Source organism: Hippopotamus amphibius, chromosome 17 (genome assembly GCF_030028045.1).
Source record: "Hippopotamus amphibius kiboko isolate mHipAmp2 chromosome 17, mHipAmp2.hap2, whole genome shotgun sequence".
Lineage (NCBI taxonomy): Eukaryota > Metazoa > Chordata > Mammalia > Artiodactyla > Hippopotamidae > Hippopotamus > Hippopotamus amphibius.
In genome coordinates, this window is record NC_080202.1 from 18,162,523 (window position 1) to 18,642,935 (window position 480,413).

A 480,413-nucleotide genomic window follows, 5' to 3' on the forward strand; every position below is an offset into this window, starting at 1 on the left:
CCAGATCTCACCACATTAGAGCAAATGTTAATGTAGAGCCCTGTGGAAAGTGGGAAGATGGTGTGTATGTGTGGTATGTATGCGTATACACTACACATTTGACAGAATAAAAGAGATTGGGTATTACAGACTTATCAGTATGGGTGGATTACTAACTTTCAGGCAGCCAGACTGAAATTGTGTCACATAGTAAAGTTAGTATATTGAACTGTAGTTTTGGAATGATTATTTTGAGTTTAATTTTATCCTTACTGAACGATATTTGATGCAGTATGCATATGTGAAAAGCATCCGTGTTTGTTTCCAACTAAAAATTGCTCATATTTGGTGGAAAAAGTTGTGTTCATGTGTGTATGTTTTAGGGGGCAAGAGAAGGGGAAACTAGAAGAGAGGCCAGAACATTACTGGGATTGCCTTTGTTTCTTCCCGTGTTAAAGCCATCATTCCTTGCAGATAGCATTTTCCTCTGAACAGTAACAGTTAACATATAGTACAATGTTTAGCAAACCCAGATTTGTGTTTCTATGTGGTTTTAATTCTTGGAAGTATAAGGAAGAAATAAGCATTAAAAGAATTCCAAATTTTCACCTCTGTAATTGAAACATACGCTTTTCTCTGTAACTGAATCATGGAAAAAAGATTTTAATGTTTGGAAAAAGAATTGTGTTACAACAAAAAAATTCCATTGGGATATTTTACTGTCTGATCAATAACTGCACATTTTAAGAGTCCTTAGTTGGAGATGTTTTCTGTTGCATCCACCATTCACCAGTATACTGAAATATTCAAGAGTGAAGTTGCTTGTTCTAATTCTAATAGTCATCATTGAAATAATTATAATTGAAATACCCTCTTACACTACATGCTCGAGTACTGGAGTGAGAAGGATTTTCTAAGGGTGACATAATTTGTTGAAGGTGTGATATAGGTATCTAAGATGTAGGTTCTTTGATCTTTGTAGTTCTGTAATTCAGACAAACAATTTTGAGAAGTACTTAACTTCCAGGTATCTTATGTCCACTGGTGAAGCTTGGTAAATTACTGAAAGGAAATGTTGAAGTCACTTTCTTTACTGAGATAAAATTCTCTTTAGGGAAACTGATGCTTGTGTTGGTGAGGGGAGTTTTTAAAAAGTAGTAAACATGTTCCCTAAAATTTTTTGTAAATCAGGTATGTCTTTTTTTAAAGGTGGTATTTACCTTATTGAATAACCTTTGTATGTTATTCCAAAATGAAACTGGTTCTCTATTCTTACTCTTACTTTTATGGAAGTCTTCTAAAAGAAGGGATTCATTATAAGACTATTGACTATAAGGCAGAGTTTTGTCAGTAAACATCTTCCCAGTTATACTTCTTGCCTATCTCATGATTTTAATATTAGTGTAAGTTACTCCTTTTTTTTTCTTTTTAAGCCTTTCTCAGTGTTTTGTTTTCTGTCCTCTGAATCATTTTAATAACGTTTTCTTTTTATAGCATAGAAATCATCTAATGTGTGATATTTCTCGGCAAAAGAAGCAGCTACTTTAATGATGTTACATATAGTCATGCATATAGTGGATATTCACAACTTTATAATTAATGTTGAATTTTCAGAACTATGCTTTTAATATCTTGGCTCTTAGGCATCCCCGAGTATGAATCTAATTCAAAATAATACATAGCAAATGGGGAAAGCAGGACCTCAGTTTGAGCTCCCTAATACTTTAAATATCTCTAACATTTTCAAGTGTTTTCATGTTCTTACTTGGCATTTTTGTTGGAAGATCAGTTTGAAAGCAGCATTTTTTAAAAAACTAGGTTTCTTCAGTAAGGCTCAGAGGAGAATTGCTTTTTATAAATATTGTTTTTCTTGCTTTGGGCTTCATACATTTTTGCATAATAATTTGGCCATAAAAGGAAGAGCTTTTCATTTTCTTCCCAACTCTGGAAAAACAATAGTTCAAAACTATATTTGAAGTTTTTGAACCATCTCTCTTTAAATCTATTCAATTAATCTCATATATTCTCAGGGGAAATTCTGTTTTACTAGTCAGGGTATAGAAATGATAATAAGGCAGAAATTGCAGGCCCAAAGGAGATCTTCACTGAAGCTAATTTGAACTATTTCTGTTTGAAGCAAATTGAACACTATTATAAATGAAGACTGGTTCGTGGTTAGATTCTGTAGGAGGCAAATAATCACCAGCTTTATCATGAGAATATGTTTGTGTATATGTTGTAAGTTTGATCAGATTAACTACAGAGAAGATACATGTGAGTAAACCTTTAACAATTGATTACTTGGACCCCAGCCATTAATTATAAATGCTGTAATGGTGTGTAAGGTTGTGATACCTCACATCTTTAGTAATGTACTGTGTGTTTGGTCAGCGGTTTCTGTAATGCTTTGTTTGTAAAAAGGAAAGTCCTTTATTGGAATTCTCTAGGCTTTTTGGCATTCTTACTGTGTCTGGGTTTTTTTTTTTTAAGCATTATTATAGTTAAGAATCGTATGCCATAAGTTTTGGTTAAATATAAGGAATTGGCAGTGAAATTCATTGATGCCCAACTTGGATAAAAATAAAGAATGTTGCTTGCCCAGCTTACTACACATGGAGAAGTAGTGATTTTTTGGGACAGAGGCCATTGTATAGCGTTGTTAGACTTTTAAGAATCTTAAATATAATGAAAGACAACAGCATTCTGGCCTTGGTTTACTAACATTTGTTAAGCAAGTTTTCACCAAATCATTTATTATAATGTATCTCATGCTTAACATTTTATTCATAAATAGTTTGGCAGTCAAAGCTGAAAATAAACAAGATTTGCAGCAGCATTTTCCAGTTTCTACTAATAAAACAAGGCTGCTTAACTACCCAAGTGGACCAAGGGAAGAGTTATTAAAGTTTCTATAAGTTGAGTTAGAAAAATATGGGACATTTAGTTATTGAGCAGAGCTGCCCTTTTTAGCTTGTTAGTGAACTTCTAGGGGAAGCAATAGAATGTACTTTTCAGCCCATGTTTTTAAAATTGAAAATCTTTAATATGAGGAAATGAAGTCAAGTATTACAGAAATTGAATTTAAAATGTTAAAAATTGCTTGTTTCTGTGGGATGTGTCTACATGTACTTAAACTAGATATTATCATGCAGAGATCTTTTTCCCTAGATATTATCATGCAGAGATCTTTTTCCCTAGATATATGTGCCCCCCCTCTCCTTTTAGAGTAACCCATATTTTTGTAGTACACATACTGGAATACATAGTTTATTAAAATTGAGATGTGTCCAAGAGATAAACAGTATTAACTCATTCTCATAAGGTCACTCTAAATTTAATAGGCAATATAAGGTATTTTTTTGTAAGACTTAGGGAAATTTTTTTAAGTGTATTAATGTCAGGCTCTGAGGAAATTTTATGCACATTGACTTTTTAAACTATGACTTGAACTCCTCAGTTTAATACAATTTGTGTTTTTGTTAACTAGCAGCAGAATTTCAGCATTTGCTACTTACTGGTAGAGAAGAAAAATCCCACAGCCCTGCCAGTACAGGTTAGTTTAATCTGTAAGTACCTGATGTTCCTATTTTTTTCAAACATATCCATATAACCCACACAAGGAAGAAAGCTGTGCAGTTACTTAAATGTGAGTATGACTAATAATAGATCCGTTGGACACTTTCAGACACTCAGTACTTGGGCCAAAGTAGCTCTAGGTTTGCTCACCTTAGTTGTAAAAAAGGTGTAGTACTGCTTATTTATTATCTGGTTGTGGTTGAACCTAAATAGGTACATTGTACATAGAAGGAAGACAGTGAAAGTTTCAATTGGCTATATGCTCATGTTTGGTACATGGAGTGCAGGGGTTTGGGTCCAGGGTCTCCTACTTAAGCCACTCCTGTGGTGGTACTCATACTTACCTTTTTAACTTTTTGCAGTATGAATGAACAGACAGACCTCACTTCTAGCAGTGATAAATGGTGTGCAGTCATAAGCTAGAAAATGTTTTTATACTGCTTTTTTGTTCCTAAGTGTTCTTAGTAACTCGTTGCAAATAAGTACTAATTTTATCTTTTTTGTAAACTATAACTATAACCTGTTGGTGCACCACCACTGTGGGTTCATTTTACTTTGAACTAAGAATAACTTTACTTTTTAATATTCAAATGAAAGCTGATTACCCCTCAAGAAGTCTAGACAGGTTCTTTGTGTATTCCTTTTGAGGGGCAGTGAGGACATAACAGATTATGAAAGTTATGTTGAAGTTTTTATTACTTTAATTGGTTCTACCAGGGTTCATCGTTGTCTTGAACCATCCTTCAGAAATTTCTTTTAACCTTTAAATATTGTGCTCTTATGTTGATAAAAATTTTAAACACCAAGGAGGGAAGAAGAAAGTGTACAGTTTAGTTTATACAAGGCTGCCTGAACCATTCTTCCATTCTGTATGGCTTCCTCTTCACCTTAAGTGTAACATTGTATAATATGAGACAGTCTGTCTGTAAAACCATTGATCTTTTACTCCTGTTAAACTGGGATGGTGATGAGCCACTGAAAACAGATCATCTAAATGTTATTTTATGTGAAAGTCATGCTTTCAGTTAAGTTTTTTAAAGACCTTGATTTGTCAACTGATAATAAAATATCTTTTATAAGATATCCACTTGTTTTTTTATATATATAAAATTGCCTAAGGGCTTAAGTTTCATTGCCTTTCACAGTTTAATCTGTATAAGAAATGGCGTAGATACAGTGGAAATGGTTTTCCTTAAAACCATCTCTTTAAAGCCGCTTTTCTGGTGAGTACTATTTTATACTTTTATATATCACTATTTTTCCATTTAAATTTAACTTAGGTTGGACACTGTGATCAAAGTGTCTGAGTGTCTACACTCTTATCTGTTACCTGAATTGAGAATGTTAAGAGGGTGATTGTTTTACCTCCTGACGTTTCCCTAATAATTGGGGCTTACTTTTTTCTGATCTTCATTTAATAGACTGTAACTGCAAAAACTTTAATATGTATGTTATTTCCTTTTGGTGAGATAGGAAAAATGTTTTTACCCAAAACTATCTAGAGTTAAAAAAAAATTTTTGTTTAACTTAAAATTTTTTTTGTTAACAGGCAAAAGTGGTTTTTTTCCCCTCAATGCTTTTGGTTGCCATGTTGCATAGGTATAAAATTTAAAGACCAGAATTTCTGTCTATCCAGTGATTCTTTAGCTGTTAAGCTGAGAGTAGAGTTGAAGGAAAGTTTGCCCCAAATGGTCATGCAGACTAATTGCTTACAGGAGTCTCTGAGTAAAGCTTGAAAATTTCAGATGTATTCTTAAATCATTCTAACCTTGCGTGAAAAGCTCAGGTTGGAATACTCATTTCTGGGACCGTGTATACCAGTGAAAATTAGCTTGAGTATGTTTCTAATTACTTGATGCCCTGTTTAATCCCTTCCCTCATTGTAACACATGGATTTTTTCCCTTCTAGCTTTTAGCCACATCCTAGCTAACATCAATACATGCTAAGGATGTTTTCACATTGTATTATCTTTGTAAGCTAATAATAAACAGTCAACTCATGCTTTTTAGTATGAACAGTGGTAGTCTTCTAAAACAAATCTGAAAATTGATAATCTGAGTATGTGATAATGGTAATGTATTCTTCTAGATAAGCACTAAACAAAGCGTGGACCCTCAATTTATGTCTTTAAGATTTAAAGTGAAGTAAATTTCTAAGGAACTCTGTCCTTTCCTAGCAAGGATAAGCAGACACTGAGAATTTGGTAAGTATGTAACTTTAAATGCATGTAATAGTGATGAGAATAAGTAGCCAGATTTCCATGGTTTAAAATAATATTTAGACGTGAACAAGAATTCTTGAATCATCTTTGCGACTTAATGTACGTGTCTAGCATTTTTTACAAATTTGTGTGCACACTGATTAAATTGAAACATACCTTACTCCTTTGTCTGGTTTGTTTTCTTTTTATTTTGTATGGTGCTTTACTAATTTCATTTTCCAAGCTTTTTTCAGGGTAGAAATAAGTGGCGGGTAAAGAAAATATCTTCAAGAAGAATTATTTAAATGTCCCTATCTTAAAACTCAGTGACTTTCAGTTTATGTATAAGCCTTCTGTTTTTCAGCTCCAGTTAAAGTTGACAATAGGCAACTGATCAAAAATGGGAAAGAAGTCTTTGTGCTCTTTCTGGAATATTGTAGGAATCATCATATAATAGTAAAATGTTACTTAAGCCAATGCTGGATTTTCATGGAAGCAGTTCTTTTTTAAATTAAGAGAAAAAGGTGGTGAGATTTTGGCATCTCTCCCTGGGACACCATTACTGTTAATAAGAAGAGAGTAAATAAAGGTTAAAGTGAAAACATTTAATTGCTACAGCAGGGAAGGTGATTTATATCTGAGTGATATGTCTGCTTTCCAAACAGGTATAGCATTATTTTGTGAAGTGGTACAAGATCTTAAAAGGCTGGGACCTGGGGTGTGGGGTGGGGGCTGCGGGGTGCCTTCCCTTCATTCAGTCAGTCTCCAGGCTTCATTCCAGCATTGTACTGGCAAGGAGGGAAGTGAAGAGCTAGTCATACGAGGGGTATGATGGTAAGGAGGACCTGAACAAAACAAACAAGGGAGGGTAAATGCTAGTCCATGTGTATGATTAAATGGTCTAGCTAAACAAAAAAATTTTGACTAGTAGCATAATTTTTAATGTCAGTAAATGAACTCGTTGACTTAAAAGTTGTAATTAAATACTAGCTTTAAATTTTTACCAACTTTAAAACTCTAGCCAAAGAAAGTCATGAGGGAATTCCCTGGTATCCCAGTGGTTAGGAATCAGTGCTTTCAATACCAAGTGCCTGGGTTTGATCCCGGGTCGGGGAACTAAGATCCCGCAAGCCATGGCATGCCATCCCTCCCCCAAAACAGACAAGCAAACAAGCAAACAAAACCAAACCCCAAACAAACCAAAAACTCTGGCAGTTAATACTTGGAATTTTGTTGAGGGGGGTGGCAGGGTATTTTAAATTAAAGTTTTCTTGCACAAGTACTAGTGCATTTGGTCACTTTGACGTGTCACCTGGAAGTTAGTGCATAAGAAAAATGAAATGGATGACTGCATTTATAGTATTTATATTAAATTTTAGCCTGTTGGTAGGGTTTGGGTGGAAGAGACCTTCCTAGATGTTCCTTAGTGTATGGGGTCATATAATAGAGTTCACGGAAGGCATTGGGTGTTTTGTTTTTGTTCATTTGTTTGTTTTCTTTCTCTTCTGAGGTCATCTGAGAGTGTTTGCTAGGCCTTAAGAAAGCCCAAACTGCCATTTGAGAAATGGTGCTTTATTTTCGTAGTTGAAGCAATTTTCGACTTCTGTTTTCTTTTAAAGGATTTTTGCTTCTGCATTATTAAAAGCAAGCCTGTTTTTGTTCCAAGGTAATGGTTGACCATTAATAAACACTTGAGTGCCTGTTATTTATAAAGATGAATAAAATTTTTCATTTATTATTTATGATACTTGTCTGAGCCCATTTTATTAAGCTGTATCCAGAAAAAATTGTATTGACACTGAATTATAATGATAACACATCAGCTGTCCTGAACTGTTTTTGGTGTGCCTTGGGGAATAGAAACAAAGTTATTTTTTATTAAATATGAAATGTGTATTGGGAGAAAGTGTTTAAAGGGTAAGTGAGGAGGTTTAGACTGTGGGTATGGGGTAATTGTGACTAGATGTTAAGGTTGAACAAGTAGATGGAGCCAGAAGTAGCGTAGTGGTTTAGACTATAAGCATAAAATTAGACCTTGCAATCAGATCCTTCTCCATCATTTAGTAGTTTTATGACCTGGAACAGTAACTTCTCTAAAATGATGCTAATACTTTTCCTAGACTTGTGAGGAAAAGTTACACAGAGTAACAGAACTTAGCTTTGTCTGTTAGATCATTGGAAATGGCAGGGCCAGGGTTGTGGTGTAGGCAGTTACTGAAAACCTAAAAATTTTATTTAGTAAATGCATATGAATGCCTACTGCATGCTTGGATACTCTCCGGTGTATAGGTAGACAGGAAATTCATCTCAAAAGGGACCTTGGAGCTGAGGATTTAAGAAGCCAGCCCTTGCAAAAAGTCTTGTTGGGTAACAGTATTGCAGAAGGAATAGTAGGTGCAGAAACTGAGATGGGAAAGCATAGCATCTTGGAGGAACAAAAAAAAGTATGAGTAGTGGATTGGGAGGGTGTTTATGGAGATTGAAAAGATAGGTCAAATCACAGGTCATGGTTTGAATTTTATTCTAACGGAAGTCATTGAAGGACTTTGAGCTGGTGAGTAATACATACCATTTTTAAAAGCTCATTCTAAGTTGTGTGGGGGTGTTGGTGGGCACTATAGGGACTAGTTAGAAGGCAAGAACCTGGCTCTAAAACAGAACTCAAGACTACCATGTTATGCATTGCTATGGCTTAGATGATCATTGGAGAAGTTAGATGAACCCCAACCTCAGCACAGGAAAAAGTCAGAAAGATTTGAAAGTTAAACTTAACACATTTAGCCTACGCCTGGCCTTTCATTTAGGAAATGTTTATTGAGGATCTAGTAGGGCATTGAGAAAACTTCAGTCTTCTTAGTGTGAAGGATAATTGCTAACGCAAGAAAGTGAAAATGTCCTCTGAGGAAGTTTGGAGGATGGTAATTCCACCTGCCTTGTGTCGGGAAAAGGTGGCATTTGAAGAACTGTTAGGATTTGGACAAATTATTAAAGAGTGTTAAGGGAATGACTGGAAAACCCAAAACAGAGAAGTATGTGCGTGAAGGTTGTAGAGAATGCAAAGATAATTTAAGGTATGCATATAAAGATCCTTGAACACCACATTAGGAATATACATTTCCTCTAGGAATTTGCAGTATGAGAGCTTGGTTTTGGACTCCACATGTCTTCAGAAGCATCCAAAGTCTACTCCCAGATCAGCAGACGCTGCCACAATTTCCTCATTGCCACTAATTGTCCTGGTGATGTGGAGTGGTAGGATTCAGGAACTGTAATTAGGCCTGACAGCTATTGACTTAGTCAAGTTAAAACTAGAATTCCTCCTGTTCACCAGGGCCAGCTTAAAACGTTTTGGCAACCCTCTGTATGTCAGACCTTTATTTGGCCACCTTCTTTTAATACCTAGATTTTTCTTCTGTCACGTTCAATGGTCTGACATTGCTCCTCTGCCTCAAAAACTCTTAGGCCCGTGTAAGTTTCATGACAATTTCATGTAACTGAACTCTTCATGAAACCTTCCCCAAAACTGCTTTTCCACAAAGGTACAGTGTCTAATAATTGTCAGAAGTGAGAGTGCTGTTCATCCAGATGATTTGTACATGGAGTTTTGAGAGGATCAGTGAGCTGCTCATTACCTGAAACAAAAACATTTATAAATATATTTGTTCCATTTGGCCTCATGACATTTACCCTTCTTTAATTTATTGACTCCTGAAAGTTAGCTTTTATTGAAGTCTGGCACAGTTCTTATGTAGTAGGAGTTCAATGGTTTTGGGGGGGTTTTTTGTTTTGTTTTTGAGTGAGTGATTAACATTTCTTTGAAGAATATTGGTTGTAGTGAAGCTACTAAAGGCAATCACACAACTTTGCAAGTTGGTGTGTAATAGTGTATAATCATACACTGTAGATGTACAACATAAGCGTTTCAACCTTTGCTGGGCCTGTGATGCTGCAAAGCAATTCTTTGTAAGGGTATAGTCGCCTTTTCCACTCATTTGTTCCATAGCTCTTCAAATCCTTGTCTGCTTTCTTCACCTGTCACCACACATGCACTTGACTCATGGCTTTGCTTCCTAATTCATGAAGGTAATAAAAAGTCAAAGCTTCTGTTATATACCATATCTATGGAATAACCTATATTTACACCATTTATTGTTTTGGACTCAGTATCCAGTTCTTTTTATGGCTAACCCCTTTTACTATGCTCTGAAATTTCACCAACTGCCTTTTAGTTTTTATTTAGAGCAGGTTTAGGTTTACAACAAAATTGAGAGGAAGGAAGGTTACAGGGGTTTCTCATACACCTGACACCCTCACATACGTAGCCTCTCCCATTATCAACATCGTTCACCAGAATGGTACTTTTTTTTTTTTTAATATAGCATGGATGAATGTACACTGACTGATATAATTGCCCAAAGTCTGTAGTTTAGCATAAGGTTCACTCTAGATGTACTTTCTATGGGTTTGAATAAAAGTATAATGACATATCCATCGTTATATATACAGAGCGTTTTCACTGCTTTAAAAATTCTCTGTGCTCTGCCTATTCATCTCCCCCACTCCTACCCCTAGCAATCACTGATCTTTTTTTGTTTTCATAGTTTTACTTCTTCCAGAATGTCATACAGTTGGGATCATACAGTATATAGGCTCAGATAAGCTTCTTTCAGTAATATGTGTAAGATTCTTCCTGTGTTTATGGTTATCTAATTTTTTTTTTTTAAGATTTATTTTATTTTTGGCTGCTTTGGGTCCTTGTTGCTGCACACGGGCTTTCTCTAGTTGCGGCGAGTGGGGGTCACTGTTGCAGTGTGCGGGCTTCTCATTGTGGTGGCTTCTCTTGTGGACACAGGCTCTAGGTGCTCGGGCTTCAGTAGTTGCAGCAGGCACGCTCAGTAGTTGTGGCTCAGAGGCTCTAGAGCTCAGGTTCAGTAGTTGTGGTGCACGGGCTTAGTTCTCCGCGTCATGTGGGATCTTCCCAGCCCAGGGGTCGAACCTGGTGTCCCCTACGTTGGCAGGCAGATTCTTAACCACTGTGTCATCAGGGGAGCCCCCAGCTCGTTTCTTTTTAGTGCTGAATAATATTCCATTGGATGTACCACAGTTTATCCTTTCACCTGCTGAAGGACATCTTGTTTACTTCCAGGTTTTGACAAGTATCTGTAAAGCTGCTATAGACATCCCTATGTAGGTTTTTGTGTTGACATAAGTTTTCAGCTCCTTTGGAATGTGTGAAGAAGTGTAATTGCTGGATTGTATGGTAAAAATATGTTTAGTTTTATAAGAAACTGCCAAACTGTGTGCCAAAGTGGCTGTGCCATTTTGCATACCAGCCAGCAACGTATGCAGGCTCCTCTTGCTCTGCATCCTTGCTAGCATTTGGTGGTGTTAGTGTTCTAATAGGTGTGTAGTGGTATCTCATTTAACTTTGCATTTCCCTCATACAATGTGGAGCATCTTTTCATATGCATATGTCTGCTTTAGTAAGGTTTCTGTTAAGGTCTTTGGCCCATTTTTAAATTGGGTTGGTTCTTTATTGAGTTTTGTGTGTGAGTGTGTGTGTTTTAATAGAATAAAATTTTACATTATCTTAATTAAAGAAAAAGAAGAAAGCATATTAAAAAGAAAGGTGTGGGGACTTGCTGGTGGTCCAGTGGTTAAAACTCTGAGTTTCCACTGCAGGGGGAATGGGTCCAGGAACTAAGATCCCAGGTGTTGCTGGGACTTCCCTGGTGGTCCAGTGGGTAAGACTCCATGCTCCCAATGCAAGGGGCCCAGGTTTGATCGCAGGTAGGGAAACGAGATCCTTCGTGCATGCCACAGCTAAAGATCCTGCATGCAGCAAATAAGACCTTTCGCAACCTGGTTTCAGGAGTTAAGCTCAGGTTCTTCATGTCTCATTGCAGAAAGAATTCAGTGAGAGACAGAGTGATAGGTAGAAATTGGATATATTCAGAGACAAACAGTCCACAGACAGTGTGGGCCATCTCAGAAGCTGAGAAAAGGCCCTTATTGAGTTTTAAAGAGTTCTGTTTTTTAAATATATTTTGGGTACAAAGTCCTTTATCAGATATATCTTTTGCAAATATATTCTCCCCGTCCATGCTTGTCTTCTGTGCTTGTCTTGATAATGACTTTCACAGAGCAATTCCTGCCATCTTAGTGTTCTCGAGATTATTCCTTTTGGTGCTTCTTCAGCCCGTTTTCCTGTTTCTCATTTAATGACTCCTCTTTTCCTTCAGGATGAAACTTGAATGATTGGAAGTGGCATAAACGGTAGGAGTCAAGAGTGATGCTCAAGTTTTACTTCTCTGTTTGGCTTGGAAGACCTTTCATAATGTGAACCCTGCATATCTTCCTAGTTTCACTTCTTTCCATTCCCCCTTGGTACTCAGTTCACACTCTCAGATCTCTCAGTCTGAGCAACGTATCTGCTCCCATTACCTCTGTCTTGATCGACGTCCTCATCTTTTTATTTTTTCAATTTAATCAAATGAATAATTTTTGTTGCTTCATCAAGGTCATGATAAAGTGAAACTGGCTTTCATTGGGTACATCCTCATCTTTACACTTACCAAATTTTAGTTTAGAGGTTATTTCCTCTTGTAAATCCCCGAGCCTTCACGATGATCTTCATATATTGCTTTCATTACACCAAGTACTCAACTGTTAATGTTGCCTATTTGGACTGGACTGAAACCTCCTTGAACGCGGGTGTGTGTCTTGTTCATTATATTTCTAAAACCTAGAATGCTGCTACGTGGTATTATACTTAAAGAGGGGTACTTAATAATTGCTGAATTCAACTAACTTGCCAACAGTGGGTTGACTTCATCAGAGCAGACTAGCAGTCCAGGTAGACATGCCTTTATTTAAGCATTGTGCAATTTAAATCTGACCAACGCATGCTGTTCTTTTGAGCAGGATTTTTTTTTTTAAAGCAGGATTTTAGAAAATGTTTATTGATTGGGTAAAGAATAAACCGTTTCCAGCAGTAAAGGTCTCTGGGACAAAACTGTTCTGAGAAACAGTGTAATTTGTGTTTTTCCAGAAAGATTAGAAGGATTTTTGAGAAGTAACTTTTCTTATAGGATGTCTGCCACAATAAAAAGTTCCTTTTTCCTACACGGTGAAAGATTAGTTCTAGTTTAGAATAGAGGTAGGCTGGACTAGGGATTGCAAACTATTAATAAAGTACCTAAAAGAACCAGATGGAGAAATGAGTGGAACGAGCCCATTGGAGAGTGGTAAACTCACGACCCTTGCACGTGAGGTTCATGCCATGTGTAATGTTTGGTCAGGGTTGCCAGATTTCATTTTCTGAGAAAAGTTAGAAATCTTTTTGAATTTTGCAAAAAAGTAGTTCTGTTTTAAAAATTAAAGACTATAAGCCAAACACGTGCAGACCAGTTCTCCTGTGAGTCACCAGTGTGGGACTTCTTGGATGGAAGCCAGTGTTTGTGGGAATGTATCTAGGAGCTGCCAGTAGCAGGAAACCCAGAGAGTCCTTCCAGAGAGGAAGGTTTGGTAACGGACAAGCAAATGATCTGTCAGCAGGATGGAGCGTGATGTCAGGGAGAGCAAGAGTGGTGCAGTTGAACCAGTAATTGGCCACTGTGACCCAGCTACAGGTTGCAGGTGGGAATAAGTACAGAAATTAGTGTTTGGCATCAGGATGTCAGTTCTTAGAAGGGTTTTGGGGGGCAGTGTAGTATTCTAAGAGGGTTGAGATCACGAAAGTAAAACTTAAGAACAACCAATGAATGTGTTTGGGTGGGGGACCTATCCTGGAAACAGTTATATTAGGTGACCAAGTTTATGACCCTGGTGTTTGAAAGAAGTTATTCTGCTTCTGGTTCACAGTGCCTGGCACATAGTATGCAATAAATGTTTGTTACATTGAGTAGGTTCATCTCTATGATCTCATTCTCAAATCAAAAAAGCTGTGATAACTGTCAGAATATTGACAAGCGTACCTCAGGCCTCTGTTTCTCAATCAGCAAACAAGTAGTGGTGAGACCAAAAAAAACAAAAAGAATTTCGCTCCAGAAGTTCATAATTACTAAGAGCACATACTCTTTTACCTGGTCCCTGGAAATTTGTACAGAGTTCATGCTGTTCCTTTTTTAAACAGTAAATTTTTGTTTAAAGTATTGCATATCACTTTTAAAAATCTAATGTGGATCAAATAAAAAAGCAATAGGGGACTTTCCTGTCTGTCCAGTGGTTTGGACTCGGCGATTTCACTGCCGTGGGCCTGGGTTCAATCCCTGATTGGGGAACTAAGAGCCTGCAAGCTGCGCTGCATGGCCAAAAAAAGAAAACAAAAAAAAAACAAAAAAGGCAATAGTTCCCTGCCCCACCTCCAGTCACAGTCCCAAGGAAGAACTATTTTTAATAGTATTTCATTTGGCTTCCTCTCAGTATGTGTAAATAGCATGCTTCTGTTATTGACTTATAAATATTAACGTTGATTTCCACTATCTTAAGTAATGATTTAGCTCATTTGTTCCATCTCTACCGGACCTTCCTTTATGCAATTATATCACTTTTTTTTGTTCCACTATTTGTTACTTCTATAACATATCTTTTTTCCTTGTTCCATCAATTAAAGGCAGTATCTCAACTCTGCTTAATAACGTAAAGATACCATCATTTATTCTTCAATTCTCTTTCTACCTTTCACTTTTTACTTTGCACATCTATACTTTCTGCAGTGTCAAGGCTCGGACATTTGCATTTTGTCCTATAAACACAATATGTTTTGTATATAGGTTGATTTTAAAATTGGAAATCGACAGATTTCTTATGATTGTAAATATTACTCAAAACACCATGAAGTGTAATGTGATTACATTTCCTTTCCAGTAAAGTTCTTTTGTTTTACCTGGAGTCAATCAGTCTGTCTCTCTGTGTCTCTCTTTCTCTCCCTTACTTTGCCTATTTTATTACATCCTTTAGTTCTTCCAGTTTTTTTAAGACAGTGTCCATCTCTGGAATCCCTCCCGCCCCCCCCTTTTTTTTTTTTAAGTTGTATGCCTTTTATAAGAAAAATCCATCATGTAGTATTTTGGAAATTTGTTTGCAAATCCTGGATGCTTTCTGAAAGATGTCTTCATATTCAGAGCTGAGAATTATGTTCCCAGCTTCCTCTCAAGTGACAGATGTTGTAAAACCATGTTAACCTCCTTGTCTGACAGATAAGAAAACTGAAATTAGCCCACAACAGAAAGGTTAAGTCAGAAGTATTCTGCAATGTATATATATATATCCAGAATATTTAAAGCTTTTAGTTGACAAGAAAATTATAATCCAGTGGAAAAATGGGCAAAGGGTATCAACTGACACTTCACAAAAAAGAAGACTAGAATGACCAATAAATGTGAAAAGATGACTCAGCTTCACTAGCAGTCATAAAAATGCAAGTTTAAAACAGTAGAATACAGGTGCAGGGGCGGGCACGGCAAAGGGGAAGCTGGGACGAAGTGAGAGCAGCATTGACATATACACTACCAAATGTAAAATAGCTAGTGGGAAACTGCTGCATAGCACAGAGAGATCAACTCGATGATGGGTGATGACTTAGAGGCCCAGGATAGGGAGGGTGGGAAGGAGTCGCGGGAGGGAGGAGAGATGGGGATATGTGTGTAGATGCAGCTGATTCACTTTGTTGTACAACAAAAACTGGCCCAACAGTGTAAAGCAATTATATTCCAATAAAGGGCTTAAAAAAAAACAGTAGAATACCATTTCAAAGGCCTATATCAATTTGGCAGAAACTAAGGTCTGATGATAAAAGTGTTGACAAAGATGTGGAACAACATACGCTCTCATGCACTGCCAATGGGGGTGTGTTTTGTTAGGATACACATTCTGGCTGTTGTAAAAAAAAAAAAAAAAAAGCTGACTATAACGTGGTTTAGTAAAGTGAAAGTTTTTCTCTCGTAACAGTCCAAGCACAGAGCTGATAAGAGTGTTTGTGACACAGGCTCCTTCTCTAATTTTTTGATCTGTCAACTTTAGTAGGCACCTTCATTCTTTGGTTTCATGATAGCTACTCCAGCTATGGTCATCATATCCACATAGCAATTAGTAAGAAGGGGGAGGGTCCATCTCATCTTTTAAGGGTATCACCTAGAAGTGGCCCAGCTTCTTCTGCTTACATGCCGTTGGCCAGAACTTAGGCACATGGCCACAGATAGTTACAAAAAATGATGAGAAATGATATTATATATTCTAGTTGGCTATGCACCCACCTAAAATTTGGAGAATCTGTTATCAAAGGAAGAAGGAGAGAATATTTTGGACCTCTTAGCAGATATTGCCGCATAGAGTATAGTCACTTTGGAGAGCCATTTGGCAAGATTATCAATAAAGTTAGAGATGTACATATTCCTAGATCCACCAGCTCCACTTCTGGATATATGTCTTATAGAAACCAGACATGTACACAAGGAGATGTACAAAAATACTTATTGTGATATTATTTGTAACTGAAAATTTTGAAACAACGGAAATGTTCATCAATAGAGGAACTGATAAATATGTATAAGTAAATGCAAAAAAGTACAGCGGTTAAAATGAACTATCAACATGGGTAAATATCAAGTAAGCTGTGATAAAAGCAGGTTGCGTGAAGGTTTGTACAATATTATGGCATTTAAATGTTGGAAACATGCAACACTATATTATTTTTACCTACAGATATATGTAATAAAAGTATGGAGACCTGCATAAGAATGGTAAATACCAAATATAGGGTGTAAGTTACCTCTTGTTGGGGGTGGAGTTAAACGAAGTGCTTCAGCTGTTATCTGTCATGTTTTATTTCTTAAATACAGCAAAATGCTAAAGCTAGCTGGTGAATATGTAGATATACTTATATATATTTGCAATATTTTATAATTAAGAAAATAGCACATGTTCTCATAGAGCATACAGTCCAGTGGAAGGAACAGACAGTGGTTTTAGCGATGTAAAATGTGGTGTAATATTGTGTGGTGTGCAAACGGCTGTAAAAATAAAAATGGAGTACTTAAGTAAAAATAGAAGTGGAGTGCTTAACCCAGCCCGGTGGTGGTTGGTTGAAGAGGGAAGACGGTACAGAAGTGATACCTGAGTCTTGAAGGATGTTGGGCAGACAGTGAATGGAGTGGGAGAAAGGTAATCCATTGCAGAGAGAACAGCATGTAATAAAGGTCACTGTTTGCATGGCAAACATTTATCCCATGTCCAGACTGATCTAAGTTGCAGTTCTCTGTCCCTTAGGTAATCCAACCACTATTTACTATGAAAAGTGCACTGAGAGAAAGTTATAAAATTTCAGAGGCGGGGCTCTTCCTTTTATAGAAAGCACTGGGCAAACATCAACCAAAATTAACTGTTAGATACAGGATCCTATGGAAATTTAGCCGAGAGTATCAAATCTAAGAGTAAAGGGTACAGACGTCACACAATTCTTATCCAGTCTGCTTTTGCAAGAGTGAGGAGTGTTTAAGTGTAGCTGATCCACATAACTAGAGAGATCAGATTGGCCTGTAGGTGTAGCTTCTGGTTATGTTTCCTAATTAGAACACCAGTAGGCCACTCAGGGACTGTGCATTCTTTTTTTATTTTTTATTTTTTTGGTTGTGCCAGGTCTTAGTTGCGGCAGGCGGGCTCCTTAGTTGTGGCATGGGAACTCTTAGTTGCAGGTGGGCTCCTTAGTTGTGGCAGGGGAACTCTTAGTTGCAGCATGCATGTGGGATCTAGTTCCCTGGCTGGGGGGAGGGTTGAACCTGGTTCCCCTGCATTGGGAGCACGAAGTCTTAACCACTGCGCCACCAGGGAAGTCCTCAAGGACTTCTTGATTAGCACCTGGCTTGTAGCTTAACCTAAATAATCCATTTTCCCACACTGCAAATAGTGAAGTATTTTGAAATAAATTACAGATACTTTCTTCTTGACCTCATTTGGGCATCCTCAACTTTTTTAAAGTATAGGGTAGTAAAGGCACCAATACCTGGGTGTTCTCTGGTGTATTTCAATACTCAAGTGCTTCCTTGAGGAATTCATTTCGGTAAATTTAGTGAATGGATAGAGTATTGGTACTTGTCTCCTTACTCTTCTTATATCTTCTGTTTTTTTTTAATCATTAAAAACTTGACTGAGTTTTTGCTGGAAAGTGTTCTTTTTAAATTTTTTTTTTCTATTTTTTCTCTTTGGAAAGTCGTCTTTTTTATGAAACATGAGACAGTCTTACTCTGGGGTTAATACTCAGTGGCTGAAAAAGGTTATGTAATAAATGATCCAAAAAGAAACACGTACCATAATGTTCATTGCAGCACTATTTACAATAGCCAGGACATGGAAAGCAACCTAAATGCCCATCAACAGATGAATGGATAAAGAAGATGTGGCATACATATATAATGGAATATTACTCAGCCATAAAAAGGAATGAAATGGAGCTATATGTAATGAGGTGGATAGACCTAGAGTCTGTCATACAGAGTGAAGGAAGCCAGAAAGAGAAAAACAAATACTGTATGCTAACTCACATATATGGAATCTAAAAAACCCAGGGACAAGGCAAGAGTAAGGCTGCAGATGCAGAGAATGGACTGGAGGACACGGGGTTGGGGGGTGGGTGGAGCGAAGGGGAAGCTGGGACGAAGTGAGAGAGTAGCATAGACATATATACACTACCAACTGTAAAATAGATAGCTAGTGGGAAGTTGCTGTATCACAAAGGGAGATCAACTCGATGATGGGTGATGCCTTAGAGGGCCAGGGCAGGGAGGGGGGGAGGGAGTTGCGGGAGGGAGGGGATATGGGGATATATGTATAAATACAGCTGATTGACTTTGGTGTACCTCAAAAGCTGGTACAAGAGTGTAAAGCAATTATATTCCAATAAGAGCTTAAAAAAGAAAAAGATTATGTAATAAATGATAATTTATTACATTAGTTATTATGCAAATGGTGAAGCTTTGCTCTGTGATACTTGATACTTTTCAAATTTAGAATTTTATTTTCAGTGTACATACTTATTACCAGAAGCACTTCACAATTTGAAAATGAAATATATTGTGTATGTAGGACTTTTGTAATACGCCTAATCAAATTGGTGGTATAGAAAGATACTTCCCCTTGTAGTAGATACTGTGTATCATCTTATTCATATAAATTTCACCAAACTAATTATGCTTTTAGATAAAAATAAATACAAGTTCTAGACCAATGTATTCTTGACCAAGTACCTTCAGGCCTTTTGCAATACTAGAAAAAAAATTTTAAAAATCTCTATTTAGGGATAGAGACAGAATTCCAATTTTCATCCAGAAATATTTATGAACCCCCTTTGTACAGTTAACTAATTTTGAGGTGTTTTGTTTTCACCTATAAAAACTTAGAAAAAATGGGTAGGAAGTAGTTAAAAGGGATACAAATATTAGGAGATTTAATATCCACAAAATGAAGTCTTTGTTAGAGAGTTTACTTGGATATTTATCCATACTGCCTCTATTCTGCTGTTGTTCTCCCTGACCCTCTTCACATATGACCTCTTTCAATTGCTTCTCTGACTCAGCCTTGGTATTTTCTCTCTTAAATAAGGCACTATTAAAAAACACTCCAGTGGTGGGAAAACCCTAGTCCTGGGAAACCCAAGACGCCTGAATTGGTTCTTCCCGGCTCCCCACCAGGAAAGGGAGATAACGCATAGCTTGTACTTTAGTTTAAGCCTAGCAGTTAAAAGTTTTACATTTGGGATCAGAACTACTGTATCTGGTTTGAAGATTGGAATTTTTTTTATTATCCTGCTTAAAAGTACTGTCTTTATTGAACCATAAGATGTTAGAATTAGAAAGCACCTTGAAGATGTCATCTAACCTCATTTTACAGAGATGGACTGCTTGAAGCAGCTATTTGAAGCAGATGTAGGAATGGGCAAATTAGAACCTGTAATCCATACAAATTAGTAGCAAGTGCTTATTCTTTAAAATATAATATTTTAGGCTACTATTTCTTTAATATGATTTTTTATTGCTGATTTTTAAATATAGTTATATGTGTTTCTCACTTTTGGGTCTTGTTTAATAGAAATTCTTTTTAGAAGTGAAGGAGAGAGGGTTCCCATGGTGATATGACATTTTTCATCTTTAAATTGGGAATTTATAATGCAAATTTCTAAAATATTTAGTCATCACAAAACCCCATTTTATTCTAGAAGTTTTCCTTAAAATTTTTTGCATTCACATTTTATCAAGAATTTCCTACCTTCCTGAAAAGGCACCAATTGATTATACTTCACACGCCTTCAATTCTTTCACTAATTAAGCTTATGTGCAACCAAATGACATCTAGTAATTTCCTTTCTTCTCTCCAACTTAAATAGTGCTGAACTTTTGAATTTAAGATTTGTAAAGGGTACCAGATACCAGTTTTAAAACTTATTTGAGCCTAACAGTACATTTGCCTTCATTTTATTGCTGACAGACTACATCAAAATGTGAAAGAAAAAAAAAAGTGGTGCATAACTTCAGAAACTTAGATTGTATTGAAATAAGTTTAATTGTTCCAGTTTGCTCCTAACCAGGACATTTTTATAATCTTTGACCCTCTGGGGCTGAGACAGGTGCTCTCTTCTCTATATTCTTTTTTTTTTTTTTAATAAATTCATTTATTTATTTATTGGCTTGTTGGGTCTTCATTGCTGCACACGGGCTTTCTCTAGCTGTGGCAAGTGGGGGCTACTCTTCATTGTGGTGTGCGGGCCCCTCATTGCAGTGGCTTCTCCTGTTGCTGTGCACAGGCTCTAGGTGCAGGGGCTTCAGTACTTGTGGCACATGGGCTCAATTGTTGTGGCTCGCAGGCTCTAGAGCACAGACTCAGTAGTTGCGGCACATGGGCTTAGTGGCTCCATGGCATGTGGGACCTTCCTGGACCAGGGATCGAACCCATGTCCCCTGCATTTGCAGGCAGATTCTTAACCACTGTGCCACCAGGGAAGCCCCTCTTCTCTATATTCTTATAGAACTTTCTAGTACTCCCATGAGTGGGGATAATAATGACTTACCCCATAAGATCATGATGAAGATTAAATGGAACCCTTTATATGAAGTGTTTGAAACTGTTCCTAGCTCCATAAAAATTAGCTGTTTTTTAAAACATTAATTAACTAATTAAATTTGTTTATTGGCTGCGTTGGTTCTTTGTTGCTGTGCACAGGCTTTTGGCTTTCTCTAGTTGCCGCGAGCAAGGGCTACTCTTTGTGGTGCATGGGCTTCACATTGTGGTGGCTTCTTTTGTTGTACAGCATGGGCTCTACAAGCATGGGCTTCAGTAGCTGTGGCACATGGGCTCAATAGTTGTGGCTCACGGGCTTAGTTGCTCCACAGCATGTGGGATCTTCCTGGACCAGGGCTTGAACCCGTGTCCCCTGCATTGGCAGGCAGATCCCTAACCACTGCACCACCAGGGAAGCCCCAAGTTAGCTGTTTTTATTAATAGTGCTTCAGTTATGTATCACCTATCGTTCATTGAGCAAATAGGTATTTATTGAAGACCTACTCTGCTATAGATAGGAAATATGGTTGTAAAATATGGTTAGCTTTAAGTCAGAGCCCTCATGTAATTTTTTTAAAGTTTTTCTTTTTTGGAACTAATACAATATTTTTTTTAAAAATTCATTGTTTGTAACCAAAATCCCTAGGAGTGTAGTATTCGTATTTGAATGATAGATATGGTCAGCTCCAAAGTGAGGTCCAATTGTTTTCTTATTTAACTTTTTTTTTTAACATAATAGCTGACACATACAAAAGAATATATGAAACAGGTTTATCATATTTTTGCTTTTGTTTTAGTTTGATTATACATCTACTTGTATCTAAACAACAAATTATTTAATTCTGTTTCTAAGCTTTATAAAATTGGAATCATGGGAATTATGCTAAATCCTACTAAGATTCATCCATGTTGTTTTGTGCAGCTGCAGTACATTCGTATCCACTTTTGTCTGAGGTACCAGAATTTATTCATTTTCCTTTTGATGGCTGTTTAGGAGTCCAGTTCTTTTGCCTCTACAGTGTTCCTGTGAACATTATAACCTGTGACTCTTGATGCATATATATGAAGAGGTTTCTCCAGGAGTGGAATTGCTAGGCAATAGGATATGCAAATGATAAACTTTATAAAAATGTCACATTGTTTTCCAAAGTAGTTGAATCTATTTATACTCCACCAGTGACGTATGAGTTCCCATTGATCCATATCCTTTCCAACATTTAAGGTTTGCACAATTTTACATTTTTTTTTTACCAGTTAAGTGTGTATAAAATGATATCCTAGTATGGTCTTACCTTTCACTCTTTTAATTAACTTAATTCTCTCTGCTTTTATTTCTTTCATTTCTCAAATGCAAATAACTTTATTTTTTGTAGCTAATCTTTTTTTTTTCTTTTTTCTTTTGGTATCCCAATCTCCCAATTCATTCCCCCCAAACCCTCCCTGCTTTCCCCACTTGGTGTCCATATGTTTGTTCTCTACATCTGTGTCTCTATTTCTGCCTTGCATTTCCTCTTTCATAGTTGTTAGCACTTGCCTTATGTATTGAGGTGCTCCTATATTGGGGGCATATATATTTATAATTGTTACCTCCTCTTCTTGGATGGATCCCTTGATCTTTATGTAATGTCCTTTCTTGTCTCTTGTAACATTTTTTATTTTAAAGTCTATTTTATCTGATATGAGTATTGCTACTCCTGCTTTCTTTTGATTTCCATTTACATGGAATATCTTTTTCCATCCCCTCACTTTCTGTCTGTGTTCCTAGGTCTGAAGTGGGTCTCTTGTAGACAGCATATATATGGGTCTTGTTTTTGTATCCATTTAGCCAGTCTGTGTCTTTTGGTTGGTGCATTTAATCCATTTACATTCAAAGTAATTATCGATATGTATGTTCCTATTGCCATTTTCTTAATTGTTTTGTTTTTGTTTTTGTAGGTCCTTTTCTTCTGTTTCCTGCTTAGAGAAGTTCCTTTAGCCTTTGTTGGAGGACTGGTTTGGTGGTGCTGAATTCTCTTAGCTGTTGCTTGTCTGTAAAGCTTTTGATTTCTCCATCGAATCTGAATGAGATCCTTGCTGGGTAGAGTATTCTTGGTTGTAGGTTCTTCCCTTTCATCACTTGAAATATATTGTGCCACTCTCTTCTGGCTTGCAGAGTTTCTGCTGAGAAATCAGCTGTTAACCTTATGGGAGTTCCCTTGTATGTTATTTGTCATGTTTCCCTTGTTGCTTTTAATAGCTTTGCTCTGTCTTTAATTTTTGTCAATTTGACTACTATATGTCTTGGCGTGTTTCTCCTTGGGTTTATCCTGCCTGGAACTCTCTGTGCTTCCTGGACTTGGGTAGCTACTTCCTTTCCCATGTTAGAGAAGTTTTCAACTATAATCTCTTCCAATATTTTCTCAGGTCCTTTCTCTCTCTCTTCTCCTTCTGGGACCCCTATAATGCGAATGTTGGTGCGTTTCACATTGTCCCAGAGGTCTCTTAGGCTGTCTTCAGTTCTTTTCATTCTTTTTTCTTTATTCTTTTCTGCATCAGTGATTATCACCATTCTGTCTTCCAGGTCACTTATTTGCCCTTCTGCCTCAGTTAATCTGCTATTGGTTCCTTCTAGTGTATTTTTCATTTCAGTTATGGTGTTGCATATCTCAGTTTGTTTGCTCTTTAGTTCTTCTAAGTCTTTGGTAAACTTTTCGATCTTTGTATCCAGTCTTTTTTCAAAGTCCTGGATCATCTTCACCATCAGTATTCTGAGTTCTTTTTCTGTAAGGGTGCCTATCTCCTCTTCATTTAGTTGTTTTTCTGGGGTTTTATCCTGTCCCTTCATCTGGTACAAAGTCTTTTGCCTTTTCATTTTCTCTATCTTTCTGTGGCTGTGGTTTTCAGTTCCACAAGATGAAATACTGCTGATACAGCTTGATACTGCTGTCTGTCCTCTTGTGGAGGAAGCTGTCTAGGAGGCTTGTGCGTGCTTCCTGATGGGAGGGACTGATAGTAGCTAATCTTTTTTTATATTTATTTTTGGCTGCATTGGGTCTTTGTTGTGGGCTTTCTCTAGCTGTGGCAAGTGGGGGCTACTCTTCATTGCGGTGCGTGGGCTTCTCATCATGGTGGCTTCTCTTGTTGTGGAACACAGGCTCTAGGCACGCGGGCTTCAGTAGTTGTGGCTCATGGGCTCTAGGGCGAAGCCTCAGTAGTTGTGGTGCAGGGGCTTAGCTGCTCCAAGGCATGTGGGATCTTCCCGGACCAGAGGTTGAACCTGTGTCCCCAGCATGGGCAGGCGGATTCCTAACCACTGCACCACCAGGGAAGTCCGTCAAATGTAAATAACTTTACTTTTTGTTCTGATTACAAAATTGACATGCATATTCATTTTTCAACAAATAATATGTGCCAAGGTATTGAAGCAGCTTCAAGTCCTAGGGGGAAGTTACAGCATTGAAACAGAAGGGACAAGCCTCTCCGCTCTTGGATCTTCCATTCTAGTGTGGGAGATGAGCAATATTCAAAGAAAAAATAAGATAATTTTTAATTTCAGATACTGATAAAGTACAATGAACACAATAAGACTAAAATAATAGTGATATGTGGGCATGGGACTGCTCTAGGTTGGATGATCAAGGAATGCCCTTCTGAAGAAATAAATCATATGTGAGCTGTATCTAAGTAATGAGAGAGCCCGGCAGAGATGGACTTAGCCATGTGAAGAAGATAGGTTAAGAGTTTATAATCTATTTTAGATTAGTACAAGGTATCTAATATAATTCCCTGTGCTGTACAGTGTATCGTTGTTGCTTTCTCTGTTTTTATTATGGTTACTTTTTTGTATCTTTAAGTAATATTCATATATATTTCTTGACTCATCAAGAATAAAATTTGTTGGTTCACTCTGTGCAATGTGAGGAAATGATCATACTTATATTTCTTCTCATCCTCCTACTTATTTAGCTTTAAAAGTTCAACTATTAACTGTTAGTCCTTTCATATCACACATTCCAAATCAAAAGCATGTTCTTTTTTTTTCAGTAGTTGATTGGCTGGATGATATCTTCAGGTACATTTTTGAGAAGAAGTGCATATAGCTGGTGTATTTCTTGACTCTTTGCATATTCAAGGACATTTTTCTGTTGCCTTCAAACATGATCAAGTTAGTCTGGATAAAGAATTCCATCAATATTCTGTAAGTTTTATACCTACTGGCATATTAATGTAGCTAAGGAGACCAAAGCCAGCATTCCCCCCACACCCGTCCTTTATAGATAAATTGACTTTTGTCTGTACTTTTATATGATTTATTTTTAATCCTTCAAGTTCACTACCTTAACCAGGAATTACATTCCTGTTTGCCTTTCTCTCCTCCTTGGTATAAGATGAACCTGTGACATACTTAAACACAAAAGGAAGTTGGAACTATCAGAGTTCCTGTCCAATCCTTGGAGTACTTTTTAGCCAGGTTGAAGAGGTAGGTCCTGCTCCTGAGGCTAAAGAGTAGGGAGATGGAAAAATCTCTGCCATTAGTAGGGTCTGCTGGCTTCCTGAAGGGCTATGAGAAGTATTGAGGATTATTTTGAAGCCAACTAGACTTATTGGGAAAGAGTATTGTGATTGGTTAGTGATGTCTGCCTCAGGTGAAGGAGAAGATAGTAGTATCTAATATGTCAGGTAACTGACATCCCTGCTCTCCCTAAGAGCTATCTTAGATTGTCCTCATAAGAAAATTAGGGACATTTTTGGAGACCAGTGAGGGCCCTTTATATCCAATGATGCCAGCCAAAGGCAGCAGAAATCCCAAGGCTGCTAAGACTCCAGATTCCAGAGAGCTGGTGCTGCTCTCACTATTTTCCTTCGCTCAGAAGCTACACATAACCTCCTGTGGCCTACAGCATGGTGTCCAAACCCCTCCTTAGCCTATCAAGGCCTTCATGCTCCTTCATGCTGTCTTTGACAAATCCCATGTGCATTTACCCCAAACTAATTTTTATTCCCTGTACATTTCTATAATCTTTTCTTAGCATTTGTCTACTTTGCCAAGTTATATGAAATGCACTTAAAGAAGTAGAATGTTAAAGTTGAAAGAAATATTAGATATCCTATCAGTGACTCCCAGTCCTGGGTACACATCAGAGTCTCTTGGAAAGCTTTTAAGAACACATATTTTCAAGTCTCATCTCTAGAGTTTTTTACTTCAAGAGGTCTGGGGAACAGATTTGGCATATGTATTTTTATTTTTCAAATTTTATTTCTGTATATTATGCTTTAGTTTCTGCTCATATGTATGTTTGTAGTAGTGCAAAAGTTTTTATAATTTGCTGTTTGTTACACTTTTGCATGTTGCTACAGTATCCACAATTATTGTCAGAAAGGCTGCATAGTAATTTGAGTTATTTACCCATTTCTTGATTGTTGGTAAGTTGTTTCCTAGATTTTATTTTTTTAAATGACTCTACTATGGCTATCTTCTTGCATATAGCATATGTATCTTTTTTTTAATGAACCAAACTGGACATTTTACATAAGAATAACCTGAAGCCTGGAGAGGTAAGTGGCTTGCTTCTTGCACACAATTAAGGAAGAGTAAAGCTTGAACCTGATCTTCTGATTCCTGGTACAAACCACCTTCCACCACCCATACTTTTTACACTTTGTCCTTCATATCCTTACTCTGTTCAACCAGATCCTATCCATCCGACAAAAATTTGTGTAAATATCACTTACTTCACAAAGCCATTCCTTGCTCACCCGCTTGGAAGAAATTTGTCTTCTTGAATGTCCTTAATTATCTACAGTTCTTTTTTCCTTTTTCACTTTTGACCTCATATGATAATTACGCTCTTTATTTTTATCTCCCTTACCAGAGGCAATATGCATTAATGGTTAGGTTTTGGGGCTCTGGAACAGATTGGAGTTCTAATTACAGCACCAGATCCTAGCTCTGTGAACTTGGGCAAGTTACTCAACCTCTAAGTCTGAGTTTTCTCACTTTTAAAATGGGATTAAGTGAAATACTAAATGTAAAACACCTAGTACAATATCTGGCACATAGCACACAATTTATTTTAATTTTTTTGTTAATATTATTGCTTTTATTAATAATATAATTCATGGCAAGCTCCTTGAAAACCAGATCTAGTGCTTAATACAGGGTTTGGGTCCGTAGTATGGACTCCATAAATATTTGATGGATAAACAATAAAATTAATATTGAAGGTATGTCACCTCCCCAGGTACTTAAAGAGGCCCTGGGTAAATGTTTAATACGACACTGCTGGCACCCTTCCAGGCAATAATTAAAACTCGCCTTGCCAGCAGCCATCCTGACTAGCTAGTACCTTGTCCACAGTGCTTAACCGCTCAGAACTCAGCACCTTGGGATTATGTCTGTTGTAATTGGGCATTTCTGATCCAGACACAACCTTTGTGAGGCCAACTCATGAAAATTTAATTTTTTGGAATTGGCAGGAAGAAACTTTTATTTATAAGTTGAGATTATTAAATATGGATTTGTTTTTGTAATTTAGTGATGTCTCAATTTTACTTGATCAAGAAATTTGGATCTGAAGTAGGTTTTTTTTGGCTGTTTTTTGAAAGAGTTAATAGTACCGTTAAGTCTGGGGTACATTGTTTTCAAGTTTTACTACGTTAAGGTAATTGACAGCTACAAGAAAAGGGAATGAACTTGTCTTTAATATCTTGAATTTATATTCATATCTTTTTATGCAACTTGCTTTTTTCTTGAGGAGTTAGGCAGGTTCCTATAGTTTGCTGTTTGTGAATTAACGTCCACTTACACTAGTAAAGTATAGAACTAGAGCAAACACTAAAATATCTAAAGTTTAACTTCATGTATCTTCATGTAGGTGCTAGGGTCTAATGCTCTGAATGTATGAGCTTACATATACAGCTCCTTGTTTGACCTGGGTCCTTTATCTCCACTGCTGGGGCCACTCAGTTAACCACAAACCCAGCTAAACCTCAGGCTTGGGACTGACTTCCTTCCTGCTCCCGTTTGTTGAACTCATTCTGACTTTAGTAGTTTTGGTATCAGAGCACATGTCTTATCTCCACCTTCTCTGCCATAGTCCGGTTTTCAGAACTGACCCCCTTTCTTGGCCTACCTGACATCAAGTTCACTGGGGACTGCTTTGCTCTCACCGCTGCTGGGAGCCCCCAGCCCATGATGCTTCCCTACCTGTTGCCAGTCTTTTGTATGTTTCTTAATAAGCTGCTAAACTTCCCCAGTTTCCATGTATAACAAGGGACAGAGCAGACCAGAGACACACAGATGAAGCAAACAAAGTCGATATTTGTGCCCCCCCGCCCCACACAGGACAGGCTCCACGGCGCTACTGCAGGGAAACAGCTTCCATTTCATCTCTGATGAGACGCTTATACCAAGTATTGCGTCATTCATCTTTTCTAACAGGTTCATTAGATGTGACTAAGTATTTGTTTCCCTTCTTCCCTTCTGGTTCCAGTGAATCCAGAGACCATGTTAGGATACTGACAAACAACTGGCTGACATGCGAAGCTTTTTCCAGTTCCCATCATCAGAACTTGGCTCTTTCTCCTCTTTGCATCCATAACTCCATTTTTCATTTGCCTCTGTTATAGTAAATTTATAGTAAAGAGAGAAAACGTTAAAAAAATTGTTAAAGCTTTTTTTTTTCTGATTACAAAATACATTCTCATTTTTAAAAATGTGTAAATAAGTTATCACCTCTGAGATAATAAAGTGAGTTCATGCTTCTACACAACTCCTTTGCCTCAAACACTTAGCAATATCAGGTAAAATGGTTAACATAAAAGCAAATATATTTATGTGACTAAAAATGGAAGAGAAAGCCCTCACGATGAGTGGGAACTCAAGCCCTGGGTCTAGAACCAGGGTGACCAAGACCTTGACCTCTGTTGGTAGAACAGATCTCTTTGAGAGCTCCATGACCGAGGCAGAAGAGGAATAATGATCGAAGCCAGGGCCTGGGATGGGTGTTAGTTTGTGAAAGCAGGCTGGTAAAACTGTTGACTTTTGGTCTGGGACTGTTGTTTTATAAAAAGTTGGGCCCAGGGGCTTCCTAGGTGGCGCAGTGGTTAAGAATCTGCCTGCTAGTGCAGGGGACACGGGTTTGATCCCTGCTCCAGGAAGATCCCACGTGCCGCGGAGCAACTAAGCTCGTGCGCCGGAAAAAAAAAAAAAAAAAAAAAAAAAGCTGGGCCCAATGAGAGAAAATGACAAAAACATGGCTTTTGGGGGTTTTTTTTTTAAACCAAAACCAGCCAAGTAGCCTGTTGGCTCAGTTACTGGATCTGTGATTTAAGGGTATCAAAGTAGGCTCAAAACATTATTTAAGACCTAATTCTTGATTGAAGACTCTAGAGGAACAGAGTGGGATAAGAGAAAGAAGAGGCAGAGATTTTAAAAACAAGCAGACAAAATCTTTAAGTAAAACCTTTCATTCAAAGATATTGAGAAACTTAAGGCTAAGGACTTCCAAAAATAATAATTCAGAACATTTACACCAGTTGAAAATAATTTTTAGGACAACATGATAAACGCTTAAAGAGATAGGTGAAAGAAGAACATCTGTTTAAAAAGAAAAAAAGCTATGAAGCAAAACAGGCAGCAATAAAATAAACGCTTAAAAAGAGTGTATCAGGAGTTTTGGATATAGGAAATGTGATTGTTGAAATAAAACATAGAAACTATAACATGGACATATTGAAAAGAGAATCAGTGAATTGGTAGATACAGAAGAATTTTCCTAGTCTGCAGCAGTGTGGATAGATAAGAATTATAAAGCATTAGAGGATTAATTGAAAGAGTCTGGCAGGTATCTAATGGGAGTTCTAGAGCAGGGTTTCTGAGCCTCAATACCTTTGAGATTAAAAAAATTATTTATTTATTTAGCTGCGTTGGGTCTTTGTTGCTGTGCGCACAAGCTTTCTCTAGTCTCAGTGAGCGGGGGCTACTCTTCGTTGTGGTACGCAGACTCTAGGCACATGGGCTTCAGTAATTGTGGCATGTGGGCTCAATAGTGTGGTACACAGGTTTAGTTGCTCCATGGCATGTGGGATCTTCCGGGACCAGGGATCAAATCCTTGTCCCCTGCATTGGCAGGTAGATTTTTAACCACTGTGCCACCAGGGAAGTCCCACCTTTGACATTTTGAGCCAAATAATTCTTTGTTGTGGGGACCTGTCCTGTGCATTAGAGGATGTTTAGCTACATCCCTGGCTGTTTCCTTCTCGGATGCTAGTTGGATACCCACCCCCTGCTCCCAGTTGTGACAACCAAAAATGTCTCCAGACACTGCCAGATCATACCTGGTTGACTACCACTGTTCTAGAAGAGTAGAGTCAGGGGATGGCAGACAAGTAATATTTGAGAAGGCAACCACTGAACATTCTCTAGAATTCGAAAAAAAAAAAAACGCACGCGTGTTCAGATTAGGTGTGTATCCTGAGGACCAGGCAGGATAAAAGACACATCCATTCCCAGACTCATCATTGTGAATCTGTGGGAACTCCAGATAAAGGTAACAAGAGAAAAGAGAATACTGTATCTTCAAAGGGCCACCAACTATGCTGTCAGCTGACTTCACATCAGCAACAACAGAGGCCAGGAAACTGTCTCAAATGCTGAGGGCATATATGTCGGCTTAGAACTTTTTCCACAGCTAAACTAACATTCAAGAATGACTACAAATTATAAACATTTTTAGACATGAGTTTAGTACAGAATCTCACTTAAAATTATTAAGAATACATTTCTGCAAGAAGAAAAGTGAATCCAGAGAGAAGATGTGTGAGTTAAGAAGCAAAGGTAGTTTCTGCAGTAGGAGAGATGGTGGCTAAAAAAATAATCTGTACATAGAGACTGATTTAACAAGTCAGCACATTTAAATCAATTATTGACTGTAAAGTAGACACTTTTTTTGTTATAAAAAGCTAAAATAAACATTTAAACCAACAGTTCCTGAATGTGTTGGTCTTAGGATTCCTTTATACTCTTAAAAATTTAGCAGGCCCAAACAGCTTTTGTTACATGGGTTGTGTCAATGTTTACCATGTTAGAAATTAAAACTAATATTTAAAAAGTACTATTTGATTTACAAATAATAAATCCATTACGCATTACCATTATTATGAAAAATATTTCCCAAGATAGAAATTTAATGAGTGGCATTATTTGTACATTTTTGCCAATGTCTTTAATGTTTGGCTTAGAAGACAACTAGGTTCTTATATATGAATCAGGTATTCACCTTCATATATGTTATTATGATGAATCCCATTATTCATAAATTCTTATTTCTGAATTGAAATACCTGTAGAAAATTCAGCCTCATGCAGACATGTACTTGGAAAAGGGGATGTATTTCAAGCCTTTTTGCTTGAAAGCTTAAATTTTTTTTCATTGCAACAAATACCGAGTTGTTTTCCTTGAAGTGACGAGTTCATTTTCGAGGAAATGTCTGTCACATACCCACGTCTGTAGAACCACGGTTTGTCTGTCAGTCGTCCTTTCAAATAAAAATGATGTTCTGTGAAAAAAGTGGCTTGTTAAACTGAATCACACCAGTGCTTCTCCAGGAGACAACCTTGTCCTTCTGAGTGCACCAGAAGTGCTTTATGCATGTTTCCAATATCATCACCCAGATTTTTAAAAAGATGTATTTGTGGGTCAAAATTTAATAAAATCAGTTTTTACTGCTTCATCAAGGGCATTCTTAAGCATAACTGGCTTCCCCCTCCCCCCCCCGTGAGTGCATGGCAATGAAGAATACTACCATGACTCCTGGGACAGTTTGGTACCACTGCCTTGATTCATGCTAAGGCACCAGCTGTTTTACCCATCATTGCTTTTGTATCATCAGTGCAAATGTCAACAGAATGCGGAAAAAGCTACACCTTAGTTATATTATAAAATAGCTTTAACCTTGCAGATTTTTGGATGGGTCTTGGGAAACACACTCGAAGAACTGCTGCTCTAATAACAAGAGAGGACCTGTTCACTAAGAAGCTCTTCATGTCCAGGAGGAAGGCAAACACAGCTGAAGAATATTTAGAATAAAGGTAAAGTTAAGTGTGTCCTTTAAAAGTAAGAGTAGGTACTTACCTGGCGGTCTAGAGGTAGACTCCACGCTCCCAACACAGAGGGCATGGGTTTGATCCCAGGTCGGGGAACTAAGATCCTGAATGCAGCACAACTCGGCCTAAAAAAAAAAAAAGAAGAAGAAGAAAAAAAATAATACTACAAGAGTAACTACTGAAAGAAAAAGAAAACATCTATAATTTCCAAACAAGCAGAATTACACAAGGGACTATAGAAATCTATCAACTCAAAGAAGGCAGGAAAAAAAGAATCAGAAGGATGACAGGAAATATATTAAAAACTATATAAAATAGGGAAATAAATCCAGCTACATCAGTAGTCACAATAAGTGAGTCAACTCTTCCGTAAAAGATTAGTTTGTCATTTGTATTTTTTTTAATTTATTTTATTTTATTTATTGGCTGCATTGGGTCTTTGTTGCTGTGCACGGGCTTTCTCTAGTTGCGGTGAGCAGGAGCTACTCTTTATTGAGGTGCACAGGCTTCTCATTGCAGTGGCTTCTTTTGTTGCAGAGCACGGGCTCTAGGCACACAGGCTTCAGTAGTTGCGGCACTCGGGCTCAATAGTTGTGGCTTGTGAGCTCTAGAGCTCAGGCTCAGTAGTTGTGTAGCACAGGCTTAGTTGCTCTGTGGCATGTGGGATCTTCCCGGACCAGGGCTTGAAGCTATGTCCCCTGCATTGGCAGGCAGATTCTTAACCACTGCACTATGAGGGAAGTCCCTGTCATATTGATTTTAAAAAATTCATCTATGTGTTGCTTAAAAGAGACACAGCTAAAACCTAATTTTTGAAAAGTGTTGAAAATAAAAGAGAAAACAATTCAGGTAAATACTAAAAGAAAGCTTGTGCAGCAATATTATTATTAGGCAAAATAACATTTAAGACAAAAACCATTCATTAGGATAAGGAGGGACAATACCTAGTGGTAAAAGAAATGATCTAAGAAGATATTAAAATAAAAAACTATGTACCTTCCAATGTATTCGCTGACAACTGCAAGAAGAAATTGACAGACTCCTTGGTCATGGTGGAAAATTGTGGTGCAGCTCAATCAGAAATTAGTATAGCAGACTAAAGAAAAAAGATTCAGCTTACAAAAAACAAAAGCATTCTTATACATGCATTACAGTTAGTGCATGTAATGGAAAAAAAAACTGTGATAACAACCAACTCATTCTATGATGCTTGTTGCAAGATTACAATCTTAATATAAGGATGCACAAGGGTGTCCAAGAAAGAACATTAGAAACCAATCTCATGAGTGTAGATTAAAGAAAAACAACATTCTCACAAATTTAGCAGTACACTAAAATAATACATAATGGGCAAAGAGGATGTATTCTAGAAGTGCAAGAATTTTAAAATTCTTTTAAAATATAAGTCATATTGATCACTCCTCCACTCAAAATTCTCCAGTGGCAAAATGAAAAGTTCTGCCTTGAGGACCTTTGCACCTGTGGTTCCTTCAGCCTACTGTGGACTTTCTTTGATCTTCCCTCAAATGTCACTCCAGTGAGCCCGTCCCTGACCATCCTAGTTAAATTTCATTTTCTGGCTAGCACTCCTTACACTCCTGCTCTGCTTTGTTTTTCTCCAGAGCACTTATGACTTGTACTGTATTTTATTTTATTGTTTATTATGTCTTCCCAAATAGAATTTAAGCTTTATGAAGGCAGGGATTTTTGCCTTTTTTTCCCTGCTGTTTTCCCAGTGTCTAAAACAGTGCCTGGAACATCACAGGCACTCAAAAAATATTTGTTGAATGAATAAATGAATAGTTCAACATCAGAAAATCTACCAACAGGTTATAAGAGAAAAATCATATGATAAACTCATATGCAGAAGAAGAATTTGATAAAATTATTCACTCATGATAAGAACTGTTAGCAAACAATAAATAGAACATCTTTAACTTGCTAATGATAAAAAATTTAGAGTTAATGGCATACTTGATGGTGAAACTTTAGGAACAGTTCTATCAAAGACAGACCCAAGGCAAGGAAGTTCCTGCTCTCACCTATTCAATTTTGTGCAAGGACAAGAAGAAGTACTAAGGGATATAAAATCAAAAAGTAAAAACAAAGCTGTCCTAATTGCAGATGTCTACACTAAATATTCAAGAGAATCTACAAACTATTAAAACTACTAGAAAGTTCAGGGACTTCCCTGGTGGTGCAGTGGTTAAAAAATCTGCCTGCCAATGCAGGGGACACGGATTTGAGCCCTGGTCGGGGAAGATCCCACACGCTGCGGAGCAACTAAGCCTGTGTGCCATGACTACTGAGCCTGCACTCTAGAGCCCACGAGCCACAACTTCTGAAACCCATACGCCTAGAACCTGTGCTGCACAACAAGGGAAGCTGCTGCAATGAGAAGCCCGCACAACACAACAAAGAGTAGCCCCTGCTTGCAGCAACTAGAGAAGGCCCATGTGCAGCAATGAAGACCCAACGCAGCTAATAAATAAATAAATAAATAAATAAATAAATAAACTATTAGAAAGTTCAGTGAGGTGACTATTTTATAAAGATTAGCATCCTTACAAGTAACAATTAGTATATGTAATAGAAAAATGGTCCAATTAGTAATAGTGACAAACTATAAGCTACTTAGAAATTGATGTAATGGAAAATTTATGGAAAAATTGCAAAATATTATTAGGGAACAAAAAAGTCCTGACTTCATGGAGGTATATTCATAGATGGGAAGACATAATATCAGAAGAATATTAATTCTCTCCAAATCTGTAAATTAAACGATATGCCTAATGATTTTCCCTGGAACTTGACAAGCTTAATCTAAAATTTATACGAGGGACTTCCCTGGTGGTTCAGTGGCCAAAATTCTGTGCTCCCAATAGAGGCGGCCCGGGTTTGATCCCTGGTCAGAGAACTAGACCCTGCATGCTGCAGCTGAGACCCAATTCAGCCAAATAAATAAAATAAGTATTTAAAGCAATTTAAAATAAATAAAATTTATATGAAAAAGTAAGAAACCTGGAATGGTAAGACAACTTGAAAGAAGAATGATGTGAAGGACATACCCTAGTAGATATCAAGACTAATTATAAAGCCATAGTTGCTCTTGAGTCTGGTATAGTGCCTGACACACAGTCTTCAATGAATGTTTGCTAGGTAGATGGATGGTGAGTGGATGAATGGGCTTGGGGTTGGGCAAGACGCACAGATGTGCAGGGTAGCCCTGGGTGTTACCTCTTGTCTGAGATTAGGATTAACTGGAACTGGTAGGAGTGGGGGAGGGTTGAACCTGTAATTTAGGGTGACTCAGATTGCAAGGAAGTTGGCTCTGACAAAAGGTGGCACAGAGAGCGAGTTTGTTTCATTTGTCTGCAGATACTTTGGTACCCTTAAAAAAATTTCCATGATATGGAAACTATGAAAACATTCCATTGTATTGTTAATCGCATCATTTTTTGAATTATGTTTTATTGTTACAGATTGTTTGTATAGAGAGTGTTTTTGCAAAAGCGTAGATGTATTTATGATTAGGAAATAATTTTGCAAATACTTATGACATTTTATTTGTAATTATTGATTTTGTTTTAGGTTTAATTATTTTGATGTCATGATTGAAACGGTAGTATTTGAAATTAGGGACGTTTGATTGTTTGAGAAAGATATTGTTTATAAATGCCAGGTGAGGAATAAGAATGATGGAATTAAATTTGGCCATATGTGATACGGGCCTCTTAGGTGTGCCATTAACATGCCTTACAGAGGTGTCAGCCAGTAGTAAGATGCAGTTCTCTCTGGTAGCATTCTGGTAATCAACTCTTGTATTGCACATAGTGGTTTCCAAAGTACTTTCTTATTTTTAAAAATTCTTAAATTTTTTTTGTTGTAGTGAAATAAACTACATAAAATATTTACCATCTTAACCATTTTTAAGTGTACAGTGGTATTAAATACATTCATAGTGTGCAACTTTCACCTCCATCCATTCACAGAGCTTTTTTCATCTTGTGAAGCTGAAACTCTTTATCCATTAAACAATATCGCCCCCCCCCATTTCTGCCACCCTCCCACCCCTTGGCAACCACATTTCTGCTTTCTGTCTATGATTTTGAGCAATTATTTCATTTAAGTGGAATCATACAGTATTTGTCCTTTTGTGACTGGCTCGTTTTACTTAGCATAATGTCCGCAAGCTTCATCCTTGTTGAAGCATATGGAAAGCAGAATTTCTTTCCTTTGTAAGGCTGAATAATATCCATTGTATGCATGACCACATTTTACTTATCTATTCATCCTTCCATGGACACTTGGGTTGGCTCTTGTGAATAATGCTGCCATGTACATTAGTGTAACAAAAGTCTGTTTGAGACACTGCTTTAAATTCTTCTGGTTATATACCTAGAAGTGGAATTATTAGATCCTGTAGAAATTCTATTTTTAATTTTTTGATGCACCTCCATACTATTTCCACAACAGATGGACCAGCTTACATTCCCAACAACAGTTCATGTTTGTCATTTCTGGGTTTTTTTGATAGTGGCCATTCTAACAGGTATGAAGTGTTGTCTCATTGTAGTTTTGATTTGCATTTCCCTAATGATTAGTGTCTTTTCATGTGCTTCCTCAGTATTTCTAGATCTTCTTTGGAGAAAGGTCTATTCAAGTCCTTTGTCCATTTTTGAATCACATTATTTTTTTTGTTGTTGAGTTTCAGGAATTCTCTACATATCCTGGATATTAATCCCTTATCAGATATGTGATTTGCAAATATTTTCCCCCATTCTTTGGGTTGCCTTTTTACTCTTTTGATAGTGTCTTTTGATGCACAAAATTAAAAAATTTTTAATGAGGTCCAGTTTATCTATTTTTTCATATCCAAGAAATCACTGACAAATCCAATGTTATTTCCAAAGTACTTTTGCATATCTTATTTCACTTGTGCCTCAAAGATACATAAAGCAGTTTTATTTCCATTCAGTGATCATTTATAGAGTAGGTTTTGTGCCAGGTTTTTTTTTTTTTTTTTTTCTTGGGCACACGGGCTTAGTTGCTCTGCGGCATGTGGGATCTTCTTGGAGCTAGGATCGAACCCGTGACCTCTGCATTGGCAGGCGGACTCTTAACCACTGCTCCACCTAGGAAGCCCTGTGCCAGGTTTTATACTAGATCTTGGAGAACCAAAGATAAGACAGGGACTCTGACCTCAAGTAACATTGACAGACAACATTGAAATATACAGTCAGAAGTGTTTATATGGGGACTTCCTCGGTGGCATAGTGGTAAAGAATCTGCCTGCCAATGCAGGGGACACGGGTGCAAGCCCTGCCCTGGGAAGATTCCACATGCCACGGAGCAACTAAGCCCGTGCGCCACAACTGTTGAGCCTGTGCTCTAGAGCCCGTGAGCCACAACTATTGAGCCCATGTGCCGCAACTATTGAAGCCCATGCGCCTAGGGCCCGTGCTCCACAACAAGAGAAGCCACTGCAATGAGGAGCCTGAGCACCACAATGAAGAGTAGCCCCTGCTCACAACAACTAGAGAAAGCCCATGTGCAGCAATAAAGACCCAATGCAGCCAATAAATAAATAAAATAAATAAAAATAAATTAAAAAAAGAAGTGTTTATATGAAAACAGTGATTAGGGGAGAGACACAGATTATTGGGATAATGTTAACGGTAGATAGTGACGGCATTCACACTCTGTCTTTGTTGTATATTTTTGCCTTTTCTTTTTTTCCCCAGCTTTATTGAGATAAAAATAATTGATATGTAACATTGTGTAAGTTAAGGTGTACAGTGTGTTGATCTGACATTTTGTTTCAAGGAAGAATTGGTGTTTTTTACACCATTTTGAAATTATGTTTCACAATTTATATAGCTGATTCGATATACTTTGAAAATTGTACTTACCACAGTTATAATTTTTTTCCTCTGAAAAATCTGAGTGGTATATTAGAACATTCAACCTAGGCCACCCTCCTAGATATTGTGTTTGTGGAAGGAGTGATTAATCGACGTACATAATTTGGCCCCTTGCATCCAAAATGCAATTTTGTTTATTAGAAAGATTTTAGATAATGAATGCTTTGTAGGTTTGTGTTGTTATTTTTAGATGTGAAAAAGACGGAGAGAAATAAAACGTGACAAATCTAGTGCTTGAAGTACATGGGAAGAATCAAACTTCAACAAGAACAAAAGCCCCTGCAATGAAGAACAGAAAATCTGTGATTATTATCATTATTAGCTCCACAGGGGTGTTGAAGTGACCAGCATATCAATAAAATAAAGTAGAAATGTATTTTTAAACTCTAAGAAAGAGAGAAATCATTCCTCTAGGGTATGTTTCTTATATACTCAGAAAAATTTGCTTTTTTTTTTTTTCAGTTAGGCATCAGTGATGAATAAATAGTCCATTCATTTTAAATACGCTTGTGCTGCTTCAGGAGCACATGGACATATGAATTACGCTGATAGAGATCTATACACCAAGGAAAAATACACAAATCTATTGCAGATTCTTTTCTGTGTTGTGTAGAGTTCTTACTTCATGTGAAAGTGACCCTGTGAACACCATAACAAAAGCTCTGTTAGGAGCTGGTTTTCTTTTGGGATGGGATCCCTTTATTCTGATAATTTATTCCAATAGGAGACCTCTACCCAAAGCAATAATGGAATTGTTTTGAGCAGTGCTACCATCAAATCAGAGGATGCTAGCCTTGAGGGAGATCCTCTGGCTCTGCTAGTCTCCTTACCCAGGCCAAGTCAACATTTCCCAGCAGGACTGGCCTTTGGATGACAGGTTTGCAATATCTGGTAGGAGGCATGTGTTAACATTGCCTAGTAATCTCGGGTTGCTTGCGTGGAATTCAGCTGCAGATTCGATTAGTGACTAACCATCATCCCACATGTGGGACGTTGTGAGATACTTGATAATTTTGGGAAAATCTCATGGTGGTTCTGTAATTTGACCTCCTCTTCTGTGCAGGATTTGGGGATGAAGGTGGCGTTCTGTAATTGAAAGAACAGAAGTTTTGTCATCAGAGTGATTCGGGCTCAAATTAAGAATGTTTGGGTTCAAATCCTGACTCTGACTAGCACTGTGACTCTGGGTAAGTGACTTAACTTCTCTGAATCACGATTTCTTCATTTGTAAAAAAAAAAAAGCACTAGTATAACCTTATAGGGTCTTAATGGAAATTAAATAAAACCTTACCACAGTGCTTAGCATATGGTAAGTACAATTGTTCTACTATCAATGATACAAACATCTGGAACAGTATTGGCACAGTTTATTTGTACCTCAAAGGTAAACTCAGTAAAGAGAAGTTCCCTTCTAACATTAATTTACCATTGTTAATACAAAGAAGTTTTTGTGAAAATGTTACTGTACCACTTATTGAAATTGTGTATTGTTAACATTTGATCATGAAAGGAAATGCATTCTGCTTTTTAGTTTTGTTGTTAGACCTCTTTATCCAGTTGATCATACTCTTAAATAAACACATCCTATGTCTATTACTTTTAGCTTTTAGACTAGGAATAGCTGTTGAGGAGGAATAGACACCAGGCCACATTTATAAGGGCTCTGAAAGAAATCTTGTGAAGTATAAACCAAGAGCAGGCACTGTTAGGTAGATGTAAATGAATCAGAATGCATGGGATAAGTAGAATTCAGAGTGCTGTTAAAAAGTCTTGTGCCTCAGAGTTAATAGGCTATTTTTTAAAAATTTATTTATTGACTATGTTGGGTCTTCGTTGCTGCATGTGGGCTTTCTCTAGTTGTGGTGAGTGGGGACAACTCTTCATTGTGGTGCACGGGCTTCTCATTGCAGTGGCTTCTCTTGTTGCAGAGCATGGACTCTAGGCACGCGGGCTTCAGTAGTTGTGGCACATGGGCTCAATAGTTGTGGCTCACTGGCTTAGTTGCTCTGCAACATGTGGGATCTTCCCAGACCAGGGATTGAACTCGTGTCCCCTGCATTGGCAGGTGGATTCTTAACTACTGCGCCACCTAGGACGTCCCAATAGGCTATTTTTAAATGATGATAGCCCTAAGTGTCTTGAAAAAAAATTATAAAGGAAAGTTTGATTTGGTGTGGTGCTCAGGGAGTATTTGCAGATGGAATGGAGAGAACTCTGAAGATGAGCAGGAATTCGAAGTACTGAGCAATTTTCAGAGTGATGAGATTATGAGAGACAGTCCCTGTGAATCTGCATGGCGAATTTACTTGACAGCTATATTTTCAGGACCTGTTGACATTTTATCCATCCTTATAGGCCTCTCTTAATTGCTATTTTCTCCCGAAGTCTTCTCCAGTCTTTCTACCTGCTAACAAGAATCCTTTCTCTTTATTGTAAATAAAAGGAATCATGAGTTTGGGGGATCATTTTATTTATACTTCTCCTATGAGAAATTATATTACAGTTGTGTCACGTTGTTACATAAATGTGTCTACTTCTTAAATCATGGTGTAGTAGGAAGAACATGAGTTGGAAATACCTGGATTTGAATACTAGCTTTGATCTTTTATAGCAATGTGCTTTTTTGTAGTTGTTACATAATATCTATTTCCATAGGGTTATTGGGAGGATTAAATGGAATAATATAGAGAGAGTACTTTTTACCTCCTGCTGATCTGCAGGCTACTATCTAATGGCATAGAATTTCTGTTCTTTGCTCTCTGATAAAGATCCTAAGGAAGTGATTTGAAAAGGCAATTTTATAGATACTAGATGGAATTGAAAACCAGGTATGTGAGGAGTCATACATAAGATCTGTCTTTTAATTGGACTGATTAAAGTGATGAACAAAAAGAAACTGTGTGCTATCAGGAAAAGCTGTTACTAGTCACTCAGATTGTAAATATTGAATACGTTTATTTCTAAAAAAAATATTCATTTATTTATTTGGTTGCGGCAGGTCTTAGTTGCGGCAGGTGGGCTCCTTAGTTGTGGAATGCATGTGGAATCTAGTTCCCTGACCAGGGATGGAACCTGGGCCCCCTGCATTGGGAGTGAGGAGTCTTAATCACTGCACCATCAGGGAAGTCCCTGAATACCTTTACTTTAAACATTACATAATGGAAATGCTAACACCTTGTACTAGAAACAATTTCTACTAGGAAAATTCATTCCGACAGCACAAAATTCTTGTTTAAATGTGGACAGATATCTGTATTATTGAATTCGCCAAGTGAGAGGAGAAACATTCTAAAAATGTAGCTTGTGATTTACCAACTTAATGCAGACGGCTTATTTGTCTAGTAACCACGCAGCTCTGTCAAGATTTTGCACATAATATGTCAGAATCACCTACATAAGATGCAGTGTAGACGAATTAATGCAAAGTGAACCTGGGCTAGAAGTCAGAAGAACTGGAGGTGAGTCCTGATGTCATCTGAGACCAGGCTTCTGTTACATAGGTCTTGTTACTGCGGCAAAACAGTGGTAAAATATAGGCGGATCAGAGAAGCATTGATCAGGATGAAATCTTGCAACTGTGTGTATCAGTGTGTGTGTGTGGTGGGGGCAGGGGGAAGGAAGGGGGAGGGGCGGTTGTGAGTTACTAAAGTTGGCTAAAACTGCCGGAAGCCGTAACCTCTAATCTATGGAAAACAGCAGACTCCCTGTAATGCCTAAAAATAAACGTGAGTTTGAAAGACCCCTTCCTGAGATACACAAAACCCTGACTAGGCTTCACAGATCTGATGACGTGCTGGTGGTTCTGTGCTGCCATATCTTGAAGAAATGTTCACCAGGTCCTGAGAAGCAAAGTCAGGGAAGAGGTCCTTGAATTTACTAGCTTGCTCCAGGCCATCAGGTAAAGGTGCGACAATTATTTGGCTTAGCATATTCTTCAAAAAGGGACAGTGAAATGCTCTCGAGACAATCCAGGTTAAAAAAAAGGCCAGGAAAAATTGTCTCTGAAAAAAGAAGCGAGGCGAAATGGGGACTTCCAGAGGAAAGCTACCAAATGCCTGTGTATCAAAAAAATGCCTGCCAAGAACACAGGCATTGAATAGTGACCTCTGAGTGGCTTTGTTTGTTGGAGTTATCCTCAGGTGAGGTAAGTTTATGTCTTCTCAGTCTCCGTGATCTTTGTATAATTCCCTGGTGCTTTACACTGACTCCACAACTTCCTAATTGTGGGCTCTGGGCAAGTTCCTTAGCTTCTCTAAACCAGCCTCCGTTTCCTTATCTGTAAAACACAGATCTGTAGTACTTGCTACTAAAGGTGGTTTTAAGAATTAAGTGAAGTAATATATGTGAGAGTTTCACTATCAGATACTTGATAAGCTCCCCCCTGCCAAGGAGCCCCTTAGCTCCATAGACAGAGCATGATGTCACTTCACTGCACGCCTCTGGCTACGATAACACAAGCACTTAGAGTCCTGTTCCGACTTGTGATCCTCACTTTTAATCATTTCACTTCTACCCAGTGGAGGAAACACAAATGGAGCATGTTGTAGATGCTATAAAGCCCTTTATAAATGGTTGTGAGGCTAGTATTGCTCTAGTTCTTGCATGGGATGGGTTTCCAAACAAGCCTCCCTAGTACAGAGTGTAATTTCAGAGGCCCAAGGAGAAGTCTGAGTACTCCTCACAGAGGCAGAGTGTAAGCAAACAGTGCCTTCTTTAAAAAAAACACAAAAAGCAAAAGCCAAAAAATCGTTGAGATATAATTCACACACCATACAATTGACCTATTTAAAGTGTAAAATTCAGTAGTGTTTAGTATATTTAGAGAATTGTGCAGCTATCACCACAGTCAATTTTAGAACACTTACAGCATTCCGAAAAGGAACCCCATCACCATCGGCAGTCACTCCACATTTTCCTCCAGCGCCCCCAGCCTTAGACAACAATGAATCTACTTCTCTAGACATTTCATATAAATGGAATCATACAACACGTGGTCTTCTGTGACTGGTTTCTTTCATTGAATGTAATGTCTTCAAGGTTCATCCATGTTACAGCACATATCAGTACTTCATTTTCATTGAGGAATAATATTCCATGGTATTGACAGACTACATTTTATTTATCCATTCTTCAGTTGCTCGTCACTGGACTGCCAGGGAAGGCCCTGAACCACTTCCTTCTAAACTCCCTTTTGCATTTGGTTTTCACAGAGAAAGAACTTTTAGAAGAGTGACTTGACTGCACTTATAATTCAACTGTGAAAGCCTTTATATAGGTGTTGCCTGTGTGTACATGATTTAATCCATTTCATTACCTAAGCCAAAATATGAAGACTCGAACCATTCCTGTTTGAAGATAGCAGTACTCCTCAACTCTTTTAGTATATGGAATAGTACTGTCGGACTATTTACTGGTGATTCCCAATTTTGGATTAATCACCTTTTGAACATTTCCTTACAGTTATAATAAAAATAAAAAACACTTGAGGGACTTCCTAGGTGGCACAGTGGTTGAGAATCCGTCTGCCAATGCAGGGGACATGGGTTCGATCCCTGCTCCAGGAAGATCCCACGTGCCGTGGAGCAGCTAAGCCTGTGGGCCACAACTATTGAGCCCGTGTGCCATAACTGCTGAAGCCCATGTGCCTAGAGCCCATGCTCTGCAACAAGAGAAGCCACCGCAATGAGGAGCCTGTCCACCACAATGAAGAGTAGCCCCTGCTCTCGGCAACTAGAGAAAGCCCGTGTGCAGCAATGAAGACCCAATGCAGCCAATAAATAAATGAATAAATAAATAAATAAATTTATAAAAACAAAAAACCACTTGAAATTGGGAAATGCACATAGGCAAAATTAAAAATGACCTGTAATCTCAACACTCAAAGACAAGTAACATTAACATGCTTTGAGAATAAATTTATCTGTAAAATGATATATTTGATTATAAATTCAGAAAAAAGTTAAAAAAAAAAGTAAATAATTTTAAATCCCACCACCCAGAAATAACTATCTTAATATTATATTAAGTTAAAAGCATTCCGGATACCAGGCATTTCTCCATTTGTGTGTATATAGACTGAAGGACAGATGGATGGCTGAATGAACAGAGAGAATAAACATATAAATGAAATATTATAATGGTTTTAAACAAAAACAATATTTACTTGAGTTTTATGGAAGAGTTTCAGGTCCAAGATGGTGAACTGAGCACATCATGCAGTTTCAAGTCCTTTTCCCCAAACTCTAGAAATAATAGGGAAAAACACGTGTTTAATGTATTCACAGATGTGCTCGGAAACAAGACGAATTCTCAGAGATTGTGAGAAAGTCCCAACTAAAATCGGATGGAATTGAGTTGAAGAGGGTAATGGCAGTGCAGGGTGCGTGTGGGATGCAGTGTATGGTACTGCCACAGGAAGTGGGAACTCCATTCTCAGATAGGAGATGGTGGAAGCTGGGAGGAGAGCAGGAGGAAGCCTGGCAACAGGAGCTGGGCAGTACAGGTGTAGCCTCCAGGCCTATTTTCCCTGTATCCTGTTCCATCCTCTTCTGTAGGTCATGCAGCTGCAGCCGTAATCCCCAGATAGGAGCAATGTCTCAGAGATAAGGCAGTGTCTCAAGTGGCTGGCAACAGCAGGGAGAAATGAGGAACACTTAAGCCCAGAAACTAGCGGTTGAGGCCTCTTTCCTTGTAGCATGTTCTACCCCTCTTCCAATCTCACTGAAAGCTGCATTGGAGCCTTAGCTCCAAGAATCACACCTGCTCCTCCCTCAGCTACATCCCTGACTCCAAAGTCAGCTGCTAAAGTAGAAAACATTTCAATCTAGTAGGAATTTCAGTGGAAAAACTGGATCTTGGATAAATAATCCCCAGATACTTGAGTAGCAACTCAGAATTAAAGAGAACTTCACTTGAGGAAACAAAGCTAATAGAATTGAAACAAACCTTGAGAATAAATATAATTAATACCATCAGAGAGATGCAAGGATATTGGGTGCATGAAGCACGAACAGGCATTACAACAATGAACTCAACTGGAGTTCTTAACAATGAAAAACAGACTTGAAATAAAACGACAGGTGGGTTGAATGGCAGAGTGGATACACAGAAGAGTGAATAGTGTGCTGGAAGATTGGATGGAGAAATTCGCTCAGAACACAGTAGAGAAAGAAAGTAGATGGAAGAATGAAAGACACGGAGGGGGGAGGTAGATGAAAGTGCTAACATCTGTCTAATAGAAGTGACAGGAGAAAGTGCAGAAAACGGAGGGCGGATAAATGGCAACGTGTTTTGTTAATCCTGCAACTGCCGTTCTCTAACCCTTCTTCCCTGCGGGCCAGGCTGCCTCCCACCATAGATGCTGAGCATGCCACCAATTGCTTTTCCAGCCACGCTTGCAGCTGGGGCACAGATGTGTGACCCAGTCCTGACCAGTGGGACCGGGCAGGAGTTCTGCTAGGAGACTTCTATGAATATTTCTCCACAATACCAAGAGATGCACAAGGAACATGTGCTTCCTGTGTTTGGATGCAATTGTGTGAGGATACACTGTCTGGAGCTGTAGTGGTCATCTGGCAACTGCATGGGGACAAAAGCAGTGCTGAGAATGGCTGAACAGAAAGATGGACCTTGAGTTCTTGTATGCTTTAGATATTAATCCCCTATATGTTTTAGATGTTGCAAATTCCTCCTTGTATTCTGTTACCTATTAACTTTATGTGGTGTCTTTCATGGGTAGAAATAATTTTGACATAATCAAATTCTTGATTGTTTGTTTTCCTGTATTGGTTTGTGCTTTTGACGTTTAAAGTTCTTCCCTGTCTCTGGGTCACAGAGTTCATCCTACATTTTATTCAGTTGGATTGATGGTTTTACTTTCACATTTAGTTCCTTAACTCATCTGGAGTACACCCGTACAGGTGATGTTAGGTAGCGATCCAGTTTTCTTTTTCTCCAAGTAGTGGGCAAGTTTTTCCAGCTCCACCTAATAAATGATCTCTTCTTTCCCCATTGATTTGTGATGCCTCCTTTATTGTATATTAAATTCCCATCATAAATGGGTCCTTCTTAGAGTTCTCTACCTTGCTCCTTTGTCTGTTGCACTGATACCCACCTATTATGGTCTTGCAATATGTCTTAATATCTGGTAGAGCAAACCTCCCTTCCCCCATTTTCTCTTCTTTTTTAAGGTTGTCTCAGCTATTTGTGGACCTTTCTCATTTATATAAATTTTACAGTATTTTTATTGTTTTTCTTTAAAGAAAAACAATTTGAATTTTATTTGTGATTTATAGATGTGGAGATAATTGCTGGACAGAGTAAATGAGAAAAAGCCTGTACAGAGGCTTTTTATAAATGGTATGTAATAATGACATGACATACCCGTAGGGTATGTTTAGAGTGATTAAAATGTCATGTAATAATGACATTTTAGAGCATCAAAAAATAAAAGAACATCCTTAAAGTTATCAGAGAGAAAAAGCAGATTTCTGAGAAAAGAATAAGAATCAGATTAGCATCTGACTTTTCTTCAGCAACATCAGACACAAAAATGCAGTGGAGCTTGTGGGAAAAACAGAACTTCTTGCTGTGTTCTTTTTTTTCAGAAGACTTCATGATGTACCTTTAAACTCAAGCTTGATAGCACGGGGAGGCCAGGAAACTGAACTGCTCTCTCCGCCCAGAAGTTTTACAAATTATCTATACACTGGAGGGAAAATGCATACATAAAAGAATGGAGATAATTTATAATTTAAATGATTAATAATAGGCAATATTATTATGGACCAATATTTCTTACATTTGATATTTTGATTTTATGCAATTCTTTAAAACATGGTTTATGAGCTTTGGAGTGTACCCAAACAGTGGAGGGAGGAGATTTTATTTCACATGTTAAAAGAAAAGGTTTGGCGACTTCCCTGGTGGCACGGTGGTTAAGACTCCATGTTCTCAATGTAGGGGGCCCAGGTTTGATCCCTGGTCAGGGAACTAGATCCCACATGCATGCCGCAACTAAGAGTTCGAGTGCCACAACTAAGGAGCCCAAGAGCCGCAACTAAGACACAGCACAACCAAATAAATAATTTTTTAAAAAGATTTGACATAAAACAATTTATAGCTCAAGGAGATACTATCTCTGCCAAGAAGCACAGCAAAGAAGGTTGTAACATGATAGAAAACAGAGCATGTCAAAATTTAACTTGAGACCTTTTACTCTCCTTGATCAAGGCTCTTTCTTTAGTTGGATGGATTGTAAATATTTTGTATCTTTGTATTTGTTATTGGCATAGAGAATGTCAAGTGGCACGTTGCAAGTCTTGTGTAAAGAAAGTATGTTTAAGTCCACAAGATTGCAACCAAGAGACTCATATTTTTTCATGTCACATTTAAGTCAGAATTATACCTGTCCATTTCACAAACAATTTCTTCAGAATGCTGAAAGGAAAATAAATGTTGCAATTAGGAATTATATTCCAGCCAAACCACCACACAAATTTGAGGAGAAAATATAAATAGAGGCACAAAAGGGGCTTAGAAAATGTGCCACCCATAAATTCACTCTGAAATAACTACCTTTAGTTATTTTAGTTAGATTTTCTGTGGCCTTGCACCCAGGTTCAGTTTTATCCAGAAGTAAAACACCTGCTTTACCCTAGGGGTGCTCCAACCTAGGTGCACACACGAGATACCCCTACGGGTAAGCCATTTCTCCCGTCAGTTTCTTTGACAAGAGATGTGCTCTGCAAGGAAAAGAATGAGGTACAAGAAGAAATAGTGAGCAAATAAATGAGCAGCACTTATTGTCTCAATATTAATTGGATGAAAAAGCTGTAAAGTAGTTATGAGCCAAAATTCCAGTCATAGCAACGTGGTAGGTATGTTATATTGGGACACGGAAGCACTCAGCAAAAGGAAGTGAAACCATGCCAAGGATCTTGGAATCCCATCTTTTCAAGGGGGAGATATAGGTATTGTTTGCTCTAGATGTTATTAGAAAAATAATGTTTAATTATCGGTGTAACAGTTTAAAGGTAACCACTTAGAAGATTAAGGGTTGAGTAGAAAAAAACTGTGAAGAAATGATCAACCCAGTGGAAGTCAGGAATGTGTCAATGGGGAGATAAAAAGGAGAAAATACATTAGATAGAACACAAAATTTATTTTATAAATTACCATAAAGAAAATAGGTTAAATACACTACTGTTTAAAAAGCTCAGCTTGAATTAAAATCACACACATATACCAAAATCTAGCCATATGATATTTATAGGAAACACATATAAAACAACATAGAAAACCTAAATATTAAATAGAAAAGGGTATAGCAGGCAAATAGTAGCCAGAAGACATCTAGAGTAGCAATTTAATACCAGTCAAAATGTTATGTAAAGAGGAAAAATTTTTTAAGAGGAAATTTCAGTTTTTAAAAGGAAGACTCCATCTGCCGTCATGCAAATAAGCTCACCACTATTAGTATTAGGCAAATACAAAATAGCAAGATACTGTTTCACTTAGATGGCCCAAAATGTCAAGTACTGGCGAAGATAGGGAGAAAATGGTATTCTGTCACACTACTTGAGATGCGTGTATTTTTTTTTTTTTGAGGGTTGGGTGTATTGATACGTAGTCATTTGGAAGAGCAATTTGGCAGTATCTAATAAAACTGAAAATGTGCCTATTTTTATAATCCAACGATTATACTTCTAGCTATACTGAGAGACTTTCACACTTGTGCAAGGATGTTCATAGGATCATTGTTTGTAACAGCAAATAATAAATAAATAAATCCAAGGGTAGCAATCTAAGTGTTCATTAACAGTGGAATGCATGAATAAATGTGGAATAGTCATACAGTGGAATTTATGCTGTTAATAGGAATAAACTAGCTCTTATATGCAGCCCATTGAATAATGAATGAAAAAGCAAGATGCAGAAAATATATTTAATATGCTACCATTATATAAATAAAAAATGTTCACACAAGACAATACTATATATCAGTTACTTATATCTGTCTATCTGTTTATCTATCTGTCTACCTATCTATATAAACTGAATGGAAAAGTTTTTGCTCTGCATAGAAGAGATGGGACTAAGAATGGAGCTTAAAAGGGACATTAGCTGTCTCTCTCTAATGTTTTATTTCCTAAGACGATACATCACATTTGATACATTTATAATTATTAATTCTGAGTGGTAGGAATGTGGGAGTTTGTTTTATAATTCCTACTGCTTTTCTCTACTTAATTTTTTTCCTCAGAAATTAACAACAGCAAAAAGAAAGTAAAATTCAAGAAATGCTAAATATTTCTTCATTGGAAGAGCTATTATTTCCCAGACTCTTCAAAGTTAAGAGAAGGGACATTAAAAACATTAAATAATCAAAATCATTGTATCTTTTAGCCGCAGGTTTTATTTTTGGATAGTTGCTTAACATCTTACTATGGGTAGATGAAGAAATTGAAGTTAACACTGATAAACTTTGTCTTCTCTCCCCACCTATTGTATTTGATGTTATTATTTGTCGAGGTTTATAAAATTTACTTTTTGTCCTGTTTAGCCTCAGTTCTATATTTAAATGGAATTAGTGCTTACTATCAGCAATGCTTTCCCATTATTGCGTTCCTTGTTTTAATCCATAGATCATCAAGTTTTTTTTTCCTTAGAAAAACACTTTGTCCTGTATTCCCTGATTTCTTTTCATGTTGAGAATATCTATCTGTTTCTCTTATATTTAACAATATCTTGACTGAGTGTAATATTCTTAGACCACATTTTTCTTTGTTTCTTAAATTTGTGGCAGTATTTCATTGTTATCTGGCATTGAATCTTGCCTTAGAGACACCTGAGACAACCCTGATTCCAACTCCACTTCACCCCTTGTAGTTGACTTGCTTTGTCTGTCTGGTTATTCAAAGAATTCTTTGATGTTTAGCAACTCAACTGGGATAGAGATTGGCGTCACCATTCTGTGTCAGTTTTTTTTTTTTCCCTTCCAAGTACATGGTTTGTTATTTCCATCTGTAACTAATTTCTTCATTTGTAAATGAGAAATTTTCAAAAATTTTTTCTTTGAATAATTTTCCCATTTTATTTGTTAGATTCCTTACCTCAGGGGCATCAGTTATCTTTTCGGTAGGTGCCTTTGTTCTTCATGTCTTTTATTTTTAATATCTGTATAGTGTAGGAATTCCCCAAAGTCTGTAAACTAACATAAATGACAGTTATGGAACAGTGATATCAGGACAGATTGGCAGAAGCAGACTCAACCCAGGTCTCCTAGGAATAAGGAAGATAAAACCCTGCTGAAGATGAGCTCGCAATCCAAAATCACAAGCACAAGGGAAAACAATCCTCCAGGAGGGAGAGTCAGCAGACACAACAAGAACATCAAATAATTATCAGATACAGATTGTAGACTTTGGCTTAAATGATTAAGAATATGAAAGAAGGAACCCAAAGCATAATGCAATATTTTGAAAAAGGGACAGTTTTGAAAAGTGACCAAATAAATCTTGTAGAAATGGAAATATATATTTCAAATTTCATTAAAATTAAAGCTTAGTGGATGGACTAAATAGCAGCTGATGATATAATCAGTGAACTATTAAGTAACTTTTTACAAATTACCTAGAATGTAGCACAGAGAGATAAGGGGATGGAAGAGATGAGAAATATGGTGAAAAGGAGCAGATACTCCAACAGGCTGCCCAATAGAAATATAATGTGAGGTAAGTATATAGTTTAAAAATTCGTAGTACCAACATTAAAGAAAGTAAAAAGAAACAGGTGAGATTAATCTGAAATATTATTTTGACATATAATCAATATAAAAATTATGAATGAGATATATTACTTTTTTTCATACTGTCTTTAAAATCCAGTGTGTATTTTGCATTTATACCACAATTCAGATTGGACTAGCCATACTTCAAGTGCCCAATAGCCACACGTGGCTAGTGACTGCTGTATCAGACAATGTGGATCTAACTTATGTCTAAAAAGATTTCCAGAGAGAAGAGAGGTAGAGGAGGCAGTATCAGAAGAGATGATGGTTGAGAAATGTCCAGGATTCATGTACGGCACAAATCCTCAGACTCAGAAAGTCTTCATCAGAGTGTAAATATTTTGTAGTGAAGCTTTAGAGAGCCTAGGACAGAAAAGATTAAAATTAACCAAAGAGAAAAGACAGATTACCTATGAAGGAACTTCCGTTAGGCTGCAAAGAGTCATCTTTAATATCTTTGAAATGCTGAGTAAAAATGTGTCAGTGTAGGAACTTTGTACCCACTGGAACGATCAATTAAGGATGAGAGTAAAATAAAGACATTTTCAGTCAACGACAGTTTACCACTGCCAGACTTTCACTGAAGGAGAACCATGAGAAAACACAAATACAGTAAAGGATCTGGAGGTCTGGGGAGAGGCAGCAGTGTGAGAGAGATGAAAAGATGATAGTGACATACCTTGTGTACTGTTTAGTTTCTTTCTTTTCTTCTCTCTCTAGCTCCAATGGCAGGGAGTGTGTAGAGTTGAGGGATCAGTACTGCTGAGAATTGCTTACCTTAGCTCCCTGTCTGTCTGCTGCACAGAGTATAGGCATAGAAGAAAGAGCAGGAGTATGTACATTTGTATTAGCAGAATAGTACATTATAGCATCTCCTATTTGCTCAACTGTGGGATACAAAGAAAGCTCGGTGAAAAATTAACACGTATATAGAGGAAAGAACGAACTTTGGACTCTAGGGTGGCATGAGGGGAGATGAGGGCTTGGTAGCATGTTTGGGAGTTGTCTTGGGACAGAAAGGGAAAAGAGGCAAGACCGAGGGTGAGGAAGTCTAAGATGGGAAACAGAAGGGACAGTCGATTGCCCCTTTATTGCTATAAAAATCACCAATTAGATTTGTTTAGCCCTCCAGGTGGGGCTCCCTGAGGAAGGGGAGTATTGGGTGTTACAGATAATTCAATCAAAGTGAAAATTATTTTAATAGCTGGCATTTAATGAGTACTTATATGTGTCAGTCATAGTGGTGAAGTGTTCTACTGTCTTTGAAAATGTAATCTTCAGATATTTCTATGAAGTGGATTTTTTATTGTGATAAAATATACATAATAAGTTTATAATTTTAACCATTTTAAGTGCACAGTTCTGTGATATGAAGCACATTCACATTGTTGTGCAACCATCAAGTGAAGTAGATTTTTAAAATAATTTTACTGATGACCAAACTCAGTCTCAGAGAGTTTAAGTAATTTGACTGCTAGTTGGTAATAAAGATTTATGCTCCATGTCTCTCTGGCTTCACATTCCATACTCTTTTTCTATAGCATGTAGTGCCTTTGTCAGGAGTAACTTGCAAGTCATCTTTAAAGATTATAAATCTAGGGCAGGAACCTGAAGGACTAACTGGGTCTTCCAATTAGAGATGTGGTTTTGGAATAAAAAGAATGATAAGGAAAGGTAGATGGTTGGCTACACAGTGATATTAAAACCAGGATTTGGTTTTCTAGCCCAAATAATCATTTGCTTTATTGTACATAATCCTGACCTTTTCCATGTCCATATCTATTGCTATTTAAACTGACCCACTTTGTTTTTGATTGTAACTTTATGTCTCTACCTTCAATAGAAAACCAGTATTATTGGCCATAACTAGAATGTATCCATAAAAATAAAAACAAGGAAACCTACACTCTATCTAGATACTGTTGCCTCCTTTCACTTTGTTAGAAAGAAAGATAAAGGAATATTAGAGAGCCAGTAAAAACATAGTGATACCTCACTGGACCTTTATTCTTCCCATAATGAGAAGGATTGGAACATATTTGGAAAGGAAACATGTCACACGATTCCAAGAATGGGGAATAGGTATGGGTGGACCTCATGGGAGATCTGGAAAGCAGAGAGTTGTTAGGAAGTGAGGTGGCCTCCTATGGAGGTATTTTAGATTCCCTTCCATGATATTCCTGCTTCTTTCCACTTACCTGCTGAGTTTTCTCTCTACCAACTTGGCTCTAGTTGGTTCCAAGGGACAGATTTTGATTTCCATTCCCTTGGCTAACTGGGCCTCACTTCCCCAGTTCCTGAGGGAGGAATTGAATTAGTCCAGCTAACCTTTTCAGGCCAGGCCCTATATGCCCTAGGCCACTGGTTAATCTGTAACAGCCCCTTCACTCTCACCCCGATCCAGTTGGCAATGGCTCAAGTGAATAGTCACATAGTGTAGGACTCAGACATTTAGGACAACAGAAGGTTGTGGCAGGACAGATTCTAGCACTCATGTCATCATCTAACAGATATTTATTAAGCAGTTGCCCTGTGTGCAAGCCGCTGTTGTAGGGGTTGGGACTGTAACTGGATAAGATTGATGAGGTCCCTGAAACTTTGTGGGTGGAGATGAGCTTTAAATAGGTGAAATAATAAAATCACAGACTGTGTTAAGTCCTAGGTAGAAAATAAACAGAGCGCTATGATGGTTACTGGATTGAAAGTATAGGTGCTGATTCTCTCTCGTCGGAAGGATTTGTGGGTTCTTTAGCGGCTCCCCTGGCAGATCTCACGATCCCTGTTCAGTGACTGCTTCCTGAAGTCCATCCTTCCAGCCATTTACTATAGGTCTCTTCACTCTGGCAGATGGCCCTGTTGAGTAGGTCCTTTCAAGATGGTCCTGGGTAATCTACCTTTGCACTTGGCCCATACCAAACACAGGTAGTGGAGGCTGCCTCATTGCTGCGCTTTCTCCTTGTCCTATTATGGGGTGTATCAACCAGCTTCACTGATTCAGAATTCTGCAGGCCCAAAGTGCGTAACTCTCTTCATGAATGTGCATGAAGGCCCCAAACTCCTGGAGAAACATATCGGGTTCGCCTCCAACTCTCACAGTGGTGATTGCACAAAGGTGAGCTTAAAAGTTCCCGCAGTCAGCAAGACACACCAGCTTGGGAGAGAGGTTTGGCAAACACCCCTAGTCTTTTGTAGTACCCCCTTTTTGTAGTGAGGTAAGCACTTTCTCCTCTTCTCTGATTTCTTCTAATGAATTCCCTTTGAATTTTTATGTCTCCCTGCTGTAGGCTGGGAGTGAAGGTTTCGGTACTGGCCTAGTCACTTTTCAGCAAATTCTTTGGGGATGTAACTGGTAACTCTTGTTTAGAAGGTAGGGATACGTATGGCCTGTTGTTCTCAGCTTTGGCATTTTACAGCCCATTAACAGTCTGGTACAATACTAATTGCGTGCCAAATTGAGAAGGGAGGAATGCCCTTTTCGAGCAAAAAAAGGCTCAGCTTTAAGAAACATTTAGAAGCCATTTTATCCAATTCCCCAATCCATGTCATGAATCCCGTTTACAACGACTGACGAGATGTTATCCCGTTTTCATTTGAGCACATCCTGGAACTAGGAACACATTCCTTAACTCTCAGACCTGAGTGCTGTCAATTACCATACAAGTTCACCAAATCACTTAAACGCCCCTGTTTCCTCATCTATAAAAGGAGTGTAAATAATATCTTCTTACAGAACATTGCTGGTAAGATAAAGGGAAATAGACATATAAATTGCCTAACTCAGACACAGAGGAGTGCAATGTTGGTTCCCTTAGGGGACAGCATATTGCTTTTTTCTTTTTTTGGCCCCATGGCATGCAAGATCTTAGTTTCCCGACCAAGGATTGAACCCATGCCCCCATGCATTGGAAGCCTGGAGGCCTGACCACTGGACCACAAGGGAATTCCCAGCATGCTGCCTTTTTGGATTGTCTTCACTCGCAGAAAGATCTTTCTCATACTGAACTGCCTCTATATGTTTTTAGTACCTCCTTTAAGTTCAACCCTCAGTGGGCACATAGAATGTCTTTTTTTTTCCCTTCCACCTGACAGCTTTTCAGATATCTGTGATTTTAGTTCAAGGCACTGGAGACATTGGAAAGAAAAATCTGTTTGTTCTTTATTGGGTTGGAGTAGCTGTTAGATTTCTATGTGACCCCTCAAGAGGGATTAATTGAGCGAATGGGGCAAAGATGACATTTCACTTTCTAACACCAGTTTTCTCCAGCACCGGTGCATTTAATCACAGGCTAGCCAGGATTCTGTAGGAGTCTAGCCTGGAAAGTAAGTGTGTGTGTGTGTGTGTGTGTGTGTGTGTGTGTGTGTGTGTGTGTGTGTGTGTGTGTGTGTGTGTGTGTGTGTGTGTGTGTGTGTGTGTGTGTGTGTGTGTGTGTGTGTTTCCCACGTGTTGCCGGACACTTGCACGCATTTGAATGGTGCTGGCTGTTCTTTGCCACCATAGTGAGCCCTTTATAAGATCTTTTATTGCCCTGAATGAATAGTTGAATGTGGAAGCTACAAAGAAAGCCAAACAGCTTTCACTGAACACCCAGCCCGGTGCTCAAATACTCCTCTCAAGGGCGAGTGAGGCGGGTCGAGGTTAAGAGGCCTCTTTTGGGGTGAGTGGGGATTAGCCTCGGGCTCCTATTGTTAGGCACCACCTCTTTTATTCGTGGGTAGCCGCTAGGCGGTGCTGGAGAGCCTCGCTGGTGGGCGGCAAGCTCCCCAACCCAGCTTTCATCCTCAGCCCACAGCCCATCTCCCCGGCCCCGCAGAGAGACTACAACTCCCGTGGTGCTCTGGGAGTGGAGGAGGCGGGGCACATGGAGGGAGCGACGCGAGGGCGGGCCTTCCGGGCGTGTGCTTCCGGCGTCGGCGGCCGTGGCCGGGGACGGTGTGAGAGCGGTAAGATGGCGGCAGCGGCGGTGGTGGAGTTCCAGAGAGCCCAGTCTCTACTCAGCACCGACCGGGAGGCCTCCATCGACATCCTCCACTCCATCGGTAAAGGTCGCCGCGCCCCCTCTCCGGCTCCGCTGGCCCAGCTCGGCCTGTGTCGGTCCTCGGCGGCGGAGCGGGGCCGGGCTAGCCGGCTCTGGTGCTGCTGACTCACTGTGTGTGTGTGTGTGAGGGGGGCCGGGCCGGGGGCCCAGGCCGCTCGGAGCTCCCTGGAGCCCCCTGGCCGCCCCCGCGGTGGGGAGCGCCGAGGCCACCCCGGCGTCCACTCGCCGGCTGCTGACTCACGGTGGGCTCGGCGCGGGGTGGGAGAGTGGGCCGAGCCGGGGCCCCACCGCTCCCCAGCCTCGTCTCCCGCTCTGTTCCGTGCGGGCTGGCCCGGGACCGCGAGCGGTGCTGGCCGGCGGACTCGTCGCGAGCTGGGCTGCGAGCCTCGAGTTGAGGGCCCTGGCGAAACCCGCCCTGGACAGGCATTTCCCGCCGTTGTTACCAGCCCAGCCTGCTCGGGTGGGAGCGCGGGCGCTCGCTCTTCTCTTGGAGTTTCCTTCCCCGGGACGCTGGGCGCTGCTACTTCTGCCAGCCCCGTCGCGGGGGGCTCCCCTCCGGGGGGGCTCTTGCTCAGTGCGGTTTGAAACATCCAGGGGAAGCACACCTCAGACTGGCATTTGGTTTGGGGAGGTGACCGAGACGTTCCTCGGCCCCCCCCCCGGTGTCGGGTGTGAGAGCGAGATGTCGGGGTGGGACCGCCCGGCCAGAGGAGGTGACTAACCGCCCTCGTCTCCGCTGTAGAGGTTGGAAGAGGGTACGGGGAGTTAGTTGTTAGCCGCGGAGCTCTGGGAACTCTTTGGAACTGGCCGGCTCTCCGTTGCTGGAGAAAAATCAAAGAAAAATGTCTTAGCACTGTAGTATGATTGTCTGACGCCTTGCACACAACTGGGAAATTGAAATGGGAGCCCGAGCGGGTTGCTTCCGACAGTTTTCTACTGGGATTCAGGTGTGAACAGAAATAAATTTATGATGACAGAGAGGGCGTCTAATGGTTAGCCGTCAAGGGTTCAGTCAGGGCACGGGCTGGCTCTTGGCCGCACAGGTAGCAGCGTGATCTTTTTAATGTAGCTTGAGAAGATTCGGATGGAATCAACAAGTAGTTTGCACGTGTATGTGGGACCTCCAGACCGTTGGCTTTTATGTTGACTCATGAGTCCGTTGAATTTTGGTACTCCTGACTTTCATGGAGGAAGACAGTGACAGGGCCTTGATGTCTTTATCTTTGGGGTGACTAGAAAAAGGGAGGAAGTGGAGGTTAAGATGCATCAATGAGTGGATGACATTGGCAAATAAAGGGTGTTTCATTTTGAAGTTCTGGTCTTGGCTTAAGTCAGTTACAATTACAGAACCAGAGTCATCTCGATGTGTATTTTTATCCTTGAATACACACTAATATTTAGAGCTAATGTGAGAAGCATGGATTTTATTTTTTGCACCTAGTGCCTACTGTGTTGTCTTCTATAAACTGGGAATTATGGTAAACATTATAATTAGAGTATTTCTTGCTTGCCCACTATATTAGGAGAGCGTTCCCTGAGAGCCTCCCTGTTAGAGCAAGCTTGAGTCACGATGGTTGACAGCCTTACTTTTTCCGGACTCCATCATGGAGTATCAAAATCTTGGTTTTTGTCAAGTCATGATGCTTTGTAAGAGAAGTGATAACTAGTGATGATTAGTAAAATTATCACTACAGATTTGAAGATTCTGTCCAGTGTTCAAGTGGTAGAATAGTTATTAACAGTTGGAAATGGGACAGATAACACAAAGTTATTTTAACAGGTCCTGAATCCCTTAAAGTAGTATTCTCTCCTAAGGATCACACTGGAGCTTTGACAGGGTTATTTTTCCTGAATGGCATAGTAGACCTGTTTATCCCTAACACACCCGTCAGCTGAGGCTCTCCATAGGCCTGAAGTTTATTGAAAGACTTTTGACTTTATAGTTACCAGTAACTTGGTCATTTGATTTTAGTTGGGCACAGACAAGTACGTTTAGTATTTTCACATAACGTAGCTCCTGGCATGGGGCTTAGCACCACAAGTGTGAATAACTTGTTTTGTTTGAATTTTGCATTAACCAAGTGACTTCAACAGAAATCTCAGTGTATGTGGGTAAAGGGAATTCTAATTAGTAGAATGAAAAGCCACATTTGGAATCAAAAGAGAGGAATCTGTTCTCATGGTATACATGGGACATGTTCTACGTGATCATTTTACTTTTTCTTGTTTATTTTTTTTTTAAAGCTCTCTAGAATTTGTCTTTGCTAACTGAGTTTGTAGTTGGTCTTATGAGGGTGAAATTTCTCTTAGTCTTCATTTTTTGTCAGAATTTTAAGAGGATTTGCATTTTTCTCTCCCAGTGAAGCGTGACATTCAGGAGAATGATGAGGAGGCAGTGCAGGTCAAAGAGCAGAGCATCCTGGAACTGGGGTCTCTCCTGGCAAAGACTGGACAAGCTGCAGGTAAGTGCTGCAAGTGGATTGCTTTCTCTTACCTGAATGCTGCCTGAGGTTTCACTTTGTTGCTAGAGTGAGGGAACATAGGAATGCATCCACACAGTTTATTGGTAATGTAGTTCAATTTTATGGCCAACTTGTTGAGCTTTAGTTTTCTGTCAGGAAGTTAAGAGGCCTTTAAACTCACTTCTTTCATTGACCTTTGTTCTGCAGGCGAGGGAAACATCTATTGGGATATAGTGTTTCTATTGGGATATAGTGACCTATGGTATGTTTCTGGTTTGGATTTTCACTGCATTCCCTTACATGTGGGCAGTAGCAGTCTTCGGTGATTTCATGGAGCTGCCTGATGTATTTAAGGTGGATAGTGACTCTAGGCCCCTGCCTTCAAAATGACTAGGGATTTTGTGTCCAAGGAAGTGGCTTGCTGTCCTTTTTTCCTGATACCCAATGAGTAAGACATTAAATGGAGAGAACCTTCCCAGGATTTCTCCATTGGTACCTAGGGCTTTGTGCCTTTTGTTGCCCAGACATTCTAGTTGTAATGGAACAATTGACTTTCTAGGTGCAAGATGATATTCTGATGATGGGTATGTCCTTGGAATGAGAGAGTCCAGTTGACCAGGAAGAGCCTTTGACCAGTAAAGTGGCAGTAGTATTTAGAGAGTAGCCTGCTTAAACTTGAAATGGATGATTTTTGCCAACTTTAGAGGGAATTTAGAGCTTATCTGATTAGAATGGATTAAGCATGGTTGATCTTGTGAGTTACTTTGCCCCAAATTATGTTGTTATCCAAGAGGATTATAGGTGTAAGTTAGCAAAACTTCATGAACTTGAGAACAAAGATCTTTCCCAGTTAAGGATGGTAACTTATTATTAGGCTCAATCAATAGAAAGTTGAATAAAGTTGTATGAAAGTGGGAGGATGTGTTTATATGGATCTTGTATCTTATTTAAAATATCATTAAAAATATCTGTAACAAGAAAAACAGTTTTTGAGTGCTTTCTATGAACAAGTTATTGTTTTAAGCCCAAACAGGATTTGGCTTATTGAAGCCTTGAAATAACTTGATAAGGTAGATACTATTACCCATTTTATACCTGAGGAAACTAAGCACAGAAAAGTTAAATATCTTATTTAAGGGCATTCAGCTAGTATGGGAAACTCAGGATTTGAATCCATATAGGTCCTACTTCAGCGCTCATGACGTTGAAGTATTTGCTTCCCATAGTTATCCACTTAGGAGTTATCAGTGGTAGGTGGTGATTTTTTCATTTTAGGCTGACTTCTCTCCTATTTATCATGTTTATGGATTCCTTTTGCCTGTCAGTTAATGTGAGCTTGGGGGTTGCAAAATAGTTCTGATAATTAGTGTACACGAAATATAATTAATAAGGTAATTTTCCTGAAAGAATTAGAAAGCCAGGTGAAGTGATTTTTTGGTGGAGGGGGGGCCTCGCTGTGCAACTTGTGAGATCTTAGTTTACCAAACAGGGATTGAACCTGGGTCCTTGGCAGTAAGAGTGTGGAATAACCACTGGACTGCCAGGGAGTTCCCTGAAACAATTTTTCTGTTGTTTCTCAAGTAGAATGGATAATTAAAAACAGCATGTAGTATAGTCAGTGTTTCAGAAAATTTGTCCAAAAATGTTACTGTTTTGCTTGAAAATACTATTTCTTGCTTTTACTCTCTCCTTATTCCTTGCCCTCCCTCTTATTCCTGCCCTGCCCTCTTTTCTAAGAAAGACTTTGACGAGTACTGTAAGAAAGTTTCAGGGCTTACGTTCAGCTATTAATAATTGATCGGTTTGTGTTGTTTCCTTTGATTTTTGGGTTCCCTAGAACAGAAAATATGTCTGTTCCATTTATTTTCACTTTTGTTATGTATTTACCATATGGCTATACTGTGCTGAGCAGTTATTCGGGAATTCGTGAAGGAGGCAGTGTCTGTTGCATAGTAGTGATGGAGAGTGGTGGTGTCCGTCATCAGACATGATGCCTGGGCTCCGGATCTGCAGATTGCACAGCCTGGGATGCTTAAAAGGAGTGTGTTGCGTTCTTTGAGGTTCTGAAAAGGAAGTTCTGGTCATGCAGTTGCAAATAATTTCAGTAAGACTAGAAGGAAGAAGTCAATATGATTCTGTAAGAAATAAAAAACAAATCAGTATGTGTGAAAATGGAAAGAAACAGAATATAACCAAGAATGAATAAGAAACAGTAAGAGATTAAAATGAAAAATAAACTGAGTCTTTTGGCAACTAAGAGGTCATTTGTGTTTCTGTTAGAGTAAGAAGAATAACTTGGAGAAGATACTGTAGTGCTAGCAAGTGCTAGAGAGGAAGGCAGACTCCTTAGCTCATGTTTCACTTCTGCCTTTTCCAGGAAGGAAAATGATTTTCAAAAAGAAAAAGATAGAAATAGTATCAGAAAGAGAGAATTAAAGTCAAGGTAGGTGAGAGAAGAGAGAGCAGATAGTCTTTTTAAGTCGGTTAAAGTTTCTAGGCTCTGACAACTTCTGTCTTTTAATATCAAAAGAATGGTTGTAGCAGATACATTTATAGAGCCACTATTATTCTGGGAAAAATCATGGAGGAGAGAGAGGTATAAGGAGACTGAGGACGGGCAAACATTGTTCCACTTTTCAAAAAGATAATGAAAAGAATAAATTCTAGACCCTATAAACTGATAATCATCAGTGAAGTTCTGGGACAGATTATTTGATAAGTAGGTTTTAATCACATAAAGCAGTGGGTTTATCAAGAAAAGCTTATTCCAGACTCACCTTATTTCTCTTTGGTTAGCCTTATCAGACAGCAGCTCTGCAGGGTTCCACAGACAATGGCTTGCCAGCTGGTTTTGTAAATAAAGTTTTGTTGGAACATAGCCATGCCCCTTTGTTTACATACTGCCCGTGACTGCTTCTGCACTACAGTGGCTGAGTTCAGTGCCTGCCGCTGAGACCGCATAACCCACAAAGCCAGAAATATTTACTATCTGGTCCTTCACAGAAAATGTTTGCCAACCCCTGTGTTAGGAAGAATGATATAGACAACATATCTGATGTAAGCAGGGTCTTTGAACATTTGCCATGACAAATGGGTCCTTTGTTGACCTGGAGGGAAGTCTCTAGCATCATGTCATAGGGATCTGTCCTTGTTCTTCTGGTCCGTATCTGGCATTATACCTAAAGCCATATCAGAAAATGTGCTTATTTTTGTAGATGATTCAGTATAGTAGAGAACAGAATTAAGATTTAGAGTTATTGCCAAAGCCAGCAAGATTAAATTCCGTGTGGAAAGTATAAAATTATATACTTAAACTATTTATCAAAACAGAGGAACGTGGGGAATTACCTGTCTGTGCAAAAAGACCTTATGGACTAAGTCTAAACAAAGAGTGCTTTTAGCAAAAGCAAAACATACTTCTTGTGTTATATGTAGCAATCTGATCAGGAGAATTAAGCCATGACTCTACTGGTCTGACTCTATGTGGAACATTGATTTCAGTTCTGGGTACCACAGGTGGTACATTTGTAAACTAGAGTTTATTCAGAGGAGGGCAACTAAGGTGACAAGGAATCTAGAAGGCAGGACATTGGAGGAATAGTGGAGATAGCTAAAGCGGTTTGGCTTGGAGAAAGGGAAAGTCAGGGAGATATGAGTGATAGTTATCTTCAAATATTTGAAGCCATGTGAAAGGAGGGTATAGACTCATGCTTCAGAAAAGAACAATTTAGTTTAACCAACATTGGAATTGTCTACTTTCTGAATACTTCTGTCACTAGAGATTGTTCAGAATTGTTCAAGCATAGTAGGAATTGCTGTTTCAGAAAGGACTTTGCACTAGACTACTTTTATTTTTTATTTTTTTATTTTATTTTTTATAAATTTATTAGCTGCATTGGGTCTTCGTTGCTGCGCACAGGCTTTCTCTGGTTGCGGAGAGCGGGGGCTACTCTTTATTGAGGTGCGCGGGCTTCTCATTACAGTGGCTTCTCTTGTTGCAGAGGATGGGCTCTAGAGAGCAGGCTTCAGTAGTTGCGGCACGTGGGCTTAGTTGCTCCGCGGCATGTGGGATCTTCCCGGACCAGGAATCGAACTCGTGTCCCCTATATTGGCAGGCGGATTCTTAACCACTGCACCACCAGGGAAGCCCTAGACTACTTTTAAAAAGCTATGATTATATAACATAATTGAAGTTTGCATAAATGCGAAAGGAATTTGAGGGAGAGTGTAGCCTGGCACTGGCATGGAAGACTCAATAGGACTTTAGCTGAACCTAAAAGGATATCCAAGATCTACATAGGTTGAGGTGGTGGGGAGGGATTCCAGGTGGAAATGCAGCATGAGTGAGACATGAAAGCAGGCATGTGTGTAGTGAGTACAGGGATGAATGAAGTGGCAGAATGGGAAAAAAACCTTAGATGGTAGGAATCACAGGTCAGTACTGGGAAGTGAAGGGAGAGATGAACTTTTCCACTCTGCGTAAAGTTCCTTTTATACCTGACACAGTCTCATGTATCCTGTGACTGTGCAGGCAGATGAGGACACAAGGCCCGGAATTAGCATTCTCTGGAGAGGGGAGGTTTGCTTGCCCTGAATTCGAGTTCTCAGGAGGATGAGTCTACAATTGGAGGCAGTGGCACTAAAGTAATTTTAACCTACATTCCATTCCTTAGTTGTTGAGTTGAAATATTCTCTAATTTTCACCTTTGTTTCTAAAGATGCTCGCTTAGAATTACTGTACCACCCTCTTTTCTTGCACAAGGGGTGGGGGAAACCTCTGTGGTGGACACCTTTTTTGTCATAGTTTAAGACTTAAGTTTTGCAGATTAATGAGGAATTTTAAAAGGGTGTAGTATAACTTTAAGGGACAAACACCCTTTTAGGTGAAAAGTTGATTCGAAAGAGTGCTGTGGAAATTATATTGGTAAAAGGCTCAACTGGGCATTACTTCAGGAAGGGAGGTAAAAGGAACCTGGAATTGAAAATCTCTGTTTAAGGGGAACTGCTAAGACAGACTTGGTTGGAAATTAGGGGGAAAAAATTAACTCCTGTAACCTGATAAATTTGTTCGTTGTGGGGAAGTAGTTTTGTCTGAGGTGGTAGAGGCATAGCGTATTTCACGTTCTAGAAAACTGCTTTCTGAGAGTGTGAGTACTTTGCTGTACTCATGAGGCAGAGACATGAGCTTTTCCCAGGACCCTCACAGTAAGCCAGTGGCTGGGTGGGGAGTGGAATACAGATTAGGTATGTGTTAACTTTTTTGCTACTCTGTTACCTGCTAAGAATGCTTTAAATTCCTCGTAAGTTTCATTTTGACTGATTCCAGACATCAGTACTGATTTTATGACCTCGGGGTCATTTTTTTAATGGGTGTTTTGTGCCTGATATTGATGTGTACTTTTTCCTGTCTGAATTGCCTTCTACACAGAGCTTGGAGGACTCCTGAAATATGTTCGACCCTTCTTGAATTCCATCAGCAAGGCTAAAGCAGCTCGTCTGGTCCGATCTCTTCTTGATCTGTTTCTTGATATGGAAGCAGCTACAGGACAGGAGGTAAGCTACCTTAATGACAGAAGGTAGACAGTATGGAGCAAAGTATTGTTTCAGTGAAAGGAATGCCTGCCTGCACTGTGGTACTAATGTGGAAGGGACAGCTGGGAGGACAGCGCAGGACTTATCATGTCAGTTTCTCTTTGTTACAGGGCATTTAATACTTTGGGTCTGTTCCATGCTTTGCTTTGTAAGTGGAGATTGTCAGTGGTCCTTGGAATCCTCATTACATCAGGGTCACAAACTGATTCTTGTCTTTGAGGTATTGTATTGCCACACCTTTGTAATGTTTTCTGTGTCTGTGGTACCTTTCATTCTGTGTCACAGAGCTCCCTGTGAGCACTAATTAAGTCCTGTGGCATCCTTTCTTGGCTTGTCTTGTACTGCATTTATGCCTTTATTGAGGGGTGAGCATCCATCTGTTTGTGTCTCATGTGTGCAGAAGTGACTGGTGTACCTGTACACGTCCTCTATGTGTTCAGACTAGACCCTGAGCTGCGCTGAGGAGTGCCTCTTTGGAATCACTGAGCCTGTTCCCATTCCTTTCAAAGATAACTGTATTGTCTGCAATTCAGGAGAAGGAGACACTACCAAAGTTAAAATTCATTCTGTAAAAAGTGGCAGATTCAAGCAGGGTATATGGTGGTTGCTTGAATCTGTTTGTAGGAACAATATAGTTGTTGTCTTTTCTGTAAGTTTATTGATCAGCACTCATTGAGTGCCTGCTGTGTGTTAGGCACTGTTACAGGTACTGGGGATTCATTTGTAACAGCATACAGTTACTGTTTCATGAGGATTATATTTTAATGAGGAGGGCAGGTAATAAACAAATATATAAAATGTCAGATGGTATAAAGGCAGGGCTAGGAATTGGTAGTTGGTTATATGTCTCATTGTTTGCCATAGGCTCTGTGGGTATAAAAGATACGAAGGGGCTTAGTGACGTATTGAGTAAATAATGGGGAACTTCAGAAACCTAGGACATAGGGATCTCATTTTGAAATCATGTCTTTCGTAAAATCTGGTTTCTTGCCTTAATGATGCTTTGAAACCTAGTTTAAACACAGAAACTAACTTCATTGTAGAAATTCATTTGTAGTGAAGTCTTCAAATTCTTTTGTTTCTGGCAGACCTGTGTTTCATGATAGTAGATCAAAAATAGATATGTAGATGGCTGTCTTTTGAACCAAAGCATTAGAATTATTTTTATGAATAATTTAAAAGAAAGTGATTTTTCTAAGGGGTACTACTCTTATATAACCCTAACTTAAAAAAAAATTGTATTTATTCTCGTGAAAAAGTGACACCCCATCTTTTGTTTGCATTAGGATGCCTTATTCTCTCTCTTTTTTTTTTTTTTGGCCATGCAGCATGTGGGATCTTAGTTCCTCAACCAGGGATCGAACCCCTGCCCCCTGCATTGGAAGCACGGAGTCTTAACCACTGGACCGCCAGGGAAGTCCCCTAGGTTGCCTTAGAATGGGCTGACCAACAAATGTTAGCTTGAAACGGACTAATAAATGTTACTTGGAACATTTTAGACAGAAAAAATTAATTATACAAACTGCTTCTTTGACACTGAAGTCTTGGAATTTGTCCCTTCCCATAGCATGGTACTGACTCAGTGGATAGAACTGTGTTTGTTTAATGGTCAGTTCTCCTACTTCTTTATCCAAATTATCCCATCATAATGTAGTGCTCTCCTGTAATTGGCTAGTGGGATTTACTGGCTTTTGTCATGTATTCCGTGCCTGCTTAGGCCCTCCCTTTAACTGTGTGTGCACATTGCTATTTTTCGTTGCACATTACTATTTTGTCAACTAGAAACCTTTCTTCCTTATCCTAGGGTGAAAGGAAACACTCTTAGGTATTGTGTCTTTTTTTTTTTTTGTCAGTGTCTTCTTAGTGCTAAGTAAGAACTGTTTTTTGTTTGTTTGTTTGTTTGTATTCAGTGATTAGTAGTTTAGCTTTTTATGAAGAGCCAGAGTCTTAATCCACTTAGCAGGTCTTCTTTCAGTAATTTTTGTGGATTATAGGTTATTTGCTTGTTTTGGATTAAATTATGAATCAGCCAGATGGTTCTACCTGCACCTCAAACTCAACATAGCAACATCAACATCCAACCATTTATTAAATTCTGTCAGTGCAACTTTCTTCAATCTATTCTCCACCTCTTTATATTTGTTCTCTATGTACAACTGCCATCTGGTTTGGGTTCTAATTATTTCTTCTTTTTTTTTTGAGGTATTGTTGATGTACAGTGGGTTCTAATTATTTCTTAGACTACTGCAAAAGCCTCATGCCACCGTTTTGAGAGCTACCCTACCAGTAACCCTCTGAACATTTTATTCCTCTCTCTGTTCACCCCTGACTTGAGCCTTCAGTGGCTCTCCCGTTGCCTGCAGAATTAGGTATTTCATATTTTTCCACGGTACAGCTTAGCTTGACAGTCAGATCTACTGGTACTCTATGAAGTGTAGCAAACATACCAGCCTTGTTGGATACTTACTGAATGAATCCTGTGCACTCTTCATGACATACCTCTCCCTCCTGTGGTTCCATGTCAAGTACTGCCTCCTCTGAAATCTTTCCTTGTCGACATCACTGTGATGTTAACGCTTTAGTGATCCACATTATATTTTGTATATGTTATATTTCTGATTATTTTGTCTTGTATTATGATTACTTGAACATTTTCTTTATTTTCTCTACCGTAATACAGTCTCATTCAGATGAAGCCCTGTATACCTTGTAGTACCGCAGTGCCTTTCTCATTCCTAATCATGGCTGTTCCTTAAACGTGGCTACCTCTGATCTCACCCACCATATTATTCTTTCTTTTACTTTCTTTACAGCTGTAACACTGGCCTTTTTGTCTTAGCTTTAAACTGTTCTAGCTTTGGGGCATTTGTATACATCTGAATTTTTTTTTTTTTTGGCTGTGCTGCATGGCTTGTGGGATCTTAGTTCCCTCACCAGGGATTGAACCTGTGCCCCCTGCAATGAAAGTACTGAGTTGTAACCACTGGACCACCAGGGAAGTCCCACTCAGCCTGATCTTAACATGGCTTTTTTCTTCACATCATTTCAAGTCTTTGCTTGCATCTCATTTCCTCAGAGACCTTCCTTTATCACCTTATCTAAAATACCGGATTTCTGCTTTCTTCATATTTATTTTACTTATTAACATCTGTTTCCTGCTTAGAATATAAGTTTCATGAGGGTAGCTACTGTGTCCTATTCACTGCTGTATCCTCTGCACTTCCAGGGGTTTGGCCTAGAGAAGCTACATAACTAGTATTTGTTGAAGGAATGTATGGGTTATACCTTCTCTGTGGTAGATGCTCGGGAGGTACTTTGTTGAATTAAAACTTAAGTTTATTGACTTGAGATATAAGCACGGGGTAGTATTAACTACATTTGTCTGTGTGACTCAAGGCCTCTGACTTGGGGAAATTGGATATAGTCTTCATCTTGGAAAATTCTATTCTTTTACAATCCTTTGATTGACTGATGAGAAAGGATAGAGGAGCAAGTCATAGGTGAATCACTGTCACAGTACTATGGAGTCCTGAGGCAAAATATGAAGGTTTTGGACACTGTTAAGAGAGCTAGGAGTTTTGGGGAGTTTGGTACCAAGAGCTAGGAGTGTTGGAGAGTTTCACACCAAGAGTATGGGGGAGGGGATTTTCCTTGCCTTTTTGTATTTGGGAACTAACTGTAAGTCAGATCTACAGAACAATCTTCAGCTCGCTATATTCCAAAAGCTGATATGATTCAGGTTAGGTTCTGGTCATTTGCAGTACTAAGGTTTAGTTAGAGCCTAGGAAGTAAGGCTATATGGGTGGGGTGGGGGACTGAGGATTGGGGCGGTTGGCAAGAGGAGGGGAGTAGAGAATTGGGGTGAAGAGGGGAGAAAGAAGACTGAAAGATCCTTGCCAAATAGTGAACTGAAATTCCAGAATTAGTTTTACCTTCCAGGGATCTGTAGGCAGTTTCTGTGGGAAGCCATTTTTTGGTATAGTCTATCCCAGGGGTCCCCAACCGGTCAGTGGCCTGTCAGGAACCAGGCCGCACAGCAGGAGGTGAGTGGTGGGCGAGCAAGGGAAGCTTCATCCGTATTTACAGGCACTCCCCATCACTCGCTGATATTACCGCCTGAGCTCTGCCTCCTGTCAGATCAGCCGTGACATTAGATTCTCATAGGAGCACGAACCCTGCTGTGAACTGCATGCTAGGGATCTAGGTTTCACGCTCCTAATGAGAATCTAATGCCTGATGGCCTGATGATCCGAGGTGGAGCTGAGGCAGTCCCATCATCCCCAGGTGGGACCATCGAGTTGCAGGAAAACAAGCTCAGGGCTTGCACTGATTCTGCATTATGGTGACTTGTATGATTATTTCATTATATATTAGGAATAAAGTGCACAATAAATGTAATGCTCTTGAATCATCCTGAAACTGTCCCCCACTCCCACCCCAACCCCCGTCCGTGGAAGAATTGCTTTCCATGAAACTGGTCCCTGGTGCCAAAAAGCTTGGGGACCGCTGGTCTATCCAACTGAAACACAATAGCACATTTTAAGAAGCCTTACATCAAAAATCCTGTTAATGAAACAGTTATTTCAATGGAAAAAAAGGGAGTTTGTGCTAGAGAATTTCAGACTTAGAAAAGTAGTTAATTCTTCCCCTTAGGAATTTAGTTAATAAAGGCATATAAAAATGGTTAAGTGCATTTATTTAAAAAATACCTAATTTTGACCATGTCAAGCTTTTGTGCTCAAGCAAGGGCTTCCTCCAGAAGCGTGGGCTTCTTGTGTATCCTTATCCCCTTTGTTAGCATTAACAAAGCACAGAGCCTCTCAAACAAAACAGCTATGTAGCAAGGGCAGTGGCCTTTAACATTTTTTCTTAGAACTGAAGCACTGGTTTCACCAGTTACAGTCTTAGATATTGCAAATCATGTACCCTGTAATTGATAACAGATAAGTAGTTCATGTTTTAAAAATTCCCTGCTTTAGGAGAAATGTCTGTATTGACCTGAATTTATTAAGGCTGGGTTGAAGTAGGGTCAAGTTCAGGTCCCAACAGCTGATATGTGACCTTGGATGCGTCACTTAACATCTGGACTGTCAGGGAAATAAGGACAGGTGAAATGCTAGAGCAGAACTCAGTGTTTCTTAATTAGGGATGTACATCAGAGTGGCCAACCTTTTATTCCAGACTGCTGAATCAGGAACCGAGGCTTTCATTTCTTCATTGCTTGAAAAAGCTTACTGGGTAAAGCTGATGGTAAGCATTTCTTAGCTGCTGAAGACACTTAGGACTAAAGATTTTTATTCTTGTTGCTAAAGATATTCAGCAAAATATTTTAAGTTCCATTCATGTCATGAACAGAGATCTTACTTTGAGTTTGGCTTTTTAGAGCAAAACTCAAAACTCTGGAATTGTGATTGGCTTGCTTTTATATTAAGTTTTGTAGAATTTACTGCTTGAGGGTGGTTGAGTTTAGAGTTGGGGATTAAGTAGCCACTAGGGGGTGCCAGTGAGTTATAAAGATTTCACTGACTCTTACTGGTGAATCCTCCAGATACCATGTAATGTCATCCATTTATCTTCTGAGCTTGGACTTAGGATCTAAAGGCAGAAGGTCTGTCAACTTGGATTATGTCCCTTTACTTTTCCCTCCTTATAACATCTCTTAAGAGAAATTTGGATTTATATAAAAACCTGTTGTTTTAGCAATCAGTTCTCTGGAAAGCTCAGTTTCTTTTTATCTTATGCTCTGATTATGAATCTATATAAAACTCAGTAACAGAAGTGATACAAGATATGCAGCATTTGGGACTTCCCTGGTGGCGCAGTGGCTAAGAATCCACCTGCCAGTGCAGGGGACGTGGGTTCAGTCCCTGGCCCAGGAAGATCCCACATGCCGTGGAGCAACTAAGCTCTAGAGCCTGCGAGCCACAACTACTGAGCCAGCGTGCCGCAACTTCTGAAGTCCGTGCGCTTAGAGCCTGTGCTCCACAACAAGAGAAGCCACTGCAATGAGAACCCCACGCACCACAACAAAGAATAGGCTCCCCGCTCGCTGCAACTAGAGAAAGCCTGCATGCAGCAATGAAGACCCAGTGCAGCCAATAAATAAATCAATTAATTAAAAACAAGATATGCAGCACTTAATATGTACTTGTTAGAGCTACTATGGCAAGGGCACCTATGGCATGTAGACCATCTAGCATAGAACACTACTTTAAGTTAGTTACTTTGCATGCTACATTACTGCTTGGGTAGCAGGTGGAACTGGGGTTCAGAGTGCCTTTAAAGAAAGCTTAAAAGCCCCTTAAAGTGTTAGGTTAATTCTAATTTGTTTTTACTCCCTTTAGGACGAGCTAAGTTTGCTGTATTGTGATGAGAATTGTTAGTTGCACTTCCTAGAATCTGGAAGGGAAGAGCCAGCTGGACCTTTTGAGTCTTAGAAGCAACTGTTCAGCGTAAGACCCTTGGGCCTAGGCTGAGAATTTCTCCCCTTTATGACCAATATATTCACATGAACACATTATTGTTACTATTCAGGGGGGAATTTCTGCTTTAAAAATTTCTCAGCCATTATAGAAATCTACATTCTAGGGCTGCGTATGTAGCCTGAGTCCCCCCTGAGAAGGTAGAAGAGGAATCTTGAAGATGAGGCTCTTTTCCAAGGGAATACAGTCTAAACACAAAGATACTTTGTGTGTAAAAAGCCAAGTTGATTTTCCATTATGATACAACCATTACATATTGAGATACTGGGGATCAAGGCATGCCGCTGAGGTAGTAACCATGGGTATGTAAGAAGGAGATGAAAGCTGTTCTCCAGAGCAAGGCTTGTGGGAAGAATGTGAGGACGTAATGTTGCATGTACTGTCTCTGCCTGTTGCAGGTCGAGTTGTGTTTAGAGTGCATCGAATGGGCCAAATCAGAGAAGAGAACGTTCTTACGCCAAGCTTTGGAGGTATGTGCCTACGTTAGTACTCATTTCAGATCTCTAGGCATTTGAAGGACTGTGCATATAAGTAACACCGTCCTGATCAAAAGTATTTTTAGCAACTTTGTATTATCCAGGCACTCAAGATTATTGGTAGTAGTCCTACTCATGAGAATTGCTCTGGTTGAAGTTTTGAGACAGACCTTCTGCTTGGCTCAGAAAAGTAAGCAGCAACATGGTTTAGTCAGTCACTGGCTATAATAGGAGATAATATCACGGGCTAGATGATTTTTTTAGGCTGAATTTGATGCTTTCATCAGGACTTGAATATTCAACAGTAACAGTTCTGTAACTGTCAATCTTTGATTTCTTTCTTTGGCTTTTTTCTTCCCCTTTTCATCAGTCAATGCCTTTTCTCTTTCCTAGGCAAGACTGGTGTCTTTGTACTTTGATACCAAGAGGTACCAGGAAGCATTGCATTTGGGTAAGTAAGCTGGTGGAAGCTAGTAAGACATCTTAGCTGGCTAAATGAGTGTATTCCAAACCTGGCTACTCTTACTAATAAGTTACATATTAATAATTTATATTCTGTGTATTTCTAAAAAGGATTTAAGGTGGCTTACATTTACTGATTCTGTCATGGAAAAATGCCATTTAGAAGTTCTAACTATCTGTCAACTTTAGAGAACAAAAGGGTCAAATTGCAAGTATTTACTGACTATCACATCTATATCTGTTTATAATTATCCTTAAAATCTATTTTAAAAATCAAGAAATTAACTGGGTGCAGATACATAGGAAACCTGAAGTGGGCCAACTAAAGGCTTTTCCTTTTGGCGTTTAAACACCCTGAAATCTTCGCCTGCTGCTTTTTTTTGTTTTTAATTAGTGGATATATCTGGACTTTTATTAGTGGATATATTTTCCCCAGGTGGAGGAACACCACTTTCATGATCTATTAAGTTGAAAGAAATTGCCAATATTCAATTCTTAGCCTGCAAAATGGTAATTTCATATGGTTCAAACAAATAGTAGCATTAAAAAAAAATGTTTTAATGAGATATTCACAGACCATAAAATTCACCCTTTAAAAGTATACAATCAGTAATTTGTAGTATATTCACGGAGCTGTGCAACTGTCACTACTATCTGATTTCAGAACATTTTCATCACTCCAGAAAGCAACCTTGTATCCATTAGTTGTCACTTCCCATTAATTCTCCATCCATTGTCTCTGCTTGCCCACCTTCACAGGCAATCACTAACTACTTTTTGCCTTTGTAGATTTGCCTATTCTGGACATTTCACATAAATAAAATCATACAATATGTGGTCTTTTGTGATTGGCTTCTTTCTCTTAGCATAATGTTTTCAAGGTTCATCTGTCTTGTAATGTATAGCAGTGCTTTTATTGCTGATAATATTCCATTGCATGGTTGTACCACATTTTATTCACCTATTCATCAGTTGGTGGACATTTAGATTGTTTCCACTATTTGGCTATTACGAATACTGTTCTGAACAGGTTTTATGTGGACATGTTTTTCTTTTGGGTATGTACCCAGGAGTAGAATTACTGGGTCATGTGGTAGCTCTTTTGAGGAACTGTCAAATTGTTTTCCAAAGTGGCTGCACCATTTTACATTCTTACCAGCAATGTATGAGGAGAGTTCCAGTTTCTCCATATCCTCACCAACATTTGTTAATATTGTCAGTCTTTTTAATTTTAGCCATCTTAGTGGGTGTGAAGTGGTCTTGATTTACATTTCCCTAATGACTAAACTAATGATGTTGGGCATGGGGTAGAAGGTGTGTTTCTCTTTTAGAAGATAGCACGTGAGCAGAAAATTTAAGTCTTGCAAATAGATAACTTCTTTTTGAGTTCAGGCAGTTTCTTTATCCTGAGTTTTCTTATGAGGGTAATGTTAATACTGTAATATTACAGTATTAAAATATAAAGATTATGGCTAACAAAGGGATGTGTATTTTTTCTTTCTTCAGGTTCTCAGTTGCTTCGGGAGTTGAAAAAGATGGATGACAAAGCCCTTTTGGTGGAAGTACAGCTTTTAGAAAGCAAAACATACCATGCCCTGAGCAACCTGCCAAAAGCCCGAGCTGCCTTAACCTCTGCTCGAACCACAGCAAATGCCATTTACTGCCCCCCTAAATTGCAGGCCACTTTGGATATGCAGTCAGGTAACACCGTTATTTACTTATGGGATGTTTTCTTAAAACTCCTCTTACCTCACAGGTGGCAGGAATGGGGGTTGGGGCTGGAGAATAAAATTGGCTTTTTCAGCTCAGGCTTCCTCAGAGAAATCCATTGGAAGGTTACCTCTCTAACTAGCTGCCCCTCTCCTGTTCACTTGTTATTACTGCCAAAAATATATTAAGAACAAGCTTAATCTGTGGTTGACCAGGCAAACTGATTGTTAGAGCCAGCACCCTAGAGAGGCCTCACTTAGGTTTAAAAAGCTCTCCCTTATCGTCCATCTTAGTCGCTTACTCAGGATGGTAGCACCTCTCCAGGATTAGAGTCTCTTGTCACTTGGAGACCTTTGTAAAGCATGTTGAACTTTTCTAAAGGGGCTCAGATCGAGCCTGAGGAAAGTCACCCCTTGTGGCCCCCATTTCAGTCGAGGGTAGTGGATCACTTTCTGATGGAGTGTGTGAATTAGGGGGCTAGGAGGCCATGGATTGGCAGTAGAATACTTTTTCTTATAGTCAGCAGCTTTTTTTTTTTTTTTTTTGGCACATGGGCTTAGTTGTTCCGCGGCATGTGGGATCTTCCTGGAGCTGGGATCGAACCCATGACCTCTGCATTGGCAGGCGGATTCTTAACCACTGCGCCACCTAGGAAGCCCAGCAGCTTTCATTAGTTATAATTGATTATCATTATTGAAGGAGCATTGGGATTGGAGGCAGAGGACTAGTTTAAAGCCCTGGTGTTACCTCTTTGCAATCTTTGTTTCCATGTAAAACTGTAAGAGGGAGATCATAGCTGCCGTACTTGCCTCTCAGGTATTGTAAGTATCAAATGGCATGTTATGTCATTCAGGTTAAAAGCAGAAGGTCTAGAAAAAGACTTTTCTAGGTTGAAATTTTGATTCTGCAAATTTCTAGTTGTGTGACTGGGCAAGTTACTTACATTTACCTTTAGCGCATCTGAAAAATGGTGGTAGTAATTGTACCTCCTCGTAGGATGGGAGTGAGGATTAAATGAGCTGATGAATGTAAGCTCTTACCACAGTACCTTGCTTTGACCAAATACTGGAACCTTCTTTAAGCCACTACTCTTCATTATGCTCTTCCTTCACAGTCAGGAGATAACTTGCATCTTATTTCTCAGAGCAAATAGAGGCCATTTTTATGTGAACCTTCTTTATTTCTCTTTCCTTTCCAGAATTGGTATCACTGTCCATTTTTACCCATTATCAAGCATGATCCTTCTGTCTGTCCTTAATTTGTCTTTAGTTTTTCAATTCTAAGTCTGGTTTCTTATCTCCGCTTGGATACTCCTCTCGGTCTTTGAATTGCCCCAGCTGAAAAAGCACAGTCCTTTGTCCTTTTTAAATTGCTGTCTTCTCCTTTTCTGTCAAGCTTCTTGGAAAAGTTGAAAGAATATCATTACTTTGGTGTCTCTGTTGACTCCTTGAAAGACAGTAACTCCGCTCTAACGTCTGGCTTTTGGGGGATTTGACACTGTTGAACACTCCTTGCTTCTTTGACAGCACTGTCTTCTTGATTCTCCTCCCTTGACTAATCCTCAGTTAACTCTTCCGTCTGATGTCTCTTAAGGGTTGGTTTTCCTCAGTTTTCTGGGTTCTTTTTTCTTCCCGGTCTCCCTTCTTCCTGTCTCATCCCATACTCTCCCATGGCTTTAGCTGCCATGTGATACACGAATAGTCTCCTCATCTAGTTTTCCAGTAGCTTCTCTCCTAAATTCCATAGCTAAATGTCCAATCTCAACACATCCAAGACCAAAATTATTATCTCACCTTTCCCCCCTCACACTGTTCTTTTTACATTTCCTACTTTAGTTAGTGGTATCATTACTGACTCAGTTGCTCAAGCTATTGTCTCTGGAGTAATTTTGACTCCCTTCCTCTCCTTCACCCCTCATATCCAATCAGTTGCCAGATCTGTCTCCAAATCTGCCCTTTGTTTTCCATCTCTGTAGTCACTGCTCTAATTAATGCCACTGGACCACTAGAGCAGTCTTTTACCGATCTGTCCCTGGTCACTTTTCCCAATCTGTCTTGCTTAGTAGTCCTAAAGTCATTTTTTGAAAAACAAATCTGATCATGTAACTCCAGTGGTTCCCCGTTATCCCCAGGCTATTTTACTTTAACAGGACATTCAAAAGGAAGGCACTCTTTCCTTTTCCTGCTTATCTCTGGCTTTCAGTCCTGGTTACCAAATGACTTCATGTGTTCCTGCTCCTGTGCCTTTATGTATTTTGTCTTCTCTGCTTGGAATTCCCCTTTCCATCTTGTCCCCTTGGCAAACGCCTGTGCATATCCTTCCAGATCAAGCTCACGTTTCTTTCATAAACCCTCTTCAATGCCTTCTTTACTTTGGGCTTCTCTGTGAGAGGTGTGTTCTTTGGTACATATTATGGTACTAATCTTGTTTCCGTTTTGGTGACTAGTGTGAAACTGTGAGCTCCTTCAGGGCCTTATTCATGTTTATTTCCTCTGTAATAGTTATATCAGTGCTTGGCATACGGTAGGCCCTTGTTAGTATTTGTGTTGAATGAGTAATAGTCTGGTTTTTCGTTTTTTAAATAATAAATGTCCTGTGCCAGCTGTGATGCTTGTAGTCCTATTGTGGTTTCTGTTTGCTGATGTGTTTTGGAAAGCAGTATACCAGTTCTTTTTTCTTTTTTTTTAACCAGTCTTATTTTTTGTCTAGTCTATTCTCTTTTAACTCTGGACTGGGAAGAATTGGAAAATGGGCATTTGTCTCATTTAATTTGGCAGCGTTGTCTCATTTAATTTGGCAGTGTTCATAGTTAATTGGGTATCTTTGAGGGAGGTCTCCCCGGCTACAGGGAGGGGGTGGGTTTTCTCCAGGTCTCTGTAGTTAAGAACATTAGTAGGAGAAGGACCTGATTCCTTCAGCCTCTAAACGGGAGGCTTTTTGGGTAGGGTAGAAGTACTAGGTGTGGTACATGTCCCTCAGTAGTGGTTATTAAGTCATAAGTCCCCAACTGGCGTGCCAGGCACACAGGTATGTGACAGGCAGTCTGAAACAGTGGTCCCCTGGGGGCACGTGTAAGCAGTTTCATCCTTTTACTCCAGTGTGCTGAATACTTCCTTGGTGTACCTGGATGTGAAAAAGTTGGGAAGCTCTGTGGTAAACAAGTGGATGTGGCTGAGGCAGGGTTAGAACTGATTTACAGAATCTTAGGGCTTAGTTGCCTTCCAAGCTAGAAAGAACTAATTTTCATGTCATCCCAAGTGACAGCATAAGTTAGAAGTAATAGCAGGTTCAGTCAAAGTTGGGTTCATTGGGAGCAACCCAGCTTCTAAACAGTAGAGAGCTGGTTAGGTGAAGTGTGGCGTGTCAGCCTAAGGAAATGCTGCTTGTCTGGGTACAGTTCAGTCCGTGGGTCTGGCTGTACATGAAACCCGGGTACTGACTGCCTCGAGGCAGAAGTACATCTATAAATGACCAGTGTCTGAAATGAGGCTGTAAGAGGCTGGATTTTTTTTTCTCTCCCATGAAAGCTGCTTACATATAAAAACTGTCAAGCTTAGAAAAGCTATCTTAAAGAAATGATTGATATTATTAAAACCAGTAATTTGGACACACCAGGGAGGGATGTTTGTATCACCTTTCTGGCCTGTGATGGTAGTGTCATGGAGGGTAAACATGGCCTTTTCTAGTGGTTCTGCAGGGTAGCAGGATGGCTGTGGTGCTGCGAAGTGTGAGAAAAGACGCTACTGTGTGTGGTTTTTAGGATCCCCTTTATTTGGGTCTCTTAACTCCTTTGGAATTAACATTGGCAAGATGACATTGAACTGGGAGGCCAAAGACTGGGTTCTAACCGAGCTTTGCCACTAGATGGCAGTGACTTTGGGCAGGTCCTTCCTTCTTTCCTGACCTCAACAGTAAGTAGATGAGGTTGGGATAGATTTTTGAGGCCCTTCACAGCTGTGATGTTCTGTGGTTCTGTTATTTCACATAGTTCTTACTCTTTTCTTTTCAATGCCCAGGTATTATCCACGCAGCAGAGGAGAAGGACTGGAAAACTGCGTATTCATATTTCTACGAGGCATTTGAGGGTTATGACTCCATTGACAGCCCCAAGGCCATCACGGCTCTGAAGTACATGTTGCTGTGCAAGATCATGCTCAACACGTAGGTGCACGTTCACGCTGGGCTGTGAGCGCTTAGGCCGCTCATCTGAGATCTTGCGCGTGGCACGGATGGCTGGGGCAGGGAGTTGGCCAGTTGCACAAGTAGCCACCTTGTGCGGCCGGTTGAGGTGGAATGGGAGGATCGAAGGTAATCCAGAGCACTTTTGCTCGCCAGTCTTTCAGAATTGGGGAGACAGATCTAGAAATCTCTTTCCCAGCCCCTCAGAGTGTTCTCCTCATCCTGCAGTTCTGAGCATAGGACAGAGGGCCAGGAAATGGCTCGCAGCCCAACACCAGCCATTGGGCCACCCAGAATGGGGGTGGTTAAAGGAGAGGTTAGGGAGAGGTTTGAAAAAGGCGGCAACGGCTAGTATGATGGCTGGATCTTTTCCTAAAGAATTCTACAGAATTTTTCCATGTTCTCTTTTGGGGATAAATGAGACACTGACTGGGATTCTTTTTTGGATCTTGGGATTCAACAGGGCTTATGTTTTTAAAAGATCTGTTGTATTAGGATTTAATTTCTATGTATCATTCATTTTGGCTGTTGGGTCTATTGCTTTTGGTAGGTTCAGCATGGCTTTCTTTTTTTTTCTTTTTCTCTTGGCCATGCTGTAGGCCTTGCGGGATATTAGTTTCCTGATGAGGGATTGAACCTCGGGCCATGGCAGTGAAAGCACCAAGTCCTAACCACTGAACTGCCAGGGAAGTCCCAGCGTGGCTTTCTTTTTAATGTTGAGTTTCTCTGCTTTTCAGCACTGAGCCCAGAGTGGAGAAAGCCTAGCTTCTGTGGTGTGAGGGGCCTATGCCTTTAGGGATGGGGGCTGATTACCTCTGTGGGCAGAATCTTTTCAGAAAAAAAGAAATTTGCTTAAACATATATGTAGAAGCATAGTATCCTGGAGCGATTGACCAAGTATGTCTTTTTTTCTAGCCCAGAAGATGTCCAGGCTTTGGTGAGCGGGAAGCTTGCACTTCGGTATGCGGGGAGGCAGGTAGGGGATGCCGCGACGGCAGTTCTGATCTCTGCTCACTCTGAGGCAGCGTGTTGTCAGACGTGGTGTTCAGTGAGACCATGCTCTTCAGGTCTCCATTCTGCTCATTCTTTTTTTACCCCCTTCTTTTCATTAAGCTCATTCAGTGTATTTCCTGCAGTGCTCATTCTTAGCCTGAAAAGGCAGTGTTTGGTGCTCTTGTGGATATCAGGTGGTTTGAGGGACTTACAGAGCTCAGAATTGAACTGTAGCGTTTACAGTGAGGTGGGTTGCATTTAGCTTTGACCGGAAAGTGTATCTACTATGATCTTGGCTTGAAAATTTAATGTGCAGAATATGAAATTTTGGATCCTCCAAGAGTGTGGAGCCAGGTAAGGTCTGGCGCACATGTGCTTTTGAGAGGTTGGATTGCTTGGTACAGAAACTAGGTTTTGATGACTCATTAGAGTGCTTCTCGTATCAGTACCTTCCCACTCGTGTCCTGAGTTTGGGTGTGGTCAAGAAGAGGCCTTTGATGGCTGGTAGCCCTATTTGTGATGCTTTTTGTGCCCGACTAGGTAGGAGTGTGGCCTCTGTGGAGATGCCGCCTTGTGTGTCCACGCCGTTGGCTCTCTGCACTTTGCCTGATTATCACCAGTGAAGGAAAAGTGATCTTCCCAGGTTTCAATTCAGTTGTTGCTAAACAGCAGACATGTTGGCTCTCTCACTGTATCTTTGGCAGAATGTCCATAATAGATGGTTTCTTCCTTCTATACAAATGGCCCTAATTGGCTTTTCATCAGAAGAAGTTTCAGGTCAGCTCCTAGTTTTGACCAAAAGGATATTAGTTATTACTGTTGCTGTCACATCTAGAATTAGAAAGACTCAGTGTCGTATCTAGAATTAGAGTTGAGAAGATGGGCTAAGAGAGGCCAAGTGTCCAGAACAAGGTCAGGTAACTAGTAATGGTGAAGCCAGACTCGGAACTTGGGTAACCTGCCTGGCTCTCAGTTTCAGGCTCTTCGCATTATGACATTTTTCTGTCTATAGGACAAATGCTGGAGACAAACTTTAAAGTCTGCTGTATAAGACACTACCTTCCTTGTTGAAGTACATAGGTTGGTACAAGAGGAGCTCCTTCTGGTCCTTTGTACCTTGATGATAGCTTTCAAGCAGGAGTTAGGCACTTAGGAAGATGAATGTTGTAGATTTCTTGCTGAGTAGGGACTTAAGAGCTGGTCAGGTACCTTTTATAACCAGGCCTTTGATGTACTTTCATCACTCTAGGGTTTTAACATTTAGTATAATATGTAGAATTTTGATGCCTCAAACCTAATGAAAGTAAACCTTGGTCAGTGCCCTGGACTAAACGCAGCAGAATGAGTTTTGATAAAGCACAAGGTATGATCAAGTCTAAGGGCAGGAAGGCATCTGGGGGTATAGGGCTAGGGAGTCTTGGAGGAGGGGGAAAGAAATCACACTTCTCTGGCCATTTTCCCTTTTAGCTTGTTGTCTTTGGAGAATGCTTTATCAAAGTCTTTTTTTTGGAAAACTTTCTATTTCCTAATATCTCTAAGTCACTTCAGCTTACAAAGGGAAACTGGTTGGCACACAGTGGTGTTTCTCTAGCTTTTCTTCCCAGGCTTCTGAAGAAGAACAGTGGTGGGGCAGGTTCTTCCTTGCAGCCAGAAGTTGAGTGGACATAACATGTTTCTTATGAGACTTGTTGGGATGTGAGTGTGTGGAATAGATCACTTTAACTATTTTTCTCTTTATTCTTAGACAGAAGCATTAAAATGTGTGGCTCAGGCTAGCAAGAACAGATCACTGGCAGATTTTGAAAAGGTAAGTATGGTATTGGGTTGGTAGGGAACTGGTGGAGGGGAGGGGCATTGAAGTACTTAACAGATTTTTTTTTTTATCTTGAAATGATTATAGTTTCACAAGAAGTTGCAAAGATAGTACAGAGTGTTCCTATATACCATTCACCCAGTTTTCCCCAATGGTTACATCTTAACTTTAGTACAGTGTCAAAATCAGGAAGTAGTTAAACACTTCTGTATAATGAAACTTGATGAGTTGTAATACCTCATTTATATACAGTACCTTTCAGTTTCAAAAAAGTTTTGTCACCCTTCTTTCACTTGATTTTTCACAATAAACCTATTACCTGCATGTTATGCTTGGGGAAGCTGGGATTTAAAGAGGAAGCCTGGGCCGCACAGCTAACGTGTGTCAGGGTCTGGTACAGGCAGCATGCGGCAGGGCCTTAGATGTTCCTTCAGCTCCAGAAATGCCATGTCTGCTTCTCTGTGGACAGCAGAGAAGTTTTGATGTGTGCATCTGGGCTGAAAGACACTTCCTTAGGATGAAGTTCTAGGCTGGCTTTGCCTCCTGTGCCTTTCACTCAGTGTTTGTGAAGGTTTGGAAAGGGAGAAAAACTTGTTTAAGCAATGGGGTGAGACTTGTACTTTTCTGAGCCTCTCTGCTCTTAGTCTGAGTATAATGACCAACTTAATAAAAACAAACGTAGATCCAGGAAGGAAAATAGTGTGGACAGAAACTAGACCATATGGCTTTCTGGCTGTCCCCAAGGTTCATCATCTTCCGCGAGGTTTCTGGCCAGTTTCATTTCCTTATTTGGCATGATTTGCTTGCTTCCCTTAACACCTTATAGCACAGCTGGCATGAGGCTGGGATACTGAGAACATTACCAAAGGTAAATAAATCATATACATGAATAAACAGAGTGTAGATCATTTTATCCCCAAATTTGGATGGAACACTTCTAGGTGGGATTAAAAAAAAGGTCTGTAATCAGATATTTGGGAAACACTAGGGCTAAATAAAATTACAAAGGTACTTTGTTTTCTGGTAACTGCAACTATACTGTGCTGCTGTTCCTTTTAAAACCCTAAGAACTAGCTGTGGAATTGAACATTTCCCATTATTTAACCTCAGAATCCCCCCCGCACCCCCATGAAGGCTGTATTTGTTCTGTGGAATACATATTGAGAACTGCTTTTGCAGTGAATTTGGCTTTCAAGCTGAGCTGCTTTTGGGGCTTCCATGGTTTGAGCTGTCAGTGTGAGGCTTTTGGACAGGAAGATGGTGCCTAGGGTTAGTTAGGCTCCATCTTTACTTCTTTTCCTTGTCTTCTGCCTTCAGTCATGGCTGTTCTTTTGTATTCCCAAATCCTGCAGAACTTCAGTCAACCATGTAGTTACAAGGGCCAGCACACTACTTAAGAAACTGCGAGTAGCGTGCCTTTCAGGTCCTTTTCTCTGCCAATCTCGGCTCTTTTGGCAGGCTCTGACAGATTACCGGGCAGAGCTCCGGGATGACCCAATCATCAGCACACACTTGGCCAAGTTGTATGATAACTTACTGGAACAGAATCTGATCCGAGTCATTGAGCCTTTTTCCCGAGTACAGGTAAGAACCCTCCTGGGGACTCTAGCTCTTCTCTGGTGGGAGAGGCTTTCTGGCTAGGCATCTACACTGTAGCCCCCTCTGTTCCCACAACCATCCAAAATAGGAACTCCCTTCCAAGGTGTGCCTGGAGGGCAGGAGACCCCCAAGATCTTGGGATTTTCTTGACAGGAAATGAGAGTTGAGGAGAGGGATGCCATGGGGTAGAGGCTGATGAGGTTGCCTCTGCTTGTTTTCAGTGCAGTCTCCTCCTTGCTTCTGTAGTCACTGGGCATGTGGTAGACACTTTCTGTTCTGGGTGTGTGGGACAGGAGTGTGTTCGTTGTCTGTAGTGATGCAGGGTAGGCGGATGGACCAGCACAAGAGCCCTGAGCATGGCCAGAGAATCTGGCCCTGTAGAGACATTTAGCAGAATTTCAAGATACAGCACCACCCTCATCCCAATATTAGAGGCACAAGTACAACTTTCAGTATTGGTGTCTTTTTACCTTTCCTTTTAGATTGAACACATATCTAGCCTCATCAAACTCTCCAAGGTAAGGAGTCCTGAGCTCGTCTCGAGGGTGGGGATGGGGAAGGGGCATGGGGAGGGGCTGGCATTTACACCCACTGGGCCTTATTGCAGAGCTCCCAGGCTTCTCTGTGGGGACTGGGGACCGTGGGCTCAGAGCTGCAGTTGCATTGTTGCTGCTTTATTTTCAATCCATTTACCCTAAGACCCTTTCGTACAAGGCTTTCATGTCATTGTGATCTCTGGCTAGTGGATGCTGGTCCCTTTAATCATGTGCTTTGATTTTAGGCCGACGTGGAAAGGAAATTATCACAGATGATTCTTGACAAGAAATTTCATGGTGAGTAACAGTCTTCAAGGCAAGGGGGCTGGTGGAGGTGATGAAATGAAGAGGCACCATGCTCTTGTTTATCTTGAAAGAAGATGCTCCATTGTTTCACCTGGTGGTTCCCTGGGCTCCTTGCCCCTCTTTTGCCTGTGATGAGAGTGTATAATAAACGTGCACAAATGGAACAGGAAGATGACTTCTATTTCGCCTCCTTTCTGGAGAAAGTGAGGCAGCTAGGGAGTGGGCTGCTTCTCAAATGCTCGTGTGTCTAATCCTTTCTTCTACCTGGGTTTGCTTTTGTTTTCTGCAGGGATCTTGGACCAGGGGGAGGGTGTCTTGATTATTTTTGATGAACCCCCAGTAGATAAAACTTACGAAGCTGCTCTGGAAACAATTCAGAACATGAGTAAAGTAGTGGATTCCCTCTACAACAAAGCCAAGAAACTGACATAGGTGAGTGCTGGCTCCGGGACCTGGGCCCGGGCAGCGCTGTCTTCTGCCTGTCGAGACTGAAAGCCTCCTGGTGGCCTCGCGGCTTCCCCGATTGACACTGCTCTGTCTTCTCTTGCAGAGTTGGATCTGTAGCGGTCCTTTGGAGAGTGTGTGTGGCGGGAGAGTGAAACCTTTGGGGAAAATGCTAGGAGATTCTTTTTTTCTTTCTGTTCTACTTTTCGCTCGGAAAGTTTTTAAATCCTCATTTGGTGCATCTGTATTCCAGCTGATAGGTGTGCCAGTTTTCATGTAATCTTTACTGGCCCAACTTGGGAGTGGGGAAATTGCTTAAAAAAAAAAGAAAAAGATAAAAAAAAGGTTATTCTAAATAAAAGGAAAAAGGCTTACACTACCTAAAGCTGTGCTCTCTGCCTCCTGGGAGAGGGCCGCCAAGCCAGGCGCTCCACCAGCCACTGGGGCTCCTCACCCACCCGCTGGGTGTCATCTCGCCTCCTCTTCAGAATTGGGTGTTTGCCTGACCATCAAAGCAACGACTTTTTATTCTGTTTGTACTGAACCAAAACAAACAACTGTGTATAGACTGCTATTTTCTTTTTTATTTGAAATGAGGTGTTTGGTGTCCTTTCCCCCGCCATACGGCCCGTTCACCCGCCCTTCCCCCAGCAATGGCTCCAGCAGACTGGCCGAAGGTCCCACCGCCACCACCGCAGCAGCAGCAGCACCTGCACGGCTCCGCTGCAGCCTGGGAAGGAATGGGGACACGGCCAGGAGCTAGTGTCCACCGTGGCCACACGGGGAGCAGTGTGGGCCCTCAGGGGGCCTGCTGTGCATGTGGCTCTTTTTAACACAGGAAACTAGATTAGACATCCGTGTTTTAATTGCCCCCCTCCTCTGCTCTTTTCTCTCTCCCTCTCTTTCCCCTTCTCTCAACCAGGAGACCATCCCATGTCTCTCTTCCTTCTTCCTTCCCCCCTCCAGGGGAGTCAAGCTGTCTGAAATCCTTCAGCTTCTCTCCCAGTCACCCTGCTCCTCTCCTGCTGTCAGATGGATTTACTCCTTTTTTAAACAGTGAACATTGGAAATGAGACTGTGGGGTGTGGATTTTTTTTCTCCCAATTTTCGTTGTTGGGTTTCTGAGCAACCTCATGTCCCCCTCCCAGGGAGCTTCTTTTATTTACCTCTTAGAAACGGAACGGATGGGAGGTAGAGCACTGTACTCCAGCATGCTTTGTTTTATGATGAGATTACACAACAAGGCTTTAATGCCATTTGGGCAGGTAAGCTTCTGCACCTCTGTTGTGCTCACCTATATTTTCTTCTTCCTCTCATTCCTCTCTGTCTTCTCTTTTTTCCTCTCCCCCTCCTCCTGCCTCCTTCCTGCTGGCCTCCTTTTATCTTTCTTTCCCTTTCTCAGATTATCCTGCCAGGTTTTCGTAATAAATTTATATTTTGTAAAAGGATTTTGTTGTACCAGGTTTTGCATCCTCACTGAATCTGACTGGCTTTTATTTTCCTCTCCAAAATCAGGTTTTTGTTCTCAACGTCTTTCCCCATCATGTCCATTCACTGTTTTGGTTTTGGCACCATCAATATCAAATGTACAAACGGTTCTTGCTAACCAACACCAGGTATATCTGATGTTCAGATGAGTTCCAATAAAAACAATTTTTTTTTCAAAAAGTGTCCTTTCTTGAAAGCTGGAGGGCTTCTGATCAAGTCCAGACAGCTCTGTGTAGCCCTCTAGACTGGACAAAGCTCTGCTGTCTCATTTGCTTCATGGGAGACCTTTAGATCTGGGGTCAAGTGGAGAGCTTTGGGTGAGAAGGTTGGTCTGTGAGGTCTGAAATGGGAAATGGGGCTCCGTTATCTTTGTTTTTCCAAGGCATCATGGTCCAGTGAGGACATGGGGTTTGGGTTGTAATATCCTCTCAGCCTGTTTCCTCACTATGTGACAAGGATGCCGCTTCCTTGGCAGGTGATTGTGGTGGGAGGGTTACATGAAGTCATGGAAGTGCAGGTGCCTGGAGAGCCCTGGCATTCAGTTGTGGTTTAGTTTTAGTTTTTTGGAATCTTGTTCAAAAGCTTTGATTTTCATACTACCCCTCAGACCCTGGGAGAGACCTGTCCTGTGGGGCTCTGGGGCCACTGGGAGGGAGAGGTGGGCTCTAGCCACCGGCTCCACTTCAGTCTGAGCCACTCTCTGTTCTCGTTCAATATCGTGTCTTTGTGTATAGTTTTACTTAAGGAAGAGTTGTGCTTCAATAAAGGACTTTAACAATATTCCCAAGGGCTGCAGAGCCAGAGCAGGGGAGGGGAGGGCAGTCCCAGGAGCTCAGTGGGGCAGCAGCCCTCTCCTCTGCTCCCTTGGCAGGTCTGCTGACTTCCTTTAGACCCGTGCTGTCCAGTGTGTGGCCACGAGCCCCATGGGGCTGTTGAGCCCTTGAAATGTGGCTAGTTCAAACTGTGGTGCCCTGCAAATGTAAATAGGCCAGACTTTGAAGAATGTGAAAAAACAATGAAAAATTGCTCAACTTTTTTATATATGTTGAAATATTTTGAGCATTTATTGGGTTAAATAAAATATACTATTAAAATACACCTGTTTCTTTAACTTTTTTTTTAAATAAATTAATTTTATTTATTTATTGGCTGTGTTGGGTCTTCGTTGCTGCACATGGGCTTTCTCTAGTTGCTGCGAGTGGGGGCTACTCTTCATTGTGCGCAGGCTCCTCATTGTAGTGGCTTCTCTTGTTGTGGAGCACAGGCTCTAGGTGCGTGGGCTTCAATAGTTGCAGCACATGGGCTCAACAGTTGTGGCGCACGGGCCTAGTTGCTCCACGGCATGTGGAATCTTCCCAGAGCGAGGCTCGAACCCACGTCCCTTGCATTGGCAGGTGGATTCTTAACCATGGCGCTACCTAGGAAGTCCTCTTTAACTTTTTAAAATATGGTTGCTAGAAAATATTTAGTTATCTATGTGGGTTGCATTTATGGCTCATGGGCTTTTTTTGGACAGCGCTGCTCCAGACCTTGAAGGACGGCCTCCCCTCCCAGGCCTCGATAAGCTGCGTGTAGGTGTCACAGAGAGGGTGTGGTGGCCCATGGGCTAACCTGGGCCTGGCTCCCTCACTTATGGGCCCTTCCAGGTACCAGGCTTCCCGGTGCCAGGGCTTCCTTGTGTGCTAATGAGATACCGATGGCGTTGGGAGCGGCGGCTGAGGCCCTTGGCTCTGGAGCCCTGCTGCATGCTAGAGTTATGTAATCTGTGCTGCCCAGAAGTGCCACTAGATGCTGCTCTGTGATGCCCGAGAGAACAAAGCATGACTTCCTCAGGAGCCAGGGCTCAGCCATGCTTTATTTGGAACCCTTTCTGGGAGCGGGCTGACTGGGGCCTTGACCTCCCCTCCTCGGAGTGGCATGGGAAGGGGGCATGCAGAGGATGGATAGCCCAGCCCAGCAGCGCACGTAACAAGCGGGCTGGCCTTTCCGGCAGCTAGAGATAGACTATAGGATAAAGAGGCTGATTGATGGGGGTGGGATCTGGAGCGCTTCCCTGGTGAAGATTGGGAAGGAAACAGCTGTGCCTCATTCAGCTGGGTCTGCCTCCTGGGTCCTTGATTCTGCCATTTTTGGCACGTTGTTGCTCTTCCTTGCTTCGCTGTTGGAGAAGTGCTGGGAGCTTGAGGGGGGTGGTGTTGGTGGGTTGAGCGGGGAGAGGAGTGGTGTGGTGCCTCGAAACGGGCAGAGCAGGCACGACACGGGTGGACAGGGTTCTAGGGTTCTTCGGTCACAACTGCCAGTGTGCTGGCAGCGCCATCCCATTCATGCTCTGCTGCACACACGACTTCACCTTTGACAAGTGCAAGGAGGTTGGGGTAGTTCTGCCAAGAGTTCTTTTTGAAGGGAATAGGGGAGGGCTGGCTGGACAAAGGCAAGAGAGGACATGAGAGTGCTGGAAAAGGCCCAGGCCAATGCGAGCTTCCATGGTTTGGGAAATGGGGTGGGTGAAGTGGAGCTTGGTACTGCCCACCATGAATTGGAATAGTTAGAGTTGAAATTTGTAGGTACAGGTAAGTACAGGGTGGGTCCAGGTAGTTCTAAGGGGTGGATAACAGGCTTAGAAATCTAAGCATATGTTGGGAAGTGGAAAGAATTTAACCCCTGCTCAACACCAGAATCTGAAGGGAACCATGAGACAGGAAAGCCAATGTGGACATGGGCCAACTCGCGAGCTGGGCCTCACTAAGGGCAGGATGAAAAAAGGCTGAGGGTCAAAACTACCTTAGGAAGAGTCATTGGGCCAGCGGACCTGGAGGAGATTGATTCTTTGAGCTTCTTCCTATAGAGGACAGCTCCATTTGAAGAGCAGGTGGAGGCTGTACGCTGAGGAACTTTGAGAGGGAGGGGCACACCGGGCTAAGGGCCTGCCCTTATCTTCTAAGTTATGATGACGGCTGCTGTGGAGGTTTCTGAAGGACTCTACAAGAAGTAGCCTTCTGGGTACAGAGCAATGCATCTTCCACTCTATGGTTACCAAGGCCCCTAAAGCTTTCAGTTAACCACTATTGACAGAAATCTCTGGGTAGTACTTCAGCAAATTCTAGTGCTTTCTGATGGTAGTAGCAGTGTTTGAACGATAGCAGATTTCTGTACGGCTTAGGGCAGTAGCAGAGCTGGCACGGTTGCGTGCTGCAGTGGCCTGGGAGTCAGGGGATGGGGTATTCTCTGGATTGCCACTGCCTCAGGTCCAGAGGTGGTAATTTGGATTAAGATAGGGTTTTAGTCTCTTGCTTCCTAGGTCTGTGGTCAAATTTGAGTCAATCTCCAGAACCAAACTAAAAGAATAACAAATGAAGGATAGCCTTTTTTTGTGAAGGATCTGGATTCTTGTTCCTTGTGAGAGGAAAAGTTCTTGTTAGAACCAGAATTTTACTCAGAATTTAATAATTTCATGGGCACCGCGTCTTCAAATTATACATGCTTAGCATGAAAAATGTTTAAATCAGCAGATCAGAGGCTGGTTGGAGAAGCAGTTGCTTCAGTTGTACTGTAACATAAGAGGGCCAAGGGAAATACTGAGGTCACATTTGTGATGGGCTCAGTACTGGCCCTTCTCTGGGGCAGCGACCGAGCCAGGAGCTTCAGGGCCCTGTCCCAGGTGTGGTGTGGGAAGGCCAGTCGCTCTGTGGAACGTCCCAGACCTGCCTACGCCTCTGGCTTGCATTTCGGAGGCCGTGGCATTTACCTGGGGTGGGGCAACGGAGGTCCCAGAGGGAAAGGCACTCAAACTGATGGGACAGTCGCCTCGGGATGCGCCGGGCACTCAGGCGGCCTCAGCAAAGGCTCTCCCCACCTTCCTCCTTGAGCTCCCTAGCTTCCTTCCCCGGGGACGAGAACGTTCAACGCAAAGAGGCTGCTCGGGGTACCGGCCTCGGTGGATGGCTTCCCAGGCGGCCAGGGCGGGGACGCGGCCGAGAGCGCCCCCGGGGCCCGCAGCTGCGGGCGCCGCGGCGGGAACAAAGGCAGCACGTGTCTGGGCGGGGCGACGGGCGGGGTCGGTCCTCGGCTCCGCCCCGCCCGGAGCTTCCCCCTCCGCCGCAGCTCTGCTGCGCGGTGCGCCCGCGACTCTCACGCGGCCGCGCTGCTGCTGGCGCGGCGGCGCCGAGCGGGCGGCGAGCAGTGCGGGAGGGGGCGGCCCCGCGAGGCGGGGCGGGGCGGGGCGGGGCGGGGCCGCGAATACCCGCCGCCGGAGTCGGGGTCCTGGATGGGGCGCGGCGAGTAGCGAGGCGCCTGGGGCTCGCGGCCGCGTCGCTGCCCGCACCGCGCGCAGCTCGTGCTGAGCACGGCGGCGGCCCCGGCTCCCGGACCAGACCAGGCCCGGCCGGCGCGCGGGCCGCGCGCGCGCCCGAGAGGGAGGCCGCGGAGGTGCGCGCCGGGGCGGGCGCGGGCGCGGCGGCGGCGAAGGCGGCCGAGCGGGGGGCGGGGCCGCGGCGCCTGCAGAACCTTGGACAGAAGCTCCGGAGCCGCCGCCGCCGCCGCCGCCGAGCGCGAGCCCCGCCGAGCCCCGCCGAGCCCCGCCGAGCGCCGGGGCCGCAGCGCCGAGCCGCGGCGCGCACTGCGGAGGGAGCGGAGCGCCGGGGCCAGCCGCTCGGTGAGCCTGCGCCTCGGGCCGCCCGCCGCCCCCGGGGAGCCGGGCCGGGGTCGCGGCCGCGCGCGGTGTCGAGGCGGAGTCCCCAGCCGCCTCCGCCAGCGCCCGGGCCCGCGCTCTGCCCGGATCCGGGCCGCGGCGGGCGCGGGTGCCGGTGCCGCAGTGGAGCGGCCGGGGTGCGGCGCGGGGCCGCGGGCGGGGCCGTGTCGGCCGGGGAAGGCCCCGGGCGCGGGGCCGGGGCGGAGGAGCGCGGCGCGAGCCCCGCCTGGTGCTGAGAACCATCTTGTTTTCCACACAGATCCGAAGGGGCGGCCCGCGACCCCCGGAGCGCCCCCGCCTGCCCCTGGCCGCCGCGGGCTCGGTGAGCGGCTTCCTCCCTCCGGCCGGCAGGCTGGGCGCGCCCGGCGCGCAGCGGCACCATGGGCACGGTGCTGTCCCTGTCCCCCAGCTACCGGAAGGCCACGCTGTTTGAGGATGGCGCGGCCACGGTGGGCCACTACACGGCCGTGCAGAACAGCAAGAACGCCAAGGACAAGAACCTGAAGCGGCACTCCATCATCTCCGTGCTGCCCTGGAAGAGGATCGTGGCCGTGTCGGCCAAGAAGAAGAACTCCAAGAAGGTGCAGCCCAACAGCAGCTACCAGAACAACATCACGCACCTCAACAATGAGAACCTGAAGAAGTCGCTGTCGTGCGCCAACCTGTCCACGTTCGCCCAGCCCCCACCGACCCAGCCGCCCGCAGCCCCTGCCAGCCAGCTCTCGGGCTCCCAGACCGGGGTCTCCTCCTCCGTCAAGAAGGCCCCGCACCCCGCCGTCCCCTCCGCAGGGACGCCCAAACGGGTCATCGTCCAGGCGTCCACCAGCGAGCTGCTGCGCTGCCTGGGTGAGTTTCTCTGTCGCCGGTGCTACCGCCTGAAGCACCTGTCCCCCACGGACCCTGTGCTCTGGCTGCGGAGCGTGGACCGCTCGCTGCTCCTGCAGGGCTGGCAGGACCAGGGCTTCATCACGCCGGCCAACGTGGTCTTCCTCTACATGCTCTGCCGGGATGTCATCTCCTCCGAGGTGGGCTCCGACCACGAGCTCCAGGCTGTCCTGCTGACCTGCCTGTACCTCTCCTACTCCTACATGGGCAACGAGATCTCCTACCCCCTCAAGCCCTTCCTGGTGGAGAGCTGCAAGGAGGCCTTTTGGGACCGCTGCCTCTCCGTCATCAACCTCATGAGCTCCAAGATGCTGCAGATCAACGCCGACCCCCACTACTTCACACAGGTGTTCTCCGACCTGAAGAACGAGAGTGGCCAGGAGGACAAGAAGCGGCTCCTCCTAGGGCTGGACCGATGAGCCCGCTAGCCTGCATCATGGCTCAAGGATTCAATTCATTTTTAAAAATTTATTATTAAATCAGATTTTGTGTACAGTATGTGTCTAGCAAAGCCACCAAGGGCCTCTCCCTTCCCACCTTCTCTCCTCCGGGTCTTCTTCAGCCCTGCCAAGAACTCTGGGCGCTTCTGAACTCCCGAACCTCGTGCGAAACTCAGAAGATGTATTCAGAGCCACCCTGGCCCCGACCTCTCACTTTGGGGAATTCAAAGGACGGACCTGCCTCTGCCGCCTGGGCTTTTGCTGGACCGAGGCAGGGGAGGCTGTCTGCTGCTCCTTGCAGCCAGGCAGCCCAGGGAGGAGTCGGAGTTTCTGGTTGGAGGCCCCCTTCTGGCTCCCGTTTTGGGTCATCCATTTGCCCAGAGGCTCCCGAAGCCGGCCACCCTGACTGAGCTGCACGTGGGGTTGTGGGGCAAGATGCCCGTGGGCCGGGGACAGCCTCTTCAATCGAGGGGAAGCCGGCCTGGTGCAAACGTTGTGTCCTGTCGTTTGACCGTGCACGACCCTGGTTTGCTCTTTTTTCTTTTTTAGGGAGAAGGGCTTTCCTTTCCTGGAGACGGGGAGCTCTCCCCCTCCCCCCTCGTCCCCTGCTCCCAGCCGTGTTGGTAGTGTTGGTTAACGAGCTGGTTTGACTCATTACCTTCTTTCCTTTCGGGTCCCAGCTCTAAAGGGGTGGGGGGAAGCTGGGGAGAGCTCCTTTTTCTGGGTGAGTTTTTCTTTCGAATCACGCAGCTTAGTCACCCTGTGGCAAAGGCCAGGACAGCGGCAGGTGCCCACTGTCAACAGCCTGCCTTCTGGGCAGGTGGGGTTGCCGTGCCTGGGACTGAGCCGGTGCCCAGCTAAGGGCTAAGGCCTCTTGCTGGTGCACGTGACACGCGTCCTGCAGAGCTGCAGGGGGCTGGGAGGGGGGTGATGTGGTAATGATGGACCCCGCCCCCACCCCTGTTGATTTCAAGCTGTTCCCAAACAGTTCAGTTTCTTCTGAAGACGAAGCCTTGTCCCGAAAGGCCCATTGAGACAGCTGGATCTTGGAGACAATTATGAGCCGGGAGCAGAGCTCCTGACCGCCTGCTGATTCTACACCTGATCATTTGCAGCTGCTGGTTTTGGTGTCCACCTTCCCCTGGTTGATGGCTGTAAAAACACACGATGTGTACTTAATCAATTTTCTTTCTAATTCTCCCAGATCGGTGGCTTGGGGCTTGGGAGAGGACCAAGAGAAGGGAGCAAGTCTTCCTCTATCCCTCCGGCTTTGGGGAACAAAGACTGATGTGAAGACGCTACAGAGAATTCTCTCTTCCAGCCCCAATCCCCCAGGGGGTGCTGGAAGGGGAGGCTGGGGGTGGGGAGGCAGGGGGCTGTTTTACATAGGATTAGCTTCCAGGTGGCTGCCGATTTCAGCACGAGCACTACTGAAATTCACATAAGAAAGAGAAAGCTGTGAAATTGAGGTCCCGATTTAATAGGCCCGGAGCCCAGCCTGTGGGCCTGTGGTGCTCCCGGGGAGGAGAGCCTGCCCGAGCGGGAGCGCATTGGCCGCAGCTGCGCCCCGAGGCCCACGCTGAGCCGGCCCCGGCGCCGCCAGCCGGATAACCTGCCGCGGGGCTGGAAGGAACCCGCGGCCGCTGGCACGGACCTCGCCGCAGCGCCTCTTCTCCGCTGGAGCTGTCGCCCAGCCTGTCTGTGCAGATCCTGCTGCCATGTGTGAGCTGAGGTAGGAGGCCCGTGGGGGCAGCGGGCCCTGGCGGCACGCGAGAGGGGGGTCCGGGTGCCGAGTCTCAAGAGCAGGGGCGCGGGTCTGTAGTCGCCCCTTCTCGGGCTGCGCTGGGCCTGGAACTGCGGGAAGGCGCAGCCGCGCGGGATTCCAGTTTTGTGTGTTTCCTTCTCTCTCCCCATATTTATTTTTTTAATTTTTGGAGGCGGTGCAAGTTTCAGGAGCGGTTGGGGACTAAGGAAAGAACTCTCTAGTTCCAGCAATGTGAAGCCCTGGCAGGGTCTCCTCCCTCCCTTGCACTGGTCATCAGTATTGTGAAAAGGAACTGATATACTTGAGTGTGCAAGCAATGAACCCATTTGACATGCTGCTATGAAGACTACTTTTAGAACAATTAAAAAAAAAAAAAACTAACCTACAAAAAAAAATCCCTTTATTCTTTAATTGTTGCTTTTACAGTGATATTGTGCATGCAAACCAGGAGCATTTTGTGTCTTAAGAAAAATAATCTTAGAACAGATGGCTGTGAAAATTACACCGTGCACAGAACAAGTCACAGGAATAATAGTTCAGGATTTGGTTTTGCTCTTTTTCTTGTAAACCTGAGGGGGTGATGTATTCTTTCCACGCAGTTACTAGAACTTAGTTTTGTTCCAGCAGTTGTTAAACTTGCAGTGAAAAGCAAACATGCCATTTTTTTTCACTTGGAATTATTCATGGCTGTATATTTGAAACTGCTAATTACATATGTGTGATGTATGTTGGTTTTTTAGTGCAATTTCTTCTGTAGCTATCCTTTGACCAAACTGTGGGTATTGTTAATATTAATTTATATTTGTCTCATTTTGTACGTATGCGTAGCGTGTTTGTAAGTATGTGTGGTTTATAATCTGACAAGGTCATGAAGCTCAGTTTGGCTGTAATTTAATTCCCTTCCCCTTATTTTTATTTATTTTTGTACTGTGCTGATTAAATAAAACGCACTGACCATCCATGACATAGACCTTTTTTGTGGGCACATCCTTCACAAGCAGGCTGGGGGTCCCTTTTATAAATGATGCCTGTGCGCAGAACGTAATTGGATTGCGGTGTGGGGGAGGGGAGTGTGGGAGGAGGGAGGAGGGCAGGGATAGGGGAGCGGGCTTAACAAGCGTGTCCACGTTAAGGTGATTAAGAAAGAAGCACAGGTTAAGTCAACTCTGGTTTACCGCCGGGGCAGGGCTTGCTCCCCAAAGGCTCCTTTGGCTTGGCAGAGCTGGGTGACCGGGACCTCTGGCCAGGGAGGGTTGGCCCAGGCGTGGCCTGGCAAGGGCTGGCTCGGCGGGTCCTGCAGGGCACTGAGCTTGGCACTCCGGCTGCTGCCCCAGGTATTCTGGGCCCAGCTCGGCTCATAGTTCACGGCCTGGAGGCTCCCGGGCCAGCAGGAGCAGACTGGGGTCCACGTGGCTCAGCCCCGCCAGCCTAGCTCTGTGCAGGTTTCTGAAAGTGGGAACTCCAGCCCTGGGGCTCCCAGATAAACAGCCACCCCAGCTCCTCATTGTCGCAAGGATGGGGCCCCCTACTGGTTGTACTGCCAGTGGTCTGTGTCCATTCATGCCAGCAGCCTGAGCCGTGGGGACCTGGCGATTTGGACTGCCCTGCCGGCTGGAGCTGCCCTGGGTCCCAGGCAGGAGAAAGGGGTGTGCGTCGCATCTGCTCAGGTTGCACCTTGGAAGCTGTCAGCTCTGTGACCAGAGCACCTCCTCTGTCTGAGTCAGGAGCTGTCGCTGCACACTCTGTCCCACCAGTGACCAGGGGCTGGGTGGCATGCCCTGTCTCCCTGCGGGGCCTTGCTGGCCTGCAGCTCCCCCACCCCAGCCTGAGGGCTCCGGGAGCGGCTGACCCGCCACGACTCGCTCAGGCCTCTCCCTGAGCTGCAGCCCTGGGGATCTGCGCCTTGACGTCATACATGCTGTGATTTCAGTAAACGTGAAAGCAACGAGCTGGTGCACAGGCCTCAAAATGGTGGACGAGTGTTTGGATTTAACTCACCTGCCTGTCCTCCTCCTGGCTCCTCCCTACGGCTTTCTTCTCATGATTTAATATTTTTTAGCAAAAGTCCCACGTAAACCATCACCCATTTTTACCTTATGTGCGCTTAATGCCCCCTTCTATCCTCTGGGATAACAGTTGACTTTATGGAAGCCAACATTTCACAACTGTAGATAGTTTCCAATAAGCAGAACACCTTTAAAAATAAGATTTAATGCTTTATTGCTCTTGATGATAAATCAAAATATGCTTTAGAAATAAAGTTAATTTAATGGAAAATAGGAATATACGCACCAAACCATAAAACCGCATTTAATTAAATCAAGAGAAACACTTCATCGCATACAATCACTGTGTCCTCCTGCTTTCCCCTCTGCACTGTGATCACACCCGGAACTCTTCCTTCAGTTGTCACACCCTGTGACTTCTCGTAGGACATCGTGAGAAAGTGCTTGTGGACGGCGGTGGCGCTCTGGCCCTCAGCCGGGAGGTGCTGGGCTCAGGGACCAGAGGCGACACTGAAAGGCGGGAGGCGGGACTCCAGACCCCGGTCCTCTCCGGCCTCTGAAAGGCACTCTTTTGGCATGTTCTGTTTTGGTGTGTCTAAAACATCCGTTTGCATGTATCTAGTAAAGCAACAGGTTTGGGGGAGTAAGTGGAAAACAGAGGTGCTGTTCCAGTTAAGATGGACCTATAGTGTCAAAGCGACGGGCGAAGCTACGGGTGGTGTTGAACGGGGCCACGTGTGGGCAGCGGACCAGGCTTGGAGGACGAGTGGGTCCGCGAGGCCAGGATGCCGCCAGGAATGTTACGAGTTTTACGGGGCGAGAATGTGCTCGAGCCCTGGGAAGCAGGAGGCGGGGAGCAGCTGTGAGGCCGGCCAGGGGGCCGTGGCAGGCCCTGGGCGAGGCGCAGGAGGTGGCGTTTGGCGTGCTTTGCGGTGTTGGGGCCGCAGGGGGGGAGCACGGGATGGGGCAGCGGGGAGCCTCTGTGGCAGAAAGTGAGGGAAACGCTGGCACGGCCCTCTCTGACGCCCTGCCTGGCTCCTCCCGCGGCGTGGGCTCGCCCTCAGCCCCTCACCCCAGGGGGCGCCTGAGTCTCTGAGGCTCCCGGCTGGGAGGCCCGGGCTGCCCAGGGCCGCCCGGCGTCCTCCCCGGCGGAGGCCCGGAGGAGGGTGGTCCCCGGAGCGTCTGGAGCACACGTGCTCTCTCCTGGGCAGGGGCTGGCAAGGCGGCGGCGCCCGTGGCCTGGGTGGGCATCCTGGCCTGGCCTGCAGTGCCAGGACCCCCGCTCTGTTTCTGTCGCTCCACGTCCCCAAGTTCCTGTGTGCTCCGACCCTCCCGCCCCAGTCCTGGTTCTCCGCGGGAGTGTGAGGCCGAGGCGTTTGGCGGGGAAACTTCCGAACCCCTGCGTGCTCCCCTGCCACGCCCCTCCGTTCCATTTTCTTTATTATTGTTCCTGACACGCGTGTGGGCACCGCAGACACGATGTCTGATTCGTAACCCTGCACACAGCACAAATGCGTGTCAGGCAACCACGGCCCAGGCCGTGTGGTTAAGTAAGAGGATGCCTGGAGCCTGCCCCGCGCTGTGCTCTCCGGGCAGGTGGCCGCGGGGTCCGGCTCCGGGCGGGACAGCCTGCCGCCTGGGCCAGGTGGTTCTGCCGGCCAGTGGCTTCCTGGGCTGAGGGGCTGGCCCGGCAGGTGAACCTGCTCACCTGGTGGCCTTGGCTGGCTGCTGGGAGAAGAGGGTCCACAAGGAGCTCTGAGAAGCTCCCCGAACTAGGGCACGGGGCTGCTGGCACCTTGGGGAGGAGGCAGCTGGGTCCTGGGAGAAACAGGGCTACCTCCTCAGCTCAACTCCCCCGAACCTCCCCCAAGCTGGAGGCATGGCTTTGGTGAGAGACTGCATCTGGGGTCCCCACCCCTCCCCTTGCAGGGCCGGCCTCTGATCACGGGGTCAGGCAGGCTGACCTGACCTGGCATCGGGATGGCCTTCACTGACGGGAGGGGAGCTGCGGTCGGGGGGTCCCTGAGGACCGGGCAGGACGCGGGGTCTTTGGTTTATTGAGGGGGCCGTGGACAGCTGGGACAGAGGAAGACGGAGACCAAGGCAGAAAGCTAGTGGTGGACCTCGGGGAGGGGCCACAGGGGAGGCAGGGGGGCCCCTCCCGGCGTGGACCCTGACCGGCAGGCTTCTGGCGGAGGCCCTCACCTCCCCACGCGTCAGTTGCCGGGCACGCTGAGGATGAAGCCCGAGCGGTGCTTGGTGAAGTCGGGCTGTGGCTGGTTGAGCCGCGTCTCCACGGAGACGGTGCACTTCTTCCCGTGCAGGCTGCACTGCACAGGGTTGGTGACGTTGACTTGAAGGTGGCGCTTCTCACTGGAAGAACCGAAAAGAAGACAGGTGGTTAGCAGGGTGCCCCGGGGAGGGAGTCTCCCCGGCAGCTGCCCCCGCCTCACAGGCTCCCCTAGGCCGGGGCACAGAGAGGGTGAAGATGGGAGAGATGCTGGTGGGCTGCAGCCCCGAACCAAAGCCACCCGGGAGTGAGGGCCTGAGGTTTGGGCACTGCCCGGCTCCCGATAAACTGCACGTAGGGCAGGACAGAGCAGGGAGCCGCGGTGGAGCCACGGCCACCACCCTCTGGCCTGAGGCTGAGGACCAGTCACTGGGCTTTAGATGTCAGCAGCAGGGGGATGTAACGGCACGGGGCTCTGATGCGACTACTTATCAGTTCTCTGATGGCAACAGGGAGCCTGGGGGGCGCTGCGTCCAGTAATAAATGGTACCCAACGTCCCCGCACATGGTACCCGACTACGAAGACGAGAGACATGTCTTCTGTGAGCCCTGGCTCGGGCCTGCCTGTCACGGGTCCAGCTGTTAGAACCAGTCCGCTGCCAGCGTCCTGGAGGCCGAGGGGGCTGCTCTCGCACTGGGTGGCTTTGTGGCCGGGACGGTGGGAGGGAGGGTCAGTGGTGCTTCTACCTGTGTGGCCGGCAGCGTGCATGGCAAGAGCGTGTTCCCCTGCCCGGGAGCCACGTGGCCCTGCTGGCCCAGCCAGGCTTCTTCCCTCACAGAGAGTCCTCCTCTGAGTAGTTGGAGGGCCCGGAGTGCCGGGCGGGGATGCTGTGCACCTGCTGGGTAGGAGTAGTGCCCGCCCTCCGGTGCCTCGCCACGCACTGAACACACTTCAGATGCCACTTATGTAAGAGCCGGGAGACTTGGCGGCCGGCACAGTCCGGCACTGCGCCTTGTGCCTCATCGGCTTTCTCTGCACTGGGAGGTGAGAGGAGAAGGCCCTGCTCCCTGTGCCCCAAACACCATTTCACCCAGGGCGGCATTGGGTGTGGTCAGGCTGGGCTCCCTGGATGGCTGCTGCTCTTGGCATTGGACAAGGATACCAAGTGTCAGACTGCAGGGGAGGCCAGGCTGAGGCCGGCACCACTGCGCTTCTGCCCAGCCTGGCCCTGGGGGAGAGGGAGGCTATTTCCAGGCACTGGCTGGCCTGGGCAGCACCACCACTCAGACACTTCATTTGCAGGCAGGGGGCCTGCAGGCAGTGCCGTTCTTGGCCTCTGAGTGCCCAGAACACTGGGCTGGGCTTTGCTGGAGTGCCCAGTGGCAGTGATGGAGGTGTTCTTAGGGGCTTTCCTCATGGCTGTTTCCTACCTGCTTTCTTGTTAAACATGCTGTAGAAACAGAAAATGAACCCAGGAAGAGACCCGTGGTCATCTCTCGTGGGCATTAGGTATCTGATGCTTAATGTCTTGTCAGCTGCAGCTAAAACCTTGGCTTAGACGGCTATTTTTATCCAGACTTGGACATAAAAATAGCAGAGCCCACTGGAGGCAGTGACTCGGGCACCTCTCCATCTCTGCAGGAGCCAGGGTACTCTGTGGGTAGATGCATAGCCCATGGTCTGGGGGAGGGGTCCTTTGATCCTCATCCTGGCCCTCTTGCTGGCCTGGAGCAAGCAAAACCCCAGCCCTGCAGCCCTGCTTGCAGCTGGAGGTGCCTTGGGACAGCCCTGAGTGGCCCTGCCCTGATTCCCCGCCTGTCTTCATGGGGCTGCTGTGGGGTTTGGACAGAAGAGGGGGCTTGAGTGGTTGCATGTGTTGAGGGCAGGAAGAGGAACCAGCTTTCTGGTCTGAAGAGCTAGGCAGCTAAGCAACCCCTGGCTGGTGCCGTCCACACTGCCATCAACAGACAACAAAGTAAGATGTGGATTGAGTTTGCTTCCTCAGTAAGTCAAACACAGAATTACCACACCCAGCAATTCCACTCCTGGATATACACCCAAAAGAAGTGAAAACAGGTGTTCAAACAAAAAACTTGTACAGGAATGTTTATAGCAGCTTTATTTACAATAATGAAGAAAAAGCTTTTGATAAAATTCAACATCTACTTATGATAAAAACTCTTCAGAAAATGGGCATGGAGGGGATATACCTTAACATAATAAAGGCCATGACAAACCCACAGCTAACATCATACTTGACGGTGAAAAGCTGAAAGCATTTTCTCTAAGATCAGGAACAAGACAAGGATGCCCACTCTCACCACTTTTATTCAACATAGTTTTAGAAGTCCTAGCACAGCAATTAGAGAAGAAAAAGAAATAAAAGGAACCCAAATTGGAAAAGAAGTAAAACTGTCACTGCAGATGACATGATACTATACACAGAAAATCCTAAAGATGCTACCAGAAAACTACTAGAGCTCATCAATGAATTCAGTAAAGTTGCTGGATACAAAATTAATATACAGAAATCTGTTGTATTTCTATACACTAACAATGAAATTCAGAAAGAGAAATTGAGCAAACAATCCCACTTACTGTTGCATCAAAAAGAAATAAATACCTACGAATAAACTTACCTAAGGAGGCAAAAGACCTGTACTCTGAAATGTATAAGACACTGATGAAAGAAACTGAAGACCACAAAAACAAATGGGAAGATATACTATGTTCTTGGATTGGAAGAATCAATATTGTTAAAATGACTATACTACCTAAGACAATCTACAGACTCAATGCAATCCTAGAACAAAAAACTTTAAAATTGGTATGGAAACACAAAAAACTCTGAATAACCAAAGCAATCTTGAGAAAGAAGAGTGGAGCTGGAGGAATCATGTGCTCTGACTTCAGACTATACTACAAAGCTACAGTAATCAAAACAGTATGGTACTATCACAAACACATCCATACAGATCAACGGAACAGGATAGAAAGCCCAGAAATAAACCCATGCACTTATGGTCAATTTAATCTACGACAAAAGAGATGAGAATATACAATGGAGAAAAGACAGTCTCTTCAATAAATGGTGCTGGGAAAACTGAACAGCTACATGTAAAAGAATGAAATTAGAACATTCTCTAACACCATATACAAAAATAACTTGTAATGGGTTAAAGACCAAAATGTAAGACTGGATACTATAAAACTCCTAATATATGCCCAGGAGTGGGACTGCATGATCATATGGTAGCTCAATTTTTAGTTTTTAAAGGAACCTCCACACTGTTCTCCATGGTGGCTGCACCAGTTTACATTCCCAACAACAAATGTCTCCACACCCTCTCCAGCATTTATTATTTGTAGACTTTTTGAAGATGTCCATTCTGACTGGTGTGAGGTGATACCTCATTATAGTTTTGATTTGCATTTCTCTAATAATTAGCGATATTGAGCATCTTTTCTTGTGCCTTTGGCCATCTGTATGTCTTCTTTGGAGAAATGTATTTAGGTCTTCTACCCATCTTTTGATTGGGTTGTTTCTTTTTTTGTTATTAAGCTCTATGAGCTGTTTGTATGCTTTGGAGATTAATCCCTTGTTGGTAGCATCTTTTGCAAATATTTTCTCCCATTCTGTAGGTTCTTTTATTTTGTTTATGTCTTCCTTTGTTGTGCAAAACCTTTTAAGTTTAACTAGTTCCCATTTGTTTATTTTTGTTTTTATTTCCATTACTCTAGGAGACAGATCCAAAAAGATATTGCTATGATTTATGTCAAAGAGTGTTCTGCCTATGTTTTCCTCTAGAAGTTTTATAGTATCATCCCACTCCTGAGCATATATCCCGAGAAAACCATAATTCAAAAAGATACATGTACCCCAGTGTTCACTGCAGCACTCTTTACATGGAAGCAACCTAAATGTCCATTGACGGATGGATAAAGAAGATGTGGTTCATGTATATGATGGAATACCACCCGGCCATAAAAAGAATGAAATAATGCCATTTGCAGCAACATCGATGGACCTAGAGGTTATCATATTAAGTGAAGGAAGCTAGACAGAGAAAGACAAATATCATATGATATCACTTATATGTGTAATCTAAAAAATCATATAAATGAACTTATTTACAAAACAGAAATAGACTTGCAGACATAGAAAACAAACTTATGGTTCCGAAAGGGGACAGAGGAACAGGGGAGAGACAAATTAGGAGTTTGGGATTAACATATACACACTACTATATATAAAAGAAGTAAACAACAAGGACCTACTGTACAGCACAGGGAACTATACTCAATCTCTTGTAATAACCTATAATGGAAAAGAATCTGAAAAATAACATATATATAGCTGAATCACTTTGCTGTACATTTGAAACTAACACAACATTGTAAAGTAACTATACTTCAAAAAAAAAAAAAGTAGAAATAACCCAAATATTGATTATCAACTGATGAAGGGACAAACAAAATGTGGTCTATCCATCCAATGAAATATTATTCAGCCATAAAAAGGAATGAAGTAACGAAACCTGCTACAACATGGATGAACCTTGAAAACATTATGGTAAGAGAAAGAAGCCAGACAGAAAAAGGCACATACTGTGTAATTCCACTTACATGAAATATCCAGAATAGGCAAATCCACAGAGACAGAAGACAGAGGAGTCAGGGTGTTTCCTTTTGGGGTGATGAAAATATTCTGGAACTAGACAGTGGGGACCGTTGCACAACACTGAGAATGTACTGATTGTGACTAATGGTAAATTTGAAGTTATGGATATTTTACCATAATAATTTTTTTAAAGTGGGTTGACCTAAAGGAAAAATAAGAACTTGCCCTCAAACCATGTTTTTTTCCTCCCCATTTTAAGTTCCAACCAAAATGGTTTTAAGGCCAGTGAGGGGCCTACTTCTTGTGCCTCTTTCGGAGACAGAGCACTGGCAGGCCCCGAGCAGCACACAGGCAGCGGACCCTCTGGGGGGTGTGGGGGGAGGGTCAAGTGTGCCGGAGCTTCCCCACACTGGGAGTCTTTATAAAACCAGAGCACCCTCCTTATTTCTTAAAGAAAAGAAAGCAGATTTTATAGCTGCCGGTGACAGCTGCAACGGAGGCTGGCTGGCTGCAGGGGCAGGGGCTTTCCTCCCCACCTTCTGTTACAGGGTTTAATGGCTCAGCAAACGGTGGAATTCGGGGACTTTCATCTTGTTTCATCTGTTCCAAGCTAGCACTGCAGGCAAGTGGCCTTGATCGAGTTACGCTGCTTCTGTTCCCTCCGCTCATCAGAGAGATCCGTGGGTCCGTGCAAGGCCGGGTCCGCGGGCGCCCCTGTGCAGCCACCGCGTGTTGAAAAGCCCTGCATGAGGTGGGGCATCGCAAGTCTCTCCAGGGGCTGAATCAGCCCAGAACATGTCCCCTCCTGTCCAGACCCCTGGGCAGCAGAAGACTCTCACCCCCTGGGCTGCCCGGGACTTGAGCCACCCTCTCTTCCCGATGGCCTTCCAATGGCGTTTCCTACTGGAGCTCGAACACGTGAAAGGGATGGGAGTGAGGTGAAGGGCCCGGTGCACGGATCGGATCCTCTGGGGGCGTGGCCAGCAGTTCCAGAGACTTCGGGGTAACGCAACGGTTCTCTGTGCTTGGTCACAGGATGTGGTGGGAGGAAGCTCGCCTTGCACCAAGCACAGGCAGGTTGTAACTAGATGCTTTGCACAGTGGTGCTACACGGAGAAGTGTTTCAGATAAACCCTAGAGTCATCAGGACAGGCGGCCCTCCACCAGGACGCCGCCGGGACACAAGGGCATGGTGTCCAGCTCTCCCTGGGGACAATGGCCCGCTCATGTCAGCAGCCGTTCCCTGTGTGTTTTGCCTCCTTCAAGGAGGAAGTCCCTCTGCTCATGTCAAACCACAGAGGGCAGCTCTTTCAAAATCCTGCTTTGGGAAATGCTACTTCTGTTTTTGTCAGGGTCTAATGGACACTGACCACGGTCACCTCTAGAGTGAGTCTAAGAGTCCAGAGGTCCTAAGTGGGGGTGTCACATCTCCCGGCCTCCTGAGTCCTCTCTGGGTTTGTAGCTGGTGAGGGATGGGGGCGACACCCTTTTTATGTAGAAAATAAAACTTCTCCAGTCACTAAACAGTTCTGGGCAGGCAGCACGGCCTGAGGCCCCCGCACAGCCTGGCGCCTGCCTCCACTGCGCCACCTAACCATCAGGCTCCCGGTCAGGTGGACAGAACCCCCGCTGACCCGGCCTGTGGCCCTGACACCGCCCCCGGCTCTCCGGGCGGGGACACCCTTCCCCCAGGGCTCTCCTCTCTTGGGCCCCCATCACCCATCCTTCCCCTCCCCACTCTCCTTCACTTGGTGGGTACTTACTGAGTGCCCACGATGGGCCGGGCTCTCTCTAGAGAAAGTGAACACAAAATGGGTGGGACGCAGGCGCCGACCTCCAGGCGCCCGTGCTTGACAGGAAGATGGGCAAATGTTAACACCCGAGATACACACATGGGGCCCCCTAAGTGCGGGCGGCTCACGTGGGCTTCCAGAGGGGGTGACGTCAGACCCACACCTCAAGCAGCGGCAGGAATCCTGCAGGAGTAGGTTTTTGTTTCCTCACTCCCCACATATTGTTTTACCTTTGGTCCTTTTCATCTCATACGTTCTCCCACTGTGTGTCACGCATGCTGTGGTTTCAGTGACAGGCAGTTACCCAATCGGTGTCCCCGGTCCCAGCAGGAGGTCCAAGCCACCGGCTAGACAAATCCCCAAATGTTCCGCAGGCAGCTGAGTCTTCCTGTGTCCAACACCGAGCTCATCCTCTTGGCCCCCTCCCCAAACTGCTTCCCTCCTCCTGTCAAGCCTGTCACAGGGAGAGGTGGCATCACCTACCCATCACAGAGGCCAGAAAGCCCGGATCCCTCCTCTGCCCGGGTCAGGGCACCAAGTTCTATTCATTTTACTTTCTCGGTCTCTCTCCACTGCCACCACCACTGCCCAGAACCTCAGCTCCTTCTTCCTGGTTACAAATGTAGCCCCCTAACCCATTCCTCTGTCTTTGCTTTGCAACGTGCTTCAAACGCGTCCTCCACATTGTCAGCAGAGAGATATTTAAAGGCACAAAAAGATCCTGTCATTCCCCTGCTGAAAGTTCTTCAGCCATTCCCCAGAGCTTTCGAGAACCGCCTGCCTCCCACCCCCACCCCCAGGCTGAGCTGAGAGTTCATCTGTGTCTCCAGTTCTCTCAAAGCTCTGAGCAGGCAACAGTGCTGTGCTGCTTCCAATAGCACAATCGGAGCTGACAAGCTTTCCCGACCGCTTACAAGCGTCTCCAACGTGAATACAATTCCTGAGAAAGAATACTGAAAATTAAAGTGGAGGTTCTAGGAAAGGAAGGGTAACCTCCGGGAGTCGGGAGGAAGAAGGGGATGGGAGGCCAGCGTGAGAGGAAAGGGCCAGCAGATGCAACGCCCAGGGTGTGCTGGCCTGAGCAGGGTCATGGCCGGCTGGCCGCCTGCAAGGGTACCAGCCTGTGGTCAGCATGAGGCTGCCTGGTCCAGGAAAGCCCACCAGGAGCCTGCCTCCCAGCCTGGCAGCTGTGTGCGAAGATACAAGGAACTTTTCAGTAAAAACCTGGAAACCTCAAGCTTTCTTCTCGCAACATATAGATCTACTGCGGGTCACCAAAGGCACAGCAAACCCGAAGAACACCCAGAGTGAAAAGAGACATTGCTTGCCGAGGAATAATAGGCTTTCTCATCATATATGAGAAAAAAAAAATGAAAACACAGACTCATCAAAGGGTTTAAGGAAAATAAGCGTCAACCTACAATTCTATCCCCAACCCATCACCTGAGCGTGAGGGCGACAGGAACTTTCTCAGACAACGAGGGTGAGCCTGGGGGAGTCGGGGAAGCTCAGCTCTCGGGTAAAGAAGAACCCGTCATCCGTCAGGAAAGACACAGTCCAGAGGAAAAAAGCGGTGTGGGGGGTGCACGGGGAGCCGATGAACAGGCCAACATGCAGGTCGGTCTAAGTGAGCACGCACAGTAAACACAGCACTAAGGAAGATGACTGTTTGGGGGTTAAACCAACGCTGAACAACATCCTGGAGAAGAACAACATAAGAGATGGGGCGTGGCCCCAGGAAATTGTCCCAAGGTCCCTGTCTCATCTGGGGTGAACTTCAGGCTCCACAGACAAGCACGGGAGTGAAGGTGATTGATGGTACATGAGACGGCGAGACCACAGTGTACATGAACCAGAGAAGCAGAAGAAAGGGGGAGGAGAAAGTCTGTTTCATTTAATGGAAGGAGGAAAGGGGAACAAAAGGAACGAAGGAGAAACATGGGGACAAGAAAACACAAACTGACGTGGATGTGAACCCCTGTTAAAAAAGTGTTCTCAGACTGAATTGAGAAATGCAGCTACAGGCCTGTTTGCAAGAGACCCATCTAGATCCCAATGACAAAGAAAAGTTAAGACAATGGAACAAGATACACAAGGCAAATGTGAATCACAGGAAAGCTGGCAAGCAGCGCTGCTGGGGAAAGAACTCGTGAGGTAACCGTCTCCTTTATTAACGAGTCATTCAGCGGGAAGATACTCTCCAGAAAATAAAAGGTAATGTGTGTGTGTGAGATGGAGTGACATCTGCAAAGACACAATGACACGTCCGCAAGTAGTCAACGATCTTAATATACTTTCCCCCAAAATGTATAGATCTGCAGACAATATTAAAAGAACATATATTTGAACCCAGTTAATAACAGAGATTTGAACCCAGTTAATAAGTGTGTGTGCTCAGCTACGCGCGATCATTAGAGAATACACGTTATTTTAAAGTATATCTGGAATGGGAACCAGACCCTAAAAGGAAGTTCAGTAAATACTTAAGAATTAGCATCACACTGAAACTATCTTCTCTGCCTATAATTCAATACAAATAGAAAATAACAGTCGTAAGTAGTGTATGCTTTCTGGCCAAGTGCTTTACAAATAGCGACTCATGAAATCCTCCTGACAGCACGAGGTAAGTTCCATTTTCAGAAGAGGACGTGAGGCCCAGTGAGGCTAAGTACCTGCTCAGGTCACCCAGCAGAGCCAGATTTGAACCCAGACACCTGGACTAGAGACCAAGTCTTAACCTCTGTGCACATCACCGCTAAAATAGTCGTTAGGATATCATTGTTAGCTGAGCTCCCTATTTACTAAGCGCTTCTGAGCAGCCTTCATCCCCCGATCAAGAGCTCCTAGGGCACCATCTGATATAGAATAGGAATTCTATAACTGTCTGCAGAAAGAATGCATTTTTTAAAGAGCCATAATTAAGAAAGCAGCTGGGGCTCACTTCAACATCAGACACTAACCAGAAGACCCGAGGGCAGCATCAAGCATCTTCACAGCGGGGTTGTTGAGAAGCGAGCTGGAGCCGTGGTGAGCAGCGACTGGGCTTCGGGGCGCAGGTGCCCTCCTGGCACTGGGCTCTGGGCAAGGGTGTGTTGAGGTGTAGAGTGTGATTAAGGCAGAGGAAGAGGCCTCAGGGATGCTCACTATTCCAGGGATGCTTTTCGGGAGCCGAAGAATCCTTCTGCAAAGTGAATCATTCCTTTGCTTTGAAAATCCAAACTCTCGCATATTAGGTGTTCCCTCCCTATCGCTAATGAAGTTCTCAGGGAAACAGCAACGTTCGTAGGATGACAAACACTTGGACTGATGGATTTTGGAAACAGACATGCAAGGCTGGAGTTCCAGGAATTACATCAGTGAACATGTTGTCATCTTTGTTTGTTTGAGGTTGAATGGAGATGAGCAGACGCTGGTTCCGTGCGTGTTTCTCAGTAATACCTGAAGCAGCGTGAACAGATACTCCCCGTGACCACGTAGCTGTCTGCTGGCTACGGCTGGTCCTACCTAGCAGCTCGTCTTGTGCAGCTGTAAAAGGGGTCTTGGGGGAGGGGAGCTTGACGGTCATCCTCCTCCACTTATGGAGAACTTACCATGCACTAGGCACTACGTTAGATGTTTTACACGCATCATCTCATTTAATCCTTGCCGACATCTTACGAGGCACTGCCATCAGGCCCACGCCATAGATGAGGGCACAGAAGCTTAGCAAGTTCAAGGCGTTCTGCGCAGCTGGAAAGTGGTGTCTGTCTGTTGAGTGACACGTTGAAGCCCCATTCCATTTAGTCCTCAGACGGACGTATTTGTCTAGCTGTAGTGTGGGGGCCTCGCCTCTGCTCCATGCCAGTTCTTTAATACTTGGTGCTTACGAGTCAGGAAATGGCATTTGGAATCTGCTGTTGCGTCGCTAAGCTTGGGGCACCCTGACTCACAACCATGACCCCGTCACCACGTGTCTTTCGCTTCCTGGGCATTTACAACATTTTACATTGATGTTTCCAGGCCTGACTGATTCCAGGCTGTCAAAGAAGGGGGTGCTCTCACACTGCTTGGAGAATTCATCTACTTTTTTAAACTATTCCCTGGCACACGCTGGCATCTTGACTTTCCAGCTGGAGTCCCCGAGGAGGACTGTTGCTCTGTGGAGGCTCCTGGCTTCTGGTTTTGTCAACCAGAAGGTTCCTATTCTTTGTGCGGCGGCGGCCCTCCCCTGGCAGGGTGGACCTGGGCCCGGCCTCCGCCTGCTGGACGTGGCCGGCTGAGCCCATCCTGAGAGGCCCAGCGATTGCCGCTTGGCCCTTGGGTTTGTTTCCCTTCTACTAACGTCAGAGGCCGAGGCGGTGAGGATGCTCCGCTTTGCTTTATATATTTGGAATCTGGACTCTCTGCAGGCTCATTCCTCCGTCCCTCCCAGAATGTCCAAATTGATGCTTTATTCTGGGGATAATGAAACCTTTCAAAACCGAACTAAAAGAACAAAACTGTACCCACTGCTCCCTCAGATATGAGGAAAGAACAGAAAACAAGCAACAAAACACCACCAAACCAAACAAAACCTCTACCACAAAACAAGCGGGATGGCAGCTGTGGACAGAGCGGCACTGTGGGCTGGTACCCTCTCGGCAGTCGTCCAGGCCGCCCCATCACCTCTAACAAGGGGGCGTCGGCTCTGCAGCCTGATCAGCTCAGGTCCTCTGTGTCCACCCCACCTTCCCTGACCTCCTCTCTCTTCCCACCTCTCCCTTCTTCTTTCTCTTTGTCTCCCTTCTTCTTTCTCTTTGTCTCCCTTCAATTTCTCATCTCAGTGATTTGCTCTAATGTCTTTAGGGCTTTCTTTTATCAAAAAATATCTGTTTGAGGGGCTTCCTAGGTGGCGCAGTGGTTAAGAATCCGCCTGCCAATGCAGAGGTCACGGGTTCGATCCCAGCTCTAGGAAGATCCCACATGCCGCGGAGCAACTAAGCCCGTGTGCCCAAAAAAAAAAAAAATATCTGTTTGAGAGATTTTTTTCGCTTTGCTGTGTGAAGCTTTTTTTTTTTTTTTTGGTGCATCTTTGCTGTTTCCTGCTTACATTTCTGCTTCTCCTATCCTGACACTTCTGTTAACAGCACCTCCAAAGTTAGCTCTGTCTGTGAACATTGGTGTTTATTTTCTATTCACGTCACTAATGAAGGTGCTAAATAAGACTGGGTTGAACACGAACCGGGACCCACATCTTCCTTTGAACAGATGATTTTTAGTGGTTTGTCAGAATACCATTCTATATCTGCCTATTCGATTCACCATCAAGAAGCATCTGAGCTTCTATTTGTGTGGGGCTGTGGCTCACTGCACAGGGGCGTTCGCGGGACCCCAGTCTCTGCTGTCTGAGAACTGGACATGTCAGGTGGTTTGCGGTTACACACACACACACGCACACTGGGGACATATATACTAAAAAAAAAAAAGAGTCATCAAAGAATGCATACATAAGATGAATGATTTCCTTTGGGTTCAGGGTGGTAGGATGGCACTTGTGAACAGGGAACTAAGAAGAAGTCTTGCCCTGAGCTCAGGAACTCCTTGGCATTATCTTGAAATATGTCCTACATCAAATATCTGACTCTAGGGCTCTGGGATGCAAGATAAATAATAAAACAGCCTCCGTTCTCAAGAAGCTCAGAGTCTCAGGAGGGAGGCCGACTCATCGTCGACAAATATAGTATACGGCGCGAAAGCTGGCACCACTAAAGGTCTGCGGGGTGCGCTCAGGAAGCACGGGGTGCGCTCAGGAAGCACGGGGTGGGGGGCGCGGAGGATTCTGCCTGCTCTCTGCCAGGGTGCAGCCTCTTGGGCTGTGGAGCTGGAGGCTTTGATGTGCACACGGATGGTGGGAATACACTGGGCTCTCGGCACCCTGGTCCAGAACGTGACCTGATTTCTCTTCTCCTCACGGAGGAAGGCAGAGCCGCGGGGCCGGGTGCTGAGTTCCCGGGAAGCAGGTGCACCCTCAGCCCAGCGGCCTCGCCCAGCCTGGCCGGCATCTCTCCTCCCTCTGATGACGTCCCTCGAGCTCTAGTTGCCCTTCCTCCCTGGGCCTCCCCAGCCCTGATCTCCAAACCCCAAAGACAGGAGGTGACGAACTGCTCCTTGGAGGGCGGGGAGGACTTGGGTGAACAGAGATGACCTTGAACTCTAAAAGTGAAATTTAGAGACTATGCAGGGAACAGCAAGTGTGGGGCTGTAGTTCAGGTTGCAACTGTGTTTGAAGACTGTGGTATGAGAGAGGCTGGGGTAGCTAATAGGTGAGGAGTTTAGGCTTAATCTTGTAGGCAATGGGGATGCCCTTAAGGATCCTTGAGTGGAGAAGACAGATAATACTTTGTTTTCGTCAGTGCATTTACCACTGTCTGGAACTGACCTATATGATTCTTGGCTTGTTTACTGTCTGTCTTCCTGTGGCTCCCCCCCCCCCCCGCCCAAAGGTAAGCTCCATGGGAATGGGACCTCCTCCTATCGTTGTGCCCAAGGTTGTCTGGCATCAAGGAGGAGCTTATTTAATAAAAGAGCGAATACATGAAATTGATAGGAAACAGGTGATGTGGAGGATAGATTGATGGGGGCATTTTAAAGCAGGCAGACCAGGTGGGAAGCTGTAAATCAAGGAAGAAAGGGCTGTGGTTGTTAAGAGGGCAGAGACGGGTCAAGTTTGGGAGATGCTTCAGAGCAAGCATTCGGTGACCAACCGAACGAAGATGGTGAAAGGGAGGTTCTACCACGTCCCTAGGTTGTCAGCCTGGGTGATGGAGGAGATAGAGAGTTTGGTTTTGGATAATGTTGCATTTCACTTCCTCTGGAAAATGATCCAAAGGGTTTCGCTACATGTTATTGAAAACTCACTGGGGAACATACACCTCATTGCTCTCCCTCCCTTAAAGTAATGTGTGATCTAATGAGAGAGACTGTATATCGAAATTGTTTCCCCAAACCTGCTTTGTAAGCAAATTCTATTATAAAATAAGTATTTATAGTATTATCATGGTGCTGTGCTATATTAAGCAAACAAGCCTCAAATCTGACAAGTCAGTTTAAATAGCAAGTGAGCAGCCTGACTGCCATTCTCGTCCACTCCTCAATGTTTCTGACTTCTTATTCAATGGTCTTCCTCCTTTTTTTTTTTTTTTACCTCCCCCGGCCGTGTCCCGCAGCATTTGGTATCTTAGTTCCCCAACCAGGGTCTGAACCCAAGCCCCCTGCAGTGGAAGCGTGGAGTCTTAACCACTGGACTGCCAGGGAAGTCCCAATGGTCTTCTTTTTGATACTTTTCCCACCATTCTTTCCAGCAGTTTTTTTCTAAAAATGTCCAAACTTCAAAAGCAGTATTCCTAGGAGCAATAGTGCAAATTTTAAAGGTGGGGGAGAGGGGAGGAAAAGAAAGGCTTCCTTCTTGCTTTGCAAATAGAAGGTCACATTCTCTAGAACTGTGGTGACCTATGGGAAACCGGAAACTGGTCACTGTCCAACGACAATCAGCACATTACAAGTCCCCATGTAGGGGCGGTTTGCATATCAAGCCACTTGGCGAGCCTGCAAAAAGTGATTTCTCGCGGATACTAACCAGTCCTTTGGAACTCTGGCTGTAACACGCCCAGAAGTCAGACATTCCAGCCGGCGGCAGCAGAAGGGAAGAGACGTGTATTTCTAGGAATATTGCTCAATCAAGACAGGAGACAGTGGGGCCTGGTAGCGAGAACAGGCCTCTGGAATCAGCCAGTCTAGGGTGTGCATCCAGCTGCATGGCTGGGTCATCCCTTATCCTTTGAAGCCTGGTTTCCTGAACTGGGATAATTAACAGTGGGAATGCTTTCTTCCAGAGGGTTTTGGTGAGAGTTAAAGGAGAAAATATACATCGACACGGTGGCTAGGGCAATGCCTGGCTTGGAGGAAGTGTCCCTTGAACGTTAATGGAGTCGAGTGCTTTAATGAAGGAAGTCTTATGTTACAATGTTGGTTCAACAATTGATACAGGGGCTGAAGGGACCCTTGCCCTTGTGTCTCAAGGCATCTTTGCTTGACCACAGATAGCCCCTTAAGAAACAACTATGCCACCTCTTCGGGCCATATTGGTGAAAAGGCTTGTCAATTCCAGATGGCCCTTTTAACTTGTTCTTGAGTACTTTAAAATCCCATCTAAGCTGACAAAAGATGATGCTTTCTTCTTGGGGGTGGGGGGGGGGCGACACAGTGCCTTTTATGCATTTTCCATCTCACTCTCACTAAACCTTGCTGCCCATCCAGGCAACTGCAATCCAAGGCGCGGAATATCTGATTAGGTACAAGTAACGGGGGATTTCTGTTCTAAGGGGAGCTCAACAAGGTTAATACAGAAGCAACTATCTCAGGAACCAAACCAGAACACTGACATGAAAAGAAACAAAGTGCCCACTTTCTACCACCTGTTTGAGAACAGAAGGATTTGAACTCAGTTACCTTAGCTAAAAAATGTACCCCTGTCTTGTGGTGGTACAGAAGCCTTTACCACACACATGCTTTTGATGGAAAATCCCCACCCCCCACCCCCTCCCCCGGCCTGGATACACCCTTTCATGCTGGTAATAACAGAGGCAACACAGGCCTCTCCATCAATATGTTCTGCACACTTCTTAGCAGCTCTGCTTTTCCTAGTCTGCATTTGCTATTTTAAGCGAGTACATAATGCATCAATTTTCAGACTCTTACTCAGTGCCGCTGCTATAGAACCGGGAACTCAGTAATCTTGTCAGGCGGGCGCAGAACAATATTCCAACAGATGAAACATTCCATGCAGCCTTACTTCCCCTTTCCTGGGATGGGGCATCTATTTCTGGCCCTATAATGAGAGAGGAACCAGTGGCGGTGGTCCAGGCCCCCTTGCCTGGGAATCCCACATCACAGAAACCATTCGCCATGTTGCTGCTGCTAGCAGACACATCAAAGGCCCCGTGGAGGGAACTGAGACCATTCAACCGCTCTCTTAGTTTTTATTTTAAGTTCCCAGAAATGGGTTGCTTGGATCCAGGCTGGAGCTTGCCGGCTGGGAAAGACGGTGTGGGTTCGCCCAGGCCACACTGGTGCTTTTGCTGCCTGTCCTAAAGAGTTCCTATTCTCTCCACATCACTAACTTGATTAAAGAGCCCAAGACTAACCTTTATTTCCCTGCCCTCAGGTTCCTAAGAGATTTCAACGTGAGGTGTCCCTATGTGGCTTCTTGCCAAGTTTGCCTTGACCTTGCATGCAGATACAATTCTAGTGGAAAGTCAATTGCATTTGATATCTTATTGAGCAGTTTAGGCAGATTTCCCTGCTATGTGTGTTTACAGCTTTCGTGGCTTCTAATACAGGCCTTATTTACTGCCTGCAGGGTTACCTGGGAGAGAAAGCAGAGTAGTCTGTTGGCTCGTAAATGGGTTAGTTAACTTTTTCCAGAGATCTACTCCTTATACCTGGATGGCATAAATGGGCTGGGCCACGCCCAGCAAACCCTCCAGGTTCTGCTCATTTTAGCTCATATCAATTAAAAATGGCACAACAAATTAGATCGAGTGCTTAAGTGATGCTATTGAAAAGTGAGTAACTCAGTAATAACTCTACACCACTGTGTTCGGTCTCAAGAACTAATTCATAGCATTGAATGATTCAGCCATCACGATGGGGACCTTGAATTACTGGTTCAACCTCATCAGCATAAAAACAACCAAACCAAATACACTCTTCCTCTGGGGCTGGAAGTCAGACACCCTTAGTAATATTTAGGTCACTGCTGCTTGGGCAAGTCTGAAAAATGGTTCGTGCTCTGATTAGACAGTTACAGATTCGTTTTAAACGACTGTCAAAGGAGGGGACCCACAGGCTTTTTAAGGCTAAGAGAGGTTCTGTGAGCAGTGCTGAAACAACCTAAAGTGGGCTGAAGCCAGTCATCTCTTTGTTCAGCCTAAAGGGTATCAGCATCAGTTTTATAGCTGAAATCGAGTCTCTGGGTTTGGTGAGTGTAAGTGTCCCTGCTTCCTCTTGCCTCCATTTCTGGGAGCCCACAGAGCAACATTCTCAACCTTGACTGAGATCCGAATCGTCGGAGGAGCATCTGAAAAGCAGTGGTCAGGCCTTACTTTGGGAGACACGGATCAGCCGGTCTGCACGTGGGCCCTTGGATGTTGGTGTTTTAAAGCCCTGGGTGGTTTTCCTGGGTGCCCCTGCCTCAGAGCACCAAAGCATCACCTTCCCTGGGAAGGACCAGGAGAAGGGCTGCCTTGCCTTGGGGAAGTGCTCCAGTCAGCTGCTCAGGAACTGGCTTGGCAAATGACAGAATCCCCCTTATTTACAATTTAACTGATTCATCAAGCTTTTTATTATGATGAGTTTCAGACACAGTCTAGTTACACAAGAATTATTTACAACAACTTTATAGAGGTACTTTGTACAGGAAGGGTGGAGTCCCTGGGGGGTCCCTAAGCTCACAAGAGGACCGTGGAGATGGGGGCCCCTCCTGGCACCCCTGCTCATCCTTTGGATAGACACCAGGCCCCATCGCTCTGTCAGCACCCTCTTTCTTGTCCGCTTCTCATCTCTTTATTCAACAGATACATAGTAAGTCCTGAATGTGTGCTGGCCCGTGAAGATACCGGCGCATAAAAGACAAGTGTTGCTCCTGCCCTCACCAAGCTTATAGTCTGGTGTGGAGACGTACGTAAACGTGAATTACACATTCGTCACTGTTTATCCCTAATTCTGGGAAGAGCTCTGGATGTAAAAAGTGCAGAATGCTTTGGAAGCTCACGGTGGGGAATCTCATCGAGTCTCACCTACTCTTGGGGAAAGTGTTCCCTAGAGGCAATCACAGTTCCACTTCCTGTGCATCAGTGCAGGCACTGTTCTGTGTCAATGCAGCCGGCACATACATACCTATACACACATGTACATTCACTGGGGGGTGAGTTTCATGTCAAACCCCAACCTTTAACCATCTTAAAGGTGTATACCTTTCATTTCAGATGTAGGAACGATAGTGATGGGGCCACGGAATCTTGTGGAAGCAAGATGGTACTACTGCACACCTGCCGACTCACGACCATGGTGACAGTGGCCCCAGGTTTCTGGCTGTTGATCAGTGTTTCATTATTTAAATATTAGATGTGACCTTCAGAACATGGAAGAAGTCATTTTAAAACTTACTGTTAAATCAAACACCTAACTATGTGTTGGATATGGTTGGTGTCTGGAAAATGCTTTTTATTTTTTAAATTAAGTTAGACCGTGGTGTGTCCTTTTTACAGACACTCCAACAGAGTGGCACAAATATGTTTTCTTTTTGTCTTTTTAAAAAAAAATTTCTCAAAGATGAGGGCATCAGCGAGACCATGAGCCAATCTGACATTTTAAGCCAGTGCCATTAGAGCCGCTATGTTGCCGCAGGACAAAGATGGATGACACAAGGGTTATGGGTTTGGGGGTCATTACTGTGGCCTCAGCGCCCTTCATCACCAGCTTCCGTGGATGCTAACTGCAGTACAGAACCCCCCCATCGCCCCGCAAGAGTTGAGGCCTTGGAAGCCCTGCTCTAGGGGCAGCAACCCCATCTACACCAGGAACTCCCGGTAGCTGCTGAGTTCTCGGAGGCTGGATGAGGCAAGTGCATTTCCATGACCGTGACTGTTAGCTCCAGTCACTCTGGGGAGCAGCGGGGGGTGGGGGCGGGAAGCGCGCGGCCAGCGGGGGCCTCGGCCGGTCCTCTCTCGCCAGGGTGACCGTGGCGGGCCACGGGCCAGAGAGACAGACCATGTGCCGAAGGGCAGCGGTCCAGGTGCGGGAAGAACAATAGTTGCTGTTCTCTTAATCCTCTTTTTAAAAGACTGGTTTCAAGGGAGGCATTAAGGTCCCCAAGAATAACAAACGGGTCTCCCGGCCTGTCTATGCCGCCGAGTGAGGGGAGCGGGCCGCCGGCTCCGGCACCTGCTGCGGCGGGAGCTGACCCGGGGTCCAGGACCCGCAGCAGCTCTGGAAGGGCTGGTGCCCGAAGCGTGGGGGCGGGGGCGACGAAGGAGAGGGAGGAGGGGGAGGGGAGGGAGGATGGAAGGGGGATGAAAAAGGGAAGAGGGGGAGAGAAGGAGAGGGAGGATGCGGGCAGCGAGCAGGACAAAGGGAATCTGCCCCGCCCCGGTGGGCTGCGGCGGGGGAGGCGGCGCCGGGCCCAGGCAGCCGCTTTTAGCGCCGCCGCTCCCACGGTCGCCATGGCAACGCGAGCATTAGCGATTCCATCTGACATTAAAATGCCGCCGCCGCCGGCGGCCCGGAGCGGGGGTGCCGCGGCAGGCGGGTGGAAGATGTGCGCTCACACACACGCACGCCCACCGAGGGGCCGGGCGGCGCGCGGGCCCCTTTTAGGCTGTAGTTTTGTGCATCATTTATAGTGTTTCCCCCCTCCCCCCTCCAATCCGCCCTCCCTCCTTCCGGCTGTTTTTGTTTGTTTGTCTTTCTAGAGAAGGTGATGATTTGGGGCTTAGATCATCCGCTGGTATATTGATGAGCTCACTGGGTTGCTGAAAGGGAGTGGGGATGTGGATGCCGGTTAGCTGGGGGCTGTGACTGGGTTAGCTGGGGGCTGCGACTGGGTTAAGACAAAAACATCAAGAAACGGAATATTTGGGCAAATAGGCTTTCTTTTTTTCTTCCCGCCACCGCCCTTCTCTCTTTCTTTCTTTTTTTTTTTAACCAGAGCTATGAATTAGCCAGAAATAGTTAAAAGGAAAGGGAGGAGAAAGGGCTACCCAGCAGACATGTGAAGCAGGATTAGCGGAAACCCTGAAGCCCAAGGCCCACAGGAACCATCCTGCATCAGTGTACCCCACGTGAGGATTCTCCTGCTCAGAGTCCTGCTCTGGAAAAAGAAAATCAATCTGTGCACCTTTTTTTTTTCTTTTTTGTACCTGAAGCCCCATCCCATGGTATTCTCTCTCAAACTGTATTTCAGCACAAACAGGGAAAAGCTCATGAAACCGTACTCTAAGGTCAGAAACTGGCCTTAATCATCTCTGCAGCTGCTGAGCCCATGATGGGACACGCCACATGCCAGGGCAAGGGCGATGGCTGGCCATGGTGCACACGTGAAATCTGCAGAGAGGGCTTCCCGAGACCAGCCTCCGGAGAGTAAGAGGGACAGGGCCCAGAAACATCCTGGGAGCACAATGCCTGAGGCCTCGCCATGAAGGCAAACAAAGACCAACGGGTGTGGCTGGGGAGTTTTAGAGAACTCAGCAGAGCATGGGCAGGAACAGATGGCTTCTTATCCGCCAGGTGAAGTCTCCCCCGTGTGACACATCTCGCAGGTCTGGAGCGTCACACTTGGTAAGAAAATAAAGAGGGATGTGGATGAATGCTAGGCGTGTGACAGGGCGGTGTGGGTTGGTGGGAGCTGGCTCCCAACGGCTCTGCGAGCTGTGGGATTCCCAGGAATGAGAGGGCACCATCTCCAACTGAACGGAGCGCCCTTCCTGACCGATAGAACTGGGTCTATGTATCTGGACACGCACTGTGTCTACTCCAAGAGTCCTGAGTACTTGGTGATGATCTGGGAAGCCACTCTGGCATCCCAGGGTATGGGAGGAGTCTTCTCAACCAGACCTTGCTGCAGCCAGTGACAGAAAAACCATAAAAATAATAAATGCAAACCACGATTACTCCTGCATCCCAGAATTCTGACCTGACCATAGTCAAAGATGACTGGCAAAGCTCATCTTCCTGGCAGCTGGAGAATAAACAGGGAGTGGAAGGACTAAGATGCTGAGAACATGGGGCGGGGAATGAGCCCCCTCTGTTCAGCAAGGCCTATAGACGACACACTGTCTTTCAAAGGATTGACCGAAAAGACCAAACCGCAATTCTGGAAGCTGAGAATTCTAGAACTGGGCCTTGAGAGAGGCTCTGACCTTGAGGGCTGCTTTAAGCAGGGAAATATCTAGAACATTCTGGCCAGCAGGCTATTTCCTCCAGACCCCTCCCTTAGGGACAGATGGGCTGTGCCTCCCCCTAGTGTTGCTGCATCCTGATGGTGGAGAAGTTCTCCCAAACCATCACAACCAACCTACTCCTTAGAAACACACCTAAAATAGGGATGAGAAGGCCCCGGCGGTGCATGCCGTTTCTGCAGTCTAAAAGGAGTGTTCTGATGGTGAACGTTAGAGCAAGCTCCCTTTAGAGGCCTGTTTTGTGTGATAAAGGCCCACAGATTTCCACACAATCATCAACGAACTGGAAACAATCACCCACAAACTGGAAAGAACTTGAGGAAGATAAAGGAAGGGGAATTTTTGTGGCCTCATATAAGTTGCTCCTTTGCTTAGTAGCTGGTGCTTCAAGGAATATTTAAATACAGATACTAGTGAAATGAATGCCCAGTTGGGAAAACCTTAATTGGATGAGACATGGCTGGGGATTGCTTCTTCATCCATGGAACCATAAACAGCCAACCCGGATTAAATAAATCTCAGTATCCCTGAACTATTTCAAATATTCATGTCTAATAAAATGTACATATTCTTCAGGAGCAAATTTTTTTTTTTCTGTAGTTAAAAGAAAAATGAAAAATGATAAAGGTATCAAATAAATTCTCTTCCTGGGGTATCTCCTGACTTGCCATCCCGACTCCCATCTCACCACAGGAGGCCTGATGCTGTCTCCTAGTCATGAGTGGAAAGCACTAGATTCAGGGCTGGAAAGCCTTTGTACCAAAAGTAGGTCCCTGGTTGGTGGTCAGAATGAAAGAATTCCATCCCAAACCACCATAATTTCTTGAAGGCCTTCTTAATTTTTAGATGCTTCTTAAGACGCGTTAAAGCATTATAGTGCTTGGAGGGATTGCTGAGCGAACATATGAGGAAGATGAGACATACTGTCTCCTAAACAGGCAGCAGAGTCGTGAGATACAGAACAAGTACCATATGATGCTCAGACGGGGCGCAATAGGAGGATGGGATGACCTGGTACAGAGAGGACTGGGATATGAAGCCAAGGGGTAGTACGAGGACACTAATGATGGAGACCAAAGAAGAGCACGGGCAGAGATAGCGAGTCCCAAAGCCAAGAGTGATTTATCCTACACTTTTGAGGAAGGCCAGCTCCGCCATGCCTTCTACTGAACTACATCACACTGCTTGTCCACTTCCTTACTCTCCGTGTCCCCAAGCCTCTTGACAACAGTGCGCCCTCACATGGCGTCCCCTGCCTGCCTGCCATGTATAAGACAGGTGACCAGAGATGCAGAGGACGGAGGGCCTGAGGGCTTGCTAGTGGCCAGGAGGAGAAGAAAGAGCGATGGGGAGATGGGAGGACAGGAGGCGTGGGAGGAAAGAGAAAGCGGGTATTCAGCACAGGAGTCGACCTTTGTTAGAATCCTACAGCTTTGCTTCCTGGAGAAGGGACTGGGCCCAAAGAGGCTATGAACCGGGCCAGATCACTTAAGTAGGTAGCGGCGGAAGTGAAACTGTCACCCAGACCTCAGATTTCCTACTCAGAGTCCATTCATCTAGTTTGTAAGAGGAAAGGAAAGGGTAGACGTACCAAGTGTCACCAATAATGAAAGATCAAAATGCAAATGAAAAACAGAAAAACTCTTCACAGGAAATCGAGAAAATTCAAAAATCAGTCCATTTAGTCTTTGTGACAAAATAATAGAACCCGAGGCAGTGACCTAAAGGGCCTGCCGTGAGTCTGATCAGAGCAAATTGTGACGTCCCTACTGACAGGCAGTGCACGTGGGGGCAAATTTCTAAACCTGTCCAGGCCTCAGTTTCCTCAGTCATGAAATGGGGATAATACTAGTATTACCCCTTGTACGGATTTTGGGAAGATCAAAAAATCGTGACCCATGGCAAAGAGCTTTCTCAACAGCGCCTGGAGCATAAACGCTTAATAAGCGTTTGTGGTTACTCTTCTTCTGATTACTACAGAACTACTATAGCCAGGGAAAACTTCGTTTTTCTTACTGGAAAAATGCGGTAAAAAATATTTATTGGTGGTTTCTCTGCACGGGAAAGCATATCTATTTCTTTTGGGGGTGGAGGGGTGCTAAATGAGTTTTTGAATTTCCCACAATAAAAAAAGCATCCTTTTGCTTTTGTCTTTGGTGAAGCACGCTTCCTTCTGACGTCACCTTACTCCTTCCTCCACTGGTGAGAAAGTCCCAGTCTCAGTTTCACAACTAAAAAAAGGGTTGCTTCTTAGCAGAGTGGCACAAGCTCTGTCCACGCTACCGGGGCCGGGGTGTAGGATGGAAACAACGAGGAGGTTATTTATTTCTACGTTTCATTACTTCTGTGTTCCGTAGGAAGTCGACTGGATGTGGGTTAGAGCTGAGACGAGGAATCCCCAGAGCTCAGGTGGAGCCATACGTTTTTCACCATCTGTAAAATGGGTACCACAGCGTTGAACCGATTAATATGAACGGGGGACCGTAGGCTCCTGAGGTCCAGCAGTGTTATTTCTTCGACCACTCAGGTGATACGCCTCTGACCACTGATCCAGTGGCCCAAAGACAGACCTCCCCTCTCTCCTTCCCCTTCCCCATGTGGATTTCTTGGGCTATCTCATTTAGAGACCTGACTCCTGAAGGGTTTTACATTCCTGGGTATTTTTAGCCTCATTTAGTCAAACTGTTCAAATGCGGTCACCACATGGCATGCAGCTGTGGAGAGCAGCTGCTGTGGTCTGATTTTCGGTCGGTATTACTTGACATTTCTTGTCAGGTGATTTCTAAAATTCCCTGTGTTTTTTTTTTCAGGTGATCTCAAGAAGTTTTTCCTCCTGGAGTCTTAGGTGTGACGCTTGAGCTGTGCATCTGATAACCTGCTCCAGATTAGGGATGAATCCAGAACGCTGCTAGAAAGGAAGATGTATTTCAGCTTCTGGGACCCAAATTTCTCTGCCTCAGAACGATCAGGTCTGGGATGAGAGACAGTGCGGTGGGCTCTGGTTCTGACAGCTTCCTTAAGGCCCGCCCTCTAGCTTTCCAATTAGAGAAAGGGGACCACTGTCTCTTGGGGTCTCGGGAAGAAAGCAGAGAGGATGAAATAGCCTTCTGGCCCACGGGGAGCCTACCTTCAGTGACAACAGCTAAAATGTGCAACACGCTGGGTTACTCGGTTAGGGAGAGAGCTGGGCTGGCCTGCATGCTTCTTCCTGCTTCTCACCATCTTTTCTTCCCCGAGACACTTACCTCCCTGTCTCTCTGGGTCACACACATACACCCGTCTGCCATGATGCTTTTGCCTTCGGGCATTTTTCGCACACGCCATTCCTGCCTGGAAGGCTCTTGGTCCCTTTTCTAGATCATCTTCTATTTGTCATTTGAGTTTCAACATCAGCATCACTTTTAGGAGCCTCTTCTGATTCAAGACAGGGTTAACTGTCTCTTCATTGCACTTATTAACACACTGGATTGTAATCTCCTGTTTACTCATCCAGTAACCCCCTCCCCCCCCCGCCCCTTCCCCGCCCCACGAGACTGTAAACTCCCGGGTAGGGTCAGGGTACGGTTCACTGTTGTCTTTTCCACTTCCTGGCCCACTGTCTGGCCCAGCACATAGTAGGTGCTCTGTATGTATTTGAAAAATGTTTCAGACTCAACAAGAACCCCCTTTTTTCCCCTCCCATATATATTTTTTAGACCATATCCAACTCTTTGTTCTGCAAATCAATTCTCTCAGCCCTCTATTTTATCACTGTATCTGTTCAGAGGAAGTCCTCTGGTGGTTCTGAGTTTGAAAAAAATCTTCAGTTGTGTTTATAGGTATGAAAAGGTGATGCTGTAAATGCCTGGAAAGTGGGAACATGGGCTGGGTAACTGGAGGGAACTAGAGACTTTTCCTGGGTTTCTTGGTCATTCTCCTTCATGAGGCCTTCTTTTTTGTGGGCTGGTAAGTCTGCAGCCCTATTCTGAAGGCATAGGTCTTCTTGACAAGGAGATAGCACAGGTTTCCAACCAAGAAAAATCTTCCACTGATCATCTGGAACTGTTTTCCATTTCCTTTCCAGAGAACTCCTCTTACAGAGGAGAGGAAGTGTTCCATCACATACAGTCCCCATGAAGGTCCCTTCTCCCCACCCCAACCTTCTGCTCCCGGCAGATAGGGGCTGATGCCAGGGGCAGCAGTTATCAGCAGTGCCACACAGCACCACCGCTGGTTTCTCCACGATGACTTTTCATAGGACTATTTTTCAACCGTTCACAATGGGTGTCTTTCCCCAGCCCTCACCATCAAATGGTATTTTTAGGCAGCAGTATATGTGGTGTTTATGAGGACAGCACACGTCTCTCATAACCGCAATGCAGTATTTGACATGGGATTCAACTTTTGGCCTGAAAAAAGGCCACAGGAACAAGACCTCCATCCAAATGCAGGGCTTCAGTATGGTACTAATGGCATCTGAAGCCGTGTCTGGTGCTGCCAGATCTGCCCGGTATGCTGGTGAGATAACTGGCTGGTGGTGGCCCACCACAGTGGGGCAGGTCCGCATGGCTGTCCGAGGGGTGTGGGCACGATGCGTGGTGACTGGGTGTCTAGTCTGTTGAGGTACTGCCAGGTACCGTGGACCGGGAGGCAAGGATCTGTTTTCTGCCCTCGCTGACTTGACATCCTAGAGATGCCCTGACAGGCAGGCAGAGGCAACATGTTCCCTGCACGAGTCAAATCTAAACAAAAGCAGGACAACTTGATTCTCATGGCATCAAAACTGGCCTAGCTGAGGTCTACCCAGTTTAAGGCTTGTGCCTGTCCTGCCCCAGCAGCCAGTGGTTTGGGGGAAGAAGGTGGCCTGACTGGAGGAAATGTTTAACATCCTCTGCCCTCTGGAGGGCTGACTGCAAGACAGGCAGGACTCCGTGGCTACTGCAGGTGGCAGAAAGTGAGAAGATGGAAAGCACGAGGGTTTGTGTGTGGGAATTAGGGGGATGGATAGTAGGGTGGGCTGAAGAATGTCCCCGTGAAAGATATCCACATCCCGGCCCCTGGGACCTGTGACTGTTACATTATATTGCAAAAAAAGGACATTGCAGATGTGATTATGTAGGGCGCCTGAGATGGGGAGAGCACCCTGAATTCCCAGGTGGACCCTAAGTGCAATCACGTGTCCTTATAAGAGGGAGGCAGAAGAAGATTAGACATGGACAGGAGAGGAGGCAATGTGAGCAGGGAGGCAGAGACTGGAAGGATGTGGCTGCAAACCAGGGATGCCAGCGGCCCCAGAAGCTGGAGGAGGCAAGGAGTGGACTCTCCCTTAGAGCCTCTGGAAGGTGCGCGGTCCTGCTGACCCTCTGACTTTGGGCCAAAATCAAATCAGTGATACTGATTTTGGACTGCTGGACTGCAGAGCTGTGAGAAAACAAATTTCTGTTGTTTAAGCCACCAATTCTCTGGTTATTTGTTACAGCAACAATGACAAACTAAGCTACAGTATAGGTAGATGTGCCAGTTGATAAGACTTCCGACTCTCTTCCAACAAGCACCATAGGCTGGGGCCAATCAGAAGAACCAGCATTTCACAGTATTATATTCACTACGTGGAGCCGGTATCAAAATTCTGAACACACACACAGAGACACACACGCACTCCTCTCCTGGATTTGAATCAGCAACTGCTCTTATCTGGCTTTGCAGTGTTAGGCTGTCTCTAGAGTAATTCGCTGCAAATTGGAATAGGCAGCTGTGAATTGAAAGAAAGACGTGTGAGACCATCTCCCCCAGCTTAGTCGGGGAGGGTCCTGGAAGGCATCACAGATGCATGACGCAGACAACAGGGGAGGCAGAGGACGATGAGAGGCTTCCCTCTGAGGTGCGAGCAGCCTGGACAGGGGGGAGAGGAACACACGCCCTGCGACAGGGGAAAGGGAAGGACCTGCCTGCAGCTCTAAGAAGCTGCTCCCTCAGGAAGAGTACGGGGTAAAGGAAGGCCTGACCCTTTTTCTGTTTCATCTTAAAACTCTTCCCTAGGGATAAGTGTTACCCTCCCGGGTGGGTGATTTATTTTTACAAAGAGGGCTCCAGGGGCATCCGACTGCTGGGTGTGCTCTGCGGATGCCGCCAACACGGGCGGCGGGGGTGCCGCTGGGTGGGTGGGATCTTTGGGCTCCTGCCGCACCTGGGGTGGGGTGGGTGCCATGTAGCATAAGGAACAGCTACTGGTTGAGGAGGCTAAGATGTTTCTATGGTCTCTCCGAGGGAAGATGAAGGGGCACAGGAGGTGAGAAATCCCCAAAGGGAGAGAAGATCGTTCTCTCCATGGTCCAGGCAGCAACACCAGAGGCTCTCCAGACACAGGCTCCCAGCTGCGGAGGAGGCCCTGTGCTGACTTCTCGCGGGTCAGCAGACGTGGGGACCAGTCTCCTCACTGTGGCTAGCCCCATAGCCCCCAGCTCCCGGCTGTACCGACACTTGAATGATGACGTCTTAGACCCTCAATTCATTACCAGGCAGCGCCACTTACTAAACATGCACAGCACCCGCAGCACTAGAGGAGGTTGTGTGGGGCTTTGCAGGAAAAGTACAGTGGACCCTTGAGCATCATGGGTTTGAACCACACCGTGGGTCCACTTACATGTGGATTAGTTTCAATGGTAACTACAGCAGTACTGCACCATCCGAGGTTGGCTGAATCTGTGGGTACAGAGGAACGAGGTATACGGAGGGCTGACTATAAGTTACATCTACCTGGATTTTTGACTGTGGGGAGCGTTGCACCCCTAACCCCCATGTTGTTCAAGGGCCAGCTGCAGAGGGCACAGTCTCCCTTCTCCATGGAGAAACAAAGACCCAAACCAAACAGAAACACAGGTGACAGATGTCTTAAGGCACCGAATCCAAGAAGAACTAGCAAAGGAGCCAGAAGATGTGTCCCTATCAAGCCCCCAGTTCTTCTGCCTCTGTGGTCTTGGGTTTTAAGTCTTTTTGTCCGTAAAATAGGGTTAATATAATTACAGATGGCTTGGATTATGAAAGAAAAATTGAATGAGATAATGTATGTGACAGCACTTTTAAAGTTTTAGTCATTGTGTTTCAACATATGATATAATAATGTACAGCATAAGGAAATATAAAACATTCCACTGATGGGGGTAGGAAAAAAATACAGACTGTTAGCTTAATTCCAAGAATATAATAATTTCATTGTGACTCATCAGGACACTCCGGGACAACAACGAGAGACATCACTCGAGAGAAAAGAACATCTTGATATTAGGCACAGGCGACACTGGTTTTGGTCTGCCTCCTTTTAGAGAACGGACGCACCCCGACCCCAGCCACCGGCAGTGCTGCCCATGCCAGGCCCACACTCCCCAGACTCAGGGCTTGAGCCTGGGTGGAGGTTGTCTGATCCAGAGTGGACCCATCAGAGACTTTCCTTGAGATTCATAGATGTTGAAGTAGGAAAGATTTTCTCTTTCCTGTAAGTTGCTATGCTGGCATAATACAAGCCTGGAGCTGCCCGTGGCCACGATTTCCCCTGTGGAGAAGCCTGTAGCGAGACAAAATGAGGCCAACACGCAGAGACTGGGAGGAGTGGAGCCAAGAGTCTGGTTAGGGGAAGAAAAAGCGTCTTGCTTCTAGCGAATTAAGCCTCTAGGGTCCACAACTCTGAGTTCCTTCCAGGATATTCGATTTTGGGTTTAAACTGGCCGCTTCATCGGAAAGGGTTCTGATTTATAGAGCGAGCTGACTCTGCAATACTAAATAAACCTTGGTGAAGGGCAAATATGAATGTTGTTGGAAAAAGGTCCTTGTTTTTCCTGAAAAACATGGGATCAGCTCAGCATTTGGAGGTATCAATCCCCAATTTTCTAAACCTGGCTCAGCACTCACAACCTTCTGTGTCAATCAAACAAAAAGGCCACGTGTGTGCATCACGATGCGTACCAGAAGCCAGATGATTCCAACACCTGACAAGCATGCCCAGCACGGGGAAGTGAATCCAAAATGCACACAGAAAACAATGCTGAAAAGTGGACAAGAGTGACTGGGACAACACTTCAGCATCTAGAATATTAAGCGCCAGTTGTTATTTTTCATGCTGTTTGCTTACTGAACAGGAAAAATTCATGTTTCAATAGTAGCATCAGGAATCACAACATGGTCCTGTCTTAGCGGTCACTGCACTTCAAGCTTACACTCACTCATAATGGCTACAGCATCACGTGGCTGCAAACTGCCATCACCAAAGAGCCGATCTGCTGTGCTGTGGTATCTAATCCATCGTGCTCCTGTACTAAGAAGACTCTCAAGGCCCTGCCCTGCACCATCCCTCGCTCCATTACAGGGACTGAGAATTTCCTTGACAACTTCCAGTTTAAGAAGGCAGTTCTCTGAAACAGAGACAAAGGAATGACGAGAATGTGAATCTTTCTCTGAATCCTTTTCTGATCTCCATCTTTTTTTTTCTCTTTTAACCAGACAGGATCTGCCTTCGTTGGAACCTCTACACAAGTTTATATCTGCTACTAATTGGTCCTAGTCAATGACACAAAGTCGGAAATTAAGAAACTGTAGCAGATGAAACAGTATAAGTGCCAACCCCTCGTGGTGACCCATGGCCTTAAAGGAGATGCCTATGGTGGGGTTATCTGGATTAATCTAAGAAGCATAAATGGGGGATTATTCAAAGTTCAAGAGAACCAGTATTGGGTAGACGGATCTCACTAAAAATTCTATGTGTGTCTTAGAGTCTGTTGAGACTGCTATGCCCATTCTGTCACAGCAGAGCTGAGGCCCTCTGCTGCCATTACTGGGTGTAAAATAATTCTATTTCCTTTATCCACACTAAGGTTATCTTGCCTGGTGGTACCAAATGAATGAGGGAGATCCTCTTGAAGAAGCCAGCCTTCATCATGATGCCTTGCTTCCCTGGGTTTTCCAGGTCAGTTCAGTCAATATTTGGTTTTCTACCTTCGTTCCTGTCCCTGGATGTCCCTGAAGTGCCTGACGTGGTGGCTTTAGAACACTTTCTCACGTGGCCTCTGTGGTACAGCGTGTTCTCGTCTTCCTGGTCTTTAACCTTCTTGGCCCCAACTCTCCCCTCTTCCTCCCTGTGGATGGCTTCATTTCTGTATGCTGGTGACTCCCAGATCAATACCTTTTAGCCCATTTGAATCCCCAGCCTTAGATTCAGCTGCTTCCCGGGCACCTTGCCTTGGCCGGGAGGCAGTGGGTTTATTGTACCACCACCCACCTGAGAAACCTGCAGATGCTCTTAGAATCTACCCTCTCTCGCCATGTCCTGTAGATTTTACCTGTTTAATTTCTTTCAAATCCACCTTCTCTCCTTTCATTCTTAGTACCACTCCACTACCCACACGTTCATCGAATCTCACCCAAATCACTGTAACGGCTTCCTTTCTGGTCTCCCTGCCTCCTCTCCACTCTTCAGGCTGCAACCAGAATGATCTCACAAAGACATAAACGTGTAAGTTACAAATCTGATCTCTTGCTTGAAATGCTCCTTGAGCTCCTCACTGCCCTCAGAGACAAGTCCAAACTGTTCCCAGTGTCTCTGTGATCTGCTAACCTCTCCTGTGGCGGGCTCCTCACTCCCCTCTGAGCTTCCTGGGCTCCAGCCCTACTCATCAATTTCCAGACCCTCGGCCGCCCTGCTCGCTGTTCCTGGCTTTCACTGGCTTTCCCCTTTGCTGGCACACTCTTTCCTTGTCACCCTTTCCCTATTCCAAGTTTATCCTGAGGAAATAATCGGAAATGCCAACATGTGTTTATTATAGGATACTCAGCACAGCACAAATTACAATAAAAAACCCTAAAAACTACCAAAATGCCGACAAACACAATTTTTAAATGACTGTTTGAAGTTTTGCGTTACTGGGAAATTGCTCATAGTATATTAAATGAGAAAACCAAATTATGAAACTTGCTTTCCATCACAACTTCATGGATACTAAAATAGCAGCAAGTAGTTACTTCTGGTGGCAAAATTACTGGTGGTTTAAATGTTCTTCTTTAGACTTTTCTATGTTTTTTCACAATTTTCCCACGAACATGCAGGAATTACTTTCATAATTAGGAAAAAACACCATTAATTTTTTCTTTTTTTGTCTTTTTAAAGAGGAACATCCCTGAACCAGGTCAATGAGGGTAGATGCAGACAGACCGTGAAGATTCTATGTCTCACGGCAGGAGTGCTTTGTATGCAAAGTTTAAATCCTAAACTGGTGTGATATCTAGAAGCTTGTCAGTGAGTTCTATAATAATCTGTTAACAAAGGGTGAAGTTAAAAAACAGCTGAAGAGGGCGGGGGAGGTTTCTGCTGATGCTGCGGTGACAAATGCTAGGGCTAATATTAACTCCCCGTTTTGGGGATGTGTGTTTCCACCACTGAATTAAATCCCTCTGTCCTTTCCTCTTAACCCCCTGTCGATATGGGCATATGCTTTGGTGTTGCTGAACCAGCTGGAGGGCTCCGAGAATTGAGAGCAAAATATGGTTAACGCTCAGACCCCCGCCCAGCTGCTGTGCTTCAGTCAGCAGGGAGCAACAGGTGGCATCCTCTCCAATCTGTGTGTCCAGCTACGAGCAGAGAACGGAAAGTTAACACACAAACGTTTTGTTCTCCAGAAAAATGAAAATCATCCGGCTAAGTCCATACAGCTGTATCCAGTGGCCATTTGTGATACGTTAGTCTTTGCAAAGTAACAGGAGACATTGAGTGCGGGCTTGAGAACATTACATATAAACGGAGTTTCCCGCCCAATCAAGCACATACGCTGTTTCCATTAAAGGTTCTTTTCTGTCTTAATTAAAGCTTGATTAAAGTTTGATCCATAAGCCATGTTGGAAGAGAATGGTGTGCTTTCGGGAAAATGAGACGAAACTTTTAGCTTGCTTGAAAACGTCATCTTAAAGCATAAAATTGAAAATACAGCATCTTTTGCTCACTTGAGTATAATCGCTGATTAAGTTTTCACTTTATGACCTAGCACAGAGCATTTGTTGCAAAGCATGTATTAAATAACGAAATAATCAAGTAAATAAATGAAAAACATACTTTTGAAACCTAGAATCAATCCTTTGGAAGAGAGTGAAACAATATTGTACTTACATAATATTTATAGAAAATCACCAAACATTTAGATAAAACCTTTGAGAATCTGAGTGTTTTCCCTGCAGATACAAGACTGTAGCATCGAGAGGGAGAATGGCCAATTTCTTATGTATCACCCTGTTCCTGAGAAGAGTGTCTGTCCTCAAAGACATGAGAGGCAGAGGACGGTAAGAGAGAAGGGAGCAGAGGAGAGTTACACGTCTCTCAGCCACAGACGCTGATTCTGGTATTTTCTAGATCTGGAAAAAGGAAACCAGCCTGAAATCACAAGTCAAGTCTTGATGAGGGACAACAAAAGCAGATTCTATTGTGTCAGGTCATTTAAAACTCCAAATTGACTTTCATTGTTACAGCTGGATAAAATGAATGAGTTCTTATTGGTTTAGATATTAAAATGAACCATAAATATGGCTGTTTGGGTTAAGTGAGTGATGAACCTTATGTTCTGGCTTAATTTCCCAGATTTTCAAATGGATAATTCTAAAGGCAATGCCAATTTATTATTTCCTCAGAATTAGATTTGAGTTGGAAACAAAAGATAGTATGAATAAGAAAATATTACGCAGTATACATTTCATTTTGAAGTCTGAATTATTTCTTGGAATCACACCTGTGTCTGATCTGTAGAATTTTCCACTTGCCAGTCTTAAATATTGGCAATATCCCAACAATTGTTACTGACTCCTTTTAAGCTTCATTACCCAGGATTTCATTTTGGTGGTTTGAAGAAAAAAAAAAAAAGTCTCATGAATCGCATCCTTTCACAGTTAGAGATCGAAGGGTTCACACTTCTTGTCAGCAGGAAGTGGAGGTTGGGAAGAATTCTATTTTTGGAGTTAAAAGGCCACCTTTGACCCAGAAATGTGTGGTTGGATGAAAGACGTTTCTCTGTTCTGTCTTACTTGATTTACCCAAGGAATGGGGAAATGTTAACTTCAGCTGACTTGGTTCCTCCTAGCACCCTAACATTACCCATATTGACCATGTCTTAAGAATTTTAGATTTTCAGGTGTTTATTTTGGTCTTATGTGATCCACGTCACAATCATTTAAATTTATATTATTCAAAACCTTCCCCGTTGAAATCTTGACTCTTGTCCCAAGATATGAGGATCAGAATTTCTTATCCTAGATCAGGGGATGGGAAATGAACAGTTTGCACCAAAGTTTGGCCATTAAGTAGCAAAGGATCCTGGAGAAAGAAATGAATCCTCAGAGAAAGAAATGTATCCTAGTATACTTCTTGGCTCTGAAGGAAACTACATTTAAGAAACTATAGTAATACAACTGTAAAATAGCCAGTGGGAAGTTGTTGTATAACAAAGGGAGTTCAACTGGAGGATGGAAGATGCCTTAGAGGACTGGGACGGGGAGGGTGGGGGGGACTCGAGGGAGGGTGGGGGGGGGGAGTCAAGGGAGGGAGGGAATACGGGGATATGTGTATAAAAACAGATGACTGAACTTGGTGTACCCCCCAAAAAATAATAAATAAAGTTAATTAAAAACAAACAAACAAAAAAAACTATAGTAATATAAAGGCTAGTTACTGGTTTTCAGCTTTAGAGTCAATCACCAAAGGGTGAGATGATGTAAATATTAGTATTTTTTTAAAAGTTTATTTATTTATTGGCTGCATTGGGTCTTCGTTGCTGCACGTGGGCTTTCTCTAGTTGCGGTGAGTGGGGGCTACTCTTCATTGCGGTGTGCAGGCTTCTCATTGCAGTGGCTTCTCTTGTTGCGGAGCACGGGCTCTAGGCACTTGGGCTTCAGTAGTTGTGGCTCATGGGCTCTAGAACATAGGCTCAGTAGTTGTGGTGCAGGGGCTTAGTTGCTCTGCCAATGTGGGATCTTCCCCGCCCAGGGATGGAACCCGTGTCCCCTGCATTGTCAGGCAGACTCTTAACCACTGTGCCACCAGGGAAGCCCAAATATTAACAATGTAAAAGTAAAGCTCTAGGTGCCAGAAGTTCACACTTATATCTTCATTCCACATGGTGGTGAGTTAAGAGATGGTCAGGTCTGAAGTTGATAGAGCATGAAAGAGATTCTTGTACATTTTTGTATTTCACAGATTCTAAAAGCTCACATCTTTTCAACCATTAATATATTTGAAACTGGGATACTCCTTACTCTTGAGGATACCTTAAAAGTATGACTGGCAGGGTTGTTTCCCTTGGTGGAATATAAAATAATGGTGCATCTTATAACAGATGGCATCTTAGATTTGATAACGCAGTATTTTGAGTTGTAAAAGTAACTAATAGTAAACTAAAGATAATGAAAAAACTAACAATAATTGGGAAGGAGTGACCAAAAGCAGCTGAATAAACCATCATCTCTAAGAGTCAAAGGTCAATAATGTCTAAACATGGATACATTTTTAAAAAATGACAGCATAAGCATGTTGTTTATATCTTTTCATTTTAAACCCTTCCACTATTTGATTTTTAAAAAAACCACACTGTAGGGCTTCTCTGGTGGTGCAGTGGTTGGGAATTCGCCTGCCAATGCAGGGGACACGGATTCGAGCCCTGGTCCGGGACGATCCCACGTGCTGCAGAGCAGCTAGGCCTTGTGCCACAACTACTGAGCCTGTGCTCTAGAGCCCATGAGCCACAACTATTGAGCCCACGTGCCGCAGCTGCTGAGGCCCGTGCGCCTGGAGCCTGTGCTCCACAAGAGAGGCCACTGCAATGAGAAGCCTGTGCACCACAGCGAAGAGTAGCCCCCACGCAGCAACGAAGACCCAACACAGCCAATAAATAAATTTATGAAAACAACAACAACAACAAAAACCCACACTGTATGTTTCTTGTGGTTGCTGTAACAAATTACCACAATCTTGGTGGTTTAGAAAAGAAATTTATTCTCTTCTGGTTCTGGAGGCCAGAAGTCTGAAATCAAGATGTTTCCAAGGCCACAGTCCTTCAGCGGTTCAAGGGTTCTTTGCCTCTTTCAGCTTCTGGCGCCTGCCAGCATTCCCTGCCTTGTGGCTGCATCATGTCAATCTCTGCCTGTGTCTTCACATCACCTTCTGTGTGTGTGTGTCAAATCTCCCTCTGCCTTTCTCTTATAAACACACTTATGGTAGCACTTAGGACCCACCTGGATAATCTAGGATAATCTCCCAACTTCAAGATCCTTAACTTAATTCCATCTGCAAAGACCTTTTTATCCAAATAAGTGACATTCACTGGTTCCACGTATTACAACATGGACATATCTTTGGGAGCCATTATCAGCCTACTTATGCATCAGTTTGATTCAAAACAAACAAACAAACAAACAAACAACAAACCTTAAGTCATTCTACAACTTGAAGTCTTTCAGTGGCTACCCATAACTTCCAAGCTACCCAATAACCACGCAAGTTCAAATGATGTATTGGTTAAAAATAGTCTCTAAACCAGAAACGAAAGAAAAAGAGATACATTGGGTTTCAAGATTAAAAACTTGTGTGTGTCAAAGGATACCATCAAAAAGTGAAGAGAACTCACAGAATGAGAGAAACAATTTGCAAATAATATAAATGATAAGGAGCTTGTATCGAGAATATACAAAGAGCTCTTAGAACTTAACTTTAAAGAGACAAACAGGGACTTGCCTGGTGGTGCAGTGGTTAAGAATCTACCTGCCAATGCAGAGGACGTGGGTTCGAGCCCTGAGACGGGAAGATCCCACATGCCGTGGAGCAACTAAGCCCATGTGCCACAACTACTGAGCCTACGCTCTAGAGCCCGTGAGCCAAAACTACTGAAGCCCGCATGCCTAGAGCCCATGCTCTGCAACAAGAGAAGCCACTGCAGTGAGTTGCCCGTGCACCGCAAGAGAAGCCCCTGCTCTCCACAACTAGAGAAAGCCTGCATGCAGCAACGAAAACCCTATGCAGCCAAAAATAAATTAACTCAAAAAAGACAAATAACAATTTAAAAATGAGCAAAGGATCTAATAGACATTTCTTTAAAGAAGATATGAAACACCCAAAAAACCGACTAACCAAACAAAAAAACACGAAAAGATGCTCTACATCACTAGGCATCAGGGAAATGCAAATCAAAGCCACAGGGAAATACCACTTCATCCTGACTAGTATGGTGATAATAAAAAAGACATAATAACAAGTATTGGCAAGGAACAGAGAAACTGGAACCCTCATACACTGTTAGTGGAAATATAAAATGGTCCACTGCTTTGGAAAATAATCTGGCAGTTCCTCAAAACGTTAAACACGGAGTTACCCATGTGACCTAGTAATATTTTCACTCCTAGGTATATACCCAAGGAAAATGAAAACAAATCCACACAACAACTTCTATAGGAATGTTCACAAATAGCCGAAAAGTGGGAACATCTCAAATGTTCAACTGGCAAATGGATACACAAAATGCAGTCTATCCATATGATGGAATATTATTTGGCAATAATATTGGAATGAGGAATGAGGAAGTGATAGGATACACTGCTACCACAGTGATGACCCTTGAAAACACTACACTAAGTGAAAGAAGCCAGTCACAAAGGACCACCTATTATATGATTCCATTATATGAAACATGTAGAGTAGGCAAATCTATAGTGATAGAAAGCAGATTAATGGTTGCCAGGGGTTGGGTTAGGGGTTTATAGGGAATGGGGGGGGGGGCGTGGATGACTGCCAATGGGTATGGAATTTCTATTTGAGGTGATGAAAATGTTCTAAGTTGATTGTGGTGATGGTCACACAACTCTGAATATACGAAAAACCATTGAATTGTATGCTTTAAATGAATGAAGTATATGGTATGTGAATTATATCAGTAAAGCTCTTGATAGATGAAAGATAGATAGATAGATAGATAGACAGACAGACAGACAGATGGGTAGATAGTCCACAGAATCACAGTCTTTGGTCCAGTCTCAGCTCCAGGAGAATGTGGGATGGATAAGACAGAACACGCATGGAGGGCCTCAGCACAGTCCATGGTAGATATCCTACACGTGACCACTGCTGTTATCTACCTGGCATTTGAAGCTTTACGGGACTTGGCCCTTGCCCACCTCTGGCCCCTTTTCATCCCTTTAACCCTCTTTCAGGGCAGTCTCCACCCCACCTCCCCCCACTCCCAGCTATACTACACCTTAGAGTCCCCTGAAACAGGCACAGCACACCCTGCTTTTACTGGAATACTCTCTCTCCCCTGCCTTCACTTGGCTAATGCCTCTCTTCCTCCCCTTCTGTGTTTCCTCAGGCGTATATCTCCCAGAAAGCGTCCCCTACAGGCTTTGAAGACCGTCTGCCCTTGCTGCCAGGTCAGCTGTGGCCCCCACATCTCTGGGCACACAATCTCTCACAGCACTCACCGTGCTCCAGGGCACCTGTCTGTCTGCTGTGTCTTATTCATCTTTACACGCTCAGTGCCAAGCAGAGGGACAGAGAGTGAGACGTGAACATGCTAAATGACCACTGGGCCTAAAGAGAATTACTGTGGCACCGGCAGTAGAGCAAAAATCTCTCCTGGGAAAAAGAAAAGGCTTCCCCCTTGCTCTCCAGACTGAAGCACAGCTCCGTTTCTCTGGGGCTGGGAGCCCAGCACGACTGCTCTTGTGCCTTGTCTTACATGCATACATGTGCAAACCTGCGCACCACATGCTTCCCATGGAGTGACGGGGGGGAGGGACTCACGGCCTCTCCTGGGACCCTGGTCTGGTCCCATTTCAGCTGTGGCCCCCTCGGTTTATTAGCACTTTACTGAGGCACGTGTTCAGACCCGTGTACTTAATGGAAGGGACAGCTAAAGAGCGCAGTCAGCGTGATGGTCACACCTTGTAGCCTAGGGAACATGCATTTGCAAACCCTGTAGGAGGTAGTGCTCAAAAAAAGCCCACAGTCTGGGGACGAGAAGGAATGATCACTTTCTAAATATTCCCTGTATCATAAGCACAGTCAGTGACAAGTCCGGGGAGGCCGGTGTGAAACGCCTTGTAACCCTCGGAGGTAGCGAGGGCCCTAACCCAGAGGCACCCACGCCAGGGCGGATGACGTGGGGAGTGAGGAAGCGCTGGCTTCAGGGATCCTTAGCTCCACTCCAGTGGTTGTAATCAGTGAGGCACGGATCTGGGTGTCTGGCGAGAGCTGTCTGGAATATGAGGGCTGCCACACTGCATAACTCCAGGGTGCCCTTCGTATCACAAGCTAGGTGAGAGGCAAACCCCCCCCCCCCCCCCACGAAGTGCTGCCCTGCAGGGACGCTGTCGTCATAGTGAGCGGCCTGGCTAAATCTTGATTAGAGAACCTTGTGTCTGTTAAAGCAATAAGGGCTTGCTTAGTTTCACGTGACACTGGCCTTTTTTTTTAAAGCTCTTTATTGGCATATAATTGCTTAACACTGTTGTGCCAGTTTCTGCTGTACAACAAAGTGGATCAGCTGTATTTATACATATATCCCCATATCCCCTCCCTCCCGCGACTCCTTCCCACCCTCCCTAGCCCAGCCCTCTAAGGCATCACCCATCCTCGAGCTGATCTCCTTGTGTTATGCAGCAGCTTCCCACGAGCTATCTATGTTACATTTGGTGGTGTATGTATGTCAATGCTACTCTCTCACTTGGTCCCAGCTTCCCCTTTGCCCTCCACCCCGTGTCCTCAAGTCTGTTCTCTACATCTGCATCTTTACTCTTCTCCTGTCCCTGGGTTCATCAGTACCATTTTTTTTAGATTCCATACATATGAGTTAGCATACGGTATTTTTCTCTTTCTGGCTTACTTTGCTCTGTATGACAGACTCTAGGTCCGTCCACCTCACTACAGATAACTCCATTTCTTTTTATGGCTGAGTAATATTCCATTGTATATATGTGGCATTTTTTAAAAACACTGTCAAAATTGTACACGTGACTTAATGAAATGGTGATATCTTTTAAAGGAACCTCCAAACACTGAGGAGAGCTGAGCTGGTAAAAAGTTTCATCACTGGCCACATCTTGGGGCAGTACTCTTAGCAAACACTAGCAACCTCGCTTGGCTGGTTAGGGTTAGAAAAACAACGAAAGGCCAATAGCTCTTAGGGATCCTGGGAAAATATGCAGATGTCATGTCTGAAATCAGTACGTTCACCTATAGACAAATGAGACTCAACTACGCATTCCTCATGGGTGTCCTGTCAGTCAGGCTTTTCCTCCTCTTTATTAAAACAGAAAAGGACCAGCATTTGTATTTGCATACACGTGTACACAGGCCCACGCCCTTTATTTCCCTCCTATGCTACTCTAATGTATATGTAAACATATATATAAATCAGTCAAATTTCCTACCTTATTTGCTGATTTGGTAAAATATTGGATGGAAGATAAAAGAAGTAGTTTTAGTTCGCTGTGGTTTTTCCTTCTCTAAATTTCCTCTCCCTTGTAACTGAGCACAGCCCTGGCCCACCCGCCTTACTGCACCAACACGGAGTCACTGCTTCATGCAGGGGGAGGGAGGGAGGGAGGGAGGAGCAATCTGGTCACCTTCCAAGGTCCCATCAGGCATCCCCTCCTTTCTGACCTCTCCCCGCTTCACGCCGTGGCCCCGAGCCTGCACCTCTCTTTAGGGAGAGCGGGTGAGAACATGGGCCGCGGAGGCAGTGAGCACTGAGCCGAAATCCTCACCCTGCTGCTTACTGGCCGTGGCTGCTTCTGGCGAGTGACGCAGCCTCCTGGGCCTCAGCTGTCTCAACTGAAAAATGGGCGCGACACCCATCCCATTTGAGGTTACGAGAAGCTTAAGGAGAAAAACGTACGTAAAGCACATGGCTCAGTGGTAGCACCCAGCCAGCGGTCCCCAAACGGCAGCATCTCCTCTTCCTCTATGGTGCTTCCTTCTGAATTGATTCTGCCCCCATGATTCGACGGTGAACATTTTGAGGGATCAAACATTTACTGAACGAGTGGGGAAATGGATGTGAGAGTGATGGAAAACCACTGCACATCCTACTAACAAGGTGCTCCTGAAGAATCACCACCACTCCCTTACTCTGCCCCACTCTGGCTCCTAGTTAATTGATCGGACTAAGATTATATTGCTTTACCAGCCAGATGGTTGATTTTCACCAGCAAAGACAGCAAGGTATGAAAGGTTAATTATGATACATTCTTACTGTAATACATTACCTCTCTGCTCAAATTTCATATGCAATTGACCACAGGAGTGACAGCCCTGATTTCTGAAGGTATCCAGATGATGTTTTTGTTCCCTATTAACTGTGTCTCTCTCTCTGTACTATACCGTAGGACAGAAAGAGGCTGACCTGCTTTCCTCCTTTGCTTCTGTTTGTAGTCTGTTTTTCTTTTCTCGGCTTTTTTCTCCAAAAGGGCTTGGGATGCTTGAGGGTATACATCTGAAGCCCTGGGCTAGATTCCTGTGATCATTTATTTCATCAGGTTTGAACAGGGCAAGCTCAGAATGGAGACTCACGTGATTCTTTCACACTCCTAGGCTAACAGGCACTGAGGCCTTCACAGACCACGCGGCTGCAGATTCAGTCCTGGATTCCCTCCCCTTGGTACACCCGCCTTGGAGGCCCCAGGCTGCTTGTATACCGGCCCTGAGCGGGTATCCATTCTGATGCTGCACGGGAAGAAACAGCTCTCCCACGATGGATTTAGGCACTTCGAGGGCTGAAAAGTAGCTCGTCCACTCTCTAGTTTTCCTTTGGAATCCAGTAACGAACTCATTAAATCACCAATTTGTTGTGACAGGAAGGCATTCAGATGCTGACGCTATTGCCATGGAAACCATCCCCTCCACTTGGAGCTCTGTCTGTCTCTGCTGAGGAGCACCCCAGCTCCATAATTACTGTCGTTCCCCAAATAACACAGAGCCATCACTGCTCTGAGCAAATCCAGAAGCAGGGCATGCAGTTTCTATTCTGCTTTCAGACGGATCCTTGTTGGTCTTGGTATTTTTAGCACACATTTCTGTTCTGTACCAGTTGTCTTTTAAATTCCTACATGCTGGCTCCTTTCTAGCACCTTTCCTAGAGAAGCAGACAAAGGATTTTGGGGGGATAGCTGTTAGGGACACTGTTCAAAGAGAAACCACTGCTTCCCCAAATCTTTGTGCTTCCAAAGATTTGGAAAAATGAGTTCTGTCTTTTGAGACCCCGAGAAACAAATCCTAAATTCTATTACAGTTCACCTCCTATAAAACCTAAACGTTTATGGACAGATCAGTAATGCCCACATGCACGTTCAGAGATGCAACTCAAAGTACAAAGTGATGTTTGCTTTATTTTGTTTGCACTATCCAGGCCATTGCTGAGTGCCGACACCAATGGCTGACCAAGTCACAGAAAAGGGAGAACATTCTTATTCAGGGCAGCACTCAAGCCTTTTTGAATATGCTACGGCACCTGGTATGCGGGGAAATTTAAACATAACCATCGCTTAGCAAATGAAAGACACTGTACCAGGCATTTTACATTCTGTTTCATGATTTAAATTTATCTGCATGAAAATCCCACGAGGCAGCTATTTTTATCCCAATTTTACAGCTCAGGAATGCGCAGCTCAGCGCAATTAGGTAAATTAAATAAATGCCATGCTCTTCCATACTGCATAGGTGTTACCACATCACACATGCAGTGCCCACAGGCATACAGGTGACTTCTGCTGCCTTAGAATCAAAGATGCCTGGATTAGGAAAAGCCTTTCATGATTCTCTTTTCCAACCAACCAACCAACACCTTCTAGGACATCCCAGCTGATGGTCTGCTCTCAGCGTGGGTACACCCAGTGATGGAGAATTTGCTAAGAACAGCCTGTATCTGGACGGCAGTCTTGGCCTGTTTCTCACATGAGCGAAGAGCAACCATCGTTGGAGCTTCTACCGAGTGCTAAACTGAGGAAGCTTGGTTCTGGCTCAAAGTTTGCCCTCTAGAATATTCGGGTATGGATGGGAGGAAGAGGGAAATGAGAAGGAGCTAGGTTAGGACCTGTTGGAGCTCAACAAGAGGGTCTCAGCAGATCACTGACTGACCATTTGCCCCGCGGGGGGAAGAAACCTGTGCCCCAGTGCCAGTGGGAAGCTGTGTTTTGGATGAGACTCAAATTATACACACACACAGACACACACTCTCCACAAAATGTATAACCATTTGTTCCAAATAGAAACACCAACATTTAAAGAAGGGCAGTGAGCAGTGATCCACCTTCTGAAAAGGTTTCAGCAAGGTCAGAGGAGGAACGCAACACTGACCTTGCAACTTCATGAAGCTCTGTGTTTAGTGCTGTTAAGATAATTTCTTTCTGCTCATGTGAGTGAGATTTACTCTCATAAATGCTCGCTTGCTTCTGCCTTAGACTCTAAACTCTTTGGCGGCAAGATCTGCGATCTCTGCGGATGTCTACCTGTATGACCTGTGACAGGCCTCTTTAACACAAGCTCCTCCCTTTCCTCTTCTGTAACGTGAAGGATACTGTTTATTATACTATCTACCTTATGGGTAGATGTTACAAGGTTGAACTGCAACGTGCAAAAGAACCCTGAGAAAAGTATCAATTCAACAAAAAGGTGCCTAACTCAGTATTCTATGATGGTGGATACTTAATTATAAACAACTATAAGCTTAGTATTTATAATATTTTAGATCAGATCGCTTTACATTTACCAGGAAAAACAAAATGATTTTCAAAGCTTTGAGAAACGATTTAAGTAATATTCAATACAAAAACTGTGATAGTACAGAGCTGTGATTTGTGTGCGTGTGTGTTCACTGTCTCATGATCTAACCTGTTGTAAAGATTAAAGCAAAATTTTCCACAGTCAATCACAGAGGATTAGTAAGGCCTCTATAATTCTACATCATTAAAAACAAGCAGATCACACACTGGAGTCCAACGTTTTTAGTCTTTGTTGATTTGTTTTCTGAGTAATTTAAAAAGGTACTTGTGAATATACTCCGCCTACTTCTAAAAAGTATTTGGGGACAGCCTACAATAAAAGGAACAGAAATAATAAAAGTGAAGTAATTTAAAAATAATCTTTTCATCCAATTCACAGCCATTTCTTCTTAATAATATCTATGAAACGGAATTAATCTAGAGTTACAAATGGGATCTTCTATAGTTTCTTACACCGAAAGTATTTTATTCACCGTAACTAAACACGGGGCTGGTAATAAATGACTTCTGGGGGGTGGGGTGAAATGGACTAAACTCTAGGACTCAAAGAGAATGAACATTAATATAATTATGAAGTGGATTAAATCAAGATGTAGCACATGCCCAGATCACATGTTTTATTTCCCTTTGGATGTAACAGCTAGTTTTATGCAGAATATGCTAAGACAACCACACAAAAGGGAAATGAGTCACTTACTAAATACCAGAAAAGCTTAGGCCAACTGGCTAGACGGAGACTCAACCATGTCTTTTTCTGCCTCTGGTCCACTTCTATATCCTGAAAGCACCACCTTGTCTGAATCACAGGAGAGAAATCTTTTTGGCAAATATACATTGGACACGTTCAGCCTTACTCTTTCTCCATGCCTCTCTCTCTCACACACACCCATATCCAGGAGGCTCTGGAATGCATGTGGTTTTGTTTCCAGCAGTCTTACCTCCATAATTATGTCTGACCTAGACTAACAAAACATTCTGCTCTTCCCAAGAAAGCAGCAATCAGTGTGAGGTTCTGTCTTCTCCTGGATGACAGCCCATCATCCTTTCTCTCTCTCTCCCCTGTATTCCCACCAGGATAAAAGCCCTGTCTTGCTTACTCTCTGGTCCAGTGCCTGGAATTTTGTTGGTACTCAATAAACATCTCTTGGGTGAGGTGTAGAAATGTTTTCAGTCTCTCCTCCACTGGCTATCTGCTTTTTCCTCAGCCTAAAAGCATGCACAAGCCTCCCCATTAAATAAAAGACCAAAAAGCTCACCATTCTTTTCTCCCCACAAGCTATGAAATGCCCCAGATTAAATTATCCATCATGCCAGTGCCCTTCTAGCTATTGTTTTCTTTCTCATCACACCTTACAGTAAAGCTTCTTAAGAGAGTAGTTTATATACATTATCTTTACTTCTGTACTGTTTATTCTTTAACCATATCCTTTTGCAATCCATCCATCTATCCATCTACCCATCCATTCCCTACTTCCCTCCCATCCATCTGTCCACCTACCCTTTTCCTCCCTTATTTCCTTTGATCCATTCATCTGTCTTCCATCCCCTTCCTCCCTCTCTCCTTCCCTGGCTTCTGTAAATATACATCAATGCCTGTGATGTACTAGGTACCACACTGGGAATATGGTATTGAAGAAGACACAATCTCTGTAGTGGAAGTGTTCTTGATCTGGTGGGAGATATGGGTGCGTAACCTTGAGATTCTTAAACTGGGGTACAATTCCCCTGGCTACTCAGGAGTGTACTATAGTAAGTGAAGCCCCGGAACAAATACAGAGAATCTTCCAGGAGGATCAGCTTTACTCCATGTAAATAACTGGAAACACTTAACGCTCAAATTAAAGCCAGTGTTTAAAAAGACAGAATGAAAAATAGCATGAAAAGTAGCATAAATGGTTACAATAAAACACAGGACTTTAAAAGAAACATGCCATAGGCTGTTTTAGGACGTGACCCCAGTGAATGTTTAGTGTACTCTTTTGTTGCTAGGGGTATTTCCTTAGAAAATTCTGCAAAGCACTGAGAAGTAGGTAACTGCCACACAAGGTGACACATCAGCCTAGAGGTAGGAATGCGAATTCTGAGCATGAATGGGACGATTTTGGGGAGGGGAGGGGTGGATTACCTTTACAGAGGAGGTGACATCTGAGGTAGCTGCTGGAAGATGAGTGGTTTACCATGTGGAAAAGGAGGGGACAGTCCCTGTGGGCAGAGGAAGCAGGATGTGCAGCTATAAGGAGTTGGAAATGGGTCTGATACATGGGAAGCACAAGGAGGGGTCTAGCAAGTAGCTGAAAAAGGAGGCAGGTTTTGACTGTACAGGGAAGAGCCCAGGTATTGTGCTAGAAAGTGCCAGTGCTGGAGACCATTCTCTATCCTTGAAACTCTTTCTCTTGGGATCAGTGTATCCTGGTTCTCCTACTTCCTTGACAATTTCTTCTTAGTTCCTTTTGCTTGTCTTCCCTCTTCAACATGCCTCCCCCAACCCTTGAATTTCAGCATTCCCCAGAGTTCCTTCTTGGGCATGTTTTCCTTCTTATTCTCTCCACATGGATGCTTTCATTGGCTCCCTCTGCTTCAACTTCCTTTAAGCACCTGGCTTCCAAATCTACATTCCCCACTGCAGCCCTCTGGGCTCTAGACACCCATTTCTCATTGCATGGTTATTTCCACCTAGACTGATCTATAGCCTTTCAAAATGAATAAGTCCTCAGACATCCCTGGTGGTTCAGTGGCTACAAATCCACCTGCTAATGCAGGGCACATGGGTTTGAGCCCTGATCCGGGAAGATCCCACATGCTTCAGAGCAACTAAGCCCATGCGCCACAACTACTGAGCCCATGTGCCGCAACTACTGAAGCCTGTGTGCCTAGAGCCCGTGCTCCACAACAAAAGAAGCCACTGCAACGAGAAGCCCGTGCACTGCAGCAAAGAGTAGGCCCTGCTCTCTGCAACTAGAGAAAGCTTGTGTGCAGCAATGAAGACCCAATGCAGCCAAAAATAAATACATTAACCAAACAAACAACAAAGCAAAAATGAATAAGTCCTAAGCTGTCTCTATCACCTTTCATGCTCCTCCCCTCCCTTCTAAGGCTGTGCCTGCCAGTCTCTACAGTCTAGGTTAATGCAACCACGATCCACCCAATCACCCATATAAAAACTTCAGGGTCACCAGTTACTTTGCTCATTACCTACAGCACCTATCAGCACCTCTCCTAAACCTCTGTTAAATATCTCCTTTCCTTTAAACCTCCACCAGGGATTCCCAACTGAGCTGGGAGTTCTCCCACTCCCTTCCCCTCAGTTGAGCGTCACTGCATGTGATGAGATTTTACTGGTGGGCACAGGCTGTGCAGTTGGACTGGGGGGGTGGGGCAGGAGGGGCAGAAAAAGGTTAGATTCACTGGCATGACCACATCCATCTTGGCCAACGAGTTAACTGGCCCCCTGATAGTCTCCTCCACAATTCTCCAGTTGTTTTTTTTTTTTAACACAGAAGTCTGATTAAAAATGACAATTTACTGAAATATACAAAACTACTGCAGAATAAGAAGGAAATATAAGTGAATCTTTATCCAACCTTTGGATGGGTAAGACTTTTTAAAGCTAAAGGAAAAGGTGGATCTGACTACATAAAAATGCAGAACTTCTGTAGAAAAAAAAAATAATGCAATTAAAAAAAGATAGATTGGGAAAATACTCGTACCATATGAGGGTTAACACTCCTAATATACAAAGAGCTCTTACAAACTAGTAACTAATGATGAGAAGCACCAAAAGATACAAAGAGGCAAAGGATATGAACAAGTCACAGCACACGTACAGATGACAAGTAGACCCATGGGAGACACTGTTCCATTTCATGTATAAAATGTAGATGAAAACAATGGATATACAAAAGCTTTTCCCCTGTCAAACTGGCAAATGAAATCCAGTGCTGAGTAATTCGGTACGTGAGGCATGCTGATAGTTGGCTGGTGGGAACATAAAATGGCACAGGCTTTAGAAAGCTGATCTAGAAACAGTGTCAGAAGCCTTGAAGAATATATACCCTTTGACCCCACAATTCCACTTCTAGGAATTCCTAAGGAAACATCATGGATATAAATAAATACATCCCTCTAAGGACTTACAGTACTAAGACACTGGAAACATTCTAGATGTTCAACTATAAGGGCTGACAATGAAACAATATGAATAAATACACTATAGTTCATTTTTAGCATGAAATACCACATAGGTATGCAAAGTTGGGCCGGAAAAGAATACTGGGTGACATACAAAGACGTTTGCAGAATGTTTGCTCTACACTGTTAAGTGAAATAGCAATTACAAAATAGGTTCTATTAAAAAAAAATCTCATTTTTGGGAAACTATGTCGGTATGCAAAAGAAGATACAAAAATGTTACCAATGGTTTGCATATGTGCTTCCAGATTTTTTTCTTCAGGGTCCTCATGTACATTTCCCCAAATCTCCACGTGTAGAGTTACTTTTGTTATCAGAAAAAATCTTTTTAACTGGAGACACAACAATTCCCCTGTTTTGGCTGCCTGTTGTCTACTGGATGAAACTCAAATCCCTTTGCCTGATACTCGAGGCCTGTCACAATCTGGCTCCTCCTTGGCGTCCCAGCCTGCTCTTCCTGCTGTATCATATGCGTGACACCAACAAGCCTTGTTCTAAACCTTTGCCTGCACAGCCACACCCCTCCTTCCTCTCCACTGTGCTCACAGGATTGGTTAACTCCTCATCCTTCTAAACGGTCTGCCTCTCCAATTCCTGGTCTTTTCTCAACTCTACAAGCCCACCACATTCTTTTCTGCCTCAGGGTCTTTGCACCTACCATTTTCCTGCCTGGCTCTGTCTTTACAAGACCAGCTCCTTTTTTGTCTTTCAAACTTTAAGTTAAATGTCACCTCTGCACTTGGCCTTCTCTGACCACTCCATCCAAAGAGGTCATTCCTTTAATTCTCTGTCTCAGAACCTGTTTATTCCTCCTTAGCACTTGCTACATTAGAGAACTATTTTTATTCATTTGTTTACTTTTTTTTTTTTTTGTTACAAGTAGGGTTTGCCCTACTTGAGTGTAAGCTCCAGGAGGACCAGGGCTATGATCTGTCTAACCTGAGGCCTCACACCTGGTAGAACATCGTTCTTTATGAAATGGACAGACAATGGAAAGGTCAGCTGTTCTGTAATGCATTCCTGTTTTCCCATGGGGCTCTGTATGCTCATCTCCACCAACCTTTATCTATTTTTATTTTTATTTATTTATTTTTTTGGCTGCACAACTCAGCTTGTGGATCTTAGTTCCCGACCAGGGATTGAACCCAGGCCCACAGCAGTGAAAGTGTGGAGTCCTAACCACTGGACCGCCAGGGAGGTCCCTCTCTATTGTATTTTTAAAAATACTAATGCAGTTATTTCTTTACAGCTGTCTCCTGAAATGGACTGTAGATGCTCTGGGATGGAGACTGGGTACAAGGTCAAGCCCTGGTGCACTGCAGGTGCTCAACAAGCAGGAGCTCCAGATGAATGGAGGAGGGGCTTCTGAGGGGCTCCCAGTGGGTGGGGGAAACCATTCTGGGACCGAGCAGCTGCTACACCTCATACATGTGACGAAATGCTGCGCTGCTCACGTAAGTCCATAACACTTTGGGCAGACACGGGGTTTGCAGCAACAAAAAGTTTTAGCTGCATTTTAAAACGAATTTTTCGCAACTAGTTAACAATTAATTCCTGAGCTTCAAATAAAAAGTGAACAAAAGCAAATCTAACATTAAGACCACAGAGTTAAAAGAAAAGAGGAACATCATAGTGCCTGTGGGTCTGTCCGAAAGTGAATTGTGCTACATTCCTTAAGGAATTACAGGCTCCTTGCCTGGAACCTGTAAATTGACGTTTGTTTCTTTTACAAGGTGCTCCCAGAGACCTCAAATATTTTACAGACAAATAACGCAGGGCACTCACCCCAATGAAGGTAGCTTATGAGAGACACAGTCTAGTTTTAGTATGCTGACCGCAGAGATGGTCGGTGGCTTGCGGGACAAAGTGTCAGCTCCAACCGAGGTTTCCGCAGTGCAGTTATTACTCAGCAAAATAACATAAGCCTTTCGACTTGGGAGCCTTAGCCTAGCTTTGTAAAAGTGGCCAAACTGGATGGGGCTTGAGATGCTGCATTGCTAGTCAGGGGTCGCCAAACTTTCTCTCTGAAGGGCCAGACAGTCAATATTTCAGTTCTGCGGACCATACAATCTGTGCTGCAACCATTCAACTTGGCCATTGCTGTGCAGAAGTAACTGGGCCGGCCTGGCTGTGTTCCCATGCAGTTTCATTTGTGGACAATGGATTTGAATTGTATGTAATTTTCGGTTGTCGTGAAACATTATCCTTCTTTTGATTTTTTCTGCTAACCATTTAAAAATGCAAAACCACCTTGGTGGTGGGCCAGATTTGGCCTGTGGGCCACAGTCGGCTGACCTCTGGGCTAGTTTATGACAGTTTCTCTGTATGGGCAGCAGTGGCACAGTGAAAAGACAGGCTCTCAGAGGCAGAGCCCTTAACTTTGAAGAGTAAGTTCCAACACCTGAGATGGGACCCAACCGAAACAACTTATTTCTGAGCACCACCAGACCAGAAAACAATGTAGGGCACCGGAGGGTTAACAGTTAATTTAAGACGGGGCAACCGAGGGAAGAAGACTTTGCTCTCGGAAGTGAAGAGTGTCCTTTGAAGTTTGGTTAAAAGTGTTTGGTTCACACTTTATGGAAGCATATTATAGCAGTGCCTTTTCACTGCAGGATAATCGGAAAACAAGGAACACGCAGCGATCCTCATGTGGTCGCACCTGAGGCTTGAAACGGCAAACAAACCGCTCTCCATTCAAGGCTTGCCGTCAGATGACACAACTGCTGACAATAAAAGAGACCAGAAACATCCTTTTCATGAGAAAACGGCTCCCTCCACTATTCTCACTGGTTTGGCTATAGAATGCATTCCCAGGGAGATGAGAGGAAATAGAGGTCATTTCCAAGGTCTCCTCTGCCCCTCTCATTTTCTGTTTTAAAGTGTGCTTCCGTTCTAAATATTCCGCTCCTTCCGCTTTGAAGAGTACAGGTGCCTTACACAGGAGGGGCAGCAGCGTCTAGGGTACAAGATGCCGGGGTGCTTGTCTGTTACTAATTAGCTGTGATCCTGAGCAAGTTACTGTGCTCTGTGCCTCAGTTTCTTCAGCTATAAAATGAGGGTAACAGTAGCACCCACCTTCTCAAGGTGTGAGGCTTACGTGTGTTCCTGCACGTACGCTGCTTTAATAGAGCCTAGCACAGAGTAAGGACTGGATGAGTGTTAACTAATTTTACTATTATCTTCGTGTGCTTCCCAAGTACCCCAGAATGTGTGCTCATGTGTGTGTTCTCTCTCTCTCACACACACACATAATTCCACACACTAAACTGAGGTTTAGTGACTTAAAGCCACTCAGCTATGAATCTTCTTTTGATTATGCACCAAATTGTCCTTCAAGGGCTTTTAAATTACTGAATGTGATCTTGAATTTCCTGCCCATTGCCTGATGTGGAAGTTCCTTAAAGAAAAGGTTGTATCAGAAAAAAAGTCTAAAAAAAAAATCCACGTATTTGTAATCCACAGGCAATCGGGATCTTGACTGCTTGAAGTTAAGTTTATTTTTCTCATAGGCTTTAGGACCATTACCTTTTTATCATGTTTTATTATTTCCATCCCTAATACTCCTCCTACTCTCTTAAATGTCTCTTTTATTGATCACCTATCATCGAGTTCTTGAAACATAAATAAACTATGTCCATTCCCAGCCACAGAACTTTAAATGAAGTATTTCTTGACCTTTCAGCTTCACTTTCTGTATTTATCAGTGCTGTGCATGTAATAACGGGGTAGTTATCCTATAGCAACCCTTATTCGATTGCAGAAGGGTGTATGTAGCAAAATGAATATGTTTGTTGTTAAAATATTAAACTATCCTGGGAAAAACCTAATCCCTCCTCATGCATAAATACGGTAACTGATTCACATGGCCATGGAAGGTCACCAGAGATACAGCTTCTGGTTTATAAGAACTGCTGAGACAAAGCCAACCCAGATAAGTAGTATTCCTGGAAACTTGCTGGGAGAAAAAAATGTATGTTACGGAGCCTGTGAATTAAAAAGAAAATTTAATACCCTGAGACAACTAAATGATCCATGATACAGAACTTCCACACCGGAAGTTGACATTCTGACTCTCAAGATTAGTTGGTGAATCATTCAGAGAAAGCCGTGTTTTTGAAGATTTTTACCAGCAAACTAACATTTATTACCATCACTAACTCAGTCCTATTGTATGTTCTGTGCTTTTTTTGCTTTCATTTTTTTCCAACTTTTTTCTTTTTTTCTAGTTCTAAAATTCATCCATGATCACTGTAGTAAATGGGAAAAATGGAGGAAAGTATAAAGCAGGAGAAACAGACTTTTACCCGTAATATTGGGTTGGCCAAAAAGTTCATTCACTTTTTCAAACCTGAACGAACTTTTTGGCCAACCCAATACTATCTCATCATCTTGGGAGAGAACCTTGGTTAATATTTTGACATATTTACATAGTAACACTGATATTTTATATATCCTTCCAGTGATTAAATTTTGCCGTAAAAATTAAAATAATTTTTTCTTACAATCTTCCCTTGATTGTCATTGAAACAAAGCTAGAAAGCACAGAAAAATTGTAAGAAGAACAAAAGCACTTAGCATTAACCATTTTGGTATATTTTCCTCTACTCCTTTTTATGCCTATATTCTTTTCAAAGTTGTGACCGCAATTTGGATATAATATTTTGTACTTTAAAAACTTATTATATCATAAGCACTTTCTTTTGACATCAAAAAGTTTATAAAGGTAAGTTTTAGTGGCTGTAAAAAATTTCAACATATGGCTGTAGGAGTATTTGTTCAGATATTCTTTCAATGTTTCGGTTGTTTATAGTTTTCACTATTTACAGATAACTGCTATATGCATCTTTACATATACATTTTTGTCCACATTTCTAATTACTTTCTTTTTTTTAATATACTTTTAAAAAATTTGTTTATTTTTGGCTGTATTGGGTCTTAGTTGCTGTTCGTGGGCTTTCTCTAGTTGTGGCAAGTGAGGGCTACTCTGTTGTGGTGCGAGGGCTTCTCATTGTAGTGGCTTCTCTTGCTGTGGAGCATGGGCTCTAGGCACGTGTGTGCTTCAGTAGTTGTAGCATGTAGGCTCAGTAGTTGTGGCTGGTGGGCTCTAGAGCACAGGCTCTGTAGTTGTGGTGCATGGGCTTAAGTTGCTCCACAGCATGTGGGATCTTCCCGGACCAGGGCTGGAACCCGTGTCCCCTGCATTGGCAGGTAGATTCTTAACCACTGCACCACCAGGGAAGCCCTCTAATTACTTTGTGACAACAAATATCTTTAAAGGAGATTGTCAGGACAGAGTGTGAGCATTACAAAATTGGTAATATTATTTTTTCCTCTGACTTTAAGTGTACAACATAACCCTGAAGTAAACACTATTATATTAAATATTAAATTCTATTAAATATATTTCCTTTCATTCTTTTTAAGGGCAGGAAGATTTTCAAGTCTTTTGATTCATACTTGCAAATGGTTTTCCAGATCAGTATCAATTACCTCTCTCACTAGCAATAAACCAATGCAGAATCTTCCTGCATTCTCACTAATGTAGAGTATTATCATTAAAATAAACTACCCTGACTTGAAGGGGAAAGCAATACCATATTATTTTGTTAACATACTGTTGATTATTAATGAAGCTGAAATGTTTTCAAATGTGTATCACTTTTGCTATCTTTTCTGGGGTGGATTTTCTTTGTTAACATAGGTACTTCTAATTACATAGTGATTAGTGGAGGATGAGGTTAATCTAAGGCTCATAAGTATGTACCTTAGCCCACGCATCTGGGTACCAGTGGGAACGATTTCAAGCTGAGTAAGAATCAGGAAAGTAAAGGGCCGCTTCACCCACGAAAAGCCAAAAAATCATGCGGCTCTCTGTCCTCCCCCACCCCCTCCACCGCACGCCTAACAGTCAATCCCGCCTTCAACTACTGTGTCTTGGTTTCAGGTGAGCTACTAAGTATTTGATTTAATGTATTTGGTTTTTTAAACCCTTTCCGGTATGATGTTATTTTGGTTTACTACCATTCTGGCTGGGCCAAAAAGGCTACGTGGGAATATAAAAGTAGCGAGAGTGAGTGAGATGTATCAACCATTGATTAAAATCTGCTTTGCTTAACTTTATGTCAGAACCTGGAAGTCAGTTAGCAGATCGCCTGTAGGAGCACTTTCTCCCGTAACCACACCAGTTTCCAGCGACCGCGTGGGGTCCTGGCCGCTGTGGGCGCTGCGGCTCTGGCGGGGGAGGCTGTGAGCGGAGCCCAGGCACAAAAGAGGTGGAACCCCACACCTCTGCATTTCTTTCCCTTCGAGACTGGGTCACAATGGGCTGGGAAGAGGGCTGTCAATTAGCAGGTAGATTTTTTTTCTTATGCGTGCTCTGACGTTTCTAATTACTCACACAAATCTGGATCTGACATCAGCTTCCTTCAGAGTCACTTAGGAAAATTTCGGTCAGCACGTGGGTCCCTTTCCTTTCTAAGCCGACACCCTACACTTAGCAATGCTTGTTCAGCGGCTCTACAGTCAGGGCTGCAGTGCCGCGTACAACCCAGGGTGAATTCCTCTGACCAGAGCCTACCTGCCTCTTTCCTTCTCTCCTGTGATGTGCTGGGGCAATGGATGGCTCAGACATACACACGACACATCCCCTGTTCTTAGGGAGCTTACAGTTTAATGGGGGAGACAGACCGAGAGTATGGATAACTAGAAAACAAAGGGAAGCTAATAGTGACCACAGAGGTAACAAATGGAGGCACGGAGCCCCTCCACGCAGTTCCACTTCACTCTCAGGAGTCATCCGAGACGCAAGGCCGCGTGACTTTTAAGGGGGAGGGTACAAAAGTGGATCCCAGCAAGGCCCGTCTGCCTTTTGTTGTCACTGTTACAAAGGGAATATGTGATCCTTCCAGAGACAACATACTCCCAGCCTCACAATTACACAAACAGTCCGGCACCCTTGATGGCAGTGCTTGCTGTTGCATAATGTGTAGAACTAAAAATGATGTCATCATCTAGGAAACACTGTCATGTGCTGAACCTGTCCCTTAAAGATTCTTCTCTGTAGCAACAGCAGGCATCCTGGCGGCACCCACTTTCACAGTGCAGTTCCCACCTGTGTCCCTGCTGAACCTCACCCACTGGACCCTGGAGCCCTGACTACAGGGAGCGGCTGCTCAGATTTTGGAATCTATTCAACCCTGAGCTCTTGGTCATCTACTCTGCCCTCTGCCCCTGAGAGCGGCCGCTCCTCATCTGGCCGGCAAGGGGTCTGGTGGTTGAGGACACATCTATTCGGGACCAAGCTGAGCTACAGTGTGGCCATCACTACACACTGGCAAGGAAGGACTGTGCTACCACCAGTGGCCTCTGAACAGGGAGTCCAGCACTGAAGGTCAATTCCATGCACTTGTTTCAAAGTTTCTCTTTACGCTCAGACACATTCAGTGATGAGAAATCCACACCTGGCTTCCTAAATCAATATTCATCCAGTACATAGCTTTTGAGCATCTAGACTGGTCCACAGACACAGTCCTCCCCTGCGGAACTCCTCACAACTTCCTGAAAGTGACAGATGCTAAATTAACACGTGCCCACAAATTAATTATAGTTGTGGTGTTATGAGGGAAAAAACAGGGTGTTATTAGTTGACACGAACACAAGGATTTAGTCTTGTCTGGGGATGGGGTCATTTAAACTGAAACCTGAAAGATGCGTGGGGGTGAGTTCCCAGCAGAAGGTCCAGTACTTGAGACATCTCTGAGGTAGGCAGTGTGGGCTGCTTGCTTGAGGAAGTACAGATCTTCCTTAATTTACATCCCGATAAACCCATCGTAAGCTGAAAATATCAGAAGCCAAAAATACAAGTACTACGCCTAACCTACTGACATCACGGCTGAACCTAGCCCACCTTCAATGTGCTCAGAACACGTACATTAGCCTACAGTTGGGCAAAATCATCCAACACGACGTGTGTTTTCTCATGAAGCACTGGGTATCTCATGTACTTGGTTGAATACTGTGCTGAAAGTGAACGACAGAGTGGTCCTCTGGGTACAGAGTGCTCATACATGTGTCAGTGGCTCACCTGCATGATGGCGTGGCTGCCCGGCGTCATGAGAGAGGCAGGGATGCACATCACTAGCCTGGAAAAAGGTCACAATTCAAAACGCGAAGTACAGTTTCTACTGAATGTATATCACGTTCACACCATCACATGGCCCAAAAATCATAAGTCGAACAACTGTAAGTCAGGGACTGGCTGTGAAGGGAAGTGGGTGTGGCCCTGCAGGTGCTGGCTTTTTGGGGGTGTTAATGGGGTAAAACTGTTGAGGAGACAGGAGTTTCTTTTCTTTAAATGTTTATTTTTCATTTTATTCTTTATTTTTAAAATTTTTGGCCGTGCCACACAGCATATGGGATCTTAGTTCCCTGACCAGGGATTGAACCTGCACCCCCTGCATTGGAAGTGTGGAGTCTTAACCACTGGACTGCCAGGGAAGTCCCGAGGAAACAGGAGTTTCTGGCTGAGGGTAAGGGGACACTGGGAAAGGGTAACAAGGGGCAGTGGGGGCGGAAGTTGATAAATCAGGAAGTGAATGAAGAAGACAGACAACAAGGGCCTACTGTACAGCACAGGGAACTATATTCAACATCCTGTGATGAACCATAATGCAAAAGAATATGAAAAAAATATTAAAAAATTACATACAATAAAACATGTTATAAACAACTAAAAACAAGTGAATGAAGAAAGAAGAGGTGATTTAGGGTGTCTGTCTCAGCATCCTGAGGACAGAAGCCTTGTTTATTTTGCTCATTCACGGCTGTAGCCCTGGGGCAGAGGACACTGCTCAGGCAGTAATATGTGCTCAAAAAGTACTTGCTGGATGAATGACTGTATTGGGACAACCAATTCTGTAATTATCATGAGAACAACAGGAATAAACTCAGCCACCATCATGTACCACCTACTATGTGCCACAGCTGTGCTTGGTGTGTGGCAAGACTAACCCCATTCCACCAATGGGCAGAGCAGGCACTGTTATTCCCATTCACGGATGAGGAATCATAAGGTAGCCAGAGGTTTAGGAAAACACCTAAGGTGTCTCATCCACAGATGCACTGAAACGCAGGCCAGCTTCAGTCCAAAGCCTGGGCTCTTTCTGCCACATCACGCAGCTTCTCAAGCACGAACATGTTAGTGAGTTGGGCTCCAGGCCCTTCCAGATGAATTGGCTGCTGCAGGGTCTCAGGCTGTCACCGTGCTTAGTCACCCCGTCCAAGCAGCCCCATAGGAAGGAAGCATATGTGCCCCAGATGTGGGTGAAAACAGGCATCCACCTACAAGGTGCATTTACTGAAAGTGCCTTGTGCAATGAGGCTGTGCTGGGTTAGTGCAGGGGCGCTAATGAGGCCACGGTGCCAGGTTGGTCTCCAGGTCCGATGAACTCAGCTCCGTGGCTGAGAGACACACCTCAGTCCAAGTCATCCGTCTCAGAGAAAACACCTGAGAAGTGTGGGTGGCTTGGTAAAACCTGTTTGCAAGACTAGGAAAGCCATTCGAAGGCGTGTCATGAGCAGCTTCCTATAAAAAAAAAGATCATGCAACCTTCTAACCCAAACTTGTGCAATCAGAGCTCCTCTACCTTACAGAGACCTTTTCTCCAAAAAAGTCTCAAGATGCTTTCCCCCCAAGAATTTCTCAGAATCTTCTTTGCCTGTGATATTGTTTTTTTTTTAAAAAAAGGCAGGTTGGTAGACACACAGCTAATATAATTTCTGAAAATTACTAAGAATTTAAAAGACCGAGACGTACAGAACATCTATGTAGCTTCTATGTTGTTCAAAAAATCACAGCTGTAGACAGAATGTTCTTATAACCAACACATAAGCAACCTTGTGTTTGGAATGGTTAAGACAGAGTTAGTTTTCAAGGCAAGTGGTATCTAATTCTACTTCTCTGTCTGCTTCTCGTCTCTTCCCTCTGCAAATTGTCCTCCTCACGGCTGCTGGAGTTATCTTCCCAGGACACAAATCTGATTAGTTCGCTGCGTTACATGACCCACTAAGCCCGCTTGCAGACTGTATACGTCAGGTGGCCGTGTGAATGAGCATCTGTCTGGGGCACTCCTGAGAGTTAAAAGAGGCAGCTCTCTTAATTATTACGTTGGGGCAACAGCCATAACGCACGACAGTCCCTGGCAAGCTGGGACCTACGGTCATCTCACATAGAAGGCGCCTGGCAATTTGTCCCACCCAGATCAGCCTCTGAGAGGTACCTGCTTTTCCTGTGCTTTCTGGCATCGTACCTCAGCCCTTCCCTGCTTTTCTGCTGGACAGGCGCTTCCAGACCAGCTGGAAAAACAGAGTTGGGGCTCTGGCTTCTATGCTTTCACACACCTTTAACACAGGCTTCACTGGAGCGTCGGCACTCGTTCTGGTGCGTGTTGCATCTCTAGACCATGAGCTCCGCAAGGTCGGGGGCTGAAGGATGCGTGTGGTTACCTGCAACGTATAGAAGGGTGCCTCCTGTGTCTTAAGTGCTCAGGAAATGTTCATTGCTAATAAATCAATTCCAGGACTAGGGAATCTGATAGCTTTTCAATAAATACATTGAGGTCTGTGTTGTCAAACTGTTCATGAGTATAGCATTTTATTACAGAGCTACTGACTGTCCTGGTATCATAGAAAAATAAAATGAGTAATTTGTTTTCTCAGTGGTGGAGACCCTAAAAGGCACATTTCACTTCCATTGTGCACCGGGGATGGTGTTGCCCTAGGCCAAAATGTTGAACCTGAGAAGGGTGACTAATCTCTGGAGAGTTCTGAGCTGTCTCGGGCCCAGGGGCGGTCAGGCCTCTTGGACTGTAACTTGTGTGTGGTGCTCTCAGGCCTGCCGACAGACTCTGTGTCGTTGGTGTCTGTGACAGCGAAGACACCTGTGACATTCCGGCGCGGCCCCACCCGATCTAACCCATCTCCTACAATGGGGAACGCCCAAGGGAAGTGAAAGGAAATTTCTCAGACCGAGACTGAAAAATGCCACCTCCCTCTGGGTGAGCCATGGCGTGCACGCCCAGGAGGGTGAATTTCCCATCTCCCAAAGCATGAGTCTGGGAGTGGTGAGCAGTGATGGGTCAATGACTGGTAATATCGACTTCAGTCTGAATTTCCAGTGACTTTATAGAGGAAGTAGACACAACTCAGTAGTCATCCCACTATGACTACTTTCCCACTGTTGTTGATCTTGGGCACGTATAATCTGAATATATTAAAGAGCCAGATAATAAGACCCAAGAATAAAGGAGATAAAAGGTCAGATGAGTATGTGAAGGTATCATAAGCTGAGTCACTAGATGGTGACAACTGTTCCCACAGTCCCTCAGAACGAGAAGAAACCAAAGCATAGGAAACTTCGATTTAGGAAGAAGACCAAATTTCCTGAGCAGGATATTTGAGATCATTAAATCAGTCACCAAAGGAGCTATGGAATAGATTTGTCTGGAGGTCTTTAAAAACAGAGCAGGGCCTTCCCTGGTAGCCCAGTGGTTAAGAATCCGCCTGCCATTGCAGGGGACACAGGTTCAACTTCCTGGTCTGGGAAGATCCCACGTGCCGTGGAGCAACAAAGCCTGTGCTCCACAACTACTGAGCCTGCACTCTAGAGCCCGCAATCCACAACTATGGAGCCCGTGTGCTGCAACTACTGAAGCCCATGCACCTAGGGCTCCTGCTCCACAACAAGAGAAGCCACTGCAACGAGAAGCCCGCATACTGCAAGGAAGCGTAGTCCCCGCTCGCCATGACTAGAGAAAGCCCGTGTGCAGCAACAAAGACCAACGCAGCCAATAAACAAACAAACAAACAAAATTTAAAAAATAATATACTTAAAAAAATAAAAACAGAGCAATTATTAAGCAGTCAGTTCTGTTAAAATCTGACCATTGCCTGGAACTGGCTGGAATCTTTAAGCTCTTTCCAACCTACAGTCTCAAGATACTACATCGATTGCCCGTGAAAGATGAGGAGAACCCAGAAGCAGAGGGGCCTTGGAAGTTACCCCACCTGCCCCTGGGCAACAATATAAGACCTCTGTTTTTAGGCATCGCTAAGGACAGAAACGGTAACATCTGCAGCCTCCCATCATTTCAACAGGATCTGACAGTCAAAACCCCGTCCCGATGCTTAATCAAACTTTGTTGGTTGTGAGGTGGGAAGAGACAGTTTCCTCCTACCAGTGCACATACACAGTAAGCTAAGGTTATCACACTGTTTAAGGGTCTCCTGACACTCCTCATGCTTTCAAAGCTTCTGTTATAAAGTTCCAGAAAATCTACAAGACTGGGTGAAGTCCAAGTTTGATGTGATGACTCTGTGCACAGATGGATATTATAATGCCACTGTTTGGAGTCTGAGGCATTAAATTAAATATTAAGGGGTGAGGGATGGAACCTGGATGGGATTTTAACAGAACATTCCTCTTCCTAAAACACATGCATCCTAAGGGCGTCCATCAACGCTGTAACGAATCTTCCATGGATATAAACCACCCAGTGTGTGTGTCTGCTGGGGAGAAGGAGGTGAGGGAAAGAACTGACAGATGAGTGCTGAGCCCAGGCTATGGAATCGGTGGCTCCAGGGATGAATGGGCCTGGGAGGGAGACTGTGGGGCAAAAGAAGAACCAGGAGTCACAGCAACAAACAGCTTAGAGGGTGGAGGGAAAAGTAAATAAAAACACACAGAAGAGAGTTTCTCCTGATAGTAACTTAGAACATCACTCAGAAGAGGCCTTAAGAGGGTCTTTTCCCCGTTTATGCTAGGGCAGGTGAGTCAGTGGCAGGTGTGTCCTCAGCTTGCTGGGCTGGAGGGAGAAGCAGGAGAGATGAGGCAGGTGGGTGGGTAAAGATACTTTTGTTAATAGGTAAGTGGCCGATGAACTGACTACAAATCTCCCGCTAAGATATATACTTGCAACCCCCCATGTAGTCCTCCCCTCCACCATAACTTTTTTTTTGGAGGGGGGCGGGGGGCTCGCAGTGCGGCATGCGGGATCTTAGTTCCCCGACCAGGGATCAAATCCACACCCCCTGCATTGGAAGCGCAGAGTCTTAACCACTGGACCGCCAGGGAAGTTCCCATGGTCACTTTTTAAGTGTCTGTTTCTGTTGCTGCCTTTCTGCTCCTTTGCACTGCTTCCTGTCTCAAGCCTTTCTTCCTTTCCTGGGACTCTCCATTTCATTGCTGGCCAAATGGCCCAGAAAAACTGTAAATTCGGATAGGGTTTGAATGGTTCTCTAGAAGGTGGTAGAGGGCACAGAACATGATTTAAATTAGAATTAAATTAAATTAGAATTGTTGAAACTCCTACAGGTCAAGAAAGGAACAACCAACCAACCATTTTATTTATTTATTTATTTATTTATTTATTTATTTATTTATTGGCTGTGTTGGGTCTTCATTGCTGCGCGGGCTTTCTCTAGTTGCGGAGAGTGGGGTTACTCTTCCTTTCAGTGCATGGGCTTCTCATTGCGGTGGCTTCTCTTGTTGCAGAGCATGCGCTCTAGGCACATGGGCTTCAGTAGTTGTGGCACACAGGCTCAGTAGTTGTGGCTTGCGGGCTCTACAGCACAGGCTCAGTAGTTGTGGCACACAGGCTTAGTTGCTCTGCAGCATGTAGAATCTTCCCAGACCAGGGACTGAATCCACGTCCCTTGCATTAGCAGGAGGATTCTTAACCACTGCGCCACCAGGGAAGTCCCCAACCTTTTTTTTTTGACACCTGGTAGCACATCCACCTTCTGGCATGTTTTAAAGTGGAAGATTCTTGCTATTACTTTTGAGAAATATGACTTTTTCATTTTTTTAAATAAATTTATTTATTGGCTGCATTGGGTCTTTGTTGCTGCACACGAGCTTTCTCTAGTTGCGGTGAGCAGGGGCTATTTCTCATTGTGGTGCGCAGGCTCCTCACTGCAGTGGCTTTTCTTGTTGCAGAGCACAGGTTCTAGGCGTGTGGGCTTCAGTAATTGTGGCACATGGGCTCAACAGTTGTGGCTCACAGGCTCTAAAGCACAGGCTCAGCAGTTGTGGCATACGGGCTTAGTTGCTCCGCAGCATGTGGGATCTTCCTGGAGCAGGGATCGAACCCACGTCCCCTGCATTGGCAGGCAGATTCTTAACCACTGCGCCACCTAGGAAGTCCCTGAGAAATAAGACTTTTAATACCTCCCCTCCCTCCCCACCATTCAATTAGTCTGGGGAAAGCAAAAAGTACTTCCATGCCATGTGCAGAAAATCTGATTTTGTTGAGGCCATTAAAAGCATTACCCTTTCATTCTTCAATAAAATAACCTATGCTTTTTTTCAGAGGACTGAAAAAAAAGTAAATAAAAGCAACAGTCCCTTGACCCACTGTTCTCTTCTTTCATGCTTATTTTTTAAATTGCTTCTATTTTTAGTTCTTTTGATGGTTAGTTCCACTCACTTAATAATATGCTCATACAGTTCTTTCTCAATTTACCAATTTTAGATATTATCCATTGACTTCTCTTTATGACAGATCTGCATTTATATCACTAATAACCTCCTCTTGCTTCTTGCCTGTAACAATATAGTTGTATTGCTTTGGCTTCTCTTTATTACATGAAATAATATAGGTACTCTTTGCTTTGTTTCATCAACAAGAAACCATATTTTTACTTAGTTCCACTGCTCACTGTACAAGGTGAGGATCTTGGCATCTCTGTCCTTTTAGCACTTCTGCTTCCCTCCCAAATACCTGTACATCCTCGAGGTTGAGAATATTTCTTTTGTAACATCTCCAACAATGACCTTTTTTCTTTTTTTTTTTAATATTTATTTATTTATTTGGTTGCACCAGATCTTAGTTGCAGCTAGCTGGCTCCTTAGTTGTGGCATGTGTGCTACTTAGTTGTGGCATGTGAACTCTCAGTTGCGGCATGCATGTGAGATCTAGTTCCCTGGCCAGGCATCAAACGTGGGCCCCCTGTATTGGGAGCTTAGAGTGTTAACCACTGTGCCACCAGGAAAGTCCCTCCAACAATGAACTCTTTTTTTTTTTTTTTTTAACTCTTGATTTTACCTCCAAAAGATGCTCCTATTCCAAATATCCCGCTCTCAGTCAACGCTACCCCATCTACCAGGTGCTCCAGCCAGAAATGAATCCTTTCCTGCTCTTTCACCCCACGTAAGTCCTGCCATTGCTGCCTCCAAAACATATTCTCTCCATCCCCACTGCTAAAAAGCTACTGCAAATCATCACCTTCTCTCTCCAGGACCAGCTGCTCTTATCTCGCTATAATCTGTCCTCTACAAAAAAGCCAACATGATTTTTCTGAAATATAAATCAGATTGTATCACAGCACTCCTCTTGCTATCACATCACTCCTCTTGCTAAAAAGTGGTCTCTCATTACAACCCCCTCACCACTGCCCATAAGACCTTCAATGATCTGGCCTGGGCTATCTCTAACATCCAGGCTCTTATACTGCCCCTCTCATTCACTCTGCTCCAGCTAATCTGGCCCTTACCTTTTGGTTATCACAAGCTAATCCCTGTTTTAGGGCCTTTGTTCTTCTGCTCGGTAACACCCCAGATCTTTTCCTTCTTTTCATCCTTCAAATCCTAACTGAAGCATCACTCCTTCTGAGAGGTCTTCCTGTGTGAGCAGAGGCAACCTCTTACCCCTAGCTATGTGAGCTCATGTTATCCTGCTTATCTGCATGCTAGTCTAGACACTGTCTTACTTATTTGTATGTGTTTACTGTTTACCCCCCCGCCCCCTGCTTCGAGAATGTAAGCATTAAGAGCTCTTTTGTTCACTGTATCCCCCTCATGTAGAACAGTGCCTGTAGCATAGAAGGCATTAAAAAAGTATTGACTGTTATCAACTCACTGTTCTGTAACATTGCTAAGGCTTCCATGCTTAGCAATTACTTTGACTCAGATTAATTCCAAAAGTTGGAAATCAAGCAGGGTTTTATTACTGCAACCATGTAATTATTATTCACTACTTAAGTGATGTCCCCAAATATATTTTCTCGAGTGTTTTTTCCCCTTGGAATTTATAATTGCCTTTTGTAGTCATAGTCTAGCTTTTTAAGGATAAAACAGAAATCCATGAGTGCCCCCTTTCCGAGGGACCATTCACTGCTGCCCTCTCTCTGCTCGTTCTCATCTGGATGGACGGCTCCGCCAAGTCTAAACCACAGCTGCCTCGCGGCTTGGTTTCCTTCCTGATCTGGATCTGCTACCTCTTGGCTCTCATGTCTTCCTCTTTCTTGTTTTATTACCTTAGTTTTCAGGAATATATCCTTGGAAAATTTCCTGTGAAAGGGTGTGTGAAAAGCCTCTGCTTGTCTGACCATGTTTTTCCCCTCGTTCATTTGTTTTGGTTTTTAAATTTCACACTTGATTAATACTCTGGCTGGGTAAAGAATTATAGGTTGACAATACTTTCCTCTCGATGAGTTAAAGACAATTTCCCATTGTCTTTTAGCAGCTGGTAGAAGTGAAGAGAATGCACACATGTACACACTTTTAGATATAATCTCAGTCCCAACTAAGACTTGCCCTAAAAACTGTTTACAGGAGACAAAGGAAACAATTGTATCAGTAATTGACAAAGACTATTGAGGGTGATGCATACAAGATAAAATTCTGCAAAGCTAGCTAGTTTAAATTAGGTTGAATTATAGGTCACTGAGTAAAGAAATTCAATTTTATTTCTTCCAAAAATAGGCAGTTCTCCACAAATTCTTCTCATGATTAAATACTTTCCTGCTTTCCTAATTTTTAAAAAAAATGTTTTTAGCAACCTCTTATTCACAGCACTCCTTAGTTCACCTGCATGGTTCTCAGCACAATTGTAATTGCTTTTTGTTATCTATTTGTAAACTCAGTGCGGGAAGGAAGGATGTCTTGCTGTATCTCTGGCATCTAACTGATCTACAGAAAGTCGGTATTTTTGAGTCAGGGCTCACTCTACGGGTTGAGGAAATGAGAACAAAGCCATACAAGGTGCGGTACAGCTAAAGCTCTCTGAAAGTCAAGACGCATGTCCCTGGAGAGATTTTTAGGCTCCTGGTCTTCAAACGAAGACAGTGGCTTTCAGAGATCATGAGTTTTGCAGTCAGGGAACTTGGGTTTGACTCTGACTCTGCTCTGCTACTTATTAGGTATTCGACCTTGGGCCAATCATTTATATGCTCTGAATCTATTTCTTTACCTGTAAAATGGGGACAAGGATGTCTACCCTGCAGTAGAACAAGTTTGAAGATTAAATCCTATAAATTATGTAAATAAATGGACATAATAGTAGGGCCTTAAGAAGTAGTTACTACTATTATTTTCAATAATAGAAGAAATAAAAGGTTGATACATATAAATCAAACCTAAAGCATTCATTTTGATGAAAAAAAATCCAGAATTTATATACTGTTTTACATAATACTGAGCATGATGATAATACTCTAGAGCAAAACTGAAATAACTAACAAGTTTCTAAATATGAGGCTCCTTCTGGTCCAGGCCCAATGTCCTTCACACCTCCTGCAGTTCCACCCCTGCCACCTCTGACCTACCTTGTCTGCACAGCTCAACCCATTAAAAAATCGTTAGTCAGGAGCCTCAAGCTACAAAGTCTTACATTTGATTTCTTGTTTTTTTTTAAGCTCTTTATTGGCATATAATTGCTTTACACTGTTGTGCCAGTTTCTGCTGTACAACAAAGTGGATCAGCTGTATTTATACATATATCCCCTCCCTCCTGCGACTCCTTCCCACCCTCCCTATTCCATCCCTCTAAGTCATCACCCATCATGGAGCTGATCTCCCTGTGTTATGCAGCAGCCTCCCACTAGCCATCTATTTTACATTTGGTGGTGTATACATGTCAGAGCTACTCTTTCACTTCGTCTGGGCTTCCCCTTTGCACCCTCCTGCCCTGTCCTCAAGTGCATTCTCTACATCTGCATCTTTACTCTGTGTTTGATTTCTTTTGCATCCTTTTCCTTACTGATGGAAATCTGGAATGAGTAAAATAGAAATAAGTGAGGGTGCATTATAAGTCTTATGTTTACAATAACTTTTGTTTGGTTAAACAAATATACATGTGGTGTGATGACATACGACTGGAAAAGGGATTTTGGGGGGTGACTTAAGGATATCGATCTTATTATTTCAGTCCTATTAGATTAGATGCACTGAGTTCTCTGTTTGCTCTGCAGGTCCCTTCTTTCCATCATCTGCCCTGGCCTTCATTCACCATTCCCTCTGGGGAGGGCTTCTCCTGACATTGTTTTCCATCCATTATCCTACAAGGATTCCTATTTCTTTCTTTGGAGTGTGTCTGGATGACTGCTCTTCGGAGAAATGATAGCGAGATTGAGGAGTGAGGAATAAGTGCATCACACAGACTCCAGAATTCCCAAGATGATTATCTGCTCAACTACCTCTAGTAGCCATCAATCCAGTGTTCAGCATACCCACAGCATCGGGAAAGAAAACAGGACTTCTTAAAAGCTAGGTTCCAATTATGCTTATCAGCAAAGGGGCATCTTTTTGTTTTGGTTTGTGGTCAATCAATGTCCTTGTCTGAGAGATCTGACAACAGCAGAGATGCAGAAACAAGGCGGACAGGAATCTCAAAGCCACAAAAAGCCTTCTATTTGATTCCTTTTTTACCTACTAAAGGGAATCTGCTAATAGAATCCGAGAACAAAACTGCAATAAATTTAGCTCATTGCTAGGTAGATCAGGGGATAGTCAGGGAGGAGGAAGAGGAAGCATGTCAAAAAAAAATGTGTTTTCCCAAATGTGCAAGACAAAGAACACTGTAGAACTGGCAAGTGTGCTACGCTGCCCTATTTGCTATTTAGGTTCGAAGCACTATAACCGATGGCAAGTTTTTAGACCACAAGGTTTTATATTTAAGGGAACCTGGGTCTCCTGACCTTATGCCTCTACCCAGGATGGAAGCTAGAAAGGACAGTACATTCAGGCATCTGCATTTAGTCACCTGCTAAGGCTTCCTGGGTTCGACTGTGATTGTCTAACTCTAATCTTTTATGCGACAAGGCTGAAAAAGTTTTCTAAACAGTATAAAGCCCTAAAGAAAATTCTGTAATACATATCAAAAGCTGCTCACACACCGTTCAGGACATCAAAACCACTCAACTGGACTACATGATATGATGGTAGGCCGGGGGCTAAGAAATGTGCTTCTGGGAGTTAATATTCATATTCTCTCAATCTGATAAACACCAGCTTTGATTTATTACTGCCTTTCTTCTAGCAAGGCTAAGTGACTTAGAACAAGAATAATGTGTAATATCTAACAATTAAGGTTTGTCAGGTGTGGAGATGTTTATTTTTACACCTTTCCTTTTGCTAAAGGTATACTTCAGGTTTGAGTTCTGCTCTTCTGAACAGATGGCTATCATTTAATTGACAATGCAGAGTTTATTTACCAAGGATTTGTAGTCTAGTCACAAAACAGTGAATATGATTTAGCTTCCACTAGTGACAGTCAAAAATAGCACTTAAATAAGAATCCAACAGATGGGATGACTTTTAAGATGTAGAAACAAGTTTCAAAGAGACCCTGGAGTTAACTATTAGAATGTTTGGGTTTATAAAATATAAGAAATGATTGGCAGAAATTGTATATAAGAAAGTAGCAGAATTTGGCTCTGAAATCTCATATACATAAAATAAGTTACTTGATAAAAATATCTTCCATGGTTTGTGATCTTAACTTTTTTTTTCAACCAACGTGAGAGGTCCAATAAATTGCCATCAAACAATAGAGGGTCCCATCAGAGATGGGTACCAGAATCCCCATGTGTATAAAGTTTGACAACTGTACCAAGATCTTCTCAGGATCACCCACTATTTTCCAATTACAGAATTACTGCCTTCGCCTAGTAGCAGAATAACAACTTCAGAACCTTGCTCATCTTGGGGGTCAACACTGGCCAGTCAGGTTTAGAACATCTAGATCTGGGCTTTCAGGTTCTCACTTATAAAACAGGCATCTGGACCTGGTTTTCCTAAACTGGGACAGTAAAAAAAATTAAACTTCTGAGTGTAAAGTCATAGAATTTAGAATAGAAAGAGATAAGCTAACATTTCAAAGATCAGAGTATACTTCCATTCAATCTTTTTTATTTTTTATTTTTAAATTTTTTTTGCAATTTGGCTTTCACCCTCAACACTTAAATAAAGGCACTTTCTAAGGCCACCAAGTCAAAAGGACTTTTCTGGGTCTTAATCTCCTTTTATACTGAGGCATTTGATTACACTGTCCTCTTCTTTCCAAGAGATTACTTCCCTCAAGTCTCCTTCTACCTTTTTGACTTCCCATCCTTTATAACATGGGATTTGCCTAGGGTTCCAATCTGGTCCCACTTTTCACTCTACACGTTCTCCTTGGTGACTTCCTCCTGCTTTGGAATCAACTCAGACTCATTACAGTGCCTTCAAGTTCCTTGACAATCTGGTCATCTACATACCTTTCTAGTTTTTCTTGCCACTCCCTCTGCACAACCTCTGAGCTTGCCACACCGGACTACTTCTCACTGTTCTCAGAATACAGCCTATGTATTTTCAAGTATTCCTCTTATGGATTTGTTCATGCTGTTTTCTTCTACCGCAAATGCACTGACTCATCTCACCTGGACCTCCTTCCCTAGACTCTAGGGCCCAGTTCCAAGCTTATTAACAGCTTCATTGTGGCATCAGTGACATCTGATAAACTCCACGCATTCAAAGTGTACAATAGGAAAAGTTCTGAGATGTGCATATACCCTGAGAGCAACGCCACGCTCAAAATACCCACCCCCCGCCACAAGTTTCCCTGTGCTCCCTTGTAGTCTCTTCTTCTTGCCCCCTCCCCACCCACTCTCCTTTCCCAGACAACCACTGATCTTCCTGTTACTACTGCTTAGTTTGTATTTTCTAGTTTTATATAAATGGAATCATACAGCATGTACATTTTTCCGGTGGGCTTCTTCGACCAAGTGTTCATTTTGAAATGAATTGTGAAATTCGGCCAGGAGGTTGTGTGTATCAATGGTCATTCTTTTTATTGCTGAGTGGGAGTCCACTGTATGGACACCACGGTTTGCTTATCCATTCACTTGTTAATGGACATTTGGGTTGTTCCCAATATTTGACTGTTTACAAATAAAGCTGCCATGAACATTCATGTATGAGTCTTTAAGTGCCTATATGCTTTCATTTTTTCCCTTTGGTGAATTCCTAGCAGGGGAGGTATATTTAATTTTTAAAAAAAAACTGCCACTGTTTCTCAAAGTGACACTACAAATTATCCAATTAATACAGTTATCCAAAATGGACACTGTAACTATCCAAAAATTATGGATAGCTGACTTCTGTCTGAGGGGAAAGCATTCAATCTTTCACCATTGTGATGTTAGCTTTAGATTTTCACAGATCGAGGAAGTTACTTCTATTGTTGGTCTGCTGAGAGTTTTTAGTAGAAACGGATGTTGGATTTTATCAAAGGCTTTTGCTGCATCTATTGAGATGTCATATGGTTTTTCTTCTTAGTTTATTTACATGGTGCATGACACAGATTGATTTTTGAATGTTAAATCAACCTTGCATGCTTGGGATAAATCTCACTTGGTCATAATGTATTATTTGCTTGATATATTGCTGGATTTGATTTTTCCTTCTATATACTGCTGAAGTGAATGTACTCAGTTTTGCTTAGATTTTTTACATCTATGTTTCCAATGGATATTGGTCTGTAGGTTTCTTTTCTTGTAATATTTTTTATCTGGTTTTGGTATCAGGGTAAGGCTGGCCTCATAGAATGAGTTGGAAAGTATCTCCTTTTCAGTTTTCTGGAAGAGTTTGCATAGACCTGGTATTATTTTTTCCTTAAATGTATAGAATTCACCAATGAAGCCATGTGGACCTGGGGTCTTCTTTGTGGGAAAGTTTTAACTCCTAATTCAATTTCTTTAATACACAACTATTCTGTTATTTCTTCTTGTGTGAGCTTTGGTAGTTTGTGCCTTTTAAGGAATTTGCCCATTTCATCTAAGCTGTCAAACTTACTGGCATAAAATATTAATAATATTCCCTTATTTTTTAAAAATATCTATAGAATCTGTACAGATATCGCCTCTCTCATCGTGATATTGGTAATTTGGATCCTCTGTTTTTCCTTATCATCTGGCTAGATGCTGATCTATTTTATTTTGGTCTCGCTGATATTTGCTACTGTTTTTCTGTTGTCTATTTCACAGATTTCAGCTTTTTAATTTTTGGCTTATTTTGGTTTAATTTGCTGTTACTTTTCTAGTTTCTTGAAGTGGAAGCCAGCCTCACTGATTTGAGACCTCTCTCTTTTTCTGTTTTAGGCATTTAGTGCTATAAATTTCCACCTAAGAATTGCTTTAGCAGCCTTACATACATTTTGATCTGCTGTGTTTTCATCTTCATGCAGTTCAAAATACTTTTTATCCTTCATTTTAATCAACTCTTTGACCCATGCGTTGCTCTGAAGTGTGTTATTTGGCTTCTAATTATTTGGAGATTTTTCAGAGATCATTTTGTTATTGGTTTCTAATTTTATTTCATTATGGTACGGATCTTGAAGCCTTTATATTAATTGTGACTTGTATCATGGCCCAGAATACGGTCTACCTTGGCAAATATGTACTTGAAGAGAATGCGTTCTGATGCTGTTAGGTAGGATGTTCTATAAATGTTAATTAGGTCAATTCAGTTGACAGTGTGGTTCAGGTCTTTTGTGTGCTTACTTATTTTTCTGTTGATTTGTTCTATCAATTATTGAGAGGGGGCATTGAAATTTACAACTATGTGTATCTGTCCATTTTCCCTTGTAGTTCTATCAGTTTTTGCTTCATATATTTTGAAAATTAATTAATTAATTGGCTGTGTTGGATCTTTGTTGCTGCACATGGGTTTTCTCTAGTTGTGGTGAGTAGGGGCTACTCTTCGTTGTGGTGCACAGGCTTCTCACTGCAGTGGCTTCTCTTGTTGCAGAGCTCTAGGCGCTCGGGCTTCAGTAGTTGCAGCACGTGGGCTCAGTAGTTGTGGCACACAGGCTTAGTTACTCCGCAGCATGTGGGATCTTCCCAGATTAGGGATGGAATCCGTGTCACCTGCACTGGCAGGTGGATTCTTAACCACTGCGTCACCAGGGAAGTCTCTGCTTTGTATATTTTGAAACTCTCTTATTAGGGGCATGAACAGTTAGGTTGGTTATGGTCTATTTATGAATTGACTTGTATTACTTTGTTACTGTTATTCTTTAAACAATTGCCTTTTAAAAAGATTGAATTAACAAGGAAAGAAGCTTATATATTTACCATGTAGCTGTTATTTCTAGTGCTCTTTATTCATTTGTGGAGATCTGTATTCCCAACTGGTATATATACTTTTTCAGCCTGAAGGACTTTCTTTAACATTTCTTGTGCTGTGAATCTACTGGTAATGCATTGTTTTGCCTTTGTGTGTCTGAAAAGTCTTTAATTCATTTTCAATTTTGAAAGCTATTACCGCTTGGTATAGAATTGTAGGTTGACAGTGTTTTCGTTCAGTATTTTAAAGATGTTGTTCTACTGCTTTCTCACTTTCATTATTACTGATGGGAGATCTTCTACAGTCTTATCTTTATTCCTTTGTATAAAATGTGTCTTTTTTCCTCTGGCTGCTTCTTAGATTTTATTTTTATCATTGGTTTTGAGCAATTAGATTGTGATGTGCCTTGGTGTAGCCTTCTTCATGATTTTTGAGGTGTAACTTCTAGGATTTGTGGGTTTATGAGATTTTCATCTATTCTGGAAAGTTTTCAGCCATTATTTCTTTAAATATTTTTTTCTGTCTTCCTCATTTGGTTGGGGACTTCATTTACCCATATATTAGGCCAGCTGAAGTCATCTCATAGTTCACTGATGATCTGTTCCTTTTTTGAAAAAATTTTTTTCTCTGTGTGCTTCATTTTGAATAGTTTCTATTGCTACATCTTCAAGTTCACTAATCTTTACTTCTGCAATGTCTAATATGCTATTAATCTGTACAGTGTATTTTCATGTCAGACATAGTCTTCACTTCTAGAAGTTTGACTTGGTTTTTTGGGATATCTTCCATGTCTTTAACTGTTTATTATAACATAGTAATAATAACTATTTTAATGTCCTGTTGGTTCTTTCTAACATCTGTGGTGGTTCTGGGCTGGTTCTGATTGATTTTTATCCTCATAATGGGTGCATTTTCTTGCTTCTCTGCAGGCTTGCTAATTTTTGATTGAATGCCAGACATTGTGAATTTTACCTACTTGGGGTGGATAATTTTGTATTCCTATAAATATTCTTGAGCTTTTTCTGGGTTGCAGTTAAGTGACTTGGAAATAATTTGAGCCTTTTGGGTCTTACTTTTAAATTTCTTAGAGGAAACCAGAGCAGTGCTCAGTCTAGGGCCAATTATTCCCAACTACTGTAGCAAGCCCTTTCTGAGTACCATACTTAATGCCTCGTGAATTAATGAGGTTTTCCAGTCTGGCTGCTGGGAACAGGTGCTACTACTAGGCACTGCTACCTCTAATCTATCTGATTGTTCTTTTGTCCTCAGGTGGTTTTCTAACAACATGTGCTGATCAGTATTCAGGTGAATACTTAACAGGGACCTGTGCAGATCTTCAGTTCTCTGTGCAGCTCTCTCCTCTGTTACTCTGACCTGTAAACTTCAGTGGCCTTAGTCTCCCAGGCCCTCAGGCTCCACGGTGGTCCCCCCTCCCCGTGCCACAGCCTGGATATTCTCTCAAGGCAGCGAGCTGGGCAGCTGTAAGGCTCACCTCATCTGTTCTCTCTCATGGGTCACTGTCCTGCATCATCTGATATCTAGTATCCTGAAAGCTACTGTTTCATATATTTTGTCTGTTTTTGTTGTTGTTGTTGTTGTTGTATCAGGTAAGAGGGTAAATTTCATCCTTGTTACTTCATCTTGGCTAGACATGGAAGGCCACTTTTTAAACCTCAGCAATCTCCTTTTAAGCTTGGTACAAACACCACTTCTCTTTGATGAAGTTTCCCCAGAACATTTTTCCTGTTTCTCACTACTGTCTAAGGATATACTCTGGGGACTTCCCTGGTGGCGCAGTGGCTAAGAATCTGCCCGCCAATGCAGGGGACACAGGTTGGATCCCTAGTCTGAAGATCCCACGTGCTGTGGACCAACTAAGCCTGTGAGCCACAACTACTGAGCCCATGTGCTGCACCTACTGAAGCCTGAGCACCTACAGCCCTGTGCTCTGCAACAAGAGAAGCCACCACACTGAGAAGCCTGTGCACCACAATGAAGGGTAGCCCCCGTTTACTACACTGGAGAAAGCCTGCATGGAGCAACAAAGACCCAACACAGCCAAAAAAAAAAAAAAAAAAGGCACACTCTGATCTCTGTGCATTAAGCTGCTTTCTTTATACTCTTCTAAGCTTATCATGAGTTATGCATTCATCTCCTTCGACCGACCACAAGCTTCTCCACGGCAAGAGGTGGGTCTCTGTATCACTATGCTTAAGACAATGTCTGATGCATGACTGAGCCTCAAGATATATTCCCCTCATCCTCTTTCTATGGTGCTCAGTAGTCAACACTGACTTTTATTTTACTTTTACCATCTTAACCATTTGTTAGTGTACAGTTCAGTAGTGTTTCACACTGTTGTGAAACATCCAGAGCTTTTTCATCATGCAAATAGAAATATATTTTTTTAAATGAATAAAGACATTTGGTGAAGACTTTCAATCTTGATTAAAAGAGGTTGATCAGCTCAGGGGCTTACAGCAAGCTGGTGGTGGAGTTAAGACCAGAAGACACACTGTCTGTTTCCTGTCAAATACTGATTCCTACCAGGTCTGTTAATTCAATGCATATGCTGAACAGAGAAGGCCAAGAATCGCCATGCATCAAAGAAGCCTCAGATGTGGAAAGTCAGAAGTTACTGATTCTGAATGGCATGATTTAGCGAGGCTAGGCTTGAGTTTTTTTAAGTTTGTCTTGGTTAGAAAGCAATATAGGGCTTCCCTGGTGGTGCAGTGGTTAAGGATCCGCCTGCCAACGCAGGGCACACGGGTTCAGGCCCTGGTCCGGGAAGATCCCACATGCCGCAGAGCAACTAAGCCCGTGCACCACAACTACTGAGCCTGCGCTCTAGAGCCCATGAGCCACAACTATTGAGCCCATGTGCCACAACTACTGAAGCCCACGTGCCTAGAGCCTGTGCTCCGAAACAAGAGAAGCCACCACAATGAGAAGCCCACGCACCACAACCAAGAGTAGCTTCCGCCTTCTGCACCACAACCAAGAGTAGCTTCCGCTCTCTGTAACTAGAGAAAGCCTGCACGCAACAGCAAAGACCCAAAGCAGCCAATAAGTAAATAAATAAATTAAAAAACAAAACAAAACTCTACGGCAAAACTTAAAAAAAAAAAAAAAAAGGATAAAAAGAAAGCAATATAATGTTCCCTAACAAACTGTTCCTTGATTTTTTTTTTCTGACAAGGGGTTCTCTGACTCATCTAGCACTACTGCAAGGCTGCTTTCCTATTCCATTTTATATCAAAATTTCTTTTCTCCTTATAGCCTCAGTCAGATTCTTTTCATTTTCTATGATATCTCTAGGCCTGGTATCTTTCTAAGACCAGGATATATAACTCTTTGCTTCATTAAGTAACGATTCTCTCTCACTCAGGATGGATACTTGTGATTAAGCTGATTTTTTTTTCCACTACGAAAATCTCATAGGAATGGGAATTTACTGGTTGTTAGTTGCTTTGTTTCTGGAAGAAAATATATTCTAAAATAATCTCATAACTTTTAAATATGTTTTCTGGTTATAAAATTAATAATGACAATTACAGAAAATCTGACATTCCATAATTTTTTAGACAAGTTAAAAGGAAAGCCCCAAATAAGATATTAAATGCAAAACCCATTTAAAAAATCATAAATGTCATGTTGGCCATTTCTTTCAGTTTCAACTATGAAGAAAAGGAAGCTTGGAACAATTTTTTTGTGTGTCAAAGAGAAGCTAAAGGAAGTAACTGCTATTAACTTTTTAAGAAAGGCTGGATGATGGGCTTTGAATTCAACAAAACAAACCTTCCTCCTCTACACAGAGAAGCCTGGGATCTGTAGAGGGTCTGGCCAGGAACACAGGCCATGTTGAAACCACTGAGCAAAACATAAGAATTTGTTTTCTGGCGCCATTTCAGTGTTCTAAGCTCTATGCTCCTTGCCCTCTGAAAATTCAAGAAAATGGTTCCAATTAAACATGAAAGAATGATCTCTTACTTTCCTCTCTAGCAATAAGTTTCTTATCTGCACCCCATGCTACATGTGACTGAGAGAATAGAGTCTTGGGGTCTCAAAGGCCCCTGAGAGGCTTTCTTAGGGCCCATGTATACAAATGATATTTTGAACCCAAAGGCAGAACTTTACATTTATGTCATTTTGTGGTTTCTTCTCACTATTCTAGCCTGACAAGATATTTTGAGGCCTGATTCTGTCATCTAAAATACAAGTTATTCTTCCTGGGTTTGTGCTGTTTGCAAACTTGATAAATATGTCTTTACCTAAGTCATTGTTTGAGAGAAATCATTGAAAGGTGAGCTCTAACGCAATTTCTTCTCACTTTTGTTACTTTTTTCACTAAGTACTTATAAAATATAACTGTTGACTTTAGACTTTTGCTGAAAGATTATGTCAGGTTCAACAAGACTTGTAATTTTTGGATCTCTGTTCACATTTGCAAAACTAGGAAAGCCTGTCTTCAGTTTAGGGGCCCCCTTTCCATTCTCTGTGGCTGCTCAAAGATTCCTGCCAGCAGACGGGGCTCCTATTGAATGTTTCCAGAGTCTCGGGATGGGAGTCCCCTGGCTTGGAGGTTGGAACTAATACAGCATCCAGCTGTCTTCTTTTTCCTAGTTGGGCTTTACTTTCCTTAATGCTTGTTTTTAGTTTCAAAAACTTATTTCTTGGGACTTCCCTGGTGGTGCAGTGGTTAAGAATCCGCCGGCCAATGCAGGGGACACGAGTTCGATCCCTGGTCTGGGAAGATCCCACATGCCGCAGAACAACTAAGCCCGTGCGCCACAACTACTGAGCCCATGTGCTGCAACTACTGAAGCCTGTGTGCATAGAGCCCGTGCTCCGCAACAAGAGAAGCCACCACAATGAGGAGCCCGTGCACCGCAATGAAGAGTAGCCCCCTCTTGCCACAACTAGAGAAAGCCCTCGCAGAGCAACAAGAACTCAACGCAGCCCCCCCAATACGTTTAAAAAAATAAACTGCTCTTTAAAAACAAAACAAAAAAAATTCTCTTAATGAGTAAAATGAAACCAGCTTCTATTCACATGATACCACTTTCCCATCCTTGTTCAACCAAGCAGCGCTCTTCCCTCATTTTTGTTACTTTCCCCAAGTCTCAGCTCATCCATGACTTAGGTCTTCTTGACAGTATTTTTACGGGCAACTGACATTTTATCGCGGCTTGCGGTTTCCACCTTCCCAGCATCTTTTCCCTTGGTTTTCTTAAATCTGAGCTCAGGTTGATTTAGGTTCAGCCACATTGATTTCTTTAATTTCCTCCTCTCTTTGTTATATAAAACTGTAGAGATTTCATGTGTAAGGGGAATGTTCCTTTTCTTGAGCATATTTTATTTGAGAGGGTTTAGTCATGGATTACACTCACATTTGCTGCATTTTTTTTTGAGACCTGCTTGCTAATGCCTCGAGTTTGACTATCCTCACACTTGCCTCATTTGTCATTACAAAATTCATTTTCTTCCAACAGACTCGACAATCCATTATTTTCATTTCAATTGTGTATTAGTTTTTTTTATTTCACCCCTGAGGAAAAATTAAAATAATGCTGGGAAGAACTGAAAACAGAGACAAGAAAAATAATGTCCTACTGTATAACACAGGGAACTATATTCAAAATCCTGTGATAAACCATAATGGAAAAGAATATAAAAAAGGATGTATACATATGTATAACTCAATCACTTTTCTGTACAGCAGAAACTAACACAACAGTGTAAATCAACTATATGTCAATCAAAAACAACAAAACATAGAGACGAGCATATGTCTCTGGATGGAGAAGGAAAAAAATGGAATTATATCTGTCTGGCAACGTAGATACTAATATAGAAATTAAAAATTCCAAATCACTGACGTCTTCAATTTTGATGCCCAGAGACGAGGAAAAAACTACAACCAGTAACTGGCAGATTCTTAAGCGATTTTTAAAAAGCTCAGTTACAAAATCAGCAAGGTTAAACTGGATAAAATACCATCTCACAATATCAATTTATAAAGGACCGTCTCTAATACTTACAGAGGCGTTTAACACCCCAATATTTACAACAGAGACACCTGAATCTGCTCAAGAGACTCCAGAACAAGTTTAGAGGCAAGTTCAATAGGCATCTTAGGAGGAAAACTCAGTGTTGGCAATTAAGTATCAACTATATATTTTGCCAAGAAGCAACAACATCGGCTACATTATTCATCAGTAGGTACGGGTATATCAAAACTGTTGATCTGTGCAGGACTTCAGTGCACTGAGTTAGGACTCCCCTGGATACAAGGACAGAAACCCAATTCCTACCAGCTTAAGTGGGACCTGTTATGAACTAGCACAATTCATTGAGGGAAAGTAATTTGCCAAATGGTGAATTCACCAAAGATCAAAATGCCGAATGACAAACTTGCCAAATTTATCAAATTTGCATATTTAACAACATGCATTTAACAACATGCAAAAAACAAACATTTTTTGTTTATCCAGTTTTTACTGGATGGATTGGCTGGACGCTGTGGTTCTTGGGCTGTCTGGCTCTCCCTCACCTATCAGCCTGTCCCTTTCGCACCCCCCGCCCCCACGGGATTGACACCCAGATGCACGGGGCACACACGCTCCTCTCTTCCTTCCTCTCTTCCAGCTGCTTCCAGCTGCAACAGCAGCGCCAGAGACGAAGGGACTCCTCCTTAAACTGTTGTTATGAAAACTGATCAATTACACTTCCTGGAAATTCCCAGAAGCTATTAACTGCCATCTCATATAACTGAATTATTGTAAACTTTATAGAGTCAAAAGGAACACATTTTTGGTAAATTGGTAAGTTGGTAAGTGAGATGAATTAGTCATTTGGGCAAATATGATGGAAGAATACTAAATATCAAATGGAAAATAACTGAAGGAGAATTGGAAGATTTAGGATAAACTAAATTTCCCATAAGGAAATGCTAAAATCTGTCGATTCTGACAGTTGCTTTTGTATTTTAAGATCTGGTGTGGAAAGTGGGTGGTGGCAGTTCTAGGAAAAGCTTGAGTCTGGATGACCTGAAATGCAGGCTGCGTCTCTGTGAGAGTCAAACTGTAATATCTGGCACTGCTATTTGGGAAAGGTTCTATGGACTTTTGAGGCCCTTAAGAGTACAAAGCTTGCATAAAAGACACATGTGCTTGCTAGTTCTTTGGAGGAATCTAACAGAAGGACATCCTTCCCTAACCCTTCTAAATAAATTCCAAACAACACATGTGCAAATAGAGTGAAGTCCATTTTTTAGCTAAAAAATCACAAAAAGACTCAGCCAATCCAAGAGCCTTAGCCTTCTTTAGCCTGAACATGCCTTAAAATGCTGTTACCAGGAACAAATTCAAGAAGGGTATTCCTCGAAACCAGTTTTTGGTAGCTCTGCAAATTCAATGAATTGGCTACTTGGCAAACTGACTTTTGGTGAATTGATTTTTTAAAATCTGTTTTCAAAAAACTGGAAAAGGGGGCTTCCCTGGTGGTCCAGTGGTTAAGACTCTGTAATGCCACTGCAGGGGGCACAGGTTCAATCTCTGGTCGGGGATCTAAGATTCTACATGCCACATGGTCAAAAAAAAAAAAAAAGCAAAAAACTGGAAAAAAAAACCCACATAATAAAAAATTCACCTGCCTAATAATTTCCAAGTGTATATACAGCACAGTCCTGTCGACCACATGTGCGCTGGTGAACTGATTTTTGACAAATCAGCCTATGTCAGATGATACAAGATCTCAGTGTCATACGATGTGAGGCCACGTGGACGCCGGCCCCACAGTGCAGCACACACAGGGCCCGGATACATCAGATTCTCCTTCACCGCTGTCTCTGCCTCACTGTGGGTCAGCTATGCCGTGCTCTCTGAGACCAGCTTTCTCCACCTTTGGAAATGTGGTTGCCCCAGCTTCTCAGAGAGGAGAATGGCCTATAAATCTTCTCTGGTCTGAGGCCCACCCATCTTGAGGAAGGGAGAGGTGGGGCAGCATGGGTCAGGTACCATCCCTGCACTGCTCAGCTCTTCCAGGGAGTCGGGGGATGCAAAGATGTGGTGCCTCAGGTGGGAACCATGCAGATGAATGCCAGGGGAGAGGGAGGTTCCAGAAGAAGGGGCTGCTGGACAGACCAAACGACAATGTCCCCACACCCAGGTGCCTCCTCCCGCTATTCAGTGTTACCATCATTTACCCCTGGAGAATCTTCTCTCCCTTAAAAATGGCTGTAGAATGCAGTGAAGTTTCTTTAACCTCTTACTTCCTTGCTGTTCCTGAAGGTAAAAATCTAAGTCCTTCTCATCTTAGGGATTTTTTTTTTTTTTTTTTTGCTAATAATCATGTATTTTTAGCCAAAATAACAGCAGGGAGGTTGTAAAAGCTAAGGGAATTATAGCTCTTACTCCTTTGAGGACTTTTGATTTCTGGTTTTATTACTAAGAATTGCACTTGTCTGTCTAAACTCTACCTTGCTAGCTCTTTCTCCATTCGTTTTGGCATACGGGGGCCACAGACGTAGGATATAGCAACTAGTGTCTTCAGGTTTCCACGTCCCTCTAGTGGACAATTGCTGTGCCCTCCTGAGCATCTCTATCATGGAAGATATCTGTGTCATTAGGCTTTGTGTCATTGGGCAGCTGTATATTTTAATACTTCTTCTCTCCCCATGACTTATATGATAAAGTTCAAATTCATTGGCATGGGGTCTTACAAACTCCTACTTCAGCTACTTTTCTCCACCAAGATTTTGCATATTTTGCTCCCTTCTCTGGGGAAAACGCTTGCCTCATTCCCAACTGATGAAACCCCAGCCAGCCGTGAAGACCCAGCTGGATGATCGTCTGCTGTATCGGGGTCTTCCTGACTCTCACAGGCAAAGGGAACCAGACCATCCCCTGTGCTTCCACGGCCCCATCACAGCACGTATCAGGCAGTGGAGTATGCATACAATCTCCCCCATGAGATTAAGAGCTGTCTGAGGAAAAGGACCAAATGGTCCATCTTTGTATCCCTCCCACCCCCCACCTCCACCCCCCTCATCATAGCCAGACCTGCAGTGGGTGCTCAGAGAATGAAGGCTGAATGACGGTATGAAAATATAACAGTATCTGTTTCAGATAAAATACTTGGTTAAGTACATTACGTTTCCTATACAGCTGATAAGAGTTGAAATAAACACACGAAGAAAGCTTTTAAAAAACTCCTTAAGTTAAAAAGTTCTATCTGACCATTTAGGAAAAGGTTCCAACAGATAGCACAAACCAGGGTATATGATCATTTGGTGAATTCATGAATACCTCACAGAAAGATCTCTGCTTTCACATATATTGTAATGTCAGTGCTATGGGCCTTTAAAAAAACTGATCAGATTACTCTAACTGTACCATATCTCCCTGCAGAGATGCTGAAAAGGTGATCAGTTTCCCAGTACTTTTGGATTTTCTCTTTCAACATGAAAGGCAAAGATGGATGTGTCATAAAGCAAATAAGTGTCTTTGATCTGCACAAAAATCTCCAGTAAATCTCTTAAATCATAAGAGCAGGTAAAGCTGAGGATGACTGTGCACCCCTGCATGTCCTTGAGGGGGCTTTGTCCAAGGGCACCTGCTTCTCAAGGCAGACGGGCACAGTGCAGAGCGAGAGAAATGGAAAGTCGGTAGATGGTTCACAGTGCTCAACAGCTGTTACACCTTAATACTGTTTGATTTTGGTCCTGCCTTAGTCACACTGAAAAGCTGTTAAGACTTCTGTGTTCTTTTGTGTACAGCAGATGGCTATGACTATATATAAATGGGTTAAGTTCATTCCATGGAAGCCTGTTATTTGCAGGTGAGGTGTCTTTGGAAATGGGCAGGCAGGTCCTAACCGCAAACTTCGTAGGGTAATTAAAGACCATTGCTTAGAACAAGGGACAGCTCTTTCTGGGACAAGCAGAGGTGGTAAGCAGAACCCTGGTCCTGCCAATTCTCATCTCATTTCTCATCTCCAGCCCTCCTTCACTCCTTTCTCTGAACCTCAGCCCATTCCTCACCCTGCCTCTCTTCACTGGGGTAGGAGGGGATGCTTATTTTGTACCTTATTTGGTAATAATCATTTTAAAACATGAAGCTTTGGTGGTTTGCTTTAAAAAAAAAAAAAAGCTACCTTTTGGCCATATGAAAACATCACGTATTCATCCTGGTCATTTTCTGTGTCAGTTCATGAAACTGATGGGAATCACCTGGGTAGCTCACTAAGGGTCTAGGTTGCTGGGGATGAGGATCCAGAAGGCTTGGGATGGAGCCCAGGGATCTGCCTTTTGAACAAGCACCTCCCGGTGATTCTAAAGCAGATGCTGCCCACATTTTAAGGAACCCTGATAAAGAAAGACTATCATTGTTTTTATCATGGCAAATGCTATTTCTTTGTATGAAAATACCACAATACTGTTTAACCGTGTTTATTTTGATGGAATTTTATATGGTTTCTGTGTTTTCACAATAACTGATGCTATACTGCTTGTTTTTTTCTGCCCAGCACCACTTTCTGCTTTTTGTGTGAAATGTTGGCCTCACATACTTTACCTCCAAACACTCTCACCCAGCTCTGTCTTGCCCTGTTCCAAAAAATGTTCTTCCCCTGATCTTACTGGAAACGTCTGTATTCTGAGACGACCTACTTCTCCAGCCAAAGTGACTGCTACTGGGATAGGCATCTTACCCACATGGTGACAATCTTCATTACTCTGACATAGGAAGTTTTTCTTCCAGTATGTTTTTTTATAAATTGATTAATTAATTAATTTTTATTTATTGGCTGTGTTGGGTCTTCTTTGCTGCACACAGGCTTTCTGTAGTTGCGGACAGCAGGGGCTACTCTTCATTGAGATGCATGGGCTTCTCACTGTGGTGGCTTCTCTTGTTCCAGAGCACAGGATCTAGGTGCGTGGGCTTCAGTAGTTGCAGTGTGTGGGCTCATCATTAGTTGTGGCTCGCAGGCTCTAGAGCGCAGGCTCAGTAGTTGTGGCGCACAGGCTTAGTTGCTCCGCGGCACGTGGGATCTTCCCGGGCCAGGGATCGAACCCGTGTCCCCTGCATTGGCAGGTGGATTCTTAACCACTGCGCCACCAGGGAGGCCCTAGTATGGTTTAAACTAACACATCTGATTGACTATAAGATGCCCTCTTTGTTAGATGTACCCTTATTGTGTATCACGATGTTGCCCGTTATCACTGTAAGAACCCACCAATTAAGTCACACCCCAATTTCAGTGATGCTAAAAAAATGTATTTCTTTGAAACAATAAAAACGGTCTTACTTTTCTTCAGTGCATTTCTCTTTTTCAAGTACACCTGTTATTTGAATGTAAACTTGTTGTTCTGTCTTCTCTATCTGTCAGCCTCCGTCATCATCCCCTTTCTCGTATGCCAAGAGTCCTTCTTAAACTTTTCTTTCATATCGATTCTATCTTCTGCAACACCAGTTGTGTCATTTGCACATTTTCATGTTGACTTAAATTCTTTAATATCTTTTCTTATTTCATTCCAATAATTGGACATTTTTCTTTCTCAGCCATGCCCCTCTTCATCTCAGTCTGTCATGTGATCTTTGGTCTGTTTGTGTAGAATCCATGCTTTCTTGAATTTTATTCAGAACGCAGGTAGTTTCCATAATGTGAGTTTTCTGTTATAAGCCTTTCCAGAAACATGCTTTTCTTTTTCTTTTAAGACGACAGCCTGCATCTTTCTCACCGTTCCTGGCTTTCTTTGCGGGTCTCATAACCAAGGAGACAGTTCTGGTGTTCCTGCAACAAAAGGGGCATATGGATTCTGGAGTCCCTCTTACAGTCCACCTGTAAGAGCTGGCTGATGGACCCAGCCTCTAGGCGTGGTTTTCAAGTCTCTTCCTTATTAGGAAGCTGCTGAGCTGAGTGGGAATCCTTAAATCTTGCTGCCTTGTCAACCTACTGACAAGGAGAGTTTGAAATTACTTCTAGTTCTTAAGTGGTTAAAAAAAAATAAATGAAAAACTGCAAGCCCCAGCATACAACGCACTTGTGGCTCTTCTAGCCCATAGCTTTTTTAAGTTGCTAATTTAATATCTTGAAATTCCTACTCACCTCTGTCCCCAGATGTATTACACTGCTCAGAGCGGTAATCCTGCAATCAATGTAAGATGAGAAGTCTTCACAAAGGGAAGGAAATTGTAAAAGACTTCTTCCTTTCCTTCACAGAGAACGAGGACTAAGTTACCATTCTCTGGGGGCAAGATGCACATATGAGTGGGGAAGGGCTGGAAGTATCCTATGGCCACAGGGCCCCATCAGCCAGCCTCCGTTTTCAACAATTATCTCCTGGGAGTCTTCTGTGTGCCAGGAATATTCTGAACACTAGGGAAACTGCAGTGAACAATAGAAATAAAGTCTCTGCTTACATGGGGCTTATATTCTAGCTGGAATATATACAGTAAGTAAAAACTAAAGATACAGTGTCAGATGGAGATGAAAGCCACGGGGGAAACCTAAGTGGAGTACGAGTTGGCGAGTACTGAGGTGAGCGAGCTGTTATTCTCTACAGGACGGTCAAGGAAGGCCTGATAGGTGACATGTGAGCACAGGTGAAGGATGTCCCTCTCAGTGGGCCTCTGGCTGAGCAACATTTCTAGTTTCCTGTACTAAGGAAAGTTCGCATCTCTTTCTGTGTTTTCATGTATATCTCTACTGGAAAGCAGAGGAGAGTGAATTGTAGTCACTCACTTTTCTGTCACCATGAATCAGATGACTTCAATAATTATTGTTTTAAATGGCCCCAATGCTCCGTTCAGGGGACAGACCATAATTCGATTAACCAATCTTCTATACAGTTGACCCTTGAACAATACAGGTTTGAACTGCCTCGGTCTACTTACACATGGATTTTTTTCAATAAATACCATGGTACCGCACGATCCCCCAGTTGGTTGAATCCATGGATAAGGAACTGTGGACCCAGAGGGCCAACTAGGGGACTTGAGCAGCTGCAGATCTTCTGCTGGTGGGTCCTTGAACCAATCGCCCCTTGGATTCTGAAGGATGACTGTAGTTGTCCATCTACATTATTTTCAACTATCTCTATTTTACTTACATATTTTTAGTTGGGATATAAACTAAAATGCCTCATTAGTAGTCAGGCATTCAAGCAAAGCAGTTTGGGAATACAGATTAAGAGCCAGGAGAACTGGTATCCGGGTCCAGGGGCAGAGGCGTGCAGATAATGACAGAGGAGCAGGAAGGTGTGAGCATCAGAAGCCCTGGACGGGGGAGGCCAGGAGCAGAGGCCTTTGCGAGGTGGCCTCCTTCCTCCACCTTCACCCCTGCTCAGGAGGCCTCATCTCCCTTGGCCCCTGTGGCCGTAACCAGTGGCTTGCTTATTGGCCTGATTCTACCCATAGTTTCAGTGTGCGTTAAAAAGAACATAAGCAAACTACAACAGAGAAGCAGCTCAAGTGTTCAGTTACATTCAGTAGCAGTGCACCTTTAATTAAGCAGATATTAAAGGGACTGCCTATGAAAAACAAGAAGCAGATGGCACTGACTTCTGGCTTTCATCCACATAAATAGAACAGGAAAAATAAGAAGGTTCTGTGCCTAAGACTGGGGTTATACTGAGGTTTCCAGCATCCAGACAGGCAAATGCCTGGACAGCTGCTTAGGGCAGATGGGTCCTCTGACAGCTTAATATCGCAGAGTTTCTGGTGACTCTGTAGTTAGGGCGGCCAAAGTGAGGCCATCTGTTTACTAGTGGGCAGAAAAGCTCACTACCAGCAGGTAGTCACTGCTGAGCATGAGATACAAACCGAAAGTCAAGTCAGCCATTTTCATAACCTCTGCAAAGCAAACTGGCCTGGGAAACCACGGATATAACCACCACAGACAAAGAAACCTCCCCTTAGCTTCATGTGACTGACACAATGGAACCCCCGAGAACAGCAGTATTCCAAGAGGTTTCACTGGGTTTATTTCAACTTATTCAAAGCCATGAGGTAAATAAACCATTTTACTTAGAAAGCTCTTTTGTTCTTTTCTACTTTTCTAAACAGAAAAGCAAAGTAACCATGAATTTAGAGCCATCTATAATATACCTAAAAACCAGTTGCCGTTTATTATTTAAAGGAAAGTTTTTTTAGGTAAGCAATGCATGTGTTTGTTGCAAAATGTTTACAGTGAAAAATAAGTACATCTCCCTCCTATGCCTCTTTCTCCCAGTACCCCATCTCCCCTCTCCAGAGACTTCCTGAATGTCTTTCTATAGATAGGCTATAATATACCAAATTGTGTGACACACACACACACACGTCCTTACAATTTTTTTATTGGCTGTATTTAAAATGAACTAAGTATATTAAAAGCTCTGAGAAGTACTGCAATAAAGACATCTGTTTAACTTCATTGGGGAAGCCTAAAGGTATCTGACTTTGGGACCCCTCCCTTTCTCCTTTGCTGTAACATCCAGTCTGTGGACTGTAGCCAGGAGTTGCTGCTACAGCCGAATTAGGTGTTTCTGGAGGGTGTCTGTTTTGAATGGTCTGTGCTTGAGCCATGCTGCTTATTAAATATTGTAAATGTCAGTCCTTGGAATATACTTTGTTAAAAGACTGTCTTCAAGCGTTTTAGAAACTGAAACGTGTGGGTGCGTTCTTGCAGAGGCAGAAATAATGGGTCCAGGTTAAGTAAAGACTGAAGGAGGTGAGAGAAAAGCTAATTTATATTTAGTTGGATTTAGTTTCATATCAGTATGGAAGGAAATGCCAGGAAAGGGCTGGCTTCAGCTTGTGAGAGAAGATGGTCATGAGAAATTCATTAGGTAGAGGAAAAGCCATAAGCTTTATCATTTTTGTTTTTAGTCGTGAAATATTTCAAACATCAGTGCAATCTTTCATCTGGAAGTTTGATTTGAGTCTTTCTTTATTTTCTCTACGTCTCTAGTTAACTTTTGAACACCTGAAATTTAGTTATAATAACTGTTTTCATGTCTGTATCTGCTAATTCTAATACCTTTGTCAGTTCTGGGTTGGCTTCAATTGGATGATGATTTCCCCCTCGTACTGGATTTTATTTTCCTGCCTGTTTGTATGCCTGGTAGTCTTTGACTGAATGTCAGACATTGTGAATTCTACCTTAATGGGGGTGGATATTTTTGCATTGCTATATGTATTCATGAGCTCTGTTCTAGGACATAGTTCAATTACTTGGTAGCAGTTTGATCCTTTTGGGTTTTGCTTTTAAGATTTATTAGGTGGGACTTGAGGGGGATCCTACACAGATCTCAGGGAGTCCCTTTGCTAATCCCCTCTTCTCTCAGAAACTTGGCTAGAATTTTGTTAAGGACTTTAAGCCCTGACCCTCTCTCTTTACAGTTTTTAAAGACAATGACTCCTGTTCAGATCCGGTCTATCAAAGGCATATTTTGTTATTTTGAGCTCTTTGCTCCCAACTTCTAACTAGGGAACTTCTTAGAATGTACTTTAGGGAAATCATCTTAAAGATAAAGAACTGCTCTGGAGTTAAATCCCTCACCTTTGGATTTACAAAACCAACCCAGGGATGAATCAGATTACGTGCCACATCATTACGCTTGTAAAATACAATATGATTTTCAAAGTCACACCAATGATACTTGACAATACAGGAAAATAGCTAGGAAAAAAAAATCAAATTGACCTTTTCTCAAGAAGTCAATAGTAAGCTGATGACTACAGTTCTAAATCAAAATTTCAAGCCTGAATTTTCTAGGGACAGACAGAAGGATTTTTTTCCTCTCATTTGTACTTTACTTCTTAATTCATAAAATTAGGGACATAGGATAGGGACATCAAGAATAAACTAGTAAAACCCAGCTCATACAGCTCTATAAAAAAAAAAAAAAAAAAGAACCAACCCAATCAAAAAATGGGCAGAAGATATAAAAAGACATTTCTTCAAAGAAGACATACAGATGGCAAAAAGGCACATGAAAAGATGCTCAATGTTGCTAACTGTTAGAGAAATGCAAATCAAAACTACAATGAAGTATCAACTCACACCAGTTAGAATGGCCATCATTAAAAAGTCTATAAACAATAAGTCCTGGAGAGGGTGTGGAGAAAAGGGAACCCGCCTACACTGTTGGTGGGAATGCAAATTGCTATAGCAACTATGGAGAACCATATGGAGGTTCCTTAAAAAACTAAAAATAGAGCTACCATATGATCTTACAATCCCACTCCTGGGTATATGTCTGGAGAAAACCATAATTCAAAAAGATACATGCACCACATTGTTCACAGCAGCACTATTTACAATAGGCAAGACATGGAAGCAACCTAAATGTCCACTGAGAGATGAATGGATAAAGAAAATGTGGTATATATACACAATGGAATACTACTCAGCCATAAAAAGAATAAAATAATGCCATTTGCAGCAACATGGATGGAACTAGAGATTATCACACTGAGTGAAGACAGAGAAAGACAAACATCATATGATAATCACATATGAGGAATCTAAAAAAATGATACAAATGAAACTTACTTACAAAACAGAAATAGACTCACAGACACAGAAAACAAATTTATGGTTACCAAAGGGGAAATGGGGGAGGGAGGGAGGGAAGGATAAATTAGGAGTTTGGGATTAGCAGATATACACTGTTGTATATAAAATAGATAACCAACAAGGACCTACTGTATAGCACAGGGAACTATCCTCAATATTTTATAATAAACTATAAGGGAAAAGAATCTGAAAAAAATAGGTATATATGTACGTATAACTGAATTGCTCTGCTGTGCATCTATACGGTAAACGTTGTAAATCAACTAATTTGAATAAAAAATTAAAACAATACACAAAGCAATGATAAAAAAGAAACTAAAATAAAAATCCAGCATCTTGACAGCCTTCTTCTCTTCCTTCCATTTATAAATTTTAAAGACATTTAAAATTCTTACATATATTAAAGATAGAAACGTATCTCAGACGATATGCTAGGAAAAGAAAGCAACTGATGGATTCTAGAACCAGATTTCCACCACTTGTAGAGGCATTTAACAGGGGTTAGAACTTATGAAACAAGGATTCAGATTGAGCAAAAATACTTCAATTTCCCAGGCAAAAACTATTTATTAGTATCGGCATCCAAACGAGAGGTAACAAATTAAAACCCCTTTCATTATCCACACTTTGCTATAACTACATATTAGGAGGAAAACAGACCTGCTTATTTGAGTTACAGACTTTATTGTGGGACATGGAGATGACTTCTCTACGTCTTTCCCTTCCATCTTAAATTCTTCAGTATTTCTCTTTATAGTTATTTGGCAGATGGAAGGGAATTTTTCAAAGGTTATATATGTTTATTACTATCTTTTGGTAATCCCTTAGATTCTTATTTTTTCCACCAGGTGACCATTAAACATCATTTTATTTATCGCATTTAAAAGCATTTAATTATATAAGATATTTAAAGATCTGTTTTGATCTGGAATACAAGGTTTAAGAACGTAAAATAAATGCCCTGTGCAGCCCACTTCTAAAATTATACTCCATACACTTATCGGCAAAAAGGAACACAGTAGAATTGGATGTGTGGACATCACATTCTAAATATGCCTTTCAGAGAGAAAAGCCATGTCTAAACTTAAAGGAAAAAAAATACTAATAAGGAATACTAGATTACTCTTGGCAATTTAGGAAATGTCTTATTGGAAGAAAAGGAACTGGACGTTGGGCTCCTTTCTCGGTCCCTGAGTTTGGAGGAGTGGTCTCCTGGCATCTGGGTGGTGGGGAGGCAGAGACAGTGTGCCACAAGGGGAAGAACATCTGACTTTGGAATCAGAGAAACACCCAACTCCAAATGCTCCACAACCTCTTTGGGAAGAAAAATCCAATCTCTAAAACAACTCCAATAAATAACCTGACAAAATCACTTTTGAGCTTAAAATTAGCCACTCACTGATCCCCATCACCATTAAGATCTGCTCCCCGTTTATATTTCTCACATCACCGTTCATTACACAGACATACACAACCATCCCAGGTATTGCCTATGTTTACTATGAAGCTCTCAGACAATGCCACGTTCCCTCACCACTCTGTGTTTCTGTAGAGGTAATTGCCTCTTCAGAATTCCTTTAGTCTTCGTGGACCTACATGTCATCCTAAACCTGCCTTCTAATTTGTTTATATTCATAGTAGATATTCTAACTGATTATATTTGGGGTAAATAAGAAGCTGTGACAATAAGAATGTGAAGTACGTTTTCTGTCTTTTGGATTTAATTACATTTGGGTTGGCAGTGAAGAAATTGCCATGGGGAAAATCTCTCATTGTTGGTTCAGCTGGAGGCTGGAAAAGTAGACGATCATTCCTAATCTTGAAACTAAGGCTGGATGCTAATTTTGCCTTCTGTGAAACAGATGATTTAAGTTGTCCTTAAGAAGGAAAATTACTCAATACGCTAAAATTGGCACAAAACAAGTTCAGTGAGAATTATGATGAAAGATTTCATATACTTTCAACTTGTCTTAAATAAAAATCAAACTTTACCTCCTGAAATGATTCACCAGGACTCCAACCAGTTCTCCAATTCGACTCTCGTGGGTCGGCTGTTTGCTGAAGAGGCAGACAATGAGGTCTTTGTTGTCTTTTGTGTGGAACACTACAAGTTGGTCCTTCCCATTGGAGACGCTCAGACCAGTCAACTGCAAAGAGACAAAGCATGGAAAACTATTAGGATGGTTCTCAAAAGAATGAATTTAAAAATACAGTTTGTAATGGTTTTACTCAGTAACTCTGATGACATTAATCTTTAAGTTTCATAAAACAAACAGATGGAAGGAAATAAAGATAAGAACACAAATTAACAAAATTAAAGGCAGAAAAACAATAGGGTAAAATCAATGAAACAAAGTGCTGGTTCTTTCAAAAGATAAATGAAATTGTTAAATCTCTAGTCTGAAAGACTAAAAGAGAGACGACCTAACTACCCATATCAGGCATGGAAGAGGGGTTGTTACTACAGACCACATAGCTATTCAAAGGATAATAAAGGAATATTTACAACAACTATATGCACATAAATTCAACAACTCAGATGAAACCAAACAATTCCTTGAAAGCCATAAACTACCAAAACTCACCCAAGAAGAATGAGATAACCTGAATACTGCTATCTCTATTAAAGAAATTAAATTTGTAGTTAAAAACCTTTCAAAAAAGAAAACTCCAGACTCTGAAGATTGCATTGGTAAATTCTACCAAATATTTAAAGAAGAAATAACACCAATTCTCCACATCTCTTCTAGAAAATGGAAGAGAAGGGACCACTTCATAACTCATTGTATGAGCACTGTCCTGATACCAAAAATAGACAAAGGCAGCCAGTACAAGAAAAAAGACTACAAACCAATATCCAATATCCTGCACGAACATGGATGTAATTAGAACAGCCAACAAAATATCAGCAAATCAAATCCAAAAATACATAAAAACAACAATACATCATGACCAAGTGGAGTTAATCGAAGAAATGCATAGCAAGTTTTATTTTAAAAAATATCAATGTAATCCTTTCTAGCAAAGAATAAAAAAAAGAAAGCTACATGATCCTATCAATTGATGCAGAGAAAGCATTTGACAAAATTCAACATCCATTCATGATATAAATCTCTCAACAAAACAGGATTAGAAGAGAATTCAACCTGATAAATGACATCTACAAAAAAGCCACAGCTAACATCATACTAAGTGGGGAAAGACTGAATGTTTTCCCCAAAGATCAGAAGCAACGTCAAGGATTTCTACTGTTACTGCTGTGGGCAACTTCACACTGGAAGCCCTAGCCAGTGCATTAAGGCAGGTTTAAATAAATTAAAAGGCATACAAATTAAAAGGGAAGAAAAAATGACTGTTTTCAGATTACATGATCGTTTACGTAGAAAAGCCCAAGGAATTTACAAAATAGCTCTCAGAACTAGTTAGTAGATTTGGCAAGGTCACAAAACACAAGGCCAACAGACAAAAATATATCTCTATACCAGCAATGAAAAACCGGAAACAGAAATTTAAAACCAAAACCATCCACAACTCCAAACTCAAAAAAACAGATATAAATCTAACAAAATGTGTGTAGGACCTGTAGGCTGAAAACTACGAAATGTTGATGAAAGAAATCAAATGAAAATGCTGTTGACAGGAATAAAAGAAAATCTAAATTTACAGAGAAAAATAATGTGTTCGTGGATTGGAAAACTCAATATTGTTGAATATTGCCAATTTCCCCCAAATCGATCTATAGATGTAATGAAATCCCAACCAAAATCCCAGAAGAATTTTTGGTAGATATCAACAAGCTGATTCTAAAATGTATATGGAAAGGCAAAGGAACTACAATAGCCAGAACAATTTGAGGAAGAAGAACAAAGTTGGAGGACTCATAGTAGCTGATTTTCTTACTACAAAACTACAGTAATCAAGACAATATAATTGTCAAAAGGACTGTCAAAGGGATAAAAACATAGGTCAGTGGGAACAGAATGGAGAGTCAGATATAGTCCCACCCAAATATGACCAATTGATTTTTCACAAAGATGCAAAGGCAATTCAATGTAGAAAGGATACTTTGGACACCTGGCTATCACAGAACATTTGGACATCTACACGCCCAAAGAAATAAACATTGACTTAAATCGCACACCTTATTAAAAATTAATTCTTAAAATTAAGATCTAAATGTAAAATGTAAAACCATAAAACTTTAAAAAGAAAACATAGGAGAAAATCTCTGTGACCTTGGGTTGGGCAAAAATTTCTTAGAAATGACACCAAAACTACAACCCATAAAAGAAAAAAACTGTTAAATTAAACTTCATAAAATTTAGGACTCTTCTCTAAGAAAGACACTGGTAGGAGAATGAAAAGACTATCCACAGTCTGGGGACAAATATTTGCAGAGACATATCTGATAAAGGACCTGTGTCCAGAATACATAAAGAACTCTTAAAACTCAATAACGAGAAAGCAAGCAAGTCAACTTAAAATGGACAAGAGATGTGAAGTCACTTCAACCAAAGCGGAAGACTTATGGGTGGAAAATAAGCAGATGCAAAGATGTCCAACATCACTAGTCATTAAAGAAATGCAAATTAAGACCAAAACTAGATATCACCACAAGCATATCAGAATAGCCAAAAACAAAACAAAACAAAACAAAGAGGAACAAGAACAACAAAAGAGACAACACCAAACGCTGGTGAGGATGTAGAACAATCGGAACTCTCATACATTGCTGGTGGGAATGTAAAACCTAAAATCACTGGGAAAACTGTTTGGCAGGTACTTAAAAAGTTAAATGTAGAATTATCGCATGACCCAGAAATCTTGGTCCTAGGCATTTATCCCAGAGAAGTAAAAATTTACGTTCACCCAGAAACTTATACACGAATGTTTACAGCAGTTCTATTCATAAGTGCCCCAAACTGGAAACAACCAGAATGTCCATTGACAGGTGAATAAACAAACTGTGATACATCTATACAAGGGAATGCTATTCAGCAATAAAAAGGAATGAACTAATAACACAAATTATTGCTATGCAACACCACGGATTAATTTCAAAGGCATTAGCAGACTGACAGCAGCCAGTCTCAAAAGGTTACCTATGGCATGACTCCATTTATGTGATAGTCTAGAATATCAGGGATTGGGGTCAGGGGGAGTCTGATACAAAGGAGTTTTTTAGGGGACTCTGTATCCTCATGGTGGTGGTGGTTACAGAAATCTATGCATATATTAAGACCCACAGACCTGTATACCATCACCACTACCAAAAGCCAATTTTATTTATTATATGCAAATTAAAAAAATATATAGCTCCTTGGTTATTCTGATCCCTAGATCTACTTTGGTCAATAAAGCAGAGAAGCCCGAGTGATTTCTTATTCTATGGTTTGTTCTTCTATTGCAGAAAATACCAAAGTGCCACCTCCTGGCTACCACAGGTGCTGTCAGTCTGGCAATCAGCACTGACAGGATATCCACTGGGGACAATACAGAGTGCCAGGCAGCCTGGGGGTGGCGATGGAAGTACCAAAGATGCAGACGGTATCTGTTCTAGGGGGATTCATGATCCAGTTGGATGAGTGCAAGAGACAAACACCCAACAATTGAAGAACACTTTAACAGTTCTTACATCTGGAAGATCATTTAGTCTCATGCCCATATTTTACAGATAAGAAAACTGAGGCTCAAAGAAGTTAACTGATTTGCAGACCTCAAAACTGGAACTCAGGCCTACAGACTCACCCAGACCCATGTTCTTTCTATCACAGTAGGCTTTTCCAAATATCATGTACAAATGAACATAAGCTGTAAAACTAAGTAACCCTAAACGTCATGTAAATAAATTTTCATAAGAGGTGAGTTCTTGGGTTGAGTTTAAAGAATGCCAGCATTGGTGCTCAATGGAGAGAAGGGAAAATATTCAATGAGTTGGAAATCATTTCACAAACCTACATTAGATCATGGGTTTTCTGAGGCCATGGATAAGAGAATGTATCACTCTTTCTAACACTTATATGATTTTTTTTTTAGTTAGCTATATATTCACTTTTAAAGTTCTTTTAAAAAATATTTTATTGAAGTATAGTTGATTTACAACGTTGTGTTAATTTCTGCTGTACAGCAAAGTGATTCAGTTATACATATATATATTCTTTTTTATTTCTTTCCCATTATGGTTTATCATAGGATATTGAATATAGTTCCCTGTGCTGCACAGTAGGAACTTGTTGTTTATCCGTCCTATATATACTAGTTTGCATCTGCTGATCCCAAACTCCCAATCCTTCCCTCCTCCATCCCCAGATGGTTTTTATATGAGTAAATTAAAAATATCATTTTCATTTAAAAATACATGTCTATGATGCTTGACTCTCATTTGATTATTTTAGATGCAAAATTCAAAATTAAATTTATGTAGTACTTCACTGGAGAGCTTGATTAAAGCCTAATAAAATGAGAATTCTCACAGCACTAACTCTGCCAGCTTATCCCAGGACATTAGCTGCAGGGATTCGGGGAAAGGGACTGATTCAGCAGTGAATGCTGAAACCATCCAGACAGAGGGTCCCTTCCTGGATGCTGTCCGGGCCAGAGCGGAGGCGCTTATGACTGTTTTCTCAGCCACTTTCCCAGCCTGGGGTGTGGGCTTCCCTTCCTGCCCTTGCCTGTTCCACCTTGCCTGGGTGGCTTCACTCAGTTGGGCATAGGAATTCTTCCTGTGTGTGCTCAGGCCTACGGGCATCAGAGTCCCAGCAGCAAAGGGGGAAGACAGCACCTACTTTCCTCTGCTGCACAGATAACAAAAGATTAAGTCCCTGTTGTCACCAAGGCAGGACAAACAGCACCCAGGATGCTTCTTTTGTTCTGGGAGACAGGATGGGAGGTGGGAAAAAGCAGTGGAGTGAGGGATGACCTGGGTGTTCATCTCCATTCAGCCCTGTGAGCTTGAGTGAATCATTTAATTTGGGGGGGGGGGCATATGTCTCCTTCTCTGCAAAATAATGATCCTACTAGGCGCCTTGTCTACCTCATAAGATTGTGGTAAGGATCAAAAAGGAGCAACTCAGGGATATAAAAGGACAAATAAGCAAACCCACCTGCCTTCAAGAGTCTTTACACTCTAAGAGAAGATGTGCCAGCGAAACCTGAAAAACTCCACCGAAGCACCACGCCAGGGGAGGTACCGTATGCAAGTACGTCAGTTAGGGAAGGGGTCCTACCTCAGTTATCTTTGGGCAGCCATGACACACAAGTAAGTTCTCCGAACAAAAATGAAACCCCTTATTAAGGCTTCCCCCTACTAGCTGCCTTCTTATTTTTCATAATCCGTGAGCTCTCTATGCTATGATAAATCTAAACCTTCCTCCTCCTCGATTTTGAAGGTTTGAGCAGGGCAGATACAATCTCTGATGGTAATCCAATTCAATTCTCCCAGACTCTCTCCCAGAGTGTGGAGGATGGCACAGTGAACACAACCAGACAAGTAAAAAGAGGGTATAACTTTCTAATCATTAGTAAAAAGAGAATAAATAACACTTGGACAACATAGCAACTAGAAAAAAAAGAAAAGGAAATAGCACAGAAGTATTAAATATGGAAAAGATTCAAATAACACAATCAGAGTTAAGAAAAAATATTGTCAGTTTTTATAAGAAATGTGAATGGGATACAACTCTTTTATTGGATGAGGATGGGCCACAGATTAGGTAAAAAACAAAATTTAACTATACTGTGTTTATAAAAGATGCATCTAAAACAAAAAGACATAGAAGATCAAAAATGAAAGGATGGGGACTTCCTAGGTGGCGCAGTGGTTAAGAATCCGCCTGCCAATGCAGGGAACACGGGTTCGATCCCTGCTCCAGGAAGATCCCACATGCCGCAGAGCAACTAAGCCCATGCACCACAACTATTGAGCTTGTGCTCTAGAGCCCGTGAGCCACAACTATTGAGCCCATGTGCCACAACCACTGAAGCCCACACACCTAGAGCCCCTGCTCCGCAACAAGAGAAGCCACAGTAATGAGGAGCCCACACACCACAATGATGAGTAGCCCCCACTCACCTCAACTAGAGAAAGCCTGTGTGCAGCAACGAAGACCCAACACAGCCAATAAAATTAATTAATTAATTAATTAAAAAAAAATGAAAGGATGGACAAAGATGTACCAGAAAGAAACTAGGGATGTGAATAGTAATAACAGACAAAATCCAAAGAAAAAACACAAAACTTTTTCATTTTATATTGACAAAAATATAACAAAAAATGAAAACCACCATCTTCATGCACTGAATAACATTGTACTGAAACATACAAAGCAAAAACTGTTCTTATTCAAAAGAAATGGACCAAATTGTGATTTTAGTGGGTGACCCAAGTGCTTGGCAGTTCAAGAAGGCAAAAAGCAAGTGAGTGTGGAGAGTGGCTGAATAATTAACAGATTAGATTATCAGTTATTTGGAATTTTTACACACAATTATTGTGGTCCCTGAAACATTTACATATATTTATTATGTATTGGGCCAAAAGTAACACTCCTCTTCCCAATTACAAAATGTGGGATATGCACTGTCCCTAATCATACTGCAGTAAAACTAGAAAATTATATAAAGGTTAACAATACAATCTTATCACTGAGAATTTTTTTTTACAGTATCTCTTTAGGCAACTCCTGGATTAAAGATATTATAGTTGCAATTACAGACAATAAAGAAGTTAATAAGAGAATTTTACATTGAAATTCATGTGTGCAGCCAAAGCTAAACTCAGAAGAAAACACATTGCCTTAAATACTTTTGTTATTAAATAAGAAAAAAAGGGAAATAAATGAAATGACAAAAATCTAGAAAAAGAGCAAAAGAAATGTATCAAGGTAAAAATTAGTGGAGATAAAATCAGAAATTGATGAATGAGAGAAACAATATAGATAATAACCCCAAGAGTTGATTCTTTGAAAAGACCACCAAAGAACCAAACCCTTGGCAAGGTCTAATCAGGAAAAAAACAAGGCAAAAATACAGATATCTAACATGAGGAGTGAGAAAGATTTAATTATTAGAATATCATTTGTAATTTCCTATTAATAAATTAAGTAGTTTGTGAAATGCATGCTTTTATAGGAAAATACAAATTACTAAAATTGAATCAGAGAGAGATGAAATAATCAAAATCAATTCATAACTAAGGGAAATTTTTTTTTTTTATGTTGTCAGAAAACACTCTCCTAAATGTTACTGGGCACAGATTATGATAGTGTAGGCAAACCTTCAAGTCTGGGTAATTCCTATGCTACAGAAAATGCTCTAGAACAGAAACAGATAGATGCCATCCTAACTCATTTTATTTAATCCTGGTAGCAAAACTTGATGAAGATCTTTTTCACACACACACACACCCAGAGACTAGTCTCACAAGGACAGGCTCACATATACAAAATAATTAACAAACTGAATTCAGCAGGATAATACACCATGACCAAGAGGGCACGGTTCACGAGTTTAAGAATGATTCACTAATAAGAAATGCATCCACACTGCTCAGCTGATTAATAGGTCACATTTATGTGTTACCTGTGGGTTTGCCCCATAGAATTATCTCCTTGCTTGACAGCTTTCACTTTTTCAAGGCAAGTATGAAGTTTTGTCCTTGTATTGTTTTTATTTTACAATATTCCACGGTATATAAAACAGTATCTCTCTCCATAGTAAGCTGGTTAATATTCAAATGTATTTATTATTGTATCGTCACTACAATATTAGTTTTAGCTTTTTTCTAACCACCGGTAATCTTTGGCAGCAAAGCACTGTGGATAAAGGAGAGAATAGACTTCCTCCCTTGTAGAAAAGTTATTACCATTTTGAATCACACCTAGGCAAATGTCTGATTCTTGCCTAAGATCATCTCTCCAGTTTTTCAGAGTAAATTCTTCCCAATACTTTCCGTTTTGTAAACTTTTCAACAAGTAGACATACATTATAAAATGTGTTGTAATTCAAATTCTTTATAGCTTGATAGAGAGTCATCCTTTCTAAACTACTTCAAAGGTGAATTATTAGAGATTTACATATTTCAGTGGCATCTGATGCATATTTCAATAAAAATTATATGGCCCTTTTATTTTGTCTGCTAAAAAAAGAAAAGTTATTACTGGACTAGAAACAAGTATCATGACCGAGCATGGAGACTTTAGCCTGGATCTTTTAATACAATTTTTAAATGGCAGAGACTAAGTATGTTAATAGATATTGCCTATCTTTTACTATTTTTATAAATAGCACGTAAGAAAAGAATTAACTGGAAATTAAAACATATGACCCAACTCACATCAAAATACTCCATACATCTTGAACCATCAGTCAAATAGGATTTTAAAGATTGAGGTATATATTATGTACAGTAAAATTCACACACTTTCAAGTGTTTTAGGTGGATGATTTTTGACACTCAAATCAAGATACAGAACATTTCCATCATGCCAGAGAGTTTCCTCTGAATGTTCTTTTTTAAGACTTAGTTCTATATTTGTAAGTCAAATTGGCTTACTTAGCTTGAGAGCTAAAAAGGTTAGCTCATTACTTAGACCTAGAAAGCTAGAGGTCCACTGCAGCAAGAACTCACAAAATACTGAATTTTCTCTTTCTCTTTTCTCTGTTTTTGTGAATTGTACCATAGGATTATGAGAGTTTTACAAAGGAAATAACTAATCTTTGAAGGTGACAAACCAGACAAATGCTATAATGGTAATCTTAAAGGAACTATTAAATATATGGTAATAATAGAATATAGGTTTATTCAAATTGCTTGGTGGTTTGGAATTTAAATTATTTTTTGGTGGCCTATATATTCTTCTCATAGTGAGATTCCTTGCAATAGAATTTAACTTTATGTGATTTCTCTTAATGGACAGATAATCCTTGGTTTCCAATCTCCAGTTTTCAATAATTAAAAAAAAATATGTTGAGGCTATAAACCCACAGATGTTGAAGTAGGTTCAGCCTCACTTTGTAGGACAAGAACAGGGACAGGATTAACACTCCCACAAAGTCCATTGTAACCACACATCATTTTGCCTGCTGGTTTTTTTTTTCTTTTTTTTAAACCTATACTCTTTTAAAAATTCTTTTCCCGTATAGGTCATTATAGAGAATTGCGAAGAGTTCCCTGTGCTATATAGTAGGTCCTTATTAGTTATCTATTTTATATATAGTAGTGTGTATATGTCAGTCCCAATCTCCAAATTTCCACCCCCCTTTTCCCCATAACCATAAGTTTTTCTACATCTGTGACTGTATTTCTGTTCTGTAGATAAGTTCACTTGTACCATTTTTTTAGATTTCACATATAAGCGATATCATATGATATTCATTTTTCTCATCTGACTTAACTTCACTCAGAATGACAACCACTAGGTCCATGCATGTTGCTGCAAATTATATTATTTGGTTCTTTTTTTATGGCTGAGTAATATTCCATTGTATATATATATATATATATATATATGTATATATATATATATATACACATACCACATCTTCTTTATTCATTTATCTGTTGATGGACATTCAAGTTGCTTCCATGTCTTGGCTCCTGTAAACAGTGCTGCAATGATACTGGGGTGCATGTACCTTTTTAAATTATGCTTGCTGTCTCTTTTGCTTCATATTCCGCCTTTCTTTCCCTGTCTGCATCTGTATGTGTGTGCACAGCTTTGTCGCTGAAAATTGTGGGGCCTCAAAATGCTAGCTGTAAATTCCAGAATCCCAAACAATAATTTCAAGAAGCTGAAGACTTCTGGAGAATGTGCAAATCACGAGAAAAGGCCCTGATACTTTATGACAAAATCTCCAATAATGGAATAGGCCACGAGTCCTTGAGCTCTTGTGACTTTGAAAACAGCTAATCTTTTAAAATGGTAACCAACTCCTTTAAAATCCCAGGTCTGACCAGGGAGGAGAATGCCTTTTTTACAGAACTTCCAGTCTAGTTTTCACTCTGGGGCCTTTTTGTTCCAGACTTACTCCCAGGAAGCAGTTACTCCATGTCTTCTTCTTCTTCTTTTTTTAAAAAATAAATTTATTTATTTATTTGTTTATTTATTTATTTATTTATTTATTTAATTGGCTGTGTCGGGTCTTTTTTGCTGTGCACGGGCTTTCTTTTTAGTTGTGGTGAGTGGGGGCTACTCTTTGCTGTGGTGCGCAGGCTCCTCATTGCCGTGGCTTCTCTTGTTGCGGAGCATGGGCTCTAGGTGCATGGGTTTCAGTAGTTGTAGCACTTGGGCTCAATAATTGTGGCTCACGGGCTTAATTGCTCCGAGGCATGTGGGATCTTCCTGGAGCAGGGATCGAACCCGTGTCCCCTGCATTGGCAGGCGGATTCTCAACCACTGAGCCACCTAGGAAGCCCCACTCCATGTCTTCTTGAGTAGGGGGATCTCTTCTCTTCTGTGGTTAGTACTCTCTACAGACTCCTCCAAGGGACTTCATTAACTTGTGGTCCGCACCCCCCGCCACCGGGGTCGCTCCCCCCACCAATCAGGGATGTGTTTAACACACAAAGAGTTTTCATAAAATTGTACCGGTCATTTCATTTCTTCGGGTGTCTGCTTGTATTGTGATATATACACTTGGCCTTTGGGATTTACTATTCTCTACTTCAGTTCTTTGGTTTGACTGCAGAGTTATAATATTTATGCTCTTTTGATCTCAATTAACAAATTGATTTGGCTGCTTAATGATGGAGAACATTCTGTTCATTCTGTTTTCCATTCAGAAGCTTGGAGGACAGATGCTCAACTTTCTGTAGGATGCCTGGTGACTTTATTTCTTGCTTTGTCTCTCTGTTCTCTGTTCATCTGTTTCTCCCGGTCTCCCTTCTCTCCCTTTTCCTCTTTCTTTCTCCTTCTTTTCCTCTCTCTCCTTGGCCCAACTAGCTATAAATCAGAGATCTTAACGATAGAGATTTATCATAGAAATAATGCAGAGTTTGGGATAAATGAAAGTTTATCCTTCTGTGAACAACTATCATTTGGAAGCAACACAGTGCTCGTGCCCTGAGCCACGATGTAGGGGTGACTCTGTCCCGAGGTCACTGTGCTGTGAAGATCTCAAGCCTCTCAGAGAGGTCAGGTGCTGACCCTCTGGTCAGCAGTGTGGGTATGAGCCCTCCCAGCCCCAGCAGCAGACGAGTGAGCACATGAGGGTCCCAGTGATCCCAAGCCTCAGCTGGTGAGTGACTCCCAGCTTTTCTGTCTTCCCTACCAAAGCCCTAGATACTGTGGAGCAAAGGTGAGCTGGTCCCATGGTGCCCTTTCCAAATGCCTGACCCCCGGAATCCATGATCATAATAAAATGGTCGTACACGACTATATTTAAAATAGATAACCAACAAGGACCTACTGTAGAGCACAGGGAACTGGGCTCAATACTCTGTAATAACCTAAATGGGAAAAGAACCTGAAAAAAAAAGGATACTTGTATGGGTATAACTGAATCACTTTGCTCTACACCTATAACTAACACATCATTGTTAATCAACTATAATCTAATATAAAATAAAAATTAAAAAAATAATAAAATGGTCTTTTTTTTTTTTTTTTTAACTCCACTGAGTCTGGGGTGGCTGGGTACACAGCAACAGTTGACTGGAACCAGAACTTGGAAGCAGTGAGGTGCTACTGCAACACAACCCTCAAACAGCTGGCACTGTCTGTGGGAAGTGGGTGGCAGCTGGAAGAGCCTTGAGGAGCCTGCTGGTGGAATCATGGGCTTTAAGGAGGTCGTCACAAGGGCCTGAAGGGAAGCAAGGAAAATATTATTTCAAGCTCAAGGAAAGGGGACCCTTGGTACTAAGTGGTGGAAAATTTGACCACACGGTTGCCTATGGGAAGGTAGAGAAGAGAAAAGGTACCTAGCAAATTCAGTGATTGAGATGAGGATTTCTAGACAGGGCACTGGAAGTGCCACCTGGCTGCTTCTTGCTGTCTGTGAAAACACGTGACAGGAGAGAACTGATGTTCGTACAGAACTGTTCAGCTTTCATGCAAAACTTAGAGGAGATATAAAGGAGCCTGCACTTGCTGGGTTTGAAGACAGAACCGTTTCTCATTCCCAGCTGCTCCAGATGGCAAAGGACTCTCAAATTAAGAAATGGTTTCAGGGCAATGATCAAATCCAGAGTGGGGCTGTGGGACTGTACAATCCTTGCTCATGACCCCAGAAAGATCTAAGACAGTGCTTCACAGAGACGTCCAGGCAGCTCAAAGGCTCTCTCAAGATCTTCGGGGCATGCCTTACAAATTTTCTCTATTAAACAATGGGGCTCTTAAGAGTCTTAGGGGACTTGTTCCATAGTAACTCATACTAGGGTATGAGCCCCAGGTACAGGAGAGCTTATCTTGCAGAGATTTGTGGGCCTGGCTTTGGTGGATTATAAGTTGATGCACAGTAAGTCCATCAAGATTTCAAAGTAAGTGTATCAGGTGGGACTGAAAGGGACAGAGACGTGACAAAATGTGCAGAGGCTTTTGGACCCCCAACACTTGGTGGGCAGGAAGCAGACCAAGAAGGCTACTTAGCTGCAAACACTGATGGCCCATGACTGTTATGTGCCTCCCATTTCCCATCTCTTGGAATGGGGAGTGCCTAGTGGGTATCCCATCCCTGTGTCGCCACTGTATATTGGGTATGTGGGGCAGACAACTTGTCCTCTTAAGGACCTGAATTTCACAGTTCTTCAAATGGAAGGAACACTAGTTGAGGAACTGCAGCTGGACTGACTGACGTGATGGGATCCTGGACCACAACCCTGAACCTGATGACATCAGGGGATGAGACGTTGGGGAATCTTGGGTGGGGGTGAGTTCACTTTGAATGTCAGAGTAATGAAAATAATTTTTGACGAAGGAATTCACTGTGGAGGATTTAACACTTGTTCATGAATCCTTTGACATTCCTCGCATTGAGAGATGGGGGTCTCTGTTCGCTCCCCTTGAATCTGGGCTGATCACAGTACTTGCTTCTAACCAACAAAATGCAAAGAGGTGATGCTGTGTGACTTCCGAAGTTAGGTCATAAAAGGGGATGCAGTTTCTGCCTCGTTCACTAGGACACTCATGCTCTGAGCCCTAAACCCCCCTGTAGGAAATGTGACCACCTTGTGGTCACCATGCTGTAAGGAAGCCAAGCATCTCTGAAAGGGCTCGCAAGGCTCTCCAGTCAGCAGCCCTGGTCTTCACGTCCTCCCAGCCCAGGTAGGTGTCAATCATCTGCGTGAACGAGCCTTTAAATGATAGCTCCCAGCCCACGCGTCACCCCCAAACCGTAGTCTTCTCAGCTAAGACCGCAGATATTGCAGAGCAGAGACAAGCACCTGCCTTGTCCTTTCTGAATTCCTGACCTAAAGCACCCATGACCATAATAAAGAGGAGGTGGTTGTAAGTTTGGGGTAAACTGTTATACAGCAATAGTGACCATAAAATAGAGAAATTTAATTTTGTAAATATATCATGGAAAGAGTGCACAGTTCAGGATAACTAACAGTTTATGAACAAAAATCACTTTTAACAAAATATTTTAAAAAAATTTTACCATGTTGGAAGAACATGTAAGAACACACTCTTTTTCAGAAATATTTTCCAACTTCATGAAACATTATAAAATTCTTCTTTTACTTTCTTAAGGATTCAGAGTTGTTATGGTGAACAGTAATTAGTAAACATGTAAAACAGATGCATCTTCAGGGCTACTGGTGGTCCTATGATCATACCCGCTGGACCACATGCTCCAAAAATCACATCAGTGTGTGTAAAACACATGACAGTCTGATGGTGAAACAGAACCTTTTCTACAGAATGCAGGCCAAGAGCAGTAACAAAAAAAATTGTCTTAAAGCCAGTTTACTCAGCTTTAGGCACAAGCATCTAGTTATAAGCCTAGTACTATTGATCAATATTATTCAGGTCAATGAAAATCACTGTAATCAACTGACCAAAGGACTAAGTTTCTATTATTGATCAACAAGGCCTTTCAACCCTTGATTTTAACAGTTTGATTAAGGCAGCTCGGCAAAACTCTTCAATCAATTTCCAATACCAATCCATCTAACGCCATGAATAAATGACATCTCCATGTTCAACTCCAATTTCTTCCAAACATTCCTCATCCTGACAGGGATTAAGGACACCACCAAGAAGAAAATTTACAACCTAGATAACGTTCTCATCAGAAATGAACTTCGTACTTTACGATACAAATTCCTTTAGAGAGAATTACCCAGGAACCTGGGCCTGCCTAGCCTCCTTTATTAATTTAAAATCTTGAATCATTTTTCCCTTCTGGTGCAAGTACCTCAATTTGGCATGCAAGCTTGGCTTTTTCATATTAGATTAAGTCTGTCAAATTCCTTACTAGAAAGGGGGTTAGAACCTACAAGTTCATGGGTATCAGCCATGGCTGATTAGCATTGACTAATTGTTTTCTTTTTGCTAAAAATCTCAGGCCTATTGGCGGTCTCTCTCCTAGACTATCTGGCAGTTTGAGTTCCTGAGTTTTGTCTTGCAGCTTGGTATTCAGTAGTTTCCAGAAAAATTGAATTTTAATTCCAAAAAGACTGCTCTGAGGAGACAGCTCTAGAAATCACTCCAACAAGTTTTTAATACCAAACCATCTAGTGGAACTGAACTAAATCTCCTCTGAGTCCTCCTGGACTTTTAGTTTTCGTATATTGCAACCATCAATATGCCTGCCTGTGAGAGGCTGACTCCCTTTTAATTACTGCTTCAGATTTATTGTTGTGGGCTTGGGGACCAGATAATCAGATTCATCACAAGGGTGCATGAAGCAAGATAAGTGGCCCGAGAGGGTCCTCCTTTAGATAGAGCATGTGAAATTTAGTGCACAGAGCCCATCACATCTATTTTGACTATGCAGGAGCTGCAAAATTTCTCCATGTATATTCTATTTATCCCCTACGGTTCCTTTAGGCCGACGCTCTCAACTCTGGGTGCCCTGTTAGAATCACTGGGGAGACTGACTTATTTGGTCTGGGATGGGGCTGGGCATCTACAGTTTTTAAAACCTCCCCAGGTGATTCTAATTGTACACAACCACTGACAGGTAAAACCATTAAATACCTTCGTCTTAGTCAAATTATTATTTTACAAAGCTAATTCTTTTACTAATTAAATCAAGTTTTATATGATTTTGAATTTATTTATTTTTCTCTCTTAACATACCAACTTTAAGTTACTTTCCTTATTGGTCTTTTCACTGAATTTTTTTTAACCTTATAAATTAATGATCCTCTCAATGCAGAGGTTATTCACTTGTAATTTCAGGTTTCCTTTCCTTATCTCACATTTGTTATCAAGTTGAATCCATGTAGACTGGTATTGCTCTATTGTAGGGAGGATGAGTGGTATTTGATCACATCCTGGTCATTCTGGGTATTATGTTATCAGACTCTGGATTTAATGTAAATCTTCTACTTTATCACGCTTCTGCTAGAAAGGGACCAGTAGCGGAAGAAGGCGCCAATGCTTTACTGCTGCGTGGGAGTGGGAGTCCAGGCCCCGCTTGGGCTCCTCAACACCACCCTGCTGGGGAGTATTGAGAGGCCCCTTAGAACCACCAGGAGCCGGTGGAAAGCTAGCTCCTCACCTGGCCTCCCCTGACTCTATGGAGAGGGGGAGGGGCACCTCCTTTCCACAGAGTGGGGGTGGAAGTCCAGGCTCCCCTTTGATGCCACCCCAGTGGGGACGGAGAAGGGGACCTCTTTGCTCCAGCAAGGGTAGAGGTCCAGGCTTTCCATGAGGCCTTTGCTGGTGGAAGTTGTGGGAGGAGGGGCCTGCAACCCTCCTCGGTGTTTTTCTAGAGAAGACTGTTTATTGTCAAAAAGGTTTCTGTTTTGCTAGGCTGCCCATTTCCTGGCCCTTGGGCAAAAGAGAGCAAGCTTTTCTTATCTATGCCCCTTGGTGTTTCTGGGTAGGGGGCTTCTCCAGCATGCAGTCAGGGATGTAGATAGGCAAAAAGAAATCTCACAAGCTCACTGCCGTGTCGCTTCTCAAGTCTTAAGGTCCCTAGCTAGTCCACTTTCTCTCCACCTTTCAGAGTCTTGTTACAGTTTCTTTTATAATATGATGTCCAGGGGTTTTAGCTGTATTTAGCAAGGAGGATAGGGAGAAACGCATCTATTCTCTCTCGTCCAGAACTGGAAGTTCCAACTCTCTCTTCTAGATCATGCACCCAAATGAGTTAGAAAACACAGCTTTCTCCTTAGGGAGCTGACGATGCAGCTGGGGAGCCAGCAGGCATACATTGCAGGAGTGGACGACATGGGCCTAGTGGGAGAAGGGGCTTCAAGTTTCCCTCTCCTCAAAATTCTGACAATTCTCAAACGTGAATGTCAAGCTTAGACCTTTCTTGGAGTGCCCAGATGGGTATTTGGCCAGTCTGGGGAAAGCTTGGACAGGGGTCCCCTGGAAGGCCCATGTGGACCACATATTTGACTTCGCCAAGGTGAAACTCATTACCTTGTCTTAACCACTATCCTTCTCTGGGCCCTGTTTCAACTCTATCATCAGTTCCACCATGTCTCAAGTCACAAAGAGCATTTACTGAAATGGTATTTATTTCACGAGCCTCTTTCCAGTTCCTCTGTACTTTGTAACGCTGTCAGAATTAGTTTCCTAAAAAACAAACCTCAGGGGCTTCCCTGGTAGCATGGTGGTTAAGAATCCACCTGCCAATGCAGGGGACACAGGCTCAATCCCTGGTCCGGGAAGATCCCACATGCCGCGGAGCAAGGAAGCCCGTGCGCCACAACGATGGAGCCTGCGCTCTAAAGCCCGCGAACCACAACTAAGGAGCCCGTGTGTCGCAACGACTTAAGCCCGCGCACCTAGAGCCCGAGCTCTGCAACAAGAGAAGCCACCGCAATGAGGAGCCCTTGCACCACAACTAAGAGTAGCCCCCGCTCTCCACAACTACATAAAGTCCGCGCACAGCAACGAAGACCCAACGCAGCCAATTAAATAAATAAATAGATTAAAAAATCAAAACCAAAAACAACCGTCATCATGCCTCGTAACATCTGTCGCTTTAAGAATCTGAAAAAAGCCATAGGTGCCCTGTGCAGAAAAAGGCACAAGTGTTTGCCCATGCTCATGAATGCCTGAAACTCTTCTCTGTCTGAGAAAGAGCGTCTACCCTTCCTCCGCGCGCTCTCAGCGATCCCTGCCTCTCTCTGCTTTCGCATGTAAGGGCTTGTCCTGTGGTGATTTCTGCATATGTTTGCCTCACCCACTACACCATAAGCGGAGGCTTTTCCCTCCTTATTCCCAACGCCTGGCACAGTGCCGCAGCGCCACGGCAGACAGGAGACGATCACAACGTATGGACCGTGTGGAGGACAACGAGTAAGAGGTATAGATGATGCTGCAGGTACAGACGATGTTCCCCTGCGTTCCTCTCTGTCAAAGCCACACCCTTCCCCGTGGCCGTAAAAGCCCTAAGCGCCTGGTAATTTCCCCTTTCTCTCCTCTCTCTGGATGCTCTCGTTCACGCTCATGGTTTCAGGTACCACCCACTCCTGGCTCCCAAACCTATGTCTGCATTCTGGATGGTTCTCTGGACAGTTAATTGTCTATCAGGCCTCTCCATTTCTTGTTCCTCAGACTCCTCCGCTGAAATCCATTTAGGACTGAGTTTATTTCCACATTCTCCTGCCACGTCTCTGCTTTTCCCCCTACATCTGCCATCTTGGTGAGTAACCAGCCCCGCCATCTCCCCAAGCTGTCGGAGAAAGAGACCTATGAGCCTAGACCCTTCCTCTTGATGCCCACGGCCTGTTGCTTCTATTACTTAAATAGCTCTTGAGTCGAGCCCCCTTGACCCCCTTTCAGGGTCCTTGCTTGAGTCCAGGCCCTTGTAATTTCTTTCTTGTCTTTTCTTTTTTTTTTAAGACTTTTTTTTTTTGATCTGGACCATTTTTTAAAGTCTTCATTGAATTTGTTACAATATCGCTTCTGTTTTATGTTTTGGTTTTTTGGCCGCGAGGCATGGGGGATCTTAGCTCCCCGACCAGGGATCGAACCTGTACCCCCTGCACTGGAAGGCAACGTCTTAACCACTGGACCACCAGGCAAGTCCCCAGACCCTTGTAATTTCTTAACAGGATTACAGCAGCAGCCTCTGAGCTGCTTTGCCTGTCACCAGTCCTGACCCCTTCAATGCATTTGTCGACACCCATTTATTGAGCACCTACTGTATGGCCACACCCCTTCTCTTTGTCACTCTGCACTGCCAGGGAGCCGATGCTGTAATAGGGAGCAGGGAGAGCAGGAGCATAAACAACTGTGTGATGTGCTGGTGACACAGTCTATGAGGAGGAATGGGGTAGTCGTGCAAAGGTGCAGCGAGGGACAGCGTGGATGGTTCCAGACAGCCCCTTGGAGGTTATTCTGGGCAGAGAGCTGAATGAAGTGAGGGAGCCAGGCAGCCATCTGGGAGGAGAACACTCCAGGTGGAAGGGCAAGCAGGAGGAGAGAATAAACAGTGAGGACGCTGAGGGCTGGCTTCATCCCGCCCCTCTGCTTTCCACAGGCACAGGACTGCCGGTTTGCACGGGGGTTCAGAGCTGATCATTATTTTACTGAGCATTTTACTGTGTGACAAGAACTATGCTAAGGACCTCACATGCATTAGTTCAGACTTATTTACACGCACCTCATTTCAGGCCTCGACACTCCACAGAGGTGGGTGCTGTTGTTAAAATGGGGCATAAATGCAACAATTACCCACATGCTTCCACAGCTCCTAACACCTGTGTTTGCCAGACCCCACCGGGATGGGATTCTTGTTTTGAGCTTTACCGTTTGTAGCATAATGGTCTTTAAATGCAACATGAGAACAAGGGGGTAAGGGGGGGTGGTGGCATAAATTAGGAGATTGGGATTGACATATACACACTACTATATACGGAATAGATAACCAACAAGGACCTACTGTATAGCGCAGGGAACTCTACTCACACTCTGTGATGACCTATATGGGAATAGAATATAAAAAAAGAGTGGATATATGTACATGAGTAACTGATTCACTTTGCTGTACACCTGAAACTAACACAACATTGTAAAGCAACTACACTCCAATAAAATTTTTTTTAAAAAAAGGCAAAATGAGATATTTTTACAACTTAACATGCTTAGTGAAGGGATGGAGGAGCAGGGGAGTGAGGGCAGACATTGGAGGCCACTTCCTATGGAGCAAAATGACTGTCCTGTGCACAGACGCCAAAGAAGTCTACTCTACTTACTCTGCTAGATGTACCTCCACCCCCGGCACATTGTAAAGACGGCTTTATTTAGATATAATTCCAATAAAATAGAACCTTTTTTTTTTTTCTGTCTCATGTCAGAAAATCAGATTCTCCCTGTAGGGCACTAGAACTTCACTTCAATAATTCAGTGTAAAGAACCGTTTGCTCTGAACCTCAACCAGTAACAAAGAAACAGGTTCATTTATTTAATACCTAAGAATTCAGGACCAGGGCAGGACTGCCTCCCAGTGATGTGGGGAGGGTCAAGTGAGACCATGTATGGTGAAGTCCATCACAAGGGATGAAGGTCAGCAAATTGAAAGTGAGTATCTTCTACTACTCCTGCTGAGGGAAAATCTTCTGATGAGACTGCCTGCAAACATGAAACTGCAGTCAGTACCTTAAAGAAGATTTAATTTTTTGATACAGATCACGGGATCATGAGGCTTTCTAGAAAACACACACACATTCTCCCTCTCTGTCATGTTCCCATGTATGTGTGTGAATGCACACACGTGCGCGCGCACACACACATGCACACACATACACACACAGACGTGAGAAAAATCTAATGGCAGAACTGAATTTGGGGCAAGTCCAACTATCAACAGATGTTTCCAAGAAATAGCTGGGACAACGGAAGCAAATAAACTGGGGGAACAGAGTAGTTAGATCAGTGGCTCGCCTCCCTGGCTGCACACTCGAGAGCTTTCAAACATGCTGATGCTTACCCACAGAGACTCAATTTCATTGGTCTGGGATGTGGCCTGGGTATCAGAATGAAAAAAAACTCCCCAAGCTATTCCAATGTGCAGCCAGTGTTGAGAACCCCCCGAGTTAGAAGCTATGAACATTTCTGATTTGGGCTTAAAAACTGGAAACTAAATGAAATCAAATTCAAATCTCCTAAGCATCAGGTTCGCAGTGAAAGCACCAGATTTTTTTCTGGCCTGTCTGAGACTATGGTACCTTTTCCTACATGTTTCTTCTTGGAAAAGACAGGATTGCAATTAAGAGAGAAACAGCTGTGCAAATGCAAGTACAATGTGGCAGCTTGCTTCAAAGCTTCAAAAAACAAAAAAAGGTGTTTTTTTTTCTTTTTTCTTTTCTTCCAAAAGAAATGAAGCAAATATTTTTCTTTTTCTTTCTGTACCCTTATGGGCCACACCTTGACAGCTCTTGACAGGCAGAACATGGCTGGTACACAAGCTCTAGTCTTGATTATGTCGTTTCTTGTGGGATCCCCCAGGCCTACAGGTCACTTATCCGCAAAAGGTTAAGATGAAGTATTTTAGGAAGCAATTATTATTGTAAGAAAGACTTACCTAAATAAACAAGGGAAATGGGAGAGAGAAAGAAAGAGAGAGCATCACAGGCAGCTAAGCCAGAAGATACTGAGCCTTATGGCTGGCTCACTAGGGCTTTTGGGCTCTGGTGTCTGAAACTCTGTATTGAAATCCTGCACTAGTGACACACACCTCTGGGAACTGTTGTAACAGTTAGAGACCACTGCTTATGGTACTAAGCAAATCAAGTTATAATATCAAAAGTCAGTGCTTTGGGGCAGGGTGTATAAAGGCCATTTTCATCTGTACTGTACTTGGAAACTTAAGTGATTCACTGATAAATGATACTTAACTTCCTGCATAGAAACCTTATAAAGATGGAGACACCATATATTCAAATCTCCTAATAAATGCCTGACCCAGGGCACGTGAGAAATGTTAGTTCTGCTATTTCTTTCCTCTTCTTAAAATAGGATCTTAGTTGCATGTGTAATTCAGCATACAAGGGAGGCAGTGATAGGAGGTCACCATCAGGGTTGTGATTCTGAGAGCTCTAGGGTCAAACGGAAGCCAGGTGCCATTCCCTGTGAGCTTTGTGACCTTGGGCCATTACTTCACCTCTTTGAGCGACAGTTTCCCCTGGAGAGGAAAGTACCTACACAGCTGCCACCGGCCGGTGCTGGGCGGGCTGGTTCCTTCCTCTGCCTCTGCACAGGCCTGTGGGCAGACTGGGTGATAGCCATGTGCCACTGCTAGTGCCTGGCAAATGCGCAGCACGTAGTAGGTGTTCAGAAATGTTGACTGTGGAAAAGAGAGCTCTGATAAGACAGTTGTGTAAAAGGAAGCCTATTACTGCAAGGTTTGTGACGTCTGTTTCTGTAAAGGTACAGATCTTTTATATGCACGCCTCCATTCGGGGCTTTGTTTTGAAAGGATCTTGTTTCCAGCAATCTGACCTCTGGATAAATGAGGTGGTGTGGTACTAATTTTCTTATGCTTTAGTTTAAAAAAGGCTTTGTGTTTCTTTAACGAGACAGCTTTTCAAAGGATTCATGCATTGGCTCTAACGATTGTTGCTTTCAGATACTGCTTTGATACATCTTTTACATTTGTAATTGAATTTCCAAGTACAGTACTAATGAAAATGGACTCCACCTCCTGCCCCAAAGCACTGACTTTTGACATTATAAGTCGGTTTGCTTATTTGGTATGATTTAGCATAAGCAGCAGTCTCTAATTGGTACAACAAAAGGCATTTACTTCCAAACACATGTCAGGAGAACAATCAATAGGTTAGCTCTGAAATTCTGACTTTTTCTCTTATTTTTCAAAAAATGAGAGAACATGGCTAGATGTTACATTTCTCAGAAGTATTTTAAAGCCATGTGGCTCACTCAGATCCAATCACAAAATAATTGGATGCTAAAAGAAATTACAGGGAGAGGGGACCAATTCATTGCCAAAGCATCAGAGCAAGAAAAGATTCTTGAAAAATTAAACTGAAACCCTAACATCTTTATCTTTTAAAATTCTTCTTTAATGTAGACATCGCTTTTTTCTAAGAATGAAGGTTTCCAAATATCCAATATTGCTAAGCAACGCTCTTTGTTACAGCAGGCAAAAATATAAACATTTGCACAAGATGTTCAAAATAATACAGCTTGAAGGAAGTGCTGAGAATTAATTAAGAAGGTAAGTTTATTACCCAAATAAATAAATAAACCCGAGTGCCACTCAGTGTCTGACATTAAGGGGTTATACACTTTCCATTAAAGAGGACTAATAAATATGGTTTAAAGGCTCGAGGTGGGGGTGAACGGGGAGAAGGCTGGCGCGCACCAGCTCAGGCAGTGCCAGACGTCAGCTGACTGCCTCCATTGAGATTACCATGGAAACACCTTCTCCTGGGACACTGCCAGGAGGGCAGGGTGCTTGAGAGATGGTGATGGGGGGCAGAACCTGCTGCCGATGGATTTTTTTTTTTTAGCAGGGTTCACCCCTGTAACACATTACAAGGACAATCCATCTTCCAAATGAAACAGTATCTTTCTAGCGAGTCACGTGAGAGAGTAATAAAGCACGAAGCCTGGCATAATTACAGTCCATTTACCTCTACAAAACAGTCACATCCTTTCAGATGACTGTCTCTCTTCTCTCGCCTGCTTGCTTCCTATTCTCCATAGGACTAAAGGAGGCATTTGTGTAAATTAATTGGCTACTTCCTTAGCCATCAAGCCCATACTGATAAAAAGGGACTACTACATCAAACAGCATTCATGGGCAGATTCAAACATGTTTCAAACCAACCCATCAGGCAAAACCAACACAACTCCCCCAACAAAAGGATAAGAGGAGTTCCAGCTGAGGTCAGGTTAAATGTTTCAGTTTATGCAGTCTCCCTCCAAACTGGTGAACAGATTTTATGTTTACGCAAATTAAGCTCAGTCTTGGCAACCAGCTCCCTGAGCGCTGGCTAGGGAGAACCCGTGTCCACAGGAACTCGAAAGGCAGGGGTGCATTGATTCAAACAATGTGCCACAGTCATGGGGTGCAATTTTCCCCACCGATTCACAGCGATCTCTAGGACGACACACAGAGTTAGAGAAGCTGTGACCCAGAGTTTTGCTCACGACATGACTAATTGTGTGGGCTACTTCTTGCCTTTGTTCCCTGCATCAAGCTGCGGCTACTACCCTGGGTATCCCTGCTTTGCATGACATTTGTATTCTGACCCCACTGCCCCCTCTACAAATTTTAACCTTTCTTGACAACTGTATTGGAATTAATGCTTTAATTTGATATTACTGCTTACAAATATAGTACAGAGAGTAACTCAAGGGAGATAACACTAATTTGACAGTAACACAGATTCCTAACCTAACTATGCAGCATCTGTACCTAGAAAGTCACTCTGTGGTTAGTAAGGGGGCACCTGTAACTTGAGTGCTTTATCCTCAGATCGCCGTGAACAATTATTTGACCACGCCATTTGTGAGAGTGTTCTCAGAAACCTGTCACAGGTTCCTATTTTTATCTTTCCTGTGAAGAGTGACTCGAATCATGGCTAAATGATAAATTGATTAATTTTGGCTAATGGAAGGGAAAAAACGGTCTCAAATTTATCTTTAAATTATATTTTGCTTACCTTATGTAAAGATCAGTCATTATTTCCTGAATACAAACCAACTAACCACAGAGTGGGGAGAGATGATCCCTGTAGTTAAAGACTGACTGAGACCCCAGTGTGTGCTGGGTTATATAATTTAGGGTAATAGAAAAATACATGATACCACTACATCCCTGTTAGAATGGCTAAAATTAAAAGAAAGAAAAGAGAAGTAACTGGTAACAGCAGATGCCGGTGAGGATGAGAAGCAGCAGGACTCTTGATCATTGCTGGTGGGAATGCAAAATGATAGTCACTTCAGACGACAGTTTGGTAGTTCTCATAAAGCCAAACTTGGCCTTATCACAGGAGCTAAAATTGCACTTGAAGGTATTGACCCAAATGATTTGAAAACTTGCACCCATACAAAAATCTGCATGTGAATGTTTCTAGCAGCTTTATCCATAATGGCCAAAACCCGGAAGCAACCAAGATGTTTCAACGGGCAAATGGATAAACAAACTATGGTACGTCCATACAGTGGACTATTATTCAGCAATAAAAAGAAATAAGCTATCAAGCTATGGAAAGGCATATAACAACCTCAAACACCTATTGCTAAGTGAAAGAAGCCACAATGAAAAGGTTACATACTGTACGATTCCAACTCTATGATATTCTAGAAAAGGCACAACTATAGAGACAGTGAAATGATCAGCGGTTGCCAGAGGTTTGGGGAAGAGAGATAATAGTTGTAGAAATATATAAGAAGTATTGAGTTTTTCCTTCCCGGCTGCTTGAGGACCAACCACCATTAGGAAAGACACAGCAACTGTCTGGGCCAGGAAGTTCACAACCAACCAACTATGGAAACAAATGATCACTGAGGTCCTTCATCCTGGAAAGGCAACAGTAGCTAAGACAGAAATTTGAGGAAAACCAGACAAAATGCACAAGACTACACTAGGTGTCATCTCTGTATCTGGATTTAGAACCATTTCGGTGGTGGCAAGACAAATGGCTTTGGTGTGATTTACGATTCCTTGGATGATACAAAGAGAAATAAATCCATATGTAGACTTGCAAGACCTGTATGAGAAGAAAAAGACTTCAAGAAAACGGTGACAGGAACATAAGAACAGAATGAACAAAGCCAGGAGGACTGTAAGGCCAATGACGGTGCTAGCAAAAAGAAGGAGTAAAGATCCTGCAGTGACTTTATCTGCTGTGATTATGCAGATTTTAAGTAAGAGGACTGACAAACTGTAAAAACGTAAAAAAAAAAAGAAAGAAAAAAAAGAACTATCAAAGAGCAAAGCATTGGAAGAATTTTGTTATAAAAAGAGACTGGGAGGGACTTCCCTGGTGGTGCAGTAGTTAAGAATCCGCCTGCCAATGCAGGGCATCCCTGGTCCAGGAAGATCCCACATGCCGAGAAGCAACTAAGCCTGTGTGCCACAACTATTGAGCCTGTGCTCTAGAGCCCGTGAGCTACAACTATTGAGCCCATGTGCCACAACTACTGAAGCCCGTGCACCTAGACCCCGTGCTCTGCAACAAGAGAAGCCACCGCAGTGAGAAGCCCACGCGCCACAATGAAGAGTAGTCCCCTCTCACGGCAACTAGAGAAAGCCTGCACACAGCAACAAAGACCCAATGCAGCCAATAAATAAATTAATTAATTAAAAAAAAAAAAGACACAGACTGGGAAAAGAAACTGAAAATAACAGGTATTGTTACTGACAGGCAATGTATTAGTAGGTAAATACATGATGGCAACATTTATCTTAATTTTTTATGCTAAATTCTAACTGTTCATAGGAAAACATGGGATCTGTTCTACGAGCAGTTAGAAATTTAGGCTACAGGGAGGGCAACATAATAATAGCCTGGCCATGATGAGACATTTTCTAAAGATGATCCACAAGGCGGAGACAGCTGTATGCATGCCTACTTTGTTGCAATACAAGGTATAATCTTAAGTATGTGGAAGTGTACTATTATTGGAATAAAATGAACACCTCCTGGTTTAACTTCTAGTTTATAGGAAATATCGGGACTAGGAGAGTAAGTTAAATGAAGCATGAGGAAACAATCAAACAAATCCAGACGAGACCAGTCCTGGACTCTAAAAAACTCCATGTCATATATACCAGGTGTTAGTGAGGATGTGGAGAAACCAGAACTCTCAAATGGGAGGGAAGGTAAAATCGAGCAGCCCCTTTGGAAAAGAGTTTGGTAGTTTCTTACAAAGTTAAACAAATGCCATATGGAATAATTCCACTCACAGATAGCCACCCCGGAGAAATGAAAGCACATGTCCATGTAAAGTCTCATATGTGAACGTACGTAACAGCCAAATGTCCACCAATGGGTGAATGGAGAAATGAAATATGGTAGCTCCATGCAATGGAATATTACTCAGCAATGAAACGAAAGAACCAACGGTATGTGGAACGTGGATGAACCTCAAAAACATGCTGGGGCCTCCCTGGTGGCGCAGTTGTTAAGAATTGTTGTAAGAATCCGCCTGCCAATGCAAGGGACACGGGTTTGAGCCCTGGTCTGGGAAGATCCTACATGCAACAAAGCCCGTGTGCCACAACTACTGAGCCTGCGCGCTAGAGCCCGAGAGCCACAACTACTGAAGCCCTTGTGCCACAACTACTGAAGTCCATGAGCCTAGAGCCTGTGTTCCTCAACAAAAGAAACCACCGCAATGAGAATCCCGTGCACTGCGACAAAGAGTGGCCCCCACTCTCCGCAACTAGAGAAAGCCTGCGCTCAGCAACGAAGACCAAATGCAGCCAGTAAATAAATAAATAAATTTATTTAAACCCCCCCCCAAAAAAAACAAAACAAAAAAACTATGCTGAGTAAAGGAAGCCAGACGCAAAACAATATCTATTGTATGATTCTGTGTACATGAAATTTCTAGAAAAGGTAAAAGTATAGAGCCAGAAAGATCAGTGATGGTCTAGGCCTGAAGCTGGGAGTGGGGATTTACTGCAAATGAGCATGAGCGAACTTTCTGGTGTAATGGAAATGTCCCCAAACTGGAATCATGTGATGTTTGTACAACTGCATAAATTTACTAAAAATAACTGAACTGTACCTTACGATGGGTGAATTTGGGGGTAAGTACTCTAAATGTGTTAGTTTGCTAGGGCTGCCATAATAAAGTAGCAGACCGGTAGCTTAAACAACAGAAATCTATTTCCTCCCAGTTCTGGAGGCTGGAAGTCCAAGACCAAAGTGTGGGCAAAGCTGGTTCCTTCTGAGGCCTCTCTCCTGGCTTGCGGATGTCTGTTTTCAACCTGGGTCCTCACATGATCAGTCCTCTGTGTGTGTCTGTGTCCTAGTCTCCTGTTCTTACAAGGACACCAGTCACAGTGGATCAGGTCCCACCCTAACGCTTTCATTTTAACCTAATTACCTCTTTACAGATCCTGCCTCCAAACACAGTCATTTTCTGAAGTCATGGGGGTTAGGACTTCAACAAGTGAATATTGAGGGAACACAATTCAGCCCATAACAGTAAATTATACCTCAGCAGTGCTGCTTTAAAGTTATTATCATGAAAAAAAGGGTGTGTGTGTAGAGATACAGTTTTGGACTAAAAGAGAGGTAACTACCAAATTCAAAATATGAACCTGGATAGGATTTTTTAAAAATGGATATAAAAGACACTGTTTGAACAACTGAGGAAATCTGAACATGAGTCGTCCAACACATGATAGATGATGATGAAAGAATATTAAATATTAAGAAATGTTATTAATGTTCTTAGATATGAAAATGGTATTATGGTTATGAAGGAGGATGTCCTTATTCTTAGGAGAATGTGCACTGGAGCATTTTAGTTGTGAAGTGTCATGAGAGAGAGAAAATGAAAATGCCAAAAAATAAACTGAATCTAGGTGGAGGGCGTATGGGTGTACCCTGTAATAGTCTTTCAACTTCTCTATACATTCGAAAAATTTTATAATAAAAAGTCAGAAGAACAGAATTAGCAGTGAACTCTGAAGGGGTAGAAGGGTCTACAGGTTGGAAAGACACCTGTATCAAAGGTTTCCTTTATTCCTTTCCTTCCTGGATCATTGAAGAAGAAAATATACTCTTTTAAAGCTCACACCCAGTTATAGTTTTTTATATGTGAGAGATGGTTAGTGTTTGTTTCTACTGCATAAAATCTAGAATAAAACATACCACAGAGTTTTAAGGTTTGGCAGGGAGGAAGCCCAAAAGTATGGTTATAGCTCACTCAGAATAACAAATGACAAGACTGTTTTTAACAGGAGCAGCAAACTGGTGGCCTGTGGGCTGAATATGGCTTACAAGACGGGTTCTGTTTGGCTTACACGGCATTTAACAACCAGGAGGTTTTTACGTATAATACAGACTTCAGCTTTTTTCTAGGTGAATCCAAAGTGTACTGGACTCGCGTGGTACAGCAGATGAAAGTGGAGTGGTGGCTGCCCCCTGATGGGTATGAACTTTATTCATCTCTGAACTTGACTCCTAAAGGAATTTGACTTCTTGACAAAGGAAATGGGTAAAGAGCAAGTTGTCCCTTCTGCTAGGATGTGCTATGCCAGCATCCTCAGCTCTCTTTTTCTTCATGTGGATACAGCTAATGAGAACATTATATTGGGAAGGGGGGTGAAATTGAAGGGAGGAGATTCAGAAATTTACTATAATTTTAGAGTTTGTAAAATCTTTGCCCCATGGTAATTAAAACAGTCTTTGGCACAAAGATAGACAACAGACCAATAGAACGGAATAGAGAAACTAGAAAGAGACATATGCACACTTGATTTATGACATGTGGCGATGAAGCGCAATGGGGGAAAAGATGGTCTTTTCAATAAGTGGTGCTAGGCCAATCGTTTATCCATAGGGGAAAAAAAATAAACCCCGGGCTGTTGCCTTGCATATATACACAAATCAATTCTAGGTGGATTATAAGATGTCAGTGTGAAAGGCACAGCAAGAAAGCTTATAGAATGTAACAGATGAGGATATCTTCATAACCTTGGGATAGGGAATGACTTCTTAAAAATAAAAAAGCCTCAACCTTAAAGGAAAGAACTGGGAAACTGAACTACATCAACATGAAAAAGGTTGTTCACAGACAACATTAAAAGTACAAAAAGGCAAGTCCTGGAGTTGGAGAAAATATTTGCAATGCAAGTAACTGCCAATGGGAACACATGCAGAATATAAAAAGCACTCCTAAAAATCAACTTTTAAAAAGACAGCCCAATAGAAAGAAGGCAAGAGACTTGAACAGGCACTTCACAAAAGACATCCAGATGACCAATAAACACACAGGAAGGGGCTCAACCTTGTTAGTAATAAGGGAAATACAAAGAAAACCCACAATGTGTATCTGTCATGGATGAATGGCTAGAGATGTGGTATACATCCACGATGCAATCTTATTCGGCTATGAGAAAGAAGGAAATCCCGCCATTTACAACAACTTGGGTGAATCCTGAGGGCATTATAACTGAAAAAGGTCAGGCAGAGAAAGACAAATACTGTATGATATCACTCATATGCAGAATCTAAAAATGATAAACTCAAAGAAACAGAGAATAGCGTGGTGCTTGCCTGGGGCTCAGGAGAGGGTGGGGAAGATGGAGAGATATTGGTCAGAGGGTACGAACGTCCAGATAGAAGATGAATAAGTTCTTGGGATCTATTACACAGTATGGTGATAACAGCTAATAATACTGTATTACATAACTTGAAAGTTGCTAAGTGATCAGATCTTCAATGTTCTCACTACAAAAAAGAAATAGCAATTATGTGATGTGATGGAGGTGTTATCTAATGTTATGGTGGCAATCATATTGCAATAGATAAATGTATCAAATCAACATACTGTACACCTTAAATTTACACTATGTTATATGTCTGTTATATCTCAATAAAGCTAGAACCATCCCCTGCCTCTTCCCCCATGTGTAACTACCACAGACCTACCAGAATAGCTAAAATTCAAGACTATCAGTACCTAGTGTTAGAGAGGAAATGGAGCAACTGGAACTTCCACACATTGTTGCGGGTGGTGGTTATAAAACCAGTAATAACTACTTTGGCAAACTGGAATTATCTACTAAAACTGAACAGCAATTTCACTCCTGGGTATTTGTCCAATGAAAAAGTATGCATCACACAAATACCAAAAGACATGCACAAGAATGATTTTAAAAATCTCAAATATCCATCAACATGTGGATGAGTAAACACCCTGTGGTATATTTTCATGAGGAAATACTACACAGCAATGAAAATGAGCAAACTAGAATTATATAAAATAATGCGGACGTTCTCATGAACCATAATGTTGAGAGAACCACAAAAAGGAGTACACAGTGTTTGATTTCACTTACACTAAGTTCAAAATGAGCAAAATTCTGCCCCTGAAAAGAAAACAAGAGGTAGTGACTGGGAGGGGACCCACGGGGGCTTCTGGGAGTCCTATTAATGACCTATATCTTGATTTTGGGGACGGTTCCACAGGTGAATTCACTTTGAGATAACTCATCAAGCTATATGCTTAAGATCTGTGCATTTTTCTGCATGTAGGGCATATTTCAATAAACAAGTGAAAATATTTGCCCAGATGTGAACAGTACTAGAGGGTGTGCTATATGTCAATAAAATATTCCAAGGGTCTGCCAATCCAATGGTCTCAGTTTTACTTAAATTACACCAAGTGCCCATCACAGTGCTTGGGGGGCACTTAGGTGCTGCTGCTTTACAGAAGTTCAATGAATTAGAAGATAGAGATAATGAATTATCAGATGAGTACTTTTTTTGGTGCATTAGGAAAGCAACAAATATTGGTTCCATATTGCCTGGATGGAGGCAGTAAGGAAACTGAGGAAATCCTTTTCTGCTGAAAGCACAGGTTCAAAGCTGGCTAGACACATTGTCAAACTGCAGCGTCAGCTGAATTCTTACCTATGGTGGTCGTCCATGGGTGTCATTAGGTCCTGCCTGACAAAGACTGGGATCCTGGTGGGTGGAATGGGGGTAGGTGGGAAGAGTCCAAGGATCCAAGGATGCCTGATGAACGTAGCCTATTTGAAGCACTGTTCTCCCACTGAAGCTTTCCCCAGGAAAACCTAATGACCCACCGTAATATTCAGCAGGCTCTGTGACCAAGGTCCAAATGTGACTTAGGTCCACAGACAACAGTCAAAAATTGTAGAGGCAAGAGATCATTTATATCCCAAATGAATTGCAGTCATTATCTATGCTATGCTAGGAGAAGTCAGGGAAGACTAGGCAGAGATTTGCAAGTGCTTGACAAGGAGCTGAAGTACCAATTTGGATCCTGCAGAACTGGTTGCTATGGTGAGGCCTCAGCTGAGACACTGTGTTCTATATGTTACCGCAGGATGAAAGTCTGATGGTTTGTTGGGTTGACTGATTCAGACCTAAGCCTAGCACTGGCCCAGGCCTTCTGGCAAGAAAGGTGATTGTTAGAAAGAAGACACACAAAGGGGAGTAGAGACAGAGAATGGCAGCAACTTGGACCATCTAAGCATCATGTTGCTGAGGGAGTCAAGGAAAACATGGTCCCTCGGAGCTGTCTTAAAACCTGAATAGTTTCCTGGGTTTCCAGGAGATTCCTTCACCTTACTATCATGTGTATCCTTGGTCAAAAACAAAGCAAAACATTACTTGAAATTGTATACGGTCATACTGGGGCCCAGGGCAGGCCCCCAAATGTGTCTCAATGGCATACGGATTGTTTTGAATTAAAGTTACTTAAGAAACAGCCAATGCAAGGAGGACACTTTGACCCGCCTCTGTTTCTCTGAAACCAGGAAATAAATCTCTCATGTGAAAGGTGCCCTCCCTGGACCGGAAGGTAGAAAGACATCAATATCACCAGAGACAGGGAATTCAGGTCTGAGAAGCCTGTATAAATAAATCTTGCTACTTCTTTACTAATTTACTACCCAAGCCCAAACTTTGCTTAAATTCCTTATAATTATGCACCCGAACCTAAGTTTCTTTGTCCTGTCAAATCCTCACAAATTTATTCTTTCTTTATACACAAAGACATAAAAGTGACCTGCTTTTGGTCACTCTCTGAGCATCATTTTACGATCTCCCGTGCCCACAAAACTAAGTTGGCTTTTCTCCTGTTCATCTGTCTTGTGTCAACTTTATTATCTGTTCAGCCACAGGAACACAAGGGGGACAGAGGGAAATTTCCCCCTCCCCGTAATACCAATCTGTTCCCTGGAGCCAGAAAAGTCCAACTAACAGGAAGGGCGCCCAGGCAGAAGGAGGAATGAAGAGCAGAGAACGAGAGGAGTAAGTGTGGAATCCTCAGCTATGTGTTTTTATTGATTACTCTTATTTCTGAAAACGTTCCAATTTCATTCTGAAACACAGTGTTCCCAGAGTTCTTTTCCTTCCTGGAATAATTCATAACCTTATGGAACTGAAGAGAAATTAGAGCTCATCTGGCACATTGGAAGAGAGAAGAGAAAAATGGAGGCCCAGAAAGAAAAGAGATTTCCTTTGTATTTCACTTCCTTCAGCCATTCTCTTTTCCCCACCATTGAAGCATGGATGCTCTCCAGTCATGTGGCCCTTCTCCCTCTAGACTCATAGTTTCAGCCTCTGATTATACACGCATCTGCTCTTACGTTCTTATCCTAAGTGCCGAATGCTCCCCCTTTCACAGTATTAGACACCAGTGATCTATGGGATGTTTCCTGATACGTTTCACCGATACCTGAAACTCAGCTTGGTTGAGGTTGGTATCTTTCTCCCCCGCCCCCTCCCTGCTTCTTCATCCCTGCTATTAGTGTTATCATTTTTAAAGGTTCCTTGTCTTAAACTTTTTCATTTCAAAAAAATTTCATCCAAAACGGGTAACGAATAAAATAACAATTATTCACGCCCCTATTATCCAGACTTAATATCTGGCTGTACTTGCTCCAGACTGAACCGCATTTTTACAGACACGGCTGGAAGTCCCCTGCCCCGTTCAATCTGCTCCCTCCCACGAGGTTAGTTCCTCTCCAAAGCAGGTTCCGAGACAAAGGCTGATGAGCCTCAGAACTGACTCAGGAGGTGCAAGGAGTGTAGAAGTGGCTCAGGAAGGGGGCCCGTGACTAAGCAGCGACCACGGTGGGCGGGCGGCGCGGTGGATTCCCACAGAAAAGCTCCAGCAAATGGCGTTACATTATTGTGACCGATGAACGGTGGGGTTTGGAGTATGTGGGTGGCAGGGGATGGGTGGGGGTTTCCAGCTCTCTAGGTGAGCGCAGGGGGCTCCGGCAGCCTGCGGGGAGCCTTTTGGAAGTGTTGGCTGTTGGAAGTCAGGCTGGTGTGCACAAAAACAGAAAGGGAGTAGAAGCGGAGGCGGGCTGAGTACCGACAGCATCTGTGACAGTGTGCACCTCTCCGGTCGACGTCGTCCTACCTTTACTACAGGTGGTAAACGCTGCTACTTTTTCTATGATATGATACTATTGGTAACGCTGGTGATGAGGATGATGAAGGGGAATGGCGGGCGATGACAGATGTACACCAGTCAACACGCAAAAGGAACGTAGTTTGGGAAAATACCTTCAGCTCAAAGACCTGTTTAACTACTTATTGAATTCGTATCATGTGCCTGGTTGATCTCCCTTTAATAGAAAGTAAGGAAAAGAAATAAAATGCACTTGATTAGACTTTGACAAAGTTTGATCTTCTCCCTTATCTTCCTTCATCTTCTTCTTCCAGACTGCTGGGTTATTAGGCTTAAATTGTGATTGATATATAAGATTACAGGTCTTTGCTAAGAAGACTACATATGCTCAAGAATGTCTTGGAACATTGTTTCCTTCTGAGCGGCAGTCCATTCGCCTTCCTACTGAAAGGGAGAGAGGTGTGTATGTGAACGTGTGTGGGGCGGGGGGACTGAGTGATGGAGGCAAATCTCAACCCTACTGTCAAGCGATAAGCCTGCAGTGATGTTCTAAATTACTGAGCAAAGCCAGGAATAGTTTGCCTTTGTTGAACCTCACGACCAACAGGCCTCCTGATTTAACAAAATAAAACTATAAGACAATATGTTTCTTGTTCCCTTTTGCAGAGGTCAAAAGGATTTAAAAGAATCTTTAATAATACTCCTCCTAGATTCCATGATTGGATAAACACACACCTCTCTCTTTAAGATTGAGCAGAGAAAAGTCACCTGACCCATGGAAAGATCCAGCAGTCCAGGAGGATCTTTTTCAAGAATCAGAACAGTCACTTGTAAAGCAGATTCCGGAAAGCAGGATAAAAATTTTTTTTCAGGTCTCATATTGAGATTCAAGGAGACACCCACCAAATTTCATACTTCACATAAGGCATGATTACAGAATTTGAAAACCCCATGGAGAAAGTGAATAACTTAGCAGGTTTAGATCAGAGGTAAACTATATCGGTGAAAAGATCTTCTGGAAACAGCATACATTTTACATTTAAAAGAGAGGTAATGTTTTCATAAAGTAATTCTCTACTGTTTCTCCACCTGATTCCATTTCCACATAAAGACAAGCCTCATGAAAATCAATAAGAAAACACATTTCATGTCACAACATTTAAGCAGTGAGTAGGATTAGGAATAAAGAAAGGTCATGTAGAATGCAGAGTTCTACACTTTAAAACAAAATGACTTTGTCATTCTGTCAGAAGCTTTGATCCTCCTTATAGAAAACTGTACTTCTGTATAAAGCATGAGATTGGCAGAAAATTTCAGGAGTTCATGGGCTCCCTAAAGCCCCGAAGGTTCTAGTGATCAGTCTCTTGACCCACTGGTGGTCCACGAACACCAGGTTAAGAATCCTTTAATCAGAGAGAAGCAGCAACACTTACATTGTATAGAGGGATCGTCTTCATCACTTTGTACTGCTTCGTGGGATCCATTTTATACAGGTGCCGGTCAGTGACAAAAATTGCTCGATCTTCCACCTTACTAAAGCGATTCACCTGCAAGGAAAAAAAAAAAACCATAACATCTCACTGAGAATGAAATCAAACGATCTGTCAGGAAAACATCTAGGCGCAGAGGTGGCTGGCTATGGAGCGAAATGCTGTAATAGATGGGTACCACACTGACCACTCTACTGGATGCAACAGAGATGGAAAAGGAGTAGGTATTTCCAGATTTGTGGAATTCTGCATTGTAAATTTCACAAGTTTACAATATAACAGGGAAAACAAGAAAAACGCAGAAGAATTAAAGAACTAAAAACACATATGCCAGACACTATAATGAAAGTGAAAAGGCAACCCACAGGAGAAAACTTTTGCAAATCATATACCTGGAAAGGAAGTTTCATCTAGAAAATATAAAGAATAGAATATATGTTGTATCTAGAACTTGTAACTCAATAATAAAGAGACTCCCCCCACCCCCAAATTGTAAATGGGTAAAGAATTAGAAGAGACATTTCTCCAGAGAAGATACACAAATGGCTACAAAACACGTGGAAAGATGCTGGACATCATTAGCCACCAGGAAAATGTAAATCAGAACCACAGGGAGATACCCCCTCACACCCACTAGCATGACAATAATCAAAAAGACAGTAACAAATGTTGGCCAGGATGTGGAGAAACTGGAACCCTCATCACTACTGGTGGGGATCTAAACTGATGCAGTCACTTTGGAAAATAGTCTGGCAGCTCCTTAAACAGTTACACACAGAATTACCACATGACTCAGAAATTCCACTCCTAAGTATTTACCCAGGGGAATTGAAAACATATCCACACAAAAACTTGTGCCTGAATGTTCACAGTAGCCTTAATCATAATAGCTAAAAAGCAGAAACAACCCCAATGTCCAACAGCTGATGAATGAATAAAGTATGATATATCCATACGATGCAACATGTAGCAATAAAAAGAATGAAGTATTGAGACATGCTATAATGCGAAAGAACCCTGAAAACATGGTAAGTAGAAGAATCCACTCACAAAGGACCATGTGTTGTATGATTCCCTTTATATGAAATGTACAGAGTAAGCAAATCTACAGAAACAGAGCATAGCGTAGTGGCTTCATTGGGCTGGAGGAGATGGGAGGTTTGGGGGTAGGGCAGCTAAGGGGTGTGGGGTTTCTTTTTGGGTTAATGCAAAAAACAATTGGTTAATTTGGTTGTAGTGATGGATATACAGCTCTAACTATACTACAACTGTATACTTTAAAATGGTGAATTGTATGTTAAGTGAATCATATCTTAATAAAGCTGTTAAAAAAACAAACAAACCCCTATTTGCAACAATGCATTTTGTCCCTTTCCTAATGCACTGGGCAGGTATATTTCAGAGTAAAGGTTTTAAAACGTGTTTGTGAATCTACGTGTTCTACATTAAATCTACTTATGCTAAGGGAAATAAGTCAGACAGAGAGAGGCAAATACTGTATGCTATCACTTATATGTGGAATCTGAAAAGTACAACAAACTAGTGAAGATAACAAAAAGGAAGCAGACTCACAGATATAGAGAACCAACTTGTCATTACCAGTGGGAGAGGGGAGGGGCAGTATAAGGCTAGGGGATTAAGAGGTGCAAACTATTAGGTGTAAAATAAGCTACAAGTATTTATTGTACAATATGCGGAATACAGCCAAAATTTTGTAGTAACTATAAATGGAGTATAACCTTTAGAAGCTGTGATCACTGGACTTCCTAGGTGGCGCAGTGGTTAAGAATCCACCTGCCAATGCAGGGGACACGAGTTCGAGCCCTGCCCTGGGAAGATCCCACATGCCACGGAGCAACTAAGCCCGTGCGCCACAACTATTGAGCCTGTGCTCTAGAGCCCATGAGCCACAACTACTGAGCCCATGTGCTGCAACTATTGAAGCCCACGTGCCTAGGGACCATGCTCCACAACAAGGGAAGCCACTACAATGAGGAGCCCGTGCACCACAATGAAGAGTAGCCCCCACTCGCAGCAACTAGAGAAACCCTGTGTGCAGCAACGAAGACCCAACACAGTCAATAAATAAATAAAATAAATAAATTAATAATAATTAAAAAAACTGTGATCACTACACTGGAAAGCTGTAACATATAAAATAACAAAGATTACACATTCAAAAACAGGTAGTGCCTTCCTATTGCATATAGCATAAATAATTGTGTCATCACTATCATTGTCCATAAAGAGTGCAAAAAAAAAAAAAAAGAGTGTACCATATGAGAAGGCCACATACAAAGGATTCAGCGGAAGCTAAGTGGACATCTGATGTAGGTGTGGCGGAAGGGAAGGGTTTTCATAGAAAGTCTAAGGCTCTCCAAGGTCCCCTGCTACTCAGATTCTACGATTCCTTTATCTGACTTTCAAGAGTTTTCCTATCTGCCACTATTCTATTTATTTAACTTTACATATTTCTTCAAGGGCTCTGGCTCCTTTCTCACAGGTTTCCCCATGTCATGCTCTCTCTGAAATGTTTATGGTTTTCTACTCCCTCCTTTTTCTCTGTATCCATGGGTATGTCAAGATATTGCTCAAGTTCTCATTCTGTTATAAAACCTCTTCAATTACTCTAGTAAAAAATGATCACTCTCTTTTTTCCTATTTTAAAAATTTTTCTAATTTTTAAAAATTTTCGATTTTTTAAACAATTGAAGTATAGTTAATTTACAATGTTGTGTTAGTTTCAGGTGTACAGCAAAGTGATTCAGTTATAGCAGATCCTTGTTGGTTATTCACTTTTTATATAGTAGTGTGTATATGTTAATCCCAACCTCCTAATTTATCCCTCCCACCCCCTTCCTCTTTGGTAACCATAAATTTGTTTTCTACCTCTGTGGGTATATTTCTGTTTTGTAAATAAGTTCATTTGTATCTTTTTTTTTTTTCAAAGATTCCACATATAAGTGATAGCATAGGATATTTATGCAATATTTATCTTTCTCTGTCTGGCTTACTTCACTTAGTATAATAATCTCTAGGTCCACCCATGTTGCTGCAAATGGTATTATTTCATTCTTTTTTATAGCTTTTCTCTGAACTTCTACAACATGGTTGTAGAATCAATATATAGGATATATGCAGAATTAAGAGTAAAACAAGAAATCAACATTGAAACCAAAAAGCACAGGTTTTACTTTTAAAGCAGGATACCTGAGAACAGGAGCTGTTGGCCTAAGTGCTTTTGCTAAGGGAAAACACTGGCTACATCATTACTCTTTGCTTGAAGAGAATGATACCAAGGCTGGCTGATGCTTATAAAACCAAGACAATTCAGTTACGCCTATCCTTAGTCTCTGTAAGAAGTGGAGTTACTATTTACATCTCTCTTACTGAAAGGGCAGAAGTTTTCAGTTAAAAATTGGTAACTTTTAATGATTTTAAGGACAGTTGACCTGTAACTTTCAGACCATGGAAGCTTGTCATGAAAAAATATACCTGCTAAAATAGTTGTGTGGAACACTGTGTTTTTTAAGCTTATAGTTGAAGCTGTGCTTGGCAAAAGAGGCTGATTTTACTTATTAATCTTGTGATAATAAATCTACTGACTGGACTTCCCAAGTGGTTAAGAATCCACCTGCCAATTCAGGGGACACGGTTTCGACCCCTGGGCCTGAAAGATCCCACATGCCCTGAAGCAACTAAGCCTGTGCGCCACAACTGCTGAGCCTGAGCACTAGAGCCTACGAGCCACAACTACTGAAGCCCGAGTGCATGGAGCCACTGCTCTGCAACACAAGAAGCCACCGCCATGAGAAGCCTGCACACTGCAAGGAAGAGTAGCCCCCACTCGCCACAACTAGAGAAAGCCTGTGTGCAGCAACAACCCAATGCAGCCAAAAATAATAATAAAAATAAAATTAACACACTCACAACACACAGAATAAATCTACTGACTATATCCTCCCTGAGTTCTAATTAGCCGAGCCAATATCAAAGTTTATATAGATTGTCTTAAACGTGGAAGCCTATCCAAAAGCTGCTTTCTTTATAAAATAGCTATAAATAAGTAATCAAAACAGTCATAAATAAGACTAACAAATTCACTTCAAAACTAAGTAGAAAGCTCACATACAACTATGTGATTTTTTAAAAATGAAGGTTAAGAAACAGCAAAACTAATTTGTGGTAAAAGAAATCAGAACAGTGGTTGCCTTTGGAGGTTGTTGGGCTTGGCTGGGAAGGGAGCTCTCTCGGGTGATGGAAGTCTTGTGTGCCTTGATGGGGTGGTGATTTACCCGGGTGTATGCACTAGTCAAAGCTCACGGAACTGTATATACTTCAGACCTGTGCATTTACCTGTACGTAAATTATACCACAACACGAACGAACACATGAACAGAACAAGAGCAACGTGGAATCTCAGAGATCCAGGGCAGGTTTTTATTTATTGCCTTATTATGTCATGAACAGTACTCCTGTGTTCCAGAAAACTCCTTGAGGGTAATGACCATATGGTGCCTTTCATGGCCCCTAGTACAGAACTGGGCAACCTGTAGGATCTACTACATCCTTGCTGATCAGTGGGTTTTGAGAGCACTTTGAATGCCACAGGATAATTTCGAGAAGTCTTCTTCCCTACGTGAGCCAATCAGTGTTGGTGATAGAAACTGTCGGGCTGGCAAGCAGACAGAAGACGGCTGCAGCACACGGCGCAGGATGCATTATGTATGGAAAACACTTCCCCAGGGGGACGTCAAAGCACAGCGGCTCAACAGCGTCAGTCCCCACTGCCCCGTTGGGTTGTGGGAAAACTTTGTGTCATCACTGAGGAAGGAGCAACTGTGGACTTCTCGCTTGTTTTTTCTGAGGCTGGCAGCCATTTTATTAGTCAGCTGTCTCTAATAAAAAGCTCCCTAACATGGCATATGTTATATAAGCACACAGACTGCTGATTTGGAATTTTTTATTCTCCCTTGTTGAAATTGTTGAGATTTACTTGTACTTTTTCTTTTATCTCATAGAGTGTCTTTTCCACGCATTTATTTAATTTTTCCCTTTGGAGTCTAAGTTCCTGGAGGGCAAGACTTTTACGACCAGCCATCGCTACAAGACTCTGCACACAGAATGCTGGCGGACCAGAGGAGCTGTCCTGAGTGGACCCGAGTCTGTATTTGCAATGTTGCATTGCTTGCTAGTAGCTACCCAAGATCTCTTTAATTTATTTAGCTTTAAATTTTTATTTAAAAGTTTTTTTTGGCGGCCTTGCTCAGCTTGTGGGATTTTAGTTTCCCGAATCAGGGATTGCACCCAGGCCCCTGGCAGTGAGAGTGCAGTGTCCTAACCACTGGACCGCCAGGGAATTCCCTAAGATCTTTTAGACTCACAATTTCATTGAGAAACGCGTCTTTTTATAATCAGAAATCTAAAAATGGGACTGGGCTTATTTTTTCCTACATTTTGAAATCCAGCACCCGACTCCTAGTCATTGAAAAAAAATTATACTGGTAAGCATATACTCAAGTTAAGTAATTTGTTACTTTTTTCCCCAAAAAATGTACAATGTGCATTTTCAAGCACTTTGCAAACTGCTGATGAGCTACAAAGGAATGACATGAAGCCCTTTGTTACAAGAGGAATCTGAGACTAGTAGATGGGGATTGAGATAGATGAGAAACTAATCAGTGAAAATAATTTCCTAGAAAGATAAGTATAATACAAATAAATACAAATATAGTTTCATACAAAGAAAACAAAACCGGATAATGGGTTTGGGAGAAAATGTACATGTGTGTGATGCTGTAGAGTGCTACTTTGTTAGGGAGTCAGAGAATGCCCACGTTGGCAGGTGAATCTTTTCCTAACAGAGAGAATTAACCACAGGGTATTTTGTAAAAAAGCAGTTAACGACTTGCTGATTAGGACGGTTCAATTTTAGGTTTGGGTAATATTTAAATCAAGATACCAAGCACTAAAAATTTCTGAACTAGCATGTCAAGTCTCAGTGGCTGAAAGGAAGCAGAAAGCAAAGCAAAACAAAACAAAACAATAAAAGAACCCACTAACGACCTTCCCCTTAGTAGACTGGAAGGCATACTTATGATACAGCTAACTCAATTAGGGTAGGATATCGTGGAATACATTGCTATAGGTAGGATAAAGCCAGTTTTAGTTTGAATTTTACTGTCTTCTCCCTTTTGCCTCACAGTTTTAGAAATCAATTTTCTAAACATTCCTTTATAACCAGAGCATATTTTCCAGTCTTCAACTTGACAAAAATGGTATCTGTAATTAAGAGGAAAACAGAGTCTATGTGGTAAAATAATACCTACTGTTGGTAGTAATTGTTTACTTCACATAGCAACGGTTTTTGCCATAAAAGAGAACTGGCACTCGTCAGAAGACTTGAAACAAGGTGACTGCAGAGCTTCCGCATCAGCGTTTTTCTAAGTTGTGTTGCACAACCCTAGCCTTACGCGATGCTCTGCGAGAGACAGGGTTCCAAGTCAAGCTGGTTTGAGGAACTGCAAACCACAGCCCGCCCCCCTCCCACCCGTGGTGTTCAGATCCCACGGATACATCAAAGGCTCACAGAATTCTGCAGTTAAAGAGCATGTTTAACTGGTTAGCCCGGCCTTTCCCAAACACATTTAGTTGTGAAACTCTTAAAAAAACAAATTCATATTCAACAGAACAGTGGTTTGCGAAAACACTCTTGGAGAACACTAGCCATTTGTATCCATCTTAGAATATGGAAAACAGACAACATCTGGAATCTGAATAACGAGTGAAAGTAGGGCTCTTCATCTTTTGTGAAATCACACTGAGAAATATATGTGTGCTGCAAAAGAATATGAAAAAAAACCCTGTTGCATAATTTCATAAGGTCACACAAGATTCAAAAAACAATAGGTTTTCTTACGATATGTCCATGAATTAATCTGGAAACTAACAAACAAAAACCTCAAAGCAGCAATTACACTGAAGCACTGTTTAGAAATATTACATTCTTTTTAACGTAGAAATGTAATTTCTAAAGAGAACAGGTCATAAGTCTTTACCTTGAGGTTTAGCAACTCAAATCATCTTTATTTTTTTTATTGGAGTGTAATTGCTTTACAATGTTGTGTTAGTTTCTGCTGTATGATGAAGCAAATCGGCTATATATATACCTATATCCCCTCCCTCTTGGACCTCCCTCCCACCCACCCACCTAGGTCATCAGGCCACTGAGCTGAGCTTCCTGTGCTTTACAGCATGTTCCCGCTAGCTACCTATTTTATGCACGGTAGTGTATATATGTCAATCCTAACCTCCCACTTCGTCCCACCCTCCCCATCCCCCACTGTATCCACATATCTGCTCTCCACATCTATGTCTCTATTCCTGCCCTACAAATAGAGGTTCCTCTGTACCATCAAATCATCCTTAAAGCGTGAATCAAGTGAGTGGGAAGGACATTCATGTAACGAAGGAACAGCTTTGAGCTGCATAACTTAGCTAAATCAAAACAGCAAAGACAAATGTCTTATATACACACGTCAATTTGTAAATTTAGACTTAAAGTAATTCTGGCATAGGGACACAATTTTTCTTCCTCTCAGATTCATAAAGTAACAGAAAAACTAGATCACAGACAGTGTTAGATAAGATCAGAAGACATCATCTGATGTCTTCGACTGCCCAAGCTAAAATCCTCAACCAGAGAGAAATTCCTATCATCTTTGCTGTTGCCTGAACACTTCCGGAGATCTGTCTGTAGGTTTTGTCCTCTCCAAGGGGACCAGAGATAAAGTTTCCTTGGAGTCAGACCAGGAGAAAACACATTATGGGTGCGAGTAACTATTTGCACGGGTCTCCCACCTTAAAGGACATTTATAACTGTAGTTAATGGAAAGTGGCTGTTTCAAAAAGAACCAAAGCATAAAGAAGAGGACTTGACTAAAATTGTATCAAGTTTCCCTTGGTACCTTCTTAGGGACTGAAAAGTTTCTAAAGATGACATTACCTAAGCTATAATGTGAAGAAATACATGGTGTTATTTTGCATTGAACTTAGAAATACAGAAGCATGACTAAAAGTTTCCACTTTTTATGCAGGAGGATCCAGGGAGAGACATGCTGTCAGACATCAACTTCTTATCACTAGAAAGACAGAATCTGAGATGCCAGGCTTTTCTATAGCAGATGATGTAATTCTCAGAACCATCCAACTCTCTCTGATCAATTGTTCTGATGACTAATTTGACTTCCCAGATATCTTGATACTAGAAAGGGAGTATCCTAGATAGTAGATACGAGAATTCACTAAAATGGTACATCTCTTTGTCAGATTCAAAAACTGGCATCATGGCTTATCCTGTGTTGTGTGGGTGTGTGAATCTGGATAGTGAAAGTCATTTCTTGGTTGTCTGATCAACTCTAGGTAACTTACAAAATAGAGTTTCTGGATCTAGGAGTTCAGAATTACACTACGTTTTGGTAACCAACCCAAGATACTGCCAGCAAGCTTTCCTTGGTGATGTTTATTTCATTCTAAGTTTAAAACAAGCGGCTATTTTGTTAAAAAGTCTGTATTATATTGAGTTGATCTCTTTTTCCATAGAATATTTGAACACTAATGCCCATTAAATACTAATTCCCCACTACTCCCTCCCCCCAGCCCCTGGTAACCACCACTCTACTTTCCGTTTCTATTCATTTGACTGTTGTAGACATTTCATGGAAGTGGAATCATACAATATGTCTTTTTGTGTCTTATCGCATAGATAACATCATTAAGGTCCATCCATGCTGTAGCATGTTTTTCATTTCTTTTCATGGCTGAACAGTATTCCATGGAATGGATATACATCTTCTTTATTCATTCGTTGATGGACATTTGGGTTGTTTCTACCTTTAACTACTGTGAAGAATGCTGCTATGAACACTGCAGTACAGTCAATTATCTTTTTTTAAAAAAAAAAATTTATTATTTATTTATTTTATTTATCAGCTGTGTTGGGTCTTCGTTGCTGCACGTGGGCTTTTTCTCGTTGTGGTGAGTGGCGGCTACTCTTCATTGTGGTGTGCGGTCTTCTCATTTCGGTGGTTTCTCTTGTTGTGGTGCATGGGCTCTAGGTGTGCAGGCTTCAGTAGTTGTGGCTTGCGGGCTCTAGAGCACAGGCTCAGTAGTTGCGGTGCACGGGCTTAGTTGCTCTGTGGCATGTGGGATCTTCCTGGACCAGGGCTCGAACCCGTGTCCCCTGCATTGGCAGGCGGATTCTTAACCACTGGGCTACCAGGGAAGACCCCAATTATCTTTTACAGAGATTTAAACAGTAAGAAAAATATTATGTATTTACCCATGTAGCTACCATTTCCCTTGCCCTTCATTCTTCGGGGTATGTCCACACTTCCTTCTGTCTGAAGGACTCCCTTTAACATTTCCTACGAGCGCATATCTTCAGATATGCCTAAAAAAAAGTCTTCGTTTCACTTTGGTTTTTGAAAGATACTATTTGCTGGATGTAGAATTCTAGGTTGAAAGGTTTTTGGTTTTTTTTCTTTTCGTAAAAAAAAATTTGAAAGTTGGTGCTCCACTGTTTTCACTTGCATTGTTTCTGACAAAAAATTTGACGCACCCTCATCTTTTTCCCCTGTGTCTCTTTTCTCTTTATCACTGGTTTTAAGCAATTTGGTCATGTTGTGCCTTGGTATAGTTTTCTTCATGTTTTTTGGGGGTTTGAGGTCTGTTGACAAGTTTATAGTTTTCATCAAATTTGGAAATTTTTCAGCCACTATTTTTTCAATTATTTTTAATTTTTCCCTTCTCTTCTCTCTTACAGAGACTCCGCATGCACTTATATTAGGCCACCTGAAGTTGGCTCATGGCATCCTAATATTCTCTTCTTTTGGGGAGACATCTCCCCCCCCCCCAACCCCATGTGTTTCATTCTGCAGTGGAAGCATAGAGTCTTGACCACTGGATCACCAGGGAAGTCCATGCATTTCATTCTGGGTAATTTTATTGCTATATCTTCAAGTTTACTATTCTTCTGCAAATGTCTAAACTGTTAATCCCATCCAGTGTATTTCTTTAAAACCTCAGGCGCTATATTTTTCATTTTTATTCATAAAATATCCATAACAATTGCTTTAATGACCTTGTCTGTCAATTCTACAATCTGTGTCAGTTCTGGATTTCTTTGATTTTTCTTCTCATTTTCGGTTATAGGTTCCTGCTCTTTTGTATGCCTGGTAATTTTTGATTGGATACCATGCACTCTGAATTTTACCTTCTGAGTGCTGGATATTTTGTATTCTTGTAAATATTTGGGGGCTTTGTTCTGGGACACTGTTAGATTACTTGGAAACAGTTTGATTCTTTCAGGAGATTTGCTGGGTGGGATTAGGGCAGTGTTTAGTCAGGGCTGATTATTCCCCACCACTGAGGCCAAGATTCGTGTCAGGACTCCACCCAATGTCCCATGAATCATGAGGTTTTCCAGTCTGGTTGGGGGGACAGGCACTACTTGCAACCCTGTGTGAGCACCGGGCATTGTTACCTCTCATTCTTTGGGCAGTTCTTTCTCAAGCCTGGGGTGGTTTCCTCACATGCATGTGCTGAACTACTCAGCTGAATACCTGCCGAGGACCCTCTGAAGGTCTCTGGAGTTCTCTCTGTCGCACTCTCTCTGCTCTGTAGTGTGTGCTGCAAAGTCTAGCTGTCTTGGTATCTCCCAGCTCACGGCTCTGTCTTTCCACTTAGGGAGTCTACTGAGCTCTGCCTTGGCTGCTCGCTGCTCATGCCACAGACCAGAACTCTCGCCAGGAAGTAAACTGGTTAATTGCAGGGCTCACTTCATTTGTGTCTCATCCCTCGGGGACCACTGTCTTTCCTTGCTTGATCTGCACTGTCTTTACTGAAGTATAGGTAATTAACAATATTGTGTTAATTTCTGCTGTACAGCAAAGTGACTCAGTTATATACATATATATATTCTTTTTTACATTCTTTTCCATCATGGTTTATCCCAGGATACTGAACATAGTTCCCCATGCTATAGAGTAGGACCTTGTTGTTTATCCACTCTCTGTGTAGCAGTTTGCATCCACTAATCCCAAACTTTCAGTCCATCCCTCCCACATGTGCTGTCTTGAAAGCCAGTTTTACATATTTTGTCCTTTTTAACGTTTATCCTTCTTTCATTGGTTTTAATAGATACATTGTATTCTACTGTGTACATACATGATTATTTATTAATCCAATTACATACTGATGCATATTTATGTCCCCCCCCCCCCCCCCCCCGGATTTTTGACTGCTACAATGTATGAGATGGTTCATATATCTGTCTTTGGATATATGTGTAAATATATTGCAGGATAAATCCTGAGTTACGGAATTCCTAGATAAAGTGGTCTGTGTGTTTTAAATTTTGGTAAGTACTGCCAACTTGTCCATTCAGAAGGACTGTATCTTATACTCCTACCAACAGCGTTTCCCTAAACCCTCGAGAATACTGGTTATTATCAACATTTTAAAGTCTGCCAAACTTATAGTTGAAAAATAATATTTCATTATATTGATCTGAATAATACTGCAGTTAGGCACTTTTTGAAGATTTGATACAAAACACCTCTAAAATCATCTAAACCCAGACTTTTGTTATAAGGTAATTCTTTGATAATTCTTAATAATTGCTCCTGTGGATAGTGGCATATTTATGTCACTATCCCTTCTGGGGTCAATCTAGGCAATATTTTTCTTGAATTCAACCATTTCATTGATAATTAAAAATTTTATTTGCATAATTTTTCAAAATTCTTTTTTACAATTATTTCAATTTTCCCTCTATTTTTTAAAAAATATTTATTTATTCATTTGCCTGTGCTGGGTCTTGGTTGCATTGTGACACATGGGATCTTTAGTTGCAGCATGTATGCGGGATCTAGTTTCCTGAAAAGGGATTGAACCCAGGCCCCCTGCACTGGGAGTGCAGAGTCTTAACTGCTGGAACACCAGGGAAGTCCCTCTCTCTATTTTTTATTTTTTAGGAACTTTTATTGAGATACAATTGACATACAATAAACTGCATATATTTAAAGTGTACAATTTGATATTTTTTTATTAGTAATGTATACATGGCAATCCCAATCTCCCAATTCATCCCACCCCAACAGCCCCCCTCAATTTTTTGAAAACAAGTGTTTTAACGTTTTAAAAACCAACTATATCCCTTCCCTTCCACTTTCCAGCTTCCATATTTCTACTTGCTCAAGGGCTCTCATCCCCAGGTAAATAACAGTCCTCACATGTCCTGCTTCAGATAAGCAAATATAGTCATAGCACAGAACTCCCCTCCACCCCGCTTCCAAGTCTCACTATGTCCTTCTCCCTTTTCCAAACTATGTTCTTCTTCCCCCTTCCTTGTTTTTAAAAAAATCTTAATAAAACATGAGCAAAAAGTACTGAATGAACGTTAAATACAAGGCAGACCAGTAGGTGCTATGAAAGATGCATGCAGTAAAACACAAATCCCTGATCTCGGGGAGGTTTCCCTTCTCCTGTTTTAAAAGGAAATGGATACCAAAAATATTCACTTCTCTCATTAGGCTTTATAGCCTTACCATAAAATTGTAGTCATTTCAGCCATTTCATCAATACCTCACCACATACCCAGGTAGAGCTCACAGACGATGTAGCCAATTATGTACCTATTTTTCTGTTTTACTGTGGTCATAGCTAAGTCAGTTTCACCTGAATCAGTCTTTTCTATCCAAGGAGGTCTGTTTCAAGCTTGCCTTACCTTACGGACATGACAGGAAAAGAGGATGTTCATGTATTTGTCCTTCCGTTTCAGTTCATTTGCAACAGGGACGAACGTGCCTGAGGTCTGAGGTGTATCTGGCTTCTGAAAGAAACAGGAAACACAATAAAATGAGTATGCTTAATATTTTAGATGAAAACATGGTCCTTTACTGCTTTATAACTCTAGTCATACAATTTCACACATTTACTTCTTCCCCATCCCAGATGATAAGCTACTAAAGGGTTATTATAACACCAAAGGTCCTAGAATATTTTAAAAATAAGGAATGGGAAAGAGGATGAAATCCAGCTTTGGGAATAATTGATATAGAGGTGGTACTTAAAAATAGTTGCTGAATTATACAAGGGAAGGTTTAAATGATCAAAGCCAGATTATTGAATGTACCTAATTCATATGGTTACAAGACAGAGAACTCTCTTTAAAGTGAGGGAAAGATCACATATCACACACTTAGAAGCAATACAATCTTTTAGTTTAGTATCTCTCACAGAAATTTAGTTTCTGAAGGTGTCTGAGTCTTTCTAAATTCTTGGGGAAGAATTCCTCTCTTTCTTTGTTAAGGGAGCAGGAGTAGATTCCACTTGGTCCTCCTGGACTTACCGAAGCAAGATAGTTGCCCTCCCAGGCCCTCTGGAGCCCAAGGTCAGCTCTTTGACCCTTCAACATTTCTACAGCTGCAACCTTTGCCCTAACTTGGGGCAGGTCTGAAGCAGGTATGGTCTTGATGAGCTGGGATGCTCTCCATCTATAAGTAAATAAACAAAATGTATTAGACTTTAGAAACACCATCCCATTCATTCTCAAAAATAACTGAAGCAGCCATTAAGTAGAATTAAATTACATGCGTGCTACCCTAAAAAAAGTAAAATGCCTCCAAATTATACATAGAATGTGTTAAAATACACATAGTTTTTGTTTGTTTGTTTGTTTGTTTTTTGGCTGCATTGGGTTTTCATTACTGCGTGTGGGCTTTCTCTTGTTGCAGTGAGTGGGGGCTATTCTTTGTTGTGGTGCACGGGCTTCTCACGGCGGTAGCTTCTCTTGTTGCAAAGCACAGGCTGTAGGCATGCAGGCTTCAGTAGTTGTGGCACGTAGCCTCAGTAGTTGTGGCTCGAGAGCTCTAGAGAGCAAGCTCAATAGTTATGATGCACGGACTTAGCTGCTCCATGGCATATGGGATCTTCCCGGACTAGGGACCAAACCCATGTCCCCTGCATTGGCAGGCAGATTCTTAACCACTGTGCCACCAAGGAAGTCCCCAAAATGTACATAGTTTTATGTGGACAGAGATTTTGGTAAAACTTCCTTTGCTGTTTGTGTGTTTTGGAAGCAACCAGAACTCAGTGACACATGGATTTTCTTAATATCTCTAGTTAGGGTGTAGGAACTTTGGAGTCATCATTCATTTATTCAACAAATGTATCCTAGGCACTGACTAAATTCCAGACGCTGTTCTAGGAAGTGGAGGCACAGCAGTGAACAAACAGATGAAGGTCCTTTCTGCTAGAGGCTGATATTCTAGAGAGCAGAGACAGACAAGAAATAAGTCAATGAGTAAATACCCAGTTTGGGGATGATGTGATTAGAACTATGGGAGAAAATAAGGCAAGGAAAGGGGGACAGGAGTGCAGCAGAGAGAAGCAACAGGGAGCAGGTGTCAGTCACGGAGGGTGGCCTGGGAGGCACCCCTGATCAGGACATGTGGGCAGGACGTGGAGGAGCCAGCTGTGTGGATACTTGAGCACGGATGTTCCAGAAAGAGAAAACAGTGAGTGCGAAGGCTCTAAAGTGGGAGCCGGTTTGGGGTGTGAGAGGACCAGCAAGAAGTCCTGTGAGCTGGAACAGGAGCCTGGGGGAGGTGGACAGGAGGTGGGTGTCAGAGGGAGAGCCTGGGCCAGAACCCACAGAGCCAAGGAGGCCCTGTGCCTGGTCAGCCTGTCCCCTCTTCGCTGCCCTCAGTGGCCCAGGACAGGGTTCACAGCTGACTGACTCCAAGGCCCAGGTCAAAGAGTCATGCTGGGGAATCTGGACCTGACCCACCCAACCAGCACACGTTTCTCCTCCTGATCAAGAAAACTGCCACCTCTAAATACGTGTAGCCAACAACAGTGGCCGCCAGAAAAGTCAGCAGCCTTGACCACGTGAAAAGGCTGGGCATGAGAAAGGCTCCCGGCCTTCCCAGGATGAAAAAGAATTACTATGAGGAACGGGAACGAGCTTAAACACGATTAGACACACACAGAGGTGTGAGAAGAAAATTAAAGGATTGTGCCGTGATTGTCGGGTCCTTTAACGCACATCTCCCAGGATTCCATAGATCAAAAATGCAGGAATAAATTAAATACAATACAGTGACAAGACCAGGGGTTGGCAAACTACAGCCTGTGCCAAATCCGGCCCATGGAGCTAAGAATAGTTTTTATGCATTCAACTAAACAAAATAAAATATGTGACAAAGACCACACGGAGCCCACAAAACCTAAAATATTTACTATCTGGCCTTTTACAGAAAAATTGTGCCTTTGAACTAGATTAACACAGCTGGCAAGATTCAATCAGTGTGTGTGTGTGTGTGTGTGTGTGTGTGGTCAACACACAGAGCAGATGTATTATTTTCAAAATGCTTATTTACTGTAAGCCCTAAAAAGCCTGGGATGGTCTTTTGCATCTTTCTTGTTTGTCACTGTATCCCTTGAACCTAGGTCAGTGGCTGTGACACAACAGGCGTTGAGTAAATATTTGCTGAATGAATAAACTGAATTTTACCCAAAAAAATCAATTCTAGCCTATACACAAAACCTCCAAGTCTAAAAAAAAAAGACTGTACAGGCTACAGTGCAACATTATCAAAATCAATAATTCTTTACCGCCATTAAAAATATGACATAGATCTTTATTTATTGTGATGGACGAGTCTCCAAGACTTATTTTTAAGGAAAGTCATATAGCCATACATAGAACCTTGCTTGTGGGAAAAAAGAGGAAAAGAAACCCAAATAGTATGAGCAAACATTTCTATAGTACTTATTATGTGCCAGGCACTATCTGAAATGCTTTATATATATTTACTCATAATCCTTTCAACAACCTGACCAGCAGGTGCTATGATTATGGCCCTTTAACAGATAAGAAAACGGAGGCACAGAGAGGTTAACTTCTTTGCCCAAGGTTACACAGCTAGTCAGTGGCAGAGCTAGCATATGAACCTAGGCTCCAGGTTTGTCTTCTTAGCCACTATCTCATGCTTCTCTTATGCATGTATGTATATGTGTATGTGTTTGTAAATACATAGACAAAGACTTAGAAGGAGACAGACTAATTGTTAATCAGTGCTTCTTTTAGGGGAAGGAAATAAAATGGGGAGAGACAAGAAGAGGTGTGGAGGATTTCAACTTTACATCCTGGAAATTTTTTTATTATGTCACTTAAAAAATGAGCATGTATTCATGTGTCACTTAATCACTTTTTAGACGATGTAAAAATGCAGGCGACAGATGATATAATTCATGGAAGAAAATTTGTGCAGTAAAAAGGCTGCCAAAATTTACAACTAACATTTATAGTATTACACTGGAGAATGGAGGGTTGAGGTGCTCTCAGTAATTCTCTACTGTTCTATTTTTTCTTTTTATGACAATCTTTTTTTTTTTAAGCAAATGAGATATGTATTAAAGTGCTTTCCTCCCATGCATTTTTCTTTATCTTTTGATATCTGCCACAAGTTTCCATTCAATACAAGAATGAGTTTGTGGTGTTCTTGGTGGAATACCATGATGCCAAACGACCGCATCTGAGAACTGTTAGTTTAGTTTCTGTGACTAGATGGCTGTATCCAAGACACAGCTAAACACATCTGGTGCACACTGTCAACAAACAAGCTCAAAAAACGAGGAGAAAGGAGCTACGAATAATTACAAAATCAGATTCAGGGCAGTTTATAAAACAATGAAGATTAGTTGGAAAGCTATCAAATGTTACATGGGCGTTAATTTATTTACTTGTTTAAAAAAATACTTTGCTCTATAACAGTGTTTTCGCCCTTTTACTTTACGATCACCTGGGAAACTTTAAAAAGGACCTCTTGATGAACTCAGTGACAAGAACAAGGAAGCAGATACAGAGAATGGACTGGAGAACTCGAGGTTTGGGGGGGGCGGGGGGTGAAGGGGAAACTGAGACGAAGCGAGAGAGTAGCACAGACATATATATACTACCAACTGTTAAATAGATAGCCAGTGGGAAGTTGTTGTATAACAAAGGGAGTCCAACTCGAGGATGGAAGATGCCTTAGAAGACTGGGGCAGGGAGGGTGGGGGGGACTCAAGGGGGGGGGAGTCAAGGAAGGGAGGGAATACGGGGATATGTGTATAAAAACAGATGATTGAACTTGGTGTACCCCCCAAAAAATAATAAATAAATAAATAAAATTTTAAAAAAATCTATTAATAAATTTTATTTTATTTTGCAATCTTAAAAAAAAAAAAAAAAAAAGGACCTCTGCTTGGGCCCCACTCCCCAGCACCATTAAACAGGACTTCTCTGAGGTGGGACTTGGGCATCTGTGTGTTTTATAAACTCCCTGTGAGAAGCAGATACAGAGAATGGACTGGAGAACTCGAGGTATGGGAGGGGGCGGGGGGAGAAGGGGAAACTGAGAAGAAGCGAGAGAGTAGCACAGACATATATATACTACCAACTGTAAAATAGTCAGTGGGAAGTTGTTGTATAACAAAGGGAGTCCAACTCGAGGATGGAAGATGCCTTAGAGGACTGGGGCAGGGAGGGTGGGGGGACTCGAGGGGGGGGCGTCAAGGAAGGGAGGGAATATGGGGATATGTGTATAAAAACAGTTGATTGAACCTGGTGTACCCCCCCAAAAAAAAAATAATAATAAACTCCTTGTGAATGTCAGGTGCAGGATAGAGAACCACTGCTCTGAAAGGAAGAAAAGACTTCCTAGTGTGGGTGATGTGTGGTGATTTTAATAAATAGTTATTTTTTCTGCTAATAAAAGAATGTAGAGACACCAGGCTAACAGCTTATCTTAAATATGGCTTGATCCAGGCCTTGTGGCATACTGCTGTCTACTGCTAATGGAAAACTAAATTGAGGGCTTCCCTGGTGGTGCAGTGGTTAAGAATTCACCTGCCACACAGGACACGGGTTCGAGCTCTGGTCCGGGAAGATCCCACACGCTGCAGAGCAACTAAGCCCATGTGCCACAACTACTGAAGCCTGCACGCCTAGAGCCTGTGCTCCACAACAAGAAAAGCCACTGCAACGAGAAGCCTGCGCATCACAACAAAGGGTAGTCCCCACTCTCTGCAACTAGAGAAAGCCCATGCACAGCAACGAAGACTCAACGCAGTCAATAAATAAATAAATAAATAAATTTATAATAAATAAATAAATGGACATTTCTATTATTTTGAGGTGTAAGCAGATGCCCTTTGACAGTGAAACCTATGAAGGTGGAGACACAAAGTAAAAGCAATGTCATAGAGCAAATAGTGGAGCTAATGGCATGGTCTCAGATTTGTAACTTTATATAGTAAGTGTACTGCCATAAATAGACGCAATCCATACCAAGTCCTTACCTATTAAAAATTGCCTGTAGGGCTTCCTCGAAACGGTGGAGAACTTTAGGCGGGGTTGGCCACTTCACATGCTTGCCATAGTCCTTCATGGTCTTGATGCCGTGGAAGCGTCTGGCCACCTCATGGATGTAGGACTTCACTTTGTAGTGACGGTAGTATCTGATAATTGTCAGAGCTGCCTTGGTCCTCTTGTACCGCATGCGGGCCAGAGTGCCCCGCCACACCTTCGGGATAGAGGAAAAAAAGAAAAAAAGGAAAATGTTGCTGGCTGGCTGAGTAGTAGATCACTTTGAAATCACAGAAGCTCCTTTACTTAGAAGTTCAACCTGGGAATTTGCATGTGTCACAAAATCAGCCAGAGCCAAAGCATGTCAATTCTGCCTGCTACCAACAGATGGCGCTAGGAGTCATGTGCGTCATTTTGATTCGGCGTCTAGCTGTGCCTTATCTACAAAGGAGCGTGTGCGGAGTCTGAAGCAGAGCCTTTTCTAACTTTACAGTCATAAAAAGAAGAAAGCCAAAATACCATTATCTTTGGATAAATATTTTAAGAATGTTGAAAGGAAGCAAGATGAGTCAGAACCCAAAGCCATCAACATCCATGGTTCTCTTATGAAACCTAGCTTTGCACAGATCATACACATTGGCCACTAGCGTAATGTCTCACTGGATGTATGAACTGGTTTACACACAGTCTGTGCAGCCTCCCTCCCCAGTACTATGTAAACGCCCAAGAATTTAGATGTATTCCTGGAGAAAGGGTAAAAAACAGATGCCTAATATGAATCTTCGTTACAATTTTTTCAGTGCTCAGAAATCAGACATTATGTAAATGTCTCAATGCCCGCTTCATCCGAGCATGGTGGAGTCACAGATACTTATATTTTTTTCAGGATCCCATACTTCTCAATCTCTCAAGTTAAAAGAAATTTGGTGTAATCTTCATAATTGGCTCTTCCCCTAAATATGCTCTCTACCACCAGATGTATCCTTTCTTCCACAGTATTTCCAGTATAAATCCCTTTCTTTTCCTTTCTGCTACTACAGTCCCAAGACCCCAAACTCCCTCATTGTTTATTGGAATAAACTCCTCATACACGTGGCCATCACACTCTAGGTGACACTCACTGCTGCTACTGAAAGGACTGTCCCAATTCTTAGGCTGATGGTACTACTCCCTTCCCTGTCTCTGGCCTCTCAGGACCAAGATATTCAAACTCTAGTTCAAAGCCCAGAGTATGGGTTCTCTAGGATTGCTCAGGGTTCTTTTATTTCTTCTTAGATCCCCATCTGTGCCCACCACTTTCTCCCAGAAACACTGGTGTGATGCCTCTTTCATTCAGCCATTTCATGAAGGCTCGTAAACAGGTGCCACGTGCGTGCAAAGCCCTTCCCTTCCAGCCTGCTGCACAAATATGAGGAGGTCATCCGGGGACCCCAGAGAGGGACTAATGGGTTAAGAAAAACCATGATATGCGAGGGAAACGACACAGGAGCAATATGTGATGAACCTGGAGCTCATGTATAAACAGAATATATACAGACAAAGAGGCAGTGAAAAGTCACTCACTGCTGCGTGTGGTGGCACCAGCACAGTAACCCGTTTTAGTCAAGATGCCTCTTTTCTTACAGCCAAATCCATCACGCACATGGCTTTATTGTGCCTCCACCCAAGCACTAAAATAAAGGTCCCTTCTTTAGTATCTTGAAAAACCAAGAGAGTACAATTAGAGGGTGAAAGTCTGTGGTTTGATTTCTTAAAGAAAACATTTTTAAAGTTTCATACTGTATGTTGCTTCTTATTCTTTTTTAAAGAGGAAGGAAATTAAGACCCCCTGGAGCCACATCTATACAGGAAGTCAATCTTTATTTTTCAAGAAGTGTTTTGAGAGATTTTTATTAAGATGTTTTTGGTTAGGCTCTAGTAATCTGAAAAAAATGTATAAGGTAAAAGCTTTTTAAGGGGGAGAGTTTTCTTTGTTTTTTGGGTTTTTTTTTTTTTTTTTTTTTGGTCAACCTTTAAGATTTCACCTGTGTCTCTGACTTATTTAGGTTTTGTGTAGTTGAGAAATCAAATAGCACCAAAATGCTATAAAAAAGACAGCAGCCCTTCCGCTTGCCCACCTAAGCCCATCTCCCCACCTTGCAGTGTCATTCCACGCCAACTATTTTAACTGCTTCTTCTGGTGGCAGTTAAATACACATATACTGTTATTTACATGTATACCCACAAAACTGTATAATCCACATACACAGTATACACACATACTGTATAATCCACATATACTGTTATTTCTTGGGTCCTTTTAGACCCTATCCAAATTACAGAGATTGGTGATTTAGCTCTCCTATCATCAACTGTTACCTTTCCTTTATCATCCTAATAATAATTACATCAAATAGTGTTGGAATTATTACATATGTCATAGTAACTATATTACATATTGAATAAATACTTTACATAATATATGCATATATACTATCTGTTATAGTATGTATTACACACAAATTTGGTGTTAAGGAGTATAATATGGCTACCATTCCTTCACTTTGTCATGTAAGTTTGTTTTTTCATTTGTAGTTAATAACTGTCTCATTTAAAAAATCTGCTTTATTTTCTAAATACGTCCTGCTAATTTTTGCCACATGCCCTCCCAGACCCACCCACCCAAATGATCAGCCTTAGTGTTTCCAACTGTCAAGCCTATCAGTTGAATCTTTTTCTTTGATATTCCTTGTGTCCTTATGCTCTTTCGGCTCACTGCACAGTTCCTATCCTGGAACTTTTGTTTTATTTATTTATTTTCTATAAATTTATTTTTATAAATTTATTTATTTATGTTATTTTTGGCTGCATTGGGTCTTTGTTGCTGTTGCTGTGCCCGGGCTTTCCCTCGTTGCTGCGAGCGGGGGCTACTCTTCATTGCAGTGTGCAGGCTCCTCATTGCAGCGGCTTCTCTTGTTGCAGAGCTCGGGCTCTAGGCACGTGGGCTTCAGTAGTTGTGGCATGTGGGCTCTAGAGCTCAGGCTCAGTAGTTGTAGCGCACGGGGATAGTCGCTCCGTGCCATGTGGGATCTTCCCAGACCAGGGCTCGAACTCTTGTCCCCTGCATTGGCAGGCAGATTCTTAACCACTGTGCCACCTGGGATTTTTAAAACTACTCTTCTGTGTTGGATCCCTGATTCTTGAACTTCTGTCTTTCTTTTTCTTGGTTTTCCTCTCTCCAGGAGCGTCCAGGAAAGGGTGCATGGCCAGTAAATTTCTATTCTCTTTAATTTCCTTGAGAGTACAAAGCAGTTGCCTAAAATGTCTGTTTCCTGGGAGACAAGAGCAGAGTAGTGTAGATCAGGCTCTGGACCAGACTGCCTCTGTTGAAATCCTGGCCCACTCTTACCAGCTGGGTGAACTCGGGCAAGCTTCTCAACCCCTCTGTGCCTTTGCTTTTTTATCCACAGGAAACAGATGATAACGGTACTGATCCTGCAGTGCTGACATGAGGATTAAAGGAGTCGATACACACAGGACACTGAAAATAGTGCCTGGTGGGTATCTGGAACTCGGTAAGCATTGGTTGTTAGGACTACTTGAAATCTGTTCTTTGTCTTTAGGAGGCTCTGCTTCTTTCTTTTTTGTACGTGCAGATTTTCTGCCTCAGTCCTGGAAACCGGAAACTCTTTGATGAACACGAACCATTCCTCCTCGATATGCCATTTGCCCCAAACGGTGTTTGGGTGTTATTTTACTCTTCTGCTGAGAACATGGCCTGGATGGCCATGACTGATATGCCTTATCCAGTCTTTCAGCTTCTCAGATGGTTGGAAAGACAGCTGGGGCTTTGGGTAGCTGCCACTGACTTCTTTCCTTAATAATAATGAAATCAATGCATCAGAGCTTTGCTTCGCTGAGGAGGGGTGTATCGTGGGCTTTGGGCTTGGCTGGGGACACATCGTCTCTCCCCATGTCTTGTGGAGCTTTTTCTTGGTTTGGCTGTAAGAATTATTCCCAGCAGAAGCCTCCCCTCTTCCTTGCCCACTTACTGACATACCAAAGGCAGAAAAGACGCTTCTTGCTGGGGATGGGGTGGGGGAAAGAAGTCTTCTTGGAGGAAGAAAGGGTCCCCAGTGGAAGTGTGGGTTATTCCAAGCCTTCCCTCTGGGAACCCTTATACTTAATGCCAGAACCTTCAAAAGCAGTGAGACTTTTCAGAATTCCCTCCCTGTACTTTCCCAGGCTCCATTCTTCTCTTTGAAGAATATATTGATTTTTTTTTTTAAGCACCTTCCTTCAATGTCGTCCAATTTCATTTTCTGGATGACACTTCTCAAAGCTTACAGTATGAAGTTGGTATCTTTTCCTGGTTTCAGGGTTGATGGCATGTTTTTTTTTTTCTTCACACCACGTGGCATGCGAGATCTTAGTTCCCCAATCCGGGACCGAACCCACGCCCTTGGCAGTGAAAGTGTGGAGTCCTAACTACTGCACCACCAGGGAATTCCCTAGCAGCTTCTTTTTCACATTTAGAATGCACATTTTAATAATAACATTTAAAGTGTTACTTTTGCATTTTTGTTAATTCCAGCAAATTTGGGAGAAAGGAATTCCGTGAGCCTTGCGGCTATATCATCAACGTTATCACAAGTCCCTTAGGCTTTATTTATTTTTCTAATATCAGAGAAAAAGTAGCATTGAAAAACTACAGAGGCAAAGGATTCTAGGTGAAAAAATAATTTATGTATTTTTCCTTATAATCTAGGCACATTTGTTTTAAACAGATATGCTCCCATAGAAGATCATGTGTTTGAGTGGGAGGAGGGCTGTGGTTGATTTTTACACCAAAGGTCTGAAGGTTGGAATTTAAGGTGTGAGATTTTCCTAGTTCCCTCTTTAAAAACTTTAAACTGTGGGATTTTTCAAGTCATACAAAGCTTACCTCCAGAGAGGACTTTGCCTGAGGATGGAGTGTCAGAAAGGGGAAAATTAAGTGTTATATTCAATAAGCAAATGCTTAATTGATCATGCCTAGAGAGGTTCAGCAAAAAACAACGGAGCCAGAGGGGCCCTCATTCAATAATATCAATGCTACAAGTGGAACCAACGAGATACTATGTGTTTTAGGACCTGATGCAAGAGAGTGGGGGCTGAAAGCTGAAGGAGACATGATGGCACCTGGGAGCGGAAGTTATCAGAAGATATAAGGCAGGGAGCTGGCTGACTGGAAGAGGCCAAGCAAATCATTTCTTTGGTGGAACCCAGGATGGAGGTGAAAAGAGAGGCCAGCTGGAAGGGCATGACTGTGGTATAAAAGGAGAACACGGGCACCACAGGGCACACACCCCTGCTACTGAATTTTAGACCCAATTCCTCTCTTTAGTACCTTGACCCGCTAGAGTCAACTTTCAATACAGCAGCCCAGTGATCCTTTTAAGACCAAAGTCAGATCATGTCACTTATCTGCTTAAAACTCTGCCATGGTGCTCCGTCTCCCCCAGAGGAAAGCCGAAGTCCCTCCCCTGGCCCACAAGGGCCATGTGATCTGGTACTGTCACCGCCCAGCTCCTCCCACCGTCCTCTCCCTGGCTCACTGCAGCCACACTGAGCCCTGCCTGCTCTACCCTGCACAGGCCTCCTGTCTCAGGGCCTTTCCACTAGCTGTTCCCTCTGCCTGGAAGGATCTTCCTCCAGATACCTCTGGGCTACCTTCCTCACTCTCTACGTCTTTGCTCAGATGTCACCTTCCCAACAGGCCCGGCCCTGACCGTCCTATGTAAAAATTCCCCTTGTCTCCACCCTCCCCTCCTGGTACCCTCCATCCTGTACCATGCTCTATGTTTTCTCTTGCCTCGAGCACTTAACACTTTACAACATCTGTAATTTACATATTATTATATTGTTTCTGCTCTCCTTCCACTGGAACTTAAGCTCTACTCGGCCCGGGAACTTTGCCTCTTTTGCTCACTGATGAATCTCCACTGCCTAGAACAGTGCCGAGGACATAGGAGCCACTCAATAGTATTTGTTGAGTGACTGAATGTTTTCAACTTCATCTTGCAAGCCTGATACCGAATCTTTCATTTTTGCTGTCACGTTTTCCACTTTCAAGAGCCCATCCCTGTTCTCCAAATGTCCCCTTTAAAAGCAGGTTGCTCTTGTTTCACAAAAGCATCCTTCCTCTAGTAGACGGATCACGGTTTACTTCTTATGCTGCTCCCTGCACTGTATCTCGTTACCTCTAAATCCCCTCTTCTCCTGTTTGCTGTGGTCTTGGCTTTTTGAGCTAGAGGCCTTGCTGAAATGTCTGAGAATCCTTGGTCCTCCATTCACTGAAAAGTGGAAGGCCACTTGGAAGCTCTGTATGTGTGCTTTATGGGTGGTGGACGTCACTCCAGGGTGATAGGTAGGGACCAACCATCTATGGGGTACCCCAGGAATGTCCATATCTTCAACTGTTCTCTCTTTGCTGCCAGAATTGTGAGTGAAGGGGGCTGGAGGGAATCTTTCGTGTCTGGACTTTCACTTAATTTACTTGATTTCAATATGGTGCCTGAGCCCTCTCCTTCACTGGTGCCTGGTATCTCTAAGCCAGAACTTCTCTGGTTCAATTTCTTCAGAGTAAACTTATCTTCTATCAGAATGAGACTGAAGTGGCCCCCAAGCTTTGTGAGCTTGGGAGACCTAGGTGTATAATTGTTCTTTACACAGAGTATCAACCAATCTACTCCTTCAGCGCCATCCCTCACTCCTACCTACAGAGAAACCTGGTCCTTCCCATTCTGAATCTTCCTACAGCCCCGTGGTTGGGTGACCTGGCTTGCTTGTCTGCCTTCTTCTCTGCAGGAACTTAGATTTCAGCTTTCTCCACCAGCGTGGGGACTAACCACACGTTCACTTACTTCCAAAATTATGTTGATGCCCCTTTTCTGCTGTTGTTTCCACTATGGTTCTATTTGTCCTTGTGGGTTTCTCCAATTTTCATCCCTTACTGCTGACTGAGGGCTTTTGAGACAGAGTGGATATAAACACAGTCTGTCATGTCTAACCAGATGTTTTATAATGCCATCTTAATTCTACCATGTTTTCCTCTTCCTCAGCGGTCAGGCATTTCAAAGCAACATCTGGCAATCATTAAAGTACGAGGTACACTTTGCAACAGATGTAGGATTCTAAGTTACACTCTATTAAGAAGTAGGTCAATTACATATCTTCAGTTTAGCTTCAGAAATGAACACAGGTCAGCTTTCTGTTTTTCTCTCATCTTCCATGTTTTTGTTTTTGTTTTCTCGTCCTTATGGGCGTTGGGACCTTTCTACCTGTCCTCAAACAGCTCCCTGATGCCCTGAATTGAATATTCTCTTGGTTTCTACAATCAGAATCCTTCAAAATTCCAGCTTCTAAGCTTCTCAGGCCCTCCATGCCTAGGAACAACTTTTGGGAGAAGCATCTTTCTTCTATTTCTAGCCTTAAGTCCTCCACATAGTAAATTCTGGCCAAATTGTGACAGAGTATGGTTGCTAAAGAGTTGTGGTGGAGGAGAATGTATTTAGGTACCAGCCTGAACTCTGAGCAAATTGTAAAATACACAACATCTATCTTTGCATCCATATACCCATCATGACATCCATTTTGGAATATTTCATGATTGATTAACAAAGGCTTGGCCCCTCTTAGGAGTTATTTTAAAGGAAGATTCAAAGACAGGAAAATTTTCCTGAGTTATTCCTCTTCAATTCAAACATCTCTATGAGGGACAAAATGGATAAAGACCTGATGTGCTATTTTTAAAATGCTAGTGCAGTACCCATGTTTTTACCAGAATAGCAGGTTAATATGTACCGAAAAGAAACTAAGACCCAACGAATATAATTCGTAGGTTCTTAGCATAAATTTTGACACAAAATTCCTTGGTTTTACAGGTAAATTAATAGCATTTTCAGAAGACCTAGGGGAAAAATTAAGAAATATCCTAAGTGAAGTAAGTCAGACAAAGACAAACATCACGATATCACTTATATATGGAATCTAAAAAAAATGATATAAATGAACTTATTTACAAAACAGAAACAGACACACAGACTTAGAAAACAAACTTATGGTTATCAAAGGGGAAAGGTGGGGAGAAAGGGATAAACTGGGAGTTTGAGATTAACACACACATACTACTATATATAAAATAGATAATCAACAAGGACCTACTGTATAGTACAGGGAACTCTACTGAATATTCTGTAATAACCTATAAGGGAAAAGAATGTGAAAAAGAATAGATATATGTATATGTATAACTGAATCACCTTGCTATACACTTGAAACTAACACATTGTAAATCAACTACACTCCAATATAAAATAAGAATTTAAAAAAAGAAATAATGAAATAATCAGATCTTCAGTCAATAAACAGATGTAAAACCATTCAAATAAAGAGACCAAAAAAAAAAAAAAAAAAAAAGCATGCATTAGTCAGATCATTATAAATTATCCTGATGAACTTAACTATGTGTGTGGGGGATGTAATTTAGAGATGATCACCCCTGAGCTTCACCTGGGTCTGGCAGACTAACTTGCCAAGTTAGTTGACTCGTGAACCCTCACTTGGGACTCATATCCTTTCTGTATGGCCTTGTCCAGATCCATGAGCCTAGCAATTCTTTAGTGCATACAATTGTTGCCTAATATGATGAGACTATAGTCTGACAACCTCCTTGTAACTGTAACTTCAAGAAGCAATTGAACCTCTTAGTCAATTACTATCAGAAGACTAGCTCAGCATTAACTCTGTCAAAACTCAAATTGCAATTTGAAGATAAATGAAAACAAAATTACCCCAGCTAACAGGTTAAGTAATTCTGATGGGCCTTTCAGGATTCAATCTTGTTCAAAAGTAAACAGCCTGTGGAGCTCTACTGAAGTGGTTGCTTTCTTCTATTTGGTTAAATTTTTTTTTTCTTAGAAGAAGAGGTACAAAGTTGATATTTCATCTTCAAAAATTGCTCAGGTCAAGGCTATTTCAAAACTGCTTTTTGACATAGAACTTCAGTATTTGGGTCAAGTGTTTGGGCATTTCAGCAGATCCAACGAAGTGTTTGGGGATGTTTTAGGTTTGTGTGAAGACACCTGCTGCCTTCTCCACCCCCAGATCCTCTGTCATCCAAGACGGAGGTGGCTCATCAACCAGTCAGGGGACAGGCTGGGCTTTTATCTTATGTAACAAACGTTCTGACTTTTCTTCCTTTATGTCTAGCACCTAGAACATGCAGAATTCCTTAAAAAAAAAAAAAAAAAAACCCCAGTAACCTTTGCTTCAGATGCTTGCAAATGATCTCAGTTTTGAATGGTTCCCTAGATCACTCAAAAACTCAGATAATAACGGGTATTTGAAAGGACCAGTCAAAGGTGCATCGTAACATTCTTTTCCATAGAGTCTCAAAAGTGCATTCTGGAACACAGGGACTTTGAAATGCTTCCTGAAAAAAAGGGTTCCATTTTCAGTAAGTTCAGGAAGGCTGCATACTGCAATTCCTTTTTGGAGATTCGTAATGTACATGAGCATATTAAAAGCTCTGAGAAGCTCTATGTAAGGAAACCTATTTTAACTTTGTTCAACAAAATCTAAAAAACATATTTAACTACAGAATCCTCTGTATACAGATTCCTCGTTCATTTTGAAGGGGATCAAGCTATGCCACCCCCAAACATGCCATGGTGGCATAAACGTTATTGAGCATATGTTGTTCTATAAGAATTTCCCAAATTCCTACTGTACGTATGGCTTCTACTGGGGATATAGAGGAAAACAGGGGACACCTATGATAGTCTAGGAAAAATCAAATATGCCTATAAGATAACTGGGAAACAACTACAACTGATCCCTTAAAAAGTAAGATCTGGTCAGAGGCCACAACAATGGAAACCTCCATGTAACGAAGCGTGAACTCCTGTCACAGTGATCTCTTTCCAGGAAGTCCAGCACCGCTAGAGGGACAGCTCCCTAGCTGGCACCGTGTTGGGGTGGAGTGGAAAGAATCTTTCCCTGGAGAGGTCAGCATTCCCAGCGGCTACTTTGTAGGCTTCAGGTGTTTTGCCCATAAAGCAAGGCTGTTAACAGTAGATGATTTCTAAGCGCACACACGCATATTCTATCTTAACAGCTACTGATAATAAAAACAAATTTTAAAGTGTTAAAGGTTCTTTCTGATCTAAAGTGCACATGGCATTGACAACCACTATCTTTGATTTTCATCTGATGACTGTTATTACTGCTCAGACTAGGGAGAGAAAACATTATTTCATTACTATGTACTAGGCCTTACGCTAGACACTTGACATACATTAAAATAGGTTTTTAAAAGCTCTATGCTTGACATATATTCGCATCTTGCTGCTTTATGTCTCTCTTACTAATAATTCAACATTAAAAAAAGCAGGTAATACATGTGACATAAGTTTCTTGAAGTCATACATTAATGTCTTTTTTGCTGGCACATGCTTGGCTTTGAGAAACAGTCATTTTTCAGACCTAAAAACCCTGCTTCTACAGAAGAATGTGATTCATATTCACAGCTCTTGCTAGGAGCCTGGCTTTGGCTGCAGGCAATGGGTGATGGTACCAGCAGGGTTTTGTTGAGACCAGTGCTCTTCAGTGTATCCCTGTACCCCAAAATGCTATCGGTTCCCAGTGTTCACACCGATGGTGATAAGGGGTGAAGATGATTCCTGGAGGGGGATTTCAGAATCTTGGAGGAGGGAAATAGTCTGGAAAAGGTCCCTAAGATTACTCGGGTAGACATCAAATATGCTTCCGCTTTTCATTTTTCTGTCTTAGTTTGTAATTAATGGAAGGCGGAATGGCAGGATAAGAAAAAGTACGTTTATTAAGGACAGATACTTTTTCAACAGTTCAAATTTACACAAGTTGAACATAATATGATTAAATAACTATGAAGATCATTCCTGGTCATAACTCAATACCAAAGAGAAAAACAAAAAAGAACACGACTGCACTGCCTGGGTGCGTGATTTATCATAATAGTAGGCAACACGTGATCAGAGTGGTAAGTGGCTCATGCTAGAATAATGCTGTGGTGAGACAGACAGAAATGCTACTATTTAGAGAAAAATCTAAACTAAAATGCTAGATTTTCTCAGTGATGTTGAGGTTTTATATTTGTACACATAGTTATAACTATATTACTGAAAATCCTACCAGAAACATTACAAATCTGAAAAATCCTACCACCTAATCTATTTCTTTCCCAAGAAATGTTATAACATAATATTTGAAGACTGAAGTTTCTTAGTTATATACCAATCAAGTCAGAACAGATTTAAAACGGATGTCAACAGGATTACAATTAACTTTCCAACTAATATAAATACAATATAAACATAACATTTATATTTTTATCACTTTAAATTCATTTTTATAGGCTGCATATTTCTATGTTTTAAATCATTTTCTTTGGATTGTCTTTTATTGATTTGTATGAGTTCTTTAAAAATGAAGGGAATCACCCTTTTGTTATTAGCATTTTACATATTTTTTCCAGGTACTGATGAACCTAATGACAGGGTAGGAATAGAGATGCAGATGTAGAGAATGGACTTGAGGACACCAGGGGGAGGGGAAGCTGGGACGTAGTGACAGAGTAGCATCTACATATACACACTACGAAATGTAAAATAGATGGCTAGCTGGAAGCTACTACAGAGCACAGGGAGACCAGCTTGATGCTTTGTGAAGACTTAAAGGGGTGAGATAGGGAGGTTGGGAGGGAGGCTCCAGAGGGAGGGGATATGGGGATATATGTATACATGTGGCATTTTCACTTTGCTGTATACCAGAAACTGACACAATACTGAAAGCAATTATACTCCAATAAAGATTAAAATAAAATAAAATATTTTTTCCAGTATGCCAATGACCTTTTGATACTATTTATGGTATACTACCATACAGGAGTTTTTTTTTTAAAAATTGTGTGCGGTCAAGTGCATTCATTTTTCTTTTATGGTTGCATACATATTTTACACAAAACTGAGATCACATAATAATCATAAAGTGCTTTGCAATGCTTTTTATTTGATACACCAAGTGCATTTTCCCATGTGATCAAATATCCTCCTATAATGTGATTCTGAACGGCCTCACAGTACTCAACCAGATACATGCGTATAAATCAGTTAACCAGCCTCCTACTGTGTGGTATTTCTGGTGTTTTCTGCAATTTAAAATATAATTTTAGAAGTATCACTGTACACATTCTAATTCTAATTCTAGGAATAGAACTGCTGCCATTACCCATTTATATTTTCAACTGCCACATACTAAAGTATTCATTTCCAAACTCTACCATGTGAAGAGTTAAAAAGAATTAACTAGATTGAGGGACTTCCCTGGCAGTCCAGTGGTTGGGACTTCGAGTTCCAATCCAGGGGGTGTGGGTTTGACCCCTGATCAGGGAGCTAGGATCCCACATGCCTTGCAGCCAAAAAACCAAGGAACGAAACAGAAGCAATATTATAACAAATTCAGTGAAGACTTTGAAAAGATGGTGTACATCAAAAAAACAAACACAAAAACTTAAAAAAAAAAAGAATTAACTAGATTGATATAGGCTAACATAGTGTTGCTATGATTAAATTGCTTTTTAGGAATGTTACTTTAAAAAATTCACTAGCTGTTTGAATTGTTTCTGTTGTGAATTCTCTCTTCATTCCTTTTTTTATCCATCACATATTCATAATTTTATATAGTGATTTGTAAGGGCTTTTTATATATGATGTAAGTTAACCTTTTATTAAATTTACAAATATTTTTCAGCATTTTGCCTTTTACCATCTCCTGGCCATGGTTATTTGTTCTGGCTAATAAAATATGAGAAGACATTTTCTAGGTGTTTATGAGAAAGTTTCTCACTCTTCAGAGAAAATGTGCAAGGACTTCTTGAATAAGGAAACGTGGCGGCTGCAATTCTTAGCAGGCATCTTGCAACCACAAGGGGGAGCCACACTGAGAATGAAGATGACCGAGAGGGCTTCCTGATTTACTTACGAAATAAATGCCTTTACACTCTATGCCCCTTTGAATTGAGTTTTCTTTTTCCCCTCTCCCTGCCCCTCCATTCCTTTCCCCTTCCCTCCTACTCTCGCTCTGTTTTTCCCTTCCTTGCAACTGAACCCACTGTGATACAATGATATTTTTTGAGAAGCAGAAATTTTAAATGTTTGTACAGGGATTTTATCAATCTGCGCCCTTATGATTCTTCTGCTGCTGCTGCTAAACTCAGAAAGGCCCTCCCTACTTTAAAATCAAGTATATGTCTAGGGACTTCCCCGGGGGTCCAATGGTTAAGACTCTGCCTTTCAAGGCAGGGGGTGTAGGTTTCGATCCCTGGTGGGATAACTAAGATCACATGTGCCTCAGGGTGTGGCCAAAAATTTTTACAAAACCAACAAACTGCACATCTCTTAAAAAAACGTTAAATATGTGGCTATAAAAAAGAATTTGTTTTGTTAAAATGTAAGCTGGGGGTGGGGAGGGGAAGGGTCTTGATCACAAATACAAGAGAGCCTTTATTTCACAATCACTTCAGGAATGGCAGGAAACTGTGTCTACTCTAGTCGATTATCCATAATTAAAGACGTGTGGAATGCCCACTAAAGCTCTGGATTCTTTGAAATACAAATGAGCTACCAGCTACGGCTGATGAATAATGACATTATGACACGAGAAATGTTCTATTTGGATCACACTTATATGAGTGGACTGAATCTAAGTCAGACCCTACCTGGTCAGGCATTAAGAAGAGTTAATACCAGAAATGTTTATGAGGAAGTCTCCTCTGAAATAGTTGTATAAAAAAGCCACTGTGAAATAATCAGGAAAAAATATATATATATGCACCCACACATTCCCACCCCCGCCCACCCACACACATAAAATTACTTGCCTGCAAAAGGCATAAGCTATAGTGAAAAGAGTATAGTCTATAGATTTTAATATACAAGTCATAATAAATCAGCAGTTTCATACAAAGTCAGAGCAACCATATCTTGGATTTAGAGAATAATCAGACTGCTTTTTGAATGAACATCAGCATTAGACTGTCTATAAACAGCTCTTTCTGTCTGTGAAATATTTTAGGACCATCAAAATCCACCCTTCTTTTTGGTCTTTTTCACTCATCTCAACTGGCTTGTGACCAATATTTCATGGAACACTTCTATAGCTGCCCTCCAGGTATCCTTCCCAAAAACTCAAACCCAAATTCCAACTGAAAACTTCACAGACAGAAACCCTGCTGCACTGAACCTTGAAGAAAGGAATGTGCACCAGTGACAAAAAGTGACAGAAGCACAGACACGGTAGTGATATTGCTGAAAATGCCTTCCCAGTGTTCACACCCTCTCTTGCTGCAGAGTTTTTTGCTTCTATAGTTCCCTGTGCTTGCATCTCCTCTCCCTGGACTTTTCCTAGAGTCAGCTCCTACTCTACTTTTAGGTCTCGCTTTATTGTCACCGCCTCAGTCCATTTCCCTTGTCCCCTGAATGACTGTCCCAACTCAGGTGTTCCTTTCCTTCATAACTGTTACACAATTTATAATTATCTGTTGACTAATTTTTTTTGTCTTACTCCTCGATTAGAATGTATGCTGCATGAGGACAGGGACTATTTGTATTATGTTCATCACTGTGTCTCTGAAGAGTGCCTGGCAGGAAACACATCTGTTGAATGAATGGATACTTATTGGCCTGAATACACTAAAGATCTTTTACTACACGTTTAAAAGAAGACTTGCTTATCTGTGACAAAGCCCGCCCTGCCCCCCCAAGAATGTTTTAGAGCCAAGTAACCTTAGGGTTTAAGAGCTCACTTAGGAGAAACAGACAATTCATCCTGTTACACAACAGTGCAGATGAGCCAAGCAAATGAAACATTCAAGTAAATAACGCATGGCAGCTGCCGCACTGTTCTCTTACTGGAATTTCAAAGTCTTAATGGAATTTCGAAATCAACAGTGATGGCTGATGGTTCTAGAGCAGTCTAGCATGAATGAGCATCGACTTGGAAAACTGCTGCCAATTTGCCACCGAGCAACCTGATGCGTGAAAAAGTCTGGTGTTTGGCGAACGTTCCATTTATGTTAAAAGAAGTTCTTTCACTAAAAACGTAAAAATCTTCATCTTAAATGTGGCTGTTCTAAATTAAGTTCCTGATGCCCTGTTCATCCCAGTTACAGGGTTTTTCATGAAAAATTCCCCCTTTGCCTTTTTTACTTTCTTCTTCTTTTTTTTTTCATTGACAGAAGTCAACACCTGAGTGTCACCACTTTTCATCAAGTGACGAAGGAACGTCTTGGAGCCAAAGAGATTGAGAAAGAGCCCATACACTCTACTGTGTATTATTCCATTCTTTCACTGCGCCTGCGAGAATAATCTAATTCCTGTATTACTGGAGTGAGAACAAAGGGGTGGGGGGAATCCCTCGACTGGGAAATTCTATCAAATTCAAATATACAAGTATTGTATACTAGTTTTCAAATTAACAAAGATCAGGTTCCAATGAATGTACGAGGAACCAGCTCCTGGCTAGATCACTTAGGCGAACTAGCTATTCAGGCTCACAGGCGAAGGGTGACACGAGGAAATGTTGTAATTAATGTAGCTTTGGTTTTAAGTCAGCAGCTGACGGGTATCCTCTAGTTCCCTTCTCTTCTCGTGAGGCTACCCAGCAGACATTCTGCTTTTCCAAAGGGGCAGAAAACTCTGGCTTCTTTTTCACACCTCCATGGAGTCCAGTGAGTAACCACATTACAGCAAAGGGAGCTAGATAGCTCAAAAGAGCTTCAGAGTTTCCATGTCCATGGAGGTGTACCCTCTAAATCAAAAATCATGCAACAAGTTTTCTGGGATCATCACATTCAGGACTGTATTTATTTGGCCAGGCTAAGACTATAAAACACATAGCTCCTTGATTCAACCTCCAAATAACGACTATAGAAAACTCTTATTACTTAAATAACTTTGCTTTGAATTCTGGATTTTCTTCCTCTTCCAAATACATATGTTGTTAATGTAGCTTTAAGTTAATTGTCATCCACAGAGAACCCTGTGCTAGGCTGTTACGATATTCACTCCTTTCTTCTTGACCTAGGTGGGTCACCCTATTAATGTAACCAGCTTTGGTCAATGAGATTACGCATGTGACCTGAACCACTTGAAATGCGCTTGTGTGGTCAGCCTTGCCCTCTTAGGCTTTGCCATTATCACAAGAAGAACAAGCTCCCGGGGTCCACTGACACCAGAAAAAATAAGCCACACGTGGAGCCAGTCTGTTACTCAACCCACAGCTCTGAGATGGGCTCAGCCCCAAATGGCCAAACCCTGGATGCATGAAGAAGAAATAAATTCTGACTATTACAGCCACTAAGGTTTAGATTATTCACTAAAACTGAATAATCCCTGCCCCACACCGCCCTGAGATTTCTGCCTCTTAATCCCTGGAACCGGTAAATGTTACTTCATGTGGCAAAAAAAAAAAAGACTTTGCAGATGTGATTAGGTTAAGGATCTTGAGATGGGTAGATTAACCTGGATTATCTGGTTGGAACCCTAAATGCAATCCCATGTATCTATATAAGAGCGAGGTGGCGGGAGATTTGACAGACAGACAAGGGGATGGCATGTGACTATGCGAGCAGAGATTGGAGCCACAAACCGTGGAATTCTGGCAGCTACCAGAAGCTGGAAGAAGCCAGGAATGGACTATCCCCTATAACCACTAGAGGAAGTGTGGCCTTGATGACACCTTGATTTTGGCCCAATGGAACTGATTTCAGACTTCTGGCCTCCAGAACCGTGAGAGGATACATTTCCGCTGTTTGAAGCTGCTGAGTTTGTGATAATTTTTATAGCATCCATAGGAAACCAATAAAGGTGGTTTGTGGCAGAATTATGCCAATGGTCAACTGATATACACCCAAACCAATAACAATCAATAATAATATTACAATTAATAATATCAATGTTACTAGTAATAGCGAACACACAGTCCCTGCCATATGCTAGGCACTGATCAGAGGATGTTGACTATATTAAGTCATTTCATACTCAAGACCATACTGTAAGGTGGGTACCCTTAGTTCCCTTGTATGGATGAGGAAATGGAAGAACAGAGAGGTTCCAAAGTGTCATCTTGTAAGTGTTGGAGCTGGGACTGGAACCCAAGTACCTTGCGGTTGACTAAAGCCAAGGACTACCTGCTGGTTAGGCAGCAGTGGAGTCTAGAAATTACATAGAAGTTGGCGATTCTTCAACTCTGGCAGCAGAGTTAAAACTTAAAGGCGTCTTCCCCAGTTGGGAATAACTCTTATGCCTACTCATTACTCCATTTGCTTGCTATGATGAAGGTATCTCATTTAAATGCACACGACTAGTACTTAAGTATTAATAAACATAACATAGCTAATAGGAAACTTTATAACTCCCAGAGCACCTAGTACTATATTATTGGCAATACACCACCCGAGCCACTGTGCACAGGGCAGCGTGCTGGGGCCCCTGGGTGGAGTGCAAAGAAGCCTAAGCACACAGCTTCCCTCAACAATTTATAATCTGGTTGAGAGGAGAGGACAAATGTGCAAAAGTAACAGATGATCTACAGACTACAGAAATCTTAGATTTCAACGGGAATCTCTGCACTGAAGACCTCTTATAAATCGTCAGCAGGGATGTTCTCTGCCCTGACTCTTCCAAGGCACATCTTAGGAGGGACAGTCACACTTGCAACACACTTGCAAGACATGTGCAACAAACCCAGGGGGCTGTACCACCCCTGAAATGGGCCTGTCTTGCCCACTCTAGAAAGCAAATATAAATGTTATAGAAATAACCTGGCATCAGCTCCTATTTATAAATTAATTCATTCTCTTTGCTAACGTATTAGTACCAAATTACTCATAATACACCTCAGACCTGATTGTGACAGATGTGCCCATATCCAAGCCTGTCGTTTTACAGATAAAGGAAGTGATCATCTAAAAGCTCACACAAACCCACAGTTCCTGCCTCCTGCTGAGGTCACTGCCTCAGAAAGCCGCGTGAAACCGACAAATGGGTGCGGGTGAAGGAAGTAAAGATGACTTTATTTAGACTGGTCTGGCCAGGAGGGCTTGCGTGAGGGGGTGGAGTCTAATGCAAAGATTACAAAAGGCAAGGCAAACGGTGTGCGTAAAAGGGCACGGGTGGGAAAGAGATGTATCTGGGAAGAACACGATGACGCGGCAGGGCGGCACAGTGGGAGATGCTGGCAGAGCCTGGTCTTAATTTTGTAGGTGATTGAAGGGCTTTTGAACAGAGAAACAACATCATTAACAACTCAGATGGTGATGCTTTGCAGATGTGGGTCAAGGAGAAAAGCCTGGAAGACCATACAAAAGTGGTCCAAGGGCCTCACAGCACATCCACCACCACGGTTCTGCTGATTTCTACTCTGCAACAACCCTTTACAGTGTACACAGCAGGACTTCAGTGTAGAAAGCTGTGTGTGTGAGAGAGAGTAGGACAAAGACTGTTATGACATCTTCCAAAGCGCTAATAGTCTTTACCTTTTGGTGGTGAGATGATGGATGATGTTATTTCCTTATTTAAATACATAAATATATTTTTAAATCTCACAACGAGCATGTATGACGTTATAATGGAAACTTAATTACAATTTTAGATGGAAAAATGTGATTACAGCTATATGTTGTTCCTATTTGTAACCCATTTAAAGTACAGTAAACTTGTGAATAAAGTACTTGGGCCGTAACCTGCATTTAAATCTCGAGTGCTTGATTGTCTTTTTAGTTTCCTAAGGATATTTGTCACTAATATATTTTCTACGAGTGTTTGATTTCTTTGAGTGTTTGTATTTATACAAATACAATAAGACCAACTCAGGACAGCTGGCTAGTAAACATCTTCTTTTGAAATTAAATATTCTTAAAAATACAGGTTCTCTGGATAAAGAAGATGTGGTACATATATACAATGGAATACTCCACCGCCATAAAAAAGAATGAAATAATGCCATTTGCAGCAACGTGGATGGATCTAGACATTATCACACTAAGTGAAGTAAGTCAGAAGGAGAAAGACAAATACCATATAATATCATTTACATGCAGAATCTAAAATATGACCCAATTGACCTTATCTACAAAACAGAAACAGACTTGCAGACATAGAAGACAGACCTGTGTTGCCAAGGGGGAGGGGAGCAGGGGAGGGATGGCTTGTGAGTTTGGGGTTACCAGATGCAAACTATTATACACAGAATGGATCATCAACAAGGTCCTACTGTATAGCACAGAGAACTATATTCAGTACTCTGTAATAAACCATAATGGATGGGACTACCCTGGTGGTGAAGTGGTTAAGAACCTGCCTGCCAATGCAGGGGACATGGGTTCCAGCCCTGGTCCAGAAAGATCCCACATGCCTCGGAGCAACTAAGCCTGTGTGCCACAACTACTGAGCCCATGCGCCACAACTACTGAAGCCCGCATGCCTAAAGCCCATGGTCCGCAACAAGAGAAGCCACTGCAATGAGGAGCCTACGCACCGCAACAGTCACCCCCACTGTCGGCAACTAGAGGAAACCTGTGCACAGCAACAAAGACCCAACACACCAAAAGTAATAAATTAAAAAAAGAACACCAAAAACCAGAAACCACCATAATGGAAAAGAATGTGAAAAAGAATATATATGTGTGTATATATATGTATACATGTATAACGGAATCACTTTGCTGTAGAGCAGGAACTAACACAACACTGTAAATCAATTATACGTCAATAAAAATTTTTTTAAAAATACAGATTCTCCTTGTAGTGCTGAATTTCAATTCACAGTGATGTGGCAACAGCAAGACTTTCTGACAAAAACCACTGAGTATAAATAGCCCTAAATTTTCTTTAGTTATAGATAAAGCTCCCCCCCAAAGGAATGACTCATGGGGTCCCCCTCAGTCTATATAATGGGTATGTGTGTGTGCACGTGGATGCATGCATAGGCATTTCTAGAATTAACAATGTGGTTAAAAAGGAAGCACACTGAACAGCCTGTTTTGTAACGTATATTCTCACTTAACATTTATTACGAGCACTTGATGTTACTAACTTTCTTTATATTGTCCTTGTTAACGGCTGCTTTGTTTTCTACTGTATGGGTGTACCATAATTTATATGACTCAACTTCTTAACATTTTTCTCCATTATTTTCCACTTTCGTGAGAAATACCGAAAAGAAAATTCTTATAACTAAATTTTTACATAAATCTTCAAGAATTTCTTTCGTATAAACTTCTAGAAGTATAATTGCTGGATTAGAGGCAAACCCAACTTCTAGATTTTTTGGCAACACACTGCTAAACTACCGTCTGGAAATTTCTTACCAATTTATTCTCATGCCCATAGTAAACATATCCTCAACAACACTGTGTATGATTTAAAAAAAAAAAAGAACCTGAATATTTGATAGGTGAAAATATGGTTGCTGGCCATTTTTCTCTTTCTTTTTGTTTTTTGGTGGACTGATTGTCTATACTTTTCCTCAGTTTTCTAGTGTGGTGTTTATTTAATTTCTTTGGAAAGGCCTTCTGTACGTTAAAGATATTTATATTCATGTGCTAAAATTAAAAAGGTAGAGTTTAAAGTCACTATAATGTCTTCCCATAAAGAGAAACTGAATGCTCTAAATATATGCAATAAATAACGATATGTTTTCCAGAACATGTTGAATATTTCATAAATTTTTTTTTTTTGGTTAGAAAAACTTAACAGGCCAGGCAGAATGTGTTTAAATGTGCTACAAAGAATAGAAGCAATTTCTGACACACTTATACTTCTTGGTAGTAGTTACGCACTATAGCAAGAAAAAGGCTAAAGTAAACCTCAACACCACAGCCCTTATACTTAAACCACATGCATTCTATTATATACCCAACAGGATATTAGGATATATTTTGTCACTCATAAAGTGGCTTGGCTTAATGAAATGTGTGGCAAAATTATGTACTTTAGAAAGGGCTTTTTAAAAAAGTTAGTTTTGAAAATCATCTTTTTTGGGAGTGATATTTTACATGAAATATCAGCATGGCCACTAGGTAGTGAATACCCATTATAATATTGTCATTGTTACCTTTAACATTTGTCACGCAATTATTTCCAAAAGGATTGGAGGGAACTTATATAAAAGGTACATACACAACACAGTCACCCAATTGAGGATAAAAGAAGGACAGGCGGCAGTGGGGGTGGGGGTGTCAGTAGGAAGGGGGACAGTCACACCTGAAACCCCCAACTGAGAAGGGTTCCTGGATGTGAGTACAAATCTGAACCCTGAGCTTCCTGGCAGCTTCAGCGAATGGGAAATTTAATGAGTTGCATAGGTTTCATTATTTAATAAGGTTGGTAATTAAATATTCCCTGCACCCAAATATGCTTTTAATTTTTAGACAATAATTTTTGTCGAGGAGGAAGAAAAAGTAATTGCTCAGCAGTGATTTTTTTTTTTTTTGGCTTGGCTGTCTCCCTCCAGACAAGCTTTTGGTGTATGTCTCCTATCAATAAGATCTTTCTTCTGAATCTGGGATGGCAATCCTCACTGAATTGTTCACACATTTTTAATTTAATGTAAACACCTATTCATGGAATCACTTCCCCTTCACTAATTAATTCCTTGCAAAGAGTCAATCTCTTGAGCTTCTAGCAATTAAAAAAAGAAAAGTGCAATGAAAATGTAGCCATGGTTTTTTTGGGTTTTTTTTCCCCCTTTCCACCACCTATAGGGCCCAGAAAGTGTTGTCATGGAGACAAAAGCTGCTGGGTTATGAGTGACGGGTCTCAAGAGAGAAGAGTCTTGGAAAGGGAAGATCTCAAGTTAAAAAAAAGTGGTACAAGAGAACCAATGCAAGCTCTTTCACTAAGCATGGTGGGGAGCTCAGCTGAAAGATGTATCTAAGCTGGCAAAGAATAAAAGAAGTATTTCCCCCTTTCTTTCAACTAACGTAGGAAATGTTTTCCTTCCAAATGGGAACAGATTTCTTTTAAGCAAGTCTCAAACATATGTACATATCTTGGCATAATTACATTTTAAAATTGGGATTCACACTGATGCACCAAATTGGTTGCCTTAGTAATGAGATATCACCCGGGCAACGGATTTGCTGCTCTTTCGGGAGAGCAAATCATCTGCTTCCAACTTACGGGGAAGCAGACTGGGGAAGGGGTGGCAGTGGTTTTTATTGGCAGTATCTGAGAGGAGATAAATAAGAAACAAATTATTTTTGACATGTCGTCATTATTTTCCAAATATGCTTTTATCTTTTTTATTCATCAGTTGGGTGGGAGGAGGAAAAGGGTGGGCGAGTGGGGGTGGGGGGAGCGTGCGCACACAAAGAACGGAGGCTCTGTCGTTCCGATGTTAAATTTCTGCTGAAGCATTTTTATTGTCGTAAAAGGGTTTTGCATTTGTCAATATGTAAATACTAAATGGCATCAGTTATTGGCTTACATTATAAATCAAATGAAATTTCCTTCACAATAATAAAAATCAATGACATACTGAGTAATGTTACTATACTAGCACTGCTTAGTAATAAATGTAGGGGTAAGGCTTCAACGTTCAGTCATCATTTACTAAATGTCTTGTAGACGATGAGCATTCCTTGCATTCTTCATTAAGAGCATACTTCCTTTCCCATAGCTATTTTCATCACCACGATTTACCGATAAATGTTCAATACGTTGACTTTCTGGCTGGAGGATGCTGGTTCTTGGTGGGTTTTCCTCCTCCTCCTGTGCTCTGCGTTCACCCTGATCATCTATATTATGCTCATTATTAATACACCAGTGCTCTCCCAACCAGTGCCCAGATCAAGTGGGCACTTTCAGTCCTTTATTTTCTTGGCTGATTCTGTGTTTGACACTGCGGGTCATTCCTTTCTACTTGAAATTTGCTACTTCCTTCGCTCCCCTGACTCATACACCCAATTTGCTCTGCGCCCCTTCTCTCTTTCTCAGTAGTTAGCAGCACCAGCTGTCTAGGAACCTAAGTCAGAAACCTGGGAATCGTTGATTCCTGCCTTTCATCAGTCTCCCATCCAAACAGTTATCATGCCCTGCAGATTTTGCCTCCTAAATATTTCTTAAATTTCTCCCCATCTCAGCTCCCACTGCTTGGATTCAGGCCTGTGATGGCTCTCCCTGAGATTACAGCAGCAGGCTCTTGACTGGCCATCCTGCCTCCAGTCTTGGTTTCAAATCCCCCCTTGACACAGATTGACTTAAAACTTGAAAACTGATCACACCACTTCTCTCTCCTAAACTTTTCAGTGGGACTCCCATCGACTAAGAAAAGAAAGTGGCAGGACAGATAGTCTGATATCCCTATTGCTAGAGAAATGCACGAACACCCCCATGCAGAGCTGAGTTTGTGGGAAAGTAAAAGACATACTCAGGGGTCAATTTTAGACTGGTCAAAGTTAAAAATTCTGACAATTTGAATTGTTAATAAGGATGTGGAACAATAAAAATTTCTATACGTTTCTGGATAAATATAAGTGGGTATAATTATTTTGGAAAGCAAATGGGCAAGTTTTGGTAAACCTAAGTGTGCAGACCCTACCAGCTAGCATTTGCAATTTGTAGTATATTCCCTAGGGCAGTGGCTCTCAAGGTGTGGTTTGGGGAACCTGAGCACTGCTGAGACCCTTTCAGGGGATCCTCAAAATAAAAGCTAATTTCATGATAATACCAGCAGGTATTTGCCCCTGTAATTCGCATCCTCTCTCGAGTCTACCTTGGAGTTTTTCAGAGGCCGCATCACATGTGATGACATCATCACTCTGAATGGAATGTGTGCCTGAATATTCTTAAGTTTCTAGACTTTTCAAAGGTGACCTCTTTGGGTTCTTCAAAATTTGGGAACAGCTGCCATCCAGAGACTTACCCACTTGTAGATACGGGAATAGGTACGAAAATGTTCATTGTGGCATTACTTACAATAACAAAGAACTGAAAAACTAAGTGATTATTATCAGAAAAATAATGACTTTTTAGTAATAAATAGCATAAAAGTAATTAAACTAGAGCAACAATTATGGACCTAGAGAAATGTAAAAAAACATGCTGAGTGAAACAAATCAAGTTGCAGAGACTTTGTACAGTATAACGTGGAAACAGAGTATTGTCATGTAAGCCACGACCAAAACCAAACGAAAACCCCAACCCCAATCAAATCAGAGGCGGCCAGCCTTTACTATTTATTCATGAGGAACCACGACAGAATGAAAGTTGTTGAGCCGGGCGCCTTGAGAAGACTAGTCCTGAGCTAGCTCTTTACATCTTGTTGGATAAACAAGGGAAAGGTTAGTAAACATTTATAAACTTGTGATAAAATGCAAGTTTAAGCTAAATTTCATTCTGTAATCATGAGCTGCATGGCTGCCATGTATGTCTGCTTCCTAATTATCTACATGACTCTTTTCTAAGAAGGGCAAAGAACTCTCCTGTAACATCGAAAGGGCAGTTTTAGTAATTCTAAGGACTAGGATGAGTCTATGTTTATTATGGAAAACAACACTTGAGTATTTCTGTAGAAAATCCTGCTCCCTATTTTTGTCATAGGAAGTTTATCTTACCCACTCACCTAGGTGACAATTAACTGCTGTGATATCAATGACCCAGCTCTAATGAACTCAACCTGTATAAATGGTTTATGAACTAGAGATTAAGGTTTGTCCCCCCTACAAATGGACTTTCACGTAAAATGTAAATCTGACAGAGTGGTTCTCAAACTTGTTGGCACATCTCCTTCTTCCAGAAAGACTTCTCTCCCAGCTTAGGTAGGTGGCTCTTCTCTGAGCTCACCTGGCAGTCATTACCTACTCAACAGTGTCGCAATTACTACTCCACTGCACTGGTTTGAGCGCTAACACATCTCCCTCCTGACTGGGTTGTCAGCTTTCTCTGGGTGAAGCCCTGTCTTATTCACTGTACTACATCCCTGTTCAGTAATGAATCGACAAATCCATGCTTATTACTCATTTAAAATGCATGAGTGCCCTTCTCCCACCTGGCCACACGTCACAGTGTTAGAAAGGACACTCGCTACCTGTTTCTTCTCACCTCATACTGAAAAGACATATCGTCGATGGTCGTCATTTAATCAAAGGCACATTTTTGTTTATTTCTTTCACTACTTAGCCAAGGTCAGGCAGCATATTTTTGACCATAAATATTCCCCATGAAGAAAGCAGCAAGTGGACTGGCATTGGGGGCAACCTCTTTTATCACAGAGCAATGCCTCCCCACCCTTCCTGTTAATTCAGCTTATGCTTTGTCCAGGGTCATCCAGACACACCTTTCCCAACCTACTCAAGGCTTGAAAGTCACTTTTACCGCAACAAATAAAAAATCTCTTACCCTGGAGCATGTGTTCTCGGTAAAAGAGAGTCACTTATCACTTTTCATTACTGTGCATATGTCAAGAGCTGATTCATACAGGAAATATCAGTGTCTCCTTCCAATTGTAGTAAAGATATATCTTACTTCACATACTCAATAGTCAATGATTCAGACATCACTAGGTGTCTACCAAGGTCATTTAATAAAGAAATTCTGCCAAATCACCTTCTTTCTCTCTGAGCATGATGCCATTATTGTCTCTGTGGCTGGTTTTATAAACTTTTCTTTAATAGTGTGAGTCATACCTGTTTTTCCTATAAGGAGTGCACACTGAATGATGCTATTGGGGTATAAGTGAATAGTGGTTAAAAGAGTGTGTGCAGAAGGCTGGACCACTAGGTTCAAATCTCAGCTGTGGGATTCACTAGTGGTATGACCTCCAGCAAGGTATTTTAGCTATTCAAGTGACTTAAGTTCCCTTTCCTATTAGATGAAAATAGTGATAGACATTCATTCACAGAGTTCTTGTAAAGATTTAGTTAATGTATGTAAAGTGCTCAGAATAGTGCCTGCCACTCAGTAAAGATTAGCTACTATGTTAGCAGGGTTTTTTGTTTTTTTTTCCTATGAGTGCAAAAGTAATCAATTTCATATGAGAGAGAATTATTTTGCTTTTAGTCTGAGAAATAAAACACATGATTGGTTTCACAAAGAAGCAGGTGAGCTTTGTTTGAAAATAATGTACAAGGCCCATAGCTTCATGTTACTACTTGACAAAGTTTCACAATAAACAACACACCAGGGAATAGGGGCAAATGAATAACCACACCAATGCAACCTAATTTTCAGATGATTATTCTATTCACACTTTTTCTTTGGCTGGTTTACAAAATTATTATACTCAGACTTATATTAATCTTTGAGATTACTTATAATTAATAGTGATGACATTATTCTCAGTTTCAGAATTTGCTATTTTCATCATATGTTTATGCTTTTTTTATTTTTTTTTATTTTTTTGGGGGTACAGCAGGTTTATGTTTATGCTTTTATGAGCCACTTTTAACTCTTCATAAGATCTTCGTTGTGACTGGGACTATAATGTAACCCAACGGTATGAATGTAAGATGCAAATTTAACAGGTAAACACGAGAACATACAAATACTATTAAATTGTTAATTAGGATAAACCAACCGGAGGCAGTCCTTGTGATACATGAGCCACCTTTAAAACACACACTTTCTAAGGATGAACCGGTATGTCACTGAAAATCATAATTAACGTGATAAAGACTAGTGTGTTCCATTCTCAAAAATGCCTCAGCTCCCATCTCAAACTTCACGTGGAAAGACATTTCTAAGTCAACTGGAAACAATGAACACAAATTACACACTAGGTGATGTTCAGGAATTACTGTTAACCTTATATGATATGATAACGGTATACCAAAGTCCTTTTCTGTAGAGATAATACTGGTATGTAAGGGCAAAATGATAATACATCTTGGATTTCTTTTTAAAAACACCGAACCAGGACTTCCCTGGTGGCGCAGTGGTTGAGAATCTGCCTGCCAATGCAGGGGACACGGGTTCAAGCCCTGGTCTGGGAAGATCCCACGTGCTGCAGAGCAACTAAGCCCGTGCGCCACAACTACTGAGCCTGCGCTCGAGAGCCTGTGCTCCGCAACCAGAGAAGCCACTGCAGTGGAAGCCCTCATGCTGCAACGAAGAGTGGCCCCCGCTCACTACAACTAGACAAAGCCCGTGCGCAGCAACGAAGACCAATGCAGCCATAAGTAAACAAGTAAATAAATAAATAAATACACCAAACCAAACACACATAAAAACATGAGGTGAATACTGGATAAAATAAGAATGGCAAGATACTGATAATTTTTCAAGCTGAGAGATGGGGACTCATTATACTACTGTTTCTACTTTTGTGAATATGTGCTACTTTTCACAATAAAAATATCAAAAAGAAAAAGAAACTATACCTTTTAACAAGCCACACTAAAAAAGTGACTGTACACTAGGCCCTCAAAATTCAATAAATTCCAGAAACTAGAAATAGTACATTTAACATTCTGTGATCATAATTCAGTAAGACTAAAAATTAACAACAAATTAGAAAATGAAATGAACATACATTCAAAACATGAATTACCTGGAAATGATTAAAAAAAATTTAAATAACTTTTTTTGGGGAAGAGGAAATCTAAATATAAAATAATGTATGAGGTCCTATAGATACAGTAAAAGTCGTTCTCAGAACAAATTCCATAGTCCATTATTAATAATTGTGAAAGAAAAAATGCATGAAGTGCCCAACGCCAGAAGTGAAAAAAGATAATCTCCTGCTTTCTGCTTCTCCTTATATTCCAAAAAGAACTGATATAGATAAAAAGCAAAATTAATAAATTAGAAACAAGAAAATGGTGGAATTAATAAATCAGACAGGTAGTTCTTCAAAAAAAAATAGTAAAATGCTTCACTAACTAAAGTTGATAAAGAAAAAAAGAGAGTGAGTACTAATCAAACACACAGAATAAGAAATGATACACGGGAATGACGAAAGATACAAAAGAAACAAAAAGAAACATAAGAGATAACTCCATTCAAGTCTGTTAATTACATTTGAGAACCTGGATGATTTTCTAAGAAAATATAAATGCAAAACTGATCCAAAACAGACCAGTTCTTATGAGGAACTAGAAAAAGTTATTGAAGAGTTACGCTCCAACAAATGTCCCCTTTCCGATGTCTTCACAGCAAATTCAACCTGATCAATGAACTCCAACACTATTTAGGCTCTTCCAAAATATGGAAAAAGAAGGAAAACTGTCCGTATCATCTTGCTCAGGCAAACATAATACTGACACTGAACTGATAGTAGAATTCTCTGTATCGATAGCTCAAAGAGAAAAAAACTGTATGAGCATCTTGATACCTTCTAAGAAGTAATTCGATTCAGTCCAACATTATTTATTCTTGATTTTAAAAGTATCTTAACAAAACTGGAATAGATGGATTCCTCTTTAACATGCTCAAACGCATCTAGCTCAATCGGTATCATGCATAAATAGAAACCATTCAAAGCATTCCCATTAAAAATTCAGGAACACTTCAAGGATGTCCAATATCACCACTCCAGAAAATACCTCGAGGAGGCTTTACAGCAGTGTGGTCTCCAGCCCACACTATGACTGGTAGTCTGAGAACAGTGGCACAGGACAGCTAATCCTGGCACAAGAACAAAAAGAAATTTTCCCTTGTGCCATCTCAAAAGGACACTGGATCTTACATGCTTCTGTTATGTCCTTTACCAAACATCATAGATGGTGTGCTTAAAAACACTGTTGATTTATTGATAAAATCAGGCAGTCCAATTTTTGTACCATACTCACATAGTATTTAGTTTGCTAGTGGAATGCCAAATTTGTTATTTTGAATTAAAAAAGAAAAGATCATTAACTACTCTACAATTCCATCTTTAACTCCAAATAAAATTATAAACGACAATCACATATCATTTTAGCCTACATTTTGAGCATTTTATTTCACTAGCTTGAGGTCTTTTCCTCCTTTCTCAGCATCACATCACCTCATTTCTTTCACATTTTTTCCACGCTTTCTCCTCCACACATCCCTTTGTTCTCCCCCGTCCTGCCTTTGAGATTGCACCAATTGTGCTACCATCCTCTAATCAGGCAGCCAACAGACAAAATAAAGCCAACAGACAAAAATAAAATTCTGGGAGCCGAGTGATCCAGGAGGCCGATGGATCTGAACGTTGATAGCACGTAGCTTCTGAATTTCCCATATAAACATGTCTGTAATTTCACACGACCACAACAGAAGATTGCCAACTGATTCCAGATTTGAGCTTGACTATGACCCCACAGCTCGTGTGTCATGGGGGCTACAGGCTGTGAGCCACATTTAGGATTGAAATAAAACCTAAAAACACTCATGGCACGGAGTGTGGAGCAGGCCAGGGGCTGGCAGGACTTAAGTTTCCAAGGGGCTGGCGGCTCTTGCTTCTGTGGAATTCGGGAGTTGCAACTGTGACTGCAGAGTGTCCACAAATTGCTTGGGGAAAAATGATTAGAGCCTTAAGATATTATTTTAAGAATGGATATCTATGTTTAGTAGCCTTCAATATGTGACAGAGGAGGGGCCTTGACCTCTTAATTACAGCATGCCACATGGGAAAGGATGGATCCACTCCTAGAGCCAGGATCAAAGCTGTGTGATCTGAACTGGCCCAAGTACATGACATAGTGACCAATGAAGACGTTTGTCTATAATCAACTACAGATGCCCTTTAAGAAAGGGCCAATTCCTCCCCCCTCCCTGCCCCCCGCAAAGAAGACACAATTCACAAAAGCACCTATTTGTCTTATAGGTGGGTCAAGAAAGCCACTCTTCAAATCCATCACCTTACTTCAAACTTGTTGGTAATGGCCACACAAAAGATAAATTCCTCCAATACTTTTCCACCTCCCTTTGAGAATCCATTTTTAATATCCCCTTATATGATGATTTTGATCTTGCCCTATGATACCCTAGGATGAGAACATACACTTAAAAGTATCCATGCTCCAAAAAAATAAGCGAGTTTTTTTAAGGGGTTCTGTACCCCACTCCTCTTTCCAGAGAGCAAAATATTTAAAACTAAATGGGTACAGAATATTAGAGAATCATGATGCTTTGTAATGCATTTGGTGAGATATTTTCATTAAAAATCAGCTGGGACTTCCCTGGTGGTGCAGTGGTTAAGAATCTGCCTGCCAATGCAGGGGACACGGGTTCAAGTCCTGGTCCAGGAAGATCCCTCATGCTGCGGAGCAACTAAGCCCGGGCGCCACAACTACTGCACTCTAGAACCCCAAGTCACAACTATTGAGCCCATGTGCTGCAACTACTAAAGCCCACGTGCCTAGAGCCTGTGCTCTGCAACAAGAGAAGCCAGCGCAATAAGAAGCCTGTGTACTGCAACGAAGAGTAGCCCCCACTCTCCGCAACTAGAGAAGGCCCCCGTGTAGCAATGAAGACGCAACTCAGCAAATGAATAAATAAATAAATTTATTAAAAAAAATCAGTTAACAGTAAACTACCAGTTAACAATGAAAACTGTAGTCTTCTTTCAGGATCTCCCCAACCACAGAACAAATAAGTATCGTATTCTGGGAATTAATGAACACAATGCATAGAAGATGGATGATAGGAATCAAGGATGTTTACAAATACTTAATAGTAGTAACAGCAGTACTAGTATTAATAACAGTAGGTATCAGTATTGAACTTGGTGTCAGGCACTACTCTGAGTAAACAGATGTGCCCTGCAATGGGACCTGCAAGAATGAAATGCTGGACATACCCAAACATCCAGTAACAGCAGACGGATTGAAGAAACTCTAGTAAATCATATTAAGGACTAACTCAGCTATTGTAAATATGCAAATAAGTGTTTACATATGTAAAGTTATAGCAAAAAATATTACACAATGGTATGTTATTATTTAAATGTATGTATAATAGAAAAGAAAATAACAATTTTAAAACTACAAAAGGATTTATATTTTATCACGATTCTATGTGAATTTATATTGCTATTGCTTATGTAATAAAACCAATAAAATTCGTTGAAATCTAGAGAGTTATTTCTAAAAAAAGGATATTTCTAGCAATTTCAAAAACCCTCTAAAATGTCAAGCATATAACCAAGCATATGAAGAGAAACAAGATGCACTACACAGATTATCTGTAATTCTTGATGCTGAGTAGTTAACGGTTTAGATGGTGACAGTGGAGAATGAGAAATTTTTTTATGAATGAGAAAGCAACACAAGTTTGTATTTCCTCTGCAGTCTTTGTGGTTATACAGTGTATTCCTTTAAGAACAATTAAGTTTGGAGGTTCTGATTTTAGGCAACATCATTGATTCTGCCCCTTCCAACTTGCCACTGAATCTCTATTAAGGCACAGAACAGCTTTGGAAACACACTGAAAGCCAAGTTCTCACATATTTAAACCTTTTAAGATGTACCGTGATTAACACAGTATGATACGGGCATAGGAATTCACCATGGGACAAGACAGTGAGTGCTGAAATAGATGCAAGCATATATGGGCATTTAATATTAAACAAAGGTGGAATTTCAATTTAGTAGAAAAAAGAGGCATTTTAAAAATAAATGGAATTAGAATAGCTGGTTAGAATGGAATTTTTAAAATAAATAGAATTAGAATACCTGGAACAAAACAGAGTTGGACCCTTATATCACACCATGTACAAAACCAAATCCCAGATCTATAATATTTCTTCCGGAAGAAACCCAAGAACTATAAAGAAAAAGACATAGTTCATATATTAAGTGAAAAAATGTCACGTCAAAGAGTATACCATGAACAGAGTCGAAGGACAAATGAGAGCTTGGGAAAAATAACTGCAGTACGTAAAGACAAGAGCTCCCAGAAATTTCTAAGAAAAAGGCAAACAACCCAACGGAAAAACGGGCCAAACAGAGGAGGCAATCCCTGAAGCCAGTAAACACACCCTCACTAGCAGTTGTGAAAATAAATAAACGAAATAGTAGAAATGAGGTACCATTTCTCACCGATAAGAATGGAAAACATCCACACGTTTGGTGTCTTACCTATGGATGGTGGGATTTTAGGTGATTTTCCATGGATTTCCTTATACTTTTTGTATGGTTTGAATTTGTTTTTACAATGAGCACATTTTAATTATATAATTAAAAAGATAAAGCTAATTTTTATTTAAAAAGGAAATAAGAAATTAATTGTTGGGGATTCTTGTTTCAAATAGTATCTCCTGATGCTGCCTCTCTTAACGGCACACTACATTCCCACAAAGGATACAGAAAAAATGAAAACGTACATCACATGGAAAGTTAGGTGACTGATGACCTCTTCCCAGAAACTGAAATTCCCACTAATTTTATGGCCTGTGGAGCTGGTTTGAAGAACATAATCAGTAGATCACGTATATGGTACCCTAGAATGGTATGCCTGAGAATTTAGAGGGAGGTCATCCCCTACTCACTGCCTTATGGTTAAGAGATGCAAGATCTACACCATAGAGAAGAATGGACGGCTTTCCCTCCACGGCACGGGTGATAGTTTCTGAAGCAGCCATCCCTTCTCTTTCAGAATGTCTCTTTTCTAGGTAGAAATTGTAATTTCTCACTAGAAAGCAAGCAGAGGTGCTATAAGAGGACTGAGAAAGGACGAGTCCTAGTAGGCGTGTATACCTGGAACTGGACCTTTTCTGTAAGAGCTGGGCCCTGGGGTGGGGAGAGACAGGGTGGGCCCCATCTTTGGCTGGCAGGGAGTAATAGGTTAAAGTCTGTGGGACGCTGACAATTGTGAAAGAAGTGAACAAAATGCCGATGCAGATTTAAGAAGAGGATTCTACCAGCCAACAAGTGGAAAGAAAGTGAGTTCAGGGTAGGGTGACTTTGTATCGTTTGTTACCCATACTGGGACACTTTGAGAGTGAAAGGGGTCCTACTAATATTTACAACAGACAACAGTCATAAACCAGGACTGTCCCAACCAAACAGAGAGGTATGGTCACCCTGGTTCAGGGCCAAACCCTGAGTCCAGTCAATCTCTTAGATAGGTATAAAGAAGAAAAACAAAATATCAGATCTGCAACAACAAAAAATCCCACTGGTAATTACTGAAGATCAAAAGTAAGGATTTGAATATACAGAAGAACAGATGTGTGAAAATTACTTATTTTGGCAGACAGAAAACAGAGATTCGACTTGCAAATTTACAGGCTGTCTTGAGAGAGAAAACAGAACCCAGTAAAAGCAATATTAAAAAAAAAATTAATAGAAGGAAACTGTTCTAAGATGAAGCAGAATTTAGTATTCCACTACAAAAGTTTTTCTGAATTCTAGGAAAAATAAATGAACGAGACCAACACTTAGAAGCATCTTGGCAATTAGAATGGAATAAAAACTTTAATAATTTGCACATTATATAATCTTTTACCCAGAAAAGCTAATAGAATCAAAAATATGAAACAAGAAAGGTTTCATCCTGGATACAGATAAACCAACGTAAGCCAATGTTACTTCTCTATATCAACACTACCACATAGAAAATGTAATAAAAACACAATAATTAAAAGCATAGCAGCTACAACAACAATAAAACATCTAGGAATTAACCATGAATTCATAAGGCCTCTCTACATCTAAAAGTCAAAAAGATGATTTAAATAAGCCTATTCAATACTCTTAAGATGATTTAATACTGTAAAAATGTTAATCCTTTCAAATTAACCTATAATTTCAATGCAATCCTAATAAAAGGTATTGTTGAATTAAATGAACTCAATAAACACATTAAAATTTATATTACAAAATAAAGATCTATGTATAGAATAATTCACCTCAATAAAGAAGAGCAAAGAAGATGGACTTACCCTACCATATACTAAGACACACTACAATAAAAACTGTGTGGTACTAGTACGAAAAGAGGCAGATACAAAAATGGAATAGAACACAGCACTCAGAAACAGAATATATATATATATATATATATACTTCAAACATAATAAAAGTGGCACCACAATCAATAGTAAAAGAACAGATTATTTAGGATTTAGATGGTATTGAGAAAACTTGCTCACCATGGTGAAACTGGATTCCTACAGAGAACCACATACACAGGTGGATTCTGAATGGATTAAAGACCTAAATGTGAAAGGTAAAACTATACAGTTCATAGAAGAAAACAGGATAGTACCTTTGCGACCTAGAGACAAGGAAAGCTCTCTTAAACAAAATTCCAAGGCACAAAATACAAGACAAAAAAAAAATTGAAGAATTTGATTATGTCAAAATTAAGGATTCTCTTCAATAAAACACATTAGAAAGTTCATTAGAATGCTGATAGAATAGGAGTATATATTTATAATGTCTAAAGTGAATAGGAGGGCTTCCCTGGTGGCGCAGTGGTTAAGAATGCACCTGCCAATGCAGGAGACACAGGTTCGAGTCCTGGTCTGGGAAGATCCCACATGCTGCAGAGCAACTAAGCCTGTGTGCCACAACTACTGAGCCCACATGCCACACCTACTGAAGCCCATGCGCCTGGAGCCTGTGCTCCGCAACGAGAAGCCACCGCAATGAGAAGTCTGCACAGTGATACGAAGAGGAGCCCCCGCTCACCGCAACTAGAGAAAGCCCAAGTGCAGCAATGAAGACCCAACACAGCCAAAAAATAAAATAAATAAATTTATTAAAAAAAATAAAGTGAATAGGAGATTAATGTCTAAAATAGTCAAGGAATTCCTGCTAATCAACAAGAAAATGATACCAACTCCTGTAGAAGAATGGATAAAAGATATGAACGAGCAGTTTACAGGAAAACCCAAAAAGCAAGCAAGCATTTAATGAGATGCTCAAATTCAATGGTAATCAGAGAAACAGGAAGTAAAAAAACAATGAGATATCATTATACTTATTAGTCTGGCAAAATTCAGGTACCTGGATAATACTGGTAAGGATGTGGGCACAGAGTAACCTCTATATACAAACTGGTGATGTGCAAACCGGCAGGTATTCTGGAGAGAAGCCTGGCACTATTTACGCCAATTAGGGTCACATATACCCAATGACCCAGCCACCTTTCCCCTGATGGATACGCCGAGGACATTCTCCTAGAGGCACACGATTTCTTTTCATATGCACATATAATTTTTTTTACATTAAAATAGTTCAATCAGAAGGTATGGAAATGGGCGCGAGGGATAAAGAGAAATACCTGAGCGAGTGAACGCAATGAGAAGGGGCCCTGCACAGATCAGTGATGACAGGCACCATGATCTTACGAGCATCGCGGAGTCAGCCCTGCACGCTTTGGTCAAGTGCCGGCGGTGGGTCGTGATGGGGGAGGGAGGTGGCGTCACACATGCTGGCCAAGCTTTTGAATTACAAGATAGAAAAAGTCCTTTATGCAGTGAAGCTGAGGGAAACAACTCAGTTAACTACAAGAGACAAAAACCAGACTGCTTCAGACATCTCTCCGATTCTAAATACCAGAAGAGAAAATAGCTTCAGAGTTTTGAGGATGAAATAATTTTGCGCTCACACAGCCCAGTAAGTTCTCCACGTGTGAAGGCAACAGAAAACACTCGTAAGATATGCACTGATCATCGTGAACATTTCTTGAATCGACGAAAACATTCAACTCGTCTTTAAGAACATAAAATTAAGGCCTTATCCTTACATATAAAATATAAATTTACCTTTTGTAGAAAGAGGACAATCCTTATGAGCATCTGGGCACGGAGCTCTTCCAAGGTAAACAATGTTCGGGGTGTTCGAATGAAAATTTTGGTCTTCCCATAAGCTACATCATCCTGGAAGCCACAATGTTCAATCAGTTTCTTGACAGCCTCTTTGTCTGAAGGGAGGTCATGGTTGGGCCAGGTGAATTCAGAGATCATTTTGTACCTGGATGAAAAAAAGAACGACATGGATTAAGGGAGGAAAACCACATGGTATCAATAGGTGCAGAAAAGCTATTCAACAAAATTCAAGATGCTTCGCGGAAAGAAAGAAAAAAACTTCTTAGCAAATGAGGAATAGGGATGAATTTCATTAGCCTGATAAGAGACAGAGAAAAAGGCTTCAATAAAATACAACACTCCTTCAGGATAACAACTCTCATTAAACTAGGGTTAGAAGGGTATTCCTTAATTTAAAAAAAGCTATTTGCCAAAAACTTGCTGCAAATATTATTTGTAACGTGGCAACCTTGGAAGCATTCTCTTTACAAACAGAAACAAGACGAGGATGCCTCTATCACAGGTTTTTGAACTGGTAAATGACGGGGAGGAACAAAACATTACTTATGAACAATGTGACTCACTTCAAAGGAAATTAAGCAGATCTTCAGATAAACTATCATCACTAAAAGAAAACGAAGCAGGGCTCTGCACATAAGGTCAATACACAAATCACTTGCAATTCTACATACAAGCAGCCAACAGCTCCTTGATACGTGGGCCTCTCATAGGTTAGTTTCCTACAACGGCAGCTTCTTTGCGAGGGTGACTGTGAGCAAGACAGAAGTCAAAGAGCCTCAGTCTTTTGTAGCCTCATCTCACAAGCGACATCCTATCACCTTTGCCATATTCCAATTTGCTAGACGCAATTCACTAGGGCCAGCCCACACTCATGGGAAGGGGGGATGACGCGGGGCATGGATACCAGGAGGTGGGGATCGCTGGGACGAGTTCAGAAGGCTGCCTATGGCAGTGCTTTCTTCCCACCCTTGGTGCAAAGTTGTTTAATCCATGTAGTAAAATTGAGTAATATTTTTCACACGCTGCATCTGAATTTTAAGTCATAGTGAGAAAGGCTTTCCTCACACTCGGGTTACAGAGTAATTCACTTGTGGGTTCTTCTAGTACTTGTATGTTTTCCTTTTTTACATTTAGATCTCTGATCCATTTGGAGTTTATTTTGGATCCAATTTACTTTTTTTTTAAAGTCTTTTTTTAAAATTTTGTTTTAAATTTATTTATTTGTTTATTTTATTTATGGCTGCGTTGGGTCCTCGTTGCTGTGCACGGTTTTTCTCTAGTTGCGACAAGCAGGGGCTCCTCTTCGTTGCGGTGTGCAGGCTTCTCACTACAGTGATTTCTCTTGCTGCAGAGCACGGGCTCTAGGTGCGTGGGCTTCAGTAGTTGCAGCATGTGGCTCAGTAGTTGTGGCTCTCGGGTGTAGAGCACAGGCTCAGTAGTTGCGGCTCTCGGGCTGTAGAGTACAGGCTCAGTAGTTGTGGCACACGGGCTTAGTTGCTCCGCAGCATGTGGGATCTTCCTAGACCAGGGATCAAACCCATATCCCCTGCACTGGCAGGCGGATTCTTAACCACTGTGCCACCAGGGAAGTCCCATGGATCCAACTTACTTTTGACAAAAAAAAAAAAAAAATTTCCTATATTGTTTAGTAAAAAGTTTGTCTTTCTCCCTCTGACTTAATGTGCCATTTTATCATATGCTAAATTTCCATATGTACTTCAGTCCATTTCCAGGCTTTATGGTCTGTCTCTCCCTCTGCCCATCAGTACCACATGGTTTTAAAGATAGATGTTATAAGTATATTTTAATATCTGGTGGTCTCTTCTCTTTTCCTTTTTAATGGTCTTTCCAGATATTCTTATGTTTATTTTTCTATATGAACTTTAGAATCAATCTGCGTAGTTGCAGGGGAAAAAAAAAATCACAAAACAAATGAATCCTTGCTGGTATTTTTATTAGGTTCCCATGTTAAATTCATTAAATGTAGCTATGATGTTGAGTTGTCCTATCCAAGAGCAAGGGATATCGTTCCATTGGTTCAAGTCTACTTTTGTACCTTTCAGGAGTCTTCACGTTTTCCTCCTAGGGCTTTACACATTTCTGGTTAAGAAAATATATATCTAAGGGGCATCTGATCCCTTATTTCTTTTTTTAATTGGAGCGTTATTGCTTTACACTGTCGTGCCAGTTTCTGTCGTCAACAAAGTGATATGCTGTCCTCATATCCCCTCCCTCTTGCGTATCCCTCCCACCCTCCATATCCCACCCCTCTAGGTCATCACCAAGCATCGAGTTGATCTCCCTGTGTTATCCCTTCTTCTTGACCTCTCTCTCTTTTCCTAGTTTCCATTTCAGCTTCCATGACAGCATGGTCTCCCTGGCTTCTTTCTATCTCTCTGGGTATTTCTTCTCAATCTCATTTTCTGGCTATTGCTCGTTACTGGACCCCCAAATGCTGGAGTGCCCTGGGCTCATATCAGGCCATCTTCTCTCTATGGACAACCTCCCACATCACCTCATCTGTTTCATTCACTTTATTTTTCAACTAATGCATTTATTATCCCAAGTCCAGTTCTCAATTCTGAGCTTCAGACTCACATATCCAATGCCTATATAGACCTAAAGGCATCTTCGGTCCTTCTTACCTCAATGTTCTTGGTTACCAAAGCCAAAATCCTGGGAGTTATTTATTTATATTTATATATATATATATGTATGTATATATATAATTTGGGTGGGGAGGGGATTATATTTGCTTCCCTTCTCTGCTCTATCATTCCTTCTAATCCATCATCAAGTCTATTTACATATATTTAAAATTCAACTATTCTCATCTTTACTGCCACAATCCTAACATAAGCCACCATCGGGTTTACTACAGTAGACTCCTAAACTGTTTTCCATTTCCTCTCAAATCCATTCTGCATATTTAGCAGCCTGAGTAGTATTCCAAAAAGCCTCACATCATTTTTATCTTTTACTGCTCTCCTGCTTTCATTACTCTACTCCAATCACTTTGGCCTTCTTTAGGGTCCTGTAATGTGGGTGCCTCTTTCTTGCTCTGGAGACTTTGCATATGCTGTTCCCATTGCCTGGAATGCTTTTTAATCTACTCTTTGAAAGGCTGAGACTCCTTATCTTATGGTCTTTTTCTGATTTTCCTTCATCAACCAGCAACTCTCACCCCCATTATTCCCAAGGCAGACAGCTGGGTTTCTTTTCCTCACACCATTCACTACAGTTTGTAATCATATTGATTTGTGGGTTTGTCTGTTGAACGTCAGTGTATGGGTATCATGAAGGCAGTGGTTTTGTTTTGTTCCCCACTACATGCCATGTGCCTACTGTGTTGCCTGCCATACAGTGAGGAATGAGATACCTACTGAATGAAAGAATGGAAGAAAATATATTTAAAAATCTAGTCACTTGCCAGATAGAGACAGAAACAGAAACCAAAGAGTACTAATATAGAGAGAAAGGTAATATTACGCAATGTCACGTGAAAAAAGGAAATAAAACTTAAAAACTTCCAAATTCATTATAAAACTATCAACAGAATATGAGTCAACAGGCAGCAATGATGTGTGTTTAAAGTTTTAGGCATACTGCAGAAACGAGAAGCAATCCTACTGCCACACTGCTCAGCTAACACCTCAGGATAACGATGCCCTTCCTTTCTTCCCGATGGTCAAGGGCATGCCCTCAGTTTTCCAGCAAACCAGCATCCTGAACTTGCAAATTAAAAGGCTGAACTCATCTGCTGTCTGACAACTAGCTTTATGTCCCTGAAAGACTTCAGCAGCTTTTAAGGTTATCAGTACATTTAAAACCCTTCTCTCTCCTTTTCAATAAAAGAATGAAAATGGAAGTGACAAGCAGAAATTTAGATTCAAAGCTAATTTACAAAAAAAAAAAAATCTGTAGCATCTAAAAGCACAAACTCACTGTGGAAAATACTACTTTTCCTCCCACCAGGACTGAAAACATTCACCAATGTCCTATACACCTTCCATCCTACCCCACGTCCCACTGTTTAGTTCACTCAGTATGACAATAAAATAAAATGTCAGTTTCTCAATGTGAACAAACTCATTTTATGTAACGTGGCAGATAAACACAGCCTGTGGAGTAGGGACAGACCATTTTCATGCACACCCCACCATCTCATCCAGCACTCTTCCTAGATGACTCTAGTAGAGAGGACCTAATCTCAATGTAGATCATCATCAACTGGAGAGACTTCAGTCTTTCCACAACTCTTCTTTTAAAGGGCAAGTTTCACACTTTTATTGTGATTATTAATATGCTTCAGTTTTCTCAACTTCTCATTTAACGTTTTCTATTAGGTGCGCGTCCTCGTTGTTGCTTTTCACGCTGTTTTCTCTTGGGTAGACTGAGTTTTCTTAAGTCCATTCTATTCCTTCCTCTGATAAAGCCACACACCCAACTGTGAGGCGATGCACTGTTAAAAACCATAGGTGCAGGAGTCCACTGCCTGAGTTCAGATACGGTTCCGCCACTACTTGGCTCCGTGACCCGAGGGAACCTTTGTGCACCTGGGATCCTCATATGCATAAAACAGGGGTAACACACTCTCCTCATCTGGTTGTCAGTTTCAGGGACGGACTCCATGCAGACTGCTTAAAACAGTGTCTGGTACTCATGACAACATTCCTACTCTACAGCCTCAATAAAAAAAAGAAAAACCAAATTTAAAGAACAGCATGATTTCAATAAGGAACATGATCAGTTTTGAGCATAACCTTTTGATCAATATAAAATTGTTTCAATTTTCTAGGCTATTCTGCTATAAAGTTTTATTCATTCCAAGAGTCTCCAATCAGCGTAAATCCCTTTCACTTCTGCGCACAAATAGCTGAACACTGGTGGAAAACAACAGACGGTGCTGGGTGGTCTCACTGTACACTTATAAACTCAAATGTCAAATGGGTGCTCAGATCTTCTTGGCAGCAAAACTACCATACAGATCTATGCTTTCCCACTCTCCAAAAGGAGTAGTTTCATTTCCCTTCCAACCTCCTACACCACCTCTCCTAATCCTCACTCTCAGCTCATGACCTTGTCTCATACTTTATCGAGGAAATAGAAGCAATTGGATAGGAACATCTTCATCTTTGCCTCAACTGGCCTTTGAGGCTTCCTGCATCTGTATTCATATTCTCTACCTTTCATCCTGTTGCTATGGGTGAAGCATCCCTGCTCCCATCTAAAAGTTGGCAAACCTTCCACTTGTGCTTGGGATTTCATTCTTTGCCTCCTCAAGGACACTATTATTACAATTATCTCCCTCCCTCCTGCATGGCTGGTTTCTCCCTCTGTTCTGAATCACCCCCACCTGCATACGAACATTTTCTCATATCTCCTTGACCTCACATTCCACTCTGGCGGCTGCTTCCATTTTTCTCTGCTCTCATTCAGAGCACACATTCTTGAGTTGTCCACAGACATCCAACTCCTCACTTCACTTTCCCTTCCTGTTCAAATGGGGCTCTGTCCAGCCCTTTCTGCTTTGATCTCTACGCTGCCTAGTCTAATGGTTAAGCTTCTGCTTAACCATCTTACCGGATGGCAGAGTAACATTTAATATGATAACTGTACTTTTCTTCTTGAAATGCCATCTTCTCTTGGCTTCTGTGACATAACCCTCTTCTGATATTTCTTCTACCTCATTGGTTGCTTCTTCTCTTCTCTTTGCTGGTTCTTTCACGTCAGATCATAAACCTAAATGTTGGCATCGGCCTTCTCCTCTTTTCTGTCCAGTTCCAAGACTTTATATATAATCTATATATCAATAACGCCAAGATTTCTATTTCCAGCCTGGACTTCTTCCCCGAACTCCAGATTTGTATGTCAAATAATTTACTTAGTTTTTTTACCTGGACATTTAGTAGCCATTTCATACCTAACACAGTCAAATGACAAATCTTGATTCCACCTTTGCCCCAGCTCCATGTTCTCTTCCTCAAACTTCTCTTCCCCAATCCTTCTTATCTCAGCAAACGGTACCATGCTTACCCAGATGCTCAACCTTCATCACTCTCTACTCCTCTCTCACCAAGCCAATCCATGAGCAAGTCTTGTCCACTTTCCCCCAGAACATATCCCGAATCGGTCCACTATTCTTGGATCTTCAAGGCACTCTCATTGAACCACCTCTCCTGGATTCCTGCAATAGCATCTCTAGACATCTCCTTGCTTCCTATTCACACAGCAATCTCTTAAGACATCCATAAGATCCTGTTGCTCCCTCCTTAAAATCCACCCATGGTTTTCTACCACACTTAGCCAAAATCTAAACTGTTTAGTCTGGATTACAACATTCAGCATGATCTGGCCTCTGTCCATCTCTCTGACCTCATCCCACACCACTGCCCTGTCACTCAGCATCCTCCAACCACACTGGACGATGTTTGGTACCTAAAATGCCACACCTGTTATCGCAAGTGAGACTTTTCTCCGCTGTTCCCTCTGCTCCACCTGCTCTTTTCTTTGACCTTTGTATGGCTGACTCCTTCCTGTCATTATTATCTCCTTAGAGACTCTTCTCACCAACCGATATTTTATGTATTTGTTTATTGAGATTTTCTGGAATCTGTAGTTTACAACATGGGAAATGTTCTATAAATATTTTAAAACAAACGAATGGATGGAATTTAAAACACTATTTTTATGATACCAGGTGTCAACTCTCATTATTGTTACTAACAGTAAATAACAATAGCAATAATACCTTACATTTACTGAGTGATTACTATATGCCAGGTACCATCCTAAGTGCTTTATATATATTTTCTCACTTCATCCCCCAGCAGCCCTACCAAGTAGTTACCATTATTATTCCCATTAAAAAAATTAATTAATTCCCCCCCATTTTATACATAGGAAACTGAGGCATGAAAAGGTTATATGATTCGCCCAAGGTCAAAAAGCTAAGAAGTGGCAAAGCCAGGATTCAATCAGGTAGACTAATTTCAGGGCCTCCATGATTAACTACTTAATATTTTGTTATTATCATAGTTAGTAATATCAGTAACAATAAGCAACATTAATTGAACATCTATTATGTGCCAGGTACCTAGTCTTTTCACTTTGGTTAATTTAATTCTTTTTACTTTAATTTAAAGCCTTATGAGGTAGTGTTACTATACTCATTTATAAATGCAGAAACAGAATCAAAGAAGTTAAATTTCTAGCTCAAGGTCATACAGCAAATGAGCAGCATAGCCAGGATTCCCACCCAGCTGTGACTCCAAATCCTTGTTTTTTGTCCTATGCTACATGCCCACATTTTCCCCATGAAGAATAAAAATTTTCCCCATGGTCCATAAACTGGCCTCAGGAAAGTCTTTCATAGCTGCAGTTTCCTCAACTCTTCTGTTCATTCAACAAACACTTAGATTGTCTGATAGGAGTTGATGCGTGGTTAAACATGAGCAGGACGCCATAATTCTCAGTGCACTAGCAGGTGTCCTTGTTTAGTCTATTCTCACCTGTGAAGAAACTTCTCGTAGGTCTGGCGGAAGGCAAACCCTGCCCGCCGCACCCTCACATTTTCCAGGAGTCCGAGATACTCTACTTGATGCCGGCAGCGTTCGTCGTCAAAGATCTGTGGGGATTTCTTGTCGTTGGGTTTGATGCAACGTACGTAATATGGTTCCTAAAGAAATAAGTGGGCAAATGGTAAGTTTCACTGGAGAAAAATCCCGGACTAAGGACGCTAACATGTAAACGGTGTTAACTGTGTCAGATTAAGCTCTGTGACTCTCCTTTCTCAGGCACAGACTTGCGAACAATTCTTCCTTTCCCTTCAATTTAAGGTTGGACGTTCTCAGGCATTCAGTTAAAATGTTCTATTATAATATTTTAGGATTCATCAGGAATAGTAGAAAAGGGATAAAACTAGGGTGTAAATAGTTGTGATGTGTAAATATCAAGTTTTTGTGCATTTACAGAAACATGGTTTAAAGTAACAGAAGGAGTAACAATAGAAAGAGGCAGAAGCTGTGGTAAAAATGCATTTTGATGAATAATATAAAACATTAGGCACGGCCCTGGTACATGACAAATGCTCCATTCAGCTGTGAATCATTTCAGTCCTTCACACTGGAATAGATTCTCTGGAATATCAGTGCTTTTAGGCGCCTAAAAAGAGCAAAAATGAATCTTCCCTAGAGAAAGATTACACAAACTTGGGCCTCCAATTATTTCTATAAACAGTTTTGCAAATATAATGTTTGGAACAAAATAAAAGTTAACCAGATATAAAAAGAGCCAAAATAACGTGAATTAGAAACAGCAAAACAACATACAAAATCAAAAGATACGTGGGGGTCCAGATGTTGGAGTTATCAGACAGAAATATTAAAACAACTATGCTTAGCATGTTCAAGGTGGCAAAAGACAATATTGAGACTTTTTTGGAGAACCAGAAACTACAAAAAAGAACCAAACCAAGTAGAAAATCTAGGACTTAAAAATACAATAACAGAAATGAAGAACTCAGTGGATCAGCAGAAGAGTAGATTAGAAATTGTTGAAGAAAAAAAATAGTGACCTAAAAGGAAGGTGAGAAGAATTTTCCCAGAATGGATCATGCAGAGACAAAAAGATGGAAAATAAGGAAGAGAGGTGAAGAGGCACAGAAGACACTGTGAGGTGGTCTAAGGAACTGGAGTCCTGAAGGAGAGGAGACAGAAGGAGCAGAAGCAATATTTGAAGAGCTAATAGCCAAGAACTTTGCAAAACTGATGAAAAACAATCAAGCTGTCACAAACTGAAGCAGTCCTACAAACTGCAAGCAAGGTTAAGAAAAAAATTTACACATAGGTACATCAGTAAAACTTCTGAAGACCAAAGAGCAGGCAGAAGAAAAAAAGGCTGAGTACCTAAAGAAGCAACAAACAGACTGACTTCTCAAAAGGAACTGTGGAATACAGAAGACAAATGAGTATTGCCTTTGAAATGCTGAAAGAACCGCCAGTGTAGAATCTTACACCCAGCAAAAATATCCTTCAAGAAGGAAAACAGCATAAGACAGTTACAGAATTTGTCAACATCAGGCCTCAAACATACAAGGATGAAGTTCAGGCAGAAGAAAAACAGTCCAAGAGGAAGCTCAGTGATATAGAAAGAGGAAAAAAGAAGTGATAAATGAATAAATCTAAACAGACACTGACTATTCCTAGTAGTAATGATGATGATGATGTCATCAGCTTACTGGCCTTATCTATATACAAATTTGTGTACATATATAAATAAAGTAATATTTATAAGTACATGACCAAAAGAGTACATAGTCGGGAGGAAGACAAATGGAATTAAGATGTTTTATGGACCCTGCACTGTCCAGGAAGGAGCACCAAATAATATTAGATTTTTATAATCAAGAATGATATTGTAATAACTTGAGTAACCACCAAAACAATATTATGATGTAAATCTTCCAAAATAACAAAGTGAATAAATGCAGTAATAAAAAATTATTGCAATACTTGGGGGTAGGGCGCGGTGTGAGGACAAGATGCCTCCTTAAGTTTAACTAAACGTTCTGACTCAAAAGACTCATAGCCCACACTTGGCAGGAGTCTACTCAGAAGGACAAGAACATGGTTTGCCAGCAGGCAGTGTCAAGGTCGTGCTGCAGCCCATACAGCACTTGGGCACAATGAGATGAGGTCTGTATCAGACAGATGTGGGAAGTGTCCTTGGTTTAAAAGCCTCATGCCCCACAGGGTTCAATATCTCTTACAACAACTCTAAAGACATAGCTTCCAGGGTCCTTGAAAGGGACATGCCTAATACATGAGTCATCACACTCAGGGAGCCAAAAGTATGTCATCCCCACCAGACATTTATCATTCTCCCAGTACAGGTGCAATTTACCAATAGGGGTAATTTTTATCTTAAGTGATGTTGCCTAGTAATACAGTTGATATCCCTCGTACTAGGTTAACAGAGCTAGAAATGTAACTGAGGTCATCAAGCAGAAGGAATAGAATTTTGTTTACCTTTTGCCCACAGTATTCAATCAAAAAGGTTAGGAAGCAAAGAAAAAGAAATATAGAAGAGACAAATAGAAAGCACCTGTGCAATGGTTGATTTAAACACAACATACGGTAGCTACATTAACAGTAAATGAACTAAATGACTTATTCAAAAGACAAAGATGGTCAGAATGGATAAAACACAAAACTAACTACATGCTATTTATGAGGGACAAACTTGAAACATAAGGATATGGAAAGGTTGACAATAAAAGGGTAGAAAAGGATAGGCCATGCAAATCCTGGCCAAAAGAAAAGCTGGTTTTAACTTTTTTATTCATGCAAAGCCGACTTGAAGGCAAAAAAGCAATACAGAAATAAACACATTTCATAGTGATAAATGACTCATACACTAGGAAGATATAATAGTTCTAACTTGAATAAGCTTAATAAATTCTCAAAATATTTAAAGCAAAAATGGAAGGTACAAGTAGACAACTTCAGAATCAAAGCAGGTTTTATCACACATTTCAGCACTGACAAAACAAAGTAATTAGTAAGAATGCAGAAACACTGGACAATAATAATATGACTAGCAAGCTTGACCTAATGGATGTGCATAGAATATTAAATGCAAATAATTTTAATACATCAACAAAACACATAAAGAAAACTTCACAAATTCCTAAGGACTGAAATCACACAGAGTCTATCCTCTGATCAACTGAGATTAAGCTGGAAATCAAGATCAAGAAGATAATTAGAAAATCTTAAATGATTGGAAATTAAGAAATATATTATATACTTCTAAATTACCCTTGGGTTGAAAGGAAAATTACAGTGTGAATTAGAAAATATTTTGAACTCAGTAATTTATGCAATCATGTGGGCAAAGCAATCTTAGTGTAAGGCATCATTTGAGTAGTATAAGTAACTTTACTAAACAGAAACCAGTTGAATGGAATTTCACCAGTATTGACTGATTACGCATAGGAAGCGGTAACACTGGAATAGACACTTCATGACCAGCTAAGGGGTGGGGGAATGCCCTTTCATCCTGGTTAGTAATATAAAAACCTTCCGATAAGGACTCTAATGGAAATACTTTCTCTAGATTTAATCAACATTCTGTTTCAATTTATAAATGCCGCCTCCTCTCTCCTTTATAAATATCTGGACTGACTCAACCTAAGAAATCCTAAATTTGACAAATTCTAAGTGTCTTATTAAGCTTAAATTCCAAAAGTTGATAGTGATCTTATTATTTTGCACTTTTAAAGCTGTTTCTCCCTATATTTTGTGTGAAAAACATCCTTTGCCAAAGTACACCAATGAGTATATGTATTAGCCAGAGACACTTGATTTAGATATATATCTATTGATATTGAATCTGTGTGGAACAGTATCAAAGAGAGTCAAAGGCAAATTCAAGTTCACTTAATTTACTAACCATCTGTTCAGAGTGCTTTATTAGGTATCAAGAGGTATATAAAATTAGTAGAAGTCATTCCTTAGATTCAAAAGACATAATCTAAGTGGCGATAAGACATGCATTTAAAAACACTGTGTGCTATAGTTAATAATACTATATTGTATATTTGAAAGTTCCTGAGAGTGAATCTTAAAAGCTCTCATCACAAGAAAAAAAAGTGTAACAGTATGGTGATGGATACTGATTAGACATATTGTGGTGATTATTTTGCAAAATATACAAATATCGAATCATTATGTTGTACACCTGAAACTGATACACTGTTGTATGTCAATTATATGTCAATAAAATAAATAATTTAAAAATTTTTAAGTTAAAAAAAAAACAAAACGACCACTGTGTGGACTCTGAGAAAAAGAAGAGTCAGGGACTTGCACTTCTGGTGATGGAGGACTAGGCAATTCGTATCAACCTTCCTGAGGAAGCCACTGGAACAAAAGTGCTACACAAAATACGGGGGGAGAGGAGGAATCATAAACGCATCAAGAGCTAATAACATAGCAAACATGAGAGTAAGACTCAAGTCCAGAGGGGGGAGGCCAGCCTTCAGGGATGCTTCTGTCTTCAAGGCAACTGCCTCTCTGGACTCACAGCCTTGTGGGGCTCGGGGGATGAAAGCTAGAGCCCGAGGCCTTGGATGTGGGGCTACACTTTGGTCTGGAATCCTCAAGAGCTAAACCTGGGAGTCAGAGGTGAACGGAAAACAGTCTGGCACGTCCAGGGATGGCAGGCAGCTCACTCACTGCTGAGCCACTAAAGGTCTGAAATTGGATTAAGGTGATTCCAGAATGTCAGAATTCGCCTGATATATCTTTTTAAATGTCAACTTTCAACTTCTCTGTTATGATTCGATGTCATTAATAAATGGCAATATATCTGTATTCTTTTTCTTTAATCTGATCTGACAACTTTTCCCCATTTACATTCACTGTAATTACTAATATATTTGGATTTATTTCTACCATCTTTATTTGTCCCAGCTTTCCTATGTTATTTTGTCTCCTCTTTCCTATGTTTTTTAGGACTAATGATTTTTCTCTCATTCTGGCTTCCCCCATCCCCAGCCACTAGTTTGGAAGTTATAAACTCATTTCTATTCTTTCAATGACTACACTAGAAAATTTTATATGTATTTATAACTCATGAGAGTTACAAGCTAACCAACACTTTTATCCTTTTCCTGAACAACCAAGGACCTCAAACACTTGAATTATAATCACCCGCCCTTCTGATTTATATGCTATTGTTGTCATGCTATTTAATTCTAACCTGTATTTTTAACCCAATAAAATATTATTTTACAAGTTAGTTTATTTATATGCATCCACGTATTTACCAATTTCTTTGCTCTTCATTTTGCACTTCAGACTTTCATTCAATAATCAGACATCTTTCTACCTGATATATACCCTTTAGAATTTTCTTTCGTGTGGTTCTTTTTTTCTTAATTTTATTGGCTGTGTTGGGTCTTTTTTGCTGTGTGCGAGCTTTCTTTACTTGCAGTGAGTGGAGGCTACTCTTCGTTGTGGTGTGCGGGCTTCTCATTGCCGTGGCTTCTCTTGTTGCAGAGCACGGGCTTTAGGCGTGTGGGCTTCAGTAGTTGCAGCACGTGGGCTCAACAGTTGTGGCTCATGGACTCTAAAGCGCAGCCTCAGTAGTTGTGGTGCACAGGCTTAGTTGTTCCATGGCATGTGGGATCTTCCTGGAGCAGGGATCGAACCCGTGTGCCCTGCATTGGCAGGCGGATTCTCAACCACTGTGCCACCTAGGAAGTCCCTCCTTTAGTGTGGTTCTAACTCTCTGTTTTTATTTTTTGGAAAGATTTTTTGCTGTGTCTCTGTTCTTGAAAAACAAATTCTCTCAATATAGAATTCTGGTTTAGTTATTTTTTCTTGCCCTGTTACTCCTTTGAAGCTAATCTGCTTTTAAGGTATTTTCTTTGTCTCTGATATTCTGGGGTTTCACTAGGTGCTTGGGAGCAGATTTCTTTTAATTTTTCCAGCTTGGGATACACTGGACTTCCTGACTCTGTACAATGGTGTCCTTCATCATTCTTGAAATTCTTTTTATTCCTCTTCAAATATTGCTCTGTCCATTCTCTCCTCTCCTTGTTTAACTCTGATTAGATGCACATTAGACCTTTTCATTTTATCTTCCATGCCTCTTAATGTGTCTTTTATAAGTTTCATTTCTTGATCTCTGTAAGTGGAATTCTGGAAAATTTTTTCAATTGTTTCTTTCATTTCCCGATTCTCTCTTTAGCTTTGTCTAAACTGATGTTAAACCTACCCACTGAGTTTTACATTTTAATTAGTTTTTATTTCTATCAATTGCTTAGTTACTTGCTCTCAATCACTAGTTGTCATATTTTTAGGCCTTTCCTTTCTTGAAACATATCAAACACTCTTATAGTCTGTTTCTGATAATCCAGCATAAAACATTTTCATGAGTCTGTTGTTCAGTCTGACTCTCCCTGTGTCCTGTCTTGCTTCTTTACATGTGCAGTGATCTTTTACTAAGAATTCCTTATTTCCCTTAGAACTCCAACTGTGAAAGTTCTTTAAGGTCTGATACAAGGTTGGTTCCTTACCTTGCTTCCAGCAGATGCCTGGGGGCAATACCAGACCTGGATGGACCACTTTAAATTGCTGACTTTAGTCTTTTCAGGCCACCCAGGTGGTGTGAATTTGGACTACAAATCTCATAAAAGCTGGTTTATAATTTAATTATAAATTCTCAAGGAATGTTCACCCACCCCACTTGGCTCAGTGCCAAGAACCAAGATGGGCTGTTTTCCTTTCAGATAATGAGGGATTATTTCTAGTTCACTCTAGAGGTAGCCCTTTGAGGAGGCAGCCCTCTGGAGACCCACCATTGTGTGTATGTCTGTGTTTATGTGTGTACATGTGTGTGAGTATGCACGTGGTTTGTAATTCCTTATTAGTCACCCTATTCTGGGCAGACCCTGGGCTTCCCTTCAAGGACCCAGCTTGGATACCTATACTCAAAGTCACCCACTTCAACAAATGCCCACAGGGTGAAAGCAGCTGTGGTGCTCTCATTATTTTCCCCTTCATTCAGTTACTTTCTGCCTTCACTTAGCACTTGGCCTGCATATTCCCTGCTTTCTTGTTACTTCATGACAGTATTCAGGAAGTGGTTTTTACAATTTACCTAATTTTTTGGTTGTTTTCAGTTGGTTTCAGGGAGTGCTTTGTTCACCCTGTTTCTGGAATGTGCATTACTCACATGTATTTTTAAAATCCTCATGTTTATGTTACTAGGTGAAACTCATCTCTAATTTCATTTTTTCATGTTAACCTTGTACTAAGGTAATATTAATCTCATAAAATGAACTGGGTAGTGGCCTTTCTTCTTCCCATCCTCCAAAACAGTTTATGTTTGATAGAAATTACTAGCTCCTTAAAGGATTTGCAAAACTAATCTGTAAAACTATCTGGGCCTGAAGTTGTTGGCAGTGCTGGGGGAGGGCAGACTTCTGATTAGTGACTCAGAATCTTTAAGGTTACTGATTTATTCAGGTTTTCTATTTCTTTTTGAGTTAATTTTGATAACCTTTTTCTCTGAAAACTAATTTTTCAAATTAATTGGCATATAGTTGTTCAAAATATTCTGATTCTTTTTAAAATCTCTGTAGTATATAAAGTTGTATACTTTTTTCATTCTTAATATTATTTTCTCTCTCTTTTTTTTAAGCCCTTTATTGGAATATAATTGCTTTACACTCTTGTACCAGCTTTTGAGGTACACCAAAGTGAATCAGCTGTATTTATACATATAGCCCCATATCCCCTCCCTCCCGCGACTCCCTCCTGCTCTCCCTGTCCTGGCCCTCTGAGGCATTACCCATCATCAAGTTGACCTCCCTTTGTTATACAGCAACTTCCCACTAGCTATCCATTTTACAGTTGGTAGTGTAACATCAGTTTTTTAAAAGTCTCTCTATTTGATTAATTTTTTGATCTATTACTTTTAGTTTTTGCTGTTTAAAAATTATTTTCTTTCTTCTTTCTTTAGATTTTCTTTGGATTTCCTTTCCTGGCTTCTTGAGTTGAACTTAACTCATTTACTTTCAATCTTCCTTTTTTTTTTTAAAATAAAGGCTTAACAAGTAGACCACTTTAGAAATATTCTACAAATTCTGATAACTTCTTTGCTGTACAGTTTCACATATTTTGTAATTTCCATTGTGATTTCCTCTTCAATCTGTGAGTTATTTAGAACACTTTTTTTCTTAAGTTCCCAAGTGCATTAAAAAAAACAACAACTTTTTTAATGCTGATTTTTATTTCACTTGCTGTGAGGATGGAAATGCATCTGTATATATATTTGCTAAAAGAGTTGAGACTTCCTTTGTGATCTAGCATGTGGTCAGTTCTTGTAAATGTTCCATGTATACTTGAAAGGAATATGTATTTCCTATCCCCTGGGTACAGAGATCTTTTGATCTATTAGATAAAGTTTAAATTTGGTTTTCAAAGCTTCTGCACTCTTACTACGGTTTTTGCTTGATCTATCAGTTTCTGGTAGAGTTGGTTTAAAATCTCCCTCTAGGATTGTGGACTTGTCAATTTTTCCTTTTACATTTTTCAGGTTCCTTTTTTGCTTTACAGAGTTCAAGTACCATCATGGCTGTGTTGTTAGGTAGCTAGTTCAAAATGTCTTTATTATTTTCATTTTATTATGATTAGTCTCTTTATCTGTATTAATATTTTTTCCCTTAAATTCTATGTTCTCTCACATTAATATTGCTTTCACCATTTTTGGGGGGGGGGGGCTTGATATAGCTTAATCCACCTTTTTGTTCTTAATCTTTATGCATAATGTCAACTAGGTAGCTCCTACAAACAACATGGCAAAACCTTGGTGGTATTGCAGGTTCAGTTCTAGACCACGGCAATAACATGAATACTGAAATAGGGTAAGTCACATGAATTTTCTGGTTTACCAGTGCATATAAAAGTTATGTTTATGTGATACTATAGTCTATTAATTGTGCAATAGCATTATGCCTAAAAAAAACAAGGTACTGCCTTAATTAAAAACACTTTATTGCTAAACAATGCTAAACATCACCTTAGCCTTCAGCGAGTCATAGATCATCAAAGATCCCTGGTCACAGATCACAGCAAATACAGCAATAATGAAAATGTTCAAAATATTGCAAGAATTATCAAACTGTGACACAGAGATACTAGTGAGAAAATGCTGCTGGGAAAATGGTGTTGATAAACTTACTTGTTGCAGGGTTGCCATAAACCTTCAAAGTGTAAATAATGCACTATCTGTGAACTGCAATAAAAGAAGGTATGCCTGTACCTGGATTTTCCACCTATCCAGTCTTTTTAGTCTATTTACCTTTATAATGAGTACCAAGTAATTAATTTCTTTCTATCATGTTAGTTTGTATTTTCTAAATGTAACATTTTCCCTTTGTTTCTCCCGTGCCCGCCTTCCTGCCTTCTACTGGAATCCGTAGGTTGTCTCTATTCTTCAGCTTGTCTCTTCTCCCTCCCTCATTCCCACACCTCTACAAACACACAGACTGGGGCGCTGTAGCAGAGACTGCCAGGCTAGCTGCCTACCTCATACACAGTAGTTTTTTTTAATACTTAACAGAATACTTACTTCTAGCTGGGTGCACTGCTGACCAGACTAAAAAGGCACTTCCCAGCTTCCCTGGCAACTAGGTACAGCAAAACGAGATGTAGCTAAAGCGCTATATGAGACTTTCAGGAAGTCTCTTTAAAAGGGAAGAGGCTCCAGCTGCCACCTTGGACCAGGAGGAAGGATGCCAAGCACTAGGATGGTGGGGCAGAAAGACAGAAGGAACTTGGGTCTCCACTAACCTCAGGGCTACTATACCAGTGCTGGGATATCTTCTTCTGTACTTCATTTACAGAGAGAGAAATAAATGTCTCTCTTGGTTAAGCCGCTAATTTGGGGAGGGGGGGTTTATTTGTTTAGCATCTGAACGCAATTCCCTATACAGAAATTATAGATGGTTCGAGAATTTTTATTTTAAAAAAATGCACATTTAAACTAGCAAATTTAGAAAACAAAAGTGACTTTTCTAGTGAATTAAATAAGTCGAATGGTTTATAAATAATATATTTATAATTAATGCATTGTGTAAAATACATTTTATAAAATTCTGTGTTCGACTCTGTTTCTCGTGTCCCATGCCTTCCTTCTAGGTTCACTTTCCTTCCTGCTGGATGAGGCAGGTTGAAGCTGATGTGCAGAGAGAAGCTGAGGGACCACAGAAGGGGTCCTATGGGTGTTCTAGTCTACAGCGCCGGTGTCCTTACCCCTCCCTGCCTTTCTGGAGGTGTGATTATACAAGTCAACACATTGTGCTTATTTCTCGTCACCTGAGGCCAAAGAATTTTGATGAAAAGAACACAAAGCTACTGAATAGGTGTGTTTTTGTGGCATTTGCCTGATTCATCCACAGTGCAGTAACCAAAAATAATATAGATTTAAGTTTTTAGAGAGGAAGTTGATGTAAAAAAAAAAAAAGATAAAAATGAAGAAGAAAAGCACCAGAAGAGAAAGATAAAAATGAAGGAACTAAAAATAACGAGTCCCAGAATGCTGCCTAATTTATCAAACTTGTCAACAGCAGCAGTTAAGAGTAGAAATCTGTTCTTTAAGGGGAAAGAAAAAAATCCCAGACTGAAGTTATCAAACAGTATTAGACTTCAAGGAACAATAAAAAGCAGAAATAACTGCCAATAATACATCTTTTATTAAACTGTTTAAAACAGCCTAAGGACAATACTTAAATACTAAACTTCCTCTTAAAACTCTATCTGGTCATTTTGTATTCAGATACAATATAAGGATGGCATAGTACAATTTATTTCAAGGTTTTTTTTTTAAGCCAGGCCTTGTCTTCTTTGTTTTGTTTTAAAGATCTCACTAAGACTTTCCTGTTAATGACCACAGTAGGATAAAAGGCCCAAATTCAAGAAGAGAATTTCATCTGGGATACAAACAACTGTTTCACCAAGCCACGTTAGAAAACAAACAAAACAGGATTAAGAATTCTATTATAACATTCACTTTAAATATATGTTCTTCAATTTGATGTACTATAATCACCTAAAAAGCAAACCACACATACATTCTTTAAAACATTTATCAAGAGGGAATCTATGAAGTGAAATGGATATTTAAAAAAGAAAGTAATTACCTTTGACGCGAGGTTGTCTACTAAAGCAATCATGGAATTCTTAAATAAGGTGGCGGCGGTCAGAGGTCTCTTGGTCACCTCTGTAATGCTCAGTTTGCCTTCGGGCCACATATTCTTCAGCACAGGATTTGAACTGAGAAGCACAGAAAGAGTGGTTTGAATGCTACATTCAAATAAGCTGAATACGAATTGCTAGGGAATCCTGCTGAACTGTATCCTGGGAGTCACAGTTGCACTGCAGACAGAACTCACAAGGCCTGACTGGAAAAATGACCCCGCCCAGAAAATTAGGCTGAGACTATAATGACGGATACCATACCACAGAATGAGAAGATGTGTTCGAACTAGACCACATTTGAACAATTCTTTAAATTTCTTTAAAGTGACCTCCATGTTATTATTATGCAGGATCCTCAAATGGTTTACATAGCTCTGACACCATATACCTAAAATAAAATGGTTTTGGTGGTTGATATAAGAGTGAGAACAAACCACTAGTAGGAAAACGATCCTCAATGGCATGGCAGAAATCATGAAAGAGAAAGCATCTTTTAATTGAAACAAATATTCATACTGCAGGTCACAAAAAGCCAGGTCTTTAAAAAAATACAGATAGGAATAGAAAATAAGCACTTTTCCACCGTCTTCTAGTAAATCCCTTTACTGCAGCTGAATTATGAACACATTTATAGGTCGCACTGGCAGTTACAATATTTTATTGATGTGACACTAAGACGGTTGCTCCAATCCTTAAACTGTACTTAAGGCCAGTTTTCAGGCTAAAAATGATACACTGTATTCCTCATTTGGCTCAGTGGAGATATTTTTATAAATATGTATGGTGGTCTCAGTTGTGATTTTCTTCCTGTTTCATTTTGGGTGCTTTTGATTTTTTAAAAAAACTTTTTATTAGAATCTAGGTGATTTACAATGTTGTGCTGGGATTGACATATACACACTACTCTATATAAAATAGATAACAAATAAGGACCTACAGTGTAGCACAGAGAACTCTACTCCATACTCTGTAATGACCTATATGGGAAAAAAATCTAAAAAAGAGTGGATATATGTATATATATATAACTGATTCACTTTGCTGTACACCTAAAACTAACACAACGTAGGGCGCTTTTGATTTTAAAGTAATTGGAACTTGAAGTGTTGCTTGCTTCCCGGAAACTTTTCTCTTGTCAGAATTTTTTTTTTTTTTTGATTGGGGGTTGAGAGTAGAAAAGACTTATTGAGCATGGATCTTTTTCTTCTGTGTTTACTGCTGCTATCATTTTGCCCACTTTTCTTTCCCTGGTGTAAAATTGAGAAAATTGAGTTGGTTCCCCAAACATAAACTTACCCCTAGTAAATTTCTGTACATAGAGGATCTAAATAATAGCAGCAAACTGCCAGAATGGATGACAAGGGTGAAGAAGATGAACGGTGAGGTGAAGACTGACTGGGTCCCTGAATGAAGGCAGAGAAATATTCCTAACTCTCGCTGTTGCCAGCAAGCTGTGCCAACGACCATCAAAAGTGGCTATAAAATAATGCATGATCTGTGGTTTACAGACCCAGTTTTATTAAGTTCTAGTCCTATTCCATAATTTTCCAATGATACATGTATCAATAAAAATGACCACATAAATGTATATTGCTTTTCCTCAACTTTTCCATTTCAATCTTCAGCAGAGAGAGAACTTGAGGCAATGGTTCTCAGGCTTTAGTGCCTGTAACACCTGGATGCCTTCTTCACATGTACGGAATAGAATTTCCAGAAACTAGAGCATGTGTACTTTGAGAATCCTGATACACGTCAAAGACAGAAAATCACTGGCTTTGTTTATGCAGTTTCTAACCCCAGTTCCACCTGTTGCCCTTTTGGTCTTGTTCAGACACTACTTTGTGAATGAAGGGAGGGTAGAATGGTGGAAAAGAAGGAAATAAGATGTTTATTATTATTATATTATTAAACAGTAGAGCTGATGCATCATGAATCAAAACAGACACATATGATCATTTTAAAGAGAAAGAACTTTCAGGCCAGTAAGTCAACATGGTTTGCAAACTTACTTAAAAGAACCTTTTCCTTAAAAGGGAAGCTTATTTATCCAGAAACTCAGTATGTGTAACAGGTAAGGTGGAACTCAGCTGGCTAACGAGAGAGTGGTAAAGAGCGGTCTGTGCACCTGGCATGCCACCTGCTCGCTCCGTGCCTCCTTCCCTTCTCTCTCTCTCTCTCTCTCTCTCTCTCTCTCTCACACACACACAAGCATGCGTACATGCAATGTATATACTCTATAGAACTAGAGAGCCAAGAATTACTCTTTAAATAGATATAAAGAAAGAAAGGATTGAAATTTGGGGAGGTCATTTAGCAATGGAAGTACCAAAAAGTGTCCAGAGGCAAAGGCAGTCCATCTAAACACCATCTAGGGGGATGGTTTTAACCAAAACAATTTCAAGACTTTCCATCCCACTGGCAAGGCCTTTCCTACTATGGAGATATACATACGACAAGTTGCAATGAACAGACTTTTAATGTTTTTATACCTTTGGCAAGACCATCTCTGTTGTGAAATGGATTCGTCTTAGCTTGATGCCCGTAATTGCTGGATTTATCTAGGTTCTGATTTCAGGCTTACCAAGCAACAAAGCATTCTATGGGTGATGTTTTTCACGGTCAGTTAATAAACTAGAGTTCTATTTGACTTCCCAGGCAGGTTTTCCAACAGGGAAGAAGAGCCTGTTATACCAATGCAAGTATTCCACACCATGAGATGGTTAGATTGTTCACTGGAAGTAAATCCATTCGCTGCTCTGCTTCTGCATTGCTTCCGTGAGCTGGGGGTTACACGAGTCCACCACTAGAAGCTGGACCTGTTCTCCATGAGCTGAACCTCTGGCCTGTGATAATTCACGAAGGTAATGAATGGCACCCTGTGCAGCCTCCTGGTTCGCAGCCTGGATGCCTTCCCAGGCAACACGCCCTGACTCTGCCACTGGCCGGCTGCAGCCATTTTTCCAATTTGACTTTTTGACATTTTCTACATACAGAGCAAGGCCAGATTCTTTGATTTCTCCCTCAAAATTTGGTGCGTCTTACATGATAAACCCGGCATTGATGCTCCTTTCTCAAAGTCTCTTCTCCCCACACCAGCTCTTACGTGGGTCCCCTCTCACATTCCCACGTCTCTGTGACCTTCTAGTGACGATGGCTCCAACTCTGCTATTGGAGGCTTCGTCCACACAGATGACCGACCTTCTAGCAGAACCTCCTGAAAGAACTGTTGAAACACACTGTCTCCACATTCTCATTTTCTGCACTCAGTCCGCTTCCGTCAGACATCTCTGTCTTCATGACTCTACTGAAGCCAGTGTTGCCAGGGTCCCACTGACCTTCGTGTTAGCAAATCCAGTGGTGAATGCTGGTCCTCACGCCACTCTGCTCTTGATAGTGTTTGACACAGTTTATCTTTTTCACTTGGCCCGGCCTCCCTCACACCAGATTCTCGGCTTTCTTCCTAACTCACAGGCACAGTCTCCGCTTCCTTTGCTAGTTCCTCCTTCCCTGCTTGACTCAAAATGGCGCAAGTGTCTCAGGGATTCATCTTTCAACCTCTTCTCTCTTTTATGATTTTATCGATGCTCACTCTAGACACTTTCACCCAGGACTATGGCTTTAAATACTATCAACAGACTGATGATCGTGATTTTATATCTCTAGTCCTGCCTTTACTCTGAGCTCTGGACGCACACAAACAATCGCCTCTTTGGCATTTTCGACTGGATGTCCAATACGCACCCCTGACAAAACATATCCGAAATGAAACTCTTGATCCCCCCCCCAAAATGAGTGCCTCCTCTTGTCTCCCCCCACAAAATTGAGCATCGCTTCCCTATTGCTAAGGCATCGTCTCTGACTTCTGTTTTTCTCCCATCACACATCCTATCCATCAGCAGATCTTATTAGCTCTACTTTCAAAATGTCACCTGCTTGGACCACTTTTCATCGTCTCTGTCACCACCATCCGCGTCTCAGCGTGGATCACTAAACTAGCCTCCTACCTGGTTCTCCCCGTGTCTACTCTTACCCTTTACAGTCTGTGTTTTACACAGCGGCTCCAGTGATTTCCTTAAGGCAGAGATGACATCATCCATGCCAATGGCTTCCTGTCATACTAGGCTCTCGGACTCTTCATGAGCCGGGCCCTGGGGACCTCTCTGCAGTCATTGCTGACCACTCTCCCCTCCCCTCACTGATTTTAGCCACACGGGCCTTCCTGCCATCTTCAACACACCCAAGCTCGTTCCCACCTTAGCGCCTTGGTGAACTAGCCGTTCTCTCTGCCCGAATGCTCTCCCTCCCCACCCCTTCCCCCAGCTACATTCATGGTTTTGCCCTCACTTCACTCAGGTCTCAGCTCAAATGACCCCTGTTTTAAGAAAGCCTTTTCTGACCACCCGTACCTGCAACACCTCCCCAGCCCTACCTGGTCTGTACCCTTCAATCTCTCACCTACTTTATTTTTCTTCACAGCACTTGCTATCACCTGAAAGTTTGTGGTTTTATTGTTTATTAAAAGCCGTCTCCACTAGAATAAAAGACCTCAGGAGTGCAGAGACTTTGCACCTCCAAAGCACAGAAGACCGTGTGGCTCAGAGGTGCCCCACACATCTTGGATGGCCTACTGACCAATGGGCTGAGGAGACTTAATACATGAGCGACAACACTGTAATCCAGAAGAAGCCGCAGGCTAGGAAGCTTCTCTTCTTCGTGGGCTTTCTTTCCAAAGTATCCGTACTGGATGTGACCTTGCTATCCTTTGCCTGATTTTATTTCTCCAAAGCCTTTTCACATTTTCTTGGATTGTGGGAAGATCCTGAACACTCAGGATCTATCACCACTGACACCAGAGCCACTCTGATATTAGAGTGGTCCCTTAGCTGGAGACACTACAAAGATACTACAGTGGGAAGCCCAGTATGTAACGCTTTCGGCTGGGCCAGAGGTTATCTGACACTCTCTCGTCACCACTGGCCTGGCGAGGGGTACAGAAGGGTGGCAGCAGTGGACGCAGAAACCGAGGCAACCCAAGGGAAACCAAGGAACATCACTTTAGTAACAGGGTCCCTGCCCTAAGTGTACAGATTTTATCATCATAAAGTAATGTACGAGGGTGAGTCAAAAATTATCCGTGCTCTGACTGTAGAATTTATTTTAATTCACTTTTAGCAAAGACAAATACATCATTTTTTGACATAATCTCCTTGCTTTTCAGTACAATACACTTTGTCCATCTGTCAAGAAGCTTTCCTATTCCCTCATTAAAAAAATGTTTTAGGCTGAGCTGTGAGCCACGAATGCACCACTGTCTTCACTTCTTCATCAGAAGTGAGTCTGCGTCCTTGCAGGACTGCTTTCAGGGGACCAAACAGGTGAAAGTCCAGTGGAGCAAGATGAGGACTATAGGCAGGATGTTTTAACACCTCAAAATGAAGTTTTTGCAGAGTGTCGACAGTGTGGGCAGAAGTGTGAAGACGTGCACACCCTCAGACCACAAAAAACAAATCACTGCACACTGCTCTTCTTTCGTGCAGATCACAAATGGGGCATCCATTTTTGCTCCCACCCCAGTTACAAATGAACTGATGTAACACGTTCACACCTGCACAGCAGTGACTGGGGAGACAGTAGCCTTGAATGGAAAGCGCTGATAAGACAGTGCGGCCAACAGAAGTTTTAATATAACTGGAGTGTGGATAATTTTTGACTCGCCCTTGTATTATTTCACTCATTAAGTATGATCAAGCAGGACTAGGAAAATTACCAGAAACTCTTAAAACTGTCACATAAAATAATCATGTGCATACGTATTATGTAATATACATGTCAAGGAGCTTAATAGAAAGACAATTAATAAAATTTGAAGCCTACCTGTTATACATGAGGCGCTTGAAATCTTGAAATAAAGTGTCTCTGTTTTTGTCAATAAAACCAATGACAGAATAGCTAGTTGGGGGGAAAAACATAGAAAACACATTATTCACCAAGCAAGAGCCACTTTTAAGCTTTTCTAGAAGTCTGCAAGCCTTTCCACTGTTAAATTATGCAATCAATCATCTGTAAAGCTGATATTGTCCACCCAGTTCTGGGTTAAAGAGTATCAAATTTACCTACTATACAGAGCAGAGGTTATTTTTATTCCTCAAAAGGGCAGCAAACATCAGTGCCATCAGTATGATCAAGATCCTCGTTCTCCGCTGGTTTGCCTCTTACCTCAAGACGACGGCTTTTAAAAAGATAGCTGTGTTTATCATCCAGCATTCCTAAGATAAAAGCAAAGTGGCAACGTACAGATCTAACAGTCTCACCCGTAGGGAGGTCAAATGACTTGCCTAAGGCTGGCTCACCGTGCTCAGGGCAGGAGAAAAGAATCCAAGCACGGCAAAGGATGGTAAGATCTGGATAAGCAGAAGGGAAAGAGGAAGGCAGATCACACCGGGAAGCAGATTCAGCGAAGGGGCGGAAGCAGGCACATGCGTGGAGTTCTCGAGAGGAAATGAGGAGGTCAGCTTTCATGCTTTGTAGGAAGGGACGTGAGTAACGTCTTGAAGGTCCAGCTAAAACTGCAGCTGGTGACAAAGGGAGGAACGGGGCCTGCTCTGCTGCAGTGACCGGCACGGATCTAGAGGGAGTAAACTGGGGGAGAACAGGAAGGGAGGATTCTGCATGATCAAGACAGGCTAAGAGGAGGCTGGATGAGCAGTGACTCTAGAGGCAGCTGCTCCTTACAGCTCTCCTTTCTTGCCTGACTGTATTTTCTTCCTTGACGATCACATCATTGTAGACAATTCTGAGATCTCTAACGCTGACCCCTCACCGATGTACCAGCCTTACATGTTTAATTCTGCAAGAAAGTTCTTCAGGCTGTGCTGCCCGTGGGCATACTTTAAGGCCACCAGGTACAAAATTATTTCCCTGTCTCCTCCAATCTCGCTCTTCTTCCTAATACCTTCAAGTCACTTTGACTGAGCCCTTGAAGCCACCTGACTCTTAATCTATCGTTAGACCCATACAATTCAAAGTCCTTATTTTGGCCTTTAAGACTCATGATTTGATCTCAGTCTACTTTTCCAGGTGTTTCTACTTCTTTATGTTACCAAAAGGACACACTCCAGTCATATGGGCCTAGCTCCTATTTCCTGAATATTTTTAGCCTCCTTCCCACTTTTTCCTATAAAAATAATTCCTAGCACCCAAGGACCAGCAGCTGCCTTCCTGGGTTTATCACACACAGTGGGAAGTATTATATCACTTGCTTATTCTAAATTCTGACATGTTATTACTCATACAGCAATTGTTTCCAACCATTTTTTGTTGTGTCAATGTAGCTACGTAAATGTGTATATGTATATATATGGGCGTTATAATGTGTATAGTGTATAATAAATACACACAACCACATATGTATGTGTGCATCTTACATGGAAAGCTCTTTGTGGGCAGGGACCATACTTTATATAAAGTATGGCGCTCACAGAAGATATCCAGTAAAAATCTCGAAAAGGGTTGAAGAGCTTAAGAAGAGAAGGGGAAGTCTGAGGCACTGAATATTTCTCTAAGGGGCTGGCCAGCTTTCTGGACTGGGAGTCTGGAAACCTAGTTATTGTCTCAGCTATTCCATAAACTTGCTGTGTGACCCTGGGTAAGAATTTTACACGTTCTGCATAAATTTCTTCATCTGTGACAGAAAGTGGCTGCCCTACTTGGTCTCTAAGGCCTCTGTCCAGCTCTGCCGTTATGCCAATGTGAGCTGTATGAAAGTACCCTACCAGGGAGGCCTGGGTTTTCAGAGGCAGGTATCTGCATGGTACTGGATCTTCCCTCTTCAGCATTCTGGAACCTGGAAACAGCACCAGAAAAAGTGGATAATGGTGCCATCCCAGCACCGACGGCTAGTTTGACAGATGGGGTGATAATTTTCAGCCATATTATTTTATGATTCTAGAGTTTTAACTGAAATCAGGAGCAGCTATTAAAATTTCTTCAAATGTCTTTTTGGCCCTTATAGAGATGATCATTTGCTTTTTTGTTGTTGTTGTTTAATTTATTCCTGTAATAGGTTACATGAATAGAATTCCTAATGTAAAAAATAAGCAGAAAGGAAAAGAAGGGACTTCAAACAAAAACAAGATAATAAGCAGGGTTGGGTGGAAAAAGCATACTAAGTGTGACAGACTGGAAAATCCCTCCTTTGAAGGACAATCATGTCAAATTCCCTGGAACCTGCAAACGTTACTTTATATGGTAAAAGATGTGATTACATTAAGGATCTTGGGAGCAGAAATTCATCCCATACTATTCAGGTGGGCCCTAAATGCCATCACAAGTGTAGTTTTAAGATAGAGGCAGAGGGAGATTTAACACAGACACCCTGAAGAAGAGGAGGCAGTGTCACCACGGAGGCAGAGACTGGAATGATGCAGCCACAAAGCCAAGGAAAGCTGGCAGCCACCACACGCTGGAGAAAGCAAGGAACAATCCTCTGCTAAAGCCTCCAGAGTGTGGCCCTGCCAACACCTAGATTTCAAACTTCTGGCCTCCAGAACTGGGAAAGAATACATTTCTGGTTTTTTTTGTTTTTTTCACATATTTCTGTTGTTTTAAGCCACCAACTTGTGGTCATTTGTTACAGCAGCCCTAGGAAACTAAAATACTAAGGTAGTGATTTGGGTTTTTTTTTTAGTTTTATTTTCTTCCCAATTTCTACTTTTATTGTATTATAGCCAGAAAATGTAGCTTGTGGGAATTTTACTTTTTCAAGTAACATTTGAAAATTCATATGGTAAAACTGGCTTTTGCTCATATAGTTACCCAACCACTAGACGTTCTTCATGTACAGTGGTGACTCTCCCCTCTGGGCCCGTAGGCCTGCCGTCTCTTCTGCTTGGAATGCCCTCTCTTCTCCCTCTCCTCTTCCCAATTCTGTCCCCCAACTAAGCCTCATTTACTTTCAGGACTCATTGAGGATATCGCTTCCTCGGGCTTGGCCACACCCCTCACTCTGGGTTAATTACTCCTCCTCAGTGTTCCCATAATGCCTTGCGTGTCCCCAGTTTAACCCTTTCCATTCTTGATTATAACAGCTTATCATGTATCTGCCTGTTTCTTCCGCTAAACGGTTAGCTTCCTCAGGGCACAGCCCACGTTGCCCACCTTTCTATCCCAGTTCTTAGCATATTTCCATGGTTTATTTAACCATCAGCTGAGTCTGAGTGTCAACTAGGCCAGGAACTGTGTATGGCCACACGGTATGTCTTCAAAACACATTTGAAGAGGAAAGGATGAATGAAGCTATGTCAATGTTTTAAGTGAAGAAATGAAAATATACTGGCGTATGAAATGGCTGGAAAATGCAAATGAATAGGGAAACAATGTCTATTTTCCTTGACTGTATTTTCTGAAGTGAGGCCGCATGCAAATTATCACATCGGGTGACCAAAGTAAGATACTCACACCACGTCGCCGGCGTAATGTCGAATTCGAAAATCTCGATCGAACTCTAGGATTTTGTCCGAGGCGCAGAGCTAAGAAATCATGAAGGAGATGAACTTGAAAACAGACATTCTCACTTTCCTAAAAATATATTCCAACTTAATAGGGGAGGATAATCATGTCATCAATCATGTTATGAATGAAATCACAGTGAGTGGGGCTTGATTTCACTTGGCAAATGTGGTAAAGACGGAGAACGTTCCCCAGAAGTCCACACAGTCAGACTTCATTTCTTTCCCAGCCACCACGGAGGCTGGGAATGGCCGGGTGGCCAAGTTCCGGACAGTGGAAGGTGAGTGGAAGTGAGGGGAGGCTGCTCAAGGGCCAAAGCTGGTAAGAAGCTGGCGATGCTCCTCTGTACTTTCTTTTCGCCTCCCACTACCTGGATGCAGAGGAGGATGGTCCCTAGGGGATGGAAGAGGCAGAAGACGGAAGAAGTCTGGGTCCCTGGGAGAGAAATAGCCGTGTATTGTCTATGACACTTAAATCTTGGCTGCTATCTTAACACAGCCCAGCCTACCTTGACTGATAGAGTCTCTCTTTCCTTCATATCCACTTAAGGAGGACCATATTGAAGGTCTGCTACCTCCCAGGCATGGATATCTCATTTAATACACACCACTGATATTTAAATGAAGTATTATGGGCTCTCTCTTGCATACATGGAAACTAAGGCTCAAAGAAATTAGGTAACTGGCCCTAGGTCACATAGCTGGTAAGTGGTAGCTCTGGGAAGGATTCTTGGAACCGAATGCAATGTCTGTACTCTTCTATGTACACAACAGCCTGGCTCACCCATCTTCTGCTAAGCTGGGACTCCAGGTCTATCACTTCACAGAAGATCAACCTTCTGCAGCTGTTTCTCACTGAAGAGGAACTTTATGGGAAGCCAGTTTTTATACAGCCCTGGGTCTCTATAACTTTCTGCAATTTCGTTACTACAGCAGCACCTAGATTCTTTGACCGCCCTGTGAAGGATCACTTGATATCCTATAGGTTCAAAGCAGACGTCTAAGAATCCATCAGCATTGAGTGCTGTTACATACAAACACCACTCGGCTTGCAGTGTTAGATAGCAAACAGCCCCAACCAGGATGGTGGGTTCTCTGTGGATGTCTAGGTTATTAAAGGAATAATTAGTCTATTAATTCAAAAAATGAATAATTATAGGAAGTTAGTGTCAGACTTCTGAGGCTCCAGACTTGGCTCTACCATCTACTTGCTCTGTTTCCTTCAGTAATCACTTATTTCAGAGAGTTTTTCTGGAGGTTAAATGAACTATGAAGACAAAAGTGTCTAACTTTCAGAGGGGTCTCCAAAATATTTAATTCCTCTTTCCTTCTCTCTTATTAAGCACTTTTACAAAACCCTTTTACTTATAAAACCCCCAAAGGAAAAGGACCCAAGAGATACATACACTATTATAATTGAATATTCTTACATTTGGATACTGTAAAGTCTTAACTGATCTAAACACAGAAGGTTTTTCTTTACTTTATAAAAATAATAAAAGTTATGTATTTATCATTCAACTTTATGTGTTAATAATATTTTAAATAGTAATTTTATGGTTTATTGGATCACCTGCCTGCCTCCCCATGATAACGGTAACACATGAGAAACCATTTAGCCCCCAAATAAATACAAGCCAGAAACCTCTTATTTAACCTGCCAATAACGATAGCTAATTATTAGTAACCAATAGCAAATGATAATACCTGCTTTAACACACAGAATAATAGCATTTATTTAACAGAAAGATTCAGAGTGATGAAAACATCCTGACAGCTTGGTTATTTCATTTCTTTCCTTCATTGGGTAAAAATCCCAGAAAAGAACACACAAAAAATTTCCATCTCAGGATTTGTCTGGGGGGATGATGCTGAGGGAGAAAGGAGCCACCTGCTCTGAGCGTTGGGAAAACCTGGGCTCCCACATTTAAAAAAAAAAAAAAAAAAAAGGAAAAGAAAATAAAAATCCATCTTCATAGATAAATTACTATTTAGCATTTCCTACCAAGTCAGTAGCATCTGCTTAACAGTACCATACGTACAGTTTACTTTAAATGTGAAATTATATTTCAAAATATTTGGGTGATGAATTCCAGTGTATGAATGGCCAAGGTGAAACATAACAAAATGAAGTGATTTCTCATGTGAGAATCATAGTTATTTATTTAAACGAAGTGGAGCCTTGCCTGTTTTCATTTGGAATTCAGTATTTCATAAGATTTATTTGGTATGATCGTGACCACTTCAATTCAATTTGACAAACACGGATTGTCCACCATCTGGTAGGCACAATGCCAGGCTAGCCTCCAAAACTTGAATTGTGATTATAAAGGACATTGACACCCAACCCCTCAGGGATGGGACATTTGCCCCTGTAATCAGGCCATCTTTAAAAGCACCACTCTCAATTATTTACGTGGCTTTTAACTTGGCTCACTGCTCTGTCCCCAGCATCCAGGATTGTACCTGGAAAATGAGAGGCACTTATTAAGCATCTGTGTTATAAATAAGAAATGACTGAAGGAATGACTCTAGGTGGAACCCTAACATCAAAGATCAGACCGTGGTACCTGAAAGCCGACATATAGCAGGCTACAAGTTAGTCCTCAGTAACAGACCAAGGAGAATATTTTAGAAATAAACAGGTCTAAAATAAATATCAGCCAGTAATCTATTTTTGATGATTTGTGCTTTCTCTAGTTAGTTGTGGAATCTTACTGTTCTGATTACATAATTTCAAAAGGGACAAAGTTAGAATACAGATTTATCCATGCTAAAATGTAGCAGTGCGTCAAAGATTTATGTGGAATTATGGAGGAGCAGAAACATTTGCCCCTTTCCTTACGGAAGTGAAGAAGCATGGGGCCTGTTTTTCCTTCAGCTTCTGGTTGCCAGACAAGCCTATATTTGTAGGGAACACTTAGAGATGATGGTGTGCCTCTCCTAGGGCAAATATCATGGCAAACACACTATACGCAAGGCACAGCACAAAGCTCTGATAACCACAAAGGTCACCAAGTATCACGGAAGTATGATCTGCTTATAACATTTTTAGGATGTGAAAAACAGGGACTTAAAAACGATACCCATTCATTTAAGGAATGAGTTTCCTTGTAACACCAGGATTTCACTAGAATTTCTCTGTTTTCAACAAAGTCACAAAGTCTGAACGACTACTGCAGAGCACATATACTACATTTTTATAACTGAGGATTACAATAAAAAAGTCAAGGACAAAAGCTATTTTCAGCGCCAGAATTATCCGATGCAGGAGCAAAATTCTAGCACATGAACAAGGGCTCTGTACCTATTGGTTATAAATGACATCATGCTTTCTAAAGAATCATGTTCATTTTTTCCTATTTCTAGCAAATTGCATAGTCTAGAGCTCCCTCTCCTGGACATTATGATTTTTATCAATCTCGCCATCCTATAAAGCAGAGAGGCCGGATTTATCCACAGCAATAAATCATTTCATGGATGTTTATGGTCTTTCTTACTTGAGTGGACATTCTTTCAACCCAACACATAAAGTCATTTAATTCTGTCAAACAGTGAGGAAAATCTTACAGATCAAAATGAGAGGAAGTTCTCATAACACACACTACCTTCCGGCTGGAAAAATGACCATGTTTGCCCAATTTACTGTTAAGTGCTTCCAGGAACATTTCATCGGTGACTTTGCCGACATTCATGCAGGCGTCATCTAGGATGGCAATGATCCCCTTGTGCTGCTGCTCCACGAGGTCCACGATGATCTGATTGTTGAAGTAATCAATCTGCAAGACACCGCAAAGAGGCACTTTCAAGGGAACGGAAACCAGGAACAGGTGCAACAGCAGTGCCTCCATATGCATCAGGAGTTTAAGTCACTTTGATGTCAAATATGTGAACAATGCAAATGAGGTATAGTGCTAAAATGAACATACATTCTAACAGAGGTTTTTCAAAAAATGTATTGGTGGACTTTTTACCGTAAAGCATTTTGTCTTAAATGACTACAGCTCAAAGCAAAAATGATAAAGTAGGTACTGTTTCTCCCTTCATTAACTGGTTTTATCCTGTCTTCATATCCTGCACCAAACCTTATTCTTCAGACTCTCAAGTCCTCAATCTGTTGGCTGTTAACCACAAGACTCAGATTTCACTAACTACCAACAAATAACCTGGAAGAATTAACTGATAGAGAACTTGATGGAGCTAAGGTGTTATGGAGAACTTGCATTTTTAGTTATATGGCACTGGCTGACTAAAATCCATGAGTATCTCCTTCAGTTTTCCAGAAGCTAAAAAGCATATATGAGTCTAACAGAGTTTTTCAGGGTACAATGTAAAAAATTTAATTCTGAGATGTAAATATCCGTAAAGGATAAGAATAAGCTTTTCATTTGCTTCCACAAGCTGAATAAAGTTATAAATAACTTCTGGCTCTTTAGCCACTTCAATACACACAAGGTTTGTGTAATAATCCTCTTCTATACCTGTCTGTTCTGATAGCTTGCAGCAGATATGTCACCACACACACAGAAAGCACACATGGGCCTGACTCAGGCAAGCTGTACCTCATTTGAAGACGGGCAGCTTATACATTTCATCTTATCCAATTTAATCTTTAATCGTGTTGATGTGTCCTGCCTCATTTAGGAGGTTCCTGAACTGAGAGTTGCCTCCACTTCCTTCTGTAAGATCGACACACTCACAATAGACTATTACTTGTGGCTCATGGATCCCTGTACAATGCTTTTTAAAATCCAGGGGCTCATGAAAGCTCCACCCTTAGTCTTCCAAGTCCTCCTCTGTATTCCATGGACTGAAAGTCTGCAAACTGGGTAGCTTTTACTTTCTTTTTTATACTTTCCTGGCTTGCCTACATCAGTGACTCTCAGAAGAGGGTGACTTTGCCCTCCAGGGGCATTTGGCAATGTCTGGAGACAGTTTTGGTGGTCATGACTAGTGGAATGCTACTGGCCTCTAGTGGGAAGAGGCCAGGATACTGCTAAACACCCTACAAAGCACAGGACAGGCGCACAACAGTTACCTGGTCTAAAATGTTATTACAGAGATGGAGGAGCTCTGGTCTAAGTACTTACTTTTACTGTGGGCACTTATTACATTTCTCATTAGGGAGAAAAGTTATTTCTATCTTCGGAAGAAATACTCTTAAAATATTCAAGAAGCAGTAATTCTGTATTAATTGATAGCTGAAATCATAGACTCTGTGACTATGGAATTAAAGACTAAGGTCTTTTGTCCCAAGAACAGAAGAATTAAGTTCCCCAAATTCCAACTGTGTAACTAAAAGCCTTTAGTCTTTGCTGAAGAGTCTTTTAGTTCACAGTTTAATGTTGCTACAAACATTGCTCACAGTCATGGTTTTCAAACTAGATTCTTCCAGCAACCTGGCATTCCCAGGAGGTTTCTTAGGGGATGCAAGGGACAAAGGGAGATGGGATGGGATGGCCCAGGGGCACAGGGCTCTGGACCTTTCATCCTCACTCCAAACAGAGCAGCTTTGTGCCTGAGAGTCAAGTTCTCAGCAGCTAAAGATGACTTGTAAGCTGCTGCACCAAAGTCACGTACAGGCGAATCAATTAGGGAGACAAGATAGTATGAACCTCTTGGTGGAAGTTCACATACCACCTGTGAAATAGACCGCGATCCTGACACCAGTCAAGGCTCTAGACTGACCAACCAATACACAGGACATACAAGAAACAGGGAGACAGATTACACGACACCTTGGGAACCCCATTAGCAAAATTCAGACTGTGGGAAACTCTAAAGAACAAAGGACTCTTTCTCTCAACAAAAGATTGCAAGGAAAATAGAGAGAGAGGGGAGAGAGAGGAGAAAAGTCTATGGATACTCAAGAGGCCTATCAACCCATTACAATGTGAGGAATTTATTTGGATCCAAATTCAAACAAACTATAAAAACAAAACTCTAAGACAATTGAGGAAATGTGAAATGTGAACACTGACTGAATGTTTGTTTGTTTAATTAATTAATTAATTAATTTTTTTATTCATTTATTGGCTGCGTTAGGTCTTCGTTGCTGCACACAGACTTTCCCTAGTTGCAGTGAGCGGGGGCTACTCTTCAGTGTAGTGTGTGGGCTCCTCATTGGGGTGGCTTCTCTTGTTGTGGAGCATGGGCTCTAGGCGTGTGGCCTTCAGTGGTTGCAGCACAAGGGCTCGATAGTTATGTCTCACAGGCTCTAAAGCGCAGGCTTGATAGTTGTGGCATACAGGCTTTGTTGCTCTGCAGCATGTGGGATCTTCCCAGAGCAGGTCTTGAATCCGTGTCCCCTGCATTGGCAGGCGGATTCTTAACCACTGCGCCACCTAGGAAGTCCCTGACTGCATATTTGATGATATTAAGGAACTGCTGTTAATCTTTTAGGTGTGATAATGGTACCGTGGCTGTGGTTTTTATAAAAGTCTTTATCTTTTAGAGAAACACATGGAAATATTTACAGATGAAATAATGTGAAATCTGAGATTTGCTTCAAAATAATCTGGGGGAGAGGTGGGGTAGAGATGACACAAGACTTGGCAATTCACCGATAACTATTAAAGCTGAGTAGTGGGTACACTGAGTTTCTTATATTGAGATCTCTCCTCTTACGTATGCTTGAAATTTTCCATGACAAAAAATTTAAAAAAATTTATCACTATGTTCTAAATTTGGGGGTTTTTTAAAGGAAATACTTGCCCAGAATAGAGATTCTAATTTGGGGGACCCGGCCTATATTCAGTAACTGTTACCTTGGAGTGAGCCTTCTGTTCCCTCTAGGACACATTTCTCTTGGTTTCTTTCACTAAGAATTGTTTAAAAGGGCTTTTGTTCCTTTTTTCAGATGTTTGGAATAGCCTACTGCAATTGCTGACTTTTCCCTTATCAACTATGCCTGTGGAATTTGATGTTCTGATTGTTAAAGGATATTTTTGACTAGTATCTCTGAACCACATCCGAACAACAAGTTTTATGATTAAATTTGCTATAAAAACCTAAGCCCCAGTTATAATTGTGTATTATGTTATGCAACAGATTTGTTCTAAGAAAGCTGCATATGAACTTAATTGAATTGAATTACATCTTAAATATGCGATGAGAGTTCACTCAAATCAAAACTGCAGGTAATCCTATTAGAAAGTAATAACATACCCTTTGGTTTGCTTGGAAATAGGTAACATTTATACTAATACACTTGAACAAAATTTCTTACTGAATTCTAATATTTCACACATGATGGAAGGCAAAGAAGTAATCTGAAGCAGGACAGCTAGTTATTATACAGTATCTCCTTTTTCTGAATGAGAGGAGATAGAAAGGTGGGACGGAATATTAAAGTAATTTAAATACAGCATTTCAAAAAGCTTTTTACTGCTTACATTGCATATCAAAACAAATACGGACTATACTGTCTACACTATTTGGCAAAAGGATAAACACAGAAATTTATGGAAACTCAGAAGTTTTTGTATTTTTCAAGTCTGTTCTCGAAACTGTTTAAAAATACAAATTTCAAAGAAAATTACAAAGTCCCATTTCTGTGGTGAGCAGGAGGTCTCCCTGCCATGTGTTTAGCTGTGATCCGTGGGACTGCGCCCTGCATCAGTCATACTGTCTGGCTATATCTCATCAGACTAGTGACAAACACACAGTTCACAGAGAGCCATGAGAAGAGAGGTGATCACTGTGGGGCGACACAAAGGAAAGCGAATGGAAATCAAAGTATAGACCGCTGTTTTCACACATGGGTTTCAGGGAACAGGAACCTCATTAACCAAAGACAATGAAATGCCACCGGACTTACAAAGTAGGGGAAGAAAAAAGGAGAAATAAGAGCAACAAAAAAAGAAGGAAAAAAAGAAAGAAGGAAGGGGAAGAAACTCAGTTTGGAAGCAAAGTTCAGCCAATTGAAGGCAAAGGTTGCTGCTCTCAGTAACTTATAAAGGATGCTAAACTCTAGACAGATGTGCATCAAAAAACTATGTGGTATCCACTGTAAAGTGAACATAAGTTTATTGATTTTTAATGCAGCCTTTTCTGGGCACCCACTAGAGAGTTGATCAAATTAGAGAAATCCCACCTACCAACTCTGAAAACAAATTATAATATTTCAATATCCCAAAAAGGAAAGCTGAGGTTTAGGTGCTTCAAGCACACGAAAAGATCAGCAGATACCCAAGATGCTAAGAGTTGATGTTATCATGAACAGTGTGAACAAGTCTACCCACGTGCTTCCAGGGGATCCCTTCCCGCTGGTACTCCTCCTGTTCTTGCTTCAGGACCAGCTGAATAAACAGCTGCTGGAGCTTCTCATTGCAGTAATTGATGCAGAACTGTTCAAAGCTGCAGGAAAAGAAATCGATTAGGCTCAAACAAATAAAAAAGATAAACAATAGGGTTTTCAGTATCTTATCCGGTTTACCTGTTGTTGTCGAAGATTTCAAAGCCATAGATATCCAGGACACCGATAACAGTGTTCTTTCCGTGGATGCTGGTGTCAGAGTTCTTGACCTCAATAATATCGTTGATGCGAGAAACTATCCAACAGAAAAGGCGCTCGTATATGGCCTGTGACGAAAATGACATCGTAAATCCTTGCCCATTAGAAATGAGTCCTCTGTTTGGATTTGTGACAAATTTTAAATTCCTACTGAATTGAATTCCTATTGACCTCCTCCTTACCATTTAGCACAGCTGTTAATCCTCTAAGCGGAAAAAAAATAAGAGCTGCATATCATCTGCTAAAAAATTATATGACATATGCATGACGTTTGGAGTTTTAAAAGATTATTACTGGGGCTTCGCTGGTGGTGTAGTGGTTAAGAATCCACCTGCCAATGCAGGGGACGCAGGTTTGAGACCTGCTCCGGGAAGATCCCATGTGCTGTGGAGCAACTAAGCCCATGTGCCACAACTACTGAGCCCACAAGCCACAACTACTGAAGCCTGCTCGCCTAGAGCCTGTGCTCTGCAAAAAAAGAAGCCACTGCAATGAGAAGACCAAGCACCATAACAAAGAGCAGCCCCCACTAGCGGCATCTAGAGGAAGCCCGTGCACAGCAACGAAGATCCAAGGCAGCCAATAAATAAATAAATAAATAAATTTTAAAAAAGATTATTATTGGTCAGTACACGTGCTGTAGTCCAACAACATTCCTTAGGTGTGTTTCTGTGCCCTGCTAGTACCAACAATTTGCCTACTGCCTTGTATAAGTCACTTCATTGCTTTATTTTAATCTCATCAAATATAAAAAGCAGAGACCCAATGAGTTCTACGCTCTATGGATTCTACATATATAAACACTGATGTATAATGCTAAATAAAGATCTGAGCCAAAAGGTTACCATTTCAAATTCCTTGAGAATCAAATACACTCAATGCACAAGGATACATACACCAACAAACCCAGGGACAAGGGCACCACACACTCACACACATTCACATCCTGACACAGATGTGCCCTGCAATGCCACATCTTTGGAAAGCCTTTCCATAACCTCTCCCTCCAGCTACCTGCTCTCTTCACCTACACACATCTGCACACAGTACCTTCACTCCTCACCTCCCCGCTTTACGCTTCCATCCACTCCCGTCTTTACTTCTCTCTCATTACTCCACTGAGATGGCTCACCAAGGACCCCAAGCGCCTCTATATGGACACTTTCCTGTCCCTCTATATGGACATCTTACCTGGAAACTCAGCATCACTCAACCCAGCTTCCCACTCTCGTCTTGAAACACCCTGCCCTCTGGGATTCGTGATGTCACACTTTCTTAATTTTCCTCTTCTTTCACTGGCAGCTCCTTCTCGGTGACCTTTAGCAGGTCTCCCCCTCTACCTGATCTCTAAAAGATGGAGTTCCTCCTGGTCCTCTCCTCTTCACTCCCTATCTTCTTCTAAGTCATTTCATACAATATTAAAGAACAATAATATGATATTACCCCCAAATGTGTCATCTGAACGCAGCCCTCTCTGAGCTCCGGGCTCCCATGCCTGACTGCCTCCCCAGCACTACTGGATGCCTCACAGCCTCTCAAACTTATGTGCTGTCAGACTACTGACCTTCCCGCCTCGCAGAACTGTTTCTACACTACTCTTAATCATGAATAAACAGAAGCAGAAACTTAGGGATTCATTCATTCATTCAATATTTGCTGGGTACTTACTATGTGCAGTTTGTTGGAGATACAGTACTAAGGAACATGAACATAGTCTCAGTCTCCAAGGAGCTCAGGGAGTAAAAATGAAGGGAAATCTCACACAGACAGACAGACACACACACACACACACACACACACACACACACACACACACACAGTGTATGGGATCTGAGGAGACTTCAACCTGTTCAGTGTTCAAGTGAGGCCAAGGATGGCTTCTCTGAGGAAGCGGGCTGAGATCAGAAGGATGGGTAAGGGTGAGCCAGGGGAGAGGGGAGAGAAGAACAATGCAGGCGGAGGAAACAGCATGCGGAGGGGCCCTGTGGCTGGAAGGATAAAGGGATACAGGCAAGTGCAGGCCTGAGAGAAGTCTAACGTGGTGGAGGGGAGAAAGAAGGCTGGACTACGGCATGAAATGAGTCAGGAGAGGTGGGCTGGACCATGTCAGAAATTCCCCTTGACTCCATCATCCCCAGAACAACAGGTCCTGTGGATTTTATTCTCCAGATACAGTTTGTCTTAAATCATCCTCTCGTCCCCATTTCCACTGCTACGTTCCTAGTCCAAGCTGCCATCGTTATGCTCTTGGATTACTGAAATATCCCTTTAATTGGTCTCTTTGCTTCCACCTTTGCCTACCATAAGATTCTCATACTAAGATCAAAGGCATCGTTTTAAAAATTCAAACTTGATGTCATTGCCTCTGCTTAAAATATTCCACTCTCCATTGCATTTGGATAAATTCAAATTCCTCTGAAGACTAAAAACCGAGCAAGAGGTTCACAAGAGTAAAAAAAATGGAATATGTAGCAACCTAATAAACCAGCAAAAAAGAAAAAGAGAAAATCTAAACTTGGGAAAACATTTGCCACACGGATAACAGACAAAGGGTTAAAGTTATGAGCTCTTACAAAGCAACAGTTAAAAGATAACGGCCCCAAAGAAAAAAGTACAAAGGACAGACCCCAGTAACTCTCAGAACAGATTTAAATACTTTTCAAAAATAGGAAAAGATGCTCAAATACACTAGCAACGAAAACTAGAGCAACAGTGAGGTATCACTGCACACCCAGAAAATCAGTCACTTAAAGCTTAAGATCAGTGTGTCCTTTGACCTGGCAAGCTCATTCCTGGGAGTCCACCAAACTGAAATAAAAGCACTGGTGTGTAAGGAAAGATGTATAAGGATTTGCAGCACTGTTTGCAGTGGCTAAAGAAAAAAAAAAAAAAAAGGAATAAGGTGAATGACATAAGAGGTGGATGGCTGTTACATTGCGGTACCACCACCAGACACTAGAAAAATGGGTCCATCAGCTGTCCTGAAGGGGACTCCCATGCAGCAGCATCAAGGGAGGAAAGCAAATCAGAGGGCTACAAAAGGCGCCTGTGCAAGCCAGGGGCCCTGAGCTTCCCGCTCAGTCGGCTTCTGCTTTTCTGAGAGTGTTCCTGGCCGCGATGCTCAAAGCCGTGGGGTGTTGTTGAGACCGTGATGGTCAAAAAGTACCACTCTGGTGTCCAAAAGCCTCAACCTACTTTCAAGGAACATCTGAACGCATCCTTATAGAATTTCACTAGAAATGAAACTGAGATCCACACCAGGCTGTGAGATAAAATCCCCAAAGTACAGGGTTTGGGAGCTTCCTGGCTGCTGAGCGCAACCGCACATTGGGAGGGTGGTGTACCCCAACTCTATGGGGACAGAAGCTTCTATTCTTGGGACCCTCCCAGACTTCGCCCTGGGTATCTCTTCATCTGACTGTTGGTCTGTATCCTTTACCATATCCTTTAAAAACTGGTAAATGTAAGTACATCTTTCCCTGAGTTCTGTGAGCTGCTCTAGCAATTAATGGAATCCAAGGAGGAGGGTGTTGGAAGTTCCCATCTACAGGTGGTTGGCCAAAAGCACAGGTGATAACCTGGGCTTATGAATGGTACCTGAAGAGTGTGTGTGTGTGTGTGTGTGTGTGTGTGTGTGTGTGTGTGTGTGTGTGGTGGGGGGTTGGAGGACAGGCTTGCAGGACTGAGCCCTTAACCTGTGGGATGTGACACTATCTCCTGCAGACAGTGTTAGGACTGAGTTAAATGGTAGGATACCCAGCTGGCATCACAGAGAACCAGGGTTGTGGGGAAACACCTCCTCCCCGCAACATTAGAAATTTTGGTACCATAACCCTTGCAAGGGTAAACAGAATGCCAGTCAAAATCCCACCTTAGCGAAGGCGTCCCTGCCGTAGCTGGCTTCCTGTTCTGTGTGCTGCTTGTCGATGATATCACGACCCGTAGCCACTGTCCGGTAAAGGAGGGCTTTCTCAACCATGTCCGTCTTGGTGGACAGCAATTCCGCTATGATAGACACAAGCTTGCCGTTTTCAATCAGAGGCGTGTCACCATCCACTACAAACTTTAAATTTCCCTGTATCAGAAGAGAAAAAGCAAGACACACCATTTCCAATGAGATTCTGAAACACGATGTCAACGACATATTTGCCAATTTAAGAGAGAATTTCAAGGGACCTTATTTGTAGCACCTATATTCCTGAATACATTAATATCTCGACATGTAAAAACCTAGTGCCTTATGCATTTTTGCCCTCTCCAGACACTCATCTATCTTTTAATTTTCAGTGTATATTTTTTTTTTATTTTTTTATTTTTTGGGGGGTACACCAGGTTCAATCATCTGTTTTTATACACATATCCCCATATTCCCTCCCTTCCTTGACTCCCCCCACCTCGAGTCCCCCCCACCCTCCCCGCCCCAGTCCTTTAAGGCATCTTCCATCCTTGAGTTGGACTCCCTTTGTTATACAACAACTTCCCACTGACTATTTTACAGTTGGTAGTATATATATGTCTGTGCTACTCTCTCGCTTCATCTCAGCTTCCCCTTCACCCCCTGCCCCCTCCCATACCTCGAGTTCTCCAGTCCATTCTTTGTATCTGCATCCTTGTTCTTGTCACTGAGTTCATCAGTACCATTTTTAGATTCCGTATATGTGAGTTAGCATACAATATTTGTCCTTCTCTTTCTGACTTACTTCACTCTGTATGACAGACTGGAGTTCTATCCACCTCATTACATATAGCTCCATCCCATCCCTTTTTATAGCTGAGTAATATTCCATTGTATATATATGCCACATCTTCTGTATCCATTCATTTGTTGATGGGCATTTAGGTTGCTTCCATGTCCTGGCTATTGTAAAGAGTGCTGCAATAAACATTATGGTACAAGTTTCTTTTGGGATTATGGTTTTCTTTGGGTATATGCCCAGGAGTGGGATTACTGCATCATATGGTAGTTCTATTTGTAGTTTTTTAAGGAACCTCCAAATTGTTTTCCATATGGCTGTACCAACTTACAGTCCCACCAACAGTGCAGGAGAGTTCCCTTTTCTCCACACCCTCTCCAACATTTGTGGTTTCCGTTCAGCGTATATTTTTGATGGATGGAAATTTTATGTGTTTATGTAGTCAAATCTGTGAATCATTTGCTTCAGGGTTTCTCTTTCTTTGGTGTCATACTTAGATCATTCCTACTCTGAAGATTTTATGAATATATTATATTTTCTTCTATTCCTCATACAGCTATTCTTACATTTAAGCTTTTAATCCACCAAGAATGTATGTTGGTTGTGCTGTAGTAAGAATCTAACTTTATTTTTTCAGATGGTTAGTTGCTCCGACACCATTAATTGAACAGTCTAGCTTTTCCTCCTGATTTGAAACATCACCTTTATTACATATTAATTTCCACCAAGTTTTTGAGTCTATTTATATTCCACTCATTCAATAAATAATAAACACTTATGAGCCATCTACCAAGTGTCCAGCACATGAGCTAATCCGCTGACTAATCTGGTGCTGAATTTGTGCAGCAAGTATTAAAGTACCGTGGCTTTTACTCTCATTTTAAACCTGGTGGAATTAGTCATGCCTCCTCTCCCCTGCTCCCCCTACCCTACTACTCGTCTTTCACACAATTTTATTTGATCTTCTCACATGTTTATTGTTCTAGGTAAATTCTAGACTCATGTCAACTGGAAAACAAAATTCTTCTTTGGATTCTGAAGGATTATTGTTGCACTGTATTCATAAACTAGATGAAAGAATGATACAGTTTAGAACGTTAAAGTCTTCCTAGTCAGGGATATGTATTTAAGAGATTGTTTATATACTACTATATAGTGTTTTTCATCGGTCCTGGGCATTTCTGATTCACTTAAAGTTAAATCTCGCCACAGGAAAGTGAAAGGTCGCTTTTATTTCAGATCTGCATTCATGTTGTCACTTGTGGACTCCCAGGTTACACGTTCATTATGTTTCCAATATCTCTAATCATACAGGCAGTAATGAAAGAACTCTGACCCACGGCTCTTTACTTCTGCGTTTGGTGTGATGTGTGGAAAATAACCTGTGCATAAATGGGCTGGGGTGGTCCACGGTGTTGGCTGCAATGAACTGGCTGTGCTTTTGAGCCACTCATTTCCAATCTACAAGATGAGATGATCAAAATTCTAGTTCTAATCTATGCTTCTATGTTTCAAATACCATTAGGAATTTACTCTGTTCCAAAGATTTTACCATATTCCACTGGGGGTCACATCACTGCTGAATTCTTATACCTTTGAAACTAACCAGTTTTAAGTCTGACATAAGAGGAAGGCAGTAAACTAAAGCCACAGTCTCAAAAGCCACTGTGGCTTGGAAAATCCCTCATATTATTATAAAATGATGGAGGAAACTACAGACAAAATAATTTCTTCAAAATGTCAGAGAATTTTTCTCTACATAAATTACTCTTTACAAAACCCTGAACCTTCAGAAAGAACGTCCCAGCTCCACAGGGAGGCGTCCCCACTCACCAAGTGAAGAATAACAGCCAAAATCTTATACGCTGTTTGAATCTCCTCGGGTTTGAAGCCAATGACTTTCATGGCGTCAGCTACCACCTTGAATTCTGCAGCGTCATTGATAGACGACTAGGGATGAAAACAGGAAACCGAGGTTACAGACATTTCACGCGAACATTAATATCCAAAACCCATGAGACTAAACTCAAGTGTAGCCAAGGTCTTGATGCCTTTGGAGTAAGTCATCGCAGGGATGATGAGTATCCCAAGAAAAGAAAAATGATTTCAGGGGTAGAAATATAGTGCAGCACCCACAATGCCCACGTGTGTGTGAGAGATGCCATCATGTAAAATAAGCACCGGGCACTTTTCTGGAAGCTTCGGTGAGGAAGCAAGTCCTGTGTTGGCTTAGAGAAGCTCCGGGATGAGTGCAGGGAGTGGCATGGGATGTGAGACCACAAACAGAAACTCTGACTGACGGAGCCTCCGAGACACATGCCTAGCTGTTGCCGTCTGTGGCTTTTTGTTCCACGAGTGGTCTTATTCAGGCTGGGGACGACACTCCCACGCTTGTACGGCCAGGCTTGCTACTCCACAGGTGAGGAAGAGCAGGCCCCCCAAAGCCAAGAGGCCTGCCTTGATCATTCAGCAAGCTAGGAAACGGTCTGGGACTATAGCTTCACTTTTTCAGGATTCAACAAACATTCAGCAAGTCAGATCTCTAGACGAAGGGTACAGGGGTGTTGCTGCAGAATACATGTTTGTCCCCCCCCGCCCCCCGCCCCAATCTGCATGTTGCAATCCTAACCCCCCAGGGTAATGGTGTTAGGAGGTGGGACCTCTGGGTGGTGATCAGGTCTTGAAGATGAAGCCCTTACAAGGGAACGGATGCCCTTACAAAGGAGACCCCAGAGAGCTCTGGTCCTTCTGCCCTGGGAGGGCACAGCGAGAAGGCACCACCTGTGAACCAGGAGGCGTGCATGGACTCTGCAGGTGCCTTGATCTTGGACTTCCCAGCCTCCAGAATGATAAGAAATCAATTTGTTGTGTATAAGCCACCCAGTTTATGGTATTTTTGTTGGAGCAGCCCAACTACACTAAGACAGGGAGACGAATCGCTTGCCCTGAGGCTCTGTAGGCCTCGGGTTGGAAATACAAGCGTGTCAATAACGTTCACAGTAAAGCAACGGTAACTGCCTATCTTAGGAGTTTTCCAAGGCAGCACCTGTGGAGGGCCTGATCTCTTCCTTGGTGAGTTTCTGCTCTGGCTGGGACACAGAGACCTGGCCTGATGCTCACCCGCTAAGGAAGAGCACAGGGAGGGGTCCCCCCTGCCTGACGAGCAGGTGTTCCTCTATAACGTCCGGGACACAACCAGGTGAGCTCTTTCCCGCCTGATTCTCTGAGAAAGATACTTAACCTTGCCGAGTCTCAATTTCCTCGTGGGTACAGTGGGCATAATAATACCTGTCTTACAGGCCTGTTGGAGAATGGAGTGAGAATTTATATAAAGCACCTCCCTAGTTCCTAGCACATGAAAAGCACTCAAGCATCAGATATTACTATCATTAGAAGCTGCAACCATGTTGAAATTGCAAAGAAACCAGATACAAAGCCTATGTGTCCTACTGAGGAGAACTGTCAGCCGCTTACCTAACAGACATTCCCCACCCTCACTTCTTTCTTGCTGACAGAACCCTGATTTGTTTACCTCTTTCCGAGTGCACCTGTTCTTCAGGATTGGTCTCCCCCAGCCTCAGGAGGTAAATCTGCATTGGTCTAAACTAATCGCAGGGGCCTTGTTCCCCTTACCAAGTGACTAGTCAGCCACGGACACGTGATGCCATTCTGGTATATGAGACGTGAGGTTTCCCTAGCTTATCAAGGGTTATGGCCAGGAACATTTCCTCTGCCTGTGACTCCTGGAGCTGCTGCTGCCTTTTTTGGGACCATGAGGAAAATCAGCCTAAGCAGACAAGTCAAATCCAGTGAGGATGGCAGAGTTGTAAGTTGGAGAAACAAACATCTGGGTCCCTACCAACATTACTAAGGCACTGAACTAACCAACTCTGGAACTGCCCCATCCTAGGGCTTCTTGTTATGTGAGATAATCAAGTTCCTTATTGTTTTTGGAGACTTTTTTTTTTTTATTATTTTTTTGGGGGGTACACCAAGTTCAGTCATCTGTTTTTATACACATATCCCCGTATTCCCTCCCTTCCTTGACTCCCCCCCTCCTCGAGTCACCCCCACCCTCCCCGCCCCAGGTTTTTGGAGACTTTTAATTGGGTCTTACCTTACCTGCAACCCACAGTATCTTAATTGTACACGAGTCCTATATTTTAGGATAGCCAAGTAAATGATGATACACAGAGTGCAATACTTTATAGTTATTAAAATCATTCTATTAATTTACATTTGTTTACATGGGGAGATATTAATGATTATACTATAATATAATAAAAGGTTTAATTAATTGGGATTTATTGTATGATTCCATGTATAAATATATACACATAAACTGTTGTTATCAATAATTACCTCTGGATGGTGAGCTTTAGTATATTTTTATTTCCTTTTGGTTCATCTTTATTTTAGGTTTTGACTATGGTTGTGTATTACTTCTTTGTTTTTATTAGAGAGGCAGAAAAAAAGGAGGGGGAGGAATAGGAATGGAAAACTTTGATGAAAAGGGAACATAAGCTAAATTTAGCTTTGAAAAGAAGGCTAAATGTTTATTTAATACTTGCTTTCTGTGGGGGCTCTACATGACCTGGCCAAAAGCCACTTGGTCAATAAGACAATCTGACTTACAAAGAATATTTTCCGTCACTGGCTTTTTAAGTGTTGATTTTACAACGCTTTATACATTTTTAAGTACCTCTGACCTATTCTCAGAAAGCTGAAGTGTCGCCTTGTGTTGTTTTGTTTGCTTTCAATTACATTTCAGCCAAACATCCTGTTCTTGGATGACTGTAAAAGTAAAAAATTTGTGCAACTTAAATGTCAAACAATGGAAAATTAATTGCAAAACCCTAAATATTGTTTATTTATATCCACAATAAAAATACCATTAAACCAGTAATGCAGGTATAATTAGTTTAAGGTGAATAGCAAAAATTACAAAAAAAAAACAAAACCCCAAAAAACCAAACACCTCCCACATCTTAGCTTCTTTCCTTCTATAAATTCTTTTATTTCTCCCCCAACTACAAAAGCAATGCATTTTTAATTATAGAAGAAATTTGAAATCTGGAAAAAAAGCACCACAAATATTCATAATCTCATCCATCCAGAGTAACAAGTAAAACCCTGGTCTATTTCTCTCTAAATCTTATTTCATATATGTATATGTTTCCCCCAACAAAACTGGATAACGCTATAATCACTGTTTTATAGCCTATTATCAACAAACTACTATATTACTAGGATTAGCTATAAAATGGCTAGCAGAAATTGTATTATATATACATCAGAAAACTAATTTGAAACACAAGGGCAGGAGGCTTCCCTGGTGGCACAGTGGTTAATAATCCTCCGGCCAATGCAGGGGACACGGGTTCGAGCCCTGGGCCGGGAAGATCTCACATGCTGTGGAGCAACAAAGCCCATGCCCCACAACTACTAAGCCTGTGCTCTAGAGCCCGCGAGACACAACTATTGAGCCCACGTGACACAACTACCGAAGCCCTCATGCCTAGAGCCCGTGCTCCACAAGAGAAGCCACTACACTGAAAAGCCTGTGCACTGCAATGAAGAGTAGCCCCAGCTCTTTACAACTAGAGAAAGCCTGCACGCAGCTACCAAGACCTAATGCAGCCAATAAATAAATAAATAAACTTATTTTTTTAAAAAAGGGCAAAAAAGATCTGCATATGTGTGAGCAAGGGCTTACATGCAAAGGAAGGGGAAAAAATGGAAAAAAGTTGAAGCTGAATAGAAATGCTCTAAGGGTTACAAAACTATTTCCAGGACACGTGAAAATCATTATTTGAAAAAATTGTGAATGGCGATCTTTGATATTCATTTTCAATCACAGTGCTTTTAAACTTTCTTTTGCCTTACCCACTTGCCTTTGGCCAAATCATATGATACCTTCTTTTGCGGTGGATTTCCTACTAGTAACAAGATTTTTATAGTGTCAAAATAAAAGGAATAGGATTAAAAATTTAAAAAAACCCCACAAGATCACAAGAGAGAAACTTTTCCTGTCATATGCTGATAAAATACAGTAATGGGTTATTAAGTGAAGTTGTTAAGTCAATAATATATTGAATTTCCCTCCCTGAGAATTTTAAAAATAGAATAGAATAAAAGAGACATTCATTTGCCTAAAGGCAGCAGGCTGGACCAGATAATTATTTAATGTTCCTTCTGATTCTTTGATTCTATATCTGAATCATCTCAAAAAGGAAACTCTTACCTTTAACTGGGCTCCAACGTGGATGTAGTTGTAGGATGAAAGGGATTTCTGGAGATGCAGAGAGCGTAGCATCTGCTCTGAACCTCCTTGGAGTAGCTGAAAAATATTTAATTAAAAACAAGGTAGCAAAATACATCAAAATACATACTGAACCCAATACACCATGTATTCTAACTTAGTGATAATCTAGCTTTTTTTCATCTTCTGGGCTAATTCACTTAGGTCCTCCTGTTCTAGTTTTTTTGTTTTTGTTTTTTTTTTCCCTTGAAGGTAAATGGCTTCAACATCATCAGTGATGGAGAATGTTATACAGTCATGAGGAAAATTACTTAAAAAGTCTTAGCCCTGTCATAACATAACCGGCATGAAAGGCTCTTGCTCTGTAGCCGTCTATAAAACAGGAGGCTGTGCTCCATGGTAGCCACAAGCTTAGCAGCCTGGTTATCTGGAAGGCACAGAGTTATGTTTCGCATTCAGAAGAAGTCAATGTTGCCTCCGAACTAAGAGGCGTCAGCACCAGTCACGTGTTGAATCACACTGGAAGCAAACTGCTTTTCCACACCAACCTCTATGTCCCAGGAAAGGACAACTGGGTAACCAGGACCGCAGGGCTGGACAAAGACAAATTTTCACACTTTCACCCAGGAGCGGAGAAAGTTACAGGTTCTTGAAATAAACAGAATTCTTTGATATTTGGTAGAAAGCTAGTTTATTGAAAACACGGCAAATTGTCAAAAAAGACACAAATACAATACACATCGTCCTTCTCTATAGAACATGCATTTTACAAGGCACTACGTTTAAATTCTCTATATTAAACTGCACACTTTGGTTTACTGAAAAGATGTAACTATCAGATATTTTAAATTGGTTTTTTAATGGAAAAAACCTGAATTTGTATGCCCATCTCTGGAGCACCCCAAAATGGGAATAAAAGCTTCAGTTCAAAAATAAGACAAAATTAATTTAACATATTCAGAATGTACCATTTCAAAAGCTTGGGTTATTAAAATGTTACCTGCACTGCAAAGAAACACAAGGGATATTCAACTAAGGCAGTCGTCTGGTTGGTTACCCACCAGCTAGCTCTTTATAAAAGTCACACTTGTCAAGTGTCTGAAGAAGCCCGTGGGGTAGGGTGTACGCGTGCTGTCATACGTGTGTAACGTTTCATGGGCCGATGTAGGCACGGGAGGCACAGGACAGGAGAGAGCCCCCAAATAAAAACACTGATTTCCTGCACAGCTGAGTAAATGGCTGATTATCTGCATAACAGATTACTAACCTGATAGAAAGAATGAAAGCTTCTTTCTCCTGGCTGTTGCACAATCACTCGAGACTAAAGGGGAAAACAAAAAAAAAGCACATTAAAATCATTAACCTGATGAGTTACACATATACAGTGGAATTCTACCCAGTCATAAAAAAGAATGAAATAACATGGATGCAACAACATGGATGGCCCTAGAGATGATCATACTAAGTGAAGTAAGTCAGAAAGAGACAAATATCATATGATATCACTTATACGTGGAATCTAAAAAAATAATATAATATAAATGAACTTACCTACAAAACAGAAACAGACTCACAGACATGGAGAACAGACTTTGATTGCCAAAGGGGAGAGGGCACTGTGGGGGCATGGATTGGGAGTTTGGGATTAGCAGATGCAGGCTACTGCAGAATATATAATATAGAATGAATAAACAGCAAGGGCCTACTGTACAGCATAGGGAACTATATTCGATATCCTGTGACAAACCATAACGGAAAAGGATATGAAAAAGAATGTATGTATATAACTGAATCAATGTGCTGTACAGCAGAAATTAACACATTGTAAATCAACTACAATAAAATAAATTTTAAAAAACCATTAATCTGAGAATGTACTTCTAAAACAAAACAAGAGCCACTTTCTCAGGGAATCCTGTAATGACAGTACACTGAAATGTCCTAAAGATACCACGGATGGGACCAACCTAAAACTCGATCTCCTCTATGGGGTTTTCTGTGCAACTTTTTGATAATTCTTTTTACTTTTTTAAAACAGAGCTCCTTAAACTTTCTGAAAAGGAAGTTATTTTGATTTTTTTTAAAGCTAGAGCCTAAAGAGGAAATTTTTTAGGTGTGGGGGGGGAATTGGAAATGGGGGGAATAGGAAGGAATGTTTAGGGAGGAATAGTCTCAACATTCCCTTCCTGAGGGTCTGCTGGCATTTCAAAGAGCAATGCCTTATATCCTGTAATAAAGTGAGTTGAACAAGATCTGTGCACAGAGACCTCTGCTCTAGATGGTTTCAAAAAGATTGCTCTTAAGAGAGGACTCAAAATGTATGTTCATTCAAGGGGATTCTTTTGATTGAATATGTACATAAAGTGAAGCCATGAAACATTCTGGAAAAAAAACTGATAACAGCCGGCATTTCCTGTTCTTTTTCAACTGACTCTGATAAAACATGATTTTCTTAACAGTCTGACTCCAGTTTAACCAACAAAAATAAAATTTATAGTCCATTTTGCTGCCATAAAGATTGCTATGGTGTGATTGAGATGGAAAACCCTTAACTGAGAAGGCAGGTCAGTTCATATCTGAGCACAGTTCAAGGTGGAGACTTAACTTGGCAAAGTTCAATCTTAACTGCAATAACCAAGCGAGTCTACTCAAGCTTAGTTAGGACGCAACCTCTCTGGAAGTCCCAAGAGGAAAGTTTTAACTGGAATCTTCTACAAATTGGGCCTATCATTCCCATGGGCAGATAAAAACATACTCTAAGTTTACACAGACCAAACGCAGTCTGCTTCACAATTAGGCTGTAAGATCATAAAGTACATCTATGTTACTATAAAGCAGTGAACAAATAGAAACTAGAAGAAAATGAGATTGCCAATTAATTAAAATAAAAAAGTGGAAGGATATGTAAAAAGAGTGGAAGTGGTTAGTCCTAGATGGGTTTTTGTTAAACCTTACCCAAAAGTTGGCACACATCTACACACCCCTCACTCCCCCATGCCTAAATCTTTACCTACAAAGTCTATAACTTTCCCCAACTTGATATTGTGAGTGCTAATAAGAGAACACAAAAAGAGAATATTTTGTCACGGAAAGCTAATTCAGGAGCAGGAAGGGACAGAGAACAGGATTAAAAGCTACTTTGGAGCAATAAAAGAAATTCTATAAAAATAATCAGGTTTTTAAAAGAACATTCAGCATTAACAGATGCACAGAGAGAGAGAGCAAACCGGTGGTTGACAGAGGGGATGGGGTTGGGGGGGATGGATGAAATAGGTGAAGGGGATTAAGAGGTACCCTCTTCCAATTATAAAATAAATAAGTCACAGGGAAGTAATGTGCACATAGGGAATACAGTCAGTAACACTATAGTAACTCTGTATGGTGATGGATGGCAACTGGTCTTATTGTGGTGATCATCTTAGAATGTACAAAAATATTGAATCCCTGCATTGTATACCTGAAACTAATCCTGTGGGTTAAATACAACTCAACTTGAAAAAACAATTCTAGGCAAAAAAAAAAAAAAAAAAAAAAACAAAAAACAGCATTTGCAAACATTAGCCTCAGAAATTAAGCACATTTTACCTTCTCCAATAAGTAGTTATTGATATGTCCACCAATAGGGTCCCCCTTGAAATCAAAGTTGATATCCATGTATTTTCCAAACCTGCTTGAGTTGTCATTGCGGTTGGTTTTGGCATTTCCAAACGCTTCCAGGACACAGTTGGACTTAAGCAACATATTCTTCACTCTTCAACACAGAATAATGAAAGTCACTGTAACGTTTTAAAAGATGGGCCTTTAAAGAAACTAGATTTCATTAAAAGACATGCAAATATGTCTACAAAGATGCTGACTGTAGCACTGTTTGCAACATCAAAAAAAAAAATTACAAACAACCTAAATGTCCACCAATAGGGATGGATAAAAATAAATTTTTGTTTCCCAGTGTAATACACACTGACACAGAAAGATTTCCAGAATATATTAATGAATGAGAAGTGAAGCTGCAAAATAATACATATTGCAGGATCTGTGGGTGTGTGTGTGTGTGTGCGTGCATGTGTGCACATGTGTTAGTAAATGCTCACTAATCTGGAGGAGACCACACTTCGCTGTGGTCACCTAGGTTGATAGGGTAGGTAGGGTGGAATTTCAGGCAACTTTCATGTTTTACATAATGCTGTAATTTTTAGTTTTTCTCTTAAATGAGCATGTTTTATTTTTATAGGGAAAAATCTTGAAAAGAGATGTTCTGAAAAGAATGGGTGATACAGAAAATGATTCCAGTTTTAGAAGTTCTTCCTTATAAAGCCAAGTGAAATTTATTGCATCTGGTTAATACATCATAAATGTGATCTTGATTAGTTTAGAAACTGCTCATCATTTCGTTCGAAGCTGTATGGAATCTCTCTTTGGTACCAGGTATCTATGTCATTCTTTATTCGATGAATGCTAACTCTCTATAGAGCACTCTCCCCCAGTGGATATATTTTAATTTCATTCTAGGTCTTATGCTTTTGTTTCTATTTCACTGACAAAATTCCTCTTATATGGGCATATCACTGAAATAACCTGATGTACCAGATCCCCTGTTCCTTCTACTACCACTGTAAGTGACCCTACAACCTTATCTCCTCATGAATGAAAGTATACTTTTAAGTGGGGCTGGGGAAACTGCTTGCTTATGGTAAATAAAGGAAAGTGTCTACAAAACTATGGTAAGATATGCTCTCAAAAGACTAGTAAATGTAAATATGCCTTATTCTCCTGTACCAACTGGGTCTAGAAATAAAATTAATTTAGTTCTCAGCCAGTTATTCTCCTGAGCGCCAAAGGAAATTTTAAAAACTTATATCCTTGTCATAATAGGCTGTAAAGTCAGAATCAGAATTGGGAATGTACCACTATCAAGAAAAACACCTCTTTTTGACCTGGCAATCTAGCCCAATTCTGAAGAGAAGAAGAAAGCCCACACAGGGTAGTCTAGTCCAAATTCTCTTCTTTCAGACCAACCCAGCTTCCTTTCTCTCTGTTTATAAAACTGAAGGCTGAGATGTATACATGGAATGTGACTCTTCTGTAAATAAATACTGAGCCTTAAAGTGGCAACTTTGGAAAGCTCTTGTTTTTTCCTCTTCAAAAAGTCCACACCACATAAGAAAGTCATATTGCATTATGGCCGCATTGCCCACTTTCTTTTCTAAAAAACCCATCCGTTCATTCCTTACATATTTACTGGGTAAACACCATGCACCAGACACTCTGTGGAACACTGGGCAGGGCCTGCCCGCTTTACCACTCCTCTTGCTGTGAGCAGAGCATGATGAGGTATGAAACCCTTTCAGAAAATGAATCCTATTTGGAACTTCCGATACCAGGGTCATGCTTATTAACAATGATGGAACAGCATGGTTCTGCCTCCCGGAGCCCCCTTTCACTCTAGGGCATGCTGAACACAGTTGAGAAAAGATGCTGGTAGAGCAGAAAGAGCAAGATACCTGTGAGCGTTTGAACAAGACAACCTACCAGCACAGCGTAACATCTTTGCTGGGCACACGTAACATTGAAGGCAGCGGCTATAGACTAGAATTATCACAGCAGTATCTTTCTATTACAAACAAATACAGAAATAGAGGGATATAAATAAAAGGACAGAGATGGTCTGCATGAAAAGAATCAAAGTAGTTTAACTATCAATAATGATATCCATGCATATCAGAGTTTAAGCCCAGCCTAGTCACGTCTGTATAGAAAATGAAGCTCCAGTGAGAATTTCCTCCTGTTGTTGGATTGTTCTTACCTTTCAATCTCTGCTCTCTGACTGGGGTTGGTGATGGCCGCAATGTACTGCATGATGTACTTACTGGCCTCCGTTTTACCAGCTCCGCTTTCCCCTGGGGGGAGAATTGTGCACGGCTTAACACTACAACTTAAACCAAGAGTAAGCTAATTTTTAATAGAATCATTTTCAGCTTTGATGTTAGTTATTCATGTGAAATCCCTTACGTTTCATCGTTTGAGGGTTTTTTTTTTTGAGTTATTTCATCCTGTCTTAATATGGGATTGGTTCTAACAGATCTGAACATGTTGAAAAAATTAAAACTATGATAGAAGCAAAATAACAGATTCCAGATCAAGATTTACTTAGTAAAAGTATCAAGGGATAAAATGTGGTAAACTAATTCCTTAAAGTCTTAGTACTTGGCAGTGGAAAAGAAACAAGAAAGTGACAAACAGTGGCCGCGGCGAAATTCATATAATAACTTTGTTTTCTATGGCAGGGTTTTTTGTTTTTTTTAATCTTAATGGGGATGAAATAATTTTTTCAGAAAATTAGAGTGATGTTAGTGAAAAAAACAAGCTCCAGACATATGGTGTCACAGCAAAAAGGCATGGCAACCGACAGAAGGAATGGAGAAGGGACACGTTTACAATTAACTACCCAGGCTTTACATGTTCATCCGTTGTGACCCAAAACTCCACTTGTAGAAATTTATAATCTGGAAATATGAAAAATACTAATACAATCAAATGATAATCTTCAAAGGTTTTAAGACTATTTCTGCAGACTGTACTATATGTTATAGCTAAAATCGGAAAATAATATGCTCATCAGTAGAGGACTGGGTAAATAAATTACAATTCAACGATTCAGTGGCATACGACACAACTGTTAGAGAATGTACTACTTCTACAGGGACTCTAATGAAAAGATGTTCATTATATATTGTTAAGTGGAAAAACAAGTTATGTAATAGCAGTTACAACATAAGTCTATAATATAATTATATATTTACAACATAATTACACATGTGTGACTATATGTATTCACGCACACAGAGAAAATGTGTGAAAGGATAAATGCTTTGTTGTTCACAGGTGTTACTGCTACAATTTGGGGAAGAACAAGGTATTCAAGGGAAAGGGACTTTTTGCTTTCGCTTTATACACTTATAAAATTGTCTCCTCCCCCAACCCCTTTTAAAAGCAGGCAATATTGCCTTCAAAATGTGTTTTAATAAAAGGTAGTCCTAGGATATCGTTCTCCAGCCCAACACTAAGTTGCCTCACTTCTCTGACCCTTAATATTTTCATCTGTAAAGCAGAAACACAACTGTCCTACTTGCCAGTCACAGAGCTGCGCTGATAACCAACATGGAATAAAGATCACAGAAGCATTTTAAAAGTATAAAGCCACTCACGCGAACAGGAGGTATTATTAGCACCAAAAGACAGTCCCACAGTTTGGAAGAGGGTATCCCGGGTCAGTGGGCACACAGTTTCTTGTCCCCAACTCACTACACAAGATTCCTTGAAGAGCTCAGCTTTACCCAGAGAACCTGGCTCCTGCTCTTGGACGCCAGGGTCTGTCACCTGTCTCCCCTCTGCAGGCTTTAAAGCTCCAGTCCCCAGCTCTGAGATCTTATTTCCAGCCCCCAGGCCTCTGTATGTCCCTAGACACTAGCTCCCCTTCACCAGTCTGACTTGGAGTTCATTCTTCCTTTTTGGTACCTCAGGATTCCATTTTCCTGGTTTCATTCATTGAAAATAATTTTTGTTACATTTTTATCCAGTAGTTTCACATGTTTGAGATGGGAAGATGAATTTCCCCCTGTCAGTGCTGTCTACAAAACTGACCAGAAGTCCATCCAAATGTACTATATAATGTGTAAATAGCAGATGGTCAGAAATGTTAGAAATAATCTAGCCTTTAATGCTGGTTACACTTTTTTCTCCTATAAAATTACTTAAGCTTCTAACTTCAAAAAAGACCTAATCAATTGTTTGGACCCTTGAGTACTAAATAAGCTAAACACATGTTGACCTTGGAAGTACAGGGGCTCCTTAAATACCTGATATCACAATGCAAGTGTCTTTCGATCGCCTCTTCATAGCCTTGTAAGCAGCATCGGCAATGGCAAAAAGATGCGGCGGTCTCTCGTACAGCTCACGCCCTTTGTACTGTTCAATCGTGTCTCTCCCATAGATGTTCAGCAACTTGTAGGGATTCACAGAGACGACAACTTCTCCGATGAATGTGTAGATGCGTCCCTTTTCAAATCTGCACAGAAGCAAGAGAAAAGGAAGATGGAGCTGTGGTTATACAGAGATGGTATTTGTTTCCTATGAGTCTCTTATTTCCAAGAAAATCCAAATATCCCAGGCGCAATTTCTGAACCAACACTTCACAGTCCTGAGTTTCCTTTTAGAGATAATGCTTGAGGCCGTGTTCATTTGGATGCTGCTGCTAGAAAAGACTGGCAGGGGGTATAAGCTGAGAGAGAAGAAAGAATTTAACATTTTGGAGGCTAGAGATTTCCTCATTTCCAAAATACAGAAGGGTAAGAAGGGGGAAGAAATAAAAAGAGTTGACGACCACCTAAGAGCTCTAGGAGGAAAAGGTACAGAAGCTAGAGCAGGCCTTGAAATCTATTTAGTCAGATTTTCAGTTATAAAGAAAATTGTCCAAGTACGTTTATTTCTTCTCCCTCTTGAAACCCCAATAAAATGTCAATAAAGGAATAAAAACAGTAAAATCCATACCAGAGGGAATGGCAGAGAAGACATTTCTGGCAGAAGTCAAAGTCACTTTTTTAAAAGGACTGCCTAAAACTCCTCGGTGCAGATATATCCTTATTTATTCTATCATCATCCCCCTTCCTTCCTGCTGTTATGAACAATATTGTAGAAGGCACTCTTGGTACATAATCTTACAAATCAGTGTTTTTTCTGTGAAACAAATTCCTGGGAATGGGATAGCTGGTTGAAAGGTATGTGTATTTTATTTTATTTTTTAAAAAATATTTATTTATTTACTTATTTATTTGGGCTGCACTGGGTCTTAGTTGCGGCATGTGGGATCTTTAGTTGCAGCATGCAGACTCTTAGTTGCAGCATGCATGCGGGATCTAGTTCCGCGACCAGGGATCAAACCCGGGCGCCCTGCATTGGGAGCGTGGAGTCTTACCCACTGGACCACCAGGGAAGTCCCTAGGTATGTGCATTTTAAAAAGTATAACATGATCCCACCACTGACACATGTAAGAGGCTAAAAATCCATCCTGTGTATGTGTATGATATGTATATAACTGTACATAAATATATTTTGTACATGATTACATGAGCATGGAAAAATATGGAAGGCTGCATACTATGTCCTGCATATCTTTAAATACATACAGTAGGGTGATGAGGAGGAAGGCCATATGGGCAGTTGGAAGAAAGCCAGAGAAACTAAGAAAAAAAGAGTAAAAAAAATAACAAACCCAGCATATATGATACAACTCCAATTGTGCAAAACCATGTGTCTACATGTGCAAAGAAAAAAATTCAATATAAAATTTAGAAAACCCGTATATATTTACCACTGACACATTAACTCACACATATAAACACATATGAACCAGAGCGAGGCCAATACCCGAAAGGACGTTTCTACACAAGCGGCTGCCACTACATGCTCCATCTGCCAAGAGGCGCAGGCAGACAGAGCTCACTTTCAACAGTTGGAAGAAGGGAATGCCAAGACGGGAGAATGCTGGTCCATGGACAGTGGCCGGGACTCTGAGCACTCCTGTTTGTAGGGTCAGTACAGCGGAGAGATAACTAAAGCATTTGCGACCAAAGGGCAAGACCCTTAAATTCCGTTTACACTGGAATGAAGGCTATCGGCTAAAATTAGGAGCGGAAACAAACATTCTGATAATGTCAACACTAAATCAAAACCAAGATTTTTATCAAGTAGTTATTGTATGTTTAAATAAGAGTTATTGATCACTTCAAGGTTTTCTGTGCATTTTTCTCCTGTGGTTTTCCTATGCATCCTCCCCATTGCTGGACAGAAAGTCTATACGGTAGCTAAACGCAGCTACCCTGGAGTCCTTGATACGTGGGTCCAAAGGCTCACACTGCAAAGTTAAGAGTAGTGAGACTGTGAAAGCTGCTTAACCTCCATGAGTTTCAGCTCCTTCACCTATAAAATGGTGATAATTATACCCTTCCCTCCCTCTGACATTGAGTAAGTACTTAAAAAAAAAGGCAATTAATCTTATGCATCCAATTATGTTTTGCATGAAGGAGATTTTTAATAAATGCTTTTATTTTATTAACATTGCAACTAAAATCACAACAATCCCTACCCATGAGGAATCAACACAGTGATCATAATCTGATTCCCTGCCTCAGCTGTCAATCAACACAAGTCACAAGCAAAATGTCTGCATAACTCATATTCAAAGACCCACAAAAATAATAAGAAGCTGAGATTCACTGCCCAAGCCTTTCTGGCTTAACCTGCAAATTTGAAGGGCATGCTCAATAGCTACCTTCAAAGATAAGAACTGAAAGGACAAAATTCTTTAGTTTAAAAAACACTGCCCAAAAAGAAAAATAAAGAGAAGGAGAAGCGTGTTAGAAAGAAAATTGCCTCATGAGTCTGGAACTCTGTGACTAAGAGACAGCAAATAACATAGGAGTTTAGAATGTTTTTCTAAGATTCCAGGTCTGTCCAATCATGCACTTTCTCTGAAATTCCATTTTATTTCAAATGGAATGTTTTGTTTATCAAAAGTTCCAAGCACCTTTGTAAAACACAAGAGATAAAAATTATCCAATGCGTAACTATGAACTTGAAGACAGTGGCAAGGGCTTAACAAAATACAGTATTTTTTTTTGAAGCTCTTTACTGGAATATATTTGCTTTAGAGACTGTCATACAGAGTGAAGTAAGCCAGAAAGAGAAAAACAAATACCGTATGCTAACACACATATATGGAATCTGAAGAAATGGTACTGATGAATCCAGTGACAGGGCAAGAGTGGAGATACAGAAGTAGAGAATGGACTTGAGGACACGGGGTTGGGGTAGGGGGTGAAGGGGAAGCTGGGACGAAGTGAGAGAGTAGCATAGACATATTTACACTACCAACTGTAAAATAGATAGCTAGTGGGAATACAGTATTAAATACAATGTTTCAGCAAAAGTTTGGTTGTTAAAGACGAAACTTTCAATTTGGTTAGGTCTCAAAATCACCACTAGATGGTGCCAGCATACACCTTAACACCAACCTGAGATTTCTCTTCGCTTTGGAGAGCCTCAGGGTACGAAGCAGGAAAGCACTCACCTCTGGTTCGCCTCCGAGAGGAATGACAGAAATTATCCTAAATGACTAATGCGTGATACCATCTCTTGCAAGAGACCAAGGAAGGCATTTCTGTGACCTCTGTGTGCAAACCTTTTATGTCAAACTTTTATCATTCATTCTGCATATCTGAAATATTTCATATTTCATAAACTGTATAATTTATGATTCAGTATCTACTTTGTGTCTGGCACTGGGTCTGACCCTGGGGATTAAAAAAGGAATAAAGAACAGGGAAGTATTGTGAATAAGTGATAATGATACAGTGCGATAGGTAAGATACTAAAAGCATGTACCCTGGTGGCAAAGATGATTGTAACTTTTGACATGGAATCCTGGAGGGTAATATACGAACCACAGCAGGGCACACGTTTTTTGTGTTCTGGCCTCCACATTTCTCTTCACTTGACTCTCTTAACTCCCCACAACACGCCCACCCATCAACCCCACTCCCGCCCCCTCCTACCCCCCCAGCCCATGTCACTCTTGCTCTCACATTAATGAGCTATTTACAGTTCCCAAGGCCACCATGCCTGCATGGTTTACTCACGGGATCTGTTCTGCCTAGAATACCCATCTCCACCTGCCTCTTCTTCCCCCATCTGCTGGAAGATTCCCATCCTTCTTCAGAAGCCTAAAACTCAGCTCCCTGAAGAAGCCATTCTTAGTACCCCACCCCCAACACTAGGGCTACCACAGTCTTTGCTCTGCTTAGATTTTTTTTTTCCCCTTTGAAACGTCCCAAATAGTGAAAATAGCTTAGCAACAATTGATTTTTAAAACAATTTCTTTAAGGAGTTTATGAAAAATATTTACTGAATGGGCAGGATATTGTCACTGACTTCTGAATGAAACAAACAGTTCTAAAAAAGTTTTTTAATTAATAAGTAGCAATGGAGAACATACAAAGGTTTTGCCTTTGGAGAACGAAAGTCTTTTGTACATGACTTCTGAAACATTAAAAAAAAAAAAAAACAGCCTCATTAATTTGCACATGTGCTTACATAAAAGATTACCTACAATGGGAAGTCGAGATGCATGCGGCTCCCTCGGATCAGACACAGACAGACTATGCGTACAGCCCTGCACAGAAGTGTGATGCTGGGGGTAGGGCAACAGACCCAAAACAATACTAAAGATAATCAAGTGCTAATTACTGACAGGAACTTAATATGAACGTAAGCATGAAGGCAGAACCACGTGGCAAGATTAGAAGTATGAGAAGGAGGCAGGCCTAACCAGAGCAGGAAACTTGTACTAGGGAATGTCAGGGAACAGCTGGAAAAGTAGGAGGGAGTAAGATTTGATATGATGTGATAGGCTTTTCACAAAAACTGAGGTATAACTGACATACGAGGTTATAATTGTTTCAGGTGTACAATATACTGGTTCAGTATTTGTACATATTGTGAAATGGTCACATCTGTCACTATACACACAGATATTTTCTTGTGATGGGAATTTTTAAGATCTACTCTCTGAGCAACTTTCAAACACGCAACACAGTATCATTAACTATAGTGACCGTGCTGCACATGACATCCCCATGACTTGTTTATTTTATGACTGAAATATGTACCTTTTCACCTTCTTCACTCATTTCCTACCCCCCACCCCAACCTCCACCTCTGGCAATCACCAATCTATTCTCTGTATCTATTAGCTTGTATTTATTTATTTATTTGGTTCCACATGTAAGTGAGATAGTATGGTATTTGTTTTTCTCTCTGACTTATTCATTCAGCATAATGCCCTCATTTCACAAATGGCAAGATATCCCAAGTGGTTGGGTAGTATTCCATTGTATATATGTATCACATCTTCTTTATCCATTCATCCACTGATGGACACTTAGGTTATTTTTTGACATGAGAGGCTTTGAAAACCAGCTTGAGGAAGTCAAATTTGATGTGACTGGAAACAAGGGAAAAAGTGAAGACTTTTCTAGGTAAAGAGATCAATAAGGCTGGGTCTCAATGAAGGGAATAACTGTAGAGATGAGGCAAAGAGAAATTTGAGTTGTTTCAAAGGGAAATGGGAAGAATTTGAACACTTCCTGAACATGCGAGACAAAAATATATTTAACTTTAGAACTGGGTGGAGAGAAAAGGGAATTTATTTTGGCTGATGAGATTCCAAAATGTACTCCTGAGGATTATAAGTTCACCCACTAACAGAATTCAGTGTTACCCTTGATCGACCCCTTAAACTATTAATTATCACCAGGAGGAAAATTCTCTGTGAATAGTCTACTATGCACTTAATAAAATTTTTATTCATGAGTAAATACTATTTATTTCAATGAGAATGTACGTTTTCAAATAGGTGATGCTAAACCACATCCATCTGGCCTGTTTTCTTTCCCTTTTCAATGAGAAGGCAATCTTAAGCTGCTATGAACATTCACACTTCTCAGGACAGGTGTTCACCTACACACACCATTTTTTTGTCTCCCATTCTCTCCTCAACCAACTCCAACCTGGGTTCCTCTCCAGCACTTCAATAAACCTTGATCAAACTTGCCAAAATCACTTCCCAATGAAACTGCTGAATCCATCAGCTGACTGTCTGTCCTCAACTTACTGCTTTCCCAGCAGCATCTGACATTGACTCCTATCTTCTCCCCACATTCTTTCTTGGCTTCTGTGAGGCCACATTCTCTGGGTTTTCCTCCTCAGTCTCCTTTGCTGGCTCCTCTTCCCTGATGATTTCTAAACACTCAAGTTCTCTAGTGTAGGGTCCAGTATCAACTTCTCATACCACCTAAGGGATGCCCATTTAAGGTGGATGGAGTAATGATATCTTATCCCTATTCTACTGTCTGGAAGTCAACAAGACAAAACAAAATCAGAAAAATTAACCTAAGAGGAAACAGAAAACTAGCTACAACTCAGAAACACCATCTATGAAGAAAGGGTGTGGCGTGCTGGAAAACAAGCCCTCGTGGAAGAAGGCTGCTGAGAGTGGGCATGTGCCTCTGGAGAGCCCAGGCACCACAGCAAGTCCTCTGGAAGTGGCTGCAGTTCCTGAGTGGGTCGCCAACAGCCTTTTGCTAAGAATGGCAGGCTCTTGGGATGCAGGTGGTTGTGGAACAAAAGGGGTCCCATTTGACACTTCTGAATAACTGCAAAATGGAGCTAAATGAAGAAGTGAGTGGCAATCATGTTTTTGCAAAGAAGCGGGCTGTCAGGATGGTGAGGAGAAAATGAAAAAGTAGGTACAATTGCTCTGCGGCAGGCGATCTTCATAAACGAAAAGAGGTCATGCTAAGCCGCCTCCCCGGTGTCTCAGGGCATCCGTATGGGACCTGCTTGCTAGTGAGGCAAACTCCCTGCCATTTCAGGGCAGAGTGTTGGTGAGAAAGGGTCTAGAAATAACAGATCCCAAACTTGGTGATCTACTGGTCCTTCTGCACACTCTCTTTCAGCCACTAACCAACCCAGAATGAAACACCTATTCAAAGATGGTACTAATCAAAAGTGAACCAGAAGGGCGCCCATGATCAGATGTTAAAGGAAAAAAGCAGGCAAAGAATTGGACAGACAAAAAGCAGATCAAGAATAGTCAAGGAGAAAAAAATAGTGTAACATGAGAAAAATGATGAAAAATATTTCTGCATGAAAGCAAAGAAAGTAAAGAAAATATAGCCCCATAAACCAAGAGATCAAAGAAAACATTGTTAAAAGAGAGAGAAAGCATATTTAAAACCATTTTTTAAAAGAGATAGACTGAAAGAGCTCAAGGAAAAAACCCCATGGAAATGAAGGTCTCATTAAAAGACATAAAAAGGGGAACAGGCACTGCTGAAAATAGCCTGGGACAAGAAGAGGTGGAGAAAAGTAAGCAAAATGAAATGGAGAAAACAAAATTAAAGTAGAAAGAAGGAAATTCTAGAAGTGGGAGATAACGGAGGTGACATAATTGGTGTTCCCGAAGGCTTCCGTATATGAGAATGGTGACATTTCAAAACAGCAATAATACCAACGTTAAATGCCAAGAAATAGAGTTAGGAAATGAGCTGGCCACCTGGAAAAACAGAATGCAGATTAGTGGGGTGGCCTGAATTGTGTTCCCCCAAAAAGGTATGTTGAAGTCCTAATCCCCGGGACCTGGAGGGTGATGTTATTTGGAAACATGGGTTTTGCAGATGTGATCAAGATGAGGTCATTAGACGGGCCCGAACCCAGTATGACTGGTGTCCTTCCAAGAAGAGGAAAATGACGGTGAAGACAGACAGACAGGGAGGGAGGAGGCCCTGTGGTGACAGAGGCAGATGTGGCTACCAGGCAAGGAATGCCACGGTCTGATGCTCACCCCTGGAAGCTACGAGGAGGCAAGGAAGGATTTCTCCTCTACCAGGTCTCAGAGGGAGCATGGCCAGCCGGCATCTTCATTTTGGACTTCTGGCCTTCGGAACTGCAAGGCAATCAATGCCCACTGTTTTAAGCCACCCAGTTTGCTGTAATTTGTTACAGCAACTCTAGGAACCTGATGCAACTATTTATACCAAAATAAATTCCACGAAAATATGTCTCAATTTCATTTACGTTTAAGGAAATGCAAATCAAAGCAACAATATGATACCATTTTTTCAACTATAGATCAAGAGTTTTATAGTGAACAATGTTAGCAAGAATATGCAGTCACAGGCATCTTCCCTCTCACAGCTATTGTCTCAAGTGGTCTGACCCCTTTCAATCGCCATGCAGCAGGAGGTGTGATCTTAAAATATAAATCTAACTACTCATTCCCATCCTTAAATCTTTTCAGTGGAAAACCTCAAAGTAGGCCAATCTGATATTGAGATGTTGGCTCATCTCATACCAACTACCCCTGATCACTGTGTGCTCTGGCTGAGAATAAAACAAGCTCTTTTCCTGTCTAAACTGCACCCCTCCCTCCCATCATCTCACACTTGTTTGTTTCCTTTATAGTATTTGCCACAAGCAGTTTCTTGTTTGTTTATTGTCTGTCTGTAGGAGAATACAGACCGTATATATTCTGATCATTGCTTTATCTTCAGGATGCAACATGGTCCTGGAACTTCTAGGGGGTGGTTACATATTTGATGAATGAAAAAACAAAGAAACGAATGAATGAGTTCCTTTAGGTCACCTCTACTCTCTCAGAAAATAGTTTTGCATTCCACTTACAGAGAAAATCCAGGCTCTCAGGTGTGCCAAACTTTAAATCACCTGCCATCATTACCATTTTTTCCTATTTATATACTTTGTTTCACTTCTCTTACTTCCTTGTGACTTTCTAAAACTGGGGGTGGGGGGGGTGAGTATTAAACATAGCAAGATGTCACCTAGGTAAAAATGAGCCATAACCCCATGATCCAACATAAAATAATCTTTCCCTTCATGTGGGAAACTTCACATAAGCTAGATATAAATAGCAATTTTTATTCCAGGAAACTATGATTGAATGGAACCTACTCCAACCAAGACAGATTTTTCACCTTGGAGAAGGAAGTTACAAAATATGTGGGTTGACTTAGAATTGGAGATTTCAGTATAAACTTATGGATTATGGGGGATTAAGGGGGGATGATGTATGTACACACATTTCCTAGATCCATCTGCTGAGACAGCTTAGAGGCAATGGTACCCAGATGTTGGCTCATAAATACCATCTTTCTTAACTAAAAGGACCCAGGGCTCCTTGGAGGAAAAGCTGACTCCAGAGCTTGGACAAGGAATATAGAAGATGAGACTGGAATATTGTGTTTAGCCAGAGAGTAGGGAAGTACTCCAGGAAAGACAGGGACATGTCAAAAGGACAGAAGGGCCAGCTTGAATGGGTTCCTGGCCAAATCGGGGACCACATGAGCATTAAACTAAGTAATGTCAGGAATATTATAATCCTTTGAATAAAATAAGAATCTATGAGTCCACACTGATATAAAGAAGAAATAAGAGAAGGAAAAGCCTTTCTTTAGAGGGGAATGTCTCTTAAATATAGAAGGAATGATGTGAGTTAGAAAACAATCCGTGAATGCTAAAACAAGGAGTTGAAAGTGTGACAAGGAAGAGGATATTTACACGGACTCAAAGTATCTCCCCACAAATTACTTATTAATTACAAAAGGGAAAGATAATAATTTTACAGTGGAGAAACCGTACAACCACATAAACCAACAGATCAAAATTAACACCACCAATATTGAAACAAACTAACACATGTGCCTGAGGTGGTGAATCTGATGTGTCAAGTTGACTGGGCCATGGGGTGCCCAGACATTTGGTCAAACATTATCCTGGGTGTGTCTGTGACGGTCTTTTTGGTTGAGATTACATTAGTAGACTGAGTAAAGCAGAGTACCCTCCCCAGTATGTGAGCCTCAATCCATCCAAGGCCTGATTAGAATAAACAGGTAAGAAGGTATCCTTTCTGCCTGGCTGTCTTTGAGCTGGGATATAGGTGTCCTGCCTTCGTACACAGACTCAGACTAGAATTTACACCATTGGTTCTCTGGGGTCTCTTGCTTGCTGACTGCAGGTCTTGGACTTTGCAGTGTCCAAAATTTCTTAAGCCAAAAACCTCTTTATACACACACACACACACACTCTCTCTCTCTCTCTCTCTCTCTCTCTCTCTCTCTCTCTCACACACACACACGCTCTTGTCCTCTTGGTTCTGTTTCTCTGGGTAGCCCAAACTAAATACAGATTTTGGTACCAAGAGAGGTTCCAGAGGAACAGAATTTAAAGGATGAGTTTTCTGAACTGGTTCTGGGGGTCCTGGAATTGGATCTCTAATACAATTAGACTTACAGCCACTAATGACTCTATTTCCAGTAGTAAAGAGAGCACTGATAGTCCATGGTGTGATCTGGCCATAATGATACATCAATATTTCCACTGTGGGGACCTCCCTGGCGGTCCAATGGTTAGAACTCTGTGTTTCCACTGCAGGGGCACAGGTTTTATTCCTGGTCTGGAAACTAAGATCCCACATGCCATGCAGTGTGGCCAAAATATAAGTAAGTAAGTAAGTAAGTAAATAAATAAATAAATAAATAAAAATAAGCTTGCCTAAAAAAATATACATATCTCTCCATCGGATACTCCTAATCAACCTTTGTAAGAAGCAAGCAGCTGGCACTATATATGCTATTTGCATGTCCCTGGACAAAGTGGTGAATAAAAAGGATGATCTCAGGGATTCAAATTCCCAGCTCAAGAGCCATGAAATGACCAGAAAACTGCTCTGTGTGCCCTGAAAGAGAGCTGTGTCTCCCATGGCCTCGGGGCTGAGAATCCAGAGAAGTACAGTGCCTCCTGGTAGGAGGCAGTAAGGACACAGCCATCACTTCCGTGCCGTCTGCCAAAAACACACAACCCGAATCCAATCAGGGGGAAACAGAAAACCACCCTAAACTGAAGGACAGTCTACAAAATAAGTGGAAAACCTCACAGTCAAGAAAACAGACAAAGGCTGAATAACAGTCCAGATTAGAAGAGATATAACAGGAATTCCCTGGCGGTCCAGTGGTTAGGACTCTGTGCCTTCACTGCTGAGGGCATGGGTTTGATCCCTGGTTGAGGAACTAAGATCCCACAAGCCGAGCAGCGCAGCCAGGAAAAAAAAGAGAGAGAGAGAGAGAGAGAACGACTAAATGAAAGGTACACTCCTAGGAAGTTTCTTGTAGTATTCTTGCAATTTTTCTGTAAATTTGAAATTATACCAAAATTAAAAGTTGCAAATAAAAATCCAACTTTCATTCTTCCTGATATAGTAGGTTTAAGTTTTATTAATTTATTACTTTTGAAGAGGCAATACAGACTCCTAGTAAAAGATTCAAAAGGTATCAATGAATAGGCAGTGAGAAGCATTTCTCTCATCTTTTCCACAGCTTCCCTCATCACAGGTAACCACTGCCACCAGTTTCCCGTGAATTCTTCTAGAAACAGTTATGCATACACACACATGCATTCGTGTAGTTTTTCACACGGATGAATTTTTCTAACTAAAAAAAATACATATCTTGGCAATGGTTTCATGTAAGTAAATAGAGAGAAGCCTTGTTTTTAATGCCTGCATAGTACTTCATTTCATGGATGAATATACAATAAAATATTTAATCGGTCACTACCAATCACTTGTTACTGTGAACAATGCAACTATAAACACACTGGCACATATTTCTTTGTGCATATGTATATATACACCTATAGAAAACATTTCTAGAACTGAAATTGCTAATTCAAAGGATTACCTGCAATTTAAATTTATGAATTATTGCCAAATTATCCTCCAAAGAGGTTGCAGCAATTTATACTTTCCCCTACAACGTATGAGAGTTTCCGTTCCTGGGTGTGGGTTTTTTCCACCAACGATGCTGGCCCATTTCGAAAGGACAGCCCATACTGCAGTTTTATTTTCAAAGTACACAAAACTTTGACCCCTTTCTTTACTTACGCAACACTCATTAGCTTACTGCCAACTTTAATAAGGCTCAGTTCACCTTCTCCAGTTCTTAGAGGAGAATCTCTCCCAAGGGTGAAGTCATCTTGTTTCTGCTTCTGGCAAAATCATGGTCTCCATGTGATGGAGTCAATCTGTTTTATCCCTTTTGTCAGACAGGACGTTCCTGAGATGGGCAGGGACTATGTTGGAAAGATTATGAGCTTTAGTTACATGGTCCTGGAGCCCCGGGTTTGAATCCTGCTCTGCTAGTTGCTGATTAAGTGTGCTCACAAACATGTGAGTACCTAAAAAGTGCCGTGTGCCAGGCACTAAGCCAGGAGCCTGAGCAACAAGGCACAGCATCACTGCACTAAAAGGTTTACATAAACAGACAATGTCATGTAGTAACATAATGAAAGAGGGTTTAAAAGTTACATTTTTATCCTTCCCTTTTTCATCCTCCCCTTCCCCCCACCCCAGGTTTCAGAAAAGATTTAAGGCAAAAACAAGATAGAAAGGATGCTATGGAAGCTTAGAGAAAAGCTACCTAATCCAGCTCTAGGAGTGGGAAAGTTTAAAGAAGGTATCCTAAAAATTAAGTTACTTGACATTTAAGTTATTGATGTGATTACACAACCTCCATACAGGTAGTTCTAGGCATCTGTGGGTTTACACTGCTTTAAGAGCATATGAAATAGGATGTTTTATTTATTTGTTTAGGTCTTTATTGGAATATAATTGCTTTACACTGTTGTGCCAGTTTCTGCTGTACAACAAAGTGAATCAGCTGTGTTTATAGATATATCCCATATCCCCTCCCTCCTGCAACTCTCTCCCACCCTCCCTATCCCAGCCCTCTGAATCATCACCCATCGAGTTGATCTCGCTGTGTTATGCAGCAGCTTCCCACTAGCTATCTATTCCACATTTGGTAGTGTATATATGTCAATGCTACTCTCTACTTGGTCTCAACTTTCCCTTTGCACCCCCCCACCCCGCCCTGTGTCCTCAAGTCCATTCTCTACATCTGCATCTTTATTCTTGCCCTGTCACTGGGCTCACCAGTACCATTGTTTTAGATTCCGTATATATGTTAGCATACGGTATTTGTTTTTCTCTTTCTGGGGATACTTTATTTTGACTTTTTATTAACATACTGTAGCCTTGGAAGAGAACGCTTGAGCAGTACCACCAGAGCCCACCAGCGCAGCGCAAGGGCCTCCCTGGACCCTCACAGCAGACAAAAGGGCGCATTAAGAAAGCGTACTCGGGAACCTGACGGCAGTTTAGCACCAACTAGCTCTGGATTACATGCAAGTGACGATGCTCGTATCTACCTCACAGGACTGTGATAAGAAATGAGACACTCCACTCGTGGACCCCGTGGCACACTACCGGCACGCGTGCGTGGCAGGAGCGCAGAAGACCAGGTCCTATTCTATCTACTGTGCGCAGCACTGCCAGCCCTCTGAATGGCAGGAAGCACCCCCCACCCCCACCCCCCAGGTCCCATTGTCCCGCTCGCTGCCTCTGTACTGCGCTGTGTTTATCCTCAGGCAGGGTCGCTTTTGTTATCGCAATGAATCACGATCCAGCTGGGCACTGTGTCCGGAAAGCCTTCTTCTGGGAAGGACTCTCCTAAGCCAAAACTCCTCCATAAAAACACTTAGGCTTTTCACAGGACATAGGAAACTAGCTAGGGCCACTGGCAGTGGTTTTATAGACTTCCTGAGTTCATCTCTTGGTTTTCTTCACTAAATCAACACCTCTTCAGATGAGCAACACAAAAGGTAGTCAACCAGAAAATGTGGTCGGGAGATGCCTGGCTGAATTATTCATTCATTCATTCATTCATTCATTCATTTCCTTCCTCCCTTCCTTCCTTTTCTTCCTTTCCTTCCCTTCCTCCCTCCCTCCCAATTTGCTTTTGATATATACCTTTTAAGATAATGACTTTTTCAAAACACACTTCTGTTATATAGTAAGGCACTCCGTGTAGAGAAATAGTCACTGTAAATGCTCTTACTGCTGCCTTTAATTTTATTTGCATTCTTTCGTTCATTCATTCAATACATCACTATTAGTGCCCATGTTCCAAGCACTGTGCTGGGAGCCATGGGTGGAGAAACAAACAGGTAGACCTGTCTCCGCCCTAATGCAGGGTAATGAGAAGAACAGCTCTCAAAAGGGGCATGGGGAAGAGGCAACAGAACATGCACTGCTCCAGTGGAGGGGGGAACACCTGCCTGAGGAATCCGGAGCAGGACAACGTGACCACAGCACAGCAGAGAGAGCAAGGGGGCAGTGACGTCAGGGGCACGAGGTGGGAGGCGATAATGTGCAAGCCTTGCAGGTACGTGGTAGGGGTTTGGAGCTTTATTTCAAGGGCAGAGTTGTAAGTACTGATCACATTTGCTTTTTTGCAAACCCCCTCTGACCTCAGGGTGGAAAAGATTGAGGGCTGGGTGGTGAAGCAGTGAGGAGGCTACTGCATTAGCCCCGGGAAGGGATGACCGGGGCTTTGGCTGGGACGGAACAGTGGAAAGACGGAGCAGCAGACAGGCTTGAGAGCAGACGCAGAATCAATGAGACAGGATGACTTAGACTGGATGTGAGAAGTGAGAAAGAGGCAGGTGTCGAGCCTTCTCACACCCACAGCTGAGCAGACCACAACGCTGCTTGTGCACAAGAATGGGGACAGCGGAGGAAGAGCAGAATTTTAGGAGGTGACGGGGACTCAGACAGGCTAATTCCTGAGAGACAGCCAAGTGAAGATGTTCCTCTTCTTTCTGTCGTAATCTAATTAAATCTGATCCCTTGAACACAAAGGGAACAACACAGAGGGTGGCAGAGTATCAAGAAAACAGAAAACAGCCAGAAATCCTTACCTGTCACGGTGGGCAAACGTTGCCAGGGGATCACATGCTCAACTGCCCAATTTAAAATCAAGGAAAAGATTTTAAAGAGAGAGTACATATCTGGGTTCTATTTTAAATTTTTCACTAACTGAATTTGGTCATGTCAAGTTACTCAGTGATTCTACTTTCTTGGTATAAGAAAATACTCGAAACAAGCCAACACCCCTGCCATAAAGTCTATCTACTAAGGTCCCAGGCAATTTGGTTAAAAGTAAAAATACAATGACTAGCTCTCAGTACACTGTCTAAATCTCTTGACTGGGAAAGACACTTTTACCGAATATCACAACTCATTCACCTGACAAAAGGAAACTGCACATTTTGAGGTATAGTTCAATGAAAACAAGATAAGTCTTGAGGATATAAAATATAATCTGTCACATACAGCAGCTGGGTTGACATCTGTAAATGGACTGCTTTTCAGTTTGTGTTGTTTTGTCTGCTGGGGTGTCTGGAAAGGTTCAAACTTCAAGTCAGTCAATATCATGAGAAGGACGCTGCCCACTCACAGGGCACTCAGCCAACCAGCCACGTTATAACAGGTGAATCTCTAGCACTGCTGGTGGTAGGACACGTCCATGTGGGTGGAGAGTCACTGCTGGGTTGGAACACCTGCACCTTCAACACACTGTTGAAAGTGAATCTGAAAAGGTCTCGTTTTGATCTTGCAAGGGAAGCTGTTACCCCCATGAGGTCATAAAAGGTCTGTAAACTTACCAAACCCATACCATGAAATGCACATTGTCTGTTTTGGTCATCGTTTGCCACCCTATAGCTTTTAGGTAGTATTTTAATATTTAAATGACTGATGTTTCTCAAATCCTACTAGAGGAAATACAAAGATTGGTGAATTGAACCACAGTAAACTATAAGGGGCTATAAGAGTTCACAGAAACTAGAGACCCTCAGACCAAGAGAACGGATGTTTAAATATTCACATAATATTAGTAAGAACCAAAAACTTTAAATCAGTTAAGATCTAGAGCAAAGAGGAAAAGGAAACTGTCCAGGACTTCCCTGGTGGTGCAATGGTTAAGACCACGTTCCCAAAGCAGGGGACCTGGGTTTGATCCCTGCTTGGGGAACTAGATCCCACATGCATGCTGCAACTAAGAGTGCGATGCCACAACTAAGGAGCCAGCAAGCTGCAAATAAGGAGCCTGCATGCCGCAACTAAGAGTGCGATGCCACAACTAAGGAGCCAGCAAGCTGCAACTAAGGAGCCTGCATGCCGCAACTAAGACCCCGCACAACTAAATAAATAACTAAAATAAATATTTTTTTTTAAAAAACAGAAATTGTCCTATTAATAACAACAATTTTCTCTTCCAATCAACAAGTAACAAATATAATTTATCCAACACAGGGCGCACTCTTACATATTCATTCCTTTACATCCATTTCATTTAAAAATGATGATTTTTTGATCACAGTAACCATCTGGCTACCTGGCACACCTAGGGAAGTAGATAACTGCATTTTGCCTTAACCAAGGAGTTAGTCTATTAATAAACCCAACACCGCTCGGGAAAATGAGTCAGAAAACTCATGCACAATTATGTAAATGGATAACAATGATACATTTTAAATAATTCTATAAACCACTTAAACTGCAGTACTGAACATTCTTAAAAAACATATACATAAATCCCAAAGATGTCTGAGGGCTGAAACTAAATAGGATAAACTTAGGATTCTTTTTTTTTTTTTTGAATGTTTAGTTATTAAGCATTTTTTTGTTTTTTAAATTTTTTTTAAATGTAATTTTTATTTTATATTGGAGTATAGTTGATTTACAATGTTGTGTTAGTTTCAGGTGTACAGAAAAGCGACTCAATTATACATATACATATATCCATTCTTTTTCAGATTCTTTTCCCATATAGGTTATTACAGAACATTGAGTAGACTTCCCTGTGCTACACAGTAGGTCGTTGTTGATTATCTATTTTATTTATAGTAAACTTCGCATTCTTACCCCATCCCACCCTCAAATTTATACTGGTAGGAAGCCCCTCTACCTTACCTGTACCCGGGTACCCCGCTCGGGTTCTCTGGGTGATAGGAAAGCTAACAGGCACACCCTGTCACTTTTTCACAACTGTGTCTAATTTAGTAAATGACAGAACACCTCATCAATATACTGTATCGCTTTCCTAAAAACTATAGTTCCTTATGCTGATTTTCACAACACGTGAAGGCTTTGCTAGTCAGTGTTGGGACAACCAGGTAGGCAGCCAAGCTGGGGAGCAGCTGTGTGGCAGGTGACACTCAAGAGCAATACGTGGTTCTGTGGCCACGTGAATGAATTATTTCCTTTTCACTTTTAAAAGTTCAATAAACAAAGTCACACTAAACTTATATTTATTGTGCGCCTACTGTGCCAAGATCCTTGTTGGATGTTTTTCAGGTATGTTGCTAATCACCCATTTTTAAATATTAACATGAAGTCTTCCCAAATCTTCTTTTCTTGATGTCACACGCCCAGTTACAGGTAAGAAGAAAGTCACCATATATTTAAAACGATCACCTAACCACTATCTCTGCTTGGAGAAACGTGAACCACAAAGCGAAGCTTTCATTGGCCTGGGAGGGAGATCTGTTTCTGCTACAGAAGGGGGTTTCATAAGAGTAAGGAAACTGGAAATTTGCCCAGATGCTCCGAAGTTATGTGTCCAGCTATTGTTTCTGTTGGGCTGAACGAGCAGCCGTCACTGAGCAGAGGATTTTATAACCAGCAAAAATATTTACTGAATGAATGAATGGCCAGAAACTTTGTTGCCTGGCTCTCTCCTTGGCTTTCCTTGTCAGAAGTCTGCAACATCTATTAAGGCCACATCTCCTCATGTAAAGCTCTTAATTTTGCATTATCCTCATGCTTGTTATGGTTGGCATTCTCTCTTGGCTTGCTTCTTTTATTTTTGTTAAACAACCTTTCTTGTGTCTAAGGTAGAGTGAAGGGTTTACTTCCTTTTCCCCCATCAGTGGTGTAGGATACATGTCATTTTGGTAGCCTGACTTTGGGGCTGGGGCCAGCAGCTTCAGGGGAAGGAGGGAGGTTAAGCTGGCACATTTACTGTTCCACGTTGGAAGCGTCTGGGGCATACACAACTTTCACAGTGCTAATCTGCTAATACTGTCACTCCTCTGATGCCAGCAAGCCCTAAAAGGAAATTAAGAATGTCAGATGGCATCTCCAAGTGAAATATCAAGAGCGGCTCACCGGGACCCCTCAATAATGGCTATTCATTTGGGGATAAAGTTATTACGGTAAGGAGAAGGGAGCTCACTTTGGAAGGGTTTAGAGAAGATATACAAGTCAAAAGACATCGACTCTTACGACTCTGCAAAGGGTTTTCATCCTTACCTGATATCTGAGATGCTGCATTTTCCAGCTTTGTTCCTAAACTGTAATCAAGTTCCCTAAGAAACTGGAAGCCAGATTTCTTCTAAGTTCATTTTGACTTATTCCTAGTACGCTGCCATGGGACCCAAGCGCATTTTCACGAAGGAAGGAGGGACCTGGCACCGTAAAAGAGTCGTTATTAAAACTGCAGAGTATTAAATGGGCCCATGTTCAGATGACAGAAATCAACACATTCTGAAGCCACACAGATATGGATAATCAACGACTCGGCTTGATCCGGCTGGTCCTTCTCCACTGGTGAAAATAACCCAGTGCCGTCTACACTCAGGAGCGGCAGACATCAGGAAGTGAACTAAGAGAGGAAGAATGTGGTGGCAAAGAAAAGAGTCAAAAACTAAAAACAGATCAAATACATCAGGAAATGGAAAAAACAAATAATTTCCCCTATTTTTCTTAGTTCCTAAAGCAGAAACATTCTTTTTTATTGCTAAGATCAAACTGAGAAAGGAATTTATGCGAGTAGACTGGTTGCCAATGTGAGAGAGATACTATAATATTTATTTTTTCTTTTAAGTGTCCCCCCGCCACCAGGCTAATAGGGAAAGCTCAAGCTGCCCTCAGAAAACAGCTGCCCCTCAAGTTCAACCTTGCTCATGGAAGCTGCGAAGTTCCTCTAAATGTCTGTTAATGCTACACTTCAAAAAGGAAAAGAAAAGCTAAGCCGACTTATCAATAGCATTATTTCCAGATCTTTAACTGAAATGAATTCCATCGTCCTCTGTGAATAAGAATTGAAACTATGTGATTGAATAATGAAAAAAACATGAATCCTCTTATTATCTAATTTCAGGAAATACTTTGTCTCGAGTTTTTGCTTATAATTCATCTGAGTTTGAAAAGTCAAGGGTTTGGCCAGCATGGCTAGTACACTTGTGAGAGCCGGGACTGAGGACTCAGCTGGCTCAAGCCGGTGTGCGTGGTGGGGCCAGGAGAAGGGTTCCACCAGAGCAGCTGGGGTGTCCAGCAGGCTAGGGGCCACACGGTGGGGAAATCAGTTACATACAGGAGGATTAAGAAAATAAGGCAACGTTCTGAGGAGAAGTTTCTCACTTCTACAGAAGGAAATTACGCATATGGAAGCGAGGCGGCTAAAATAAAGCCGGGGGGTTAGACTGAAATGGGCCGTACTGGGATGAACTCATGGTAGTTAACATAAATGGACAAAGAAATAGAAACACACGTGTGTATATGTGTGTGTGCATCTTCCCCCTCAGATTCTCCTGAGCAAGCCTAGAAGCAATGACACGTTAGCAGCCACAACTGGACCTACCGCCTAGATCATGGTTGTTAAGAGCCACATGCCGCCAACAAGAACCAAGGCTTTTGGGGGAAACGGCTGAATCTATCACCCGACCAGGGAAAGCACTAGGTGAGCCTGGAATCAGCATTACTGAGCCAGAGAGGAAGGAAGTTCTCCAAGAATGTCAGCGACATGTCAAAAGGATACTGCGGCCAGCAGAAAGAAGCTTCCACTACCCAAATCTGGGATAAATCATCTGGTTTATTTGGGAAAGTAAGGAGAATGCATTCGGTTGCTGACGATGTATCTTTGTTCCCTGCTGCAGCTGCGTGCACTACAGCTGGTATCCCCACCAGTCTCCTAGGAGACACACACCACTGATGAGGCCAATGTGTGGGACTAAACTGGCACAAATTCATCACCACAAATGAACACGTAGCTCAAATCTGTGACCTCTTGACAACACAGTTGCTTGTTTAAAATATGTAAGATGTGGATGTCTACGCATCAGAAATATGGATACGCTTTGCTAATGAGGTCCTTCTTTGGATACATAGAAGCCTGCATTTATTAATATCTATGCTCTGAATGCTTTCTTATGTCAGGGTCCTAACAATTAGATGTCGAGACAAATTGTTTTGGTTGTTCATGCACACAAAAAATCTTTTTTTCTAAGTTTCATTCTTCATATCAACTACAGTAAATTTTTTTTTTTCTGGAAAATAACTTGTAAGACATGGTATCAATTAGGTTGGCCTTAAATGTTCCCTTTCCCTAAATTCAGACTAAAAGATTAAGCACAGAGGGAGAAAAAAATCTTTCTCACTGCTGACAATCTGTGGTTGAGAGTTAGCTCTGACGTTTAAAAATAATTTTCATATTGAAATAATTTCAAACGTAGGAAGAGCATTAACAAACTCCCAAATATCCTTCACTCAGAGGATTCCCCAATTGTTAGCATGTTTTCAGATTTGCCTTATTCTCACATAAATGTGTGTGTAAATGTCCATATACACACCAATATTTGTTTATATGGATTACAATAATCTATTTCCGAGATCAACCAATTTACTTCAACCACAGATTTACACATAATTTTATTCTTCAAATGACACACAGGTCAAGTTAGGAAAGGTAACTGCTAAAGCTGAAGGTTTTGTTTTGGTGTGGTTTTGAATTTGGTGGGTAAATCATGCTCTTACACACTAGTCCTGTGATCAAACCAAGCTGTCTAGGAAGGCCAGGCAGCAAGAAAGACAAGTGAAGCAGAAAGAAAGTCAGCCAGATGGCATGGCGGGGACTAGACAAGTGTGTGCTCTGTGTAAAGGGTGCAGCTACTACTTTGATAGATGGTTCCTATTCTGAAATGTGGACTGAGTTGCACCAGAAGTTCTGATTTTTCAAGAGAAGGTAGAAATATGGATTCTTTTAGGGGTAGTATCCTATTTTAAAATGGGACTAATGTCTAAAAACAATGAAACTGGTCTGAGGAAAAAAATACTCATCTCTAACGTGGGTACAGCTCACCACACTGCCAGTTGACAGGTGTAATAATAACTCCCATTTAATTTTTGGTGATGACTAACAGAAAGTTATAATTCCATAAATAGGTAAGAGACACTGTGCAAAAACAATGAAAAAAATGACCCTACCCTTGGATCCTGTAGTGAATTCCCTTACAAAGGAAGTGATGCAATAGAAACTACATGCAGGATAAATAAGAAAAGGAAGATTGAGCTGGCAAAAATTGATCCCATATTACAAAACAACATCTGCAAAGCAGAGCTTTTTAAAGGAAGCTTATGGAGTATTCTCACTTATAAAGAATCTGGTTCAAACACAGTAATTACCACGAAATTTGTAATGATGCAAAAGAACAAAGACTTTTATTGTTTTCAAAAAAGAACACAAGCAAGGAAGTTTCCTTTGCATTCAAAGGCTGACATTGAGATTTATGTAGTAAAATCAGTATTTACATATTACTAATTATTATGACTAATGCTTAAAGTTTACTTTTAGCTTATGGAACAATTCAATTAGTTAATCCAGATATTACGACTAAAGTAAAACTGACCCAAATTATATTTTTAAACATCTTATTATTATCCTTTAAGAAGTGTTTCCAAGTCCCACTGGCTCCTTAAGACTGTCTCTCCTTGGCACCTCTAGCCTGAATGATCTCTCTCTTTACTGGACATGAAGGATTTACTGTCTCTACACCTTATTTGTCAATGAGCTGGATGCCACTACATTGGGGCCTCTTTTTTATTACCCTTTTAAGCTACTGAATTTTTATTGCTATTTAATATTTCAAGTGTTTCTACATTTCCTTATATTCTCCAATAGTTCCTAGAACTGTTACTCCAAGTGTTCCAGCCTGCAAATTGTTTGTTGCTTGGTCTGTGGTAAGTACGGAAACGGAGAACATTTAGAAACTCTTTACAGCAATTTGACATTATGGTGACAGCCAAGAGCGAGACCAGTGAACTCATTTAGTTCAGCAAAGTACAGACCATTTTGGATGCTATTAAACTCATGGTGTGGTTGAGTGGGATGCAGGCGGGGTATTTCCCTCATCCACAGCAGAACCAAGTTACAATGTGTAATACTTAAGAACAGTTTATAAACTCTAACTCAAAAGTACATAAAGATCTCAGAAATGTAAGCATGTATTTATTTTTATTACTTGCTATGCTTACAATTGTTTAAATTTGTAATAAGGCCTGGTTTTGAATTTATAGTTTAGTGCTATTAGCTACATTAGGAAAGTAACATTTGTATTATTTTTTTAAATAAATAAATTAATTAATTAATTATTTTTTGGGGGGTACACCAAGTTCAATCATCTGTTTTTATACACATATCCCCATATTCCCTCCCTCCCTCAACTCCCCCCCCACCCTCCCTCGAGTCCCCCCCACCCTCCCCATCCCAGTCCTCTAAGGCATCTTCCATCCTCGAGTTGGACTCCCTTTGTTATACAACTTCCCAATGGCTATCTATTTTACAGTTGGTAGTATATATATGTCTGTGCTACTCTCTCGCTTCGTCTCAGCTTCCCCTTCACCCCCCCGCCCCCACCAAACCTCGAGTTCTCCAGTCCATTCTCTGCATCTGCTTCCTTGTTCTTGTCACTGAGTTCATCAGTACCATTTTTAGATTCCATATATGTGAGTTAGCATACAATATTTGTCTTTCTCTTTCTGACTTACTTCACTCTGTATGACAGACTCTAGGTCTATCCACCTCATTACATATAGCTCCATCTCATCCCTTTTTATAGCTGAGTAGTATTCCATTGTATATATCTGCCACATCTTCTTTATCCATTCATTTGTTGATGGGCATTTCGGTTGCGTCCATGTCCTGGCTATTGTAAATAGTGCTGCAATAAACATTATAGTACATGTTTCTTTTGGGATTATGGTTTTCTTTGGGTATATGCCCAGAAGGATTGCTGGATCATATGGTAGTTCTATTTGTAGTTTTTGAAGGAACCTCCAAACTTTTCCATAGTGGCTGTACCAACTTACATTCCCACCAACAGTGCAGGAGAGTTCCCTTTTCTCCACACCCTCTCCAACATTTGTTGTTTCCAATGTATTATTTATTTTTAATCCAATTTAACTTAAGCCTAATCTGCCGCAAAACAAGCTTCACAGCCCCCCCTTTTTTGGGGGTCCAGAAAAGACAGATCTTTTCTGAATGTAGCAGTCATAGTGATGAAAGCGGGTCCAGGGAAATGGGGACCAAAAGAGCTTGTACTAAGTTCACTGAGAGGTGTGAGTCCTTCACACACTGAACCTGGTTTTGGAGCCACACTGATGCGGAGGTGTGTTACTGGCAGACATGACTAACTAATAAAGCCGTAAAACCATCAGAAGGAGGCAGCATTTACACGTAAAGAAGTAACTTCAAAAATCAAAAGTATTTGAAAGAAAAAGCTAACATTTACAGGATAGTCTCAGCCTGGTCAAGGCAGTCCATAAGGACATCAAGATAGGAGCTTGGCAAAGAAGCATACGCCTTGGAGCTGATCCTGGAAGAGCTATTTAAGAGGCTGTGGGCTCTTTCCTGGGGTTTTAGAGACTCTCCCTGGTAGACACTCAAGCTCAAACCATGTTGTTCTTTTCAGGCCACAGGTACCTGCAGGGATTATGCTGTCCTCTGAGGGTCTGATGATAGACAGAGGATGCTGATTATAAAAGGAACCTAAGGCCACTGCATCTAAGGTGTTACGCTGTTTGTTTTTTCAATCAGAGTTTAAATGTATTTTTTAAATGTATATTGAGTACATAACCCATTTGTAAATGAAAATGTCTGGGTTTGTAGAAAGAGGGCATTAACCTGTAAAGGTGAACTTTTGTGTTTTGAATGCCTAGAGAGATTAATATATTTTAAGATTTTTCTTGTAGGAGTAAGGATTATGTCATCTGTTACTGTATTTTTATAGCTCACTGGGTACTTGGCTTTCCAAGGCAACGCGAGGCAGTTCCTTGCTTGTTCACGATGAATGAATTGCTTATTTCTTTGCCTGCCCTTTAATTCCAGCATATTCAGGAAAGGAGTGGTACAGAGTAAATGGTGAAGGGCATTTCCCATTTTATAAAGCTGGCAACATGTGAGGCTTAACTAAAGAACACAAGGAAGTACAAACATCGGTGGATTTTGCTATTTTTCTACTCTGTTCATATTATATACACACATACGTGTTGGAGCTATAATTTCATTTCAGGTGAATTAACAGTTGTACAATTCAGACTTCTCAAATTGAATTTTTTTTTTCAGGAAGCATTTGATGGAGTCAAGTTAGATCAGATTGGAAAAAAACCACAAAAATTAATATTTGTTAATTCTGCTCTCAATATATATTAATAGAAGGTAATGACTACACGATCGTATTTAAGGCAGTTTAAACATTTTCTTGTTAGACTGAAAATATTAAAAATAATGGTAAAAAAATTCCAACAGGGCAACCTTAGTCCCACTCTCCAGAGGTTCCTATTGTCAGTAACTTCTTATATATCTTTCCAGAAAACTTTATGTGCCTATGCTGCAGAGAGATTTTATTTTTAAAAAAAAATTATATATGTGTATTATGCATGTGTGTGTAATATATAAAACACACACTACATAAGCTGATGTATACGTTGCTTTTCTAAATTAGTACACTCTAACTGATACGGCCACAACGGTCGTGCCTGAAACACCCCACCTGTTTTCCCGCACTGTGAGCCCCTCTTGCGGTTAGGCAGGCCACGTGATCAGCTCTGGCCAAGGGGCTGTGGGATGCACACACTCCTGGGCCAGAGCGCAGAGAAGCAGGCGTCTGCGCCGCCCTGGTGATGAGGAAGCTCTGTGTCTGAGACGGCAGAGCCATGAGATCGGAGCAGGCTGCGTGCTCGTGGCTGCCTGCAGAGTCTCCCGGATCCACTGGTTTTCTGCGAGTGAGACACTCACTATGTGACACTAAGCTGCTGAGACTCGGGGGCTGCTCGTGACTGCAGCCTACCCTACCCCATCCTAATTCAGCAACCTTTCCGTATTAGTCTACCTCGTCTTTCTAAATGACCGTCCAGGTAAGTAGTAACTGATGCGCCCGCCCCCACTGAGGGCTGTGAGGCTGCTCCCAGTTCTGTTCTTGTTGTTATTATAGGCATGCCATTATTAACACCATTTTAATGCAGTTTTGCTAACAGGTATACCAATATTTCTGTGGGATAAATTCCTTGAAGTAGAATTGCTGGGCATAGAATAGTACACTAAAAATATATATATTTTTAAATTAGTGATACTTCAATGACCAAAATTCAAAAGGCACACAAAGGAATGTGATGAAAGCCTCTCTCACACCCTGTCTCAGTGCCTCCCTCTGACTATAACCAATGCTAAAATTTCCTATGTATCCTGCAAGATTTCAAATACACGTATATATATGTAGAATCGCACAGCTCTGTGTGGATATATGTATATGCACATCTAAAGATACGCACATGCACACATGCACACTTAGGGTAGATTCGCAGAGACATTTCTAAACTGCCTCTCCATGAGAGTGGCTGATTCCCCACACTCTTCTATGGCTGTCTTTAAAATAAAAGGCGTGTGTGCTCTGTTTCTGGACAGTAATGATAACAACTGCTAACATGTGAGCAGGCCTTTTGCATTATCTTAAGAGAAGAGGTCCAATTATAATTGTCAAGTGAACTCATAATCTATGTAGTATGTGCAAAACAAATTCACAGTGATCAAGCTACCCCAACGGCAGGTCCAAACTACTTTAACGCTTCTCCTCTACCTAAAGGCCAGGGAAATGGGCTGAGTAAAGGATGAGGGTAACCCGGGGGCAGGCACAAGAGCAGTGGCTTGCAGGTAAGCAGAGAGGTCTGACCGGGAAACAGCAAGGAGACTGATGTGGCAGCAAGGTGTCTGCAAACACTGCAGAGAAGCAGTGGGACACTGAAAGTAGTGCCCAGTGCCAGGGACCAATGGGACAGTGGCTTGCACATGAAGGGAGAGGAAGCTGGAGAGAAGAGTGCCGGGACGCCAGATGTGAGGCTGAGCAAGGGTGGGCTGGGGAGCTGTTGGCAAGAGAAACAGAAGGGAGGATGCAAAGAGTTGATAAGGGCAACTCTGAAGGTCAGGCTCACAGACTCAGTAAAGGTACAGATGGTTGGGTGTCCCCTGTCGGAATGTGCTGAGACATGTGCCCAGGTAATTTATTTTTTTAATTTTGATTTTTTTTCCCCACTTATTTATTTTTGTTTTTATTTCCATTACTCTAAGAGGTCTGTCAAAAAAGATCTTGCTGTGATTTATGTCAAAGAGTGTTCTTCCTATGTTTTCTTCTAGGAGTTTTATAGTGTCTGGCCTCACATTTAGGTCTTTAATCCTTTTTGAGTTTATTTTTGTGTATGGTGTTAGGAAGTGTTCTAATTTCATTCTTTTACATGTAGCTGTCCAGTTTTCCCAGCACCACTTATTGAAGAGGCTGCCTTTTCTCCATTGTATATCCTGGCCTCCTTTGTCATAGATTAGTTGAGTGCCCAGGTAATTTAGGTCTAAACAGCAAAATGAAAGTGGATACTTTGAACACTATTTTCATGGCTGTAATTCTGGGGATCTATAAGGTAAGACTATAACTTTTAATATGCCTTTAAACAACTCTGTCCACTTATCACAATTTCCTGGGCATGAGTGTACAGGTATTCTGGTGTGGGAGCTGCTTTTGTTTTTGTAATTTTATAATGTTATGGGTCTTCTAAAAAGTAGGTCAATTACATCATTTGGCCTTGTAAATTGTGAATTAATCTTAATGGCGGATGGTTACTTGACTTCCATCCTTACATTGAAATCTTGGCACACAGTGGTTGAAGCAATGGCTTCACCAAAAGAGGGTGGGTTCCCTAAGAAGAGAGGGAGAAGGCTGTCGCCTAGGAGAAAGCTATTGACCTGAGACAGGTCATCAAGAGGAGGGCTCGATGCCGGGTAACAGCACCGAGAGTGAATGACAGGGGAAGGGCAGAACTTTCAGGGGCAAAAGAGCAGCATTTTGAAATCTACATTTCCGGTTCAGACATTTCTTCCCACCGCCTAAGGAATATTTCCATTGGGATGTCTCACAGGTAACTCAGACTCAACCTGTTTGAAACTTAACCCAATTAAACCCCTATCAGTTAAGCCTGTGAATCCTGTTCTTTTCCACATCTCCATGAATGGCTATCCAAAGCAAACCAGGCCATCTTCCCTATCCCTATGCCAGTCACTGAGGATGCCAGACGCATCTCTCAAAACCATCCCCTCTGCTCCAGCCTCACTTCTTGGTCTGACTTGATTTTCTACCATACCCACTACCTAGTTTTCCTAACTCCAATGGTGACTCCCAATTCTTCGTTTGTAGAGCTTCCCCCCTCTAAGTATGACATATTTCAAACACGGTAGCAGACTCTGTATGCTCTCTACCCAAATTCATCCCCCAGCCCTCTTTCTTTGCCAGCAGATCCCTGACTCTGTACAGGTGTCCAGTCCCCCCGCCAACCCCCCTACTTCTGCACATACACACCGTCAGTCTGCTCAGGGAACAGAACCCTCTCCCCAGCTCCAGGAGAATGGATCTTGGTTAATACAAGCTAAAACTGGGAATTCCAATCCCCTTGTCAGTGATCAGATTAGGAAATTCTCCTTGATCTGAGCGGAAGATGAGGGGGAAATCCTGTTAGAATGTTGTACACAGTGCTTGGATTTTCATCTTGAGGTGAGGGGAGCCAGCTTAAAAGGATCAGTGAAATTGCCGAGGGAATGGGAAGGACCTGGGTCTCTGAGGACATGACTGGGCCACTGGGTTATCCAACCTTGGACATATCCTACCTCCAGACTTCTTGTTATAGGACAGAAATAGCTTCCCTTGAAGTTGAAGTCACTTTTATTTGGGTTTTCTGTTACTTGTAGCCAAAGTATCCTTCTACAGAGAACAGTTTGATAAGCTTAGCTATGAATACTGAGTTTGAGTTTATTGTAGGACATCCAAGGGGAAACAAGATCAAAGGGTGAGAGCGGAGGAGAGGAGCACAGATTCAAGACAGAAGTGACATGTCCAGTTACATCAGAGCAGCTGTGGTCACCAGGTATGATTATGACAAATGACAGCTGACAACTATTCAGTGCTTCTTATGGGCTAGGCCCCATTCCCAATGTATTAAAAGAACCTCTCTCTTATCCTCACAACTCACAATAACGGAAGTGTCCATTCCTACTTTACATATGGCAGAAATGAGGACCACAGAGGTTTAGTAAGTTGCCAAAGGTTACAAAGGTGGGGGGGGGGGGGTGTTAGTGCCACAGTTCAAACCCAGCAGGCTGAGGGCAGAGGAAACGTTCAGCTCTTTACGCCACATTACCCTCGCTTAAATCACAGGAAGAGAAAGAGTGCAGTCCTAAGTAGCAGTAATCAAAGAAGTAAAGACAAAGCACAAAACTTTAAAAGGAGCAGTTTCACCTGGAGGGGAAGAGTGAGGTGTAACAGTCACAAACTCTGAAAGTGAGGAAACCAGAGAGACGACCAGAGTCCCGGGTCAGGGATGAGGTTCTGGCCCCGAGACAGCCTTCGGACAGTCTGTACAGGACAAGGGAGAGGATGCAGAGGTGCAGTGAGGCTGGACCCCAACTGCACCCGATGCACACTTTGGCTGAGGAGCAGCTATAAGGCATTTCACTTTTTTCCCCCAATTTTTTAAAAAAATTATTATCTTGGGCTGCGTTTGGGTCCTTGTTGCTGTGCGCAGGCCTTTTCTCTAGTTGTGGCCAGTGGGGGCCATTCTCCGTTGCACTGCGAGGGCTTCTCAGTGCAGTGGCTTCTCTTGTTGCAGAGCACGGCTCTAGGGCTTCAGTAGCTGCAGCACACAGGCTCAGTAGTTGTGGCTCATGGGCTCTAGAACTCAGGCTCAGTAGTTGTGGTGCACGGGCTTAGCTGCTCTGCAGCATGTGGGATCCTCACGGACCAGGGATCGAACTGGTGTCCCTTGCATTGGCAGGCAGATTCTTAACCACTGAGCCACCAGGGAAGTCCTCACATTTCACTTTCTTGTCTTAACCAGATACTAAGTCACAAACAGGAAAATAATATTTATTGAAGACCTACCCAAATGCTAAGCAGTAGGCGAGGGAGAAACTGTATCACTTAATCCTCATGGTTACTTTAACCATAATTGTGACACTATCTTGTCATGAACAATTTCACCAGGCAGATATAATCTATAAGCGTAGAGTCCTTTACATCCATCAGCAGATCCATCTGCAAATCCTATTAGTTCAACCTTCAAAAATGTATCCAGAATCAATCATTTCTCCTATAAATGGCCTTCAGCACCAAAGATTTCCCAATATTTGGAAAGATATTCTAGCACTAAGTTTAGTCATTTTTAGTATATCCTCAAACATCACTTTGTAGACAAATCTGAGAAAGACTGGGTTCCTGTGACTCACTTATCCAAGTGTTTACTGCGCTACACAATGTGTTATGGGCTTACGTACACGGGTCATCCACATGATCACGGCCTGAGATCCTCCAGACAGCCTAGTAGGGTATACAAACAAGTAAGTAGAAAGTATAGCACAGGAGCTACCATGACACAGGAAATGCAGGGTGACTGGAGTACAGATGAAGGGCAGTTACCCCAGACCTTAAGGACCTGAGAACGTGACCCAAGAAGCAGCATCTAAGCTGAGAACCAAAGGATGGGTAGGAATGATCAGGGGATAAAGACGGGGTGGTGGGAAAGAGCAATGCTCCACACAGAGGGCACCACAGGAACAAAGCTGAGAAGCTTATGGAAGAGGAAGGTGTGTTTAAAGAAAAGTTCCATAAGGTTGGAGCACAGGGCACAGGAAAGATGGTGCAGGTAAAGGGGAGGAAAGATAGTGAGAGAGAAGACAGGAGAACTGATGGCTGATGATGCAGGGCCTTGCAGGTCCCGTTAGGAAGTTTAGGCTTTGGACGTCCCTGGTGGCGCAGTGGTTAAGAATCCACCTGCTAATCCTGGGGACACGGGTTCGAGCCCTAGTCCAGGAAGATCCCACATGCCGCGAAGCAACGAAGCCCGTGCACCTCAACTACGGAAGCCCATGCTCTGCAACAAGAGAAGCCACTGCAATGAGAAGCCTGTGCACCGCGACGAGAAACAGCCCTTACTCCCCGCAACTAGAAAAAGCCCATGTGGAGCAATGAAGTCCCAACACAGCCAAAAAAGAAAAAAAAAAATTTAGGCTTTATCCCCAAGGGGCAAGGGACAGTCACTGAAGGATTTCAGTGCAGAGGCATAGGTGTTGAGTTCTGCATTTTACAAAGTAAATTCTGGCTACGGCATGGAAGTATTAAGAGAGGAGAAAACTATGAGGCCGGTTAAGAGACAGCCGCATCCATGGGACCCTTAATAGAGACCTAAACTAGAACATGGTGGGAAGCAGATGCAAAAGATACTTGGGAGGCTGAATTGACCTCACCTGGTGACTGACGAGATGGTTAAAAAAGAGAGATGAATCAATAACAACCAGGTTTCTGGCTTGGGCACGAGGTGGACGGCTGAACACAGAGCAGCTTTTACATGTTGGTAAATTTCTCAAGGCAGCAACACGTTTTAGAAAAGTGACCTGCCAGAGTCTGCGTCAGCCACATAAATTATACTTTTGTGTTGACATTTTAAATGTATTCCTTCTCTTTTTCCTACTGCACTTGTAAGAGTAAATGCCCTCTGGATTTGTAAACACAGAATGTGACCTTATAAAATAGTGTGAGAGGAAGGAGGATAAACAAAGGACCCACTTAATCAGAGATGCCATTAGCTGGCTGTTTCAGGAAGAGCCAAGTCATTTGGAATAATGAAAGACTAAGAATCAGCAGATTATTTTCAAATAGAACTACTGTTTCTTCTAAGTTACATTACAAACTAAGACATAAGTTCATCATTCTTGAAATGTTAAATATTTACTCTGAAAGTGCTGTATTAGCTATGAAATGTTGCCTTAGGGTGACACTGGTTGAAATAATAAACTCCAAACTTCCAGCGGCTTAACACAAGAAGTTTATTTGTTATTTACACATTAGTCCAACACAAATGTTTCTGGGGAGATGGAGCGGGCCTTTGCTCCAGGCAGTCATATAGAAACTCTTCCATCTTCAGCTCATGACTTCCAGGTCACCGTGGGCCTCGATGATGCCAAAGCGGGCAAAGAATGGAGAATCACATGGGGGGAGACTTTTAAGAGCTAGACTTGGAAGTGGCTGGACCTTGCGAGTTCCACTGGCGAGAACTCAGTCACACGCCACATGGAACTGCAAAGGAGGGGGTGCCCAGGAGGGAGAGGAAACAAGTTTGGGTGAATAGCTAGCAGTCTCTGCCATAGATGGGAAAATTCTGAGGACAAGACATCTGACTCATTCATCTTTGCAAAGTGGCAAAGCCTAACAGTATGTCAAAGAGAACTGGAATTCAAGGACTCAAATATAATTCTGTTGAAGAAAACACTTTATGAAAAAAATCACCTTGTAATAGATTCATATTATGGCATAAGCTGCTGCTAAAAGAATTGTGGGATACATAAACTGAAGGAATGTAGGAAAAACGAGAAGGTTTTTAAGATCTTGGTTTATAACAGTTGCTCATTTCAACCTAGACTTTTTCTTACTTACCAAGAAGAGACCAAAAATTACGGTGGAAGAAACCATGCCAAACTTGTGGTTCAACAGGAATCACGAACATAACTTCTAAAGTACTACAAAATCCCAGCTAGTGGCTGTGAATTACTTAGATGTTTTATATTTTCATTTGTTAGCTCTTATTCTCATCATTTTTATATAAAGCGTAGTTACTGCTTTAGGTAGTTCAGGCTCAAGGAAACAGGTAAGATCCAAATGTGGAGGTTTTTCCTAAGAAATGATCTTCATGTTTATAATTTGTTTCTCTGAATGGAAATTTACATACCGAGAGAAAGTTTCTAATTTATTCATCAAGGTAATACTAAGCTATGTTATAGTAACACATAAGACCCTGAAATCTAGTGGCTAACGCTGAGGTTTAAATGCTGAGGTTTACTTCTTGCATAGGTAAGTCCCATCCTGGTCAGCCAGTCCTCTTGCATCTTGTACACTTGCCAACTAGAACACATGGCTTACAAAGCTGCCATGACAAAGCAGAAAGGAATGAAGAAAGCACGTCGGCTATAACTACCTGAGCCCCAGAGTGACCGCTATCACTTTGGCTCAGAGTCCATTGGTCAATCCCAGTCATGTGGTCCCAACCTAACAGCAGGCCAGGCTAGGAAATGCAGAGAAGTACAAGGTTATTCACTGGTGGTCTAGTGGTTAAGACTCCCCACTCCCAGTGCAGGGGACCCGGGTTCGATCTCTGGTCAGGGAACTAGATCCCGCATGCCACAACTAAGAGCCCACGTGCTGCAACAAAGATCCCGCGTGAGGCAATGAAGACCCTGTGTGCTGAAACTAAGACAAGGCGCAGTCAAATAAACAAATATTAAAAAAGAAAAAAAGTACAAGGTTATTCAGTGATTACCGTCTCTGCCACACTTGCACAGATCGTAAGACCCAGTTCTCAGGTACATCTCCTACTGTAAATTGAGAAGTTGTGTTTTGGCACACAAATCAGCTTCTTGTAAGTTTGTTTACCAATGAATCTGATAACAAAAATGGTCAAGTTAAATTTCTGGGCTTGCAAACCTAACCAAATCCTTTACCCACAGTGACCTAGTAGCAATGAACGTGACCTGAAGCCCTATGTGAAGTAGCCAGTTGAGTCCTCTCAACATCTCTTTGCTACAACATCCTAAACAAGGAATCCATTCATTCTTCAGCCAATAAATATTTATTGAGGATGTCCATGCGTCTAGCATGATGCTTTTCATGAAGGCTGTAGCAGTGAAAAAGACACATTTGGTTCCTGAGCTGACAGAACTTTAGTCAAGTGAGGAACACAGTTTTTTAAAAACTACCAATAACGCTATTATTACAATCCAGATAAATTAGAGATATGAAGGAGAGAAGAATGCTAACATTAGTGTTTAACCTGAGATATCACTGCTTTAGGGATGTTTCCACTGAGAAGAAAGCAGGACCCTGAAGGATAAGTAAGGGTTAGACAGCTACAGAAGGGGGTTAAGAATGTTCCAGACCAGGGAATTCCCTGGCAGCCCAGTGGTTAGGACTCCATGCTTTCACTGCCAAGGGCATGGGTTCCATCTCTGGTTAGGGAACTAAGATCCTGCAAGCTGCATGGCCAAAAAAACCAAAACCAAACCAAAACCAAACCAAACCAAACAAAAACAAACAAAAAGAATATTCCAGACCAAGGGAACAGGACAGGCCATGGTAGGAAAGACTGGAAACCTGGCCTGATATTATTACTTCTGGTCTTGAGGTCTGAAATTGTTTTAATAATTCTTTTGATTTCTCCCCATTTGATTCCTGCAGCACTATTAAAACTAAATTTTAAACAATGTGGTGTGATCCTAAGCAGTCCAGTTTGCAACAGACTGCAATTCTTTAACAGTATCTTCAAATACTAGGGGAGAGGAAAACACTTAATGAATTTTTTCTTTGAAAATACTTACACTATTTATTTGCAATTAGTGAACCATGAATTAGTTCTGTTTTGGATATTGTTTTATATTTTAAAAGTCGTCTAGATCTAATAGGTGAATGTTCTTAACTGCAGACACTGTAGAAAACTCCCGGATATAACATTAAGTATGAGTTGAAAATGCACTATCAAAGCCCTAATCCATCTCGAACATAAAAACAGGATTCAGTCTTTCTTCTTCAAATACAATACTATCCTCTTTGGGGATTTTTAAAATAATTTTTTAACTTAGTATTTTTAACAAAAAGGGAGAAGACAATTAGCAAGAGAAGCCACAGCACAAAGTTTTTTTGGAAAGGAAAAATGATCACTACTCATCTATGTGACTTAGACGAGTGACTATTTGTGCCTCAGTTTTCTATTTAATGAGGTACTAGTCAAAAATCATTTCTAAATTCCCTTCCAGGTCAACTTATTGAGTCTACATGCATGTGGTGTTTCTTGTAACTGTCAAATGTCAGCCTGTCAAATTTATGTGTAACTGCCCAAAATAATCACCTTATAATAAATTGTACATTATTGTATTTTGTAAACTTGTACCATATGTACATTGCATAATTGTACACTGGCACAATTTATGCAATAATTGGTAGTACACTGTGCAAACCAAGACTTCCACTGTACATGGAAATGTCTAGGAAACTAAAAAATCAATACAGCCCAACACAAATTATGTAGTCTATGAGAACAAAAAATATCTGAAAATTATTCCTCTGGGTGGTGTACTAGAAAAGAATTTTGAGTTATTGTTTAAAATCAAATATTGGCATAGTGTTACAACCAAAATAAAAATAGTAGTCACCTGCTAGCCACTTCATAGTAATGTTTTAAGAATGTATTTAAAAATCTGTGATATTTTTTCAGTCTTAAAAGATAAGGACACTGAAGCTTCTTTATTCTGCTGAGAATCAGGAAAACCACAGCCATGCTATTTAATGGTTTTGCAACAAAAAAAAGTGGAACAAGAACATATTTCTACCTCTCCTCATTATCATCACAAAATGTATGTACATTTTCTTCATTTTGAAATGAATATTTTACACTCATAACCTGACCGCAGTTTTAAAAATTGGTCTTCTCTGCTCAACCTAGGAGTTGACATTTTCAAGTCACCATTTTCAAGGAAAGAAATCCTTCCCAGCTATAAAAAGCCTATGAAGGTACAATTTTTTTTTAAGTTTAAAAACTTCTAAAAATTAACCTAAATAAAAGAGGATTCTAGTGAGAGACAGATGTTACCTCTTCCTTGCTGTTCCTGTAAACTGTTTTCAAGGAGTACAATAACGGCCACTAATTGCTGTGCGTGACTGTGCCAGGCCCTGTGTGAAGTGGTTTACAATACACGATTGCATTTCACCCTCACAACAATCCAATGCATCGCATACCTCTTCTGTTATAGATAAAGAAACCACGACTCTGAGAAGCAGTAGATTCTAGTTCAAGGTCACATAAGCATCAAATAGAAGAGCTGAGATTCACCCAAGCAGGCTACTTCTAGAGCCAGTGCTCTTCACCACGCCTGCCTCCTGCAAGCACTCTGGCATCAAATACTATGCAATCATGCTCAAACTGGACACTGCGGCCCCTGCAGTCTCTGGCCATCCCCCCCAGCAACACCTGGCTGGGGTTCCACGTGAGGGCCTCTGTATGGAAGGAAGCTTGGCTAGACCTCCAACAGCAGTTGCAGCTCAGTGGGAAGATTTCTATACTTCACTGCTATGGGGGCTGATGCAATGGCTACGTTCAAGACCCTCTCAGCTCATGGATTAAGAAGTGGGGACTGTACATTCCCCGCCTTCTTTTCTGGAAGAGATGTTCAAAGAAAGACCATGTAGAGGGAAGGAAATGTAAAGTAAAACCCTCACTCTTCTCTGGCCCGAGCTTTAGAGCCCACAGAGGCATTATAACATGCTTTGTAATCAGAAAGACCTAGGTTCAAATCCTAGTTCCACCACTTGTTGTATCTTTGATCTTGGGTAAGGAGTTCATCTTTCCAAGCCTGTATCCTCATCTGTAAAGGGAGAGTATTGTACCACACAAGGGTGTTGTGAGTATTAGGGGAGACAGAGGGTGCAGTGTGATACTGGGGTCTAGTTTCCTTTACTTCTGAAAGTAGTGAGACTAGAAAAGCTTTAAAACCCATTCCAGCTCTAAAAATCTTATGAAGTTCTACCCCATTTTCAGTTCAAAAATTTGCAAAGATTAACCAAAATAAAAATAGAATTCTGCTGAAGAGACTGAGATCACCCTCTTCCTTGCTTTTTCCTTAAACTGGAATATGACAAAATAGGATACTTCTGGAAAGTGTTCAACCTACAAAAAAGGAAGTCTGCAGTCGCTGAAAAGTCTCGGCAGCTGGTTATTCACTTTATTCTGAGAGCACTAGCTGCTGATATAATCACAGCACAGGAAAATTGCACAATGTTGGCTACAAGCAATCTGAGATGACACGGCAGTAATCCTCCATCATATACAGGTCAGCGGTCACCACTGCTTTTTTTTTTTTTTTTTTTTTTATCATTGCTTTTGTCTGGCTAATTTGGTTGAAAAGACGTGAGAGCTGGGCCAGCTTGGTTATGCCCAGGGCAGTGAGGAGAAGGGCTGGGGTCTCAGGGGAAGCCTGGGGGAGAAATTGCAGGACCGGGAACAGAGGGGTGTCTCGCGGCTTCTGTTCCTTTCTGCTCACTCAGTCCACCTCCTCCCTTTAAGAAACAGCTCCCTCTGCTTCGATGCATTTCTGTTCCTTCATAGATCTCACTGGCACGTGGCTTTGGCTTACCAGAGCCCTTTCCCTTCCTTCTCTCAATGAGGCGCTTTCAACCTTGACTTTGTGCACTTGCCTGTATGCGTGTGTCCCCTTCTGCAGGGAACTGCCCGTGCTTTCATCAGATTCCTCCAGGAGGCAATGACCCCGTAAAAGGAGCAAGCAACTCTGTTCTGTCTCACAACTCTCCAGCTTTAGTTTCTACTGGTAACTCTCACAGTCATTCGGTTTCCTAATTCCAAATTCCTAGCAGAATAATAAGAATGGCCACCATTTATGGAGCTTTGAGTATAAGCCAGACCCTACTGTATGAACTTTAAGTGAATTAACTATTTTTAATTCTCAAAACATTATATAGGATCTCATGTTTTACAGAAAGGAAACTGGGGCATAGTGAACCCTAAGTGAGGTGCTCAAGGTTACCCAACTAGTAACTGGCTGAGCTTGAATGTGAGCCTACATGATATACGTAGTGCTTAAAACGGGTTGAAAGAAGCTCTCTGAATCAAGCCACAGGTTGTTGGTGAGATCGTGGATTGGCCGTCTTTGGGTCAAGTCCTATCTCAGCTGTGGCAGGGTGAGGGTGGAGGGATGCAGGGCGATCTGACGGCTCAAGACACAGCCCCTGCTCAGCCAGGCCATAGAGAGTGGCTACTCTTAAAAAGGGTGTAGGTGGGGGACTTTCCTGGTGGTGCAGTGGTTAAGAATCCACTTGCCAATGCAGAGGACGAGGGTTCGATCCCTGGGCCAGGAAGATCCCACATGCCGGGGAGCAACTAAGCCCATGTGCCACAACTACGAAGCCCATGTGCCACAACTACCGAAGCCCACACACCCTAGAGCTCTTGCTCTACAACGAGAAGCCACCACGATGAGAAGGTGGCACACCACAACGAAGAGAAGTCCCCACTTGCCGCAACTAGAGAAAGCCCATGCACAACAACGAAGACCCAACACAGCCAATAAATAAATAAATAAATAAATAAATAAATAAATCTTTAAAAAAAAGATACTCAACCTAACAATCCAGGAATGTACCATAAAATAATGACATAGCATTTTTCACCTCAGATTAGCAAAAGCTGCTTACAATTGCAAAATCTAGTGTTAAAGGGATAAGAGTGGGATAGGGAGGATGGGAAGGAGGCTCGAGAGGGAGGAGATATGGGGGTATATGTATAAATACAGCTGATTCAGTTTGTATACAGTGGAAACTGCACAGCATTGTAAAGCAATTATACTCCAATAAAGATCTGAAGAAAAAATGGGGGATAAGGTCTTTGGTTAACAGGTATAAGTATTTGAGAGAGCAGTTTGGTAAAATGCATCAAAGAGCTTTAAGTGATGAATATGTGCATATACAAAGGGCTCAGCAATCACATTTCTGGGCATCTATCCTACAGAAATACTAGCCCAAGTGTGTAAAAATACAGACACAAGGACATTCACTGCAGTATGCTTGTAATGCCAACACATTCCAAACAACCATGACTAGGAAAACGATTTTACATCCAAACAATGACATATGATGTGGCCAGTGGAAAGAGTAAGGCAAAATCCAATACACTAACACCAAAAGAGGTTAAGGGCATAACGTATTAAATGGAAAAAGAACCATACCATATGGAGATTCCTTAAAAAAACTAAAAACAGAACTACCATATGACCCAGCAATCCCACTACCGGGAAATCATAATTCAAAAAGATACATGTACCACAGTATTCAATGCAGCACTATTTACAATAGCCAGGTCATAGAAGCAAACCTAAATGTCCATCAACAGATGAATGGATAAAGAAGATGTGGCACATATATACGATGGAATATTACTCAGCCATAACAAGAAACAAAACTGACTTATTTGTAGTGAGGTGGATGGACCTAGAGTCTGTCATACAGAGTGAAGTAAGCCAGAAAAAGAAAAACAAATACCATATGCTAACACATATGTATGGAATCTAGAAAAATGGTACTGATGAACCCAGTGATAGGGCAGGAACAAAGACGTAGACGTAGAGAATGGACTTGAGGACACTGGGTGTGGGGAGGAAGGGGAAACGGGGATGAAGTGAGAGAACAGCACTAACATATATACACACTACGAAATGTGAAATAGCTAGCGGGAAGGGGCTGCATAGCACAGGGAGATCAGCTTGGTGCTCTGTGAGGACCTAAAGAGGTGGAAGGGGGAGGGTGGGAGGGAGGCTCGAGAGGGAGAGGATAGGGGGATATATGTATAAATATAGCTGATTCACTTTGTTGTACAGCAGAAACTAAACATTGTAAAGCAATTATACTCCAATAAAGATGTATTTTAAAAAACAGAACCATACTACAGAATATTATTAGGGCATGGTCTCTTTTAAAATTGTATTTGTTTGTTTGTTCTTATGGACATTTAATTTCATACAACATATTACTTTTTAATTTGAAACTATACATGTGTATACATGTCTGTGTGCACATACACACAAACCCACTCTCTTCTTCCTCCACGACTCTCTCCCACCTCTTATATATGTAACTAGTTGGTTGTTCAAATGTCTGCATGCTCTGGAAAGAGATACACCAAACTTTCAGCGTCTACTTTTGGGGAGTAGCATTGGGGGAAGAGAGAGGAGGGGGGAATTTCACATTTTACTTCATTTACTTTGGCCTGCTGGGAAGATGTTTTCCTTTAGTAATTTAAAAAAAAAAAAAGGATAAAAAAGTAAACCCAATTAAAAGGAACTAAGATGTAAAACAAGTTAATGAGAAAAGAAGGTTTATCCAAAGAACAGCATGTCTTTGTTTTCTCAGCTGTGGTTTACTTGAAAACTGTGATATTAGAAATACTTGTTGAGGGACTTTCCCGGTGGCTCCGTGGTTAAGAATCTGCCTGCCAATGCTGGGGACACGGGGGTAAGCTCCATGACATTGGTCTTGGCAATGATTTTTTTGGATCTGACACTTTTGCAAAGACAACAAAAGCAAAAATAAGTAAGTGAGACTACATCAAACTAAACAGCTCTGCACAGCAAACAAAACCATCAGCAGAATGAAAAGACAATGTATGGAACGGGAGAAAATATCTGCAAGTCGTGTGTCTGATGAGGGGCTAACATCCAAAACATATAAGTAACTCATACAATTCCACAGCAAAGAACCAAATAATCCAACTTAAAAATGGGCTGGGCACCTGAATAGGCATTTTCCAAAGAAGACATACAAATGGCTAAGAGGTACATGGAAAGGTGCTTAATACCACTAATCATAAGAGACGTGCAAATCACAACCACAATGGGCTATCACCTCACACCTGTCAATGGCTATCATCAAAAAGACAGGAAGTAACAAGTGTTAGCAAGGATGTGGAAAAAAGGGAAGCCTTGTGTACTGCTGGTGGGAACGTAAATGGGTGCAGCCACGACGGAAAAAAGTATGGAGGTTCCTCAAAAAATTTAAAAATAGAACATATGACCCAGCAATTCCAAAGGAAACCAAATCACTATCTTGAAGAGATACATCTGCACCCCTATGTTCATTGACTCATTACTAATAAGAGCCAAGATATGAAAATAACCAGGTGTCCATCAGTGGATGAACGGATAAAGAAAATGGGGGGTGTGTGTGTGTGTGTGTATACCCATATATACATTACACACACACCTTGAAGGCACTGTGCTAAGTGAAATAAGTCAGACAGAAAAAGACAAATACTGTATGACCCCCACTTACATGTGGAATCTTAACAAAAAAAAAAAAAAAGCCAACTCATAGAAACAGAAAACAGATCGGTAGCTGCCAGAGGCAGGGGGTGGGGGGTGGGAGAAATGGGTGAAGATGGTCAAAAGGTACAAACTTCTAGTTATAAGATAAACACAATCTGAAGATGTAATGTACAGCATGGTGACTCCGTTAATAATACTGCATTATATATCTGTATGTATATATATGATTATATATAATTTTACTGTATTAATAAACTTGCTGAGAGAGTAGATCTTAAAAACTGTCATCACGAGAAAAAAAACTATAACTGCATGAGGTAATGAATGTTAACTAAACTTATTGTGGCAATCTTTTCACAGTATTACATATATCAAATCATTATGTTGTATACTTCAAACTAATACAATGTTATATGTCAATCATATCTCAATAAACGGGAAATTTTCCCATAATACACCACTTTATAATGCAGGTTATTTCTTATTTCAAGGTGAATTTTCTTTAAGTACAGTAACATGCTTAAATTCATAGTTTTGAAACTCTATTGGTATTTTAATAGCCTGAGCATAATTGCTGCTTTCTTAACAGAATACTTCTTTTACAAACAAGAGATGATGTTAAAATGCTATGAAGGGACTTTGCTGGTGGCGCAGTGGTTAAGAATCCACCTGCCAATGCAGGGGACATGGGTTTGAGCCCTGGCCCGGGAAGATCCCACATGTCGTGGAGCAACTAAGCCCGTGTGCCACAACTACTGAGCCTGCGCTCTAGAGCCCGTGAGCCACAACGACTGAGCCCACATGCCAAAACTACTGAAGCCCGTGCGCCTAGAGCCCATGCTTGGCAACAAGAGAAGCCACCGCACAGAGAAGCTGGCCCACCGCAACAAAGAGTAGCCCCCGCTCGTCACAACTAGAGAAAGTCAGTGTGCAGCAATGAAGACCCAACACAGACAAAAACAAGCAAATAAAATCTTTTAAAAAAATGCTTTGAAAATGTTTATGACTACTTTATCCTGGGAGTCGACTACTTGAGGAAGAATATATTTCCTGAAGAATTCTGGGGTCTTTTAGGGATCTTGGTGATACATTCTCCTCCTCCGTCCAAATCCTAGATAGCTCGCTTACTCCCAGCCACTCCCCCAACACTCTGTACCTCTCCCTTCCCGGAACTTACCATAAGGACGTGTCTGTTCACTGGTCTATAATCAGCGTCCCCATCCCAACCCACTGAGCGCAGAGCCTGGCACACAGGAAGTCAATAACAGCTGGTTGACACCAATGAATAAACGCTTTTAGACATACGTGGGAAAACGTACAGGGATACTTTGGTTACAACAGCCAGTGACAAAGATTCTTTGCTTGACCAAACTAATCAGGTTCCTGAACCCTTTCCTAGGCACCATCCGCGCACGTCCTTGTAAGATCTAGTTTTAGCAAGAACCCTTCTAAGTCAGTTTAACCAGAACCCCCCACCCTCCATATCTGATCAGGTTCCTCATCCTCTAGCCCCCTGCAGCCCCCCAACGGATGTCTGATCACCCAGGCCTCTCTCCAGCAAGAATTCTGTTAGGTTGGTTTAGCCACACCCCCCTTACTCCTAATGTTTCCTCTTACTAATTTTCCAGCCAGACTCCCACTCTGCTCCTTGGCTAAAAATTCCTACATTCCCATGCTGTTTCTAGGGGTGAGCCCAATCTCTTCCCCCACTGTAAAATCCCATTGCAGGTGTGGTCCCTAAAGCTATTGAGGTAGCACCCCCCACTTGAATAAAGTCTTCCTTACTGTGCTTTAAGAAGTGCCCTTGGACATTTTTTCTTGAATACCATCTTATTACCTTAGAAGGAATAGAAATATAAATACTTAGTGGCAAATGAATAAATCTAAGGCTTGAAAATTTACCTGTAGAAAAATATGCATCACTTTAGTAACTGTTATTTGCTATTAAAAAATCTGAAATCTATCAAAACTTGATATTTAATAAAACTGGACACAATGTAAGCTACATAGGTGATACCACACACCAGAAACCCTGTGCTGAGTTAGAACACAGTGGACACTAGATCTCCCATGCTCTTGCGATAGTAGAAAATTTCTATTTGAACAGAAGACAACTCATACCAAACAGTAAACTAATTTGATGGACATAAAATTATCTTGAGGAAACATGAAAAAGTGCAACAGTCAGTTATGCATTTCTCATGCCATTTCATGCTTTCCTGCTCAATTCTTTAAGAACCATAGTTGGAAAGGTATATTTTATTTATTAAAAAAATTTTTAGGTCTATATAATACTATTAAGAACCATGGAAATGTAAAGTGGTACAGCCAGTTGTGGAAGACAGTATGATGGTTTCTAAAAAATTAAATACAGAATTACCATATGATCCAGCAATTCCATCTCTAGGTACATACCCCAAAGAACTGAAAGCAGGGACTCAAACAGATATCTACATACCAGTGTTCACAGCAGAGTTATTTGTAACAGCCAAAAGGTAGAAATAAACCCCAATGAATGGAGAAACAAACTGTGGTGTATATATATACGATGGAATATTATTCAACCTCAAAAAGGAATGAAATTCTAACACATGCTACAATATGGATGAACCCTGAAAACATTACACTGAGTGAAATAAGCCAATCATAAAAGGACAAATATTGTAAAATTCCACTTATATGAGATACCTAGAATAGTCAAATTCCTAGACACAGAAAGTAGAGTAGTTACCAGGGGTGGGGGTAGGGTAGGGTAAGGTGGGAAGCTAGTGTTTAATGGGTACAGAACTTCAGTTTGTGATGATGAAAAAGGTCCAGAGATGGGTAGTGGTGAGGGTTACACAATAATGTGAATGTACTTAATGCCACTGAAATGTACACTCAAAAGGGTGAAGATGGTAAATTTTATATTGTTTATTTTACCACCATAAAATTTTAGTACAAGCATTTCACTATTTGTAAAGAACAAAAGTTTTGCCTTGTTTCTCTATATTTCCAACCTCCAATTGATTCAACTAATGTGTACCAAAAAAAAAAAAAAAAGCAGGAAAAAAAAAAGGCATCGTTAAGTTTAAAGACTAACTCTCTAGAATCTACAGCCCACAAAACAGATGGTCAGTGACTATGTACACAGGAATTGCCTTTTATGCCAAGGCAATGAGGAAAAAGTGAGCTTAAAAAGAAACTCTCAGTTAAGCAAATATTTGCAAAATATTTTCAGAAGTCTGGTTTGCAGGTAAAGGATGGTGCCTATCTTCACTTATTAACTACATTTTCACCAAGGGAAAAAAAGGGATATCACATTGGTAAAGCATCAAAAAAACAACTCTTACCATGTCAGAACCGCACCACTGGCGAAAGCACACGGTCACTAACCACTAAATACCGGGCAAAGAACAAAACACTGAACTTGGGAGAGGCTAAATGCACACTGGAAAACACTTCAAGTTCAGGCCTCAGCGGATCGAGCAGACATGGAAGCCAGTAATACAAATGGCAGGCGTTATTTTCCAGAAAGGCTCTGGGTAAGAGCTGATTGTTTTGCGTAAGTAAATCAGACTGTTTTCATTCTTGTGTGTTATTGGGAGGAGAAGACAGGAAACAGGTGCACATGTGGACAAGTCTATCAGAGTGAGTAGGCTCTTGGCAGTGGTATGCCACGTTCCACTGTTCTCTTTAATTCTGCATTCAAGGGCAGGATGGGGGTGGTGGCAGGGGGGTGGAGGAGTGGGGAAGGGCAGTGGAAGCCACCGGGCAAGATCAATGACTTCGTATTACTTAAGGGAGTACAAGGGGTATAACAGCTAAGTTTTGAGTCCTTGCTTTGTGCTATGAGGGAAGTTGCTACTTTCTATGCATTTTTCTCATCTGAATGTCACAATGACATTCAAATGGGCTTGTATCCTGTATTATGCGTTTACTGATTCCGCATTATAATATTCTGATTTGACTGCCGTGGAAACTGAGGCACATGCAAGTTGGATAGACCTGCTTGAAGCCATGCTCTCACAGCAAATAATGGAGATGGCAGGCAAGCACAGGTCTGACTCTGAGGCTCAGGACTTCCTGAGCTGCGCAGCCTCAGTTCCACACAGGCAGGGCAAAAATGGAAATGATAGCAGGAAAATATGCTCTGGTGGAGGCCAAAATCAACTGCAAAACATTTACTTTTAAGATGAGATCTTGAAATAGTAGCAAAAGAGAGACAACTCACAGGGAGGGGCTGGGCAGGCACTGAACAGGGAAACTGGATCTCTCAAGGGCATCTTTGAGACAGGTCTTCTCGGGGCACTTTTATGCCCTTTGGGGGTGGGGGATGTTTACCAGAACATCAGACATACCCATTTTCAACAGAAGGGTAAAACTGTGTTTATCCCAGATCAAAAATTATTTTTTCCACTTTGAATTATATGTACGTAGACTCTGCATGAATCCTAGAATCAAGGGCTTTGCCGTCATTCCTGTTGGACACCCATTCTATCCCTGCTGGGAGCTGGAATGTGAGTCTCAAGTTGTTTTTTAAACAAATGAGGAAATGAAGAGAGAGACAGAGAGACACAGGCACAGACGAGGACTGAATACCTGCCTTGGGGGATGTGCAAAGCGGTGAGCACAAGACCCATCATTAAAAGGTCTCTGCATCCCCCTTAGCATCAACCAAACAAACATTTCTTCTAAGGATAAAAGAGTTGACTTAATAGGTGTAGTTACTTTAATTACAATATCACCAAATTTCCTGGGTAATTGAAGCCCCTAATTTCTAGGGTATTTAGCCTTAGAGTCATATCTGAAGTTAGAGAGAGAAAAAAAAAAAGCTACAAAATAAAGGCTTGAGACGGTCTCCAATGAATGAGAGGAATTGATTACAATATCTATTTTAGCTTGCATTAAATAAATTTTACTCTTGTCACCTCAACTGTGTTCTAAATAACTGGGTCAGTAAAGACAGTGGTAACATTTAAGTCACGATATTCATCATTAAAGCAAAAATTCCCCATCCAATCAAAATGCCATTAGCACAACATAATTACCATTGAATATAATACTAAAAATGTACAACCACCGAGTACCCTCAGGAACTGCTCTGACTGGATTAAAGTGGGGAGGACTAAAAGCAGAGGAGGCAGAGGCAAGGCTTTGAAACAGAGCAGAGCATGAAGCTGATAATGCTGAAGAGACATTATCTACTGACAAAAGAAAACGTTTTTAAAAAGCAATAAGTGAAACATACAGTTTTATAGCACAAGCACTATTTATGGCATGAATCCATTTTTTATTTTTAAAAATCACATAGGCATTTCTCTTACCTGTGTATCTATATTTATATGCAGGAAAAAGTCTGGACAGATAAACACAAAATATTAAGACTGGTTATCATTATATGGAAGAATTACAGTTTTTTGTTTGTTTCCTAATACTCAATTTCTATTTTCTACAACAAAAGAAAAAGGTTTTAAAAGATAGTGACGTGAGCACAAAAAAGGCAGGGAAAGACGATGTTTTAATAAATATAGTACTGACTTGTGATCAATATATGGAGAGAAGAAACAGTACTATAAATTAAAAAGAAAATAGAATTTGGTACAGTTCTAAGCAGCAATTTTGATAGTGTTAATCTAATCAGAAAATGCTTCAAAATTCTGCTGAGAAAGAGAATAACATTTTTTCAAAGCACATAATAGTCACTTGGAGGAAAAAGAAATTGCTTTCTGATTTTTTTTTCTGGGTTAGATCATGCCGAGTTTTTACTGCAGGAAATCTATCAAAAGATAACCTCTGCTAATGACACCCAGGGAAATCCTCACAGATGGAATTTCTTTCACTTTCATTCCAACTAATGTGTGAACATTGCTTAGGAGAACCCATGCTGACAGAGAATTAAGTGCTTTCAGATAATGAAATACTTAGTAATCCCATTAAAATATCTGTTTAAAGAGGAATGTGATCCTCAGACTTCCACTAATTTGTTTTCAAAATGAAGGCTTAGGATCAATTACAATGTAACATTTGCTCAATTCTAAGTAAACAAGGTAAAAAACAATGTCATTAAGTATTCATGTGATGCAAACTAACAACCAGAATTGTGTGGTTAAAAACAAAAACAAAAACAAACTGTACTGCATTTATGAACTCAACTTGTGCCCCAAAGAATCTGATTACTTTTTTTTCACATACTTAAAATAACTTATGTTGGGGTGTTTGTACTTAGGTTTACATATGATTCTTAAACAAATATCGACATAAGTTCATGTTGACCTGCTGCTTTCTTTTCTTGGAATTTGAATTGCTTAATCAGGTAACGAAGCATGCCATTGTCATTACACATAAATGCAAGCCATCCTTCATCATCTCTTGACTTTTTCTAGCTGCAGCAACGCAGTGGCACAGATTCCGAGCCAGATTTGAGCCCCTGTCTTGCTGTGTGATTTTGGGTCGTCACCTCTCTGAACTTCTGCAGCCTCGTGTATAAAAATGGGGGTTACAATCGTCTACGTGGGGTAAAAGATTCACTAGATGAATGTATATAAGGCAATCAGCACTGTTCCTGGCAAGAAGGAAGTACTTAAGAGTGACACCTGCCTAGTCAAATCCTGGCTCTGCCACTTAGCTGTGAACTTGAGCAAGTTACACCTCTCTGGGTCTCAGTTTCCACAAGTGCAAAATGGAGATAGAGCACCTACCTCAGTAGGGCTGCTGTTCAGAGCTAATACATGTAATGGGCTTAAACTGTGCTTGACACATACTGTTACGTGAGTGTCAGCTCCTGTCATTACATCACTGATGTGAAACTAAGTAGGACCCCTTGCTGCTGCCTCCCGTCGCGCCTTGATTCTCTTTTGCCCTATCAGAGTACTTCTATTGTATTGTGTTCTGTTTCCAGAATATGTTTAGTTTCTCTACATCTAACATCTATCGGAGTAAATGAAGTGCCTGAAACATAGCTGGCTTAGAAGAAAGAATGAATAAACGCTTTCATCAACCCAGTCTATCTACCTTTTCAGGTGGTGTATGCTTTCCACAACAGACACACTTCATAAATGCTAATCAACTGTGTGTGAGGCTAAATGTTAAAAGAAAGGGAAAAGATTTCACTAACAAACAAATCTTCATTTTATACCACTGCATCAAGATGGCTATTTTCCATAATTCCTTACTAAAGTACTACTCAGCATCCTCAAAGTAATGCTACAGTAAATAGAATATCAGTATTTATATATATTATAAAGTGTTTAGCTATAAAAAATGCTTAAATATGACATAGCTCCCAATCTTCTTATAGCTATCATTCATAAATTAGGGAATTAAGTCTGATATACTCTGCATTATTTCCTAATTAGATTATACACTTGTTAAAACTTACTTGCAGTCTGTGAACACACACAGAGAAGGGCAAGGCAAGATAAGAAAGCAATGGGGGACTTCCCTGGTGGTCCATTGGTTAAGACTCCACGCTTCCACAGCAGGGGATGTGGGTCAGATTCCTGTCGGGAACTAAGACCCTGCAAGCCATGGCCAAAAAAGAAAAAAAACAAAAACAAAACAGAGAGACAGACAGACAGAAAGAAAGAAAAAAAAGAATGAAAGAAAAAAGAAAAAAGAAAAAAGAAAGGAATGGATGTTTAGAGTAAAGGTAGCTGCACACACAAAAAATTGTTAATTTCACCAATTTTACCAACTTGAGAAAGAGGCATGTTTTATTTAAAAAATAAAGTAAAACCAAAAAGCAAAGAACTTCTGTAAAGAACACTGTCTTTAAAATGCAAATAACTTTTAACCTGGGTACGAGTTAGCAGCTTAATCTATCTGATCTATAAAATGTTTTTATATAAAATGTGCCCACAAAACATAATCTGAAGTCTTCCCGAGGGACCTTTACATGATTCTAAAGTGGTGTTGTGTATGGCACTCCCCTGAGTCATGGGTGTTCAAATCATAAACTACACTCACAGGACTCACCTCTCCAGCCTGGCTTCTCCCCTGAACCTCAGAATAGTCTATCCAACTGCCTACTTAGCATCTCTACTTGGATGTGTGCTGGACATCTCAAACTAACATGCTCAAATTGAGCTCCTGGAACTGCCCCCCAGCCTGCCCCATCTGCTGTCTACACCCCACATCTAAGCCGTCAGGAATACCTACCTTCCAGCTACATCCAGAATCCGACTTGTCCCCATCTCTGCTGCTGCCATCCTGGTCCTCACCACCAGCATCGCTCTCACCTGTTCTCACATGGATTATCGCACAGGATCCCACCCCCCACCCCCCACCCCCCACTGCATGGCTTCCCTGCCTCTGCCCTTGCTTCCTCTTTCATTTGTTCAGTTTATAGCAGCCCGAGTGATTCTGTTACCATGTAAGTCAGGCCATGTCATTCCCCTGCTCAAACCCTCCAAGGCCTCTCAGCTCAGAAAAACACCACATCTTTCCATCAGCCTTCCTGACTCCAGTTCTCCCCCAGTTCTGACCACATGTCCTTCTACCAGTACCCCCCCACCCCACCCTTGGCTCCAGCCTCACTGGCCTCTTCACTGTTGCCGTAAACACACCCAGCAAGTTCCTACCCTGCAGCTGCATTTCCCTCCGCTTGGGATTCTCTGCTCCTAGCTGTCTGCACAGCTCACTTCCTTCAAATGTCACCTGCTCAGTGAGGCTCTCCCTGACCACCCTACATAAAAATTACAAACCACACACCCCAACACTCCCCCTCCCCACCCTGCTTTCCTCGGCACTTATCTCCATCTAATGCACTATATACTTTGCTTCTTTATTATTTTTATTGTCTGCCTCCCCTCACAGAATAAAAACTCCATGAAGGCATGGATTTTGTGTTTTTTGTTTCCTCAGGAGCCAAGAATGGTGCCTGGTATACAGCAGGCATGTGATAAGTGTTTGTTGAATAAGCAAATGAGTCAACTTTCCAAAACTTAATAATATTTGATGTCATGTTTAACCTCATCAATAGTAATTAAGTACAAAAGACAGAAGTCCCAGAATTGCCACCAATTTAGTGGACACTTTGGGAGGGACGGCAAATTGTGCGTTCACTCACTGTCTCAGTCACTGGGAAAATAGCAGATAAAGTATCTGCCCTCATAGAGCTGACGGTCAAGTGAAGGTATCCACTCCCCTGCCCCTACAACCAGGATCAAAAGGTGCTTGTGCGTAAGGTAGGGATCAGCAGGCCCCGTTTCCCAAGCTGGTAACCTGTGAATCACCTGTAAGTCTTTCTTCTCCCTTACCTTCTAAACCAATGAACGAGAGAACAAATATATGGACACCAAGGGGGGGAGCGGGGGTGGGGGATGAATTGGGAGATTGGGATTGCCACATATACATTACTAATAAGAAAAAAAATCAAATTGTACACTTTAAATATATGTAGTTTACTGTATGTCAATTATATCTCAATAAAAGTCCTTAAAAAAAAATAAACCAAGGAATCAATGTCATTAAGGCCTCTTGAGTCTACCTCAGGAATGTGTCATACACAGTCAAAGCTCTGCCCCCTGAGAACTGCAGTATCATTCCCCTAATTAGCATCTTGCCACAGTCTCCCCCCATGCAGTCTGTCTCACACAATGTGGTTGGAGTTACTGCCCCCCAAACAAACACCATTCCCTTCCCTAAATTTCTTTAATCACTTCTCATTGCTTACAAAGTCCCGAACAAATCTGGTCCCAAACATACCTTGGTTGGTTCATCCAACACAGCTCTGGTTTTTGCCCCAGATACCATTCCCTGCCTGGTTCCTCAGCAAACACTGATTAACCCATCATTCAACACTCCACTAAAAGGTTACCTCCTCCAATTCCCTGCAGAAGACAATGCTGCTCCTAACATTCTGTTTCTACTTCTGTCCTAGCACTGAAGACATTATCTGTTATTGTTTGCAGAACTTCCTTTGTCACTATACAAGCTCACCAAAGGGAACAGGTCTTACTTATTTTCCAAACTCTAGGCTAAGTAGAGTACCTACAACAGAAAAGCACTCTGATCAATGTCCGGAATAAATGAATGAATACAATTGCCACAAAGAGTTTTCTTGCACAGCCCTGAAGTTGATTCCCTGGAATGGCCATTACCTGCTGATACTGGTTCTGCTTGAGACCACAGGGAGCAGAACACACTCTTTGTCACACGAATCCCTTTTTATTTGAAAACAGCCATCATATCCTCCTGGGTATTTCTTCTCCAAGAGAACCATGAACAGTTCTTTCACGCTTCTTTCACATACCACCACCCGGATTCTCTCTATCTTCCTGGCTGTGCTTCTGCTGAATAGGTTCTAGGTTATTTATATCCCTTTAGAATGGTGGGCCCTAAAACTGAATGACTATCACTTCCTTTGTCGCAGTTACCACTCTTCAATGAATCTCACCTAAAAGAGAACTGATATATGGGAGTTCACACTAATTGTTGGTTCTTATTGAGCTTACTATTGCCTGAAAACATTTTAATGTTCAAAGTAAGGTTAACAGGTTTCCATTATGAGAGCAACAGTCATTAAACATTTTTGTAAATTAAAAATAGGAAAAAAAAATCCCACCAACTAATCACATCTAATTCATTGAATATATCTTATGAATCAATTTTTTTTTAACGTAAGGGACTTTTGCTATTTCTCCAACCATACTACATATTCAACTTATACATATTTCACATGTCATAAACATTTAAAAATACTTCTAGTTGCTCAGAAACTGCCATATATTACACACTGACCATATGCTGTTCCAACAGCGAATGTGCAAGTTAAGTATCCTTATGATTTACAGATGAAAATACTGAAGCTTTGGAAAATGAAGTGACTGGTCCAAGGCCACATGTCTTTCATTTCCCCAATTTTTTTTTAATCAGTGAGAAATGCAAAGGAGTGCACACATGTGAAATAATACAGTCTGTTGAATTTGGACATATGTATCAACCTATGTAACCACCATAGAGATTAACATTTAGAAAACTTTCATCGCCCCAGAAGGTTCTCTTGCATCCATTCCCAGTCAGTTCTCCCACCCAGGGGTAACCACTGTCCTGACTTTTTTCACTATCAGTTAATTTGCCTGTTCTTGCATCATGTGACTGGAATCATTTAGTATGCACTTCTCTGGTCTGTCTTCTTTTGTTCAAGACAATGTCGGTGAGATTCACTCATGTTGTCGTGTGCATCACGAATTTGTTCTTTTGTTACAGCTACACAGTATTCCACATAGGAATACGCCACAGTTTATTAATCCACGCTCCTGTTCTTATGATCACGTGGGTTGTTTCCAGTTTTGGGCTAGTTTGAATAAAGCTGCTTTGAAAAACCATGTGTGTCCTTCGGTAGACATATGAATTCATTCTCCTGAAGATGTACCTGGGAGTAGAAGCGCTGGGTCACAGGACAGGTATATATTTAACCTGAGGAGACACTGCCAAAGAGTTTTCCAAAGAGACTGAATTAATTTATGGTCTCCATAGCAATAGGTAACAGTTCCAATTGCTTCATGCCCTCACCAACATTTGATTTTTGTCAGCCTTTTAAATCTGAACCACTCTGATGAATATGTAATGCTGGTTTGTGGTTTTTAGCTTGCATTTCCCTGACGTGCAGTGATATTATGGACTTCCCCAAATGGGTTCATATTCACTTTTAATAGTCATGTATTATTCTATTGATTAGCTATGTCATCATTTAACTATTTTCCTACTGCTGGATATTTAGACTATTTTCAAATTTTTGCTGTAATCAAACTTGCTGATGACCAATTTTTAAAGCTTTATCTGTATCTAAAATTTTTTCCTTAACTTAGATTCACAGAAGTAGAACTACTGAATCAATGCATATGACCATTTGGTATTGATACAGACAGAGCCCAACTGCTTCAGAAAGAATTGCATCAATTTATACTGATATTCAACAATGCATGAGAATATCCACTCACCATGTCCTCACTGACTCTGGCTCTAAAAAAAAATCTTTACCAGTTTGATAGAAAAAAACAATCAGTATTTTACGGTTTTAATATTTGGTTCTATGACATAGTGAAATTGAAAATATTTTTTGTTTAGCTATTTTTCACTTTTGCAAATGGTCTATTCATTTTGTGTGTGTGTATTTATCTACTGGGGTCTTTAGAGTTTTTCTCATTCACTCAACGTATTAAGCTTTTCTTTTCTTTTCCTTTTACTTATTTTATCTTATTTTATCTTCTTTTCTGCAATTATTCCCCAAGATGTAATGTGCTTTGTGCTTCTAAAAGTTTTATGTAGTCAAATCTGTGATCACATCCAAACTGAGAAATGTCTCCTCCCTACAATATTCCCTACTAAGTATTCCCTATAAATACGAGTATTTCTCTATAAACAGTCAATCCATTTTCTTCTAGTTTTAAAAATATTTAACTCTTTAGTCCCTTAGTAACCTTTTGGGCCATACTGTAGTGGACGTATCTCTAAATCATACCTTTTTTTAAACTGATAACCAGCTGTGGCAGTACCATTTATCAAATGTTCTTTCCTCCTTTGGATTTATGATGCATACTTTATCACATGTTAAATTTTTTATATAGGTAATCATCTCCTTCTGGGCTCTTTTCAGTTCCACCGATCGTCAGTTCTTACAATACCATTATATTGTTTCCATTCTTGTAGCCTTATAATTATTTCATTTGACTGATATTCATTGAGCCCCTGCATTATGTCAGATCCTAAGGTTAAAACGGTGAAGACACACACCTGGTTCCTGTCCTTATGGCACGTACAGACTAGTGGGAGGACAAACAACAGGCGGTGACAACACAGTGTGAAGCATGTGATAGGAGACGCACAGGGAGCTGAGGGGCCCCTAACCTGGACACAGGGAATGAGGACATGGCTCCTGGAGGAGGTGATGTCTTATGGCTGAGCAGAAAGCCTGTTGAAAAGATCTGGAAGCGAAAGAGAAAAGAGCACTGGAAGTGGAGCATGGGGTGGGAAGAGGAGAGTGGCAAGAGCTGAGGCTGAAGAAACAGCAAAAGTCGAGATCACCCAAGACTTTAAAAATAATTTTGTACTTTATCCTGAGGGCAAGGAAAGCCACTCAAGAGTTTAATCATGGAGCAAAGTGTCCGGAGATGCATTTTAGAAAGACCACTTTGGATATACGCTTTAGAAGGACCACTTTGGCTGTAAGAAGATGAAAAAATAATTTACTAGAGGAAGTCAAGAGAACAGCCAAGGAGCCTACTTAGGGTACTGGTAATAAAATTAAGTCCTGATTCAATACTTCTTTTTCAAACTTTCTGTGCTAATATGGCATATTTATTTTTCCAGATTAATACTGAAATTATTTAGCCAAGTTCCTTCCTGTACACCTGACTCTATTCCAATCCAACTGTGACTTTACTTGAAACGACAGTAAATGTTTAAATAAACTTAGGAAGAATGACAACTTTATACATCATTTTCTCTATGGTTTTTAAATAACTGCTGCCAAGCCATATCTCCTTTCAGCATCTATTTTTGGAACATAAGACTTTGTTTCAATTACAATCTTCTCCTTAATCTTTTTATCTAGGCAGAGGGTGATTCCTTCATTCCACAAACATTTACTCCGCTCGAGGCACTGGGGGTATCATGATGAAAAGGCAGATGTGCTTCCTGTCCTCCTGGGGCTCTCCATACAAGAGGGTATAGAGAAAAATAATTAGATAATTATAGTACCAGGTGCAAGGTGCTGCTGCAGCACAGGGGAGAGGCATCTGGGGAGTTCAGGAAGGCAGCCTGGAGGAACTGACTCTACGGGAAGGGTATGTGGTTATGCGTGGTTGTTAGCAAAACAAAAATGAAGGGGGAAAGGCGGGACTGGAGCATCTTAATCTTGACCAAAAACTTAGGAAATGTCAAAAGCCAAAGGGAAGCAAAAGCAAAAAGGACTAAGGTTTAAGCCAAGAAGGCGGACCAAGCTGTTGGAGAGAGCCAGATGGACGGTTTTAAACGTCGGTGTTAAATACAGGTATGCCTAGGTCCCAAGGAAGAAGGAACCTTATTTTTCCAAACGCCAAGAAGTGACTAAAGAAAAAAATTTTGACCAGGATTCAAAGCATGCTGGAGTTTTGCCAAAATAACTCTAAGCCATAGCAGTGGGGGCAAAGAATCAAAGGAGTGAAAAAGATCCTAAAAGACACCTCAGGGGCTTCCAATCTGCATCTGTGTATGGCTTTACCTGATCCATTCTCATCTGGATTGCCTCACACCAAAGCAAAGTGGAGCAGTGAACCTGGATGTTCTGTGACAGACAGTAAACTGGAGTTAAAAGGCTACCTCCAGAGAAAGAGAGAGAATGAAGGAAACCCGGGGAAGCAGGTCCACCCTGTAAGAAAGAAACTATATATACCTCGCAGCACTCTTCAGTACTGATAAACAAGAATGGGCACATCATTCTGCCGGTGGACGAAACAGAGAAACTGCCCACATCTGTTACATCTATATTTGCTCTTAGGATTTTTAAAGGCATTTTTTTCATAAGAGATTTGTTATTCTGAAAACAGTTTGAGTCATTTTCCAATTTGAATACTGAGATATGTAATTCAAGTCAAGATATGAGAAGCTGAAAGATTTCAGAGTCTTGACAAAACTACTAGATAATGACAGAAAGACACAGTTCTCGTGCACTTTTCCTTTCCAGAGCTTCCTTCCCAAAGTTGCCTCTGTTAGAAAAAAAGAATATTACACCTAAGACTTTGTTCCAATTACAATCTCCTCCTTAATCTTTTGATCTGGCCAGAGGGTGATTCCTTCATTCCAGAGATGTTTACCACCCTCGAGGCACTAGGGCCATCATGATGAAAAGGCAGATGTGCTTCCTGTCCTCCTGGGGCTCAAAGTACAACAGGGTATAGAGAAAAATAATTGATAATTAGACTGCAGGGCGCAAGGTGCCACTGGAGCGCATGGGGGAGGCACGCAGGGGTTCAGGAAGGCAGCCTGGAGGAAGTGAATCTATGGGAACGTTATGTGGACCAGGACCCACAGGCTGGGACCCAAGCTAAGACCTGGAACCAGATACAGAACAGGGTAACCCCACCTGGGTGTGGATTACAGGTGTGCTCTCCCACAACCCTGTAGAATACAGCTTCCTCACCTGTGCCCAGATCACAGGTGTGCCCACCAGCCATAAGCACAGCCTTATTCATTTCCCTCCATGGGCAGTATTGATATTACCATATTCTATGTGGGTCATGACATGGAAAAGGCCGGCAATCACTGCTTGTAAAGAACTCCTGAAATGCTGTTTTTGCCTCTCTGCTGTAATTCTTTCATATTCATTCATTCATATTCTTTCTCTCCATCACCTCACTCTTCTCTATTATTTTTTTCTACTCTTCAATACTCACGCAGAATTTGATTCCCAACAGTTCCAAGATATACACGTTCTGAATTTCAGCCACCAACAGAGATAGAAAAATGATTTCGTTTCAAGTATAGAATCCCAGTGAAGAACTGTGATTGGTCCAGCTTGAGTCAGGTGTCCACTCCTGGACCAAAAGGAAGTGGCCGAAAAGGAACAGTACCTTGTACTTAAGTTGCAGCTTACCATTGAACTAGATTGGAGTGAGGGATGCTAGTCAGAAAACCAATAGGTGTTCACTACAATATCTGAATGCTGAACGGAAAGATCTGGGAGAGAGGGCAAGGATGAAGATTCAACAGAGCAAAACAATAAGAGAGAAGTCAGTATCCCTGTGAGGGTGAGAAGAGATGGGGTCCACGGTAGGGCAGGTGGGACTGGCCGTGCAGAGGAGGAAGGGCACATCTACCGTGACAGGAGGGAAGGAGGAAAGAGTGAGTGGAGGCCCAGGGTTTAGATGTGCCGGCAGGAGTGGTATAGTTCGGGTCTGAAGAAGTATTTCTCTGAGAAGCAGGAAGGTGATGCAGGAGGGAGAGGCCAGGATAGAAATATGAGATTAGTGGAAAGAACAGGAAATAGATGCTATGTGAAATGAGAGCAAGTAGCCTAGGAAAGCACAGGAGGAATGCCTGGCAGTTTTACCACCTGAGCGAGGGCAGCAACTCCAAGTTTATTCATACCTAACTGTACCGTAGCATCATTGTCTCCTGCAAGTCTCAGCCACCCCAATATAGAATCTATAGAGGCAAATAAAAAAGAGCAACTTGATAGGTCCAGGGCTGTGCTTTTGCAGGTAAGGCCCCTGGAGGACAGTGGGACAGTGCAGTTTAAGGTTGAGAAGACAGAGATGCAACGGAACTTGGGTTGAAAATCCCGGGTCAGAAGGGAGAAGGAAGAAGCAGTATGAGAACAGGAATATAGATGACATTTGAGGAGATGACTAACAGCACGGGGATGTGATGCACGACCAGTTGAGACTGTTAATCCCAGCAGTGTCCCAATGAACAGGGATCACTTAGGTCCCTTATGAGTCAGAGACACGCTGGACTGATGGTTTCTGTGATATTTCGCTTAGTCAGAAATATTGTTATTCCTCAAAGCCTTTATATACATTATACACTTAAAGGGAGGCGTCCTCCATCTCTCTCTCTCTCTCTCTCTCTCTCTCTCTCTCTCTCTCTCGCAATAAGCTACCTGCATTCTTTCTCAGGTCATGTTACCTACTCCAATCCAGAGAAAGCAACATGCTATTTCCAAGATGCTGTGGGACTCAACCTTCCACCCATGGTGTTTTACACGCCTTCTCCCCAGTCTCATGCAGAATACACTTCCCACTCCATGTGCCCAGACTGCAAAATCTCACCAACTTTCAAAATCCAGGTAAGTACCCAATTTTTTCAAGGAAGCTCTCCAAGATTCTACGTAACACAAATCACTATTTCTTCCAATACACAGATTTTTTTTTCCCCCCGCATAGTTATACTGTCATTTGTTTTACTCCTCATTCTCCTTAAGGACAGGAATTCTTCTTAAATCCAATGTTTAAGCCAAAATGTATGTGTGTAGTTGGAGCCTATGAAATAGTCTCGATTTAAAGGACTCAGAGAGCCCAAGAAGTAGACAACCGTCTTCTTATTCTAAAGCTCATACATCACACTGAGTATCAGTAAAGAACAAACTCCCGTGACCAAGGAGAAAATGGGAAGTGTGTTTATATGAAATGGATTCAAAGCTGCACGACAACCTGTCAAATGAGTAATGGAATGCTAAGTGAATCAAATGGAATGCTTAGCACTGCTCACCTTATGTTTCTTAGTCACTAAGGAGTTTCTGTGTGGCATTCCAAGGAAATCCAAAGTCACCAAGATAGAAATAAGGGAGGAAGAAGTAGTTTACAGCTCCAGGAACCAGGACTGAAGGAAAGGCAGTGGGCTTCATCGAGGTACTACAGGCAAAATGGGGTGGGGGGTGGGGGGGGGTTTCTACAACTCCCAAGACATACACATAAACTCATCTAGCTCAATTCCAACCTAAGAGTAACATAAATAAAATTCATTAACAACAATAAATTCTTTTTGCCCCAAATGAATATGGCAACATTCATTTTGAAGACATTCTCATGTTCTGTTGAATTAACATCACTTTAATTATAGCGTAATCTAGCAATAAATATAAAAATGTTAAAGGGACATACACTTTGACCTCTTATTTTACTTCTAGGAATCTATACTAAGGAAAAAAGATATCGTTTTACACATACACACACACACAAAGATATTCATTAGCACAATTTTATCTTTATTAGCAAAAAACTAAAATCAGCTCACCATTAAATTGATTAAATATTCTACTGTACAGAATACAATAAATAATACAGTAAGTCCCCTACATACAAACCTTCAAGTTGAGAACTTTCAAAGTACGAACATGCGTTCCATCAATGTCGGGTGTGAGTAGAATAGGAGCTTGCCCTCCATCTCCTATTGCTGACAATCCTTCAGCTCTACCATCTCCCACCTCCTCTTCCTCCTCCAGTCAGGAACTCTTCTTACCTGTTCACTCAATGCCAGCCCCTGCATGCCAGCTGTTGTACTATACTACTGTACCTTTCAAGGTACTGTACGATTTAAAATGCTTTATTTTTTGTGTTTGTTTTTTATGTATTATTTGTGTGACAGTACAGTTCTATATAGCCAAATGTGTTAGTTGGGTACCTAGGCTAACTCTGTTGGACTTATGAACAAATTGGACTCTCGGAACACAACTCATTCATATGTAGGGGACTTACTGTATACAAAATAAATGTATTAAACATGTTGCTATGTGAAAAAAGCAAGTTTAAAAAGAGTATATACAGTGTCATCTAGTTTTCATAAAAATAAGAATTTAAATAACGTTAATGTGTATGTAGACATATATACATATTCAACATGTGTATAAATATAGAAGAAATATGCAACAAACAATAATGTCATGGGGGATGTGAATTCTGGGAATTTCTCTTTATTTTATATTCATACAATGCTTGACCTTTTAATTGTGTATAACTTTGTATTATGTTTGTAATTGGAAACATATAGCTATTTCAAAGTAGATGTATATCTATCGACGTAAAAATATCAATAATACACTTTAAGTTGAAAATGCAGGCTAAAGCAGCATGTTCCCATATTTATGTTCTATAAAAAGTTACACATATACAAGAAAAAGAAATCTGGAAGGATACACCAAAACTGACAACGGCTTTCCTGGAGGTGAGACTTGGAATGATTTTTACTATCCTCTTTATAACTCTGTCTTGACTTTATTAAAAAAAAAAGAACTGCATGTGATTTTTATACTTAAAGGTTTCATTTTTAAAAAATCTGTTTTCAATTTCCACGTTCAAACCTTTTTAAGAGCTAATAAGTTTCAAAAATAGTTCAACAATAATGAATTATTTTAATTTTGCTTCCTCTCCTTATTTACATAATAGACTCTAGGTTCATCCTTGCTAAAAGAAATAATCAGCAGAACGGGAGAAATAATAGGACTGAGATAACCAATAAAAAGTGGTTGCTTCCACCTTTGCTATGAAAAAAAGATGGGGTGCCTTAATGTTGATAATCTCTTTTTATATTTTCAATAACAATTATTTTTTCTTTAAGAACTTTTATTGAGATACAGTTGACATACAATAAACTGCATATATTTAAAGCATACAATTTGATTTTTTTTCTTATTAGTAATGTATGTATGGCAATCCCAATCTCCCAATTCATTCCACCCCAACCCCCCACTTGGTGTCCATGTTTGTTCTCCACATCTGTGTCTCTATTTCTGCCTTGCAAACCGGTTGATTTGTACCATTTTTCTATATTCCACATATATGTGTTAATATACGATATTTGTTTTTCTCTTTCTGACTCACTTCACTCTGTATGACAGTCTCTAGGTCCATCCATGACTCTACAAATGTCCCAATTCATTCCTTTTTTACAGCTGAGTAATATTCCATTGTATATATGTACCATATCTTCTTTATCCATTCATCTGTTGATGGACATTTAGGTTGCTTCCATGTCCTGGCTTCAATAACAATTTTTAAAGAGCTTTTATATCCACAATGTTATTTGGTCCTCAAGTCTACATAAAAGGCAGGGGAAGCATAATCCTCACTTTTAAAATAAGTAGCCTGAGTTAGGAGAGTTGGAAGGATGCGCCCAGGGTCTCAGATTGGTGAATAATAGTGCTAGCTTGCACAATCCAAGATGGTAGCCACTAACCACATGTGGCTATTTAAATTTAAGTTGATTAAAATGATATAGAATTCAAAATTCAGTTCCTTAGTTGCACTAGTCACATTTCAAGGGCTCAATAGCCACATGTGGTTAGTGGCTACTGTGTTGGACCATGGCAGATATAGAATATTTCCATTACCATAGAAATGATGTGATTTCCATGCCAATAACATTTTCCACTCATGTGGTGGCTTTCTACACCCTTGCTTTGCCCTCCTGAAAAAAAGGAAGATATTATTTGATGATCACTCCCTATAAGACATGACTCTCGAAAAATTATAGGAAAAAAAACCAATGGTGCGGAATTAGGATAACTGAAAGGTGGCTGGAATAGCTGGGGAACAGTAAGTAGTTGAAGAGGCTGCCAGAAGAGCCTGAAGGGTAGCACGGTGAACTCGGGGGGCTGCCTACCTAGCACCTATTCACCTTCCTCTTCCTTTGTAATGGAGCTAAGATTTTGTTTAGGTGTCTACCCCTGTCCTACACAGCCTTTTGTGCCTCAGAGTTGGCCTGCAATGCAACTTGGGCTTCATGAAACAAGATGAGAAGTAAGCTGACAGGGTAATACCCTCTTGTGGCTTTGGTCTTGACCTCTGAAAGCAGAATGTCTACTTAAACATCATCTCAGGTATTACCCAAAAAGAGCATCTACATCATGTGATCACACACATGACTGTTAAAGTTACATCTGATCAGTATTACAGAGTCAGCAGTATGGACAAAGTGTGTCATCAGACTCACTAATATAGGTACATCTATAGGTAAGTATCTAGATGCTTCTTGAGGCAAAAAATCTAATTTTGTACTTTATGTGTTGAAGTTCTATCATCTGAAATAGAAATATAGTCTTGCAAAGAAGCAAAGTACAATAATTAGTGGTAGTTAAGAAAAGTGTTAACTTTATATACAAAGACTATCCCCAAATTTCAAATCATTAAGTAAAAGAGAATAGACTGACAATACAAACATTAAGAGCACATTCCTAGGTAAACTTGGGGAAGAACATGATATCCTTTTGGGACTTCCCTGGTGGTGCAGGGGTTAAAAATCCACCTGCCAATGCAGAGGACACAGGTTTGATCCCTGGTCTGGGAAGACTCCCACATGCTGCGGAGCAACTAAGCCCATGTGCCACAACTACTAGGTCTGCACTCTAGAGCCCACGAGCCACAACTATTGAGCCCACGTGCCACAACTACTGAAACCCGCGCACCTAGAGCCTGTGCTCTGCAACAAGACAAGCCACTGCAATGAGAAGCCCACGCACTGTAATGAAGAAGAGTAAGCCCTGCTCACTGTGATGAAAGAGAAAAAGCCCACGCACGCAGCAATGAAGACCCAACGTAGCCAAAAATAAATAATTAAATAAACAAATAAACAAAAACTTTATATCCTTTTGTAGCCAAACATTTATAACAATTTAAATAATCAAGACAGGATACAGAGGTGAGATGACAGCATAATTCTCATCTTTGTAGAATCGTAACATTCAACAAAATAACCCTTTCAAAACTGTTGCCGAATTTCTTAGTTACGTGATTCCATTGAGGCCAGGAATCTCTCAAGAAAAATTTCCTTTTGGGAATTCTTCACATCTTGTGAGAATGAAGCAAAAGCAGAGCTCCACCACACCTTACAGAATGAAACATCAGAAGAGAAAACTGTCATGCAAGTTTCAACGAAACAGACGTGGTAGAGGCTATGAGTGACTTTGAATCACAAGTACATGCTGTTTGTTCACATGCTCCAGAGACAAATGACAGCCCAAGTGCTGGCCTTAAGGAGAAAAATATAGGCTACCTGTCACCTTTCCTCAGCGAGAGACAAGCTGCAGGACAGACTTATATACCTTGTTCAGAACTTCCACAAAAAGTTCAATGGGACGAAGTAGTAGCTCTCTGTTAAAAAGACAGCCTTGAACAAAAGAAAGCTTGGTACTGTACTCAGCACACAACAATACCTATACAGCAAGACTTCAGAAGAACCAATGGTTGCTTGTACAGAAAGTGCTTCACCTGCTGAAAAAGGTACTAGCTCATGAGCCATGAAGTACAAGTATTAATATTTCCTACGTGACAGCTGCTCTATAAACTCTCCTATCACTCTGCTTCAGAAAAGATGCCTAAATGGATATGCATGCAACAAAAGCATGCGATGAAAATGTGCCCCCTCTCTCTGTTTCACTTAAAATAGTTAATTCATTTACTATGAACCCAGCTCAAAGAGATATGATATGAATCCGGAACCAGGAAAAAAAAATGCTATAAAAGACATTATTGGGGGCAATTGGCAAAATCTAAATATGGACTTTGATACGAGACAATTATCTAATCCAAAGTAAAATTTCCTGCTTCCAGTATCTGCACTGGGGTTATAGAAGTGACTCTCCTTGTTCTTATGAAATACACACTCAAGTGATAGGGGTACAGGGGCACGATGTCTGCAATTTACCCTCATGCTGTTGGCGGGGGCGGTGAAAAGGCAAATGCCATACAATTGGTAAATCTGGGTGGAAAGTACCCGGGAGGTCCTGTAACTTCTCAGAAATTCAAAATTATGTCAAACTTAAAAAGTTACCAAAAGAGTTAATTCATCTCTCTCGCCATTTCCTTCAGAAAACAAGTGGTTCTGTGGTGGTCCAGTCTCACAGTGATCAAGGAAATGGAATGTTCTGGATGCTGCAGAGGCCTTTAGTTCGCTTGAAGGGCCACTGTATTCTGTCGCTAGCTCTGACGGTCACGCTGGATCCAGAACTGATTCACTCCTGACAGCACAGCACACGGCTGTTTAGTGTGAGGCCACTCAAGGACCATTTAAAGCATGGACTCCTGGGGCAGTTAGTGTCTAACCACTGTCTTCTGCGCCCTTATTGTCACGGTCTGTAGCTGGGCTCACTCACCCCAGAAGCCCCAAATCTCAAGTTTGTTCCTTAAAATATACGTTTTAAGAGAACAGCCCTGTAATAAAAAGCCTCCTAGATGATCATGTCAAAGGCAATGCCAAGTTCCCTGACATTCCGATGGACCCATGCAAAGTCAGACAAACACACATTATAAAACAAGAGAAGAAATACATTGTGAGAAATAAACATCCTGGAGTAAGACACAGACACTTGAAACAAACAATCCCTTAAAAATTAGGTGTGCTCATTTTACAGCTGTAAAAACATGTTTGAAGGCTGAATTGGGGCATTTCATGTACTTTCTACCGTTTAAAACAAAACACAGAAGGAAATACACTTTACTATCATGACATGTCGTCCGCAAATTATATGTCTAACCCTTGAGCTTATTTTAGAAACTCTCCTCACTAATTTGCCTGTGTTTCTGAATAGCAAGTAATATGTTTTCAATCACAAAAGGTTACAGGGAAATTTCTGTGGTAAAAAACTGGCCTTCCACTAGCATAAAAATCATCAGTCTTACTGCAATCCTTTGGGAAATAATATTTTTCTTCATCATTGTTAAGCAGCTTTCAAACCAATTTTAATAGCTACTGTTCCTGAGAATGGTTGTTTACATCCACGGAAAAGTGATGTCACTCAAAACTATGTAAGAGAAAAAAACGGTCATCAGTCGGATAAAGAAATTACTGTTTCTTTATAATATTTGATGAGTGAATCAAACTATGTGAACTTTTCTCAAAAACAGAATGCTAATTATCCACTAATATTTAAATAGATAATTGTCCACCCTCTATCACATCACACAATTAGCCCTGAACTATCGTACTGCTTTTTTACCATTTGTACAGCACTACTACCATAGAACGTAGCCATTTTACTTTGAAATGAAGTTGTATTTGAAGTTAATTTTTAAAAAAGTATGCTTCACATAAAATGGGCAGTACAAAAATGTAATGGCTTTTGTGAGTGCTCTATTACGTTCTCTTTCATTGTTTCTCTAAAATTTCCAATGACTAAATAATTCCTGCCCCTTCAATAACATTCAGTAATTCTGCACAGGAATAACAGTAACACTGACTTTTTCTTTTTCTTTCTCCTCAAACTATGTGCCCTGTTTTTTATTCTTCTAAGATCTAGCATACAAGGATATGTCAACTTTTCTTTTGCTAGCCTTTTTTTTTTTTTTTAACCAACTTTTCTAAAACTTAACTACGAGCATTAGTGAATTTGAAGGGAACAGAGTGAGCTATTAAGGTCTGGATAGAGCCTGGTGACCAGCTTACCATGGGAGTCAATCTCTATTTCTTTTTTCTTGTTTATGAGAGAATAAACCTCCCTGTGCTTATGTTAAAGTTATTTAAATATACTTGCAAGGAAAAAATTTTTCAGAGGACCAACTGATTACTTTGCTTCTCCCCTGCACCTGGGCTGCTAAGTACTGCCAGAGAAATCCCCTAGACTGACAGATGGGAAATGCTACAGATTTGTTGTTTTCAACCTCAGGAGAACCTTTGATGCTGGTGGTGAAGGTTCAAGCTGGTGATCCCCACGGTTGTCCTCAGACAGCTCCTCTGACTGTCACCTGCATCAGAAGGTAAACCCGTTCACCCTCACCTCATCACCAAGCTGATGTTTCTACCACTCCCTTCACTCTCAGCCAATGTTATGCCTTCTCTTTCACAGAGAAAATGAAACCTATTATTAGACAGAAACTCCTCCAACTTCCTCCCAGCTTACCTGCATGCACTCCCATCCTGACCACCCTTCCTCCTGTCCTTGAAAAAGAGCTGTCCCTAGAGTTCTGTCCCCATCTTCTCTCAAGTCCTCCAGCACCAATTCCTAAAAATATGCCTACACCTCACTCATCTTTAAAAAACAAACAACAGGGACTTCCCTGGTAGTGTAGTGGTTAGGAATCTGCCTGCCAATGTAGGGGACATGGGTTAATCCCTGGTCTGGGAAGATCCCACATGCTGCAGAGCAACTAAGCCCGTGTGCCACAACAACTGAGCCCTCGCATCACAGCTACTGAAGCCCATGTGCCTAGAGCCCATGCTCGGCAACAAGAGAAGTCACTGCAATGAGAAGGCCGCAACAAAGAGCCCCTGCTCGCCACAACTAGTGAAAGCCCACATGCAGCAACGAAGACCCAATGCAGCCAAAAAATAAATAAATGAAAATTTATTTAAAAACAAACAAACAGGGCTTCCCTGGTGGCGCAATAGTTAAGAATTCACCTGCCAATGCAGGGTTCGATCCCTGGTCCAGGAAGATCCCACATATCACGGAGCAACTAAGTCCATGAGCCACAACTATTGAGCCCAAGTGCCACAACTACTGAAACCCAAGAGCCTAGAGCCCGTGCTCTGCAACAAGAGAAGCCACCACAATGAAGAGTAGCCCCCACTTCCCGCAACTAGAGAAAGCCTGCGTGCAGCAATGAAGATCCAATACATACCCCCCAAAAAAATAAAATAAAATAATAATAAAAAAAAAAAAAAAAAAAAGCACAGTAAGAATGAATAATGGATTTGAAATTTGAACCCAGAAAAAAAAAAAAAAAAAAAAAGATCCAATACAGCCAATCAATCAAATTTAAAAAAATAAAAACAAACAAACAACATAATACCTTCTATCAATTCTACAGCCCCTCTACCTAATAACCCTCTCTTTCCTGCCCTTCACAGCTATGGTTCTGAATAAACCATACCTACTTCATCCATTGGTCAGCTCATTGTACACCTGGCTAACAGCCTACCATTACACTAATGCCTCCAGGCACAAAACCCAGCAGATTTGTCGATCCTCTGCTTACGTGACCTCTCTACAGCATTTACTACTGCTGATGCTTCCTTCTAGGAATCCTCTCTTTCATTCGTTTCTGTCATACCATTACTTTCTGGCTTACCTATTTCTTTTATTAACTCTTCCTCCAATAAAACCCTTAAATGATAGAGCCATCTGTCAATGGGAGTAGAAATTGATGCAAACATTTTGAAAAACACTTAATAAAATGTAAAGCTTTACACTGTTCATATCCTTTAACCCAGTTATTCTACCTCTAGGAATCCATGCCATGAAAACAATCATAAATAATGAAAGGAGAAATAATCTTTGCACAGAAATATTAAATGCAATGTTACTTATAATTTTAATAAGATGACACTATGCTTGAACTAATGTTAAGTGGAAAAAATATGATACAAAATTGTTTACACAGTGGTATCTCAACTGTGTGGAAAGTATTATGTGCACAGGAAAAAGTCTGGAAAGAAATATTCCAAATGCTAACAGTGATTTTCTTGGGACAAGAGAATTGCATTATTGGTGAATCATATTGTCTTTATATATTTTTGCACTTTCCAAGTTTCTGACAGGGATCATTTGTATTTTGAGAGGAAAAAAACCCATGTATGAAAAACAAATTCAATAAGAGGGCCCAAACTCTTTTTTTTTTAAATTAATTATTTATTTATTTTTTTATTATTTGTGGCATTTGGGATTTTCCTGGAGCAGGGCTCAAACCTGGGTCCCCTGCATGGGCAGGTGGATTCTTAACCACTGCACCACCTAGGAAGTCCCAAACTCTTTTTTTTTTGAAAGGTAATGTTCGCCTTCACTTCTTACCCTGCCCATTCTCCAGCAGGTAGTCTCATGTACTCCAGAAGCACCAAATGTCACCATCTACAGATGACAGACACCTATGTCCCCCGTACAGGTCACTCTTCTAAGCTTCAGAACTGTGCTTCCATGTGGCTTCAACACAATTCCCTGTAATGACTCACAAGAACCATGGCCTCTACCTGTTGTCTTAGCCTCCTTTCCACTCTCCAACTCTTCTTGCCTCCAGTCTTGGTAAACAGCTCCACCATCCCCAAATTCCTACTTTGGGTAATAAGGTGAGTATGGGATGGATTAACAAATTATGGATTTGGGGGACATCCCTGGTGGTACAGTGGTTAAGAATCCCCCTGCTAATGCGGGGGACATGGGTTTAATCCCTCTTCCTGGAAGATCCCACATGCCAGGGAGCAACTAAGCCTGTGCACCACAACTACTGAGCCTGTGCTCTAGAGCCTGTGAGCCACAACTATTGAGCCCATGTGCCACAACTACTGAAGCCCATGTGCCTAGAGCCCATGCTCCACAACAAGAGAAGCCACCGCGCACTAAGAAGCCCACGTATTGCAACAAAGAGTATCCTCCGCTCGCTGCAAGTAGAGAAAGCCCACACGCAGCAACGAAGACCCAAGGCAGTCAATAATTAATTAATTAATTAATTAATCACTATTTAAAAAAAATAAAACTAGAGTAAAAGATCTTTAAAAAAACAAACAAAAAACAAGTTATGGATTTTTTTTCACACAACTGAACCAGTGCTCTAAGAATCAATATATACAAAGTGGAAAATTTACTCAATAAATAACTGAAACAAGTCATAAGTTGAACATTATGAAGTGTGGTATCTGCCTTAAGTTTACGTAGCTATCTTGCAGTTATTTTGAAAGTGCACGTTTTTAAATCAATTTATAAGAATCTTTCCCTTTTCTTTCTTTTTTTTAAAAATTAATTTATTTTATTTTTATTGGCTGTGTTGGGTCTTCATTGCTGTGCTCGGGCTTTCTCTAGTTGCAGCGCGCTGGGGCTATTCTTCATTGCAGTGCGTGGGCTTCTTAGTGCGCGGTGGCTTCTCTTGCTGCGGAGCACAGGCTCTAGGGCACAGGGGCTTTAGCAGCTGTGGCTTGTGAGCTCTAGAGCACAGGCTCAGTAGTTGTGGCACACGGGCTTAGTTGCTCTGCAGCATGTGGGATCTTCCCAGACTAGGGATCGAACCCATGTCCCTTGCACTGGCAGACAGATTCTTAACCACTGAGCCACCAGGGAAGTCCCTTTTGTCTCTTTCTAAGGCAAATGTTTGAAAGTCAAATTTCAGAGCTACTGATTTCAAACATAGGCAAAAATTATCTTAGTTTCCTAAAAATAGAAAAAAGTCAAATACTCTCCTTACCAGCAATCTCAACAATTGGAATCATACTGGAATCAGCCTGAAGTAAAGAAAAATAAAATCTCCATTTTACTTCATGGAGAGTTTCTTCTCCATTCATTCTAAACACATGCAATAGGTAACCCTTGGGAATTTAAATTTATTAATTCAGAATTTTCATGAAGACCTAACTTATAAGGGGTTATGAAGAAATAAAAATAGATCCTGGCAAATTAGAGACTATTGAAAATCTACGAAACCCTTTAAAACAGATCGCTTCTTTGCTTAACTACTGAAAATTCCTCACAAGTGAGTCACCCTCCTCCAAAAAAGCAAAGTCCCACCTGAAATAAACCTGCATGTGAAGGAGCTTGCACATCGAAGCAAAACAACTTTAGTTTTTCTCTGGCCTAAAGCAGGAAATCATCGATGAAGCCAACTGCAAACAACAAATAATCCAAAAATAATTCTGCCTCACTCTGGGATACACTATACACTTTATGCAGTGGTGACGGACTTAATTTTATTTGACAAACTAATATTAGACTCAGTTTGCACTTTCTGCACACAAACCCACGGAGCCAGTGAGGCAGAGCCGGGGATTCAAAACATCCCATAAATGTGCAATTCTTGAAGGCATCCGAGACTCAAAATGAAATCAGAAAGTAATCTGAAGAGGAGTGATAAACAGAGGGTAAAGGTTGAAAAAGCCCAATAAAATCTGTAACTATGGCTGTAGCGCGCGCACGAACTGGAGGTGAGGAGCGGGGATACTGTGCTGGGGGCGAACTCACTGGCTGAATCCACACCCGATACTGAGCACCTGCACCGTGGTCTGTCCGAGACACCGATGCCTGGTATACAAATGCACACATACACGTGTGTGAATGTCGCCTCACACACATGCACAGACGCCATCTCTGGCAGCTGCTCTTCCAGTCTCTGCACATCCACTGCAGACACGCCACCCTGCAGCTGGCACCGATAAACTAGTGGTTAATCCTCATTGCCTGCAATGAAATTTACGACCCCGTTCATGAGGTCAAAGGACTTCCACCAACTCTGAACTGACTGCTGATTTTTATCCTGTTTCCTCAACAATCTCCTCATTGCCTTCTTTAAAAAACACACTTTATTGAAGTGTAATATACACACATAAGAGTGCACAAGTCAGGAGTGCACAACGTGATGAATTACCGAAGTGAACACACCTGTGCGGCACTCCCGCATCAAGAAGACTATGCCCAGCAGCCCCGGACGCCCTGCTTTCGCTTCCTCCAAATCACCGCGCTCTCTCTCCTCCCCCAACGTTCCCACTATCCCGACTTCCAGCACCACAGATCCGTGTCACTTGGCTTTGAATTTTATACAGACCAAGGCACAGAGTAGGGATTGTTCTGCGTCCGGCTTCTTCTGCCGCATGTGATGACTGTGAGATTAATTCATGCTCCCGCGTGGAGCTGCCATCCATCCCTCTCTGCTGTTATCTATTTACTCTATTGTATGAACACAACTTATTTGTCCATCCCACTCCCGATGCCCTTATTCCTCCTTGCATTTTTAACATCTAACATGCAGGTCCAGCACTTTTTTTTTTTGCCTGCTTCATTTATTCAAAACAATTTTTGTCAGCTACTACATGTCAAAACAGTTTTTCACATGCCCAATTAAATGGTGAAAAATGAGGCCAGGACAGTGTAAACACCACGTGTTGCAAAACACATTCAGCCCTGAGCAGCGTGGCCTAGACTCCCCTGGAGGAGGCTGAGGCCCACCCGAGGCCGGGCTGGCCCATTCTGTGATCTCCACGCGCCTGGCTTTCTCGACTTGAGTGCATTCATTCTTACTCCCTCATTCTCCTCTGACACCCTTTTTTAAAAATTTGTATTTTTTAATTTTTTTGGCTGCACTGGGTCTTCGTTGCTGCGCTCAGGCTTTCTCTAGTCTTCGTTGCGGTGCGTGGGCTTCTCATTGCGGTGCCTTCTCTTGCTGCAGAGCATGGGCTCTGTGTGCGTGGGCTTCAGTAGTTGTGGCATGTGGGCTCAGCAGTTGTGGCCTGTGGGCTCTAGAGCACAGGCTCAGTAGTTGTGGTGCACTCGGCATGTGGGATCCTCCCGGATCAGGGCTTGAACCCGTGTACCCTGCACTGACAGGTGGACTCTTAACCACTGCACCACCAGGGAAGTCCCGACACCCATTTTTAAGGAAGCTATTTTGGAACAAATAGCATTATAAGATAGCACTGAATTGAGCTGCTTTAAACAGAATATATCTTTGCTGCACTTGTTCCAAATGTGCAGCATGTGCTCTGGGTGGACGATGTGTTTTGGAAATGGTGTGGACCAGGCAGCTATGGTCAATGAGGCCGCCTTGCATGGGCACGTGGAGGCTTTTGGTGTCTGGGGGTGGGGGGAGGCAGGCGATGTACATAGTGAGGACCGTGCCTCCATCTCCCCCACCCCAACCCCCGCCCATCCCCTCGGGGAGTATCACCCTTTGCATCAGACCCTCTCTTCTCTCAATTTTCTTTCTCTCTCCTGCCTCCTTCTCATCATCATTGACTCCAGGCTTAAAAATTAAAAGAAAAGCAAAACTCCATCCACCACCTTCTGTAGCTACGGCCTTCTCTCCTTCCCTTCAGAGCAAACTTCCTGAAAGCCTTCTCACCTCTCCTGGCTTCTAGCACTCCACCCCTCGTCACTCACTGTTCAACCCACTGTGACTCTTTTCCGCCTCTGCCCGCAACTGAGACCACACTTGTTAAGGTCCCCAGTACTCTCCTTGGTGCTGGGTGTGAGGGACGCTTCTCCATCCACATCTTCCCTGACTTCTAGGCAGTGCTCAGTTCTGCCGACCACACCCTCTTTTCTGGACTCCTGTGACGTCACACCCTCCTGTTTCTGTCCAACCTCCCTAGACGCTCCTCTTCAGGATCCTGCGAGGGTGCTGCTTTCGACTGTCCCTTAAACACAGATGCTCCTCATGATTCAGTCCTTGTCCCTTTTCTCACACTTCATGCTCTTTTCCGATAATCTCACAGGCATGTCCCATGGGCACCTCAATCTCAGCGTGACAGGAGGTACTGAGAGACATTCTCCTTTTTCCAGTATTCTTTTCAGTATCCTACACACACAGTCAGCACCTGCTGTCTACATCACTGCCTTCTATTCCTCTCCATGTGTAAGAAGCAGATGGGGTAGAAGGCTGTGGACTTTGAAGTCACGCTCATCTGGCTTCAGATTCAAATCGCCTCTTAAATCAGCTCTGTGACTTTGAGAGAATCGTTTCCTCTCTCTGAATACAATGTTTCACATTTGTGTAATGAGTGCAACACCTATCTTGTAGGACTGGATGTATTAAAAGAGAGAAACAAATGACTGAACTTCATGAATTAAAAACCATCTAACCCAGTGCCTGATGTCCCAATCATGAGTTTCCTCCCCATCTTCCCTTTTATGGAAGTTAGTCCTGTCTCCCTGACTACACTGTATTTAAAGCAGGGCTCTCCTAAAGGAACCTTCCAAACTTGTCAGACTAGTCCTCTCACTGTCCCTGAAACATGTTGTGTCCCTTCACAGAGGCACCTCTACATGGAATGTCCCCCCTCTATTCTTACTCCCTGCTAATTCTTACTCACACTCCAACACCCAGCCCCATCCCATACCTCTATAAAGGCCTTCCTGAAGCCCCGAGAAACATCCCCTGGTCTGAACTGTAGAATATTAGTACCAGTGATCTGGTATTAATTATATACTACTGTATGGGGGTCAGATACTTTTTCATGTCAATGTCCTTTTTACCCAATGACATCATTAATGTTTCTTGTAGGGAGTTATATACAGTCCTTAGGATACAGTCTCTAGCAAAGAGTTTTAAATAACACCTGCTGATTGGTATGAAGTCAATCTCCTTTGATTTGTAATAACTGAAGGCATAAACATCATTTAATAAATTCAACTATTACTTCAAAATATGTATACGGCCACCCAGAATCTTAGCTTCTGCGACCGCAGTGGCCACGCAGACCAGTCTTCCAGATGCACAACATCCCTTTACAATGGCCTCAGTGAATGAACTTCCAACTTCTGTTTCAATGAATCCCCACGACCAGAGAGACTCACTACATCCTTTGGGAACCCATATGATGTCTAGGTAGCATTTACTTTTTCTTTTCTTTTCTTTTTTTAATTTAAAGCAATCTCAAACTTACCAAAAAAGTTGCAAGTACCATCTTTCTTCCTCAAGTACTTGAGAACAACTTGCTGACCTACTACCCTTTCATACGAGCTTCCCACAGTGACATTCTCCAACATGACCACAACGCAATTGTCAAAATCAGGAGATTAACACGTGATACATTTACCAACAACGAATCTCAAACTCCATTCAAATTCCACCAAGTGTCTCAATAACGTCCTTTATAGCAAAAGAATCCAGTTCAGAATTGTGTTTTACCTTTCATTGTTATACCATCCTAGAAGAGTTCCTCAGTCTTTCCTTGATTTTTATGAATGTGACATTTTAAAAGATTTTAGTTATTTGGTCCTTCGATTTGAATTTGCCAGATGTTTCCTCTGATTAGACTCAGGTTATGCATTCTTAGTGGGAATCTCTCGGAATATGAGATGCTGTGTTCTCACTGCATCTATTCCTGTGGTAGGTGACCTGACTCATCTCATTACTGATTCCTTCTGCTTACTTACTTAGGTGGTGTCTACCAGGCTTCTCTATGGCAACAATATTTCAGCTTTTCTTTGATATTAATTAATAAGTATTTTGTAGGGAGAGACTAAGTGAGATACTAAGAATGAGATACTAAGATCTCATTCCTCATCAAACTTTACATTCTGCACTTACCAGTTTATATAAGTATGGACTCATGGTTTCCTACTTTAATCGGATACTCAGGCTGACTGGGATTTAGCCAGAGGGAGCTCCTTCAGGGTGGTTTTTGTATCTTCTTTACATTGTCCATCATTCTTTGAGGACTTCTTTTGTTTCTGGCACAACACTAGGTCCCAGGCTCATCTTGCTTTTTATTTTTTGTTTGTTTTAAAACAGAAAGGGATGCCATTCACCTCTTTATTTATAAAATATTTATAGAATAGTAATATTTCATTAAATGTATCGTATATCATGGCATACATTTGGACCAATACCTACACAGCCTTTTTCTTTCAGTCTGATCTATAATATTCCAGAGGGTGGATGGGTAGAAGCTCCTGTGCTCAGGCTGCTTTCCCATCTCAGCCTATGTACCTCTGGCTGTTCACCTGTATCCTTTATAACCAACTAGCAAACATAAGCAAGTGTTTCTCTGGGTTCTGTGAGCCGCTCTAGCAAATTAATCCGATCTGAGGAAGGGGTCGTGGGAATATCCAGTGTATAGTTGGTTGGTCCGAAGCACAAGTGACAGCCTGGACTTGTGACTACTGTCTGAAGTTGGGAGGCAGTCTTGTGGGACTGACCCCTTGGTCTGTAGGATCTGCAGATAATACCAGAAGTGTGCACATTAAATTGGTAAGATATCCAGCTGGTGTCTGCTGAGAACTGGAGAATTGCTCGATGATGCTGGGAAACACGCCAAAGTCATTACGTCCTCTGTCTTCCTCCTTCATTTTATTTTATTTTTAAATTTTTATTGGAGTATAGTTGATTTACAATGTTGTGTTAGTTTCTGCTGTACAGCAAAGTGACTCAGTTATACATATACATACATCCACTCTTTTTAAGAGTCTTTTCCCACATAGGTCATTACAGAATATTGAGTAGAGTTCCCTGTGCTGCACAGTAGGTTCTTATTAGTTATCTATTTTATATATAGTAGTGTTTCAATCCCAATCTTATCACCCCCTCCCCCCTTGATAATTATAACTTTGTTTTGTGTATCTGTGACTCTATTTCTCTTTTGTAAATAAGTTCATTTGTACCATTTTTTTTAGATTCCGCATATAAGTGACATCATATGATATTTGTCTTTCTCTCTCTGACTTACTTCACTCAGTATGGCAAACTTTAGGTCCATCCATATCACTGCAATGGCATTATTTCATTCTTTTTTATGGCTGAGTAATATTCCATTGTATATATGTACCACATCTTCTTTTCCATTCATCCACTGATGGACATTTAGGCTGCTTCCATGTCTCCTTCAGTCATTTTTAAATGACAGTTTCATAATGACATGGTTTTGTGTGCCCTCATCACACTGAGTAGTCTTTTCTGAATTAACATCATTCTGTCTACACAGCTTATAAAAGCGTACAGAGTAAGCACTGTTGGTTGCCTATTTCATATCCTATTCTCCCCCCTAAAATCCATTTCTCCTCAAAAGAAGCTAATTTTGTTTTGGTATCTACTTCCTTCCACATAACCGTGTGCATTCTAAATCAATCATGAAAACCACATTCCTCAGAACTAGTGATGGGTTTAGTAATTTGCATGTGAGCAAATGTGGACCAATGAAACACAAGGAAGTCTTCTACGGACTTCCTAAGAAAGAAGCAAAGACAAGCCTCTTCCTTTGGAGGGTACTGTGTCTGGATGAGATGCACAGAACTACTGTCACGATCTTCAATCAGCGTGAGGATGAAACGAGCACTAGAAGGACAAGGCTGAGATAATCACACACCAGTGGAGCCAGAGCCCTTAAGGACTAGTCCAGAGCCTCTCTTATCACTGACTTCTAGTTGTGTGAGATAATGTGTTTCCTTTCTGTGTAAGCCGGTTTGGTCAGGTTTTCTTTTCACTGAAGCCAACAGCATTTTAACTGATAAGAAGCGGTGACAACTACACACCGCTCCAGGGGAGGTGGATGAGCCAGAGTAGAACTTCCAAGTCCCCTTTTTCTCTCAGTAGAGCCCAGGTGGTGCTGCGGCAGCCACAGGCTCCTAAAACCCTCATCTGCGGCATTCCTAAAATGTTATTTTGTATTTGTATTGTTGCCCTTCAGTAAGAGAACTAGAGATGTACTTCATATTTACATTGTTAGCTTTTTCATTGTTTCAACCTGCTCAGATCTTTTTAAGTAAGTTTGTTTTAAGTGGGGAATGAAAAAGGAAATTAAAGAACAGCTACTTGATTGGGAAGCAATGGCAAGTAAAGAAGAGAGAAGCAGAAGAACAAATACAGAGATAGGACAATCAGAGATTTTTGCTCCAGGAATAACTGTGCCACTAGACTACTGAAGAATCCTGGAAAAAAAAAATCACATAATTTCCGTGTTCCTAACTTTATGCATCTGTACATCAGGGAGATAACCTCCAGGTTCCCTTCTGGCATTAAAATTCTACAACTCAGACAGATTTCATCAGGGAATTCATGGCTCAGAATCCTTCTAGTGCTTGAAGCATAAAATCAGAAAAAGTAGCTCCTGAAAATCAGCTGTAGCCTCTCAGTCATTATTGAGATTGACTTCAAATCAACAAAACACTGCTTTTGGGCTGCCTATTCCAAGAAAGCTTTGTTATACGACGGATCAAGACAGAACTGTATGTGTGTTTACTATTGCCGAAGGAAAAATGTAGAAAGCAATTGCCAACTCCGCACTCCATTCACCAATTTGACAATAACAAACATTCAAAACAACCACCAGACCTGGGGAGTTTTGGCAGCTGAACTCAGATACTTAAAAGCATGCTATCAACCTGAAGTGACTGCAAGATGTGGAAAACCCTTCAATGTTTTCCAGTGCACTTAAAGTCTGAGCCCTTCATTCCCAAGGCCCTTTGCAAAGTGCGGTCCCGACCAGCGCTCCACTGTCACCTGGCCCCACTCTGTCCAGAGACTCCAGCCTCACCGAATTCCCTTCAGTTTCTGAAACAAACCACAGGTTCATCTGTTTGTCAATACCTCGCTCTCTCCCTCTCTAGTGACTCATTCTGCCTGGCCTGAACCACCCTTCCCTATTTGACTTCCCTACCCGACACCTGCCTCCCCTACACACACATTCCTCATCCTCCTGATCGCACTTGAAGTCAGCTTCCTCATAAAATGCCTTCTCTGTGGCGTGAACACACACCACTGCCACTTGCCCTGGGAAGGAACCCTGCTCATTCCTTCACAGCACTTATTACTCCCTGTAATTATTCTTCTGTTGTTTACCAGTTTTGTATGTCTCCCCAGCTGGTCTATCAGCTCTATGGGAGAAGAAACCATGTCTGTCTGGGTTGCCCCATACCCAGAAAAGAATGAGGACGATGTCTGCGTTCATAGTTTCAATGACAACTTAAGGACATGGAAAAAATGCTGAGGACACTACATCATTATATGAGAAAACTATTTACAAAAGTATATCTTGTTTAAACAGGAAGATTCCAAATTTTAAAATATATACATTTATATATGTATAAAATATTATAAGGAAATATATCAGGGTGTTAACAAGAATGGTATGATTACACTTTTTTTGGTATGGGGAATCTGGTAACAGAAAAGTAATATACAGTATGCTAAAACTGGACACCCATAACCACAGGGTGAAAGAAAACGTGCTGTAAGGGTGAAGACTAAAATGTGACTATCGGCACTTCCCTGGTGGTCCAGTGGTTAAGACTGCGCTTCCACTGCAGGGGGCACCGGTTCGATCCCTGGTGGGGGAAGATACCACATGCCGTGCAGCCAGAAAAAGAAGAAAAAAAAAGGGTGACTATCAAATAAATTGATTTAGTAATCACAACAGAACTAAGAACACTGATTATCTGGATAAGTTAGGATACATTTGTTACTATACCAGTCAGTTCACAGCCCATATAGCTTCAACAGAACACAGCTGCGGATGAAACACCAGCGGCCTAGGCTCGTGGTCCCTAACGTGGTTGCACATGAGAATCACCTGGGCATTAATGAGGCTTCATAAATCAGTTTCTGGGAGGCAGAGTCCTGGGAATCTGGATATTTTAAGAGCTGGGTGATTCGAATACAAAGCCAAATTGGAGAATTCACCAGCCTAGGATAAATGAGGAAGTTAGAGAATAGGTTTCTTTTCAGTAAAGAGTTCAGATAAACCAGGAACCCAGGAGGCAGACCTGCAAATGGTAACGATTCTGCCAACAGCTGCTGCCTCCCGCAAATCAACAAGCAATCCTAAAGTGCATGTAGCATGGAAACTCCATGCAGCATGCATTAGTTTGTTCAACCACACAAATAATTCAAATACCAAGGGCAGGAGTAAGTTTCAGAGTAGCACCTTGCCTGTGATTCAGAACTCAGCCTTGGCTTCACACACCAAAGCAATCAAAAAATACCTCTGAGCAGAGAAGATAAAAAACAGACGTCTCAAAACTTGTGCCCCACAACTGAAACACCCAGGGCAACCCCTCGGTCTTCTACATTAGAACTCGTTAACTCCTCTTTCTATGCCTTTCCATGAGCTAGTCGCAGAGCAGGTCAGATTTGCAGATTAAGAGGGGACAGAGAGGACCTCCCTGGTGGTGCAGTGGTTAAGACACCTGCGCTCCCAATGCAGGGCGCCAAGGTTCGATCCCTGGTCAGGGAACTAGACACCACATGCACGCCGAAACGAAGATATCGCATACCACAACTAACGAGCTGGTGAGCCACAACTAAGGAGCCCACCGGCCACAAGTAAGACCTGGTGCAACCAAATAAATAAATATTAAAAAAAAAAAAGAAACCCAAAAAAACTAAAACTAAAAAAAAAAAAAGGAGGGGGACAGAGAATTCATAGGGAGGCACACTAAGAGAAACTACACAAACAACCGTATATTCTAAAATGTTAACTTGTTCAGATTAGTTTGGTGTAGAACAAAACATCACAAACATCTCAATAAACCCCAGAGGTATGAAAACACTTGTTCACAACTATGATCATCACTAAGTCCTCTAGGAAAAAAGTTAAATTACATTCCTTACATTCTGTTTAAGGAAACAAAAATGAGAGAGCATTAGCATTTGAGTACCCTTGATATGTTCAGAACAATAAACAACCCATCTACGATCTCATTTTATGAGATAACCTTGCAATGTACGGATCAGTCCCATTTTAAAACCAGGCAGTAGAGGCTCAGAGAACCAAAGTACATTGTTTACGTCATACAGTATACATAGTAGAGCCATGTTTAAGTGTGGATAACTGAAATATTTCCTTTGCTCATTATATCATACCACACCGCAACTGTTTAAAATCATTTTGGTTGGAAATACTGCTAATTTTGTGTGTATGCATGTGGGTGGTTGCAAGGCTAAAAGGCACCTGGAAAACCACCACCTAGAACAGTGGTTTTCAAACTGGTTTATCAATGTGATAGCATTTCTTCTCAAACAAAAAATTCCTTGGTCACAGACAGAGAACAAACTAGTGGTTAGGGAAAAGGCGAAGGGCATGACAGGGGTAGGGATTAAGAGGTACTAACTACTGGGCTTCCCTGGTGATGCAGTGGTTAAGAACCCACCTGCCAATGCAGGGGACACAGGTTTGAGCCCTAGTCGCAGAAAATTCCACATGCCACGGAGCAACTAAGCCCGTGCACCACAACTACCGAGCCTGTGCTCTAGAGCCCTTGAACCACAACTACTGAGTCTACGCACCACAACTACTGAAGCCCATGCACCTTGAGTCCGTGCTCCGCAACAAGAGATGCCACCACAATAAGAAGCAGCATTGAAGAGTAGCCCTCATTCGCCACAACTACAGAAAGCCCTCTAGAAGCAATGAAGACCCAATGCAGCCAATAAATTAAAAAGAAAAAGAGATACTAACTACTATGTATAAAATAAATAAGCAACAAGGATACACTGCACAGCACAGGGAAATCTAGCCATGATTTTGTAATAACTTTAAAAGGAGTATAATCTATAAAAATATTGAATCACTGTGTGGTATACCTGAAACTAAAAGAATATTGTACATCAACTATACTTCAATGAAAAAGTGAATTAAAAACAAAAATTAGCGCATCAAGAAAAAAAATTCCTTGGAACCCCACTATGTAGATGCAGAGCTGCTGTGTTGAAAGGAGAGGGATTGAAGCCCTACTCCACCCCTACCTGGCATCCAAGACGGCTTCTCAGGCATGTCCGAGGCCTGGGACACCACAGAATGCACACTAAAGAGCACCAATCTATGTGATCTGAGTCACTGGATTTGCTGTGTGAAAAAGCATATCCCTTTAGAGACACTCAACAAATGATACCAGGTTATGTAAAGTCATTCTGATGCTAGTAAAAATGTGATCAACTTGCTAAGGTAAGCGACACCACCAGATTACAGAACCACTCAAGTATGTCTCCCCCTTGTTACAGGATGACATACTCCACGTGACTGACTTCTACAAGTCTTTGAAGAGAAAAAAGATGTCTATCATTTCACAAGGACCCCAAATACATTGTAAGGCTTTTTTTTCTTCCCCAAGAGTAATGGTAGTTTTATTTTCCTCTCCTCCCAAAGACTGGAGTAACAACAGAAAAATTAGATTATTTAAATATGCAAAAACCAATACATAAGATACGGAAAACACATAGTTTGGGCAGGAATCAAAGATGTGGAAATATTATGCAGTCATTTATTCATTCACTGATAAAAGTGGAAACATTTTGTTCGTAAGGCCTGGAAATAAGCCTTTGGAGATGAAGGGAAAGTTGCCCTCGGGACTTAGAGACTAGAGGTTGGACACAAACACGTATTGACAGCATGGGCTGAAAATGCAATAAAGAACAACTCCTCCGAGTTGTACTTACTGACACATAAACTACTCTAGAGATTTGTTGTTTTGAGGATTTTTTTAAAAAAAAAAAGGTTTTCTACTTAATGACAAGTAACATAGGCTAGGATGGCAGAATCAGGTTAACTCAATCTCATGATCAAAAGACTATTCTTTTCATAAATTTTAAATGACCAAGATGCCCATGAAAGTCAAAACTGAAACATAACTGATTTTAGGCTGATCCAAAATAAAAGTAAGGTTTTTTTTTTTTTAATGGAGTTTGACTTTTTTTTTTTTAATTGACTATGCAATTTTTCTCGACTTTATACTGAACACAAAGCAGCGGTTTGAGACGGAGCCCTTCGGGATCGCCCTGACCCCACTACGGATGATCCTCTATTGTACAAATTACTCAAAGCAGACTTTGTGGTCAGGGGGGAAAAACTGTTCGAACTGCTCTTGGTGTTTGCTTCATTGTTTTAGACGAAGCCATTTTTTGACTAATTCATTGGCTTCTAGCGCTTATGGGACCCTGCTGTATGTAAGTGGTGATTTCTTCCCCCCAAGTCTTAGTAAGATGACTGTGGGAGGTAAATGGAGAGGAGGAATGAAAGCAAAGTTGGGTTTGTTTCTTGATGCATTTTCCCATCTATTCCAGAAGTGTTTTTGTTTTTTTAATAGAACCTTGAATTGGCCTGTGTCTTTTTCGGAAAATGCTATGTTCAGCAGTACACGATCTTTTTGTTAAAGCAACATAGCTTTACTGGAATTAATGCTTTAAGCTCACTAAAGCGAAATCCATTTCCATACTGTGCACCAAGGGGCAGAAATGCGGGGAGAATGAAGATGGTCTCATTGAGACACAAAGTAGTAACTACCCTCGCGCGAGCGGCTGTGTCTGGAATACAAACTGGCGTTATCGTCCGGGGTGAGGCTGAGACACGGAGACGGGAAGATGGGCAGAGTATCAAAAAGCAACCCGTTGAGGCTCTCGAATTCCTTCTCCATCAATTAAAGTCACTCCTCAGAACTCTTTACTTTAAAATGGTCGACTTTCCAAAAGTGGACCATTCTATTTCACCAAGAAACGCTGAAAGCCAGGATTAGAGTCACAGGCTGGCTCACGTATGTCTCCAACCCACAACGGGATAACCATGGTATTCGCCCCACAGTCTGGGTGCTGAGTCTTAGAAGTTCTGTAATTAGGCATAAAATAAAGGAAGAAAAAAAAATTTCTTCCATTTCCTCTTCTAGGCCCAAAGAGAAGCCACAAATTGTATAACTGAGCCAAGTTTTTCTCTGGCACCCACCCTGTCATCAGAGCCTGCCTCCCCGAGAATAAACCGGGCCCACACTATCTCCGGCCCATCCCTACCACCACAGTTCAATCCTCCATCCCACGTCTGCATCATCCCTTATGGCGACATGCTGCAAAATTATTACTCAGAAATGAAATCCCCAGTCCCTCCTTCTAACTGACCTCATCGAGGCATGAGACAGCAAGGACCCAGTAAATCTACCCTCACGTGCCTGGGCTGCATTGGAAGTATTTGACTTTGGAAGTGGATTCTCATCAGCCTGACTTCAGTCTCTAGGTGGGAGAATTTGGGGCAGCGTAAAACAGGAGTGAAAAAGGTACCTACAGTGGGTATGGGGGATGTTTTTGTGCTGTGGAAGCTGGCGGGCAGCATGGCCAGCCCACCGGTGCTGGGAGTGGGTGGAGAACGAGCAGAGAGGAGGGCTCGATGTTGGGGCCCAGGGGAAAGGGGTATCCCGATGAGAGATTCTCTCTTCTTCCAACAAGGGTCTGCTCACGTTCTACCTCTTCCACAGAGCACTGCCCACCTACTCCCAATCCCATTTTCTCTTTCTCTGAATTCCCTGAGAACTCTAGTACATAACGTATATACAACTCTTCATTACACTGTCATCAGTTCTGTTTTTTAAAAATCTGGTTCACTGGTTCCTTCTCTTTCGGAAGCCCTTAAAATAATTGGTTGTCTGCAATATTCATTTTGGCTCAATCACATTCTACTTGACATTGATCTACTTATTAAGGTATCTTTTACCCCCAATTAAGCTATCCCCCAACGAATGACTTTTTAAAAAGTAAGCCCCACCAAAGTGCCCAACACAGTGATAAGCACACAACAGGAATTCAAGCAGTTGCCAGCTTTAAAGCCAGGAGATTATACTAAAAATACATAAGGTCTGTAGTTAAATAAGTTAGAGATTTATTTTTTTTAAGACTATACTTAAAGTTAATCACCCATCTATAGTGCCTGGGGACTTCAGGCACCAATGCCACCAATCTTCATGAAAGCAGAGAACAGTAAACATGAAGACTAAAATATTTTGGAATATTTATGAATAATATGAACAGCAGATCTCCTCTGCCAAAAAGTTTAAAACAATTTTCAGGAACCAAATAGTGGTAACCCTGGAGGGAACAGGGTTATGAGTGTGACAGTCATGCAGAGAGTTGGGACCAGCAAGGACACTTGGTCCACAGGGCTGCACTGAGAGGGAAATGGAGAGGAGAGACAGAGGACCATCTGCTGAGCATCTATCTACTATGCTACGGGTACCATGCTGGGTGTCTTACAGGTGGTAGAATTTAATCTTCACAGTAACACCTTCGTCTTTACAGATGAAGAAACCGAGGCTCAGGGAGGCTAACCAACTTGCCCAAGGCCACGTGGGTGGCAGAGTGGACAGAGACAGGATTATGGTCCAGATCTATTCATCTCCAATGTTTTTGCTCTCTTCACTGGCTAACCCCAACCCCTTCTAGAGCACTTTTCATTCTTGCCCCCCAAATAAAGCCAAAATGAATGATTCTGTCTTTGCAAGGAAGGAAGAGGTGAGATTAGCTAGCCCTTCAGCAGTTACAGGTTCAGGGCAGGGAGGCGAGGCCATTTGGGAAGGATTTGGAAACAGAGTTAACGTTGGTTGAGAGGGAATTATGTGCCAAGCACTGACCAGGCACTTTTTACACATCATGTGATTTCACCCCAATAACCCTAAGAGACGATCATTTTACGTATATAAAGAAACCGAGGCTTAGGGAAGTTAACTCACCCTAAGGCATAATGCTAAATAAAAAGAGTGAACGTGAGGCTGGGATTTGAACTTGGTCAGTCAGATCTCGAAGCCTGTGCTCTTTCCACTGCTCTATGATGCAAGGATGTGCTCCCCTTTCTTCTTCCTATAAATCCCCAAAACTAAAGTGTGGGAAACACTATTAAGAGATCTATCTGCCCAGTAATTACAAAGCATTTGAACTGAAGGGAGCCTGCATCCCATAGGAAATAAAACTGTCAGAGCCTTGCAATGTATATTTAAAACTGCTGTTACCCTCTGAACCCATCCCTGAATCTAGTTGACTTTTTGATAGGCCACGTCCATAAGGCCCATCACCAAGTAACCTACCCAGTGGGGCTGGAGCCACTGTTGACAGCAGATCCCGCTAGATGGGCTTGGCAATGACACATGACCCAACCCAGCCCCCAACAGCAACACAGCAAGGGATGCCAGAGAGTTATCATAAAACGAGGCCTATCCTTGAGATCTGGTCCTTTTTTGCTGAGCTGGCCCAGACTTAGGTGAAAATGTCAGCAAACAGTTCTCCACATTAGGATAATTCACAACGCTGACAACTTACACTTGAGTCATTAAACAAACACACTTCTATCTATACCAAGTTCATCATTTTCATCTCCAAGTTAAGCAAAAAGTCAGTGCTCCTCTCTTTAAGGTGGAAGTGGAACCCTTCAGAACCCGCGATGAAACGCACCAGTAGCAGCTTCTGAGCACTTGATTCCACCCACATCTGGCTCCGTTTGGGAGCTAAATTCAGCAGAAGTCTCCAGGGTCAACAAATGACCCCGAATAAAAATAGTCTTGGAAATCTGTCACGGAGGAGGAAAGGAAACAAGACGGCAGGGTGATTCACTCCAAATGGCAGCTCCGAAACCCAAATTCTCATTTTTTTGTCCCAATATGAAGCCAATGTGCAAAACAGGCCCAGAGCAAACTGTCCTTTTCCGAAGGCCTCTAAAAGTGGTTGCCAAAGAATTTCACATGCAAGCCAAAAAGATTTAGTGTGCCATGCACCTCTCCTATGAATCTAACTACAGCTACTTTGAAGGAGAGCTCTGAACCAATCACAGATTGACACGTACTAGAGGACCACTGCGGTATCTAAGGTTTTGCCCCAGTGAGCAAGAGGGACCCTCTGTCCTATCTAATTTTCCAAGTGATCAAACAGCCGCAGAAAGAGTACAGAGGTTGTGCAGCAAGTGAGAGAGAGAGAGTGTATGTTTGTGTGTTCAAGTGCCTGCTCATTGCCTTTTTACTAATTCTACAACTCATCGCTCCTACTTCCCCACCCCCCCACTGAAGTTGTATTAAAATAAGTACAGTATTTTGAGATGACTGTGTCCATTTTTTAAGTGAAGAATTCCATGGGCTGAAGAATGACCAGCCAACATTTGACGGCTTAGTTCACTCACTTTATTTTTAATTTTTAAAAAAAATTTTTTGGCCGCACTGCATGGCTTGTGGGATATCAGCTCCCTGACCAGGGATCGAACCCAGGCCCTCGGCAGCGAAAACGTGGAGTCCTGACCACTGGACTGCCAGGGAATTTCCAGTTCACTCATTTTAAAATGTACTGAACACACAGGTGCCCAATTCTGGAGCATGACAGGAAATGCAGAAGGGCTACAGGTGGGTTTGCTTCACAGCCACTCACCTGCGCTTGCCCTTCCAAAACCGTGTAAATAATTTGACATTCATAAGTTATACTCTTTTTCTTAGAGATGGTTTCCCCCTCCCCAACTGTAATAAGTTTCAAAGGACCACACAACCTGGGTCCACTCCTGGACAGGCTCTCTGGCTTTGGGGAATCGCACAATTTGGTGGGAATGTGGGCATGCAGAAAACAACAACACAACATGATAAATCGTCACTGACAGTTATGATCACATGCCCACATATCCTGGGAGCACAGGTGAGGGTATGGTTAACCCTTGCCTTGGAGGGTTGGGAAAGACTTCTCAGAACTGGTCTCGCAGGACAAGCCGGAGTCTGACAGGCAGGGAATGAGGGCAGAGAGTAGGGGGAGGACATTCCAGGGAGTGAGAACAACCGAGGCCAGTGGTTCTCAACTGGGGACAATGCTGCCCCCTCCCCCAGGGGACGTTTGGCAACATTTGGAAACACTTTTGGTTGTCATACCGGAGGGGAACGGTACTCCTGGCATCTGGTGGGTAGAGGCCAGGGATGCTAAATGTCTCACAACACACAGGACAGCCCCCACAACGAAGCATGATGCAGCCCCACTACCCACAGCACCAAGACTGAGGAAAGCCTGGTCTAAGCAAAGGTATAAAAGACACATTGTGTCAGGTTAAAGGTGAGACGTTGCCTGTAGCTTTGGTAAACACAGTGCTTCAAATTGCTGGCTTTTATGGAAGAGAAAAAGCAGTAAGAAAAGAGGACAAATTAAACTTCCAAAGAGAAAAGACATCAAGCTGAGCAGATGCCTAATTCTCAAAACAGGAACCACCACCAACAAAGTTAGAAACTGGAAGCCTAAGGTGGGTTTCCTCACCCTGTGACACGAAAAGCACATGTCTCAGGGCCACTGCCCTTGGGAACAGCAGGCTGTATCCCTCCTTCCTCAAGGATGGCTAAGTGGTGAGTAAGAACAGAGTGAGGACCAGACGCTTCGCATGGCTGGGCGAGGCAGGGCTCTCCCTGCAAGAGAGGGTGCAGACTTGAGGTGAATTTTGTTAGAACTCAAGTCCAAGAATGGCCCAAGCAACGAGAAAAGGAATCAAAGGCTCCAAAAAGGAAGTGGCTACGAAGAAAGTAGACAATGGTGGGGATGCCAAGGCTGGGCCTTCAAGTGGCCAAGCGGGTGGTTGTCAGGAACCAGGCCTGACCATGAAGGCAGGAGGTGCTTGTGCAGGCATCTTACTCCTGGATCAGACCCTTGGAAGTCGACTGAGGGGCTTTCCACCACCACCAAAACCACCGACACCTCTGCCTCCACCAAAAGGAAAAGCAAATAAATAGAACAAATCTCTCCTAGCAAGAGACTCCTGGGAGGGAGAGAAGGCAGCCCTCAAGATACTACTAGTTTTTGGTACAAGGGTAACAAAATACAAACTGAAACATCTTCTCAGATACACTAACCCACACTAACCCACATCACCCCGAGTCTCACCTCATCCAGACCCCCGTGCAGAGACACATGCCTACATCCATTTTTAAAAATAACAACAGTAAGGGGAAAGGGACATCGGTTGTAGCAGATATCTAAAAATAAAGCTTTTACCCAAGAGGGGAAAAGAAAGCCAGACTAGCAGCAAAATAAGAAGATAATTCTAAATGGACAATGTCACAAAAGCTTAAAAAAAAAAAGTAACCGAAGCATTCCTTTTTTTCTTTCTCGACATAAAATGTCACAACGACTGTCACTGTCGGGAAAATTAAAATTCGGTTTGGGTGACACAGACCCCTGAAACAACTGTGGCTGTAAGTGCCTAAATGCATGTCACAGGCCGTAAATGAAGGAAAGGGGTCCTGCAGAAGAGCTGGAAAGACAGTAGAGGACAGGACCTTCCAGACGGGAGTGATAGAAGCTGCAGTTTGGGGACGGAGGGGATGGCAGGGCACGTGCACACACAGCCACTGTGAGATGGAATACACTCAGATTTCGCCTCTGTGCAACCATAAAAACACACGCAGTATGGACCAACCACCCGTATTCCGGGAGATGAGAACACTGCATGGCGTGATAGCACCTGGATCTACTGTGGGTTTCGGGTCCCCTTCTGCAGAGGGACACAGATATCCAAGGGTCACAAGAGCATGAGCCCAGTAGCTCATCCAGCTAAACACTGGAATAGTCTGGAGGAACATCAGGGTGACAGGAAATTCAAACTATTAGAGAGACACCTGCTTTCCCCCTGGGTCATCAGGATTCACAGCTGGGCAGGAGGCCAGGGCACTGCTAGCCTTTGTAAAGGCTCCCAGGAACCAACTCCTCCCAACTTATGAGCAAATCATAAACAATCACTGAATCTGTGCGCGGAGAATTGCAGCCAATTCGCAGAGTGGAGTACACACACAGGTGAGACACACACAACACCCGAATCTTGGCTGACCTGGTGATTGGGAATAAAGGTAGACCTAAGTGATGAGAGCTGGCGATTCCTTCCACAACTCCCCAACATCCACTCCTTCCCCTCCGGACAACTTAGTGTACTCACTAGCACCCAGAGTCAGCTTTTAAACCTCCACTCCTCTGCTCGGCCACTTTATCCACCTGGAATGTTCTCCACCTACACAGAGCCTACCGTCCTCTGCAACTCCTCTCAGCCCCTCTCCTCTAGGTGGTGTTTCTAGCCAGCCTAAGGCATCTCTCCCTCTGCTGAACTTCCAGAACAATTAGGTTGTACAATTACTTGGGAAAGAATCATCTAAGCTCTACAAAGCTTAACTCTTCGCTGTTTTCTTGACCTGTTATTGAAATGAGTAGGAATTTTCACCTTGCCCTTCTCTTCATTAACACGCCACGTCTTTGAGAGGTAAGGACACATCTGATAGTTCTTTGGACCTTCCCACCTTACCTCCTAGAGTACCCAGAATTATGCAGAATTAAATTGCAAAGATCTCGGGGCTTCCCAGGTGGCGCAGTGGTTAAGAATCCGCCTGCCAATGCAGGGAACACAGGTTCAAGGCCTGCCCCAGGGAAGATTCCACATGCCACGGAGCAACTAAGCCCGTGCGCAACAACTACTGAGCCTGAGCTTTAGAGCCCGTGAGCCACAACTATTGAGCCCATGTGCTGCAACTACTGAAGCCCACGCACCTAGAGCCCGTGCTCTGCAACAAGAGAAGCCACGGCAATGAGGAGCCCACGCACCACAACGAAGAGTAGCCCCTGCTCGCCGCAACTAAAAGAGAGCCCGTGCACAGCAAAAAGGACCCAACACAGCCAATAAAATAAATAAAAAAATAAAAATTGCAAAGATCTCTTCTGTGCAAAGTTCTGTTCTGAGCTAAGTTAGGCTCACTTTAATAACCTTTCTTTAGAGTCAAGCCTCACAAGACTTTGCAATAAATGGAATAGTTATAAATGGAATGAAATAATTATAAGCAGAATATTTCTTGCCGTATCAATAAACAAAGGATGTCACAGTCATCAATGATTGTAGCCTTCCAACGTGGGCTGGTGAGCCCTGAGGAAACTCGGGGCTGAAAAGAATACCTGCCATCTAGCAGGCCTCAGACTGCAGCCACTCCCTGTGGGGAGCCCTGAGGAAACTCAGGATGTGAAAGTACAGGATACTGGCCCCAAGACAGCTGAGGTGCATATGGAAGGAATGATTTTAGTGAGCCCAGACTCTTGCATCTTCCCGTACCTAGAAAAGCGCTAAATTCCTTAACTTGACATATCTGGTTTTCTTTATTTAACAATACTCTTTTGATATTCCCAATTACCTGCTCTTTGTTGCAAAACTCCTATATATCCTGGCTCCTCCCCATGCCTCCTTGGAGCAGTTTCTCAGAGCTATCTGAAACGCTGTCTCCCAGGCTGCAGTCCTCATTTTGCCCCAAATAAAACTTAACTCGCAACTCTCACATTGTGCATGTATATTTTTTTAAGTCAACACGTGAAAGCAAAAAAAAGAATGTAAGTGTAGAAAAATCTTGGAGATCATTATTTTACAAATTAGGAAACTCACACAGACTGGCTCAAAGTCGTTTGTGGTAGGCGGGTGTAGAACTCCAGTCTGTGCCCCTCTGCTCCTTACTCTAGGACATAATGAAGCCTGGCTGTGAGCAGATGGCGTCTATGGGGATTGCAATTTCGAAGATTAAAAAACTTTTTAAAAATTCTTAAAGTTAACAGGGGAATTCATACTGAGAAGTGGGATTAGTTAAGCACCCAAACCTAGATTAAGATCTTCACTTATAAGCTTATGGAGTGATATTTAAAACCTACAAGAAGCGGGGCCAGAACTTCCAGGAAACACACACACACACAAAACGCAGTTATTTTGAAACTCCATTTACTGTAATGTTTTCTTTAAAGAAAGTCAAACTAAAGCTCTGCTTACATATTACTCTATCAGGAATGAAATAATCCCTTGGAGAAGCCTTTCTAAAACAAATTCGTCCTGGAAGCCCATTCCGGGGCGTTGAGCTGTGACTACATTCTCAAGGATGTCAGTAACACAAGGACTCCATCCACAACTCCTTGAAAAAACTGAAACCATGAATGCCTTGTCAAATTCAGACAGTTTATCTTGGCACGGGCAAGCAGAGCAGTCTCTTCGATGTCTGGAAACGTGTCTAATTACGTTTAGAGAGTAACTAAAAAATAGCCAGTGTCCCGGAACAGACAGCTCAGGGATCACTCCACAGCATCCTGAATGACGTGATGGAACCACGCCAGGAAAAAAGAAAGAAAGAAAGACGACGACGAAAGCGAAAAAGGAAAGGACCAAGTGTGAAACCGCGATGAGACCCCCGCCTCTCTCCAAAACAACCCTCCAGTCTTCCCGGGGCCTCGGGGCCGCCACGACGCTCCCGAAAGTTTTTCTCTCGCTTCACTTTTGTTTCCATTCGGTCAGCCGGCGCGCCCACAGCACTCACCTGGGGCCGCGCACTAGCCGGCCCGGCCCCGAGCGCCGCCTCCGCCCTGACGCCCCCCTCCCCCGTCGGGACAGCACCCAAGGCCACCCCCTCTCCAGAAGGCGCAGCCCTGCAGCTCGGCGCGCCCCTTGCGCTCCAAGGCGGCCGCACCCCAGGGCGTGCTCGCTCGGGAAAGCGCAGCCACCGAGCTCGGGGGACCCCCGGCCGCCCTCCATCTCTCGCTCCCGGCGCACCCCCGACACCCCCCATCCGGCCGCGCCGCAAGGGCGCCCCCTCTCGGGACAGCGCAGGCTCGCGGCACTGCGCACGGCCGCTCCGCCCTCACCTGAGCCGAAGGTTGGCCATGAACTCGGGCATGGAGACGGTGTCCATCAGCACGAAGTCCGCCTTCCCGAACTCCAGGCTCTCCTGCTCCGCCATGGCGCCGGCGCACCGGCTCAGGTGGGCGCGGGCGGGCTCAGGTGGGCGCGCTCGGGAGGCGGGGGGCCGGGGCGGGGGCGCGCGGCGAGCTCGGGCGGGGCCGGGGCGAGGCGCGGGACAGGGGGCGCCGCGGCCGCGCGGAGGGGCTGGGCGGGACGGGGGCCGCCCCGCGGCTCCTCGGCGCGCTCTCGGCCGGCGCGGCTCACCCGGCGGTTTCCGCTTCTCCCGCGGCGGCTGCCCGGCGCTGTGGGCGACGGGACAACGAGACGGAGACGGCGGCGGCTGGTCCCGCCTCTGGCCTGGGTCTGGCCCCGCCCCTGGCCTAGGTCTGGCCCCGCCTCCGCCGCGGCCCGCCCCGCCGTCCGTCCCGCCCCCGGCCTCTCCGCCCCGCCCCTCATCACCTGGGCGGCGCGCACGCGCGGGGCGGCCGGCGGGGGCGCGCTCCGGGTCCGGCCGAGGCGCCGGGGCGGCAGCGCCCCCTGGGGACGGGCGCTGGGAGCTTAGGGGGGCGGTGCCGAGAAGCGCGGACGTAGGAGGTGGGTGGAATCAGGTTTCCAGCATCGCCGCCTCCGCCCAGGCTTGGGAGACGCCCGCAGAGTTACAAAAGCAGCTGGCGGAGCTTCTCGCGTGGAGAATCATTACGATTCTGTCGCTCTGCTGTGAAGCCCTCTCCTGCTCTTCTGCTCACATCCTCTCCGTCCTTAAAATGATAGCTCACGCTCAGACTGAGAGACGGTAATACTAATGAACAAGTTGGGGATACCAAAAGTGCCTGGAGCTTTTCTAAGGGTCTTTAGAGAACATAAGTAACTTGCCACACAGCTACTTAAGTAGTGGGGAAGCTGCAGTTTCATCCAGGTCTTTTGACTTACAAGCCCCGCGTTTAGCCTCATCGCAGACTGTTTTCCTTCTCCGGTGCTCCATTTTTCTCTTTCACTCACCTGAGCGAGTCTTCAAACATTACCTTATATTGTTTTTAAGTTTTTCGTCTATCTGTGTATCATCTCCCCGGGATAATTGTAGGCTTCTTGAGCACGGGACCATGTCCGGAATTTCTCCATATCCCCCATGACACGCACCAAGGAGCTGTTGTACTACCTTGTACGTGTACGTGTGAAATGCGCAATGGTTCAATGGAATAGAATGGGTTTTAAGTGGTCTCCAATTTATAGATGCGTTGGTTGATCTTGCAAAATTCTTTTGGAACCTAGACTGCATTTTCTCGGTGAAAATCGGTTATAAATGGCTTTCTAAGGCAGCTGTACCTCTCGAGTCCTGTGTTTCTATTAAGACCATCTTCTGTTTCAAAACCTACTATGAAATCTAGAATCCCCCAAAGACCTGGCTGGACTCCAACACGATGGCTGACTGTGAGATAAGTAAACCAGACCTAAGGAGCTACGTCTGCTTCAGCTTCCAACAACCCTCCCTGGCCAAGAGATAGGGGAAGACAGCTTGATCACCTCCTGCAGGAGCACATCTGCCAGAGAAAGCCACCCCAATCTCTGTCACAGGCAGAGCTGAATTGCATTCTGACTACCATTAGCAGCTCTCATTCTTCAGAAGACACCTCTCTGAACCCCAGTGTCCTCGTTTGTGGAATAAGACCTCTGAGCTAGATACTTTCCAAGGTAGGACTGTCCTTTGCTTGGGTTGTCTGTGTGGGTGAGTCAGTGGCTAAGCAGGTGATTGCGTAGACTGTGGTACATTCCTAAAATGTTTGTGTTGGTATGTTGTAACATAAAATAAAACTAAGTTTCAGAAAGAAAAGGAAGAAATCTCAACTTCTGTGCAATTTAGAGCAACCGGGGACCACACTGATTGGAAATGATCTTTAGAAAATAGATGTAGGTGTATTCCCTGAGCCCTGGGTTTGTTGGAGCAAAAGCAGTTGTACAGTATGTAGGATCTATGGTGGGATACAGCTGTGGTTTTCAAATGGCCAAAGCAAGGGAACTATTGTGTTAATCAGTGTCTTGTACAGCAGCCCAATGTGTAAAACATATACACAACATAGCAAAGGGTATTTTATCAATTTAAAGTGCACATTAATATAAAATCAGGCATTGAGACCAACGAGGCTCTTTTGATGAACCCAAATCTGTCCAGTGGGGCTCACTGTCACTTTAAATCAGCCTCAGGATTTCAGTTTACTTTTGTATGGTGTTTTGGTTGTACAGTACCAAGAAAATTCTGATTTACATAGCTAAGCAGTAATTTGTTACTGGTGCAATCTTACATCCATCCTTTTGAAAGGCCAATGCACAGCTACAATCTTATAAATCAGTGATACATTTACAGAGATGGCAGGGGAAACGAAACACTGAAGTGTGCATTCACACAAGGTAATGTAGAGCAGGTTAGCTCACCATTAATCTCCTTTGTGATGAAAATTTGGATATAAACACATTTGGATGTGTAGGTTTGTATTACAGTTTAAAATGTAATAAAAACCAAATAGAAGTTAACATCGTCAATAACAAGACAGTAACATCATTGAATCATGTGATCTCCTGAAAAAGATATAACATCACTTACCTGCTAAAAATGCATCCACTGTATCTCATCATGAAGAAACATCAAATAAACCCATATTAAGAGACATTCTACAGAACAGTCCATCTGTACTCTGCAAAAATAGCACTGGCTGGCAGTCAAAGAGAGGCTGAGGCACTAGTCCAGGTTAAAAGACCCCAAGGAGACACCATAACTAAAGGCAGTGTGTGACCTGGACTGGATTTTGGATCAGAAAAATATAAAGGCCATTATTGGGACAAATGGTGAAATTTGGATACACACTATGTATCAGATAGTAGCATAGTAGCACTGTTAGTTCTGGAAATACCTTCTAAAGTATTTAGGGGTAAAGGGTATGATGTCTCAAATTGTTTGGCAAAGATAATAATAATAATAATAATAATAATAATAATAAACGATAGTAATGTGTGGGTATATAGGTAGATAGAAAGAAATGGATAAAGCAAATGTAGCAAAGTGTTAACTGTTGGTGAATAGAGTTAAAGAATATATGGGCACTTTTTTTTGCACTCTTCTTGCAACTTTTTTGTAAGTTTGAAATTATTTCAAAATATAAAGTTAAAAATTAAAGAATCTAAAACTTCTAAAATTTTAAAAAGTTTATTTTTAAGAAATCAAATTGTAATAACCTATAATGGAAGAGAATCTGAAAAAGAATATATATATTCTTTATATAATATAAATCACTTTATATATATAAATCACTTTGCTATACACCTGAAACTAATACAACATTGCAAATCAACTATACTTAAAAGAAAAAAGAAAGAAAGAAAGAAAGTCATGTAACATTTAGAACTGAAAGTCACATCAGAAGTTTGCAGACATTCCAGAACTGGAAAACCAGCACACACTTTGAAAGCTCTGGTACAGACTATCTATTTGCTCTGGTTGCCATAGATGTGCTAGGAGATTATAAACGCTGAACACACAATTCTAAAAACAAAAGTAATTTAAATAATTTCTTTTTTAATATGTTTTTATAATTTAGATGCAATAACTTCATGTTTACCTTAGTCATCAAATATGCCCCAGAGAGGGTACAGCCTGTCTGCCTGAAATTCTCTTCCCTCTTATCCCGCCTCTCACCCCTATGGCCTAGCTAATTTCTGCTCATCCCTCCATTCTCACTTCCTCCAGGAAGGCTTCCATGATCTCCTAAGTCAGGGTAGGTTGTCCCTCCTCTGTGCCCCCACAGACCCTGGAAGTGTCATCCTTGTTACAGGCTGAATGCACTTGAACGAACCTATTGTCCGTCTCTCTCATTAGAGCATCAGGGCCATGAGGGCTGGAAGCTGTGTCTGTCCTGTTCTTGGATATAGCTCCGGCCCCTAGTCGCACAGTGCTTAGCCTGTGACGCACTAATACATGCTTGCTTGATGAATGAATAGGGAATGGTCTGTGAATCTATGGGTTACGTAATGTGAGCTTGTAAATCCACCCTTGTTGGTAGATTTTCTGCATTAAAATCCATTCTTTGTGCAGCGTTTATCTCATTCTTGTCTCCTGCCCCTGGAAGCAGGTCTCAGGGCTGTGTTCACATCCCTCCTGGGGGCCAGGCCTGCACGCTGCATGTTCACACTGAACAAAAGCTGTTGTCTGAAAAACCCTCTGCCACTGACACCTGCTGCGGAGGATCTGCTCTGGGTTCTCCCTAAAAATCAACTCTGCATTTTCTACAGCAAATATTTGCTCCCATTCTTCCACTTTCCCAGAATGCTTCTGGGCTGCCCCACCCTCCCTCTCTTTACCAGGTGCATTGCATCCAGGAAGACAGCTCGGCATAAGTCCCACAGGGCAGAAGCAGGAAAGCCAGGAAGAACATAGTCGCAGAGCATGTTCAAAGGGCACTTTATAAATTTATCGTATAATCCCCAATTATTCTAGAGCAGAAGCAGAAAGGCAAATTTATGTTGCAAAATAACCTCATAATGCACTCATAACCATTTAGAAATGATATGGAACCCTCTGCCGTAGATACTATCCGAAACATACGTCCTCCTCTTTCATGCCTAGGGTTGGATCTGAACTAAGAATGATACATCAAAACAGCTTATCTGCCCTCTATGGTTTCCGAAGCCTAAATTTTTTAGAGTAAAGACAGACCCAACAGTTGTCTCCCTGGTGTCACTGATGACTTGTCCACCTGTGGACCCCTCCCTCCACCCGTCCCCAACTCCCTCACCCCTGCCTTTCACTCTTTAGCCATCTCACAGCACAAAGAAAAGGGAGTTTTCATAGCAGAGGTCGCTGTCATAAACCGCCCTGAAAGCCCAAAAAGCGACTTAAAAATCTCACCTTCTCACCTCTAGCTATTAAAGACACAGGATCGGCCAATCAGTTGCTCAAGACATGGTTCCAGGTTCTGGGAATTTTTTGCCCTCTGTGCCTGTGGTTCAGCTGTGATTACCTGTGACAATGCTGAGTTGGGGACAAGGATCTTTCCTTAGCTCTTTGAAATGGCTGGTACCATAGACAGAGCTCCTTTTAACCCTAATCAACCTAAGTGCAGAGGAAGTTGGGAGATAGCTGAGGAGGGGGAGGAGATGGAGGAGGAAGACAAGAAAGAAAAGGGCTGCAGGACTTCCCTGGTGGCGCAGTGGTTAAGAATCCACCTGCCAATGCAAGGGACACGGGTTCGATCCCTGGTCCCGGAAGATCCCACATGCCGAGGAGCAGCTAAGTCCGTGCGTCACAACTACTGAGCCTGCGCTCTAGAGCCCTGGAGCCACAACTACTGAGCCCATGTGCAGCAGCTACTGAAGCTTGCACACCTAGAGTCTGTGGCTCCGCAACAAGAGAAGCCACTGCAATGAGAAACCCGAACACCGCAACAAAGAGTAGCCCCCACTCACCACAACTAGAGAAAGCCTGCGCGCAGCAAAAAAGACCCAATGCATCTGGATAAATAAATAAATAAAAGGGACTGCAACTGCCAGGGTTTCTCTCCCAAGACATATATGTTAAGCACACACGCAAAACAGTGTGCACATGGACTCCTCTGCCCCTCTGCCCAAAATAACCTGTCTATGGATCCCAAGTTAAGAACCCCTGGGAATTCCCTGGCAGACCAGTGATTAGGACTTGGCACTTTCACTGCTGTGGCCCAGGTTTGATCCCTGGTCGGGGCACCTAGATCCTGCAAGCCAGGCAGCATGGCCAAAAAATTAAAAAAAAAAAAAAAAAAAGAACTGCTGAGCTAAGGGAGGATTACACCACAGGTGCTAATCATTGGGGAATGGAGAAGAACTTACGCAAGCCATCGCTGTCAGTATCCTGTGAGTCACCAGACAAGGGCTGTCCCAAGAGCACATCCCCCAGAATGGGCATTGGAGCCACATATTTAAGGCCTCAGGAAAGACAGAGTCAGACGGTAGAGGAAGACAGCCTAGGGCTGCCTCCAGAATTTTTCTTGCCCGCAACAACCTGACTATAAACATTTCACTGGAATGTATCCTCTTTACTAATTACAGAAGTGCTTATCGCACTGAGTTGGAGTTGGCTGTCCAGGCATGACCCTAAACTCCCTAGGTCATGCCATATTCATCCTTTTATCGCCAGCTCTTAAGCTGTGCCTGATGCCCCTTAGATATTTCTTAAACTGAGTGGGTGAATTAATTAGTGAGTTAATTTATTTGTAAATGGCGGTGTGTAGAGGTAGCGTTATATTTCAGGGAGCATGTGGCATTTCTCTATGCCCTGTGCCAGAAAATCACTAAGTCGAGCTATTCTGGCCATTGAAAGAAGTCCTAGAACTAGAAAATTTAGGAGTGTGATAGGAACCCATGAGAGGGAAAACAAAAAGGCACATCCACAATCAATGCATAGATTGATGGCGTCTTAAGGCAGGATGTCAGAAATTTTAAGGTGTATAGGAATCACTTGGGATCTTGTTAGAAATGCAGTCTCAGGTCCCACCTACGTAGATCTGAACTCACTAAATCACCATCTGCATTTTCACAGGATCCCCCAGTGATGCTGCTACCTACTGCCAGATTGCAGACCAGACTGGAGACCAGTAGCAAGATTCTAGGGAATCTTAATGGCCATGTAACCAAACATACATACCCCTTTACAGATGGGGAAACTGAGGCCCAGGAAGAGCTGCTGACTTTGGCTAGGTCAGAGTGAGGCACTGGTAGAGCCGAGACCAGAACTTACAACTTCTGATTTGGGTGAATCGTTTCCACTACCCAACATGAATACTCACTTGTGAGACAATGTGTTGGGGGCGGGGGGGGGGGGAGTAAAGAAAAGGGAGAGCAGGACCCTCCTATCCTATTTTAAGTGGGGGGCTGGTGTCCTCCTTTTCTCCATCCCCCCTTGTCTCCTCCTTTAAAAGCTTGGAGTAGAAGCTAGAGAAGATAATGCTGGGGTCAGGAAAAGTCCAATTCCTTTCTTCCCTCCACCTGACAAAGTAGTTAGTACAGATAACATCCACCATTAATATTTGATTAGTATCCAGAGAGCTGTCATTTCAGGAAGAGTGTGACATCATACTCAAGGTGACATCTTCTAATCTGCCTCCCAGACTCCCTCTCCTCCTGTCATTCACCCAGTTTCTCAACTGGTGAGCTGCAGCGGTACCTGTCTCCCAGAGTTGAGGTCATGAAATAAGATGATGTTACACAGTGTGACCCTCTGACTTTATCCAATCAACTGGATTTATTCTTCAGACTATCTAGAGGTAAAAATATGATGAGCAGTACTTCTATCCAAATTTTGACAATCTGAACTCTAAAAGAAATGATACAGGGGGGAGGTTTCAATGACTTAAAAGTAGAATCCACAAAACCTAGTGTAACCAAAAGTGGGGTCTGGCTGCTTACCGCTCAAAAGCCAATAAGGAGACAAGGTTGGTGGAAAGGAAAGTATGCTTTATTTTGGGTGCCAGCAACTGGGGAGGGGAGGCACAGGGGGAGGGGCAGACCCCTCTCCAAAGGCCCACTCCCCTCACTGACAGTCAGTGGGCAAGAGCTTTTATAGGCGGAGGGAGAGGGCTACATGCAGAAACATCACAGTCAGCTCTGACAGTCATCTTGAAATTGGTCATCAGTGGTCTGACCAGTGTCATCTTGATTGTTTTAGGTTCAGCTAATCTTCAGTTCCAGGGTTGGTTTGTTTCCATTTCGTTGAGGCCAGTGCTCAGAACTGTGGCAGCTCATGTCATGGCTACAACCTGGCCATCATGTGGTTAACTTCTTCCACCTGGTGGGGGTTTCAGTACCTACAAGATGGCACACAGGATATGGCTCAGAATATTGTCTATAGCCCTTGAGAAGGAACCAAAGGTCTTTGACTTTGCTTAATGTCTAAACTATTATTTTTTGGTCTCTTTTGACTGTTTTCCTTTGTTTCTGCATTTTCTCACTTCTCTGATTAAACTTATTCTTTGGCTAAAGTTTTTCCACAGACAAAAGGCAGGCAGAGGACATGGGGGTGTGGGGAGGACCATAGGGTCCTGCTCTGTTTCACTAGGAGACCTCAGAGGCCATGTGATTTAATATCCCACCCAGCGCCTGAATCCCCTCTCCCGTATGCTACAATGCCTGGATCTACCTGGGCCATTTGACTCATGAGGTCTCCTCCACGCCATGTAGATGTCTCCACCTAAAAGCAGGCTCAACACCCTTTCACTCAATCTTACTTCTGAATCACTGCCCAGACTCACTCCGTGCCCTGTATGTCAACCAGGTCCCAACTCTCCCATCCTCTGCTTGTGTTACTCATCCCCATGTATGAGTTTGATTTGCCCTTTGGATCTGCTGTTCCACCAAGAGCAGACCAGGTTAAAGTGAGTTGTAATCAAGGAGGGCAGCCAAGGTCATAGCCAGTTAAGGAGGAGCCTCCTGTTTTTCTTGAACTGACCTGCCTTTTAGAATTTCTATCCATAGAACCCTAACACAATCTTCTCTGATCTCTTTGAACTCTGCCTTGTCAACGTTAAGGTCTGTTTCTGACTGTGCTATATCTTAGCCATGTCAAGGTCACTTTCTCCTAGAGTTCCCATCCTTTCCAAGTCTCTATTTAGCCCTCTGTACAGAACAGGATTCAGTTCGGAATAGCATCTTCCCCATCCTCAAGAGGCAAGAAGTAGTACAGTGGTACCCAAACTTTAGACACCTGTACCAGTAGCATAGGACAGAGGTTGGGGGTCTTCATTTTAATAAGGAGCCCAAGAGATTCTGCTGCAGGTGGACAAGGGGCCAATTTAGAGAAATATTGATGGGAATTTTACTGTCAGACATATTGTAGCTCAATTGCTAGTTCTGCAACTTACTACTTGTGTGACCTTGAACATCTTAGGTCATCTTGATAAACCTCAGTTTCCTCATCTTTGTTAAAGAGATGATAAAATCCATCTCTGAGTGTTAAAACCATGAAATGCAATGACAGCTATAAGGTGCTTCGTATAATTCAAGGCAGGTAGTAAGCACTCAATGAATATGAGCTAGCATGACTATTAGCGTAATTTCTCCTATCTCCAGGATAGGGAAATTATTAGCAGGTAATCTTTGGTTGCATGTCCTTTTTAGCAGACTGAGATGTCTAATAGATGCTGGTGGGTCTTCTGATCACCCTCTGATTTTCCTCTGTGTGAGTTTTGTGATTCCTATTAGTGATTTATCACCATTTCCATGCATAGCCATGGGCCTTACACTTAGTAGGGGTTCAAAAATTGCCACATATTTTGCGCTGAGAGAATGCCATCTGCCCAGGCCTTCTGTGCTACATTCCCATGGCAACACCACATCTGTTCTTCTCACCCTTCCCCCAAATGCTTTCCAGCATCTTGATATTACAGCACTGATTCAGTTCCCTCCTGGCCCGACCCTTCCCACTGCCCTGCTCCAGTGAATAGTTCCATCCTACAAAGCCTTGACGATACCTGCCAGTTTTTGTTTACTTCTTTGCATTAAAACCTCCAATTCACTTCATCATACAATATATACTCTAGGCACAGGTTGTGTTTTAAACAGAGAAATAATGAGAGAGGAAGCTGGTGAAATGGTGAAATGGGAGGAGGCGTTGGAGTGGTGGGTGGGACGTGGCCTTGACAACTAGGTAAGAGGGAACCACTTTTTCCTTTCACGGAAGGATTCAGTGTAGCTTCCATTGTGGTGGTCAAATGATTAATTCAGAAGAATTGAGCCTGCACTATGGATAAGTTACATTCCAAGTTCTCCATCAATGAATGATACACGTAGCGACTGCGCAGAGCGCACACGGGTAATCATAAGGGTTGTGAGGCTCTGGTGTTCAGATTTGGAAGGTGATGGAGTGTGAGGTTAGAAGCAAAGGCTCAGGGACTGATTCTGACACGTAGGCACTGGTGTGACCCCAGGAAAGTAACATCAGCCCTCTGAGACCCAGTTTCCTCTTCTGTAAAGTGCGAGTCATACACAGTAATATCTTACCTCATGATGTTGCTATGATAATTAAGTGTGATAAAGTATGTTAAACACCTAATGGGGCCCAGGACATAGTTAGGGCTCAATAAGTGTCAGCTGACAGTGCTCCCTTATTCAGTAGTCCCTCCACTGGGGCTTTGATATGGCTCATAACCAGGTGGGAGAGGAAAGAGTGTTCCATTCTGGTCCTTTTTTTTAAAATTAATTAATTAATTAATTTATTGTCTGCACTGGGTCTTCATAGCTGCACATGGGCTTTCTCTAGTTGCGGCGAGTAGGGGCTACTCTTTATTGTGGTGCACGGGCTTCTCATTGCAGTGGCTTCTCTTGTGAAGCTTGGGCTCTAGGTGCGTGGGCTTCAGTAGTTGCGGCACATGGGCTCAATGGTTGTGGCTCATGGGCTCTAGAGTGCAGGCTCAGTAGTTGTGGCGCACGGGCTTAGTTGCCCTGCGGCATGTGGGATCTTCCTGGAGCTGGGATCAAACCCGTGTCCCCTGCATTGGCAGGCGGATTCTTAACCACTGTGCCACCTCGGAAGTCCCCTTTTAGTCTTTTGAACCCTGGTTCTCTGGTGTCCTCTTATCTGTTGGTTTGTGTCAGGCTGGTCACATCCTTGCAACTGAGCTGATACACTAATTGCAGGGAGTTCACGGCCTATCTGCAGTTTCTCAACCTTCAGTCTTGAAGGTACAGTGACTTGCAGGCTTTCTCATCCAAGCTTTTTCTCCTGAGTTCCTAATTCTATCTGCATAACCAAGCACGCACTTGCCTTTTAAGAGAGACATTTCTCTCCAAAGCAGATACAGATTCATGGGCCTAAGCGTCATGTCTGTGAAGAGCTTCTCCCACCCCAACCCCGAATCTGGTGTAGTTGCTTTAGGGAGGCCTTATAGACCCATGAATCTCAAATCTGGCTGGTCATTAGATTCACCTGGGATGCTTTAGAAAAACACGGCTCCCAGGATCCCACTTCCCATCCTTTTGAGTTGAAATCTTCATAGCTAAGAACCATTGTCATAAGAACACCTGGAGTTAGGCCCATACAAAGAATAGCTTCTGAGATGAGCGTTGCCTGGTAAACAGATGGCCATTACATCAAATGGGATGCTCTCTTTCACCTGGGGTAGAGCCAAAGAATGCTTGTGAGTCCCTCACCTTGTGCTCCTTCAGGAATGGAACACAAGCTGGCTTTAGACCCCACATCTAATATCTCCTAAGGATTCTGAGAGCCTTCATCTCTGCAGGTGCAGCCACTAATGACTGATTTTACTAGGAAAGAGTGCCTTCCTGCGCTCCCTATAAAACCTCTTCAGAACTGCCCTTGCCTACGGCCAGTGCTCTGAGCTGCAAGTGGAAGGATTAAGCCTTCCACATGCACTTCATGTGCTTACACAGCCTACGATACCCTAAGAAGAAGCCCACAATTTATATCACAGCCAAAGAGAAGGATGAGGGGATCAGCTCTGCCTTTGGGAAGAAGAGGAGGAAGAAGAAGCAGGCGTATTTTAATTACATGGGGAAAATTCTAAACCAAGTGAGTTGGGACTCTCTTTATGCAAACTTAGAATGGCCAAGACGGGTATCGTGTCAGTGGCCCTGGGTATGACCTTGACTTCAGCTTCTGATACGGGAGTCCTTCCTCACACACTGAGTTCCCGAAAAGTTGAGTGCAAACAGCTGCTATAAACTGGATGTGTGAATGGCGGCTATCTTCTTCTGCTTGCCTTTCTTTCTGTTGGCAGCAACTCTGAACACCTGAGCCCTTGGTGTCTCCCTTTCTTGTATCTGTTGACAGCCAGTCTGTAAATTGATTCTTAAATGCCCTCCCCTTCTCCCACAGAGAGGGGACTCGCCACCTCGTCTGTTTTGTCACTTTGAAGAGTTGCAAATATCGGGTTTTCATTAAATGGTCATCTGTACTTAGAAATTTCTTTAAGTGGGTAGGCACTCATTCCTGTTTCCTGCCCACCTCACCTCACCTCATGGCATACAAATTGTAGAAAACAATATCAGGAAAGTCTTCCCCTTCAAGAGACGTTATGGGGAAGAGAATAAGGAGATTCTCGGAAAGATGTGTTAAGGCTTGATTTGGGGTATTACTTTTTAAACACTTTTATTTGATATTGGAGTATAGTTGATCTACAATGTTGTGTTAGTTTCAGGTGTACAGCAAAGTGAATCAGTTATACATATACATATATCCACTCTTTTTTAGATTCTTTTCCCATATAGGCCATTTCAGAGTATTGAGAAGAGTTCCCTGTGCTATGCAGTAGGTCCTTGCTGACTATTTTATATATAATAGTGTGTATATATAAATGGGATTTTACTTCTTTGTGCAAATGAAGCAAGGCTGAGTGTTCATGTCTGTAATTGTACTGAAGTCCCCTGTATCCCAATAGTATCTTTTGGAATCTATTGTTTATCCTGGGAGAAGAAGGGAAAATGGGATTAAGGAAAGACAGGAGAAAGGGAGAAGGTGTGCGATTCAGAACAGGGTTCTCAGCCACAGCCCTGTTGACAGCGGCGGTGGGATCACTCTTTGTGGGGGAGTCTGTCCCTTACATTGCGGGATGTTGAGCAGCATCCCTGGCCTCTACCCATTAAATGCCAGTAGCACCCTCCCTCCCAGTTGTGACAGCCCAAAATGTCCACAGATAGTGCCCAATGTCCCCTGGAGGGCGAAGTCACCCCCTGGTTGCGAGCTCCTGCAGGAGATCCTGCATTTGGCTGGAAAGGCACTCGGTGGGAGTACTTGGACTAAGTAGTCTTCTGATCATTAGTTTTTCCTTGGCCTGTGGGTCTGGCAGGCCACCCTGCTTCTTCAAGCCTCCAAAAGATCAGGTCTGTGCCCTTGGGTCAGCCTTTCAGGGCGCTGTGAGGATAAAACCAGATATTGGTTGGATAAATGCATTGAGTGCCTAAGTGCCAGGCAGGCCAGCTGCGGGAGCTCAGATGCTCTGTTGTAGAGGGGCTCACAGTTCTGCAGTGTGTGTGTGTGTGTGTGTGTGTGTGTGTGTGTGTTGCGAGAGGTATTGAGGAAATACCTGTAAATTATGAAAATCAGGAGAAACGTTCAGGATCCCACCTCCCACCTCAAACCTTTCCTTTCACAAAAAAAGGAACTGAGGCCCAGTATGAGAATATGACTTGCTTACATGATGCCTCATGTCCAGACAGAGTTAGGAGTAGAGCCCTGGATGGGTGATTCTTCGGACTGTTCCTGCTGCCCCTCTAACTGCAGACAAGGATGCTAAGGATATAGGCAGCGAGTGATACAGGTTCTGAGAACAAAAAGTGCTCTGGTCCTCAGCGGGAGGCTGTGTGCAACGCAGATGAGCCAGAGGTGGCACTTGGGGAAGAGCCTTGAAGGATGGATGGGATTTGAAAAGTGGAGTTGGGTGCAGGCATGGGACATAGAGGTGACAGATACACAGTGGCATGGGGACCAGAAAACATAGGGACACATCTAAGGAAGAGCAAGTTTTCCCAGCTTGGCTGGAGATCCGATTGGCACAAGGAAGGAAGGCTGGAAATTAAAAAGTGTTAAATGCTTACTAGTATATATATTGAGTGTGAACACGTACTGGAAGCTAAAACTATATTTTCCACCTTCAGAAGGTGTTGAATGTTAACTCCGCTTCTATTAGGAAAAACCAAGGCACGAAAGTTGAAATGACCAAAGTTCGTTTGTATTATCCGGACAAAGGTTCTCACAAGCTGCACATTCCTCTCCCTCCCTCTTCCTCAGAGAGAGCTGATAGGTACCATGGCCTAGTTTCCTTCATCACATCCCTACTGTCGTCCCTTTGGGTGGGTTGTGTGGTTCCATGGGTGTGCGGGTGCTGGGTTGGACCATACATTCCTGACTGTGGGAGTCTTTGCTTCTCTGTCTCACCCTTATGCTGTTCTGTCCCAGGCCCACCCAGACTTCAGTGGGCACTCCTGGATCTTGGATGCCCTGGGAGCACTGGAGGATTGGCAACTGGAACGGGTTAGCTTGGAGGCGGTTAGACTGTCCTTCTACAACCACAGAAGAGCCATCACCAGCAGAGAGATCCTTGAGGCAGTCAAGCAGAGATGCTCTCGGAAGAGCTTGGGAATAAATGAAGGGGATCTGAATGGCCCTGTTGTTGAAATGATTGCACTTGTCAAAAAAAATTGGATCCGTTGGAGAACTGAGTTGGAAGATGAAGTATCTGAGAAGTACCTGCTGCAAAGGTGGTCTTGGTGTGACACACCTGGCCTCTGGGTCTTACATTTTTAGCCTCTGACTTAATTTGTGAAAAAATAAATAAATAAAGGAAAGGCACTTTCTCTTGTGTGTAACGCTTGTTTATGGTTTTTAACATGTTTTCTTAAGCATGCATCCACCCTGTTTTGAACTTACCTCTTGTATTTTTGGACACAATTCAACCTGTCACACTGTGGGCTTACCATTGCCCTCCCTACTCCAGCCCCAGAGTGGCGGCTGCTGCATTGATATGAACCGAGGATTTTTTTTTCTTAATTTAAGCACCCCTACCTTGACATATAGAAACTAAAAAATAAAGGGAAAGGGGATCTGTTTGCTCTTTGAGTATGAGACCCGTGACGTTGTTTAGGTATACAGCACCTAGCATAATAGAATGTATGTAATGTGTCAGTCAAATGTATAAGCTGGTTCCAACCATAGAAAAACAAAACAATTATAGTGGTATTACAAAAGTACAATAATTTAGGAGCAGAAAGGATAAATGGGCTGATATATTTCAGACATTGTGGTCTGGGAAAGCCTGGGTAGCTGACATGGAGGAGAAGAAGGGGAGGGATTCTGGGCTGAGGGAACAACACGAGGTGAGGCCCTAAGGCTGGCAGGAAAGCTTTTAGCTTGTTAGAGAAACTAAATGAAAGTCAGGGCAGCTGGGTTCTAGCAAGCAAGCAAGAGGTATGTTAGGAAATGAGGTTGGAGAAAAAGGTTGGAGTCATGCAGGGTTGGTTTGTTATTCCAAGCACGCTGTGAAGATGTTGAAGAATTTTATCTAGGGAACTGACATCTCGTTTAGGTTTTTGTTGCTGTTGTTGTTTTTAGTTGAGGTTTATCCTACAGTAAAGTGTACAAAAACCTTAAGCATACCTCCAAGTTTTACATATATATGTATGTATATACCCAGGTTAAGATACAGAACATTTCCTCCACTGTTGCTGCCATGTCAAGAATAGATTGAAGGGACTTCCCTGGTGGCGCAGTGGTTAAGAATCCGCCTGCCAATGCAGGGGACACGGATTCGATCCCTGGTCCGGTAGATCACCCATGCCTCGGAGCAACTAAGCCTGTGCACCACAACTACTGAGCCTGCGCTCTAGAGCCCATGAGGCATAACTACTGAGCCCACGTGCTTAGAGCCTGTGCTCCGTAACAAGAAGCCACCACAACGAAGAGCAGGCACCCCCCCACCACTGCAACGAGGGAAAGCCCGCATGCAGCAATGAAGACCCAGCACAGCCAAGAAAAAAATAACAGATTGAAGAGATTTGGAAATGGGAAGATTATTTACAGATGTTTAGCCTGAGTTTAGTAGCGGGATGATGGTGAGGAGCAGTCAAGAGGAAAAGAAGTGAAGAGATTTGAAATAGAATTTGAGATCAAATCAGTAGCATTTGGTAATGGGATAGATATGAGCAGTGAAGGAAAAAGTGATGATTCCTAAGTTCAGGGCTTGAGCACTGTGGTGGACAGTGTGTCTGGTTATAGAAATGGACAAGACTCTAGGAAGGAGGACAGGTGTTTTCAGAGAGGTGTAAATCGGGAATTGCATTCTGGATGGGTTAAGTCTTAAATACCTGTGAAACATGCAAATTTGGGAATCAGCATAAAATAGTGACATATAAATCAGCCAGAATGGGTGCAATTATCTAGAAAGGTGGGATGAAAAGGAAAAGAGAAGACGACCTGGGACCAAGACCAAAGAAATTCTAATATTTAGATTCAGATAGTGGAGAACAGAGAAAGGAAACCAAGGTGGAGAAATCTGAGAAATCAGGAGAGGGTGGTGTCATGGAAGCCAGGAGGGGAGAAAGGAGTCCAGTCCATTGGGCACAATCCTGGGGAGAGTGTTTTTCTAATAGATCTGTTTTTTTTAATTAATTTTTATTGCCGTATAATTGCTTTACAATGTTGCATTAGTTTCTGATGTACAGCAAAGTGAATCAGTTATACATATACATATATCCACTCTTTTTTAAATTTCCTTTCCATTTAGGTCACCACAGATCACTGAGTAGCGTTCCTGTGCTAAACAGTAGGTTCTCATTAGTTATCTATTTTATACATAGTAGTGTATATATGTCAATCCCAATCTCCCAATTCTTCCTACCCCCCTTCCCCTCTTGGTAACCATAAGTTTGTTCTCTACATCTGTGTCTCTATTTCTGCTTTGCCAATTAATTTATCTGTACCATTTTTCTAGATTCCACATATAGGTGATATTATATGATTTTTGTTTTACTCTTTCTGACTTACTTCACTCTGTATGACAATCTCTAATGGGGAGAGTGTTAAAATGAGATGCTGTGTCTGTCACAACTTGCTGGCACGGAGATCATGGTGACCTTGAAAAATCAGCTCACTGGAGCAAGGTGGGTATCAGCCAGATCTGAGCAAGTTGACGAGTGAATGGGAACTAGTCAGTGGAGACAGTTTTTCTGATGGTGTTGAGACAAAAGGAGAAATTTAGCGCTGAAAGGGAACAGAGACTCTGGTATCTGGGTACAGAGAGATTTTGAAGATGATAGGTACTACAGTGCCATTGTTTGTTGATGGGACTTCTCCAGCACAGAGGGAGATATTAACTTAGAAGAAGTAGAAAAAGAGAAAGGACCAAGGACCTTGAGAGGGTGACTGGGGGTGGGGGGAGAGAGTCAGACTAGAAATGAAAGAGGAGAAGATGTGTACACACATCAGAAGTTTAGAGATTTGGTATGAAAAAATGAAGAAAGTACTTTTTTTTAATGAAACAAGTGAAAGTGGAGGAGGGGCGTGGGAAGTTTGTAGATAAGATACGAGTCGTTGTCGAAGGGACTGAGAGTAAAGCTTGGACATCTACGGACAGATGGCTCACCTGCTTAAGGTCTGTGGTCATGCATTGAAAGCAAAGCCAGTCTTGCTGTGTGACCTCCTCCACCGCATGTATCTGCTCCAGTGCCCACTGGCAAAAAGCAGAGCGTGGGTTCTCCAGAGTGAACTAGGAAGGAGAGAGGAGCAAGGGAGCTACTCCGTGGTGGACTGTGCAATCTGGGCCAGCTAGGAGGGGCGGGGGGTGAGCAAGGCAACGACCTCGTGGGATTCACAGAGGACACGGAAGATATCAGGCCTGTAAACTGAATCTCAAAGAAGAAATTTTCTCTCTCCGGCACCCTTTAATGTCAGCTAACCCATGAGGGCCCTTGCCTAAGAAGCAGGGGTGACACCCAGTGACCACTCCTTGAAGTGCACCTTCTCGGTTTTAGGTTGTCAGCAGACCCCAAGGCCACCCTGTATGAAGAGATCAAGGGCTGTTCTGCTCCAGTTGGGAAGCACTCACGCCCTCCCCAGTTCTCTCCGTGGTGGGACCACGGGCCCTGCGTTCTCTAAGGGGGTGGAGATGCTGCTGCCCAGGTGGGTAACTAGACGTGGACAGTCGAGGCACTGAAGGCAACCTGGGGGCTGTTAGCCCAGATGTGGGCTTCCCTGCTACGTTTCTGCTGTCCTGGGGATCCAGAACAAACATCTTAGGATGGCTTTGGCAATGCCTAAACCGTTAGAGTTTAGACAAATGCCAGGTAGTGACACAAGCCTCTTCCAGCCCACAGATGTCCTGGGGAATTGTCAACCCAGCTAACTCAAGTGCTGAGAAGGTCCTAATGTCTCTGACTCCACCTAGATTCTCCTGCCCCAAGCACTGGGATCTGGCTTAGTGTAGAAGGAAACACTGTTTCTCCCCAAATCCCATCACACCCATCACAGGTACCTTCTGGGCTAAGGAATTGGGTGTCCCTCAGTTAGGGGCTGTTCTATACTCTTGGCAAAAACACTTAAAATCATCGAAAGACTTTTTTTGAAAGACCTCTAAAGACAGACCTCACAGCCTTTGTCTCTTGCTCATTCTAGCATTTTACTACCCCTCTTTATTATTTTTAAAATGTATTTTCTATGGAGGTAACATTGGTTTATAACATTGTATAAGTTTCACGTGTACACACTAGCATCTCACCATCCATCACCATACAGTTCATGCTCTTTATCCATTTCATCCTCTCTCCCACTCCTGCCCCTTCCCCTCTGATAACCACTACTCATTCTCTGTATCTGTGTTTGTTTTGTCTGGTTGGTTTATCTTTTGTATGTTTTTGTTGTTGGTTTTTGTATTTCAGGTATGAGTGAAATCATATGATATTTGTTTCTCTCTGTCTGATTTATTTCACTTAACATAATACCCCCCAGGTCCATTCATGTTGTTGTAAATGGCAACATTTTATTTTTTTTATGGCCGAGTAGTATTCCATTGTATATATATTCCACATCTTCCTTATCCATTCATCCATCGATGGACACTTAGGTGGTTCTCATATCTTGGCTATTGTAAATAAGGCTGCAGTGAAGATAGAGGTGCATGTATCTTTTCAAATTAGTGTTTTGTATTCACAGGAAATACAAAGAGGACCAAGATAGCACACCTAACTCCCTCTGCAATGACTTAAAGGTATCGATACTTTCACTATTCTGTCTAATTACCTTTCACTAAGACCTGCTGTTTATCTTTTACTTTAAGAGGTTAGTCAGGTTTTAAGTCCAGGCACAAGGGGGTGAAATGCGGGAGTGTCACTGAAGCATGAACCCTGGAGTGGGGCAGGTGAGAAAGGTGGTTTCGAAGGTGGTCAAGAAATGGCAGAAGACTGTCTGACTCACCTCTAACCCTCTTCCCCATCTCTTATCTCACAATCGCCAGTTTGATCTTGACTTCGAACTTAGGGGCCGCCTGGTATAGTGGCAAGAGTCTGCACTGACCTTGCAGTCAGGCAGTCACTGGCCCATGTCTGTTTCTACATCTGTAAGATAGTGATGGTGATGCTCCCTGCACACAGTTGCGGTGAAAGTCACATTAAATAACGTACATGAAAGTGTTTCTTATACTGACACAGTATAATTTCCCTTGCTTCCGCCTGCCCCACCCCGCACCATTGCCCCTGTGTACATACCCTAATGTCCCCTGGGGAAATCTCTGTTAATGGTCTCTCTGTCCACTGGTCAAGTTGCCTTGACTTAGAGGAAATGCAAAGTTGGCCTTTGTTCCCAGTGGGGATTGTGGCCCAGCCCGGCCCTCCTCCAGCCTTCTCCTTTCTCCCTGCTTCCTGGTCCCAACCATTCTGAGAGTTTGCTGGCTTTTGCTCCTGCAAGACAAACTGGCTTCACTGTGGTCTCTCTCCATGCCCATAATCAGAGGAGGCCTGACCTGCGTGTACACAAACCCCTCCCTGCTGGCCTCTCTCTCCTTGGAAAGCTGTTCACTAGCCCATAAAAGGGCCGGAATGCTTCAAACAAGCATGAACTCAGAATCAAATCAGGGATTTAAAATGGTGACTCAAATTCAGATCAACCTTCCTTTCTTTCCAGTGCTGGTGCCTTACCCTCTCTGAGTGTTTCCCACAGGATTCACCCTCCTGCCTTAAACCTTCCAGTGGCTGCCACACCCCAGGGGGCTTCCGAGTGCTGGGAATGGGTCTAGAGTTCCTATCCCCACTGGAGAATGACAGTGACAATAGCTAAGCTTTACGTTCATTCCTTCCACAAGTGTTTATTGAACACCTACTAAATGCCAGGCACTGTTCTAGATAGTGGAGGTCAGCAGAGTAAAGTATAAGACAGTCAAGTCCCTGATTTCATGGACTTTACATTCTGACAGGGGAGAAGCAATAAACAAATATTTAGTGCACAGTCCGGTAGCAAAAGTGCCATTTAAAAAATCACATCAGGCCAGGGGAGTGTGGATAATGGGAGATGCTCCTTCAGATGGGGTGATCAGGGAATACTTCTTGGTAGAGGTGACTCCTGAGCTGCCACCTCAGCAAAGAGAGGGAGTGAGCCGTGGGAACAACAGCAGCAAGGAGTCCAGGAATATAGGGAATTTTAAAGAAGTGGATCCACCTGTTTAACCAGCACGTAGATCGAGAGATGGAAATGGAGCATGGATCCTGCCCTCACCATGGCAACCTGCACCCTGGTTTTCGAGCAAAGCCCAGCCAGGATGTAGGGTGAGCTGGGCACGTTTGAGGAGCATCAAAGAGCGTCTTCCTATGTCATACTGTGATGAACACTTTTTAAAAATTGTGATACAATATACATGACATAAACGTGACCACTTTAACCATTTTTAAGTATATGGTCATGGCATTAAGTACACTCTCACTGTTGTGCAACCATCAGCACTATTCCTCTACAGCAAGTTTTCATCTTCCCAAACGGAAACTCTGTGCCCATTAAACAATAATTCCCTTTTCCTTTCTCCCTCCAGCCCCTGGTAACCACCATCCGACTTTCTCTGTGATGAACATTTTATTTTATTTTTAAAATTTATTTATTTTATTTTTGGCTGCGTTGGGTCTTTGTTGCTGTGCATGCGCTTTCTCTAGTGGTAGCGAGTGGGGGCTCCCCTTTGTTGCAGTGCATGGGCTTCTCATTGTGGTGGCTTCTCTTGTTGTGGAGCACGGGTTCTAGGCACTCAGGCTTCAGTAGTTGTGGCACATGCGCTCAGTAGTTGTGGCTCATGGGTTCTAGAGCACAAGCTCAGGGGTGCATGGGCTTAGTTGCTCCGTGGCATGTGGGAATCTTCCCGGACCAGGGAATCGAACCTGTGTCCCCGCATTGGCAGGCGGATTCTTAACCACTGCGCCATCAGGGAAGTCCCTGTGATGAGCATCCTAAATGCATTGTTTCATTTAATCCTCAAAACAACTGGAGGCCATAGGTTTTGCTGTCATGCCCATTCTACAGATGGGGAAACTTGGAGGGAACTAAGATTACACAGCTACCAAGTGGAGGAGGCAGATCTCAGACCACAGTTTCCGTGGCTCAGCTGCTACTCTTAACCGCCTACCCAGTGGGGGTGAAGGATGCCATTCTGCTGTCCTTCTGATGGCCTGGAGGAGGGTCAGGAGGGTTTAGTGAGGGTTGCAGGCCATGTGAGATGCTTTTCTTGCTGGGGCAGGAGGGGGTTTTCACACCTTGGTCTTGCCTGTCTGGAAGGAAGGGGCTGCTGCCCAGAGCTATGGGTTGGGGGTTGGGGGGAGGGTAGGTGATCGACATCTGTCTGCTACACTCTTTCCTCGGTTTTCGGAGCTGCCTTTCAGGGGTTGCTTACCTGCCCTGAGTGGATGACCATGAGCCTGCCAAGCAGCTCTATCCCCACCTATTATTACTAGGACATCACACAGCGTTAGGTGCTGCAAAAAGAATCACCCAGGAGCACCAACTGACACAGATACACCTTTGCAGCTGGCATCAGAAGATAAAAACAAAACAAAGTGAAAGGATATCAGGATGGGACAGGCTCACTTCCAGGACCAGAGGAAGTGTATTTTTGAGGATGGGGTGTACACAAAGTTGGGATAGAGTGGCTCTAGTTAATTGTAGCCATGCTAGGCCCATGGCAACCTGCTGTGTTCCGATACCCAGGTCACCAGAAGAGAGTTTCCTGGTTTGGGTGGTCTGGGCTTTGATGCCAGGGAGTCTTGAGTTCCACTCCTGCTCTACCACTTATGAGCTGAAAGAGCTCTGGTAAGTCCCCTCACCCCTCGGAGTCTATTTCCTCCCTTGCAAACATAATCCTTCCATCTATTCAGGGTTGGTGAGAAGATCAAATGAAATAAGGCATGTAGGATGCCTCATCAGTGTCTGGTACATAGTTGGTGCTCAATATATGTTCACTCCTTGCCTGGGCAGAGCACTAGCTTGCACCCTCTGGCCAGGAACCAAGCCTCACCACGGTCAGCACCACGGCTCACCTTCTGGGTTCTCTCTAATCATCGAGTTCAGGCCTCGATTTGGGAACTCCTGCCACACCATTTGATGTTCAGATTGAGTGAGGAGAGGCTGTATTTAGGAGGTTTGAATTGTGGGAGGCAGTCCAGCAACCCTCCCTCTTATCTTTGTTGGGGGGACCCCCCTTACATGTAGGGATACTGGAAGGCAGGATACTGCCTGTGCCTTGCCTCCCACAGTGCACGCCGGCAGGCTGAGGTCCTACCCAGGACTTTGAATCCGGGTTGAAGGGAGGGTCACGATCATTTCCGGGCAGTGGCACCCAGTCCTTAGAGCCCCTGTGGTGCCTGCCGCTTTCCTAATCCAGGTCCTAGTCTCCCGCTGATTATGTGGGCACCCCAGGTCCTTTCAATAAGACCCCTTTCCACATGGGACAAGCAACCAGTTTCCATTGCTTGCAAGTAAGAACACTGAGTACACATGAGGTCTTCTCAGGTCAATCCGGAAGGACTTCAAGGGGCATTGGGATGGCAGGCGGTGCTAGCGTGATGGGACACAGCTGCCTAGCAAAGGCACTGGCTCCACCTTAGTGCCATCCTGTCCTCCCTACGGCTGGGTAGTGGGTGGTGAATTGGGGCATTTGCACTGTCAGCTCTAGGCAGCAGCTGAGATTTTTTTTTTTTTTCTAGTTAGGTTGTTTTTGCTTGTTTTGGTAAGTCCTTTCCACTTATAATCCCCCTCCCCCCACCAAGGTTGAAGCTTTCTCTTATATCTCTCCTGCAGAGTCACAAGTGTCTAAACCACCCAAGACAAAAATAGCACTGCAGTCTTCTCAGAGTATCCCCAAGACGTGCAGACACTTACTGGTTCCCATTCTGATGTTTGCTGCTTTGCTCTCAGCCCATTTTCCTTACACAGATTGGAGCGTCTCCATGAAAGCCCTTTGGAGGGTAATAAAATCAGCGCTCAGCTTCCTCATCCCTGAGTGCCAATGGCGGGCAACCTCAGCTCCCAAAGGGCCAAGCGCTTACTATGACATGAGGTGTGAGTGTACGTGCGCGTGCACTGTCTGTTGCATGATGCAGCAGGAGCAGGGGTGGGCAGGGAGAGCAGGTCTGGAGACTCAGCTACCCCTCTCTTGCTGACTGTGGCACCCAGTGCAATATGGGCTGCATTTTGAGAGATCTTATGCATTTTCCAGAGAAATCAGAAATCTAGAATATAAGTAAAATTCCTGATTTTTAAAAAATGTTGGCAACGAATTTGATTTTTTAAAAACTGTAAGCCAAAACAATACCTCTGTTGGTTGGATGTGGCCTAGGGGCTACAAGATTGCGGAGCCTGCATTAAGCACTCGGGACCTAGTCTGCGTCCTTTGGTACCTGCCACCAGTACTGATGTTAGACTGATCAACTGGGCCCCAGGCTTTAGTTGGCCCTGCTCTGGTCCTGCCTCTTCCTCACAGGGCTAGGAATTCGAAGGCCGAGAAGTAATGACCATGATTCTTTCAGACCAAATTCCTGGTTACTCTGGACTCTGGAAATCCCTGCTCAGACGGCCCCCAGCCTCCTTCCAGGGCCTGTGTGGACCTCCATCCTTCCAAGGCAGTCTGTACCACCTGTCTAGAGCATCTGCAGGCCTGAGGGGTGGGCTGGTTGCAGAGTGGGGGCTGTATCCTTATGAATGCACTGTGAGTCCTCCTTTGGTAATGGATGGAGTAGGGTTTGGACAGAAGGGGCAGGACTGCCAACCAGGGTCCTGCAGTCCTACTGTGTCCCTGGCCAGGCAGTTGGTAGGGGTGGGCCTGCCTGCTTGTCGCCGCCCAGCGTGGCTCAGGCTATCCTAAGAACTACCACTAATTCACCACTGACCCTGGGCCCGGCACTGCACGCGCGTATCACGGCATTTAACTCAGGATGCTTACACGTCAGAGTCTCTTTCACAGAGGAAGAAACCAAGGTACTGAGAAGTGAAATAAGTTGCTCACAAGCTAGTGTGGGGGCAGAGGCAGGATTTAAACCAGAGAGCGGGGAGCAGAGCAGACTCCCTCCACGACCAGTCCCACCGTGCAGTCGCCCGGCGCTCCCCACCCCCCACCCCCAGGGGACGGGCCAGACCCTCCGCATCTCCCTCCCCGCCCGGCCTCCGCGGGGGCGCGGGGACCGCCTGTCGGGTCGCTGAGCGACGGCCCCGCAGCTGCCCGGGCGTCCCGCGGCCCCAAGCTCCGGCCGGCCCGGGGGCCTGGCGGGGACGGCGGCGCCTGGCAGCGGGGGATTTGGATGCTCGGCCGGCGGCTCCCCCGCCCGCACCGCCGCCGGGGGTTTGGCCGCCGGGACTTATCTCGGTGCCTTCCCGGCATGCCCCGCTCGCGGGCGGCCGCCAGTCCCGCGCCCGGACTTTGCCATCGCGGGGGGCCCGGCGGCGGGAGCGCCCCCGCCTGCGTCCCGGAGCCGCAGCCTCAGGTGGGTGAGCCCGGCGCGCCGCGGAGCTGGGGACCGGGGGCTCCCCGCGGGCCGCCCCCCGGCTGGCCCCGTCGGAGCGGGGTGCGCGGGGGTGGGGGCGGAGGAGAGGAGGGGGAGGGGAGCCCGGCGCCCGCGAAGCGGGGAAAGTTGGGGCTGCGCGCCCCGGAGCCATCGGGCCCCGCGTAGCGTGCGCCGGGGCGGATGGGGGGTCCCTCCCGATGGCCTGGGTGTGTGGCGTGGGTGTTCTGGGTGGCCGCGCAGGGGGAAGGAGGTGGGGGTCTCGGGTCTGTCTTATCCTTGTGGATGTAGAACCCGCTGGGGGAAAACAGAAAAACTCACCCTGAGACACACAGAGGAGAATACACAAAGAAAAATTAAAACCCACGAAGAAACTCTCCTACAGACCGATCACGGAGAGAGACAGCAGCGGCTCAGAGGAAAAGCCCATACACCCTCTGAGAAACACACCCGAAACGCACAGGAAGACAGGAAACAAAGAGGGTGGGTGGTCTTGGAGACCTGGGGCGGGGGGAGGGGAAGGGAAACGCCGAGAAAGCGAGAGATGGGGGGAGGGGGGAAAGATCCGGAGCGTGGAGAGGAAAGCTGAGAGGGAAAAATGAAGAGAGTGAGAAATGAGAGGAGGAAAGACACAGGGCTAAGGAGGTAGCCCTGTAGGAGGGATAGTATAGCGAAACACATCTGGAGAAACTGAGGCAGGACCCCTCCCCACCCCCCCCAACACACACACACACACACACACACACACACACACACACACACGCACACACACACAGTCAGAGATGCAGAGATGAAAAAGGTAGATCCCAGCTTTGTCACCCTTCTGGGCAAGTGAGCACCAGGTAGGAGAGCAGCTCTGAGTCCTCTGAGAAGGCTTCCATGGCACTTTGAGCCAGTGAAGTCCCCCTTGTCCACCTGGAAAACTCCTACTCATCCTTCAAAACCCAGCTCAAGCATCACTGCCTTGTGAGAGAAGCTTTCCCAAAAAGTGTTATGCAAGCACTGGTACTCTCTTTTCTGTGTACTTCTGCATGTGGCATAGGCACATGGAGTTGAAATGGTTTGTCTGCCAGTCTACCTCCCCCCACCACCCGCCCCCGGCTCCCCAGGTGTTGGGACCCATGTCTTACTTATCTCCAATCTCCAGAATCCAGTCCAGTGCTTGGTGCGCAGTGAATGATTAATAAATAGTTATTGAATGATGATCAGGAGCATTTGGACCCTCCAAGATATGGAATATAGAATCAGATCCACATAGAGGGGATGACTGCCCTGGAGTCAGAGAGGATTCTAGGGCAGAGCATCCTTTTTTTGCAGGTGGAGAAATTAAAGCCCAGAGAGGAGAGGAGACTTGCTCAGAAGGACACAAGTGGGAGACCTGCAATGAAATCACATTGTGAATACATGCTTCTCTGAGATGCCATTGTTCCTCTAGCCTATGAGTTTAAGACAGGTGTGAAAAAACGTCCTAAATGAAAACAGGCAATGAATAGGCAACCAACACTTTAATACCAGTTGTAAGCTTCCAACATTGAAGCTCACAATCGAAACTTTTCCCAGAATTTTTAGAATCCTCTTTCCACCTTAGAAAGGACAAGGGAGGTAAACGTCCATCTCAGTCTGAGTGGGTGGCTTTCTGCTTCCTGACCACACAAGCTTGGGCAAATTACTTAACCTCTCTGGACCTCAGTTTTCTCAGCTGTAAGATGGGCATACTGATGCCTGCCTCATAGGATCGTTAGAAGAGTGAGCACACACCAAGTGCCAGGCACAGAGTAGACCCTCAGTGAATACAATCCCACCCCTCTTCTTCTTTTTTTTAAATTGAATTGTCTTTTTATTATTAAATTGCAAGAGTTCTTTATAGATTCTAGATGCAAGTCCCTTATCAGACATATAACTAGCACATATTTTCTCCCATTCTGTGGGTTGTGGTTTCACTTTTTTTTGGTATTTTTTGGCCATGCCGCATGGCACGTGGGATCTTAGTCCCCAGCCAGAGATCAAACCTGCACCCGCCCCCTGCGTTGAAAGCACGGAGTCTTAACCACTGGACTGCCAGGGAAGTCTCCCACCCTTCTTCTTAAGTGGGTGCTCTTTCATGGGCCTGGTGCAGATGTGAAAACAACAGTTCTAGTGACAATGTTTCCTTTTGTCCTGGGTTCCAAAGGCCGTCCTTGTCCAACTAGGGAGCAAAATGCTCTTAGTAAAGGAAAAGATCAAATTTGGGGCATGACCTAAAACGCGTCTTAATTCTGTTTAGACCCTCAGGTCTCTGCGGGTGACTTGGGGGAACAGAGCTGCCTTCCCCCTCAACCCGCCAGCCTGTAAGAAACCACTACCCCACTCTCTTTCGCTGCTTTTTTACCAAGCTGCTCTACCCTTGTGTCTTTGCAGCTTCAGCCCATGCAGGGGATTGACTGGGACTGAGGGAACCACCTGGAAGCATGGAGACCGTGGTGATTGTTGCCATAGGTGTACTGGCCACCATCTTTCTGGCCTCGTTTGCAGCCTTGGTGGTGGTTTGCAGGCAGCGCTACTGCCGACCTCGAGACCTCCTGCAGCGCTATGATTCCAAGTGAGTGGCCCCGGGAGGGGAAGGAGGAGACAGGGTCTGTGCCCTGGGGCCCCTGACAAAAGAGAAAGAAGCTTGGTGCTAGGCAACTGTCCTTCAGCGTTTTGTCTCTGAAATGGTACCCAAGAATAAGGATGCAGAGGCAGAGAATGGACTGGAGGACATGGGCTTGGAGGGCGGGGGGCCAAGGGGAAGCTGGGACGAAGTGAGAGAGTAGCATAGACATATATACACTACCAACTGTAAAATATATAGCTAGTGGGAAGTTGCTGTATAACAAAGGGAGATCAACTCGATGATGGGTGATGCCTTAGAGGGCCGGGTCGGGGAGAGTGGGGGGGAGTCACGGGAGGGAGGGGATATGGGGCTATGTATGTAAATACAGCTGATTCACTTTGGTGTACCTCATAAGCTGGTACAAGAGTGTAAAGCAATTATATTCCAATAAAGGGCTTAAAAAAAAAAGCCAAACAAAAAGATACATGCACCCCAATATTCATTACAGCACTATAAAAAAAAATAGTAAAATAAAAGCTTTCCAGAAAGAAAAAAAAAAAAGGTACCCAAAGGCTGTCCTTCCCAATAAAGACCTCAGAGCTTGAGAATGTTCCTTAAGCTCCCCCAACAGCCTGAGCCAGCTCGGACTCTGTCTCCGAACATGTTCACCTAGCACAAATCTGTCCCAGACTGCCACCTCACTTAGCATTTCAACAGGCCAAATCCCTTTCCAACCAAATTCATAGGAGCGGAAATCCGATGCCCACACTCCAGCCACAAATCGAAGCAACAGACACTTGGGGTTGTGAAGCCCCCAGGTAGAACTGTTTCTCTGTTTCTGTGTAGATTTCTTCATGATGCTTTTCATGTGAAGCATAGTTTGTAAGCAAGATCCCGTTTTCCGTTTAAGGATATTTTAATAGATAGATCCCAAGGGACCCGGACCACGAAACCCTTAATTTCTCTTACCCCTCTATCTGAGTCCTGCCAGCATCTCTGTTGAGTGGTTAATAATTAGTCAGTGCCCATTTGTATGACCCAGGAAAGCCCTGCTATGGTGTCTCATGTTTTCAAGAACCCTATTTTAAAGTAGGAGGTGTTTTTACTTCTGCCATTTCTCTAGTATAACTAGGAGGGGGTGGGGCCATGCGGCTGGACCAAGGTGGCTCCCAGGAGTTGATTCTGCAGAACAAGTAGGGGGTACAGGTCAGTTTGAATAGTAGGAACTTTAGCTTCTCCATAAAAGGGGGCCTTGAAGGGGAAATAAGTTACAAACGGATATTATTTTCTCCCAAAGGAGCAGCCCTGTGTCGTCCATCGTTGTCACTATTGTGGTTGGAGCCCTGCCTCTCTCAGTGGCTCATCTTGTTCTGTGTCACTTTGCTTGTGTTTTCGTGCCCCTGCCTCCTTGACTCACTGTCTAGTCATGTGCCCTGCCCACCCTGCAGTCCTGATACCCTTAGGTTTGGCTCCAGAGCAAGTCCCTGCTTTAACTTACTCCCTTTATCCTTTTTTTTGGCGGGGGGGGAGGGGGGAGGTATATGGGCCTCAATTAGGAGAGTCAACAGTGGTCACCCATCACGAAGTCACCTACCTGGGCTTTCCTTCCAGGCCCATTGTGGACCTCATTGGCGCCATGGAGACCCAGTCTGAGCCCTCTGAGCTAGAACTCGACGACGTTGTCATCACCAACCCCCACATCGAGGCCATTCTGGAGAACGAAGATTGGATTGAAGATGCCTCGTAAGGCCTTGGGGACCGTTTGCTTTCCCACAGCTGCCTGGGGATGGTGAACCGGGCTTCTGGGTGCCCTGTCCTGGCTTCCTTTGCCAGAACCCTCGACTGGGTACCCAGGGGCACCGTGTCATTTGATGCTCTTTCCCCTGCCCTCACTGTGGGGGCAACTTAGAATATGACACCACAGTGTTTGGCTTCGCCCTCCCCATTTTGTAGACTTGAACACTGAGGCCCATAGATGTGTGGTAGAATATAAAGTCACCCTGCTGCGCTTGGGTTATCCTTGGGGCACCCGTGGATTTGACCCTCAGGCTCCAGGGATGCAGCCTTTGTCTCCGCTGTCCCTCGGGGATCCCTCCACCCACCAGGAGATGCTGCCGGTTGAGAAGTGTGTGCCGCTCCCTTCCCTGTCGCTCAGCCATTCATTTACTGGGCAGATGGTTACAGGTGTGATGTGTAGGCTCTGGGCCAGGCACTGCAGCCATGCAACTGTTGATGGAGGCAGAATTCTACTAAGTACAGTGTTTCAGAAATGATGGGGGTGCACGGTGCCGTGAGCACGTGGAGGAGGAGGAGGAGGAGGCGGCGTCTAGAGTTGCCTGGGGTGGGGAGGTGGGGATAGATTTCATGCATGCTTTCCCAGAGTGGGTGCCTGTTGTCATGGGTCTTTAAAGATGAGTTCGCCAGGCTGAGTGTACAGGGGAGGATTCCCTGGGCGAAAGGAATAGTTTCAGAAGCTCAGCGTTATAAAAAAGCGTGACTTGATCAGTGGGGAGTAGCACTCGCTGGAGGAATCGGTCGGGTGCAGGAGAGGAAGGGGAAAGAGGGGAAAAGCTGCTTCCTGGTTTAGCTCCTGGGCTTGTTCATTTTACCGCCGCGGGGTCCCTGCTCTCAGGTGCTCCAGCCGTGCGTGACGGTCAGAGCTGAAGGAGGCACAGAGGTGGTGGCTGGAGGGAGGTGGGCCTCTCTGGGGAAGCACTGACAAATGCTTCTTGTCTCCCCAGGGGTCTCATGTCCCACTGCATTGCCATCTTGAAGGTAATACTCTTCGATTTCCCCAGGAGAATAGGGGTGGTCACCAAAGCATCCATGTCTACAGACCGTCTGAGGGGAAGGGACTTTGGGAAGAGCACTGACCCTCGCAGGAGGACTTTTGTAACATGCTTGGCACTTGGAGTTTCTACTTTCTATTGTTCACGTCTGCTCCCCCTCGGTGGTCTGTTCTGCTTTAGAATTCTCGAGGCCCTTTGCACCTGGTCCTCATATAGGCAGTCACTAACCACGTTTTCAATGACCGTGGAGAAACCTGTGTGCAGGATACCACAGAGACTGCGCAGCTGTCTGGGGGGACACAGGGCTTCTCCACGTCTCCCGGGCAGTTTCTTTCATGAACAGAGAGCTCAGCTCTTGACCGCAAGTTGAGTTCTGTACTGGGGCTTCTCCAATTACTAGAAAGTTCCTCACCGACCCTCTTTGACTGTGACGGTGGTCAGCCAGAAGGGACGATGGGTGTTTTAAAATCCAAACCACGGGTACTTCAATTTGAAGGCAGACTTTTTCCTTTTAATGTCTGCAGCCTCCGAGACAGGGTGGAGAGTTGCATCCAATTTACATTTGGGGTAATTTTTACAGTTTGGGGTAATTTTTTATAGTTTCGGCATTTGGTTCTCAATTCTTGCCTGACGCTCTCCTGCTTAACAGGATAATAATATATTGAAATGTTTGGCTGATGGCAAATATTATTCATTTCAGGAACCTGGGGAACCACACATTTCTCTCTCTGTCTAGCAGTTATTCAAGATTTCAAAACAGACAGCTTTAAGTGTCATTCAGTACAACATATTAAAAAGTCTTTCATCCCACCTCTTCTCTAGCTATTGTCTTGGGGGACAAAGAAGTGCCTGGTAGGACATTGTTGTCCCAGAGTCCAGGCTTATCATTGAATTTCAAGAAGCTCTTGGGATATAGATACGGTTATAGATGGAGGTAGTTGGATCTAATGACTAGAGCAGTGATGGCATATTACATCCCCCTTCTCCCAACCAGGATGTGTCCTGGCTCTGGGTTTTTTCTCTTGCCCTTGCCTATTAGAGGAGGGGATGAATGACAGCTGAAGTGTGGGATAAGTCAGCCGGAAGGAGTCTTATTGGATTGGACTCTTTGGTCCATCCTGAGATCCTCAGATCAAAGGAGAGGCTCTCATCTTCCTCTTGGGATCTCAAGGCCCTTTTGCTTGGCCAGCTGCCCTTGAATCCCTGTAGTGGGGCCTCTAGGGAAGGGCCTGGGCTCTCACCTGGGTGGGATCTTGGGCTTCTTTCTGCCTCTCTTTTCCAGCCCCAAGTAGAAGGCGAATAATGGGACTTCTTTGCCAGGGCCAGAAGCACATCCAGGTTCTGACATCAGGGAGGCATGAAAGTGGGGAGCAAATCTTTGGGGGCAGCCAGCACTGTTGGTGGATGATGAGAAAGGCCATGTGTCCTCGTCTTGCCGTTTTCCTGCTTTTTTTCCCAGGCCCTCTTATCAACATCTTGATAAACATGCTAAAATGTTCCTTAGAAAATTGTTGAAATAAGTTCCACTTTTGGAGGATGTGCTTAAAGGGAACGGTTGCCCTTTGTCCAGCCATGGTTCTGAGGGTACCTGAGGAGATCTTTATCGTTTTGGAAGCGGAAGCCAGGAGGTGAAGGAATCAAGAGAGAAAATAGGTTTTTGCCCTTAAGCGAGGAGGTGAAATTAGAGCACATGATTTTTCTTAGACCGATTATTTCAGCTCAGACTTCTCTAAGCCGAAACCCTGACCCTGATCTGAGGTTCCCACCCCTCCCTCCTTGGATTTGCCTCTTCCGTCCCATTTCCTCTCATCTCTGTGTACTTTTCACTGCAATCTGTCCTTTAGGTTAGGGGGCCCAGCTGTGAGGTGGGGGGGCATGTTTGTCTCTGTGGGGGTGGCAGAAGCCCTCGGGGAGCTGGGTTCCTCATCACCTCTCTCCTCTCTGCTGCGCTAGATCTGTCACACTCTGACAGAAAAACTTGTTGCCATGACAATGGGCTCGGGGGCCAAGATGAAGACCTCAGCCAGTGTCAGTGACATCATCGTGGTGGCCAAGCGGATCAGCCCCAGGTGAGGTCCCCACACTCCTGGGGGGGTGGGGAGGGGAAGGGCTGGAAGCTGAGGTGGGGGAAGGGACAGGCTCTCCTGAGAAACTCTGGGGGTGACTTCGGTGGTTTATGTCCCATGCATTCCCAGACACCCAGGAGGGTTTAGACGCTGGGAGGCTTTCACATGGTGGTGTCACATGGCTCCCCTCCCCTCCAGCACGTCCCCTCCTATAGGCTTCTTGGGAAATGCTGGTATACAACGAGTTCTGACCGACTCCCTCTGCCTCAGTCCCATCCCAGCCAGGGCTGCTCTCCTTCCCTTTGCCACACCTTCTTCCGGGGCTCCGGGCCAGCAGGCAAACGCCCCACGGGTGCCACACCCCTGTGTGCAGTGACCTCCTGGCTGTGCCCCATCCCAGCGGGCGTCTGCACTGGAGACCAGCTCCTTGCCTCTGTGCTGTCACCCCCTGCCCCATTCAGGGCCCGGCCAGCAGCCTCCAGGACCGGGTGGGAGGTGAAGAGATCGTTCAGATCTCCCAAATTCCAGGCTGTCTGCAGAATCCCATGTGGGAGGCAACCGGCAGGATTGCAGTCAACAGCTCCACCCCCTCATTCCCGCTCGACTTTGTGAAGAAAATAAAGCCCCTTTCTTGGAGGGAAGTGTGGTACTAAATTGGTGCTGCCACCTGGTGGCTGGAATGTGGATGTGCCTGAGCCAGGAGTTGTTCCCCAGTTCAGGATGTTTTCTTAATCAGCCTCAGAGTTCCCCGGGGGTCCTTGCTTTCCACGTTGCTGTGGCCTCGGGTAGATCACGAGGAACCAGGTCTCGGAGGGAACGTGAAAGAGTTGGTGCACTTGAACTCGGTCCAGGGAGTTCAGCGAGTTGAGAACGAGGGAGGGAGGTGAATCCAGAAGAGTTCTTGGCTTTCTCTGGAGCGGCCGGTGTGGGTGTGGCTACACAAGTGGGATCAGCCTGGGTGGGCCCCTGGCCTGAAGACCCTCTGACCCAGGCTCTGGGCAAGCACCAGACCTTCCTGTGGGCTCCCGTGATCGGTGGAGGCTGCATCGCTCATACCTGCTGGACCTCCCTCATGCTTCCTGTCACTTCTAAGGGCCATTCCGGGGGCCGGACAGATTCCTGTGACTTCAGGTTACAAGGCAGCATCGCCAGGAGGGCTCGGAGGAGGGAAGAGATGGAGATTTCTGAGTCCCGGTGGAGTCTTGTGTGGTCAGGATTAGCAGCAGTGCTAGAGCAAGGGTGTGGCATCGCTCAGAGGGCAGACCTCACCTGGTGCGTCCTATAGATGGCCCCTCCTACAGATCACCTCCGATTGCTTCCAGAACGATCCCTGCCATAAATCAATCAGGGGCCTTGCTTTGTCTTGTCGCCCTCACACTTCTTTCTCCTTCTGGCCGTTTTTTGTCCCTGTTGTTTTTCTTGCTCCATTTATTCCATATAGTGTGTTGATAGCATATTAGTTTCAAGGAGAGTGGCTTCAGCTGCAGGGCAGAAAAAGGGCTGGGCTAAGACAGGCGCTGAGTGACCACACCTCTGCACTTCCGACAAGGGCATCTGTTTTCAAGTGCTTTTGGAAATCAAACAATACATCATTATTTTTTCTTCTTGTCTGTCAAGTGGTCCAGGAGCAAGGATTTGGATGAAAACTTTGAACCATGCAAATGAGAATGAATTGTAGTTCCTTCTTGAATTTGATTAAAAAAAATGAACTATGAACAGTACTGTGTGCTCAAAGAAATCCAATGGAACAGTTTGAACCCAAATTAAACTTGGAGGGTTTTTTTAGTGTTCTGTATAACTACCTTTAACCATTTTTTTAAAATGTCAAAGCAATAAACACTTGTAAAAGTGAAAACATTGCAGAAATATAGTATCTGAAAGGTGGCGCCCCCCCACCCCCCAATTCCACCTCATCCCAATTCCTGGAAGTAATCACTGTCGAACGGTGAGTCGTCCTCCAGACTGCCCCCACCCCCTGCATTTCATAGCTTTTGTTTATTTATTTTTATGCAAATAGGATCCATCCGACTTCATATATTGTGTGGCAGTTTGCCTTTTTGATGCAGTAGTATATCTTGAACATCATCCCAGATGTGTGAACTTGTACTTTTAAACCATTGGAACTGAAAACCAGAAGAAATATCCTCTAAATGGAACCCGAAGTCTTTTCTGTTTGTCTCTTAAGAATGCAGTTAGAGAGAGTTGCTAAAGGCCAGGTCTGGAATATCAAAAGAGAAGCATTGGGATAAGGAAAGAAAAGAAGGAGAAAGGGCCATAAGAAAGGCGAAATACTGAAAACCTTTTCCCTACCCTCAGAGTGGATGATGTTGTGAAGTCAATGTACCCTCCGTTGGACCCGAAGCTCCTGGATGCCCGGTGAGTGTGGTGCATCTTTTCATGCTGGAGGCTTCCCGAGTTATCAGATCTGTGAGGTTGGCTGTTTGGATTGTGGAGGAGAGGCCTGTTTTGGTGGGTTCCGGAGGCTGCCTGGGCTTTGGGTACCATTCAATTTGGTCAGCCAACCAATGAGCCACACCTGGCTGGATGCTAGAGGCCAGTGCTCTTCCTGAAACCCCAGAGGAGGAAGAGCCCGTCTGAGATTTTGAATTATTATGATTAAACATCCGTCCAGGCTAAGTCCTGCCCGCACCTTCCCTCCCTCCCATTGCCCCCATGGCTCTCTCTGCTCTTTCGACCCTGAAAGCAGACATGCCTCAGCTGTGAGTGCCGCCCAGTGGGTCGCTAATGCGGCTGGTGGGCAGGAAAGGAGAATGGAAATGACAGGTCAGCTAAAGCTGTGCTCACCTTCCACAGGACGAACCCAGGAACCCCTGTCTCGTGATCCTCTCTTAACACGCAGAGTGTAGTTAGGCTTTTGAAAGTGTTATGTTCTTCTACCAGATGTAAAGCCACTTTAAAAAAAAACATGTTCTTTTGTCTCTCAGATTTATATGACTGTTTCACAGGCGCATTGTACAATAATTGCCAGACAGGCTGTGGGTCACAGCAATTCAGTTGGTCTCTCTGCTCCGATCCTATTACTGCCCAGCTGTGTTCGTGGGCTTGTCATCTGTAATGCATTCCCAGATGCCTCTTGCACACTCAGTATGTAGAAGATTTGCTGCAGTGAATCTTTCAATACTGAAAAAAAAGGTCTCCTCCTCCATTTGGTTTGCAATTGAATTTTAAAAGTATTTAATTAATTAATTAATTTATTGGCTGCATTGGGTCTTATGGCTGCATTGGGTCTTCATTGCTGCACGCGGGCTTTCTCTAGTTGTGGAAAGCGGGGGCTGCTCTTCGTTGCGGTGCAACGGGCTCCTCATTGTGGCAGCTGCTCTTGTTGCAGAGCACAGGCTCTAGGCACACGGGCTTCAGGTAGTTGCGGTAAATGGGCTCTAGAGCTCAGGCTCAGTAGTTGTGGCGCATGGGCTTAGTTGCTCCACGGCACGTGGAATCTTCCTGGACCAGGGATCGGACCCGTGTCCCCTGCATTGTCAGGCAGATTCTTAACCACTGCACCACCAGGGAAGTCCCCAATTAAATTTTTTTTTAGGGTGTAGTAAACCAGCCCAGGGCCTTATTGATTCAGTATCAATAAGTGATTCCCAAGGTGGGGTATGAATATCTTGTCTTCAAGTAGGCAGCAGTTGGGGACATGCTTATCCAATTGACCAGATCCAAATTGTCCCACAAAACCCTCTTCTGGGAGATGTTAATGGATGTGTTGTAGAAAGTGGGCTCACAGTCTTAAATAAGTTAGTGAGACTCTGAGTATTAGATTCTCCCCTTAGAGCTTTATCATGTGTATCATCTGAGAAGGGCTTCAGTACCCCCAGACATTCTCCAATTTATTTGAGCATAGACCCCTCTTTAAATTACATACCCAGCAACTCCCTATGGAAGGGACGCCAGCTTGGGGAACCCTAGTCGGGACTCAATCTCTTTGGGCTTTGGGACAAAGTCCCTTATATCCTAGGGAACCTGATCCTGTTGTTTTTTCTAGGACAACTGCCCTGCTCCTGTCTGTCAGTCATCTGGTGCTGGTGACCAGGAACGCCTGCCACCTGACCGGGGGCCTGGATTGGATTGACCAGTCACTGTCAGCTGCCGAGGAGCACTTGGAAGTCCTTCGAGAAGCAGCCTTGGCTTCAGAGCCAGATAAAGGCCTCCCAGGCCCTGAAGGCTTCCTGCAGGAGCAGTCGGCCATTTAGTGCCTACCGGCCAGCAGCTGGTCACAAGGGCCAGCCCTCTGCCGTGGCTGGGTGGCTCAGCTGTGCCTTCTACTTCTTCCTGTAGAGTTAGTTTGTTCTCCACGGCCGGGGAGTCCAGTGTGTGTGCGTAGTAAAGCAGTTGATGCCTCTGTTGTAGTTACAAATGGTGGCTGGTGAGTGGCAGTCTAATCCCACACTTAGGGGAGATGACAGTTACCATTTCTGCAGCGGAGCTTTGAAAACTGGAGGATTGCAAGCTTTATTTAGCTCACCTAGTGTTTTCAAGAAAATCCAGCACCATCTAAGAATCAGGAGGTTTCACATTAAATCAGAATTTCTGGCTCCTCTTGAACAATCAGATGAGGCAACTCTGATCTGCATTTTCCAAAGAGGACAATCAATTGGAACTAAGTGGGAGTTGCTTCTTTTTGACAATACTGTACTCTCTCACCTGGCCTGTTTCATTTCTTTGTGTTATCTGCCCGGTCCCTGTGGCATCTGAGTCTCTCCTTCCCTTTACAGGTTTGGGCTTGAAGGTGAGCGATGTAGAGTTGATCTTTCCCTTTTTATCATTATGCCTGCAATTTTACCTAGTCACCACTAGGTGGAGAGTAAACGTATACTTAGCTTTCCCTCAAGTGTGTGGTTATTGAGTCAAATTCAAATGCATGGTGTGTGGTGGGACATATTTATCTGAGAACTGAGGATGGAAGGAGAGAGGCTGTGAATCCAGGAGATGCCTTGTGCGTGTGACTCAAAATGACATATTCAGAGGCCACCCCTCTCCCCTCCACCCCAGTTCAGGCAGAGATGAAGATACCACCATGAAGTATTGTTTTCACACTAGCAATGACATCCCCTTTCTTTTGGTATGTGTTCGTTTGGCAAATATTGAAAGATGAGGGGCATTTTTATGACTTGACACCTCTGGGGGACCCAGAACCACAATTGCATTATTCAGACATGCATCCAATTCCATAATTTCCATCACAAGCATATAGGAACACCTGAAATACTTTGCTTCCTCCCAGGATTTCAGAGCCAACCTCACTCTTAGGAGAGGGCGCTGGCTTGGGGGCTGCCTTGGTTCATACCCTGTGCTGTGAAGCATGTTTGGAGCACCATACCTGTTCCCATTTCATTTTCTGTGGCCTAACTCAAGTCAGCAAACCCCTCAGCCTTATTCTAGAGATCTGGGAGGCCATATTCCCAAGTCCAAGATTGGGGCCTTGTTAGTCATTGAGATGTGTCATCCGTCCAATTTCATCCTCTCCTAAAAAGCAAGGTGCTGCTCTCCAGCGTGGTGCACACCAATTCCCACTTGGGGAGATGGAGTCAGGAGAGGGAAGCTGGGGCTCAGCTCTCATGGAAGGATGGAGGGATCCTGAGGACAGGGGACACCTTTTTGGATTGTTCACGCCATCAACGCTGAACACATGCTAGGTAACTTTCCTGTCCTGCTGGTGAGCTGTGAATGGGAAACATCCATGGAGTCACTGTAACTTTTCTATCTATGGCCTCCACCAGTAGATATCCATAGCCATCCTGTTTTTGTCCTTTTCCCTCCCATTCCATAGCTGCTTTCATGACCAGGCTGGAAACCACCATGCTAAGGGTGCAGTGGCTTCCACAGTTGAGCCTGCATTTTGACCTGGACCAGAGCCCTAAGCCAAAAAGAGCTCTCAACCTCTCAAACACCATCCACGAGGTGTGGGGTTAGAGGTGGAAACGTTTCCCAGCATCACCTCCCAACTCTGAACCCTGGCAGGTCCCAATCCACTTACTTTCTTAAGCCCTGAGATGCTGCTCTTTTAGAAATGAGAAGAGGTTAAGACCTTGGAAGTGTCTGCTAGGCTGCAGGATCTCCAGTTCTGCTGCTGTGTAGTTTTTTTTTTGTCTCCACTGCAGGACAAATAAGTCTCTGGATCAGGTTGGTGTTGGTGGTTTGTGGTTGATTTGGAACCACTGTCTTGGGGGTGGGATTGTTCTAGCCTTTTGGGAGTTGGCTGAACTTGCCCCCTCACTTGGGAGGGGCTGGTCAGTGGGCACTGGGGATCCAGCCAGGTGTGGTTTCCCAGGAGATGGACACACCCCCAAGTCCCTAGTTCACTGGTGTCTGTGTATACGGTTGTAGATCTTTTCTTCCATGACCCCCACCCCCTCCTACCCTGGAGTAGGAGCAGCAGACTCAAATTCTGAATGAAGAAGGGATGAGGGATAGGAATTTATGGTGAAAAGAGCAAGCTCTTTGAAGTCAGACAGAATTAGATTCAAATTTGGGCTCAGTCATTGGCTGTGTGAGCTTGGACAAGTTACTTAACCTCTCTGGTCCTTAGCTCTCTCACCTGTAAAATAAGGCTCCTGCCTTATTGGGTTGGTATGTCAATCGAATGAAGCAGTGTATACGAAATGCCCAATTGTGTACCTGGTACTGATTAGCCAATGTTAACCCTTCTCTCCCCAAAGCCCCCTGTGCCCTGATGCAGCTGATCGAGATGGTGTCACCCCAGTTACCATGGCTCTGTCCAAGCAGGGGCTTCTGTTCCTGAGCTCTGGAACCAAGTAGCCAAAATTCTGGAATCACTGCAGTAGGGAGAGTGGCCCAGGCTTGTGCCCCTCACCCCAAGTATGTTCACAACAGGAAGGGAATCAAAGCTCTTGGCCTCTTATCAGTGTTCCCAGGGTTGACTGCCCAAGCTTACATTCCTCCAGAGCGCAGCCAGCAGGGAGCCTCCTCCAGCTTGTGAAACCTCCCAGACGGAACACGTGTTCCTGGCATCCGACCTACCCTGCTGCTTGCCGTGACTGCCTCATTCCAGGAGCGCCTTCTCTTCAGAGACCCTTTCTACTCCATGCGCCCACATGAGTCTGATCTTTAGAAAACAGTTCAAAGCCCCTGAGTTGCCTTACGACCTTGGACACCCCTTCGCTCCCTCTGTCCTCCCCTCCCTCCCTTCTCCTCTCCTCCCTCCCTGCACCCCTCCTTCCCAGGAACAAGTCCTGTTTACTTTGGGGGAAGCGTAGTACTAGGTGCTGGGGATATGGGACCAAAGCCACAATCCCTGGCCTTAAGAAGCAGAGACAAGTGAGCAGTTGATTGAACCATGACTGTGGCCAGTGCAGTGAGGGAGGGATGCCTAGCCCCAGGGGCCCCAGGGAGCACAGGGCAGGAAAGGGGTGGGGGAGGAAACCTGGGAAGAGCTGATGCCTGAGTGGAGACTTGACAGAGGGTTGGTGAGGTGTGCAGGGCAGACCAGACCACATGGGAAAGGTCCCGGGCCAGAAGAGCATGACATCTGAGAAATGCAGGTGATTGGGGGGCGCTGGAGGTTGGGCTGTGAGAGTGGGGCTGGACAGGTTGGCAGATCATGGAGGGTCTTATAGGTTATATTAGGGAATTGGAGCTTTATCCTGAGCATAATGGGGACCCTAGAAAGGCTTTATCTGGGGAGGGACTTGGGCAGAGTCACAATTTAGAAAGAGAGTCTTTTACTTCATACCTTATGATGTTAGACTCCAAGACCCCCATAAATGCGCCTGATGCCGCTGAGTACATGTTTCTCACTGAGTCTAAGAGGCTTATGATTCAATCACGACATAAAGGCACGGTGGGCAAATGCTTAGGAAGAGAGAGGCCAGGAGTTAGAACAGGAAGTGCCGGGGTAAGAACGTAGTCGCGCTGGATCTGATCCTGGTAGGTAGTTCCAGTGTCTTTGTATCAGAAACGCTGATGAGCAGTGTGGAGAATCTGCAACATCACTGAGTCCTTGCTGTTTCATTCTATGTGTATTTTATCATCCCCATTTTACAGATAAGGAAACCAGACACTAGAGAGACCAGTAACTTTCCTGCTGTTATTAAGACTGAGAGTGGGGGGAGTTCCCTGGTGATCTAATGGTTAGGATTCAGCACTTTCACTGCTGTGGCCCAGGTCCAATCCCTGGTGGGGGAGCTGAGATCCCACAAGCCCTGTGTCATGCCAGAAAAAAAAAATGAGAGCAGGAACTTCAACTCCCCACCTTGGTTCTGGACCACCACTCCTGCCTGCCTGGGTTTGGTGAGTGGGGAAATCCACAACAGGAAGGAAACAGCAGGTCCCAGCGTTATCCTATTCTCTTCTAATTCTAATATTTTTCATTAAAAAATGGTGGTCACGACCCATAAATTAATTTCATGGCCCACTAATCGGTTTCAACCCACAGGATGACAGAACATGGGCACTAAAACGAGGGCTGGGGCATGGGTGAGGTGTTCTTTCTCCATTCAAAATGACTTAATTTTATCCTTTTTAAGTAAAACACGCCTTTACCAGGAGAGCGGCAAAAAAAATTTATGGTGCAAAATGGAATAATTAATTTATTACATGATTGATTAATTCGAGACTCATCTGTGGAGCATCTACTCTGGATTAAACCCTGGGATACAGGAATGAATAAAAATATAATGCCTCTCTTGAGATGCATATAATCTAAGGAGGAAAGAAACCCATAAAGAGTCATTTTCCATCTAATTCAGGAAGCACTGGGTAAGGGGATGTGTGTGTCATGAGAGCATAGAGCAGGGGTGCCAACCCCAGCTGGCGAGAGATTCCCGAAAGTGATGCTGTCTCAGAGGAATTGTTAAGGTGTAGGAGTTAGCTGGGAGAAGAAGATTGCATTGGGTGGTAGGAGATGGAGGTGGAGGAGGACAGAGGATTGAAGAAGGGCAATCTTTGCAGCGGGCATCCCATGCCGGGCTCGAGGAATTATTGCTGCAAGTGTCAGAGGGGAGGGCGGGGGCATGGTGAGAGATGAGACGGGAGAGGAAGGTAAGAACCAGAGCCTGGACTTTTCCTCTAGGTGGTTGGGAGCTATTGAAAGTTGAAGAAGTGCTCACTTTTTCTTGGAAAACAATCGAATGATCTCTGCATCCTTATCTGCCTTTAATGTTATCCGAACTTGATAGATGAACCATGGTTTAGTGTTGTGTTAATTTGCGTTTCCCTGACTACCGATGGAGTGAAAGATCTTTCATGCGTTTATTAGCTCTTTGTACTTACGCGTGTCCTTTGCCTGTTTTCCTTCTGGGATTTTAATATTTTTCTTATCGATCTATATGAGCTCTTTATATATTAAGGATAACAACCCTTTGTCATATTTATTGCATAGACTTTCCCCAGCCTTGTCATTTGCCTTTTAGTTTTGTTTAGAATGGTTTCTGACATCCAGACGTTTTAAATTTGATGTAGTCAAATATATTGATTTTCTTTCCCTTAGTGATTTCTTCCATTGCTTTAATGCTTAGAAAATCCTCTCTCATCCAAAGATCAAATAAATATCATTGCGATGTTTGAAGCAGTGAAGCACCATGGGTGAATGATTAATAATAATAGTCACAGATTAGATACAGTGGTAAAACAAACAAACCAACCAGGCTGGAAGAAATCGAAACTTCCGTTATTCATCCCAAACCCAGCTTAAGTTTAAAGGTGAGAACCATAAGGGATTGGGCTTCCCTGGTGGCGCAGTGGTTAAGAACACGCCTGCCAATGCAGGGGACATGAGTTCAAGCCCTGGTCCAGAAAGATCCCACATGCCGTGGAGCAACTAAGCCTGTGTGCCACAACTACTGAGCCTGTGCTCTAGGGCTTCTCATTGTGGTGGCTTCTCTTGTGGAGCACGGGCTCTAGGCATGCAGGCTTCAGTAGTTGTGGCTCGCAGGCTCTAGAGCAGAGGCTCAGTAGTTGTGGCGCATGGGCTTAGTTGCTCCGCAGCATGTGGGATCTTCCTGGACCAGGGATCCAACCCATGTCCCCTGAATTGGCAGGCAGGTTCTCAACCACTGCACCACTAGGGAAGTCCTGGTATTTTTTCTAATAACCCACATCTAATAAGTCGAGGTATTATTTCTAATAACCCACATTTTGAATCAAAATTTGACTGATCAGTGTTACTCAAAGTATGGCCCACTTTTTTTTTAAATTGAAGTATAGTTGATTAACTTTCTAATGTTAGTCTACAAACTGGTCTTTTAAAAAAATTTTTTATTGGAGTCTAGTTGCTTTACAGTGTTTGTTAGTTTCTACTGGACAGCAAAGGGGCCCATAATCATGGTCCCTGTACTCTGAGAACGATGGAGAACCAGCGAAGATAAAACCTAAATAATTCTTGGTGTCTCTTGGAGCCATTCTCCATGTAGAGTTTCACTTGAGGAGGCACAGCCCAGCAGGCAAAAGTAGCTAGAAAGGAAGACCAATGACAAGCTTGACAATGGCACCAGTCTGCACTCCCTTAGACATGATAGGGCAGGTTTAGGTGCACTCCCTTAGAAACTAGCCGCTCTTCATCTGGACCAGGTGGTGGGGAGATAATGTCATCTCTCATTCTTTTTTGTTTCTTTTTTTTTGGCTGCACCCCACGGCAAGCGGGATCTTAGCTCCCCTACCAGGGATCAAACCGGTGCTCCCTGCAGTTGAAGTGCAGAGTCTTAACCACCAGACCACCCGGGAAGTCCCTGTCATCTCTCATCTTTTTCCCTCTCTTCTTGGTGCCAGGAGGGAGTCTAGGTTTGGATCCTGACTCTGCCACTCCAGAGCCATCTCCTTTCCCACCTGCCTGCCTCCCTTCCTTCTGCAAATTCCACCCGACATGTGTTATGTGCCAAGCATCGTCTAAGTGGTGAGGATCAGGGCGGAGTAAACCACACAGTTCTGACCGTGTGGGATTATAGACTAGTGAGGAAAGGCAGGTATCAAGCAAATGACTGTTTGAATCAATGGAAAATGAAAAGTTTTTAAAACTATTTTAAGAAGAGAGAGAAAATCTTGCGAAAGATTATTAGGGTAACTGATCTATGTTGATGCCAAGGAAGGCTTCCCTTAATAGGGATCTACCCTCTGGAGGATAAGCGGGAGTTCAGGGGTGGAGGGGTGGAGACACAAGGAAGGACAAGAACTGAGACATGGCCAGTGTGACTGGCGAGGAGACCGGGAGGAAGACAAAGGTGACAATAAGGCAGGAGGTCAAACCATGCCCGACCTTTTAAGCCACGTGAAGGATATCGGTCTTTTTCTGAAGAGCGATGTGAACCCACCCATGCAAATGGTTTGTTCAAAGCTGGTGGGGTTGGAGTGGGCTGGAGGTGGAGATAAAATCAGATTCGTATTTTGAAAAGGTCATTTTGGCTTCTTTGTGGAGAACCAATTGGATTGGGCCAGAGTGAATGGGGAGACCTAGTGGTATTGCAAGAGAAGAAGGTAGCTTCTTCTGGGCAGGGAGAGGGAGATGGAAAGTTAGGAGGGTGAATATATTCAAGAAAGATTTAGGAAGTAAAAGAAATAGGGCTTGGGGTGGATAGGATATGGGACAGCAATGCAAGATGATGGGGTGTCCAGAAAGACTCCTTGGTTTCAGGTTTGCACACCTACATGGCTAGGACAGTTTGGGAATATGGATTCCTGGTATAGGAAATGCTGGAAGAGGATCAGGTTTGGGGAGGAGGCTGAAACCATCTGCTTCAGATTTGAAGATTATTAGGTGCATTTGAGATATCTAAGCTGAGTTTGATATAATGGTTTGAAGCTCAGAGAAGACTGGGCTGGAGATTTTTCATAGGTCCTTGTTAGAGTTATACCTAATGGGGTGATGCTAGGGAAAGAGTATGGAGTGAAAAGAGAAGAGGACCACAAGGCACTCCAACATCTAATATGATCTTGGGCCAGTCTAAGGCCAGTCTAGTTATTTTGATAGTGACCTAAAATACCATATGCCCAGTGCCCGGCATGTAGTATGCACTCAATAAATGCTAGATACAATTTCCCTTCTCTCCTTTTAACTACTCTGCTACCTTGATTTTATTTCTCTGTATTTTCTGGCTTTATGTGTTGCAGCCAGAGACTTGAAACTAATGCTTCCAACTTGAGATGGCCCCAGGGTACTTGGTGTCTATACCAGTCAAGGACTGTTCTCTTCCAAGACTCAGTTCTGAAGAGCCTACCTTTTTGAGAGCTCTCTGAACGCGAACTAAGAGAACTCTGAGCCTTTGTTTAGTTGACCAATGACCAACACTTGGACAGCCAATGTTCTTAGCACACACAGCAACCTCAACTTTAGAATGATAATCATGCTACCTTTAGTTTCTAGAACATTTTGTGTTTGTTTTTTCAGAGAATTTTCACAGCGATTATCTCCGTTGTTCATCCCAGGATTTTTATTATGAAATGCATTTGCATATTTTATTTACCTCTAATTCTTTCTCCAGAGCTGAAACAACGGCACTTTGAGCAAATACACATAAGGATGATTTAGGAATTCATTCCTCTCTTATGCTTCACTTTGCTTTCTCTTGTTTTTCCATTTTATTTTCAAATTGTGAGTTTTATCTTCCTGATCATATGCTTTCCCATGTTTCAGTGGTTCTCAAAATCACAGTTCTGTTCTCTTTCCTTCTTTTTGGCTCCTGCCGTCTTTATCTCCTTTCACCGATACCAAGTCTTCTGGCCCCCAAAGCCCACCATTCCTGCACATTTAGAAACTCACGTTTTTGACTCCTCTGCACCTTATTTCTCTCTGAGGCAGGTGCTGTTTATTCTGCACGGATGCTTCATATTAGCTTTACCTAGAGATTTGTTATGCAAGACAGCCTCATCCAGGTTCTTCCTTTGCCCCTGGCATCTTAAAAGGTTCTCTCTGCTTCTCAGTCTCAAATCACTCCCTTCTCCCCGCCCCCTTCTGCATTATACTTCCGTGATTTTCCTTTCTCTATTCTTTATCTGCGTCTTCTGCTCTCTGTGTTCATCCTCTCATTAAGCATGGATGGAGCCCCTACGATGGATCAGACTCTGCTGGGCTCTGGGGACTCAGATACCCCTAACCTGGTCTGTGACCTTGAAGTGCCCACAGTCTGCAACTGTGGGTTGCAGACCCAAAGGCACATTTGAATCACTGAATTAAAAAAAAAAAGCCGAAGTCCTAGCCCTAGAGATTCTGATTTAATTGGTCTTGAGTGGGACCCAGGAATTATTATTTTTTAAAATAGATTTTAATGTGCAGCCAGGGATGAGAAGCACTCACTAGCCTAATGGACCAGAGGGATGTGTACACAAATGATTATAATACAATGTGAAGGCAGAGGGAAGCAGAGGGGCTGGAGGAGAATAAAGAGAAGCCCAGTAGTCAGCCCGGAGCAGATGACTCCGGGCCCCCTCCCATTCTAGAGAACCTTTTCATAGCGCCCTCCCAGTTTTTAGTTGGATGGCAGAAATGAAAGCCTGTCTCAAAGCAGGGTTACCTTCTGTCTTCTTAAAAGAGCAATTATGGGCGTGGCCTTGGGAGCCAACCTGCCTCCAAATCCAGCTTTGCTGCTTATTGGCTGTGTGGTCTTAGGCAAATTGCTTGCCCACTTTTGTCTCAATACTCTTGTCAATGAAGTGTGAGTGTGTGTGTGTGTGAACTGAGGGACGTAATGTCTGTAGTGTGCCCAGCCCACGGCCCTACACCCAGTCGGTGCTCAAAATAGTGGCGACAGCCACTTTGAAGTACCGTAGATGCTCTAATGATGCTCAGTGGTTCTTCTTTCAGCAGCAAATACTCCAAAGACCTTCTGTCTTTGCCCTGTCGGTCCATCCCTGCCGGAGGGTGAGACATTTCACTTGGTCCACCTTCATGCAGGTTTCAATACCTGCAACTCACCCTCGAGGCACCCTCTTCTCCAGGTCCTTTCTTTCAAATATTTGGCATTTTCTTTGTCTCCAGAGTTCCCGCCGACACGTCTCCTGGCTCCTGTCCGGTCCAAAGCTGATCGTGGACCTGAGCGGGATGACTCCCCCACCACTTCCTCTGTGGGTGCCCCGTGGTTTCTCCTGTGATGGCTGAGTGGTTTGCTGCCGTCCAGTGCGGCACCCATAGCCTAGTCTGCTGGGGCAGCCCCCTCCCATGCCGGCCTTGGCACAGAAGCCTTGCTCCTACTTGTGGTGGGTTTGAAACACAGCACTGGGCCCCAGCGTGTCAGAGCTGCCCACTGCTTTCCACACTATTGTTTTTATTTTATTTAATTTTTTTTAAATTGAAGTATGGTTGGTTTATAATGTGTTGGTTTCTTGTGTACAGCAAAGTGATTCATATATATAGCATAGAATACATGTATAGAATATACATACAGAGTAGAATTTTAAACAATCTGGAAAAGAATATACAGAATATATATAATATACAGAACAGAAAAGAATCTGAAAAAGAATATAGATATTAAAATATATAAAATACAATTTTTTAAAATTGAAGTACAGTTGATTTACATGGTTATGTAAATCAACTATACTTCAGGTGTACAGCAAAGTGATTCAGTTATTTATATACGTTCTTCTTCAGATTCTTTTCCATTATAGGTTATTACAAGATAGTGACTATCGTTCCCTGTGCTGTGCAGCAGGACCTTGTTGTTTATTTTATACACAGTACACACATATTGTTTCCTTGGCTAGCCCTCTCCTTTTCCTGCCACAGCACTCCAAGGTTTGCTGAGTCTTGAAGCAGTTTGGAGAGCTCAATAGCCAGACCCCAAGTCCCTGGGGCACTGACTTGGTTTCAGGGCTTGGTCAGTTCTAGACTTACGGTGTTAGCCTGGGACACCATATTCTCCCTCTGCAGCCTGCCCCTCACTCTCTCCGAGCCTTCCTTTCTCCTGGAACAGAGCTCCGAATGCTGCCTGTTGCCCACACTTCTCTCTGGTACCAGCTGTATCTGTCTCTCCCCTTTCAGCCCCACCGCTGCCTTCTGGCCCTCGCTCCCACCCCACCGAATTTCTGAGGGATGTCCGCTCCTGACCCTCCACCCTGCCTGCTACCCTGCCTTTCTCTCCTAATGACCATCCTGTTCACACAGACTGCTCACTGTGGTTCTCCTTTTTTAATTTTTATTTTTTAGCGATTTCTGTTTCAATCCATCACCTTTACCATTTCTCTCTCTGCTCTTCGTGATTTACTTCTGCAAATGGGATTACCTGTTTTGCTCTTTACAACTTTTGGCTTTATTCCTCCCCGTGAAAAGCTTTCTCATGTTGTTTTTCCAGGGGACCCAGCCCCATCTGGCTTACGAAAGATGAACAAAACTACCTTTCCCAGGATCACGGTTGTTGTTGGACTGGTAACTTCCTCCTGACCTGATGGGAATTTGTGTAACCCCCATGCCCTCTCCTCAGGACATCACATCCCAAACTCGCCTTGCTGAAGTCCACGGGCCTGGGAGGCCCATGCCTGGGAGGTCCACAGAGGTAGCAATTGTTGTTCCTGTTATGAAATTAGGAAAATGAGGCTTAGCAGGGAGGAGGCTGAGGCCCAGAAGAAGAACGAACTCTCCAAGTTCACGTGGCTACTAAGGGAAGACGTGAGAAGAGAAAGGACACCAAGGAGTTCCCGGTTCATTGTCGGGCCCAGGGCTCCACCTGGACGTGATGACTGGGCAGGCAGCTGGTGCAAGGGTGAGCTCTGGATGCTGTTCTCAGGAAGGTACCATAAAACACTTGTTGGCGTGAGCCCATGACCCTGGCCTGCTGGTCTGTTGGGTTAATATTTCAGAGTGTCAGATGGATCACCATGTTTCTACTAATTTTTAGGATGTCAGCCACAGGGACTCTGGGAATAAGATTCAGCAACATCTTCCCTTGTACACTGGATATAAGGCATGCAGTCCCAGTGGTTTTCTGGTTTGCGCGTGCCTTTAGTCCAACGTCTATGTTCTGTTTGGATAAGAAGTTCAGCAAGGAGGCCAAATTCAGTCACTCCACTCAACTTAAACCTGGTGTTCCCTGCACAGGTGGGATCAGGTGTGTGCGCGCGGACACGGACATGCACATGTGAGCATGTGAGGAGTAGGGATTTGCTCTTGCTGAAGCTAAGACTAAAAACAGAAGACCTGTGTTGTTGGCCAAGATAAAATATCTGTCCTTCTCATCTTCCTTTAGAAACCCTACTCAAATGCACTTTTCTCATGGTGGAGCCACGCGGAGGACGGGTAGAGTCTCTCTCCCTACTGTCCTTTGCTTCTGCCCAGGAAGAGGAGTGTGCACTGGCTGGACAACTGGATATCCACTGGGTCACCTAGTGCACAGGGCTGCTGGGACCCCGAATCAGGAACCAGGCTGCCTGCTTCCTGCGCGACTTCCCTTCCTTCTCCTCTTACTGTCTCAGGTTGGAGCACATTTGGTCCAGGCTCAGGGCCACCTTCTAGATGGCTTGCATCCCTGTCTATATAGCTGAGCTGAACTTCCTCTGAGGCCTCATTGCAATCTCTGCAGGCAAGCCTCAAGGTGTGTGTGAGGAAATTTGTTCCAGTATCTAGATTTGGGAGTTAAGAAGACCCACATATACCCTTGGCCTGATCTGAATTCTCCAACACAAATGATAGGAAAGCCTCTGGTTCTAGATCTAGAAGGTACCAGAGTAGGTGAGTAAACTTGGTATTTGCCTCTTATGTGGCTTTTGATCCTTATGTGTCCGTTTCATTGGTTTATCTTGTTGGATCTTGGAGAAGAAGAGAGGGACGTGTTCCCTGGGGCCCCTACCATTGATCATTATGAGAAAGGTGTGATAAAAAGTCGTAAAAGCATAAACAGCATGGAAGAGTCCAAAGGTAAACTCATTAAGTGCAGAAGCACCAGCGATGCTTAGGACGAAAAAAGAGAAGCCATCTCATCACTTCTGGAATTTATCCTCACAGCGTGGAGGCTGCAGAAGCTGATAGAAACCTTAAGAAACAAAGGACCTTGCAGGGGCTGCATCCCTACTGCATGCTGAGCTGATTTCAACACCTTACTTGCATTATTTCATTTAATCTTCACAACTAGTGAACAATCTTACGAGAAGGATGTGATTATTTCCACCGACCCTCAGCTGAGGGCAATCTGGGGGTTGGCCCAAGGCCACAGAATGACTTAGCAGATTTGGGATAAGAATCCAGGTCTCCCAAATCCCATTTTCAGCTGCTTGCCTTCCTATCATGGTGTGCCCAGTTTTCTAAAGGCTGGGTCTGCACATGGTCCCTGAGAGAGTGAGACGCTCCTCCCTGGGAGGGGCCGACGTGGGGAGGACATCCCTGTCCCTCAGGCATCTGGTTGGCCACCGCACCGTGGCCAGAGGGACCCGTGGGTGTAACGCTGTGTAGCTGTCCCTTTCTTAAGTACACAGAGCAGAAAATTTTTCCTGCTTGGGGACAAAGTTCAGAAGGTGGGGTTGGGTGCTTTGGTGCTGGCTGGCTGCCAGCTGTGAATAGCAAGCCGTAACACCCGGAATGTGGCACGATAAGGGCCAAGACAGAGGAAGGATCCAAGTTCATGTACTTCGCTCTGGGTGTGAGGCTGCCCCCCTTTTCATGCTCCTAGCTCGTGGGGAGCTTGCCATTGGGAGTTCGCCTGTGTTATTCTTCCCTTCCCTTCAAGGTAAAACTCAAGATTCATATCTACAGACTTTTTTTCATTCTCAGGGGTTTTCCTGAGAATTAAATCAAGTATGTAACTAGTGAGGACTTACCCCACGCTGAGGCCCCGCTTATGTACTGATGTTGGAGACATGATCCCGCTCGTGCCTTTAGACCGGACTCTGCCATCACCACCTCCCAGCTTGGGATAAGCTGTTCTCTCTGCCTGAAACTCACTCTCTGTTCCTCAGTTCTGCCTCATGGAATTTCTCAAATGTTGCCTAATATGATAACAGCTAACACGTGTAGACTAATTCTACATGCCAGGCACGTTCCAGGTATTGTATGTTTATTCACTCATTTAATCTTCTCAACAACCCTATAGCCTAAGTACCACTGTTAGTCCCATTTTGCAGGTGAAAAAAAATGAGGCAGAGAGAGATTCAGTAACTCGTCCAAGGTGACACTGTCAATAAGTGGCAGACCTGGAATTGTGTTCTGGTCTATTTCCAGATATGGAAATGTGCAGCATGGTATAGTGAAGGAGCACGGATGCGGTTCAGATCCTGGTTCCATCACTTAAAGCTGTGTGAATTTGGAAGGTGGTTTAGCCTTTTTTGAACCTCAATTTTCTCATCTCTAAAAGGCAGTATTACATCCAACATCATGTAGTCACTTATGAGGTTGAAAAGAGATTCACAGAGAAAGAATCGATCACTTGTGAGTAAGTAATAAATGTTAATTTCTTTCACTTGCCTCTTCCAACTTTGGAATCAATGAATTACATAAATATAACACTTTAGCACGGAATAGGATGTCAGAGCTGGGAAGGATCTTAGCTATGACCTACCTAGTCCAATGCATTGACTGAAGGGTGAGGTAGTAACAGCATTTGCTCAAGGTGACACAGTAAGTTGGCAACTGGGACAGAGATTGCAAGTTGCCTTCTCTAATATCTGTTCTTCTCTTCTTCCTTAGTGATGGAGCTCCTCGTTTTCAGCTGGGTTCATGGCTTCTCAGAAAAAGACGTTTCCTAGCTTTTCTTGGAGTAAGTGTGGCCATTTGATTACGTTCTGGACAATTAGATGCCAGTGGAAAAATCATGGGATGCTTTCTGGAAGACTCTTTTAAAAGGGAGGAGGCAGGTCCTCCTTTTTTTCTTCCATCTTGCTGTTTGGAAGGCAGATCTGATAACTGGAGCTCCAGCTGCCATCCTGGAACTGGAGGACAGTCACACCCTAGGAATGACAGAACCTTCACATTACCCTGAGTTATCTACCTCTGAATTTATTTCACAGGAGACAGAAATAAACTTCTGTCTTGTTGAAGCCATTGTTGTTTGGGCTTCCTCTTACTCTCAGTCTAACCTAACCCTAATTGACAGCATTAAATACGGACTAGAACTAAAGTCAATCAACATTTGTTGAGTTGATAGTGCATCCCCAAGAGAAGGCTTGGGAGGTGGCCTGTCTCATCCATCTCTGTAGGTATTGGTGAGAGAACTTGAGTTTTCACAATGAAACATCTTGAAGCCCTAGAATACCTTTTTGTGCCTCGTGGGTTAAGGGCAGGCTTACCTCTGGAAAGCAGGTTGTGGCTGGAACATGGTTCTCAGGGGTGGCTGGTCTGGAATCTGCCAGCCTTCCTTCTCATGGGCAGGGAAGGAAGTTCTTCCCTCACAGGGAACAAACTCACGGGCAGAGCCATCCAATGCTTCCAAATGTGGGTCTCTGCATCAGTGTCGCCCCCCTGAGTTCTAAGCCAGCGGAGAAAACCCAGAAGGACAAGTGAGATGAACTGATAACCTCTTCTGTTATTCCTCTGGCTGCTACTGGCATGTTTCGAAATTGCTTTTTTTTCCTCAAAAATTTGTTCTTCCCTTTGCTTTTTTCCCCTTTTATGAATTAATTTTTTCCTCCTGAAATATTTCAAAGATCAGACAAGAATAGAAAAGAACATAATGACTACCTATTTACCCACCATTAAGCTTTATCAAATCTTAACATTGTGTCATATTTGCATCAGATCTCATTTAAAGAAGTAAAACATTACTGATATAATTGAAGCTCCTGGTACTTTCCACTCCCATTCCATTCTTCTCCCTCCTCCTCAGAGGTAACTATTACTGTGAATCCAGTGTTTATCATTCCTATGTATGATTTTACACTTACATTACATATTTATGTATGCATTAATACAATACAGCATTATTCAGTAGGGTTTTAAGTCTTAGATGTAAATGGTAGCATACTCCACTTATCCATTGAATAATTATACCCCAATGTATTGCTCCATTTTCCTCTTGATGAATATTTAGGTTTTTCTTTTTTTTTTCTTTCTTATAACCCAGACAGTGCTGTGATGAACTCCTGTACTTATGTCCTGGGCACATCTGAGAGGGTTTCTTTAGGGCAAGTGTTAGTAACTATGGCCCATGGGTCAAATCTCCCACCACGTGTTTTAGTATGGGGTTATAAATTAAGAATAGTTTTTAATTTTTTCTTTTTTTAATTAAAAAGTTGTGGTGAAATATACATAGAATACAATGTTACCATTTTAACGATTTTTTTTAGTATGTTTTTTTTTTTTAGTGGCTGCATTGGGTCTTCATTGCTGCGCGCAGGCTTTCTGTAGTTGCAGCAAGTGGGGGTTGCTCTTCATTGCGGCGCACGGCCTTCTTATTGTGGTGGCTTCTTTTGTTGTGGAGCATGGGCTCTAGGGGCATGGGCTTCAGTAGTTGCGGCTTGTGGGCTCAGTGGTTGTGGCTCGGGGGTTCTAGAGCACAGGCTCAGTAGTTGTGCTGCACGGGCTTAGTTGCTCCGCAGCATGTGGGATCTTCCCAGACCAGGGCTCGAACCGTGTCCCCTGCATTGGCAGGCAGATTCTTAACCACTGTGCCACCAGGGAAGCCCCATTTTAACCATTTTTAAGTGTATAGTTTAGTGACATTGAATACATTCACATTGCTGTATAACCATCACCACCATTTGTTTCTGGAAATTTTCTACCTTCCTATGCCAGTTTCCACCCATCCTCTTTCTGTCTCTATGAATTTCACTACTGAAGGGACCTTGTATGAGTGGAATCACATACCATCTGTCCTTTTGTGTCAGGCTTGCTTCACTTAGCATGATGACCTCAAGGTGCATCCATATTGCACGGGTCAGAATTTCCTTCCTTTAAGGCTAAATGATATTCCATTGTGTGTATCCACCACATTTTGTTTATCCAGTCACCCGTTTGTGGATGGTTTCTACATTTTTAATGGTTAAAAAAATAAGAATATTTTGTGACTCATGAAAATGGTATGAAATTCACATTTCAGTGTCCATAAAAAAGGTTTATTGGAACACAGCTGTGGGCATTAATTTAAGTATTGTCTCTGTCTGCTTTCATGCTGAAATGGCAGAGGTGAGTGGTTATATAGTCTCATAGAGACTCTATAGTCTGAAATGCCTAAAATGTTTACTCTCTGGCCTTTTACAGAAACAGTTTTCTGACCATGCTCTGCGGTGTGTAGTCACCTAGAGGTGGAGTAGTTGACCGCTAAGGTATGTGAATCTTCAGCTCTCCTGAATGTTGTGAAATTGCTCTCCGTAATGGGAGAACCAAAGAGTGTTTGAACTTTCTATAAACTTTTCTTTTTCATAGCCAGACTCTTTCTTTAAATGAAGGCAGGGAAAAAGCCCCTGGAAGGCATTGTGCAGTCAGTGATGTTGCCACATAACAACCAACTGTGAAATTTCAATGACTTATGTATAACAGGCATTCATTTTGGGCTTTTGGGCTGCAGGTTTGTGGGGTTTGGCTGATCTGCACTGGGCTGAGCTCAGCTTGGGTCCAAGCAGTGGGCTGGGTCCCAGTCTGCTCTATATGCCTCTCATCCACCTTGGACTTGTGGCTAACGGAGGCAACATGTTCTCATTGAAAAAGGCAGGAGTTTTAGAGGGCCGGACCAAGGGTACAAGCACATTTCAGGTCTTTGCTGGTGTCATGCAAACATCCCACTGGTTGACGCGTAGGTAAACCCAAAGTCAAGGGCTGGGAAACACACTCTGTCCACCACGAAGCCATGGTAAGTGTGGGTGTGTAACTCTACCATGGGGGAGTGAAGATCTGAGACCAGTAATTGATCTACCACAGGCATCAACCTTTTCTTTAAACCTTACGTGGATTTTTAATATATAATATGCCGAAGAGTGTAGCTGCTGTGATTGAAGTGGCAGTGGTGGTGGTACGCAGAACCTTGCTCAGCTTCCCTCTGCTCCCCTGTGGTGCCTCATGGGATGTCTCTGCAGGGTCCCCCAAGCTTCGTGGACTATCATTTGACAACCACTCCTTTCCCAGCAGATGTCAGGGAGCACTCGGTCCTGCAGGACCCAGGGATCTGAAGCCATGCTTAAGCAAGAGCAGACCCTGCCCAATGGCTGAGTTTCAACATGTGGTCCATCATGGATGCTTCCTAGAGACCAGGTGTAGAGAGGATGCTTCAGGCCACACCTGACCACAGGCAAAGCCAGATGACAGGGTCACAAACAACCCTGATTCTGTGCCATGGCTCAGGCCTGACCAGCTGGATTGCAGTGACCCCAGCTCCTTGCCTGGCTCTGACTCAGCTGCAGGCACCCTTGTCCTGTGGAACATCTGGCTCCCAGGTCACGAGTCTCCTGGCAGGGGATTGTGGCTCTTATCATTACTGATTTTTCACCATGGTCTCAGCAGTGCCTTTGGGGCAGGCAGCCTCGCTGCTGTTTCTAGAACTGAGCCAAAGCCAGCCCCCTCCCACCCGCCTCCCTACATCTTTGCTCTTCCACTGGCTGCACAAGGAGCCCAGGCAGGGAGGGGAAAATGCTCATGTGATGGGCCAGGTCACACCCCATCGAGGGCTGGCTGAATTGCTCTATATAGGTTTTTGTCCCCTGCATCTGGCCAGACCAGGAAGAAAGGTCCAGCTTCCTCTGCCCCTATCCAGGCCACAGAGGGGACAAGTCCACAGGGCATTCGTCACCAGCCCCACTTGCTCTTGCAGCGGCCACTTTTAACTCCTCCCAGGCCCCACCCCCAGAGCTCAATTGGCAGATCCATCTTCATGCTCCGCGTTTCCCATTAGATTTCTCCCACAATATTCTTGTCCTTTACAACTTGGCAGTGTTCATCCTTTTATTCTTGGTGCCTAATTAAAATTAGTGATTTAATAAATCACCAAGGAGTCCCTAGGCAGGCAGTGGCATCCTCTCTGGTCCCCATAGAGCAGGATGGTGAAGGCGAGAAGGAGGTGTGTGGTATCTCTAGGGGCTTTGTTTTTCATTCTTTCACTCTGCACCTATTGGGTACCAGTGTCTGGGTCAGGCTCTGAGAAGACAGTGAGAAATAAGATAAGGCTGGATACGCGTTCTCTTCCCCATCCACTTGCTGGTGAGGTCTTGCCCCAGATGTACAGATTTTCCAGGACTGACTTCTGTACAGGTAGCTTTGGCTGGCAGCTCAGACCTTCCACTGCTGTGCCCCTTTGCCAGCCAAAGCAGCTTTCCTGACATTTGTTTCTTTCACCCTGGAGCTTGCTTTACCTTTTGAACTTAAACCCTTGAGCCATTTTTTGGTGTGGGGGGGCTGCATTGGGTCTTCGTTGCTGTGCGTGGGCTTTCTCTAGTTGTGGGGAGCAGGAGCTACTTTCCATTGCAGTGCGCGGGCTTCTCATTGCAGTGACTTCTCTTGTGGAGCGCTGGCTCTAGGTGTGTGGGCTTCAGTAGTTGCGACGTGTGGGCTCAGTAGTTGTGGCTCACTTGCTCTAGAGCACAGGCTCCGTAGTTGTGGCACACAGGCTTAATTGCTCCGCGGCATGTGGGATCTTCCCGGACCAGGGTTTTAACCAGTGTCCCCTGCATTGGCAGGCGGATTCTTAACCACTGCACCACCAGGGGAGTCCCACCTCGAGCCTTTAAGGACGCCTTTTCCAGAGGACAGCCCTGGAGCTGAAATCCTCCTCTTACCCACCTCTGTCGTGAGCTCTCTCCTGGCTTGTTCTCAACTCCCTGCCCTAGGCTCAAAGGAACTCGGTGCTTTTTAAGGGCAAGTGTTGAATTTAAGGCCAAGTCCTGATAATACAATTAGATTAAAGCATCTGGAATAACTCCATTGCCTTTTTATACAGTAAATTGACTTCCTTTGATGAGAAAATTGAATGGTAACTAAAAGCCAGCGTCCCTGGAGAAAGGAAGGATTAACCAGGAGAAGAGCGAGTTTCCACTTCTGTTTTAGAATGTTGAAGGGACCAGAATTGGATGTCACCATCCACTTCTGCCCCCTCTGCCTTCCTTTCTATTTCTTCTGCCAAGCTGGACTCTCTCCATCCTCCAAGCAGTAGGAGTGCACACTTGAGAGCTCCCAGATCTGCCGTACAGTCCCATGAACTCTGTGCGTGTGTGCAGGACACTTTCACGTGGTGTTGGTTCTGAGCTCAGTGGCAGCCTTCCGTGTGGGAACCTTAGCAGGATGCTGGCGGTCTGGGTTTTAGATCCAGTGGAGCCGCTCAGATTCTGATCATTCCTTGGGGTTGCATCTCCTTGTATTTTGAATGGTTGGTTTTAGACTTTTAGCCTTAGGACTTGGCATTTCAGAATGTTAGTTCTCTGCATAGCTTAACTTATCTACATCCTTGTTGACCTTTAATCAATCAGAGATGGTCTTGGCTTCACCATGGGACGGATTCTGTTTTACAGGATTGCTTTCTTTGTTGATGCTCAGGGGTTGGATGACACCTTCCCTGCTTTAAACAGTCAAGAGCAGCCATCTTCACCTCCTTTGACTCACACAGTCCTGGGTGTGCTGTTGGAGGAATGGAGAAGATGCTGGGGTTTGAAAAAATACAAGTTGATATGCTCCATTCTTCAGATTCTCATCTTAAACAAATGTCGAATGTTTGCTTTGCTGTGTGGAAAATGGACGTGTGTGTGTGTTTGTCTGTGTATGATTGTGTGTGTGTATGAATGTGTGTGTTTGTGTGTGTGTAGAGGGCAGGGTAGCACAGTCCATCAAGCACCTTGGTCATAAGGCGCTTTCACAATATTTGTGATTTCTTATGAAAATCTTAAATAAGAATACAGTTAAGCCTAGGCAGGCAGTCCATTGACTGGGACCCATTTGTGGCTCTTAACGCATCAGAGCGATGAGAGCTAACATTTATGAAGCACTTACTGGGTGCTTCCTGTCACTTGAAATTCAGAAGGCTCCTAATTGATTGGGAGTTATCATTTCTATTGACATTTAGGTCACTCCGCAGGGAATGCAGTGGAGGGATTTGGATTCAGGCCACATTTGCATCAGAGCTCTGTAATCCCCACTCCGTATTGACGGGGCTGTTCAAATGTTTCTTCTGTTTTAAAATTTTCTGATAGAAACATTTCTCCTTAGGATGAGTCGAAGGCCCAAATGGAGCCTCTGTATCTCCAATGTTTCCACCTCGCTAAGCTGCCTGCAGAGCTGCCTCTTGGAAAGTCCTGAAAAAATGTGATTCTCTTGTCTCAAAAGTCCTTCAGCCTTTATGGCTGTTGAATGAGGACACTTTTCAGTAAATCACAGTTCCCTTGACCTCTTCCCCCTGCTGATCCATTATGATTTTTTTAAAAGACAAATGTTTATTAAGTACCGACTATAGGTAAGGTTATTCATTTCTTCTTGCAAAATGCAGGAATGGTGAAGTAAGAATAATTATCCCTCTACTATAGTTGAAGAAATGGCGAGGATATTCTCTTTTTTTGCTCATGGAGACTCAAAACACCATAAGCAAAGTCAATAGGTGGGTGACGAGGAGGCATAGCTCGAGGATGGTAGTCTTAGGAGGGGCTGTTTAGATCATCAAACCAAACCGAATGTCTTATTTTACAGGTCAGGAAATGGAATGCAGCCTAGAGATGAGGTGGCTTGTCCAGCAGCACACAGAAGGTAGGAGCACCCAGACCAGGACTGCCCTATGTGGTACATCAGGGAGTTTCAGCCTCAGCACCATTGACATTTTGGGCCAAGTAATTTGAGGGGCTGTCCTGTACATTGTAGGATGTTCAGCAGCATCTCTGGCTTCTACTCACTAAATGACAGTAACGTGCCTCTCCCCACTTTGTGGTACCCAAAACCATCTTCAGGCATTGCTAAGTGTTCTCTGCGGGGTAAAATCATCCCCAGCTGAGAACCCCTTCAGGCCCGTAAACAGTACGAACCTGGTACTGAGTTCTCCCCTGGCAGTTTGGGAGGGAAATTGTTTTTGGGTCTAAGAGGAGAAAGTCTTTCCTCCCAACCCTACCTCCCAGCACCTCGAGAGAGAGCTCTCTGGGGCCCCTGATCTCAGCCTGGAGAGGACAGCTTCAGAGAGGTGGGGGAGGGTGCCAGAGGGAACACAGCAGGAAAGCCAGGCCCTCTGAGAGGCATCAGTACATACCATTCCCCCATTTCACAGATGTTCAGAGGGTCGGACACACCCATAGAGCTAAGTGTCAGTTTCTCCTCCACAGGCCATCAGGAGCCCCATACAGCATTCATGCTGTGTGCTCTGAGCCCGTGAGTAACAACATCAGCGGGCGCCTCTTGTGTACTCTGTGTTAATTACACGACGAGTGTATTAACAGGAAGTTATGTTCTGGGAAGTTAGATCTGGTCCCTGCCCTGACTCTTACTTGACATGGGCCCTCAAGCAAGGTGCTTTCCCTTTGGGGATTTTTGTCCTCGCGTTCAAAAATGAAGATGTCAGACTGTACATGCAATGAGAAATCTTCCTGCTGTCCCCATCAGCCTCCCCCCACCCCGACCTTGAGAATCAAACAGCAAATAAAGCTGTTTTCTGATCATATGTATTTTAATTAAAAATGAGAGTAGCTTTATTGAGTCTTATGGAGGAATAGGTATATTCTTAAAACTCAGATTAATCTGTTCCATTGACAAGAAAGATATTAATAAAAATGACTTTTTTAAGCCCCTAAAATGTTAATATCTACGTCTTTTTTAAGGAGCAGCAACATGGAGGCAGTTTATCCTAAAATTACATTTATCCTAAAATTATACCTTGAGCCATATGGCAAAATGAGCCAGGCTAAAGGTAAAGCATCGCTGGGAGTGGTCTCAACAGTCTCTTAGGTCTGATGCATATACTTTTCTGTGCAAGGGGAGCGCCCCCTGGTGTGAAACTTCAGCTCCACCAAAGCCATTGTTTTGCGACTCTTGCAGAAAAGAGTGGAGGGGCTTTGGGACGAGACCAAAGTTGGTTTATTAAGAAAGTAACCAGAGAAATATGTTTTTTGGAAGCTTCCAAAAGGCAGTAATGGATATGCATTCAAAAGAGTTGGGTTTTACAATCCTATTTGGCTTCAGATCACTGCTTCCAGGATGTATGCCCTTGGGTGAGCTACTTCAGCCCCGTTTTCTTTAGCTGTGAAAATGAGCTGATTAATACCCACCTCTCAGGTTTATTTTCAGAGCAAATAAAGGATGTGGGGGTTGGGAGAGTGATTTGAAGGTGAAGTTGGAGAAATAGGGCTTGATCATGAAGAGTTTCTGTATCATGCCAAAGAGTTGAACTTGACTCAAAGAACAAGAGAGCCAATAGAAGCCTCTGGGCAAAAGAGACAAGATAGCACTTGTGTGTTGGAAAGATAATTGGTGGCAGTGTAGACAATGGGGGCTTGAGACTTTGGTGGTGGTAATGGAGCTGGGATAGTGGGGAAAGATGTTTTGGAAGTAGCATTGACTTCCAATTGATGCAATATGGTGGGTCTTGAGATGGGAAGGGACAGGGTAGAGTCAGAAATGGCAACATGCATATGTAGAGCTGTTAAAATGCTTTTCCATAAGCCTTCTTACCTGATTCTCACAGTAGTTTTATGAGCTAGAGATTGTAATTATCATTCTCATTTTTTATGTAAGGAGTCTGATAGGGAGATTAAGCCATAGGATATACAGTTAGTAAGTGGCCAAATCAGAACATTTTACTCAGGTGTTTGGTTCCTAATTCTGCCTCTCTCTCAGACCACACTGCCTCTCACGGTTCAGTGTGGAGTCACCGCAGAGAGAGAGGCAGTGTGGGTCCAGGGTTGGATGTGTGCTGGGGCCCCAGGTTGTATAAGCTCCCTGGTTGCTAGGAGTCTCAGATAATCAGAGTCCCCAAGTTGCTAGGCGACCTGGGTTGCTAAGAGTCTCAGTTTATTATAGGTCTTGGGTTGTAAGAAGCCCCGGGTTATTTAGTTTTTCAATTTACTAAAGGCTTCATGGTTCTGAGAGACATCAGTTATTAGGGGCCCCAGGCTCCTAGGGCTCTTGACATCACCAGGTTGTAAGCCCGCCCTGGTTGCTAGGAATCTCAGGATATCAGAGGCCCTGGGTGTGTGGAGGCCTTCTGCTATTGAAGGTGCTAGTTTACTGGAAACCTCAGTTTGTTTGTATTTATTTATTTATTTTATTTTATTTTGGCTGAATGGCACGGCATATGGGATCTTAGTTCCCCAACCAGGGATTGAATCCATGGCCCTGCATTGGAAGCGCAAAGTCCTAACCACTGGACTGCCAGGGAATTCCCCAAACCTCAGTTTTTAGCACCTCCAGGTTGTGAGGATTTCCAGGTTGCTAAGGTTGGGGACTCAAAGTTTTAGGTCCATGGCTTCCCAAAGTCATGGGTCAGGCATGCAGTGTTCTCCCACCCATTCAGCCTCTTTCTCTGGTCAGATAGCATCACGGAAGCTTTCTGTTTTTCTCAGGTGCTTCATCACAGGTGGCCTCGTTCTGCTCTCCCAGCTGCGCTGACCCAATTCATTCTACTCCCGGATCTTCCCACTTAGGTACTGATTCCAAGGCCTTTAGAGCAGAAACTTGTTACGATTCTAAATAAAGCAGATGTTGAAGCACATTTGGATTATGTTTATGTTCTCATAATTCACCCGCTAGCCAGTCAGTTTTAAGTAATCTTAAATTAGACTTTGTGAAAAATTCCAGGGTTGACTGCCCCTCATTTCCAATTATTTTATTAGATGAGTCAGAACAGTAAGACTCACCTGTGCATTTTTCCTTTTTAGAAAGCTTTTTATTATCAAAGAGTTATTCACAGAAAGTTGCGAAGATGGTAGAGAGAGGTCCCGTGGACTCTTCATCCAGGTTCCCCCAGTGGTCACATCTCCCAAGTCCAAGAGGGTCAATGCTAGTAGAGTAATTCCCTGCTTAACCAGAGATCTCGTGACTTCCTCAAGGGCCAACGCAGAGTAAACTTGGATGGGAAAAAGGCCTCTGATCGGTTAAAACAAGCTCCTGCTTTCCCTTTATCATATCCTTATGTAACATAATACACAGTTGGCCTCCTGTATCCACGGGTTTCCACCTGCAGTTGGTTGAGTTTGAGGATGCAGAACTCACAGATACAGAGGGCTGAATGTACTAGGTCATTTTCTATAGGGACTTGAGCATCCATAAATTCTGGCATCCTGGGTGGGGGCAGGGATGTGGTCCTGGCACCAAAACCCTATAGATACCGAGGGACCACAATAATATCAGTCAGGACATCAGCATTGTGCCAATGTCTGTGTATATTTCCATGTCATTTTATAACATGTGCATTTGTATACCCACCACCCAGATCAAGATATAAAACTGTCCCAGCACCACAAAAATCTCCCTTGTGCTCTTCCTATAGAGTCGAGTGCATCTCCCTCCCTCCCTCCCAACCAGCGTGTTTTCAAATGTATTCTCTTAACCTTTACTCAGTGCCTTCTGGGTGTCTCACCCATTGACAGGTCAAGGAAATACAGAGATAAATATAACGTACTCCTTGTTCTGGAAGAGCTCACAGACAGGGCTACAGTCACGTATATCATAAATTATACTGCAATGCGGGAGTTCTGTGACAGGGAGAGACTCAAGGGGCTGGGGTCAGAAAATAGCTTGGAGGGTTCAGGAGGCGGAGAGTGTTGGATTAACACTTTCTGTGAGAGTTCCAATGCTGGGCTGATTTTGAAGGAGGAAATGCACTTATCAGGTGCCCAGTGAGGACAGATTTTAGGCAGATAAGTTTGGGGAAGAGTGGGTAGCTCAGAGCTGCGGGAGCCCAGGGGATGGTGTTGCAGGGGGAGAAAAGTTGGGAAGAGGGGCTGGAGAAGTGGGGAGAGGACAGCGTGAGGAGGACCATCTGGCTGATGAACTAGTCCTGCAAATGCTAGAGACCCATCGAAAGATTTAAAAATGGGGACGGGTGTAGTCAGTTCTGTCACTTGGATGTAGGGAACGATTGCAGCCCCAGGTAACATGCTGACAGCACCAACCAGATTGATGGGAGCAGATATGGAGGAACAATTGTTGACCTCTGAAGGACATCAGGATGGGGAGGAGGAAGTATGACAGGGATGAGCAAACGCTTTTTCCAAATGGATGTTTTTTTTCCTTTTTCTTTAGGCTGTGTTGGTTTCCCCGAGAGCAAATCCCTAAGATGTAAGTCCAGGAAGATGAATGCTAGGAGAGCAATTCCCTGCTTATCCAGAGATCTTGTGACTTCTGTGAGGGCCAATACAGCACACACTTGGATGGGGAAAAGGCCTCTGATTGGTTCAAACCTGCTCATGCTTTCCCTCTGCAACATCTTTCAAGCCCTTCTACTCAGAGCCTTTTTTGACAATTCAAGCGCAGTTCTCAAAAGTATGGTTAGTTGGTTTCCTCTCCCCCCAAATAACAAGAATTAAAAAACTACCTTTGATCAAGTTCTTGGTGCCAGGTTCTGTGTAAGATGCTTTGCATGTTATCTCGTTAATCCTCTCAACCACCCCCT

The 480,413-nt window shown here is 42.5% G+C and overlaps 4 protein-coding genes and 1 pseudogene across 9 annotated transcripts; 4 read left to right on the forward strand and 1 right to left on the reverse strand.

The window, feature by feature from the left end:
- The first annotated feature begins 55,482 nt into the window (after positions 1-55,482).
- On the forward strand, positions 55,483-85,279 carry PSMD11 (proteasome 26S subunit, non-ATPase 11). Of its 3 annotated transcripts, none has more exons than XM_057714404.1 (14): positions 55,483-55,640; positions 58,000-58,101; positions 63,530-63,654; positions 70,574-70,645; positions 71,045-71,102; positions 72,620-72,814; positions 76,840-76,984; positions 77,918-77,978; positions 79,740-79,802; positions 81,267-81,392; positions 81,890-81,925; positions 82,189-82,240; positions 82,539-82,681; positions 82,800-85,279. In XM_057714404.1, exons 1-13 carry the CDS (start codon positions 55,550-55,552, stop codon positions 82,679-82,681), a joined length of 1,269 nt encoding a protein of 422 aa, XP_057570387.1. In that variant the 5' UTR covers positions 55,483-55,549; the 3' UTR covers positions 82,800-85,279. The 3 variants fall into 3 exon arrangements, with proteins under 3 accessions (XP_057570387.1, XP_057570388.1, XP_057570389.1); XM_057714405.1 differs by having other exon boundaries at positions 77,918-77,939; XM_057714406.1 differs by lacking the exons at positions 55,483-55,640; positions 58,000-58,101; positions 63,530-63,654 and adding an exon at positions 68,705-68,943.
- Positions 85,280-88,717: 3,438 nt separating this feature from the next.
- On the forward strand, positions 88,718-90,237 carry CDK5R1 (cyclin dependent kinase 5 regulatory subunit 1). Its single transcript, XM_057717204.1, has 2 exons — positions 88,718-88,832; positions 89,128-90,237. The coding sequence occupies exon 2, from the start codon at positions 89,249-89,251 to the stop codon at positions 90,170-90,172; it is 924 nt and encodes a 307-aa protein (XP_057573187.1). The 5' UTR covers positions 88,718-88,832; positions 89,128-89,248; the 3' UTR covers positions 90,173-90,237.
- A 3,941-nt stretch (positions 90,238-94,178) lies between these two features.
- On the reverse strand, positions 94,179-418,427 carry MYO1D (myosin ID). 3 transcript variants are annotated; one of them, XM_057715027.1, is made up of 23 exons: positions 418,078-418,425; positions 328,966-329,174; positions 326,913-327,006; positions 324,695-324,860; positions 322,377-322,430; positions 321,092-321,187; positions 316,681-316,797; positions 314,025-314,228; positions 310,076-310,221; positions 309,882-309,996; positions 305,247-305,417; positions 301,589-301,659; positions 298,007-298,081; positions 292,075-292,207; positions 280,871-281,037; positions 273,297-273,504; positions 237,551-237,774; positions 232,554-232,698; positions 231,930-232,034; positions 219,086-219,199; positions 184,474-184,628; positions 96,170-96,337; positions 94,179-94,582 (listed from the first exon to the last, which is right to left on the reverse strand). In XM_057715027.1, exons 1-22 carry the CDS (start codon positions 418,170-418,172, stop codon positions 96,181-96,183), a joined length of 3,021 nt encoding a protein of 1,006 aa, XP_057571010.1. In that variant the 5' UTR covers positions 418,173-418,425; the 3' UTR covers positions 94,179-94,582; positions 96,170-96,180. The 3 variants fall into 3 exon arrangements, with proteins under 3 accessions (XP_057571010.1, XP_057571012.1, XP_057571011.1); XM_057715029.1 differs by lacking the exons at positions 94,179-94,582; positions 96,170-96,337 and adding an exon at positions 152,957-153,041 and having other exon boundaries at positions 418,078-418,426; XM_057715028.1 differs by lacking the exons at positions 94,179-94,582; positions 96,170-96,337 and adding an exon at positions 177,480-177,711 and having other exon boundaries at positions 418,078-418,427.
- Positions 208,498-209,400, forward strand: LOC130840229 (40S ribosomal protein S24-like; annotated as a pseudogene).
- A 24,061-nt stretch (positions 418,428-442,488) lies between the features above and the next one.
- Positions 442,489-454,870, forward strand: TMEM98 (transmembrane protein 98). Of its 2 annotated transcripts, XM_057715892.1 has the most exons (8): positions 442,501-442,579; positions 442,983-443,080; positions 444,995-445,175; positions 446,781-446,912; positions 447,911-447,944; positions 449,912-450,027; positions 452,341-452,400; positions 454,031-454,870. In XM_057715892.1, exons 3-8 carry the CDS (start codon positions 445,045-445,047, stop codon positions 454,236-454,238), a joined length of 681 nt encoding a protein of 226 aa, XP_057571875.1. In that variant the 5' UTR covers positions 442,501-442,579; positions 442,983-443,080; positions 444,995-445,044; the 3' UTR covers positions 454,239-454,870. The 2 variants fall into 2 exon arrangements, with proteins under 2 accessions (XP_057571874.1, XP_057571875.1); XM_057715891.1 differs by lacking the exon at positions 442,983-443,080 and having other exon boundaries at positions 442,489-442,579.
- The last annotated feature ends 25,543 nt before the right edge of the window (positions 454,871-480,413 follow it).

Coding starts and splice junctions, on each gene's coding strand:
- PSMD11 (XM_057714404.1), top strand. CDS start 55,550: ATGGCGGCAGCGGCGGTGGTGGAGTTCCAGAGAGCCCAGTCTCTACTC. Junction 71,103..72,619: donor CCAGGAAGCATTGCATTTGG/GTAAGTAAGCTG, acceptor TTCTTTCTTCAG/GTTCTCAGTTGCTTCGGGAG. Junction 72,815..76,839: donor CACTTTGGATATGCAGTCAG/GTAACACCGTTA, acceptor TTCAATGCCCAG/GTATTATCCACGCAGCAGAG.
- CDK5R1 (XM_057717204.1), top strand. CDS start 89,249: ATGGGCACGGTGCTGTCCCTGTCCCCCAGCTACCGGAAGGCCACGCTG.
- MYO1D (XM_057715027.1), bottom strand. CDS start 418,172: ATGGCGGAGCAGGAGAGCCTGGAGTTCGGGAAGGCGGACTTCGTGCTG. Junction 324,861..326,912: donor CAGAGAGCAGAGATTGAAAG/GTAAGAACAATC, acceptor TCTGTGTTGAAG/AGTGAAGAATATGTTGCTTA. Junction 316,798..321,091: donor ACGTTGGAGCCCAGTTAAAG/GTAAGAGTTTCC, acceptor TTTCATCCCTAG/TCGTCTATCAATGACGCTGC.
- TMEM98 (XM_057715891.1), top strand. CDS start 445,045: ATGGAGACCGTGGTGATTGTTGCCATAGGTGTACTGGCCACCATCTTT. Junction 447,945..449,911: donor ACTGCATTGCCATCTTGAAG/GTAATACTCTTC, acceptor CTGCTGCGCTAG/ATCTGTCACACTCTGACAGA. Junction 450,028..452,340: donor GCCAAGCGGATCAGCCCCAG/GTGAGGTCCCCA, acceptor CCCTACCCTCAG/AGTGGATGATGTTGTGAAGT.